This window comes from Hypanus sabinus, chromosome 8 (genome assembly GCF_030144855.1).
Source record: "Hypanus sabinus isolate sHypSab1 chromosome 8, sHypSab1.hap1, whole genome shotgun sequence".
NCBI lineage: Eukaryota > Metazoa > Chordata > Chondrichthyes > Myliobatiformes > Dasyatidae > Hypanus > Hypanus sabinus.
Genome location: NC_082713.1, coordinates 54,264,075 through 54,810,101, shown reverse-complemented (window position 1 = coordinate 54,810,101; position 546,027 = coordinate 54,264,075). Strand labels below are relative to the sequence as shown.

The following is a 546,027-nucleotide window of genomic DNA, read 5'->3' as shown; positions in this document are numbered from 1 at the left end:
TAAAAGGAAAGTTATGGCTTGTAAAGGTAAGGGAAGTTTTAATATACATGGACTGCATAAAAGCAAATGGACAAAAGTGAACTGAAAGGGAGAATTCATAGTGTTTTGAAAACAAATTGAGGTTAGCAGAACTGCTACTAAAATTTAAATGCAAATAAGAGCATGAACACAGATCTAGCTAAAGTAAACCAGCATGACACAGTCAATTAAGATGTGATGGCAACCACTGAGGGATTCATTGTGCACGGATTATGACTCACTGAGAAAGAAAAATACAAGGGAAGAAAGCAGCTGTTATGATTTAAATATAAAATAAAAATTGTGCAAGATGGGTGATGGAGTGAATAATAAAAAAATAATAACATAACTAGAAAACAGCCAAGGTCAGCCAGAAGTAAATAATAAATAAAATTCTGGAGATGCTGGAATAAGAGGGAGGTCTACCTTATTCTGAAGATTTCAGAATCTGCATAGCATAGCCTCTTCCCTTGAAGATAACAGTGAACACTTCAAATTACTTCAATCTTTGCAGCAAAGCTACTCTCACAGTGCTGGGGGAATTTCTGGAGTTTAGACCTACACAAGTCAAGGTAATGTACTGCTTGGAGAGGAAGCTGCACCTTTCCTCAGTGGTCGACATGGTTTATTAGTCATAAAACATGGAAACAGGCTGTTCAGCTCAACTCATCCATAGTGTCCACCAAGCTAATCTCATTGGTAATCACCTGTGCTCGTCCATGTACATACCCAAATATCTTTCCACAGACACTGTGCTGTAGGAAGTTGTCACTTGTTTTTTTTTATTAAAGTCTTTCAGCTCTATCTTAAACCTTTGCCCTCAAGTCCCTTCATGGGGCAAGGGGTGGGAAGAGAGATAAGGCAGTTACCCATTCTATATTCCTCATGGTTTTGTATGCCCCAAAAGAGTTGGCCCTCAATCCCCTACATTTTTCTTCCTGTAATTTAGGCCAAAGTCCTGGCAGTCTTCCAGTGGAATTATCTTTCCTATAAATGAGTGACTAAAACTGTATACAATAATCCAAAGTGCATTCTCACCTACATCTTACATAGAAAACATACAGCACAATACAGTTCCTTTGGCCCACAAATCTGTGCCAAGCATGTCCCTACCTTAGAACTACCTAGGCTTTACCCATAGCCCTCTATTTTTCTAAGCTCCATGTAGCCATCCAGGAGTCTCTTAAAAGACCCTATCGTATCCACCTCCACCGGCAGCCTATTCCACGCACTCACTACTTCCTGCGTAAAAAAAACTTACCCCTGACATCTCCTCTATACCTCCCTCCAAGCACATTAAAACTATGCCCTCTCATGCTAGCCTTTTCTTCTTGGAGCGACGGAGGATGAGAGGTGACCTGATAGAGGTGTACGAGATAATGAGAGGCATTGATCATGTGGATAGTCAGAGGAATTCACCTAACCTATTCTCATAAGGCATGCTCCCCAATCCAGGCAACATCCTTGTAAATCTCCTCTGCACCCTTTCTATGGTTTCCACATCCTTCCTGTAGTGAAGCAACCAGAATTGAGTACAGTACCAAGTGGGGACTGACCAGAGTCCTATATAGCTGCAACATTACCTCTCAGCTCTTAAACTCAATCCCACGATGAATGAAAGCCATATACCATATGCCTTCTTAATCACAGTCGACCTATGCTGCATCTGTGACTGTCCTAAGGCTCAGATCCTAAAATCCCTCTGATCCTCCACACTGCCAAGAGTCTTACCATTAATGCTATATTCTGCCATCATATTTGACCTACCAGAATGAACCACCTCACACTTATCTGGGTTAACCTCCATCTGCCACTTCTCAGCCCAGTTTTACATCCTATCAATGTCCCGCTGTAACATCTGACAGCCCTCCACACTATCACAACACCTCCAACCCTTTTGTCATCAGCAAATTTACTAACCCATCCCTCCACTTCCTCATCTAGGTCATTTATAAAAATCACAAAGAGTAGGGGTCCCAGTACAGATCCCTGGTCACCGACCTTCATGCAGAATATGACCCATTTACAACCACTCTTTGCCTTCTGTGGGCAAGCCAGTTCTGGATCCACAAAGCAATGTCCCCTTGGATCACATACCTCCTTACTTTCTCAATAAGCCTTGCATGGGGTATCTTATCAAATGCCTGGCTGTAATTCATATACACTGCATCTACAACACTATCTTCAAAGTGTTTAGTCACATCCTCAAAAAAATTCAATCAGGCTCATAAAGCTCGACCTGCAATTCACAAAGCCATGCTGACTACTCCTAATCATATTATACCTCTCCAAATGCTCATAATTCCTGCCTCTCGGGATCTCTTCCTTCAACTTACCAACCACTGAGGTAAGATTTATTGGCCTATAATTTCCTAGGCTACCTCTATCTACTCCCTATCTTGAATAAAGGAACAACATCCGCAACCCTCCAATCCTCTGGAACCTCTTCTGTCCCCATTGATGATGTAAAAATCATTGCCAGAGGCTCAGCAATCTCATCCCTTGCCTCTCACAGTAGCTTGGGGTACATACTATCCGGTCCAGGTGACTTATCCAACTTGATGTTTTCCAAAAGCTCCAGTGCATCCTCTTCCTTAATATCTATTCTCAAGCTTTTCAGTCCACTGCAAGTCATCCCTATAATCACCAAGATCCTTCTCTGTAATGAATCCAGAAGCAAAGTATTCATTAAGTACCTCTGCTGTCTCCTCTGGTTCCATTCATACTTGATAGGTCCTATTCTTTCACGTCTTATCTTCTTGCACTTCACATACTTGTAGAACGCCTTGGGGTTTTCCTTAATCCTGTCCACCAATTCCTTCTCATGGCCCCTTCTGGCTCTCCTAATTTCATTCTTCAGTTCCTTCCTGCTAGCCTTATTATCTTCTAGATTCCTATTACCTAGTTTTTCTGAACCTCTCGTAAGCTCTTTTCTTCTCGACTAGATTTACAACAGCCTTTGTACACGAGTCTTGCACCATCCTATCATCCTTTCAATGTCTCATTAGAACGTACTTATGTAAATATCCCCTGAACATTTGCCACATATCTTCCATATGTTTCCCTGAGGACATCTGATTCCAGTTTATGCTCTCAAGTTCTTGCCTGCTAGCCTCATATTTCCCCTTACTCCAATTGAACATTTCCCTAACTTGTCTATTCCTATCCTCTCCAATGCTATGGTAAAGAAGATAGAATTGTGATCACTATCTCCAAAATGCTCTCCCGCTGAGATACCTGACACCTGACCAGGTTCATTTCCCAATACCAGATCAAGTACAGGCTCTTCTCTTGTAGGCTTATCTACAAGAAACCTTCCTGAACACAGCTAACTAACTCCACCCTATCTAAACTCCTCACTCTAGGGAGATGCCAATCAATATTTGGGAAATTAAAATTTCCCACAACAACCCTGTTATTATTACACCTTTCCAGAATCTGTCTCTCTATCTGCTCCTTGATGTCCCTGTTATTCCTGGGTGGGTGGCCTATAAAAAACACCCAGAAGAGTTATTGACCCCTTCCTATTCCTAACTTCCACCCACAGAGACTCTACTGTAGACAACCCCTCCAGGACTTCCTCCTTTTCTGCAGCCACGACACTATCCCTGATCAACAGTGCCACACCCCTCCCTCTTTTGCCTCCCTAACCTTACTGAAACATCTAAAGCCTGGCACTTGAAATAGCCATTCCTGCCACTGCACCATCCAAGTCTCTAATGGCCATAACATCATGGTTCCAAATGCTGATCCACATTCTAAGCTCATCCACTTTATTCACGAAAATCCTCGCATTAGATATATCTCAAAACATCGGACTGAATGTGTCCCTTCTCTATCACCTGCCTATCCTCCCTTTCACACTGTCTCCAAGCTTTCTCTATCTGTGAGCCAACCTCCCTTTCATCTGTCTCTTCAGTTCCGTTCCCACCCCCTAACAATTCTAGTTTAAACTCTCCCCAGTAGCCTTAGCAAACCTTCCTGCCAGGATATTGGTCCCCCTCGGGTTCAAGTGCAACCCATCCTTTTTGTACAGGTCACACCTGCCCTACAAGAGGTCCCAATGATTCAGAAATCTGAATCCTTGCCCCCTGCTCCAATCCCTCAGCCACGCATTTATCGTCCACCTCATCCTATGTGGCACAGGCCTCACATTTTTGGATTATTGGGTTCTCTCCCAGGGAAGGTGGGAGCTGTATGTAAGAGACAGATTGCATGTAAACTGGAGGGGTATATATCCTAGCAGGAAGGTTGGCTAATACTACATGGGGGTGGGGTGTTAAACTAGATTTGCAGGAGGATGGGAACCAGAGTGCCATTACAGATAGTGGAGTAGTTGTGGAGACACGTTGGTGAGAACTCAAAGTCATGAGTCAAAAGATTGAGTATGGTGGGACTAATGTTTTTAAGTTGCATATATTTTAATGCAATAAGTATTACAGGAAAGGCAGTTGAGCTTTGAGCCAGGATCAAGACATGGAGTTATGATATTGTAGCAATTAGTGACACTTGATTGCAGGGGTGGGCAGGATTTGCAGCTCAATATTCCTTTGTGTTAAATGTGATAGAGTACGGAATGTTTAAAGGGGAACGGATGGCATTACTAGTTGCAGAAATGTCACAGCGGTGCTCAGTCAGGACAGATGGAAGAGCTCATCTGTGACACTTTATGGTTAGAATTGAGCAATAAGAAAGGGATGACCACTATATTGGGGCTCTATTATGGATCACCCAACAGTCTGCAAAATTTAGAGGAACACATTTGTAGGGTGATTGCAGACTGTTGCAAGAAACATACTGACAGGAACTCCCAGTTTGTTAAGTGTGTTCTGTAAAGTTTCCTTAATCAGTACATAGAAGTCCCACTGATATGAGATAGGTCAGATGACAGAAGCTTGTGTAGAGAAACAATTTGCATCTCAGTCCTGCTGAGTTCCTCCAGCATTGTGCGTATGTTGCTTGAATTTCCAGCATTTGCAGATTTTCCCTTGTGTTAGTGGTTTAGAAAGCTTTTGCCACATTAAGCCTCATAAATCAAAGTATTGAGTACAGGAATTAGAATGTTGCATTGAAGATGTACAAGATGTTTGTGAGGCTTAATTTAGAGTACTATGTGCCGTTTTGGTCACTTACCTACAGGAAGGTGCTTCAGTAGGTGATGTAGCTCTGTTGGTAAAGAATGAAAACAAATCCTTAGAAAGAGATAGGTTTAGGTTGCTTGGGGGTAGAGTTAAACTACAGGGTAAAAAGACGCTAATGGGAGTCATATAGAGGCCTCCAAATATCAGCCAAGACATGGGTTACAAATTACAATGGGAGACAGAAAAGGTTTGTCAAAAGAGCAATATTACAATAGTCATGGAGATTTCAATATGCAGGTAGGTTGGATAAATAAGATTGGTGCTGAATCTTAAGAGAATCTGTAGAATACCCATGAGATGGCTTTTCAGAGCAGCTTGTGAATGACGCAACTAGGAGAAAGAGTGCTCTGGACTGGTCTTGTGCAACAAATTGGATTTGATGAGGGAGCTTAAGGTAAAGGAATTTTTAGGAGGCAGTGATCATAATATTATACTTTAGCTTCTCTCACTCAAACTCAGATCTTGCAGTATTACAGTGGAGTAAAGGGAATTACTCCTTTACTCCACGTGAAAGAGGAGCTGGCCAAGTTGACAGCAGAACAGCAATGGCTGGAGTTACTGGGAGCAATTCAGAAGGTGCAGGACAGATGTATCCCCAAGTAGTATTTTAAAGGTAGGATAAAGCAACCATGGCTGAGAAGATAAGTAAAAAACATAAAAGAAAATGAGAATAATATAATAGAGGACCGGGAAGCTTTTAAAAACCAACAGAAGGCAACTAAAAGCCTAAGGAGGGAAAAGTTGAAATTGGAAGGTAATCGAGCCAATAATTTCAAAAAGTGTGGCAGAAGTTTTTTTCCCAGATAAGACCACTAATTGTATGTCAGAAGTTAGAGTGTACTTGTCAATATTAAGGAGCAGGTGCTAGGGAAGCTGAAGGATCTTATGCTAGATAAGTCACCTGGATCAGATGAATAGTTCCAAAATGGAAAATTGAAAATGTCACTGTACTCTACAAGAATGCAGGGAGGCAGGAGATAGGAAATTATAGGGCAGTTATCCCAACCTCAGTTGTTGGTAACATATTGGAGTCAATTGTTAAGGATGAAATCTCAGGGTACTTGGAGGCACATGATAAAACAGGGCAAAGTCAGCATGGTTTCCTGAGGAAAATCTTGCCAGACCAACTTGTTGAATACTTCAAGGAAATCACAAGCAGGGAATTGGTGGAGGTATTGTACTTTCTATTTTCAGAAGACCTTTGACAAGCCATGAGGCTGCTTAACAAAAGCCCATGGTATTACAGGAAAGATAATAGCATGGATAGAGAATTGGCTGATTGGCAGGAGACAAAGTATGGGAATAAAGAAAGCCTTTTCTGGTTGGCTGTTGGTGACTAGTACTGTTCCGTAGGGAACAAAGTTGGAACTTCTTTTTACAGTATGTGTCAATGATTTGGATGATGGAATTGATGGCTTTGTGGCCAGGTTTGCAGATGATATGAAGATAGGTGGAAGGGCAGGTTGTGTGGAGGAGGCAGGGAGGCTGCAGGAGAATGAGCAAATATGTGGCAAATGGAACACAATGTCAGGAAGTGCATGGTCATGCACTTTGGTAGAAGGAACAAAAGTGTGACCATTTGGCCAAAAAATTTTTAAAATGGGGAAGCACAGTAGCATAGTGGTTTACAGTGTGGGACCCAGATTCAATTCCCAACGCTGCCTGTGAGGAGTTTGGACATTCTCCCTGTGAACATGTGGCTTTCCCCCCACGTCCCAAAGGCATACTGGTTGATGAGAGTAATTGGTCGTTCTAAACTGTCCTGTAATTTGGCTAGGATTAGATCAGGGGATTACTGGGCAGCATGACTTAGTAGGCCAGAAGGGCCTATTCCACATTGTACATCTATAATAAACAATCCGAGATGCAAAGGGACTTGGGAATCTTCATGCAGAATTTCCTTAAGATTAACATGCAGGTTGAGTTGGTGGCATTCATTTCGAAACCTAGAATACAAAAGGAGGTATTGCTGAGGCTTTGTAAGGTACTAGTGAGGCCTCACTTGGGGTATTTGTGAGCAGTATTGGGCCTCTTATGTAAGAAAGCATGTACTAACATTCGAGAGGGTTCAGAGAAGGTTTATGTGAAGGCCTTTACATACTGGAATTTAGAATGAGGGGGTATTTCTCTGAAACCTAATGAATATTGAAAAGCACAGACAGCATGTTCCCTAGAAAAGGAATCTAGGACCAGACGGCACAGCCTCAGAATAGAGACACCCACTTAGAACGAAGATGAGGGGGAATTTCTTTAGCCAGAGAGTGGTGAATTTGTGGAATTCTTTGCCAGGAGGCCAGGTCATTAGGTGTACCTAAGGCGTTGCTTGGTAGGTTCTTGATTACTCACAACATGAAGGGTTACAGGGTGAAGGCAGAAGAATGAGATTGAGGGAAAATGGACCAGCCATAATGAAATGGAAGAACAAACTTGATGGGCCAAACCACCTAATTTCAGCTCCCATCCCTTATGGCCTTCTCTTATGCACACTATAATGTAGTTAGTCCAGGTGAGTTTATTTACAAAGGTTACCTCCAGTCAATCACAAACAAAAGAAAACCTGCAGATGCTGGAAATACAAGCAACACACACAAAATGCTGGAGGAACTTTGACGTTTTGGGCCCTTCAGCAGGACTCACTGAAGGGTCTTGGCCTGAAACATCAACTGTACTCTTTTCGATAGTTGTTGCCTGGCCTGCTGAGTTCCTCCAGCAATTTGTGTGTTACCTCTTGTCAATTGACAGTATGGAACTCTTTACAGATAAAGGGTAAATGATTACGTTCTCTATTGAGATGGCCTTGCACTTATGGCACAAGTGTTTCTTACCAAATGTCAGTCCTGACTTGAACGTTGTCAAGGTCTTGCCCCAAGTACATGTGGACTGCTTCATCTGCTAAGAAATGAGTACAGAATTGTATAGCATGCAATCAATGAATGAATATACTCACTTTTGACCTTGTGATAAAAGTCACTGAAGCAACAGGAAATAGCTGGGCCTTAGACACCGTCACATCCTACTTTTGCACGATGGCCTGTGATTTGGGGGAAATAACACTATTACCCTCTTTCTTTTAATATATTGCTGATGGGAATAAAACACGTTTCACAGCAATATGAACAAATTTTAATACAGAGCCACGTAAGTCATCACAAAGCTTGGTTGAGCAAAGTAGATTTAAGTAACATTATTAAAGAGATGAAAAGGTGGTAAGCTTGAAGTTGACTTTGAGATTAAAAGGAAGACATTGCCACAAATCAAGTGGTTAAGAACTTGCACAGAAGAAAATAAAACAAGCTTCATTTAACTGAAATATTCATTGAATGCCTTTTACATTTATTACCCCATTATTGCAAGCAAAGTGAAGAAAGAAAAAACACGACTTCATGCTGGTGTACAACTGAATAAAAATCAGACTTAACACCATCTTATAAAGACTCCGCGATACGCAAATTCAAAGATCCTTCAGTAACGTCCTGTAAGAACTAAAATAAAATAAAAATTGGTCATGTAAATCAGCTGCTTGAAGACAGTAATAGTAAAACCCACAACACAGCACAGACTATTACTAACTCAGTGTTGTTGTACATGAAACATTTGAAGACTGAATCGTACAATCCTATCAGTTTGCAACTAATCTTTCTACTTCTGAAATTTTTCTTTAACCCAAGATGGTGCAATTGGGGTGGTCTACCCTCCAAATCCAACTAGGGGAATTGAGTGTGAACATGTCATGCTGATTAAATAAAAGTCACTCATTCCATCGAACTATATACTTCTACAACACACATTTTCCTCAGAATAAAATCTGAAGCAAAATGCAGAAATATTTGCCTGCAGCAATGACTTGGTGTCTTGTACATACCTACAGTGCTTTTCATAAAATATTGTAACTTTTCAATATTTATTAATTTTAAAAAGGTTGAACAAACAAGCCTATGGCTGCAGGAGGAAGAAAGTGACGAGTAGAGCTTTGATCAAGAGACTGTTCTGCAAAAGCTTTAACTAAAACATGACGGCACGTAAAGTGGTACAAAGAAGTGAAAGTGGCAGAGAAATTTTCTAACTAAACAGAATAATTCAAATGAGCCAAACTAGCACAATTCCAACAGACTCAAATGATGATTGATACAGTTTACCTCAGGTAAACAGGCAAACATTTAAGCACGTTACCTCAGTCTGCCATAGTAAACAATAAGGACTCAATAAATTTAATTTCAATTTCATAGTGAAATAATAAGACCCATAAATTGAATTTGTTGGCCCGTCCTCAAGTTGGTTTTAGATAACGAGTGATCCTGGTGCAATTTGCTCTTGAATTGAAAATTCAGAATGTGATACAAAGCCACTTTTTGCTCTATATACAACACATGTCTACAGTAGTAAAACTGCTGACAAATTTAACTTCTGCTCTAACAAAATAGTTAACAGCCCGGAAGTGAGAAATAATGGCCCAGACAGATTGGTCCCCTAAATTCAGAACAAAATCATTTTAAGCAGACACTCCACAGTTCAGTCATGCTGTGAGTTTGGAAGCCTGTGGTACAGTTACAGCTGATTAATGTTTATGTAACACTAGGAAATACTACATCACATTTGTCCTAATGAGTGCCGTCTTTCAAGATTTCACCACAGATAAATCTCTGTATTTAGAAATGTAGTCAACAGCTTTCTCCACACTGTGACATTGTAAGCATGTAAGTACCCTTCAACATTGTGGTGGTTGCTTGCACAGCCGCTTGTGGGGAACAGGAGTCGAGCTGTCCATGCAGTTTATCCTGATGGCAACATTAACACAAAATGTCACTTTATTGAAAACTTTACATTAATTATAAACTTAGGAACATAGTCAAGCAAAGGAATCTTCAAATACTCCAAGCATTGTTCCCATTTTGTGATACGCTCTCATTTAAAATAGGAATGTAAAAAGATTTTAAGACAATAAAAGCATCAAGGCAAAATGTGATAGCTTTTGCTAAAGATCTTTTACATAATTCCACCTTCATGTTCTACGTCAGTTTGGGGTTGCAATGCATAAATACGTAAACTAGTAAATTTAAGGTACCTAATGGCACAACCTGGCTTTACACAACTGGGCTGACGATACAATCAACACGAACCCTGGAATCAAAACCCTGGAACATTTTGCCACTAATATTTAAAACCTATCTTTACAAAATAGTTCCATTTTCAGAAACTGGACTTTGCTCTCCTGTTTATTTGAAGTTGGCCCAGCCAGCTGGGCTTTCAAATGCCAGAAGTTTGCAAAACTTTGCGCCTTCTTCAGTAACAGCCTTCTTTCCATTTCTCTTCTGTCACAGTACTGTGCGTCTTCGGTAGTTGCAGAGTTCTGATAATAAAAATGTTAATTTAGTAATTTAACATTTAGAAAGAAAATATAGTCTGCAAATCATTTTGTTTGCTTAAATAAGTGTTCAGCACAAGTGTAAAGATAACCTTAACCATCTCCACATACCCTCGGTAAACGAAAGCCAAAAACTGCTGGAAATCTAGAAACTAGAAACACTCAGCTGGTCAGGTGAAGATTATATATTAGAACTGTGGAAGAGAAAGATTTGCTAAATTGGACAATGTTGGGAAAAGGATGGATTTGTCCCAATCCACCCCTCAGCTCTACAATTTAAAGCTATTTTTTTTTCTTTCATTGTTTTGACAATTGATGTTCAATTAGGTGTATATACACATTAGGTGTATAAAATTATAAGAGACATTGATAAAGTGGACAGCCAGCACCTTTTACCCCAGGTTGACAATCACCAATGAGAGGGCATAACTTTATACTTTCTTTCAAACATGTTAGTGGGGATGTCAGCAAAGCTGAATATTGACTTCAGGGGAAGGAAACCGAGGTGCATGAGCCAGTCCTCATTGGAGGATCAGAGGTGGAAAGAGTCAGCATTCTTTAATGGATCAATTTGAGGGTTCTTGATGTAATTTCACAATAGGAATACCTTTACCACATCCCATCTCAGCCTCACATCCAGCAGACTTTATGGGGGGGGGGGGGGGGGGAGACAATGTTCTCACCATTCTGTTCAATATAATAAAAATGAACTCGACCTTAATTTGTCATGGCTTTTGCAACTTTTCTTGTAACTAAAACACTATTTTGCATCATTATTGCTTTTCCCTGTGCACCATCTTAATATACTGTACTTATGGCTTCAAATGATCTGTGTGATCTGTGACATTAATAAACCAGTTACCAACATGCGAGCACTCATCTGTCAGTGCAAATTCCACAGAACTACACATTTTCAAATCTTTCCTTCAATATGATGATTTCAATCTCCTTCACAATTCATGTTCACCCTTACTTTCTATCGTCTCATAATCCCTCCATCCATACAGAATGTCCAACCCACATTTAAGGACTCTTTTACCCATTCCTAGATCCAGTACCTCATCTAGTCACACTACATCCATCTTAACCATAACCAATCCTTTACCACTATTTAATGAATACAAAGAATAAGCATTTACTGTATCCCCTTAATTCAAAAGTCATTGATACATTAGACTTGCCTCCGAGCAGGCTGCAAGAGTTTGCTCTTGGAGACGGTGGTTGTGGCAGTGCAAGTAACTCGTGATCTCGTTGGGATGCTCCTTGCTACAGGTGTTGAACTGGAAGACCTTCCGGCGGAGGCAATACCGGTTGAAGTGCCTGAACAAGTGGGAGACTGGATTCGACGAACAGTACTCACAGAGCCTGGGTATCCTGTCGGTTTCACTGAATGCCTTGTTGTTAAGGGAGAGTTACTATTAGCAATTGCTTTCACTGGCTGTCTGTTAGAGAACGAAGTCTGATTGCCATTACCAGTAAACCTGAGCTTTCCAGTAGGTGTACCTAGATGAATCAATAGTAGAAATGAATAAAGCACCAATTATTCTCTCTCCCTTCCATCCCCAAGGAGCAGTTTCTATGTAAACAAATTCTGACCACGTTATATTTGAAAAGCTAGTAATTTTTCAATAAAATGAACAGTATTACCTTAAGTTTACTAAGCACCAAGCATAGCCAAATCCATTTTATTCTACAAATAAAATTCTATTAAAAATCCATTTATTCTACCAATAAGCAGCTTGCAGTGCTCCAGCACAATTTAAAACTTCTCAATTTGAGCAGTTTCCTTTTCGAATAACCTTGGTCAAAACTAGAAAAGTGTCCTCTTCCACTCATCTTTCTTTTTGAAAATATACAAACTACGACCTCACTAGACCACTGCAGGCTAATGTCTACCTTTGAAAAAATACATCTCTAATAGAAACGTGATAAATCCCACTTATACATTTGTCATTCTTCTGTTCAACTGGATGAAGGCGAAGCTTAGGAGGAATGATGGTGCCTACCGGCAACTCCTTTGGTTGCATCTTCAGAAACAGCTCTATTTCTACCTTTAATATCTTCATTTTTCCCTTTCAGGTTTCTTTTGAAGACACGTAGGCTTTGTGGGAATGGGACCCGTCCTCGGGCTGCTATACCACATGCCTCGAGTCTCGCTCGTGTTCGGAAGCCTAAGATCTCAGTGCTCTGGAGATGGGTCAAGGGTCGGTGTCACGGCAGGAGATGTGTGTTGTCGGTGAGGCTGGAAAATCTTTCGCTGTGGACCCGAAGACATGAGGTCTTTGAGATCTTCGGACACAGAGCTCAGAAAAAGCGACGATATGGACTTTTAACACTATAAACCAGCGAGTCATTGTTATGTCTCCCGCTCACTGTGAAAATGGAGGACACCTCCCTCTCCCTTGCCAGGAGAAGAGAGAGAACCTGTGGTTTGTCAATGTCTGATGAAATGCGAGGCCTTTTGGGTAACTCTGGTCTGCGTCATTGCTATCGCTTAGCTCACACTTTGGCTCAGTAGTGGGTGCAATTTTTTTTGCCGGTGGGGTGGGGAGGCGCATTATTGCTCATCGCCACTTATATGAGGGAGGGGGAACTGGGGGGACTTTGGGGTTCTCATGTTTAACTGTCGTTCATTCTTTGGGGCACCTCTCTGTTTTTGCCGATGTTTGTGAAGAAAAAGCATTTCAGGATGTATATTGTATACATTCCTCTGACGTTAAATTTGACTTTTGAAAGTAGTATCAGCACTTTTTCCACCTTTCATTACAACATGGAGTTCAGGTTTGTATTTTTCCCATTTTCCATAAAAATCCATGTTATTGTCTGAGCTGGTTCATGTGGCGAAGTTTCTTAGTACTTCATTGTTACACAAATGGTTGAAGGTTCAGAATTTGATCAAGTCTATATTTGCATATTATAGCTGCATGCTCTATGATTTTTTTCAAAATTTACACATTAGTAACTTGTGATTGAGCTTGGATAAACATCCACCTCAAAGTTCTTTCAAACTAATTTCCATCACAGTGTCAACCAGCTATATAAAATCTGAGGGCACAGACAGAGCAAGTGGTCTTCCTCTCCCCAAGAGTTATGGAATCTAAAACTAAAGTACATAATTACAAGGTTGGAGTTGCAAGGTTTAATAAAAACATGAGGTAACTTTTTTTCCTCCCCAAAAGAAGTAGATAAGACACCAACTGCCAGAGAAAGTGGCTGAGGTGGGTACGATGGATACATACGGACAGGTATATATGTAAGATCCAATGCGACATACCTGCTGGAGACTGTTGCAACCTTGAGATTCGACTGTTGGGCATTTGCAAATTAGATTCAAAGCTTCGACTGCTCCTACCAGAATCAGAGCATCGAATTCCAGTTTTGGCCAGATTGGGCATACTACGACGCATTTCCTCTGTCAGGGAAAGTAACAAGTGTTTAAACCAAATCAAACCTACATACAATTCCAGTCTCACACTCCTGTGGTCAACTCAAATGCTCTTAGAATAGCTAAGGATAAACAATATATTATACATTATTGGAGATGCAAATATTGCATATACAAAGCAAAAACAAAAATGCAAAAGCATTTGAGCAGAGTAGCACTCTCCGGCCTGAACAGAAATTATATTGATAAAGAATCCATGCTCATTTTGTACTCTTAAATAAAAGCTCTTGGAACCCCCCATTCCATTTACCTAATGATTAAAATTGATGTCGTACCTTGATTTTTTGTATAATTCATCAGTTCAGATACACGACCCTGCAAACAGCGTCGCGATGGCCGAACCCTTCCTGGAGTTGCTGCTCCTCTAACTGGAGATTGTGATCGAGGTGAGTTTCGTGGTGAAGGGGAGTATCTGTGCACGCTGCGTTGAGATAAAGAGTAATCATACTCATCTTCATCATCTAGACTGTAAGTGTCAAACTCCTGATCACTATAGGTACCTCTTCTCAAGGAATTTAGAGAGGCACTGGAACTACGGCGAGAAGCTGATGCCGAACTGGAGGCATAGTCCTGACGAAGACCTAAAAACAAAAAATAAAAAATCAGTGCACAAGATCCCCAATGTCGGCCTATTCCTCCCCCTTTCAATTATCTTCAGTTTCAAACCTCAACAAACTTCAAACACAAAAGACTACAATTGCTGGAATGTAGAGCAAAAACGAAACTGCTGGGTCAGACAGCACGCATAGAAGCAAAAGGTTTATTCGCAATTTAAGTTGAAAACCAGTACCTGGACACACCCAAGTTCTATCAATATCTATTACCAATATCTGTTATTAATTCACTGCTCCAACTGGGTTGCACCACAATAGAACATAAATTAATTGTCATGTAATGTAATTCTACTTACTTTCTTCTTGCAATCGAGCCATGATCTGGACATCTGTCAAATCTTGCAACTTATAACCCATGGAGATAGAGTCATCAGAAGTGCTTAGTTCACTATCAATGGACGACTGGGAACTTAGTGCTGAGGGAATGGATGGATAACCTTTAGGACCAAAAAAGATGAATGAAGAACAGAGAGAAGATTTCCAAAGACAGCATTACAGGAAAGGTTACAAAGGTAGCCAACTACCATTGACTGCATATGAAAGAACAACAAATACTTGGACTGTACTAGAACAGTCAGCTATTGAATTCACATCACTTCATTAGCCAAATGAGCAAAAAAACACAAAGCAACTATATCAAAGTTGAAACACTGTTTTGTTTAAGCCTACAATAGTCCCTCAATGATCTAATAAATCTCTGCTTGAGAGAGTTCAAACCTCATGCCAGAAATCAGTTCTCCAAAATCTAGGTTGACACCCACTGCAATATTCATTGTTGCTGCATTGATCAGTTTCTGACTTCTGAATGTTAAGCTACCCTGTCAAGTGAGCACAGGGACTCTGCAACAACTCTTGAAGAGCAGCAAGGGTGTTATTTATTTTAAATAAAAATATCTGCTCACTGCCATTTGAAAACATTATGGAATTCAAATTGATTTATGTTGCTACATTACAGCAACTACACTTTACTTCATTAGCTGTAAACTATTTTGGGATAACCAAGTGCTCCTTAAATGTGCAATTATTTTTCTTTCCTTTATTTCATTCCCTGGTCTGGTATGTTTAAGAATGACTACTTCTCCATTCCCCAGCCTCAAACCCATATTAGCCTTTTTAAACAATATACTAATAAGTAACCCAACAGAACTCAGAGGCTTTCATACAATAGGAAAGAAAGTGACTTTCATAATGCCTTCTACAACCATAGCCCGATACAAAAAAATGCATAAAACCCAAAGTAGTACTTTTTGAAGTGGAGTTAATGTAGGAATGTAGAAAATTTGGCAGCCAAGTCACACATGCCCACAAATAACAATGAGATAATGACCAGATGGGGAATTTTTTTTTTGGGGGGGGGCTACACAGCAAAGCACCAAGGAGTAACTCTCCTGCTCAAGTAGCATCAAGGAATATTATACACCCACCCGAGAGTGTAAAGAGCATCTAGCTTCTTAATGGAATGTAGAAGGCCAACTTAAAGGTTTATAAAGTTATGTGGAACATAGAAAGATAGTATTCCCCCCCTGGGCAGGCAGGTCTGGAACAAGAATGCACAGGTTTAAGGTGCGGGGGAGAAATTGAAATGGACATGCTTCCCGCCTCCCACACAAAAGGTATCGCAAACCACCTGCCAATGGAAACGTAGTGTTATATTTACAGCATTTGGACAGGTATTTAGATATGAGATACAGAGAGATACAGGCCTAATGCTGGTAAATCAGATTAGCATAGATAGGCATTACTGTCAACATGGAGGAGGGTCAAACTTGCCTATTCCTGAGCTGTATGACTTAGATTCTTTATGGAAGAAAGGCCAAGACAGTATAGCACACCTTCTGCACTATGCTCGGACATCAGCAAAAAATTTATCAAATTAATCAACAAGTCTACCAAGAACACACCAGCTTTTGAGTCTGTGGAATAGTGTATCAAACAGCTTATGCTAGAGTTAATAGATAGGATTAATTCCTTCAGACAGAGAACAAAAAAGTAAGTCAAAGATTTTAAATCCTTGGTAAAATATCTAAAGAAAGATAAGAAGTGGCTTTTACTCAATTGTTAGGATCTGGAAGACCACGCAACAGGTGAAGAAAGGTTATTCTATAATAATTGGAAAAAGGAGAGAGAGTAAACTGCTCTTCCAAAGAACAAAGCATCAAGGTTATTTGCTGTACTTCAAAATTTCTATACATGCCCTTACAATTCATCCCATTTCATCCTTAACGTATAAATCTTTGAACAAGGCTTTAAATAAAATAGCCAATCTGCAATGTGTAATTTTTCTATTGCTTTATGGTAATCAGACGATTGGGTTCTTGGTTGCACAAACTACATTCAGTTCTTTTCTAGATATTGACAGGACTGAACTAATTCTAAGCCATAACAATAACGTAGGAATCATTATGTATATACATACACCAAGATCAAGTTTGGATTCTATTCTTGAATAAACTGCGATAGTTTCTTACTACGAGTCACATATCAAAAACAGAAAGCTAAAAGCCTCGACTTCCAGCATCTGTACTACATGGATTAAGTATTTAAGAACGATCATGGGACCATAATCCTATAAGAGTTAGGACATCAAGAAAGAAAGGTAATTATTACCAAAAAAAGACTCGCGACCCAAGTATTATAACTACATCAGGAAGTTCACTTAACATGCAAATTAAATTAACCTGTGCTCCCACGGCTCCACAGAACATTCTTTAACAAGTTGATATATTTTAGAATGTTTGACAGATCAGAAGCAAATAACAAATGTATTAGAAGTATAGGTGCAGGTACAGCACAAGAACAGGACCTTCCACTCTCACTGCTGTGCTGAACCAATTAAATTAGTAATCAAATGGCCAATTAAACTAATCTCTTCTGCCTACACTACATCCATATCTTTCCATTTTCCTCACATTCATGTGCCTATCTAAATGTCTGTGAACCCCACTCTCATGCATCTTTGGAATGCATGTTTGGAATGCACCCCAAACAGCACATTCCAGGTACCCGTCACTCCATTAAAAAAAAATGCCCCTCACATCCCATTTGAACTTACCCCGTCTCACCTTAAATGCATGCCCTCTGGTATCAGATATTTCAACCCACGGAAAAAGATAATGTCTGCCTATATCTCTCAATCTTATAAACCCCCATTAGCCTCCACCACTCCAGAGAAAACCACCCCAGTCTGCCCGAACTCGCATTATAGCACATGCCACTCTAATCCAGGCAGCATCCTGGTAAGCCTCTTCTGCACCATCTCCAAAGCCTCAATATTCTTCCTAAATGGGGTAACCAGAATCATATGCAATACTCCAGATGCAACCAAACTAAATTTTTTTATAAAGCTGCAACATAACTTACTGACTTTTGAACTCAGTGCCTCAACTAATAAAGGCAAGCTTGCCATTTACCTTCTTAACCCCCCTATCAACCTGTGTAGCCACTTTGTATATCCAGCTTATTTGAATTTGCTGGAAGCTCTCCAAGACACCACACCAGAGGTTAAAGAAACTAAATTTAAATTCATGTTATTAAGCGGTAATGAACTTGCACGGACTGATAAGTTAGCAGACAAAACAACAGGGATAAACAAATCATTTTTCAGGTTGATGACTACACTTACTAGTGATAAAAGGGGTTTATGCTAGAGCAGTAGCTGCTTACAATCTCAGTGACTGGGCTGAGGTGGGGGTGGGGTGGCAAGTATAATATATACAAATTCACAGGTGTCACAAAGTTAGGCGGCAGTGGGGAATGCAGAGGAATTCAGGGAAAACACAGACTGGGTGACTAGATCAGACACAATGGTTGGAAAACAATGTGGAAAATTGAGTCTGAACACTCTAGTAGAAAAAAAGGCTTTAAAAAGTGATAAACCTCTGAGAGACTTGGATGACCATGCAGATGAATCAAAGCTAATATAGATATTAGAAAAGAGCATGCTGACCTTTAAAGATTTATGCATAGAATAAAAATGTCTTACTGCAATTATATGGGCACCTAGTGAGACCATGCCTACAATACTACGTGCAAGTCTACTCTCCCTAATCAGATGGCAACAGGAGAGCGGTACAAGGTAGTAGGTGATAGGTGAAACTGGGAGAGGGGGAGGGGTGAAGTAAAGAGCTGGGAAGTCGATTGGTTAAAGAGATAAAGGGCTGGAGGAGGAATCTGATGGGATAGAAGACCATGGAAGAAAGGGAAGAGGGAGGTGATGGGTAGGTAAGGAGATAAGGAGAGAGGGGGAAATGGGAATAGTGAATGGTGAAGCTGGGATTGAGGGCAATTACCAAAGAATGAAAAATCGATGATCATGCCATCAGGTTGGAGGCTACCCAGATGTGCCTGGTGAAAGGATTGCACGCCTGGTGAAAGGATTGCACTGGAGATGGCAGATGTTACGGAGAATTATATGCTGGACACAGAGGCTGATGGGCTGGTAGCTGAGGACAAGAGGAACCCTGTCCCTGATGGGTGAATGGATGTGTGTGAAATGGAAGAGATGTGTGTGAAATGGAAGAGATGCGGGTGAGGGCAGCATTGACGATGGAGGAAGGAAATCCCCTTTCTTTGAAGGAAATCTCATTAGTTCAGGAATGAAAAGCCTTATCCTGAGAGCAGATGTGGCAGGAACAAAGGAGTTGAGAGAAGGGGGTAGCATTTTCACACTGACTTCTAATCTCTTTTTTCCCGTCCTGAAGGATCTTGGCCTGAAACATGGACTGTTTACTCTTTTCCATAGATGCTGCTGGGCCTGCTGAGTTTGTCCAGCATTTTGTGTGTGTTACTGTAAGGACTCAGCCAGCCCAGCAGTACCTGTACCAGGTCTGATGACAACTCTGTGATCCTAAACATTAACTGGCTTCTCTTTCCATAGATGCTACTTGACTAATTGAGTTGTTGCAAAATTTCTGTTTCTTCCCCCAGAGCTGGTCATTCAAGACAGAAGAAATTTCTTCACAAAGAGGGAAACAGAAGACCAGTCATTGAATATATTCAAGACTGATAAGATTTTTGGATAAAGAATATCAAGGGAAATGAGGACAGTTCAGGGGAACGTGACACTGAGGTAAAAAATTTAGCCTTTACTGTATTTTGATCAGTGCAGAAGGCACAAGGGGTAAGTGACTAATCTTATATTCTTAAATACTAAACTTCAAATTAAACCCACAACACCAATAAATTGTACATACAATTTGCGCTTTAGTTCCCAACTTAAGATTCAAATATTCTATTTTGAAAGAAGTGTTTAAATGTACCTTACCGGCAAGTTTTTTTTTTACAAACGCCATGCAAGCTAACCAAAAAGCAAATTTCATGCAATTTATCTCAAATCTTACACTGACCAAACCTGGAAGAAGGTCCAACACAACATGCACCATTCTGCATAAAGGGAAAAGCAACATTAATAATTGCAAATGGTCCATAAAAACCTATATTAATGGACAGGTATACTGTACCTGAACTGCCATAGGTTAGTACTGTTTTAGTAGATGCTTTGAGGAAACCAGTAGAGTTTAAGAGATTGCTACACGAAGAGACATCTGTATTGGAGCTATAAGCACAGGATGAGGAAAACGGAGTGCAATAGATGTTTCTCCATCTGTTGGCTAGAGTGGAAAAGCACAAATGCATGCATAGTTAGATACAAATGCAAAATGCATGAAGTAATATTGGCATGATACTTAAAAAAAAACTTGCTTAGGTTTGGATCCACATTTAGACAATAGTGGCTTCTAAAAGGAAATGAACCAGCTTGGGGTTTTTTTTGCCCCAAATTTTACATCGATGAGAATCTCGTGTTGTTCCTTATAATTTAGAAGCATTTAGCAAAATTGGCTATAGTCAGAAACTGTCAAATGCAGATAGATTAACCACACCTATATCATAGGGCAGTTTAAGTAGCATCAAATATACATCACACCATACTTACTACAAGTTAAAACCTTCCCCAAATTGAATATAACAAAATTAAAGGATTTGGAAATACTTACCACAAACACTATTAGAGTAATAGCAATTCTCTACCAGTTTAATAACACTACCACTCTTACAAGATTATCTTGTGTCAAGAATAACCCATGAAGAACTCACTCGTCAAGGGCTCTACATGTGAGTTAGCATCAGTGACAACATGCAGGCAGCAATGTTTCACCTTAATACCATTTCATTATTGCAAGCTATGAATTAGATTGCTTTTGCAGTGGTTACAACCTGCAGTGCATACGAGGCATATCATATTTCAAGCAGGCAACAATGAAAAACCCAGCATTCGAGATATCTGGAAGAAAAGGCATAGAGTAAATCGTAATTGAAAAGTTGAGCTAATTAGTTAGGAATGACAAGAAAATACATTAGTATCCTTTCATACCAGAGTTAATGGTCATCTAATAGCACTGCAACAAGAGGTTACAGATGCCAACTGAAGTGTTCTGGATTGTTTAGGATATAGGGTTGACAACTAAATAGCTAAGTAATCGCTTTACTTAGAGTTGGCGTAAGGCTTTGAATGGTTCTCTAATGCTTGCCCATCATGTTCTTTCTAATATTATCTTTCAACCCATGTTGTTCAAGCAATCTCCTGCACAACTTACTTTTGCTCTGTGCACTAGTGCTGAATTTCAACTTCTTCACCCACTTCTGCAGTTCGGTAATCAAGTCTTGTCTCCAATTAGGAATGAGAGAAGCGTGGATCCACATTTCTTCGAATACTGTTTTATTAGGATAATTTTTGGGGGTTAAGCATATTATCAGGCCAATATTTCAATGCAGTGCCAAAGGAGTTTAGTTTTGCAATGGTGCCATTATTCAGTGCTTCTTCAAATTTTAATCACAGAGGGCACCTGATGAAGTGCTCCTTGGAGGGCAAAATTGTCCTGAATTACTTACCATCAACAATACAGAGGTTAATAGACATTCATCACGATTTCACAAAACCAGACAATTACGACCAAGATATAATTCTCCCTTATTGGAGTAGATCCAGTCAAAATTACAAATTTGTAACAGTTGCTTATGGAGCTTATCCAGCCTGCACACATAACCTACCTTGATCAAGTCGGCACATAAGACTGCGGCAGGCGGCTTCAGTTTCTGGGCTAGGATGATCGAGCACCTGTCTGCACCATTTCAGAGGATTTTGCACCTTTGGGTCTCGGTCTGTTGTTGCTGTCTTCTTTGGTGAAACATATAACCTTCATAAAAACAAAGTGACAGCTCTTTCTCAGTCCATCAACTTTGGAAGAAAGATTACTTTTGCAACAACTAGTACTAAACAAGGAAAAGAATGGGATTTAGTTCTGATGCCCAATACCCTTGTACATGAAGAATGCAGGCACTCAAGAAAATGACGTTGGACTGTGTAGAGTACTAGCTTAGCAACACACACAAGATGCTGGAGCTGGAGGAAGTGGAGTTCCGCACCCGCCATGACACTGAGCTCTTCCTCAGCTGCCGCCGTCTCCGAGCCTATTTCTTTGGCAAGAACTCCCCACCCTGCACTGATGACCCTTCTCCCATCTTCAAGCCTCCTGCTCTTCCTGGACACCCCACCCTGGTCTTCTGCCCTCTCTGGACCTTGTCATTGCCAACTGCTGATGGACATTAACAACCTACACTTTTAACACTCCTCTCTCCTATTCCAGCCTCACTACTTCTGAATGCTCTGCCCTCCATTCCCTCCGCACTAATCCTAATCTCACCATCAAACCTGCAGATAAGGGAGGTGCTGTAGTAGTCTGGCATACTGACCTCTACCTTGTCGAGGCCAACTCTCAGACACCACCTCTCACTTACCCCTCAAAAAGGACCCCACTGGGAAGCACCAGGCCATTGTCTCCCACACCATCCCCAACCTTATTGACAATGGACATCTTCCATCCACCGCCACCAACCTCATAGTTCCCGCACCCTGTGCCTCCTTCTACCCAAGATTCACAAACCCACTTGTCCAGGTAGGTGCATTGTTTCAGCTTGTTCCTGCCCCACTGAACTCATATCGGCATACCTCGACTCTGTTTTATCCCCCAGTTCTGTCCTTTCTTACCTACATCCCTGACACCTCACACACTCTTGATCTTTTCTACAATTTCAAGTTCCCTGGCCCCCATCATCATATTTTTACTATGGATATCCAGTCCTTACACCTCCATCCCCCACCAGAAAGGCCACAGAGCTCTCCATTTTTTCTGGACACCAGACCTAACCAGCTCCCCTCCACCACCACTCTTTTTCACCTAGCAGAACTTGCTTACTCTCAATTTTCTCATAGGCTCCTCCCACCTCCTTCAAACAAAAGGGGTCGCCATGAGCACTCACATGGGTCCCAGCTATGCCCACCTTGTCAGCTACATGGAAAAATCTATGTTTCAAGCCTATATTAGTGACCATCACGCACTTTTCCCACTCTGCATCAATGACTGCATTGGTGCTGCTTCCTGCACTCAGACTGAACTCATCGACTTCACCTACTTTGCCTCTAACTTCCACCCTGACCTCAAATTCACCTGGTCCATTTCCAACACCTCCCTTCCCTTTCTCAATCTCACTTTCTCTATCTCCAGAGACAGCTTATCCACCAATGTCTATTATAAACCAACAGACTCTCACAGCTACCTGGACTGTACATCACCCCACCTGTACAAAACCCCATCTCCTTTTCCCAATTCCTCCGCCTCCTCTGCATCTGCTCTCAGGATGAGGGTTATCATTCTAGGATGAAGGAGATGTCCTCCGTTTTCAAAGAAAGGGACTTCTCTTCCTCCACCACATCTCTTCCATATCTGCTCCTACCCACACTACCAGGGTTCCCCTTGCCCTCACCAGCACCCCACCAGCTTCCACGTCCAAAACATAATTCTCCAAAAACTTCTGCCACCTCCAACTAGATCCTACCACCAAACACATCTTTCCCTCTCCCCAACTTTGTGCTTTCTGCAGGGATGGCCCCCAATGCAGCTTCCTTGTCCATACATCCCTCCCCATGGATCTCCCTCCTGGCACTTACGCTTGCAAACAGAACAAGTCCTACACCGACCCCTACACCTCCTCCCTCACTGCCACTGAGGACCCTAAACTGTCCTACCAGGTGAGGCAACACTTCACCTGTGAGTCTGTTGGGAGTTATTTACTGTTTTCGGTGCTCCCAGCATGGGCTCCTGTACATTGGTGAGACCCAACAAAGATTGGGAGACCGCTTCACCAAGCATCTACGCCCCATCTGCCAGAACAACTAGGATCTACCAGTGGCCACCCATTTTAATTCTACTTCCCATTCCCATATATCCATCCATCGCCTCCTCCACTGTCATGAGGAAGCCACACTCAGGTCGGAGAAACAACATCTAACCTCCAACATAAAGGCATGAACTTACAGTACTGCCCCCCAACTTTCTGAATTTCCCATCCCTTTTTTCCTCTCTCCGTATCTCCTTGCCCATCTTCTTGTGCTCCTCTCTTTCCTTTCTTCCATGACCTTCTGACTCTTTTACCAACTTACTTCCCAGCTCTTTACTTCATCCCTTTTCCTTCAGGTTTCACCTATCACCTTATGTTTCTCTGTCCCTCGCCGACCTTCTAAATCTACTCCTCAGCATTTTTCTTCAGTCCTGCCAAAGGGTTTCAACCCAAAACAGTGACTGTACTTTTCTCCATAGATGGTTCAGCATTTTGTGTGTGTTGCTCGGATTTCCAGCATCTGTAGATTTTCTCTTGTTTAAAGGTAATAGCACAAGTATGTAGTGGTTATTTACATTCCAACAGCCCCATTCCCATAAAAACAATAAAAAAATGTTGCTAATTTTCTTTCCTACAGTAGATTTTAGAAACTACATGTATACTCATTTTTTTATATTTTAAAAACTGCTCAAAGTAGCAAAATGCTATCAGGAATATTTCAAGATATTATGAGTTTAAGTTTAGAATAGATGACAGTTGATACAGATCAGACCTATCATAGGTATCAAAAATTCAAAGTAGATTTAAAGTAGAATACAAAAATGGATTTTGAATTTAAAATGTGTGGTGTTTAAATACCGTGATTACAGCAGGTATTGAAACAAACTGAGAGACTTATTAGCAGAATTGAACAATACAATGCAAACTCGTCGTAATGGAGTCATCGGGAACTATTTTAACTGCCTACACCCATTAGCCTGCAGCTGAACCAAAGGCCTCCATACCCCTCCCATCCATGTCCCTATACAAACTCCTCTTAAATGTTGAAACTGTATCCACCACTTGTGTTGGCAACAGGTTTCACTCTCACTAGCCCCCGAATGAAGGTTTCCCCTCATGTTCTTAAACTTTTCACCCTTAACCCTTGACCTCTGGTTGTAGTCCCACCCAATCTATACCCCTCATAATCTTGTATACCTCTATCAAATCTCCTCTCAATCTTCTACATTCCAGGGAATAGAGTCCTAATGTATTCAATCTTTTAACTCAAGTACTCAAGACCCAGCAACATCCTTTGTATATTTTCTCAGTACTTTTTCAGCCTTATTTACATCTTTCCTGTATATAGATGAACAAAACTGCACACAATACTCCAAATTAGGCCTCACCAATGTCTTGTACATCTTCAACACAATGTTTCAACTCCTGTACTGAATACTTTGACCCAGGAAAGCTTCCTTTATGACCCTATAAGCCACTTTCAGTAAACTATGAACCTAAATTCCCTGATCCCTTTATTCTACTGCACTTCTGTGCCCAAACTGTTCACTGTTTACGACTTACCCTGGTTGGTGCCACCCAAGTGCAAGACCTCATACTTGACTGCATTAACTTCCATCTGCTACTTTTCAAACCATTTTCCCAGCTGGTCAGATCCCCTGTAAGCCATGATAGTCTTCCTCACTGTCCACTATACCCACAACTTGGTGTTATCTGCAGATTTGCTGATCCAGTCAACCATATTATCATCTAGATAAATTATTGATATGGATGACAACCAACAATGGACCCAGGACCAATCCCTACAGCACTACACTAGCCACAGGCCTTGAGTCAGAGAGGCAACCATGTACTACCATTCTCTCCTACCATGACGCTGAACTCTTCTTCCATCGCCTACATCTCCAAGACTACTACTTTAACAAGGATTCCCCTCCCCCTATTGATGACCGCTTCTCCGTCTTCAACCCTCCTCCTGGACCCCCGAACCGGGCCTTCTACCTGCACTCGATCTTTTCATCAAGACATCAACCGTCTCAACTTCACCACTCCTCTCTCCTGTTTCAACCTCACTCTCTCTGAACACACTGCCCTCCACTCTCTCCACACTAATCCTAATCTCACCATCAAACCCGCAGACAAAGGTGGTGCCGTAGTGGTCTGCTGGACAGACCTCTACCTCACTGAGGCCAAACGGCAGCTCTCTGACACCTCCTCTTACTTACCCCTGGAACAGGATCCAACCAAAAAACATCAAACCATTGTCTCCCGTACCATCACTGCCCTTATCAGCTCCGGAGACCTTCCATCCTCAGCCAAAAAACTCCTAATTCCCACACCCTGCACTGCTCGGTTTTACCTACTCCCCAAGATCCACAAGCCTGACTGTCCCAGTAGACCCATAGTTTCGGCCTGCTCCTGCCCCATCGAACTTGTATCTGCCTACCTCGACTCCATTTTGTCACCCATAGTTCAGTCCCTCCCCACCTACATCTGGGATACATCCCATTCCCTCCACCTCTTCAATAACTTCCGGTTCCCTGGTCCCGACCGCTTCATTGTCTCTATGGATGTCCAATCCTTTTACACTTCTATTCCCCATTCAAGAAGGCCTCAAAGCCCTCCGCTACTTTCTTGACAATAGACTTCACTAGTTCCCCACCACCACCACTCCTCCGGTTGGCGGAACTGGTACTCACACATAATAACTTCTCTTTTGGCTCTTACAATTTTCTACAGACCAAGGGTGTAGCTATGGGCACTCGCAAGGGCCCCAGCTATGCCTGCCTCTTCGTTGGTTATGTTAAACAGTCCATGCTTCAAATCTATACTGGTACTGCTCCCCAACTTTTCCTTCGATACACTGACGACTACACTGGTGCTGCTTCCTGCACCCATGCTGAGCTCATCAATTTCATCGACTTTGCCTCTAACTTCCACCCAACTCTCAAATTCACTTGGTCCATCTCAGACACTTCTCTTCCCTTTCTTGATCTCTCGGTCTCCAACTCTGGAGACAGACTGTCCACTGACATCTTCTATGAATCCACTGACTCTCATAACTACCTCGACTATACCTCTTCCCACCCTGCCAAATGCAAAAATGCTATTCCCTATTCCCAGTTCCTCCATCTCCACCGCATCTGCTCCCAGGATGAGGCTTTCAGTTCAAATGTCCTCTTTCGTTAAGAATCATGGTTTCTCTTCTGCCTTCATCAATGATGCCCTCACCTGCATCTCCTCTATTTCCCACACTTCGGCCCTCATCCCATCCTTCCGTCACCACAACAGGGACCGTGTTCCCCTTGCCCTCGCCTACCACCCCACCAGCCTCCGGAACCAGCACGTTATCCTCTGCAACTTACGCCACCTTCAACAGGACCCCACCACTAAGCACATCTTTCCCTCTCTACCCCTCTCCACTTTCCACAGGGATCATTCCTTCCGTGACTGCCTGGTCCACACATCCCTCCCCACAGATCTCCCAACTGGTACTTATCCCTGCAAGCATAAGTGCTACACCTGTCCCTACACCTCCCCTGTTACCACCATTCAGGGCCCCAAATAGTCCTTCCAGGTGAGGCAACACTTCACTTGTGAGTCTGTGTGGTCATCTATTGCATCCGGTGCCCCTGGTGCAGCCTCCTCTACATCAGCGAGACCTGACCCAGACTGGGGGACACCTCCACTCCGTCCGCCACAACAGAGCGGATCTCCACTTCAACTCTGCTTCACATTCCTATTCGTATATGTCCATACATGGCCTCCTCTACTGCCATGAGGCCAAAATCAAGTTGGAGGAGCAACACCTCATATACCGTCTGGGCATGAACATTGAATTCTCCAACTTCTGGTCATTCCCTCCCCCCATCCCAGTTTCACTCTGCCTTCTCCTCCAGCTGCCTATCACTTCTCTCATGATTCTGCCTTCTTCTTCTACCCATAGTGCTTTCCCCTTACATTCCTTCTTCACCTTTCCTGCCTATCCCCTCCCTGCTTCCCCTCCCCCACGCCTTGATCTTTCCTCTGATTGGTTTTTCCACTTGGAACCTACCAGCCTTCTCCTTCTCACCCTCCCCCCACCTTCTTTATAGGGCCCCTGCCCCCTCCCTCTTCAGTCCTGACGAAGGGTCTCGGCACAAAATGTTGACTGCTCGTTTTCACAGATGCCGTCCGACCTGCTGAGTTCCTCTAGCTTATTGTACGTGTTGCTACTACCATTCTTTCTGGCTTCTTCTACAAAGCCAATGTCTAATCCAATTAAATACCTCTTCTTAAATGCCAAGCAACTGAACCTTCTTAACCAACTTCTCATGAAGGACATTGTCAAATGCCTTGCTAACGTCCTCATGGAGAGCATCCGCTGCCTTTCCTTCCAGAGGACCAATTTTGTTCCTTACAATCTTTTTGCTCTTAACATATCTGTAGAATCCCTTAGGATTCTCCTTCACTTTCCTTGGTAGGACAATCTCATGCCTTCTTCTAGCCTCCTGTTTTTCTCTTAAGTTCTCTCTTGCATTTCTTACACTCTATAAGCACCATATTTGTTCCTACCTACCTATACCTGCAATGAAATGCACGTCTTCTTCCCTCCCACCCCCCCCCCACCCTTATTTAGGGCTTCAGTATCTCTTGAAAATCAAGGTTCCGTAAACCTGTTATTTTTACCTTTTATTCTGATAGGCACATACAAGCTTCATACTCAAATTTTCACTTTTGAAGGCCTCCCACTTACACTTTTGTCAGAAAACAGCCTGTCCTAATCCACACTTGCCAGATCCTTTCTGACTCCAAAATTGACCTTTCTCAGATTTAGAATCTCAATCTGCAGACCAGACCTATCTTTTTGAATATTTACTTTGACCCTAATGGCATTGTGATCACTGTCTCTTTTCCTAATAGCAGATCAAGTATCACACACTCTCTCATCGGGCCTTCTACATACCGATTAAGGAAACTTTCCTGAACATGTTTGCAAAATTCTATCCCATCTAGTCCTTTTACATAATGGGAATCCCTGGCAATATATGGAAAGTTAAAAGAACCTTCTATAATAAGTTTCTTGCAACAGTCTGTGATCTGTCTACAAATTATTTCCTCCAAATCCCTTGGACTGTTGGTGGCCTGTAACATAGCCCCATTAACTTGGTCATACATTTCTTATTACTGAGTTCTGACCATAATGCCTCACTAGATAAGTTCTCCAATCTGTCCTCACTGAGAACCGCCATGACATTTTCTCAGACTCCTTTAATCCTTCCAGCTCTGTTGCATCTAAAACAATGGAACCCCATAATACTGAGCTGCCAGTCCTGCCACTCCTGTGACCAAGTCTCATTAATGGTTACAATGATCATATTTCCAGGTGTTGATCCATGCCCTGAGCTCATAAGACCATAAGAGATCAGAGCAGAGTTAGGCCATTTAGCCCATCTGCTCCACCATTTCATCACAGCTGATCCATTTTCCCTCTCAGACCCAATTTCCTGCCTTCTCCCCATATCCCTTCAGGCCTGACTAATCAAGAATCTATCATCCTCTGCCTTAAATATACACAATGATTTGAGCTCCACAGCCGCCTATGGCAACAAAATCCACAGATTCACCATTCTCTGGCTAAAGAAGTTTCTCATCATAAAAGGGCACCCTTCTAATCTGAGGCTGTGCCCACCAGTTTACATCCAGCCTATCAAGGCCCTTCAACATTTGATAGGTTTCAATGAGTTCACCCCTCATTCTTCTGAATTCCAGTGAGTAGAGGCCCAGAGCCATCAAACGCTCTTCACATGACAAGCCTTCTAATCTCAGAGAGTTCGTGCACCTCCACTGGATCCTCTCCAATTCAGCATTCTTTTCTTAGATAAGGGGCCCAAAACTGCTCATCCGCCTTTCCTACGATACTTCTTGTGTTGAAATATACACTGTTCAGGACATCAGTCACACATGTTTAATCTTTGATTCCTGACCTTGTCTGAGGTCTTAACATCTCCACAGCTTCATCATCTATTCTGATACCCTGGTTCCCATACCCTAACCCTAAACAACAACCCCCCCCCCTCGCGCCTGCCCCCATACAGCACTAGTAAATCTTCTCTCTAGGATATTAGTCCCTTTCCAGTTCAGGTGCAAACTATCACTTCTATTCAGGTCCCGCCTTTCCTGGAAGAGAGCCCAGTGAGCTAACAATCTGATACCCTCCTGCCTACACCAAAACCAACTTAGCACCCAACTCTCCATGCAGAACCTCTTCACCCATCCTACCCATGTCATTGGTACCTACATGGACCACAACCTCTGTCTGTTCACTCTCCCACTTCAGAATGCCAAGGACTCAACCTAGAGTTATCCCAGACTCTGGCACTCAGGAAACAACATACCATGTGGTAACCTTGCTCTCTCCTACAGAACCTCCTTTCTAATCCCTATCACCACAGCTTGCCTCTTCTTCCCCCTTCTCTTCTGAGTCACAGATTCAGTGCCAGAGACCCAACCACTGTGGCTTTCCTCTGTTTCTTCTGCTGGACCATTCCCACCCTTCCCAACAGTATCCAAAGTGATATACCTGTTGTTGAGGGGGATGGCCACAGGGGTACTCTGCACTGGCTGTTTAACCCCTTTCCCCTTCCTGCCTGTCACCCAGTTCCTGTGTTCTGCATCTTGGGTGTAATTAACTCTGTATTGGCACGTGGCCAAGTGGTTAAGGCATTGGTCTAGTGATCTGAAGGTCACTAGTTCGAGCCTCAGCTAAGACAGCGTGTTGTGTCCTTTAGCAAGGCACTTAACCACACGTTGCTCTGCAACAATACCTGTGCCAAGCCGTATCGGCCCTTGCCCTTCCCTTGGACAACGTCAGTGATGTGGAGAGTGGAGACTTGCAGCATGAGCAACATGAGCCAATCTCCCATACCACCCTGCCTAGGCCTGTGCCCTGGAAACTTTCCAAGGCACAAATTCATGGTCTCTCGAGACTAACCGATGCCTATATGTTTCATCCATCACCCTTCAGCCTCCTGAATGATCCAGAGTTCATACAGCTCCAGTCATCAGGGGCACTGGAGGTCTCGCTGTCTTCCCACATTCTGCAAAAGGACCATTCCAATATCCTGCCTGGCATCTCTACTGTTCTAACTGAGCAAATACAAAAGGAGGAAGAACAATAAACTAAGTGGGGGGGGGGGGCTAGAAAAAAAAGCTTTTTTGCCTTCTTTGACTAAAACTTAAAAATCTCCACTCTAATTCTTACCACTCCAACTATGGCTGCCCCACTTTGCCCCTGCCTTACTTTAATTTGTTCTTGCTAATCAATCCCAAATGCCAACTGGCTGCTGCTCAATACACCAAACTACCAGGAATCGCTGCCTTTTCAATTCATTCAGTGAACTACATCTTCTCAAGCTTCCAATCTTTGAGTGGCCACTGCCCAGAGCGCCAAACTGCTGTGAGTTGCTGCCTTTTCTAACTGACTTTAGAGCCCAAACCAACTTCATTTTCTTCTGCTAAAGCACAACAGCAAACTAAATGAAAATACTTTTTTTTTCATCAGATTACTAATGCATTCAGCCCCATCAGGGCTTTCCTTTAAACAAGAATTTGCTTGACAAAGATTTTTCTAGCTTTTGTTGGAGGCATGATAGAAAGTGAATTGAACTATTGTTCTCAATACAAGATTTAGGTCATTTAATGAAATAGCAATCATTGATGGTATTTGTTTTAAATCAAAATCAAACATAATTAGGAGCAAGCCCTTGAATCAGCTATAAAATTAAGTTGCAGTAGGTCTAGGTGTGACCCAAACTACCATTCCACTCCTACCTAAGAAACCCCAATGAATAAAAAATATTCCACCACCTAGTCAGGGAATGGAATTCCAAGGACTTGCTGAAAACTACACTTCATTTGTCTTCTAAGAGTAGTTTCAAGTTATTCCACAAATCGAAAGATCCTCCCTACAGCCACCTGCGAAAACCCTTCGTGATCTTAATTTAATCAAGTCCTACTCACTCTTCTAAACTCTACAAACCTCTTCTCATGAGAGGAAGTTGGTCACATAACCTACCATTCTAGATACAAATCCTGTAAACCTTTACCAAACTGCTTTCAATGCATTCACATCCTTTCTTAAATAGGAACATTAATATTCTGCACAGTACTTCAATTGTACTCTCAACAATACACTATAAAAGAAGCTTAATTTCCTTGGCATTGTTTTCAATTCCCTATAGGACTTTCCTAATTATCACTCTGTCAGAGACTAACAATGACATTTGGAGAGTTCTACATTCTTCTGTTGATGCTTCAAAACCTCTTAAACCATCAATATAATGAGCTGTCAACAATACTCAGCCATAGTTGATTGGATCAGAGTATTCAATGGATGGGCGGGGTGGAGGAATGCAAGCCAGGTGCATTAATCCAAAGAAAAGTAAAATCATGTTTACAATGTTTGAAGATTTATGAGGTCATTGATGTCAAGACATTTTAAATGGAAACAGCAGGAGCAGCCAGACAGATTGACATATTGGGACTTTTAACAGGTGAATGAAAATGGGATGTTGATTTGCGAAGTACACATGGTCACTGATTGCTGCAGTTATTTACAAAACACTGAAGGCATAGTGCAGTCTGCATTGGTGAATTTTTATTTGATCTGTTGTATTAATATGTAACATAAAATGAGCACATAAAATGTTGTATGTGGTCCATCATGTTAGTTTTCTCTCATACATCATTCTTTCCACCAGTTACTTATATTTTATAAATTAGCTCCTGGTTGAAAGACCACAATCTGTGTGGATTGGTGATAATATCTTCTGCTCGCTGATATTCAACACTGGTGCACCTCAGGGGTGTGTGCTTCACCCACTGCTCTATTCTCTCTGTACCCATGACTGTGTGGCTAGGCATAGATCAAATGAATAAATTTGCTAATGAAACAACCATTGTTAGTAGAATCTCAGATGGAGACAAGAGGGCGTACAGGAGCGAGATATGCCAACTAGAGGAGTGGTGTTGCATCAACAACCTTGCATTCAACGTAAGACAAAAGAGCTGATTGTGGACTTCAGGAAGGGTAAGACGAAGTAACACATAACAATCCTCATAGAGGGATCAGAAGTGGAGACAGTGAGTAGTTTCAAGTTTTTGGATATCAAAATCTCTGAGGACCTAACCTGGTTCCAGCATATCAATGCAGCTATACAGAAGGCAAGACAGTGACTATACTCATCAGGAGTTTGAAGAGATTTGGTATGTCAACAAAAACTCTCAAAAACTTCTATAGATGTACTGTGGTGAGCATTCTGACAGGCTCTATCACTGTCTGGTATGGGGGGCCCCTACTGCACAGGACCAAAAGAAGCTGCGGAGGGTTGTAAATTTAGTCGTCTACATCTTGGGTAGTAGCCTCGAAAGTACCCAGGACGTCTTCAAAGAAAGGTGTCTCAGAAAGGCAGCGTCCATAATTAAGGACCCCCAGCACCCAGGGCATGCCCTTTTCTCACTGTTATCATCAAGTAGGAGATACAGAAGCCTGAAGGCACACACTCAGTGATTCAGGAACAGCTACTTCCCCTGTGCCATCTGATTCCTAAATGGGCACTGAACCTGTGAACACTTTAACACTACTTCACTTTAATATATATTACTTCTGTTTCTGATTATCTTAATCTATTCAATATATATACTGTAATTGATTTATTGATTATTTTTCCCTCTTCTATATTATGTATTACATTGAACTTTTGCAGCCAAGTTAACAAATTTCACGACACATGCCGGTGATAATAAACCTGATTCTGCTTGTGCATCAGGCTGAGCATTGTTGATTTTTATCCTGCTCATAGACACAAAAGATAACATGCCCCAGGTATTCTGATAACTGCATGCCTAAACTTGGAAGCTCAACCAGCAAAGGAATACTGATAGCAAAATACAGAGAAAGATTAACAAGATATAGTATCAGGTAAAGAATCTTTCCGCAATACCCTTCACGTTCTCTACAGTACAGCCAACAAATCAATAACTTCTGACCAGTCACCACTCTGCAATTCAAATAATAATTTGCACACATAAAGATCTAATAAATAGTCAACAGATGAAGTGATCAGAATTGGAATACAGGATCAGATAAGTGCCTACATATCAAATGAAAACCATTTTAAAAGCAACAACCCTGGAAAAATATGCACAGCCATAACCTGACAGCAATTTATAATTATATACTTCCTTCCAACAGAAAATAAAGAGCCTAAGTCATTCATGAGAACATTGACAAAATTGAAAACTCACTGTCAATAGATACTCAAGACAAATGGCAGACAACTAAATTCAAGAATGATAGCACAACTAACCTAAGATTTAGGACAGAAAGTATTACACAAATTAGGGAGGGAGTAGGGCAGGGCGAGAACGGTTCAAATATTACAGAATTGCTTAAACAAAAGGCTATGTCAGTCATCAAGCTCTGGGATGGTGATTGAAGATGAGGATGTGTGCAGTTCTTGAAGACCAAGTTTACTGAGGAAAGAGAAGTGAGGGACCTGAGTTGCAAGAATGATTATAATACAGAAGTCCAGAAGTTGAGCTAGATATCAAAAATACAGTAGGATTTTGATGTATACTGTTAAAAAAAGTGGTGGAAGGGGTTCTTTTAAGAACTGTGGGAGGCATCAAAATTTCTTTGAAGATTGAGTTAGACATGCATTTGGGAGTCTACAACTTGCTCTAGAATACCAAAAGGAAAAATAGAGCCAAGGCGCTAACTTCCAAGATCAAAGAGAGCAAGTATTGGGGGGGGGGGGGGGGATGTTAAGATTCAAAGGCAAAGGGACATACCCGAATAAAAGAACTGTTAACATTGTCCATGAAAATGAGAACTAATCAGATAACACAAACGTTCTGGCACAATAAGCTGGTTGTAACCTTAAATAGATGGAAGAAAATAATCCCTTACGGCATTATCTTGAAGAGAGACTACCCAATGAATCAAAAAAAACTTCTACCACTTTGTTTGAGGACACAGACCCATTGATTATTAGTTACGATAACCTGATTTTCATCATTGCCTTTAACTTTACAGCTAACAACTTAACATTAAAGTAACACACTTTTCAAGGCCCATTCCTCTATTAGTTTCGACACCCATATTTACTCAAAGTAAGGAAATTCTAAATTGCGCGCATATTACACAATGGAAGGATGAATATGCAGGATATTTCGAGTATCAACGATCTCAAACTACTCTCCATTTCTGGCCGATACAATCCGGATATCAGAGAAATGTTCCATAACAAACGTGGTAGTTTATAGCAGCAACTTTGCTGAACTGGACAACAGGGTTGAAATAATACAATTTAAAACGATGGCAGAGAACAGAGCGAGTTGCACACCAACTGGAGTCAACCCCTACGGTCGTGCACCAGATGCTCTCACCAACTATCCTCCTCCACGGCGGATGGATCCGGGTCGAGGTCGAGGACATCGTCCTCCAGCAACACGGACTGTTGCTGCTCGTCGGCGCCACCCGGAGAACGCAGCCAGCAGCCAGTGACCGTGCCGTCTCCGGTGAACAAAGCCTCGTATTCGCTCAGTAACGGGTCGCCTGGGCTCAGCTGCACATCGAACCCGTCGCCGACGCAGCCAACGGGCGCCGGTGCTCGGCCGGGCGAGGGGAGCTGTCCGGTGTCGATCCCCGCCTTGGCTCCGCGGCCGCTCCGGATCCGCAGCTGCTCGTTTTGCAGCTCCAGCTTCTTCACCAGGTCCTGCAGCTTCTTCACCTCCTTGTCGGCATCGGGCAGCGCACTCACCATGGCGGCAGAGCTCCCCGGGACGACGGACAAGCCGGCATCGCCTACCCTGTCGGGCTCAACCGCGTTCGACCCCACCATCGGTCGCATCCGTCACCTGCGATCACTGGCTTCGTCTTCCCATTGTAGATAAAGGCGACCTCTGACCCCAACCGGTCCGCTGACATGCGCGTAGCCCGAACGCGCCGACTGCGCCTGCGCCAAGCCCCGCCGCCCGGATTTGGCGCCACCGGTTTCAAAAATGAATGAAAAATCGACAACGGCCAATCGGGCTGGAGACCCCCACCAACTTCTCGCTTGGAACAGCCAGGACCACGATGGGAAATAAAGTTCGTTTATTCTCATCTACTGCCCAATTGCCTCTTCTGGACTGAGGTACACAGTACATACAACACATCAAGTGATACAAGGTGCATTTACAAGTTAAAAAGTAAACGATGGACAAATTATGTGTCGATCTTTATTCGAGAGGGAGAGTCTGCAGCATGGCGAATTGTTGGGTGAACGATTAGCTTTAGTTGTCTCGGGGGCTTTGCTACTGATTGCTTAGAAGGTGGTGGATGCTGTTGCTATTTGCTGTAGTAAGTGGGAGAGGGGAGAGGGGGCTTTAGGGTTCTACCAATCTTACTGTCACTCGTTCTTTTGGGGTACCCTACTGTTTTCATGGATGTCTGTGAAGAGCAAGAATTTCAGGTTGTTTATTGTATAGATTCTCTGATATTAAATGGAAGTATTGAACTATTAGAATCAATTAGTAGCACAACTTCAGAAATGCTATTAAAAGAAGCATAATCTCTGGATACTACTTTTTAACTCTAAGATAACCTATGGAGTTTAGTGGATGGTTCAAATGCAACAATTGACACTTAAAGGTGTTAATTTTTATAACTGACACTTAAAGGGTGTGTCAAATTTTATGAAATTAATTTCTTCCTTTATGAAATCTTAGTGTCTTGTTATTATTACTGATCTAGGAGGAAGCATTTCATTCAAAAAAGATTTTGGGTAAATTTCTTCTTCAATGTTGTTTTCAATGTTGAATCCAGGGGGTCAATATGGACATAGTGGAGGATTACAAATACCTGGGGATATGAATGGACAATAAACTGGACTGGTCAAAGAACACTGTCTACGAGAAGGGTCAGAGCCATCTCTATTTCCTGAGGAGACTGAGGTCCTTTAACATCTGCCGGACGATGCTGAGGATGTTCTACGAGGCTGTGGTGACCAGTGCTATCATGTTTCCTGTTGTGTGCGGGGGCGGTAGGCTGAGGGTAGCAGACATCAACAGAATCAACAAACTCATTCGTAAGGCCAGTGATGTTGTGTGGGTGAAACTGGACTCTCTGACGGTGGTGTCTGAAAAGAGGATGCTGTCCAAGTTGCATGCCATCTTGGACAATGACTCCCATCCACTCCATAATGTACTGGTTAGGCACAGGAGTACATTCAGCCAGAGACTCATTCCACCGAGATGTAACACTGAGCGTCATAGGAAGTCATTCCTACCTGTGGCCATCAAACTTTACAGCTCCTCCCTTGGAGTGTCAGACACCCTGAGCCAATAGGCTGGTCCTGTACTGGTACGTATTCAGGCAACAATAAATATATGAGTTCGGCAAGGGTTTTTTATAACAAACAACACGTTTATTAAACACAGAAAACAAACCCCCCAAAAGTAAACAAATACTAACGTAACCGGAAATCAACTGCTGTGCGGCAGCTCAAACAGTTCTTAAAGCGATATTGCAAAAACAGTTCTTTAAAGTGGTATTGCCAAAAGTTCGATATGCTCACAGTCCATTTAAAAGGAGAGACTTTATAAGACGATTTAAATTCTCTTTCACGTCGCTTGGCTTCGATCCCTGACGTTGAACTTCCCACGGAGAATTTACGAAACGTAACGGCTTAAAGGCACTGACTTTTCCTTCCTCACTATCCTCAATCCTTTCTGGTAAACCCAGGGATTAACGCGAAGATAGTCAACGAAATCCTTCCAAATAAGGATCAAACAAAGGTCGAAACCCGTTTCACTGTAGAAAGCGATTCTCCTCTATCTTTAACTCCCGAACTTTGATCTTTACTCTCCACTAATTTCTCGAACTAGCAGAATCGTAAAGAACCTGCTGGCAATGACCCTTTTAAACTTTAGGCATTAGATAAAAACTTCATCCTTCAACTAAACTGCGTCATCACTTAAATCACGCAGTGGCATGAAGTCAACTTGGCAAATCCAACCACGAACTGCCCCTCCTCACAGGGTGGGGTCTTCCTTTTATAACCTGTAAAAAAAAACCTGTCACATGATCTCTACTGGCGGGAAAATGACGTCACTCCAACATCACAAGACCATTACCTCAAGTCCAGTATAGCTTCAACCCCAGTCACGTGACAAGGGTACCACTGTCGTGTCACGAGTATGTAACAGTACTTATTTCCACTTGGCATGATTAACTTATTTTTGTTTAATTATTTATGGTTTTATATTGCTATATTTCTTCACTATTCTTGGTTGGTGCCGCTGTAACGAACCCCAATTTCCCTCAGGATCAATAAAGTATGTCTGTCTGTTTTCCTGCCCGATCTCCATATTTTTTGATTACTCAAAAATGCAGAAATCTTTTGTTCTCAGTTTTGAATGTAACCGATACCTGAGCTTTCACAGCAGTTTTGGTTTGAGAATTCCAAAGATTTTCCACCCTCTGAGTGAAGAAAGTGCTCTCATTATGGTCTAAAAGCACAAGATTCAAGTTGCTTGTTGTTAAATACTAAACAGAATTGGTTTATTGTTGTTGCGTGTATCAAGATACAATGAAAACCTTTTGCTTGTTACACCATTCAGATCATTCCATTAATAAGTACATGTTTAAACCTTGAAACAATGCCATTTGCCCATCCTCTTGTCCTTATCAAAGTAACAGGGTAGGTTCTTGTTAACCTAATTAAGACTGACCTGATCAAGAGAAACAATATTGACTTCATTAAGGTGCTCTATCCACTTGATCTGTTTAATGCAGTTACAAAACATCACACAAAGTGGATGTCATTACCGATAAAATGGTATAATTATTAGAAAACATTGAGAGTTGTTGGGAATTAAGGAGAAACCCCAGATTTCACACGTTGACCTCAGTTTTAGATGGATCTCTTCCAAGAGCCTTTTTTGGCTGCAATTAATTGATGTGCTTTTCTAGTTTGTAAGAATTGTAGTTGATTTTTGAAAATCCTTTGCAGATTTATAATCTCTGTTAAGAATTTATTCCTCAGATTAACATGTGCTTCATTTAAAATAATAAAACAGTGATTAATTTGGGAGCACCTCCTTCTTGATTGAGCTGGGGAAGAGTTCAAAGTAAAATTTATTATCAAAGGACATATATATCACCACATATTCTTTTTCCTGCAGGCATACTCAACAAATCTATAGAACAGTAACTGTAAACAGGATCAATGAACAACAAACTGTGCACGTAAACAGCAATGAATAATGAGAGTATGAAATGAGAAGATAAAGAGTCCTTAAAGTGTGATCATTGGTTGTGGGAGTACCAGAAACAGAATGATGTAGTTATCCTCCTTGGTTCAAGAGCCTGATGGTTGAGGCATAGTAACTGCTCTTGTTTACAGTTTAAAGATCCTGTTTACAGTTACTGTTCTATAGATTTGCAAAGTACCCCCGCAGAAAAAGAATCTCAGGGTTGTATGTGGTGACATGTATGTCCTCTGATAATAAATGCTAATTTGACTTTGACTTTGAATTGACTGAAGACTGGCATTTGTCATGCTAGGGACCACTGACCAACTGGCTGTAGTATTGTCATTAAAAGTTGATTTGACATCATTGTAGTGGTTAAAAAGTAATTTATGTTTGAAACCTTGTTATGTAGTGTTAAGTGGTGATGTGAACAAATGATAATGTGGCCCTTTGATAATTGTTTGAAAGATTCACTTACAGCCAAAGCATATGTTCCTAAGATTCCTAAGATTGTCATAGCCCGGGGTGGTAGTGAGGATAAGCTCCCACTACCTATAATAAGCTCCAAATGGTGTGTGACTCTAACAGCCTCTGACAACCAAGTCCAACTCTTGGCTTTCACGTGTGGTTTAGCTACTAGGCCCAGGTGAACTGTTTCTATTGACAAGAGAAGGGGCAAAAGTGGACCACTGGTGCCTCAAAACCAGTTGATTCAGGCAGGTGGGGCTCTCAGCCTTGGACAGCAGCCCGCCTAGGAGAAGGAAAACTCTGATTTTAAACCTCTACTGCCTTGTGGTCACACACCCCCATGGGAAAGACTTCGGGAGTAAATGCTGAGGAAGAAATCCGGAGCCAGGGTCCCTAAGGCAGATTGATGTTATTTACAACTTCACTCTGGCAACCTCTGTGATGACACTGGTGCCAAGCACTTGCCCTTCCCTTGGACTACGTCAGTGATGTAGAGACGGGGAACCTGTTGCATGGGCAACAGCTGGATCTTCAAATCTTCCACCCAGGCTTGCGCTCTGGAGAGGACACAGCTCACCAGAGGCACAGGCCCATGATCTCCTGGGATTGATTGTTGCCTACTACTACATGAAGCCTGCAAAATTTTCAATACAATGATCTCCACTAATATCATTCTAAAACTGTTCACACTTGAAGGCCTTCTCTCTTGTGGTTATTGACCTTGTTATATACTGTACCAGTAACGCCTAACTTAAAGCTCTAGTCCAAGCATGCAGCTACTGGTTCCAGTGTAGTTTCTAAATAGTATAGCAGTGGAGCTCAGCAGTCTTATGATTAATAGAATCAATTTCTGAAAGAACACTCGGTCCGCGACAGAACATATTTAAAACCTTTGAGTGTAAGTGGGCCTCTGAATCACATTCAAAGTTCAAAGTAAAATTTATCATCTGTGTACATACATGTCATCACATACATAGAAACATAGAAAACCTACAGCACAATACAGGCCCTTCAGCCGGCAAAGTTGTGCCAAACATGTCCCTACCTTAGAAATTACTAGGCTTACCTATAGCCCTCTATTTTATTACAATTCATGTACCAATCCAAAAGTTTCTTAAAAGACCCTATCATATCCGCCTATACCACTGTTGCTGGCAGCCCATTCCATGCACTCGCCACTCTCTGAGTAAAAAACTTACCCCTGACATCTCTGTACCCACTCCCCAGCAACTTAAACCTGTGTCCTCTTGTGGCAACCATTTCAGCCCTGGGAAAAAGCCTCTGACTATCCACAAGATCAATGCCTCTCATCATCTTGTACACTTCTATCAGGTCATCTCTCATCCTCTGTCACTCCAAGGAGAAAAGGCCAAGTTCACTCATCCTATCCTTGTAAGGCATGCTCCCCAACCCAGGCAACATACAACCCTGAGATTCTTTTTTTGTAGGCATACTCAACAAATCTATAGAGCCGTAACTGTAAACAGGATCAATGTAAGAGCAAGAGCATTGAAGACAACAAACTGACGAAATGCAACTATAAATAAATAGCAATAAATAACGAAAGCATGAAATAGCAGGATAAAGAGTCCTTAAAGTGAGATCATTGGTTGTGGGAGCATCTCAATAGATGTGTAATTGTCCCCTTTTGTTCAAGAGTCTGATGTCCTTGGACCTGGTGGTGCGAGTCCTGAGGCATTTGTACCTGCTACCTGATTGCAACAGCAAGAAGAGAGCATGGTCTGGGTGGTGAGGATCTTTAACGATGGATGCTGCTTTCTGACAGCATTGCATGTGGATGTGGTGGGGAGGGATTTACCCTTGATGCACTGGGCTGAATCCACTTCCTTTTGTGGGATTTACTACAAAACTGTTACTATGCCAGCATGCAATGTAAAAACATGGGTGAGTTGTGACTGTTGAACATAACCTGTTTTTCATCCAGAAATATTAATGAAGCATAGGATGGGGAATAGCACCTTTCTTCATTTGATACGGATAACACAAGTATAGCACATGTGACTATTTGCCAGGCAGAAATGGTCCTTGTCATGCTCCACTCAGGTTAGGTGGAAGCAAACTGGTGATCATTATGATTTCTAGGCCAGTTTAGGCATTGCCCCAATCAATTTTCCATTTTCAAACCACACCATCAACAAACGACTAGAAAAGGTGTATGCTTTCACTGGCCATAATTTCTAAACTAACTTGAAGAAAAACCACTTGGATAAAGGAAGATGCACAGCAGATGATCACTGCTGGATGGATTCAGATGTGATCATGCAATCTGCATAAATTCACTCCTGAAGACAACCAATTTTAAAATGGGACAAGGCACGTGTCAGCATAGTGACATTGATCTATTATTTTTGATAAGTAGCGCTGACTGCAAAAATATTAATACAGTATATTCAAATAGCCAAACAACATCAGGTTTTTAATGTGCAATGATGTTGAAGTTAGGATAAGGAGAATAAAAGAGGATTGAGAAAGAGTATGTTTGGAGTCATGGTGCCTTTGAGATGCACTATGCACTGAATTTGGAAACAAAATTGAACTTGATATGCAAGTTTACCATTAAACTGGAAGATTTTCAGTACTTAATTCACTGAAAGTACACAGGAACTCATTACTGTACTGTAAAGGACAGTCAGTTCTCCATCTTGCTCTCTCCAGTATTTCTTGACAAGGATTACTCAAGATAGTCCATTACTGTATACTATATTAAATTAAAATACACATTGTTTCATTTTCAGATCATAAAACAATCTGTTGAACTCTAGCTCCAGAGGAATGCTCATTGGGCCAGATGAGCCTGTTACTGACGTGTATCTCCAAATAAAAAGTAAAATTCAAATTCTCAACAAATTTTATGCCAAATGAAGTCTTTATTTTACATTTCTTCTTTGTGTCTTGCATTGTCGTAAGGAAATTATGAAAAGATTAAGTAAAAATTTAATGGCATACCCGCAAATTGAGAACCCTTTCTATTGTTACTTGAAAATATAAATGGAAAGCGGTTACATCTCACATTAATTTAGAAGATGCGTATCAAACAGCCATTTTATGTAACAGCCTCAACACTTATCTTGCAAAATAAAAATTCTGTAACATGGGTGTGTTTTAGCCATAGAAGTGCAATATATTCCCATTTACTGCTCAGGTAGCAAACTCTATGAAAATTTCATTATAGTATTTGCTTATAATAAGAGTGTGAAGAGAGTGGTCATGGATAATAATTATGATTTGTATTTGTGCACTTGGTGATCATTTGAAGTATGTAAAGTAATGAGAATGGGTTGGCAGACACAAACTTTTCCAGATATTATTCAGAAGTGTTCTAATGGGAAGGGTAACATTTAACATCTTATTATTCCAGCTGTTTTATTCCCATTTCAATGAGATCCCATCCATAATGTTTTTTTAATAAATCCATTGTTAAACAATTTTATTAAAAAACATGAAATGAAGAAATTGTGCAACATCTCAAATGGAATAATTAACACATAATCCTTGCACAAACCCTCAGAACAGGTACAATATCATTAATCTGGTCCAGATAGTAAACAAATTTGGCAAAAGTAATTTTTGTGAATATCTTATTTAAAAGATCAGAAATAATACATTAATTGCAAGTTCAATAATGCCAATGTATCAAAATAAAATTTAGATGAGTCATTTGGGGAGGTTAACTAGTTATTTTAAAACTTAATGCACAGAAACCACAAACTGACCTTTGGAAATATTTTAATTTTAAAAAGTTAAAGGATCACAATAAGACAATCAGTTCCCCTCATCCCACCCCTGCCCCAACATGGAAGACTTTCTACCAAAGTTTACAAGACCAGTACATACAGCAATGTAGTTTTACAGTTGAGTTGAGCCTTTCATTTACTTGTTTCAGTATATTAGTTGTAGTTCAAGAATTTATCTAAACACTGCACCAGCAAACATCCTTTATCTGGATATCACAGAATATTCATGGTTTGGTTCGTAACCAATGGCTCCTTTACAACCAATAGCGTACTTTGATTTTGGGTCTACATCCCAAAAGGACACCAGTCAGATCATGCACAGATTCACTCGAGTAAAGAATTGTCCAAATAGAGCACAAATCATAGCAATGGTTATTTCAAATAATTAAATCTATTTACAACTTGACTATCAAACAGGTAATACATCAAATATTTGGCCAACTGAAATTATCATTCTTTTAATCTTTTGAGGTATGCAAAACTTTGAATTGTATACTTTATTCCTTCACTCAGACAGATGACAGGTTTATACCCTAGATCTCTCTTTGCTCTTTCACAACTGTAATAATGGAATGTTCCTGCTAATGCCACTCTCATGGGAGTGAAGGTAGGTTTAAGGGTCAAAAATGGCTTCAGCAGCAGTAATAAAATTGAGAGCAAGGCAGCCAGGTAATATGCAAACAAGTAAGGTATGTGATACTTTGGACGATCATAATTTAATCCAACCAATAGCTCCGACAAGAAAGTCCAGAAGGGAATTGGTTCATCGTTTGTGATATGATAAGCCTATTGGAATAAAAAGAGTTGAAATAATGAAGATATTTTAAAACTTTTCCAAATCAGCTAATCATTATGACAGCAATACAGCTAAATGCCAAAATAAATTGCTATAATACGTACTTCCCTTTATCCTGTGTCCATAATAACAAATAGGAAAGTTAATGGGGGGGGGGGGGGGGGGAGAGAGAATAAGAAAATCGGAAATTTTTTATGATGACCAAACTAATTTTAATATTATAGGATTTTGTTTTTAAATGTTGGCTTTGGATTGTCTGAGCCAGGAGATAAGTTTAAGTCCTATTCCAAAGATCTGATTACAAACAAAGGGTGCAGTGCATTGTTAGAGATAATTGCTTTTGTTTAAGTTATGAAGTTGCCATTTCTATCCTCTCAGGATAAATACTTCACAGCACTATGCCAAAGAATTCTGTCAATATTCTGGTCATTATCCCTGAGGTATTACCCATTATCTGGTGTTTCTGGAAGTATCCTATGCCTTGGTGCCAGTACAGCTCAGGGAGTGAGCTAGGTGATGACATCTTTTTAGTTGACTGCTTAATTACATTTAAAATTCCTTAAGTTTGATTAATTATGCTTAATTACATTGAATAAAGCTTATGTTAAATATGTTAAGACTATTTTGTTATATTGCTAGATTAGTTTCATTAATTTTATCACAAAATGATTGTTTATTTTGCTAATTTCTCAATTAAAGATCAGACTTTGGAGCCATGTTACCCACCCTGTCCCCCTCTTAATCTCTTTGCGGTGTTGGTTTGTTTAAGTGGCCATTACAGTAGGTCTCCAATTATACAGATTGCATCTATTATAAAAAAGGCAGTGACAAACTGACATAGCACCACTGTACCAATAGAGCAACTCAACCAATTACAGTGAAGCCTTTAAAGCAAGTTGACTACAGTTTGTTTTTGGAAATAATTATGTAGACTCCCAATATTAGTCATTACCTTTCCACAGATGTGTGAATTTGAGTGAAGATTTTCTGCTGCTAGGATTAGCCCATGTACAACATTATCAACATAGGTAAAGTCTACCAGGTTCTTACCATTACTGTAAAAGAAACAAGCAGTTAGCAGACCATGAAAGATCAACAAACATAACACTACTTGTACATGCAAAGTAGCATTAATGACAGCTATATTACCAATTACAAATGTCCCATTAATGCCCTCTGAGAAACTTCAAAATCTTGAGTACATTATCTTTCCTTTTAAATAACAATCAGGTTGATCTCAACCCTATCACGAAAGAAAACCCCCTGTCCATTAGAGCAATCAGTCCAGTGAATCAGCACTGCAGAACTTAGACAAAAACACACTTCCTTTTAGTATGGAGATCAAATTTAGGCTCAGGCCTCCAAGTGTGTTTTAAATGAGACCCTGCAGAGATACTCAAACCTCTACCTTTGTACTCCCACCCTTATGCAATACCATTCCCATTTACTTCATGCATGTTATAAAACCACACAATAAGATCTATCTGTTCACCAACATAAAGAAGCCTCTCACCACTGAAAACAATGTTATCCTAGATTTTTCTCTACAATAGTGCAAGAAGCTGTTGGCATTTCACTCTGCAGTTGTCATGATTTAAAAAAAAATTCTACTCAAGTATATAAAGGCACAGAATCCCAAACATCCTGAAGAATTCTTGCCAGCAATTTTCCAACTACACCCCAATACTGGACATCATAAGGTGTCCAAAGGTGGTGTAACAGATTCCTGCTGTTCCTAGGAGTTACACTGGGAACTCTGCCAAATGAGCCTGTCACTGTGGTCCTTTGATTTATGCAAAACCTCATGTGATATCGTATGAAATAACTTAAAATCCAGAAATGCCTCATTCAGTTGTCCTCCACCCATTATTACTGAGCCTGCAAGTTACACCCTCGGACTAACAGGATATTATTGCCAAACAGAATTTCCCTCTCATAAAAGCACACAAATGCCACCTAATCAGTGTCATCTAAATGGATGTAATCACACACTTAACAACAGATTTCAGTATTTTGATGACAACTAATGTCAAACAAATTGCTGTATTGTCCACTACTTTCCCATCTCACTTCTAATCCACATTTTATAAATAAAAAAAAAATCCTGACTTCTGACCGATATTTATTCGGATATTTATTCTGTATGCATTACTACAAACCCCATTTCCAAAAAAGTTGGGATATTTTCCAAAATGCAATAAAAACAAAAATCTGTGATATGTTAATTCACGTGAACCCTTATTTAACTGACAAAAGCACAAAGAAAAGATTTTCAATAGTTTTACTGACCAACTTAATTGTATTTTGTAAATATACACAAATTTTGAATTTGATGGCTGCAACACACTCAACAAAAGTTGGGACAGAGTTAAAATAAGATTGAAAAGTGCAGAGAATATTCAAGTAACACTGATTAGGAAGACTCCACATTAAGCAGGCTAATTGGTAGCAGGTGAGGTATCACGACTGGGTATAAAAATAGCGTCCATCAAAGGCTCAGTCTTTGCAAGCAAGGATGGGTCGTGGCTCACCCCTTTGTGCCAAAATCTGTGAGAGAATTGTTAGTCAGTTCAAAAGGAACATTTCCCAACACAAGATTGCAGAGAATTTCGGTCTTTCAACATCTACAGTACATAATATTGTGAAAAGATTCAGAGACATCTCAATGCGTAAAGGGCAAGGTTGGAAACCACTGTTGAATGTGCGTGAACTTCGAGCCCTCAGACGGCACTGCCTAAGAAACCGTCATGCTACTGTGACAATTATAGCCACCTGGGCTCGGGAGTACTTCAGAAAACCATTGTCACTTAACACAGTCCGTCACTGCATACAGAAATGCAACTTGAAACTATTACACAAGGAGGAAGCCATACATCAACTCTATGCAAAAAGGCCGGTGAGTTCTCTGGGCCTGAGCTCATCTCAGGTGGACTGAAAGACTGTGGAACCGTGTGCTGTGGTCAGATGAGCCCACATTTCAGCTAGTTTTCGGAAAAAACGGGCGTCGAGTTCTACATACCAAAGATGAAAACGACCATCCTGATTGTTATCAGCGAAAGATGCAAAAGCCAGCATCTGTGATGGGGGTGCTTCAGTGCCCACGACATGGGTGAGTTGCTTGTATGTGAAGGTACCATTGACTCTGAGGCGTATATTAGGATTTTAGAGAGACATATGTTGCCATCAAGGTGACGTCTCTTCCAGGGACGTCCATGCTTATTTCAGCAGGACAATGCTAGACCACATTCTGCACAGGCTACAACAGCGTGGCTTTGTAGACACAGAGTGCATGTGTTTGACTGGCCTGCTGCCAGTCCAGATCTATCTCCTATTGAAAATGTATGGTGCATCATGAAGAGGAGAATCAGACAACGGAGATCACGGACTGTTGAGCAGCTGTAGTCTTATGTCAAGCAAGAATGGACAAACTTTCCAATTGCAAATCTACTACAATTAGTATCCTCAGTTCCAAAACGATTAAAAAGTGTTATTAAAAGGAAAGGTGATGTAACACAATGGTAAACATGCCTCTGTCCCAACTTTTGTTGAGTGCGTTGCAGCCATCAAATTCTAAATTTGTGTGTACTTACAAAATACAATTAAGTTGGTCAGTAAAACTATTGAAAATCTTTTCTTTGTATTTTTGTCAGATAAATAAAGGTTCACGTGAATTAACATATCACAGATTTTTGTTTTTATTACATTTTGGAGAATATCCCAACTTTTCTGGAAATGGGGTTTGTACATCCATATATTACCAACCCAATCACAAACTTCATCTTGCCATTCCTTGCAGCTTGTACAAGGACAGGTACTAAATGTGGATCTTGTGGTCCAAAAATGCCGTGAGGACGAATTGCAATCGTCATGAAGTTTTTTTCCGGATCATTAGCATTGAGAACTTCCTGCAAGATAAAATACATACAAAAATCATGGATGTATTCGGAAGAAAATAAAAGTATTTCCATTTTCGCAAGAGGCAATAATCCTCAGCCCGTTGTGACATAAATTGATGAACAACTAACGCAGTTGCTAAATCACCTCGAACATTTTACAATTACTGGACACCCAAGAATACTGTAACAGTGAAAGGGGGTACAAATGTTGTATTAAAAGAGTACATAAATTATAATAACTAACCACTTAAAAAATCAAATTTAACAACAAATGGTGTCAATTTCATTAAAAAGGTTAACCCTTATCACATGAAATCAATTTTAAAGTACCAAACTGAGCTAGTACAGTATTGTAACTAATACACATTGTTTACAATTCTTGTGCAATAGCTGAAACAGCACAGTAGGAATTTGGATGGATTCATAAACAGTTTTTAGAAATGCCACTGAACAAGCTCAAAACCAGAAAATACTTCCTCCAAAGAATAAGACAGTAACACTTATGAAGTAAGGAAACAAGAAATTTACATTGAAAGCAAATGCTCAGCAATGTTTCTTCTTAATACTAGTCATGTCATTGGGAGATTAAATATGCAAGTATTAAACTCTTTAAAGATAAAGGCCTTGAGGGAAAAAACATTTTCAGTTTAGGATGGGCTATGTATAAATAGGTTTCAATTGACAGGACAAGAATGAAATTGGCCTCAAAGACGGGTTTAAAAAATAAATCAATGCAGATGACTGACATGTGAAGGTTAGGACTATAATTCTTAGAAGGGAAATTAAAGAAACTGAATGGCACACAAGATTGTCACAATGATTAAGAGCATCTCTGTATAAAGTAGATAAAGCATCTAACATTTTCCATTGATTGCTGGTTGTCATTTGATGGATAATGTAACTACACAAAGTGGGATAAATTGGCAATTTCTGTAAGGCTATAATCACAGGCAATATGAAAAGTAAAAATATTTACAACAGTGAAAAGGGATGATCTCCCAAAACTGTACTGGAGACACACATTGGTTAGTAAATGGAATGGGGTACAAGTAGACCCTTCCATGTGGAGATGATATTCTTTATAAAACACAAATTTTCATCTTTACAACCAAACTAAAATGTTGTTTCATCTTTTTACTCCCCACAAAGTTAGCTTCCAAGAACAAAATAAAAGTAATAATCATTACTTTAAAATTTGTGATTAAAAAATTACTAAACTTACCATTTCCTGCAAGATCTTTGTTTGTGAATAGTAGTCAATGGGTTTCTTAGCATATGGTAGGTCTTCAGAGCCATTCTTTAGGTCTCTGCCTTCAAATACGACACTTGCACTACTAGTTAGCACCAGTTTCTGTGTGCAAGAAGACAGTACAATTAAGCCATGAAAGATTTTTGTATGGTGTGCTGACATTAAAGCATGAAGTGAACTGATTCTTACTTGAACACCAGCTTCCTTGCATGCCTCAATTATGGTTTTGGTCCCTGTGTAATTGACCTTGTAGAATAGTTCTCTGTTGTCGCTGGAAGGTGGTGGAGAAGCACAGTGAAATACGATATTCACATCTTGAATTGCTGGCAGTATATCCTAAAGAATCATAATTAATTTATTTGTAATTCTACTGCCAATTTCTTTCTTTTAAATACCTTTATAAAACAAGCTTAGGATACACAATATCAAAATAAGTTACTCACGTGTTTACATGTGGCAGTTGAAACTGAGAATGAATTTTTTTTTAAAACAAGTAAAAATTGAACTGTCCTTCTGAAAGAATTCAACACTAGCGTAGCGGTTATCGTATTGGTTTACAGACCAGCAATCACAGATTGGGGTTCAATTCTCACCAGTGCCTGCAAGGAGTTTGCACGTTCTCCCTGCAATCACAAAAATTTACTCCAGGTGCTTCAGATTCCTCCCACATTTAAAGGGTTAGTGTCAGTGAGTTGTGGGTACGCTATGTTGGTGTCAGAAGCGTGGTGACATTTGCAGGCCATGCAGCACCATCCTAGCTGATTTGATTTGATCCAAACAATGCATTTCACTGTATGTTTCAACGTACATGTGACAAATTAAAAAGCTAATCTAACCAGCCAGTGGTAAGTTTTCTCCTCAAATGTCAAGGACATAAATGTTACTAGAGAAGACTGAAATCACAAACAAGAGAAAATCTGCAGATGCTGAAAACCCAAGCAACACACACAAAATGCTGGAGGAACTCAGCAGGCCAGGCAGAATCTACGGAAAAGAGATGATGTTTCAGGGCAAGACCCACCTGAAATGTTGACTGTACTCTTTTCCATAGATACTGCCTAGCCTGCTGAGTTCCTCCAGCATTTTGTGTTTGTTGCTTGGCCAGTAACTTTGGAATATCTCATTTACAAGATGTTTGCATCCACCAGAACTGCCACTAACTGATTTTTTTTAATGTTTTTCACACTGTTCTCTATAGAGACTGTTGTGTGTTAAAATCCCAGGAGATCAGTAGTTTTTGAGACACTCAAACCACTCTGTCTGACGGTCAAATGGTCTGACGGGGAAGAATCCAATTTCTTCCCCAATCTGATGTTTGGTTTGAACAACAAATGAACCTCTTGAACATGTTCAAAATGCTGTTGGAACACAGCAGGCCAGGCAGCATCTATAGGGAGAAGCACTGTCGACGTTTTGGGCCGAGACCCTCGTCAACAGTGCTTCTCCCTATAGATGCTGCCTGCCCTGCTATGTTCCACCAGCATTTTTTGTGTGTTGTTTAAATTTCCAGCATCTGCAGATTTCCTCGTGTTTGCTCTTGAACATGTTTGCATGTTGTTAATGCATTGAGTTGCTGCTGCATAATTGGCTGATAAGATATTTTGCATTAATGAGCAGGTGTACTAAATGAAGTACACTTTTCTGCACAACACTATAAAATCCAGAAATCTGTTGATCTTGGATTTGAACAAACTCTATGACTGGAAACCTGATCCCTCTTAGGAACAGGACTACAAAGCTTCAGCACTATTCACGTGACTTTTTTTCCCTCATTTCACTCATAAACAGCTCACCTCTTATCCTGCTATTGTGACCTCGGAGTCCAGACTCTTCAAAATGAGAAAACAAAATCTCTCTACATCTAGCATGTTAGTCTCTGTACAAATTCTATAAGTTTCAATGAACAACTTGCAGTCCTGTGATTTCCTCAGACATACCAAATGGAAACAGACCCTTTGGCTAATGTCTATGACAAACATCAAGTCTCTGAACTCTACCAATCCCACTTCCAGTTCACTGCAGAAATTTCTATGAAACAACATTAAGTGCTTATCTAATTAATACTATATATGGTTCCACCATCTCTTGAAATAGCAAATTCCAGATTTCAACCATCCTCTGCACAAGAGAAAATATTCTTCCTCAAATCCTCTGCCTTCTATTCCTTTTCTTAATGATACTGCTACAAGGGGTAAAGTTTTTCACTAACTTTGCTCCCCAAAACCTATATACCTCCATCAGGTTACTCCGGAGTCTATCGCAGCCTACCCACTCTCTGATACGAAATGCTCTGTCCCAGGCAACATCCTGATGAACCTCCCCTGCACCACTTCAGTATAATGACATCCTTCTCACTGAGTGGCAACCAGACTGCACAGTACTTCAGCCGAGTATTAATTAACTATACAAGACAAAATGTTTTACATTGTTATTTAACATTTTCTTTGCTTGTATTTCTATGTCCTGGCTAATAAAGGCATTTTTCATGTTCCTTTTTAACCACCTTGACTACCTGTACTGCCACCATCAGGGATCATCAGACACATACACATCCTCAGTGCCTGTTAGGTTCTGGTCATTGAGAATATCCCATTAATGTAAAGTGCATCACCTTGCATTTTTCAGAATTAAATTCTATCTGCCATTGCTCTGCCGAACTACAAGAAACATAGAAAACATAGAGCGCAATACAGGCCCTTTGGCCCACAAAGCTGTGTCAAACATGTCCTTACCTTAGAACAACCTAGACTTACCCACAGTCCTCTATTTTACTAAGCTTCATATACCTATCTAGGAGTCTCTTAAAAGACCTTTTTGTTTCCGCCTCCACCACTGCCGCTGGCAGTCATTCCATGCACTCACCATAATCTGCGTTAAAAAAAACTTACCCCGACATCTCCTCTATACCTCTTTCCAAGCATTTCAGCCCTGGGGAAAAGCCTCTGACTATCCATGCAATCAATGCCTCTCATTATCTTGTACACCTCTATCAGGTCACCTCTCATCCTCCTTCACTCCAAGGAGAAAAGGCCGAGTTCACTCAACCTTTTCTCATAAGGCATGCTGCCCAATCCAGGTAACATCCTTGTAAATCTCCTCTGCACCATTTCTATGGTTTCCATGTCCTTCCTGTAGTGAGGCAACCAGAACTGAGCACAGTACTCCAAGTTTGGTCTGACCAGGGTCCTTTATAGCTGCAACATTACCTTTTGGCTCTTAAACTAATCCCACAATTGATGAAGGCCAATGCACCATATGCCTTCTTAACCACAGAGTCAACCTGTGTGGAAGCTTTGAGTGTCCTATGGCTCAGACCCCAAGATCCCTCTGATCCTCCACACTGCCAAGAGTCTTACCATTAATGCTATATTCTGCCATCATATCTGACCTACCAAAATGAACCACCTCACACTTATCTGGGTTGAACTCCATCTGCCACTTCTCAGCCCAGTTTTTCATCCTATCACTGTCCCACTATAACCTCGGATAGTCTTTCACACTATCCCCAACCTTTGTGTCATCAGCAAATGTACTAACCCATCCCTCCACTTCCTCATCCAGATGATTTATAAAAATCACGAAGAGTAAGGGTCCCAGAACAGATCCCTGAGGCACACCACTGGTCACCGACCTCCATGCAGAATATGACCCATCTACAACCACTCTTTGCCTTCAGTGGGAAAGCCAGTTCTGGATCCACAAAGCAATGTCCTCTTGGATCCCATGCCTCCTTACTTTCTCAATAAGCCTTGCGTAGGGTACCTTATCAAATGCCTTGCTAAATCCATATACACTACATCTATTGCTCTACCTTCATCAATGTGTTTAGTCATATCCTCAAAAAATTCAATCAGGCTTGTAAGGCACAACCTGCCTTTGACAAAGCCATGCTGACTATTCCTAATCATATTATGCATCTCCAAATGTTCATAAATCCTGCCTCTCAGGATCTTCTCCATTAACTTAACAGCCACTGAAGTAAGACTCACTGGCCTATAATTTCCTGGGCATCTCTACCCCCTTTCTTGAAGGAGGGAACAACATCCACATCCCTCCAGTCCTCTGGAACCTCTCCTTCCTCATTGATAATGCAAAGATCATCGCCAGAGGCTCAGCAGTCTCCTCCCCTCTCTTCCCACACTAGCCTGGGGTACATCCCGTCTGGTTCTGGTGACTTATCCAACTTGATGCTTTTCAAAAGCTCCAGCACGTCCTCTTCCTTAATATCTACGTGCTCAAGCTTTTTAGTCCACTGTAATTTATCCCTACAATCACCAAGATCATTTTCCTTAGTGAATACTGAAGCAAAGTATTCATTAAGTATCTGCTATCTCCTCCAGTTCCATACACACTTTTCCACTGTCACACTTGATTGGTCCTATTCTCTCACGTCTTATCCTCTTGCTCTTCACATACTTGTAGAATGCCTTGTTTGAGTTTTCCTTAATCCTGTCTGCCAAGGCCTTCTCATGGCCCCTTCTGACTCTCCTCATTTCATTCTTAAGCTCCTTCCTGCTAACCTTATAATCTTCTAGATCTCTATCATTACCAAGTTTTTTTTTTAAACCTTCTTCTTGACTAGACTTACAACAGCCTTTGTACACCACGGTTCCTGTACCCTGCCATCCTTTCCCTGTCTCACTGGAACCTATCTTTGCAGAAACCCAAGCAAATATCCCCTGAACATTTGTCACATTTCTTCAATAGGTTTCCCTGAGAACATCTGTTTCCATTTTATGCTTCCAAGTACCTGCCTGATAGCCTCATATGTCCCCATTCTCCAATTAAACGTTTCCGTAACTTGTATGTTCCTATCCCTCTCCAATGCTATGGTAAAGGAGATAGAATTGTGATCACTATCTCCAAAATGCTCTGCCACTGAGAGACCTGATACTTGACCTGGTTCATTTCCCAATACCAAATCAAGTACAGCCTCTCCTCTTGTAGGCTTATCTACATATTGTGTCAAGAAACCTTCCTGAACACAGCTAACAAACTCCACCCCAACTAACCCCTCACTACGGAGATGCTAATCAATATTTGGGAAATTAAAATCTCCCACCACAACAACCCTGTTATTATCACACTTCTCCGGAATCTGTCCCCCTATCTGCTCCTCAACATCCCTGTTACTATTGGGTGGTCTATTTAAAAAAAAACACCCAGTAGAGTTATTGACCCCTGCCCGTTCCGAACTTCCACCCAGAGACTCCGTAGGCAATCCCTCCATGGCGTCCACCTTTTCTGCAGCTGTGCTCCACTGTTCAACAGTGCCACGCCCCCACTTCTTTTGCCTCCCTCCCTGTCCTTTCTGAAACATCTAAAGCCAGGCACTTGAAGTAGCCATTCCTGCCCCTGCACCATCCAAGTCTCTGTAATGGCCACAACATCAGTGGTGATCCGTGCTCTAAGCTCATCCGCTTTATTCATAATACTCACATTAAAATAGACACATCTCAAACCATCAGTCTGAACATGTCCCTTCTCTATCACCTGCCTATCCTCCCTCTCGCACTGTCTCCAAACTTTCTCTATTTGTGAGCCAACCTCCCTTTCCTCTGCCACTTCACTTCGGTTCCCACCCCCCAGCAATTCTAGTTTAAACTCACCCCAGTAGCCTCAGCAAACCTTCCCACCAGGATATTGGTCCCCGTGGGATTCAAGTGCAACCCGTCCTTCTTGTACAGGTCACACTTGCCCCAAAAGAGGTCACAATGATCCAAAAATCTGAATCCCTGTCCCCTGCTCCAATCCCTCAGACATACATTTATCTTCCACTTTATCCGATTCCTATTCTCACTGTCACGTGGCACAGGCAGTAACCCCTAGATTACTACCTTTGAGGTCCTGCTTCTCAACTTCCTAACTCCCTGTAGTCTGCTTTCAGGACCTCCTCCCTTTTCTTGCCTATGTCATTGGTACCAATATGTACCACGACCTCTGGCTGTTCCCCTTCCCACTTCAGGATACCGTGGACATGATCAGAACCATCCCGGACCCTGGCACCTGGGAGGCAAACTACCATCCTCATTTCTTTCCTGTGTCCACAGAATCGCCTGTCTGACCCCCTAACTATAGAGTCCCCTATCACTACTGCCTTCCTCTTCCTTTCTCTACCCTTCTGAGCCTCTGGGCCAGACTCTGTCCCAGAGGCACAACCACTGTTGCTTCTCCCAGGTAGGCAGTCTTCCTCAACAGTACTCAAACAGGAGTACTTCTTGTTAAGTGGGACAGCCACTGGGGTACTCTCTAGCATCTGCCTCTTGCCCTTCCCTCTCCTGACTGTTATCCACTTATCTATCTCCCCAGGCCCCGGAGTGACTACGTGCCTATAGCTCCTTTCTATCACCTCCTCACTCTCCCTGACCAGATGAAGGTCATCAAGCTGCATCTCCAGTGCCCTAACCCAGTCCCTAAGGAGCTGCAGCTCGACACACCTGGTGCAGATGTGGCTGTCCAGGAGGCTGGGAGTCTCCAGGACCTCCCACATCTGACACCGCGCACAGGAAACTGGCCTCACACACATACTTTCTGTCTGTATTCTGCACAGACAACCTACCTCGCCTTGACCCTTTATCACCAAAACCTTCCTACTCTGTCTCCCTCTTCTCCGACTACCACTTCTCCAACACCCGCAGTATAAATCTGTCTTTTTAAAACTCTTCTTGCTGTTCTTACTGGCTGACCTCCGTGCGCTTGCACAGAAATAACCATCTTATCATCTCATCAATACTGTTTGTAGCAAATGCCCATCCTCCTCACTATCAATATCAGTGCCATTTTCATACCTTCTGAAACTTCTTTTACAGATTCCATATCATTGTACACAAATCAACAGCAAGAGTCAAACATTTCCAATTGCCTTGATCAACATGTTCTGCTCCTATCATCAAGCCAACTTTGTTCCAATTTTCCCAATCGTTTTGGATCTCTTGGGAAGAACCTTACATGGAATCTTGTAAAAGTCTTCACTGAATTTCATGCATGTCATCTCAACTGCATCATTCTTTGAAAAATTCTACCCAATTAGATAAATTTTCACATTAACATAATTCTTGCTTCCATGTGCAGATCAATCTTGCCCCTCAGAGCATTTTCCAGTAGATTCCTTATTATTACTTGACTCTAAATTACTAAGTTCACCTGTTGCCCTTCTTGAACAAAAGATGCCACATTTTCTGACCTACTTATCCAGCAAGATTACAAAATTTCTGACAGAGACCCCAGTAATCTCCTCCTTTGCTTCCCACAGCATCTTGAACTACAATTCACCATGCCTAGCAGATATGCCCACCTTTCAGCAACTCAGATATCTAATACCTACACATTTTCAAATGATAATTTATCCTATTATTTCACCATGCCCTCCCTGAATGATGTCCTCCTTCATAATAAACACAGATGAGTTGTATTCATTGAAAACCTCAACTTCATCCTTTGGTTCCAGGCAGAGATGACCATTTTGCTCCCTAATGGGGTGTCTTGTGGTTAAAAGATGTTTGGAGATGTTTCTCCTTTTACATTTTCTAATGACATTTCAGTAACCCATATACTTCCCTTACTCCTATAGGATCTCTTCAATAATTTCCTTTCTTTACACTACGTATGAATTCCTTTGTCATCCACGGATTCTATGACTTATTGACACTACCACATTGGAAACATATTGGGTTTGAACTACCACTTCTGAATTATTTCCATTGGTCAGACACAGAATTATCTGCAAGACTAACTGTTCCCAATCTACTTTTGTAAGGTTCTGTTTAATCAGATTGAAATCAGTCTTCCTCAGATGGACCGTGGACAGCATTCTAACTGACTGCATCACTGTCTGGTATGGGGGCGCTACTGCACAGGATTGGAAAACGCTACAGAAAGTTGTAAAATTAGTCAGCTCCATCATGGGCACTAGCCTCCGCAGTATCCAAGACATCTTGAAGGAGCGGTGCCTCAGAAAGGGGGCATCCGTTATTAAGGACTCCCATCACCCAGGACATGCCCTCGTCTCATTGTTACCTTCAGGAAAGAGGTACAGGTCTGAAGGCACACACTCAACGATTCAGAAACAGCTTCTTCCCCTCTGCCATCCGATTTCTAAATAGGCATTGAACCCTTGAATACTATCCCATTTTTTTGTTTTTGCTCTATTTTAACTATTTAATATACATATATTACTGCAATGGATTTGTGTCCTATATTTATCACGTACTGTATTGCACTGCTGCCGTTAAGTTAACAAATTTCATGACATATGCCGGTGATAATTAAAGCTTATTCTGATTGTGATTCCATTTCAAGACCTTAATTTCCAGTGCATTCTCTTTTTAACGTAACTGCATTAAAATCCAAGAACTATAAAAGTTCATTGCATAGTTTTAATAAGAAAAACTCTGATTATTTATACTGACCTCTTTACAGCAGAGATCCGCACTAAAAAACGGAACTCCTTCATTCGCGGATGGTTTTCGGATATCCAAAATATTAACACGGTATCCTTTCTCCAGAAGCTTTGTCACCAGACGTTGGCCCAAAAAGCCGGAGCCCCCGATAACAGTGCATTTGTTGTTCTGCTAACAAGATAGGAAAGATTGATTCTTACGAGCTCTTGGCCAAACAGGTGATTGTCATCCAAGATACGAAGGCTCCCCAAGAATTCATGGTTTTCTTCACCAAAACTGTCCCTGTCCCAACCTCTGCCTTTCCCACTTAATTAATTCTATATGTAGACACATCTCCGTTTCCCGGCGCAAACGTTGCCAATTAAATACTCACTCGCAAACGTGCAGCCATCTCCCCCAAGGCAAAGCACAGTATTTTACCAAAACCGAACCCACCTGGGACGGAAAGGTATCAGCGTGGCCGCAATCTTCATTGGCCCACGGAGGTTCTCTCCCTTCTGATTGGAAAGCGGCGTATCGTTGCTCTGGTGACTGTTCTATAAACCAATCAAATTATCGGGTGATCATGGGCCGTGATGACGTATAACAGTAACCAATTGCAATTGGGCGAAGCTTCACTCGCTGGTAGTGACCAGTTTCATGTTCCCCAGGAACCCATTCACAAAATAAATTGATGCTGAACGTTACAGTGTATTATATAGCGAATAAACGCCAAATAAAATTGACTCGTGCATGGGGTGTTAGATATTTATAATGCTCAGCATTACTGAAACTTACTTTTATTAAAATGTCAGGGACAGTTAAAAGAAGTGTCCGAGGAATATAATTCTGGTTAATAGGCTGTGCAGCGCTTTTAAAATGAGTACTTTGCGACAGCACTCAGCTATAATACCAATTAAAAACAGAAAATGCTGGAGGTGAAGATAGAAATTTGTTCCAAGTTTTATGCTGAGGATTTTTCAGCCGATCTCTTTTCAATTGATACAAACACGAGAATATATCAAGCAAGAGGAACCCACCCAGCCTACTCTGCCACTCTGCCATTCAACAATATCATGACTGATCGTCCATCTTCCTACTCCATCTCCAATCTACCAAGCAAAAACTGCAGCGAACCCTCTGGCACTGAGTCTGACACTTTAGCTCACAGAGGGTGGAGTTGGGGGGCGGGGAGAGGAGAGCGGTGGTGAGAGGGGATTCAATAGTTCGGGACCAGACAGAAGATTCTATGGACATGAAAGAGACTCCAAGATAGTATGTTGCTCCCTAGATGCCAGGATAAGACCGTTTCAGATCGGGTCCACAGCATTCTTAAGGCAGAGGGTGAGCAGCTAGAGTTCATGGTACATAATGCTACACATCGTCATAGACAATAAAAACGATGAGGTCCTGAAGACCGAATATAAGGAGTTAGGTAGAAAACTGAACAGCAGCACCTCAAGGGTAGGTCATTTCTGGATTCTACCCATGCCATGCACCAGTGAGCGTAAGACCGGATAATGCGGCAGATAAATGGGTGACGGCTGAAGAATACGTGCAGGGGTCAAAGTTTCAGATTTGTAGATCTTTGGGATCTCTTTTGGGGAAGGTATGATCCGTACAAAAGGGAACAGTTACACTGAACTTAAGGGGGACCAATCTCCTAGCGAGCAGGTTTACGGGAGCTTTGGGAATGCTTTAAACTAGGTTGGCAGGGAGATGGGAACCACTATGATAGGTCAGAGGACGAGGCAGTCGCTGTAAAGATAGATACAGTGGGAGGAGAGACTGAGGAAGGATAGGCAGCCGATAGATTAGAGACATTAAAGAGACCTTTCGATGAGCGCCTCAATGAAAGAGAAATGCAAGCCATACAAGAGAGAGATATTGGACTGATCTTAGAGCAGGTTAAAAAGTCTGTGCAACACTGTACGCTGAAGAAGCTGTCCTGTGTGAGGTTCTATGCTCAATCTATTTTGAAAGCAATTAATAACTGCCTTCCAACGACACGTGCTCTACAGATACCGTTCCATTTCAATCTTAAATAACCTACCCATATTTTGAGCTCCAGTACAGTACTAGACTCTCAAGCCTTGGAAAACATCCAACATTTAGCACCATATTTTGTTTCTCTCAACGAATATGAACGTTCTAACCTATTCATTTTCTCCTAATGTGACAGCCCAACAACCAGGTTGGTGAATATTTATTCCATAGCAAGTACATCTTCTTCAGATAAGGAAATCAAAACTATAATTTTCCAGGTATGGTTTTAGTAAGACTCTACTTGATGTAAATAAGACATCTATACTCTTGTAGCAATACACAGAAGGTTGGAAAAACTCAGTGGGTCAGGCAGCATCTATAAAGGAAAATAAGCAGTTGACATTTCATCAGGACTGGAAGGGAAGTGGGCAGAAATCAGAATAAGAGTGTTTGGTTGGGGGGAAGGTGATGGAGAGTAGCAGGTGATACCAGGTGATAGCAGGTGAATCCAGGTGAGAGAGGGAAGACAGGCAGATGGGGAAAGAGGGGAAAGGGAATAATATGAGAAACTGGAAGGTGATAGTTGGGGAAGGCAAAGGGTTACAGAAGGAGAGGACAGTAGACTATGGAATAAAAGGAAAGGGGTGGAGGGTCCAGAGGGAGGAAGGAGATGGCAAGTTGGGTGAGCGGGGTCGGGGTGATTGATGCAGAAGGCGTAATGGAGCCAGAGATAGGGGCATTTTTGTTTTGCTCTAGATTTCTGGTATGTGCACTCTCTCCTGTGTTTCCATCTTTACTCTTGTATCTACATGTTAGCTTTTAGTGACTGATTTACAAAAGCAGCCAAGTTCTTTTTAACAGCAACATTTTCCAATAGCTCATATTTTTTAAAAAGCTCAGGTTTTTTTTATTTTTTCTACTCATGTAGATAACTTCTCAACTTCCTATCTCATATTCTGAGTGCCATAATTTGGCCTCATGTTGATATTGAGTGTTCCCAGTCTAGTGTCTATAAGCACCCTCACTTTAGGAGGATTATACTATATCAATCTATAATTCAAAAAAAATCTCATTTACTTAACTACTTTAGTTTATACTCACCACATTTCAAGTGGTGAATCGCAACCAAGGAGGAGAAACGTTAGTCTAGCGATTAGCGCAATGCTATTACAACTCAGGGTGTTCCAGTTATCAGACTTCAATTCCAATTTGGAAGGAATCTCTGTATGTCCTTCCCATGATTGCGTGCTCCAGTTTCTTCCCACAGTCTAACGATATACCGTGTCAATTCATTGGTCATTGCAAACTGCTCTGTGATTAGGTAAGGGTTAATCAGGGTTGCGGGGGTTGCTGGGGCAGCCTGACAAGAAGAGGTGGAAGGACCTTCTCTCTGCTGTATCACTAAATAAACAAACAAAGAAACAAACAAACAAACAAACAAACAAATAAATAAATAAATAGAATAGAATAGAATAGAATAGAATAGAATAGAATAGAATTCCAGCTAATGAAACAGATTAAATAGATGTTTTAAATGGAACTCACTTATTTTGGGGAATAATTCTAACAGAGATTATAATTCTAGAAAAGATTTCCAAACACAAGTATAATTCTTACAAACTAGAAAACCATACCAATGAGCTGCTGACAAACAAATTGGCAGCTCTTGGAAGAGTTCCTGCTCAGGTCAAGGCTGAGAGGAGTGGATTCTATGTTTCCATCTTTGTAACTCCTCCCACACCAACCCCATCCCCCGCCATTACTGCCTTCTAACATTTAGATTTTTTTTGCCAGTCATCTAGTGACAGTTTCACCTGCATGTGATGTTTCCTGAAGTGTATTGATCTGACAGATGGCAGGAGCCGTCAGTGAATAGAAAATGTTCTTATTTTCTGATTAGGCTGCAGTCTCAGTCACGTCAACAATAGGCTCCCTGAGCCTGGACAGTATTGTTTCTGAAGGGGTTGGCTAAATAATGCTAGTTAAAAATTAATTATAAATTTCTTGAGCCTTGAACAGTTTCTTCTATGGAGTTAAAGAAAACTGAGTTTAGCAAAATGCCTCCTGACCCTGGATTGTAAATATCCATCAGAGATCATCTACTAAACTTGTCCATTTCCCTTTGCATCCTCACCTCTACTAATATTCCCATTTAGTTCCATGTGGTCACCAAAGTGGAATTAGTCAAGAGATTGCACAATAAGTGGAAAGATGGAAAGAGATCAGGAAGTATAGATATATCCACAAATGCTTAAAGGCGGCCAGCCAAGTTCAGAAGGAGGTTACAGTGTCAAATGCGATGGTTTCCTTCATCAGCCAAACTAAGTTGAAAAAGTAAGCCTGAATAACAGAAAGGAGTTCACAGTTTGGCCACAATGCCACGAGAAAGATGAAAATACACTGGAGAGTGTATGGGGGACATTTAGGACGATATTGTCAGGATTATAGGGTTGTAGCAGCAAGGAAAGATTGAACAATGTAGCTTTATTTTCTTTGGAATTTTTGAGGCTACAAAGAGACTTAAGCAAGAGTATAAATTTACAGGGGGCTCAGATAGAGAAGATAGAAAGGACTTGAGTTAATTAGAAAAAAGGGGCAAAGATTTCAATTAATTGTGGAAAGGATCTAAAGTTATGATGGTAATGGGTTTGCTGACTATGAAATTCTAAACTCAGACCAAGTTCTTAAGCCCTATCTGATATGGATAGTTATGGGTACCCCCACTAAAGGGTCTAATACTGTAACTATCCAAACTTCAAAAGCTAGTTCTTCACTGTTTATTCTCCACATATAGCTACCAATATCCACTTTTTGAGTGGAGGGATCCCCCTCCCTTCCAAGGAGGAGATACTTCCAGCTAACAAAGTTACACAGTTCCCAGGTACTCATAGCAAATGCTGTGAAGCTGACTCTTTTGAGTATACAAACCTTCCAACTATTAGCAGATCAGCTATTGATATGCTAATTGATAATATCAATCTGGTTAGCAAGCTTCCCTGAGCTAAACAGCAGAGCTAGCATTGTCTATTTTGAAACAAGCCACATTAACTAACCCATTATCTTATATTGCAACTCTTCAGCAGTTAGTTCAGGTTCTGTGGGGCCAGTAAATCTGTGCTACTGACAGCATTTGTTTGAAAAGCTGTCATTTTAACTTCAAACTGATTACTGATTGCAATTTACATTAAGAACTGAAGACTGTCCCCATGCACGTCAAATAGGTAAATAGAATATTAGTTGGAAGTTTAACTTACTCAAGAACCACATAGATGTTGTTTAAAAGGAGATCTTTGCGGGCGTTTGGGCTCATTCCAGCAGCCCAATCAGCAGCTGTTGCAGGCCACAGCAAAGAGTTTTCTTGTAGGTCAGCAATGCTTGTTTAAAAGGAGAGTTTCATCAGTGTTCAGGTTTATTTTGACAGTCTGATCATCGGCTGGAGCAAGCCATAGCGATGAGGTTTCTTGCAGGTCGATAGTGCTTGTTTAAAAGTACAGAAGGATCAAGCAGGGTGGCCATTGTTGGGATTAGGCCAGTGGTGAAAGTAGGAGTGTCAGGCTTTGGTTCAAAGGAGGCTTTGACTCTAAAGACTCTCCCAGGGAACTACTTCTGCATGAAGTGCATCAAGCTACATCTCCCTGAAGACCACATTAGGGATCTGGAGCAGCAGCTGGATGACCTTCAACTTCAACTTCAATCCAGGGTCAGGAGGCATTTTGCTAAACTCAGTTTTCTTTAACTCCACAGAAGAAACTGTTCAAGGCTCAAGAAGTTTATAAGAGAGTGAGATCAGAGTTACAGGGAAGTAGTTACAGGAGATCAATAGCTGAGTGACTGTCAGGAGAAATGGAAATGTGAATACCCAGTTAGCACAGAGCACCCCTGTGGCCATCCCCTCCATAACAGGTACTGTATACCATTTTGAATACTGTTGTGGAGGCTGAGCTCCCAGAGGAATACCACTGAGACCAGGTTACCGGCACTGAGCATAGTGCAGAAGGAAAAGAGGGAGAAGAGGGGAGTGGTAGTGATAGGGGACTCAACAGTCAGGGGAGCAGACAGGAGATTCTGTGGATGTGTACGGGACACTTGGATAGTGTGGAGTGAAGGGGCTCAGGAAAGGACAGGTGGTAAAAAAGCAAAGATAACATGCAGTCAGACCATCAGTACGGGCAGTCAGATGACAGGACAAAATTGCAGCCGGTAGGTTTGAGTATCAGTGCAGTAGGAATGCAGAATAATCAGGGTAGCAAATAGAGTATTCAAAGTGATATATCTCAATGCACGGAGTATAAAAATAAGGCAGATGATCTTGTTGCACTATTACAGATTGTCTGGTATGATGTTGTGGCCATCACTGAATTGCAGCTGAAGGATAGTTGTAGTTGGGAGCTGAATGTCCAAGGTTACATGTTGTATCAGAGGGATAGGAAGGTAGGCAGAGTGGGTGGTGTGGTTCTGCTGGTAAAAAATGGCATCACATCAGAAGAAAGATCTGATATTGGATTGGAAGATGTTGAATATTTGTGGATAGAGTTAAGAAACTGCAATGGTAAAAGGACCATGATGGCAGTTATATGCAGGCCTCCCAACAGTGGCTGGGATGTGGACCACAGATTACAATGGGAAATAGAAAAGGTATGTCAAAAGAGCAATGTTATGATAGTAATGGGAGATTTGAACATGCAGGTCGATTGAGAAAATAAGGTTGGTAATGGATCTCAAGAGAATGAGTTTGTTGAATGCCTACCAGATGGCTTTTTAGAGCAGTTTATCATTGAGCTACTAGGGGATCAGCTGTACTGGTTAGGGTGTTATGTAATGAACCGGAGGAGATTAGGGAGCTTAAGGTAACAGAACTCTTAGGAAACAGTGATCACAATATGATTGAGTTCAACTTGAAATTTGATAGTGAGAAAGTCTGATATAGCAATATTTCAGTGGGATAAAGGAAATTACAGTGGTATGAGAGAGGATTTGGCCAAAGTAAATTGGAAGGAGATGCTGGCAGAGATGACGGCATGGCAGCAAAGGCATACGTTTCTGGAAAAAAATGAGGAAGGTGCGGGATAGATGTATTCCAAAAACAAAGTCGTACATCCATGGCTGACAAAAGAAAATCTAATATAAAAGCAAACGAGAGGACATACAATACAACAAAGCGATAATTAACAGGAAGACAAAGGATTCGGAAGCTTTTAAAAACCTACAGAGAGCAACTAAAAGAATAATCAGGAGGGAAAGGATGCAATATGAAAGCCAGCTAGCAAACAATATTAATGTGGCTAGTAAAAGCTTTTTCAAGTATGTAAAAAATAATAGAGAGATGAACCTTTAGACCTTTAGAAAATGAGGCTGGAGAAATAATAACAGGCGACAAGAGATTGGCGATGAACTAAATGAGTATTTTGCATCAGTCTTCACTGTGCAAGATACTAGCAGTGTGCCAGGTGTTGAAGAGTGTGAGGGAAGAGAAGTGAGTGTAGTTACTATTAAAAGGGAGAAGGTGCTCAAAAAGCTGAAAGCCATCTGGACCAAATAAACTGCACCCTAGGGTTCTGAAAGAATTAGTGGTAGAGACTGTGGAGACATTAGTAACGATCGTTCACAAATCATTGGGCCAGAGGACTGGAATATTGCAAATGTCACTCCACTCTTTACGGAAGGAGGAAGGCAGCAAAAAGGATGTTATAGACCAGTTAGCTTGACCTCAGTATTTGGGAAAATGTTGGAGTCAATGGCTAGGAATGAGGTTACGGAGTACCTGGCGACACAGGACAAGATAGGACAACATCAGCATGGTTTCCTTAAAGGAAAATCTTCCCTGATGAACCTGTTGGAATTCCTTGAGGAAATTACAAGGAGCATAGATAAATATGAGGCAATGGATGTTGTATAATTTGGATTTTCAGAAGGCTTTTGACAAAGTGTCACGCATGAGGCTGCTTACCAAGTTAAGACCCCATGGTATTACAGGTAAATTACTGGCATGGTTAGAGCATTTGCTAATTGGTAGGAGGCAGCAAGTGGGAATAGAAGGATCCCTTTCAGGTTGGCTGACAGTGTCTAGTGGTGTTCCACAGGGGTCAGTTATGGGACCGCTTCTTTTTATACTGAATGATTTGGATGATGGAATAGGTGGCTTTGTTACCAAGTTTGCATTTGATATGAAAATTGCTGGAGAGGCAGGTAGTGTTGAGGGAACAGGTTGGCTGCAGAAGGACTTAGACAGATTAGGAGAATGGGCAAGTAAGTGGCAACTGAAATAAAATGTTAGAAAGTGCATGGCCATGCACTTTGGCAGTAGAAATAAATGTACAGACTATTTTCTAAACAAGAAGAAAATCCAAAAATCTGAGATGCAAAGGGACTTGGGAGTCCTTATGCAGAACACCATAAAGGTTAACTTTCAGGTAGAGTTAATGTTGAGGAGGGTAAATGCAAAGTTTGCATTCGTTTCAACAGGTGTGGAATATAAGGAATAGGAAGAATGTAATGCTGAGGCTTTTTGAGGCAATAGTGGGGCCTCATCTTGATTATTGTGAACAGTTTCGGGTCCACATCTAAGAAAAGATGTGCTGACATTGGAGAGGGTTCAGGGGAGATTCACAAGGATGATTCCAGGAATGAAAAGGTTATCACACGAGGAATGATCGATAGCTCTGAGACTACGTGCTGAAATTTAGGAGGATGGTGGGGGGGGGGGGGGGAGGAGATCTCATTGAAATCATTCAAATGTTGAAAGGCCTAGACAGTGTAGATGTGGAAAGGATGTTTCCCATGGTGGGAGAGTCTACGACAAGAGGGCACAGCCTTAGGATAGAGGGGCATCCATTTAAAATAGAGCTGCAGAGAAATTTCTTTAGCCAAAGGGTGGTGAATTTGTGGATTTTTTTTACCACAGGGAGCTGTGGGGGGGGGGGGGGTGGTCAGGTCATTGGGTGTATTTAAGGCAGAGCTTAATAGATTCTTGATGGCATAAAAGGTAACGGGGAGAAGGCTGGGGAGTGGTGCTGAGGAGGGGAAGAAGGATCAGCTATGATTGAATGGCAGAGCAGACAGATTGCCTAATTCTGCTCGTATGTCTTCTGGTTTTATGTTTAGACGTGTCAGCTGCTAGTGTTTAGAAAGCTGAGCTTGGCAAAAAAAGAAAATGCCCCCTGGGCAGTAAATATCCATCACAATGTGAGATTAGGAAGGTTCTTAACTCTCAGAGCCTGAAAGTCATTGCCTGACAAATTCTCATTTCATAAGAAGTACTTGTAACTTAATATGAAGAACCACGTCCTGCTAAAGCTAAAGACCAAGTGCAATAACATGAGATCAGGGTAGACAGGTTTTGTTTTCAACAGGCATGGATGCAATAGGCCAATTTGGTCTTCTATTGGATTCAATGATCCTAGGATGCCTCACAACCTTTTGTTAATATTTTGAAACGTTAGAATTAATGTCTTAAATTATAACCATTGGAATCAATCTGTTCAAACTGCAAAGTCAAAACAAAATATCAGGTCAGGTCACATTAGTGAGAAGAGGAATAGAGCTGATGTTTCAAATTACTTGATCAGAACTGGTAAAGATAAAATAAGTATATTATACTACAGGGAGAATGGGAAATCTCTGACAGTAAAACCAGGCTGATCATGACCAGCCGATAAGCTGTAAACAGGGTCATCTGTTCAATGAATGAACGGGAGCAGTTAGAGAATGAGCAGACAATGTAAAATGCAGAGCAGGAAAGCAAGGCTAATATTTCAAATGTCAAATTGAATCGTGCTTCATTTTCGGAGGAAGAAGGTGGTGTTTGGGGTGGGGGGGGGAGTGGAATTGTGAACCAATATCACAGATAGGCGATTGGTACAGACAAATTTATAGCGTTTCCTGAAGCAAATAATTAGCCAGGTCAAGAACTCTGAAAGCAAAAAAAAAATTGTTCTAACAAGCTGGTGTGACATGTGAAGAGATTATTATGAAACACCATACTGCTTTTACCCATCTTATTACATTCTAGTATTTTAGCTCTGCTCTCTGCAAACTTTCTGTCAAAAGTTCCGTATACCTTGTCTTTTAATCATCGGTTTTAATATCGCCCTCAAAACGATAGCTGGAGTTGGAGTTATTAATTAGTTGCATACAAATCTGGCCAACCAGGCTGAGATGAGGGGAGATTGCAGCCAATCAGCGTCATCGGATGCCGTTAGAGGCGGAATGTGTGGTATGACTGGCAAACACTTTTGACAGCTTGCCGTCGGCGTAAATGATTGGCGTCTGCGTTCCGTTATATTGGTGGGACGAAAGCGTGGCTGCTGGAATCGTTGTACTGCGATTGGTGGAGCGGTTGTTATGGTGGTTCGCTTTAGTTGTGGTGTCTGATAAAACGACCGCCCTTGCAGGCGTTGTATTCTAATTCTCAATACATTGCTTAGAGGGTGCGAAATGGCTGCAAAGGTGAGTGGCGGCCTTTCCGCTCCCGTGTTTTAGCCCGCGTGTATCACTGCACTGAGAGGACAGCTTTCTGTCGGGGGTCACTGGACACCTGGCAACAGTAGCAGGTGAATAATAGAAAGAAACGGAGAATGGTGTTGAGACAGAATGGAGGGTTTTCATGAAAACTGTAAATCAAAAGAGAACTGGGAAACTGCACAATTTTTGGGCGGCGGGAGGAGGTGAATGTTGAGTATTAAAAAAGACAAACACTGGATCAATGCAAGCATTCGAGCCAATTTAATATTAGCTAGAAGGTCCTTGAATATGATTCTGCATTTCCTCCTTCCCCTTTCCTCCCACCCACTCACCCTCAGCACATAGACATGTTGAGGAAAAATGGGCAGTTAGAAAGTTTTAAGCTGATATACTAATAGAATTTATTGTCGCTCAGAACAGTTCACTGGCATTGAAATCCTCTCACATAAAATAAGTAACAGTGAAACTACTGATCTGCTATTGGCAGGGACATGGCCCGACACTGGTTGAATTGCTGTAAGTCTCGGCTTACCAGACGAAGCGTAGACACGCCACTGAACAATACCGGGAAAGAAACTGGCTAATCTTTTGTTGAGGGACATAACGTTGACGAGGATATCTGCCCTCATTCTTTGAATGTTACGGGACCCCTTGTATCAACCAATAAGAAACATGTAGGGACGGTTAAACATCTCACCCCAAAGTGGAGCCTTCAGTAATCATACTAATACAGATTGAAAATCAAAACAAAAACTCCCACAGTTTCTGGAACTGTATGGGGTTTCAGCACCTGTAAAAAGAGAAAAATAATTAATGCTCTGTGTATATGATAATTCTTCAGAATCTCTTTGCTTTGATGGAAGGCCATGGACTAGACATGTTACCAATGTTTCTCTTTTCAGCTAACTGACTGACCCGCTGAGTACCTTCAGAATTTCTTTGCTTTTATTTCATATAAATATTGAACTTTGCGGCAACTCATTTATAGGATTAGGCTAAATATGTACCAAAAATCTGAAAGCTGTTATTAGAAGTTAATCAGTAACACAGTGGACATATATTCTTTAGGTATATTTATTCTGCCATATTTCTTTCATTGTCCAAGTAATCTAAGAGGGCTAGCATATTTATTTGTGGATAAATGGTACACTGGATAAATTGATAGGTGTTCAAGTATAGATTGCAGGTATGTTTATATAAGGACCAAGATGCAACATTAACAAAGCTTTATCATTTATTCTGTTTCTTCTGAAATTACAGGAGACAAATGTACTGTTACTTAGCACTGGATTTAGTCACTATTAATCAAGAGAATTTCATCTCTTATGGTGTGTTACCAATTTTTTTGTAGAGAAGTTGTGTGAACTGTCTTTGAAGGGTTTACCACACAGTTTAATATAGACATAGAATGATACAGCACAGGAACAGGCCTCTTCGGATGTTCAAGCACCCATTTTTACTAATCCTGTTTTATTCTCTCCACACTTCCTTCATCTTCTTCTTGACTCTATCACTCACTTACACACACCAGGGACAACTTAAACTTATTGCTTTGCATGTTTTTATTAAACGTTGAAGGAGACCAGAGCACCCAGAAGAAGTTAATGTGGTCACGGAAAGAACACACAAACTCCACCCAGGCAGCACGAGGTCATTAGAGCTGTCCAAAGGTCGATGAACATTTGTCATCCCTAAGCTCAACTCCATTTTTCTTTCCGCAGTGCAACCTGATCAGCTTTTTTTCCAGAAATTTTTGTTTTTATTTCATTTTTATTTTTTTATTTTCATTGTCTGTGACAGATGTTACTTGACACAGGCCTTAGATGTACATTATCACCATTACTGTGCAGCTTAATTTTGTCTTGTTTGCTTAAACTTAACTTGTTTCTTATGTTACTTGTCTCTTTCACGTCATTTTTATAGACAATTATTTTCATGATACTTTTTATAATAAAAGGATAAATATTGCCAGCTGAGTATTTGCTAGAGAATTTGTGCATTCATTTCTGTGCTTCATGTGAAATGAGTAGAAGTTTACTGTAGGCTAGAGTAGCCCATTTTCTATTTAACTTGCAATATCCCTAAGTCAAGGATTATGTTACAGCTCCTTTCTTTGTGATTCTGTGTCTAACAGACATGTACAAGAATGTAACTGGTGTAGGTAAAACTTCACGCTGTTAAGAAACATTCTAAGTGCTGAATGGAGTGAGAGGGAATTGATAGAAAAAAGTTAAGGAGTGAAAAATGCTTTCACTTCTAACTTTGTTTCTGTAAAAGATGTCACACTCTTTGACTCCACCTACTTAGACCCCCACAACCACCTCCCCAATGCCCCATTCCACAGAGACAGCTTCACGTTTGAAACTATCATCTTTGATTTTAAGTATGCGACTTCCTCTGGTCTGGCACCTCTCTGTTTTAAACACTCTATCCATCATTGCTCCACCATTCATGAGCTATCAATGTGCCAGAATCATCCACTGCCACTTCAATTCTTCTTTAAGACTTTCCTTTAAAATCCCACACCAAACTGAGCTTCTGATTGCCTCTCTTAGTTTTCCTGTATCCAGTTTTTTGTTTGTGGTGCTTGGGATGTTTGTTTTATATGAAATGATATTTATGAATGTCTGTTCATGATATTCACAGAAATATTTGCTTGCCTTGAAAAACATTGATTGAAAATATTTTTTTCGAATTTAAAAGACATAATATTGCAATGTTGCAGACTCCTGTGTATAAAAAACCTTCTTTGAGTGCAACAGTTCAGCGAAAGAAGCCTGGACCAAAACCAGAAATTACTGAAGATCAAAAGCAGGAAATAAGAGAAGCATTTGATTTGTTTGACACAGATGGTATTGGATCCATTGACGTAAAAGAATTAAAGGTATATTTCTAAATCTTTTTCAGTTGGTTCTTTAGTCCAGAAATGAACATTTCTTGTTTCCTTTGGCGGGTCATTGTTTTCTATGTTTCCCTTGTCTATGCAGTGATGCATCTAGTCACCCTGTGAACCACTGTAGCAAGTCTGAGTTTGCTATTATTGAAAAATGCAATTTAAATATGCAGATGTAATATCTGTGGTGAATGCAATGAAGCACATGTAAAATATATTGCTGACCTGAAAGTCTCACCAATAATATACTAAAACTGCCAGATCTATTCTTTTTCTGCAGTGAACTGCAACTTACCCATAAACAAGAAGCTGCATTTTTTTTGTTACTGTGTCAAATTTTCAAAGAATATTAAGGTTCAGTTTTTGATTTAATCCACTTAGCTGATTGAGAAGAAACTCCTATCACCTAATTGTTTTGCACTGTTCATTTGACTACAACAAATAACTGACTTTTGTTCCAATTAATTTTCCAGGTTGCAATGAGGGCTTTAGGATTTGAACCCAAGAAAGAAGAAATAAAGAAGATGATTGCAGAAATCGATAAGGAAGGCACTGGGAAGATTGACTTTAATGAATTTTTGGCTGCGATCACACAAAAAATGGTAACTTATAACATGAAGAAACCTTTATTGTATCCTTCCTAAAAAGAAAACACTTCCATGACAAGAAGGAGTTAAAATCTGATCTGTAAATTTGGATTTCACTTTAGCAAATATGAGAACATACAAAAAAGGTGAAGGAGCAGGTCTTCTTGCCCTGAAATCTCTTCCAACCAGTAAAATAATGACTGATTTGATTTTAGCCTCAACTCCTCTCAGCTGCCTATTCTCCATGACTCTTACTTTCCCTTTATTCTGAATTCTGTATACTCAAATTTCAAGATACATTTATCAAAGTATGTATAAATTATACAACCTTGAAATTTGTCTCCTTACAGGCAGCCGCAGACCAAGAAACCCAAAAGAACCCATTAAAAAAAGACTGACAAACAGCCGATGTAGAGAGAGAAAAAACCCACAAATTGTGCAAACAATAAAAGCAAGCAACTTAGCATACTTTTTAAAAAGTTATAAGTAAATTTATATAAATAAAATGTAACCATATAAAACCCTAAGATTTATTTTCTTGTGGTATACTGAATAAATCCATAACAAAATAATAACTATAAAAGAAACAATGAAAGATCGCACCAACTTGGGTGTTCGACCAGTGTGCAAAAGACAAAAACCTCTGCAAATTCGGAAAGCAAGAAGTAGTATAATAAACAAATAAACAATAAATATTGAGAACAATAGATGAAGATTCCTTGAAAATGAGTTAAGGTGGTTGTGGGAATATGTCAATGATGGGGTAAGTGAAGTTGAGTGAAGCTATACCCTTTGGTTCAAGAGCCTGATGGTTGAGGAGTAATAACTGTTCCTGTACTTGGTGGTGTGAGTCCTGAGGCTCTTGTAACTCTCTGGCAGCAGTGAGCAGACAGCATGACCTGGGTGGTGGGATCCCTGATGATGCATGCTGCTTTTCTGTGACATCTAGTTGCGCTCAAGTTACCCGTGATGGACTGGGCCATATCCACTACTGTTCCTATGCCAGGCTGTGTTGCAGTCTGTCAATACACTCTCCACCAAGCATCTATAGAAGTTTGTCAAAGTTTTAGATGCCATGCTGAGTCATTGCAAACTCCTAAGGAAGTAGAGGTACTGCTGTGCTTTCCTTGTAATTGCGCTTGTGTGCTGGGCCCAGGACAGGTCCTTAAAAATGATAACACGAGGAATTTAAAGTTGCTGACTCTCTCCACCTTTGACTCTCTGATGAGGACTAGCTCGTAGACCTTTGATTTGCTTCTCCTGAAGTGTCAACAATCAGCTCCTTGCTCTTGCTATAATTGAGTGAGAGGTTGTTGTTATGACATCACTCAGGCAGATGTTCAATCTCCCTCCTATACACTGATTCATCACCACCTTTGATTCAGCCAGTGGTGTCATCATCAAACTTGAATATGGCATTGGAACTGTGCTCAGCTACACAGTCATAGGTGTAAAGCGAGTAGAGCAGGGGCCATGTGGTGCACCATGTGGAGATTGTGGAGGAGATGTTGTTGCCAATGCAAACTGACTGGGGTCAGCAAGTGAAGAAATCGAGGATCCAATTGCACAAGGAGTTCTTGAGGCCAAGGTCTTGAAGCTTATTGATCAGTTTTGAGAGGATAGTGGTATTGAATGCTAAGCTGTAGTCATTAAAGAGATTCCTGATGTATGCATTTTTGCTGACCAGATGTTCCACGGTTGGGTAAAGAGCCAAAGAGATGGCATCTGCTGTGGACTTGTTGCACTGGTAGGCAAATTGGATTAGATCCAAGTCGCTTCTCAAGCAGGAGTTGATGTGTTTCATCACTGACCTCTCTGACACTTCATCACTGTAGATGTGCTACTTAATGATAGTCATTGAGGCAGGTTACCACATTCTTCTTAGGCAGCGGTATAAGTGAAGTATGCTTGAAGCAGGTGGGTACCTCAGACTGCTGAAGTGAGACGTTAAAGGTCACAGTGAACACTCCAACCAGGTGATTAGTACAGGTCTTTAGTACTTGACCCAGGTACCTCTTCTGGGCCGAATACTTTTTGTGGGTTTACCTTCCTGAAGGCTGCTGGCATATCAGCCTCAGAGACTGAAATCACAGGATCTTCTGGGACTGTTGGAGTTCATAATGATTCCTCCATGTTTTGACAGTCAAACTGAGCATATAAGGCATTGAGCTCATCTGGAAGCAAAGCCCTGTTGTCTCCTATGTTGCTTGACTTTACTTTATAAGGGGTGATCGTATTCAAGCCCTGTCACAGATGTTGAGCTTCCTTCATTGATCCATATTTAGTCCACATTTGCCACTTTGCCTGTGAGTTAGCTGTCTGGAGATTGTACCTGGACCTCGTGTAATTTACTTGGTCACCAGACTTGAATGCCTTTGACCTGGCCCTCAGTAGATTGTGGATCTCATTGTTCATCCAGGGCTTCTGATTAGGGGAGAGTGTAAATGATTCTGTGGGGACACACTCAACTACAACTGTTTTAATGAAGTCCAAGACAACCATGGTGTATTCGTTCAGAACCATCAATGAGTCCTTAGGATATACTGAATATCCTTAGTAACTCTGTCTCCTCGGGTATGGAGGGTAATTTGATCACAAACTAAAGAAAATCTACAGACGCTGGAAATCCAAGCAATGCACACAAAATGCTGAATGAACTCAGCAGGCCAGGTAGCATTTAGGAAAAGAGTACAGTCAACATTTCGAGCTGAAACCCTTTGGCAGGTGATCTGAGGTGGCTGATTAACCAAATGATGGATTATTTTGCAACATAGAAAAGGACAGTTAACTCTGTGTTACGGACCCTGTAACTGGGTATCTTACCAGCAAAGATAGGAGTATCCGTTGGAGTCTGGTGACACTATTTTTAACAGTATTTATGAGTAAAAATATGCAAAAATAATATCAATGCAAATATACAGATAATATATGTCATCAATACTAAACCTAAAAGTGCGGGTATAATAATAATCAATGAGAAATAAGCTCTATCGTTGTCTAGGGGATAATGAATTGTCCAATGGAAATATAAAGTTCAGTTCAGTTCATGCAGGCTGCAGTAGTTGTTGGTTGCTGTGTTGCAATTGTTGGAGAGAGAGAGAGTAACAGCTATTGACGTGCCGACTTTCCTTTTACGATCTTGATCCGTCGATGCGTTGTTGTTGTGGCCATTCACATATGACCCCTCCATCCTTCAGCTAGCCCATTCCGTGGAGGACTCGTCACCCAGGCAAGGGTGGACACACACACAAGCCCCCACTGGTCTCGTAGCGTCTCTCCTGGTGCGTCTGAGGGGTGTTTCCCCAGACCCTACTTTTATCCCCACTCACGTGGTCTCAGTTGTCAATCAGGTTGGGATGATGCAACCCATCAACCAAACCACTCTGGTTGCCCCCTGAGGGGTTTCAATGAATAGAACAGTACTCAATACACAATCTTTCTCCAAGAGACAATAGCAATAATCAGTGGTTCCATTCCACTTTTGTGAGGAGGAGACATTCCACTTTTGTGTATCTGTGTTGTCTCTCTCTCATTAACTGACATGAGCTGTTATCTCTCTCATTTCCTTGGTATCAGACCCAAAATAATAGTAATTTTGTGATTCTCAAAAAGGTGGGGGGGGGGCGACTTTGCACCTTTCTGCCCATCAGAGTTGCTCCTCATTCGTAACATCTGAAATTGAGTATATTTTGACACATTGCATTTGTTAACATTCAAATATCAGTAAATTTTCTGCAATATGTAGAAGTGCAACTGAATTTGTTGTTAATACCACTTGAACAGAATCTTAGCATTTATGTAATAGTACAATACCTGGAGATCTTAACTGATGCATGACAATTATTTCTGGTTTATCATAACTGTCAATTGAATGTTTTTACATTTATTCATTTCCAGGCTGAAAAAGATACAAAGGAGGAAATTCTGAAAGCCTTTAGGTTGTTTGACGATGATGAAACTGGGCGAATTTCATTCAAAAACCTGAAACGCGTGGCAAAAGAACTTGGGGAAAATCTTACAGATGAAGAGTTACAGGTGAATTTCTTAGGCATCCATCACATACTTGGCATAAAACAGATGATCACGTGTACGAGAAAGAATGATAGCCGATAAGAATAAGGTCTGATTTAAAAAAAATTAAATGGGTTGATTAACTTGTTGGTCTGTTCTTGCACTGTGAGTAAGGATAGAAGGTATGTATGGCAAATATCCTGGTTTCTTTGGAACACTTGTTTCATGCACTAAAGTATCTTCTGATCTCAAAGAATGAAACATTTCTAATTGATCTCTTTAACAGTTGAAGGATTTCAGTGTTTTGCTCCTTTTTACACTTTCTAGTTAGGATCTTGGAAGAAATGCACCCGGCTGTTAAGATTATGAAGAGAGTTTACATAAAATTTTATACTCTGAAATTTAGAATACTCAGTCGTGATTTGAATGAGCCTTTAGGATTTTGAAAGAAATTGATAGAGAGAACCTTTTATCCCTGGTGGAAGGATTTAAGACTTTAAAGTTAAAACCAGAGAGTCTTAAGACAAGAGAAAACTTCATTTCCACAGACAAAAGCTTATATGCTTGGATCCTGTTATATACTAAGGAGCTTATACCAGAGTTTTATAACTGCACCATTGGCAATAACTGAATAACTTCCTTTCTCTCTCTCAAGCCAAGTTGGTGTGGTCTTTCATTGATTCTGTTATTATTCTGTTTGGATTTATTGAGTATGCCTGTAAGAAAATGAGTCTCTGGGTTGAAGAGGGTGACATCTATGTACTTTGATACTAAATTTACTTAAACTTTGAATTCTCTTTTCCCTCTCTCTGCACAGGAAATGATTGATGAAGCAGATCGAGATGGAGATGGGGAAGTGAATGAGCAAGAGTTCTTACGAATAATGAAAAAGACAAGTTTATACTAATGTATGAATGCATGCTACATGTGTTTTGCTTGTATGCATGTCACATGTTTATTCATGTATGATTCAAAGCATGCTTATTGGACAGGATAACGGATAAAAATAATTATATATGTACTGGATGTAAGTAGTTGAAGGAAATGGGTTATTTAAGTAAATATCAGATGATAAAATATTGACAATTTGATTTTAGGGTATATAAAAGTAATTTTAAGAGTTTTGCTTACATTTTATGCTATAATAAACAAGCACCTTTATACCATTACCATTTTTGTGAAGCAGCTTTCACTTCTGTAAAATTGTCTGTTGTTTGAAGAAACTTATGGATATTGTTATGTTATGAATGTACCACTGCTCTGAGGGGCCAAAGGGTGCAGGGTAGCCCCCTCCTTTGCGAGAATCGCAAGATCACTATTGATTTGGGTCAGGAGACCCAGGAAATGAGAGAGAGACGTGCGGAATGTCTCGTTTCCCGGCGATACAAAGCTACAGGACATGGCCATTGTCTCTTGAACACGAACTTGTATATTGCAATACTGTGCTACGTGGAAGCCCCCAGGCAAAGTGGGCTGGTTGAGGGAGGGATTGCATCACCCCCAACCTGATTGACATCGGAGACCCTGTGAGTCAGGATAAAAGAGGGTCTGTGGGAACAGCCCCTCAGATGCACCAGAAGAAACGCTAGCGATCCCGTAATAGTGGAAGCCAGTAGGGAGGAGGACACGTGCGTTCGGTTCCATTTGCCCTGGGACTGGTGGCTCTTATCACGGGAGACTGGCTTTTAGCTAACAACGGGAAAACCAACTCCCAAAAGACTCGAAGGATTGGCATCATAAAAGAACTGGGCAAGTTTAACCCGTCTCTCTCTCAAACCCAAAACGCTGCAGCTTGAACGAACTAACATTGACTTTTATATTTCCATCGGACAATACATTATCCCCTAGACAATGATAGAGCTATTTCTTCTTATTATTATACCCGCGCTTTTAGATTTAGTATTGACGACGTATATTATCTGTATGTTTGCATTGATCTTATTTTGTGCCCCTTTATCAATAAATACTGTTAAAAATAGTACCATCAGACTTCAACGGACCTCCCTATCTTTGCTGGTAAGTGACCCAGTTACAGGGTTCGTAACAGTTAAAACAGATTTTTTTTTAAGTATACTTTACATAAAACAGTACAGCACGAGGGCTGGCCCTTCACACAATAATGTTATGCTGAACTGTTTATCTTAATGATTAAATAATCCCTTTTGACCACATCCATCCATTCTCTGCATATTCATGTTGCTATCTAAGAACTTTTTACATCGCCAATCATATTTGCCTCCACTAGCACTCTTGGAAGCACATTCTAGACACCTACTGTTCTCTGTGTATTTAAAATAATTTGCACCATTGAATTTACCCCACCCCCTCACCTTTAATGTCTGCCTTCTAGTATCAGGCATTTCAGACCTGGGGAAACAAGACTGATTGTCTAATCCATCTATCCCTCTCATCATTTTATGAACCTCTATCAGATCTCCACTTGGCCTCCACTGCTTCAGAACAACCTAGGTTATCCAATATCTTCTCATACCACATGCCCTTTAATCCAGGCAGCATCCTGGTAAACCTCTACTATGCCTTTTCTATAGCCTCAATAGCCTTCCCATAATGTGGTAAATGCAATATTCCAGATGTGGTCGAGCAAGAGGTTTATAAAGCTAGGTCCTTAACCTAATATAAGCAAGCCATATACAATACCTTCTTCACTACTCAATGAACTTGTGTAGCCATTGTCATGAAGCTTCCAAATATTAACGCTCAGAACAAATACATTTGAGTAGGGCAAGAAATTTTCAAAAACATTTTTAAAAATTCCTGACAACCTAGATTTTCAAGGAGGATGAGTATGTGTTAACCTATTTGGTTGGTTGTCCTGATGGAGTCTCAGCCCAAATATAGATGTTTATTCATTTCCATAGATGTGCCTGACCCATTGAATTTCTCCGGCATTTGTGTGTGTTGCTGTGAATTTCCAGCATCTGTAAAATCTCTTGAGTTTATTGCTCCATGAAACAAGGCGGATAAAATGAAATGGGCAGATTCAGAATTGCAGTTACATATTGTTCGTGGGTCACAAGGAGCAGGAATGTTTCCAACTGGTCCAGTAAACTTGCAAAACATGCTTGCTTCTGGATTTAAAATTAGCAACATTAATCTTACACAGCTGTCAACACCCCTTCCTACCATACCCCTTTTTTCAACACAAATGTACACAGAGACTCTGGGGACCTGAGTGTTTTCTTTCTTGGCTGTGGTTCCAGTGCTTCAGACTTTCCCAACTGATGTGTGCCAAACATGCTGGTAGCCAGTGTGTCAGACATGCTGGTTGTCAAGGTAGAAATATGCAAAAATCTTCTAGATGATGCCTTTCAGCTAAATTTCCAGGTTTCCTGTCAAAAACCACTTCCTCTTTATGTAACTATCAAGATATAATGAAGGCTTTTAAAGACTTTGCACATATTCACGTGACACCCTGATGCCTTTCTGATGATGTCTGGAGTCTTCTACCAGGCCAGCTGTATTTATGTTATTTATTTAGAGATAAAGCACAGAACAGGCCCTTCTGGCCCATCGAGCTGTGCTGCCCAGCAACCCAACTGAGAAAGTCTCCAACCAGTTAACACCAATACATCACCTTTGAAACCAGAGAATCTAACACACTTGACCTCTGTTAAATCACCATCAAAAGCACTTAATATGACATCCATGCCCACACTTTGGAAAATCCAATCATATGGCTGACCATCTTCTCCCAGCATACAGCCATGCTACAGACCTCAGTTTCTTAACAAAAAATGCAGTGTTTATCTTTCCCTGAAACACACACCTTAGCAAGCTTGTTATAATTGTTGTAAAACTTTTCCAGTGCTTCCATCACCTTTTTATAAAATGGTGATGTTGTCAAGTTTTACAAAATAGCTTTTGTATACTTTTTCAATTATACCTCCCTGGACAGCTGGGCTTGCTTCTTGTACAGTTTTGTTAACTGAGGTATAACATTTAGCGATTGCTGGAAGATCTTTTTTCTACAATAGCTAGACATCTGTCTCCCACCAAATCTAGTGTTTACATTAAAATTCAATTACCAACTTGTTGATGTCTTCCTGTAATTTGTGGCATTCCTCCCTTTTATTGATTAGTTACCCCGAAGTGAAGGTACAGTGTCAAGAGAACGCCAGGGAACATGTCCTTGGATCTAGACTTTAATCATGTTGCAGTTGCAAAGGTAGAGTCAGAAGTATGTAAATGGGAGGCTGATACAACCTCTGGAAGCTGCTGTTATAAATCCCTTAGTCCAATTAGCTACTTAATCCTTATATTCTTATTTCTTGATACAAATTTATTTGATAACCAATTCAATTAAATGCTGCTATTTTACAGAAGCATGTGCTTGAACATATTTATTCAGTCCAAGAAGTAAACACCAATAGCTTAGCAGGGATAAAATCACAGATTTTTTTTTATATAAAGAACAGAGATTTGAGATAAAGAGAATAACTTTTAAAGAGCTGGAAACGATGCATTTGGCCACATGATCATCATTACTTTAAAGAATGAATCTTAATAAGTCTGCAAATTCTTATTTGCCATTATGCAGGCAGGATAACATTCTGGCTCCCTTCAGGGTTCTCCAAAATAACTGCAGTTTAACATTGGTTATAATGTTTATGTCAAATATCTTCTCTATTGATATTCTCAAATATCATTCTCTACAATGTTAAAATTTTACAAGGCATTGGTAAGGCCAAATTTGGAATATTGTGTACAGTTCTGGTCACTGAATTATAGGAAAGATATCAATAAATTAGAGAGAGTGCAGAGAAGATTTACTAGGATGTTACCTGGGTTTCCGCACTTAAGTTACAGAGAAAGGTTGAACAAGTTAGGTCTCTATTCATTGGAGCGTAGAAGGTTGAGGGGGGATTTGATCGAGGTATTTAAAATTTTGAGAGGGATAGATAGAGTTGATGTGAATAGGCTGTTTCCATTGAGAGTAGGGGAGATTCAAACGAGAGGACGTGATTTGAGAGTTAGGGGGCAAAAGTTTAAGGGAAACATGAGGGGGTATTTGTTTACTCAGAGAGTGATAGCTGTGTGGAATGAGCTTCCTGCATAAGTAGTAGAGGCCAGTTCAGTTGTGTCATTTAAGGTAAAATTGGATAGGTATATGGACAGGAAAGGAGTGGAGGGTTATGGGCTGAGTGCGGGTAGGTGGGACTAGGTGAGATTAAGAGTTCAGCACAGACTAGGAGGGCCGAGATGGCCTGTTTCCGTGCTGTGATTGTTATATGGTTATTTAATACTTAGTAAGGTTGTTGGACATACATTTATTTTCTCAGTTCTTACAAGGTTTTTGCCCAAAATATTGTTTCCCAATATCTGTAGATGCTTAGTTTACAATGTTGACTGTTTTATTGATCATTTTGGGGAAAGATGCAGATGGGGAGTGAATCTGTGCACATCTCAGTAAAATGAAAAGTGTATAAATGAGTTGTTGTAACAGTAGTGAGGGATAAAATTAGTCCCTTAGAAAATCAGAGTGGACAGCTATGTGTGGAGCCAAAAGAGATGGGGGAGATTTTGAACAATTCATTTTCTTCAGTATTCACTAAGGATATTGAATTGTGTAAGGTAAGGGAAACAAGTAGGGAAGTTATGGAAACTATGACGATTAAAGAGGAGGAAGTACTGGCACTTTTGAGGAATAAAAAAAGTGGATAAATCTCCGGATCCTGACAGGATATTCCCTAGGACCTTGAGGGAAGTTAGTGTAGAAATAGCAGGGGCTCTGACAGAAATATTTCAAATGTCATTAGAAACTGGGATGGTGCCAGAGGATTGGCATATTGCTCATGTGGTTCCATTGTTTAAAAAGGGTTCTAAGAGTAAACCTAGCAATTATAGGCCTGTCAATTTGATGTAATTGGTGGGTAAATTAATGGAAAGCATTCTTAGAGATAGTATATATAATTATCCAGATAGACAGGGTCTGATTAGGAACAGTCAGCATGGATTTGTGCGTGGAAGGTCATGTTTGACAAATCTTACTGAATTTTTTAAAGAGGTTATTAGGAAAGTTGACAAGGGTAAAGCAGTGGATGTTGTCTATATGGACTTCAGTAAGGCCTTTGACAAAAGTTCCACACGGAAGGTTAGTTAGGAAGGTTCAATCGTTAGGTATTAATATTGAAGTAGTAAAATGGATTCAACAGTGGCTGGATGGGAGATGCCAGAGAGTAGTGGTGGATAACTGTTTGTCAGGTTGGAGGCCAGTGACTAGTGGTGTGCCTCAGGGATCTGTACTGGGTCCAATGTTGTTTGTCATATACATTAATGATCTGGATGATGGGGTGGTAAATTGGATTAGTAGGTATGCAGATGATACTAAGGTAGGTGGTGTTGTGGATAATAAAGTAGGTTTTCAAAGTTTGCAGAAAGATTGACGCCAGTTAGAAGAGTGGGCTGAACGATGGCAGATGGAGTTTAATGCTGATAAGTGAGGTGTTACATTTTGGTAGGAATAATCCAAATAGGACATACATGGTAGATGATAGGGCATTGAGGAATGCAGTAGAACAGAGTGATCTAGAAATAATGGTGCATAGTTCCCTGAAGGTGGAATCTCATGTGGATAGGGTGGTGAAGAAAGCTTTTGGTATGTTGGCCTTTATATATTAGAGCATTGAGTATAGGAGTTGGGATGTAATGTTAAAATTGTACAAGGCCTTTGTAAGGCCGAATCTGGAGTATTGTGTACAGTTCTGGTCACCGAATTGTAGGAAAGATGTCAACAAAATAGAGAGAGTAGAGAAGATTTACTAGAATGTTACCTGGGATTCAGCACCTAAATTACAGGGAAAGATTGAACAAGTTAGGTCTTTATTTCTTGGAGCGTGGAATGAGCTTCCAGTAGAAGTGGTAGAGGCAGGTTCAGTATTGTCATTTAAAGTAAAATTGGATAGGGGTATTGACAGGAAAGGAATGGAGGGTTATGGGCTGAGTGCGGGTCAGTGGAACTAGGTGAGAGTAAGCATTCGGCACAGACTAGAAGGGCCGGGATGGCCTGTTTCCGTGCTGTAATTGTTATATGGCTATATTGGGAACATGTTTCCTGCCTCTAGCGTGTCCAATCCCTTAATAATATTATATGTTTCAATCAGATCCCCTGTCGTCCTTCTAAATTCTAGTGTATACAAGCCCAGTCGCTCCAATCTTTCAAAATATGACAGTCCCGCCATCCCGGGAATTAATGTCATGAACCTCCGCTGCACTCCCTCAATAGCAAGAATGTCCTTCCTCAAATTTGGAGACCAAAACTGAACACAATACTTCACGTGTGGTCTCACCAGGGCCCTGTACAACTGCAAAAGGACCTCTTTGCTCCTATACTCAAGTCCCCTTGTTATGAAGGCCAACATGCCATTAGCTTTCTTTACTGCCTGCTCTACCTGCATGCTTACCTTCAGTGACTGATGAACAAGGACACCTAGATCATTGTACTTCACTTCCCCTTTTCCTAACTTGACTCCATTCAGATAGTAATCTGCCTTCCTGTTCTTGCCACCAAAGTGGATAACCTCACATTTATCCACATTAAACTGCATCTGCCCACTCACCCAATCTGTCCAAGTCACCCTGCATTCTCCAAACATCTGGGTGGCATTGTGAAATAGGAGGATGTTAGGAGAATGCAGGATGACTTGGACAGATTGGGTGAGTGGGCAGATGCAGTTTAATGTGGATAAATGTGAGGTTATCACTTTGGTGGCAAGAACAGGAAGGCAGATTACTATCTGCAGTTTTGCAAATTTGCTTATGTTACTTTTAATCCCTTCATCTAAATCATTAATGTATATTGTAAATAGCTGCAGTCCCAGCACCGAGCCTTATGGTACCCCACCAGTCACTGCCTGCCATTCTGAAAAGGACCCATTAATCACTACTCTGTTTCCTGTCTGCCAACCAATTTTCTATCCATGTCAGTACCCTACCCCCAATACTATGTGCTCTAATTTTGCCCATTAATCTCCTATGTGGGACCTTATCAAAGGCTTTCTGAAAGCCCAGGTACACTCCATCCACTGGCTCTCCCTTGTCCATTTTCCTAGTTACATCCTCAAAAAATTCCAGAAGATTAGTCAAGCATGATTTCCCCTTCGTAAATCCATGCCGACTCCAACCAATCCTTTCACTGCTATCCAACTGTGCCGCTATTTCATCTTTTATAATTGACTCCAGCATCTTCCCCACCACTGATGTCAGGCTAACTGGTTTATAATTCCCTGTTTTCTCTCTCCCTCCTTCCTTAAAAAGTGGGATAACATTAGCTACCCTCCAATCCTCAGGAATGGATCCTGAATCTATAAAACATTGAAAAATGATTACCAATGAGTGCACAATTTCTAGAGCCAGCTTCTTACGTACCTTGGGATGTAGACCATCAGCCTTCAGTCCCATCAGTCTACCCAACGTCATTTTCTGCAATATGTAGTCATTAGGCAGATTAAATTAGGACTACATTGGAAATAACCCAGCCTCTTGGGGTGAATTGGAATAAAATCGTCGAAACTCTGAAATGCACCAAACATGCACAATAGAAGCATAATAGTAATTCTGGACAAAGCTGCTAATTTTAGGGGCCATGTGCAAACTAAGCCACAATGCAATATATATTTGCTCATTGCTATCTTATGCAAGGCAGTGTGTCTGTACTGTATGATAACATTATGAGAATAATTTAATAAAAAATTAGATCTAATTTGCCCAAATTCAGGATGTTCTAATTTATTATGCTATTGTTTTCTGTTGTGTCAGGAGAGGATGGACAGTTCCGGATACCTTGTGTAGTGCAACGAGAAACCATTAAGGCTATATAAATCATATCCCTAAACTATAAATATCAGGTTACATTTTTTTTGCTTGAGAACGTCAGTCATTTTGTAGAACAGCAGAGGGCTCCCCTCCACGGTCACTGCTCTGTCATACAGGGTGTATGGTGAGAGTAGGCATAGTTTTACATTTTCTCAGTACGATACTGAATATATTATGGAAAAGGAAAATTTATTAATAATAAAACAATTACTAAAATGGATTAATGCAGAGTCAATGACTGTATGACCTAATTCTGGTTTATTATCGTATGGTCTTCTGGATTGTACTGTAAGAATTTGGGGAAAAGATAATTGAACATATGATTTAAAACAGGAAATCAACCTTTCAGTTTGGTGTTATACAAATATAATTTCACTATATAAATGGCAAATCATTTGGGCAGTTACATAGTGTTAACATGGAAGCAAATTAAGCTTTTTAATGTGAACATGAATTACTAATAGCTTTATGAAAATAAAAATTTACAGCAGTGATTTGTGATAAGTGCGGCAACCGATGTGGACCAGTTGGCTCTGGACCTATTGTTTCCAAATCTTTCCATGAACCATTCCACAACTATCAGGGTGGTTACATCTTGGATTTCTCCTTTAGTCGGCTAACAATTCTCCTGTACTCAAGGAGACAACTTTTGCCACAGAAGAACAAATAAAGACACACAATACTCTATAGTCTCATGAGCTTCAAAAGTGAAACGTAGGCATTGATCAACTTTCAGGGATTGCCTGTGATCTCATGTATCTCATTTTGTCACAACTCCCAAAGTCCCATTGGGATCAAAATTAGCATCTACTCCAAGCCATAGGCAATGGAAAATTGAGGCTCTGTCATAAACAGCTCTGATGATCTTCCAACAGCTTGTTTCTGAATCTGACTTTTTTTTCTTTTGCAAATGTCAGCAACCTCTTTCAAATTAATGGAGCTGAATTGGATGATCTTTTTATGATTGACATAAAGCTGCAGGACTCAATTCCAAATATGTCACCTTGTTCTTTATGGAATGCTCTCTGGCTTGGTGCAAAAGCCCTCGATGTGCACTACAGATAATGATGATTATGCACTAAGTGTGACCTAGGCCATTACATGAAGGCAAATGAGGCAATCAAAATTGATAAAATAATTTTCTATTATCAGCAATTAAATGTTTTCCAATTATATAGGTTGTTTTAACTGAATGAAAATCTTATTGTAAATGGCAATCACAGAAAATTGTTTGCCTCAAACTTAGTTACTGTAAATGACTTCTAGAACATAGAATAAAGTACAGGAACAGGCCATCCAGCCCACAATGTTGTGGCAAACCAGCCAAAAGGCAAATCGAAAACCCCTAAACACTAACCCCTCCTACCTACACAACGTCTATATCCCTCCATCTTCCTTACATCTATCTGCCTATCCAACCATCCCTTAAAATCCTCTAATGTTTTTGCCTTTATCACCATACCAGGCAGCACATTTCAGGCACCCACCAGTTTCTGAGTAAAAAATTTATCCTTCACACCCCCCTTGAACCTACTCCCTCTTACCTTCAATGCATGTCCTATGGTATTAGGCATTTCAACCATAGGAAACAGATACACCTTGTCTACTCTATTTATACCTCTCATTATCTTTTAAATCTCTATCAGATCTCCCCTCAGTCCCCGTTGTTCCAGAGAAAACAACCAGTTTATCTAGCCTCTCATGATATTACCAGGCAACTTCCTGGTAAACCTCCTCTGCACACTCTCCTAAAATCCTTCCTATAGTGGGGTGACCAGAACTGTATTCAATACTCCAGATGTGGCTAAACTAGAGCTTTCTAACATAGCCTCTTGACTTTTGAACACAATGCCTCGACTAATAAAAGCAATCATTGCATAAGCCTTCTTAACCAGCCTGTGTAGCTATTTTCAAGGAGCTAAGAAATTGGCTCCTGAGATTTCACTGCTCAGCAAAATTGTTAAGGATCCTGCCCTTAGTAGTGCACTGTCATCTTGCATTTGTCCTACCAAGGTGCAGCACCTCACATTTATCTGGGTTAAACTCCATCTACCACCTCTCCCCATATCTTTATCACACTGTATCATTTACTACTCCTCTACGTTAACCACAACTCCACCAATCTCGACATCATTCGCAAACTTACAAATCCACCCATCTACATTTTCATCCAGGTCATGAACAGAAGTCTTCATTCCCCCTTTTAAAAGAAAGTAATATATTGTTAAAATCCTTAATTATTTACTGGTTTTTACATCGATGTGCAAAGAGTGCTATATAATTAATCAACAAGATTAATAAACTAGCCAGGAATATGCCTTTAGTTCAAAGGCTCTCATCAATCATCCATTATATTTTTTTTATTTTCATGCTTGATAGCAGTGTTATCAATTTATCAGTTTTCATTTAATTAGTTCTGCATTTTTACATTTTAACTGACAAAACTAATTTTGGACAAGTGTACTAACTAATTTAGACAATTATGGAGGTGTTTATCATAGTAACTAGACAATCCATAATTTATGATAATTATTCAACATTGGATTGAGTTGACATTGTACAAGTTATTTTCTTGTAATTCATGTTGACTGAAATGCCTTTCCAAGTTCAATATTTGAACTGACACAACCAATGCTGAAACATTACAAATGCATTGCTTGTTATTTCTAATGAAAAAACATTTCTTGTGAGGACACCTTACTTGCATTTAGTTAGATCCAAAAGCATTCTGTGCGTGTTGCTCAAAATTTCCAGCACCTGCAGAATCTCTTCCATCTATGATTATGTTTACATAATGATAACTTGTTCAAACATGTCTTGGAGCCTGTAACGTAAGCTTCAAAATATTAACACCAAATAGTCTTTTAAGACTTTAGCATTTCAACTATTTAAGTGTAGTTTGGCCAACTTCTGCTGTGTTATTTATAGGAAGTTAGTTACCAGAGAATTAAACATAGTATATTCCTTCCTCCTCCTCCTCCCTCCCCTCACTTCTTATTCTGGCTTCATCCCCCTTCCTTTCTACACCTGATGAAGGGTCTCAGCCCAAAACATCGACTGTTCATTTCCCCCTATAAATGCTGCCTCATAGAAACATAGAAAACCTACAGCACAACACAGGCCCTTCAGCCCACAAAGCTGTGCCGAACATGTCCTTAATTTAGAAATTACCTAGGGTAATAGCCCTCTATTTTTCTGAGCTCTTAGTACCTGTCCAGGAGCCTCTCAAAAGACCCTATCAGAATGGGCTGAAGGCAGATACAAGCTCCCCATTCTCTGTGTAAAAAACTTACCCCTCACATCTCCTCTGTACCTACTTCCAAGCACCTTAAAACCATGCCCCCTCGTACTAGCCATTTCAGCCCTGGGAAAAAGCCTCTGATTATCCACGCAATCAATGCTTCTTATCATCTTTATCAGGTCACCTCACAACCTGGGTCATTCCAAGGGGAAAAGTCCAAATTAACTCAACTGATTCTCATAAAGCATGCTCCCCAATCCAGGCAACACTCTTGTAAATCTCCTCTGCACCCTTTCTATGGTTTCCACATCCTTCCTGCAGTGAGGCGACCAGAAATGAGCACAGAACTCCAAGTGGGGTCTGACCAGGGTCCTATATAGCTGCAACATTACCCCTCAGCACCTAGACTCAATCCCATGGTTGATGAAGGGCAATGTTCCGTATGCTTTCTCAACCAGTCAACCTGCGCAGCATCTTTGAGTATCCTATGGACTCGGACCCCAAGAACCCTCTGATACTCCCCATTGCCAAGAGTCTTACCATTAATACTATATTCTGCCATCATATTTGACCTACTAAAAAGTACCACCTCACACTTATCAGGGTTGAACTCCATCTGCCACTTCTCAGCCCTGTTTTGCATTCTCTCAATGTTGCGCTGTAACCTCTAGCAGTCCTCTACACTATCTACAACATCCCCAATCTTTGTGTCACCAGCAAATTTACCATCCTTCCACTTCCTCACAAAATCACAAGAGTAGGGGTCCCAGAACAGATCCCTGAGGCACACCACTAGTCAATGACCTCTATGCAGAATATGAACCCTCTATAACCACTCTTTGCCTTCTGTGGGCAAACCAGTTCTGAATCCACAAAGCAATTTTCCCTTGGATCTTATGCCTCCTTACTTTCTCAATAAGCCTTGCATGGGGTATCTTGTCAAACGCCTTGGTGAAATCCATAAACACTACATCTACTGCTCTACCTTCATCAATGTGTTTAGTCACATCCTCAAAAAATTCAATCAGATTCGTAAGGCATGACCTGCCTTTCACAAAACCATACTGACTACTCCTAATCATATTATGCCTCTCCAAATGTTCATAAATCCTACCTCTCAGGATCTTCTGCATCAAATTAACAACCACTGAAGTATTATTTCTTGGTCTATCTCTACACTCTTTCTTGAATGGAACAACATCTACAACCCTCCGGTCCTCTGGAACCTCTCCCATCCCTATTGATGATGCAAAGATCATCGCTAGAGGCTCAGCAATCTCCTCACTTGCCTCACACAATAGCTCAGGGTACATCTTATCTGGTCCCAGAGACTTATCCAACTTGATGCTTTTCAAAAGCTCCAGCACATCCTCTTTTTTAATAACTACATGCTCAAGCTTTTCAGTCCACTGTAATTCATCCCTACAATCGCCAAGATCATTTTCTGTAGTGAATACTGAAGCAAAGTACTCATTAAGTGCTTATGCTATCCCGTTTCCATACACCCTTTTCCACTGTCACACTTAATTGGTCCTATTCTCCCACATCTTATCCTCTTGCTCTTCACATACCTGTAGAATACCTTGGGGGTTTTCCTTAATTCTGTCTGCCAAGGCCTTCTCATGGCCTCTTCTGGCTGTCCCAATTTCTTACTTAAGCTCCTTCCTGTTAGCATTTTAATTTTCAAGATCTCTATCATTAGCTAGCTTTTTGAACCTTTCATAAGTTCTTTTTTCCTTCTTGTCTAGATTTACCACAGCCTTTTTTCCTGTAGCCTACAATAGACAATAGGTGCAGAAGTAGACCATTCGGCCCTTCGAGCCTGCACTGCCATTCTGAGATCATGGCTGATCATCTACTCAATACCCAGTTCCTGTCTTGTCCCCATTTCCCTTGATTCCCCTATCCATAAGATACCTATCTAGCTCCTTCTTGAAAGCATCCAGAGAATTGGCCTCCACTGCCTTCTGAGGCAGTGCATTCCACATCCCCACAACTCTCTGGGAGAAGTTTTTCCTCAACTCTGGCCTAAATGACCTACCCCCTATTCTTAAACCATGCCCTCTAGTACTGGACTCTCCCAGCATCTGGAACATATTTCCTGCCTCTATCTTGTCCAATCCCTTAATAATCTTATATGTTGCAATCAGATCCCCTCTCAATCTCCTTAATTCCAGCGTGTACAAGCCCAGTCTCTCTAACCTCGTAAGACAGTCCAGACATCCCAGGAATTAACCTTGTGAATCTACGCTGCACTTCCTCTACAGCCAGGATGTCCTTCCTTAACCCTGGAGACCAAAACTGTACACAATACTCCAGGTTTGGTCTCACCAGGGCCGTGTACAAATGCAAAAGGATTTCCTTGCTCTTGTACTCAATTCCCTTTGTAATAAAGGCCAACATTCCATTAGCCTTCTTCACTGCCTGCTGCACTTGCTCATTCACCTTCAGTGACTGATGAACAAAGACTCCTAGATCTCTCTGTATTTCTCCCTTACCTAACTCTACACCGTTCAGATAATAATCTGCCTTCCTGTTCTTACTCCCAAAGTGGATAACCTCACACTTATTCTCATTAAATGTCATCTGCCAAGTATCTGCCCATTCACCCAGCCTATCCAAGTCACCCTGAATTCTCCTAACATCCTCATCACGTCACACTGCCACCCAGCTTAGTATCATCAGCAAACTTGCTGATGTTATTCTCAATGCCTTCGTCTAAATCATTGATGTAAATCGTAAACAGATGTGGTCCCAATACCGACCCCTGTGGCACCAGCTACCCTTTGCTTTCTATCTGCCAACCAATTTTCTATCCATGTCAAAATCTATCCCCCAATGCCATGAGCTCTGATTTTACCCACCAATCTCCTATGTGGTACCTTAACAAAATCGAGGTACACTACATCCACTGGATCTCTAACTTCCTGGTTACATCCTTGAAAAACTCCAATAGATTAGTCAAGCATGATTTGCCCTTGGTAAATCCATGCTGGCTCGGCCCAATCTTATCACTGCTATCTAGATATGCCACTATTTCATCTTTAATAATGGACTCTAGCATCTTCCCCACTACTGATGTTAGGCTGGCAGGACAATAGTTCTCTGTTTTCTCCCTCCCTCCTTTCTTAAAAAGTGGGATAACATTAGCCATTCTCCAATCCTCAGGAACTCATCCTGAATCTAAGGAACATTGGAAAATGATTACCAATGCACCCGCAATTTCCAGAGCCACCTCCTTTAGTACCCTAGGATGCAGACCATCTGGACCTGGGGATTTGTTAGCCTTCAGTCCCATCAGTCTACTCATCACCGTTTTCTTCCTAATGTCAATCTGTTTCATTTCCTCTGTTACCCTATGTCCTTGGCCCATCCACACATCTGGGAGATTGCCTGTGTCTTCCCTAGTGAAGCCAGATCTAAAGTACTTATTAAATTCTTCTGCCATTTCTCCGTTTAACATAACAATTTCACCCAATTCATTCTTCAAGGGCCCAACATTGTTCTTAACTATCTTCTTTCTCTTCACATACCTAAAAAAGCTTTTGCTATCCTCCTTTATATTCCTGGCTAGCTTGCATTTGTACTTCATTTTTTCTCCCCGTATTGTCTTTTTAAAGTTCTGTTGTTCCTTAAAAATTTCCCAATCATCTGTCTTCCCACTCACCTTAGCTCTGTCATACTTTTTTTTAATGCTATGCAATCTCTGACTTCCTTTGTCAACCACTATGGCCCCTTTCCCCCCTTTGAATTCTTCCTTCTCTGGGGGATGAATTGATTTTGCACCTTGTGCATTATTCCCAAGAATACCTGCCATTGCTGTTCCACTGTCTTTTCTGCTAGGATATCTGTCCATTTAACTTTGGCCAGCTCCTCCCTCATGGCTCCATAGTTTCCTTTGTTCAACTGCAACACTGACACCTCCGATCTGCCCTTATCCTTCTCAAATTGCAGATAAAAACTTATATTATGGTCACTACTTCCTAATGGCTCCTTTACTTCAAGATCGCTTATCAAATCCTGTTCATTACACAATCCTGTTCGATACTTTCCCTGTCTCATTGGAACGTACCTATGCAGAACACCACACAAATATCCCCTGAACGTTTGCCACATCTCTTCTGTACATTTCCGAGAACATCTGTTCCCAAATTATGCTTCCAGGTTCCTGCCCAATAGCCTCATATTTCCCCTTACTCCAATTAAATGCTTTCCTAACTTGTCTGTTCCTATCCCTCGCCAATGCTATTGTAAAGCAGATAGAATTGTGATCACGATCTCCAAAATGCTCTCCCACTGAGAGATCTGACACCTGTCCAGGTTCATTTCCCAATACCATATCAAGTACAGTCTCTTCTGTTGTAAGCTTATCTACATATTGTGTCAAGAAACCTTCCTTAACACACCTAACAAACGTCACCCCATCTAAACCCCCTGCTCTAGGAAGATGCCAATCAATATTGGGAAAATTAAAATCTCCCATCACGACAACTCTGTTATTATTACTCCTTTCCAGAATCTGTCTCCCTATCCGCTCCTCAATGTCCCTGTTACTCTTGGGTGGTCTATAAAAAAACACCCAGTAGAGTTATTGACCCCTTCCTTTTCCTACTTTCCACTCACAGAGACTCCGTAGACAATCCCTCCATGTCTTCCTCCTTTTCTGCAGCCGTGACACTATCTCTGATCAACAGTGCCATGCCCCCACCTCTTTTGCCTCCCTCCCTGTCCTTCCTGAAACATCTAAAGCCTGGCACTCAAAGTAACCATTCCTGCTCCTGAACCATCCAAATCTATGTAATGGCCACAGCATCATAACTCCAAGTACTGATCCATGCTCTAAGCTCATCTGCTTTGTTCACAATACTCCTTGCATTAAAATAGACACACCTCAAACCATATTCTGAGTTCTTCCAATATTTTGTGTGTGTTGCTCAACACTTGCAGGATCTCTTGTATTTAATAGACCCTATTATGACAGGATTTCTGAAGTAGAAAACATAGTGATGAATTTATCTTTTAATCAAATGCAAAACAAATGTCAGCTATTTCAAGCTTTCTTTATATAAAACTTCAAAACTCTTCTAATAGATCAGAAAACAGGATTAAATACAACTTGCTCATTGCCAAGACAAATTGCAAAATGATAGAACATATAGGGGAAAAAGACATTCTCCTCACTTGAAATTTCATTGCAGAATCTCCTAGAAAGAAAGGATACAAGATAACCAAAGTATCCCACTTAGTCAGGATGGTTTTCAGTCCTTGGGCATTAGTGATAATTTTATTCATTTTACCTTAGTGAGCTGTCCTTAAAATACATTTTGAACTCTCCAGCAAATAACCATTCTGACACAATCATGAAGAATCTGTAAATTTGCCTTTTAGAAAACTGCTTATGTATAATTCAGCATTTTTCTGTAAACTTAGATAAATGCAAAGCTCATAGGAAACAGGACAATTTTATAAATTTGACTCACAGCAATGAACAAAATGGACATCAATAGGAAAATAGGATGTTATTGAGTTTAGTAGTTATTAATAAAATATTCTTTCCAATTGTATCTTTTTTTTTGAAGACGATGTGTCCTGCCAAGATTTGATTCCACTGGCTGCTCTCTGGTGTTTTATCAAACCAGGAATTCTTCAAAAGACACTAGTCAATGAATTTATGTTAGATTTGACTGTTTCAATTATTTTCAAAATATATCAAAAGCCAGCTGGGTTTGATCCAAACAAGTAGAATCACATAGTACCACTGTGCCCTCAAGACATCCTAAAACACATTCCTGCAATGAAGGACTTTTGAAGTATAATCATTGCTAAACAAATGCAATCTAGTAGTTAATATGTTTATGGCAAGGGCAAAATAGGTGATAAAATGTGTGACACGTGTATCGTGTTGATTGAGAAATAAATATTGGTGAAAAAATTAGAGCAAATATTAGGATGTATTTGAAGGCTAGTACCTGCATATATAAATGGTTGACCTTTAAGGAGAATCATGTATGCCTCAGGGAGAAGAGAAAAATGCGGTATGGTGGTAATAGAAATGGGAAAGGTCTATTCTGAAATGTAAACATCACTGGAAAGAAAAGCCTTTTTCTGCACTGTAGTTTTCATTGAATTCTGCATAATCCCCAGCAAATAGCAGAAGTAACTTGGCAGCAATTAGGAGTGGGCTGATTTTATCCCCTCAAGCCCACAGTCGTCAAAGCAGGGTTCACTCGTCCATGACAGGAGCAGCGATCAATTGACGTAACACATATCAGCATTGAATTTGGAATTATTTTTAACATTTATAATTAAGCATCAGATCTTATTCTTTTTAATTATGAAGAAACATTTATCTGTCAACTTAAACTTTGTTAAGGTATTCCATTTTCAGTATGCAGATCTGGGTAATACACAAATAATACCCACTCCAGTAGTTTGCAAAGGTTTGGGCTGTTTTAAAATAATTTTTAAAATAAATAGAAAATCTCACTGGATTAAGTTCAATTACAGATATTATGGAGCATTATGAGCTATTGCACATGAAATAATTTTGGCAATTCACCATTACCTGGAAGATAATATGCCATACAAACTAACACTTGGTAGTAAATGGTTCAATACAGTGCCCACTTTGTACTAAATTAAAAAGGCAAAAGACATTTGGAAAACTAACAAAGTACTGAGCATTATCAGGTTTGTTTGAATCCATACTCTGATAGCATTGGGATGGATATATATATATATCAGAATGAATTCTCATTATAATTTCTATAATTATCATAGTTTGCTGCCCATATTTTTTCACTTCTAGAAACACAGAGACCAAGTATACTCAAGTATTAAAGCCCTGTAAAAATTAATTTCTCTAAAAATACAACTTTTATCAACACAGTGCAGCTTAGCTTGTATAAACTAGAGATAATGTCCAAAATGTACTGTTAAATCAATTCCAGATATACAAAGAAATTATAATAGGTATTTTTTGTCACAGATTTGTAATGTAAACAACTTCTTTCACTATATATTATGCTTTCTGTAAGATACAGTACTTCAGATCTGAATTTACATCCACGAAAGTCATATTTCACTTTTCAAATGTATGTTCCAGCATATACTGCTGCACTTTTAACACAAGCATGGAGAACAGCGCATTCTTTTCACGTTATGTTTCATATTATCTATAATGTATGGTTAGCAAACATTAATCTGTTTTTAAACCCCTCCATGTAAAGGAGCAGGGTAGTAACTATATTTTATTCCATTTAGCTCAGTCCATTGAAAACACCTTCCCTCACAGTAGATCAATATCAACAACTGATGTGAGGGCAAAAGGCATTCACTAATTTTATAGATACATTCACATACGATGGACTGCACTCAGTTACAGATAAGTGCAAACTTGTGCCCTCTTACTATCATAGAGGATCAAAGCAGAAAATCTTCTTACGCTATCATGTTAGAAAATTTTAATCTGTCTGAAACTAACCTACCTCAATGGAAAAGCAATGTGAAATTGTTGTTCACTCTGTTGCTTCAGTAAGTTTATCTGAAGTTGCTATGCAGCTGTAGATGGATTTATAGAAGTTTAAATAATGCTCTCTGATACGCAACTGAACACAGCAAGCGTGCTCCAAGTTTAGTAATCTGCACTGAATTAGCTGATCTCAGCTGGGCCAACAATAGCTGCTTTCCGCTCCCCGGTATCCAGACAAAAAAGCATAAGTATTTGCCAAGTCCACACTTGCAACAATCCCAATATGATTGTGCAGTTTTGTGGATGTAATATAAAGCCAAAAATTAAATATAATGGTGACACCATCATACATTCAAATAGTCTAGTTAGTACAATTTCAGATGAAGAATTTCCAATGAAGTGCAGATACCAGGGAATTGCCAGTGTCCATGAAAATCATTGGCAGAAATGTGATGAAAAGGTGGGAATTGTGAAGAAGTCTGCAGATTTTTAACACACTGGAATTGAGCCATGGCACAAAATAAATAAACCAGTAGCTTCTTAGCAAAAACTTCTGGCTTGTAATAGTGGGGTGATTGATGGATGGACACAATATCTGTTTTTATTTTTGACTCCTACCAGTATTTCAAGATAGGAGCAATTGGACCAATACAAGCTGCAAATATGTTAGCAATTTGATGGAAAACATTTTTTTTACTTTACAAAAATTAAAAACAACTGGCTATCTATTCTAATATTGAGACAGAGAGGCGAGGCACAAAAATCTAACTAATGGGGGAGGGTACACAAGCCTAGGAAAAGAATGCCAGCATTTTCTTCATGGCTTAAGTTGTGGCTTTTCTATTTTATGTCCCATGACTATAACTTGACTTATGCTACATTTTAGCCTTGAAATCTCCCATTTTCTAACAAAACTGTGTTGTGCAAGTATCAAATGCCCAGTATTTAGGGATGATGAATAAAGTTCTGTTATAAAGCCTGTTTTCCAAGTGCAGCTCAAATTGCACAAGCCTGAGGATTTCTCGTATTTTAAAAAATATCACAGAAATCAACTCTTTAAAAAAAGAATCTGGTAACTGTTTAAGGGAGAAACAGCATTAGAGTATGCACAGTAGTCCTGTAATATTGTGAATGTTCACTTCGTTACTAGTTTTGCAGTGTCTTGATTCCATCAAAACCACTAAACTTCCATCGCTTTTCCAAACTTGCACCAACTCCACTTATTTCCTGCTGGAACACATGATGTAGTCGTGTCATCAGGCCTTCTATTTCACCAGGAGAGATCTGCATGGAGAATACACACAATATTGCCCAATGAGTGAATGAATAATCATCGCCCCAGCAAGAAAATAACCCTGAACTCAGCCAACATTCTGGGTTATCACTGACTAAAACCATCTGATTGCTCCTCATGTCTTATTGCAAAAGGACAGACAAACCAACACTCTGTGTGAGTTGATGTGAACTATAAGTGGCAAGTGGGTCTCATATCCTGGGATTTGTTTTAAAGGAGGCTGATGCAAACAGCCCCATAAATTTGAGATCAAGGTGCCCATGCCTTGTATTAAACAATGTAGTGTGTTCATTTGATCTCTCCAGTCTTTCCTTTCCTTGTCCATATGAGCTACATCAGTTCTGCTCTCTTCCATGTAGGCACACCGTGTCCTGAGTAAAGCTCCACATCCTTCTTTCATATTTCACTTTGAGTGTCATTAACGTGCATGACAAATAATCCCAATGTTCATCCAAGTCAACTAGCGTTACTGAAACCCATGAACAGTGAGTAATAATTGAATTTAAGACATGTCAAAAAGGACATAATGTGGCGAGCCACTTTCTGCGCAGGCGAACTGCTCACAAGTAGCCAGCGCACTGGGAGAGACTTCGGTAATGCACTTCTGACGTCATTTCCGCCCGGAGAGGGCAGGCGCTAGGGATTAAATGCCAGCACCGCGAAGTTTGAATAAACTAGTCTCAAAACGGCTTACTGACTGCGTGTCATTACTTCAGCGCTGTGTGTAGCACATCGCTACAATAAATCATTAATGCTTATGTAAGGGTTTCTTTTTTGTGTTAACTGCTAAGGCTAATAAAGTGGCTTATCTGTAATGTTAACTCCTGAGGTAGGGCTATAATTAGTGATAACCGGACTGGTATTCATTTGCTAACCAATTGGGATTGATGTTATTATTTCTTGCGTATCTGAAAGCTGCTGTTTGCCTGGGATTTGGGAGAACGCGGCATGGGGATGAACAGAGAAGATGCACATGAAGAGATGCTGTGAGTTGGCTGGTGGAGCAGACTCCGAGCGGCGGCTCGGGACCCGGCAGAGTTCGGAGAAAATTGAATGGTGGGCCGAGGATATTATGTGAGCTCCAACGCTGTGCACAAACTGTTTAATTATTACTCTTGGCGCCTTTTTATTTTATAGATTGTTTCTTTACTAACCCCATAGTCAAATATAAAATCTTAATTATTTAACAGTATCCTGTGTATGGCTTGTCATTACGGGGTACTGATTTGAAACAAGAGACACATTGCACAGCATTCACCTAACCGAGAGTTCTGGCTGGGGAGGGGATATCACCCCTCAATCATACCTCTAGACTAAGTGAGGGTTACAATTACTAAAGGCCTACTACTGGTTATAATTTACTTCTGTTTTTGGCGAGCTAAAACATAATTATGCTTTGGGCTACTTAACTTTCGACTCCATGAGAAGACTGCAATATTTTTTCCAATAGCGTGCAACAGCACTATTGTTGGTTTTGGTGGTAAATGCTTATTTATGTAACAACCAGTATTCTGGGAAGTGTCATGGGAAACTCCACAGTGTTACTTAGTACCATACTGCTAAATACTCAGACCTGTCTACCCACACACACACACACACACACACACACACACACACACACACACACACACACACACACACACACACACACACACACACTACAGATCAGACTTACATCTATGGGTTCCAGTTCATGTTGGGATGAAGGGGAATGAGAGAGTGCATGAGTTGGCAAAGAGGGCATTAAAGAAAGAAAATAGAGAAATACACATTAGTATCAGTAAGGCAGAGGCTAAGTGTGTAATCTGGGAAAAAAATCATCCAGATGTGGCAAGAAAGATGGGATAGAGAAGGGAAAGGGAGGCATTTATATCAAATACAAAAGAGTGTTACAGGTACAAGGGTAGGCAGTGGATACAGAAGAGAGGAAACTGTGTGGACTAGGTTAAGGCTGGGGCACTGTGCACTAAACCAAACATTGAAATTGATAGGGAAACACCAGACAGGATTGTGTGTGGAATGTCAGGAAGAGGAGTCAGTAGAACATGTAGTTCTGAGTTGTAGGAAGTATCGGATACAGAGAGAGATGATGAGAATTAATCTAAGGGAATTGGCAGTGCAGGAATTCCCATTAAAAGGGTTACTGGGCATGGGTGAGAGGGCACAGGTCAGGGTACTTTTAGCTTTTTTACAGGATACAGGGTTTGTTTTATAGGATATGATGGATAAGCAGGAATAGGATACTAGGATGGCCAAAGAAGGAAGGATAAAGTGTAGATGGGGGGGGGGGGGTATGTGTGTGAGAGGGGGAGTGGGGGGGGGGAGAGAGAGAATGGGTGAAGGGATTTAGAATATAAGTCTATCGTCTGATCCACACTCTGGAACTGAAGGTGGCGGAAATACACCATTAAGCTGGTTGCCAACCACTGAAGACAATGACGACAACGACTTATGTCTCAGATGCTATAAATTTCAATACAGACAGATAGACATACTTTATTGATCTCGAGGGAAACTGTGTTTCGTTACAGTTGCACCAACCAAGAATAGTGAAGAAATATAGCAATGTAAAACCATAAATAATTAAATAATAATAAGTAGATTATGCCATGGGTTCATGAAATTAGTCCAGGACCAGCCTATTGGCTCAGGGTGTCTGATACTCCGAGGGAGGAGTTGTAAAGTTTGATGGCCACAGGTAGGAATGACTTCCTATGACGCTCAGTGTTGCATCTCGGTGGAATGAGTCTCTGGCTGAATGGACTCCTGTGCCTAACCAGTACATTATGGAGTGGATGGGAGCCATTGTCCAAGATGGCATGCAACTTTGACAGCATCCTCTTCAGGCACCACCATCAGAGAGTCCAGTTCCACCCCCACAACATCACTGGCCTTACGAATGAGTTTGTTGATTCTGTTGGTGTCTGCTACCCTCAGCCTGCTGCCCCAGCACACAACAGCAAACATGATAGCACTGACCACCACAGACTCGTAGAACATCCTCAGCATCGTCCTGCAGATGTTAAAGGGCCTCAGTCTCCTCAGGAAATAGAGATGGCTCTGACCCTTCTTGTAGGCAGCCTCAGTGTTCTTTGACTAGTCAAGTTTATTGTCAATTCGTATCTCCAGGTATTTGTAATCCTCTACCATGTCCACACTGACCCCTTGGATGGAAACAGGGGTCACCGGTGCCTTAGCCCTCCTCAGGTCCACCACCAGCTCCTTAGTCTTTTCACATTAAGCTCCAGATGATTCTGCTCGCACCATGTGACAAGGTTTCCCTCTGCAGCCCTGTACTCAGCCTCATCTCCCTTGCTGATGCATCCAACTATGGCAGAGTCACCAGAAAACTTCTTCTGAAGACTCTGTGCAGTAGTTGAAGTCCAAGGTGTAGATGGTGAAGAGAAAGGGAGACAAGACAGTCCCCTGTGGAGCCCCAGTGCTGCTGACCACTCTGCTGACACACAGTGTTGCAAGCGCACGTACTGTGGTCTGCTAGTCAGATAATCAATGATCCATGACACCAGGGAAGCATCCACCTGCATCACTGTCAGCTTCTCACCCAGCATAGCAGGGCGGATGGTGTTGAACGCACTGTAGAAGTCAAAAAACAGGACCCTCACAGTGCTTGCCGGCTTGTTCAGGTGGGCGTAGACACGGTTCAGCAGGTAGACGATGGCATCCTCAACAACTAGTCAGGGCTGGTAGGCAAACTGGAGGGAGTCTAAGTGTGGCCTAACCATAGGCCAGAGCTGCTCTAGAACAAGTCTTTCCAGCGTCTTCATGATGTGGGAGGTCAATGCCACCGGTCCGTAGTCATTGGAGCCACTGGGGCGCGGCATCTTCGGTACAGGTACGAGGCAGGACGTCTTCCACATCACAGGAACCCTCTGGAGACTCAGGCTCATGTTAAAGACATGGTGAAGTACTCCACATAGCTGGGGGGGGGGGGGGGCACAGATTTTGAGCACCCTGGGGCTGACATTTTAGTTAACCCCATGGGGAATAACGATAAGCTATTCCTTAGCTCAATGCCTTATCAGGCTAAAATGAAGTGTCAGGAGCAGAAACAGCATTGAAGCCCAGACGTATTTCAAAGTATAGGTGCAATCTGCCAGTATGCACATGCACCTTGAAAGGAATTCCATGTCCTTTTGATTGATCAAATATAAACATTTTCATTATTATGTGATAATCCATTCCCACCAGACTAGCCTGACATTGATAAAGACTGTTTATGCCTGCCATTCTTTGATTTTGTGAACTACGAAGAGAAGCACTGCCCCTTTTTCTATCCTGCATAACATTCCTTCCTGTTCCATAATTTTCTCTTATTTACCTGAATATGTGGCAATATCTTGTACTCTCACTGGCAGGGTCTCACCCATTAGGTGACCACCACTTACTTATCCCAAAGATTAAAGGCGTTTGGGTATACTGCCAGAGTAGCCCTCCTCTGCAGAGGCAAAGTATTAAGGTTAAGCGGGATTAATGGTTTCCATATTTGTATATACTGTACATACATAAAGGCCATTTGACCTATTAAGTTCTCTACATTGCCATCAGCTCTACCACCCACACAACACTGGAGGTAATTCAGATGGCCAATTAGCTTTCTAACCTCACACACCTACAGGCTATTGGAGTGAACTGGAACACCCAGATGGTCACGTGGAGAACCTGTAAACTCCACACAGGTCATAACTGGTGGTCACAATTTAACCAGGGATGCTGAAACTGTGAGACCACAGCCCTACCAGCTGCACCACTCTGCCACCTCTACCCTCGTGTACTATCCTGTTGTAGTATGTGCTTTGCAAATGTAACTAGACATGAATTTACTTTTTTGAAATGGTGTAAGTAATCAAGACCATACTTCCACATCTTTGCATCCAACAGTCTTTAGAGATTTCCTGTAAATGCAGAGGATTCCAGTTAAAAGGAACACATTGGGACCAGTATATTTAAGCAGCTGCCCCTATTAGCCTATTTTTTGTGGAACTAGTTAAAAAGGTATAAAAAAGACAAACTGAATAACAAATTATGTATTTAAATGAATACAAAACAAATTAGATTGCTACCAATAGTGTTACAGTACTATAAAACTGTGGATTTGTTCCTAATAGCTATCAATGGAGAAATTAATCCAGTGTACACAATGAACAAAATTAGCACTGACTGCCTTCATACAACACAATCAACAAATTGCATCTTCCAAATCTTCATTTTCATCTTAACATTCAAGATGATTATCAAAACTTTCAAATTCTTCATAGTTCCTCATTTGTTGAAGAAGTGAAATTGGTTCATTGTCACTTCTGGCCATTTCTGGCATCTTCAAGCATGATTGCTTGAAACTGCAGTGAGCAAAATAGTTATGAATTACCTTACTGCTTAGTTCTTGCCAGCTATCAGTGACAAAATCACAGCTTTTTGAACACAAATACATGCAAGTAATGCTAGTTAAAAACTGTCTGCTCTTAGCATGGAGTAAAGAGCCACACCAGTGTGCGAATGACATTGGTTAGAACTTGTTCGGCAACAACCTTATGCCTCAATTAAGTAGCAGAAGTCCCAAATATACAAATCCAATCCCTGCCATTTTCTTGATTAGTTTTTGTTTTTTTAGGAGTTATCACAAAAACAGTGGCTGCCCCAATTAACCAATGGCCCAATTAACTGGAATCCATTATAATATTAAGTCATTAATCAGAGAATAAAAGTAACAATTCTGATTTACCTTAGCATCCAGTCGCTGTAGATAAGAACATATATAGTCTATACTGGCACCAAAAGGGTGGACATGGAGAAATGTAGAAATAATACCTGCAATTTAAAAAGTATGCTTTTTAGGGTGAAATGTTAAAATGACAAATATTTTGACATTTTAAAAAATAATTCCTCAGAGAAGCAAGTCACAGGTTGTACAAAACAGCGCTACTTTAAAAGAAAAGCTTGTTCTTCACTGTATACCTGCAATTTAGCCCAGCTGTTATGACTAGAACAGTGACCGGAGTTCAAGCTTAAATCGTGACAATTTACTGCACTAAATTCCGTAGACTGGGTAATTCGTGGACCAGCAGCTGAAAATGGTGAAAAGTAGCCAGGTTGTTGGAAAAGCTCAACAAATCCAGTAAGAACTTCCAGAAAAAGGAATATGCTGACTCTAATTATCAACATGATGATCCAAACACATTCTGCAGCATGCTGTTGTCAAGGACAGTTAGGATTTATAATATTCACAAATTCATTGATATTCACAATCTTCAAAGAACAAATATACTCGGTGGCCACTTAACCAGGTACAACTGTACACATGCTCATGAATGCAAATATCTAATCAGCCAATCATGTGGCAGTAATTTTGCATGAAAACATGCAGACGTGGTCAAGAGATTCAGTTGTTGTTCAGACCAAACATCAGTTTGGAAAAGAAATGTGATTTAAGTGACTTTGACCATGGAACGATTGGTACTACCAGGCTGGTTGGTTTGAGTAAATCAAAAACTGCAGATCTCCTGGGATTTTCACACACACTCTGTCTCTAGAGATTACAGCAAATAGTGCGGAAAACAAAAAACATCCAGTGAACAGCAGTTCTGTGGGTGAAAATTAATGGTGAGACTGATTCAACCCGACAGGAAGGCCAAAGGTAATTCAAATAACCACACATTACAACAGGGGTATGCAGAAGAGCTTCTCTGAATGCACAACATGTCAAAACTTGAAGGGGATGAGCTAAGTAGCAGAACACTACACTGGGTTCCCCTCCTGTACCTAATATACAATAGCTACTTTATTAAATGAATTATAAAATGCAATACAAAAATAAGACACATTTGATTAAAGAAATCACACACAAAGTATCTATTACTTGTGGTAAAAGTAGTAATCAAAGTTACCTATTCAAAACTTTTATACCATGACCCAATCAAATGGACTATCTTATGAAAACAGCTGTCATAAATTGGTATGATATGGGTTTGATTGGCATGTCAGAGAACAGATCATGGCTGTTTACTGGCTCATTTCCAAAAGCTTCACAGTAGTAATGGCATGCTAGTCACCCAATTAGAAGGATAATGTCCTAGATTGGATCTTTGGTTTGTGTTCAGTTACACACTGCAGTGAGGACAGTGACAGAGATGCACGTAGTTTATGAGTCACATTAGCTAAGAGTGCAAATACAGAATCAGAACTATAACTCCAGAAAGTTATTACTTCATATCTTCTAAAAGTGACATATTTGATTAAAGAAATCACATTACGTTATGGCATATCTAGGCAAAGCAATAAGGCCAGCACATTAAAAGGATCTTGCACATTTCAGTTTGTGATCTCATACACAAAGAACAGTCAAATGAATGAAACAACAGAGATTACTGCTGCACATGGATACCATTAGAAAGGGCTTGACTCTTTCAAGAGAGTAGATGGCTAAATTACACTGAAGACAAATTGTAGAAGGGTGATTCAGATCATCTTCCAAAATGTATTTTTTAAATTCCCTCTCTAATACCTGCATCCATCTCTCAATGTGCAGAGCAAGTGCTTATTTTAAACATTAGCTTGTTGGATGATTACAAATTGCCATAGTAGCTATAAACCTTTTTTTTAACTTTTAGGGAGATGTGTTGGGATTACACTGAAATAGAGTTAAAATATTTATGTCAAGTTATCTGCCAATCATATTGTCATAAAATACAAACCCCATTTCCAGAAAAGTTAGGATATTTTCTAAAATGCAATAAAAACAAGAATTTGTGATATGTTAATTCACGTGAACCTTTACTTAACTGACAAAAGTACAAAGAAAAGATTTTCAAAAGTTTTACTGACCAACTTAATTGTATTTTGTAAATATACACAAATTTAGAATTTGATGGCTGCAACACACTCAACAAAAGTTGGGACAGAGTTAAAATAAGATTGAAAAGTGCACAAAATATTCAAGTAACACCAGTTTGGAAGACTCCACATTAAGCAGGTTAATTGATAGCAGGTGAGGTATCACGACTGGGTATAAAAGTAGCATCCATCAAAGGCTCAGTCTTTGCAAGCAAGGATGGGTCGTGGCTCACCCCTTTGTGCCAAAACTCGAGAGAATTGTTAGTCAGTTCAAAAGGAACATTTCCTAACACAAGATTGCAGAGAATTTAGGTCTTCCAACATCTACAGTATGTAGTATTGTGAAAAGATACAGAGAATTCAGAGACATCTCAGTGTGTAAAGGGCAAGGTTGGAAACCACTGTTGAATGCGCGTGATCTTCGAGCCCTCAGGTGGCACTGCCTAAGAAACCGTCATGCTACTGTGACAATTATAGCCACCTGGGCTCGGGAGTACTTCGGAAAACCATTGTCACTTAACACAGTCCGTCGCTGCATCCAGAAATGCAACTTGAAACTATTACACAAGGAGGAAGCCATACATCAACTCTATGCAGAAACGCCGGCAAGTTCTCTGAGCCCGAGCTCATCTCAGATGGACCGAAAGGTTGTGAAACCGTGTGCTGTGGTCAGATGAGTCCACATTTCAGCTGGTTTTCAGAAAAAATGGGCGTCGAGTTCTCCGTGCCAAAGATGAAAACGACCATCCTGATTGTTATCAGCGAAAGATGCAAAAGCCAGCATCTGTGATGGTATGGGGGTGCATCACTGCCCACGGCATGGGTGAGTTGCATGTATGTGAAGGTACCATTGACTCTGAGGCATATATTAGGATTTTAGAGAGACATCTGTTGCTATCAAGGCGACGTATCTTCCTGGGACGTCCATGCTTATTTCAGCAGGACAATGCCAGACCACATTCTGCACGGGCTACAACAGTGTGGCTTTGTAGACACAGTGCATGTGCTTGACAGGCCTGCTGCCAGTCCAGATCTACTATTGAAAATGTATGGCATATCACGAAGAGCAGAATCAGACAACGGAGACCACGGACTGTTGAGCAGCTTAAGTCTTATATCAAGCAAGAATGGACAAAATTTCCAATTGCAAATCTACTACAATTAGTATCCTCAGTTTCAAAACGATTAACAAGTGTTATTAAAAGGAAAGGTGATGTAACACAACGGTAAACATGTAGAGAGACAACATCTGCCGGAAGTAAATTCCTTGTATGTGCACAGGTACTTGGCGATTAAAGTCTGATTCTGATTCTGTCCCAATTTTTGTTGAGTGTGTTACAGCCATCAAATTCTAAATTTGTGTATATTTACAAAATACAATTTTGTTCAGTAAAACTATTGAAAATCTTTTCTTTGTACTTTTGTCAGTTAAATAAAGGTTCACATGAATTAACATATCACAGATTTTTGTTTTTATTGCATTTTGGAAAATATCCCAACTTTTCTGGAAATGGGGGTTTGCAAATAGAAAAGACAGAAAAACTTTTTTTGTAAACAAATGATAGCTTAACAATAATATTACAGATGACAAGAATTAAGAGATGCAACTGGCAGTGCATCTTCAATAACACCCAATATTTTAAAGATAACTTTTAAATGCTATAACATTTTGGAGACGTCTCAGCAAGACCCCGTACAATAATACTAAGATATCATTGCTACTGCAGCACCAAATATGTAACCTGGCCAATCTGCAGAAATTTCTTAAACATAGACCACAATATCCTCTTTTGTATTTTTTACTCCAGGAAAATGTTGCTAAACAAGATGGTAATCTAGACGTTTATCACAACATACTATTTTTATACAGTTCCATAAATACAAATGAATGTATAAATATATGAAGTATTGTGTTAGGCTTATTAAAAGAAAACATTTCCTACCCACAAGCAGCGCTTCTCTCTCTGATCGGACAGGCCCTGTGATGACCCTGTCCAGCTCACCATCTTTTTCTTGATTGGAGCCCAATATTATACATCTTGTGCTATTCTAGGTGGAGTGAAACATCTTTAATGATACATTGCTCAGCTGACACACTGAAACACAAACTAACTTTACATTAATAACCAAATAACAAATACAGCATGGAAACAGGCCATCTCGGCCCTTCTAGTCCGTACCGAATGCTTACTCTCACCTAGTCCCACCAACCTGCACTCAGCCTATAACCCTCCATTCCTTCCCTGTCCATATACCTATCCAATTTTACTTTAAATGACAATACTGAACCTGCCTCTACCACTTCTACTGGAAGCTACCACAGCTTCCACTCTGAGTAAAGATATTCTCCCTTGCGTTACCCCTAAACTTTTGTCTCCTAACTCTCAACTCTTGTCCTCTTGTTTGAATCTCCCCTACTCTCAATGGAAAAAGCCTATCCACGTCAACTCTATCTATCTCCCTCATAATTATAAATACCTCTATCAAGTCTCCCCTCAACCTTCTGATTTATGAAAACAGAGAATCCTGTTACAAGTACCTTATAAATATGCAGCTCTGATCTTCTGAAAATGATCAGATTAATCAGATGAAGTCTGGAAGCCCCCTAAAGTTGTACTGAACTTAGTAAAACAAAATAGTCTCAAGTTCTTCAAATAACCATGAATGCATATGCTGTCCTTCCCCCCCCCCCCACCCCACCCACAAAGGGAACCAAAAGCTAGAGGGCATAGATTTAGGGTGAGAGGGAAAAGATTTAAAAGGTATCTAAGGGCAACTTATTCATGCAGAGAGTGGTAATACCAAACAAACTGCCAGAGGAAGTAGTTGAGGCAGGTACAATAATGACATTTAAAAGATATTTGGAAAAGTATATGAACTGGAAAAGCTTAGAGGAATATGGACCAAACACAGGAAAATGAGACTAGTTTAGATCGGACCTTGGTTGCATTGGGCCAAAGGGTCTGTTTCCATGCTATGACTCTAACCAAACTCAAAATAAGGGAAAACAAGTTCAATAATACACATGAGCATTAATTGATAAGACTAGCATGAAACCACTTGCTTAGTCCCAATAGCCATGCCACTACAAAGTTCTGCTGACTCATCTCCATTGTTTAGACTCTATCAGAAGTTCATTTAGGTTTCTGGAAAAGACAGGTAGATGTTTTATCATAACTTGAAGACAGAATTAATAATAAATTGTGCAAGAGGGTCAAACTTTGAAAGCACAGGATTTTCAAACGGTGAATTAAATAAACACCTGGAATGGAAAAGGAATAAAACCAAAACATTTAAAAATGATGGAAGCTTTATTTTTCAGTTCTAAGAAGAAACTCTTATGCAGTTCTTGCAGTCATTTTATAAGTGATTTTGAACACCAATTTGTTAAGTTTCTAAATTTCTGTCCAATCAAATATAAATTGATTTTAGTTGGCTGGGGTGTAATTTATATTACAGGAAGCATTGATTCAAACAGTAACAGGGTAATAATGCAATGGACCTCAAAATAATGATGGTGATATATATTTGACAAGTCACTGTATATTGTGAGTTATAGTAGCTTTATGAAGAGGTTAACAGGCATATTGATAATAATGCATTATTTACATTTATCAACAACTCACTTCCAAACAGACATGATCTTCAATTAGTTATTTTCAGCTCAACAAAATAAAGACATTGTCCCTGTTATCCTTGATCCAATTATCAATTGTTATGAGTTTTTTTTAACATTATAACAGTGACAATATAGCAGTGTTTGCATTTAATATAGCTTGAAGACAGTTCAAAAACCAGGAATATGGTAAACTGAATTTGGTGAAGAGTGGGAATAGTGCTGCTAGGTATTGAAACCACATCTGAAGAGAACCTTGTTTTTGTATAAGATGGAACAATAATATATTAGACCAGGTTGAAAATATAAAACAATGAACTGAGGAAGCTGTTGGACCCTTGTTCTCTTAAGCAGAAGCATGACAGGGTTCCTCAATCCTATACCACATAAAATATTAAAGATGCTCCAGCAATAACTTTCTTTCTATTATGACATCTGAAGTGGGTCCATTTTCAACCTCTCAGCAAATGAAGCAATTCATGACAGCCGGTAGCTAGACCCAGATAATATACAGGCATGGACAGATAAGCGACAAGTAATTTGCATCACAAAAATGCTTGATAGGAGAGACTTAAGTACATAAATATTCAATATTGCTTTCACTACTGAGTACTCTATAATCAATATCCTGGAGACATTGACTAGCCATGTAAATATTGAGTATTTATGTGCAAGTTCTCTTGCACTACTTTCCTGGTTTAACTAGTGTACTAATTTAATCAATGGTTCTTTTTGTGCACATCATGTACTTGCTCTGAATAACAGTTCAAACTGTTTTAAAGCTTTTACTTATACGTCACGTTACCAGTTCAAGAACAACTACTGCCCTTGAACCATTCCATTCTTGAAAGAAATATCAGAACTCTAATTGCTATAGTTCAGCAACATTATGACCACACTGCATTCAGTTGGACCTTTTGTTATTCTTTTGTTCTAATTGTGATTTCTTGTAAAAATTGTGTATTATTTGTGCTTAATTTATGTCTTCTTGTGAATGCTGTTAATATGATGCCAAGTACCCGCAAATATGTTTTTGATTGCATCTGTGCATACGTGTATACACTTACATTTGTGCCTGTGACAATAAACTCGATTTTCTTGACTGAATCCTTTAATCATCCTCAAGCTATTTTAAGTTTCATTTCTAGCGTTCGTAATTGAACACATTGCTGAAAGCACAACTGTTAAATGGGATAAAACCTGGATCTGCAACTGACATCTGCAAATTAACTTTGACTAAGAGAAAATTAAAATGCAGCAGATTATTGCAAAAAAATTAATGCAAACCCTTACATTTTTAAAAAGTGAAGATTTTTTTTAATGGAAAAAATTTCACTCACATTTCCTTCATTATCGCTTTCATGCATATCATCTCCATCTGCACTCTCCTGCTAAATTTAAATTAGATCAATTAATTTACCATACTGTGAAAACAGAAGTTACTCACTTTCTGCGAAGTACTCTTGTACATATTTACATATTCTGAACATTTCTTTGTGTGCTTATCTATATAGTTAACTGACTGATTATCTTAGTTTTTAATATGTACTCAGATAAATTTTGCAAGCAAATCGATGCCATAGAATTTTTAACTATCTGTACATTTTTTCCATTGAGGAAATTTCAGGAAAAATAATGTTTCTCTAACTGACAGGAATTCCTTACTTAAAATAAATATACTTTCCTGAAAACTTACTTTGTGTGTAAAACAATGGATGACAATCAGAAAGATTGAATTGTTCTAATATAGAGGAAATCTTCACAGCAGATTTTAAGTCAAAAACCCAGAAAAATAAACTATGGCTAATTTGGGCTTTAGTTCCAAAAGAAAAAAAACCATCAAGAAATGACAATGATCTAGAACAGGGGTCGGCAACGTTTACCACTGAAAGAGCCAATATGGACCCATTTTCCACAGAAAAGAAAACACTGGGAGCCACAAAACACGTTTGACATTTAAAATGAAATAACACTGCATACAACGGGTTTTTTTTGCCTTTATGCTATGTATAAACAAACTATAATGTGTTGCATTTATGAAACTGATGAATTCCTGCAGAGAAAACGAAATTACATTTCTGCATGCAACAAAAACATTTTGAACTCTGAAAAAAAGACTTTGGGTTGAAGGTTACTCCATAGTTAGCCTACCTTGGATCGAAGAATTAAAAGAAATCGAGCACTGGCGGGTGTCAGGCATTGGCAGTATATTAATAGCGATAAAAAACACGTTGTAGCGGTGTGCTACACGCAGCGCTAAAATAACGACACTGCAGTCAAAGATAACTTTATTCGAACTAAATAGCCTTGCTTTAAAGCCTCCCTCAACCCGCACCCCCCATGGGCACGGATGCTCCAAAAGACACGTACTCACAAACCCCCGTAGGCTATCTCCCTTAGCCGGAATGCTGGCTAATTGTGAGCCGGTTCGGATGTGCCAGGAAATGGGGTCGCCACAACGTTTGATTTAGATTGTACAAGATCACCAAATTTCGAATTACATTTCAAAAACTAACAAACCAAGGGGAGCCGCAGCACAGAGATGAAAATCCGCATGCGGCTCCGGAGCCGCGGGTTGCCGACCCCTGATCTAGAAGAAGGCCGTAGAAGAAAAAAGGACTGCAAAAAGCTTAAAGCGTGTATATTATCATAATAGACAGAGTAATGGTAATTGTATTTTAATACAGAGCAGCACAAAGTATTTATTTTGGAGAAATAAATACTCACCATAAAAACTAAATATCTTTAATTTTTGATCTTCCTGTAATGCCAAAGTCAAGGTGACATTTACAGTATCTTTATTTAAATAGCTTAACAAGAGACAGGGATTCCTGGTCTTTGCTAGTTTCAGTATTCCTTGATGAAACATACATATCTACGAACAAACCATGTAAATAAATTCTTTGCTGTAAAATCATATGATTACAGGCTTTCTCTCATTTTAGTACATTTATTGAAGAATTTTGTTTCTTTGTCAAAGGGAGATACAGATACAGTAAAAGAATGCTTGAAGTTTTCTATTTAGCTGGGAAAACACGAACAATTTTCACTAGTTCACAGAAATTAAATTATTCATATATAGAAGAAAGAGAAAAAAAGTTGAGAAACAATAAAAGGGCAACACTTCTCTGTCAGAGGTCAGCAATTAAAGAGAAATAAAGGGAAATACTGTGTAAAATTAAAAAAAGTCCACTTTATAACCTTATCTATGTTTAAGAGGCAAAATTGACCAGTGTGGAGGTTCAAAGTCTTTCTGAAGTAAAAAGGGTATAAACAATATCTGCTTTATATTGAATCACGTATAAAGCAAAATGATTTGTTTAGAATAATTGTGTTCATTAAAAGTAACCACTAGCAATTCATTAATGAAGTTCCTATGCTCTCACCTTGTTTTTAAATGTTTCTAATAACATTTCTGCATTTTGTTTCTCTTTCTGTGCCTTTTGGAATTCAGCTTCTTTCTTTTTACATTCTTCCCGTAAATTCAAAAGTTGCTGTCAATATTGGAAGAACAGAAGAGAATCACTCTCACAATAGACCACATTCTTCACAATACCACTGCACATATTTTAATTCAATAGCAATTGTCTGATTTCTTGCTTTGTTCCTGGGCTCAACACTTCAGACTAGGCTGATTCCTAATTTTACAGAGCTGACGTCTGGCCCCTCCACTTAATACCAGCTACTGCTGGCACACCCAGCACGGCGCTGTTTATTTGAATAAGTTCACAAACCTTCATTTAAAAGATGAGGAAAGATATACTTGGCCTTTTTCAAAACTTATTTTAATTATTTAATTTACATTAGGTTAAACAAGTATTACATTAATTCTTTCATTAATTTTGTTATTTTAAATATTTCAGTACTGAACCCTCAGAAAGCTATTGGAGCAGGGTAGTGGGTTGGACCACAGTTTGTAACTCTGGAATATTTGTATGTTGGCTTATTCAGGTGATGAATGTGAGGCATGGCTTGACTCAAGGACGGTTCAGTTTAATGCACGCAGAAAATGGTAATCAGTTCAAACTAAAACTCAGGACATTTTTTTAACCTTTTAAAATTAAAGGAATTCTTCAGCAGGATATGATGTGTGTTGCAACGCAAAACATAAAAACTAAGTAAAAGAAAAACAGCACGTTGGGAGATAACTCGTACATTTAGCTTCACTTTTATTTTAAGTAAGGCATACACATATCATGTGGTAGCATCACGATGTTATGCTATTCATGTATTTTTAAATATAGCTTGTAATGAATTATTTAAGCAAACAAGAATGCTTAATAAAACAATATATTTACAATATTACTCAAATATTATTGAAATAGTCCCATTCAGGCTAAAGATTTAATCACTGTGGAAGATTTCTTACTCTTGTGGGATAATATGGGGGAGGGGTGCTGGGTCACTCTGCTTGGCAGATGAGACTTGAGGCTGTGAAACAATCTCGGTTCTGGGGCCTCCTCCATGGTGATTGTAGGAGTTGACACTTGGACTGCAGGAAGTTGTTCTGGAAGCTCTGGGTTACTTTTTTCAGGCTGTGTTGGCATCCTGAATAGTGCATGGCAAACTTCACTGGACAATGTAGATTATAATATGTGAGTACAGTGTCTGACATCACCACTTGCTTTACTTTTTGGAAAGTCACATCACACTGACATTTCTTTCTGATCTGTAGCAATATGTTCAACGTTTGGAGCACAGTAGCCAGGTTTGTTATAGCAATTGACAAATTCTTAAAAAGGACTGCAATGGCGGCACATCCTTTGGCCTTGGGGCATCCATAGTAAGTGATGCTGGTTTAAAGAGTTCACACTTGTTGCGTCACACTCTGAGCCCATAATCTTCTAATCCTTAACACTGTTTTGAGATTTTGGAGATGTTCCTCTTAATCCTTACTGGTAACAATGATGTAATTGAGGTGACCGTGAGTGCCTGGGCAGCCTTGCAGTACATGGTCTATAGCTTTCTGCCAACATCCTGGTGCAGGTGATACTCCAAAAATAAGCCTGTTATAGTGATAATAGTGATAAGGCTTTACCATAAAGTGAGTGTTTATGGTGAGAAACACTTTGGACCCTTCTTCCATTCTCATCTGTAGATAGGCCTCAACTACATCCACTTTGCTGAAGTGTTTCACTCCAAATACCTTCTATCATGGGCAGAGGGTATTGATCTACTTCCTGTACTGGGTTTATGGCGACCTTAGAATCACCATCCCTTGATAAGTTTCAGTTTTTCAATGCCATCCTTGAACAATGGTGTGGCATCAGCCAATACCTTTTTAGTTTACTTTCAGTTGATTCTATTGCAGGGGGTGTGGCATGTAAATGGTGGATGGATCTCCAGTCAAGTTGTAGTTGTCTCAGCCAATCACGACCCCACAATGCTGGCCCTCCTGTTAGGCTTGTTATTTGTTATATTTCACTGTTATGAATGTCATTCCCACAGGAGTTAGTTTTTCTCCAGTATGAGTTCTTTGTTGGGTATCTACAAGTTTCAGTTCAGTATCTCAGAAATGCCATTTGGTGACTGTAACAGCTCAGCCAGTATCCAATCCATTTTAATTAATTTACCGTTCACATTATACATCTCAAGACTATCCAATCTCATCACCATCAGACTTTTCATCAGGAGCATGCAGATTAGTGCTCTTTTTGAAACTGCAACTTGACTTTTTATTTTTTATCTCTTCCCTATGCAGATCATTCAGTTTTGCCTGCCTACTCTGTGTACATGACCTACTTTATTGGATTTTCTGCGAGTTTCACTTTTAAATCTGCATTGGTCTGGTGTGTGTGAATCCTTGGCACAATGGTAACGCAATTTATTTGGCTTGGCTTCTGTTTTTTTCATTGCAATTTCGTTCATACTCCTTTTCTTTCCTGACTGCAACTTAATTGTGTCTCTATCTGCTATTTCCATTGACACAGCAATTCCAATTGCTCTTTTAAATGAAATTGGATTTCAGTTGAGCCATGTTCGAATGCTTTCTTGTAAGATTCCACAAACTAAATGATCTCCCAGTGCATCATTAAGCTCATCACTGAACTGACAATGCTCAGATAATCTCTTCAATTCGGCCATAAAAGGACTCCCTGTACTTTTGATTCCACTTATGAAATGTAAAGCATTCTGCAATCAACAATGGCTTTAGTTCTAAATGTCCCTGCATTACTTTCACAATAGCAGCAAAGCTCATTTCGGCTGGTTTGGTCTGAGCAAACTGTGCTGTTCCACCCAGTGCACTCAGCAAAACTGGTACACTGACTATATCATTTGCTTTACAATACTGCTCAATTCACTCAGTTACACATATTCCAATTACCTCTTGTGGAATCAAATGTGTTTATCAGATGTAGCCAGTCATTTCTGCTTTTTAAAAAAAAATGATTATTGCACTGTACTCACTGTTTATAAACCACTGAATTTGCCTTTTTTAAACTCGACAGTCTTCTTTCCTCTTGTGAAAAAAGATGTACTGCAATTTTTTTTATTTGAACATCTTCAATAGGCAGGTAGATGTTTAAAACTTTCTTGTTGCCACTATTATGTTTTGTAACTCCAAAATATTACACTAATTGCAAGAAAAAGACGTGAGCCCAGAAGAATGTGTCTTAATTTTGTCCGTAGTGAGGCATGCACATATCAAGTGGCAGTGTCATGACGTATGCAATTCATGTATTTTTACAATAGAACCCATAATGAATTATTTAAGTAGACAAAAATGCTTAATTAAACAATATATTTACAATATTACTCAAATATGACTAAAATACTAAATATACACCAGGATAGGTTCAATTTTTATAGGCTATTAGGTAATTGGCATGCTGTCTGTGGTAATGAATTCTATTCCACTGTGTATAAATACCCTCATGATTGCTTTTATATTGCCTTCACGAGTATCCAAGGTGCCTTAGAGACAGTATATTGCAATTTTTCCAAGTAGTGACATATTCACAAAAATTCAGCTGCTGAGGTCCACTATTGATATTCATATACTTTTCCTTGTTGGCCATTCTAAAGATGCTATATTTCTATTTTACTAAGCAGCAATCTGAGTGGCGAGGAGAAAGATTTAATAGGAACTTGAGGGAAAACTTTACATATACATACAAACATCCAAGCAGATGGTGTGTGCGTGAAATGAGGAGGTAGCTGAGGTGGCACAACAGCAACCCTTAAAGAAGGCACATAGATAGGAAAGGTCTCTGAGGATATGGACCAAATATGGGCAAACAGGATTAACTTGGAGAAACATCTTACTCAGCATAGTCAATTTGGGATGAAGGGTCTGTTCTCATGCTGTACCAATTATTTGTCAGTTCACAGAACCTTCAAAACTTCGGTGCATGAACACTTTTCACCTTGTGCAGTGAAGAGCACTTACATATATACTGTTTCACAATGGATTAAGCTTCTGAAATACTTATGACACAAACAAAACTCTTCATTCATAAGCTCAAAATTGAAGTTAACAGTTGTTTTTAAAAAACAAGAATGACTGTCTCCTAATCATGTGATTTTGCTGGAAAGATGTAATGCTCTGGATTGAGCACGGCACGTGAGAGAAGTAGCCTAGTATACTGTAATTCAAGCTTGCTACAAAGTAAATACATACAATTTTACTAAAGAATTACCATGCAAGGATGTTCTTACTCCACCCTGAGGAATGAAAATGGGTGGACAACAGGTTTGTTTAAAAAAAAACTTCAGATAATCTTAAAATAACAAATAAATTGTCTTGCTTTGAATGATTTTCTTTTAAAGAAAAATAATAGAGGAGTTATGAGTACCTGCTGCATCCCTTGCACTGTCTGTTGCAGTAGCTTTAATTGTTGGTCCTTTGTGGTTTCTTCTTCAGTATGATAGAGCTTACCCTGCTCAAGTTTTAGTAAATCCACCTCATTTCTGTAGGCATCAAGCTGGCAACGTAGGCTGTCATTCTCTTCTCTAAGTACTTCAGCCTGACATGCTAGCACTACAACAATGGCAAAAGAATGAAATTTAAGATGAGGTGAGAGGAAAAATATCTCATTTCTTATGTAGAATAGCTTGGTTTCAACATGTTTTCCATCCATATGTAATTTGACTTGATATGAATCATCTGAAAATAAAAGCAGAAGATTGTGGAATTTAAAATCCTACAACTTCATTACAGTTCATTGACAGTGCCTAAGCAAATTAACCAAAACATTCCCACTCTAAAAGTCATTCACTCCCCAAGACCACTTTGTGGATTTCTACTCAGAGCACCGTCTTGACGTCACTCATTACATTGCACCCAAAATTTCAGGTGAACATGCAGCTATGGTCACATTAATCCACCAGCATGGAACTGCAGAAGTGGCTAGGCTGTAGTCAATTTAAGCCCCACATATCTTTCTCATACAGATGTTGCTCCCATACATTTCATAAACACACAAGTCAAAGAGCTAGAATAATGTTTGATATGAAGTAACTTTGCCATGTCATTATGCTGCTCACTGAAAATTTCTAACTGGTTTATTATTGCTCCAAGCACCAAGGTAGAAAAACACTGTTTTTCATGCCAATAATACCAATTGTTTCACAATATACATATAGTACATCAAAGTAGTAAAACGGAATAGCAATAACAGAATATAGTGTTATACTTACAGAGGTTCATATTTTTTGTAAAAAAGACAGGTTATCATTTAAATCAGTTATCATCTTTGTTCCTCATAATTCCTTGTAAAATGAGGATGCATTCTGATCTCAGATTGGACCTCTAGTACATCAAAAACCTCTTATCACTCACTGCATGACAAAAAACTGCTTTGACTAAATGCCTCATCACGACAGAAATACACATGCACTGTACATGTGTACCTTAAATTAAAGATCATCAATGGCATTCCATTTCTTTTGGTGACACTTCTTCAGAGAGAAACAAAAGTTGTAGGGAAGAAAATCAATCAGTTCCAAGGAGTAAAAACACACACATATGCATTCACAGTTGAAAAAAAGGTGCCAATTTAAATGACCGTTACATGGATGCAACTGTGTCAATGTGAGGCAATAGTAAGATACACAATGAAAGAAAATGAAAAACAAAATGCTAATATCGTAACAGTAGTATCCGAATCAGATTTACTATCTCCGGCATATGTTGTGAAATTTGTTATTTTGCGGCAGTAACATATTGTAATACATAATAATAGAAAATCATAAATCACAATAGGAAGTATATACAAACATTTAAATTAGTGCAAATAGAGGAAAATACTGAGGTAGTATTCATGGCTTCATTGTCCAGTCAGAAATCTGATGGCAGAGGGGTAGAAGCTGTTCCTGGAATGATGAGTGTGTGTTTTCAGGCACCTGTGCTTCCTCTTTGGTGGTAGCAATGTGAAGAGGGCATATCCTGCATGAAGGGGGTCCTTGATGCATGCTGCTTTTTGAGGGATTGTCTTTTGAAGGTGTCCTGGATGCCGAGGAGGTCAATGCCCATGATGAAGCTGGCTGAGTTTATAACTTTCAGTAGTTTTTTCCCAATCCTGTACAGTGGACTCTCCATACCAGATGGTGATGCAACTGGTTAGAATCCTCTCCATGGCACATCTGTAGAAAACCATGAATGTCTTTGGTGGCATACTAATTCTCCTCAAACTCCAAATGAAATATAGCCACTGTTGTGCCTTCTTTTAATTGCACTAATATGTTGGGTCAAGGATACTTCCTCAGAGATGGTGACACCCGGAACTTGAAACTGCTCACCCTTTCTACTTCAGATCCCTCGGTGTGGATGTTCCCTTAACTCCCCCCTCCTGAAGTCCCAAATCAATTCCTTGGTTTAATATTTTTTTTCATGCAAGGATGTTGTGATGACACAACCAGTTCAACCCATAAATATAAAAAGGAAATGCAAAAGGTAGGTAACAGCTGTTGAGAAAGAGTAACTGGTGCACACTGATAACTTGTCATCTACTTCTGGAAGAATTCCGAACTTTACCAACTTCCTAAGCAACTACTGGACTCGAAAATAGTGATGTTGATGAGTTTGGAGGGACAGAGAAGGAAGAAATTAATACAATGTATGTGCATTAGTAAAAGACATTAAATGACAAAATCTCCTCCACAATCACCATCAGTACAGGGCTATGTGCTCAGTCTGCTCACTTTACACTCATGATTGTGTGGTTAAGTCTAATTCCAGTGCCATAATTAAGTTCGCTGACAACACCATGGTTGTTGACCAAATCAAAGGTGGTGGTGAAGTGGCACATCGGAGGGAGATTGAAAATCTGGTAGAATGGTGCCAAAGCAACAATGTCAGCAAATCCAAAGAGATGATTATTGACTACAGGAGGAAAAAACCAGAGGACCATAAGCCAGTCCTCACTGACAGATTGGAGGTGAGAGGGTCAGTAACTTTAAATTCTTTGACCTTGTTATTTCAGAGGATCTGTTCTAGGACCAGCACATACGTGCCATTAAGAAGAAGGCAGGGCGGTGCTTCTACTTTGTAAGGAGTTTGTACAGATTTGGCATGTCATCTCAAACTTTCACAAACTTCTAGAGATACACAGCAGAGGGTATCCTGCCTGGTTACATCACAGCATGGTATGAAAACACCAATACCCAAGAATGGAAAAGCCTACAAAAAGTGCTGGATGCTGCCTAGCCCATCCCAGGAAAAGCCCTACCTGCCATTGAGCATATCTATAAGGATCACTGCCACAAGAAGCAGCATCCATCGTCAAGAACACCCATCTGCATCATGTTATCTTCTAACTGCTGCCACTGGGAACAAGGTACAGGATCCTTATGTTTCACACCACCAGGTTCAGGAACAGTTATTAAACTTCAACAATCAACCTCCTGAACCAGCAGGGATAAATTCATCCATATCAACACCAAACTAATCACTGAACACAAACTGGACTGATTGGAGCATGGCACAGATGCAGTAGAAGTGTTCCCGTGCAAGTCTGGCAACGAACTAAGATTTTCAACACGAGTCTCTGATTGGAATATGACAAAGATGCAGTGGAAGCATTCCCATGCAAGTCCAGTGAAAAGCAGCAAGTTTTTCAACAAGAGTTTCGGACTGGAGTACAGCGCAGATGCAGAAGCGTTTCTGCACAAGTTAGGCAAAAAGCTTCAAAAACACAGTCTCCATAAAAGAGGGGTATCATCTAGTGGAGCAGTCATTGAGGGTGTGCTCATCATCAGAATGGTCTGAGTAAGAGTGGTAAAGCTTTGGCTCAACAGGGCTTTAGCTAGAACAGGCGGAGGCAAGTTAAGTCGATAAGTTCATTCCTTATTTAACGCTTGAGAGAATGGGGGTATATCTACAGGGCAGTGTTCTGTTCTGAGTGTCAGATGTGGGATTTCTGGCTGTCTACTAGACTCCCTGATCCACATCTGTACCAGGTGCATCGAGATACAGCTCCTGAGAGACTATGTTAAAGAACTGGAGCTACAGCTCGATGTCTTTTGCTTGATAGGAAAGTGAAGGGGTGGTAGACAGGAACTACAGGGAGGTAGCCACCCCAAGACTACAGGAGACAGATAAATGGGTGATTGTCAAGAAAGAGAAGGGAGAACATCAGATAGTGGAGAGCACCCCTGTGGCTGTCCCCCTCATCAATAAGCACTCCATTTTGGGTACTGCTGAGGGGGGGGGGGGGGACCTACCTGGGGAAAGCAACAGAAACCATGCCTCTGGCGCTGAGTTTGGCCCTGAGATCAGAAGGGTAGGGAACTGAAGAACATGGCAGAAGTAACAGGGGAATCTGTAGATAGGCGATTCCGTGGATGCAAAAAAGAAATATGGATGGTAGTTTGCCTTCCAGGTGCCAGGGTCTGTTAAGTTTCTGAACACATCCACAATATCCGGAAATTGGGTGAGCAGCCAGAAGTCATGGTACATATTCGTACCAATGACATAGGCAGAAAAATTGAGGAGGTTCTGAAAACAGAATACAGGGAGTTAGGAAGTAAGTTTAGTAGCAGGACCTCAAGAGTAGTGATTTCAGGATTGCTTCCTGTGCTAAATGATAGTGAGTATAGGAATAGAATGCGGTGACAGATAAATGTGTGGCTGAAGAATTGGAGCAGGGTCAGGGATTCAGATTTGTGGATAATTGGGACCTCTTCCAGGACAGGTGGAAACTGTAGAAAAAAGAATGGGTTACACTTGAAACTGAGGGAGACCAATATTCTTGCAGGCAGGTTTACTAGAGCTGTTGGGAGTGGTTTGAACTATTATGGCAGGGAGATGGGAATCAGTATGATAGAGCTGACGATGAGCCAGCAGGTTTACAAGTAGATGATGGGTGTAACGTGAATGTAAGGAAGGACAAGCCAATGATTGGCTACAAATGCAGACAGAGCAAAGAGTTAAATTGTACCACAGAGGCAAAATCCAAAAGAGTGAAGATTGCAGGACTGAAGGTGCTGTATTTAAATGCACGCAGCAGTCGGAATAAGGTGGACAAACTCATGAAGATGAATGGAGATCAGTGACCTTTCCATCTGGAAGATAGGTGGGGAGATTGGTGGCAACCTACCGAATATTGAAAGGACTAGATAAGCTGGATGTGGAGAGGATGCTTCCTATGGGGGGATCAGAACAAGAGGGCACAGCCTTAAAATTTGGGGGTGATCTTCTAGAACAGAGGTAAGGAGGAATTTTTTTTAGCCAGAGAGTGGAATGCTCTGCCACAGACTGCAGTGGAGGCCACGTTCATGGGTATATTTAAAGTAAGAAGTTGATAGTATCCTGATTCGTCAGGGTATCAAAGTATATGGCGAGACGGCAGGTGTATGGGATTGAATGGAATCCGGGATCAGCCATGATGGAAGTGTGGAGCAGACTCAATGGGCTGAATGGCCTAATTCTGCACCTGTGTCTTATGGACTCACTTTCAAGGACTCTACAACTCATGTTCTCAGTATTAGTTAATTAATGCTTTTTAGAATATACTTGTACACTTGCCTCTTGCACATTGGTTGCTTGTCAGTCTCTGCGTGTAGCTTTCATTAACTTTGATTTCTTTGATTCTGAGCGCTCATAGGGCAGAATATGATGAGATATACACTTACTTTGACAATAATTTTACTTTTAGCTTTTGATACAAAAGATGGCAGCTATAGGACAAAAATATTTAAGCCGAGAAGTATGAAAAATGGTCCACATAGCAATGGCTCCGAGTAAATAGGAGCCATGCTTCTGATTTCATATTGACAAATGCAGTGTGGAGTTGAAAAATATGCTGGATCAGCATTTTATCTTGCTTTCATTCCAGATGTCCAACAATGAAGTTGTTTACTTTTGTATGAAAGCATAAAATCAACTGTGCTTCTCATAAGTTTTATTTTGTGTGAAAGGAACTTGGTTTCTGGATTCAATTCTTTGTTCCATAAGTAGACAAAGGCTTAGTGAAATTTTAGTTACTCATTTTGCTATCAAGTTATAAACTCTTCCTAGGACCATAACTGATATAATTGTTCTTTTTTAATGAACTTAAACATTAAGCCATTCTCTTCATTTAAGGAGGTGGAGATACACGAATTAATATACTTCAAAAACTGTTTTAAAATAATAAATCACATTTTCATGACGCAGAATTGCCAGTTTTTTTTAAATCGGGAAGGTATAATTCCCTCTGCATTCACTGGATTCTGTTGCAGCTTTCATATGATTGAACATATTTGACTTTAAAAATAATCTTTGATAAGGACCCCACCCCTCAGGATATGCCCTTTTGTCATTGTACCATCAAGGTCGTGGTTCAGGAGCTTGAAGATGTACACCCAATATTTCATAAACAGCTTCTTCCCTTCCACTATCAGATTTCTAAATGAACAATGAACTCAATAAAAATAATAGTATTTTCCTCACTTTTTGCACTGCTTATTTAATTTAATTTTCTTTTGTTATAGATAATTCTTATTGTAATTTATAACATTTTATGCATTGTAATGTACTGGTACCACTCAACAAATTTCATGACATATGCCAGTGATATAAAATCTATTTCTGATTCTGATACTGGTCTGCTGCTATTTTAGTAACTGTCTCATTTCTGAAAACAACTAGCTCCCAATACAGTTACATTTTGCTTGTGATTGGTTCTGAGCAGCTATTGCTATAATGGCTTCATGCATACATTTCTGATAAAATGATTTGTCATTTTGTTTGTATGCATAATTGTGCCAAGCTATCTCAAGGGTATATTTTCTCTCAACATTGAACATAGAACATTAGAGCACAGTACAAACCCTTCAGCCCATGATGTGCCAACCTGTTAACCTACTCTAAATCTAACCATTTCCCCCATTCTTTTTCACCCTTTGCTTATTAAATGGCATGAATGTATCCGCCTCTACTACCATCATTGGCAGTGCAATCCATACATCTACCACTCTCTGTGTAAAAAAAAAACTTACCCCTAATCCCCCCCCATGCTTCCCTCCAATCACCGAAATTATGCCTCCTCATATTAGCCATTTCTGCCCTGGGGAAAAGTCTCTGGTTGTCCACTTGATCAATGTCTCTTACCATCTTGTACACCTCCATCAAATCTCCTCTCATCCTCTTTTGCTCCAAAGTGAAAAGCCTATCCTCATAAGACATACACTCCGATCCAGGCAGCATCCTGGTAAATCTCCTCTGCACACACTCTAAAGCTTCCAAATCCTTTTATAATAAGGCAACCAGAACGGAACACAATATTCCAAGCATGGTATTACCAGGATTTTATAGAGTTGCAACATTACCTCATGGCTCCTGAACTCAACACCCCCCGCCCCCAATCTAATGGCCAACATGCCATACAACTTAACAAACCTATAAACCTGTGATTGGCAACTTTGAAGAATCTACAGATGTGGACTGCATGACCCTTCTGTTCTTCCACACTGCTAACAATTTTGCAATCAACCCCGTATTCTCCCTTCAAATTCAAATTTCCTTCCAAAGGAAATCACTTCACACTTTTCTGTGTTTTGTACTCCATTTGCCACTTTCCAGCCCAGCTCAGCTCAAGATCCTGTCAATACCCTGTCATAATTATTCTTCCTCTGTTTCTTTTTAAAAGGTGCTCATATTACTTCTTTACAATTGTGGTAAATGGTAACCAGTTTGTTCTCTCTACAAATTGGTGACTGTTTTATAAGGGCAGTTTTATATGCAGACCATTTGACTCTTAGCCATGGTACCAGTCAATTTGATAATTTGTGCTCCAAATTCATCTGATTGGACTCAGTATTCTTATACAGCTTTGTCAGGGAATATCATCACATTCTTTTTAACATTCCAGGGAATATCATCACATTTTATGTAATCTCTCCATGAAAACAAACTCATGGACCTGGGCCACAATTCCATTGAAAACACAATACTTTCAAAGACAATTCACCTTCTTTAAGATTAACTGTCCAGAGCAATGCACAATACTCTTGAACTGTTCTCACTCTACTTTATATCCTACTGTTCTAGTTATAGCCTAACATTCTATTAGCATTTTAAATTATTTTCTGCACTTGACTAATATCCTTTTCAATCTTTGTTCTTGGGTCCCTAAATCTCTTTACCTCCATTGTTCCCATTTAACTGATACTACAGTCCTTTGCTGCAATTTTATAACTTCGTCTCCAAAAATATTTGCACCATTCTTTATTGCTGTCAAACATTCTGATAAGCAATTTTATTTTGTTATCTCAGTCACAAATAATTATGAATACCAAGGAATCTAGCACATATCCCAGTGCAACATTACTAGACACTTCTTTCCAATTGAATATTCACCTCCAAGTCCTTCTGATTTTTTCCCACCTAGTCTATTCCATTTTGCATCTTGACATCATTTGTGTTCCCATGTTTGTTCTTTGCATCTCACCCAGTTCCCTAAATCACATTATTCCTGGTTCCTTTATAGCTTTTTACTTATGTTTTATGATATTTCTCAACTCCTGAAAACTGGGCTACTTATATGCGTTAAGCACATTCTCTTTGATATTTCTGTAGCCATCCCATACTATCAAATTCTTCTGTGAACATATCACTTTATTTGTGATATAATTGGTAAAGGTTTGACCAGTTTTGCAATCAACCATCCTTAAGGTGTTACCAACAAAAAAAAATCGAGAATCTTAATGACTGTGTTAAGTTGTAAAGAACTGCTATGAAAAACACCTTCTGCCCAGATTGCACCAGAAAGACCAGGATACGTACTTGCTCACCTGATGCATTTTCAGTGCTACCAACATGAGAATGCTGGTCCAGCCAATGACACTTGTTACACAGCTACAGAAAGTAAGCAGTTCTCCACAGTACTAAAGGATGTTTTGAAATTCCAATTAAGGGAAAGTGCTGCAGAGTTCTCCAGAGTCTGTTTTCACCGTAAACAAACTAACAAGTACTTTTACTCATCAGAGCAGCAACGTTTCTTCAAGTTTGATTTATCAAGCTAATCATTACAAAAACATTTTGAAGATGAGCCCCTTGGAGACCCATGTAGTAAAATAACAAGAAGGTTCAGCTTTTATCTGGGGAACACAGCCAGAAGAGCAGGCACCATCATTGGAACAGAATGGAGACCAGCAGGAGGAGGATAAGGAGGTGCCTAAGAGGGAAAGTAGCAGATTGTAAGGATTATAATTATTAAATCAATAAGGATCACAGAATTCTAGACAACAGTAATTGCAATCAATGAGCAATTTGGCTTTGCTACATTAGGATAAAGTCTTGTTGGTATGGAGACTTTACTATATCCATCAATACGGCTGTTCAATCAACAATGAATGTATAATCACTGAAATATGATTCTCCAATAAAATCTACACGTTTCACCTTAGCAAAAGGACTCATGATTTTCCCTTAAAATAATTGCTCCTGTTGTTGTTGGCTAATAACATACAGGTATTTCATCCTTGTTATGCAACCACATGTGCTGTGCTTGGGTTGCAATGACTGTGCAATCTGATTTGAATTATGTTAGGCCATGTTGTCCAAGTCCTGATACTCCTGTACTTCCTTCCTGATGGTAGTGGGTCAAGAGATAGTGGGATTGGTGGTAGGAATCCTCAACAATGCTTCAGGTCCTTTGTATATAACACTCCCAGTCAATGTCACAAACAGCAGAGAGATCCTGGTGATCTTCTCTGCAGTTTTTTACTACCCCCTGTAGGGTCTCAAAGCCTTGCAGCTTCCAGACCATACAATGATGGAGTCAGACATTACACTCTTGATGGTGTTCCTGTAGAAAGTTGTTAGAATGTGTTATGTGCTTTGTGTGATATATATATACTGTGGGCACACTGTGGTCCAGAGGAAAAATAGGGGGCAGGGAGCTTTGCACGCCTCAATCCCCTCGAAGTGTAGATGCTGTTGTATCTCCTTGACTAATGAGGAGTTAAGATCCACCGTGATGGGCACTCCAAGGGACTTTGAGCTTTTCACTTTCTCCATAGCAGAGCCATGCAATGGAGAGTGGTCATCCGGCATCTAATGTCCATAATCATCTCTTTTGTCATGTCCATGTTGAAACTCAGACCGCTGATCTCACACCATTTGACAAGCCCCTCTACCTCCTCTCCGTATGCCGATTCATCATTGTTGCTGATCATGTATCATCAGCAAACTTGATGTGGTTTGAGCTGGATCTGGCAGTACAGTCATGAGTCAGCAGCATAAACAGCAACAGGCCTAAAACTCAGCCTTGAGGGGGCACCAGGCCTCAGTGGAATGGAGTTTGAGATATTACTGCCACTTGGACTGTCTAGAATGTTTCCATCAAGAAGCCTAAGATCAAGTTACAGACAGAGATGTTGAGGCTCAACAAGGACAGCTTACCCATCAGCCTAAGGGACGATCATGTTAAACACCGTGTTACCAGCCGCCCAAAGCATTTTGTGAGGGTTGAGGTCAGTGACACTGGGCGCTAATTGTTTAGGCCAGTTAGTTACTCTCTTGGGCACCAGAATGATGGTAGCTGCCTTGAAGCTGCAGGGACAGTGGACTGTTGTAAAAAGATGTTAAAGATGTCTGTTAAGACCTCTGCTAGCTGGGACGCAAATCCTTCAGCACCTGACCAAGTATGTTGTCTGGCCCCGCATCTCTGCTTGGGTTTACCCTGGCTATGATCCTCCTCACCCCTGCTGTGGCTGAGAAGGGTGCCTGTTCCATGGGGGGGTGGGGGGGAGGGGGTTCCTCAATGTCACATCATTCATTGCACCAAATCGCACAGATGACTCTACAGCACCGTCTGGAACCACCAAGCCAAAGATGGGATGGCTTTTTTATTGTTGCTGGTGACTTCAATAATGCCAATTTAAAAACCGTCTTACAACTGTAATGAAACCCAGTTTCCCTCAGGATCAATAAAGTATGTCTGTCTGTCAAAGTTCTACCAGCATGCCAGCTTTGCAACCAGAGGAGAGAATATATTAGACCTGCTTTGTACCGACCTTTGTGGAGCCAACAAGGCTGCTCCCCACTGCCCTGGCACTCCCCCCGCCCACCATGGATAGACAGACTACATATCCACTTTGCTAATCTCTGTATACAGACCACTGCTTAAATGAGTCAAACCAGTTTACGGGGAGATCAGGATCTGGCCAGAAGGTGTCACCTCAGCACTGTAGGACTATTCCAAATGCATAGACTGGAGCATATTCAGGGAAGGAGCAACCTATGATCATCACATCAACACTGATGAAAATGCAAGATCGGCAGAGAACTGGCTACATAGGAAAATTCATTGAGGACATTACCATGATTAAACTCTACACTACCAGGGCAAACCAGAAACATGGCTGACTGCAGAGCTGCACACTGCTCAGGGATTGGGATAATACCTTCAGATTGGAGGAATAAGACGACTCGAATGTCAGCAAGAGCCACGCTCTCCAGTGCCATGAGGAAGGCAAAGCAAGAGTTCTCACTGAAAATTCACAGACACATTTGTGGCACCATGACAAGCAGTGTAAATAGCGAAGTATACAAACCATAACAGATCACAAGTCCACTGTGCACATCAACTAGAGTGATGCTTCCCTTCCTGACAGGCTGAATGCCTGCAGCATTTCTCCAGCACTAGCAGAGGGGGGATATAAACAGCAACAAACACAATGACAGTGAACTCCCTCAGTGAGTAGAAGGGTCTGCAGTTTATCATGAAAAACTTTATCTATGGTGGCCATTACTCTCAAGCTCTTCATGCACCAATACTTATTGACATGGACACACAGATCTCCTCTGTTAATCCTACCAGAGGTTCAGAATCAGGTTTAATATCACTGACGTATGTTGAGAAATTTGTTGTCTTTGCAGTACATTGCAATACATGATAGTAGAAAACCTGTGAATTTAAAATAGTTAAATTAATAGTGCAAAAATCGAAATAAAGAAGTCCTGAGGTTGTGTTCATGGGTTCAATATCGATTCAAAAATCGAATGGCAGAGGGGAAGCAGTTGTTCCTGTATTGTTGATTACATGCCTTCAGGCTTCTGGACCTCGTACCTGATAGCAACAATGAAAACAAAGCATGACCTGGGTGACAGGGGTCCTTAATGTTAGATGCCACCTTTTTAAGGCATCACTCCTTGAAGATGTTCTGGATACTATAGAGGTTAGTGCCATGATGAAGCTGACTAAGTTTACAACTCTCTGCAGTTTATTTCAAACCTGTGCAGTAGCCACCCCCGCACCCCCATACCAGACAGTGATGTAGCCTGTTAGAATGCTCTCCATAGTATATCTGTAAAAATGTGAGTGACATACCAAATCTCCTCAAACTCCTGATGAAATATAGCCACTGTACCTTCTTTTTAGGTATGTTGGGTTCATGCTGGATCCTCAGATATATTGACACTCAAGAACTTGAAATTGCTCACTCTTTCTACTTCTGATCCCTTTATGAGAATTGGTGTGTGTTCCCTTGTCTTATCTTTCTGAAGTCCAGAATCAGTTCTCTGGGTTTATAGATGTCGAGTGCAAGGTTGTTGCTGTGACACCACTCAACTAACTGATATACCTCACTCTATGTGTCCTCTTATCACCATCTGAAATTTGGCCAACAATAGTTGCATTGTCAGCAAATTTATAGAAAGCATCTGAGCTGTGACTAGCCACACTGTTAAGGGTGTCGAGAGTAGAGCAGAGGACTAAGCACAGATCCCTGAGGTGTTGATTGTCGAGGACAGGTACGTCGACTACAGGTATCCTCATAGCTGTAGTTCTATTCTCCCTTTCAAAGTGAGCATAAAAGCTGTTGAGCTTATCTAGAGTGAAGCATCACTGCCATTCACGATGTTAGGTTTTGCTTTGCAGGAAGTAATAGCCTGCAAAGCAGCCTGCCAACGATGATGTGTGTCCAATTCTGCCTCCAACCTTGTTCAGAATTGTTCCTGGTGCTCTTGAAATACCCCTCAACATGTACCTGGTTTTCTTATTCAGACCTGGGTCACCAGACTTGAATGCCACAGATCTAGTCCTCAGCAGACTATGAACCTCCTAGTTCATCAACAACTTCTGATTTGGGAATGTACAGTAAGTTCTTGTAGACACACACTTATCCACCCAAGTTTTAATTAAGTCAGTGACAACTAAAGCATATCCATTCAGATTTGAAGATGAGTCCCTGAATACAGTCCAGTCCACTGATTCAAAGCCACAGCACCTCCCTTGTCCATACCTTCTTAGCCCTCGCTACTGGTTCTGCAGTCTTCAGTCTCTGCCTAAATTCAGGAAGTAGTAGTACAGCCAGGTGATCATACTTTACGAAGTGTGGGCGTGGGATAGTACACTAAGCACTCTTGATGGTGCTGTAACAATTGATAATAATTAGAGACTTTTTCAAACTGGCCTGTTAAAATCCCCCAAAATGATGGGAAGGCATCAGGGTGCCTGATTGATTTCAACACTCAGTTTTTCTAGACCCAGTTTTAAAACTGGCCTGAGGTGGGACGTACACCATTACCAAGATAATCGCTGAACTCTCCCGTGGCAGATAAAATGGACGACACTTGATCGCACTATGTCCCAGGTCTGGTAAACAGGAACGGGACAGAACTGCCACATTTGTACTTCACAAGTAGTTGATCATAAAGCATACTCCGGGGCGGAGTTTCAAGATGGCGACGTAGACATTTGCCTTTTAGGCGCTCTTCATTTTTTAAACTATAATCACCCTTTAATCAAATCTTTTCGTACTTAATTACATGGGTTGATATTTACGATTTACTTCTCTTCTAAAATAATACTTGATTTGATCTTTTCAAACTTAAAATGTCTGTATCTAAGAAATCGTCTAAAGACCATCAATCTCGAGGCAATTTCCAGTCTTCTGGATACTAAACTGGATACTAAACTCGCAAGTCTGGAGAATAAGCTTACTGCGAAAATGTCTGAGCTTGAAGAAGTCGTTAGATCGTTTGATACCAAGCTTCAATCGCAGGCAGCAGATATTGAACGGCATGAAGAAAAGTTTGCGGCTCTTGACAAGTTAATTTGTGAAAAAATACGTACTATTGAAACTTTGGAGAAGAAGGTACGGTCGACCGCTAAAATAGTGGAGCAGAATAAGTTTAAAATCACCGATCTTGAAAACCGATCTCGCAGACAAAACTTGCGAATTATTGGATTTCCCGAAAATGTTGAGTCTGGTGACTTAACTGAATATTTCTCTAACTTATTGTGGGAAATTTTTGGCGAGGACGCTTTGCGGGCTAAACCTACTATTGATCGTGCCCACAGAGTTTCGAGATTTTCGATCTCAAGAGACAAGCCACGAGCTGTGATTGTCCGTCTCCATTATCCTCGGGAGAAAGGGATTTTAATTTGATTAGCTCATCAGAAAGGTATGATTTCTCGCAGAAACAACAAGTTTCGTATTGTTGAAGATTATTCATTTGATGTGATGAAGGCGAGAATCGCTTTTAAACCAGTGATGGCAGAGATTCATTCAATTGGACTTAAACAAGCTTTAAGATACCCAGCGAATCTCAGAATTACGTTGAATGACAACAGTCAGCGCTTCTTTAATACGCCGGAAGAAGCGAAGAAATTCGTCGAAGAATATCTGTCTTCTAGTACAAGTTGCACTATGTGTTATGTTGAAGAAATTTTGGAGAGAAGATGCCATTTCGTTTTGGGCTTTAACTTATGAAGCTGCGGTATAGCTTTTTACTGTGGTCTGTAGACCTGTTTTTTTTTATTATTATCATGTTTTATAGATGCTCTTCTAATTTTACTATAATGTCTTTTTTCTTAATTTTTTTTCCTCTGAATTGGATATACACGTTAATACTTTGTAATAATGATTTATTTTTTAAGATGTCGTTTCTTCTTCCCATAAGACGTTGCTTTCCGTAAGCATTTATTTGCTTGTACTTGAAAATGGGACGAATGTTTTGGATTTTAGGCCCTTTTTTTTTACATATTGTAGTGATTATTGAATCCTTTTTTAATCCTATTTTGATGACCTTTTTAATAGATTGGTGAATTTACATTTATATTCTGTAATATGGTTTTTTCAAAATGTCATTTCTTCTTCCCATAAGTCTTTGTTCTTGAAACGTCATTTTCTTGTATTTGAATATGGAATCTTTTTTTTAAAGGCATATTACACTATTTTAAACTTTAATGTTTATCCTTTTTATTAATGATCTTTTGCTTTATTATATTATTTTTTCATTTTGATTGATATATATTCTTTCTTTTTACAACCCTGTATTTATATCTGGGTGTTCTATAGTCTCTATTTTTCTTTTCATGGAGTTGCCATCTTGAAATGGGGGTAATATTAGTATTAGTTTATGCGCCTGCTGCTTGGCTTTTTTCGTGGGGTTGGGGGAGGGGGGAGGGATCTTTTTTCACGCTTTTGCTTTTTATTTTTCAGCTTTTAGTTTATGGGCCTACTTTAGATTATTAATATTGTTGAAGTGTCATGTTCTCCGGTTGCTCCTGAATCATTTTTCCTTCTTCCTGAGTTATGGGTTATGTGTCTTTTTAACCTTTTATGATATATACAATTAATATTGGCATGATGGACAAGTCTATTAATTTTATTTCTTGGAATACTAATGGTTTAAATCATCCGATTAAACGTAAAAAAAATATTTAAAGTATTCCATAGACTAAATGCTAATATTATTTTTGCACAGGAGACCCATATTAGGAGGGAGGATAATCAACGCTTTTTTAGATTCGGGAAGGGCCAACAATTTCACTCGAATTGTACCGCCAAAATTAAGGGTGTGTCCATTTTTATAGACCCCTCAATTTCGTTTACACATCATGAAATTATTTCTGATCCACAGGGCAGATTTTTGTTGATAACTGGCTCACTTTTTAATCGAAAAGTGGTTCTAGTTAATATTTATGCTCCAAACTTTGACTGCCCTGAATTTTTTAAACGTTTATTTACTTCCCTCCCTAATCTAAATGAATATATGTTGATAATGGGTGGAGATTTTAACTGTTGTCTGAATCCTTTGATGGATAGATCTAAACCGATTCGAATTCTTCCGAATAGATCAGCCTTACTTATTAATTCCTTTATGGTTGATTCAGGAATTACTGAAATATGGCGGTTTTTGAACCCTAAAGAATTTTCGTTCTTTTCACATGTATATCATAGTTATTCTAGAATTGATTATTTCCTTATTGATCATCGTTTATTAACAGATGTTACTGATTGTAAATATGACTCTATTGCCATTTCGGATCATGCACCTTTGAAGTTATCTATCAAGATTTCCGACTCTTTCAATAATACTAGATCTTGGAGACTTTACGCTACTTTGCTTCAAGATCCAGAATTTATCACCTTCATAAAACAGCAAATTGACTTGTTTTTTTCAACGAACTATACCAAAGAGATTGACAGAGGAATACTTTGGGACTCTTTTAAGGCTTTTATCCGTGGACAAATTATCTCATATACCGTTGGTAAAAGAAAACAAAGATATTTAGATATTGCTTTATTAGTGGATAAAATTAAAGAAATTGATAAGATTTATTCTGTGACTCCTACCAAAGAACTCTATAAGAAGAGAGTTGAGCTTCAAATGGAACATAGTTTATTATTATCTTCTTCAATTGAGAATCAATTAATTAACACCAGGGCTCAATTTTATATTCATAGTGATCAAACTGGTAAATTGTTAGCTAACCAATTAAAAGCTATTTCGACTAAGCGACACATTATTAAAATTCGTAAACAAGACTGTAATCTAACTACTGATCATAAGGAAATTAATAATACTTTCCAAGATTTTTATAAATCTTTATATCAATCAGAATTTGATGGCGATCTGTCCATGATGGATAATTTTTTTAACAATTTGAATATTCCTAAACTGACAGATGAAGATCGGAGCTTGGTCGATGCTCCTATTTCTATGGCTGAAATAGGAGAGGCTATCTCATCAATGAACTCGGAAAGCTCCTGGTCCTGATGGTTATATTATAGAATTTTTAAAAACTTTTTCTTGTTTGCTTTCCTCTTGGTTATGTGAAATCTTTAATGATGCATTTACTAAGAAGAGACTACCCCAGTCTTTTTATGAAGCTACTATCTCTCTAATTCTTAAAAAAGATAAGGATCCTACTCTATGTGCATCTTATCGCCCTATATCGTTATTAAATGTAGACTCTAAGATTCTTACAAAAATTTTAGCTATTAGATTAGAAAAGTTACTATCACAAATTATTTCAGAAGACGGTATTCCTTTTTTAATGTTAGAAAATTGATTAATATAAGCTATCCTTCTTCACCTACAACCTCAGAATGTGTTATTTCATTAGATGCTGAAAAAGCTTTTGATAGAGTTGAATGGACATACTTATTTAATGCCTTGAGAAATTTTAATTTTAGTCCTAATTTTATATCATGGATTAAATTAATATATTATAAACCTGTTGCTTCTGTTCTTACAAATGATTACAGATCCTCTTTTTTTCAATTATCTCGTGGTACGAGACAAGGTTGTCCCTTAAGTCCTTTATTATTTAATATCGCATTAGAACCTCTAGCCATTGCTATTCGTGAATCCCCTAATATTTTTGGTATTACTCGTAATGAGAAGTTATACAAGTTATCACTTTATGCTGATGACTTGTTGTTATATATTTCTGATCCTGCCAGGTCTATTCCCGCTATTTTATCCTTATTGGTTCAATTTGGTAGTTTTTCTGGTTATAAACTAAGCTTGGATAAGAGTGAATTATTCCCTTTAAATGCACAAACTTTATTGAATGACAGGATACCATCTAAAGTTGTTACTGATAACTTTATTTATTTAGGTATAAAAATTACCAAGAAATATAAAGATTTATTCAGATTGAATTTTTTACCTATGCTTCATCAAATTCAACAACTTACTACAAGATGGTCTCCTTTATCCTTATCATTAGTTGGCCGGATTAACGCTATTAAAATGATGATTTTACTGAAATTTTTATATTTATTTCAAGCCTTACCAATTTTTATTCCTAAATCTTTTTTTGATAACATTGATTCAAAAATTTCCTCATTTGTGTGGCAAAATAAAAACCCCAGGTTAAGTAAAAGGCAGTTACAAAAATCTAAAAAAGATGGTGGTTTAGCTTTACCTAACTTTAGATTTTACTATTGGGCAAATAATATTCGAAATTTAATATATTGGAAATTAGATTTGGATTCACCATTGTGCCCACAGTGGGTAAATTTAGAATGTAATGATGCACGGGGATATTCTTTATTCTCCGTTCTTGGTTCTTCTCTTCCTGCTGATTTAATTAAATTCAATAAACAGATATCCAACCCTATTTTCAAACACACATTATGAATTTGGTTTCAATTTCATAAGTTTTTTACTCTGAAAAACTTTGTTCTTGATAGGCCAATCTTACTTAACTTCTTTTTTAAACCTTCTTTGACAGATCAAGCTTTTAGCATATGGAAAAGGAAAGGTATAATATGTTTTCGTGATCTTTTTTTTGAAGGTAGTTTGATGTCTTTCGACCAACTTTCCAACAAATTTAAGTTACCTAAATCTAATTTTTTTTAGATATTTACAAATTAGAAATTTTTTACATAAAGTTCTACCATCCTTCCCTAACTCAACTTTGACAGATTTTTCAGATATGATTTTTACCTTGAATCCTTGTCAGAAGGGATTAGTGGCTCTTATTTATAATATGATTATGAAGATACAACCAGAAATATCAGGTAGAATTAAACAAGAATGGGAAAAAGAACTTCAATATATCAACAGAAAAATGGGAAAAAATTTTACAAATGGTTAATTCTTCTTCTATATGTGCTAAACATGCTTTCATACAATTTAAGGTCGTACATAGAGCCCATATGCCTAAAGATAAGCTTGATCGATTCTATTCTCATATTAACCCTCAATGTGACAGATGTCATTTAGATGTGGCCTCATTGACCCACATGTTTTGGTCATGTCCCACTTTACATAACTATTGGAAGGACATATTTGCCATCATTTCCTCAATTTGGAATATTGATTTACAACCCCATTTTATTACTGCAATTTTTGGTATACCAAATGAGGATGGAAATCGGTTTTCCCCTTCAATTAGACGAATGACCGCCTTTGTAACATTAATGGCCAGAAGGTCTATATTACAAAATTGGAAAGAAGTAAATCCTCCTACCACGTTTGTTCTGGTATGGAGTTCCGGAGTTTTTGATGCTATCATATACATATAAACTTTTATTACTGCCCATGTTAGTTTAGTTTAGGTTTAATTTTTTTTCAATATATATATTTTTTTCTTATATTTTTTCTTTTTTTTTCTTTTGATGATTATTCTTACTTTTTTCATGTATAATTATTATAGGCTTGATTGATTAATGTACTTTTTTTGCTGATATTTTAAGATATTGTTATCTTATTACTAATTCAACTTCAAGTCTAGTGCACTTATAACCTATTCAATATTATATGTTTTTTTTATATATGAAATTCAATAAAAAGATTGAAAAAGAAAGAAAAAAAAACATAAAGCATACTCCACCTCCTCTACCTTTGAAAGATTCAATAGTCCTATCTTGGCAGAGTTTATTGAACCCAACAAGCTGCATCACTGCGTCCAGAATGAAGGGGGTTAAACAAGATCCTGTGAAATAAAAAACACAACTGTTCCTAAAATCTATCTGGTACAGTAATCCAGTTCTGAGAGCTTCGATTTTATTTATCAGAGACTGTATGTTTGCCAGCAAGATGGTCAGTACTGGAAGCTGAAAGCCATGCTTCCTTAAATAAAACTTTTAAAACAGTGTGGCATCCTCTCTTCTGCTGTTTTAAAGGGGAATCGTGCCAGCAACCAGAGTCCGATTGAGTTCCATTGATCTCAAGTAGCGATAGACTTTTTAATCACCTTAAAATGATGTTGCTAACTGTATAGACCTAAGATGCAGATTTGGTTCTCAGCTGTAGAAGACAGAAATGAGAATATTTGATAGTTTCTGTCAGAGCTGCTCACACGTCACCTTCTTGATTGTCCCCCAGAAATGTTTCTGTCCATTTGAAAGGGGGTTAGACCTTCTAGATGGATAGCCAAGTCTGGAATGGTGTCCTGTTTCTGTCAGGACAAGAATGCAGTAATCCCTCATCTCCTGCTGGCTCAGACACAGATACAAGTAATGCAGCATATTTTCTAGCCTTCGCATGTTAGTGAGTAGACGTTGGGAGCATGAGCCTGCAGGGATCTGCTTTAAGTCTCACGTATCTACCACGCTTCTGCTTCATCAAGTAACTGTAGTAGACCTTTACTGTGTCATACTGTTCCATGTTTAAAATACTTTACATAGGAATGTTGAAAATTAATATTCCCATATTAACCATTACCTGGGTAAAATTAACTGAATTTAGCATAAGCCAGACATTCAACTGGGCCAAGCATCAAATGAACAGTGAAATTTTGGAAAGAGACAGGAGGAGCTCAAAATAATTAGCTAGTATTAACTGCTCATTGCATAAGTTTCTTTCTACATTTAATTTAAAAACAGTACTGTTGATATTAATTCTGATACTGTAGAGGAAAAATGAGACCACAGTTCTAAATCCCTCAGGCAATATTCAATATTCTAAACTGGGCAGAAATACCTAGATAAAAATAGATACATTATTGATGCACTTTGAGTGGATTTTACATTGTTAAGTCTTTTTTAAATGTTCAAAACCATGGAAAATGCATTCATGGGTAAACTTATTTTTCCATTATAACTACCTTTGTAATGGAAGCCACATTATATTTTACACATGTGAGTGCACTAGTGTGATGCAAGTGCTTATTGTTAATATACTGTATTTACTGGAATTGTACTCTTGTTCTTGAAGTGTGCCTGAAAGCAACATCTGATTTTGCCAGTTCTCCTTCCCCATTCCCCACCTGTTTTTCTGATGCCTTCTCCCTTCATTTCTAGTCCTGAAGAATGGTCTTGACCTGAAACGTTAACTGTTTACTTATTTCCATACATGCTGCCTGACCTGAGTCACTCCACTGTTTTGTGTTTGTATATCTGATTTTATACACAGCTGAGTAGTACATTACATATTTGCTACCCTTCAATTAATCTACACATACAATGGATGTCCTCCATCAAATATTATTTACTTATTTTAAAGCTAGTTTGCAGTATTTTGTATAATAAATTAATTTAACTCATTACTTCAATATTTAATGGTTAATTCTGGGACTGGGTAGCATGTTAGTACATATCCTTTAAAAATAACATTGGTATACTTTGTAGCAAGATGCCTTGTAGGAAAGAAAGTAGGAAGTAAAATGACAGAAAGGAGTAGTCCAGACAACTTTCTTGAAACCTGTCAAATATTGCTCAATGGTTAATTCAGTGCCAAAAAGGTTAGCATAACATTTTGTTAAACCTACGTATGAAGACAGGAATATAAAGGTTGAGCATTGTTGAAATAATGTTCTAAGTTGCATCTATTTCAATGTAAGAGTATTGTAAGGCAAATGAGCTTAGAGCAGGCATGGGCAAACTATGGCCCGCGGGCCATATGCGGCCCGTTAAGCTTTTTAATCCGGCCCGCAGAACTTGATGAAATTATATTAATAAACCTTGTTAACGTTTTTTCCCTGCAATTCTGGCATTTTCCCAATAGATGACGCACTCTATATACATTGACCTTTGTTGAGGTGCAGCGTTTTACTCCACATTTGTGCTTTACTCTTTGTTCGGCGCGACCTATTTGTGTGAACAGGCGTTCAGCGTCATGAACATCAACAAAGCCAGCCACAGATCCAAGTTAACTGACCGACACCTCAGATCCATCCCGCGAATCGCCACAACAAAACTAAATCCAGACTTTGATGCGCTGGCTAAAAAGGGAGACCAACAACACTGTTCCCACTGAAATTAAAAATAAGGTTCTTCGTTGTGTTATGTAAAAAATGCATTTGAAAATATTTTTTTTCAATAAGCCTTACATGTTACATGTCATTTCTGTTAAGTGATGGACATGACTAGTGCACAGGTGCACGTACGTTCTCAAAATAAAAAATGCGCTCCAGATCAAATAACGCGCTCTGCATACTGGCGCGCTGTCACTGTTCTGTCTTTGTGCTGGTCGTTGTTGAGTTTTGGCACGGGCGACAATTGAATAAGAAGGAGCAGGACAAGTAGACCTGCATCTCCTACCGTCTTTGAAATAAAGACAGTCAGGAGGAGAGTGATGATGATAATATCTTGAAGGATAACAGAATTTTCAGTGCTTTAAAATAATAACTGTTACTATTAAAAAAGCTGTATTTTATTCATTTAATTTTCAGTATTTTAAAAGTCATTTCAATAAATAGCTAAATACCATGGGACTTCAAAGACAGATATTTTGTTGTAACGCATTTGTTCATTTTCAATTGAAATTAAAGCACATGTTTTCTACATATCCCATGATATTTTATTTTCTCTTATGAGGTGTATTACCAAAACACTCCGTCCATCTGCTCCTGGTCCGGCCCCCCTGTCAAATTTTAGAACCCTTTGTGGCCCACCCCTGGCTTAGAGCATCGATCAGCATGTAGAAACAAGACATCATAGCCTTTAATGAGACTTGGCGGCAAGAGGGACGGGAGTGACAGCTCAGTGCTCTGGGGTTCTGTTGTGTTAGACATCATAGAGCGGGAGGGATTAAAGGGGGAGATGTTGCATTTCTAGTTGGGGAAAGTGTCACACCAGTGCTTAGACAGAATACACTGCAGGTCTTGTCTACTGAGGATAAATGAATGGAACTGAGGAATAAGAATGGAAGGACCACATGAGATTAATAAGCTACCCAATAGTCAAGAAATTTGTAGAGAGATAACAGGAAGTTGCAAGAAAATAATATTGTGATAGTAGGTGATTTTAACTTTCCATCTATTGACTGGGACTCCCTACAATAAAAGGGCTGGATGGGATAGAATATGTCAAATTTGTCAGGAGAGTTCCCTTAATCAATATGTAGAGGTCCCAAGTAGAGAGTGCAATATTGGATTTACTATTAGAAAAAAAGACTGGGCAGGTGACAGAAGTGTCTGTAGAGGTTAGTAATTATAACTTGGATTATAATTTTGGATCTACTGATCATAATTTCATTAGTTTCAAGATAATTATGGAGAAGGATAATACTGGTCCTTGAGTTGAGATTCTAAATTGGCATCAGAAAGGATTTGGCAAGTGTATATTGTTTTTTTCTGGCAAAGGCATGCTCGGTAAGTGGTAAGCCTTCAAAAGTGAAATTTTGAGAACAATGCTTTTGTGTGTTTCTGTCAGAATAAAGGACAAGGCTGACAGGTTTAGGGGAACCTTGGTTTTTGAGCAATACTGAGGGCCTCTGGTTAAGAAAGTGGTGCATTGCAAATCTGCACAGCAAGATTTGAGGGACGAGGAGTATAAAAAATACATGAGAATACTTAAGAGAAAAATCAGGAAGGCTAAAAGAAGGCATGAGGTTGTCTAGCAGACAAGGCATAGGAGAATCCCAAGGGTTTCTATAGATACATTGAGTAAAAGGACAGTAAGGGACAAAATCAGTGCTCTTGAAGATCAGTGTGATTATTTATGTACGGAGCCAAAAAAAGACAGGGGAGATCTTAAATATATGTACTTGGGAGACAGACACAGAGTCCACAGAGCTAAGGTAAAACAGCAATGAGATCATGGACCATATACGGAATGTAGAGGAAGAGGTGCTTGCTGTACTGAGGCAAATTAGGGTATACAAGCCCCCAGGGCCTGACAAAGAGTTCTCTTGGTCCTTGTGTGGGAGGCTCGTGCGGAAATTGCAACGGCCTTAGCAGAGGTACTTAAAGCATCCTAAGCCATGGATGAGGTGCCAGAGGATAACTAATATTGTCCCATTATTTAAGAAAGGCTCTCAAAATAAGATGGGAAATTATAGGCCAGTCAGCCTGACGTCAATAGTAAATAAGTTATTGGAAAGTATTCGCAGGTACCGGATATACTGTGCAAATTCTTGACCAGACAGAGCCTGATTAGTGATGTTCAGCATGGCTTGTGCATGGTAGGTCGCATCTAGCCAATCATACAGTCTTTGTCAAGGAAATTACCAAGAAAGTTGATGAAGGCAAGGCAGTACATGGGCTTTAGTAAATCCTTTGACAAGGTTCCGCATGTGAGGTTAGTTAAGAAGGTTCAGTCACTTAGCCTTCAAGATGAGGCAGTAAATTGGATTAGATGCTGCTGAAGGGTCTTGGCCCAAAATGTCAACTGTACTCTTTTCCACAAATGCTGCCTGACCTGCTGAGTTCCTCCAGCACTTTGTGTGTTGCTTGAGTTTTCAACATCTGCAGATTTCCTTTTGTTTGAAATTGGATTAGATATTGGCTTTGTGGGAGAAGCCAGAGAGTGGACATACAGCTGTCTCTCTGACGGGAAGCCTGTGGCTGGTGGAGTGCCACAGGATCTGTGTTGGTTCCGTCGTTATTTGCCATCTATATGAACGTTCTAGATGATAATGTGGCTAACCGGATCAGCTAATGTGCAGATGACACCAAGATTGGGGGTGCAGTGAACAGCAAGGAAGCCTATCAAAGTTTGCAGCGGGATCTAGACCAGCTGGGAAAATAGACTGAAAAAAATGGCAGATGAAATTTCATGTACACAGGTGTGAGGTGTTGTACTTTGTGAGGACAAACCAGGGTAGGAGATACAGAGTGAATGGTCAGGAACTGAGCAGTGTAGTAGAACAAAGGGAATACAGATCCATAACTCCTTGAAAGTGGTGACAGTTAGACTGAGTCGTAAACAGACCTTTTGGCACACTGGCCTTCATAAATTGAAGTTCTGAGTACAAGAGCGATATTCTGCTGAAGGGAGTGTAGGAGAAGAAGGGGAGATTTGATCGAGGTATACAAAATTATGAGGGGTATAGATAGAGAAAATGCAATCAGGCTTTTTCCACTGAGGTTGGGTAAGACTAGAACTAGAGGTCATAGTTTAAGGGGGAAAAGAAAAATATTTCAGAGGAACAAGAGGGGCAACTTCTTTACTCAGAGGATGGTAAGAATGTGCAACAAGCCGCCAGCAGAACTGGTGGATGCAGCTTGGATTTAAATAGTCAAGAGAAGTTTTTATAAGTACATGGATGGGAAGGGTATGGTGCGGGTACAGGTCAATGGGATTAGTCAGCACTGACTAGATGGGCCAAAGGGCCCTCCTTCTGTGCTGTCGTGCTCGGTGGCTTTATGACAACGTCACTGTCACTGCCACTGTTTCTAATGGCTTCTGTTTCTTTGTGCAGTTGTGTTCTTAATCCGCTAGAACATTTCAAAAAAGTATTCAAGGAATTTTTTTTTCTTCAGACTTCAGTAAATGGAATAGATGTTTCTTTATATAAAAAAGCTATGTGTGATGTAGGTCATTTATTAAAGAAAAAACAAAGCTAAGCAAGTCAGCAAAAGGTTGAACAATGATCAAAGGAAAAACAGCTAATACAGCAAACTAAATTAAAACAAGATACACTGAACATAACTTGATTAGACAAGATAATAGCTATTGCATACTTAAACAATAATCTTCTTATTCATGTGTTTTGTGCAACAAGAGTTAAGAACTGGCTGGAGATCAGACACAGGTTCACATTAGAAAGCTGAGTGCTAGTAGTTCTTATTAGGTGTACTCAATTTAAAAAAATAATTTCTAGCTTTCAAGTTAAATTTAATATTATTTTATTTTAAGTCATTAAAATATTAAATCATTCATGTAAAATGTGTCTGATCATGAGACATCTATAAACAGTTCAAATGACACTGAGACCTCGAGATCAACTGCCTGAGGCTGAGTCACAATTAAAATGCACACTACTTACCCATACATATTTTCCAGTGTCACACTGTTTTAACAGAACTTTAAAAGTATTCACCCAGGATTGTTCATTATCTGCTATCCCTCTAATATACAGCAATAAAATAACAAGCAGAACAGACAAAGAAGAATTGGTGGATGTTGTGTACTTGGATTTTCAGAAAGCCTTTGACAAGGTGCCACTCATGAGGCTGCTTAACAAATAAACAGCCCATGGTATTACAGGAAAGATTGTAGCATGGATAGAGCATTGGCTGATTGGCAGGAGGCACACAGTGGGAATAAAGGGAACCTTTACTGGTTGGTTGCCAGTGACTAGTGGTGTTCCACAGGGGTCTTGTTGGGACTGCATCTTTTTACGTTATATGCCAATGATATGGATGATGGAATTGATGGCTTTGTGATCAAGTCTGTGGACAATATGAAGATAGGTGGAGGGGCAGGAAGTTCTGAGGATGTTGAGAGGCTACAGAAGGGCTCAGACAGATAAGGAGAATAGGAAAAGAAATGGGAGATGTAATAACGTATCAATAAGTGTATGGTCATGCTCTTTGGTAGAAGAAATAAAAGTGTAGCCTATTTTCTAAATGTAGAGAAAATTAAAAAATCTTAGGTGCAACGGGATTTGGGAGTAGGATCCTGCAAATCGTGCAGGATTTGCTGAAGGTTCAGTTGCAGGTTGAGTCGGTGGTGAGGAAGGCAAATATGAAATTAGCATTCATTTTGAGAGGACTGAAAATATAAAGCAAGGATGTAATGCTGAAGCTTTATAAAGCATGAGCGAGGTCTCACTTGGTGTACTGTGAGCAGTTTTCAGCCTGTCATCTAAGTAAGAATGTGCTGAAATTGGAGAGGGTTCAAAGGAGGTTCACGAAAATGATTATGGATTGAAAGGCTTGTCTTATGAGGAGTGTTTGATGGTTCTGGGCCTCTACTCACTGGAATTCAGAAGAATGAAGGGTGACCGTATTGAAAAAATTGAATGTTGAAAGGCCTCGATAGAGTAGATATGGAGAGGATGTTTCCAATGGTGGGGGAGTCTAAGACCAAAGGACACAGCCTCAGAATAAACGGAACAGACTCAAGGGGCCAAATGACCTAATTCTCTCCTATATCTTATGGTCTTATGAAGTACAATCTGAGCTTATGGATGTAATTAACCACAAATGTAGCTGAGAACACTGATAATGCACTTCAGACATAACCATGTAAAGTAATACAGATGGTGAAATCATATCTGAGACTTCCAAGGCTTGCAGTGAACAATTCCACTTTCGGATGCAAGTTTCCACATATTTTATGTTATAGCCTCTAGTTTCCTTTTATTCCTGCAAAACTCTTACTATTATCACCAGGTGAAGTGCCTATTATAGCTGACTTTCCAATGCTGTGATAGCACTCCAGAGAGCAAAAGTCAAACAGCTGCCTTTGGTTAAAGACAGAACTGAAACAAAATTGCATTGTTGAGAAGTCAATGGTTCTAATGCTGCCAATAACTCACTTTCAATATCAAAAGTTGTCATTTTATGCACAAATATATGTGCATTCCAGTGGTTTGGCATGCACAACCTTCACTGATGACAGTTAATGAACTGGCAGAAGCTTCCTAGTACTTCTGAATGACATTCAGAATCAACAATCTTGGTCTCACCATCATTAGACATCAAAGATCTTGCTTCCTGAATACTTTTGGGTGCACCTTATGGATTTTGGGTTGCTGATCATGAAATTCACCATGACCTTTTCCTATCACACCATTTTTGGGAAATTGCCTGCATTTATTATTTAAATTCATAATTCATGTCAATTAAAATGTTGCCCACAATGTAAGCTGAAAAGTTTTCCATCTTGTCCAGAGAGGCCTGAGCATGCTTAGGTACGGCAGGTGCTGCATGGCAGGACAGGTTTTAGAAAGGCTATAAAAGCATCACTCACACATTGTTCTATGCATTGTGTTTGCATGTGTACTGGTTTGTGATCATGTTGATACACATGCTCTACGTGCATAGCATATTACATGCATTCATTACAATAAAGTAACTATTTTCAGGAGTATTTGTGATAGCAAAAAGTCTCACCAATGTTGCAACAGCTACGATACTCTGTTATATTTGGGGCAAGTATATGCTTAAATCTCAAAAGATGGAGCATGACTCCTCTTATTAAGAAAACCTATGAGTTCTAATTTGGGTTCTAAAATTGGCGACCAAGACAAAGCCTGGGATCCTTACATTTATTGCAGAGCAGGCACTGTTGATCTTAGAGCCTGGCCCAGAGGTACTCGAAAGTCCGCATAATGATAGTCTTTCAGTACCAAAGTCACCAAACACATGGAGTCTAGAGGAGGCAGACAAAGATGCCATGGCACATGAGCCAGGAATGAAAAACTACACTGATACTGATACAGATACTGAACCCTTTATGTCAAGTGAGCCTCATCTGATAACTCAATCTGAGTTAAATGATCTGGTCAGAGACTTGGATTTGTCAAAGGCAAAAGCAGAATTACTGGTTTCAAGACCGTGAGTAAGTAATCTGCTGTCACCAGGCACATGGGTATTCTCCATGTGCTTTGGTTGGTTCCCATGTCACAGAGGTATGATATCTTATGCATGTTGATATGAAAACTGGCTACTTTAAATTCCCCTGGTGTGCAAGTGAGTGGTGCAACTTAGAAAGAGTTGGTGGAAATGTGGGAAGAATAAAATGCAATTACTGTTGGATTTGAGTAAATGCATGCTTGATGTTTGCATGAGCTTTATGGGTCGAAGAACCAGTGCCCTGATTAAAGACTTTATGACAAAACCTTCATGTAATGAATGCAACTCTGATTTCATCCCTTAGCTAATTTTATATCCATGCTGCTCCTTTTCACTTTCACTCAAATGCACAAATAAAATTCTTGAATCATCTAAGCATCTGTGCCTCCCTCTTTAGCTAAGTTTTGAATCACTCATCTTAATATCCCAGCAGTGCTGACTTGGAAGAAAGCTGCCAAAGATCTAGTGACACAAAAGACTATAAAAGCTGTAATCTGGAGTGGGAAAAAATACTGCTGGAGAAACTCAGCAGGTCAGGCAGCATCTGTGGAGGCAGAAGGTTAGTTAAATTTCAGGTCAAGATATTATAATAGGACATGGTATGCTGATGTAGAGTTTTAACTCAAAACGTCGACTATTCCTCCGTCTCCGTAGTAGGAGCAACCAAGATCACAGTTTGCTTATTACAACTAACACCTGGTAATTTTTATGGATGAGCTTCACCTGCATCAGTATCCGTTTCAATCAGAGTACAGTTTCAAGTGGACCATAAGATATCAGATCAGTTAAAGAAACCACTGGTATTCAGAAATGATGCTATAAGGCTAAGAAGGCAATTATACTGAAGAGACTCAGAATTAAAATGAGAAGTGAAATAGCATAATTTTCTGAACTCATTTTGCAGAGCACAGATTAGAATGCAATTAAAGAAACTGCTGAGGTATCATAAGTTGCAAAAATGAAATCCTAAAATTACTATGATTTTTAAATATTTATGTGATGGAGAGACATACAATTTTTAAAAAGGTGATCAGGTTATTAAATACTTAAATGCGCTAATTCATGGTGCAAAAAGCTCAAATATAGCACAAGCTACAGTGTGCAACAGTTTCACAGCATTTTATAGTTTCACTCATCGCTACCCAGAGTTCTCATCTGTTAGCTGAATTACTGAAGGTTATTTTGGGACAGATTGTAAGGTCATTTAATCTTTAGTGAATCATCATCAGCAACTTCTAGGCTTCCATATTTGATTTTACATGTCTGTACCTCAGTAGTTGCTGCCATATTTCTTCCATTAGAATAGTAAGCACTCATAGCTTTGAAATTACTTCATTCCAAAAATTTAAACCAAATATTTTCATCTTTGGCAAGGTATTAACTTACTAGTTACACTCCTGTGAAATGCTTTGGGCATATGACTATCTTAAAGTTACAATATAAATGCAATGTATTCTGATTGTTCAATGTGACACTTTCTCTTCAAGATCTTAACTGGCATATGACCCTTTACCCAAATAATTGCTGAGTTCTAAACGAAACTGAAAAAAAAAAATTGGTTATTGCAGGACTTCATACCTGATTCATCAGTAATTTTGTTTGCTTGCATTTCTTCCGTATCGTCGTCAGACATCTCCATTTCTTCTTCACGACGAATACTCATAAGCTCATCATTATGGATGTTACGAATTTCCTGTAGAATTGGAGAAAAGCTACTGATTGATTTCAAAAGGAACATTACATAAGTAGAACTGGCTGTTATTCCAATGCCAGTTATTTGCCATCCACTTTTCACATGTAAGCTTAAATTTCAGAGGCTTCCATAAGCAGCAAGGGATCAATCTTCCAAATATTTGCTATTTGAAAAAAAAACAAATTGTGTTTGAAACCTGAAAATTGCAGGACACAATTTGTGAATACGTAAGCAAAATAACTGAATGATTTCAGAAGATGACATGTGACACAAATCTCTATGTCTATAAATGCCTGTAATTTTAAAAGGAAAAATATGTAAAAGTTTAAAATAGAGTAATAATGAAACAGGTAGGCAAGAATAGTTTAGGTCATATTGAAGGGGTTAATGAAACAGAAATCCCATATTATTTGTAGTCAAGGTAAGATTGGTAAAATTCAATCTTCCTGAAAACCAGTTATACGATTCTTACAATCTACCACATAATGAATTGCTTGTTTGTTCTTTAGAAAAGTGAACAGAACAAAGTATTAGGAAATTAATCCCTTTCCTTACTTCTGAATGTTCCTCTTTATTAGCCCTGAGCAGTATATAATCACCTTTGCTTTGTCTTCTTATTAGCTTTAAGTCTAATTGTAAATAGTCAGCAGTCCTTCAGCATTTGGGCTCGACTCCACATGGGCTTACCGCACATTCCTTTGGTCTAAAAATTCAATTTACCCTATTTCTTCCAAGGGAAACACTTCAAACATGGCGGATGTAAATGTTATTGAAAATCTACTTACCTTTGGAGGCCAGGTCATTATAGAGGAACACAAGGTGAAAGCCCAACAATTGAATGGAATGAGACACACCTTACTTACTAAGGTCAATTTACCCACCATAAATTCTACCCTTGAACTCTTTTAGAAATTTGTTCAATTTGTACTCACCAATTTTCTGCAGAGGTGGGAGGGATGACTGGAACAGTGCTAATTAAGGATTAAATATTTTTACAGATGTGGTACTTCTACATTTGGGCTAACAATGACAAATAAGAGGCAGCTATTATTTATTTCTTAAAGGAAAATATTACAAAGAATACCTATGAACATAAACTGTTTCGTCTCCCACTATGCAATTGTGGATGGTCCATTATCTTCAAACCAAAATGTATTAACTTACCTTAGTGGGAAAAACCCTCATGAATAAAGTGGTAGAAATTTATTCTTGATGATTGCAGTAAATGCATAATATCAACTTTATCAGGCATTGTGTACATTATGCATCTAATGCAATACTGCATGTTCAGCACAAGCAACCAAGGAGAATTCTTCAACCTACTGTATTATTAATTCCACGTGACTGAATGGAAAACAAAATAATTTACTTTTGAAATTATATTTAATAATATTTTTAATGTCACTCCAATTTACAATGCAAGAAAAAATGGTAGCACAGTATGTTAGCAGAGTGACTTACAGTTGTAAAATGGATTTGAATAAAATATATTCTATTAAGTCAAAACTTCTTTCTTTGAAGTAAAAAGTTATATTAGTTTTAGTATAATTTCTAATGTCTCTGAGACAGGTGCGTAAATGAGCAAACTTGGAAGGGCTTAATGATAGCAAATTGGCCAGAAAGGTATCCAATTCCCCAGCAATAATATGCCTAGGGTGGCTAAAATATTTTTACTGATTGTTCCCATCCCACCCACAGATAAACCAGATTATGTTCTGTTTGCAAAAATTAAGACACTCTCTTGAAGTTGTATATGCACACTGAAAAATGATAGAATTAGAAAATTACTAACCTCTGCTTGTTTTCGCCACATATGCAGATTCTTGCGTTGAGCTTTTGAGAAATGGTCCCACGCCTTTTGCTTGGAGGCAGAGTGGAAAACGGAGACAATCTGCTCAACTTTGGTGAACAAAGGAGTCAAACAACCCAGTTTATGGTCCCACCAGGCATTAAGTGAGGAGTAGAGAAGTAAAAGAGGAAGGGAGTCAGCAGGCAAGCAGGCTATCATGATCAGTGCACTTCTGTGATCAGTGTTAAGTGACCCCAACAAATACTTACTTTGTAGAACTTTGTAGGTGAGTACGTACCCTCTTCAGGTTCAATGCCCACTGTTTTTACAATTTTATATCCCTAAACATTAAGAATCAAATTTACACTGTTCTACTAAGCTCTTTAAAATAGAACGACATGAACTGGAATCATTTCTCATAATCATGACCTGAATTTCACTACAATGTTGTAACTTCAGTTGAACAAAAGCAGCTGGACTTTTATCAATTATTAATTCTCTACATTGCCAGCAAAATCTACTTACATCTAATAACTTACATTAAATGATACTTTATACAGAACCCATAAAGCAGTGAAGAAAAATAAAATCTATCCTACTACCATAGAAAATAAAAAAAAGATAATCATACATGGGGAGGAGTTTAGAAAACTAAAGTGACTTTTGAAAGTCAAAACTGCTTCACTCTTATGCACCAATAATACACTGGAGAAGAGGGTAAAGCCAATAGGATGGTTTAAGACTATAGGAAGTGCTGAGGACACGAAGGTTCCATAAAGAAGTGTGAGATCCATTTGGAAACACCTGGATTTAATTTACAGGCAAATACTTTGTTTTAAATGTAACTATATAAATCTATGTATTCTATATTCTCAGATCATGCATAACAATAGGGCTGGGAAGAAAAGCTGCTTCCGAAGTTGCATTCAAGAATAACTTGAGGTAACATGGCTCTAAATTATCCTCTTCTACCAGAATACATACTGTTTTATTATGCACTGAGATCCAGTGATAATTGAAAATCCACTAGGATAGAAATAGTAAAGTTTGGAAAATGGAAGGTAATTCTTTGTTAATTTATTGAAAATTTACTGCCAACATATATTTTGACCTCATGATCATTCCTCTTCCTAAAAACATTGAAGAATTGAGATTAATTTTGATATAATTGCAAAACAAATAAAGAGGGAAGATGGATCAAAGAATAGCACTTCGAATGATAGGTGAAGAAACAAACGATGTGGAATATAGTCCATAAAGGGATACTATGTACAAATCTGGTCACCATATTAAGCAGCCACTTGATATACTTAAAGTGGAAGTTGATAAGTACTTAATTAGTAAAGTCATCAAACGTTACAGGAAGAAGGCAGGAGAAAGTGCTTGAGAGAGAAAATTAATCAGCCATGATCAAACTGCAGAGCAGGTTTGATGGGCCAAATAGCTTAATTCTGCTTCTATCTTGTGATTTACTCCAGAGAAGAGAAAGTTGGTGAGAAATTAGTCAATATGCAATATATAATAAAGATCTGAACCTGATAAAGAGATCTGGGATTCCAATTATTGTTTGGGGGCACAGTTTTAACTTAGATGCTGGGATACCTCCTAGGATGACACACATACAGAAGCTGTGTCAGAGAGAAAGGCTGAAGACGTGAAGGTGAAAAACACATCAAGGAACAACTGGATGAATATTTCAGGAAGTGAGCATCAAATAGAGTATTTGATTTCAGTTAAAATATCTAAAGGTATAAAGTGAAAATCTTACTGGTGATTGCACATTGTTTAATTCTACCAGTAGTGCCTTATTTAAAGCAGCATTTGATGTCTTGTCTGCAACACCCAGATAAAAATCAAAGTTGGCTGATAAGCAATATGCAATGTTCATTCTATATATGTACTCTGGATCATCCATATCCTTTTGATATTCAATGATACAACCTATGCCATTATATCAAATTCTGCACCTTTGCACTGAGTGCAAGAGAGGACTGAATGTAGTACTTAACAGCAAGTGGCTCACTTTGCAACTCCATAAAGCTTTTTATTACAATCCATTAGGCACATGACAGCCATGATAGAATGCTCTCTACTTGGCTGGATGAGTGCAACGACAATAACACCCAAATAGAATGATAACATTTAGGGCATCCAATGCAGTTAACTTAAATATTCATTCTTTCTACCATCAGTATTCTACCACGCAATCAGTGGCATCAGTAAGTTGTATTGCAATAACACACTGAGGTGACCACTTTTGTTGTCCAGATCAAGATCCCACATCTTGCAAATTTAACAGCATTAAACACGTTCAGTATAGCTAAAGAGAACTTTCAGCTACTTAGTAAGGTGAATACAGTTTTCATTAAATAACTATGCCAGATAGTATCCAAAACCAGAAATTGTTAAAAATTGCATTTACTGTCAAATTTCATTATTTTTATGAGCAGAATTTACACTGCATTATTCCCATCTTTTCTTACATATTGAATACTTTACCATGGGTAAGTTTAAAGCAGTATTCTGCAGATTTGCACTCTCAAAAATATGGAAGATATGATAACGGGTATTCTCGAATAAGGTGTGATGCATACAATGGTGGAACCTAAAACTGCTTCAGTGGGCAGGAGAAAATCGGTTGGAAGAGTGGGAATGGTGGACTACAGGAATGGGAGGAGATTTCATTATAACTGGTACAAACTTCCCTAATGATAGAATTACATGTTAAATATGTGCAATTAACTTTAACTTTTAATAAGCTCACCTTAATTTTTTTAAATGAAGTGGAATTGCAGAAGCTAAAAGATAGGGGAAACTATTTAGAATGTAGATCATTGTTTATCACCCATTCAACAGACTAAAACAGAAGATTATTTGAAACTATTATTCTCAACAAAAAGTGTTCTCTTCTCTGTTTAAAAAACATCAGTGTAACATTTGGGTCTATGGTACATTATAAATGCCATAGAGGTGATCTGTACTGTGCATTGTGTCTAAAGCAATGGAAGATATGGAGATGCACTTTTCTGGAAGAAGTTAATCATATTTGTGACAGTAATTCTGTAACTTTTTAATTTACTCCATCAGTGATGTATTATTTAATTTTATTTTTAGCTTTGAAAACTTTAAGAACAGCATCTGGAACCCACTGACAGATTTAGAAAGTCTTTTTAACCTGCCACTGTACTCAGAACCCAATCTTGGTATTTCCCAACATTTCCCTGGAGAAATAACATAGACCAGATAGCAGGTCTGAAGTTTCACTGATCTTAATGGGCATGGAGGCATAGGGGAAGATGAGATACTTTCCTTATTAAGTTACCCTGCCTCAGCTAGAAACAACTTAAAAGTATTAAATATAAAACAAATTTTTTATTTGGCAATGGTGAGCAAGGCTTTGTAAGCAAAATTGGAGCACTTCAGTGTACCGTTGGAATCCACTATGGTTGTATAGACCAACTCACGGCATTCTACATGTGGCTAGTGAGACTGACTAGTCAAAAGAAATTTTTAAATTATGTGAAAAGGTAGCCAACATAATCACTTACAACAGACCACAGCAAACATAAAAACTGGAAGTTTAGACATCATCTAGGTGTCAAAGAAAGGTGAAGGTGACTGAAGTGCCACATATTAAAAGTCAGAAGAATGATGTGGAATGGAAGATATAAAAAATGCAGGAAGCAAACTTCAAAAATTAAACACACTGAATCTCCAAGAAAATAAGATTGATGTCATTCTTCCCCATTCACACCTCTACAAATACAGAATAATTCCACATCCCATCTCTAGTTTTGTAGACCTTGGGTTACAGCACGTGATAAACATTCATGTTACTTTTAAATTTTATACTGATTTGTCTTTTTGTGACCCTTTCAAGTAACGAGCACTGGATACCTATAAGACTATGCATCTTTAAAAATAGTTAATCATGCCTCTCGTTCCTAATTAATAACTTACACTTACGTTGCCAAGTTACTGTCTTTTTAGCTGAGGAATAGATCCTAGTTTTTTTTAGCCCTCAGTTTTACACATTTTGAATTGACTACAAAAGGAAACAGCCAGACATAATTAAAATTCTCCAGCCCTAGTAACATTCTTATAAATCAGACCAGGATTGGAAAGGGAGGGAGCAAGCAAGCAGCTGGCAGAGAAATCGGGGGTAAAAAGCTAGCAGCATTTTTAAAGTTATTTTTGATTGTGTGGCAACTCAGCCAATAAAGGAAAGGCAGGGTTAAATGGCGTGGAGTGGGGAGTTGAGGCTTTGGTCATGAGGCACAGGTAAATGGTGGTAGGAACATTTAAGATCTCTATTTTTCTTTTGTTATGTGACATATGACTTAGCCTGCACAAAGTGGCAGGCAAGGCTCCTCCTGCAAGATGTGGGAAGTCAGGAAACTCATAGTCTCCCTTGTGACTACATCTGTGGGAAGTACACCAGCAGCAGGTCCTGTCAGACTAGGTCAGGAAATTGGAGGCACAGATGAATGTACTCAGGATCATATGGAGGCAATTTATAGGGTGACCACTAGGAGAAGTGGGGGGGAGGGTGTGGGGTAGTCAGACTCCCCTGACTAGATTCCCCTGTGGCCATGTCAAGTTCTGTTCATTTGGGCTACATAAGTATTTAGTACGCATGTGGATTCTCCTTGTTATGCGTGTACGCGTGGGAGAAGGGGAAATTGTGGAATGTAAAGGTGGCAGCTCTCAGGGAGACATTGGAAGTAAAGTTGTTAAAACAAAAAAAGCATGTTTTGGCATTAACTGTAGAAGCAGAGGAGGGTTACCAGTTATAGGTACCTGCTGACATTTGACGAGAGCAAGCATTACGAAAGCTGGAAAAATGAAATTGGAATACGGAACTGGAGAAGACAAAGCAAACCTTGGCTGTTGCGTTGTTGCTTTCAGGAAGAGCAAGAGAGACCATGATGAGAATTTCGTTGGAAGACTTGAACAAAGATGACAGTATGAGTATGCTGATAAATACACTTGACTGTTTTCTTTGAAGGAGGAAAAGGATCGGATTCATGAGGCATATTCAGACTTTGACAAAATTTCCAGAGACAATTCTAAAACTATGGCTGATTATATTATTGATTTTGAACAAAAGTGCAGCCTCATGCATAAATACAAAATGGAACTTCCTGATGCTGTATTAACTGTTAAATTGTTGGATACTATGTGTCTAGACATAGAGACCTAGCGTTAACTGCATGCACAGAACTTTCATATGCTTCTAATTTTCTCCAAGCTAAGACATAGCATCACTTGAGAGAACCATTGTGACAAAGTAGGAGCTGATATATCCTTCCATTTCAACAAGATGGCCCTCCCAGCTATCAATGTAACAAACGCATTAACATGTTGGTCAGACGCAGAAATACCATGGATATTTTGAGGAATTATTCCAAACAGCACAGTCAAATTTATTAGGTTGCAAGTTGATTCTGAGTGCTTTAGAAATTGTTGAAAAGACTGACTTCTTGAATTCCAAACCTGTTTTAATATAGAACATGACCAGAACATATGTGTCAGTGTAGCTATCTCAGTTTTACACCTATCACAATACTTGTCAACATTGGGAAATATTTTAGAAAGTCTCTCCTTCGTCAAATGGTAATGATGTACAATTTTAAATTGAATCAGTGAATGACTAGCACAGATTGAAGAAGAGTTAACCAGCTTCAGAATCCTCGTCCAATCCTCCCATATAAAAGTCAAATTGAGTTCCTTCTCCCAATCCTGCTTAATCTTAAGTAAAGGACGCTTATCAACCTTTATTTGATTTTGAAAAGAGATGGGGCTCATTTGCTCGTTATTATCATTTCAGTTAACTGATAGATTTCCTCCACGATCTAAGTGCAAACTTTTTTTGATACATCTTTCTTTCTTGTTGGCGGTTTGATGTTTATTTTTAGAAGCTTTCTGTATGACAATGGCTCCAGGGTTGTACAATGACAATGGCTCCCAATGGATTTCTTTTTTTTCTCTCACTTTCCTTGCTTCGGTTTTTTTTTTAAATTCACAAAAATTTTCAATTTTTAAGATAATTTTTTTGAGACATTATAAGTGTTGTTACTTCGATGTACCTGTGTTATTTTTGAATAATAATAAGAAGATTTGAAAAGAAAGAAAAAACTTTCATATGCATCTATGAAATCAGCACTGAAGAGGGTTTTGGGAGAAAAGGCTGCTAAGACGATGGTTGGAATTAGTTTGAGTCAGAAAACCGCATACTTCTCTGAACAGAAACAAGAGTTTTGCAAGCGTAGATCACAGAGGGACCAGTTAAGGGTACCATTACCTGGCACAAATCCAACAAACAAGTACGGTAGGAGATCAAAAGGTGCAGTATGTCGAAGTATTTACCACTGGGCATGAAACTTTCTGCACAAAACCGAACAAGTCAAGCTAACTGAAGAAAATAACAAACCTCAAAATGGAAAAGAATGGCATAATCACATTGTGAAAGAATCACTTACTATTGCAGAGTCATTTGAGGCAGAGATTTTGATAATAGAATCTTTAGAATCTGCTGTTATTGATACAGCGTGCGCACACACACAGTGAGTGGTGAAAAATGGCTTGAAAGTGAACTAAACCAGAATGAAGTGCAGAAACTGGTGAACACAGATACACTTAGGAACAAAGTATTCAAATTTGGAGATGAAAAAATTGTACATTCCACCAAAAGAGTGAAAATTCTCACAATAATAGGGCAGACAAAGTGCTACATTGAAAGGGAGGTGGTACCAGTAAACATTCTATTACTCTTGAGTAACAGATAGACATACTTTATTGATCCTGAGGGAAAATGGGTTTCGTTACAGCCGCTCCAACTAAGCATAATGTAGAAATATAGCAATATAAAACCACAAATAATTAAATAATAATAAGTTAATCATGCCAAGTGGATAATCTTTCCTAAAGAAAGCAGGAGCCGTACTGGATATGGAGAATGACCAAACAGCAACGTTTCAACAGCCCGTGTCTGTTGAACTCACCAGCTCTGGATATCACTGTGTGAACCATCCTAGATAAGGCATTACTGAGAATCATTATGAGAATGAAGTATTGTTACACAAAACATGACCGTAGGTGAGAAATGCAAATTGTTGCTCAAACTTCACAAGCAGTTTGGGCAGTCAGGAAACAAATATGGAGATTATTATTCCATTCTAAAGCAGATATTTGACAGCTGTGAGACATGCCAAAAGTTAGGAAAGCCCAAGTTCAAGCCTGTGGTTGGTCTGCCACTAGCATCTGAATACAATGAAACAGTAGCTGTAGACCTACATGAACTGGAGCAAGGAAATAATGTTGAAAACAGGTGGATAGATGTCATGAGTGGATCCAGTTGTTTTTTTTTTACTGGCAAGATTCAGGACATCATGTGTTTGGAGTACTTGCATGTTAGGTAGATGACTTCATACATGGAGGCTCACAAAACTTTGCCCCAACACTTATCCCTCAGTTTTAAAGTCAGTTTTTCAGGTTGGATGGGAGGAAGATGGCAGATTCTGCTATGAAGCATCCTTGCTGTTGGCGGAATATACAACTGCACCAAGAAAGCTGCATCAGGAACCTTCAGCCAATCCGCATAAAATCCTCATGTGCCACGCAACGGGATGCACCCCTCAGTGAAGCTGAAGCTGAGCAACTTAGGTCAAAGATAGGTCAGGTTCTACGGGCAGCAAGGCTGCGCAGACCGGACATGATGTTTGATGCCAGCAACTTGGCATCCAGCACAAAAAATACCACAGTACAAACTTTATGTGAGGCAAACAAGATAGTGTGCAGAATTCAATCAGAAAAAGTAGTCTTGAAATTTCAACAGCTTGGAAAAGATAGCTCGTTAGATAGCTTAGATAGACAGCTTGGAAAAAAAGGCTTGTTGTCTTCAGTGATGCCGCACTTGGAAATCTTCCTGATGGAGGGACTCAAGGGGGACATTTTATTGTACTGATGGGAGAAGACGGAAGAATTTCACCTCTTTATTGGCAATCAAAAAGGATCCAAAGAGTTGCACGGAGTATGCTGGTAGGAGAAATTCTTGCAATGTCTGAAGGTATTCTTAATGCTGTTTTTTTGTCACAGAATTTTGAGCTTTTCCACGGTGACTCAAACAAGAACAGTTAACAAACAACTTGTGCCACTGACAACTACTCTTTGGTTGCTGCCATCAAATCCACCAAGGCACTCACAGAGAAGAGGCTTCATCAAGAGATAAACAGCATCAAAGAACCTGTCCAAGCACAGAAAATTCATCATGTTCTATAGTCAACCACGAAGGAACAAATGGCTGACTACCTCACAAAGGAGGGAGCTCCAGCTCTGGTGCTGTCAAAGGCGGTTAGTGAAAGCATTTGGGGGTACCTTAAGAATTGTATTAACATCAAGGGTAAGAACTAATTCTCATAGCCTAGTGGACATTTGAACTGTTAGAACTAAAATTGTCTTTAAATTTTTTCAAATTTAATTTTTTAATATATAGATAAAAAGGATGGGAGATTGTTGAGTTCTGTTCATTTGGAATATGTATGTACCAAATACTTACGAGCACTCTCCCTGTTATGCACATGTGTGTGGGAGAAGGAGGAACTGTGGAGTGTAAAGGTGGCAGCCCTCAGATATTGAACGGTGATGTTGAAAGCAAAGTTGCTTAAACGAAAGAAAAATGTGTCCTTGTTGTTTGGGGGTTAACAACCATTCCCCTCAGTATTAAATATAGCCTTTGGATACTGTTGAGGGGATTTGGGGAACAGTTTGACTTTCTAAAGCCAGCAGCAGTAGCCAGATTAGTGGCACCCTGCCCAGCCCTGAAGCAAAGGATGAAGTCAGGCAGAGTGATGCTGATAGGGACCCAATGGTAAAGGGCTCAGGTAAGCCCAGTTGAGACTCCAGCCTGGTGTCTTGCCTCCCTGGTGCCGGAGTCAAGGATATCTTGCAGGGGGTACAGCACGTTCTGAGAGGGGGCAGTCTGCAGCCAGACGTTATGGTCCATAAAGGAACCTGTGACACAGGCAGGGGATGAGGTTCTGAAAAGTAATGTTAGGGAGCTAGGTAGAAAGTTAAAAAGCAGTACTTCCAGAGTTGTGATCTCTGGATTATAAACCACACCAAGTGCTAATGGGATGAGAAATGGAGACATGGTGCATTTCAATAAACAGTTGCAAGAAAATGTAGGTGAACCTTTTGCAATTACCTGGTTTTTGGCATTAATTACTCATAAAATGTGGTCTGACCATCTAAGCCAAAATATTAGACAAACACAATCTGTCTAAACTAATAACACACAATTGTACTTTTCATGTCCATAGTGAACACAATGTTAAATCATTCGCAGTCCAGTCTCAAAAAAAATGTGAACCCTTAACTGGCAGAATCTCCTTCAGCAGCAGTAACCACCACCAAATATTTCTGTAGGTGCTGATTAGACTTGCACAATGCCAAGGAGGAACTTTAGACCATTGCTCCATACAAAACTGTTTCAATTCATCAATATTTCTGGGATACCTTGCATGAACAGCCCTGTTCAGGTCATGCCACAGCATTTCATTTGGGTTAAGGTCTGGACTCCAAAACACAAATTTTCTTTTTTTTAAGTCATTCTGTTGTTGATTTTCTCTTGCCTTTCAGATCATTGTCTTGTTGCATCATCCAACTTGTATTAAGCTTCAGGTGATGGACTGCTATCCTGGTTTTCTCCTGTAAAATGTCTTGATACAATTTTGAATTAATTGTTCCTTCAACAATTGCAAGCTGTCCAACATCAATACTGCCCTCAACCACATCTCTTCCATTTCATGCACATCTACTCTTACTCCATCCTCTCGCCACCCTACCTAGAATAGGGTGTCTTTTGTCCTTACCCCACCAGCCTCCGCATCCAGCACATAATTCTCTGGAACTTCCGCCAAATCCAATGGGATCCCACCACCAAACACATCTTTCCCTTCCCCCCCACTTTCTGCGTTCCACAGGGATTGCTCCCGACAGCACTCCCTTGTCCATTCGTCCTTCCCCACTGATCTCCCTCCTGGCACTTGTCTTTATAAGTGGAACAGTGCTACAGCTGCCCCTGCACCTCCTCCCTCACTAGCATTCAGGGCCACAAACAGTCCTTCAAGGTAAGGCAACATTACACCCATGGGTCTGCTGGGGTCATCTACTGTACCCGGTGCGGGGTATGGCTTCCAGTGAGACCCAACATAGATTGGGAGAGTGTTTCACCAAGCACCTACACTCTGTTCACTGGCCACCCATTTTAATTCCACTTCCCAGTCCCATTCCAATATGTTAATCCATGGCCTCCTCTGTCGCGATGAGGCCACAAACAACATTTTATATTCCATCTGGGTAACCTCTAACCTGATGGCATGAGCACTGATTTCTTGAATTTCTGGTAATGCCACCCCCTTCATCATTCCCCCATCCCTATTCCCTCTCTCACCTCATCTCCTTGCCTGCCCAACACATCCCCTCCAGTGGCCCCTCTCCCTTTTCCTTCTTCCATGGCCTGCTCTCTCCTATCGGACCCCCCCTTCTCCAGCTCTGTATCTCTTTCACTTCTCAGCTCTTTACGTCATCACTCCCTCTCCTGGTTTCACCTATCACCTTATGTTCCCCCACCTTTTATATCTACTCCTCATCTTTTTTTTCTCCAGTCCTGCCGAAGGGTCTTGGCTGAAACGTCAACTACTTTTTTCCATAGATGCAGCCTGGCCTGCTGAGTTCCTCCAGCACTTTGTGTGTTACTTGGATTTCGAACATTTTAATATTTTCTCTTGTTTGTGACTTGATCGAGGCATGGTGCACATAAACATCTTCCTTGAGAAGAGCAGGCTCTGTCAGTAACCTGACTTTGTGTGTCTTTTTTAGAGACAGGGCACCTCTACAACGCAGCCCTCTAATTTCATCTCATTGATTGGAACATCTGATTCCAAATAGCTTTTGGAGAAGGCATTACCCCAGAGGTTCAGATACTTTTTTTGAACCTACACTGTGATTGTTTAAATGGTGTACCCAGTATTGATGAGAAGAAATACAGGATTTTATTAGTTTAGGCAGATTGTGTTTGTCTATTATTGTGGTATAGATGAAGATCAGAACACATTTTATGAGTAATTAATACAGAAAACCAGATAATTACAAAAAGGAGCTGGTGCAGGAGGGCAGGCTTCAGATTTATGAATCATTCCAGGGCAGACTGAACCTGAACAAACAAGATGGCTTGTATCTGAACTGGTGGAGGACCAGTATGCTTACTGAGAAGTTTGCTAGTGCTACTTGGGAGGGTTTTAACTAAGTAGCAAGGGGATAGACACCATTACAGCAGGACAACAGGTCGTAGGGTTTAGGGTAAAAAAGCATGACAAGTAAGACGGAAAGAAAGCACAGTAAGGAGCAGGCTAATAAACAGTGGGATTCATGGACTAAAATATATTTATTTCAATACTAGGAGTTTTACAGGTAAGAAGAATAAACTTTGAGTTGGGATCAGCACTTGAAAGTACGCTGTTTTAATTCCCATTAGAGATACCTGGTTGCATGAGGGACAGAACTGATACTCAATGCTCCAGAAAAGGGTGTAATAATGGTGGAGGGGTTCCACTGCTGATAATTGGGTGCTCTACAAATAGAAAGATGAAATAATGCTGATAGCCCACTACTAGCCACTGAGAGGTGGAGGAACAAGTACAAACCCCATTTCCAAATGTGTGTATATTTACAAAATACAATTAAGTTGGTCAGTAAAACTAGTGAAAATCTCTTCTTTGTACTTTTGTCAGTTAAATAAAGGTTCATGTGAATTAACATATCACAGATTTTTGTTTTTATTGCATTTTGGAAAATATCTCAACTTTTCTGGAAATGGGGTTTGTATGTAGACATAATATGGAAAGCTGCAGAACCAACAAGCTTGTCAGAGTGGGGGGACTTTAACTTCCGCAGAATTGACTCAAACTTCCTTAATATAAGACTTGGATGGGGCAGGATTTATTCAGTGCATTCAAGATGGTTTCTTGAAAGAGTATGTGGAGAGTCTAATCAGAAGAGAAAGCATACTAGATCTGGTTCTGAGAAATGAGCCAGGCCAAGTGACAGCCTTGATTGTGGGTGAACATTTTGGGACTCGTGACCAAACAGTTAATTGTGTTTTAAGGTATAAAATAGTTCCTCATTGATTTAGAGGATAAAGATGAATAGGATCCAGGATAAAATGCAACTCTGGATTCAGAATTGGCTTGACCAATAACACAGTAAGCTGGCTTTGAAGGCTGTTATTCTAGCTGTAAGTGACGAGTGACAAAGATAAATGCTGGGACATCAGTTGTTGTGATATATCAATGACATTGATGAAAATGTAATGTGTGGATTTGCAAATTTGTGGATGACACCAAGATCAGTTGTTGTGGACAGTGGAAAGGACTACCAAAGAATGCAACAAGATATACGTTACAGATATGAACAGAAAAGTACAAATGCAGGTTAATCTAGACAAGTGTGAGGACTTGTACTTTGGGATGTTAAATAAAAGGAGAAAGTGTACAGTTAATGGTAGACCTCTTAATGGCATTGAGATGCAGAGGGATCTTGGGGTCTAGGTCTATAGTTCACTGAGAGTGGCAATGCAAGTGGATAAATTGGTAAACAGAGCATATGACATACCTTTCTTCATTGGCAGGCGTGCTGAGTACATGAGTAAGGAAGTCATATACTGCATTAATGAAAACAAACTTTGGTCAGAACACATGAAGTATTGCATGCAGTTCTGGTGGCATTATAAAAAGGAGGTGGAGACCAAGGAAAGGCTGCAGAAAAGCTTTACCAGGATGCCACCTGGGTTAGTTGTAATGAACTATAAGGAAACATTAGACAAAACTGTATTGTTCTCCCTGGAGCATCATAGGCTGAGGGGAAACGTCATAGTTTTTTAAAAAAATTATGAGAGGCATAAGCATTTAGATCATTTCTCCAGGATAGAAATGTTAAACAGAGGATATACTTTTAAGGTTTTAATAGAAAATTTAAAGGTGACATGAGCAGCAAGATTTTATATACAGAGTGTGATAGGTGCCTGGAATAGGTTACTCCGGTAGTAATGGAATCAAGTAGTTTTGTGGCATTTAAGGGGTTCTTAGAGTCTCACTTGATTTAGAAGATAGTGGAGGGAAATGGATAATTCACAGGAGAAAGACATTTAGTATAAATTGGCATCAAGATCAGCACAAAATTGTGAATCCAATAGCCTGTCAAGTGCTGTACTGATCTATGTTCTTATACATAATGAAATATAGAGAAAATATTTGAAGTGGGTAAAACATGGCAGGTAGAATATTATTTGGAAAAATAATGACAATATGCACTTGACAGGAGACCATAAAAGGTACATTATGTTCCAGGCACCTACTAATCTCTGTATATAAAAAATATTTCCCAACTTTAAATTTCCCCTCTCTAACCATATGCCTCTCATAATTAAAACAAGTATATATTTTTTTAAACTGCTGTTGTAGCTCTATATTAACTTTGTACGAACTACTAAAATTTAATATGGAGATATAACACCAATTAAGGCAACAAGCCATAAATTGGCCTTTATTGAACAGGACAATAATGAAACCACATGAACAGCACCATCCGAAACTCTGAATTCCATGCCCCATGTCACCTTACAGGCAGTGCAATTTACATTTGTTAGAATGAATGAAGCAGGACATATTACATACAATTAGGCTACTCTCACTAGAGTTCAGAAAATGAAAGATGACCTCATTACAAAATTCTGTCAAAGTTTGGCAAATTGTTTCCTTTGGCTTAAGCGAATCAAAGTAGAGCGTAATCTTACAGTAAGAAGTCAATCATTAGGACTGTGGTGAAGACCAACTTCAAGGATTGCTGAGAATCTTTGGACTTCTCTATTTCAGAGGGCACAGGATGCATTGTTTTTCGTACATTCAAGAATGACTCAATAGGCAGACATGAAGGAATTGTACACTTTACGATCTAGTTGGAAGATCCACATGGGAAGTGATTTTGATTTGAAGGACAACATTTAGAGGCCATATTGCCTATTGTTGCCTCCTCTATACAAGAGGAATATGATAGCATGAGACATTATAACATACGGCCCCAAACTGTACATCAACTATCTTATATTTCTGGTATTACTTCTGTAACACCTTGATTAAGATTTTTACTGCTATGCTGCAGGTATTTCATTTTAGCAGTTCTGTAAGAGCAGTCTGTTCTGCTTTTAGCATGTTTGGGTTTGAGCTAAAGATAAAGAGCTATGATGTTCAACTTCAGAATGTTGTGTCAGCCAATCAGGATGGTGGAATTGGGAGAAGGTACTAGAGAATGCTAGGTGAAGAGGTTTTTGGTGACGGACACTGTTGTGGGTCGAGGGCTTTTTGGCAGGAGCTGGGAGAAGACAGGAGGGAAGGTGGCTGAGGATGCCATCCCTGTTGCACAAGTTGCTTTGTACAGATAAATGACTTTAAAGAAGAAGGACCAGTACTCCCGTGGGGGGAGCCCATTTATTCGCAATGGATTTCAAGTGACATTTGGAAGGTGGTGTGTTCTTTCATGCAGACTGTGGGTCCAGTGTGTGAGTTAAAGACAACTAACTTCAAGATGTGCTCCAACTTATGTGCACATTTGGATTTAGATGGGGTGGAGTTTGTTAGGTGTGTTCAGGAAGGTTTCTTGACACAATATGTAGATAAGCCTACAAGAGGAGAGGCTGTACTTGATTTGGTATTGGGAAATGAACCTGGTCAGGTGTCATTTTGGAGATAGTGATCATAATTCTATCTCCTTTACAATAGCATTGGAGAGAGCTAGGAACAGACAAGTTAGAAAAACGTTTAGTAGGAGTATGGGGAAGTATGAGGCTATCAGGCAGGAAATTGGAGGCTTAAATTGGAAACAGATGTTCTCAGGGAAATGTACAGAAGAAGTGTGGCAAATATTCAGGGGATATTTGTGTAGAGTTCTGCACAGGTACGCTCCAATGAGACAGGGAAGTTATGGTAGGGTACAGAAATCATGGTGTACAAAGGCTGTAATAAATCTAGTCAAGAAGAAAAAAAAGCTTACAAAAGGTTCAGAGAACTAGGTAATGTTGGAGATCTAGAAGATTATAAGGCTAACAGAAAGGAGCTTAAGAAGAAAATTAGGAGAGCCAGGGGCCATGAGAAGGTCTTGGAGAGCAGGATTAAGGAAAACCCCAGGGCATTCTGCAAGTATGTGAAGAGCTGGAGGATAAGACATGAAAGAACAGGACCTATCAAGTGTGACAGTGGGAAAGTGTGTATGGAACATTAGGAAATAGCAGACGTACTTAATGAATACTTTAATTCAGTATTCACCATCAGAAAAGGATATTGGTGCTAGCAGTGATGACTTGCAGCAGACTGAAAAGCTTAAGAAAGAGGATATGCTAGAGCTTTTGGGAAATATCAAGTTGGGTAAGTCACCGGGACCAGATGAGATGGACCCCAGACTACTGTGGGAGGCAAGGGAGGAGACTGCTGAGCCTTTGGGTGATGATCTTTGCATCATCAATGGGGACAGGAGAGGTTCCACACGATTGGATGGTTGCGGATGTTGTTGGCTTATTCAAGGAAGTGAGCAGAGATAGACCAGGAAATTATAGACCAGCGAGTCTTACTTCAGTGGTTGGTAAGCTGATGGAGAAGATCCTGAGGGGCAGGATTTATGAACATTTGGAGAGGTATAATATGCTTAGGAATAGTCAGCATGGCTTTGTCAAAGGCAGGTCATGCTTTACAAGCCTGATTGAATTTTCTGAGGATGTGACTAAACACATTGAAGAAGGTAGAGCAGTTGATGTAGTGTGTATGGATTTCAGCAAGGCATTTGGTAAGGTACCCCATGCAATGCTTATTGAGTAAGTAAGGAGGCATGGGATCCAAGGGAACATTCCTTTGTGGATCCAGAACTGGCTTGCCCACAGAAGGCAAAGAGTGGTTGTAGACGGGTCATAGTCTGCAAGGAGGTTGTCCACCAGTGCAGTGCCTCAGGTATCTGTTCTGGGACCCTTACTCTTCGTGATATTTATAAATGACCTGGATGAGGAAGTGGAGGGATGGGTTCGTAAGTTTGCTGATGACACAAAGGTTGGAGGTGTTGTGGATAGTGTGGAGGGCTGTCAGAGGTTACAGCAGGACAATGATAGGATGCAAAACTGGGCTGAGAAGTGGCAGATGGAGTTCAACCCAGCTAAGTGTGAAGTGGTTCATTTTGGTAGGTCAAATATAACAGCAGAGTATAGTATTAATGTTAAGACTTTTGGCAGCATGGAGGATCAGAGGGATCTTGGGGTCCAAGTCCATAGGATGTTCAAAGCAGCTGTGTAGGTTGACTCTGTGGTTAAGAAGGTGTATGGTGTATTGGCCTTCATCAATTGTGGAATTGAATTTAGGAGCCAAGAGGTAACGTTGCAGCTATATAGGACCCTGGTCAGACCCCACTTGGAGTACTGTGCTCAGTTCTGGTCACCTCACTACAGGAAGGATGTGGAAGCCATAGAAAGGGTGCAGAGGAGATTTACAAGGATGTTGCCTGGATTGGGGAGCATGCCTTATGAGAATAGGATGAGTGAACTCTACCTTTTATCCTTGGAACGAGGGAGGATGAGAGGTGACATGATAGAAGTGTATAAGATGATGAGAGGAGTTGATCATGTGGATAGTCAGAGGCTTTTTCCCAGGGCTGAAATGGTTGCCACAAGAAGACACAGGTTTAAGGTGCCGGGTAGTAAGTACAAAAGAGATGTCAGGTAAGTTTTTTTACTCAGAGAGTGGTGAGTGCATGGAATGGGCTGCCGGCAATGGTGGTGGAGGCAGATATGGTAGAGTCTTTTAAGAGACTTTTGGATAGGTACATGGATCTTATAAAAATAGAGGGCTATGCGTAAGCCTAGTCATTTCTAAGGTAGGGACATGATCGGCACAACTTTGTGGGCCAAAGGGCCTGTATTGTGCTGTAGGTTTTCTATCTTTCTATGTAATTGCAAGTGGGCAGCAGTATTCGCTCAGTCCATTGGCTTGTTGGAAAGGGGCTAACTAGCCATGTTTCTTGAGATGTCTGGTAAAAGGGGGTTTCACTCCTTTTCTCCTGGATTCCATGCCTCAAACAATATAATACATAGGATCAGAATTAGGCCATTTGGCCCATTGAGCCTCTTCCTCCATTCCATCATGGCTGATTCATTACCCCTCTCAACCCCATTGTCCTGTCTTCTCTCTGTAACCTTTAACACCCTAACTAATCATGAACCTATCAACCTCCACTTTAAATATAACCAGTGGCTTGGCCTCCACGACCGTCTGTGACAATGCATTCTACAGATTCACCACCTTCTGGTAAAATAAATTCCTTCTCAACTTTTAGCAAGTGACAGGCTTCTATACAGAGACTATGCCCTCTGGTTCCACACTCACCCACTACAGGAACCATCTTCTCCACATCTACTCTATATCTAAAACTTTCAATATTCGACAAGTTTCAATGAGATTCCCCTCATTCTTCTAAACTCTGTAGATCCATCAGACACTCCTCATAAATTAATCTTCTCATTCCCAGCATCATGCTCCTGAATCTTCTCCGGAGCCTCTCCAATGGCAGTAGATTCTTCCTTAAATGGCCCAAAACTGCTCACTACACTCTCAAGTGCAGTCTGACCAATGCATTATAAAGCCTCAGCATTGCATCCTTGCTTTTATATTTTAGACCTCTTGAAATGATTGCTAATATTGTATTTGCCTTCCTTACCACAGACTCATCCTACAAGTTAGGGAATCCTGTATGAGGACTCCCAAGTCCCTTTGCACCTCTGATTTCTGAATTTGCTCCCTTTTTAGAAAATAGGCTGTATCTTTATTCCTTCTAACAAAGTGCACAACCATACACTTCCCAGCACGGTATTCCCTTTGCCCAGGGAAGCACTGAGTCTGCAGACATTCTTAATCTGTAGACCCCCTGCTCCTGAACTCTACCTGGCCCTCCACCTATTTTTGTATTCTCTGCAAACTTGGCATTAAGCCATCAATTCTGTCACACAAATCACTGACATATAACATGAAAGGAAGCAGTCTCAATACTGAATGCTGTGGAGTACCACCAGCCACTGGCAGCCACCAGAAAAGGCCATCTTTATTCCTATGCTTTGCTTCCTGCCAGTCAACCTGATTTCTATCCATGTCAGTACTTTTTCCTGTAATACCATGGACATAATGGAAAGCATTACAAAGTATCTTAATCATCTTAACTACTTGTTCCTACTACCTTCAGGGATCTGTGGACATGTATGCCAAAAGGTTTAAAGAGTGCAAAGCAAACTGCAAGAAGAAAAACCAGACAGAGCGACAATGTTTTCTATAATAAAACTGAATTGGGTGATAATAATAAGGTACGTTTCCAGAACTAATATTATAAAACTATTGAGCTTAAAATAGTCACGTGATTAATAGTTATAATATACTAGTCTCTGATAATGCACAGGGTTAATTTTCATACTCACTTAACCTCCGTTGTATTTCAAAGCAGTATGAAGAGTGGCATTGAGAAGAAACTAGAGTATCTGAACGTGAGATTGTAATTCATACACAATTTGGACACTTTCCAGTTTCCAGCTCTGGAACATTTAATGTTTGTAGCATGATATCTACGTAATAAATTGCCACAGCGCAAGAAGCCGTTCTAAACAGTAATAGAAAATAATCATTGCTATAAAGGACGATAACTTGCTTGCTTCATATTTCTAAATTTCTCAAGGGTATTTTTAAAAGTCTGCACCAAATGCTGTGTCTAATCAGCAAAATGGTAGTTCAATTAAAGGATGTCTGGAATAGCAACAGTTAGAGGCAGCACCTAATTTCCTATGTCCCTGAGTGTAGTAAGAAATTAATAATGTTTTCCTCATGCTTAGTTACATTGGTTTGTTTGTAGAAATATAAGGAAATATTTAATTAAATGATGTGCAATAAAATACTTTGGTGGTAAAAGATGGGAAATATTCAAGTTGATAATAAAGGCCATTTCAATTATTGAAAATGACTCACGCTGAACTAGAATCCCTGAGAGAGCACTCTTAAATTTCTCTTTGGCTTCCTCCATTTCTTTTTCATGTTGAACCTTTTCACTCATCAGCCTTCGAATATGGCTGTTAGCTGATTGGATCATTGAATAAAAGACGTTTGCTGATCGACGGTTCACTTCACCTCGTTCCAACCAGGTATAAAGTGTCTGAACAGCTTCAGAGAATTTTGAATCATCTGCAAGATATTTGTATATTCAAATATGTCAAAAAGGAAACAGAAGCCTGATTTACTTGTTTAAAAGCAATTACAACCAAATTTTACAATGCCTGCTGTGCTTCCATCTGACTCGGTATAGAAACATTTTAAAACACTTGAGAAACTCCGGTAAAGCTGCAATGCCATTTTTCTTCGAACATGTCAATGGACCACCTTCTTTTTGCAGTATCATCATTATATCCAAAAAGCTGGATATGCCCATCAGCTACATCACGTAACAATGGAGTCATGTAGAAATAGGGAACGACAAATACCAAATCCCTGAAATTAATAGTGAATGAACTGAAACTATAAATAAACTACAATTTGAAAAGACATTTTGTTCTTGTGTCAACAAGATTTAGCGTTCATTGTCACAATTTATCATGGTCAGATTCTAGTTGCTGCCAGTCTATAAATATCAGTGACTAGTTTGTTTGGAATGTGCCAGCTTTGACTCTTTTCCCATGTGGAAATAACCACACTGTGCCCTGAAAGGACAGTCTGTTACCACCCTAACAGCTTAATTAACACTAATGACATAATCACCACATCAGTGTAGCCTTTTGCCATGCCTGTCCCAAGAGATCTGCTTACATACTGGCTTTACTTGGAGGAAAACAGATGGCCCAACTGCAACAGCAGCTTTTAGTATCCAATTATGCAGTGGTCTCCACACTAAAATCTGTTTAGTCATGGTTTAATGATTTTTCTCAGCAGATATTCCACTTATAATTTTATTTGAAAATGTTTTTATTCTGATATTGAAATAATTACTGCTTTCAACAGTGCTCAACTTTAATTAGAATTGAAGTCTAAACAAATTTATGTGCAATTCAATTGACAATATTTCAGTTTGAACAGGCAATAACAATGTGACCCAGATTCTACTTATTACCTTTTTTGTGGTCCTTTAATTGCGCCAGATATGGTTGTTTGAGTTTTCTGTGCTTGAGACTATTGCTACAAGGAACTGGTTGCTCATCAGCTGGCCTCCATTGTATTCAGTTTTTAAATTTCCCCATGGGTAAATAGTAAAATCGGCAAATTCATAAGGAAAAACTATTAATGGAGGATTTTGTAGATCAGTTGTTTCTCCAAGATTCTTGGATCATGCCCAGTGAAGAAAGGGTAACAGAAGGGGGAAATGTAAGAATAATGTTATATATACTTCTTTTAAAAAATGCTTCTTTTTCTTTAAGGAGAGCATTGCTGCCATTTATTATTGGCTGGTGTAGGTAAAAACTAAAGTGAGATAGACATTTGCAAGGTGTAAAACTTTAGAGATACCAAGATGGATACAAGATAATAGACTAGAAATTCTATTCCACAAAGCGTCATTTTCACATGCTGACTGAATTTTATTTAAAATTTAATTTTTTATTTTTATTGGGTGTTCTATGCATTGATAACATTTCTCTCAATTTTCTATCATGAGCCTGAGGATATCAGAAGTGCACACATTTGCAGCCTCCTGGCAGGTTTGAGTAACACCCACTTGTGCAAAGCACAAGTCAGGTCAATAATATATGGTGTCTTTGAGCAACTACTTTAGGAACAAAATCATGTGCTTGTGTTTCTACAAGAGCACAAATCTAGCACTGACATTACAGTGAAAATACAGTTTCCTTTTTTTACGTATTTTTCATTGGGTTAACTTGTGGGAATTTCCAGTCACCAGCAACTCAGCCTGAAGGGCCTACCTCCCACAGCCAACCTCATTTCAATTGACAAAAATTACAAAAGTAAAGCTGATAAAAGCACGCTCAGCCAATTTAAGTGACCATTCCTATTCAAAGCCACTGTCCTAGCAGGAAAGTGCAGAGTCAAAACCAAGTTTCATCCATAGTTTTGATCCTCATTTGCACACCTGAGGATCACAATCATCAACTCTAAAATACATGACTGTACAGTATCACTCTCCTGAGGTCTCAAATAAAAGTGGCATAAGCTCTTGACACAGCAGCACTTGAATGTGTTAATACATGCATTAAAAATATCTAAGGTACTGATTTTGGAAATACCAATTAAAAAATACAATCAAAATATTTAAACCTAATACTCAAGGTGAAAACTTTTTAAACATTACCTCTAAATTTTTCTGCTAGTGTAGTACTTTCATGTTCGGAATAATGCACTATGGGTGGAGGCGAAGGGAGTCGGAACCGTTCTTCTTCTAGTCTTCTTCGATGGCGTTCCTCTCTTGCCATCATGCGTTGTTTACATTCCCACTCATACAGGTCATCCCTGGCTTGAGCAAAGTCAACGTGAAGACGGCCTGTGTCCTTCTTATCAGTACTGGAACCTATTCTTATTCGGTAGCCTATCAAGACCCAGGATTCAGAAAAATCAGCAAACATACCACAGAATAGCACAAAAAGAACAATTAAAATGCGTAGTTGCTCAAATAATACAGAAAATTCTCTACTTAGACTATGGAAAATCACATCAACATCGTCAGTCGAAGTATTTTACTTTATTCTGTTTGAGTATTCTTTTTCAATATTTTTCTTTAATGAGTATCTTAGAATCAGAATCAGATCTAACATCGTCAGCATGTGTCATGAAATTTAACTTAGCAGCAGCAGTACAATGCAATAAATAATACAGAAAGAGAAAAAAAACAAATCATTTACAGTCAGTATATGTATATTGAATAGATTAAAATAGTGCAAAGACAAATAATATATATTAAAAAAGATTTTTAAAAGTGAGGTAGTGTTCATGGGTTCAATGTCCATTTAGCAATTGTATGGCAGAGGGGAAGAAGCTGTTCCTGAATTGCTAAGTGTATGCCTTCATTGAATTGAATTGAATTGACTTTATTACTTACATATCTTCATATACATAAGGAGTAAAAATCTACGTTATGTCTTCGGGTGACAGAGGTCCTTAATAATGGAAGTTTTAGAAGTCAATATGTGGAAATTTAATTGCAAGTGTAAACAATATGTAAAACATTGTTGCAACTGACAAAGTTAAAACTTTTAGTGATGACTGACTGAGTCAATTAATATTATAAGTTTAGCCATGTGCTCTTCAGGATCAAGAGAATAATTTCAGTCAATGTATCAATCAAGAGTGATAGCTGTGTGGAATGAGCTTCCTGTAGCAGTAGTAGAGGCCAGTTCAGTTGTGTCATTTAAGGTAAAATTGGATAGGTATATGGACAGGAAAGGAGTGGAGGTTTATGGGCTGAGTGAGGGTAGGTGGGACTAGGTGCGATTAAGAGTTCGGCACGGACTAGGAGGGCCGAGATGGCCTGTTTCCGTGCTGTGATTGTTATATGGTTAATGTAACAGAATAAGATGACTAAAAGTTTGATTAAACATAATTCTTTGTTGAGATTGGCTTTTATAAACTCGGTTATACCTTCATGCTCCACAAAGATAGGTTCCTGACTTTGAGAAACCTTCAAGATGCTAAAGTAATTAAATATGAAAGGAAGTCTTAAAATAAAACAATATCTAAATTGCTATGAATTAAATAAAAAATACCTGACAAAAAAAGAGCTTTGTCTACCATACTTTCATCTGAAAACCGAATGTGGCAAAAGTTTTTCTTGCTTTTACGAATGGCTATTATTTCACCACACTGTGCAAAAACTTCAGCGATCATCTCTTCTGAAGCATTCTCTGGTAAGCCACCAACAAAAACAGTTTTGCATCCCGGAGGCCTTTCGCGCACAGCCGGAGGAGGAAGATCTAAATTTAAGAAATAAAACACAAAACTTTAAAACTGTTCGAAACTCTATATGCAGACATAAAAACTCATAAAATTAATTAAACTTTCAAAGATCAAATAGGTACCATGAAATTTAGAAGGCAAAAAGCAAAGTAGATGGTAACAACACACACAAAATGTTGGGAGGAACTCAGCAGGCCAGGCAGCATCTATGGAGAAGAGTACAATCGAACTTACAGGCCGAGATCTTTCAGCAGGACTGGAGAAAAAACAATAAGGAGTAGAGTTATAAGGTGGGGGGAGGGGAAGGAGACGAGCTGATGGGAATGCCCCCCCTTCACCATTCCCTTTTCCCTCTCTCACCTTATCTCCTTGCCTATCCATTGCCTCCCTCTGCTGCTCCTCCCCCCTTTTCTTTCTTCCATAACCTTCTTTTCTCTCCTATTAGATTCCCCCTTCTCCAGCCCTGTATCTCTTTCACCAATCAACTTCCCAGCTCGTTATTTCACTCCTCTCCCTTCTGGTTTCACCTATCACCTTGTGTTTCTCCTTCCCTTCCACCCATCTTTAAGCTCAACTACCCATCTTTTTCTCTCTAGTCCTGCTGAAGGATCTCAGCCTGAAACGTCGACTATACTCTTTTCCATAGATACTGTCTGATCTGCTGAGGTTCTCCAACATTTTGTGTGTGCTCTTTTGATTTCCAGCATATGCAGATTTTCTCGTTTGTAAATAGATGGTATTTGGAATTGGATTAACAATGTGTAATATGTTGTTAATTTGATATATGTTTATTCTGTTGATCTCACAATATTTGTTAGTAATGCCATACCAACTATTACAGCTCAGCATTCAACACTATTATCCCCTCGAAACTAATCACTGAGCTCCAAGACACAGGCCTTGATAACTCCTTGTGTAACTTAATCCTTGATTTCCTCACTTGCAGACCCCGGTCAGTTCAGGTTGGCAACATCTCCACAATATCCATCAGCACAGGTGTACCACACAGCTTAGCTCCTTGAAACTTAAGACCACATGGCTAAGTATAGCCCCAAGGCCATATTTAAGTTTGCTGACAACACCACTATTGCTGGCCGAATCAAAGGTGATGACAAATCAGCATATAGGAATGAGATGGAAAATCTGGCAGAATGGCGTCACAACAGCTTAACATCTAATAATTCAAACCAAAGAGCTGATTATTGACTACAGAAGGAAGACAGTCCTCATTAGGGGAGTGGAGGTGGAGTAACTTTAAATTTCTCAGCATTATCGTATCAGAGGATTTGCCCTGGGACTAACATTTAGGTACCATAACAAAGACACAACAATACCTCTACTGTCTTAAAAGTTTGTGTAAATCCAACATGTCATCTAAAACTTGGACAAACTTCTGTAGATGCAGAGTGGAGAGCATTCTGATTGGTCGCATCATAGCCTGGTATGGAAACACCAATGCCCATGAATGGAAACGTCTACAAAAAGTGATGGATAAAGCTCAATCTGTCAGAGGCAAAGCACTCTCCATTACTGAGTACATTTACAAGGGATGAGTGTAGCAAACATCATCAAGGGCCCCTATCATTGAAATCACAATCTCTTCTTGCTGCTACAATCCGGCAGTAGGTACAGGAGCCTTAGGTCCCACACCATCAGGTTCAGAAACAGTTACGAGTGCTCAACTACCAGGCTCCTGAACCAGCATGGATAATTTCATTCACCTTAACTCTCAACTGATTACACAACCCATGGACTCACTTTGAAGGGTTCTACAACTCATGCTCTCAGGATTATTCATTTATTTTTTATTTGCAGTTTATCCCTTTTTGCACATTGGTTGTCATTCTTTCTGTGTTTTTTTTCCCCAATGATACCATTGTGCTTCTCATTTCTGTGAACACCTGCAAGAAAATAAATCTCAAGGTAGTGTATAGGGTCATATATGTAACTTTGATAATAAATTTGTGAACTTTGAACAAAGCCTTTCAAAGTCATTGATGAATCAAAAATCTTCTTTTCATGGTAAAGATAAGGACTTACAGGGCATATTGAGAAATGAAATTATAAAATCCATTACAACTCAGACAGAGCACAAGCATGATCTTTAACCACAATAATTATATTGCAACATCACCTCTTCCACAGAGATGTTTGCACAATGATGGAAATAAATACTGTAGTTTCCAAATATTGTGGGCTGAGGATCTATGAGTTCTTCTGGATGAGTTTTGCTGAGATAGAATACTAAGCATATATCAGTTAGGGGTTCCTCTCAAGGCAGTCTATTAAGGGTACCTAAAGGATTCTATCAGTGATTTCACATTCAGACAACCAGAAAAGGAAACAGTACAATTTGATAACAAGGCAGAGGGGGATGAGATTTCTTCGGGATAGAGTTTGGAACATATGTACACACTTTTTTAAAAAATCAGTTTTCAGTCATCATCTCTTGAAGGAAGTTGACTGTACTTTTATTTCCCATCGCCTCTTACAATAAAGTTTGCTGACAGTTCTCATTGGACTGAATAAATGTTCTATTTCATACATCAGTTTTTCCTTTATTTCTTAGGAATCACAAACTTGTGTGGATCAGTGCATGGCAAAATTGTTCCAATACTCAGGGAGAGATCATACTGTCACCCTCAAACTGCCAGAGCCACGAATTCACCATGGTATTCATAAAAGCCATCACTCAAAGACTGATGCAGTTGAAGCAAAGGCAACGAGAGAAATTTAAAACCAGGCCTGGGGTCCACGGACCGCTTGTTAATCTTAAGGGTCCATGGTATAAAAAAAGCTGGGAACTCTACTCTTGGTATGCAATGACAAGAATGTGGTCTTGATTGGCATTCCACCAATATTCATTTGCTTCACTGTCAGCTGATCTCGGTTGCAGTGTATACCATCAATGGCAATTACTTATCATGGTACTTTACTACCACCTCCTCCCTCAAACACACATCCTCCAGAAGCAGAAAAGACTCGGGTGACGGTTACATTGCATTACCATCAACTGCAGGTTCTCTCCAAGTTTGTCACCACCCTGACTTGAAAATGCATCAGCAGTACACTTGAAAATGCTTCAATGGTACTTGGACCAAATCCTGAAAATACCTTCCCTATGATACTGTGAAAGCATGTTCATCAGAAGGAATGCAGCTGTATAAAAACCTGGGTCATTGCAAGCTTTCCAAGGCAAACTGAGATTTTGCTTGCCAACAAAATGCACATCTTGAAAAAATTAATTAGGAAAGAGGCTGTACATCAAGGGAGCCCTTTGTGGTGTGCTAGATTTCTGTGATCATCTATGGCACAAATCACTGGATAGTCAGTGGAAATTTTACCCTCTGCAATTAGGAAGCTTAGATGTGGATCAACCACTTGCATGCTCTCTGGTATTAATTTACCACATGGATGAAGAATTGTAGATTCTGTGCCAGAGTATAATCAGATGATTTATTCCTTATTCTAATCAGGCAGTCTACAACTATTTCAACTTTTTCAACTAGGAACATAATAGTTCTCATACTGGTCAATTACATTTCCTGTAATCATTCTAATCATTTATTCATGCAATATTATACAATATCCTAAGAAGAATTTCAAATTCATAATAGGTTTTTTCTATTAAATCATATTATTTCCATTTTTTCCAAACATTTCTTACAACTTCACTTCTTTAACATCTCTATTTCTTAAAAGTAAGAAGATTGTTAATTTTAACCATAATTTTACACTCATCTGGACCAAAGATAGATACAATAAAGGGTGCAGTGTATCAACAAGTGGTTGAGAATTTCTCAAATATATGTGCAATTTGGTCAAAAGTTTGTAAACACAATTAAAAACTACATCTGTTTTTAAACCTTTTCTTTGGACAGATAAGGGGGCATGACAGTTGAAATACACAATGCATTAGTCATTGAAATATGGCTGTGAATTGAAGGATTATTAGTTAACATTTAAGCAAAAAGAAAAAAGGAATAGTGGGTGAGAGGGGGAATACATCGCTCGATGATAACGAACGTTTAAAAAAAACTCAGCCTGAAAGATAAGGAAGTTGAATCAGTACCTGTGGAGATAAGAGATATAATAAAGGTCAAAATATTGGGCTTTGTGATTCATGTGTCTCAAAGAACAGTACGACAATTATGTATAAAATACCTAAAGTTTATAATTAGTAATTTTTTTTAAAAACTGCAGTTGTTGGAAATGTGAAATAGTAACAGAACATATTTAGGAAAAAAAACTTAAGTCAAGCAACATCTGTGAAAACAATAACTGTCTTAACATTCAAGTCAAAGAACCCGGATCAGAAGGGGAAAAGTGAGGAAAACACCAAAGAGCACATTCAAAATTGTGACTGTTAAACAAGACCACAAAGCTACAAGAGTAAGAAAAATCAGTTGGCTGAGTGGTGCTGCATAAACAATCTTGCACTTAATATCAGTATGACCAAGGAATTGATTGTGGCTTCAGAAAGGGGAAATTAGGTTCTGGGTGTCAACATCTCTGAATTTCTATCCTAGGCCCAACAATGCAATAATAAAGAAGGCACATCAATGGCTTTATTTTATTAGAAGTTTGAGGAGATCATCAAGCCTCTAGCAAATTGCTACAGATTTTCTGAGGACAACATCCTGACTGGTTGTATCACTGTCTGGTATGGAGGCCCCAGTGCACAGGATTGCAACAGCTCCATCGTAGGCATTAGCCTCCTGTACATCAAAGACATTTTCTAAAGGCAATTCTTCAAGGAGGTGCCGTTTATCATTAAGGACCCTCATTATCCAGGACATATCCTCTTCTCATGACTACCGTCGGGGGGGGGGGGGGGGGGCAGAGGAGTCTGAAGACACACACTCTATGTTTTAAAAACAGCTTCTCCCCTCTGCCATCGGATTCTGAATGGTTCATGAACACCTTCACTATTTTGCTCTCTTTTTGCACTATTTCATAAAATATATTCTTATTGTGATTATGGCAATTTTTATGTATTGTAGTGTACTGCTGCCACAAAACAACAAATTTCATGACATAATTCCTTACTCCAATTCTGATGATATGAAGATTGGGCAGCAAAGTGAAAGAGATAGATCAACCTATCACCAAACTCTGAGTCCTGGGAGTCAACACCTCCCTTGACAACATGAGTTTCAACTTGCAATTTTGATTTTGAGATTAAGCATAGTAACAGGCCTTTCCAGCCCAATGAGCCTGAACTGTTAAATTACACCATGTGACCAATCAGCCTACTAACCTGAACATCTTTGGAATGTGGTAGGAAATTGGAGCACTTAGAGGAAACCCAGTCATGGGGTGAACATACAAGCTCCTTACAGACAGTGATGGAATTGAATCTGGGTTGCTTTAAAGGCACTACATTAACAACTATGCTACCACTCTGTTCAAATGGACTTCCTGACCAACAGAGCATTATCAATAAGGATAGACTGCAACACCTTTGCCACAATTATTCTATCTTTGCAGATGATATCACTATAGTGGGTCATAAATCAAACGATGAGTCAGAATACAAGAAGAAGATACAGAGGTTAGTAACATGGTGTCATGACACAACCTTTCCCTCAATGTCAGTGTTAACACCCTGGGAAAGGTTTCACTGCTAACGTAATGGTCTTTCTGTAGAAACAGTGCTTGGGTTATGGTCAGAGATAATGGGTGCTTTGGAATGTGAGCCATCTAATGAAGGGAGTGTGATTATTTTTAGTGTTGTGTGCCTTACACTGGTGTGTAAGCTGGGTCTTTTGGTTCAGGAAGAGATGAAGGTAGAAGATGAGGAGAGAAGCGATCATAGGACTTAAACCGGCCCAGGGCCATGATCTGACGAAAGCCAGGGAGATCGAAGGAGGATCAGCAAAGCAGAAACAGTGAGCTCCAACTTCAGCACAGTAGATGGTTTCATTAAAATGGGCCCTTTTCTTTTTTTTTTTACTAACCCTTTAGTCAAATTAAGAATTATAAAGCTAAATTGTTTAATTGTATGCAGTGTACTATCTATTATTTTGTGGTACTAACTTATAACAGGGTAACAGATCACGCAGCATCCACACAAACAGAGATTTTTGGGGTGGGCTTAATCCTTGAATCTCTCACGTTTGCCGGGGCCAGAGTTTGTCTTCCCGAGACTTACACAGCTGACAGAGCCAGAGTGTTTCATTAGCAAATCAAAAGAGCCGGTCATTGATTTCAGGAAAGGGGGAGGTACACATATTCCTTTCTTCATCAATGGTGCTGATGTTGAGAGGATTGAGAGCTTCAACTTTCTAGCATCACCAATAGACTGTCCTGGTCCAATTTCATAAATGCCATGGCACACCTCCTCAGGAGGCCAAAGAAATTTGGTATGTTCCTGTTGACCCTTCCAATTTTAAATCAATCCGCACGAGAAAGCATTCTAACCAGATGCATCAAGGTTTGGTATGTCCGTGACTGCAAAGAAACCACAGAGATTTGTGAACATGTCTCAGCTCATCACAGAAACTAGCTTCCCCTCTATGAACTTTTTCCATACTTCTTACCGACTCAGCAAAGCAGCCAGCAACATCAGAGTCCCTACCCACCCCAGACATTCTCTCTTCTGCCCTATTCATTGTGTAGAAGATACAAAAACTTCAAGACACAATTTACCAGGCTCAAGGTCAACTGCCACCCCACTGTCACAAGACTATCAAATTGTTTACTATTGTAAGATAGAGCCTTGAGCTCACAATTTACCTTGTTATGATCTTGATACTTACTGTCTAAAAGCACTACACTTTCTTCATAGCTGTTAAACTTTATTTTACACTCTACCTCAATGCACAGTGTTATGATTTGAGCTACATGGACAGAAGGCACAAGCTTTTCACTATACTGCGATACAAAGTTCAAGTAAATTCATTATCAAAGACAAACTATAAATACAAAAAGAAAAATATAATAAATAAGTAAATAAACAATACGAGAACACAAGTTGGAGAATCCTTGAATGCGAGTCTACAGGTTGTGTTCAATGATCAATTCAGTGTTGTGGTGAGTGAAGATGTCCACACAGTTCAGGAGCTTGATGGGTGAAGAGTAATAACTGATCCTGAACCTGGTAGTGTGGGACCTAATGCTCCAGTACCTCCTGCGTGATGGTGGTAGTGAGAAGAAACTATGATCTGGATGATGGGAGTCCTGGATGGTGGGTTCTGCTTGCTGGTAGCAATGCTCAGTTCTTTCAATGATGGAGAGGGCTTTGTCTGTTATTGTCCTGGCTATGTCCACCACTTCTTGCAGACTTTTCCATTCCTGGGCAATGTTTTTTCCATACCAGGCCATAACACAACCAGTCAGAATAGAGATCTGTCAAAGTTTTAGATGACAAATCTACACAAATGTCTAAGAAAGTAGGGTGCCATCTTTGTGATGGCACTTGTATGTTGGTCCCAGGACTGATTCTCTGACATGGTAACACCAAGCAATTTAAAGTTACCGACCCTTTTCATAATTAACTAACTAATCTTTCATATCATGCTTTCAAATAAGCCTTATAGATAAAGGCAATTTCTTCTATGCACCACCACTCAGAATTAGCAGGAGCAGACATTTTACAGTGAGCACCAGCAATCTGATATTTTCCCTTACTCTTCAAAATTTAATTAATTTTGACACAATAACTCAATACATAAGACTTTTAAAAAGTGCTTCTCATTCAAAAGAACTATGATGAATTAAAGAACACAATATCAATCTCATTAATCAATTAACAGATCTGACTGATTAGTGAATATATGAAGAGGCATTTTATACAGTATTTTGCACATTTCTAACTTTTACTTTGAGAATTCTGTTTCAACTGACCATTAAGTTAGAACGAAGAAAAATCGCACCTTGACGCCATATAAAAGTCATAATATCATCAAGACTGGCGATTTTTATAAATGTCTTGTTTGAGGAAAGGGAAAAATGGGTTAATAAGTTTGCAGGGTACACAAAGGTTGGAGATTTTGTAGATAGTGTAGAAATTGTGGTAGGTTACAAAGGACTATAGATAAAATGCAGAGTTGAAAAGTGGCAGATAGAGTTCCATCTAACAGCATAGACTATTCGCAGTGTGGAGGAACAGAGGGATTTTAGGGTCCAGGTCCATAGGTCACTCTAAGTGGCCATACAAGTTGATAGGCAGTTAAAAAAGCATTCAGTGTGCTGGACTTCATTAGCTGGGAGATTGAGTTCAAGAGTTACAATGTAATATTGCAGCCATATAAAAATCTGATTAGACTACACTTTTGTGTTCAGTTCTGATCACCTCATTATTAGAAGCAATGTGGAAGCTTTACAGAGGATGCAGAGGAGATATAGAAGGACGCTGCCTGGATTACAGAACATTTCTTATGAGGAAAGATTGAGGAGGCGACAGCACTTCTTTTTGGAGTGACAGAGGATGACAGATGGTTTGATAGTGACAATAAGATTATGAAAAGCATAGACAGAATGGATAACCTACATTTTTTCCCCCAGGCAGCAATGGCTAATACAAGAGTATATCTGTTTAAGGTGAGTGGAGGAAAGTTCAGGGGAGATGTCAGAATAGGTTCTTTTTTTTTTTGCAAAGAATGATGGGTGCCTAGAATGCACTGCCAGGGATGGTGGTTGAGGCTGATACTGCAGGGACATTTGAAACTCTTATGGGCTGTGTAGGAGGGGACCTTGGAGTAGGTTTATATAGGTTGGTGCAACATTGTGGGCTGAAGGGCCCATACTGTGCCATACCATTCTATTGTAAGAGTTTAAAGAAAGCTTTCTGAATTAAATTATTAGACTAGGGTAGTTTCGCTTTTTCCTCCATTGTTATTTTACATCTATAATTCTGAGATTGTGCAATTGATAAAAAGGACCATTTCGGCTTGTTTTCAAGTACTTAAAAAGGTACTAAGAACCAATGTAATTCTGTCATAATCTTTACTTCTTCCCACCAAATAAAATTATGGCATTAAATGAACGCAAGTGAAACAGGAGCTGGAACAGGCATCAACTAGTTCATATAACAGCACATTAGCCTTCACAAGAAGGATGAAACAGGTAACTGATACTAAAATATCCTCATACTGACTGGCATTAATAATGCAGATGGTCCAAAATAAATTCATTATCAAACACTTTTGATTCATGTGCTAATAAAACATAACTTTAGCCAAAAATTTCTTGATATTCTTTTCAGTATTATCCTATCAAAACAGCACAGAAAACAATAGAGTTGTTTGAGAAATTTTTCTGGGTGTGTATCAGAGAGACAGCATGAATTTTAAAGTAAAGGCTTACAGGCAACAAGTTCAGAAACAGCTTATTGAAAAGAGACTGATAAAATTTGTAACTTTATTCTACAAAAGGAATTAATGCCTGGTTATTTATTATCTTTTAAGTTGATTGTTGATAGATTGCTATACATCAATTAGTTAATAAAAAAATTGAGAAAAGTAAGTACATGGCAAATCAATAAATACTCATGACTTTACTGAATGACAGAGCATACTGGAAATACTATATGTTCTGTGGTTACATTCCTTATGCATGTAAATGGCATGATGAACATCTTTTCCAGTGTACTGAAACAAGATCATCATTATCTCAATGTTTTTTTCTCAGCTTTGAATAGGTCTTCTGAATTACATTTAAGAAAAAGGAACTTTACATTTATACTGTACATTTGAATGCATTGAGTATTTATTGGTCAATTGTAACTAATCTCTTAGAAATTAAATTGGTGACAGACGTTAGCTAAAGTACAACAAATTCTATTAATGATCAAGTTGCTCCTTGTAGACTTACTTGGATTTGGAGGAAAAAGTGTACAGCTTTTGCAATGGATGATCTCCTTCACAACAAACATGTCTTGAGGAATTGAAGGAGGGACAATGCCTAATCCAGGCATCATTGTATTCATAGGTGGAATGCCAGTCATCATGCTAAGACCTCGGTCAAACTCTGGGGAAAAGAAAAGAAACAAATATGAAAAAGTGTGATAATTTTCTCACTTTAATTTTGGTAGTCCAAAAGCATTGTTTTGAATTCAACAACAAATCTTAGCCTTTTCCTTTTCTGTCATGACGTTCTAGCCTTGGGTGTTAGAAGACACCTCTGACAAAATGACATGCTTGACTGATGTTGCCCCCTCCACCCACTACCTTACACATCCATTCCATCCACCATATTTTTGATGATACTATTTATCTTTGCATTGCTGCTTGTGCAGGCAAGTATTTCATTGTACCTATACCTCACCATACTTGTGCATATAATAAACTCAACTTGACCTGACATGAGCACATTGTGGCTGCTGTATGTACCATAAGTTGAACACACTTTGATAACTTGCCCAAGCTACTCAAACAATTATAGGTCAAACAACCGACTTCTCTAAGAAGTAAAAGGACACCATGCACATGTCAAGAATTCCTGCAGGTTTATCTTCCAGGTGCACACCATCCCAAATTGGAAATGTATCAAGTGTATCTCTAACCCTTCATCATTGGATCTAAATTTTATAACTCTCTGTTCGTCAGCACTGTACATGAACATTCATTAAATGCTGTAGTGATTCAAGGAGCTACCTCACCACTTGCTTCTGAAGAGCAATTTGGGATGGGAAAAGAAAGCTGGCCAAGCCAGTGATACTCAGATCCTTAAAAATGAAATAAAAATTCCTGCCTCATTATCTTAATGATATTGGTATTATCTTCTTATTCGGCTAATATGAAATACTGAGTTAATGTTTAACCCTTGTCTTTTGCCTGCTAGGTAAGTCTTTTTGACCTCTAATTGGACTTACCCATCCTAGCACTACCAGTAAATAATTTTTATGCCTACAGAAAATTATGATTTTGTTTCAAGTTCCAAGTTTTTTTGTCATGGGCATATGTACTCAAGAGTATAAATGACATGGAAAATTAGCTTTTTGCAACAGCAACACATTACAGAGATGACCATCATAAATTAATGTAAACTATACATAATATACACAAAGCAAAATTGTGAAGGGAAATCGCGAGAGAAAGAGAAAAAAAGAATCTGAGGTTGTGTTAGGGTTTTTCAGATCAATTCAAGAACCTGATAGCCGTAAGGAAGAAACTGTTGCTCAAAGTTCAAAGTAAATTCAGTATCGGAGTTTATAAATGTCACTATATTTTGTTGTGGGCATTCACAGTAAATACAAAGAAACACAATGGAATCAATGAAAAATAGATGCCACAGTAGCATAGTGGCTAGTGTGACGCTATTACAGCTCGGGGCATTGGAGTTCAGAGTTCAATTCCAATGTACTCTCTAAGAAAGTCTGTACACTTTTCCTGTGAGCACATGTATTTCCTCCTATATTCCAAAGACTTCCAATTAGTCAGTCAATTGGTCATTGTAAATGATCTTGTGATTAGGCTAGCATTAAATAGGTGGGTTGCCTGGAAGGGCCTGATCCACATTAAATCTCTAAAATAAAAATGAAAACTGTGCACAACAGAGATGGACAAACAGCCAATGTGCAAGAGATTACAAATAGTGCAAATGCAAAAAAGCCCAAAGTAATAATAATAATGATTAGATGGATAGATAGATAAATAAAATAATAATAGATAAGAATCCAAGCACATCTGTACCCGGATTGGGCGGTGCTCTGTTCACTGTGTTAGTGGTGGCTATTGGTATAAAAAGCAATACCCTTTCACTTTAGAAATGGAGATGTCTATGGAATAGAGTGATACGGCTGATGCCTGGAACTAGTGCTGGGTGAACCACTTGTGGTGCTGAATAAGTGGCCGGGCACTGGGAAACCTGAAAAAGATACAGCCGCCATTCCAAGTCGCCTATCGACAGGCTACGACTGTTGCAAGAGTTTCTCAGGAGAGCAGTCCGCTTACAAATGAAAGCACTCAAGCAGTTAAGAGAAGAAAGACACATATGAAATGCTCATTAGAAGTAAATACATTCATAATGCGTGCATATTACCAATTAATGGAACTTGAGACTGACATGATAATAGACAGGTAGAGAACATGAATTGTAGAGTTGTTGACAGTGGTCCATGGGTTGTCCAGTGTTGGAGTAAGTGAAGTTATTTATTCTGGTCGACGGGTAGTAACTATTCATGAACCTGGTGGTATGGGACCTAAGGCTCTTGTGCCTTCTTCCTGATAACAGCAGTGAGAACAGAGCATGGCCTGATTGCATGCTCCCATTGCACTCCTTGTAAATATCCTCAAAAGTGGCAAGGGTTTTATTTGTGATTGTTGTTGAATATTGAAGTGTGGGTTGTTTGGTTCCTATACCTGCTGCATGATGGCTGTATTGAGAAAACTGCATGGTCTGGATCCCTATTGACAGACATTGCCTTCTTAGGATAATGCCTCTTGTAGATTAGTTTTCTTTTTAAGCTTTCCTTGCGAAAGTTATTGTTTCCTCCTCTAAATCACACTCACCATGACTTTCCCTTCTCTGCTTTATTCTACTTTCTTTCATTCTGCTTAACCTACCTACCCCTGGTGGGTGTACACCTCAATCACATGCAAACAATCTTTCCATGAATGGCCACTCCTTATTTAATAACAGTTTTGACTGCCAATATGTGATTACAATCTGCACTGGCCAAATCTGTTGACTGGAGGTTGTCCATCTAAAAGATGTACGACAGCAACACCTTCTACCCCAGACTTGCAAAGTAGTACTTGGAAATACGTACACAGCAGGTGAATCAAAATGCCACCATCAGCAAGTTCCCCTTCAAATCAAACACCATCTTAACAGAGAAATTTCACAAGACTGCTTCACTGCTGCTATTCCCTACCTAACAATTATGTGGCAGCATCTCCAGCACATTACTGAGGTGATTTTAGACAGTATCCCACCATCAGTCTGTCAAGGGAAATTAGAGATGGGTGATAAATCTTAGAAGCAAAGCAACAAATCCTAGAGGGAAGGAAATAAGTGATTCTTAATCCTTTAGAGTTAATGATATTAGCACCGGGGAGAGAATGAGATTGAGAGGATTTGCAGGAATGAGTGGTTCATTTCATAATTGCCAAGTGGAATAACTGGCCCATCATTTTCCATGCTTCATCGAAAGGAAGGAAGAAAAAATCACTCGTTTCACATCTTCATGTTGAATTGAATTAAATTGACTTTACGTCTTACATCCTTCATAAACATGAGGAGTAAAAATCTTTACATGTCCATCTAAATGTGTAATTTATAGTACTTTATAATAAATAGTATGTACAGCAGGACAGTCAATATAACATAGAAATACAATTGTCTGATGGCCTGGTGGAAGAAGCTGTCCCAGAGTCTGTTGGTTCTGGCTTTTACGCTGCAGTACCGTTTCCTGGAAGGTAGGAGCTGGAACAAGTTTATGGCTGGGGTGACTTGGGTCCCCAGTGATCCTACAGGCCCATTTTACACACCAGTCTTTGTAAATGTCCTGAATCATGGGAACTTCACAACTACAGATGTGCTGGGCTGTCCGCACCACTCTCTGCGGAGTCCTGCGATTGAGGGAAGTACAATTCCCATACCAGCCAGTGATACAGCCAGTCAGGATTCTCTCAACTATGCCCCCCATAGGAAGTTCTTGGGATTTGAGGCACCATATAAAACTTATTCAACTGTCTGAGGTGAAAGAGGCACTGTTGTGCCTTTTTCACCACACACCTGGCATGTACAGACCACGTGAGATCCTCGGTGATGTGGATGCCGAGGAACTTAAAGCTGTTCACCCTCTCAATCTCAGATCCATTGATGTCAGTAAAGGTTAGCCCGTTTCCATTCCTCCTGTTGTCCACAACCACCACCTTTGTTTTTGTGACATTGAGGGAGAGGTTACTTTCTTGACACCACTGTGTCAGCATGATAACTTCTTCTCTGTAGACTGCCTCATTATTGTTTGAGATTAGGCCAATCAGTGTAGTGTTGCCAGCAAATTTAATTAACAGATTGGAGCTGTGGGTGGTGACACAGTCATGGGTATACAGTGAGTAAAGGAGGGGGCTTAGGACACAGCCCTGGGGCACATCTGTATTAAGGGTCAGAGGTGAGGGAGCCCACTCTTACCGCCTACCAGCCATCTGACAGAAAGTACAGGATCCAGCTGCACAAGGCAGCGTGAAAGCCAAGGTCTCTGAGCTTCTTGTTGAGCCCGGAGGGAATTATGGTGTTGAATGCTGAACTGCAGTCCAAGAACAGCATTCTCACATAGGTATCCTTCTCCTCCAGATGTGTAAGGACAGTATATAGAGCAGTGGCTATTGTGTCATTTGTTGATTGGTTGTGTCGGTAGGTGAATTGTAGGGGGTCCCATTTTGTAGACGTAGCATGCTGCAGATGTATTCCTTGACCAGCCTCTCAGAGTGTTTGCTTATTATTGAGGTGGTTGCGACAGGAAACCAGTCGTTCAGACATGTTACCTTGGTCTTCCTAGGTACAGGTTTTGAAGCGGGGGGCACTCTACACTGGGAGATGGAGAGATTAAAAATGTCTGCAAACACACCTGCCAGTTGTGCCGTGCACAATGAGTATCCGCCCTGGAATGCCGTCCGGTCTCGAAGCTTTGTGACTGTCCACTCATTGGAAACACCTGCGTACTGCAGCCTCAGAAATGACCAAGCTACAGGTTGCATCAGTTACTCTCCAAGGAGTTTGTCAGTGGTGGTAACATCCAACCAAGCATAAAAAAAGATTTAGCTCATCTGGAAGAGAGGCAGCAATTTTAGGAACTCCACTGTATTTAGCTGTGATGGTGTGCAGACCTTGCCTTAAGCTGCATGAGTTGTTGGTGGAGAGCTGAGTGTGGATCTTGTCCTGTATTGACGTTTCACTGCCTTGATGACTTTGCGTAGATCATAGCTGCATTTCTTTAGTTCCTGTAGGTCACCGTCATTGAAAGCTCGGTCACATGGAACTGTTGATCCAGGGTTTCTGGTCCCAAGTGTCTTACGTCAAATTGTTTTCAATGAAGCATTCACTGTTATTTTGATAATAGGAATGCCACACCTGTGCTTGATCTTTTTCTGACTGCATTTAGATATATAGGAGTGTTGGTTTACTGTTCCTTTTATTAGCCAAGAATAATTGAGCCTTCCAGAATTCCTACACCACCCCCCTCACCTGAACAGCAACCTGAATCAATGTACCTATGACCAAAAATAGGAAATTGTTTTCTAAAGTTAAGCTTTAGCTCACATTTTGTGTAACTATAATACATGACTCTCTATCAAAGCAAACAACGTTCAGTCCTGCCAAAGGGTTTTGGCCCGAAATGTCAACTGTACTTTTCCCATCTGCTGCCTCATCTGCTGAGATCCTCCAGCATTTTGTGTGTGTTGCTTAAGTTTCCAGCATCTGCAGATTTTCTCTTGTTTGTGATTGGATCAACATTCAGTTGCATTACTTCAGACAGCAGTGAATTGTGACATTTTTAAAGGTTATGCTGACCCTAATTAATTCAACAGCATGTTGATAAGGTATTGCCAGATAACACAGTACCTTTCTATAATGAAAAATAAAATTGTAAATAGTTTATTTATTATTTTTACCACTAGGAATCAAACTCTTCAGTAGCCCTTTCCACTATAGATCAATCTACCTTCTATGAAAGGTTTACAAAAATTCATATTCTGTGATTATTTATTAATCTAAGCTCATACTATATTGTAGTAACAACTGTAATGCTATATTTCCAAATCCTTCTAAAATAATTACAGCAGGATACAAAGCATATCACTTTCCTTTTGAAGCTGATTTTGGCTGGTTGTGGTCAGAATCAACTGCTGCCTAAGCAAGGACCTGGACCCACTGCAATTTACCCATTGCCAGAATGGTCTGCAGTGGGTGCAATCTCACTGGCTCTCCACTCAGCTTTGGATTACCTGGACAATAGCAATACCTACATCAGGTTGCTGTCTTTTGACTACAACTCAGTGTTCAACACAATCATACCCTCAGTTCTCATCAACAAGCAGTAAACCCACAGCCTTTGTACCTCCCTTTATAATTCAATCTTTGACTTCCTCACCAGGTGGCTACAGCCTTTGCAGTTCGGAAATAACATTCTCTCCTTACTAACAATCAACAGTGGCTCACCTCAAGGACATATGTTTAGCCCACTATTCTACTGTCTCTACACCAAACAACTTTGTGGCTAGGAACAGCTCAAATGGCATCTATAAATTTGCTGACAACACAACTATGGTTGAAAGAATCTCAGATAGTGACGAGGAGGTGTACAGGAGCCAGATAGATCAGGTGGTTGAGTGGTGCTGCAACAACAATCTTACACTCAACATCATTAAGACCAAGGAATTGATTGGGGACTTCAGAAAAGGGAAGTCAAAGAAATACACACCAGTCCTCATTGAGGAATCAGCAGTGGAAAGGGTCAGTTGTTTCAAGTTCCTGGGTGTCACCATCCCTGAATATCTACCCTGGGCCCAACATATTGATACAATTACAACAAAAGCACAACAGTGGCTATATTTCATTACACGTTTGAGGAGACTTGGTATGTAATCAAAAGCATTCACAAATTTCTACAGATGTACTGTGGAGAGCATTCTAACAGGTTACATCACCATCTGATACGCAGGGGTCAGTGCACAGGATTGGATAAAGCTGCAGAAAGTTGTAAACTCAGCCAGCTGCATCATGGGCACTAGCCTCTCCAGTATCCTGGGCACTTTCAAAAGACGATGCCAAATCCATCATTAAGGACCCCATCACCCAAGACATGCCTTCTTCTCGTTGCTGCCATCATGGAATTGGTACAGGAGTCTGAAGACACACACTAATCATTTCAGGAACAGCCTCTTCTACTCTGCCATTAAATTCCTGAATGGACAATGAACCCATGAACACTACCTCAGTGTTTTTCCTCTCCTTTTGCACTACTTATTTAATACAGTTTTTTTTAATACAGCATATAGTTCCTATTGCAAGTTATAGTTTTTATTATTATGCATTGCAACGTACTGCTCCGACAAATCAATATATTTCACAATATATGCCAGGGATATGCCACAGTAGTGCAGTGGTTAGTATGACACTATTGCAGCTTGGGATGTCGAAGCTTGGAGCTCAATCTCAGCACCCTCTGTACAGAGTCTCTGCATATCCTTACTGTGGTTTCCTCCCGGTTCTCTGTTTTCCTCCCAAAGATGTACTGGGTAGGGTAGGTTAATTGGTCATTTAAATTGTTCCAATTGTCCCAGGTTAGGTTCAAATTGGGGTTGTGAAGGGTTTCTGGGTGGTGTGGCCCACAGGGGTTGTATCCATGATACAGTGTCGTCAATATAACAGACATTAGTCTCATTTAAATTGGCCCCTTTCCTCAGCTGTGAATGTATATTCTGTATGTGTGTGTTTTTATTCCTTGGAGTAAAAACGATTCTGAAAACAAAAACGATGAATTTAGAGCCAATTTCATTTTTATTTCAAATATAATGTGGAGTGAAAGTTTTGGCAAGTGAGTTGGAAATTAAAGACTGGTTAATGTGCATAATTGTGACAAATTATCGATTCTAGCAGTTACTTAGAAAGAAAATGATATGAAAGATGACGGTGACCGCTTTATAATATCAGTTCCCATTGGGGTGACTCCACTTTACCAAAGAACAATAACAGCATTTTCCACTGTCTTCCCTTTAGTTCAGTTTACAATAAACATTCCCAACAGACCTTTGCTTGGTATAGCCTACCATACAACATTCTTTACTTCATCCATTTCAAGTAACCTTGTTGGATCTGGAAATAGCTGTATTTCTTCTTAAAAATCCCTTGAGAAATCTTTTTCTGTTGTAAACATGTCCAAGGTTAATATGCATACTGAAGGTTCAACCTTTGATATGGAATTCTAATGCAAGATTTAACTTTCTTTCTTGCCACATGACCTTTTCTCTCCTTTCCACTCCCGAGCAGACAAGAATCCAAATTTTCCCATAGTAAAATTTACTGTTTTAAATCATAATTGAATCAGAATAAAATGTGTTTTAGTTGCTTCCTTCTGTGAATGTAAATCAATCCTAGTGACATCAACAGCTTACATTGAATTCTTGAGAAGTTTGCAACGTTTAGATAAATTGGTCGCACATGCTTGAAATAAGTAAGTGTGAAAACACATCATAATCACTAGCAATATGGTACTTATTAATCCAATGTTATTAGAAGCACATTTATACTGATTACCAGTCTATAAAAATCCATTACTTTAAATCTTGCTTATTTGCACAATTATAGTATAAAGGCTTGTGAATCAAAGTTCAAAGTAAATTTATTATCAAAATACATATGCATCATCATATATTGTATATACTTTGAATCACACAAGATAATACTGGGTTACAAACGCTACAATAATGAACACCACATACATACAAGTGGGCATCTGGGAGATTGGTGAGATGGATTTGTTAGCTGATCTGGGGCTTCAGACATCTTCTGCTGGGTATGAATGGGATATTTCCACAAGCTTTCTCTCCACTCTATTCTCCTTATCCCTCCCCATCAGTCCTCTCCCCCCACATTGATTTTGCTCATTTCTGACTTTCGAACAGTTCAGATTATGAACACTCTTATAATTGGAACACTGTTGTAACCTGGGGAATGCTTGCAAACCATTTTTGTGAGCAAATGCTTCCTTTGTTGGCTCTGCTTGAGTTTTTACACAATTTTTAATTCTCAAAAATATGGCTATTAGTAGTAAGGGCAACAAGTAATTCCCACCTCTGCTCATAATTGAAGAGCATTAGGATGGATCTCCTCAAAGTGCTGTGGTCCATGGTGGGTAAGGTGTTCCAGGATTTTAAACCATTAATACTGACGTCTAATTCAGAATTACTTACTGTATATACAAAGATTCAAATAGGAGTTGGTCGCTCAGCCCTTCCAAACTTCTATGCCACTTAATGAGATCTCAAATGATTTTACTGTAATCACAATCACACACTTTCAACTACCCGTGGAATTTGACACTTTTGCTTATCAAGAGTCTATGTCTCTAACTTAAAAAAATTCAAATATTCTGCTTCCATCAACCTTTGAGGAAGAGATTTCTAAAGACTTAACACACTACAGTTCCACCTTCAATACTATAATTCCAAGCAAACACATCACCAAACTCCTAGACCTTCCTGACCAAATGAACCTTTGACCTCCTAACCAACAGACTGCAATCAGTAAGGGTAGGCAGCAAAATTCTGCCACCATTATTCTCAACAGTTGCGCCGCATAAGTCTGTGTCCTCAGCTCCAATACATTCACTGTATGGCTAGATTATGGTTTAACAAGTTTGCAGTAGTGGGCTGAATCTTAAACAATGTTGAGTTGGAGTATAGTAGTAAGATAAAGAGCCCAGCGATATGATAACAAGTTCTCCCTCAATGTCAGCAAATCAAGAGTTTGAAACTGACTTCAAAAAGAGGGTCAGTACACATGATCCTGCTTGTGTCCAACATTTCTGAGGTCAGGAAGTGGAGAGCTTCAAGTTCCTAGGAGTGAAGATCACAATAACCTGTCATGCTTCTACATGTGTATGCTATGGCCAAGAAAGCTCACAAGCACTACTTTCCTAGGAGACGACAGAAATTTGGCAATTCCTCTTCGACCCTCAACAATTTTTATCCATGTACTGTAGAAAGTATCCTATCCGAATGCCTCATGGGTTGGTATGGCAACTGTTCTGCCTGTGACAAGAAAGTGGCTAGTGTTGTGGACACAGTTCAGCCCATCATGGAAACCACCCTCTCCTTCATGGACTCTATCTACACTTCTTGCTGCCTCTGTAAAGCAGCTAACATAATAAAAGACCCTACCCAACCAGAACATTCTTTATTCTACTCCCTTCCATCACGCAGAAGATACAATAAGCCCTAAAACATGCATCACCTGGGTCAAAGACAGCTTCTATTCATGATTAGATGGCCTCTTGACCTCACAATCTAATGAAGTATTGCTTTACAATTTATCAGCCTACACTGCACTTACTCTGTAACTCCACACTGCAACAATTTATTCTGCAGTCTGTTATTGTTTTCCCTTATACTACTTAAATGCACTGTTGTGAGAAATGATCTGTATGGACTGAACATAGTACATCGAATGAGTAATGAGGTATAAGATTCAAGGAGCCCTTGCTTTGTGGATCCAGAATTGGCTTGACCAGAAAAGGCAAAGGATTCTGGTGGGTGGTTTGTAATCTGCTTGGATGGTGACCAGTGGTGTTCCACAGGGATCTGTTCTGGGACCTCCTCCTCTTTGTAATTTTTATAAGTGACCTGGATAAGGAAGTAGAAGAGTGGGTTAATAAGTTAGCTGATGATATAAAAGTTGGGGGTGTTGTGGATAGTCTGGAGGGTTGTCAAAGGTTACAGTGGGACATCAAAAGGATGTAAAACTGGGCTGAGAAGTGGCAGATAGAGTTCAACCCAGATTAGTGGTTCATTTTGATAGGTCAAATTTGAAGACAGAATATTAATGGTAAGAATCTTGGCAATGTGGGGGATCACTGAGATCTTAGGGTCCATGTCCATAAGACACTCAAAGCTGCTGAGCAGGTTGACTGTATTGTTAATGTAACCCTTACCCACAGGCTGGTATATGTCTAGGGGAAAAAGGAGATCCAGCCACTCTCCAACCCACCTCCCGTACACGCAGGTGCTGTGAGAATCGAGTTTTATGCCTCGCGCCCGCCAACAGTATCAAACCCACAACAAATACCGTTATGAAATACACTTTAAAGAGTTTACTAAAATTAAAAAAATAGTAGGCAATACAATATATATATATACACACACAAGGAAAAAAACAAAAGGCGCCAACTTAACAAAGTTCAGTCTGTTTAGTGCACTCGTTGGAGCTCAATCAACGAACCAATCGACCCATCCGGCCGTCGCACCTGGGACCACCCCGGTGGTCTTACGAGCAGTCCAGCACACGTCCACCTTCCTCAGCGTCTTCCTCGGCCTCTCCAAAAAAACCCGCGAAAACCCCTCCCCCAAGTTCCCAGCATCACAAGACACAATGACATTACCCATTGATTAACAAATGAATACAATTACCATATCAGCCATTCTAAAGTGAAACAACGGCGAGAGAAACACTTATCCGACAAAGAAACATTCCTACTTGTAACAAACCAAAGAGGCCATTTTGAGTAACATACCCAGGACATTGTACATTCTCTCCCCACCAGCAAATGTCATGCCCTCATGGCATTACTAGAGGTCCCCAAAGCTTCTTGCAACACACAAAACCCAACCCAGGTGCAGAAAGCAGTGACATAACTACCCAGAGCAGTAGAAATCACACTCGGTTCTCCCGGTACCACATATGTCAACCGCTCCGGGGGGCGCCTAATCCCCTGAGATCTCCATACCCCTTCTGCCCCACTGGGCTCCCTCGTCACCTGCGAACCCACTGTCTCGGACACCCCAGGTCTACCTGACAGACCCGCACCCTCTTCCTCACAGGGGTCCTCCCTCACCCGAGATCTCTCCGGCTCACGCTCGGGTTCCACCCTCTCTCCCACCAATGTAGGCTGCCTCTCCATCTGACCCTCAAGACCTTCCCTCCTCTCACCCAATTCAGTATGGGAAGGGCCAGGAGCCTCCTCTCCTGGTACTGGAGCACCAGCGAATGGGAACAGGACCCACTCATCTGAGTCATCCTCCTCTGAATCGGTAGCCATTCCCGGGTGAGGGACCCGTCCCCGCTCTTCAGCAGCGGGCTCTTCCCGTTCTCCGCGCCCTCGCAGAGTCCTTGTACTGGGCGTAACCTCCCACTCGGGCTCCTTATCCACCTGCACCGCTTGACCCAGTGGCAGCCGGTGATTCCTATGGAGTACCTTGATAGGCCCTTTTCCATCCTCGGGTTTCACCCGGTAAACTGGCAGGGTCGGCATCTGGCTCTCTATTACATAGGGGCTGGCCGCCCATCGATCTGCCAACTTGTGCTTACCAGGGAGTCCCAAATTCCGTAAAAGGACCCGGTCGCCCGGTAATAATTGTACAAACTTCACCTTTCGATCATACAGCATCTTATTCCTCTGATTTTGTTTGGTAGCCGCCGCCTCGGCCAACTCGTACGCCCGCTGTAACTCCCTCTTCATGTCGGACACGTACTTTAGATGGGACTTCCCGGGAAATTCACCCACTCCACCTCCAAAACACACGTCAATGGGCAACCTCGCTTCCCGCCCAAACATCAGATAATAGGGCGAATACCCTGTAGCATCATTGCGACTACAATTGTAACAGTGAACCAATTGTCCAATATGACGACTCCACCTGCTTTTCTGCCCAATCTCCAGCGTCCCGAGCATATCCAACAGGGTCCTGTTGAATCTCTCTGGCTGAGGATCTCCCTGTGGGTGGTAAGGGGTAGTCCTGGATTTCTCAACCCCAAGCATAGTCAGTAATTCCTAGATAAGGCGGCTCTCAAAGTCCCACCCCTGATCACTATGGATTCGCCTGGGAAGGCCGTAATGCACAAAGTACTTCTCCCATAACACCTTCGCCACTGTCGTCGCCTTCTGATCCTTGGTGGGAAATGCCTGAGCATAGCGAGTGTAATGATCGGTGTTGACTAAGACATTCGCGGTGTTGCTGGTGTCAGGCTCAATCGACAGGAAATCCATACATACCAGGTCCAGAGGTCCCACACTCTGCAAGTGCGACAGTGGAGCCGCCAACGCTGGCAGGGTCTTCCTCTGGATGCAACGACGGCATCCCCTACGGTATTCTTTGACGTCCCCCCTCATCCGGGGCCAGTAGAACCGGTCTTTGAGCAATCCATATGTCTTTTCCACCCCCAAGTGTCCAGAATCATCATGTAAGCCCTGGAGTACAGTCTGGCGATACTCCTCCGGCAGGACCAGTTGCCAACAGTGGGGTTGGTCCGGAGGCGTCGTTACCCGGTACAAGATTTTGTTCTTTAACTTCAACCGAGACCACTCCTTCAACAACAGAGGCACGCATGGGTGTTTCGCCTGCTCAGCCAACGCCGCATCCCCCTTCTCGACCGCTCTCCACACTGTGCCAATGCCCGGGTCATTTTGCTGAGCAGTTGCCACTTCCCCCGGACTCAGTTCCGGCAACTGTTTAGTCCCCAGTGCAGTCAGGTCACAGTAAACTAGGGGTATGGCGTCGTCAAAAACCCCCAAATGGTCCACGGCTCGTTCCAGCCTCCCTCTTCCCTCGGCCCTCACAGTGATAGCAAACTGACACATCGCCTTCACTCCAGGGGCAGGGACATTCTCCCACTCCTCGTCCCTCTCCTCCTCCCCCGGCTCCCGACGAGACAATGCATCCGCATCGACATTCTTGCTTCCGGGGCGGTACCTCAGGCTGAAATCATATACCGACAAGGCCGCCAGCCACCGATGTCCGGTGGCATCCAGCTTCGCCGAAGTCAAAATATAAGTGAGAGGATTGTTATCCGTTCTCACCTCAAACTTGGCTCCGTACAGGTAATCGCCTAGCTTGTCCACCACCGCCCACTTCAGCGCCAGGAACTCCAACTTGTGAGTGGGATAGTTTCTCTCCGATGGCGACAAGCTTTGGCTGACAAAGGCTACCGGTCTCAATGCTTTGCCATGCTCCTGGTACAGAACAGCCCCGAGACCCTCTGGGCTGGCATCCGTGTGCAGCACATATGGCTTCTGGGGATCGGCAAAAGCCAACACCGGGGCCTGGGTCAGTGCCCTTTTCAAAGATCGGAACGCCTCTTCACATTGATCATCCCATCTCGAGCCAAAAGGTTCCGCCGGGTTCCAGTATCCTCCAGCATCCTGCCTCTGGTTCCCCGTCCTCTTCTTCCCCACCGGGGGATAGCCACACAACAGCTGAGTCAACGGGTGACACACTTTGGCGTATCCTTTCACAAATCACCTGTAATACCCACAGAACCCCAAAAATGAGCGCAGAGCACCCACTTTCTGGGGTCTCGGCCAGGTGGTCACGGCCTCTATCTTGGTTGGATCAGTAGCCACTCCCTCTCGCGAAATGATATGGCCAATGTAGTTAACCGACGACTTGCAGAACTGGCATTTGTCCAGGGAAAGCTTCAGCCGTTCTTCATTAAGCCGGCCCAACACCTTCAACAGCCTCTCCTCATGTTCCTCCAAAGTCGATCCAAACACTATCAAATCGTCCAGGTACACCAGCACCTCTAACAGATTCATATCCCCCACAGTTCTCTCCATGAGCCTCTGGAAGGTGGCTGGGGCTCCCGATATGCCTTGGGGCATTCGTTCAAACTGAAAGAACCCCAGCGGGCAGATAAAAGCGGTCTTCTCTTTATCGGCCGCACTCATCGGGATCTGGTAATACCCACTTCTTAAATCCAGCACACTGAACCACTTCGCACCGCTCAGGCAGGCCAACGCATCCTCGACTCTTGGGACAGTATATTGATCAGGGACAGTTCGCCGATTCAACGTCCTGCAGTCAACACACATGCGCACTCGCCCATTCTTCTTCCGTGCCACCACTATTGGGGACGCATAAGGACTTCGAGACTCAGCTATGATTCCGGCCTCCTTCAACTTGCACAAGTGCTGTCGCACGTCCTCAACATCTGCCGGAACCAGCCGCCGGGATCTCTCTCAGAACGGGGTATCCTCCGTCACCCGGATGGTGTGGCGAGTGCTTTTGGAGCAGCCAACATCAAACTCGCCCCGAGAAAAAACAGCTTCCATCTTCAGCATCTTCTCCACTAGCCTGCGTTTCCACTCCGGCGACACTGGGGAATCCCCGAAGTTAAAGGCTTCAGCGGTCAGCTCCCTTCGATGCTCCGATCCCTCCCCGTTTGGGGTCTGCACTGGTGCGCTGGACATTACCGTCACCGGGAACAGATGTGCCAGCGGCATTCCCCTCTTAAAGGTGATTTCTCTTGCCGTGGTGTTCCTGACACTTATAGCTATACGCCTCGCATGTACCACCCCTGGTCTCTGCACTTCGGGCCTCACCAGCGCCCCCGCCGGAAATCGTGTCTCCCCTTCAAGATCGTCTGGGGCGTCTACTAACAGGGCTTCTCCCGTCGGCACTCCTGGGAATCTGGGGGTCCCCATCACTAGGGCTACCTCCCCGGGTCGGATCACCTTGGGCCTCGCCTGCGTACACCACACCGTCCCTCGTTTACACTCCGGGTCCAGCCCTTGGGAGGCAACCCCTTCTGCAAACACTGCTCGAAACACTGGATGCACCGAGAGGGTCTCCAGAAAGTCTTCCCCCCCTTTCTCCTTACAAGCTCCCAGGAGCCGTTGCACAACTGGGGTGTTAGTCCCCACCAGGAGGGCAGCACCACCGGTTTCCACCGGGTCAGGACACACCAACACCAACGTCTCAATAGCTTCCGACACTCCCACATCGCCCTCCAAGAACTCCAATCTCACCAATAGGTACCCATCGTACAGGTAGTCACCCTCGCTCACACCCCAAATCTGCAGGGTGTCAAATGGGGTTATGGGCAAATGCTTTAGATATTGATTGTAGAAAGACAATAAGGTACAATAAGGTCACCTGCGATCCCGTATCAAGAACGGCTTTTGCGTAAATTCCCTCTATCCATAGACCCACACTGGCACGGGGTCCTACCAGCCCATCCGGAACAGAGGCGTGGGCACCCGGTGGTCTTCCGGCTGATCTCTGGGAACATGTTCCTCCAGAGGCTCCAGTCCATTCCCTCACTGAGCCTCTCCTAAGTTTCCCCAACACCTCTCCCTTCTTAGTCGCAGGGGGGCTTGTCCTCCGCGGGACTCCTTGTCTCTCACAATCCCACCTAAAGTGACCCTCCTCTCCACAGTTATAGCACACCCTCGGCCTTCCACAGTCCCGCCTGAAATGCCCCTCTTTCCCACAGTTAAAGCACACACTGCCGGCCGCCCCTCCTCTCCCAGGACGGCTCCTGCTCCCAATCCACTGCACTGATCGCCCCTGAGAGTAGGTACCTCCCCTGTCCCTCCCCTCCAAAGGGGGTTCCCTACTCCCCGGGGGATTGTCATTCCTCCACTCAGCCACCACTTCCTGTATCGCTGAGGATTGCTCCCATAGGCCCGTGCCCCTTTTCCGCCCCAATGCTCTCTCTTCCTCTCGCACCTCTCTAATCAGTTGCCCGAACGATGGAGGGGGACCTTTCCTATAAGCCTGCCGGATAGTCCACGCCACCTTGTCCTCCTCCAGAGAGCCACTGAATAGCTGACTCATCCTCACGCTAGCCACGTCAGTCACCTTCACTACCCCCCGGCGCCGCAGCCCCGAGAGCATCCCCTCCATCCTAAATATGTACTCGGAGAGCTTTTCCCCTCTCCATTGTTCCAGGCGTTGAAACTCTGCTAAAAGCAGCCAGGGTTCCCCTGACAACCCAAACGCTCCCTCCAAAACTTCTAGGCAGTCCTCCACTGAGGCCCCAGGCTTCTCAGCTTTCAACTCCCGGACGATTTTGGCTGCTAAACCCTTCAAACTTCCCACCAATCGCTGCCTCTTCTCCTCCTCTGAGCCTGGCCACTCCTCTAACATCAAAGACGCATGCTCGATCCAGGTCTCATAGTCCACCTCCCCATCCGGAGTAGGCTTGGCTCCGGAGAACACCCCCAGCTTCAGCCGTGGCCTCTCGGCCACCCCCACCAGGGAATTAAGTGCGGCTGCCAGCTCCGAGGCTTCCACCCTACCTGGGGGGCGGGGCCTAGTCACGACTCCCTCCTCCCACCTCCCTTTACTAGTGCCGGGCACCTCTCTGGGGTCCACCTCTAGCTCTTCCTCCGATGTCTCCTCAGCCTCATCCTTGTAGAAGGAGTGGAGCCCCCACAGCCCCTCCTCCCCTGGTACACTGACCGTCGCCGGCAGTTCCACCGTCCTGGCTTCAGCACTCGTACGAACCAACACCCAGCCAGACTCCACCTCTTTACCACACCGTCTAGCTACCAATTCTACCTGCCCAATACCCTTCACCGAACTTAAACCCCGCACTATCGCGTCTCCCGAAACTCGAAAATCCACTCCGCTCACTACGCATGCGTACTGTACTGGTACACCTTCAAACTGGCACCAACAAACAAACTTATCTCTGTCCATCTCCGCTCTGCTGCCTGCGCGACTCCACAGCCCCTGACAATCCTCTGCTGCCTGTGCGATTCCACAGCCCCTGACAATCCAATCCCGGACGAGCCCCCACAAATGTAACCCTTACCCAACAGGCTGGTATATGTCTAGGGGAAAAAGGAGATCCAGCCACTCTCCAACCCACCTCCCGTACACGCAGGTGCTGTGAGAATCGAGTTTTATGCCTCGCGCCCGCCAACAGTATCAAACCCACAACAAATACCGTTATGAAATACACTTTAAAGAGTTTACTAAAATTAAAAAAATAGTAGGCAATACAATATATATATATATACAAGGAAAAAAACAAAAGGCGCCAACTTATCAAAGTTCAGTCTGTTTAGTGCACTCGTTGGAGCTCAATCAACGAACCAATCGACCCATCCGGCCGTCGCACCTGGGACCACCCCGGTGGTCTTACGAGCAGTCCAGCACACGTCCACCTTCCTCACCGTCTTCCTCGGCCTTGCCAAAAAAACCCGCGAAAACCCCTCCCCCAAGTTCCCAGCATCACAAGACACAATGACATTACCCATTGATTAACAAATGAATACAATTACCATATCAGCCATTCTAAAGTGAAACAATGGCGAGAGAAACATTTATCCGACAAAGAAACATTCCTACTTGTAACAAACCAAAGAGGCCATTTTGAGTAACATACCCAGGACATTGTACATTAAGAAAGTGTGTCGGCCTTCAGCAACCATGGAATTAAGTTCAAGGGCCGTGAGGTAAGTTACAGCTATATACGACTTTAGCTAGAGCCTACTTGGAGTACTGTGTTCTGTTCTGGTCACCTCATTACAGGAAGGATGTGGATGCTATAGAGAGAGTGCAGAGATTTACAAGGATGTTGCCTGGATTGAAGGGTGTACCTTATGAGAATAGGTTGAGTAAACTTGGCCTTTTCTTGCTGCAGCAACAGAAGATGAGAGGTGACCTGATAGAGGTGTATAAGATGATGAGAGGCATTGATCGTGTGGATAACCAGAGACTTTTTCCCAGGGCTGAAAAGGCTGACTCGAGGGGGCATAGTTTTAAAGTACTTGGAAGTAGGTACAAGGGGGATGACAGTGGTGAGGTTTTCATATAGAGAGTGGTGGGTGTGTGAAATGCACTGCCAGTGAAGGCAGTAGAGGCGGATACTATAGGGTCTTTTAAGAGAATCTTAGATAGGTACATGAAGCTTAGGAAAATGGAGGGCTATAAGGTAGGGAGATTCTAGGCAACCTCTAGGATTAGGTTACATGGTCAACATAACATTGTGGGCCAAAGGGCCTGTAATGTGCTGTAGATTTTGGTACAAGGAGCTTAGAAAAACAGAGGGCTGTGGTTAACCTGAGGTAATTTCTAAAGTAAGTACATGTTCGACACAGCATTGTGCAGTTTTCTATATTTTTTATGTTATATGTTCTAATACAGGCTCTTTGGCCCAAGATGTTATGACAACGTTTTAACTTATTCCAAAATCAGTTTAATTCTTCCCTCCCAAACAGCCTTCCAATTTATTTTCATCCACATGCCCATCTAAGGTTATCTTAAATCTTGCTAAAGCATCTGCCTCTACTATCAACCCCCCCAACCAAAGATATGATCCTTATTCTTAGATTTGCCCACAAAAGGAAACAGAACATTCCCCCTGAAAATACATCCCACTATCTTGCATGCTTCATTGAATCACAGAACATTACAGTACAGAAACAGGCCTTTTGGCCCTTCTTGGCTGCGCCAAACCATTTTCCTGCCTAGCCCACTGACCTGCACCTAGACCATATCCCTCCATACACATCTCATCCATGTATCGGTCCAAGTTTTTTTTTTAAATGTTAAAAGTAAGCCCACATTTACAACTTCATCTGGCAGCTCATTCCACACTCCCACCACTCTCTGCATGAAGAAGCCTCCCCTAATGTTCCCTTTAAACTTTTCCCCCTTCACCCTTAACCCATGACCTCTGTTTTTTTTTCTCCCCTAGCCTCAGTGGAAAAAGCCTGCTTGCATTCACACAATCCATACCCATCATAATTTTATATAACTCTATCAAAGCTCCCCTCATTCTTCTACGCTCCAGGGAATAAAGTCCTAACCTTTTCAACCTTTCTTTGTAACTTGGTTCCTCAAGTCCCGGCAACATCCTTGTAAACCTTCTCTGCACTCTTTCAACCTTATTAATATCCTTTCTGTAATTTGGTGACCAAAACTGCACATAGTACTCCAAATTCAGCTTCACCAATGCCTTATACAGCCTCACCATAACATTCCAACTCTTATACTCAATACTTTGATTTATAAAGGCCAATGCTCTCTTTACTACCCTATACACCACTTTTAGGGAATTTTGTATCTGTATTCCTAGATCCCTCTGTTCTGCTGCACTCCTCAGTGCCCTACCATTTACCTTGTATGTTCTACCTTGGTTTGTCCTTCCAAAGTGCAATACCTCACACTTGTCTGTATTAAACTCCATCTGCCATTTTTCAGCCCATTTTTCCAGCTGGTCCAGATCCCTCTGCAAGCTTTGAAAACCTTCCTCACTGTCCACTACACCTCCAATCTTTGTATCATCAGTAAATTTGTTGATCCAATTTACCACATTATCATCCAGATCATTGATATAGATGACAAATAACAATGGACCCAGCACTGATCCCTGCAGCACACCACCAGTCACAGGCCTCCACTCAGAGAAGCAATCCTCTCTTTCCCTTTTAAACTTTAGTAGACAACAAGCTCTGCCCTTTTCTCCTCAGACATCTTGCAATTCTTGCAATACTAGGTATTGTTTCATAAACCTTCACTGAACTGCTTCCAATGCATTTAGAACATGTCTTCAATATATCAGGCTATTTTCAGAAAATGCTATGAATGACAATAACACCCATTGTTCACTGTTTGAAAAATACTTTGTTTTTCCAGTTTTTTGTACCAAGGTGGCACCAAATATACTAAAAAGTTTGACACTTTTCCCAGTATATTTCATCTAGTTACTTATTATACTTGTCCACCACCCCCTAAAACCTCTGTACTCTTCATACTCACAAACACACACGTAGGGCTTTAATATATAGAGCTTGAGAAATGCTTCCACAATCATCTTGTGAACACCAATAGTCCAGATGTTTCTACTAGTGAGAATCAGAATCAGGTTTAATATCACTGGAGAATGCCCTGAAATAAGCTGTTTTGTGGCAGCAGTACACTGCAATACGTAATCTTTAAAAACTATAAATTACAGTAAGAAATACAGTGGATTTTGGTTAATCGGGGCAACCACGTAGAAACATAGAAAACCTACAGCACAATACTGCCCCTTTGGCCCAAAAAACTTGTGCCGAACACATCCCTACCTTAGAAATTACTAGGCTTACCTATAGCCCTCTATTTTACTAAGCTCCAATGTACCTATCCAAAAGACTCTTAAAAGGCCCTATCATATCCACCTCCACCACCATTGCTGGCAGCCCACTCCATGCACTCACCACTCTCTGAGTAAAAAACTTACCCCTGACATCTCCGTTGTACCTACTCCCCAGCACCTTAAACCTGTGTCCTTTTGTGACAACCATTTCGGCCCTGGGAAAAAGCCTCTGACTATCCACATGATCAATGCCTCTCAACATCTTGTATACCTCTATCAGGTCACCTCTCATCCTCTGTTGCTCCAAGGAGAAAAGGCCAAGTTCACTCAACCTATTCTCATAAGGCATGCTCCCCAATCCAGGCAACATCCTTGTAAATCTCCTCTGCAGCCTTTCTATGGTTTTCACATCCTTCCTGTAGTGAGGCAACCAGAAATGAGCACAGTACTCCAAGTGGGGTCTGACCAGGGTCCTATATAGCTGTAACACTACCGCTCAGCGCCTGAATTCAATTCCACGATTGATGAAGGCCAATACACCATAGGCCTTCTTAACCACAGAGTCAACCTGCACAGCTGCTTTGAGTGTCCTATGGACACAGACCCCAAGATCCCTCTGATCCTCCACACTGCCAAGAGTCTTACCATTAATACTATATTCTGCCATCATATTTGGCCTACCAAAATGAACCACTTCACACTTATCTGGGTTGAGCTCCATCTGCCACTTTTCCACCCAGTTTTACATCCTATCAATGACCCGCTGTAACCTCTGACAGCCCTCCACACTATCCACAACATCTCCAACCTTTGTGTCATCAGCAAACTTACTAACCTCTCCCTCCACTTTCTCATCCAGATCATTTATCAAAATCACGAAGAGTAGAACAGATCCCACAGGCACTCCACTGGTAAACCACCTCCATGCAGAATATGACCCACCTGCAACCACTCTTTGCCTCCTGTGGGCAAACCAGTTCTGGATCCGCAAAGCAATGTCCCCTTGGATCCCATGTCTCCTTACTTTCTCAATAAGCTTTGCATGGGGTACCTTAACAAATGCCTTGCTGAAATCCATTTACACTACATCTACTGCTCTTCCTTCATCATTGTGTTTAGACACATCCTCAAAAAATTCAATCAGGCTCGTAAGGCACAACCTGCCCTTTACAAGGCCATACTGACTCTCCTAATCATATTATACCTCCAAATGTTCATAAGTCCTGCTTCTCAGGATCTTCTCCATCAACTTATCAACCACGGAGGTAAGACTCACTGGTCTATAATTTCCTAGTCTATCTCTGCTCATTGTCTTGAATAAAGGAACAACATCTGCAATCATCCAATCGTCTGGAACCTCTCCCGTCCCCATTGATAATGCAAAGATCATCTCCAGAGGCTCAACAATCTCCTCCCTCGCCTCCCACAGTAGCCTAGGGTACATTTCGACCAGTCATGGCGAATTATCCAACTTGATGCTTTCCAAAAGCTCCAGCACATCTTCTTTCTTAATATCTACATGCTCAAGCTTTTCAGTTTGCTGCAAGTAATCAATACAATCACCAAGATCCTTTTCCATAGTGAATACTGAAGTAAAGTATTCATTAAGTATCTCTGCTATTTCCTCCGGTTCCATACACATTTTCCCACTGCCACATTTGATAGGTCCTATTTTTTCATGTCTTATCCTCCTGCTCTTCACATACTTGTAAAATGCCTTGGGATTTTCCTTTATTCTGCCCACCAAGGCCTTCTCATGGCCCCTTCTGGCTCTCCTAACTTCCTTCTTAAGCTCCTTCCTAGTAGCCTTATAATCTTCTGGATCTCTAACATTACCCAGCTCTCTGAACCTTTTGTAAGTTTTTCTTTTCTTCTTGACTAGATTCATTACAGCCTTTGTACACCCCGGTTTCTGTACCCTATCATAACTTCCCTGTGTCATTGGTACGTACCTACAGAACTCTACACAAATATCCCCTGAATATTTGAACGTTTCTTCTGTACCTTTCCCTGAGAACATCTGTTTCCAATTTAAGCCTCCAACTTCCTGCCTAATAGCCTCATAATTCCCCTTACTCCAATTAAACGCTTTTCTAACTTGTCTGTTCCTATCTCTCTCCAATGCTATTGTAAAGAATTATGATCAATGTTACGTACTCGTGACACATGACAGTGGTGCCCTTGTCATGTGACTGGGGTTGAAGCTGTACTGGACTTGAGGTGATGGTCTTGTGATGGTGGAATGACGTCATTTTCCCGCCAGTAGAGATCATGTAACAGGTTTTTTTTTTTACAGGTTATAAAAGGTAGACCCCACCCTGTGAGGAGGGGCAGTTCATGGCTGGATTTGCCAGGTTGACTTCATGCCACTGATGACGCAGTTTAGTTGAAAGATGAAGTTTTTATTTAATGCCTAAAGTTTAAAAGGTCATTGCCAGCAGGTTCTTTATGATCCTGTTAGTTCGAGACAGTGGAGAGTGAAGATTGGAAGTTCGGAAGTTAAAGATCGAGGAAAATCGCTTTCTACGGTGAAACAGGTTTCGACCTTTGTTTGATCCTTATTTGGAAGGATTTCATTGACTATCTTCGTGTTAATCCCTGGGTCTTACCAGAAAGGATTGAAGGTAGTGGAGAAGGAAAGGTCAGTGCCTTTAAGCCGTTCTGTTTCATAAATTCTTCGTGGGAAGTTCGACGTCGGGGATCGAAGCAAGCGACGTGGAAGAGAACCTAAATCGTCCTATAAAGTCTCTCCTTTTAAATGGACTGTGAGCATATATAACTTTTGGCAATACCACTTTAAAGAACTGTTTTTGCAATACCACTTTAAAGAACTGTTTTTGCAATACCACTTTAAAGAACTGTTTTTGCAATATCGCTTTAAGAATTGTTTGGGCTGCCGCACCGCAGCTGTTTCCGGTTACGTTAGTGTTTGTTTACTTTTGGGGGGTTTGTTTTCTGTGTTTAATAAATGTGTTGCTTGTTATAAAAAACCCTTGCCGAACTCATATATTTATTGTTGCCTGAATACGTAACATCAATATCTCCAAAATGCTCTCCCACTGAAAGATCTGACACCTGACCAGGTTCGTTTCCCAATACCAAATCAAGTACAGCTTCTCCTCTTGTAGGCTTATCTACATACTGTGTCAAGAAACCTTCCTGAGCACACCTAACAAATTCCACACCATCTAAACCCCTCGCTCTAGGGAGATGCTAATCGATATTTTGGGAAATTAAAACTTCCCATCATGACAACTATTATTATTACACCTTTCCACTTATTTGGGACAACTCTTAAAGAATAAAAGTCAATAGAGAAAATAGCCAGGATTTCCTTTGTTTAATTGGGACACTATGCCGCTTAATTGGGACAGGAGACTGCAGCCGAACAGGTTCTAACTAGCGTCAGTTGCATGAACTTGTGTGGCCTTCGGACACTACAACCATGGTTAGAGCAAATTGTTTTTTAATAGTGTCATTTGCGTATTCAAAGTTTTTTAAAAAAAACAGTGATTTTAGTTACTCATAATTGGTGAGAAATAAGCATAAGACCCTTTAGAATTGTTTTGCCCACTGTGGTTTCAAGCATTCAAGCTCAGAGATGCCAGAAACAGCCAGGGCTGAAAATGAAGTGATTTCACAACTTCAACAAGTTAGAAACTACAAAGAATTTGGAAGTATTAATAAACATCTTAAATGTTACAATGAAGACTTAAAGGATGCAATCATCGAAAGCTTTGTGTGAAGACAGTCCATTATCTGTGCTAGGTGTCTGTACTAATTTTGCTCATTTACAATCAAAAGAACACAGCAGTGTGTCGGCTGACCATCATATCAGAAAATACAAGTGAAACCTGTGTGGGAGAGTTTTTAATTGTGAAAAAGCTGATGTACTTGGACACTTTCACTCTCTCAACCTTTGAATTTCAGATCCAGTGGTACAAGTAGTCATCACAAACTGGAGTCCTCCTTAGTTACAATAGCTAACCATAACTTCTGTGTCCAATCATGCCCTCTTTTTCCTCAAAGTGTTGAAGAACTGCCTTCTTGGCCGGTGGATCTCTCTGTTGATCTCATCCGTCCAGTTTGCCAGAGCTGACTTTACATGCTAGGACAGGGATGTCCCTATTTCACCGGGGTATGACATCGCTGGCTACCATCACCTGATTTAGCTCTCCTGTTGAAGCAGTGTACCAGGAAGTGGCCGATGTCACATGCAAACAGCTACTTGGAGCCACAAGTGTGAGCTGAGTGTCTGGTGGGACCAAAGATGAGTAAGTTGCCCAAAAATTAACACAACAAGTCCCTTCAGCAGAGGTGCTAGCCCTCCCTGGCCACCTCATGCACACTGGATGAATTCCTCCATTGATAACTAATGGGAACTAGTACACAGTTTTATAGGACTGTAGTAGCATTGGTTGTGCTCTAATTTGTTCTGTATTTAATTTAAATACATAAGTTGTTACTTAGTTAAACAGCAATTTGTCTTTTTTTTTAATACCTTTAACTATTTCCATGAAACTTCGGCTAACTGGGCCAGCAGTTTAATTGGGCCTGGATTTATTTATTTAGCGAGACAGTGCAGAGTAGGCCCTTCCGGCCCTGCAAGGCAGGCCACCCTAGCAACCCTCCGACAAACCTAGTTAACCCTAATCTAATCACGGGGCAAATTCTAATGAAAAATTAACCTACCTAGTAGGTCTTTGGATTGTGGGAGGAAACCAGAGCACCCAGGGAAAAGCCATGCATTCCATGGGGAGGGCATACAGGCAATTCTTACAGATGGCCCTGTAATTGAACTCTGAACTCCAATTCCCCTAGCTGTGATAGACATTAGTATGATGTTACGCTACCATGCACCCACAAGCCCAATTAACTAGAATCCACTGCATATAAAAAATAATTTAAATTAAAGAAAGCAAGAAAAATTTAAAAAAAACCTTAGGAATTGTGCATGGGTTCACTGTTCATTCAGAAATTTGATGGCGGAGGGGAAGATGCTGTTCCTGAAATGTTGAGTGTGTGCCTCCTTTCTGATGTAGCAATGAGAAGAGGATGATGGGTTGGGGAGCCGAGGGTCTTTGATGACGGATGCCACCTGTTTTTGGGACACCATCTTTTGAAGGTGTCCTGGGTGCTGGGGGAGGTTATTTGCTCACAATGGAGCTGGCTGAGGTTGCAACTTTCTGCAGCTTTTCCTGATCCTGTGCACTGGTCCTTCCACACCCAAGGGTGATGCAACCACTTAGAACGCTCTCCACAGTACATCTGTAAAAATTCGAAGATGTCTTTGGTGACATCCAAAGTCTCCTCAAACTCCTGAAATATCACCACTGACATGCTTTCTTTGTAACTGCATCAGTATATTGGGCTCAGATAGATCTTCAGAGAAGTTAACACAGAGGAACTTCAAACTCCTCACCTTCAAGTCAAGGAGCAGGATGAATAAACCTTCCCAAAAATGAACAAAGTTTCCTGACCAAATCAGCAAGTTCACTACTGAAAAAAGGGCTGAGGTTTCTATTTACCCAAATCTTTCTCATACACCCATCTATAGTCAAAGATCTTAAGCCACATTTGCCCACTCCTTGGAATTTCAAACCAACCTTGAATTAAACATAATTTCCAACATATTGAAAATAAATCCATATTTATATGAAATAATGGAGAAAGTCCTTAATAGTCATTAAAAATTACTTAAATTTATTAACAGAAAATTTTGAATCTCACCATGCAACCTCTGAACAAGTTCAGCATAGGCAATTATTTATAACATTTTAGAGTATAAATATCTTGAAAATGGACAATGTTTTTGAATGTTAGCTATAAAAGTTATCAACATGAATGTAATTAGTAAAGATATTAGGAGAGTACTGTGAATTAACAGAATTAATAAAAGTAAAGTGCTTTTGTCCTGATCAACAATATTTCCAACATTTTCTGTTTTTATCATACAAAAAGCATACCTGACATAAGTGGCTGTCCAGTCATTCCCATTGGTCCCATTCCCAAGTTGTTCATGGCCGTTGCCCAAGCTGTAGGGTTTGATAATGACATCCTTTGAGGGCTGGAGTCTAAGGCCAGGTTTTTGTAACACTCTGCTTAAAATGAACAAAAAAAAAATGCTGCAAGTTCTGAGTATGATTACAAGTTAATGTAGATCTTGATATTTAGTTTTGACCAAAAAATACTTTCTCCTTCTTTACTTAAGTACAAATTCTTTGAATTAAGTTTCAAAAATAACATTGATGACATCAGGAATATTGGACGACCAGAGGAGCATGAAACACAAAATATCGTTAATTATATAAATGAGATTAAATAAAGATACATTCAATGATTAATACGTTAATATTTATATTTCAGGAAGAAAATAGTATCCAGGGAAATATTATTGTATCTACTCAAAAATTATTGGAAAGAAGAAGAAAGTAATTAAACTAATGAAGCTTGTTTCTGGGATGAGAGGGTTGACTTAATTCAAAGGGCTAAAGAAATTAAATCTATTTTCTCTAGGTGTTAAAAGATCTCATTAAAACATACAAGATCCTGTGAGGGCATGATAAGGTACTGAAGATGCTGAGATGCTTCTGCTAGTGATAGGTTCTTAATCAAAATGCTAAATTACACAATTAGGATATGGTTATTTAAAACTGGAATGCACAGGATTTAAACCATGCACATTACAAATCTCCAGATTTCCCTTTCCATGAGGGTTGTGGAGGTTAGAATTTTGTGGGTATTTAGAGAAGAAGTTTATAAATTTTTCAAGAACAAAGAGAGATAAGGCCTGGGTAGGCTGGCCATGATCATTTTGAACAATGGGCAGGCCCAAAGTAGCCAAATAGCACAATCTGATTTCTACTGACTGGTCCCTTAGAATGATAAGATCAATTCTTGACCTCACAATCTTGTTATGGCCTTGCACCTTTTCATCTGTCTATGCTGCACATGCTCTGAAACTATAGCATTTTATTCTGGATTCAGTTATTATCTTCCCTTGTAATAGCACAGTGCATTGTTGCAATAAAATGACCGGTATGGATGGCATGCAAAACAAAGATTTTCACTGTACCTTGGCACATGCAAAAATAATAAACTAACTTACCAATAAACTCATTTATTTACTGATGTTCTTATATTCTAAATTGTGTGAAATCCTCCAGATTACGAAAGTAATAAAGGAATTTGGTGAAAACATCACAAATGCTCTCATTTCAATCTTGTGAAAAACTCTCTCAATTTATAACAGTTCTTGAGTATTATCCTGTGAAAGTCTCACTGCTATTTATAGTTTAAAGGGAAACCAAGATAAATTAGTCCATAGTTTGAGGCCAGGAAAATACTCAAGTTCAGCATTAAGGTCAGGGAAGAGAAATCTTGAAAACATTTAGTTATTATAGATAGCTAGCAAAATGTGATTGGATTTCGAAAACCAAAATAATTGGAAAAAGTCTGCAGAGAATGTCCGTGGATGGTATTTATAGACATTCATGTAGTTCTTAAGATCGACAGGGATCGTTCGATGAAGTGGTAGACTACAGAATTAAAAACAATTTAATCATCTCAGTAGGAAATTGGCTGTTTAGGAGGAGGCAATAAGTACTTATATTCCCAGCATATGCTAAGGGCTGTCCTGCAAAGATCTATGCACAGGCATAGTTTTTTGCCATATTCATAATCTACTTTGGCAGTGAAGGTGAATACTATTTATCTAGGGTTGATAACTAAGCACATGGACACATTAAATTACAAAGAGATATTAAAAATTTAAGTGCCCTGGAAAGGTTGTGGTAAACAGAGTTCAAGGTGGACAAAGAATAGAACTGCAGGGAAAACTCAGTGGGTTAAGCAGCATTTGATACAAAGACACGGTCATGTTCATGTGAAGATCCTGTATGAGGAGAGAAGAGTGGGAAGATAGCCAGTATAAAATAGTAAGAGGGACAGAGTAAGACAGAGACCGGTAGGTGATTAAGTGGAACTTGCTTAGCTGAAGAGGATGGGACTGACAGAGCAAGGTGTGGAGGTGGGGGGAGTGAGAGTGTTGAAACAAGAGGCTGCTTGGTTATCAGTAGAAACAGATACGTAGGGATTGGAGTAAAAATTAGGCAAGTTGAACTAGGAAGGGGGAAGAGATAGCAAATGTGAACTAAGAGATGAGAAAACTAGGCACTGGATGAATAGGTATGTGGGTAATGGGCAGATGGAAGTTTCTAGGTAAATGGGATAGGGAGTGAAGTGAGTGATGGTAGAGCTGAACAAAAGTGTTGAACAGGAACATGGTGAATGTGGGTTACATTAAATTGGAAAATGTAACATTCATACCTTTGGGTTGTAGGCTACCAAGGCAGAACATGAGAAATTATCCCTCTAGTTTGAGCATGGCCTCACTGAGAAGGCCATTTAGGTAGACAAGTCTGAGGTTAGTACAGAGTATGAAATGGTGTAATACTGGAAACTGAAGATGTTCATTGCCACAAGAAAGCAGCATCCATCATCAAGGACTATCCAGGCCACGCTCTCTTCTAGTTGCTACCATCAAGGAGGTACAAGAGCTTTAGCTCCCATACCATCAGATTCAGGGACACCTATTATGCTTCACCTATCAGGCTCCTGAACCAATGAGGACATTTTCACTCACTATAACACTGAATTGTTTACAGAACACAACCTATGGACTCACTTTCGAGGACTCTCAAACTCGTGTTCTCAGTATTATTTATTTATTATTATTTGTTTATTTTTGCATTTATAGTTTTTCTTCTTTTGCACATTGGCTGCTTGACAGTCTTTGTTTGGATGTAGGTTTTCATTGATTCTATTGTATTTCTTTGCTACACTGTAAATGGCTGCAAGAAAATAAATCTCAGGGTATTATTTGGATACTTTGATAACAAACTTCCTTTGAACTTTCAAATTGACTTGAATTCCACATACATATATGGATTAAAGTGTCAAATTCAGGCTCAGAAAACAAAGACAATTGCTCTTATACCAAATGATTTGGGAATCAAGGAAATAGATGTTTTATCCAGTTCGACAAAGCCTTAGTTAGACATCTCCCAGGCAACATTTCTAACGAAGAGTATATTGGTTTTGGAGGAAGCACATATACTAAAATGATATATGATGTCCAAGGAGGAAAGAATAGACAAATTAAGGTTGTACTCCGAAACTTTAGATGAAGGGATTAATTCAAATTACAATAGGATGAAGTAGAGAGCAAGAAACAATTCCCATTGTTGGCAAGTTTACAACAAAGAGACATGGTTTTCTTTAAAGTGACTATAAAATCTAAGTGACAGCAAATATTATGCCACTGATCTTAATTCTTAGTCATATCATGCTCAATTAAATGCAAGAAGAAAGGAATAAGACTAGCAAAAAAAAATCAAAATATCTGTTCAGTAATGGTCCTTTGCCAGGTCATTACTATATTATCATAGCATACAGAAATTTTAGTCAGTTGTCATTCTTTTAAAAACTAGGTTCATAGTAATATAAATATCCAATAGACTTTCTAGAAAATATATCAAATCTATTGCAACCTATTTTGATAGGAATATCCATAACTGAACCACCACACTGTAATATTCTCAAGTGACTGAATGATGTCATATCAAAATTTTTGAATTTTTTTGAATATTGAGTCAGAAAAAGTGAGCTTGGATGTTTAGCTATGCACTTTAAATTGTAATTTATTACATATTCAGCTAGTAGTTATACACAGAAAACATAAAGGGCAACTAAGGAGAAGGGTGAAAAGGTTATATCTGCCCAGTTTGCTAATGGAATAGTAAAGGCTGTGAATACCACATTGGTTATTTTGAAGGGCCAGCTCTCATCTGCTTTGTCCATACCTACTTTGAAATTCAGTTCAGATGCATGTTGATTCCCATTAAAGATCTGTCAACTGTTTGCTGAAATTTGTACTCCGGCTGCGCCTTTGCTACATTATTTATCAACGAGCCTTTCTATTGTGACAATATTTGCTTCAGATATATGGGACAAGGTTGTCAAGTTAACAATTTAGTTGATCTATATCTACTGCTGATTCTTCTCAGGTTTCTGGTTTGTTGCCAGTGGTGTATCACAGTCACCTTTCCGTTCTAAGCACAATGCAGGAAAAAAAGTTGAGAGAAAAAAAATCAGATTTTATAACATGGCTTAACATTTGAATAGTCAGGTATAACTCAAAACAATTTGTTCTGTCTTAAATTTTTTCTATGTTTTTTGGAGGAGAAAAAAACTGAATTCACAGAAGTTCAGAAAAAGTGGGAGATTCTACAAGAGATTGATTCAGAATAGATATAGCAGCTCTAACTTGGATATCCATGAGATGTCTTGGAGGATTATACTTGAGCATAATCTGTAGATACATGGCTTGGCAATATTCTTCACTCTGACATCATCATCAAACAACAGGACCAACAATTTGATGAAGGGCAAACATACGATAAATAAAAAATGAGGTGTAAAAGCAACATTGCAGAAATGATCACTAGAAGTAAGCTAAAGACATATTTCCATTTAAAGTCTTTGGTTTAGATTTTGGGTATTTTATTAAGAATTCTTCAAATTGAATGATTGGAAATATGTACTGGTAAACTGCTAATGTCTCTTAGTAATTTGGGACAGATTATGCACCTGTGAAGAGGTCACTAAAATGGCAGATAAAGGGATTCTTCAGAATATTTATGTGAATAGACTTCCAGGAGAAACTTTACAAAGTTCTGAACAAGAGTATCATCAAAAATGAAAGCTCAAGTTTATACAAAACAACCCTGTGTAAATTGGTGCTCATAAATAAATCCAATAAGTTTTCACCCCTTGTTTTATCTTCACTTACACTTGGCACAATATGTAGTGCTAATCCAGTACTGTCAATTGAAGTATTATCAATACTCATTTTTAATTGCTCGTTTCCTTTTATACCAAGATACAACAAACCAAAAGATGATGACAGTGGAATTAGATTCTGGCCTCAGTACTTTGCATTGCAGCAAATGAGATTTATAATTTGCAAAATGCTAAGTTACTTTTGCTAATTGAATCCAAGATGCTATTTGTCTCATTAATGCTTAATACTTCAGCAGCAGCATTATAACTTCTAATGTGTGGAAGTTGGTACCATACATTAAGATAGCTCAAAACATTTTAACGCTAAGGAAATAGAAATATAATGTTTCAGGTCAAAAGACTGCATCAAAATTTTAATCCAATACTGCTTCATACAACATACAGAAGGAAAGCTCACATTCTACTTTAACTAGCTTGAGCATCATGGAAAAAAAACTGTCAATCTTAGAACCTCACAAATGAAAATAAAATTTCAAATTACTCCTTAAGTTCACCTTACCCAAGAGTGTTTCAAAATAATCAACTTCTTTTAGTGCAAGGAAATTCAATGGTCTGTTGTGTATCTAGATCATTAGAAGCAGCAGTCCATTACATGCTCACAACAAAAGATGAAGGACATGTGAGCAGCTTGGACTGTCACAGATTGCCATTTCAACCCTTGCAGTGAATGCCATTTGGTTCCTGGTTGTTTTGGTGATACACAGAGTGATTGTTTTATTTGATAGAATATAACTGAACTTAGTACACAAAGAAAAAATATTATTGTAGCTGTGGATTTGTAATCTGGCACACCAGAATTATAATTCTTGTCCAGTTGTCTTTCAAATAAAAAATAACAAAAACGGTGGTGCTCACTTAAATGTTTATACCCAGCAGTACTTCAAATTAGCATAATCTTAATGTGCATCTCTCATCTCTCTTTTCATCAAGATCAGCAAATGGTTATAAAATAACAGAAATATAAATACTATGTCATTTTCATGTATAAATTACTAATAAAATTATTAATTTGCAATATGACAAAGAGATTATCCATTTAAAATCTCAAAAACAATGCCATATAAGGTAATCTGTTGCATTGACAAAATTCTTACTTTGTACATATAGCCATAACAACAATATAGGAATCATTCACAGAGTGATGTGTCTACATTGTTACGAAAGGTCTGAATAGAAAATACATGATTTAAATAGAACTTTTAACGTGGAAAGAAATGTGGAATTAAACTGCACCCACCAAATCCCATATCAGAAATGACTCGAATGGTAGCAATCGCTCAAGGTGGAAGGTTGTTGTTTCAAGTCTGCTTCAGAGTCTTCAGGACAAATGTCGGGCTGACACTCGTAATCATAAAACAGTACAGCAATGAAAACAGTCCATTCAGCCCAATCCATCTACGCTAACAATTGGGCATCCTTCTTGTCCTTACCAGATTTCCTAGAACTTGGTCTGTGCCTAAATTATCAAAGTGCTCATCTGGACATTTAAATCAGTAACCCACCTTCAATTTCTCAATGCATTCTAGCTACATACTATTATCTGGGTGTAGAAGTTCCCCTCATTTAAATCTCTTCCTTTTACCCTAAATGATATCCTCTATAATCATTTACCTAGGATATGGGGAAGAGTTTCCTGTAGTCTATCCTATCCATATTCATAAATTAATATCTCATGTCCATTAATCTCTGAATAGAGATCTGAACTGGGTTTTATAAAGTTGGAGCACAGCTCCTCTATTTCTGCATTCAATACCCAACGAATGAAGAGCAGGTTCCCATATCCTTTCCTAACCTTCATTATCTTCCTTTGTTGTCACTTTCAAACATCAAAGGACTTGTATTTCAAGGTCCCTCAGTTCCTCAAAGTCCCCAAGATCTGATCCTTCTTATTCTAATTTCGTCAGTGCTCCTAAAATGCATAATCACACACTAGTTTGGACCAAACTCCACCTCCCAACTTTCAGCCCAATTCACCAACACATCAATGTCACTCTGTAGCCCAAAACTACCTTCCACACCATCAACAACTCCTCCAATCTTTGTGTCATCCATGAACTTATTGATCACATCTCCCATCCAAGTCACTCAAATATATTTCAAATAGCAAAGGTCCTAGCACTGATCCTTGAGATCAGATTAATCAGGGACATCCAATTGCAAAAACAACCCTACACCATCACTCTCTGGCTCCTATTGGGAAGCTAATTCGCCAACAGCCTTGGATCCCAAGGGTCTTAATGTTTTAAACAAGTCTCACTTGTCATACCTACCCTCATTGATCATATTGTTATTTCTTCAAAGGATTCAATCAAATCAGGCTGCTTAGCAAGATAAGAGTACATGGAATTACAGGGAAGTTATTAGCATGGTTGGAGCACGGCAAAGAACAGAGAGTGGGAATAAAGGGATCCTATTCTGGCTGGATGCCGATTACCAGTGGAGCTCCACAGGGGTCGGTATTGAGACTGCTGCTTTTTACGATGTATGTCAATGATTTGGACAATGGGGTTAATGGATTTGTGGCTAAGTTTGTCGATGATACAAAGATAAGTGGAGGAGCAGGTAGTGTTGAGGAAACAGGGAGCCTGCAAAGAGACTTAGATAGTTCAGGGGAATGGGCAAAGAAGTGGCAAATGAAATACAATGTTGGAAAATGTCTGGTTATGCACTTTGCTGGAAGAAATAAACGGCCAGACTATTACTTAGATGGGGAGAGAATTCAAAATGCAGAGATGCAAAGGGACTTGGGAGGTTAATCTCCAGGTTGAGATGGTTTCAAAGAAGGCAAATGCAATGTTGGCATTCATTTCTAGAGGTACAGAATACAGGAGCAGGGATGTGATGTTGAGGCTATATAAGACACTCGTGAGACCACACAGAGTACTGTGTGCAGTTTTGGGCTCCTTATTTTAGAAAGGATATACTGACATTGGAAAGGGTTCAGAAGAATCACAAGGAATATTCCAGGAATGAAAGGGTTACCGTATGAGTAACCTCTGGCAGCTTTTGGGGTATATTCCCTGGAGTTCAGGAGAATGAGGGTGGATCTCATAGAAACATTCTGAATGTTAAAAGGTCTGAACAGATTAGATGTAGCAAAGTTACTTCCCATGGTGGGTGAGTCTAGAACAAAAAGGCATGACTTCAGGATTGAAGGACGTCCATTTAGAACAGAGATATGAAGAAATTACTTCAGTCAGAGGGTGGTAGATCTGTGGAATTTGTTGCCACGAGCTGCTGTGGAGGCAAAGTCACTGGGTGCAGTTAAGGCAGAGATAGATGGGTTCTTGATTAGCCAGGACATCAAAGGATATGAGGAGAAGGCAGGGGAGTGGGGATGACTGCAAGAATTGGATCAGCCCACGATTAAATGGTGGAACAGACTCAATGGGCCAGATGGGCTACTTTTGCTCCTATATCTTATGGTCTTAAATTGAGATCTGCCTTTAGCAAAGCCAAGCTGGCTACCTCTGACTATTCCTTGATTTTCCAAGTGATCATTAATCCTCTTTCTTCCAGTATCAAAAATCTCAGACTGTTCTGAAGTAAAGATCATGTTCATTGAGAGTTGCAATTCAATGAGCAACTCTTTGGTCACAGTAAAACAATGGTGAGGAAGACACTGATGATGATATTGCCTATTGCAGACTGTAGGGATACCACTCCATAAATTCCATAATTGGATGCATCTTCTTTCTTAATTCTGTTGAGATTCTCGCATTTCTGAGGTCCTCCAGCATGCTGTCCTATTCCCAGAGGAGGGTGATAAATTTGTGAGAGATTGAGAGTGAGAGTTCTTCTCCACTAAGTTTTAAAATTTAATTAACAGTATTTTACACTCCCAAGGCCTTATTTTCTCATCGACATAGGGCTCTATCACCTTTCAGTTGTCGAACGAACCTGGACCAGCTTACTGTACTGTGGGGTGGAGTTAAAGTCAATGATGCCAAGATTGAAGAATTTTCCAAAGTGCTTTTTTTCCAGCAGATAATGACTGCCTGTCTCGGCTTAATATGTTGTCCCCTGTACTTGGAATCAGCAATGAAAAATCTAATAAGCAAACCAGATCCCCTGTGTTCCTTTCACCCACCAAATTGTTGTTAAGATCGTGCACTGCACAGAATACTTGAAATGAAGTCTGCCCATAACCAACATTTTGTCTCACTGCAAGGGTGTCTATATTACACATGTCATGACAGGATGATAACTGTTGGATTAATTACTGGCTATTATGTCACTCGGTCTGATCCAAAACAACAATGACAACAAAATCACTGCTCCAAAAATCAAGGGTGAATTTCTACAAGAACTAAAGTAGCAGTTGGTCAAGATGATCAGGCTCTTCAAGCCAGCATGGTCATTCACTAGAATCACAGCTGATCTTTAGTGCCATTTTCTGAAACTTGCCCAACATCCCAATATCCCTTTATTCTCTTAATACTTAGAAACCTGTTGATCTCCATTTCAAATGAATTTATTGATAGTCTATAACCATCCAGGGTTAAGAATTCCAGAGATTCACCACCCTCTGAATGAAGGTATTTCTCCTCATCTTAGTCTTAAACAGACGATTCCTTATTCTGAGATTGACCCTTGGTGGAGACTTCAGTCAGGGAAATATTCTCCCTACATTCAGCCTGTCAATCTCTACAAGATTTCTTTTTACAAGTTTCATTAAGATAACCTTTCATTTTTCTAAACATTTGAGAATACAGGTATAATCTACTCACCCAACATCCTTAGAATATTCGCTATTCTAGTGAGATTTCCCCTTCTTCCCTATCCTTTTTTTAAGGCAAGGAAAGCAAAATTGTGCACAGTAGCCCTGGTAACGGTGTCACCAAGGCCGTATACAATTGCAGTCAAACTTGTGTATTTAAAATCTTTCATTTTAAAGGCTAATCTGCCACTTGCCATCCAAATCACTCATTCCAGCTGCATGTTGGCTTTCAGTCACTTGTATAAAAGCAGACTCAAGTCCCTTTGAACATAAACACCACCTAATCTCTCACTATTTTAAAGGAAATATTCTGCCTTCTCTTTTGTGTTCCTTTATTCAAGTTGTCTACTCCCATTTGAAACCTTTTCATATTCTTCTCCATACTCACAATCCCACCTAGCTCAGCAGCAACATCAAATGGTAATACTGCCAATATAACAATTAGCTCCCTCAATAAAAGTTTTGAGACAGATTATTAAAAGCTGGGACCCAGCCACTGATTCTTTCAGTACACACTAGTTAAACATGCCAACTTGAGAAGGATCTGTTTATTCCAACTCTTTGTTTTTTGTCCTATAATCAATTTCCAGTAATGTCAAAATGCTCTCTGCAGTTAACCAGATGAATATCTTGTAATTCTCCCTGAAGTCTTGACCATAAGACCCAGGAGCAGAATTAGGTCATCTGGCCCATCAAGTCTGTTCCACCATTCAATCATGGCTGATCCTTTTTTTCTATCTCCTGCTCAACCCCAGTTCCTGGCCTTTTACCTGTGTCCAATCAAGAACCTATCAATCTCTGCCTTCAATATGCTCAATGACCTGGCCTCCACAGCTGTATATGGCAACAAATTCCCCAAATTGACCACTCTTCGGCTAAAGAAATTTCTCCACATCTCTGTTCTTGAGGAATTAAAAGGGCTAAAACCTAACTGACTTATTGGCAGCTTGACAAGTCATGCTGTGAGAATCTCAGTCTACCCTTATCAAAATATGTGACAACAATGTACATCTGCAACTCCAAACAGCATTCTGAGCCCACTTTTCTCAAGCTCAGAGACTCTGTGTTGCCAACTGAGAACACAAGCTTGCTAATAAACTGCATGTACTTTTAAGTAAACTGCGTTTGACAGTTATTCCTTGGGTCTGAACCTAAAGGCCTCTGGTAGAGAGGCAGATCAACATCTTGGCACTGCAAGCGGGGTCCCAATAGGTGGTAGACCCCTTGCTAAAATTGTACAAGCGGGCGGACGGACCACTGGGGTAAATCAGAGATGAATGGGCCCACTGGGTAAGCTTTAACCTTGGTTTCTCTCTGCTCTCTGACGTCTCTGTTTGTTCCCTCATTTTGGTGGGGAAAATCCACTGACAGAACCCAAAGGGAATCCTGAAAGAAGATGGGTGATTCAAACCCCCCGGAATAGTGAGTTAATACCGGCAGTTCGAGTCCTCCGGAATATGATGGCCATGCACGTAGATAAAGGGGGGGGGGGGGGGGGAGTAGTCCATTACAGAAAATAATAAACAAATATTTAGGTAATAAAAAAACTCAAATGTCATTCCAATTGGGATGACATAAACAATTGGGAAAAGACAATTGGCCTGCAGAACATACATTTGATTTAAATTTAATATGGAAAGGGAAGGCAGGGTAAGAGTATGGTTGCCTGATTGGCCTATGGCGACAAGAAGCAGACATAAATTAAATTGTTTGACCAATAATGCTAAGCAAAGATGGATAGACATACATGATAAAAGAGGCAATCCTAGAAGTTGGTTGAGAATGATTTGTGAAGAATGGGACAAGGGACAGAAGCAGACAAAGTATATGGGGAAAGAAATCGTATCAGAGACAAAATATACTGGCCATGGAAGAATGAATAAGGGGAAATGAAAAATAAAAATAATTCTGGGGTACCCCGCCTCTATCCAGAAATACCGACTGATTCCCCAATCAATACTGATGATGATTGGGAATGGGTAAGGCAACCTAATAATCCCACCATACTATCCACAGTCAGATTCCTACCCCCAGATGGTTCTCACCCTGGTGCCTCAGTTGCTAACTCGATAGTCATTGCATCACCACTGACCAATGTAGTTCCTACAGAACAGCTGGGAAGCCCAATACCCATACCTACCCATATCATAGCATGGTTAGATGGACCTCTCCTGAACTGGACCCCTGAACAAGGGCCATTGGTTTTACCAGGACCGATACACACTCAGTATCAATTGCCCATGAGGACCGCTCCTAACCCACAAGGCAGAGTGGCGGGACAAGTACCTACTATGCAAATCTGTAAGCCCTGGACCCCTTCCGAACTCTGTGGTATACTGAATGCTGCCCCTGACAAAAAGGTCGACCCCCAAGGGTTCTGTAGTTATTTAAGACATGTCCTGACTATTTATTCCACTAAATCCTGAGATATGTTCCCTCGGGCTATGGCCACCCTTACTTCTACTGATCAGACACGATTCACCACTTGTCTCGAACATGAGAGCTCCTTTAAAGACACAGAAAGCCAGCGCCGTGCAGGCTAAGCTGTTGTTTCCGACACAGAAACCGTGGAGCTCCCTTCCTTTCTTTCTCCTCACTCCGCACAACATGCTGAACTCTGCACTCACTGGAACATGCTTCCCAGCCACTTAGAAATCGGCCAATATTCTACAGACTCTCGATACGCCTTGGAGTCGCTCATGACTTTGGTCAATTTTGGAAAGCTAGGAGTTACACAATCTCCTCTGGTATGCCCATCACTAATAAAATTTACTTTGACAACCTTTGGTCTGCCATCTGTCTTCCTTCACAATTGGCCATTATTAAATGCTCTGCACACAAAAAGGTACTACTGAGATTGCCCATGGAAACAACAGAGCTGACTCGGCTGTGAAACAAGCTGCCCTTACCGGAACACCGATCGTTCCCCAAATGATGAATCACCAGGGAAAAACTGAATCCCCCGTTTCCGAATCAAAGGGTATGCCCGGAATTGAGGAGGTTTGTGTTTTACAGAGGGATGCCTCTGAAACAGAGAAAGCCACCTGGGAATGGGCTGGATGTTTTTCACTCACCGACCCAGGACCTCTTGCTTACTCCTGTCTGTCAGTTCTGTGTACCTGAAACTATCCTGGGCTCTATTGTAGATTTTGTACATACCAATACTCAACTTAGCAAGGAGGGAATGGTAAGGCAACATTTGGAATTGTGATGGAGTCCAGACCTGGAGAAAGTAGCAGAGAACGTTGGCAGATGATGTGCCAAGAATATAATGCAGGAAAATGCACCCTATGCCCGAAGGGATATACCCCGTTGACAAGATACCCTTTCTGCCAACTATAACTCGATTTTATCAAATGACCGAGTGTGCACTGTTGTAAGTATTGTCTTGTAATTCTTGATGCTTTTATTAGATCAATTGAAGCATATCCCACCACAGATAACAAAGCTGATACTGTGGTGTGTATTTTGCTGAAAGAAATCATTCCCAGATTCGGGTACCGGAGCAAGTTGTATCTGTCAAAGGCTCCCATTTCGTGGGTGAGATTAATACCCAACTCTGCCAGGCTCCGGGGATTAAAAAAAAATTCCATTGGCCCCACATACTGCAAGTTGCCGGCCTGATTAAAAGGGTTAATGGGATGCTGAAAAACAACTTGGCTAAATTAGGACAAGAAACCGGTCAAAATTAGCTCAAAGTGCTACCTGTAGTCTCGTTCCAAATGAGAATTCATTATCAGACCAAACATGGTCTGTTGGCAGCCGAAATAGTAAATGGCAGGCCTTGCCAACCCCAAAATTACCTGAGATGGACCTGAATCAAATGTCAAATGTATTTACAGGGTATATCCTGGCACTAACCAAATCTCTCCAGTTGTTGCATTCGCAGGTAGAGGAGGCCCACTGGGAAGGAGGGGAACTGGAAAATGAACATCGAGTCTGCCCAGGAGACTTTGTTCTTGTAAAGAACCATCCTAGAAAGAAGCTTGAGCCTCGCTAGAAAGGACCCTACCAAGTGTTATTGACCATTCTGACAGCAGTCAAGCTACAAGGACTTCCGAAATGGACATATCGAGGACATGTCAAACTGGTGCATTCATGACTAAGTTATTACTGTTTATACTTGTAACCTTAAGCACTTGTATTGCAGTAACCAAGCCAAACACCTTCACGTCGCTTTGCTGGGAAAACGAACTCATCTGCCTGCTGGGTATGTGCAGCGATTCCTCCCCATGGGAAGATGGAGGTTCCCTTAACAGCCATTCAGCTGAACAGCAGTGAACAATGGTCAGTCTGGGCCTTTCCCAGTGACACTCGGACTAGCAAGGCCCAAAATTGCACCAGTGATGCGACCGGAGACGATGGGTGCCACTGCTTTGATCGCTGGTACATTCGTTCCCCGGAAAAAGTCATCCAATGGGATGGTCAGACATCATGGCCCACCACCATTGCAAGATCTGACCAACCAGCAAATACTATCTGCTACTGTAATTTCAAAGGTAAGGGAACTTACTTTCTGGGCAATAGCACCTGTGCCATTGATACAATGGCCTAACCCCAAACGGAACTCAATGGCTTTACAGGGAAAGGGCCTACTTGTGGCTCCCAGGAGAGACAGCTAACCAATGAGACACCCAACAAGGGAGCAGAAATTGGATGGGATGTTGCTTCCTGGCTTACCTTGTATCTCACATGCAAATGCTGAAAACCCTGGACCAGCACCCTTCCCTCCTCTGGCAAAAGCGAGGAATCTCACAACCGGAACACTTCTAGATGATAGCTTTCCCCTTCCAATTCAAGGGAAATCATCAACCTGGCTGCAGTTTTGGAGGAGATGGCCATTAGCACCGCTAAGGCCAAGGATGGCATCCAGGATCAGGTGAGAGCCATCACCGCTAAAATAATGGCACCACAACAGAGTATTTTACAGAACCGAATGGGCCTCAATTTTGTTCTGGCTAAAAAAGGAGCATGTGCCGTTATAGGTCAAGAGTGCTGCACCTACATCCTAGGTGAATCAGAGAACATTACCTCTTTCTCCGTTCACATTCAAAAGGAGTAAATAAAATCCGGAAATTCAGGGCCAACCTGTATGGCTTCAGCTCCAAAGGAGGACTGTGGCCTTTCAGTGGCATCTTCGCAGGATGGAGCAGTATACTGCCACATTATTCATCGCAGGAGTACTCATACTTGTTGCACTCTTCCAGTGTTTATGGCCCCTTGTCAGCCGGTGCTTTTGCCCTACACCCACAGGGATATTTATACAAAGAGACCCCAAGAAGGAAGGAGACCTCAGAGTGACTGAGATGCAAATGATGAGGATGGAGACTAATATGACACGGAAAGCCCTTCGGCCTATCCCAAGGGTTACTATCCACCCTTCTTACGCGAGTATGAAAATTAATGTGTACAACAACCTGACACTGATAATCCCGGTTGACACGGAATGACAAAAGGAGGGAATGAGGAATCATATACAGAAGTAAAAGAGTTAAAACCTAACTGACTTACTGGCAGCTTGACAAGTCATGCTGTGAGAATGATGTATGACCAACGAAATGTTTGTTCCATGAGAAGCTTCTCAGTCTACCCTTATCAAAATATGTGATAATGTAGCGGTGTGCTACACGCAGCGCTGCAATAACGACACAGAGTCGATGAGCTGCAGTTACAAGAGAGGTTTATTCAAACTTTGCGGCCTCGCTTTAGAGGGACTGCGTATTCACAGTCCCGTCCCACGCGCGGGCTTTTCCCCTTGCTGGTGAAGCAGGCTTGGCCCCCTCTTTGGGACCTGCCTCAATGCCGGCGCGTGCCGCTTTGTGAGCCAGTTCGAGTGCGCTGGGAAGTCGGTTGCCACAATAACAATATATATTTACAGCTCCAAACAGTATCCTGGGCTCACCTGGCTGCAGAATTTCTCAAGCTCAGTGACCAGAGACTCTGTGTTGCTAACAGAGAACAGAAATTTGCTAATAAACAGTATGTACTTTTTAAATGAACTGTTCTCTGTGCCTGAACCTAAAGACCTTTGATAGAGAGGCAGATTGACATTTTGAAAGGGTGCCCCTCTATCTCTGTCTAGGCCTTTCAACATTTGAAAGGGTTCAATGAGATCTCTTCCCCCCCCCCCCATCCTTCTGAATATCAGTGAGTACAATGTTCAAAAATCAACTAGTAACAAAAATACACAAAACTTGATCATATTATGTCATCATTTATGGAAGTTTGTTGCACACAAATTTCCTGTTTGCATTTCCTGTATGAAGAGACTTCAAAAAAAATACTTGGAGATGTCCAAATCGGGCCATAATAGATTCCAAATAAATCCAAGTGACTCTATTTCTGTGTCTTCTGGCCAAGTAATATTCCCAGCTATATTGATTTATCAGAACAGAGATAGTTCCAGGAAATGGGAACACATAAGTAGGACTGTTGTGTTATCTCGGCATGCATTGTCACTTAGAAGAAGACCCTGATTATCAATTACCATGACTTGGAAAGATTCAGGGAATAAATAGGATGCTGAGGTCTCCCAAAAATAGAATAAATATCTTTCATCTAATTGGTTAATGCTGGAAGTTAAGTCTCAGAATATCACTTATAATTTTAATCAAATACCTGATTCAAAGATGACTTTTGAAGAATTAACAGAAATTGTTTATTATAGCCAAATCTGCTACAAGAATTATACTGACCACTTAATTCAAAGTATGCTGGAGTGAGTCACATGTAGCCTCTTTCCGGCCTTAATCAACCAAAGTTACAAACTTGACTTCGCCTGCTGTTAAGTACTGAACATCATTCAATAGTTTAAAATACCCTTGAACTTCAATATATTTTAAAACTACGAACATAATTTTTAAAACATAGCTGATGCACTTAGATCATGAAAAAGAAACTTGATTTCTTCTGTGCAGGCAGATTACCCTGTAAAATAATTAGGGCTGCAAGTTGTTCACTAAGTATTAGTACAAGGTTATCACCACTTTTGACTAAAAATGCTCATATGTTCTGTTCTTGTTGGTAATTAGGCAGATAAATGTCCTTGGATTCTTTCCCACATAAAAAGGAAACAGGCAGGCAAATGAAATTGATGCCAAGATCAACTAAGCCATAATCTTATCAAATGTGAAATAAATACAGAATGTTGGATCCTGAGGCCAGCTTTCCTAAGTTCTTATCACTAGGGGAATTAGAATTCGCTCTGCAGAAAGAAAAGTGGCTTTATTTTCCTACAGATTACTAAAGGGAGAAAGTCTTAAAGGCATGTGAATTGATTGCCTGTCAAACCACTTTCTTAGAGATTATGCATAACAAGGATGTATCACATAAAACAGGAAAGATAAAGGTAGGTAATCTTGCCTTCAGTATTATCTATCACTGTTCAAAACAAAATTTCTAATATAATTTTTTTACTTTTTTCTGCAGACTTCCACAATTAATTATTCCATCAATGCATAAAACCAACTAATCTGCTGCTGGTGATAAAGTGGCCCATTTGTCTGAGGCTCACACATCACAACTAAGGAGGACAACAAAAACTGCTAGCAGACACCGTGCATCAATATGGTAAACTACTATTGTCAGAAATAGAGTTTACAGTGCTGTTCAATCTGCCAACCAGTTTTTTCAGAATTGAACACTTGTCATTAAGAATGCTTAATTTATCTCAATTAACTGCAGCTCTCTGCTGCTATAGATTTTCAAGGATAGCCACTAATGGTTCTTTTCCCCATCTCAGATTAAATGGCTCATAAAGGCTCAGCTTCAAGATACAATTGCTATCGCTCCCCATATACCTGAATAAATTAGACATCTGTAGGAGGCCTACAAACAGTAAGCAGATTTCAGTAAAAGAACAGTAAATGAAAGGGCTGCCACTAAGAGATAAATAAAGGTGAGGTGCAAGAATGCAGCACACAAGGACATGACAGACTGAAAACAGCAGGAACTCTTCTGGTTAAGATGCCAAGGTCATGGCTCAGACTTGGTTGTATATTTTAGGTTTGTAGTAATGGTTTTGAGGATGTGGAGGTTAGGGGTAGGGATGTGGATGAGTTAGAGGTCAGGCTGAAGTCAAAGCCCTCACTCCACATTCCAAGGCCAGCAATGTGGACATGCTATGAAGGATCACTGTTCAAGGACTGTAACAAGTTTGGACTTATATTTAAATTCTGCTCCACAAATGATTTGAAGCCTTGCTATATATCCCATTGTATTTCTCTTTCTTTGAAGTTACCTCTGAACATTTCCTTGAGATAATAAAAGAAATGTTAATTTCCATTTATTCCTTTCAATTTTATTAACAGTTTCCATGCAAGTCAGAAAAGGCATTAAGGAAAAGGCAATTGTAAGTTCTCCAGGCAATACTGCTTTTGAGTAAATACACAACTAAATCACAGACGTGCCTGCCAGTTTAGGTGAATGTTACTATTCAAGGTAGAGTACAAGTTTTTTTGATGTCCTTAAGCTCCACGAAAGAACAAATGATTTGGCTGTTCATTCATTTTCTATTATTGTGTCTTTGCTGTGCTCAAGGTAACCATTGCATTAGCTTGCATAACATTTACATCAGTTCAAAAATAATCAAATGGTTGCAAAGCATGCTTGTGAGTTCTCAGGGCAAAAAAAAGACAAGTTGATCTTACACAATCATTGCTACAGCAGCAATGTCATTACATCATAACATATTTTCTGTATTTCTTAAAGTGAATTAGGGAAGGCAAGTCTCACCTGCAACTATACTGTTCCGTTTCCTTTTCTTTCCTGGTTCATCATAGTGATCAATGGAACATTCTGTTAACAGTGGGCCATTTGAATCATTAAAATGTACTGGCTCATTGTCGTCTGCCGGATCAAATGGCAGCTGGTTAAGCCCTATAAAATAAAGATCACATATCAAGCTCTGACAGCAAAGAACAAATGCATTATGTTAAAACAGGAATCCAGGCATCTGTGCATTGGACAGCATGTGCTGGAATCATGGAATCACAGGAGCTGACAGTTATACTTCTTTAAATTTGACCGCTTGGTTTCACATAAACTTCAAGAAAAGAGAATATATTCAGCTCCTTTATGGTTTCATAAGAATATAAACATGTGCAGCAGAAGGCCATTTGTTCCTTCTGTTCTGTTGTTCAATAAGATCATGGGTAACATTTTACGTCTCTGGGTACTTTTCTCTGCACTAAACCCATACATTAATAAAACTTTATTTATTTTTCAAATGAATCGGTGCATATTAATTTTTACATAGAGTGCATACCTAACTTCATGGAATTTTTTCAACTCATTACAGAATCAGTATCGGTGGTGACCATATAGTCAGGAAAACAAGAAGGGTAGCAAAGATCAGCCAGGGACTACAGGACGGAGAGCATGACTTCAGTTGCAGGAAGTTATTGGAGGGAATTCTTGATAAGTTAGGGAGATGGGCTGTGGAATAACAAATCACTTTCAACTTAAGTTGTGTCAGTGATGAAAGTTGGACATTCAGACCAGGGTGGGCCTTAAACGATGAATGGCAGGACACTGTTGAGTATTATGCAACTGAGACACCTGGGAGAACAAGTTCAACATTGAGTAGGCAGGATAGTGAAGAAAGTACTTAGCATGCTTGCCTTCAAAAGTCAGGGCACTGGGTTTGGGATTAGGGACATTATGTTGAAGTTATACAAGTCATTAGTAAGGCTGCACTTTGTGGAGTACAATTTTGATCACTGTACTCAATACTCAAAGTGTAGCCTCACAATGACTAATAAAAGACTTAGTCAAGCTGGAGAGATTGCAGAAGAGATTTAAAAGGATGCTGCTTGGACTGGAAGATCTGAGTTATATGGAATGATTGGCCATGCTGAATCTTTGTTTGCACAGGAGAATGAGTGATGAATAAAAACACAAAATGCTGGCAGAACTCAGCAGACCAGACAGCATCTATGGGAGGAGGTAGTGACAACGTTTCGGGTCGAAACCCTTCATCATGAGGGATGGCTTCATTGAAGTTTATAAAATCATGAGGGGTATGACTATCATGGAATGAGCATAGTCTATCCCCCAGGATGGGGTGTTATAATCTAGAGGACACAAATACAAGAGGGAAGAGACTTGAGAGGTAACTTCTTCACACAGAAGGTAGTGAGCCCTTGGAAAAAGCTGCAAAGGGAAATCGTTGAGGTGGATAAAATTGCAACATTTAAGAGGCACTTGGAAAGGTACATGGAGGGGAGGACTTTGAAGGGTTATTGGCCAAATACAGGCAACTAGGACTAGCAGGTAGGATGTCATGACAGGCCTTGAACAAGAAAGCCGAAGAGCCTATTTCTGTGATTACTTTATGAACAATGTAAAAATCCTAAGGGGTTTTCATTTCTACTTTCTTCATTAATTATCGATCATTCAAATGTTTGAGTGAATGAGGCAAAGTTCATAAATCTCAAATGCATCAGATTAAAACCTTAAAAACTAACTCAAGGTCCAATAGTAAAATAAACATCATGCTTCTCTGGTACTGTATAGGATTGTTACTACTTCCTACTGCTATTCACAGAAGTAAAACATCGTATTTTGTAGCCTTCCAGTAAAGAACTACCGGTAGTTGAGAACCAAATGTTCATGTTTTTATGGCTGATAATTGTTTTACTGGATACTGCATGTTGCACAGATCATTCCAAACATAGCCTGGCAGGCAAAAACTACCTACAAGGCAATTAAATTTGATATTGGGGAGACCAGATCTCTGAGACTTTCAGGAATGATGATGACAGAATCTTCACATTTATCTTGTGTTCTTGAACATTATATTTCAAGGGGGAAAAAACTGGGGTTTTGCTTTTCCCCTGAAAGCCTTGTCTTTTTAAACAAACTAAATATAGCGAACGCTGCATAAGGAAATTTGAAAACAAAGCCACCGTCTGTGAAAATAAAACAAATTAATGTTTCTTTCTTCATCTCTATATGGCTCTTTCATCAGAATTTAGGAAGTTGGCAACATTAGTTCCAGGCAGCAGAGAAAGAGGTTGGAATGATGTTAAAGCTGTAATCGCAAAGAGGTAACAGGGAAAGACAAAAGAAGTTGGCAATGGGCCATTCAGCAAAAGGCGCACAACAGAAAGATGCTGAATTTTTATGTCACCTGTCACTTTAATTTATCTTGCTTCCCCTTTGACCTGTATATCCTTGAGCTCCTGCATTGTTCTAATTACATTTAAAGCAAAACCACGATCTCCTTTTTCAAAGAGATGCAGTATTGAATTCCATGTGCACTTGACAGGCTGCAAATTCCAATATGATTAAATCTTTGCTGGATCTATGTTTTCTTTCTTACCTCATTACCCTTCTTTTACTATCAACATTATGTCTTTAGTTTTGTCATTTTGTGGCAGATAGTCTTAAAACAAAAACGTGCCACAATGGTGCTACATAGGGCAACCCATATCATTTTCATGCTTTTGGGGGAATGTCTTCCTTCACGCAAGAAGAAATGAACACTTAACTGCCCAGCACATTGAGAGTACCATTATTTCATGTTGAAGCTGAATCAGTATTTGATGTCGAGGACGCAACTCTTAAACTGGAGATGAGCACTAGATCACAATGCTGTGCAAACCATGAAGCATCACTGTAGGAACCACAGGCTAAACAAATGGTTGCCATGAACTTACTACTGGACAGAAATCAAGACACCAGATTTAGGACTTGAATATTCCAGTGGAAAAGTTTGAGAGCTGTAAGATATTATGTCAGGTATGCCGCGAAGCTAGCTCTATACATCTGGTATCAGCATCAAACTAAATTTACCAGCCTCTCACCCAGCAAAGATTAATGGAGTTATCCACAAATTGCATTTGGCAATATTAGCATTGCTTCACCCACCACACAACAGCTCCTACTTACAAGTTCTGTACATATGCGTGTGCGCATGACACACACACACACAGCTGTTCTGGCTGTGCATTCATCTTCTACATTGCCCTTTCATATTTATCACAGCTCTGACATTTATCTCACATGTACCAATGATTCAGCCGTCCCATGCAAGCACATGTTGAGAAACTTAGCAACACTTTTTCTTTTCACTTGACAGGGGAAATAGCTAGAAACCATTATTCATAATGGCAAACTGAAAGGAGTGGGAGGGCAACGTGGCCACTTGCAGCTAACGGCAAATGACGCAGCTATAGAACTTTGTGCTGATGATAATGGACTCTGTTGCCATGAAATCTATGCTACTCAGCCAGATAGCCCAAATGCCCGTCGCTCACACTGTGACAGTATGTGCTAAACGGGACTGTAATAGCTGCTTGTGATCACAAAAAGACAAGAAATTGTAGAAGTACACCTTTTGGCTTTTTGTGCTTGCTCTGCAATTCAATGATATTTGATTTTTTATGTCTTGGTCTTTTCCTCCTCCAGCCCTCTATCCCTTGATTATCCTAACATTCATAGAATTTGTAATGGCCTCACTATATCACACTGCCCCTCCTCCTGCCACTCTGTGATTGTGGCTTACAGTTTATTATTATCATGCCCATCCACAATGCCTATATATTTGATTGCAAATGCAGAATTGTTGCTTCTGACTAAGGTGACAAATAACCTGCAGCCACAGACTTAAACTAAGGAGGTCTGGCACTCGAGACATTGAAGATATACTTCTCTGAGTAATAGTTAATCATTGGAATTTCCTGCTTAAGGAAGCAGTGGAGAATCAGTTGCTAAGCACACTTAAATCAGAGTTGAACAGGTTTTAGATATTAAGTGAATCAAGAGAAATGGGGTTAAGTGCAGGAAAGTGGTGCTAGAGTAAACGATCTGTCAGCCCGAGAGAAATGTAGTGAGGTAATAACAGTAATAGTGTACTGCAGCTTTTGTTCTTCGTAGTTCTGTGCTTCTCCTGTAAGACTGGCAGTTTGGGTAGTTGTTGAGTGAGTGAGACAAAAGATAAATTAGTCCTTGCCATTGAATTCTCAATGGTACCCAGCTTTACTAAGACCAGGCAATCCCTTTACCTTCCTAAAATTATCAGGGCCTATGACACAGAAACAAACTTTTGTAATAGTAGCACAAAGCTACTTGCATTTAAGGTGATATGAAAGAGGCAGAGTGACAGAGGGAAACAGACTACCATTAACAGCTTCCAAATATTGCTACATGTACTTTCAAAATGAATTGAACCTGTATGGGAAGAGAGAGAAACAAACGAAGACAGCAAATTAACATCCTCTTATTCACCACTTGCACCAGTAATGATGCCCAAAGAGCACCCAGGCTCACATAGGAAACCAGCTCTTGCAGAATGATTTTCTAGCAGTGGCAAAGATGGGGAGGGATGACCAGTTACATTATCAGTGTGGGGAAGCACATTCACCATGGGAGGTGGGGAGACAATGTGGACAAAAGAACAAGATCTGTCTAAAGATCTGAATTGTTAACAGCAACACATATTAAACGAGGTGATGAGAAATTTATTTAATACCCTGGCTCCTGTTCAAACCAACACTGCAATCTAACCATTTAATTTAAATTAGTCCAATGCTCTCTTTTTCTCTCTCATCATCTACAATGGTCTAACTCTAAACTGAATTGGAGTGATTAGTGAATTACCATTATCTGAATTGCCTGTGAATAACTAAGCTCACACAGTAAATTGTGACAGTACTTTATAATTTGACCATTTAGCTAAATGATAAGTGGTTGCAATATAGCTTAAATTACACAATCATTGGTCAGAAGTGTTTAACATTCAGCTCTGAGCAGATTATCTAAAAATCTAAATTCCTTTATGAATGCTAGAAATTGAAGGATTTTGATTCATCTCACCTACTCTCAATACATCCAATCATGTCGCATTGGTTATTTCCAAGAATTATATATTTTTTCTATTGTCAATATTCGGTGCATTTATGATTATGATTCTTTAGTTTTACAAACCTCGGGATAGGGGAAATTATTATGCAGAAGGAAAATATTGGAGTTTCAGAAGAGTGTAGCAGTTACTTGAAACCAAATGAAAACATCTGAGAGAGTAAACCAGAGTATTCAACACAGCATGACATGCTGCCAAATAATGAATTTCCAAATCGAAAAAGGTACATTTGATCTATTACTACAAAACCAGCAAAAATGAACGATCAATTAGCAATATTATGGTCTAACTTGTGGTTTAATAGTGGTATTAGCATTATAATAGCACAACTAAGCGTTTTAATAGCATTCTAGCATTCCAATCAGTGACCTAGTTTGTGAAATAACAAAGTCAGCGTAACTAATTAGCATATTCCAGGAGAGTGACTAATTAACGGCCAACAAAAAAATAATCATTGCCCGTGGCTCACTCCCTCTGGCCAACAAATACCCACAAGCGTGAACAGGCAACTATACTCATTTGCTTTGACTGCACCACAGCCCACATGACAGATTACCACAACAAATGCACCAACAAAGTACAATACAGATAGAAAATAGATAAATGGCTACAGCGGACAAAAAATAGATACAGCAACAGGAAAAAATTTGTGACCTCTTTGCAATTACCTGGTTTTCTGCATGTGGTTTGGTCTTCATCTAAGTCAAAATAATAGATAAACACAATCTGCATAAGCTAGTAACACACAAACAACTGTACTTCTTCTCGTCAATACTGAGTACACCATTTAAGCAGTTACAGTCTAGGTTCAAAAAAGTATGTAAGGCTCTGGGGTAATGTCTTCAACAGAAGCAGGTTGTAGTCACATTCCATTAGTGGGTTGCAGAGGTGCCCTGCCCTATAAAAAAGACACAGTCAGGTTATTGACAGAGACTACTCTTCTAATGGAAGATCTGTTTATGTGCATCATGCCTCAATCAAAATAACTTTCAGAGGACTTTAGAAGAATTGTAGAGATGCATGAAGCTGAAAAAGGCTACAAAAGCAGTTCTAAAATCAGTCCACAGTAAGAGAAGACCTGCAGAAATCTCTAGAACTTGCTAAAGTCTGTTCATGTGTCCACCATAAGAAAAACACCGAACATGAATGTTGTTCATGGAAGGACACCACAGAAGAAACCACTGCTCTCCAAAAAAAAACATTGCTGCATGTCTTAGGTTTGCAAAAGACCACCTGGATGTTCCACAATGCTTCTGGGACTATGTTCTGTGGATAGATAAAGACAGAAGTTGAACTTTCTGGCAGAAATACATACCACTATGCTTGGAAAAAAAAGGACACTGCACACCAAAACCAAACCCTCATCCCAATTGTGAAGCATGGTGGAAGGTGCATCATGGTTTGAGCCTGATTTGCTGCCTTAGGGCCTGGACAGCTTGCAGTTGTTGTGGGAACAATTAATTCAAAATTATATCAAGGCATTGTACCAGAGAGTGTAAGGGTAGTGGTCCACCACCTGAAGCTTAATTAAAGTTGGATAATGCAACAAGACAATGATCTGAAACAGAACAGTAAATCAACAACAGAATGGTTTAAAACTAAAAGAAAGTTTGTGTTTTGGAATGGCCAAGTCAGAGTCCAGTCCTTAACCCAAATGTGATGCTGTGGCATGACCTGAAGACGGCTGTTCATGCAAAGTATCTCAGAAATATTAATGAAATGAAACAGTTTGGTATGGAGGAATGGTCTAAAATTCCTTCTCGCCATGTACAAGACTGATCAGCAAATGCTTGGTGGAGGTAATTGCTGCTAAAGGAGGTTCTACCAGCTACTAAATACAAGTGTTCACATACTTTTTCCAGCCTGGACTGTGAATAATTAAAAATGCATCCAATCTAGAAAAGTAAAATTGTTTGCATGTTATAAATTTAGTTAAATTGTGTCTATTATTGTGACAGATGAAAATCAGACCACTTTTTATGAGAAAACCATGTAATTGCAAAGGATTCACAAACTTTTCCTTACAACTGTATATGGCTCCTACAATGGAATTGATAAGTGCGCCTCCTAGTTCTTCATCTATCTTATGACAGTGAGTGTCAACGGATAGCTATGTAATCTTAGCACCATGACCTTGCAAATTTCTACAGACAGTTTAATATTTTTAAAGACTGGCTTCATAAACTACATGTTTTAATCCTGTTGTGCAGTCCACATGGGGATAAAAGGTTTTTTAGTCCCAGCCCTTGAACTTTAGATTGAAGACTACACTTTTTTTCCCACAAGTAATGTGGTCTTGAATTCAACATAACTGCTTTAAATATGTCCAGAAGTAAATCATTATACCATGTAACATCAAGTAAATGATCAGTGTAGCATTTGGGCCTTAATAAAACTGAACAGCAAAGATATATTTAAAAAAAACTTCAGAAGTTCAGAATTTCCTGAAAAAGAAGTGAAATAAATTTGACAACAGATAACAATCAACAGTATTTCAAGTCTTTTATGGCGAGTTATCATATAAAAGACTTAAATTACTTACCTGGAATACATGAAGTGCACTTTTTTAAAACTCAAAATTCTGTTTCCAAAATGATAATTTTACTTTTTTCATATAGACCTGTTAAATTCAGGTTTTCGGATAGTTTCAATCTGCTGGCAGCCTCCTCCTTGTGCTCTTGCTACACTGCCAATGGCATCATCACGGATGCACTCAAAGTGGCAAAACATAACTAACTGTTTAGATAACTTTTTGAGTTCTAGTCCCTGTAAGGAATTGAACTGATTTCCCTTGCACTCACCAATAAAGCTGCAGAATTTTAAACAGTGCAAATGATTCCTGTCCTGCAAGCAGCCTACACTATTTCTTCATCAGAAATGTGACTGGGGAGGCTACAAATAAGCACTACATGGGGATTTACATCATCTATGTGCACCTTGTGTGCTAGTATGTCATTCACAATGAAGTGTGTTTTTTCTTTAAGCATAATGCATGCTATTTAACTTTGTTCTCACGATGCAAACATGTTAACCTGCATAACACTTATAAAGCAAGACACACATTACAGAATTTTTAACCCTTTTAAGATTTTTCTGTTTTCTTCCTCCATCCATTGGGCCTTCCCACCTCTTAAAACTTGTTACATAAAACACCAATTTACCTCTGATTAAAGTCAGTAATCTGAAACAAAAACACTCCCCCTCCCACCGATGGCTTTCCTACTGAAAAGGGGTTTTAGATTTCAAAATCACGTCATATATGTTCTCCTGTTCTTGTTTGAACAATGATGATTTGTTGACTATAACAATAGGCAAAGCTTGCACTATTATTCTACCTTCACTGCTGTTTCAAATTGAATACTAAACTGAATAATAAAAAGCAGGTAGATCTTCTTTCCCTCTTTAACCTACTTGCATTATATATGAGAGATGTTTACTAATACTAGTACACTTTTCACCATTGTAAAAAAAAATAACTTTTTCTGAAAACAGTAAGATAACCCAGTAAGTTAATCCAAGTAGAAATAATATTTCATACCATTCATTAGCAACAGCAATAAATTCAAAAAAATCATGTTTTCTCCATAATACTATAACCCTTTGAATCATTCAGCAGAAATATTATTTTTTCAGTAGACAGTCACACACAATTGCTTAAAATAAAGAAAATTCAACAGAATGAAAGCACCACCTCTAATGTTCATTCAGTTTCACAAATTTGTACTTTGATGCAGTATCTACTTGGGTGTCATGAATACTTTTTAGGAGCTATAAAAATGATATTGAGAATACTATCTCAGAGGCTTCAATGAAACTAAAAAAAACATAACACAAAAATGAGGTCACAAAAAATAGTCAAAACTAGTTTGCCCCTAACTATTCGAAGTACCTAATTAGAGATATAGAGTAACACAGCATGGAGGCAGGCCCTACAGTCCAACGACAGCATCCTCCTTGGAAGTCCCAGTTGTCTGTGTTCGACACATATCCCTCCAAGCTCCTCCATCATCTATCCAAACGCCTTTTAAATGTTGCAGCTGTATCCACTTTGACCACCTTCTCTAGCAGCTAATTCCAGCTAATCATTATCTCTGCATAAAGCAGTTACCTCTCAGGCATTTTTTAAATACAATTCTCTCCCTTCTTATCCTGTATTTGTGCTTTGTAGTCTTAAGACTCTCTAACCCGAAGGAGAATACCTTTAACAGTGCACCTTATCCATACCCTACATGAGTTTTTAACTTCTATGAGGTCACTCCTCAATAAATGTACACTGGGGAATAATGATCCAGTGTGGCCAACCCACCTCTTTCTATAACTCAGGCTCTCTAGTCCAGACTGCATTCTTGGACACTCTTCTGCATTCTCTTGAACATGACAATATCTTTCCTATAACAGGATGACCAAAACTCTTCAAAAATCTTCAGATGCATTGCACTAACAACCCATATGCTGTAACTGCACATAATGTCCTTACAGTCACTGCCTTGGCTGAAGGCCAGCATACTTTTTGAAAATCTTCACCACCTTGTCTACTTGCACAGCCACTTTTAGTGAACTATGCACTTATAACTCATTAAACTCATTAGGAGCTTGAGGGGATTTGGTTTGTCAACTAAAACACTCAACTGGCTGCATCACCATTGGGTATGGGGGAGCTATGGCACAAGATCGAAATAAGTTGCAGAAACTTGTAAAAGTAGTCAGCTGTATCATGGGTACCAGCCTCCATAGTCCCAAAACATCTTCAAGGAGTGGTGCCTTAGGAAGGCAGCATCCATCATTAAAGATCCCCAACACTCAGGACATACACTCTTCACACAGTTACTGTTGGGAAGGAGGTACAGAAGCCTGAAGGCACACACTCAGCTACTGAATTTTTTTCTTCTACATTTATTTAACATACATTTCATTGCACTGCTGCTGCAAAGTTAACAAATTTCATGATATATGCTGGTGATATTATACCTGATTCTGATAAAAGTGATAGCTTAGGTCCCGAAATGATTGATACCTCTTTGCAATTCACTGCACCTGCTTCACTACAAATGAGATAATCAAATTTAGCATAATCAGCTAATTGTGCAATGTACAGTACACTCATACCTAAATCATTTATAAATTATGAATAAAGAACTGACCCCCTGATGCACCCCACTAGTCACAGACCAAAGTATTGAACTTCAATCATCACCCTCTGCTCTCTATCATTGAGCTAGTTCTAAATCCACCTTGCTAGCTCTCCCTGAGTCCCATGTACTCAATCTTCTCGATCAGCCAGCAACATGAGGCCTTGTCAAAGGTTTTACTAAATATCATGCAGACCGCATCCAAATTTCATCTAGCCTTTCAGTTACCTCTTTAAAAAGCCCTTTAAAAAGGCAATGTAAATAGCAATGAATAAACATTTGACATTTGGGCCTTCACCAGGAAGGGAGAAAATGCCAGAATAAAAAGTGGAAGGAGCCAAAAGAGAAATTGTTGAGTGAGGACCAGTTCTGCCAGATGGAGGAGGGTGATACAGTAGGGAATCTGGTTGAGTCTGTTGTTGAGAGAGGAGAAGAGAGCTTTCAGGCCTTCTTGATGGGGGATAGAAATGCGCAGGACTGGAAGTCCATGGTGAAACTGAGGCGATCAGGATTAGTGTATTTAAAGTTGTTGAGGAGCTTGTAAAGTGCCGTAGATAAGGGTGGATAAGGGTGGGAAAGGATTGAACCAAACAGAATAAAATGAAGTCTAGATTTCAGGACACAAGTTTAGTGTGGTATGAGTAGGAAGAGACAATGGGCTTACCCGGGCAGTCAGGTTTGTGGGCCTTCGGCAGGCAGTAGAACCAAGCAGTGTGGGCGAAGGGAACTCTGAGGTTAGTAACAATGGAAGGAGATCTCCAGAGATGAAGAGGTTTGCCCATCCTCACAGCTTCTTACTTTTTCCCCTTCCCCCTCAGCTTCAACTATTACTTTCTAGCTTATACTCTATCCCCTCCCCCACCTTTTTATTCTGGCTTTTTCTCCCTTCCAGTTGAAGGGTCTGAGTCCCAAATGTCAAATGTTTATTCATTTCCATATTTGTTGCCAGACCTAGTAAGTTGGTCCAACATTGATTCTGATCCTCAAGAGGTAAAGGGACAGGAAGCTTTCTTGCTTTCCTTGGCATCCTCCAATATGATTTTCTGATTCAGTCATTGGAACTGAATAGGGCACATAGATGCTTCTTTTTAAGGGTTTATAGTGGGAGCTCTGTGATCAGCAGCCTCGAGGAAGAGAACAATTGTGCAAATACATTCAAAGATTACCTGCAAATCCTTCTATGTCAGCCTTACCATTTGCAGGCCACATACAGCCGACTCCCAGAACTTTGGTCTATCTTTGAGGTTGTAAACATCAAGAAACAACTATTGGCTTCAGAGTTCTATTAATTCCTTATAAAACTGGATCCCAGCCAGCAGACATGTACGGCAAAGCTTCTCTGTAGATTGACCATGTTAGTTCCATAGCGTCTTCCTCTTGGATCAAGAGATGGCTAAAACTGTCTGGGGGGGGGGGGGGAGGGGTTGGCCAGAGTTAATCGCAGCAAGAGCAAAATGGCAAAGTATATGCTTCTTAGCACAATTCAGGTCAGATTACATGGAAGTTCTGGTAATAGAGTTCAGAGGAACTGGGTCATGCATCAAGAGTTTGGTAGAGTGATAACCAAGGTGAATCAGAACATGGAAAAAAGGAATGTAGTGGTAGTATTTTATCATTAGCACAGATTTTTAAAATATAGTCATTGGATCTGCAGCGTTTCAGTAGAGTTACACGGGGTGCAGATATGGTCCATGGCTCACACTCAGCTTCGACAATTACCCGAGTTGCTTTCTATGCCATTTGAAGATCCACAATGAACATTGACAGGTATGTGATGGACTCATCTCTAAAACAAGAGAGTAGGGGTGAGTGTATCCAACATGACATTCATCCAGATGGCCACATGAAGATGCCTGTAAACCTTGGGTACAAAATATTAAACTTTTCCTGAACCCAGTGATTTGAAGAGCAGGCCTTCCACATTAATGTGGAACATTCTATTAAAATGGACTGTGCCATGTCACCTGTCCTTTGCTGAAAAGTTTGCAAAAGAAAAACAACTTTAATCACAACTCCAACAGGCAGCATTATAGCAGATGCCAAGATACCTCATCACCAAGGCCCTTGAAGAAGCACCAAGATCTTGATTGACTGGTGGAGAGAAGGGCCTCTCTGTCAGATCCATCATGCATTGCGCCTCTAGGTGGTTATGAAGTAGATCAAATTATCATCATTCTCCTTCTAGATTGTGCATTTTGCAAGAAAGTTTGAAAACAGGAGCTGTGGTCTTTTTCACGGTTCAACCTCAGCTATGTGACACTAGACTCAATATTTTGTGGGCTGATCTCTGTTTTTGCATATGGTAACAAACATTAAATGTTGTTGGAAGATCATCAACTTGCTGGAAGAAGCATCCTCATCTGCCCAGAAAGTGCAGATCAACCTGCTGTGTCTTTCAATAGGCTGTGAGGTAGTTTATGTACTACCCCAAATATTTATACACACACCCCCACCCCCACCATACAATGTCTATATCTTTCCATTTCAACCCACTTACACTTACACTGCATCTGGGAACATTTTTATCCTCATCTCTATGCAAGACTACAAAAGTTGGAAAACACTGCTGTTCACCATTCCTAAATAATTAGTAGTCAAACACTCATATGCTACAAGCTTGGACACATGATAATGCACTGTTGAATCCTGATTCTGATTCACAAAAGTTCTGAATTCCACATTAGTAAGTCAAAAAAACACAATGGCACGAAATCTCAATTCAAAGTAACCTCCACAAGGTGATACCTCTCCTGTTACAGATAATAAAATAACTATGTTATGCATTAATTTGGACCAAAACTACATATATATATATTTTTTTTTAAATACAGACATGAAAGGGTGAATTTTTATGAGGTATATGTGCCAGCTGGAACTGAACTTTACATAGCTATCATATACAGGCTGCTATTAGGGGAAAACAAAATTAATGACCCAGATGAATTATTTTTGGCACATTCCAAGACGGATAAGAGTATCATTAACACCACTGTGTAGAATAACTGCATGAAATTCAGTACTAGTTGGTGGGTACAATTTAGTAGCCTGTTGCTTCAAATCAATGCAAATACTCTGCTTTATATTGGATTAAACCAGATATTTGTACCCTATAGAGCATAGGTGTCAAACTCAAGGCCCGTGGGCCATATCCGGCCCGGCGTACAATTATATCCGGCCCGCGAGATCATTTTAGATAGATCTATTATTTTAATTATTAATGGCCCAGCGATATGAAGCCTATGATTGTAAGTTAATACCAATCATAAAAATAATGCTTGCTCAGCAGTCTTCTTCATTAGAAACAGAATTTGTGAAGTGAAACACTTTGTAGTTATAGCAGAGACTGAGACACATGAGAACAGGCTGAAAAAACGGAGGCAATGAAAGCTGCGTTCGCACGCGTCCGACTGATCCGGCCTGCATGAAACTGCATTTTGCCCAATCCGGCCCGTGACCTAAAATGAGTTTGACACCCCTGCTATAGAGATAATATGATGATGTTTGAACACAAGGTTTTGAATTCCATATTATTACTGTTGGTGGATTCTCAGATGGTGATGAGGTGGTGTCTGGGAGTGAGGTAGATCAGCTGGTTAAGTGATGTCGGAACAACAACCTTGCACTCAAAGTCAGTAAGCTCAAGGAATTGATCCTGGATTTCAGGAAGGGGAAGACAGGAGAAAACATACCAATCCTCATTGAGGAGTGAGCAGTGAAAAGGATGAACAACTTCCTGGGTGTAACATACTGATGCAATCACAAAGAAGGCACACCATGAAGAACATTCTGAATGGTTGCATCACTGCTCCAATGCACAGGATAAAAAAAAAAGTTGCAGAGGATTGTAAACTCAGCCAACTCCATTATGGGCACTACCCTCCTTACCACTGAGGACATCTTCAAAGGGCAGTGCCTCAGGAAAATGGCATTCAACATTAGGACCCTCACCATCCAGGACATGCATTCTTCTAATTACTGCCATCAGGGAGGAGGTCCAGAAGCCTGAAGATGCACACTCAACGTTTTAGGAATGGTTTCTTCACCTCTGCCAGCAAGTCTTCTGAACAGTTTATGATCCCATGAACACAACCCTCACTATTTTGCTCACTGTTTTCACTATTTTTTTTATTGTAATTTATAGAGGTAGCGTGTAATGCACTGTATTGATACCACAAAACACATTTACCAATGTGTCAGTGAAAATAAATCTGATTCACAGAAGTTCTGAATTCCACGTTATTGAGTAAAAAAAACACAATGGTACAAAATACCAATTCAAAATAACCCCCACAAGGTGATACCTCTCCTGTTATGGATAATTCAGGACAAACTATCATTGCAGTTTATATCCTTCAACTGAATCCTATTCAAGTTAATATAAAGATACTCACACTACTGGTTAAGAAGGAGTATAGGAGTATATCAACTCATCGCATAATAACTTAGTTCTTACTGGACATAAGCTAAAGTCTCCACATCACCCATCATCTCCTTGGAAATTCACAGTATCTGATGTAGGAAACAGTACACTATTGCAAAAAGAGATCTGTCCTCTGAGACTGGGGCATAAACAAACTATTAGAAAAGAGCAAAAATAGATTCATTCAATAAGCTTTATATTTTAGTCTTGACATGGGAAATGCTTGATGCTAATTGACACTTTCTGCCATAAGTAGGGAAGTGTTAAATTTCCCAGTAGTACATCCAAAAAAAATCACTGAAAATATTTTTAAGTCCCAGAGGGCTCCAACTGAAACTTTAAAAAATATCTAGCTATCATAATTATGCAAGAATAGTGGTGTATAAATATTTTCAGGTTGATATCTTTGGGTATCATTTTTCTATATTTCCAGGGAAACCTGCTTAGTGTAGGTACACAAAACAATTTTCTGTATTTAAGATTGCACCAAGTGATACAGTTACAAGAATATTTAAAAGAAAATAGATTTATAATTCCCTAATCCAATGTTTATATATTGAAGTAATCTTACAGATCACCCATACTGATTTTAAAACATTAGTGTTTGTGTGCAAAATATAAACAAATGGCAAACAATTATTTGAGAAGCTTCATAAGAGTTTCTCAGATAAATTCTGCATTTCAAATGCAAAATTTAATTGTTTCATAAATCATTACAGACTTTTCATCAACACTCATTAATCCATGTGTTAACAGTTCTTACTAGACTAACTTCTGTACAAATTTAAATTAATATTTTACCAGTATAAACCTATGAGCACATCTACTAGTTTTCCAAAATAATAAACTAGATTTACTCTCTCAATATTGTTATCTATCCTGTCCACTAAAGCGCAACCATTTCCAAGGGGAAAAGTTCTGATTTTTTCAGTACTGTTTTATATACCAATACTGGCACTTATCCACATGTGTTCTCCACTGAACACACCTTAACTATTTTTGGCAATCAGAACTGGACATGGAAAGCAAAAGCAGTCTAACACTTCACAGTTTTATCACAGTTTTCTGACTGCTTCAGGCATGCGATCCAACATTTTATCAGAATTTCTTGCTCAGCTTAATTGGACATACTGAGCTTCAAGATTGACTTTGAGGGGACGAAGGGTGTACTGGAAGCCCACTTATTAATCGTGGGCAAAATGCATGCAAAAATAGTGCTGTACTCATTACTTCCTCAAAACTAAAATTCCGAAGTGATAATGCAGAAGTTGAAAATATGCAACACATATAGACCAATGAGTCTCATGTCAATGGTAGGGAAGCTACTGGAAAAAATTCTCAGCAACAGGATTTATGAGAATTTGAAAAGCCATGGCCTAATTAGGAAAAGTCAGCATGGCTTTGTGCGAGCAAGTCATGTCTTACAACTTGATTGAGTTTTTTGATAAGGTGATGAGGGTGATTGATGAAGGTAGAATCGTACATGTTGTTTACAAGGATTTGAGTGAGATGTTTGACAAGGTCCCCCTTGGAGGCTTATCCAGAATATTAAGACACATGGGATCCATGGCAAACTGGCCACTTGTATTCGGAATGGGCTTGCCCATAGAAGACAGGGGGTAATGGTCAAAGGAACTTATCCCAGCTGGAAGTTTGTCATTAGTAGTGTTCTGTAGGGATCTGTACTGGGATCTCTGCTACTTGTAATGTATATAATTGACTGGATGAAAATGTAGATGGGTTTAGTAAGTTTGCAAATGACACAAAGATCGGTGGTGTTGTAGACAGCGTAGAGTACTGGCAAAAAATACAACGGTGCTAGAAAATTTGTGAATCCTGTAGAATTTTCTCTATTTCTGCATATGACCTAAAATGTGATCAGATATTCATGCAAGTCCTAAAACTAGATAAAGAGAACAGAATTAAATAACAAAACAATACACTTGTTCGTTTATTTATTGAGAAAAAGGATCCAATATTACATGTACTTGACGGAAAAAGTACATGAACCTTTGCTTTCCGTAACTGGTGTGACCCCCTTGAATAGCAAAATCTTCAACCGAATGTTTCCGGTTGATTAGTCCTGCACAATGGCTTGGAGGAATTTTAGGCCTTTCATGCTTGCAAAAATGCTGCAACCAGGATATATATTAATATACCAGGATATTGGTATGCTTCCTTGCATGAACTGCTTGCTTCAGGTCCTTCCACAACATTTTTTAGAAAATTAGAACATAGACAACCTACAGCACAATACAGGCCCTTTGACCCACAATGTTGTGCCAAACATGTACTTACTTTAGAAATTACCTAGATTACCCAAAGCCGTCTATTTTTCTAAGCTCCATGTACCTATCCAAGTGTTTCTTAAAAGACCCTATCATATCTGCCTCCACCACCATCACTGGCAGCGCATTCCATACATTCACCACTCTGTGTAAAAAAACTTACCCCTGATATCTCCTCTGTATATACTTCCAAGCACCTTAAAACTGTGCCCTCTTGTGTTAGGCATTTCAGCCCTGGGAAAAAGCCTTTGACTATCCACATGATCAATGCCTCTTATCATCTTATACACCTAGCACCTTTCTATAAGATTATGGTCAGGAATTTGTCTCGGCCATTCCAAGATGTGAATTTTTTTTTTAAACCATACTGTTGCTGATTTACTCGTCTTTCGGATCATTGTCTTGTTGCATTCTCTAACTTCCATTAAGCTTCAGATGATGGACTGCTACTCTGACATTCTCCTATAAAATGTCTTGATACAATTTTGAATTCATTGTTTCCTCAATGACTGTAAGCTGTCCAGGCCAGTTGGATGAGGTTTTGGTGTCAGTGTGCACTGCCCTTTTCCTAACATGGAGAACTTTCTGGCAGAAATGCACACCTCTAACTTAAGTCTCATCTGTCTACGGAACATTGTCCCAGAAGCATTGTGGAACATCCAGGTGTTCTTTTGCAAATGAGGCGTGCAGTAAAGTTCTTTTGGAGAACAGTAGTGTCTGTGGTGTCCTTCCATGAACACTCTTCTTTCCAGCACCACTGTTGCAGTTATGGAAGGAGAAATGGCAGATGGAGTTTAACCTGGCCAAATGCGAAGTATTGTTAGGTCAAATGCAAAGAGACCCTTAATAAATTTGACGAACAGAGGGATCTTAAGGTCCATGTTCATAGCTCCCTGAAAGTGGCTACACAGAGTATAGAGTATAGCATGTGGAATATATGGCATGCTTTCCTTTATTAGTCGAGGCATTAAGTTCAAAAGGCAGGAAATTATGTTGCAGCTTTAGAAAACACCAGTTAAGCCACATCTGGAATATTGCACACAATTCTGGCTGCCCCACTATAGGAAGTAAATTGAGGATTTGGAGAGGGTGCAGGAGAAGTTTATCTGAATGCTGCCTGGGATTAGAGGGCACACACTATAACAAGAGGTTGGAGAAACTTGGGTTATTTTTAAGGGAGATCTGATAGAAGCTAATGAAAGCATAGATAGAGTGAACAGACATGATATTTTTTCCAAGGGTTGAAATGTCTCATACAAGAAGACATGAATTTAAGGTGAGAGGGGATTATTTGAAAGGAGATATGAAAGGCAAGTTTCTTTTTCTCCCCCCCCCCCCCCCCCCCCCAGTGTACCTGGAATACACTGCCTTCATGCATGGTGATAGAGGCAGAAACATGAGAAGCTTTTAAAAGATGTCTAGATAGGCTCATGAATGTGAGGAAAATGTACAGATATGGACTTTCAGTATGCAGAATAAATTAGTATAGCAAGACATCTGATTACTAATTTTTTTGATTGGGCATAATATTGTGGGCCAAAGGACCTGTTCCTGTGCTGTACTGTTTTTTGACTTGATTAAAACAAGCCTTATTTGTTACAAGGTAAGTATCCTGTCTTTATAACTAGCGGCGAGAGTCACTACATAATTACTTGGAGCTTGCTGAAAACAAAAGGCTGAAGATGAGAGAACAAGCATCCAGATTTTTTGGTGCCACATGGTAGGCTGTTGTTGCTCTCCAGAAACCAAGAGGTTCATTATTCATAGAAGGCTAAGGAGACCTGGTACTCCATGCAAAAGCTAAAACTGCAATGGAAAAATACATAATCAAGGCCAACATGAGGAGCCAAGACTCCAAGGCATGCATGGAGTTGTGGGGGGGGGGGGAGTTTAATGCCCACAAATCTTATCTGCATGCTACTTTACATGAAGAACAATCATCAACCAAAAATGTCTTCTGAACAGAACTCAGACCCAATTACACACTTGCACACTTACTGTTCATCCACGCCATACATTGCAATAATAAACTGGGCAAACATGACTTCCTTTTTCCAAAACCACATTTGCTTTGCCAATTATCTTGAAATCTTTCTTAACACCCCAACATCTATAATAATAGCCTAACATTTTACCAATGATAGATGTGAAATGAACTAGCTTGTAATTTTCTGCTTTTTGTCTTTCTTCACACTTACTATTTTCCAATACTATCTTTCTGAATCTGGGGAACCTTGGAAAGTTAAAACCAACATATTAACTATCTCACTTAGTCCCTTCCTTTAAAAAGCAAGGAATAAGTCTATCAAAAGATACCAAATATTGAAATCTGCAGCGTTCAGAGCATTGCCATACATTTTGAGAACTATTCTCTTTTCATTGCAGAGTGGTGGAAGTACTGATGTCCATTTAATCTGGATAGTACCATGGACATTATTATAGATATATTCTCAGCTCACGTCTGCATTAAGTAGTCAAGAGCCAGGTGAAGAGGAAATAGACCATCTCCCAGCAGCTAATCTTTGGGGTTTATGCAATGGCTCAACTATTGAGAGCACAGCAGGCCTGTGCCAGCATATTACACAATGTCTATAATGATTGTCAAGAGTGTGGCTGCACTCTGGATGCATGTTCAGTGAGTGAAAACCAATGCAGTTGCAGTATAACTACAAATTTAAATGTTGCATCTCTACGTGATATGAATGCTATAAATGCTATCCGGCACCATCAAGAGTCTTGCAGCCGAAAACAAATCCCAATTAACTCATGGCCCCTGGAGGTTTCTGTCAAAAATGAGTAGGTGAATCTGATCCTCTTTAATTCAAGTAAGCATGATTTCCCTAATGCAATGGTATGCTACAAGCTATAAAGCATTTAATACATCTCCTTTTCCAGCCTGTAAAGATGGGGAAAAATAGAACTGATTTTCACTGCCATAGATAATGGAATCTTGGCTTTATTCTGTAGCTGGAGTTCTATAAGTATTATACAGTGTATTCATCAGCTTATCCATAACAGCACAGTTCCCTGACACATTTCTCCTTGCTGATAAAATGTGACCTAAAACTTTTGATCAATCTAATTTTCTGCTGAGAATTCTTTTTCTCATCTCTGCAGCACTTTCCTTATATTTCTCATCTGAGGAAATCTGAAAGGAATGGTTACCATGAGAATGATTATGAACAAAGTCACAAACTGCCAACAATGAAAACTTCATATACTGTATTAAGTTTCCTAAGGCAGCAAGTGCTGTGAGTCATGAGCAAGTTACACATCAAACATGAAGCAAATTAACAATATTGATTTCCAAGCAAAAGCTACAGTGCCAGAGACCCAAACTACATTTAAAAAAAATATATCTTTACCTGTCTGTCATTAATACGCTTGTGAACTGTCCAGTTTTTTTACTTTCTTCTTTTTTCCCTATCAAAATTCAACTGTAAATTTTTCTCCATGTTATGATCCCAGCCCCCTCCTTTGTGAGAATCGCAAGAGCACCCATTGAGGGGGGGGTCAGTAGACCCAGGAAGTAGGAGAGAGAGAGAGACGTGCTCAGTAGACTCAGGAAGTGGGAGAGAGAGAAACGTGCCAAATTGCACGTTCCACCCGGGATGCAAAATAAGGCGACAGTGACTATTGTCTCATGGAGACCACGTGAAAAGCTCTCGGGCAAAGTGGGCTGATTGAGAAAGAGATTGCATCATCCCAACCTGATTGACACCTGCGACCCCGTGAGGAAGTATAAAGGAGGGTCTAAGGGGGACAGCCCCTTCAGACGCACCAAGAAGACACAAGAGTGATCCCGCCGTAGCGGGAAGCCATTCTGAAGAAAGCCACTGCGTTAGATTCCGGGATTGGAATTTGTAGCTGGAATCACGGAAAACCATTTTTAACTAACGTCAGGGAGGGGGAACCAACGCTCCCCCGATTCAACGGAAGCTTCATAAAGACCCTGCAAGTTTTTCCTCTTCTCCCCCAATCTCTCTCTCTCTCTGTCACCCCACATGAAACCCAGCGATTCCCAAAAGGCTGAAGCCTGCAGACTCCTGAGTGACTTTTATATTTCCAACGGACAATATATTATCCCACAGACAACAGTAGAGCTCATTTCTTAATGATGATTATTACTATACCCGCGCTTTAGATTGAGTATTGACGACGTGCATTATCTGAATGTTTGTAGTAACCTTACTTTTGTGTCCCTTTATAAATAAAAATGTTTGAAAATAGTGACATCAGACTTCAACGGACTTCTCTATCTTTGCTGGTAAGTTATCCAGTTACGGGATACGTAACATCCCATAAATACTTCCTTTACACTAATTCAAATACATTGGATTCTGGTTAATTGAGACACATTGGACTGATACATTTTGGCCCAATTAAGCAACTGCCACAATTAGCTGAAATTTCATGGAATTAGTTAAAAGGTATATAAAAAAAGGCAAACTACTGTTTAACTGAGCAACAATATACGTATTTAAATCAAATACAGAATAAACTAGGAAACAACCAATATCTCTGCAGTACTATAAAACTGTGTATTAGTTCCTAATTTTCTTTTGATTGATTGTAAATGAACAAAATCAGCACATACATCTTCTGCAGATAATGGACTGGCTTCATAGAATTCTTTAGATGATTATGTTCTCCAAAGCTTCATTTTCATTGTAACATTCAAGATGATTGTCGATACCTTTGTATTTCCTAACGAAGTAGTGAAATCATTTCATTTTCACTCCTGGAAATTTCTGGCATCTCCAAGCTTCAGTCCTGCCTCCTGACACTCTTGAATTTCTGGCAAACTTTTCCTGCCTTCCACAGTGAAGAAAAATCAAGTTCCTCTGCCATTTCTTTGTCCCCCATTATTACCTCTAAAATGTAATTTTTCAGTAATCCAATATGCACAGTTGTCTCTCTTAATTTGAAAAAAACTTTTGATATCCCCTTTGATATTACTGGCTAACTTCCTTTCATATTTAATCTTTTCTCTCCTTATGGCTTTTTTAGTTGTCTTCTGTTGGTTATTAAAAGCTTCTTAATCCTCTAACTTCTGATTAATTTTTGCTATATTGTATGCCCCCTCCTTTGCCTTTTTTGCGATCTTTAATTTCCTTTGTTACCCACAGTTGCCTCATCCTCCCTTTAGAATACTTCTTCATGTATAAGATGTACTTATCCTGCACCTTCCAAATTATGCCCTGTAATTCCAGCCATTGTTGTTCTGCCATCATTTCTGCTGGTGGCTCTCCCAATCAACTTTGGTTAGCTCTTCTCTCATGTGCCTGCAATTCTCTTTACATCACTGTAATAGTGCTACTCTGAATTTAGTCCTGTATTCATCACCCTTTTCGATTCTGTCCCCTTGCTACCATTCACCTGATCACACTGACAGTAATTTTGCTCTGCCGTCTGCCTGCCCTTCCTCACCATCTCACTATACACTATATCTACTTGTATACCAATTGCTCCATCCTTAGCCCTATCATTCTGGTTCCCATCCTCTAGCCAAATTAGTTTAAACTCTCCCCAACAAAGATGAGAAAATCTGCAGATGCTGGAAATCTAAGCAACACACAGAAAATGCTGGAGGAACTCAGCAGGCCAGACAGCATCTATGGAAAAAAAAAGTACAGTTGACATTTTGGGCAGGACTGGAGACAAAAAGCTGAGGAGTAGATTTGAAAGGAGGGGAGAGAGAAACACAAGGTGATAGATGAAACCTGGAGGAGGAAGGATGAAGTAAATAGCTGAGAAGTTGATTCGTGAATAGACAGAAAGCCATGGAAGAGAGAAAAGAGGGGAGGTGCACCAGTGGGAGGGCGGTAGGTGAGTAAGGAAATAAGGTGAGAGACAGGAAAGGGGATGGGAAATGATGAAGGGGGTGGGGGACATTACTGGAAGTTTGAGAAATTGATGCTCATACCAACTGGTTGGAGGCTACCCAAATGGAATATAAGGTGTTGTTCCTCCAAGCCAAGTGCAGCCTCATCATGACAGTAGAGGAGAACATGGATGGACAGATCGGAATGGGAAGTGGAATTAAAATGGGTGGACACTGGGAGATTCCGCTTGCTCTGGCAGACAGAGCACAGATGCTCAGCAAAGCAGTCTAGTAATCTACATCAGTTCTCACCAAGAACATCAAATACAGTAAGTGACCCCAACAGACTCACAGGTGAAGTGTCGCCTCACCTGGAAGGACTGTTTAGGGTCCTGAATGTAAGTGAGGGAGGAAGTGTAGGGGCAGGTGTAGCAGTTGTTCCGCTTACAAGGATAAGTGCCAGGAGGGAGATTAATGAGGAGGGATAAATGGACAAGGATTGGAAGTGATCCCTGTGGAAAGCAGGAAGGGAAGGATGTGCTTGATGGTGGGATCATGTTGGAGGTGGAAGAAGTTTCAGAGAATTATGTGCTGGATGTGGAGGCAGGTGGGGTGGTAGGTAACCATCCCCAACTGCTCTAGCAAACCTGCCCGAAAGGATACTGGTCCCCCTCAGGTTCAGGTATCACATATCCCTTTTGTACGGGTCATAGCTTACCCAAAAGGGATCCAAATAATCCAGAAATCTGAAACCTGCCCCCTGCATCAATTCCTCAGCCATGCATTCATCCTATTCTTATCCACCCTGGGCACATGGCACAGGCAGTAATCCAGAGATTACTACCATGGACGTCCTGCTTTTCGGATTTCTACCTGGCTCACTATATACCATCTCCTGGCTGTTTTCCCTCCCCCTTTACAGTGCTGCGGACCCAATCTGAGACATCCCTGACCCTGGCACCTGGGAGACAAAATACCATCCAGGTGCCTTTGTCACATCCTGTCAGTACCGCGCTCCTCTCCTTCCCATTCCCTCCTCAGCCAGAGTAACAGAGTTCCAAATTGTCTTACTCCTTATTTCTCGCTAACAATCAGTGACAAAATAATCACTGCTTTTGAAACACTGATGCTATTTAAAAACTGATTGCTCAAAGCATGGCTAATGGCTATCCAACTGCATGTGAAAGATGCTAGTTAGAAAACAACTACCAAGTCTCCAGTCCAATTAAGTGGTATATTGTCCCAAATAAACAAAGGGAAACCCAACTACTTTCTCAAATTAGTTTTTGTTCTTTAAAAGTTGTCCCAATTCAAAAGCTGCCCCGATTAACCAGAATCCACTGCATTAACAGCAATGTTTAAAGAATGGCACAGTCTAGGAATAGAAAACCAGAGGAAAAGTTTCCAGTGCAGCCTTTCATCAGACCTGAAAACTTGGGGTATAATCACTTCAAACACAGGAAAATTCTTAAAAAGGTATGGAAATCAACTAGTTCTGATCACAGTTTGCACAAAAAACTCCCATTCTTCTTTCATCAACTGGTGATAAGTCTGTCATGTTTTGTCATCTCTTAGTTTATTTAAAACCTCACTGAGATTGAAATGACATGTTTTGTTTACATGCAAGACAGGAAAGGTTAATGAAAGAGAGAAAAAAAACAACAGTAATGTTCAATGGGGATAAACATCCATAGTCAAAACCAGTTTAAGTTGAGCAAAAAAAAGATTAGACAGCCAAACATTGTAGTTGTTGGAAATCAGACGTAAAAATGAAAAATGCTTGAAAACACAGCAGGTTTGGTAGTAGATGCAGCGAAGGAAACAGTGTTAGCATTTCAGATCAATAATTCTTCATTAAAACTTGGTAAAGCTATAATTCAAGTATGCAATAAGAGCAGAAAAGGAAAGGGTAATGGAGAACAAAAGTAACATTTTTGTGTTTGAAGATCAAAGGACTAATGATACAAGTGGTTGTGGTGCTGCTAAGAGACGGTGTGAAGATTGTTAATCACAGTCAAGTTGTCCAACAGTTGTAAATCGGAAGAGTTGAATGGAAACAGTGAAGGGAGAGACAGAATAACAATACTAAAACCAAGAGACAAAAAACATAACACATTTGAAATGAGAACACTGAAAGTGGGAAATTGTAATTCATCTCATTTGGTATTTATTTAATAATGCCTCTTTAAGCTCATATTTCAATTTCACCTCATAATATTGTGATGCTATTAAAATAATATTGCTAAGATTCCTCCCTTTAAAACCCATTAAGAAATCCAAACTCTAAGAGTCAAATTTTCAGAATGAATTGAGTTTCTGAAACCCAAAGATTAAATTTAATTAAATCATGAAACCATTTATGTCTGTTTTGGAGAATTGTACATTGCTGATTAAAGTGATCGAGTACAAGAGGACAGTGTAACTAGAAGATATTTTGGTCTTTATTAAACCCACAAGAAAACTAAATTATACCCTCCATGTCTGCTTTGTTAATCCTACAAACCACCTGAATATTCCATTGCACTTTAGCCTGATCATTGACAGACACAGGAGAATACAGTACAGCAGACCTTTTGGCTCAGTGTTATGCCAATCTAACCCTCCTACAGCGCATAACCCTCCAGTTTCTTTAAATCCATGTGTCCATTTAAGAGTTTTTTTTAAATGACCCAATTGCATGGGTTCCCAACCTGAGGTCCTTAGACTCCCCAGTTAATGGTAAGGATCCATGACATAAAAAAGGTTGGGAAACCCCTGCCCTATTGTAACAGCCTCTACCACCATCCCAAAAGTGTGTTCCAGATGCATAGTATTCTGTGTAAAAAAAAACCTCCTTTTGACATTTGTCCTAAACTTCCCTCAACTGACTTTTAAATAGATGTCCTTTAGTATTAATACCAACCTGGGAAAAAAAGCACTGGCTGACTTCACTGTCTATACCTCTTAGAATCTTATACAACTTTATTAAGTTACTTCTTATCCTCCTTTGCTCCAAAGAGAAAAGCCATAGCTTGTTCAACCTTCCCTCATAAAACATGTTCTCTAATCCAGACAGCGTCTGGTAAATCTCCTTTGGATCCCTCCTAAAGGGTTGCACTTCCTTCTTATAATGAGGCAAACATCACTGAACACAAAACTCTAAGTGTGGTTTAACCAGAATTTTATAGAGTTGCAACATTACCTCATGGCTCCTGAATCCAATCCACCGACTAATGAAGGCCAACACACCTTGTACCTTCTCTACCATCCTATCCACTTTCGTGTCAACTTTGAGGGATCTATAGACTTGGAATCTAAGATCCCTTTGTTCCTCTACACTGCTAAGGATCCTGCCATTAACTTGAATTTTGCCTTCAAGTTCACATTAATAAACTGCATCACATTACACTTTTCCAGACTGACTTTCACTTACGATTTATTCGCCCATTTATATCCCACTGTAACCTACAATAACCTTTTTTCAGAACAGAGCCTTGCGGAAAACCACAATCACTGAGTTCCAGGCAGAATATGCTCCTATATTAACACCCTCCACCATCAGTGGGCTAGATGTATTCTCCACTGTCTGAAGACTTCTCCATTCCTGGGCATTGGTGTTTCCATACCTCGTCATGATGTAACCTTTTAGAATACTCTCCACTGTGCATCAATAGAAGTTTGTCAAAGTATTAGGTTACATGCTGAAAATACTTTATGTATATAATTTCTACATAGAAAATAGACACAAATTGTATTTTTCTAACCCAGCTTTAAAACTTACAGCCACTTCATTCCATTGAAGTCAATATAAACACTGCTGCAATGTCGGCTCAAACCCAGCACAGGCAGTGAATGATGGGAAATGCTATGAAATATGGACCCCCTTATTGAATTCCATAAATAACCACCTACTGATGCAAATCCTGGTCAGCTCTACTCAAAACAGCAAAAATTCACAGGTAACACTGCATCCACAGAGGCAACTACTGCTTTGAAACTGTATTACAGAAGCAGGGCAGCCAAGTGCATGGATGAAAACTGACAGCAACTGCTCACACCTACAAAAAAGGTAGCTTTTCTTATATTGCAAGCAAAAACACTAACAAATTCTGAGACAAAGCTTATTACAAAAATAGTCCTGTCCAGACCTGTAACTTCCAGTCCTGGGCACAGGAAGAGCTCATTTATAAAAACCACCTATGCAGGATCATGCACTGCCTAAATAACCTTACAAATATGCCCCTTGTATCTTTAAATCAAGCTCATGTGTTTTAATTCCTCATTTGGAACATGTGGTCAACCTTTTATAGGGGAGATGGATAACACATCAGAGAGAAAGCTGTTATACAAGAGGCAAATGTTACTCCACTTGTTAAGAAGGGAGGGATGCAGAAGAGAGACAATTAGAGGCCAGTTAGCCTGCTTCAGTGGTTGGGAAGATGCTGGAGTCCATTATAAAGGATGAGGTTTTGGGGTACTTGGAGGCACATTATAAAATAGGCCAAAGACAGCATGGTTTCCTTCAGGGGAAATCTTCCCGGACAAACCTGTTAGAATTCTTTGAGGGAAGAACAGGCAGGATAGACCAAGGACTGCCAGAGGACAGTGTCCACTTGGATTTTCAGATTGCCTTTGACAAAGTGCCACACATGAGGCTGCTTGTCAAAATAAGATCCCATAGTATTACAACAAAGATATCAGCAGGACAGAAGATTGACTGACGCACAGGAGGCAAAAAATGGGAGTAAAGGCAGTCTTTTTAAATTGGCTGCCAGTGACCAGTGGTGTTCCGCAGGGAATTGGTGTTGGGACTGCTTTTCTCCCCACATCATATGTCATTGATTTGGCTGACAAAATCGATGGCTTTGTGGCCAAGTTTACGGACAATATGAAGATCAGTGGAGGGGCAGGTAGTAATGAAGAAGGAGAGAGTCTGCAGAAGGTCTTGGATAGATTGGGGGAGTGGGCAAACATGTGGCAGATAGAATATTGTGTTAGCAAGTGTATGGTCATGCACTTTAGTAGAACGAATAAAGGCATAGAGTATATTTTAAATTGAGAGAAAATTCAAAAATCAGAGCTGCAAAGAGACTTGGGAATCCTTGTGAAGGATTCCCTAAAGGTTAACTTGCAGGTTGAGTCAGTGGTAAGGAAAGAAAATGCGATGTTAAAATTCATTTCAAGAGGACTAGAATATAAAAGCAAGGATGTGATGCTGAGGCTTTATTAAAAAGCACTGATTAGACCCTATTTTAAGTATTGTAAGCAGCTTTGGGCTTCTTATTTATCTAAGAAAAGATTTGCTGGTATTGGAGAGGGTTCAGAGGAAGTTCACAAAAATGATTCTCAGAATGTAAGAGTTAATGAATAAGGAGCATTTGATGGTTCCAGAACTGTACTTGCTAGAGTTTAGAAGAAAGGGGGAGGAGATCTCACTGAAACAAATCAAATATTGAAAGAGAGAGTCAATGTGGAGAGGTTGTCTCAAACAGTGGAGGCATCTAGGACCATATGGCACAGCCTCACAAATAAGAGACATCAATTTAGAACAGAGATGAGGACAAATTTCCTTAGCAAGACTGTAGAGTATCTGTGGAATTCACTGTTACAGATGGCTAAGGAGGGCAAGTATTTGGTTAAAGTGGAGTTTGGTAAGTTCTTGATTAATCAGGGGGTCAATGGTTACGGGGAGAAGGCAGGAGAATGGGGTTGAGAGGGATAATAAATCGGACATGATGGATGGTGGAGCAAACCCAATGGGCTAAATGGCCTAATTCTGCTCCTACGTCTTATGTTCGAATACAGGTGGCTCCCGTTTTTCGAACTTTCGCTTTACGACAGCTTGCTGTTACGAAAGACCTACATTAATACCTGTTTTCGCTAACCAGAGGATTTTCGCTTTTAGGAAAAAAGACGCCCGCTTTATACGTGTGTTACCCCGAAAAAGACTACCGTGACCTTGAAGCCTTGTGTGGGCAGTTGTGCATGCATGCGTGTACGAGCTGATTTTTTTCTCCACATCAATTTTGGCTCGCTGTCTTCCCAATTTTGATAACTGAAACTACACCGTACAAACAATATTTCTATTATATATCGGCTGTACATTTATCATATCATTCCTGCTTTTACTATATGTTTGTGTTATTTTAGGTTTTATGTGCTATTTGGTTTGATTTAGTAGGTTATTTTTTGGGTCTGGGAATGCTCAAAAATTTTTCCCATATAAATTAATGGTAATTGCTTCTTCACTTTACAACATTTCAGCTTACAAATGGTTTCACAGGAACACTCTGCCCTCGGATAGCGGGGGAAACCTGTATCACATGCTGACAAGTTAAAGGGACAAGGAAGTTTTGTTTGCATTGTGGATATATTTTATATTTGGTCCTAAACTCTTCTCTACATCAGATATGATATCAAGATTTCAGTCTGGTTCAGCTGCAAAACTGTGTTCTGGAATGCTTAGGAAAAGGGATTGAAGGCAATGATTTGAATCTTCCCAATATCACATTAACGTCTATACAACAACTTGGGATCAATGAATGGATCAAAGGATTTGGAGGTGAAAAGCTAGAATACAATCAATTCCCTCTCTGATCTGGCAAATGTGAAGAGAATCAAAGGAAAGCGCAAACATAAGACTGAATATTTAAAGCCACAGTGAAATAATGCCAATCATTTCTCCTAAAATTGAAACATTTCATAATTTTAATACGGCAATCAAAAATTACTCATGAAAGATAATAAACCTAAAACATCTCTCTCTCAAAATGCTGTCTGTTCTACAAGTACTTCTGCATTTTTATTTCTAATATAATGTTGTTGCTCTCTATACCAGGTTATAAAATCTGCTTAATAAGCACTCCCAAATTATACAAGTTACCATAAACAACTAAAATGATCTACCAGCCAGAACTAATTTCATTTAAAACTGAACAGAATAAAAATTACAAGCAAAAGTAGTTTCATATTCAAAAGGGTGGGAGTTTTAGGATTTTGACCCAGTGATGGTGAAGTAATGATATACCATACTGTGTTTAGGACGGTGCGTGACTTGCAGGGCAACTACTCGGTCGTGCTGCTCGTGTTTTCATTACTCTTGCTCTTCTACATGGTAGAAGTCATGGGTTTGGATCATGGAGCTTGAGGGGTATTGAAGAGTTACTGCAGTGCATCCCGTTAATGGCACAAATTTCTGTTACACTGTGTGTCTGTGACACAGTGAATAAATGGCTTTGGATCTGGTGCCAACCAAGCAAGCTGTTATGTCCTGCATGGTATCAACTTTCTTCTGCATTGAGAAGCTGTAGTCATGTAGGCAAGTGGAGAGTATTCTATCAGATTCCTGAAGAGCCAAATAGGCTTTGCGGAGTTACAAGGTGACTTGATGCAGGATTTCTAGCCTTGAACTGCTCTTGTAGTCACAATGTCCAAATATCGCAGTACACACACATAATGTACAGATGCAAGAAAATGTTTGTGAACCCTTTGCAATTACCTGGTTTCCTACATTAATTACTCATAAAATGCAGGCTGATGTTCATCTAAGTCACAATTATAGACAAACAGAATCTGCCTAAGCTAGTACTTCTTCTTGTCAATACTGAGTACACCACTTAAACAATCACAGTCTCGATTCAAGAAAGTATGCTACCCTCTGGAGTAATGCCTTGTAGAAAAACTGTTTGGAGTCAGGTGTTCCAATCAATGAGATGAGATTGGAGGAGTGGGTTGTATAGGTGCCCTCCTTATAAAAAAGACACATAAAGTCAAGTTACTGTAGAGATATATCAAGCTAGGAAAGGCTACTAAAGCATTTATAAAGATCTGAGTGTTCATTAGACTACAGTAAGAGCAATTGTCTGCAAATGGAGGAAGCTCAGGACTGTTCAAACCGCAGCCCCCCCTGACCCCCACCCTGGAGGTAGCTATCCTGCAAAGATCACACCAAGCACGGTATGCAGTGCTGAAGGATGTGAAAAAGAACAGCAAAACGTAACAGCAAAAGACCTGCGGACATCTCTAGAACTTGCTAAAGTCTCTGTCCGCTGCTCTCCAAAAAAAAACACTGCTGCACACCTCAAGTTTGCAAAAGACCACCTGATGTCCTACAATGCTTCTGAGACAACGCTCTGTGGACAGATAAGACCAAAATTGGAGAAATTTTTGGCAGAAATGCACACTGCTATGTTTGGAGGAAAAAGGGCACTGCATGCAACACCAAAGCCTCATCCCTTTGTGAAGTATGATGGAAGGAGCATCATGGTTTGGAGCATCTTTGCTACCTCAGGGCCTGGACATTTTGCAATCATTGAGGGAACAATGAATTCAAAATTATATCAAGACTTTTTACTGGAGAATGTTAAGGCAGCAGTCCATCATCTGAAGCTTAATATAATTTGGATGATGCAACAAGACAAATGATCCAAAAAAAAGAGTAAATTACAACAGAATGGTTTAAAACAAAAAGAAAATTTGTGTTCTGGAATAGCCAAGTCAGAGCCCACACCTTAATCCAATAGAGATGCTGTGGCATGACCTGAGGAGGGCTGTTCTTCCAAGTTATCCCAGAAATATTGATGTACTGAAGCAATTTCGTATGACGGAGTGCTCCAAAAATTCTTCTTGCCATTGTGCAAGTCTGCTCAGCAGCTACAAGAAGTGTTTGGTGGAGGTTATTTCTATTAAAGGAGGTTCTACCAGTTATTAAATACAAGGGTTTGCCTATTTTTTTCAGCCTGGACTATGAATGACTAAACAATGTGTTCAATAAAGACATGAAAAGTACAATTGTTTGTGCTATTAGTTTAGGCAGATTATTTGTCTATTATTGTGACTTAGATGAAGATCAGACCACATTTAAGATGAACTAATGCAGAAAACCAGGTAATCGCAAAGGGTTCACAATCCTTTTTCTTGCAACTGTATATGGCTGCTCCAATTTTGTTTCTGGTCAATGGCAGCACCCAAGTTACTTATAGAGTGAGACTCAGTGAAATAATGCCTTTGAAAATCGGAGAGAATATCGAATGCCTTTGAATATCGGAGTTAGATCTTCCCTTGTCAAATATTATCATTGCTTCACACGTCAAGAATGTTGCTTCCACCTATCAGCCCAGGCCTGGATATTATACAGCTCTTGCTACATTTGAACAGACTGCTTCATTATCTGAGGAGTAATGAGCAATGCTGAATATTTTGTTATAGCAAATAACCCTATTTCTGACATTTAAATACAGTACAAGGAAGGTCATTGATGAACCAGCTGAATATGATTGGGCCTACTACGCTAAGGAACTTCTGCAGAGATGTCCTGTGGCTGAGATAACTGACATCCAACCACCACAACTATTTCCTTTGTGCTAGGTATGGTTCCCCCCTTTGATGTAATAAGTTTGAACTCCAGAAAGTAATGTCATGTCCTGTCAGAGCCTAAATTAACTTTGGTGAATGTTGGTTTCCTTGTCAAATATAGATTAGTAGATAGCATTATGCAGTTACATTTTAATAACACACTTTCAAAAAATATTACATTACTAACTTATCACTTTAAAGATATCTAAAGTTCTAATTAATTAAAGATGAAAACAGAATGGTGAATATCAGATGCAGGAATTAGTTGGATGCATTATTTCAGTATATCTTTTGATTTTGCTTGTAATTTCGTGAAGGTCACTAAAATGTTTGACATTATCAATATATGCAACAATTAACAATGAATGACAGCAACAAGGAATGTCTTACGAATTGCTAAGCCATTTTTATTACACTATTTTTCTGAGTTACGGTATTTAATGCTTACTATAATATACACCAGGTGCATCATACATTAAGAAAATGAGCCACTGTAGTCAAATTTTTTGCCTATAACTGAACAGAAGAACCAAGAGCGGGTGGATAAAAATACTATCAAGGCTAAATGTCAATATTTACAACATTCAATATAAAATAACAAAGGAAATACATTTGAACTGAGCATGCAAATATAGAATTAAAACAAGCAAAATCTAAGTAGTACTTTGCACTTCAGGATGACTATTGTATGACACTAAGTATGTTGCTGGAAGTTAAATAGAACTTAGATCTCATCGCCATCTTTTTCTAAAACTGTGCCTTTCCCACCTTGCCCCCACCCCATGCTGCAACATCCTCTTGGTGTCTATCCTGTCAAGCCTCCTCACAATATGTTTCAATTAGCTTGTTTCATTCTCTCAAAATACAGTTCTGATCCATTTTCCTCAAATATGTCTCAATCCAGGAAGAAAATTAGAAAACTTTGTCTGAGTGCCTCCACTGCAAGCATCTCTCTATTTAAACAAGGTGACCAAAGCTTTAAGCAATACTCCAGTTGAGATTTTAGCAATTTCCTGAGCAGCTCTAACAAGACTTCTCCACTACATTCACCTAACAATGAGGGTCAATAATCTAAATGCCTTCCTAATCACTTACTCCATCTGATTGCTTATCTTGTGCTTCATGAATGAAGATGCCTAGATTCCTCTGTACAGCTGTACTTCGTATTATCTCTGCATCTAAACAAGCCTCAGCTTTCCTATTCTTATACCAAGTGAATAACTTTACATTTCCAGTAGAAAGAAAATATATACTGGGGTAATGAATGAAGGCCTTTTCTTTTTTTTAAAAAAGAAGAGAACATGAGAGAAACAGAATTAACTGAACTTCAAAAGCAAAAATCAGAAAAAAAATAGAAACCATAAGTTAATTCCTTGATCTCAAATTGATAAGCTCAAAAGCCAGAATTTTGACAATGTAGGCTATTCGAAGTAGATTTGCCCATAGTATCAAGTGAAGATGCCCCTGCGATTGTACAAGTCCCAAATACACAGAAAACACTTCATTGTTTCCCCACCATCCAAGTCCTCTTCTCACTACTACCATCAGGCAGGAGATACAGAATCCTTAAGTCCCACATCACCAGGTTCAGGAACAGTTATTACTCTAAAAACAACCAGGCTCCTGAACTGACATGGAGAACTTATTTCATTCTACTCTGACCTGATTCTACAAAGTACAGACAGGTTCACTTTCAAGGACTCTTAACAATTTTTTAAAAAATTGCATGTGCACATTGGTTTTTATCAGTCTTTGTCTATGTATATTTTTTCTGTAAGATTTCATTGCAACTGCTTGCAAGAAAATGAATCTCAAGGTTGTATGTGGTAAGATATTCACACTTTGTAAATGAATTTACTTTGAACTGGCAATATCATGATTTCAGTTCCATGCTCGACTCTTCACAGAACACTGAAGTTGCTAAATCTAATCAATTCCAAAGTATGAATTACCTGACGTTCCCTTGCAGCTACTGATCTCCATTCAAATGAATGGAGACCTTGTCCCCACATCAGGTATAACCCAACAAATTCATGGCAAGATTCCTGAGCATAAATGTCAGTGAACTGTCACAACATGACACTTCATGAGTTCAATGTCAGAGCAGCTGTAGTTTATAACTTCTATGTTCACAGGGAATCCAAAATCCTGATAGCATTAATGAAGGGAAATACCAACAAGCATAATCCTACCCATAAAATTTCTATCATTACCATGATAAGCATTTTCAAATTTTGTCTTTTAAAATTTCCACCACTCACAGTACTTACCTGCATAATTTTGGATTTGCTTTTCATATGTATGCAACCAGTTAAAATGCTCTCCAAGGTATGTCTGCATAAATTTATGAGTCTTCAGTGACATACCAAGACTCCTCAAATTCCTAATGAAATATAGCCACTGTCATGCCTTATTCATAATTACATCAATATGTTCAAAAGGTACGTTTAATGTTACAGAAATGTATACAATACACGCTGAAATTCTTTTTCTTTGCAAACATCTATAAAAAGGAGTGCCCCAAAGAATGAATGATAGTTAAATGTTAGAACCCCAAAGCCCCCCAGCTCCCCCTCCCACACACAAGCAGCAGCAAAGCAACGACCCCCCCACCAGTAAAAAAGCATCAGCGCCCTCCACCGAGCACTCAAGCGTGAAGCAAGCATCAATGAAGACACAGATTTGCAGTACCCCAAAAACTACTCATTCACCCAGTAATTCGACATACTCCAGGCTCTCTCTCTCCCTCATAGGGGGAAAAAGACAGGGGGTGGAGTTTCAAGATGGCGACGTAAGCATCTGCCTTTCAGGCGCTCTTTATTTTTTCAACTATAATCACCCTTTAATTAGATTTTTTCGAACTTAATCATATGAGTTGCTACTTCTGATTGACCCTTTTTTCCTAAAATAATATTTGATCTAATTTTGTCAAACTTAAAATGGCTACAAGTAAGAAATCGGCTAAGGATCCTGTATCCATCGACGCAATTTCTAGTCTTTTGGACGTTAAACTGGATGCTAAACTTGCGGGTCTGGAAGGCAGACTAGAAGGTAAATTGGATAGTAAACTGTCAAGTTTGGAAAGGAGGCTTACTACGAAAATATCCGATCTTGAAGGAGTTGTTAGATCGCTTGAAATTAAGTTTCAGTCGCAGGCGTTAGATGTTCAGCGGCATGAAAATAAGATCACGACTCTTGAACAATCAATTTGTGAAAAAGCACGTACAATTGAAGTGTTGGAGAAGAAGATAGAGTCGACTGCTAAAACTTTAGATCAGTATAAGTTTAAAATTACTGATCTTGAAAATCGTTCTCGCAGACAGAATTTGCGCATCATCGGAATTCCCGAAAAAGTTGAGTCCGGTGATTTAACTGAATTTTTCTCTAAATTACTGTGGGAAATTTTCGGTGGTGAAGGTTTGCAAAATGCACCTGTTATCGACCGCGCTCACAGAGTTGCGAGGTTTTCGTCTGCGACTGATAAACCACGAGCGGTGATTGTTCGCCTTCATTATCCTCGTGAGAAAGAGCTTCTAATTCGATTAGCTCGTAAAAAAGGTATGATCTCCTACAAAAACTATTCATTTCGAATTGTTGAGGATTATTCTTATGAAGTAATGAAAGCCAGAATCGCTTTTAAACCAGTGATGGCAGAGATTCATTCGATTGGACTTAAACAAGCTTTAATGTATCCAGCGAAGCTTAGAATTGTGCTGAACGACAACAGTCTACGATTTTTTAACACTCCGGAAGAAGCGAAGAAATTTGTTGAAGAATATCGATCCTCTAGTGCAACTTGAACTATGAGTTACATTGAAGATTTTTTTTTGGAGAGAGGATGCCATTTCATTTTAAGTTTTAACCCTGGAAGTTGGGTTATAACTTTTTATTTTGAATTATGGGTCTGGGTTTTTTTTTACTACTATTATCATTGCTTATAGATGCTGTTTTAATTTTTATAATATCCTTTTTTATACACGTTTGTATTTTGTAATAATGAATTATTTTTTCAAAATGTCGTTTCTTCTTCCCATAAGTCTTTACTTTTTATAAGCGTTTATTTGCTTGCCTGTATTTAGAAATGGAACAAAGGTTTTGAATTCTTTTTTTTTAGTCTTTTTTTTTATATATGTTGTAGTGTCTATTAAATCTTTTTTTTAAAAAAAGTTAAAAAAAAAATTCTATTTTGATAACTTTTTTTTACTAAATTTTCCTATTAGATTGCTGAACTTATATTCATATTTTGTAATATGGCTTTCTCAAAATGTCGTTTCTTCTTCCCATAAGTCTTTGCTTTTGAAACGTCATCTTTGTATTTGAATATGGAATTTTTTTTAAAGGTGTATTACACTTTTAAATTTTAATGTTCATTTTTTTTATTAATGATTTTTCTGGTTTTACTATTTTAGTTTTTTTTTGACTTGACTGATGTGTTGCAACTCTATATTTTAATTAGGGTGTTATATAGTTTTTTCTTAAAAAAATTTTCTTATGGAGCTGCCATCTTGAAATGGGGGTAATATTAGTATTAGTTTATGCGCCTGCCGCTTGGCTTTCTTTCAAAGGGTGGGGGAGGGGGGAGGGATCTTTTTTCACGCTTTTGCTTTTTATTTTTTTGCTTTTAGTTTATGGGCTGACTTTAAATTATTAATATTGTTGAGGTGTCAGGATCTCCGGTTGCTCCTGAATCAATTTTCCTTCTTCCTAAATTGTGGGTTATGTGTCTTTTTAACCTTTTATGATACACACAATTAATATTGGTATGATGGATAAATCTATTAACTTTATCTCGTGGAATACTAATGGTTTAAATCATCCGATTAAACGTAAAAAAATATTTAAAGTATTCCATAGATTGAACGCTAATATTATTTTTGCACAGGAGACCCATATTAGGAGGGAGGATAATCAACGTTTTTTTAGGTTCTGGAAAGGGCAACAATTTCACTCAAATTGTACCGCTAAAATTAGGGGTGTGTCTATTTTTATAGACCCCTCAATTTCGTTTACACATTATGAAATTATTTCTGATCCACAGGGTAGATTTTTGTTGATAACTGGTTCACTTTTTAATCGGAAAGTTGTTTTAGTTAATATTTATGCTCCAAACTTTGATTGTCCTGAATTTTTTAAACGTTTATTTACTTCTCTTCCTAACTTGAATGAATATATGTTGATAATGGGTGGAGACTTTAATTGTTGTTTGAATCCTTCGATGGATAGATCTAGACCTATTCGAACTCTTCCGAATAGATCAGCTTTACTTATTAATTCTTTTATGGTTGATTCTGGAATTACTGAAATATGGCGGTTTTTGAACCCTAAAGATAAAGAATTTTCATTTTTTTCACATGTATATCATAGTTATTCTAGAATTGATTATTTCCTTATTGATCATCGTTTATTAACAGATGTTATTGATTGTAAATACGATTCTATTGCTATTTCGGATCATGCACCTTTGAAGTTATCTATCAAGATTCCGGACTCTTCTATCAATACTAGATCTTGGAGACTTAATGCTACTTTGCTTCAAGATCCAGAATTTATTACCTTCATAAAACAACAAATTGACTTATTTTTTTCAACAAACTATAATGAAGAGATTGATAGAGGAATACTTTGGGACTCTTTCAAGGCTTTTATTCGTGGACAAATTATTTCATATTCCGCTGGTAAAAGAAAACAAAGATATTCAGATATAGCTTTATTGGTGGATAAAATTAAAGAAATTGATAAGATTTATTCCGTTACTCCTACCAAAGAACTTTATAAGAAGAGAGTTGAGCTTCAAATGGAACATAGTTTATTATTATCTTCTTCAATTGAGAATCAATTAATTAAGACTAGGGCTCAATTTTATATTCATAGTGATCGAACTGGTAAATTGTTAGCTAATCAATTAAAAGCTATTTCGACTAAGCGACAAATTATTAAAATTCGTAAACAAGACGGTAATTTAACTACTGATTATAAAGAAATCAATAACACTTTTCAAGATTTTTATAAATCTTTATATCAATCAGAATTTGATGGTGACCGGTTTACGATGGATAATTTTTTTAATAACTTGAATATTCCTAAACTGATAGATGAAGATTGTAGCTTGCTTGATGCTCCTATTTCTATGGATGAAATAAGAGAGGCTATCTCATCAATGAATTCAGGGAAAGCTCCTGGTCCTGATGGTTTTATTGTAGAATTTTTTAAAACTTTTTCTTTATTGCTTTCTCCTTGGCTATGTGAAATCTTTAATGATGCGTTTGTTAAGAAGAGATTACCTCAATCTTTTTATGAAGCTACTATCTCTCTAATTCTTAAAAAAGATAAAGATCCTACTTTATGTGCATCTTATCGCCCTATATCATTATTAAATGTAGACTCTAAGATTCTTACAAAAATTTTAGCCATTAGATTAGAAAAGGTACTACCACAGATTATTTCAGAAGATCAAACTGGTTTTATTAGGAATCGGTATTCCTTTTTTAATATTAGAAAATTGATTAACATAATTTATACTTCATCACCTACAACCCCAGAATGTGTTATCTCATTAGATGCTGAAAAAGCCTTTGATAGAGTTGAATGGACATATTTATTTAATGCATTGAGAAACTTTAACTTTAGTCCTAATTTTATATCATGGATTAAATTAATATATTATAAACCTGTTGCTTCTGTTCTTACAAATAATTATAGATCCTCTTTTTTTCAATTATCTCGTGGTACGAGGCAAGGTTGTCCTTTAAGTCCTTTATTATTTAATATTGCATTAGAACCTTTAGCTATTGCTATTCGTGAGTCTCCTAATATTTTTGGTATTATCCGTAATGAGAAGTTATACAAATTATTGCTTTATGCTGATGATTTGCTGTTATATATTTCTAATCCTAGTAGGTCTATTCCTGCTATTTTATCCTTGTTGGCTCAATTTGGTAGCTTTTCTGGTTATAAGCTAAACTTAGATAAGAGTGAGTTATTCCCTTTAAACGCGCAAACCTTATTGAGTGACAGGATGCCATTTAAAGTTGTTACTGATAACTTTATCTATTTAGGTATAAAAGTCACCAAGAAATATAAAGATTTATTTGGACTGAATTTTTTACCTATGCTTCATCAAATTCAACAACTTACTACAAGATGGTCTCCCTTATTTTTATCATTAGTTGGTCGGATTAATGCTATTAAAATGATGATTTTACCGAAATTTTTATACTTATTCCAAGCTTTACCAATTTTTATTCCTAAATCTTTTTTTGATAATATTGATTCAAAAATTTCCTCATTTGTGTGGCAAAATAAAAATCCTAGGTTAAGCAAAAGGCAATTACAAAAGTCTAAAAAAGATGGTGGTCTAGCTTTACCTAACTTTAGATTTTATTATTGGGCGAATAATATTCGTAACCTAATGTACTGGAAACTAGATTTGGATTCACCTGTGTGCCCACAGTGGGTAAATTTGGAATGTAGTGAGGTAAAGGGATATTCTATATTTTCCGTTCTTGGTTCTTTTCTTCCTATTGATTTAGCCAAATTCAATAAACAGATATCTAACCCTGTTGTCAAACATACACTACGAATTTGGTTTCAATTTCGCAAATTCTTTAATCTGAAAAACTTTGTTCTGGACAGCCCTATTTTATGTAATTTTTTTTTCAAACCTTCACTGACAGATCAAGCTTTTAGTATATGGAAAAGGAAAGGTATAAAATGTTTTCGTGATCTTTTTTTTGAAGGTACTTTGATGTCTTTTGATCAACTTTCCAACAAATTTGAATTACATAAATCTAATTTTTTTAGATACTTACAAATTAGAAATTTCTTACATAAAATTCTTCCATCTTTTCCTAATTCAACTCCATCGGATTTTTCAGATTTGATTTTTACTTTTAATCCTTGTCAGAAGGGATTAGTAGCTTTTATTTATAACATGATTATGAAGATACAGCCAGAAATATCGGATAGAATTAAACAAGAATGGGAAAAAGAACTTCGATGTAATATATCAATAGATAAATGGGAAAAAATTTTACAAATGGTTAATTCCTCTTCTATTTGTGCTAAACATGCTTTAATACAATTTAAAATTGTACATAGAGCTTATATGTCTAAAGATAAGCTTGCCCGATTTTACTCGCATATCAACCCTCAATGTGACAGATGTCACTTAGAAGTGGCTTCATTGACCCACATGTTTTGGACATGTCCCACTTTACATAACTATTGGAAGGACATTTTTGATGTCATTTCCTCAGTATGGAATATCGATTTACAACCCCATTTTATTACTGCAATTTTCGGTATACCAAATGAAGATGGCAATCAGCTTTCCCCTTCAATCAGACGAATGATTGCCTTTGTAACATTAATTGCCAGAAGGTCTATATTACAAAACTGGAAAGAAGTAAATCCTCCTACTACATTTCAGTGGTTCTCCCAAACTATTTCCTATCTGAGTTTGGAAAAAATTAGAAGCACTATCTTTGATTCTTCAATTAAATTTGAAGAAACCTGGGGACCATTTATTCGACACTTTCATATGAATTAATTTGGCCTATTTCAGATCCTTTTCTCTACTTATCCTTGTTCAGGTATGGAGTTCCGGAGTTCTTTTCTTGACACCTTCATATATTTATAAAGTGCTATTATTGCCCATGTTAGTTTAGTTTAGTATTTTTTTTCAATATATATTTTCTCATATATAATTTCAAATTTTTTTTTTCTTTTTTGATGATTATTTTTGTTTTTTTTTCATATATATTTATATAGACTTGATTGATTTATGTACCTTTTGTTGATTGATGTTTAATAGGATATTATTATCCTATTACTAATGTAATTTCAAGTTTATTGAATTTGTAATCTATGCATTATCATGTGTTGTTTTTTTTATATGAAATTTAATAAAAAGATTGAAAAAGAAAGAAAGAAAAGAAAGAAAAAGACAGGGGAGACATAATAAACAACTTGCTGATTTATGATGTTAATAGTCAGTTGCGTCGCTTTTTTTGAGCTCTGCACCCAGGGAGAGTCAGCCCCAGAAAGGCACAGCCCCCTGGACACACCACCCAGAGCAGCTAACCCACTGCTCCTGATGTTCTATGTTCTCCCATGATGCTTCAATTAGGAGCACCAGCCTAGAATCAGCACATCTCCAGAGCTACAAATATCCGGCAACCTGCCATGTCCTCGGGATATCAAAAAGCAGCCAGTCACAAAGCCCTGAGAGTGGGACATATTCCCACAAAGAACAGAAGTCAGAGTCTAACTCCAGGTCAGGGTCTTCATGTTTGGTCCAGAATAGATTTTCAGAGTTGACGTGACACCCAGGAACTTGAAACTGCTCACCCTTTCCACCATTGACCCCTCAATGAGGTATGTGTTCCCTCAACTTCCCCTTCCTGAAGTCTACAATCAATTCTTTGTTCTTACTAACACTGAGTGAGAGGTTGTTATTGTGACAACACTCAATCAGCTAATCTATTTCACTCATGTACACCTGCTCATCACTACTTGAGATACTACCAATAGTTGTGTCATCGCTGAATTTATAACTGCTGTTTGAGCTGTGATTAGCCACAAGTCTTGAGTATAGAGAATGTAGAGCAGCAGACTAAGCATGCAATCTTAAGGTCCTCCAGTGTTATCATCAGCAAGCTGCAGGCGTTATTTCTGATCCGCACTGACTGTGTCTTCCAATGAAGAAGTCAAGTACAAAAGGCCTGGGTTTTAAACCTTGTTGTATCTGCTGTATCAAAGCAGCAGATGCATCAAGTTGAGAGGAAGGAGTTTTAAAAGGGACCCAAGAGATTTTTTTTAAGTGCGTGAGCGCGCACGCGCACACGCACACATTTTGGTATCTGGAACACCTTGCCAGAGGTAATTGAATCATCTGTAGTCATGTTTACAAAATACTTAGGTACTTGAACAAGCAAGGCATAGAAGTCAAAGTCTTAGTCAACATTAAGCTTACTGCCATATGCATAAATACACAAATGGATAGGTCCTATGAGAAACTTACTTGCAGTAGCATCAGACACATTGCATTCACAAGAAAAACAGAAATTATACATAAATTATGTACAGAAGGCAAGAGACCTAATGTAGGCAAGTAGGATTAGTGCCAATGGGCAAAACAGGTGGTAAGCATATGGTAGCCAAAGAACCCAGTTTTATGCTGTGCAATTTTATGAGTCTATGATTCACCTACCTACTCCAAGACAAGGGTAGGATTTAGCTTCGCCTCATTTCTCACCCTTCAGCCATTACCTGAATGATGGAGAGCGCAGGAGAGGGCCCCAGAGCAGATTCACCAGGATGTTACATTTCAGTTGTAAGGAGAGACTCAAGATGTTAAGTTTCCTTTCCCTGGAGCAACAGAGTTTACAAGGGTACACTTCTGAGCTACATAAAATTGAGGATATAGATAAGAGTATACATTGAGATCTACAACGGGCTGACATTTATGCTCTGCACTCAACACCGTCATCGCCTCAGTACTAATCAACGAGCTTCAACACCTGGGTCTTTGTACCTTGTTCTGCAACTGGATACTTGACTTCCTCATCAGCAGACCACAATCAATGTGGATCAGAAATAACACCTCCTCACTAACAATCAACACAGCAGCACCTCAAAAGTGTTCAAGCCACTTCTCTATTCTCTCTGCTCTCTTAACAGTGATCATAAAATGATAGAATTCACACTTCAGGTTGAGAGGGAAAAGATGAAGTCAGATGTATCAGTATTACAGTGGAGTAAAGGCAACTACAGAGGTACGAGAGAGGAGTTGGCCAAATCAGAAAGGAACACTAGCAGGGATGACAACTGAATAGCAATGGCTGGAACTTCTGGGTATAATTCAGAAGATGCAGATAGATACATTCCAAAGATGAAGTAGTATTCTAAAGAGAGGATGAGGCAACCATGGGGTTAGAGGATTGGGAAGCATTCAAAAACCAACAAAAGACAATTTAAAAAAAAAACATAAGGAGAGAAAAGATTAAATATGAAAGTAAGGTAGCTAAAAATATTAAACAAGATACCAAATTATTTTTCAGATAAAGAGTAAAAGAGAGGTGGGAGTAGATATTAGACCACTGGAAAATTATGTTGGAGAGATAGTAACGGGGGACAAACAAATGGTGGATGAAATTGGTATGTATTTTGTGTCATTCTTTACTGTGGAAGAAATTAGCAGTATGCCAGAAATTCAAGAGTGTCAGGCACAGAAGTGAGTGTAGTGGCTATTACTAAGGAGAAGGTGCTCGGGAAGCTGAAAGATCTGAAGGTAGATAAATCAACTGGATCGGATGGACTACACCTCAGGGCTATAAAAGAGGTAGCTAAAGAGTTTGTAATGATCTTTCAAGATTAATTAGATTCGGGAGGACTGGAAAATTGAAAATGCCATTCCACACTAGAAGAAATAAATTATAGTGTAGTTAACTTGACTTCAGTGGTTAGAAAGATATTGGAGTCCATTGTTAAGGATGAGCTTTCGGGGTAGTTGGACGTGCATGATAAAGTATGCCAAAGTCAGTATGGTTTCTTTAAAGAGAAATCTTGCCTGACAAATTTGCTGGAATTCTTTGAGGAAATAATAGGCAGGATAAACAAAGAAAAATTAGTGGATCTTGTTTACTTGGGTTTTCAGGTCTTTGACAAGGTGTTGCACATGAAGCTACTTAACAAGAGAAGAGCCTGTAGTATTTCAGGAAAGATACTAGCATGGATAGAAGAAAGGCTGGTTTGCAGGAGGCAAAAAGTCAGAATAAAGGAGGCCTATTCTGGTTGACTGCTGGGGACAAGTTGTGTTCCACAGAAGTCGATAATAGGGACAGTTTCCTTTCATGCTATTTATCAATGATTTGGATGATGGAATTGATCTTTGAGGCCAAGTTTGCAGACAATAGAAGACAGGCAGGTAGTGTTGCGGAATCAGGGAATCTGTGGTTGTGGAGGCTATGTCATTGAGTATATTTAAAGCAGAAGTTGATAGGTTCTTGGTTAATCAGGGGATCAAAGGTTATGGGGAGAAGGCAGGAGAATGGGATTGAGAGGGATAATAAACCATGGTGTAGAAGACTTGTTGGGCTGAGTGGCCTAAGTTAGCTCCTATGTCTTATGACTGTGTGGCTTGGCACAGCTCAAATGACATCTATAAAGTCACTGATGACACAACTGTTATTTGCAAAATCTCAGATGGTGATGAAATGGTGCACAGGAATGAGACAGACTGGCTGGTTGAGTGGCATTGCAACAAAAACCTTGCAATCAATGTCATGAAGACCAAGGAACTGATTGTTGACTTCAGGAAGTGGAAACCAGGGGAACACATACCAGTGGAAAGGGTCAGCACTTTCACCACTACTCCCATCACTCAGTGTTTCTAGCACATTTGAGAGTTGAGCAGAATGGACTTGCTCCATTGAGGGACCATCAATAATGTTTTGAAACCATCACAGTAAAGATTAGTTGAGTCAACAAATCAGCATCAAACCTAAGATATACTCACTGCTGTATTGAGTAGACTGTTGAAACTTACAAATTATTATTTACATACAGAAAAATAAATAATGATAATCTCATAATCTACCTGCTGGTTGGCAATTACTAAATTGTGTGTTAGTGCCAGACTGCGACAGGTATAATATTTACATTATCTGCTAATTCTTATTAATCTCAACCTATTAATCTAGAATTTAAACATTAGAAGTAGCCTCTACTTCCTGAGGAGACTGAGGTCATTTGCAGCATGCAGGTCTCTCCTTCACATGTTCTATCAGTCTGTTGTCACCAGCACAATCTTCTATGCAGTGGTGTGCTGATGCAATATTTCAACACTGATGATGCCAACAGGCTCAATAAACAGATTAGAAAGACTGGCTCTGTAATAGGAGTCAAACTAGCCACACAGGAGGCTGTGGTAGAACAAAGAACACTAGGGAAAATCCTGGCAATTCTGGACAATGTTTCTCATTCTCTGCATGCCACCTTGGCTGAACAGAGAAGCAATTTTAGTAACTGACCAAGACAACTGCACTGCTTCAAAGAGCACTATGAGCTCATTCTTACCCTCGGCCAATAGGCTCTATAATGAGTCCACCTATTGCCAGGGAAGTAATGACCCCCTCCTGTTAGACTGTTTGAGGGAACTTACTTTTTATACTTTCTTATCTCTCTGCTAATATTTGTATATCTGTGCACTTGTAATGCTATTGTGACACTGTAATTTCCTCTGGGACCAATAAAGTATCTACCTATCTAGTAGCTTGGATCGTACCCCTCTCCTACATCCCAACGTAGTCTAAATCTTTGTCCTACAATTTTCAATTTTATCATTGAGGTATTTAATCTTGCAACAACAGATCTGACCCAACATAGGATTCAAGGGACACTTCCCTAGCTAGAGAACCCCAACAAGACCAAGTACTTTCACTGGATTCCACAACGACTCCAGAGTTGAAGCTACACAAATCTGCCAAGTAAGTCAGATTTCCATGTCTTACTTTGCTTGTATGGAATTTACTACAGTTTCATTAACTAAATGCCAACATTGGTCCACGTTGACAGCTACATAATTCAGCCCAGTATTTCAGATGTTTGAGGTGCTATTCGGAACTCATTTAAAATTGCCACAAACACAGTCCAATTCGTTGCCACAACACCATAACAGAGTCAGTGGAATGCTTATCTATACTAAATCTTATAACAGTAGGATTCAGGCAAAATCTGCCACACTTAAACGTCTAAGGATGACTAATAGTGCAATGCTACGTCGCCAGCACCCACCTCCCACACGTTCAATGATAAATGATCTGTTGCTTTACAAGATTTATTTAAGCAAGGAATTAAAATGCCTAAGATTGTGAAACGTTTCTCAAGTACCGGGATTAGTGTGAGAAATTTTCAGCTGAATGCCTAGGATTTAACAACACATAGATCAAGGTACAGATGCTTAAATAATTACAAGGAATAACATGGTAATGCAATATACACTCTTCAGATCTGCAGCACAAGTTTGCCAGGGGTCAGGACAGACTAAAAATAGTTGAAGTGTACTCATGTTATTGAAACTTAATTTTATTTGATCTTTTCAATAGATACATTTGAGCAGAGAGTGGAAGAGGGTGCTAGTCCTAAATGTATAGCTGATTTGCAATAACTTTGATTATTTTAAACATAAAATATTCTGTGAATGTTGCAAACCTTGACCAACACACATAAAATACATTTTCTGTGAACTCTAATTATTGGAGGTGTGCAATTGGAAAACTAAAAAAAAATTACTGATACTAGTGATCATAAGCAAGTTTTCCAATGCATAAAGCAGCTCAAAATATTCAACACAAAGTAGGATTTTATGGAAAAAAACTAAAAGCTTTGAGGATGAGGTTCTCACAGCTACTTTTGCTTACACTTTCAATTTTCGAGCATTGGGAATAACTTGATTATATTCTTCAAAAGAACCTGGGTACACTGATTTGATCTAGCTCCATGTGACTTGAGACCCACACCACATGGTCGATTCTCAATGCCTTCTAAAACAGCTTAGTAAGTAAGAGTTGCCAGAGTAATCATTATCATGACCTTCTCAGGGTCGTTGGGGATAGCTTCCCAAAAACAATAAATAGAAACATTGGCACTTTTTGATTTACCTAGCAGCTGCTGTGGTTGATAGCATTGATACTATTCATGTACTTAACTTTTCTTAAAGTGGAATACTTCTACAAAGGAGTACATCAACACATGCTCCAGAATTTAGAATTCTTGCTTTAAGTTGTTAAATATATGCTCCAAAAACCAGATGGCATGTTAGAAAATTTTATTACTTCCTATCAAGGACAGTTCAAGAGGAGAAAAACTAGTCTTGAATGTTTAAAATGCAAGTAACTTGAGAAAAGTCTGAATGGACAGTGCATTCTTATTCATGGAATTGACATTTACTCAAAGAATAAGAGATAAATGGGGAAAAATAAAGACAATACAATATCTAAAAGCCAAGTTTTGACTGAATTCCCGGGAAAAACAAGGCAAAATTAAATTTCCTGTGAGATCAACAAGTGGAATGCAAAGAGTTTAAGTGACAGGGAATTAAAAGCAATTACATTATTAAATGGAGATAAAACTTCCTTGCTGCACTGAAGGTACAAAACAGATCACTAAATATCAGTCAGTAAACAATATTGATAATCAAGAGGATGAAAGGAATTGCAAAAGAAGCTAAAAGGATACTAGTTCAGATTTAAATCAGGTATCAACATTTCAAAAGTGAATTTCAGCTTGAAATACCAATCAAGAGTCAGTACAAATATAGATTTTGAGGTAGGAACCAAATATAATAACTTTGGTCATTCCAAGCGACTAAGGAAAAACATATCACTTCAGACTAAAAGTGAAAGCACGCATCAGCAGAATAATACCGAAGTTGTCATGATGCCATGTTGTCATTCAGTGCTAAAATGAAGATGAGAAAGGTGACAATCAGTGTTAGAAATTTTGGTGTTTTCCAAATGTACTGATGTACAAGTGGACACAAAGTTGTTATTGCAGAAGTTTTAACAAAGCTGGACAATAGAATGAAACCACATAAAAGTAGTTCCTTAGAACTAGGTTTCAAATCTCCTCTTGTTTGTTGCTAACATAGGCAGTACCAACATAATGCCCATCTTCAGTTTTTTCCCCTTCAATGTCATTTAAGAACTGCTTCAGGAACTGCTGCCAGTCCCATGATGAAGGTATTCACAATGAACAACAGAAGGACTAAATAATTATAGACTGCCAGCAGTCAGCAGGAAAATCTGTTGAAATTGCTTCTGTTAAATTTTCTGCCATTAGGTTCAGGTCCATTGCCAGTCATGCTTTCTTTACTTTTCAATAACTAATATATCTGATCTATAGATTAATAAAATATTGATAATTTACAAACCTATTGCAGTTAATTAACAACTTTAGATGACTCACTACAATCGATAAATTATTATTGGTTTTTGATGGTTAATAACAGCATATTCGACAATGCCCAAAAACGCAATTTTTGCAATTTTGTTGGCGAGTTTCAAGATGCTAGAACATTTTCACATGCAAACAGAAAAACATGCACCATGAAATTAGCTAGGCTAAATCAGATATTTCATAATGGTCTTTATGAGATTTAAACCCAACCAGAATTTAGATGTCAAGGCTGATGATTGGAAACAAGTGTTGGACAAGACTGATGAATACAATGCACCAAATTAAATCACATCTTTGTCTTTAAAAAGGAACTCTACTCTGGAAAACAATGGCAAAAATATTAGAAACACTTAACACATTGGTCACGAACTGCAGAGAATGAAGATCATTTCAAGATTTTGGGGGCGGAAGGAGCCTTTCATCAGAACGTCTGAAATGTTAATTTATCTGCTCACTCAATGCATTCTAATGCCTCTGCATGCAACCTATATATTTTGCTTGCTTCAAAAATTTTTTTAATTTTAATTTTAATCTTCTATTTTAAATCTTTTTCAACATATCTTCCTGATACATCCACACATTTAAAATACAGCTAAATGCCATGTCATTCACCCTGATTATTTTATTGAGGTTGACAGATGTAGACAAGAATGATACTTTCACACAAGGAATTCAATTCCTGCTCAGAGAAATCATAGCTATTTTGTCAAGCTGAATTGTATGTTTTGTGTAATCATTCTTTTAATGATTTTTTAAGAGAATGTTTTTAGGAATCAAAAAGGGAAAGATAATCAGATACATGTTATTGAAATCCACTCTCAGCATTTCTTTTTCACTTGACAGATAATATAAATGTTAAGGAAAGACTGTTCAGACAAAACTGATAAAATTTGTATTTCAAACTAAACATTCTTTGTTCATTTATACACAAATGAACAAAATGAAGGAAAAAAGTCAAGTTCGTTTTTGCAAAAGAAAATTTTGACATGTTTTGTTGTACATATGCTAAATAAAGCAGTCAATGCCCGAATCATTGTAGCACACATAAGATTGGTTTAAATAACCATTTCTAGTACAAGAATAATAAATTCTGTTCTCACAATAGATGAAAATCATTGAACAGGAAATACCATTTTCAGGAAAATTATGTTGTTAACAGCCCCATCAAAACGTGCATTGTAAACAACAGATTCAAATAACTGCCACCTATAGGGTGAACAGCTGGGACAATCACAAATGGACACAGGACACATTCTGGGTTTAACCATCTGTGTAAAGACACACATCAGAGACGCCAAAGTATTTTTACTAGCTAGCTATAATGAAGCAGCACATGTTTTTCTAGTGTGCAACAAAAGAGATTTGTTAAATTGTCAGAACAACCCACTGAGCCTTTAATATTAACAATAACAATATGGAGTGGTTGGTAAAAATTCTGTTTGTGTAAAAGCATGCAACTGAGTAATAGTGAGTAATAATCACTATTTCTTATCTGTTTAATTTAGTTGGTTTGAATTATTTTTCTAAGATTTGGGAAACACAGGTAAGATCAATATTTACTGCCATTCCAGGGATCGCAACAGTCACCTTCTTGAACCACTTGTTTTTAATGCCAAATTGTTAAATTCCACTGCTGCCATGATTCAATTTCAATTTGGGTCGCAATCTAATTTATTTGTTGCACCACCACCATACTCTCACAATTTGCTTAGGATGTACCGGTGCTTAAGATATAGTGGCAAAAATCAATATTTTATTCAGCCTTTAAAATGCAAGGCTGCAGTGGACAACACTTCCTAAAGACATCAAATTGTGATTAAAGATCAAAACACATATTACCAAAGTACATATACAACTATTGCTGCATGCATGAGTGCTCGGTGGGGGGTGCCGATGCTTTTTTTTTGCTGGTGGGGGAGAAGGGATCATTAGAACCACAGAACATTACAACACAGAAATAAGCCTTCTGGCCCTTCTTGGCTGTGCCAAACCATTGTTCTGCCTAGTCCCACTGACCTGCACCTGGGCCATATCCGTCCGAACCCCTCTCATCCATATACCTGTCCAAGTTTTCCTTAAATGTCAAAAGTGAGCCCGCATTCACCACTTCATCTGGCAACTCATTCCACATTCCACCACTCTCTGCGTGAAGAAGCCCCCACTAATGTTCCCTTTAAACTTTTCCCTCTTCACCCTTAACTCATGAACTCTGGTTTTTTTTCTCCCCTAGCCTCAGTGGAAAATTTTGCTGCTGCTTATGTTTGGGGCTCTAACATTTTACTGTCATTCTTTGGGGCACTTGTCTGTTTTCGTGGATGATTGCAAAGAAAAAGCATTTCAGGATGTATGTTGTACACATTTCTCTGACATTAAATGTACCTTTCAATCCCCGAGATTCATTTTCTTGTGGGCATACTCAATAAATCAATAACTATAACAGAATTAATGGAAGTCCACCATTGGTGGACAGACAACCAATGTGCAAAAGACAACAAACTGTTCAAATACAGACAAGGGGAAAAGGGAAAGGGGAGGGGGGAAAGCAAGATAAAGCAAAAGAAAGCGAGAGAGTGTGAGAGAGAAAGCAACAGAGAGAAAAAGAGCAAGAGAAAGAGAGAGCGAAAGGGAGAGAGGGAGAGGGAGAAAGTGAGACAGAGAGAGAGAAAGCATGGGGAAGGGGGAGAGGAGAGAGCAGGAGAGGAGACAGAGAGGGAGAGGAGAGAGGAGGGAGAGAGAAGCACGATAGAGAGAGAATCCAAATACACAAGGAGGCATTGAGGCCAAGATCTTGAAGCTTATTGATTTAGTTTTGATGGACAGTATTGAACATTGAGCAGCAGTCAATAGAGAGCATCCTGATGTCCGGATTTTTGCTGTCAAAATGTTCTAGGATTGAGCAAAGACCCAATAAAATAAAGTATAACATCAAAATTAGAATCAGATTTAATATCACTGGCATTTATCATAAATTTGTTAACTTTACAGCAGCAGTACAATGAAATACATGATAAACAAAGAGAAAAGAATGTGTTACATTAAAAATATATATAGTGCAAAATAACAGAAATAAAAAAGCAGTGAGTTAGTGTTCATGGGTTTGATGTCAATTTAGAAAATGGATGGCAGAGGGAAAGAAGCTGTTCCAGAATTACTGAATATGTGCCTTCAGGTTTCTGTACCTCCATCCCAACAGTAAGAGTGTGAAGGGGGCATATCCTGGGTGGTGGGGATCCTTAATGATGGACGCTGCCTTCCTAAGGAACCACTCTTTGAAGATGCTTTGGGACTATGGAGGCTGGTACCCATGACACAGCTGACTAATTTTACAAGTTTCTGCAACTTGTGCCTCTCCCCCCACCCCCCACTCCATATCAGACAATGATGCAGCCATGGTACATTATAGAAGTTTTCAAGTGTTTTAGTTAACTAATCAAACCTCCTCAAACTCCTAATGAAATGTAGCTGCTGTCTTGCTTTATTTATAGCTGCATCACTATGTTGCATCCAGGATAGGTCATCAGTTACTGACACCAAGGGACCTCAAACTACTCACTCTCTCCACTTCTGATCCCTTTGAGGATTGGTTTGTGTTCCCTCATCTTATCTTTCCTGAGGTCCACAATCAGCTCTTTGGTCTTGCTCACAGTGAGTGCAAGGTTGTTGCTGCAACACCTCTCAACTAACTCATAAACCTCACTCCCACATGTCCTTTCCTCACCATCTGAAACTCTGCAAACAATGGTTGCATCATCAGTAAATTTATAGACAATGTTTGAGCTATGCCTAGCCACACAGTCATGGGTGTCTACAGAGTAGAGCAGTGGGCTAAGCACACATCCCTGTGGAGCGCCAGTGTTAATTGTCAGAGAGGTGGAGATGTTATTTCCAATCTGCACAGATTACAGTGATTAGAGCTGGTGTTCTGTTTTTATAAAATACTGCAATTTAATTAAGAAATGCTTTGAATGAAGCTAGATAAAAAGACAACTAAGATCAAACTATGCTGGGTAAGTCACCAACTACTTACCATGAAAAGCAGAAATCTAAAAATAGAGCAGCGATTTGAGCAGTCAACTTTTAAAGGAAATTGGATACAGACAATACTTTTAAGGTAAAATTAAGTGGCATTACATTTATACAGGCAACTGGCAGTCCCCAACAATGATTGTAAAGAATTGGTATTTTCAAAAGAAACACAAGTGATCTTTGAATCTTTATTTTTTAATCAAAGGGTGAATCTAAACAATCACCTTGGCACCATCACAAACTATCCCACAAGCAAGAGCATAGGTTAATTTTCAGAAATATTTGCACATGATATTCATGTTACATTCAGCCTTTTCCTTTCAATAGCCATATTTCATCACATTAATGCTAAGGATTTCCAAAACAGACAAGAAAATAATCAGCAAAATATCAACAATATTTCTCTTTCTGTTGATGCTACAAATCTTATTTAGTATTATCAAAACTTATTCTTACCTTTCAGACCTTTTCTTACAAATTGTGCCTAAGACTGAACATTTCCCTGATTACACTGGGGTAGAAATCTGCTGTCTTTCTACATGCAACTCCATTCCCAGCAGAGTGGTTGATTCTTAATTGTCCTGAGTCACTTGACTCTAGAGTTGGCCAATAAACAATATTCGTGGATATTCACATCTTTTGCAAGAGCATTTAAAAAAAAACATGTTTTTGGCCAAGATTCTGCACCATTGAACCATGACTTCCTCACTTTTGACAATGTAAAATTAGCTTTTTTTGATTATGTTTATAAATGCACAATAGATTTTTAGTGATTTACACACACGACACAGAACATTTCTTTGGCCACCAAGTCCAGACTGACCACCAACTCTGCACAGAGAGAACTGGGGATAATTAAACTACTGGAGCAGTGAGGCAGTAGCTCTACTAACTAAACCACAATAGCATACATTAATCATTTTACTTTGATACAGCTTCACTCTTCTAACTGAAAAGAGATTCCAATTCTTCATTCTTGTATCCAAAAAACAGGACCTTATGCTTTCCTCCATCATCTTCATCCCTAAATAAAATCAATACGTCTGCCAAGTCCATTTTCACTCCTCTTTTCCTACTTTCAAGCTTGAAACTGAAAATCTGAATACACAGCATAAAACTGAAGGAATGATATAATTAGTATAAAGGTCGAGTACCCCTTATGTGAAATTCCAAAACCCAAAAGCCTGTGAAATCCTAATTTTTTTTTAGTGCTAACATGACATCACAAATGGAAAATTTGAAAAGGCACTGGGAAGGTTCCCAGGTGGTGTACAGGTCTCTGCCCACCACAGACAATTCTGAGAAATGACCTTACATATGTAATGAATAGAGGTTATTGAAAAACAGAAAAAGACTGCATAAAGTGAAAAATTAATACCTTGATCGCGTATTGAAAGAGTGGATTTGTCAGCATGAGTGAACATTTGCCACTTAACTGTATGCTGATCATAAAATAAGCAAAGATCTATCATGACAAACTGAAAGTTGAAGATAATTGTAAAAAAGCAGGCTGGCTGCAGAAATTTAAGAAAAGGAAAAACATTAAATTTTTCAAGATTTTCAGATAAAGTGTTTGCTGATCACAAAGTAGCAGATAAATTTATTGATATGTTTGCCAAGAATGTCACTGATGAAAATCTAACATCAGAACATGAAAGCTGATTTTAAAAAAGTAAAATATAGATACAGTGTACTGTAACCTTTCAACCAAAACAAGATCGCTGGTAGAGACTGAAAGCCTGCTGTTTGTTGTTGTTCAACAGCTGATTCAGGTTTCTCTCCTGATGCTGCTGTGCTACTTCTGTTACTCTCCGCACAGTGCCTTTTCATTTTATTGTTGTTTTGTCATTTTTGTTTACTGTTAAGTACATATGAACAAGTGTAAGACAAAAACTGCATACCAGTCGTACATAATTTCAGAATCAGGAATGATGGCTAACTTATCATATATTCCAAAATCTGAAACACTTCCTGCCCCAAGCATTTCAGATGAGGGGTACTTAACCTGTATTTCAGAACAAATAAAAACACAGAACAGAGATAAATATAGATCAGGCAGTTTCTGTGGAAAAAGAAAAAGAATTAATATTTCAAGTTGAAGACAGTACCAAATACCTGGGCTGTACCACTTGCCAATTCCTACTAATATCATCTCTACTTTTTAACGTGCTACATCATTGCTTAGTTAAAATACCTGGCCTGTATGATGATAGGAACTGCATTTCACAATCTCCTTTCAAAACAATCTAAAGCAAAATGACCAAGATGAATTTCACCCTTCTCTGTTGGTGCCCCAGGAGTACAAAAGTATGAATAATTTGCAATTGACTTCATGGGGCCAACCAAGCTCAAAGTCACTCTGCCATGCCATCCCAAGGTTGGTAAGCACTTGAGCATCAGCTCTGAAGCCTCTGACCTTGGAAGCCTCACATCACTTGCTACTATGAAAGGTTTTAAGTGGCTTATCCAATGGAGACAAAGACAGGAAGGGACAGATCCCACAGTAGGGTAAAGGCAAGAACGGTCTGACTTACCCCACAGAGGCAAGGACGGGATACCAACGAGATGAACCAGCAACCACACTTGAACCCAGGGCCACTTATGTTCCAGCCCCAATATGAGAATCATGTGCCTGTGATTAAGCCCAAATGAAACAACGGATAGCCAGAAGACCCAGAGTCCGGAGTCCATGGACTGGACCGTAAACTGGAACGCGGACTTTATGGACTGGACCACAACAGAAAGCTTGGAGACAGTGCGCAAGGGAGGATAGGCAGGTGATAGAGAAGGGACACACTCAGACCAATGGATTGAAATATGCAGATAAATGTGAGCTGGTTCATTTTGGTAGGTCAAATATGATGGCAGAACATGTGGTAAGACTCTTCGCAATCTGAAGGATCAGAGGGATCTTGGGATCTGAGTCCATAGGACGCTCAAAGCTGCTGCGCAGGTTGACTCTGTAGTTAAGAAGGCATATGGTGCCTTGGCCTTCAAAGATCTTGGGATTGAGTTTAAGAGCTGAAAGGTAATGTTGCAGTTATATTGGACACTGGTTAGACCCCACTTGGGAGTACTGTGCTCAATTCTAGTCGCCTCACTACAGGAAGGACGTGGAAGCCATAGAAAGGGTGCAGAGGAGATTTACAAGGATGTTGCCTGGATCGGGAAGTATGTCGTATGAGGATAGGTTGAGTGAACTCGGCCTTTTCTCCTTGGAATGGCAGAGGATGAGAGGTGACCTGATAGAGGTGTACAAGATAATGAGAGGCATTGATCATGTGGATAGTCAGAGGCTTTTTCCCAGGTCTGAAATGGCTAGCACGTGAGGGCATAGTTTTAAGGTGCTTGGAAGTAAGTACAGAGGAGATGTCAGGGGTAAGTTTTTCATGCAGAGAGTGCTGAGTGTGTAGAATGGGCTGCTGGTGGCCGTTGTGCGAGGCGGAAGTGATAGAGTCTATTAAGAGACTCCTGGATAGATATATGAAGCCTTGAAAATTAGAGGGCTATGGGTAAGCCTAAGGTAAGGACATGTTTGGCACAGCTTTGTGGGCCGAAGGGCCTGTATGGTGCTGTAGGTTTCTATAACTTTAAAATGCAATGTTCAGATAACCTCTTTTAAAAAAAAAATCCAAAATAAATAAATAAATAATAGGAGTTACAGTAAAAGATTAAAATTGTTAGAAATAAATTACAAGTTTAAAGTAAAATGAATACAAAAAGCAAGTCATTTAGATTTTAGATGAAGATTGCTGACCCCAATGAGAGGAATTAAAATTACTGGTGGTTTCTCTCAATACATCAACTCCTGATGAACTTTGAGAGTGGAAGTATGCAGTCATTCACTTGAATGCCAAGTACATTTGACCCTTCAGCTCAGATTGTTCCAAGCACTGGTATTTTACAGGCAGCTTCTTTCTAACTTCCATTTTGCAATGCACAGGCACAAATATCAGGAACAAACTGATCTGCAAAGTACAAGTAGCTGGCAATTCTCTGCTGAACAGCTGGCTGAAAAATGGCATGATCCAGCAGATTATGCTTGCAATTTGAGTTCTGCATCCGCATTCAATGGCTGCACAAAGATAATGAACTATGCAGGAATTATATCAGCGTTATGGTCCCCAACAGCTTGCAGAATCTGTGGCGTGCTTGTTGCAGTGCACCTCACAACTGCTGAAATTGTCATTGACTTTCTGGAATTCACTTCATTAAACTCATTTGGCTTTGCTAATTACACATTTATCATAGAGAATTTTGTTGACTTCAAGGAGAGCAACATATGAAAACAATGTGCATTTATCTTGCACCTTCAGCTCCTTATGCCAATTAAGTCCTGAAGTTTCTGCACTGCTGTACAAACAAAAGTTTGGAATCTGCAGTCCCGCGCACAATATGATAAAGATAAAACGTTTGAAGAGCAAACGATTGGTTGAAGGGCAAATAGTTTCAGTAATTCAAGATACTAAGATCAGGGAGGTTTTGTAAATCAGTTTTGAGATGAAAAATAGATAATAATTATTAATTGTAGACATTAACAATTCATAGGGAATTATACTACTTGGCTATCTCAATTTTTTTTCATGTTGGATTAACAGCCACCCACTTCATGCAAACATAAAGAGCATTCTACCATATTTATCCATTTATATTTATATATATTTATCCATTCTACCATAAAAGGTTAACAAAGTTCTAATTATCCACCTTGAGGATGTAAAAGCAAATCAGTACAAATCCACAAAAATCACTGTCTTGCAACAATAGTGTTCATCCTGCCAATCTAAATCAAAAGAGTTTCTATATATTCTTTAGTGTAGAAATCTAATGTCTTTCATGCAATGACAGGTATAAATTTCACAAAGATATTGAAACGGTAGGAATATTAAGAAGGGATTCCATTGCCTGGTTCAGATTTACACAGAAGGAATAAAAGGAAATAACATGTTAAACAAATTGTAACTTGGTAGTATTCCATCAATATTACCAATCGTATAACTGAAGTCAAAAGTCTACAACATAGAATTTTAAAATGTAAACTGCATGTTGGGAAATTTTCAAAATACAAATCCAACAAATTATGATTCCATCTGATTCCCTTGTACAAACTATGGCATGCTTGAGTATTCCTGACAAATCTCTTTTGCTGAAAATCCAAGAAATATAACCAATGACATATTTACTTGAGCAGGCTTCATTAACTGCCAAAGAGACATCATTATTTTCTGCATATTGCTCTTCCCAAATCTGTTTAGCAATACCAATAAATTCATGCAAAGTAGTTTAATAACTTTAGCTTCCAGAGGATGATCTGGCGGGAGCACATTTTCTCAGATATATTCAAAAGATACATTGCTACATTTTCCATCTGTTTCTACCGTAATCTGCACCACATATGCCAACAGGTAAATAAAATCTCAAAGATGTGGTTGAAAAGCAACAAGAATGTTTCATGAGAACATACATCTCCACGGCACTCATCACAATACCATAAAAGGTTAAAAGTATGCAGAGAAACGCATACAGTTGCAGAAGATCTTGACTTAAGGCAAAGTAGCTCTTGGAGATTTCAAAGTTCAGGCATGTCAGTGAGTGGTGGGAATCCTGAGGAGCTTGGCAGATATAAAAACCAAGCAAAGTGGCGGTATTCAAATTAAATAGTTACTTGTGGCAAATATAACCAGACTTCCACTTGAGTACATGATAAAAATTCTCAGTTTGCATACATATGTTTTGAAGGTGATGGTATTAAACAATGATAATGCAGCTTCTTTTGAATTTTCATGCAAATGCAGAAATTTTAAAAGAAAAGAAACAACTGTGCACTTTGATTTATCATTTTGATATATGCAATTACGTTAGCATTTCTTAATTAAACATTTTGAATTGTAATTCTTCAATAAATCAAAAGGAATAACTATAACTTATACAATGACAAATTTAACTTGGTCACCACACATGCACAATGCCAACAGTAATCCTGTTAGTTAATAAAAGTTAAAAATTGAACAATGCTGATGTAATGCAATTTAACCCTCGTTAAATTCGTCATTACTATAAGACAGTGAACCAGATCAGCATTAAAAAAGTCTTAGACAAAACTAGTTTAACTGCTGCCCTTATGGAAACTGGCTATCCTTAGAATATAAAGAAAATTAATGTAAAAATAATTCAAAAGCTAAATCACAAAAGTTAATTATGTAACATTTTTAACAGTACATATTCTCCAACATTGTCTAAAACTACATATCAATAATGATTTTATCTAAATTGTTACTAAGCAGATGTGAAGCTTTTCTAAAAAAAATTATAACTGACTCACTAAATTATATTTCCCACTGGAGATATTGACCATATTTTTTTCACTCACTGTATTAAGCACCACTTTTAAAATAAGTATTCAAACAGAAACTAAAGACCAAAACAAAAAAAAAGTGATGAAACAAACAACAGATTTAGTGAAAAATACTACAGGTTAACCAAAATGCTTGGGCTAGAAGTGTTTCGGGTTTCGGATTTTGGAATATATAATGAGATAACTTGGGATCACCATCATTTCCGACTGAATTTATGTGCTGCTGGTAAGCAGTCTTTGTCTTACATTTGTTCATCACACATAATAAAATGTATTACATACTATTAATATAATGTGTGGAGACTAACAAAAGCAGCACAGCAGCATCTGGAGAGATACCCTGAATCAGCTGTTGAACAATAACAAACAATGACAGGCTTTCAGTCTCCACTTACCATGCCGTGTTTTGATTAAAAGGTTACAGTGCACTGTTATTTGTATTTAATTTTTTTTTAGCTTTTGTAAAGTATAAAAACAATCAGCATTGTAGACTAGTTCTGGCGTTAGTTTGCCAAGATTGTGACAGATGAAGATCTAACGAATTTCTCCGCTGCTTCGTGATCAGCAGACGCTTTATCTTTAAAAATTTAGTGCCATACCTTTTCTTAAATCTTTGCAACCAGCCTGCTGAATGTTCATAATTACCTTCAATTTTTAGTTCATCATGATGGATCTTTGCTTGTTACATGATCAGCATACCGTTAAGTGGCATATGCTTACTCTGGCACTGACCGATTGACTTTTTCAATACACAATTGAGATCTTAATTTTTTACTTTATGCAGTGTTCTTCTATCTTTCATCAACTTCTATTCATTACATGAGGTCACTTCTCAGAACTGTCTGTAGCGTGCAGAGATCTGCGCTCGCCTTGTGGAATTTTCCATTTTTGACAAAAAAAATTTGGATTTCAGAGGCTTTCAGAATTTTGATTTTTGTACAAGACATACTCAACCTTTAACTGTTCCTTAAAAAATCCACATACACTCACGGCTCAGGAGATAACCATTTGTTTAATGATTATTCTATTAAAATATTATGAGAAAAATGGTTTGAGGTATTTGCACAAGTCACAGGAGATTTGCTGACAAAATAATATTTTTAAATATGTTTCAATTGTCAAGAAATTTGCTGGCTCAGTCTATAAAACTGACACTATGCTGCAGGGGAAACAATTTTGTAGACTTTGCATTAGTTATTTAATATTTACTTAATAAACTTTGTTGATCAAATTCACATTATATATTTATGCAACTGAAAATGGTAAATTAAACATAATCAAACATGCTTACAAATCTGTGAACAGTATTATATTGAGATAGAGATCCCAGCTTTACATCTGCCTCACCTGTAATGTCATTGATTTATGCACTGTAGCTTCAAGACAAATGAGAAGTCAATGCTAAATAAATTTCTCTGCACAGCGGTATATTCTACTGACTTTTGAAATTTATTTACATTCAGTCTCAAATAGTTAAGGACATATTCCATTGGATATGAGCTACTAATCTCAATTTTGCCCAATATCCAGCAACACCCAAGAACACTGTAAATTTCCATGGTCAACTAGCTTTGTTCACCATGACACTGCCCATATTATGCAAAATTCTAATGCAGGTACAGTGGATTCCAGTTAATCAGGACAACTACTTACTTGGGACAACTCTTAAAGAACAAAAACTAATTGAGAAATAGCCAGGATTCTCATCATTTATTTGAGACACCATGCTATATCATTGGGACAGTAGACTGTTAGACCATAAGACAATAAGATATAAGAGCAGAAGTAGGCCATTCGGCCCAATGAGGCTACTCCGCCATTCAATCATGGGCTGATTCAATTCTTCTAGTCATCCTCACTCCCCCGCCTTCTCCCTGTACTTTTGCTGAACAGTTTCTAACTAGCACCAGACATGTGCACTTGTGTAACCATTAAACACTGTGTTGAAAGTGAACAGTTTTTAAATAGCATCAGTTGCATGCGATTGTGTTTGTTCAAAAAGCAATGACTTTTGTCACTGATAGTTGGGGAGAAATAAACATGAAGACAATTCAAAATTGTTTCACTCACTGCCGTTTCACGTATTCAGGCCTGACCATGCCAGAAGTGAAAATGAAATGATTTCACTCCTTCAACAAGTTAGGAGCAATGAAAAACTTGAAGGCATCATCAATCATCTTGAATGTTATTACGAAAATGAAGATTTAGAAGCTACAATCATCAAAAGTACTGCATGAAGACAACCCATCATCTGCACTGTATCTACATTTGCACTGGTTTTGTTCATTTACAGTCCATCAAAAGAATAAGTTAGCATACACTGGATGAATTCCTCTGCCAATAAGATTTAGGTACTAATACACAGTTTCATAATGTTGTAGTAGTATTGATCGTTTGTTCTAACTTGATCTGTATTTCATTTAAATACATAATTTGTCTCTCATTTAAACAGTAGTTTGTCTTTTTAAAAAACTCTTAATTATTTCCATGAAACTTCGGCTCATTGGGCCAGCCACTTAATTGGGCCAAAATCTACTGGCTCCAATGTGTCCAAATTATCTGAAATCCACCGTATTACTGTACATGTGATTTTATATTTTTATAATCAAAAGCAATAAATGTTAATTTATAGCCTATTAAAGTGTATATTAATGTAATAAAGCTGCCAGTATTAATACATAGAAAAATCCATCAGTTAAATTTTTGCACGTGAATAAAGCTTTAAGAAACAACTGAAAATATACAAAAAAATGATGAGATATATAAAATAAAGCTCAAGTTAATGATAAAGATAAGCTTTTTAATGCTCATAAAATATTTAATGCTCATAAAACTTTGCTGGATTTCAAGTATTGTTTATTAACCAACCACAAAATCAAGTATCTTTGGTAAGGAAAGAAATTTGTAATTTCTATAAATACATTTTTTGTTCGGCAAAATCAGAACAGGATAGCATAACTTAATTGATGAAAAGTCTAACTAGGAGAAGCATTAAACATATTGAGATTAAGAAGTCAACAGCCTCAAAGAAAATCAAACAGGGTTTTAAAAATGTTTTCTCTTCCTCCACAAAAGCTTCAACACATCTCTATTTGGATCATCTAGTAGAAAATCCTTTTCTCTGCCACCTTTTTCATTCTCTATTTCTGAATTACAATGCTCACTCTGATAAAACCTCATGATTCAAGTAACAAAAAGCTTAATTTGGTGACCATATTAAAAAAAAATCAAATTCTGTTAAGTTAAAATACAATTCTGCATTAGCTCAAATCACTCTGCAATAATCACATCGTACATTCCATCCTTTAAACAGCTATGGTAATGACATTCCACTTTCAGTCATCCTGACAAATAAAAATTCCATCCAGAAGTTTAATTAAAGTATAATTCATAAAGATTCTTCACAGTGCAGAAACTAGAGAGCAATCACAAAGTTGAAATACTTTTATTTATTACACATTATAGGAGTATGTACAAAAATATATTAATCAAAAATCCTCATTAACCTTAAAGTAACAAGTGACATATAATATTAATTATTATAATTGTAATTATGTTGCAGGAATAGAGTACTGGATTTAAGGAATAAAAATGGTTTATCAAACACAAAGAACGAAATACGTACTCTGCAAAATCTAATAAATATTATGATCAAAAATGCAAAATTCTAGCTCAAACACAAAAACATTGATCAGCTCAGAAGGCTTAAAACGAAAAGAAATCGTTAATAAACAAATCATCAACCTCATTGCATCTAAATGCAAAACAGAATTCTTCAGCAAAACATTCTGTTGGAATAGTCAGCAAAAGGGAAAAATGTATAATGAGACATGTATCTGAGGCATAAACTACAGAACTTACCTGCATACTGCACAATGAACATTCCCAACCACTTCTTAATGAGTAGAATGTGCGTTCTCTTCCATAGACTGAGGAAAGAGCAGTAAAGCTCTGCTTTTATCCTCCTGAAAATCTGAGCATATAAGCAACTGAGCTAACTGCAAGCAGAGCCAAAGAGATCTTACTAATACCACCACACAAAAGGGAGGCAATGGAAATTACAGGAACCTCCAGGGCACGGCTAGAATTGGCTCTTCTGATCCAGTGCTGCATGTGTCACCATCTGTCTTGAGTGAGTGACAGTTAAGAGCTGACAGACTCGGAAAGGGAAGGGCAGGGGCAGGTGGGAAAGCAATTAGCACTATGCTCATCTGTGAATTCATAGGGGATTTCATACATCGATGCCTTGAGAAGCAGTCTGCAGGCAGCAAATCAGGAGCTTATGATTTGCATGCCTGCAAAGAGCTCCTCCAGACGCAACACGGCTTGCTGAGCTGCTATCAAAACTAGAGGGTGGTAAAGCAAAACAACTTGGAAAGGCAGGCTGTACTGTATAGCTTGAAGGATGACTGATACCAGCCAAAAAGCTCAAAACAATTTTAACATTACATCAAAGCAAAGTAAATTAGGTCATGAAAGAAAAATTGCATTGAAATTAGCAGAAATCCAGTATCACAAAAGGTGACATTTTTTTTCTGAATAGAAAACAGTAATCATTTAATCAATATACCTAGAATTCTAAGATACTGAATAATATCTAAATGAACCCTTAATGAAGTTTTTTATTTTGAAATGCCTTATAACATTAACAATGCCTTTTTGAGAGATATGAGGATTATTTCAATCCTGTAGCTGTGAAATTGATCCAAAAGAATAATATTGTAAAGAAAGTGAAATAATTTTGAAACAGGAATACGGAAGACAATTCTAGCAGTGAGTGAAGATGTTACAATGACTCAGCAATCACAAGAAATTAATTTCATCCTACTCTTAAGACTCCTCAACTGTTTTGAAATATTCACCAAAAGCTATTCCAAAGGTACTGCAAATATCACGTAAACTTAAACTGCCTACACAGTTAAACTTTGCCTCTTGTCAACATGGATTTGGAATGTGTAATATTTTTTGAGAGTAAAAATGAACTATTGATTTAATTAATCTTAAACAAAGCACTTGCTAACTAATTTAAAGAGAAGCTGGCAGCTACTTTGGGGAATTCAGCTCACCTGGCTAGACAAAGTATGTGAAAACCACTCCAAAGAAAGACTGTTATGAAAAATGACAATGTGCAGTGATGTGGCTTTATTGAAATTCTTGTACAAAGGTGGTGAATAAACAAGGTTCTTGGCCAGAATCTTTTAAAAGTGTTGCCAAGGTTTGGAAAACCACCCATTTGCAATTTAATTTTCAGCAGATCAGATTCTACTAGAGCTCAACACTATTGTGCTAAAGTAGAACATCGAAATGTAATTACATATTATACTTTTGAGCTGGAAATAAGACAAATGAAGTGGTCTTTTCATAGATTTACAAGCCCTGCAAGCATAACTATTTTAATCATATCACTCTGAAATTACTTGATTTACAGCCAGTTTTTTGAAGCACTAGGGAATAAGTAACCACTGACTACGGACGTGCTGAGCATTAGCATGAAGATGCATGCTATTAGGCAATCCAATGTACTGATACTGGAATGTACAGCAATACATCAATTACACTGTAACCACCTCGCTCCATTTTTTTAATCTGCTATAACAAGGCAGGACTACTAGACTAAAGCCACTACCCATAGTAAAAATAATGAGTTTAAAAGTCACAACATACGCTTCGCTTTCTGAATCTACATGGTTAGTGCATCTTTGCCTTTCTTTGATGCATGGAGCCAATGAGATGAAAGACAACAGTCCAGTGACTAGTGACAAAAATGTATTATCTTATCAAAACAAGCATTTTGTTTTTTGAATAACAAGTTCTATCTATGTACAGAACCTGAAGCAATGTTAAATTACTGACGCCACAGTTCTGAACCAAGCCAATAACTACAGCATACCTCCACATCAGTTTTATATCTAACTAACAATGCCTAATATCTTGCTTGATCCAAAGATGAATAGGAATAGAAAGGCATGTTCACTGAGCTTGTGCTATCACTAGGCACTAAGGTCCATCATTCTAATTTCATTTCCTCAACCAGTGTACTCCACATGCATCATTTTCATTTGATTCAATTTTCAGAGATGCAGAAGAGCAGCTGACAAGATTTCCTTTATTTTTCCTTTTTCCACCAATATAACATAATATTAGAAAAGGAGCAGAAGGAAGAAATAAATCCAACTTCCACTTCACACTTTTATTTTGACCTGCGGTTACTCCATAAATTACAAAGTCTATACTACACAATTTGGTGCCACAACGCTAACCTCTCATACATCATCATGCTCCAAATACAGTAAAACTTCTACTCCAAAACCAAAATCGGATTTAAGTAGCATGGGAGAGTAGTCTCATTTTACGTATATCATTTAGAAATCACACTGAAATGTTACAGTGGTCTCAGAAAGTCAGGTAACATCTATGGAAATGAATCAACAGTCAACAGTTCAGGCGAGAGCCTTCATCAGGACCAGAAAGGAAGGAAGAGGATGCCAGAATAAGGTGGTGGGAAGTGCGGAAGGAGTACATGCGAGAAGGTGATAAGTGAAGTCTAAGTGTGTGGTGGAGTGGGGGAAAGAAGAAAGAAACTGGGAGGTGACAGATGGAAAAGGCAGAGGGCTGGAGAAGAAGGAATCTGATAGAGGAGGAGAGTGGACCATGGGAGAAAGGACACCAAGCACAGATGATAGACAGGCGTCAAGAGCCAAAAGGTCAGAGTGGGAAATTAAAGGAGAGCGAAGGGGAGGGGAGAAATACAGGAAGTTGGAGAAAACCAATGTTCATACCATCAGGTTGGAGGCTACCTAGGTGAAATATGAAGTGTTGCTCCTCCAACCTGAGAGTGGCATCTTCATGGCAAAAGAGAAGGGCATGGACCAACATGTCAGAATGGGAATGGAGAGAAGAATTAAAATGGTTGGCCACCAGGAAATTTTACTTTCGCGAATAGAAGGAGGTGCTCAACAAAACAATCCCCCAATCTACATTGTGCCCAACCAGCATAGCGGAGGTCACATCAGGACGACTGGATACAGTAGACAACTCCAAAAGATTAGCGCATGAAGTGTTACCTCACCGAGGGGGGCCCTGAATGGAGATGAAAGAGGAGCTGAAAACTTGTGCCATTTGCAGGGGTAAATGCCAGGAAGAAGATTAGGGAGATTAGTGGGAGGGATGAATGGACAATGGAATTACAGAGAGAGCAATCCTTGAAGAAAGCAGAGAGTGGGGTGGGAGGGAGGTAAAGATGTTTGGTGGTCGTGTCCCACTGAAAATGGCAGAAGCTGTGGAAAATAATGTGTTGGATATGGAGGCTCATGAGGTGGTAGGTGAAGACAAGAGGAACTCTATCCATGTTCAGATGGCTGGAAGATAGGGTGAGGGTGGATGTCCAGGAAATGGAAGAGAGGCGGGTGAGGACAGCTTCAATGGTGGAAGAAATGAAACCCTGCTTTGAAGAGGAGGACATCTCTGATGTCTTGGAAAGGAAAGCATCATCTTGGGAACTTATGCAACAGAGACGAAGGAACTGAGAAATGGTATGGCATTTTTACAGGAGGTAAGATGGGGAAGAGGTACAGTCAAGATAGCAATAGGAATCAGTGAGTTTATAAAAGCTATCAGTTGTCAGTTTGTCTCCAGAGATGGAGACAGTGAGATCGAGAAAGGGGAAAGAGGTGTCAGAATTGGAATGTGAATTTGTGGACAGGCTGGAAGTTGGAGGCAAAGTTGATGAAATCAATAAGCTCAGCATGGTTGTATGAAGCAACACTATTGCAGTCATCAATGTAGTTTAGAAAGAGCTGGGGAGCATTACCAGAGAAGGCTTGGAACATGGACTGTTCCACATAGCCATAGAAAAGGCAGGAATAACTGAGGTTCCTGTGGATGCCTATGGCTACAGCTTGAATTTGGAGCAAGTGAAAGGTACTGAAAGAGAAATTGTTGCCCAGCTCTATCAGAAAAAGGATGGTGGTGTTGGAGAAGGGGATCTAGTCAGGTTCCTTGTCAAGAAAGAAGCAGAAAGCTTTAAAACTCTCTTGATTCATTTCCAGACCTGCTGAGTTCCTCCAGCATTTTGTATATGTTGCTCTGGATTTCCAGCATATTGCAGAATCTCTTGTGTTTAAGAGCTGGTCTCATACTATTTTTTGCTTCCAGATCACTTTTCACATTACACAGACCACATATCATTCATAAACAGTAAATAGCACAGGCAGGTGTAACTCATTACCAAACAAAATACCATCCCTTTTAAATATAGTATTTTAATTAATTGGCTGAATGATACATACCAAAACTATCATGATTTTCTTAGTTTGACTGAACACAGTGTTTGTAAACTTGCAAAAATACAGCTTTTTTTCCAGGAATTTGCAGGCATGTGTAAAATGAAGTTCAGCCAGTGGTTTCCTACATGGAACAGTCTCACATGAAGGAAAGTGATCCCGTTATTTTCAAGTGCTGCAGAAATTTCCACTCAATGGCTATCTCCAACAAGAACAATCTAATTGTTATTGCATTGTTATTTTACTTAAAAGGGATGGGTTAATAAAGCACTTCATGATTGCAAAAATTAAACAGCTGAAGAAACACAGTAAGCTGAGCAGCATTTGCAGAGGGAAAGGAACTGTCGACATCTAGGGTCCCAACTGCTGTGCTTCTAGCCATTGTTTTTTTTTCTGCTGTCTGTTGTGACTTTGTTTATCTCTCTCCCTTCTTAATTTAGAAAGCAGTCACAGATACAACCATATGGAATTTTCCATTCCCCTCATCATCCATTCTTATGTCATTTCTCATAAAGTCTTCAAATTCAGTGCCATTATAGGTCAGAACAATACAGAGGACCAATAATCCTCTTGCCCTTCTTTGCACCTTTAATAATTTCTTTTGCCTTGCACCATCACCATTCTTGTCAAATAATCACTCTACTTCTGCCTCATCAATGACCTTTGCTCTTCTTAGCATTTCATTTAATCTTTTCTAGATTAAAATTTACTTATAGTTCCATCTTTGTCAGTGTTGTGACAAAGGTCAATTACCTCAAACATTAGTTGTTTTTAATCTCTTCACAATTGTTGGAAAATTCTAATTTTTTTAAATTTGCTTTTATTTCAGTTACTACCATGCAGGTTGTTTTGCTAACATGCAATATATTTACAACAAATGAGCACTGTACAAAAATTATATTTGTGCATGAGCAGATCAATGTTAAAACTTGATCTTAGAACATATGACTTGTTCATAATGCAAGAAAGAATAATGGGAAGAAGATTATGAACAAAATTTTCAATAAATGTATGAGGATATTATGAAAAGCATTTTAGAAGGATTCTATTCCACACTCTGGTCTCTCACTTCTTCTCACTTGCTTATCACCTCCACCTGGGTCCCCTCCTCCTTCCCTTTCCCCTACTCTCTGGATCTGCTGGGTCCACTCTCCTCTATCAGATCTCTTAATCTCCAACCCCATTACCTTTCCAACTCATCTGGCTTCACCCATCACCTTCTAGCTTGCCTCCTTCCCATCTCCCCCCACCTTTTTATTCTGGCATCTTCCCCCTTCCTTTTCAGTCCTGAAGAAGTGTCTCAGCCTGAAACATCGAATGATTATTCATTTCCACAGATGTCGCCTGACCTGCTGAGCTCCTCCAGCATTTTGTGCGTTATTTTAAAAGGATATTTACCAGATATTTGGTGACATCTAGAGTGAAAATTAAACCGCTCCATAAAATATTAATGCTGTCCAAATCGTTTCTTCTTTAGGCCTTACATCAAGGAATTTTCTGTCGTTTGAAAAAGGAAAAGAAACCAATTAATAAATGTTAATAGTTTAAAGCTTTTCAAAATATGCTCATGGGATGTGGGATGGCTGTCGAGGTTAACATTTATTGACCAACCCAACTGAACTTGGAAAGGTGATGGTGGTTGCCTTTTAGTATCCCTGCAGTCATGCTGGTGAGAGCCCAACAGTATAGGTGGTTCCAGAGCTTCAGGTTATTGTCATTGTATTAATGAAGTCAAGATGGTGTGCAAGGTGGAACTATCATCTACTAACATCTTGGAAGAAGACGACATTGGTATTGGACCAGAAAAGCATAAGGTATAGGAGCAGAATTAGGCCATTTGGCCCACCTAGTCTGCTCTGCCACTTCATCATTGCTGATCTATTTCCCTCTCTGTCCCAATCTCCTGCCTTCCCCTATAACCTTTCATGCCCTGATTAATCAAGAACCCATCAACCTCTGCCATAAATATACCCAAAGACTTGGCCTCCACAGCTGTTTGTGGCAACAAATTCCACACATTCACCATTCTCCGGCTAAAGAAATTCCTCATCTCCATTCTAAATGGACGTCTCTCTATTCTGAGGCTATGTCCTCTGATCTTAGGCTCCCCCACCGACATGAAACATCCTCTCTACATCCACTCTATCAGAGCCTTTCAACATTCAAAATGTTTCAATGGGATCCTCCCAAATCCTTCTGAATCTGAGTGAGTATAAGCCCAGAGCCAACCGGTCCTCACATGAAAGAGTTACCAATTGCAGAGTTATTCTCGTGAGCCTCCTCTGAACTCTGTCGAATATCAGCACATCCCTTCTCACATAAGGGGCCCAAAACTGCTCATAGTACTCCAAGTGAGGCCTTCCAAGCGGCTAATGTAGCCTCAGCATTACATCCTTGCTTTTATATCCCAGTCTTCTCAAAATGAATGCTTACATTGCATTTGCCCTTCTCACCAATGACTCAAACTGCAAATTAACCTTCAGGGAATCCTGCACGAGGACTCCTAAACCCCTTTGCACCTCAGATTTTTGAATTTTCTCTCCATTTAGAAAATAGTCTATGCTTTTATTTCTTCTACCAAAATGCATGACCACGCACTTCTTGATACTGTATTCCATCTGCCACTTCTTTGCCCATTCTCCTAATCTGCCTAAGCCCTTCTGCAGTCTCCGTTTCCTCAACATTACCTATCCCTCCACCTATCTTCATACCATCGACAAACTTGGCCATAGAGCCTTCAATTCCATCATCCAAATCATTGACATGTGACATAAAAAAAGCAGCCCCAACACAGACTCCTGTGGAACATCACTAATCACCAGAGACAACCAGAAAAAGGCTCTCTTTATTCCCATTCTTTGCTTCCTGCCATTCAGCCAATGCTCTCTCCAAGTCAGTATCTTTCCTGTAATACCATGGGCTTTTAACTTGTTGAGCAGGCTCATGTGTGGCACCTTCTAAAAAGGCCTTCTGAAAATCCAAGTACACAACACAACATTCTATGTTTCTCCTTTGTCTATCCTGCTTGTTATTTTTTCAAACAATTCCAACAGATTTGTCAGGCTAGATTTTCCCTCAAGGAAACCATGCTGACTTTGGCCTATTTTACCAAGTGCCTCCAAGTACCCTGAAGCCACATCCTCAACAATGAACTCCCAACATTTTCCCAATTCTGCCTCTCTCTCTTCTTGAAGAGTAGAGTGACATTTGCAATTTTCCAGTCCTCCGGAACCATGGCAGGATCTATTGATTCTTGAAGGATCATTACTAATGCCTTCACATATTCTTCAGCCATTTCTTTCAGAACTATGGGGTGCAGTCCATCTGGTCCAGGTGATTTATCTATGTTTAGACCTTTCAATTTCCTAAGCACCTTCTCCCTAGTAATGGCAAACTGGCCCTCGACACTCTTGAATTTCCAGCTTACTGCTGGCGCAATCCACAGTGAAGATTGATGCAACATTTTATTCATTTCATCTGCCATGTCCTTGTCCCCCATAATTTCATCTCCAGCATAATCTTCCAGCAGTCCAATATCTACTCTTGCCTCTCTTTTGCACTTTATGTATCTGTAGAAACATATGGTATCCTCTATAATATTATTGGCTAGCTTACTTTCATATTCCATTTTTTCCTACTTTTTAAACTTTTTTTTTGGAACCTTCAGTTGGTTTTTAAAAGCTTCCCAATCTTCTAACTTCCCTCTAATTTTTGCTTTATCATATGCCCTTTCTTTGGCTTACATCTTGGCTATGACTTTCCTTGTCAGCCACAGTTGTGTCATCCCACCTTTAGAATACTACTTCTTTGGGATGTATCTATCCTACTTCTTCCGAATTACTCCCAAAAATTCCAGCTATTGCTGTTCTGCTGTCATCCCTGCTAGTGTCCCCTTCCAATTAACTTTGGCCAACTCCTCCCTAATGCCTCTGTAATTCCCTTTACTCTTCTGTAATACTGATACATCTATACCAACTATAGGGTAAATTCTGTCATAATTATGTTCACTTGTCACTGAGGTTTCCTTTACCTTAAGCTCTGTAATCAATTCAGGTTAAATGCACAACACCCAATCCAGAACAGCTGATTCCCGGTGGGTTCAACCATAGGCTGCTCTAAAAAGCCACCTTGTATCTCCCTCTTGATATCCAGCACCAACCTGATTTTCCCAATGTATCTGCATACTGGAAACCCCCCCCCCCCAACCCATGACTATCATAACATTGCCTTTTTGACATGCCTTTTCAATCTCCAGTTGTAAGTTTTAGCCCACATCCTGGCCACTGTTCTGAGGCCAGTATATAACTCCCATCAGGGTCTTTTTACCCTTGCAGTTTCTTCTCTACCCACAAGGATTCTACAACTTTGTCACCTCTTTCTGAGGATTTGATTTCATTTTTTTTTTAAACCCCCAACAGAGCCACCCAACCCCTGCCTAACTGTCTGTTAAGATCCCAACTATGTTCTTTCAGCTATGACTCAGTGATACCCACAACATCATACCTGTCTATCTCTAACTCTGCCAGAAGTTCATCTACCTTTTGCCCTCTTTTTACATTACAACTCATCCCACTGAATACAATGATACCCTATCAGCAGCCTTTCCTTGCTAGCAGTCTCACTGCACACTGCCTCTGTTTGTAAACCAACTGCCCCATCATTGCGGTTCCCATCACCCTGTCAAATAAGTTTAAACCCCCTCCCAAACAGTTCTCGCAAAACTGCCAGAAAAATACTGGACTCTCTCGGGTTCAGGTATAACCCATTGCTTTTGTACAGATTGCACCTTCCCCAGCAGAGATCCCAATGATCTAGAACACCAGGTCCCCAGCCATGCATTTTTCTGTCAAGTTCCCCTATTCTTACCCTCACTCACATGTGGTACAAGCAGCAATCCAGAGATTACTACTTTAGCAGTACTGCTTCTTAGCTTTCTACCTAGCTCCCTAAAATCTCTCTTCAGGACCTCTTCACCTTTCCTGCCTATGTCATTGATGCCAATATGTGCCAAGATTTATGGCTGCTCACCCTTCCCTTTTAAGAGTGCCGTGGACCTGAACCGAAACATCCCTGACTCTGGCATCTGAGAGGCAACATACCAACCTGGTGTCTCTATCACTTCCACAGAATCTTGTCTCTATTCTCCTAACTATGGAATCTCTTATCACTACATCCTCCTCACCTCTCTTCTATTCTGCACCACAGCGCCAGACTCAGTGCCTGAGACATGGTCACTGCAGCTCCTCCCCCAACAGTATCCAAAACAGTATACTTATTATTGAGGGGAATGGCCTCTGTATTGGCTGCCCATTTTCCCTCCTCCTCCTGACAGTTACCTGCTTCCTGCAATCTAGTCTTAACTACCTCCCTGTAGCTCCTATTGTCACTTCTTCAGTCTCCCGTATGAGCCGTACGTCGTCGAGCTGCAGCTCCAGTTCCTTAAAACATTCTCTAAGGAGCCACAGTTCGGTGAACCTAGTGCAGATGTGGCTATGTGGGAGACTATAAGTTTCCCAGAATTCCCACATATCACACAAAGAAGATAACACTGGCATTTTTACTGCTCTAACTATGCCCTAACAGATGAAGGGAGGAAATTAATGTTCAAGACGGTGCCTATCAAGCAAGCTTCACAATTCAAGATGCTGCTGAGATTTTTGAGTGTTGGAGCATCTGGTGACCCTGATATCTCTGTCTCGGAAGCTGACATCAGAACATCTTCAAAGAGGATGAACCCTCAGAAGGCGTCAGGTCCTGATCGTGTACCTGGTAAGGCCCTGAAAACCTTAAGACCATAAGACGCAGGAGCAGATATAGGCCATTCAGACGATTGAGTCTGCTTCGTCATTTCATCACGGCTGATCCCACTCCATCCCATACCTTTTGATGCCTTGACCAACCAGGAAGTGATCAACTTCTGCCTTAAATACACCCATGGACATGACCTCCACTGCAGTCTGTGGCAAAATATTTCACAGAGAGAATTCACTACTCTCTGGTTAGAAAAACTACTCCTTACTTCTATTCTAAAAGGTCACCCCTCAATTTTGAGGCTGTACACTCTAGTTTTGGATACCCCCACCAGTGGAAACAACTTCTCCACATCCACCTTTCAACATTCTATAGATTTCAGTAAGATCCCTACGCACTTTTCTAAACTCCAGTGAGTACAGGCCCAAAGCTGCCAAATGCTCCCCATATGTTAACCCTTTCATTTCCAGAATCATTCTCGTGAACCTCCTGTGGACTCTCTCCGATGGCAATACATTCCTTCTAAGATGAGGGACCCAAAACTGTTGACAATACTCCAAGTGCAGCCTGACTAATGTCTTATAAAGCTTCTGCATTATCTCCTTGCTTTTTATATTCTGTCTCCTTGAAATAAATGCCAACATTGCATTTGCCTTCTCTGCAACAGATTCAATCTATGAATTAACCCTCTGGCAGTCTTGCACGAAGACTCCTAAGTCCCTCTGCATCTCTGGTGATTGAATTTTCTCCCCATGTAGCTAATAGTCTGCACTGTTGTTTCTTTTACCAAAATGCACTATCATACATTTCCTAACACTGTATTTTACCTGCCACTTTTTTACCCATTCTTCCAATTTATCAAAGACCTGGTGCAATCGCATTGCTTCCTCAGCACTACCTACTCCGCCACCTATTTTCGTATCATCCGCAAACTTAGCTACAACATCATCAGTTCCATTATCAAAATCATTGACAAACAATGTGAAAAGTAGCGGTCCCAATACTGACCCCTGAGCAACCCCACTAGTTACCAGCAGCCAATCAGAAAATGCCCTCTTTATTCTGGTGGGATTGTTCAATCTTTCACTTCTGTATTTGGAGGTTCTCACCTGCTTCAAAAGGGTGACAATCATACCAGTGCCCAAGAAGAGCATGGTCTATCACCCAATGGCACTCACGTCTACTGTACTGAAGTGCTTCAAGACGTTGAGTGGTATTGCAACAACATTCAAGAACAATGTTCTTGCATTGAACATCACTAAGACAGAAGGGGATGTTGAGGGAACACACAGCAATCCTCACCAAGGATCAGCAGAGAAAAAGGTGAGCAGTTTTTAAGTTCCTGTGTGTCAACATCTCTGAAGATCTATCCTGGGACCAACAGAGGTAGCATGACAGCGGCTATATTTCATTAGGAGTTGAGGAGTATTAGTATGTCTGCAAAGACACTCACAAATTTCCACAGAAGTACTGCGGAGAGTATTCTAACTGGTTGCATTACTGTCTGGTATGGAGGGCCCACTGCACAGCATTAGGAAAAGCTTCAGAAGGATGTAAACTCAGCCAGCTCCATCATGGGCACTAGTCTTCCCAGCATTGAGGACACCTTCAAAAGGTTGCATCCATCATTAAGAAACCCTATACTGTATGACTCAATTAAATACAGTGGAAAAAGTTAACTAAATAAGCAGCAAAAAATAACAAAAGTACTGAACTAGTACCAACTACATGTCAGGATATTAATTAACAACAACAATACCATGAGCAAATGGCAGAAACTGTCAACCAAATGAAAATCACAAACAAGTTCACTGATTAAAGAAGCTGCTGTTGTAATAATGCCAATTCATTACAACTGTATTTTGCAAATTCCAATTTTCCCTTGTACATTTAATGGCTTTCCAATACAGCAACACTATTAAATGGCCCTTTGCACAAGATCAAAAATGTGTTTATTTCATGGGTTTTATTTTTAAAACTTCCATTAAGACATCATCAAGCTGGCTTTTCATTTTATTTTTTTTTGTTTCTGACAGAGGTGAGAACAGCACTGAACAATAATACAAAACAATAAAAATCAAAATTAGCAGTCCTACAATTTCCAGTATTTCCAAATGTCTGTATTATTTACTGATTATTTTGCCTCATGACTTTAGCAGTTAACTTAGCATCTTGTAATAAATACAAGAGATCCTGCAGAAGCTGGAAGTCCAGAGCAACAGTCACAAAATGTGGTCAGGCAGCCACGATGAAGAGTATAAACAGTCAACATTTTGGGTTAAGACTGTTCATCAGGACTAGAAAGGAAAAGAAAGGAAAGGAAAGGGGAAAGAGCCAGAATAAGTGGGGTTGGTGGGAAGAGGAAGGGGTATAAGCTGGCAAGTGATAGGTAAAACGAGGAAAGGAGGAAGGTGGGGAAGAAGGGGATGAAATAAGGAGCTGGAAGGTGATAGAAGAGGTAAAGTGCTGAAGAAGAGGAATCTGATAGGAAAGGAGAGTTGACCATGGAGGACAAAAGAGGAGGGGCACTAGAAGGAGGTCAAGGGCAGGTGTGGAGAAGAAAAGGGAAAGAAGAACCAGAAGAGATGGGGAAAAGAGAGAAGGGAGACGGTGGAGAAATTACTGGAAGTTAGAAAAATTGTTATTCTATGAAGAGAGAATGCAATTAGGAAGACTGCACAGCAGCAGCTATAATTCATTAGGATTCTGAGGAGATTTGGTATGCCACCAAAGACTCTCGCAAATTTCTACAGATGTAGCGTGGAATGCATTTTAACTGGTTGCATCATATGGACAGGGCACTGCACAGGATCGGAAACACTGCAGAGGGTTACTGTTATGTTTGTGGTACTGGGAAACTGGGTGGCTGTGAATGACATGCATGAGAAACAGATTACATTCAGTATATAACACAAAGGGAAGCTTGACAGCAACCATAAGATTCAAAATATACATGAATACATAATACATCCCTCCCCTATTACAGTACTTTAAAGGTTTCTTCCCCTTCTCATACATGGAACAACTGCTGATCCTCTTCATCAAGCACCTCCACTCTATCCCCCAAAGGGGAACTTCCTGGTGGCCAAACATTTTAATTCCCATTCTCATTCCGACATGTCGGTCCATAACCTCCTTTTGTGCCAAGATGAGGCCACCCTCAGGATGGATGGCCAACACCTTACATTCTATCCGGGTAGCCTCAAACCTGTTGGCATGATTATTGATTTCTGCCTCTAATTTAAAAAAAACCATCCCCCATCCTCTTCTTCTATTACCCACTCTAGCCTCTTACCTCTTCTCACCCGCCTGTCACCTCCCCTGGGTCCCTTTCTCCTATGGTCCACTCTCCTTTCATATCAGTTTCCTTCTTTTTCAGCTTTCACCTTCTAGCTATCCTCTTCACACTCCTCCAGCCTTTTTATTCTGGTATCTTCCCCCTTTCTTTTCAGTCCTGAAAAAGGGTCTTGGCCCGAAACATTAACTATTTTTTCATTTCCATAGATGCTGCCTGACCTGCTGAGTTCCTCCAGCATTTTGTGTGTGTTGTTTTGAATTTCGAGCATCTGCAGATTTTCTTGTGTTTGTGATTAGCTGCTTAACTATTAATATTCAATGGCATGATCACCAAATTCAACTAACAACAAAAAATATTTTCTCAACTAGGGAATGGGTTGACTGCCTCTGTTCCCAGACATAACCCTGGGGTTTATTCTGCCCTATGTGTTCAGTGTTGTTCACTGAGCTGGAGATTCAAACTGTCTGGAGCCAGCTCCATTACGGGCATTAGCCTCCCCATCATTGAGGACATCTTCAAAAGGTGATGCCTCAATAAAACAGGATCCATCATTATAGACTCCTCTATCACCCAAGACATGTTCTCTTAATACTACCATCAGAGAAGTGATACAGGAGCCTGAAGACACACACTCAAAATCTTATGAACAGCTGCTTACCCTCCTCCACCAGATTTCTGAACAGGCAATGAACCAACCCATGAACACTACCTCAATATTTTTTCCTCTCTTTTAACACTACATACTTAATATATATATGTATTTGCAAAATTATATATTATATATGTTTTATCATAAATTATAGTATTTTCTGTTGCACTGTATTGCTGCTGCAAAACAACAAATTTCACATCATACGTCAGAGATACTAAACATGACTGATTCTGTGGTGCTGTAGGGACAGGTGTAGTATTTATCATATTTGCAGGTGTAAATGCCAGGAGGGAGATCAGTGGGAAGGGATGAGTGAAAAAGGGAGTCACACAGACAGTGATCCCTGCAGAAGGCAGAGATTGGAGCAGTAGGTGGGGATGAAGAGGGAAAGATGTGTTTAATGGTATGATTCTGTTGAATAAGAAGAAAGTTATGGAGAACTAGGTGCGGAATGCAGAGACTCACGGGGATGACAGAAAAGGCCAAGGGGAACACTATCACTGTTATGGCAATGAGATGAGGGCAGGTGTCCAGAGGAGATGTGGATGAGGGCAGCTTCGATGGTAGAGAAAGGTTTTTTTTGAATAAAGAGGACATCTCAGATGTTTTGGGATGGAAAGCTTCATCATAAGAACAGGTGCAATGGGGACAGAGGAACTGAGAAAAGGGAATAGCATTTTTACAACCAACAGGTATCAAGATAGATGTGAGAGTCAGTAGGTTAATAAAAAATATCAGCAGACAAGCTGTGTCCAGAAATGGAGACAAGGATTGAGAAAGGGGAGAGAGGTGTCCAAGATAGATTCAGGTAAATTTGAGGGTGAGTTGGAAGCTGGAGGAAAATTTTATGAAATGAATGAGCTCAGTATGAGTACAGGAAGCAGCACCAATGCAATCATCAATGTCGTGCAGAAAGTGCACAAGCATCATGTGTACTTCTGTGACTGAATGTCAAACCTCACAGTCATGACCTCACCAATATCTCCAACATCCAGTTCTAAATATCGCTGATTATATCTCTGCTATTAAGCCTTTGTCTATCCATGATTTTTAGCCTCAAGATAAGTTCCCTGAACTCCTAATTGCCTGTTGTTTTCACTCACCACAATAACTGAGCTTATTAAAGCTCCACAACTTCTAATCTACACTGGCCAATCTTGTTACCCATTACTCTCAGGCTCATTAACCTTCACTTGGGTGCAAGGTCTATCCAAATTCACAATCTTAAATTCAAATCTGTTCATCAGCTAATTCTCAAGCAATGTGTAATGAATGTAACCTCATCCTCCTGTACAAGTCTATACTCTTCTCGGTTTCTAGCCTTGAAGGTCTTACGATCATCTTTAATCATAACGAAGTCCTGGCCTCAAAAAGAAATTTCCTCCAAAAACTGTCTAGGGAGAAATGCTCAAATAAAACCACTGATCTTTTGACTACCAATTTTAATTATCTTTGTGACACATCACACTTAGTGCAATGACACTACCCCAATGCACGTTGGAACATTTCATCATATTAACGCTGTTATATAAATGCAGATTTACATTAGAATTGAGATAGCTATAGTATTTGAAGAAAAAATCTTATTAACAATCAGGGAGGTCAAATATCCAGTTTGAAAGCTCCTGGAATATAGCAGGATATAACAGCATGGTGTTCTAGAATGTTCAAGAATAATATTGTATTAGTGTTCAAAATCATCTTTTCATTTTTGGCAAATCCATAGACAGATTCTGTAGATGCTAGAAATCTTAAGGCAACACAAATAAAATACTGCAGGAAGTCAGCCAGTCAGGCAGCATTTATGGAGTGGAATAAATAATTAATGTTTCAGGCTGAGACCCTTCATTAGGACTGGAGAAGAAAGGGGCAGAAAAAAGGTGGAGGGAGCAGAAGGAATACAAGCTGGCAGGTGATACTTGAGACCCAACATAGATCGGGGAATGTTTTCATCGAGCACCTTTGCACCATTCACAACAAAAGACAGGATCTCCTGGTGGCCACCCACTTCAATTTGACTTCCCATTCCCATCTGTCTGTCCATACCCTCCTCTACTCCTACAATGAGGCCACACTTAGGTTGGAGAAGCAACACTTCATATCCCATCTGGGTAGCCTCAAACTTGAGGCATAACCTTTCAGTAACTTAACCCCTCTCTCTTTCCATTCCCTATTCTGGTTCCATTATCACCCCTCCTCACCTGCTGTCACCTTCCTCTGATGCCCCACCTCCTTCCCTTTCTTCCACCTCCTTCCCTTTCTTCCATAATCCAATGTTCCTTCCTATCAGATTCCTTCTTCCTCAACCCTTTATTTCTTCCTGCTATCACCCTATCAATTCCCAGCTTCTTACTTCAATGCCCTTCCCCCACCCATTCCTGTTCCCCCTTCACCTAGTTTCATTTATCACTTGCAAGTCCTGATGAAGGGTCTTAGCCCAAAATACTGACTATATATTCCCCTTCACAGATACTGCCTGACCTGGTGAGGTCCATTTTTGCTCCTATTGTAAAGTCATTGAAACAGCCTCACAAATATTAAGACTTTTTAAGCATAAACTTTCCTAATCTTACCTTAAATCTATTTGCTCCATTTATTTGAAGACAAATTAATCTGCTCAGTTTTACTGCATTCCTTCTTAAGGAATATATGTCAGTAGGGTGCATCATTTAGTACAGCTCCAGGGACTCAGAGGTAATCATTGGGTGTTGTCTTTGTTAAGACTGCACATGCTCTCTGTGCCTACATGAATGTCTTTCAGGTGATCATTTCCTCACATCCCAAAGACATGCTGGTTGGTAAGTTAGCTGCATTCACTTAAGTCAAAGGTAAAAACAATCAAAGGACAGAAGATAAACACGTGCAGGAGATCAAGTTGGCGAAGAAATAATGAAAAGGGAAAAGGATTTCTATGACGGCCCCCCACCCAGATGTTTGCATGAACCTAATAGATTCTACAGATGCTCAAATTCCAGAGCAACAAACACAAAATGCTGGAGGAACTCAGCAGGTCAAGCAGCATCCATGGAGTTAATGTTTTGAGCCAAGACCTGATAAAGGTCCAGTCTTTGTACTTGTTGCATGAACCTGATGCGCTAATAACCTCCTTGTGTGCACAAATAAAGTCAACATAATACAAATAGAAAATGCTGAATAAATATATTGGAAGCCTAATATTTGTGCACAAACACTGAATGAGTTATGTATCTTGATTGTATTAACAAATTCAGAAGCTCATGAAAAAGGTGTTCAACTGCTTTTATTTCTCTAATTGATTATGTTGTAATAAAAATACTATATTACTTCTGTTCTTCCAACCACATTCCACATACCCTAAAATTTTGAAAAGATTGATCACCTATTAGGTAAAATATCAATTCAATGCCTTAGCTGTATTATACATATGTTCAAGTTGAGAAAGACAATTTCTTGCATGACTTTTTTCACTGAAGTGACTTGGTTGATATCATGATCATTTAAACTTTTAATTTGCTTATGTAAGAGTAATTGTTAACATTTTAAACATGGTGATTATAGATATTAAGCCCTGACAACTTAACTATAACAATCAGAAAAGTTGAGCTGTTGGCTCATCCTTTGAAGTGGAAGGAAATCTTCATAACTCAAGGCCAGAGAATTACCCAAAACAGGAGATACAATGCAAAAGGGTAAAGTGACAAAAGAGGTTTTTGATTAGACTGTTTTGCATTTGGTGATAATTAAAAGAAATCTGTTCTGCATACATAAATGCATGGAACAAATTAAGAATCATTTTTATACGGGTGATCCGTGATGTACAAGCAAGCAGAAAAATGCAATCCAGGTTTATTTTTGCTTTATTTGGTCCAACTGTTGAAAACGTTACAGTGCTACCTGAATAATAAAACAATAAAAAGCATTACCACAGCTTCATTACCAATTAGTATTCCCCCTAGCAGCTGAAGTCAAAATGACCATGTCAAGGTATAATTAACACCTTACTGACCTTTCATAGAAATATCATATTAGGGAATTAAGAGCATACAGTTACAATTCAATTCACATTTTAAAATAAAATATCACTTAATTTATTTTTATATCAATTTGCTCCCAATTTAGCATGCAGAATTAGTTACACAGCATATGTTTAACAAGATTTTCGATCTGGATAAGGAAAAACCTGGAGCTACTATGGCCACACCCTACAGAGAATTCCATTTAGTAGTTCCTTTTAGTAATTCTGTCATATTAGAATTTACGAAAGGAAAGGTTCCATTAAATAAGCTTTGTAAACTTAACTTGAACCAAATTAGGTCAATAAATCAGACAGCCAAGTGCGTGGTTCAGAGATGGGCCTGGACAAAATGATTTCAATTCAAGGGCCCTTGTTACAATACAAAGGAAAGAAGCAACTATCCTATTGGATGGTTTCTTTTGATTTGGACTGGGATCAGCATTTTAACTAATCTATTATATGTGCTGATAAAGGTTTAAACTAAATAGTGGAGGAGAGGGTTATGGTGAAGAAAACAAAGTTAAAGACAAAAAGACAAGGCTACAAGTAATGATAACCTGATTTGATCAGAAGTAGATAAAGCATTCAACAAGAAAAATATACTTCCAATTGTCAGAGCACTGAAAAATGGTTAAAAGTATCTCTAATGCACCTTGTGCAATTACACAGAATTCATAATGAGACCAAAGTAAATTAATGGAAGTTAGAAATATGGGTACAGTCGAATAGCCATTACACACAACCTGCTTGCAAAGTGACTAAGGTGAGGAATCAGACATAGACAAAGTGATAAGGAAGGAGGTTGAGCCCTTATCATAATGACAAAATGTAGTAAAGAAAAAACATCATAGTTCAGAAAATCGAGATTATTTATCTAACCAACAAGAATTGTTTACAGACACATTAACATAAAGTAGGTATCAACAACACACACAAAATGCTGGAGAAACTCAGCAGGCCAGGCAGTACTAGGAAAATAGTATAATCGACATTTCGGGCCAAAACTCTTTGGCAGGACTGGAGAAAAAAAGCTGAGAAAGAGGCACAAGGCGATAAATGTAACCTGGAGGGGGAGGGGATGAAGTAAAGAGCTGGGAAATAAATTGGTGAAAGAGACAGAAGGCCACGGAAGAAAGAAAAAAGGGGAAGAGCACCAGTGGGAAGTGATAGGCGGGCAAAGAGATCAGGTGAGAGAGGGAAAAGGGGATGAGAAATGGTGAAGGGGAGGGGGTGGGGAGCATTACCGGAAGTTCGAGAAATCGATGTTCGTGCCATCAGGTTGGAGGTTAACCAAACAGAATATAAGGTGTTGCTCCTCCAACCTAAGCGTGGCCTCCTCACGACAGTAGAGACCATGAATAGACATATCAGAATGGGAATGGGCAGTGGAATTAAACTGGGTGAGAGGTCCTGCTTTTTTAGGCAGACAGAGCGTAGATGCTCGGTGAAGCGATCTCGCAATTTGCATCGGGTCTCACCAATATAAAGGAGGCCACACCGGGAGGATCAAACACAGTATATGATCCCAACCGTGGGTGTGGGTGTGTCCATGAGTGTGTGTCCCCATGTTTGGAAGTGAAAATGAAACTTCAAGCACTTCTTCACCAAGTTAGGAACAACAAAGGATTTGAAGGTATCAACAATTATCTTGAATGTTACGATAAAAATCAATATTTGTAAGATGCAATATTGAAAGCGCTGTATGAAGGAAGTCCATTAGCTGCGCTGATTTTGTTCATTTACAGTCAATCAAAAGAACACAGCAATGTACGCAGGATGAATTCCTCATTGATAACTATTGGGAACTAATACACAGTTTTATAGTACTGTAATAGTATTGGTCTAATTTGTTCTAAATTTCATTTAAATACATAAACTGTTCCTTAATTCCTTTTGTTATACTTTTTTAACGATTTCCATGAAACTTCACCTATTTAAGACAGCCGCTTAATTGGGCCAAAATATACTGGTCCGGATTATGTACTGATCCCAATTAACCAGAATCCACTGTATATGTTTTGAATATCCAAACAGGTATTGATATGCACAGATGAATACGATCAATGTTGAGCTACAGCATTGTAAATAAACAAACACACTGGAAGCTTCTTTGAGTGTGTGTGAGATCAGATATAAAGAGTTGAATTTCCTGTCCACCTTTCCTACAGTCAAACATTGAAGTAGTAGTACGATGATGCAATTGAATTGAGGACATTTTAAAAACTACAAATAGCAGTTGATGGAAAGAGGAGCAAGATAATCAGAAAGCTGAAGGTTTGTCTTGATCACCACATCCGAAAGAAATGGTGCAGTTAGAAATCTCAGCACTTTGGAGAAAAATGGAGCACTAAGGTGCAAGGTAGTGGACCAAGAGCTGAGAAGTGGTATCAACCCAGATAACTTTACAAACATGATGAAATATCTCCTGAAAAATTCATGAATTTAGCAGGTAGGTGGGGGAAATATGAAAAATTACATTGTATAGTTTTATAAAACAAGATAATCAGACACTCAACAGAATAATTGGTAAATTACTGTCACATGTACAGAATCACAGTAAAAAAACTGTTTTGTCTTCATTCCATGCAGATCATTTCAAAACAGAAGTACATCAAGGTAGGATAAAATGAACAGAAATAACAAAATGCAGAGCATAGGGTTACAGCTACATGGTACACAATAAGATGCAAGGGCTATGACATGGTCGACTGAGAGTCAAGAATTCATCTTTATTGTACAAGAATTCTGTTCAATAGTCTGGTAACAACAGAGTAAAAGCTGCCCTTAAGCCTGGTGGTGAGAATTTTCAAGCATTTGTATCTTTTTCCCAATGGAAGGGAGGAGAAGATAGAATGTCCAAGATGGGAGGGGTCTTTGATTATTTTGGCTGCATTCATGAAGCAGTGGAAAGTGTAGGCAGAGTAATAGTCATGTATCAGTAGTCAAGGCAGTTTGGCTCTCATTCCTTCATGTTGTTCACTGCCACAAATTTTCCCTCCTTATTTTTCACCTTCGTGTTCCCAGTTTTTTTTCCCTTCTGTTTATTTCACCTTCCATGCAAAAGTTGGCATTGAATTAACATTCTAACTTCCCTTTTTGGTCTCTGCTTGCCTCAGTGAGGATCCTACAGATCGGTTTAACATGCACAGTTCTTTATCCTGTTCACAAATGTCCATATCCCTGTAAAGTGCACTGCACAGGAATGGCAGTTATAAAAAGTGAAAATAAAAGTTGCAATAGCCAATATCAGAAAAGACTGAAGAAAGCTGGTACCATTAGTTTGCCAATGACTGCAAAATTTAGGCCAATAAATTACTGACGAAGTGACGTACTGTGAAATCACAGGCATTACATAACTTCAAGTCTGTACTTTTGGATTATTTTGATTTGCCTGGAACCTTCTTGAGATTTGCATCAATAGATGCAAACTACAACCGTCTGAACCAGATTGAGTCCTTAGATCTGCTCCCCAGAGAAGCTAGAGTGGTAGGCCCAACCCTTGATCTCATCATATCAGCAGGACAAAAATGCTGCAAAACTTGCAGAGACAACATCCACTGGAGAGAGGAATGAACATTTCAGGAGAACCTTCAATGACCAATGCTGAATATTAATATAAAGTGAAAATTAAGCTCCAAGATTTTAAAAAAATTCTTCATTCTGCATACAACTGGGAAGAATTTGAGTGTTCAACAGGGGCCCAGGGAATTTTCCAAAAGTTGAAAAATGACCCGTGTTCCCATAACATAATCTACCTGGACCCCTCTGCCAAGTGTTAAGTTCTAAATTTTAATTAAGCCTGAAAATTCGGGAAGCTGTCAAGAGTCTCTCCACACAGCAGCTTGGCAGCTTTGTGCGTGCTATCAACTGGAACTCACTGAAGTCAGCAAGCTTCAAAAAGAAGTTAAAGAGGTGCCCCAGAGCAGCTTTTCAGCCAGGTAGCCACATAGGAAGTATTCAACCATACATCTGGCTGACTATTGCCTCGGATCCTCAAACCATTTGAAATGAGGCTCTTTGGTCTTCTAAATTAAAGTTAGATAGAGCAGAAATTGTCATTTGGGACTCTGCAAGCATCTGCACATTAGAACTGGAGACATGTTAAGTCTCAAGTTTATTAAGGGTGAATAAGGAACAAATCACTTTCTGATCTAAATTCTTCAGGGCTACTAAATTCAAATTAGACATTAAATGCTATACCACTGAACAAATGAAGGTTCCACTTCGTTAACTCTAAAAATCAAATCTGATGCCAGGCATCTGCTCATATATTAAATAAAATTAAATACCAACAGAGCTCATTTTCCAGTAACACCAACATCTCTCTTTAAAAGAGAAAACAAGTACATACCAAACAACCACTAAAACTTAAATCCACAGGATACAAATATGATTTAGAACTTAGATATAATTAATGGGAAAAGGCATTTTTGGCCAATCCAAATCAGTCGATGTTTCATAATGCCATCAACAAAAATAGAGGTAATGAAGAGATTTTTCAGTACAGGTTTCCCCTGCTAGCTGAAGGTAGTGTTCCTATGAAACAGTTCATAAGCCGGGCTGTCGTAAAGTGAATAAGCAATTACCATTTATTAATATGGGAAAAATTTGTGAGTGTTCCAAGACCCTAAAAATAACCTACAAAATCATGCCAAATAACACATAAAACCTAAAATAACAGTAACATATAGTGAAAGCAGGAATGTTGTGATAAATACACAGCCTATATATAGAAATAATCTTCTGCAATCACTGCAGCACTGCTTAGCGTAGCGAAAATCTCACTAGGTAGCGCTACTAGCGTAGTGGAAGCAGTCTCAGCGGAAATAGTCTCATCAGAAGCAGTCTCTCCAGTAACCTTTAAGCTATGAGGCTGCCAAATAATATCAAATAACACATAAAAATACACAGCCTATATGAAGTAGAAATAATATACGTCCAGTGTAGTCTGACTTACTGGAATCGGAAAGACAGCAAGCACACTGATGATGGTGTGTTAGGCTGAGTCGTCGGAGGTTGGAGTGCTCGGCAATTTTTTCCAATAAATTGCAGTTTCGTCACACTTGCTTATATGAATAACCACCTTCTGTAATTATTTTCTTCAGTTCTGCTGGGAACTTTTTGGCAGTTTCAGTATTAGCCAAAGCACTCTCTCCAGTAAACTTTAAGCTATGAAGCTGCCCTCACCTCAGAAACCTATCAAACCACCCATAACTACCTTTAAATTCCACTTTCAGAACACTTTCATCACCATCGTCCAGTACTTTCTGCTTCAGCTTATTAAAAAGACTGACTGATTTCTCCTTAAGTATAAGATAACTTAACGGAACACCATGCCTTGTACACCCATCAATTCACTCAAGCAATAGACTTTCCATTTTATCCATTATTGGATGCCGACTGAGAGAGATCACTTTGCTATGAGCAGAACCAACAGTAACACTGGCAGCTTTCAAGATTCTTTCTCTCTGCGTATCAATAGTGCAAATGGTAGACACAGGTAGGTTCAACGTGCGGACAATGTCCTTACTTTGTTTGCCACAATCAAAATGCTTAATTATGCCTAGTTTTACACTGTGTAACACGCTTACGAGCTCTTTTAGGCTTTTCCAATACCTTAGAACTCATCTTGCTAACGGACGCACAAAATAAATCAACATAAAGCACAGAAGCTCACAGGCACGTGTTTAAGCAAAGGCGGCTAGAATGCAGATCCGGGGGAGGAGCTTGGCTGCTCGGGGCACACGCTGCCTTTTTTCATAACAGTGAAAAAAAAAATTCACTGTTTCACTGTTATGTAAGAGCACCAAATTTCTTGGTGTTCACCTGACGGAGAATCTCACCTGGTCCCTCAGCACCAGTTCCATAGCAAAGAAAGCCCAGCAGTGCCTCTACTTTTTGCAAAGGCTGAGGAAAGTCCATCTCCCACCCCACATCCTCATCACATACTACAGGGGTTGTACAGAGAATGTCCTGAGCAACTGCATCACTGCCTGGTTCGGAAATTGCACCATCTCGGATCGCAAGACCCTGCAGCGGATAGTGAGGTCAGCTGAGAAGATCATCGGGGTCTCTCTTCCCGCCATCACGGACAGTTACACTACACGTTGCATCCGCAAAGGAAACAGCATTATGAAGGACCCCATGCACCCGTCATACAATCTCTTCTCCCTCCTGCCGTCTGGGAAAAGGCTCTGAAGCATTCGGGCTCTTACGACCAGTTTATATAACAGTTTCTTCCCTCAAGCTATCAGGCTCCTCAATACCCAAAGCCTGGACTGACACCTTTCCCTACTGTCCTGTTTATTATTTATTGTAATGCCGGTACTGTTTTTGTGCACTTTATGCAGTCCAGTGTAGGTCTGTAGTCTCGTATAGCTTTCTCTGTGTTTTTTTAATTACGTAGTTAAGTCTAGTTTTTGTACTGTGTCATGTAAACCATGGTCCTGAAAAATGTTGACTCATTTTTACTATGACCTGTACCAGCAGTTATGGTCGAAATGACAATAAAAGTTGACTTGACTTGAAAACACCTTCTGTTAGCGAAAACAGTAAACTAATGTAGGTCTTTCGTAACAGCGAGGTGTCATAAAGCGAACGTTCAAAAAAATGGGGTCCACCTGTATAATCAAAAACGAAGAGATTGAAAAAGCAAGTGGAACATAAAAGTGAAAGTTAGGGCCATCGATTATCAGCAAGAAAAAGAAACGGTGGCCATAACTACAACTATTCCTTCTTCTCAAGCAATCACTCAGAATTTATGGTGATTTGTGTCTCACTTCAGATCTTAGGGTTCTAATGGACTAGTGACGTCGACATGGAAATTGCACATTGCTGCAGTAGATGAAGGTATTGCTTGGAGAAGGTCACTTCTGCCAATTACATTGGGTTTTTGTGTGCACCTAATGCATGGACTAAAGGCTATTAATGTCACCCTGAACACTCCACTTCAATATACTGCAAGAGACCACTTTAAGCAAATCACAAATCTGGAATTCCCATGAACTGTGGATACGCAGCCTCTCCAGAATCTTTGAGAAGATCCTTTAAGCTTTTTCTTTATTCACACAGACAATTTTGTGACAGAGTTTAGAATGTAGTGTCTCTTTCCACATATTAAAGTAGAACCATCCAAGTGCAACCAGGACTCTAACATTTGTCTGAAAGAGTATGTTGACAATGGCTTGTTTATCTTGCCAGTGCATTTCACGAATTTTGCAAAGATGGTCTTTGAGATACATATCCAATATTTTGAGATGCTTGCTTCAAATTTCAAAAGCAAACAGGAGGGATGGAATCACTGCTATCCAGTAGACCACAAGCTTTGTATCTGGTTTTGGGTCTTGATTCCCCTTTTTCAGTTAGCCAAAAGCAATGTGCTGGCACACTGGAAAAAATGGTGAATTTCATCAATGAGATCAGTCTTCACAGAAATGGGTCCCAAGATTTAAATGTGGTTCCAGTTTTCAGGGTTTCACTTTGGACATTTACAGATGTCATACAGCAGGGACAGATTGGTACAGAACCTGTATTTTACACATATCCTATGCAAAGCCCATTTGTTTCAGTGAACAAATCAACAAAGACTTGGAAGGTTAGCGTCTCAATGCAGGCATTTGCAAGTTTCATCATCCACATGCTGCAGTTTAACCACCGACGTTGGTGCAATCTTAGTTCTGGATTGGACATGCCATAGTAGAGTAGCTTTTCACTTGTCACAAAGAATGGGATACTTGTAAGGTGCAAGTCTGTGATGAGATTGTAAATGCTGTGAACCCATTGGTTAGGAGCACTACTTGCAAACCATTCAAGAAGCAAATGTAAAAATAAGGCATGTCTGCAGGCAACCAAATTTGAATTAGATGTCTCGATTGATAATAAAAATGTTTTTCTCAGATTAAAAAAAAACATACATGTTGAATGCTACAGATTCCAGCATTTTGAGTTTTGTTTTAGATTTCCAGCATCTGTAGTTTCCTTTTTAAGTTTAATTTTGGAAATAGTCTTATTTCTTTAGAATTTTATTAGTGATAATTTAATTTTTGTTTCCTTTTTCCGTCATCACCCAAATTCTATGTAATCCCTCTTTATTTTGTTTTCCATGCATATTTGAATGCAATTCATGCTTCTTAGTTTGAACTCAATGGGAAAGAAATTTATCTTTCGTCACACATAATGTTGTGTATTCAATATTTCAATGATACTTGAGTAATCTTAGATAGTGCCTATAAAAAGTATTCACTCCTCTTGGAAGTTTTCATGTTTTATTGTTTTACAACACTGAATCACAGTGGATTTACTTTGGCTTTTTTTGACACTGATTAACAGAAAAAGACTCTTTTGTGTCAAAGTGAAAACAGATCTCTACAAAGTAATCTAACTTAATTACAAATATTAAACACAACATAATTGATTGCATAAGTATTCACTCCCCCTTTAATATGACACACCAAGTCATCACTGGTGAAGCCAACAAGTCACATAATTAGTTATGTGGAGATCACCTGTGAGCAGTCAAAGTGCTTCAATTCACTGTAGTAAAAACACACCTATATCTGGAAGGTCCAACTGCTGGTGAGTCAGTATCCTCACAAAAACTACACCATGAAGACAAAAGAGCAATCCAAGCCACTCCCCAAAACAGGTATTAAATTTCCAAGTCACTAAGTATCCCTTGGAGTACAGTTAGTGAATCATCAAGAAATGGGAAAGAATATGGCACAGCTGTAAATCTGTCTGGAGCAGGCCAATCTCAAAAACTGACTGACTACAAGAAGGGGACCAGTGAGGGAGGCCACCAAGAGACTGATGACAACTCTGGGGGAGTTACAAGTTTCAGTGGCTGAGATGGGAGAGACTGTACATGCAGCAACATTGCTCAGGTGCAGTGGCGAAGAGAAAGCCACTGTTGAAAAAAAACTCACAAGAAATCTCGGCTAGAATTTGCCAGAAGGCACGTGGGAGACTCTCAAGTCAGCTGGAGGGTGGCTTGAAGGTCTAATGAAACCAAAACTGAACCTTTTGCTCATCAGACTAAATACTATGGTGAGCATAAGCCAAACACTGCACATCATCCATACCATGAAGCATGGGGGTTGCTGCGTCATGCTGTGGAGATGCTTCACTGCAGCAGGCTCTGGAAGGCTTGTGAAGATATAAAGTAAAACAAATGCAGTAAAATACAGGGAAATCCTGAAGGTAAACCTGAGAACTGTGACTTGGAAGAAGATTTGTTTTCCAGCAAGACAATGACCCCAAGCATAAAGCCAAAGGTACAAAGGAAAAGCTTAAAAACAACCAAGTTAATGTCTTGGAGAGGCCCAGTCAGAGTCCAGACCTCAATCCAATCGAGAATTTATGGCTGGACTTGAAAAGGGCTGGTCACTCATGATCCCCATGCAATTTGACAGCTTGAGCAGTTTTGCAGAGAAATGAGGAAATATTGCAATGTCCAGATGTGCAAAGTTGATAGAGACCCACACAGACTCAAAGCTGTAATTGCTGCCAAAGGTGCATCTACTAAATGCTGATTTGAACAGGATGAGTAATTATACAATTAATTATTTTGTTTAATAATTGTAATAAATTTTAAGCAATTTGTAGAAATTTGTTTTCACTTTGAGACTAAAGAGTCTTTTCTGTTGATTGGTGTCAAAAAGTCAAATTAAATCCACTGTCATTCAATATTGTAAAACATTAAAATATGAAAACTTCCAGGGGAAGGGAGGGGGTGAATGCTTTTTATAGTCACTATATATATTGTTTAAACATTCTTGCTCATTTAAATAATTCATTACAGGTTACATGTATACATATGTTTCTTGCACACATCACACTACCATGCGATAGATAAACAAAGATACTTTATTGATCCCAAAGGAAATTACAGTGTCACAGTAGCATTACAAGTGCCCAAATATAAATATTAGAAGAGAAAAAGAAAGAATAAAAAAATAAGTTACCACAGCCTAACAGAAAGGGTCATCACTTACCCAGCTCTAGGTTGACTCATTATAACAACCTAATGGCCAAAGGTAAGAATGACCTCAAAGTGCTCTTTGGATAAGATAATCAGGTTATTGAGCCTATTGACATCACCTTTGTTGATGCCATTGCCTCAGCACACCACCACAAAGAAGATTATACTGGCAACAAAAGACTGGTAGAACATGTGAATGAGATGCCTGCATACTCCAAAGGACCTCAGTCTCCTCAGGAAGTAGAAGCAACTCTGGCCCTTCTTGTACACAGCCTGTGTTGGTGCTCCACTCGTCTGTCATCCAGGTGCGCCCCCAGGTGCTTGTAGGTCCTCATCACATCCACGTCCTCACCATCAATAGCAGTGCAGGCTTAAACTTCCTAAAGTTGATCATCATCTCCTTTGCTTTACTGATGTTGAGCTGCAAATGATTCAGCTTGCACCATTTGAAAAAGTCCTCTGGCAGGGCCCTGTATTCATCCTCCCTTTATACAACCAACTATTGCTGAATTATCAGAGAAGTTCTGCAGAAGACATGACTCAGTTTTGTATCTAAAATCTGAGGTAGACAGGGAAAACAGGAAGGGAGACAATACAGACCCTGTGGGGCCCCAATGCTGCTTTTAGCCATGTCTGACACATGGTTCTGAAGCCGTATAAACTGTGGTCTGCCAGTGAGGTAGTACAATGGATGTGCCAACCTGCATTGAACGGAGCTTTCCCCCCAGCAATAAGGGATGTATGGTATTGTATGCATTTGAAAAATGAAAAAACATGACCCTCACAGTGCTGCCCTGCTTATCCAAATGGGAATAGGCTCTGCTCAGCAGGCAGATGACAGCATCATAATGATGTGTGCGCTCCTTGCTTAAAGTAATCTGGAACTACACCTGTATTTTAGGACTCCGGTATCTTTGAATGAATTTACAAAACATTACATTGGCAACAAGGTATCTTTAAAACAAACCTGAGAAGGGTTTCAACCTGTTAAAATGGAGCATTTGAACTACAAAATACACAGCGAGGAATGGGAAAACAGATCAGCACGTGTTCTTCAAAAGGGAAGACACAATTGAGCTTTGGTCAGAAAATGGAAAGTTTCATGGTTCATAAAGAGTGAGTACAGGATGATAATCATTTTTTAAAAAAACAGAAATAACCGGCTACATACATTGGAAAGATTTATGAGTTTAATTGCACAACCAGTAATTGGGTCATGTAGACTGAAATATTGGAACAGTATTTTGAAGCAAATGAAATAACCAATGAAAAGTGAGTGCCAGTTTTGCTAAATTCTTCGGATTTAAAGGGATACAGTTTGCTTCAAAGCTTGACTGCTCAACCAAACTATCAGAAATGTGCTTTGCTGCTATTGCCAAAGTAATGCAGGTACACTCTGAACCAAAGCCACTGTTAATTGCAAAACGCTTTATGTTTCATAAGCAAAATCAAAAAGAAGGGGTGTCCAAGACTGAATTGAAGAAAGTGTGGAATCTTGAAAGCAATCAAAAATGACTCCTAACTGAAGCACAGATTATATTTAAAAGACAGTGGAAACTGCTGTTTCAATAGAAACTGCAGACAGAGACACAATTGAATTGCAGTCAGGAATGAAGTCAGGGTGAACAAAAGTGCACCATCTGAACAGAAAACTGTCAGGCTAAACAAGTTGCCAAACCATTATGGCAGGGTTCACATACACTAAACAAATGCAGATTTAAAGACAAAATCTGCAAAGAATCTAACGAAGTAGGACAAAGAGCATGTTGAGCAGACAAAGATAAATCTATTGCACAGAGAACAGGATAAAAATTCAAGCTGCAGTTTCAAAAAGCACTAATCTGCATGCTGTTGATGAAAAATCTGACAATGATAAGAGTGACACAGGACTTCGTAGCCTTAAGATTTACAGTATGAAAATTAACAATAGACAGGCAATATGACTTGCGCCTGCAGATATCCAACTGAGTTGTTATACTGGAGAAAAGATTACTCTTGTGGGAATGACATTTGCAACTGTGAAATACAACAACCAACCAGCCACAGCGAGCTTGTTTGTGGTAAAAACAGAAGGACAAGCATTGTGCGGCACTACAACTTGATTGGAGAGTCATTCACAACTTGCATGCCAACCCCTACAATAAAGTCATATGAAAAAAAATTAATAAAGATACTGGATAATGAATGCCACAACTATCTCCATGCCAAACACCATGAGCTGTTGCCCAACAGAAGGCAAACAGTTGTTGATGCCAACCTCTGTGCCTCTGGTTGGTGAGCATATTGACCAAGGAAGGACCATGCTGCTTTGAGGGATCATGAAAGTGACAGAAGTAGTGGTCTGACTCAACAGTTTTTGTAGGCATCGTATCTGAGAAAGCTTCTGATATGTTCATCAGGCAGTTACTTGCAAAATGTAGCTTGGTTTTACGATGGAAGAGAGTTCAAGCTTCAGGAAGGTTGCGAGCATTCAGCTTTTGTGAGCATAAAGAACCCGACCTACTGTGTGCATTTAAGGTTATTGCAGGACTTCAAGTAGGAAACAAAAAGCTGCTTGTAAAAGTAGATGCAAAGATCAATGCCCAGCTGAATGAATGGAAGGTAATAAGGAAAGGAGACAACAGAGATAAGGCAGAGGATTCATCAGATGATGTTGTGGATGAGGAAATCAAAAGGAGAGATCAGATCATAAAGGGTGCAATAGAAGGATTCATAAAAGAATACAGTTGTCCCTCAGTATCCACGGGGCATTGGTTCTAGGCCCCCTTGGGGGTACCAAGATCTGCGGATGCTCAAGTCCCTTATATAAAATGGCGTAGTATTTGCACATAACCTATGCACATCCTCCCATATACTTTAAATCATCTCTAGATTACTTTTAATACCTAATATAATGTAAATGCTATGTAAATAGTTGCTATACTGTATTGTTTAGGGAATAATGACAAGAAAAAAAAGTCTGTACATGTTCAGTACAGACACAACCATTGCAGCTCTTCTGGGAACGCTGATGCTGCCTTGGCATCAGCCAATGCCGATTCTCCCGTGAGATTCGCTTTATATAGCTAGCCAGCCACCCCTTACTAGCCATAAACTCCTTCCTCTCACTCACAAGTAGCGGACGAACGAGATGCGAGGCAAACAATGCTCAAACAACGAGTGCAGGAGAGAGACTGAGGATCTGTGAAATGGCGGGAGGCTACAGCAGGGTAAGCCTACACATCACTTCATTCGCATGGATTCAGCTTAGTACTCGGCATGCGGCAAATTCAAGTTCTGCTTTTTGGAACTTTCTGGAATTTTTTTTCCGAATATTTTCGATCCGCGGTTGGTTGAATCCGCGGATATGAAGGGCCGACTGTACTCCAATGAACTAAATACATCTTTCCAAGATCCAGATGCAGAAACCGGAAGGATGAAGAAGGGAGGTGGCTACCAGCATCAGAACCAAGTCCTGCAGTCTCAGACCAACTCCTACAACCACCACAGAGGAGACCCCTGAACCTGAGATTGTTTCACAGCCACAAGTCTCACCTATCAAGCAGGGTAACCCCCCTTGTCAGGAAAGACGTTATCTACAAAAGTAAGAAATCCTCCACAGCGACAAAAGCCTGAATAGGACCATTTAAATTTTACTATGCTGTGGATGTCGTCTGTATTTAGCAGCTGTGTTATATAGTATACTGACTATATAGTTGAGATGCATTCGACAGTGAGTTGGAGTTTATAGCTAAGCTTATAGTTTATATAGTATTTTAATGATGAGTAACATTTTACAAATATTGTTCGATTAAGCATTCTTGTTCGTTTAAATAATTCATTCTGGGTTATATGTATAAATACATTAATTGCATACGTCATCACGCTACCACATGATAATGTGTGTGCCTTGCTTAAAGAAAACTAACTATACCCAAAGATTCAGGCTCTTATGAGCTTCTTTGAATTAATTTAACATTTTGAAGTTACAATACAAAAGTCATTCCAGACAAGAGTATTAATTGCCCATTATTCATAACCTACCATATTAATTAGCATTGTCTTGATAAAACAAAACATGCAGGATGCAGGTGCAATCAGCAAAACATCTGCTTGTATGTACGAGGGATGATTGATAAGTTCGTGACCTAAGGTAGGAGGAGTCAATTTTAGAAAACCTAGCACATTTAGTTTTCAGTATAGTCCCTTCCTACATTTACACACTTAGTTCAGCAGTCGTGGAGCATACGGATCCCTTCTTTGTAGAAGTCAACATCTTGGGCCTCCAGAAAGTGGTTCACAGCAGGCCTGATTGATAAGTTCGTGGCCTAAGGTAGAAGGAGATGAGTTATTAACTTTAAACTTTCTGCATAATCACTCAAAGAGTTGAACTGCACATGCATGTAACGAGAGCTGCCTTAGGCCACAAACTTATCAATCATCCCTGCTGTGGACCACTTCTGGAGGTTCAAGACACTGACTTCTACAAAGGAGGATCCGTATGCTCCACAACCGCTGGACTAAGTGTGTACATGTAGGAGGGGACTATGCTGAAAAATAAATGTGCTTGGTTTTCTAAAATTGACTCCTTCTATCTTAGGCCATGAACTTATCAATCACCCCTTGTACTTTAGCACAACTGACAATAACTTTGTTTGTATACTTAGGGAAAATTCATCAATTTAATTGGTTGAAGAGTCTTGTCTGGTTGTAATAACAAGAGCACCACAAATCAGATATGCCATGAGGGCAATTATACATTTAAAAATCATATTTTAAAAAAATACTCCACTTGGAGTTTTCAATATTGCAAATTTGAAGTACCATCCATTGCAAAACAAGCTATCCGGTGATATCCTGACCGAAGTTGTGATAACGTCTCAAACAAAGCAAATGGTCCTTGTAAAATCCAAATATTAGTGATCCAGTTACAAATAACACAAATACTGCTTAACACAAGTATCAAAGTTAAATTTATTAATTACTAGTGAAATTTTGCAGTTGGATTTTTGAACAACTTGTCAGCATCAGTGTTGTGGCAGGTTGAGCGCTGAGCTAGCCACTTGGCCTCGTAAAAAAACAAGGGTCGAGTCAGGAATGTTCATACCTTGACCCGGTTAATCCAAAAGGAGACCAATCCTGACACCAGGCATCAGACAAGAATAGCTGACTGTCTGGTGTGACAAGCTATGAAATGATGAAAGTGTTGTGGCTATATTTAACCTAAACTATTTTCTGTCTCCAGATGTAAAGACAAGCATTCTACAAGACTTTCTTGATTATTTTTGAACCTAAACTTCACAACATAGATCCCAAGGTCATCTGCACATGCTCTACTTTTATCATTTTAGTCTCTGGTGACTACTTTGACTGAAAAGGATAAATTCACATTTAACAACATTGAAATCCATAAGACCAAAAGAAATAGGAGCAGAATTAGGATATTCAGTCCATTGCGTCTCTCTGGCATTTCATCATGGCTGATCCATTTTCCCACTTAACCCCTTTCTCCTGCCTTCTCCCCACAACCTTTCATGCCTGCTCTAATCAAGAACCTATCAACTTTCCCCTTAAATACACCCAATGACTGAGCTTCCACAGAAACCTGTGGCTATGAAATTTCTCCACATCTCTGTTCTGAATGGATGTCTCCTATTCCAAAGCTGTTCCCCTTGGTCCTAGATTCCCCTACAATAGGAAATATCATTTCCACAATCACTCTACCTAGTCCTTTCAACATTCGATAGATTTCAGTGAGATCTACCCTCATTTCAGTGAGTAGCGACACTGAGATTTCAAATAGTCTTCGTATGATAACACTTTCATTCTCTGGAATTCTTCTCATGAACCTCCTCTGAACCCTCTCCAAAGTCAGTACATCCTTTCCTAGATAAGGGGCCCAAAACTGCTCACAATACTCCAAGTGAGGCTTTACCAGCATCTTACAAAGCCTCAGCATTATATCCTTGCTTTTATACTCTAGTCCTCTCAAAATGAATGTTAACATTGCATTTGGCTTCCTCACGGACTCAGCCAACATGTTAACTTTTAGGGAATCCTGCACGAGGACTCCAAATCCCTTTGCACCTTGGAATTTTGTACTTTTTCCCCATTTAGAAAATAGTCTACACTTTTATTCCTTCACCCAAAGTGCATGATCATAAACTTCAACACTTTGCCACTGCCACTTTGCCCATTTATTTAATCAATCTAAGCACTTTTGCAACCTCCCTGCTTCCTCACCACAACCTGCTCCTCTAACCACCTTTGTATCCTCTGCAAACTTGGGCATGAAGCCAACAATTCAGTCATTAAAATCACTGACATATAATGTGAGAAGCACTGATCCCTGTGGAAGACCACCAGTCATCGGCAGACAACCAGAAAAAGCTCTCTTTATTCCCACTCTTTGCTTCCTGCCGATCAGCCAATCCTCTATCCATGCTTTTATCTTTCTTGCAATACTCTCGTATCTTGTTAAGCAGCCTCATGCACAGCACCTTGTCAAAGGCCTTCTGAAAATCCAAGTACACAACATCTACCAATTTTCCTTTGTCAAGCCTGCTTGTTTTATGCCCCCCCCCCCCGAAGAATTCCAACAGATTTGTTAGGCAAGATTTTCCCTTCAGTAAATCATGTTGATTTTAGTCTATTTTATCATGTGCCTCCAAGAACCCTGAGACTTCCTCTTTAATGACAGACTTCAACATCTTCCTAACTAACTGAAGGCTGGCTTCCTTTCTTCTGCCTCTCTTCCTTCCTGAGTGAGTGGAGACATTTGTAATTTTCCAGCCACCCAGAATGGTTCTGGGCTAGAATTTAGTGATTATTGAAAAATCATTACTGATACCTCCACAATCTCTTCAGCTACCTCTCTCAGGACCCTGGGGTGTAATCCATCTGGTCTAAGTGACTTATCCACCTTCAGACCTTTCAGCTTCCCAAGTGCCCTCTCCCTAGTAATCACAATTTCACTTACTTCTGCCCCCGATACTCTCAAACTTCTAGCATACTCCTAAAATCTTCCACAGTGAAAACTCACACAAAATACTTAGTTTGTTCACTTCTTTGTCCTCCATGCCTCTCCAGCATCACTTTCCAGCGAGTGGTTCAACATCTACTCTTTATATATCTGAAAAAACTTTTGGTATCCTCCTTGATGTTATTGGCTACCTTACCTTCATGTTACATCTCTTCCCTCCTTATTGCTTTTTAATTACCTTCTGTTGTTTTTTTTAAAAGCTTCCCAATCCTCTAACTTCATGTTTATTTTGCTATATTTTATGCTCTCTCTTTTGCTTTTATGTTGCTCTTGACTTCCCTTGTTAGCCACGGTTGTGCCACCCTGCCTTTAGAATACTATTACTTCCTGCGTCTATCCTGCAGATGACTCTATCCTGTGACTTCCAAATTTTGCATAACAACTCCAGAAATTGTTTTTCTGCCTTCATCCCTGCTGGTGCCCCTTCCAATCAACTTTGCCCCGCTCCTCTTTCATGCCTCTGTAATTCCCTTTACTCCACTGTAACATTGATATATTTGACTTTTCCTTCTTCCTCTCAAATTGCAGGGTCAGCCTATGATCACTGCCTCCTAAGAATTCCTTTACCTGAAGCTTCCTAATCAAATCTGGTTCATTACACACCACCAAATCCAGAATTGCCTTTCCCCTCATGGACTCAACCACAAGCTGCTCTAAAAAGCCATTTTGTAGGAATTCTACAAATTCTCTCTCTTGTATCCAAAATCAGCACCAGCCTGATTTTCCCAATCTACCTGCACACTGAAATCCCTATGACTATCGTAACATTGCCCTTTTGACAAGTGTTTTCTATTGTCCATTGTAAATTTTAGCCCCTACATCCTGGCTACTGTTCAGTGGCCTAATTCACATCAGAGTCTTTTGACCCTTCCAGTTTCTTAAATCTGCCCACAAGGATTCTATATCTTTTGATCCTATGTCACCTCTTTCTAAGGATTTGATTTCATTTTTTCACCAACAGAGCCACCCAACCCCTCCATGTACCCATCTGATCTTTTGTACAGTGTGTACCATAAGACCTTAAGACATAGGAACAGAATTAGGCCAGTTAGCCCAATGGGCCTGCTCTGCCATTCAAACATGGCTGATCCTTTTTCCCTCAGCCCCACTCCCCAGCCTTCTCCCTGTAACCTTTGATGCCGTGTCCAACCTATCCAGCTCTGCCTTAATACATCCAAAGTCCTGGACCCTACAGCTGCCTATGTAACAAATCCACAAATTCACCACCCTCTAAAGAAATGTATCTACATCTGTTTGAAATGGATGCCCCTCTATCCTGAGGCTGTATCTTCTTGTCCTTCGATATTCAGCTCCCAACTAATATCCTCTTTCTGCCAGGGCTCAATGATGCCCACAGTGTCATACCTACCAATCTCTAATTGCAATACAGGATCATCCACCTTATTATGTATACTCCATGCTTCAAATATGACACCCTCTGTCCTACTTTCATCATCCTTTTTGATTTTGTCCCCATGTCACACTTCAACTCATCGCACTGACTGCAATTTTGCCCTATCATCTGCCTGTCCTTCCTCAGTCACCTGGCGGAGAATCTTACTTGGTCCTACAACACCAGCTCCATAGCAAAGAAACCCCAGCAGCATCTCTACTTTCTGCGAAGGCTGAGTAATGTCCATCTCCCCCCCCCCCCCCATCCTCATCACATTCTACAGGGGTTGTATTGAGAGCGTCCTGAGCAGCTGCATCACTACCTGGTTCAGAAATAGCACCATTTTGGTTCGCAAGACCCTGCAGCGGATAGTGAGGTCAGCTGAGAAGATCATCGGGGTCTCTCTTCCCGCCATTAACGACATTTATAAAACACGCTGCATCCGCAAAGCAAACAGCATTACGAAGGACCTCACACACCCCTCATACAAACTCTTCTCCCTCCTGCTATCTGGGAAAAGGCACCAAAGCATTCAGGTTCTCACGACCAGACTATGTAGCAGTTTCTTCCCCCAAGCCATAAGACTCCTCAATACCCAGATTCTGGACTGACACCAACTTAATGCCCTCTACTGTGCCTATTGTCTTTTTTTTTATTATTTATTGTAATACCTGCACTTTTTTGTGCATTTTATGCAGTCCTGGGTAGATCTGGAGTTTTTTTCTGTGTTGTTTTTACGTAGCTCAGTGCAGTTTTTGTACTGTTTCAGGTAGCACCATGGTCCTGGAAAACATTGTCTCGTTTTTACTGTGTACTATACCAGCAGTTGTGGTTGAAATGACAATAAAAAGTGACTTGACTTGACACACTGCATCTACTTGTATACCAACTGCCCCATCCTCAGCCCTGTCACTGCCTCCCATCCTCCTGCAAAACCCTCCCCAACAGCTCTAGCAAACCTGCCCGCAAGGATATTTATCCCTCTTGGGTTCAGTGTAACCCACCCCTTTTCTGCTGATCATACCTTCCCCAGAAGAGATCCCAGTGATTCAGAAATCTGAAACCTTGCCCCTGCATCAATTCCACAGCCATGCATTCATTTATTCCTCAGCCATGTAATTCTCTGCCAAATCATCCGACACTTACCCTAACTGGCACGTGGCACAGGCAGCAATCTAGAGGTTACTACCCTGAAGGTCCTGCTTTTTAGCTTTCTACCTAACTCCCTAAATCTATTTGTCTATTCACTTAATCTCTGTAATTTCATGGATTATTTTTTTATCATGTGAAACACTGAATCATGTACTTTTCAGGACTATCATTTAAAAGTGATTGAATATAGAACTGTAACATAAAATAGTTCAGTTGATATTAACCTACAATTTGCTTCACGTGATTTTATTAAAAATATCAAAATGAAAAATGAATCATCTTCAGAGGCCATTTGTATCTTACACATTCTTAGTACATTATTCAGACTAGTAGAGTTCATTGTAAACTTAAAGCACAATCTTTATCTTACAGTCTGAATTTTAATGGCTGAAGAAAATATACCCTCAGGCAAAGTTGCAAGAGGTTATTTTTTTTTTATTATTACTAATCTTTGTTTTGATCTGGGTTGATGCCGAAAACAAATACAAACGAAGGATAACCAAAGCAGCGTTACAATTTTTCATGTTGATGTGTTAAATGATTTCACCTACATCCAAAGGCCTTATAGCTATTCTTTGAACTCTGGCCAACCATAATTTCCGATTTTCCACCTACCAGCTTCAAGCATTAAAAATTACAAACCCCACAATTCTACATTTGTGATAGCTAAATTACTAGGGATAGATGCATTTAACTAACTCATTTCCAGCAAATTGTTCTGAGTGCTGATATGTAGAACATAGAAGTTAGTATCATAACAAATTCTATCTTGGATGCTATACATGTTGTGGGTTTTGAAATCCAGATATTGGTGCATGTATACAAAACAGCTTATATTTCTATAGAATCTTCTAGGTAAAGCATATGAACCATTTCACAGATCTGTTGTACAAAATCTAACAGCAAGTCCCAGACACACAAAAGTCTGGTCCAACAGGTAGCAATATCTTAGAAGCAGAAAAAGGAGACAGAGATGGAAATTGTTTTAGAGATAAAATTATAGAGCTTCAAACTTAGGCAATCAAGAGGAAAGATCTAAATAATAGAGCAAGTAAAATCAAGAACGCACAAGAGACCAGAGTTTGAGGAAGCTGAGATAGAAATCTAAGAGTTACAAAGACTGAAGTAGGGATGAATGATGCCATGAGAAGATATGAAAACAAGTATGAGATTTTTTTTAAAAAAAGACTAAAATGAAGCCAATTCAACAAGTAACTCGGGTAGGGAAGTGATAACAGAGGGTGTGATTTGGTGCAAATACATACGCAGCTAAGTTTTAGTAAATCTTATATATATTGTTCAAAAATGTATTACTTCTAGATTTGATTATTCCAACTAAAGAAAATCTGAAGAACACAGCAGCAGATGAGCTGAGGAAACTAATCAATGAAGCTGATGTAGAGATGGTCAACTTCTTCAAATTCCTTGGCATCCATATCACCAGCAATCTCTTTTGGTCCCTCTACACTGATCAAGAAAGCACATCAGCAAATGAGAAAATTTGGACTGTCCATGAAGATTTTCTTAAATTTTTACAGGTGCACTACAAAAAGTATCCTGACAGGTTTACACCTCACCCTGCTCTGGTCTGGTGTAATGGAACCTGCAGAGAGGGTGGCACTGCCAGTCTATCATAGGCTTGTCATGATCTTCCAGACAGCTAAGAACGTGAAACATACAAAATGCTGGAGGAACTCTGAAGGCCAAGCAGCATCTAGGAAAAGAGCACAGTTGACATTTCAGGTCTGGTCAACTGGACTGCAAAAACATTGTTTTTCTCTCCACTGCCATCAGATTTCTGAACCATTCACCTTTTTCACATCCTCTTCCCAGTGGTGCAGCTCTTGGACTTAATTCTACCTCTCTCTGCCTTCTTCTGATAATGTTCTTCTAGCATTCCTATTCGCAGTGCTTGAGATAGCACAACAATCATTGCACCACTGGGTTTTTTTTCCTGCGTGGATGGCTCTATATTTTAGTAGTATTTATTATTAACATATATCCTGTTTATTCAATGAGTTTCATGGAAGAAAGGAATTTCATTGCAACCTGGTGTATATCAATAAACTAATATGACTCTCCTTTCTGGTCAAGATGGCGCCTACATACAACTTTCCTTCGGTCAATGTCTTCTGGATAGATCATGAAGACACGGTTAGACAGATTTTTGCATAGTAGGGGAATTAAGGGTTATGGGGAAGACAGGTAGGTTGAGATGAATCCATGATCAGCGTTGATCTTATTGAATGGCAGAGCAGGCTCAACAGGTCAGATGGCCTCCTCCTGCTCTTATGTAAACCATATATTTCACTTCTTTTATGTCTTTTACATTTGTTTTTCATCTTGAATGTGATTCTGGAATTGTTGGAGCCTGTGGTTTGCTGTTTGGAGATTGTTTTGGTGTTCCAGTACTCTGCAGTGTCTGACAGAATTCTGGGTAGCAGAGGCAGCATAAGCGAACCTCATGGCGGGCAGGCTGTGGGACGACACGTGAGTCAATGTTTGACTCCATTTCACAGATTAAAGCTTCCATTGTTCTCTGATTAAAGTGATGAAAGAGACTGAGGCAAATGTGGAAGTTTGGAGATCATTTGGGTGCTTCAGCACTCTGCAGTCTCGTGAGAGGATTCTGGGAGACAGAGGCAGCACGCGCAAACATTGTAGCAGGCAGGATGCAGCACGGAGCGCAAGCTGCTGTTTGACTATTTCGCTGATTAAAGCTTTGTGCTCTAATTAAAGTGACAAGAAAGGTTGAAATAAATGAGGCCAATGTGGTGGAGGGTGAGCACTAGCTGCCTGTCTTTTGATCACTCTGTACTGGAGAGAGGACAGCCTGATGCTATACCCAGAGAGTATTGTCCAAGTCTTCTGCAGTTTGGATGTACACTTGGACTATAGACTTCTCTCATTCTTGTAGTTTTTTAATATTCTTTCTTTTTTTTCGTGCAGGGATGGGGAGTTGCGGGTTGCTGCGCCTGTTCCATTTTTGTTCGTTTTTCCTGTGTGGGATTTGGGGGAGGGATTGATGAACGTGCTGCCTTTCTTTTATTTCTTGGTTTCATGGCTACTCAGAGAATAAGAATTTCAGAGGTGTATACTTTGAAAATAAATGATCCTTTGAACCTTCTGAATCTGAAAATAGGTTACAAATGCTCCAAAACAATTAGTATTGGAAATAGGAAGGAACGGAGGTCAAGCCTTGTGAGACTCCACAACAGTGTGATAATAGGAAGAGAAACCAAACTTTTGTCCACTGTCTCTCTGCTTGCTTCTCAAATCCTTCACACTCTCTCCTGTCCAAATACCAAATACCAAATACAGCCCAGTAGTCAGATCTTGATTCCACACGGAAGTGCCACATTCATAATTCAAGGAACCAGTTGCATACCGTCCGTGTTCCTGACCTTCTATGAAACCTCTTGATCACTGCACGATCTATAAAAATACCCATTTGCTTGCTTTTCTTTGTCCAGTACTGACAAAGCAGATGTAGTATCCAATTAAATACTGCACAACTCAAGCATTGTTTTCTTCCTACGACAAACCACCCACTATCTCTCTTTGCCGAGTAAATACTTGAAAATGAGCCAGTCTGCTTGTATGAGACCCTATGCTTACAAGATAATGTTTGATCCACTCTTTTTCAACCCCCCCCCCCATATTTCTTTACTCATCTACTCACAGAATTATGGTCAGTAGGTCCAAATCATTCCCTTAAGCACACTCCAGTCACCTGCCCTGTCTCATGCCCTAAGAGCAGAACCAGGATTGCACCCTCGGAGTTATGATGTTGTAGCCATTAGAGATTTAGTTGCAGGAGGGGGAAGACTGGCAGTTCACTGTTCTGGGGTTCCATTGTTTAAGCATGATGGGCCAGGAAGTGCAAAAGGTGGAGGGGTGGTATTATTAATAAGGGAAAATGTTATGGTGGTGCTCAGCATGATATACTGGGAGTGCTCATCTACTGAGACAACATGGGTGGAACAGAGGAATAAGAAAAGGAAGGCCAAGTTAATGGGTTTACATTGTAGTCATCTCAACAGTCAGCGGGATTTGGAAGAAAAAAGTTGTAGAGATAGCAGACAATTGCAAGAAAAATAACATTTTGATGGTAGGTGATTTTAACTCACCACGTATTACTGGGACTCCCATACTGTAAAAGTGCTGAATGGGATCGAGTTTCCCAAATGTTTTCAAGAAAGTTTCATTAATTAATACATAGAAGTACCAGCTACAGACAGCATAGATAGAGTGAACAGCCAGTGTCTTATCCCAGGGCAGCAACAGCTAATATGAGAGTGTGTAATTTTGAGGTGATGAGCGAAAAGTATAGGAGGAAATGACAGAGGCATGATTTTTTTAATATGCAGAGAGTAGAATGTGTATGGAAAGTATTGTTGGGGATGGTCGTAGAGGCAGATACATTATGGACATTCAAGAATTCAAAGGTCTCTTAGAGAGGCACATGGATGAATGAAAAATGTAAGACTGGGTGGGAGGGAAGGGCAAGATTGATCTTGGTGGAGATCATGAGATGGATGGATGAAGCGGGTTGCTTGAAGTGGGTTAAAGAGGTGTGGCATCGACATCCAGAAGGTGTCAGGAAGGAAAAGTTGCTACTTGTCTGGGACATGTTCAAAGCACACTTGTCAGGTGAGACAAAAGCAGCATTGAAAGCTGAAAATACAGACATTGCAGTCATCCCTGATGAGGCCAAACTCAGGTTGTAGGAGCAACACCTCATCTACCATCTGGGTAGCCTCCAGCCTAGTGGTATGAATACTGAATGCTCCAGTTTCCGGTAATTCCTTCCCCCTTCCCCTATCCCAGGTCACTCTCTGTCTCTCTCCCCTTTCAACTTTCTGCTTCTTTATCTCTACAGCTCTTTCATGCTTATCCCCTCCCCTCCCCCCTTTATCTCTCCTCTGATTGGTTTTCCACCTGGTGCCTCTCGGCCCTACCCCCTCCCCTATCTCTATTACTGGGCTTTGGCCCTCTCTCCCCCCCTCCCCCATTCCTGATGAAGGGTCTCAGCCCGAAACGTTGGCTACTCTTTTCTCACAGATGCTGCCTGACCTGCTGAGTTCTTCCAGCGTTGTGTACGTATGCCTGGTGGTTTGATGTCTGTGCTTCAGCCACTAGATGCAAGTTTAAACAAGCCAAAGAATTCATGCATCGACAGTGGAACCAATTTGACTCAAAAACAGCCAATAAATACAACCTGTCTTCCACGTATTCGTTTTTCCAAAGTTGCAACCCTCTGTACAAGCCGACCCCCTAATTTTAGGACCAAAATTTAGGGCCAAGTTCTCGGCTTATACACCAGAATTTACGGCAAATACAATTACGAAGAAGCCACAACAGCGCCGCTACTTCCTTAGAAGTTTGCAAAGATTTGCATGACATCTAAAACTTCGACAAACTTCCACAGATGTTTGGTGGAGAGTATATTGATTGTTTGCATCATGGACTGCTATGGAAACACCAATGATCCTGAACGAATACAAAACGTAGTGGTTACAGCCCAGTCCATCATGGGTAAAGCCCTCCCCACCACTGAGAACATCTTCATGGACCGCTGTCACAGGAAAGCAGCGTCCATCATCAAGGACCCCCACTAACCAGGCCATGATTTCTTATTGCTACTGCCATCCAGAAGGTGATAGAGCAGCCCCAAGACCCCACACCACCAGGTTCAGGAACAATCATTACCCCTCAACCATCAGGTCCTTGAATGAGTGGGTATAATTTTACTCGCCCCATCACTGAACTGTTCGCATAACCTATGGATTTGCTTTGAATACTCTTCAATTCAGGTTTGTAATATTATACTGCGTCCGGTGCTCCTGATGCGGCCTTCTATATCTTGGTGAGACCCAACGCAGACTGGGAGACCGTTTCGCTGAACACCTACGCTCAGTCTGCCAGAAAAAGCAGCATCTCCCAGGTGCCACACATTTTAATTCCACATCCCATTCACATTCTGATATGTCTATCCATGGCCTCCACTACTGTCAAGATGAAGCCACACTCAAGTTGGAGGAACAACACCTAATATACCGGCTGGGTAGCCTCCAACCTGATGGCATGAACATTGACTTCTCTAACTTCCGTTAATTCCTCCCTCCCCTTCTTACTCCATCCCTTATATATTTATTTATTTATCTATCTATCTTTCTCTCTCTCTCTCTCTCCCTCTCCATCCCACCCCCTTTTTTTCTTTTCTCCCTCTGCCTCTCTCACAATCAATCCTTGCCTGTTCTCCATCTCCTTCTGGTGCTCCCCTCCCCCTTTCTTTCTCCCTACGCCCATGATCCTCTCCCTTCTCCAGCTGTGTATCCCTTTTGCCAATCAACTTTCCAGCTCTCAGCTTCACCCCACCCCCTCCGGTCTTCTCCTATCATTTCAGATCTCCCTCCCACTCTCAAATCTCTTACTGTCCCCTCTTTCAGTTAGTCCTGACGAAGGGTCTCGGCCCGAAATGTCAACTGTACTTCCTCCTATAGATGCTGCCTGGCCTGCTGCGTTCCACCAGCATTTTGTGTGTGTTGCTTGTAATATTTATTGCTTATTTATCATCATTTCTTTTTTCTTTTGTATTTGCATATTGGTTGTTTATTCTTTTGGGTGTGGTCTTTCATTTGATTTAATTATGTTTCTTAGATTTACTAAGTATGCCCAGAAGAAAACAAATCTCAGGGTTGTATATACTGAGGTATATGTACTTCGATAATAAAATTTCTTTGAACGTTGAGAAGTGCAGCACCTCAAACTTAACTGCATAAAATTTCATCTGTCATTTTTCAACCCAATTTTCCAGCTAGTCCAGATCGCACTGTAACCTTTCTTGCTGTTCACATAATCTTGGCATCATCCGTAAATTTGCTGATTCAGTTCACCACATTATTATCCAGATCATTGATACAGATGACAAACAATGGACCCAACACTGATCCTTGCAGCACACCACTAGTTACTAGTTATAGTCAGAGAGGTAACCATCTATTACCACTCTTTTGGTTCTCACCCTTTTCCACCACTGAACCCCCAATGAGAATGGGACTTGCTGACATTGTGTGAGGTTGTTGCTGCAACACTATGCAAACCAGCTGACTGATCATGCTCCTGCGCACCTCCTCGTTGCCTTCTGAGATTCTACCAACAGTGGTGTCATTGCTGAATTTGTACATGGTGTTTGTGGCATGCCTAGCTACACAGTCTGAAGTGTAGAGGGAGTACAGCAGTGGGGTAAGCACACATTCTTGAGGTGCACCTTTGTTGACTGTCAGTGAAATGGAGACATTGTTAAAGATCTGCACTGACTGGGCTTTCCCAATAAGGGAGTCAAGAATGCAGTTTCAGAGAGAGGTATAGAGGCCTATGTTTTGAAACCCGTTAATTAGATTAATAATAATTGAAGAAGAAACTGGTGGTAATTAAGACCATGAAATAAATAGGATGAAGTGGTTCAATGTGTGATGATGGACAGTATAACACTATAACACTTTTTTCAGCTTCACCAAGTAGTAGTGATGCTATCAGATAAGATGGAAACAAGAAGATTGGTCATTTTGTTAAAATGTGATGCAAAATTAACAATGGGTTCACATATCCAAGGTCTCAATAGCTGGCAAAAAAGATGGCTGTTTCTATTATGAAAATTTATACCAGGAGGTCTAAGTGAAGGCAGCGAAATATCCAAGTGATCAGATCTGGTTATGAGACACAAAAATGAAGTCTATGAATGAAGCCTCAGGAACAATCAATTCCACACTCACCTATGCCAGACTGGCTCAGTACCAATAACTAGAATGTGACTCATTGTGGGAAATGGAAAAGACACTGCATCAACCAATACAGTCAGCAACAAAAAGAAATGGGTTAGATGATGAATGGTTGACTAAAACGAAACAGTCTCATTAGGGGAGAGCATGATGAATAGGAGGGAGGTGTGTCATGGAAACATGATTTAACTCCTTGCTAAACACTAAAATGAGAATTTGGGATCAACATTTCAAAATGAGGCACAATGAATATGAATTCATAAAATGGGAACCACAAGCCTGAAATCAAAAGAAAATCACCAAGTTTAACAACATGAGAGAAAAGACAGTGCTACTGCAGGACACAGAATAAAAGAATTATTAATAGAATATTTGCAATAGTTAATAAGGAAAAGCTGTGTAATTTAGTGACTACGGCTGTAGTTTCTTGTGAAAGAGCCATTAATCTAATAAAACACTAAGTTTTCTGGTAAAAGTGAGGGTAGGGTCCTTCAAGGAGTGTGAAGAAAACCTTAAATGTTGAAGATTTATTTGATTTGAAGAACTAAGGTATTTGTTCAGGGGTACTGCCAGCAATGATCCCTCAAGCTTTATCCGAATTAAACCTCACCATTTATTCTATTTTGTTTGTGAGAGCTTTTTGGTTGCAGATGAACTGCTACATTATTACAACAACATGCACCCTTGAAATGCTCTTTGATGCCTCAAGACAATTTTTGAACACCATAGAATCATGATTTGTTTGCATTTGTATATGACCCATTATTTTCTGAAAAAACACTCAAGAAACGCAACAGAGCAACAGAGGATGAGAGGTGACCTGACAGAGGTGTATAAGATGATCATGTGGATAGCCAGAGGCTTTTTCCCAGGGCTGAAATGGATAACATGAGGGGACATAGTTTTAAGGTGCTTGGAAATAGGTGCCGAGGGGATGTCAGGGTAAGTTTTTCCCGCACAGAGAGTGGTAGGTGCACAGAATGCACTGCCAGTGGTGGTGGTGGAAGAGGATAAAATAGGGTAACATGGTACCTTAACATGGTACTTAGAAAAATAGAGGACTGTGCACTAGGGAAATTCTAGGCAGTCTCTACAGTAGTCAGCATAACATTGTGGGCCAAAGGGCCTGTAATGTGCTGTAAATTTCTATGTTCTAAACCTTAGCTAACAAAACCAGAGCTTACTTGGTGTCACCCCACAAATTGATTTCCTCTATTCTACCATCTCCTGCCATCTCAACTTCTTACTCTTCTATGAATGCTTCTTTTACTACCTTTAGTGGTACATTGCTGATCTCCCACATTCAGCAATTCCTTTTCCAACACTTCAATGTCACATGTCTACCACTCTATGAGCTACCATATATTACCTGATCTTGCATCCCACACAGGATTCTACATACTACAATCAAGAACTCACATCAAGACTCAACATCCCAAAACTTCAAACACCAGAATAAAACCAAACTACTTACCTAACAAAAAATTATTCTGGTTCTCCTTTGCAAGTTCCCTACACTTCATGACCCCAAGGCCACTCCTCAAGAAAAGCATTCTAGCACGTCTGAACAGCAGCCCTATAGGTCCCAAAAGTTCAGAAAAGTTAACTCCCATCGAGGGGCAACTCCACCATATTTCTCTGAAAAAATGATAAAATTTGACCAACCTAAAGGCTCAATTTCAAGCTTCCATTCAAGAATATTCAAATGTTTAACTTAAACGTTTGTAGCACCACAGTAGCATGGCAGTTAACTGAATGCTATTACAGCTCGGAGCTTTGGAGTTTGGATTTCAACCCCAGCATCCTCTGCAAGGAGTCTCTGTTTGTCCTCCCTGTGGAATGTGTTAGTTTTCTCAAGTCCTCTAGGTTTCCTCCCACAGTCCAAAAATGTACCAGGTAGGTTAGTTGGTCATTGTAAATTGTCTCATGATTAGGTTAGGCTTAAATTGGGGCTGTCAGTGCTCTTGCCGCAACTCAAAGAGCCAAAAGGGCTTATTCCATGCTGTATCTCAAAATAAAATAAAATTTAGTTCTAAGAAAAAAATAGAAATATCTGCCACACTTACTCACTGTGATGCTTATTTCAAATCAGCACAAGCAATGGCACAAATGAGCAGCTACAATATAAAATTCCCATTTGATAACTTTGTTTTACTGTACTATATAATCAGAAGATCAACTAATTGTTCTCTGCAAGTACAGGTTAAAAATCAATCTCAATATTTTATCACCTTCAACAAAAATACAACATATAACTATAAACTGCAGCCAAATTTCCAACATGTGCAGACTTTTATACATTTTATGTATTTATACTCAATGAAGGTATTCAAAAATTTTCTGAATTTTTTTCCCCATTTCTTCTGTCATGAGTTCTGGGTATTCCCAGCATGATCCACGTTTTACATCCATCTCCAACTGCCTTTGAGGAGATGCTGCAAGACACTTTCTCGAAATACTGCAATCATTATGGTGAATATACTCCTGCAATGCTTCTGGATTTACTCTCATTTTCTAAATTTAAAATATATTGAAGTAGGACTTTCTGAGCTAATCTATAAAACATTGTGCATCATGTCAAATCAAAAACCCATAAATTATTTACTAAAAATTAGAAAACAAAAATGTGAGGTTGATAAAAGTGTTCATCCCTTTGTAATTACTGCTAATTTCCTCAGCTGCAACACTGTACCAATCCACCAACTTGTTGATGTAGAAAATTGGGGGAATCACCTGTTTTCAATGAATTCATAAGAATAAACCTGTAAGATCCAACAATATGATAGATTTTCAACAGACCAAACCGAAATGAAGACAGACCATTCAAGACAAGTCAAGGAGTTCCTCATAGAGAAGCACAAATCTGGGGAAGGGTAGAGATTATCTCAAAGGCACTGAACAAATCTCGGAACTCAGTGCAGTCCATCATGAAAAAAAGTGGAAAAAATATGAAGTCACAGCCACACAGCCTAGGTCGGGCCACCCCACTAAACTTAGCTGCAGGAGAAAAATAGCATTTGTAAGAAAAGCTACTGAGATGCTAACAGTCACTCTGATGAGCTACAGAAGTCAGTAGCTGCAACTGGAAATGAAGTTATTGGCTCCACAGACTTGAAGACCTGCACAAAAAAGGTATTTATGAAAGAGCAGCAAGGAAGAACCTGACTAAAAAAAAACATATCCTTGCCCATAAAGATGTTGCAAAGTATCACTTAGAAAATACTGTAAAGAAGTGGAAGAAGGTCTTTGAGTCAGATAAGACTAAAGTGGAACTTTTTGCCTCAACACTCAATTGCATGTGTGCTGCAAATCTAATACTGCACATCAGTCAGGTAATACCATCCCTACTGTGAAGTATGGAGGAGGTAACATTGTGTTATGGGGATGGGAAATTTAGTCAGGACTGACGAGAAAATAAACACGAAAGTAAGTTCGTCTTTCAGCAGGACAACAGCCCAAAGCACACTGCCAGAGCAATTATGGATTGACATCAAACAAAGAAAACTGATGCCCTTGAGTGGCCCAATCAGAGTCTTGACTTTAATCCCATTGAACATCTCTGGCAAGTCCTCAAGACTGCTGTCCACCGTCACTTCCCTACTAACTTGGCACAGCTTGAGCAATTTTGCAAGGAGGAATGGGCAAATCTTACTACATCATGTTGTGCAAAGCTAATAAGACTTATCAAAAAAGACAACTGGCTGTAATAGCTGTGAGAGGTGGTTTAACTTAAGTACTGAGCAAAGGGGATAAATACTTTTGAACTGCTGGCATTCCAGCTTTTCATGTGTTATAATTTTCCCTGTTTTGTGGGCTCTGCTGTGAAAGAAAAAAGGAGCATGTGATTCACAAATAAAAATTCTCAGTTAAATTGATAAAATATCCTTAGTTGTAATGCTCGTTTATGTCAAAGGGTTGGGGGCTCAATACTTTTTATAAAGCACTTTATTTGTATATCAGGTCGGTGCACTAATTAAAGGAAAACCTGCAGTTTGTATACAGTAATATGGTAGCATGTACCGCCATGTATACTATTTAGTGTGTTTGTATTTAATATGATACATCAGTTACAAAAAAACCTGCAATCTGTTGCAGAAATAATAAGAAATAGAAATCTTGAGGATAGCGGCAGGGCTGAAACACATTCAAAGGATGAATATCCAACAGTAGTATAATAGTGCTGAACACAGAACATGCAGGAGACGGAGAAGTTACAAAAGCAGATACAAGTTTGCAAGGGAATAAGTGGGAGAGTTCAACAAACATGACAATATTGCTGCATCAGGTAACTAATTTACTCAACATTACATAAGCTGGATGGAGAAGAGGAGGTTACAACTGACATGATTGGAACCAAAATTTAAAGGAAAGTTAAGCCCCAGCACTACAAGAGTAACAGGTACATCTGATGAGTTAAGGCCAAAGCCACAAGGATAGGGGACCGGGTGCTCAAGATCCAGCAGTTATTGAAGTTTTTTTTGTTCTGCCAGACCACATTTAAGGCTTAGTCCAAATTAAGATACAAGATCTGAATTCCAGCAGTGAGGGAAAAGTGTCTGTATTTGGTAACCTTTAACTGAAGTTCACTGAGAAACTAACACACCTCAAACCTGCAATAAAAACAGATAGCTGTGCCAATCACCTCAAATTAAAATAATAAAACACCTAATGACAGCAAGGGCAGTTAGACAACACCCAAATTTGAACCAACAAGTTGCTAATGCACTCGAGTCACAAACCATAGGTGCTCATTATCTCTAAGACAAAAAAGAAACTAACCATGCATGGAAGAGAATAATGATCCCCAATTGCCCTACCAACAACCTATGATGAAATTAAAATGGAGGGGTTTGGGGAGACAAATTTACCAAAGGTTTAGTTGAACTAGTCATGTAACTAGAGATAATCAGGGTTGAGGATGCTAGGATTCTAAGTCTGTCCCACCCCACATGAACACAAAGTCTGCAGTCAACAAACTATATTCTATGGACAACAGGCTTGAATTGGGATACCCAGAGGCCCTTTTCATCAATGCGAATGACTTTAACCAGGCCAATTTCAAGAGAGTTTTGCCAAATTACTACCAGCATGGTTTCCTGTCCCACCAGGGTCCAAGCACCTTCAAAAATTTCTGTACAACCATCTAAGATGACCACTGGGCTATCCTCCATCCACGTTTTAGTGAATTGAACTAGCAGGTTGGGCTGTTACTTCCTGCTTACAAACAGAAGTTGAAATGGGAGAATCCAGTCCAGAAAATCGTAAGAGTGCTGGCCTAAAGAAACGAATGAGCTTTCTCGTGACTGCTTTGAGTTGGCTGACTGGTCTGTGCAGTTGGCTGGCATGGGAGAATATGTCACCACTATCACGGACTTTATTAGCAAGCATGCTAAGAACTGTGTACCAAAAGGACAATAGAGATGTTTTCAAATTGGAAAGCATGGATGAACCAGGAGATTCACTTTTATCTGTAGTCTAGATCTATAGTATTCAATCAGATGACTCTGACATTTACAAGAAATTAAGATATAAACAAGATATGAAGCTATAAGTGATGCTAAGAGACAGTACCAGTCAAAAATTGAATCCTATTCCAGCTATAAGCTATGGCAGGGCTTACATGCTATAACAGGCTACATAAAAAGGTCAGGCAGAATCACAAGCAACAGCATATCCCTTCCCAGTGAGTTTAACACATTCTATACATGCTTTGAACAAAAGGGAATGGGTATGTCACCACGAACCTTGACAGTCACCGTCAAGATCAGTCTTCTGGAGGATGAACCCATGGAAAGCACTGGGCCCAGTCTGTGTCCCTGGCCAGATCCTGAGATTCTATGCAAATCAGCTGGCAAAGCTACTTGCAGATATTTTTAACCTCTCCCTGTTTCAGGCTGTGGTTCCTCCTACTTTAAGACCACTATCATCCTGGTACCCAAGAAAAACAGGATAACACGCCTTAATGACTACTGCTCAGTGATTCTGACATCTACCATCTTCAAGAACTGATCCATCTTCATGCACTAATGTCTTCCAGATAACCTCGATCCAATACAATCTGTCTACTACTGAAACAGATCTCAGGTGGACACCATCTCCCTGGCAGTACATTCATCTCTGAAGCATATAGACAGTAAAGGCACCTATAACAGACCTTATTCCATGCAAACTCATCACCAAATTCCGGATCTTGAGAGTCAATATCTCCTTCTGTGGTGAACTATGTGCCTGTCGGGACACGCTCCCTGCTGACTGCTCCTGTGGCTCCTCCCACAGGCCCCTGTATAAAGGAGATCTGAGGCCTGACGCTCGGCCTCAGTCTCCAAGACATTGTATGATAGACACTCACTCCTGGTTCCTTCTTCCAGTCAATAAAAGCCGATATCTCGCCTTACGTCTCAGTGTGAGTTATTGATGGTGCATCACCTTCGGCAACAGGATCTTCTAACCAACAAATTTTAATCAGTATGGATAGAAAGCAACATTTCCACCATGATTATTCTCATCACTGGTGCTTGACAAGGTTGCTTCTTTAACCCACTATTCTACTCCCTGTACAAGTTTGTAAATGATATCAATGCAGTGGGCTGTATCTCAAAAAAACTTTTTAGGCCTGGAAATTATCCAGTATTATTTTCCAATACTGTTCTTTGAGATTAAAATGAATTTTTGTTATATTTGGGATTTTAGCCCTTAGCAATTTGTTACTGTACATTTTCTTTGGATTTTCAATTCATAAATTTCATGGGCACAAGATAGAGATTGTTAGTTATCCCTGTATTTACTAAGATCTCTGTTCTTGTTTACCTCATTTCATCTGTAACTTGTATCTTCAGCACTTTGCAGCCCTCAGACTTGCCTTTCAGATGAAAATCTAACAGAGCGTGCTGTAAGATGTTCTACTCCAGCACTCCCTGGATCATAATGCTTATCTGCTGTTAGGGAAAGAAATGATTTTATTTTATTAACATTTCTTAGAAAAAGCTGATGCATAATTTAGTAAATCCACACCTCAGATTTCTCAGTGCAGACATCTGTATTCCAAGATCTTTATGAAAGGGCAGTTTCTGAAGGCAACTCATAAATAATTCAGATTAATGGCTGGCAGAACAAACCTCTGAAGCTTGGCATTAAACTTCATCAAGATTAGACAGAGCCTTATTCTACATGCAGTTACAAAAAATATGCATATATAAATTTTCAATCTCTAGTTGCTTGAAGATTTTTAGTCATCTATGCATTATATTGCAATATTTATGAGAAATTATAAAATTGCTGCTCGAGTCAGATTGGCAATTAGATATACCGTAGATTCCGGACTACAGAGCGCACCTGATTAAAAGCCGCACGCTCTAAGTTTAGAAAGAAAATCAATTTTGTACTTGTACAAGCTGCACCGGATTTTAAGCCGCAGGTGTCCCACGTTGTAATATGAGATATTCACACAGAAAGATATTACACGTGAGGATTTTTTAACTTTTAATTAAATCCGTATGGTAACAAACAAATATATATTGCAAATGCTTTTTTTCGAACAGTGCCTGTAACACAGCTACTTTTAAATATACATACATATCGGTAACACACAAATTACGTTGCGTATACTTTTTTACTGAACAGTGCACGAACAACATTCCAATATCTCCTAACGACTGGTAAAAAAAATATATATATTGCAGCCTACCAGGAAAAGTTATTGATCGCCTTCTTCATCTTCCTCCTGTGCACTAAAACCATCAAAGTCCTCTCCTTCAGTGTCCGAATTGAACAACCTCAGGATCTCGTCACTCACTTCAGTCTCTTCGTTGTCACTCTCACTTGAGCGCACGCGGTCCTCTTCATCACGCAGCAGTCCAGCCTTTCGAAACCCGCTGGTGATGGTGGAAGTTGTGACACCGCTCCACGCATTTAGGATCCACTGGCAGACTTGAGTTAAAGATGCTCTTCGCATGCGTCCTGTTTTGGTAAAGGATTTCTCGCCGCTCGTCATCCAAGCCTCCCACTCAACGCGCAGCGCCACTTTAAATGCCCGGTTCACGCTGATGTCCAGTGGCTGCAAATACTTCGTGGTGCCCCCAGGAATCACAGCTGGAATTGAGTTTGTACTCTTGATGGCAGCTTTCACTGAACTTTCATTGTCAGCCGCTTAAAAAATCACCATCAGTGGAAGCTTTAGTCCGGATGCTGTGCAGCTCAGAACACAAGTAAAATGCGTTCTCTCATGGCCACTTGTTTTCAGTGTGATGGACGAGTCACCTTTTTTATTAGCAGTCCGAGTGAGAGGCAGGTCAAACGTCAAGGGTACTTCATCCATATTTATGATATCATCTGGCCCGATGGAATTCTCCGCTATCTTTGTTTGAGTGAATGTGCGGAAGTTAGCAAGTTGTTCCTCGTGGTCGGGAGGGAGCTGCTGACACAGAGTCGTGCGTACCCTGACGGACAGGCCTTTTCATCTCATAAATCTAAAACACCACAATGGCCCACCTCTAAAATCTTCGATTTTCATTTTGGTGGCAATTGCTTTAGCCTTCAGTCTGATCTACACAGTGGAAACACCGCGGCCGCCTGCTCTCTGTGTGTTAACCCAGTCTTCAAGAAAGTTTTCAAGTTCGGGCCATCTGCTATGATTACCTCTGAAAGCTTTTGTCGTCTTTTTGCATTGACTCAGTTCTTCACTCTGGCGTCTCCGTCTCAACATCGATTTATTTATGCCAAGATTATGTGCAGCAGCTCGATTTCCTTCTTCAACCGCCAGATTGATCGCCTTTAACTTAAAAGCTGCATCATATGCTTTTCTTCGAGTGTTTTCCAAGTTGATGAGGGTGAGTATAAATGACTGATTAACAATAATTTAATTGTGAAAGTGCGCTTGATTTATCGTCCAATTTCATTGGACCTCTGAACTACTCATCAATTTTATTGGTCTACTGTTACGAGGCAAAATGTTTTTGCCGGCATGAAAAAAAAAACATGCATTAGCCTCACCGTAGTATAGGCCGCAGTGTTGCCGCAGTGTTCAAAGCATGGGAAAAAAGTAGCAGCTTATAGTCCGGAATTTACGGTAAATGAAGCATTTGAGAAATAGATGTGAGATGCTTTAAAACTGATCCACCACGGTGGCATTATGGAAACAATAGTAGTCAAAGGAGGTACTCAGAAAATTCTTGATCATTGGAAATTATGCACGAACTTCCACATGAAGACAATACTATAATAAATACAAGAGGTAGACAACTGGAAATGTTAGGCCTCCAACTGAGATGCATTGAATAACTAACAAGAAAATTAATTGTTAGATGCATATTAAAATTAAAACCTTAAGAAACACTGGCAATGTTATTTTATCATCCATTATCCAAATTAATAACAGCTGTCAGATATTTTAAAATATTTTAAACTAAGCGTGTACTCATCAGAGCAGTGGCTTTGGCCTTTCATCATCAGAAGGCAATGCCAATACTTTGAGTGGAGTGGAAAATCATAGGGAGAGAGGGGCTGGTATTTGGCAATTCAGTAACTTTAGCAAGTGCAATTGCAGATTATGCTGATTCATATCCTGAAATAATAAAGAATACAAGTACTCTAATATCATTGTCTTTTATTTCAACCTACCTCAAGCAACAACACAAAAGTGCCACTGACACCTAAAATATAATCTACTACTTTGTTTCAGTGGGCTACTATACAAGCTGAAAGTCAACAATTAAAACTCTGCATCTATGATCATGAAGAAAAAATAAACACCATATTTTATCCTTTTGTTACTTTTAAACATATATTGTAGCTCAACATTATCTATTAACAATCTGTAGGCACTCTTTGCATTTTGTGTATTTATGGTCAATTAAGGCTTGAACACTTTTCAGATTTTTTAAAATGCATTCACTTTTAGCGACTTTGGCTCCAAGAGCAACACTAATATTTAATACATATCCCTGATTACCCTCGAGAAATAGTGAGCAGCTACCTTCTTGAAACATCCATTTGGTGATGTTATACTTGGTCACAGTTACTGATTCCTTTGTGGACAGATTAGAAGTAGACAGTTAAAATTCATACTGAACATGATCTAAAAGAACGAATATATTCCTAACCTTGGAACAATGAATATTCTAAAGGATCAAGAGAAAGGGGAAAATGAAACAACTCTGCCATTGCAACAGAAAAACTAGAACCATAGAACATTACAGTACAGAAACAAGCCTTTTGGCCCTCCTTGGCTGTGCCGAACCATTTTTCTGCCTAGTCCCACTAACCTGCACCTGGACCATATCCGTCCATACATCTCTCATCCATGTACCTGTCCAAGTATTTTTTTAAAAATGTTAAAAGTGAGCCCACATTTACCACTTCATCTGGCAGCTCATTCTACACTACCACCACTCTTTGTGTGAAGAAGTTCTCCCTCCTAATGTTTCCTTTAAACTTTCCCCCTTCACCCTTAACCCATGTCCTCTGGTTTATTTCTCCCCTAACCTCAGTGAAAAAAGCCTGCTTGCATTCACTCTATCTGAACCTATTATAATCTTATATACTGCAATCAAATCTCCTCTCATTCTTCTATGCTTCAGGGAATAAAGTCCTAACCTATTCAACCTTCTGTAACTCAGTTTCTCAAGTCCCCCGGCAACATCCTTGTAAACCTTCTCTGCACTCTTTCAATCTTACTAATATCCTTCCTGTAATTCGGTGACCAAAACTGCATACAATACTCCAACTTCAGCCTCAATCAATGCCTTATACAACCTCACCATAACATTCCAACTCTTATACTCAATACTTTGATTTATAAAGGCCAATGTACCAAAAGCTCTTTTTACTACCCTATCTACTTGTGACGCTGCTTTTAGGGAATTTTGTATCCGTATTCCCAGATCCCTGTTTTCTACTGCACTCTTCAGTGCCCTACCATTTACCTTGAATGCTCTACCTTGGTTTGTCCTTCCAAAGTGCAATACCTCACACTTGTCTGTATTAAACTCCATCTGCCATTTTTCAGCCCATTTTTCCAGCTGGTCCAAATCCCTCTGCAAGCTTTGAAAACCTTCTTCACTGTCCACTACACCTCCAATCTTCGTATCATCAGCAAATTTGCTGATCCAATTTACCACATTATCATCCAGATCATTGATATAGATGACGAATAACAATGGACCCAATTATGATCCTGTGGCACACCACTAGTCACAGGGCTCCACTCAGAGAAGCAATCCTCCACTACCACTCTCTGGCTTCTCCCATTGAGCCAATGTCTAATCCAATTTACTACCTCACCATGTATACCTAGTGACTGAATCTTCCTAACTAACCTCCCATGCAGGACTTTGTCAAAGGCCTTACTAAAGTCCATGTAGACAACATCTACTGCCTTCCCTTCATCCACTTTCCTTGTAACCGCCTCAAAAAACCCTAACAGATTTGTTAAACCTGACCTACCACGCATAAAGCCGTGTTGACTATCCCTCGTAAGTCCCTGTCTATCTAAATATGTGTAGATCCTATCTCTTAGTGCTCTTTCCAATAATTTACCTAATACCGATGTCAAATTTACCAGCCTATAATTTCCCAGATTACTTTCAGAGCCTTTTTTGAACAACGTAACAACATGAACTATCCTCCAATCCTCTGGCACCTCACTCGTAGATACCGACATTTTAATTATATCTGCCAAGGTACCCGCGATTTTAACACTAGTCTCCTTCAGGGTCCTAAGGAATATCCTGTCAGGTCCTAGGGATTTATCTACTCTAATTTTCCTCAAGATAGCAAGCACCTCTTCCTCTTCAATCTGTATAGGCTCCATGACCTCCCTACTTGTTTGTCTTATTTCCATTGACTCCATGCCAGTTTCCTTAGTAAATACAGAAGCAAAAAACCCATTTAAGATCTCCCCCATTTCTTTTGGTTCCATACATAGCCGACCATTCTGATCTTCAAGAGGACCAATTTTATGCCTTACTATCCTTTTGCTCTTAATATACCTGTAGAAGCTCTTTGGATTATCCTTCACCTTGATTGCCAAAGCTTCCTCATGTCTTCTTTTAGCCCTCCTGATTTCTTTCTTCAGTGTGTTTTTGCACTTTTTATACTCAAGTACCTTATTTGCTCCCTGTTTCCTAAAAATGTCATACATCTCTCTCTTCTTCTTTATCAGTTCCAATATCCCTAGAGAACCAAGGTTCCTTATTCTTATTCACTTTGCCTTTAATCCTGACAGGAACATACAAACTCTGCACTCTCAAAATTTCTCCTTTGAGGGCCTCCCACTTACCAACCACATCCTTGCCAGAGAACAACCTGTCCCAACCCATGCTTTTCAGATCCTTTCTCATTTCTTCAAATTTGGCCTTTTTCCGGTTTAGAACCTCAACCCGAGGACCAGATCTATCTTTATCCATGATCAAGTTGAAACTAATGGTGTTATGATCACTGGAACCAAAGTGTTCCCCTACACACATTTCCGTCACCTGTCCTAACCAGTTTCCTAATAGGAGATCAAATGTTGCATCCTCTCTAGTTAGTACCTCTATATATTGATTTAGAAAACTTTCCTCTACACATTTTACAAACTCTAACCCATCTAGACCTTTAACAGTATGTGGAATATGTGGAAAATTAAAAACCCCTACGATTACAACTTTATGTTTCCTGCAGTTGTCTGCTATCTCTCTGCAGATTTGGTCCTCCAATTCTCACTGACTATTGGGTGGTCTATAATACAACCCCATTAATGTGGTCATACCTTTCCTGTTTCTCAGCTCCACCCATATGACCTCGGTAGCCAAGCCCTCTAACCTGTCCTGCCTGAGCACAGTTGTAGCATTTTCCTGACTAGCAATGCCAACCCCACCCCCACCCCCCCTTCATCCTTCTGCCTCTGTCAGGTCTGAAACATTGGAACCCTGGAACATTAAGCTGCTAGTCCTGCTCCTCCTGTAGCCAAGTTTCACTAATGGCTACAATGTCATAAGTCCACATGTCAATCCATGTCCTCAGCTGGTCAGCCTTCCCCAAAATACTCCTTGCACTGAAATAGACACATCTCAGAAGATTATTACCACCACACACAACCCTTCTATTTGTGACTTTGCATGAACTTTTAACATCATTTATCTTCACCCCTGCTCCACTATTTACTCGGGCACTCTGGTTCCCATCCCCCTGCAAATCTAGTTTAAACACCCCCCTCCTCCCCCCAATAGCACTAACAAACCTCCCTGCAGCATATTGGTCCCCCTGTAGTTCAGGTGTAACCTGTCTCTCTTATACAGCTCCCACCTGCCCTAGAAGAGGTCCCAATGATCCTGAAATCTGAAACCCTGCCCCCTACACCAGTTCCTCAACCACGTGTTCCGCCACCAGAGCATCATAATCTTACCCTCACTGGCACGTGGCACAGGTAGCAATCCTGAGATTACCACCCTCGAGGCCCTGCTTTTTAACTTCCTACCAAGCTCTCTATACTCACTCTTCAGGACCTCCTCACTCTTTCTTCCTACGTCATTGGTACCGATCTGTACCATGATATCTGACTGCTCACCCTCCCATTTCAGAATGCAGTGCTCACGATCAGAGACATCCCTGACCCTGGCACCCGGGAGGCAACAAACCATCTGGAAGTCCCTGTCACAACCACAGAACCTCCTGTCTGTACCTCTAACTATCGAGTCCCCTATCACTACCACTCTCCTCTTCTTCCACACTCCCTTCTGCACTGCAGAACCAGACTCAGTGCCAGAGATCTGGTTGCTGCAGCTTGTCCCAAGTAAGTCATCCCCCGCAACAGTATCCAAATCGGTATACTTGTTGTTAAGGGGAACAGCGACGGGGAGCCCTGCCGGCCCTTTCCCCTTCCCTCACCTGACGGTAACCCAATTACCTGTGCGCTGCTCCTTTGGCGTAACTACCTCCATGAAACTACTATCTATAAACAACACACACAAAATGCTGGTGGAACACAGCAGGCCAGGTAGCATCTATAGGGAGAAGCACTGTTGATGTTTCGGGCCGAGACCCTTCGTCAGGACTAACTGAAAGGAGAGATACTAAGAGATTTGAAAGTAGTGGGTGGAGGGGGGAATTGCGAAATGATAGGAGAAGACCGGAGGGGGTAGGATGAAGCTAAAAGCTGGAAAAGTGATTGGCGAAAGTGATACAGAGCTGGAGAAAAGAAAGGATCATGGGACCGGAGGCCTTGGGAGAAAGAAGTGGGGGGGGGGGGGGGGGAGTTTACTTCTATTAATGCCCCTCCTCCCCTTCTTACCCGATCCCTCACATATTTAGTTGTTGTTTTTTTCTCTCTCTCTCTGCCCATCACCCTGCCTGTTCTCCATCTCCCTCTGGTGCTTCCCCCCTCCCCCTTTCTTTCTCCCGAGGCCTTCCGTCCCATGATTCTTTCCCTTCTTCAGCTCTGTATCACTTTTGCCAATCACCTTTCCAGCTCTTAGCTTCATCCCACCCCCTCCAGTCTTCTCCTATCATTTCACATTTCCCCCTCCCCCCACTACTTTCAAATCTCTTAGTATCTCTCCTTTCAGTTAGTCCTGACGAAGGGTCTCGGCCCAAAACGTCAACAGTGCTTCTCCCTATAGATGTTGCCTGGCCTGCTATGCTCCACCAGCATTTTACGTGTGTTGTTTGAATTTCCAGCATCTGCAGATTTCCTCGTGTTTGCTCTACTATCTATAAACTTCTCATTCTCCCTGACTTCCCACACCCTGCAAGAGGAGCATTCCAACATCCTGCCTGGCATTCTCTCTACTCTAAACGAACAAAACAAAACTTACCAGAACCTACCCTCGCCTCTGCCTGTTCACGCCAAAGCCTGTTGAGCCAAAGCCATCCCACTCTGACTCAGTCCACTCCGACGATGGCCGCTGTATATGGCGGTCTTTTTTTAAACCTTTGGCGCGCTACGTCATGCACCTGCGCGGTCTAGTCTCTTTTCCCCCAATCAGTAAAAAAAGCTTCTCTCCAAGATGTCTTTAGTCCTTAACTCTCAGCCTTTTGCTTCGATCTAAAAACTATTTGATAAGTGTACTGCAAAACTATCTTAATGAACTCTTGTCACTATATTTTGATGCTGCTCAATTCTAAATCATACTTGCTTGTTATTGTTTCATTCTACTGTTCCAATTCAAACGAAACATTCCCATCCCATTCAACCCACTTACTTCTTTTTCCAAGTCCTATAAAATTCAACATCACTTATATCCCAAATTAAATTATTTACTAAAATTAAGCTTCATACTGCAAGACAACAATAATCATAAAAAATATTTAGAAACTTGTACATCATTACTGATGGAACATTAAACCAATTTGAAGAAACGCTGCTTTATATGCATTTAAAACAAAATTATAGTAATAGATCACAAACCTGAACATTTTTAAATTTAGTTTCAGCATAGTCCATTCCTGTGAAAAATATTATGACATGAACAAACATGACAAAAATTAGATATGCACGCATCCACTTCAAACCCTCTAGTTATTTGAAGACAATTGCTAACCCTAGATGGCATATTACAATATTCATGAGCAATTGCTGCTTTATTCAGACAGTAAATTGAAATAATTTGTGTCAGAGTGAGTGCAATGCTCATTCCACAATTTTAGTTAGCAACTGTGCTGCATCCAACTTCACTGGATCGAAATGCAGAAGTGCTCAGGCCTCTCAGCTAATTCAGTACAATTCCCAAGTGTCACTCCAAATATTAAAACTGCCTGTATAATTATCTTCTTTTGACATTTCATCCTACTTTAATATGAGGAATACAACTGAATGTATTTGCTGTTAAATTATAAGCTTCAATGATGACAAAAAAACAAAAATGACTAAGATACAAGAATTAGCATTATTTATTTTCACTTAAGCACATCACCAAGTTCAAGAACAGTTATTACCCTTTAAACATCAGGCTCTTGTACTCAATATTTATTTTTTTATTCTTCTTGTCTTTCTTTTTATATTTGCAGTTTGTTCTTTTACTTGCACATTGGTTTTGAAATGTTATTCAAATTTCTACTCAACTTTCTAGGCATCCATTTGTGAATTCTTTAGGAACAAAGTTCTATAACCCATATGGCTATAACATACTGGTTCAAACTGAAGATATCCTCACTGTATTCTAAAGCAAGCTATGCCATGTATTTTTGTCAATATCTCAGTCCTTGGTACATAATAAGATACAAAAAACCGAGCAAAATGTCCGAAAGATCAGTCAAACATGTTGATCTCAAATGACAACTTTGAAGGAGACAAGGAAGATAGATTGATAGAGCAATGGAAAGGTGCAGAATACTTTCCTAGCAGTTACATGCACAGCCATCAGTGGAAAGGTAGCACAGCTCAACAACAGATGCCATTTCACTGGATCCTCACTCAATCCTGGAACATCTGGACAGCAAAGATGCATACATCAAGATGCTTTTTATTGACTATAGCTCAGCATCCAATAATATCATCCCTTCAAAACTAATCAACTGATCAATAAGTTTCAAGACCTGAGCTTCAATATCTCCTTGTGCTATTAGACCCACGATTTCCTCACTTGCAGAGCCCAGTCAATTCCAATTAGCAATTGCATTTTCTCCAGAATCTTCCTCACCACAGGTGCACCATAAGGCTATGTGCATAGTCCCCAGATCTAGTTGCTTTATATTTTTGACTGTGAGGCTGAACACAGTTCCAATGCCATAATAAGTTAACTGACAATACCACTGTCATTGGCTAAATCAAAGGTGATGATGAATCAGCTATATAGGAGGGAAATTGAAAATCTGGCTGGATGGTCTCATAACAAAAGCCTCTCACTCAACGTCAGCAAGACTAATAGAGATGATAATTGACTCAGGACGAGAAAACCGGAGGTCCATGAGCTGGTCCCCATTGGAGGAAGCCAAAGGTGGAGAGGGTCAGCAACTTCAATTCCTTGTTATAATTTCAGAGGATCTGTCCAGGATCCAGCACGCAAGTGCCATTATGTCGAAAGTGTGGAAGTGCCTCTACTTTCTTAGCAGTTAGTGAAAATTCGGCATGTCATCTAAAACTTAGACAAACTTCTACAGAGTTGGGGTGGAGACTATACTGACTGGTTGCATCACAGCCTGGTAGGTAAGTACTGAGCTTAGCACATAAGTACAGTTACTAAGAAAGCATGGCAGTGTCTCCTGGTTTTGAAACATCAAAGCCCTTCAATGGAAAATCCTGCAAAAATTAGTGTATACAGCCCAGTCGTTCATGGGTAAAGCCCTCCCCATCACTGAGCACATCTACATAGAATGTTGTCACAGGTAAGCAGCATCCATCATCAAATAACTGCTCCATCCAGGCCATACTCCTCACTGTTATCATCAGGAAGGTGGTACAGCAGCCTCAGGACCCACACCACCAGGTTCAGGAACAGTTATTACCCTTCAACCATCAGGCTCTTGACCCAGTGGGGATAACTTCATTCGCCATGCAAAAGAACTGTTTCCACAACTTACAGACTCACTTTCAAGGAGTCTTCATCTTATGTTCTTGATATTTATTGCCTATTTATATTTTATTTTTCCTCTTTTGTTTTGTATTTGCAGTTTTATTTTGCACATTGGTTATTTGTCCGTCCTGTTGGGTATGGTCTTTCATTGATTCTATTGTGTTTCTTGTATTTATTGAAGAAAATGAATCTCAGGGTAGTATATGGTAACATATATATACTTTAATAATAAATTAACTTTGAACTTTGAACAATAGATGTCACTAGGAGAGTGCTGGAAAAGTCAAATCTAGAAGCTGTATGGGGGTTCAGCAGATGAGCTGAAATAGCAACAAAGTGAAGGTAAACAATCACTGCACAGAAACATGGCCTGAAGCCAGATGGCATAGTACTCCATGTCCACTGAAGCATCAGGTAGTTCCAGCTGGAAAAGAAACTACTATCTTACTAAATACTAACAAAAGCAAAATACAGTGTACAGCATCAGTGAAAGAAATAATCCAAACTAGTACCTACAGTTATCCATTAGATCATTAATTTCCATACAGCTCAAGCTGATGAGACAAACAAACCAACCTCAACATTGTTATTCATGATTTATCTATAATTATGAGAGCAGTCTTCACATAATTTACAGCTCATAAAATCAAAGCAGGAGAAACTAAGAAACTAAAAAATATAGTTGTAAAGAAAATAGTTATTTAAGATTGATTATCTGCATTTTCAGGGATCGTGAATGTGCTACTTTCATAGTTGCAAAAAATAATTAAATCTCATCACTGATACCACTATAACAGGGGTCTGCAACCCACGGCTCTGGAGCCGCATGCGGCTCTTTCATCTCTGTGCTGCGGCTCCCCGTGGTTTGTTAGTTTTTGAAGTGTAATTTGAAATTTGAAGATTATGGTGATCTTGTACAATCTAAAAACGTTGTGGCGACCCATTTCCTGGCACATCCGAACCGGCTCACAATTAGCCAGCTAAGGGAGATAGCCTACGGGGGTTTGTGAGTACGTGTCTTTTGGAGCATCCGCGCCCACGGGGACGGGTTGAGGGAGGCTTTAAAGCAAGGCTGTTTAGTTCGAATAAAGTTACCTTTGACTGCAGTGTCTTTATTTTAGCACTGCTTGTAGCACACCGCTACAACGTGTTTTTTTATCGCTATTAATATACATCACCACTGCCAATGCCTGACACACACCAGTGCGCGCTTTCTTTTAAATCTTCTATCCAAGGTAGGCTAACTATGGAGTAACCTTCAACTCAACGTCTTTTTTTCGGAGTTCAAAATGTTTTTGTTGCATGCAGAAATGTAATTTTGTTTTCTCTGCAGGAGTTCATCAATGCAACACATTATAGTTTGTTTATACATAGCATAAAGGCAAAAAAAATGTTGTATGCAGTGTTATTTCATTTTAAATGTCAAACGGGTTTTGTGGCTCCCAGTGTTTTCTTTTCTGTGGGAAATGGGTCCATATTGGCTCTTTCAGTGGTAAACGTTGCCGACCCCTGCACTATACGAACCAGAGTTTAAGTAATCCTCTCCTAGATTTGTAGATAACCTATATGCTAAACAGCATCTGAATAAGTTCTTCAATTTTACCACCTCAATACTAAGGCTATCATGGTGGAGGCAAAAACATTTTTACAAAAATAGTATTTGCAAAATCTAGTAATTTGGGGGCATTTTTGAGTAATTTTTTACTTCATATACTGGAGAAACAAAGGGATCTGGTATATTTGGAATTTCAAAAGACATCTGGTAAGACACCACATACTAAAAGAAAGTTACACAAAATAAGGCCTCGTGCTGTTTCAAATATTTGCATGGACAGAGAACTACGCTGTGTCATCAGCTAGTTGCAATTTATATTAATAACTCAGCTGAAAAGAGTATATTCATTTTTGCCAATAACATATTTGGGAAAAATGAGCTGTGAGAAGTGCAGGGCACAATGACATGACATACTGGTGCAGAAAAGATGCAGGTGCAATATTATTTTAGAACATTGAAGTTATGCAATTTTGTTAGCATTATGAATTAGAATAGCTTTTAAATGGTTAGAAATCAAAGTACAAAATTTGTCACAAAATGTCTCTTTTTCTTCATGTAACTTTAAAGTGTGTCCATTTCAGTTGTATCCCTTGGAACAATGTTACAAAAATCCTTTAAAATTTAACACTTCCATTAAATCTCCCCTTAACCGTCTCTGCTAGGGAAAAAACAAAGCCTGTTTTTTGCCTACTTTCTCCATGCGACTACTAGTATTAAAAATGAAAAATTAAGCAGCTACAGAGATGATGGGCAATATAAAAATCTTACACACAGGCTTCTGACACAAAATGTACAAGAGCAGCTTTATTAGATAAAAATCTCTGAACAAGCAGTACTACAAATCCTGTCTTAGTGACAAATAGCTTTTTGTAACATGTCATACTGCCATAACCTCAAATTGACAGATAGCTTAAAGTGCTGCGTTTAATTCTTCAAAGCACTGTTTGGCCAGTAAATTTCCTTAAGTGAAATGCACAATCAAATTGGTAAATTGGTTTCTTATTGTTACATACATGGTGCCATACATACAAATAATTTCATCACATCAGGACGCTGAGGTAGTACAAGGAAAAAGCAGTAACAAAATGTAGAATAATGTGTTCCAGTACAGAGAACGTGCAATACAGACGGACAATAAGTTGCAAGGCCATGACAAGTCACCTCTCTTGCTCTTTTCAATTTAATGAAATGTCTGTGAAACCACAAACATACTGTAACATTGACGACAAAGTGCCTTCAATGCACCAGCAAGCGCAGCCTTTTGTCAACTGAGGAAAAGGGTATTTGAAGACAGAATTCAGACCAGGCACAAAACACTTGAACTAATATTAACAGTGATCCATGTCCTTCTGTATGTTGGATCTCAGAAGCAACTAGACATTATTAAGGATGAAATAGTGGCATATCTAGATAGCAGTGATAGGATTGGGCCGAGCCAGCATGGATTTACCAAGGGTAAATCATGTTTGACTAATCTATTGGAGTTTTTCGAGGATGTAACCAGGAAGTTAGACAGGGGAGATCCAGTGGGTGTAGTGTACCTCGGTTTTCAGAAGGCATTTGATAAGGTCCCACATAGGAGATTGGTGGGTAAAATCAAAGCTCAAGGCATCGAGGGGAAGACATTGACATGGATAGAAAACTGGTTGGCAGATAGAAAGCAAAGGGTAGCAGTGAATGGGTGTTTCTCAGAATGGCAGGTGGTGACTAGTGGGGTGCCACAGGGCTCGGTATTGGGACCACAGCTGTTTACCATTTACGTTAACGATTTGGATGAAGGCATTGAAAATAACATCAGCAAATTTGCTGATGATACTAAGCTGGGTGGCAGTGTGACATGTGATGAGGATGTTAGGAGAATTCAGGGTGACTTGGATAGGCTGAGTGAGTGGGCAGATACTTGGCAGATGATGTTTAATGTGAATAAGTGTCAGGTTATCCACTTTGGGAGTAAGAACACGAAGGCAGATTATTATCTGAACGGTGTAGAGTTAGGTAAGGGAGAAAAACAAAAGAGATCCAGGAGTCCTTGTTCATCAGTCACTGAAGGTGAATGAGCAAGTGCAGCAGGCAGTGAAGAAAGCTAATGGAATGTTGGCCTTTATTACAAAGGGAATTGAGTACAAGAGCAAGGAAATCCTCTTGCATTTGTACAGAGCCCTGGTGAGACCACACCTGGAGTATTGTGTACAGTTTTGGTCTCCAGGGTTAAGGAAGGACATCCTGGCTGTAGAGGAAGTGCAGCGTAGATTCACGAGGTTAATTCCTGGGATGTCTGGACTGTCTTACGCAGAGAGGTTAGAGAGACTGGGCTTGTACACGCTGGAATTAAGGAGATTGAGAAGGGATCTGATTGATTATTAAGGGATTATTATTAAGATTATTAAGGGATTGGACAAGATAGAGGCAGGAAATATGTTCCAGATGCTGGGACAGTCCAGTACCAGAGGGCATGGTTTGAGAATAAGGGGTAGGTCATTTAGGACAGAGTTAAGGAAAAACTTCTTCTCCCAGAGAGTTGTGGGGGTCTGGAATGCTCTGCCTCAGAAGGTAGTGGAGGCCAATTCTCTGGATGCTTTCAAGAAGGAGCTAGATAGGTATCTTATGGATAGGGGAATCAAGGGATATGGGGACAAGGCTGGAACCGGGTATTGATAGTAGTTGATCAGCCATTATCTCAAAATGGCGGTGCAGGCTCGAAGGGCCAAATGGTCTACTTCTGCACCTATTATCTATTGTCTATTGTCTATAACACCATCATAGCAGACTCAGCAAAATCCTCCAAGTCAGTGACGTCTCTGGTCCACACCCTCAGTACCAAGACTGCATTAACCGTCAGTCATTTGCATAAGCAAGTCTTATCACCTGCATGACCACAGCAAACTCCCAGACTTTCCAGGTTCTGTCACAGCAAGCATTTATCACTGAGCTACACAGTAAAACAGCAGGAAAACACGCCCTTCAGCCCAACCTGCTCATGTCGACCATATGACCATGGTGCCCACAAATTCAGTGCTATATCCCTCTAATCACCTATGTATGCAAGTATCTTTTCTAAGTTGTTTTTTTTTAAATCTGCTTTAACTGCTTCCTCTAGTTGTTCACTCCATATACACACCAACTTTATGCCAGAAGATACCCCCCCCCATCCCCTCTAAATCTTTCACCTCTCACCTCAAACCTATGCCCTCGTTTTTAGTACCCTTTCTATGGGGCAAAAATACTATGTGTTCAACTTAAAGTCAAAGTCAGTCCATCTCAATCTGGACATATAGCTCAAAAAGATACAGGTCTTCCCCAGCTTATAAGCACCCAACTTAAAGGCAGTTATACTTATGAACAAGTTTACTGGAGATTTGTGGAATGAATGCAGATTTGCTGGCTACCACAGGCATTTCCTCACAAGTGAGGAAATGAAAATTTTGTGCATCTTTTTTCTCCATCCGAGTCCTCCAGGCCACAACAATTAGCACCTGGGTGAAGCCAAGCAGAGCTAACAGCACTGAGCAGACTCACTCATTGGGTCAGTGAAATCAGCTAGCAGCTTCTCCTCTCGTGCATTCTCACTCTGTCACAGCTATTCTGTAATCCTCTCCCACATTATTTTTTTACATTCCCAACTTACAAACTGCTTAGGTTACAGTTCTCAAGTAAAGAACCCTGATACAACCTTGTGGCAGCCTAATGTGTCTCCTGATAACAAGTACAATGCCAAGCCGAAGTCAATGTTAAATGTATCTGATAAACCAGAAGTTTCCACATGCTCATCTTAGCATTTGAAGTCTTCATTCATTCTGTGTGAGGCTTATTTAAATTTGTTTCTCAGGAATTGGAACTAAGAAGTTGGTTACAATTACCCCTCATTTTAGACATCAGAGCCAGGGGAAAACACCTTTCCCATATGAACACTCTCTGGCCCCATTAGGATTTCAGTAAGCTTTGATTAGATCCCTTCTCATTCTTCTATTCCCCCAATGAATACAAAGCTATCTTCATACACCATCTCGAGAATCAATATGTTGATGCATTCCCTCTGTAGCAAATATAACCTTTTTAAAAGGCCAAATCAAAACAACATTCAATTCCTGTGTGGTCTCACCAAAGCCCAGCACACTTGTAGCAAGCTGTCCTTGGTTCTGTAAATATCATTTTTCTTCTTCTTTTGCCTGTTACGTCACTGCTGTATAGGACAGCAATGAGGGCCCTCCATCTCTGATGGCATTCATCATGTCAGTAGTTTCCTCTCGGTTTGCTGTCAGCCATGCAAATCCTGGGTGGAGACTCAGGAATACCGTCACACACAGATGTAAAGGGATTTTTCATTGCTGTTTCCATAATAGTTTTGTTTGACCAGTCAGGGTTGTTTGCCCTGAGCTGAACTCCCACGGTTGGAGGATCGGTGGACCACTTTTAGTCTGGCCTCTACCCTTTGATCTGCTTGGCATGGGTGACCCTATCAAGACACAAAGCATAAAACCTGGACTCCACCCAGCATTGCTCTCTGGGTCACTGAGTCACACAAGCCTCTAAACCACAATAAGGTTGTGGTCCTCTGAGTGGTGCAAATACCACTTGCCTACTGAACTGCTTTCAGCTTCCACCCATATTTGCTTTTGGTGACTGGTGTTTAAATTTTATCCACTTTTCCCATCTATAACAATTTAAATAATGTTTTATTTTTCTGTTTTGACTGCTGATGTGAACAATATCATATTTACCCATGATATAGCTGTCCTTGAAGTCATTTTGTATCATCCCAACCACTCTTCCCAAGAATTCATAGTCCAGGCTTGTTTACCACTGCCATCAAATTTCAAAATGTTACATATCATTCCTTCATCCAAATCATTAATGGATATTGTGAATAGCTGAGGCCCAAGGACTGATATCGCAGTTCCTACTTTGGAGGTGACTGTAATTTTGCACACTAATCTTTTGTGTGATTGTATCAAAAGCTTCCTGAAAATCCAAGCACACCACATCCATTCCATCACATGCACTTCCAGCACAACAGGTCCACAGCAGATGCCATTTCAATGGCTTCAGCCAAACCCTGCAACATCAGGATAGCAAAATGCACACATCAGGATGCTCTTTATTGATTACAACTTGACATTTCAATACTATCATCACCTCATGCTTGAATGAGGCGGCGCGGCACGGCGGCAGTGGCCTTTCAGACCTGGTGTTAATTTAATGTGATTTTCTATTTTAAGTTTGATACACAATTTTCGATTAGGGCACATGGATAACAGAGCGGCCATCTACCATCGCCAGATACTACTACAATACAGAGATTGCCGAAAAACAAACCTTCACAAAGATCTACTGGCTGACTTATGTGACCTCGGCTTGCTGAGGGGAACAGGCCTACATTCCTCGAACTCACCTGATGCTGGTAGCTAGAGAAAGAGACGTCGAAAGCGATGTGTGAGGCAGCAGAAGCGAGGCAAACAGGCAGGGGTCCGTGCCAGGCTAAAAGCAAACCATAGCCAGCCAGCTCTCCCATCCATTCTGCTCTCCAATGTCTGCTCCCTGGACAATAAAATGGACTACATCCAACTTCAACGTAATACTCGGCGGGAGTACAGAGTTTGCTCCACGTATGTCTTCACAGAGACATGGCTCACTGATGGGATTTCGGATGCTGCCATTCAGCTAGACCGGCTAGCCTTGTTTCGTGCAGACAGAGATGTAGCTGTCTCCGGTACGACTCGCCGTGGTGGCTTATGTGTCTGCATCAACACGGAATAGTGTAAGAACTCTATGCTGGTTCCAGACACTGCTCATCGCAAATAGAGTTTGCGGCTGTTAGATAGACCATTTTATTTGCCATGGGAATTCACTTCTGTCCTTATATTCAGTGTCTACATTCCCCCCAGCGCTAATGCTAAGGAGGCGCTCTGTGAACTGTACGGGGCTATTAGCGAAATGCAGAACGCACACCCTGATGGTCTGTTTATTGTCGCCGGTGATTTTAACCACGTGAACCTTAAGTCAGTGCTCCCCAAATTCCATCAGTATGTGGACTTTGCAAGGAGGGGGGAGAACACATTGGACCTGGTTTACACAAACATCCCTGACATGTACTGGGCAGAGCCCCACCCCCACCTCGGATACTCTGTTATACTATTTCCAGCATACAGACCGCTCGTCAGGCGCTCCAGACTAGTTCAGAAGCAAGTGAAAACCTGGCCAGCAGGATCATCTCTGCTCTTCAGGACTGCTTTGAGCACACTGACTGGCACAAGTTCAGGGAGGGTGCAACCGATGGCGACTCTACCAACTTAGAGGAGTACACGACATCAGTGACTAGCTACATCAGCAAGTGCATTGATGATGTTACTCTGTCCAAGACCATCACTATACGTGCTAACCAGAAGCCATGGATGACCGCAGAGGTGCGTGCGCTGCTGAGGTCCCGTGACTCCGCCTTCAGAGCAGGCGACAAGGCAGCTCTAACAACAGCAAGGGCCAAACTGTCCAGAGCCATCAGAGGGGCAAAGCATGCACACGCCCAGCCACTTCCAGGACAGCAGCGACATGAGGCGCAAGTGGAAGGACATCCAGGATATCACCAATTACAAGACAACATCACCTGACTGTGCAGGTGTTGCCTCCCTCCCAGATGTGCTGAATAACTTCTACGCCCAGTCTGAGGCAGAAAATGAATTGGCGGCGAGGAAGTCCATCCCACCTATGAATGACCAAGTGCATGTCTCACCATGGCCAACATAAGAAGAACCCTGTGCAGCGTCAACCCACGGAAGGCTGCTGGACCAGACAACATCCCTGGTAGGGTGCTCAGAGGATGTGCAGACCAGCTAGCAGATGTTCTCACTGACATCTTCAACATCTCCCAGAGCAGCGCCACCGTTCCAACGTGCTTCAAGGCCGCCACCATCGTCCCCGTGCCAAAGAAGTCTTCAGTGCCCTGCCCAAATGACTACCGTCCCGTTGCACTTATATCCATCATCATGAAGTGTTTCGAGAGGCTCGTCACGAGGCAGATCAAAACCCTGCTGCCCCCCTCACTGGACCCCGTGCAGTTTGTATACCATCCCAACCGCTCAACAGATGACTCCATTGCCACCACCCTCCACCTGGCCGTAACCCACCTGAACGTTCGGATGCTGTTCATAGACTTCAGTTCAGCATTCAATGCAATCATCCCTCAGAAACTGATTGGAAAGCTGAGCCTACTGGGCCTGAACACCTCCCTCTGCAACTGGATCCTAGACTTTCTGACCGGGAGACCTCAGTCAGTCCGGATTGGGAGCAGCATCTCCAACACCATCACACTGAGCATGGGAGCCCCCCAGGGTTGTGTGCTCAGTCCACTGCTGTTCACTCTGCTGATCCACGACTGCGCTGCAACACACAGCTCGAACCACATGATCAAGTTCGCCGATGTCACAACCATGGTGGGTCTCATCAGCAAGAACGACGAGTCAGCTTACAGAGAGGAGGTGCAGTGGCTAACGGACTGGTGCAGAGCCAACAACCTGTCTCCTAATGTGAACAAAACAAAAGAGATGGTTGTTGACTTCAGGAGGGCACGGAATGACCACTCCCCGCTGAACATCGACGGCTCCTCGGTAGAGATTGTAAAGAGCAACAAATTTCTTCATGTTCACCTGACGGAGAATCTCACCTGGTCCCTCAACACCAGCTCCATAGAAAAGAAAGCCCAGCAGCGTCTCTACTTTCTGCGAAGGCATCTCCCACCCCCCCATCCTCATCACATTCTACAGGGGTTGTATTGAGAGCATCCTGAGCAGCTGCATCACTGCCTGGTTCGGAAATTGCACCATCTCGGATCGCAAGACCCTGCAGCAGATAGTGAGGTCAGCTGAGAAGATCATCGGGGTCTCTCTTCCCACTGTCACGGACATATACACTACACGCTCCATCCGCAAAGGAAACTGCATTATGAAGGACCCCATGCACCCCTCATACAATCTCTTCTCCCTCCTGCCATCTAGGAAAAGGCTCCGAAGCATTCGGGCTCTCACGATCAGTCTATGTAACAGTTTCTTCCCCCAAGCCATCAGCCTCCTCAATACCAGAAGCCTGGACTGACACCTTGCCCTATTATCCGGTTTATGATTTATTGTAATGCCTGCACTGTTTTTGTGCACTTTATGTAGTCCTGTGTAGGTCTGTAGTCTAGTGTAGCTTTCTGTGTTGTTTTTTGTTTTATGTAGCTCAGTCTAGTTTTTGTACTGTCATGTAACAGTAACACCATGGTCCTGAAAAACGTTGTCTCATTTTTACTATGTACTGTACCAGCAGTTATAGTCAAAATGACAATAAAAGTGACTTGACTTGAAAACTAATCAATTAGCTTCAAGACCTTGACCTCAATATCTCATTATGCAATTGGTTCTTCAATTTCCTCACTTGCAGACCTCAGTCAGTTCAGATTGGCAACAACATCTCTTCCACAATATCCATCAGCACAGGTGTCCCACAAGGCTATGTGCTAAATCCATTGCTGTACTTTCTTTATATTTATGACTGTGAGGCCAAGTACAGCTCCAAAGCCATATTTAAAGTTTGCTGATAACACCAATGTTTTTGGCGGAATCAAGGATGGTGACAAATCAGCATACGAGGGAAACTTAAAATCTGGCCGAGTAGTGCCACAACAACAACCTCTCACTCAATGTCAGCAAGACCAAGGAGATTATTATTGACAGAAGGTCCATGAACCAGTCTTCATCTGAGGATCAGATGTAGAGGGTCAGCAAATTTAAATTCTTTGGTGTTAGCATTTCAGAGGATCTGTCCTGGGCCCAGCAGGTAAATGCAATTACAAAGAAAGCATGGCAGTGTCTCCTGGTATGGAAACACCAATGCACTTGAATGGAAAATCCTGCAAAAAGTAGTGGATACTGCCCAGTCCATCATGGGCCAAGCACATCTACATAGAGTGTTGTTACAGGGAAGCAGTATCCATCATCAAGGAACTCCACCACCAACGGTATGCTCTCTTCTCACTGTTGCCATCAGGAAGGTGGTACAGGAGCCTCAAGACCCACACCACCACATTCAGGAACAGTTATCACCTGTCAACCATCAGGCTCTTAAACCAGTGGAGATAATTTCACTTGTCCCATCTCTGAACTGTTCCCACAACTTACGGATTCACTTTCAAGGACTCATCTGATATTTATGGCTTATCTAGTTTTTAGTTTTTGTATTTGCACAGTTTGTTGTCTTTTGCAAATTGGTTGTTTGTCCATCTTGTTGGGTGTTGTCTTTTATTGATTCGGTTATGTTTCTTGAGTTTATTTCTATTTGATTCCATTACGGTTCTTTGTATTTACTGTGCATGCCTGCATGAAAATGAATCTCAAAATGAATATGATGACGTACTTTGATAATAAATTTACATTGAACTTTTGAAATTTGGATTTCAACAAAGTTGTCAAACGCAAATTTCAGAAATCCACACTGACTTTGCCTTATCTCATTTGCAACTGACTTATCAAGCTCAGCATTACTAAGGTTCCAGCGATATCATGCAGAAACTAAATGGATGGTAGAAGCAGATACTCTCACAACATTTAAGAAATACCTATAATGTCTGCACTTGGTCCATATCCCTCTAAATCTTCCCAACATGAATCTGTTGAAATGTTTTTTTAAAATGTTGGTTCTCTCACTTCCTCTGGCATATCCCGATCACTCCCTGTGCCCCTCAAATCCACATCTTTTACTTTTAGACTCCCTTACTCAGGGAAAAGAAAAACTCTGATCCTCTAACTTGCCTATGCCTCTCATGATACTATGTACCTTACAAGGTCACCCCTCAGTCTCCTATTCTCCATGAAAAACAGTTCCAGGTATCCAGTCTTTTCTTACAACTCAAGCCACCCAGTCCCAGGAACATCCTTGTAATGGAATTAATAAGGGTGCCTCTTGGGCAGTATGGATATGATGTTCTGAAGGACTTTTTTTTGTGTTGAATCACTCCACAAAACAAGATCATGAATAGAATTCTCCTGTTGAATAATTCAACTATATACTTAGTGGCTACTTTATTAGGTACACCAGCTTATTATTGCAAATATTTAATCAGCTGATTATGTGGCAGCAACTCAATACATAAAAGCATACCGACATGGTCAAGAGATGCAGTTGTTTTTCAGACCAAATGTCAGAATGCAAAAGAAATTGGGCTAAGTGACTTTGACAGTGGAATAACTGCTGGTGCCAGAATGAGTGGTTTGACTATATCAGAAACTGCTGATCTCTGGGGCCCTCACACACAATTGTCTCTAGAGATTACAGAGGATGGTGCAAGAAACACCCAGTGAGTGGAAGCTCTGTAACGGAAAACATTTTGTAAATGAGAAAGGTCACAGGAGAATGGGCAGACTGGTTCAAGCTGAAAGGAAGGCAACAGTAACTCAAATAACCACATGTTACAACAGGGGTATGTAGAAGAGTATCACGTCAAACCTTGAAGTGGATCGGCTATAGCAGAAGAAAACCAAGAACATACACTCAATGGCTAGTTTATTGGATGCAAGAGATACCCAAGTACAAACCCCATTTCCTGAAAAGTTGGGATATTTTCCAAAATGCAATAAAAACAAAAATCTGTGATATGTTAATTCACGTGAACCTTTATTTAACTGACACAAGTACAAAGAAAAGATTTTCAATAGTTTTACTGACCAACTTAATTGTATTTTGTAAGTATACATAAATTTAGAATTTGATGGCTGCAACACACTCAACAAAAGTTGGGACAGAGGCATGTTTACTATTGTGTTACATCACCTTTCCTTTTAATAACACTTTTTAATCGTTTTGGAACTGAGGATACTAATTGTAGTAGATTTGCAATTGGAAAGTTTGTCCATTCTTGTTTGATATAAGACTTCAGCTGCTCAACAGTCCGTGGTCTTCGTTGTCTGATTCTCCTCTTCATGATGCGCCATACATTTTCAATAGTAGGTAGATCTGTTCTGGCAGCAGGCCAGTCAAGCACACGCAGTGTGTCTACAAAGCCAAGCTGTTGTAGCCCGTGCAGAATGTGGTCTGGCATTGTCCTGCTGAAATAAGCATGGACGTCCTGGGAAGAGACGTCGCCTTGATGGCAACACATGTCTCTCTAAAATCCTAATATACGCCCCAGAGTCAATGGTACCTTCACATACATGCAACTCACCCATGCTGTGGGCACTGATGCACCCCCATACCATCACAGATGCTGGCTTTTACACCTTTCGCTGATAACAATCAGGATGGTCATTTTCATCTTTGGCACGGAGAACTTGACGCCCGTTTTTTCCAAAAAACTAGCTGAAATGTGGACTCATCTGACCACATCACACAGTTCCACAGTCTTTCGGTCCATCTGAGATGAGCTCGGGTTCAGAGAGTTGATGTATGGCTTCCTCCTTGCGTAATACAGTTTCAAGTTGCATTTCTGGATGCAGCGACGGACTGTGTTAAGTGACAATGGTTTTCCAAAGTACTCCCGAGCCCAGGTGGCTATAATTGTCACAGTAGCATGACAGTTTCTTAGGCAGTGCCACCTGAGGGCTCGAAGATCACACGCATTCAACAGTGGTTTCCAACCTTGCCTTTTACGCACTGAGATGTCTCTGAATTCTCTGAATCTTTTCACAATATTATGTACTGTAGATGTTGAAAGACCTAAATTCTCTGCAAACTTGCATTGGGAAATGTTCCTTTTGAACTGACTAACAATTCTCTCACGAACTTTGTCACAAAGGGGTGAGCCACGACCCATCCTTGCTTGCAAAGACTGAGCCTTTGATGGATGCTACTTTTATACCCCATCATGATACCTCACCTGCTACCAATTAGCCTGCTTAATGTGGGGTCTTCCAAACCGGTGTTACTTGAATATTCTGAGCACTTTTCAATCTTATTTTAACTCTGTCCCAACTTCTGTTGTGTGTTGCAGCCATCAAATTCTAAATTTGTGTATATTTACAAAATACAATTGTTGGTCAATAAAACTATTGAAAATCCTTTCTTTGTACTTTTGTCAGTTAAATAAAGGTTCACATGAATTAACATATCACAGACTTTTGTTTTTATTGCATTTTGGAAAATATCCCAACTTTTCTGGAAATGGGGTTTGTAGAAAGAATCGAAATGATTATTTATACACCAAATACAATACACAATAATACATAATATATATATACACTCAGAAAACAAACTTATGTAATCAAAAGATCACAGTTCAGAACTATTGAAGCTGTTGTGTTGCTTACTAAATATACATGCCTTCTGGAGGCCAATCTGGAAAAGATAGGTAGAAACATCTTTTACAACTACAGTCGGCCCTCCTTATCCGCGAGGGATTGGTTCCGGGACCCCTCGCAGATACCAAAAAACGCAGATGCTCAAGTCCCTTATTTAACCTGTTTCAGTGCAGTGGACTTTAGGACCCAGCGGAACCCTGAATCCGCAGTGTTTCTGTTCACGAAAATAACCACAATCATGATTGAAAATAAAGTGGAAATAATAAACTGATTGGAAAGAGGTGAAACGCCATTGGTCACTGGAAAAGCGTTAGGCTACAGTCAGTCAATGATCAGAACAATTTTAAAGGAAAAAGTGAGAAAGGCCCTGCCCCAATGAAAGCTACAATTATTACTAAGTAACGCAATGGTTTAATTATTGAAATACATATGTTTCTTAAGTATTTCATATGCATAGAAAGTTAAAATATGTATTATTTTCTAAGACGAATGTTTCACTAACTGACGCTAAATAATACTGGATGTAGCTGTTCTGACTTATTAAGAGAACTTCTGATTTATTTCTATCCCGATCCACGATGCATATCCTCCCATATACTTTAAATCATCTCTACATTACTTATAATACCTAATACAATGTAAATGCTATGTAAATGGTTGTTATACTGCATTGTTTAGGGAATAATGACAAGAAAAAAGTCTGTACATGCTCAGAGAACGAGTGCTGGAAGAGCACTTCCGGGTTTTCTCGATTCGCGATTGGTTGAATTTGCTTGTGCAAATTCGTGCAGAACTCGCGGATAAGGAGGGCCAACTTTACAAGGGACAGTGAAACCCCAGCACATAACGAGACTTTACATACATTGCACCTGCACACATAAGCAACCTTGCAAAGAGGTATCCTTCAGCATAATTTCTTCCTCCACTTTCTCTGGAGTATAATGTACTTCTTGCAGATATATGCTGATTATACCAAATCAGCATTTGGCATATGGAGTATATGCCAAATATATGGAAAAAGACACAAGTAATTGCTAATCAGAAACAAAGTCTGCAGATGCTGGAAATCCAAAACACCACACCACAAAATGCTCAACAGGTCAAGCAGCATCTGTGAAAATGAATGAACAGTTGACATTTCAAGCTGTGACCCTACCTCAGGACCAAAATAGAAGGGGGAAGATGCCAGAATAAAAAGGTGGGGAAGGAGGAGGAGGCTATATAGAAGGTGATGGGTGAAACCAGGTGGGTGGGAAATGTAAAGGACTGGAGAAGAAGGAATCTGATAGGAGAGGAGAGTGGACCATAGGAGAAAGGGAAGGAAGGAGAAACCCAGGGGAAGTGATAGGCAGGTGAGAAGAGGTGAAAGGCCAGAATGGGGTATAGAAGAAGAGAAGAGTGGAAGGATTTTTTTTAAACCAGAAGGAGAAATCGATATTCATGCCACCAGATGAAATATAAGGTGTTGCTCCTCCACCCTGAGGGTGGCCTCACCTTGGCATAAGAGGAGGCCTTGGACTGACATGTTGGAACAGGAATGGGAATTGGAATTGAGTTGAGTGCTCTCAACCAATGCCCAGCCACTGGTTCAAACTGTGTCTCCCATTACTGACTCAAAGCCATCTGCTGTGCAAACTTGCGGCCTTCAAACTTTTACCACTGATGAAATTGCCATAATATAGCTGTAATAATTATTCTAAAATCTACACAAAGTAAATAAATATTCCTTGATCTATTGCTTTTAATGGATGTACTTATACAAAATATACACAAGATTTCAACACTCAAAGGAATACATTTTCTGGCATTTACTGTATCACAGTCATATAAATCACCCTGCCACCAATTCATCAGAACAGCCAGCAATGCCAATTTTGTGGATCAACAAATGATTAAAAAAATCAATAATATAATTAATACACAGGATCTTAAAGATCTTGTTCTGTTTAATGTATTCTGTTTTGAATGGATCCTGTATGAATTCTTCAAAGACTTTCTAAGTACAAAAATTTTAACTTTGGATGATTCTGGGCAAAATGGTCAGAAAATAAAAGATGTCTAGTTAGAAAGCAATTCATTTAGGCAAGTGACTTTACTGTCAAATCCTTACAACAAATATACAAGTCAGTACCGATCATATTTGATAGACATCTTAAGAATTAAGTAATCAGATTTCAGAAATTGTACAATTCTACAATTTATTTTTATTTCACCCTTGAACTACTTACTTAACTGCCACAACCACAGAAGACATTCCCGGGATTTACACAGCAAAATGTTTTTGCAGTTTGCCTGCAACTTACTCCTTATTGTTGGCATTTAATGTTAGCAACCTTAACAATCATGGAGCTTAGGAGACAATGGCCCCTAAAAGCAACTCCTTTGCTTGCATCTTCAGAAACAGCTCCATTTCCATCCTTAATATCTCTATTTTCCCTTTCAGGGTTCTTTTAAAGACCCTGATCTGGAATTACAGACTGACTTTGGTTCTTTGTGGGAATGGGACCCACTCTCGGGGTCTCACGACTGGCCGTTATTCAATATACCAAGGACGTGGCCTAGAAGATTAGCTCGTCTTTGGAGTTTAACAATTTTGTGGCTCTGGAGGAGAGTGGACTCGAGGTCGGTGCCTCCACAGGAAATCAGTATGTCGTGAGAGATGGAAAATCTATGGCACAGAACTTGGAAAAAGCAGCGCAACAGACTTCTAACATCGTAAATCAGCAAGCTGTTTGTTATGTCTGCCCGCTCACTGTGAAACAGGGACACCTCTTTTTCCCTTATTAGGGAGAAAGAGAGAGCCTGTGGTGTGTCGAATTACTGGGTGAACAGGTAGTCTTTGGGGTACTGCAAGCCTGTGTCTTTATTGATACTTTGCTGCATGCTTGAGTGTTCTGGGGGTGGGGGGGGAGATGCCAAAGTTTTTTTCGCTGGTGGGGGGTGGAATCTTCGCTTTGCTGCTGTTTACACATGGGAGGTGGGAGCTGGGGAGGGCTTTGAGATTCTAACATTTAATGGTCATTCATTCTTTGGGGCACTCCTCATGGTTGGATGGTTGTGAAGGTAAAGAATTTCAGGATGTATATTGTATACATTTCTCTGACATTAAATGCACCTTTGAAATCTTTAAATCATGTACATCACTTCTCACTTCCCACCTAATTACCATATCCTTCAATTCTGTCACCATTCTGTATGCCCTCCCTGTGGAATACATGGGTTTCCTCCCACAATTCAAGCATGTATCGAGTAAGCTAATTGGTCACTGTAAATTGTCCCGCGATGAGGTTAGGGTTAATTGGGTTTGTCAGTTGTTGCTGGCACAGTGTGGCTTGAAGAGCTGTTAGGTCCTACTCCACGCTGTATCAGTAAATAAACAAATTCCTTTCATGTCCCAAGTCTACTGCAGCTACGTATAAACACACGCCTTAAAAATTTAAAAATAAGTAAAAACAGCTCTCCCCTTTGCTTTCTGACTACACAACCTTTATTTTCTAATCATTCCGCCCACAATCATCCAAAGTTAATCATTTCTTCTTTTAAACTCCAGCCAACATTGGTCAAACCTTCTCACTCTGTCTGCATATAAGATTCCTCTCAAACCAAGATTACTCTTTGGTCTCCATATGTCTGTTGCATATGCAGACCAAAGCTGCACAAAAATGCACGCACAATCTCACCAAAACAGCGCTTGCAGTTTTATTATAATGGAAACCAGCTCACTGCTCCACTTCTTAATATATTTAGGAAATCACCAACTGCATGAACCAACACAGCAAAATCTCACACTTCGTATTTCAGCACAGTTATTTTTAAACAGCTTTTCTAGCCTTCCTTTCAAACTACATAATCTCATGTTTTTCTACATCACACTACTTTCTTCCTATTCATTTAACCTTTCTATGTTAGCTTATAGATTCTGTATCTAAAGTACAGATCACTATCTCATAAGACATTAGCATTTACAGTACTGTATATTTTTCACCAAGGTCAATAACAGAGTGCAATTATGTAATATAGTGAAACAGGAGTATGTTATCTTGAAATTAAAAGTAAATCACCCATGCAATTACACCCCCCTCCATTCCCACAGCAAACAACACACACACACACACACACACACACACACACACACACACACACACACACACACAATGTAGGTTAGCCAATGATTTGGCATAACAATCTAACAGGGTTGAGGAACCAAATGGTTCTGTCCTTACATGTTCCAAATTTAATGTCATTAAATGCAAAGCATTGATTCCCGATAGACAGACAGACACACCGATTTACATATGTAAACCTAAAATGTACTATCAGCTCCCTATTCCTCCACAGTGCACAACATTTATCATACTTTCTCCAGTTATTACTGGAAATTCTTATCAAACTGAGGTACTTGCAGTACCTGCCAAACACAAAAAGTGATAAAAAAAAAAGTAATTGCAACTAATTATGATTTTAAAGCACAATGCTAAGCAGTAAAATAGCAACAAAATATCAAAAATTGTTTGCATGTTAAACATATCCCCATTGTTGATAACTTCCCTCCAATCTACAATACTCATTACTTTTTATTTCTCCAATTTACAAATGCATCACATCACCAATTTCCTTTACATCCACCACCAACAGAACCATATAATTCATTGTCAAATAGCTCAGTATTAACATTGAGATGGCAACTACATTGGTTGAGAGGCTGTGGCTGACAGTTGTCTTCAGAAACATACAGTGGCATGCAAAGGTTTGGGCGCCCCGGTCAAAATTTCTGTTACTGTGAGTGGATGAACTGATCTCCAAAAGTCATAAAGCTAAAGATGAAACATTCTTTTCAACATTTTAAACAAGATTAGGGTATTATTTTTGGTTTGTGCAATCTTAGAGTGAAGAAAAGGAAAGGAACACAATGCAAAAGTTTGGGCACCCCAAGAGATTTGAGCTCTCAGATAAGTATTACTAAGGTCTCAGACCTTAATTAACTTGTTAGGGCTATGGCTTATTCACAATCATTGTTAGGAAAGGCCAGGTTATGCAAATTTCAAAGCTTTATAAATACCCTGACTCCTCAAATCTTGTCCCAAAAATCAGCAGCCATAGGTTCCACTAAGCAGCTGCCTATAGCAATCTACAAATTAAAATAATTGATGCCCACAAAGTAGAAGGCTATAAGAAGATGGCATAGCGTTTTCAGGTAGCTGTTTCCTCAGTTCATAATGTAATTAAGAAATGGCAGTTAACAGAAATGGTGGAGGTCAAGTTGAGGTCTGGAAGACCAAGAAAACTTTCCAAGAGAACTGCTCGTAGGATTGCTAGAAAAGCAAATCAAAACCCCCATTTGACTGCAAAAGACATTCAGGAAGATTTAGTAGACTCTGGAGTGGTGGTGCACTGTTCTACTGTGCAGTGACACCTGCACAAATATGACCTTCATGGAAGTCATCAGAAAAAAACCTTTTCTGCATCCTCACCACAGCGTCAGACATTTGCAAAGGAAAATCTAAACAAGCCTGATGCATTTTGGAAACAAGTCCTGCAGACTGATGAAGTTAAAATGTAACTTTTTGGCCACAATGAGCAAGGTATGTTTGGAGAAAAAAGGGTGCAGAAGTTCATGAAAAGAACACCTCTGCAACTGTTAAGCACAGGGGTGGATCGATCATGCTTTGGGCTTGTGTTGCAGCCAGTGGCACGGGGAACATTTCACTAGTAGAGGGAAGAATGAATTCAATTAAATACCAGCAAATTCTGGAAGCAAACATCACACTGTCTGTAAAAAAGCTGAAGATGAAAAGAGGATGGCTTCTACAACAGGATAATGATCCTAAACACACCTCAAAGTCCACAATGGACTACCTCAAGAAGCACAAGCTGAAGGCTTTGGCGTGGCCCTCACAGTCCCCCGACCTAAACATCATTGAAAATCTGTGGATAGACCTCAAAAGAGCAGTGCATGCAAGACAGCCCAAGAATCTCACAGAACTAGAAGCCTTTTGAAAGGAAGAATGGGCAAAAATCTCCCAAACAAGAATTGAAAGACTCTTAGCTGGCTACAAAAAGCATTTACAAGCTGTGATACTTCCCAAAGGGGGTGTTACTGAGTACTGACCATGCAGGATGCCCAAACTTTTGCTTCGAGCCCTGTTCCTTTTTTGTTATTTTGAACTGTAAAAGATGGAAATAAAAAAGTAATATTGCTTAAAATATTAAAGAAATGTGTCATCTTTAACTTTATGCCTTTTGGAAATCAGGTCATCTTTTACTCACTTAGCTATTCATAGTAACAGAAATTTTGACAAGGTGTGCCCAAACTTTAGAATGCCACTGTATGTTGCCACAAAAAGTGAGGGGCTCGGGTCACATTGCCAGATGTTCATTGCAACCACATGACCGAATTTTTAAAGCATCACTGACCTTTAAGGAACAGATTTTAAAAATTGGTCTTTACTTAGAATTCAATGATAAACCATTCTATGGGATACTCTGAAGAGGGAAAATTATAGCGATATCTTCATATAAGAAAAAATGAGGAATAAAACATTAGAGGAATTACAAAATAGGCTAAGGAACGAGAAAAAAAACAAATTGAATTTGGCACAGGATACAATAGAGGAAATTTTAAAAATTAGGAAAGAAATTAACAGTTTGGCTATGCAAGAAATCAGGAAAACTTTAATGTTTCTGAAACAGACATTATGAAAGTGGATCTAAGTCTATGAAAATACTGGCGTGGAAACTGAAAAATAAAGATAGCAGAAAATACAATTTATAGAATTAGGGATCCAAGAACAAAAATGATTAAAAAAATAAGCTAAGTGAAATTCAAGAAGTTTTTGAAGTGTTTTATAAAACTCTATATTGCAAAATTCCAGGGGGAAGCATAACCCAAATTGACACCTTCCTGAATTCTCCAGAGTTACACATTTTAAGCGAGGAACAAAATAGAACGATGACCGCTGACATAACTAAAGTTGAACTTAAATCTGCAATTAGTAGGCTTAAATTAAGTCACCAGGATCAGATGGGTATACGGCAGAGTGGTACAAAGAATTTAAAAATACGTTAATTCCCGTCTTACTTCCAACACTGAACTGGGCTCTAAATAAAGACACAAATGCCACCCAGCTGGAAGGAAGCAATGCTCTCAGATATACCAAAACAAGGCAAGAATAAAATGGAATGTGGGTCACTTAGACCAATGTCCATTCTTAATGTAGATTATAGATAATTTACCTCCATCATGGCCAAACGATTGGAAGAGTTTCTACCCATACTGATACATAAGGATCAGACAGGTTATATACAACACCAAACACAAGACAATATACAAAGGACATTTCACATTATGGATCATATACAAAAAAATAAAATCGAAGCAATAGTGATAAGCGTGGATGCTGAAAAGGCATTTGATTTGGTTAATTGGAATTTTCTTTACAGAGTTTTACATAGATTTGGTTTCCATGACACAATTATTAAAACTATACAGGCACTATATGACAACCCTACTACTACGATTAAAGTCAATGGATATTTATCAAATAGTTTTACCCTAGAAAGGGCACGAGACAGCGCTGTGCATGGTCACTGCTACTCTTTGCATTACATTTGGAACCACTAGCTCAATGCATCTGACAAAATGAAGATACCAGGGGAATTACTATTAAAGGGACAAAGCATAAATTGACCTGTTACGCAGATGATATTTTCATCTATTTAGGGCAACCAACATATTTTTTACTCAAATTGATGCAATCCTTTGAACAATATGGTCAATTATCAGGATACAAGATCAACGTAGATAAAACCCAATTACTTTCATATAACTATAGCCTACCGAAATAAATTTTAAGTAGATATCCCCGGGCATGGCAAACAGAGATTTCAAATATTTGGGCATCATTATGTCAAAAGATTTGGCAAAATGATCAGAATGCAATTATCAGCCTATATACAAAAAAATTAAGGAAGATATAACAAGATGGAACCTAATTCCTTTTTTTAGTCTCAATTCAAGGACTGAATCTATTAAAATGAACATACTGCCCAGATCTCTTTCAGAGCCTACCAATAGAGATGAATCAAAATCAATTCAATGAATGGAACAAAATGTTACCAAGATAGACACAAGGTAAAAGGCCTAGAATTTGTCTCAAAACTTTGCAATTAGCCAAGGAAAGGGGGGGGGGGGATGGAGCCTACCTTCTCTTAGAGATTATTATTTTGCAGCAAAGTTGAGAGCTGTGATATGTTGGTGCAACCCATCATATGACACACAATGGAAAAACATTGAGGAGCGGGTACTTCCCATCCCCATACAGGAAATTTTGGCTGATAACAACCTGCAAAGGTACATAAATACTATTGATAACCCATGGGTGAAATGGATTCTTAAAATATGGAAAACTATTATAAAAGAATATAAACTAGAGGGAGATATTGCAATTCTTAAATGGTGTGCATATGACTTGGATTTTATGCCGAATAAACTGGATGTTAGATTTAAGGACTGGACAGCTAAAGGATAACAGTTCTTTGCAATATAATGAAAGAAGGAACACTTCGGTTTTGAAATGCTTAAAGAGAAACACTTAATAGAAAAACAAGACTTTCATTGGTATTTACAGATGCAACAGTATATTAATAGGACAGTTAAAAATGTAACCAAGGCAAGTACGTTTGATAGAGCTATTTAGAAAAGCATGTAATTCAGATGACGGTAGCAGAATAATTTCAAGCATGTAAAAGGGTTTGTCAAATTTTAAAACACATTCAACTTCATACATTAAAGCAAAATGAGAGAAGGAAGGAGGGATAATTATATGAGAAAGAATGGACAATAATATGGAAGTATCAATGGAAGTGTACCAGTTCACTGAAATGGAGGGAGTTCAGATGGAAAAACTTGATAACATATTTTATTACACCCTGTCAGAAATCCTTTTGCTGAAGAAATTGTGGAAATCAAAATGCAAACAATTATCATATTTGCTGGGAATGCCCTATTATCAAAGACTGTTGGGGTGGAATACACAATGCCCTACAAGACATCTTTAAATATGAAATACCCTAAGAAAGTAAGACCATATATTTTGAGTATATACCTCAAAAATGGTTGAAAAGAGATAAATATTTAATGAATATACTGCTGGTGGCTGGTAAAAACTCTGACTAGGAGATGGTTATCACAGGAGAGTCCGACTTCAAATGCATGGATGGAAATTACATGGACTTTTACAAAATGGGGAAGATAACAGCATCTGTTAATCATAAGTTGGAACAATTTGATTCACACTGGGGAAAAATGTTTTAACCTCTTAACACCTCAGGCCTGATTTTATTCTCACAAATCAATGAATATGTTGTAAAAAAAAAAGATTACTCCCTACTTGTACATAGTTTTGTCTTTTTGCTTGTTTTTTTCTTTCCTCTCTTCTCTGCAAGTGTATACCTCAGATAAATATTATGTGGAGATTTGTGGCAAATATGACTATATGATATATATGTACAGTATCTGAAGTACATCTTACGGAAATGTTTGTCTGATGATGAACTTCAATACAAAATAAATTACAAGAAAAAACAAATAAAGCATTGGTGACAAAACTTTTAGTGTATAAAGCTCCAGACTCAGCACTGCAGTTTTAAAACATAAATTTTCTCTGTTTTATCACAGTAGGTACCAAGTTACCAATCCTTAGTTACAGTTTTCATAACACACAGCATATTTCAAAGACAGAAAAACACTAAACTACTAAGACCAAAAGGGAAATCATAGAATGGATGGATACTCTTACCGTACAAGGAAAACCTTGACATGCGAGGCTTGTATTTGCTAAATTTTTTTATGGGTGAAAGGAAACTTAATTGCAAGATCCCTGAAGGTCTTAACAGTATGGATTTAGAGAGGATGCTTCCACTTATGGAAGAACCCAGAAATAAAGCACTGTTTAAAAATAAGAAGTTAGCCGCTTTAAGATGGATGACATAAAATTTACAGTCACAGAGTTGGAATCTTTGAAACTCTCTTCCTCAAAGGGTAATGGAAGCAGTCTTTAAGTGATTTCAGTATTTTAAGCGCAGCGGTAGATAGAAGCATGATAAGCAAATATGATGAAGGATTATTGATGGTAAGCTGGAACATGGAACTCACGTTACAATCACATCCGCAATGATTTTATTGAATAACAGAGCAACCTTGAAGATGCTGGATTCTAATGCTTTAATCTAAGGCTCTTTCAAAAGTCAGGAAAGAGGCACAAAACTCGCTGTTTCACAATTGTTTTATTAAGCATTAATAAAACAAAGCGAGTTTACAACAGTGATAGTGATTGAAGAGAGGGAAAGTCAGAAGATCTAAGATGAGGCTGTAAATCATAAACGTGAGATGGTGCTGCCTCATGGTACAGCTTTTTATAGAAAATTCCACTCAAATTTTTTAGGAAAGAGTTGACCAATGAGAAAGCCCTTATTTAAATAATGCCACACCAAGAGAAGCTTCCAGAATTCTCCAGAATTATACCCATATAAACACGAGGAGACACACCAAACAGCTGCATATACTGTGATCACTAGGAAGCATATTAAACTATAATATGCCTACATGAACCACGTGAAAAACAATTAATTGTTAAACTGCAAAAAAGTAATAATTAGACAGTCAGATACAACAAAGAGATGACTGGACAGTTCCTGCTTCTAATTCACAGGGTTACACATCCAAGCCTAAAGATGGCGGTTGGGCTGAAGCTCATTGCATAACATCACCTTTTCCATTTGCTTGGAAACAATGAAAGGAGCCTCTCAGCACATTACAGGGTTCACTCTAAAGCCATCCAGATGCTGTTAGGATTCTTGACTTATATAGCTTTGGTCTACCTTTAACCCACTGTCTAAACAGGAGATTCAAGAGGTGCAGCAAGTAGACTGGTTTTGTGCACAAGAGTCCCAACCCAGGATCAGAATTCACTAAACTGAGTAAGTCCGATCCATCCTTTCTTAATGTTCCAGGTTAAAAATTGTGATCCATAAAAAGTTGCTCAGATAATATTGTTACTCAGCATGAGTTAGTGTGTATTTGTTAAATTTTTCCCCGTGTGCATAATTAACACATAAAATGCTTTGTGTACACATTAATCACAAATGTTAAAACAGGAATTAATGGGCAACACCGGTATTTAAATTAACTGTACAATAACATTCTCTTAAAGTGCTACACCTTTTTGCATGATCAGCAAGTGATTTTTAATTGCATACCATGCTAGTGTCTATTTTTTCTTAATTCCTTCAAGTCAAGAGGGTGCCAAGCTATGATGTCCATCAGGGTCGTGGCTCAGACTTAGATTTTTTTTTAAGGTTTGTAAGTATTGTTTTGGAGTTGAGATCAGATTATGGTTTAGGAACAAGGATGAGGAAGAATTAGAGATCATGGCAGCATGTTTGGCATCCAGTTTGGATCACTCTGAAGTTGAAGGTCAGTGATCTTGGAGGTTAATCATCAGGCGATCCCCAGGTCAGTGAGTCCCGGTCAGATATTCATAAAGGAAGGAGTCAGAAGGGCCAATAACCACACCAAGTCATAGCAGTTGGAGGTCTGTGCGAGTTTGAAAGTTGAGGCTCAAAGGTCAAAAACATATGATCGGTGAATCCTGGGGTTGAAGCTTGAAGAGCAAAGTCCCATGACTGGCAATTCCTGAGGTTAATACCCAAGGTATATGGTCCGGAGGGCAAAGTAGAAGGTCAAATTCCAGAGGTAGAAGTCCAAAGTCGAAGACTGAAGTCAGCAAGACTGGAGGTAGAGGCCTAAAGGTCAAAGCCACTAGGACAACTTGTCCGGACGTCAGAAGCCCGATGCAAGTCTGAGCCGGAAACTGAAGAATGGAGGCCTGATGACTGCAAGTCTGAGTCTGGGCAAAGACTGGAGGCAGCTTATCCTAGGGCTGGAGGTCTGTCTGTGGATGGGCGGAGAGGAAAGGGATTGATTTTGCAGATTTGTTTCTTGTTTTTTTGGTGCTGTTGTTGCTGCTGCTGTTATATGTTGTTCTGCTGAACATAAAACAGCACCACACAGGAAAAGACCCTTTGGCCCACAATGCTGCTTAATTTGGAAGGGCCATAGCCGAACAGTTCCTAACTAGTGTCAGTTGTGTATGCTCGCGAGGCCATCAAGAACTGTACCGTGCTTAGAGCAAACCATTTTTAAATAGTTTCAGTTGCATATGTTTGTGACCAAAAAGCAGTGATTTTTGTCACTGATAGTCGGTGAGAAATAAGCGGGAAAACAATGCTCAAACACGAGAAAATCGGCAGATGCTGGAAATTCAAACAACACACACAAAATGCTGGTGGAACACAGCAGGCCAGGCAGCATATACAGGGAGAAGCACTGTCGACAATGCTCAACTCTTTTGCTCACTGCGGTTTCGAATATTCAGGCTTGGAGGTCCCAGAAAAGGCTGGGAGTAAAAATTAAACAATTTCACTACTTCAATGTGAGGAACCATGAAGAATTTGGAGGTACAGTCACCCCTCCTTATCCACAGGGGATTGGTTCCAGGAACCCCCCCCCGCAGGTACCAAAAAACGCGGATGCTCAAATCCTTTATTTCATCTGTCTCAGTGCGGTGGACTTATAACACCTAACACGACCTTAATGTTATGTAAATAGTTGTTATACTGTATTGTTTAGGGAATAATTACAAGAAAAAATAGTCTGTACATGTTCAAACAACAAGTGCTGGAGATAGAACTTCCAGGTTTTTCCGATTTGCGGTTATTGAATCCGTGCATGCAGAACCCGTGGATAAGGAAGGCCGACTGTACTGACAATTAACTTGAACGTTACAATAAAATTGAAAATTTGGAAGATGCTACAGTCAAAAATATGTATGAAAGTAGTCCATTATCTATTGTATTGAGATCCTCACCTCCCATCACATCCATATCATCTCTCTTTGGCATGTTAGACATGTCCTCCACTGTAAAGACAGACACAAAATAGTCATACAAAGCCTCAGACATTTCCTCATTACCCAATATCAATTCCCCCTTCTTGTCTTTCAAGGGACCTGCGTTCACTTTGACGACCCTTTTCCACTTTACATGACTATAAAAACGTTTAGTATCTCTTCTTATATTTTGCACCTGTGCAAAGGGAATCCGAAAACCAAAGTCTCTTTCGAGGAGTGTGGAGCGTGTCGTAACAAGGCTTGCTTGGCACACCAACAGCTGCCGTCACTCAGGTGTGACGTGGCAGCACTAGCAGAGGCCGCCAGACGTCAGTTGTGGCTCAGCGCTTGTACTGGTTACACGTGAATTTTCTGTTCGCTGATATTTTGTTTTCACTGTTGATTTTGTGCTAAATTTCACTGTGAAAATGTCAAAAAGAGCTGCTGACACCCCTATGGGTAACAATGAGAAAAACAGAAGGAAGCATCTATCATTATCAATAACGCAGAAAGTGGAGTTATAGCAGAAGCTTGATCGTCGTGTGTCTGTGTGGCATCTTACTGAAGAATATGGTGTCGGGGGGGACGTCACCTGATGACGTAGGATCGAGACGTGGAAATCCAGCTCTCCCATAAAAACCAGTAAAATAATGTTTAAGTGAAGAAAAGTTAGTAAATTTGTTTTTAAATTACTTATAAACTACTCAGGATTGTCTTAAGATATGCCTCCTAAACAGAAGCAGAAGAAAACTACTACTTTGAAGACAACACGTTGGAAAAGAATCAAGGCCGGCCGCCATGAAAGGTCCTCGGGCCCTTTTACCTCCGGTGATACAGAACAGGAAATTGCGGCAACATCAACAGTTTCCAAAAAAAAAAGAGCAACAGGAATTGTGCATGTGTGAAGGAAGGTGCATGCGCAAACACGAGCAACCCAAACTACAAATCCCAGCTATGACCGGAACTTAAAGTGAAAGTGAATATGAGGTGGAATCAGATTCTCTGGATAAATCAGACGAAGATGAAGAGACAAACAAAGAAGAGCAACAGGAAGAGGTTGGAGGTGATATCGGAGACATAAAAAATCTTTGATGCAAATAAAGCATGAATTAAAAGCATTAAAAATAATTTAAAAAGATATTAAAATATGAAGATTATGTTTAATAAAATGATGAAAAGACAGGACAAAATGGACAAGAAAATTAAAAACTTGGAAGAAACAATGGGAGACACCATTGAAAGAGTGAATAAAATGAAAGATAATATTTCTGCCTGGACATCAGAAAGACAACATTTGTTGGAAAAAGTGGATGTACTTGAAAATTTTAGCAGACGAAATAATATTAAGATTGTTGGACTTAAAGAAGGTATAGAAGGAGAGGATCCAATAAATTTTTTACAAAAATGGATTTCGGAAATTTTGGAAATGGAAGAAGGAACCCAGTTAATTGAAATTGAAAGGGCTCACAGAGCCTTAAGATCAAGACCTCAAGTTGATCAAAACCCACGATCAATCTTGATAAAATGCTTAAGGTATCAAGACAAAGAAAAGATTCTGAAGGCAGCTGCCCAACGTGCCAGAAAGAGAAACGGGCCATTGATGATAGAAAGGAAAACAGTTCTTTTCTATCCTGATATAAGTTATGACCTTTTGAAGAGAAAGAAGGAATTTAACCCAGTGAAAAATGTTATAAATTTATATTGCGCCACCCAGCAACCCTGATAATTTTTTTGGATGACGGAAAAAGAAGATTTTTTACTGATTATCAGGATGCGGAAGAATTTGCACAAGAACTCCCAACTAATCGCTAAACACAGCCAAAGATTTAAAAGTGAAATGGATTAAAGATGAAGACAGGGACACTGAATGGAGTTGATGGATGTTTAAGAACAGAAGAATATTTAAATATATTCTTAATTATATGATATGGTGGAGAAAGGTAAAAATTTGAGAAATATTAATCGAGAGCAGTGATATTATTTTTTCTTCTTTTATATATACATTTTTATGTTACGGGGGAGCTGGGGAAAATTCGGATCGATTGCTATGGGATTCACGTGTGTAATCATGGCCATTGCCATGACCCGTACAACGGAGGGGGGTAATGTGTTTTTTTTATTCACAACATTAATAGGGGGGTATTTTGTTATTTTTTTCTTTATAATCTATTTTTCTTTAATCTTTTTTTTGCCTGGACAATCGGTGGGGGGGGGGGGGGAGAGACGCATAGCAACATGGAGAATTTTTAAAAGATTCCCCAAGGTACTACGAAAGTTGAAAAGTTAGGTATTACTATAGACTGAAGTAACGCTGTTAAAAATAATGACTAATTTACTGGATTTTTTAAGTTTTAATGTTAATGGGCTTAATGGACCGGTGAAAAGAAAAAGAATTTTAACATACATTAAGAAAGTGAAAATAGATATAGCTTTTTTTTACAAGAAACACACTTAACAGAGATAGAACATCAGAAATTAGAGAGATTGGGTTGGAAATGTTATTGCAGCTTCATCTAATTCAAAGGCAAGGGGAGTTGCAATTTTGGTTAATAAAACTTTACCAATTAAAATACAAAATGTATTAATTGATTCTGCGGGGAGATATGTAATTATACATTGTCAAATCTTTTCAGAACTGTGGAGTCTTATGAATATTTATACACCAAATGAAAATGATGTAAAATTTATACAAGAGGCCTTTTTGAATTTGACTGATGCACATGACAAGATATTAATAGGTGGAGATTTTAATTTTTGTCTAGACCCAGTTTGAGATAGATCAACAAAGGTTGTTACAAAATCAAAAGTAGCAAAACTAACTTTATCATTGATGAAAGACTTAAATTTGATTGATACATGGAGAAGAATTAATCCAAAAGAAAGAGATTACTCATTTTATTCAAATAGACAAAACTTATTCAAGGATAGATTTTTTCTTATTATCAACGAATATTCAAGACAGAGTGAAAAATATGGAATATAAAGCAAGAATATTGTCAGATCATTCCCCCTTGACAATGACAATGATGGATAAAGAGGAATCCATTTACAGTTGGAGATTTAATTCAATATTATTAAAACGTCAAGATTTTTGTGATTTCATGAAAAAGCAGATTCGGTTTTTTTTAAGATACAAATTTACATTCAGTTGATGATAAATTTATAGTATGGGAAGCAATGAAGGCATATTTGAGAGGCCAGATAATAAGTTATACTTCTAAAATTAAGAAGGAATATATGGTAGAAATAGATCAATTGGAAAAAGAGATTACAAAATTAGAAAAAGGATCTCAAAGATATATGACAGAAGAAAAACGAAGACAACTTGTTAACAAAAAGTTACAATATAACACACTTCAGACATACCGAACAGAAAAAGCAATTATGAGAACTAAACAGAGATATTATGAACTAGGTGAAAGATCACACAAAATTCTTGCTTGACAGTTAAAAACGAACCAGATTTCCAAAACGATAAATGCAATTAGAACAAGTGTAAATAAAATTACTTATAAACCTTTAGAAATTAATGAAACTTTAAAAAATTTTTATTCTGAATTGTATCAATCAGAATCACAAAATGATAATGTCGAGATAGAAAGGTTTTTATCACAAATAACTCTTCCAAAATTGAATTCGGAAGAACAGAAGGGATTAGATATGCCTTTTACATTAAAAGAGGTCGAAGAAGCTTTAGGATCACTTCAGAGTAATAAATCCCCAGGAGAGGATAGTTTTTTGCCCAAATTTTATAAAAAGTTTAAAGATTTACTAATTCCTCCTTTTATGTTGTTAATATACCATGCAGAAAGAATGCATAAACTTCCAGAATCTTTTTCAACAGCTATTTTAATAGTATTGCCAAAAAAAGAGAGATCTTTTAAAGCCAACATCATATACACCTATTTCTTTGTTAAATACCAACTATAAAATAATAGCAAAAATTTTATCTGATAGATTATCTAAATACTTACCAAAATTAATACATATGGATCAAACAGGATTTATCAAAAATAGACAATCAGCAGATAATGTAACTCGATTACTTAGCATAATTCATTTGGCACAAAAGAGGGAGGAAATGAGTGTGGCAGTTGCCTTAGATGCAGAAAAAGCATTTCGTAGATTGGAATGGGATTTTTTATTTAAGGTATTGGAAAAATATGGATTAGGAGTATGTTTTATAAAATGGATTAAAACCTTAAATACTACTCCCAAAGCTAAAGTAGTGATAAATGGTCAAATTTCAACATCATTTCAGTTAACAAGGTCAACTAGACAAGGTTGTCCATTATCACCTGCTTTATTTGTGTTGGCGATAGAACCATTAGCTGAATTAATTAGAACGGATCCAGATATTATGGGTTTCAGAGATAACCAGGAGGAATGTAAGATTAATTTATTTGCTGACAATGTTTTGCTTTATTTAACAAACCCATTATATTCGCTGCGTAAATTATCTTCTAGATTGGAAGAATATGGGAAAATATCAGGCTACAAAATAAATTGGGATAAAAGTGAAATTCTACCCCTTACTAAAGGAGATTATAGTTAATGTCGACTAATCACTCAATTTAGATGGCCAATAAATGGTATAAAATATTTAGGTATAAGAGTTGATAATGATATAAAGAATTTATATGAATTAAATTATTTACCATTATTGAAAAAAAATTCAAGAAGATCTTGATAAATGGATTACATTACCAATAACATTAGTAGGCAGAGTAAATGCTGTAAAAATGAATATATTCCCTAGATTACAATATTTATTCCAAACACTAGCAAAACAATTACCGCAGAAGTTTTTTCAAGAGTTCAATAAATGTGTGAGGAAGTTCCTCTGGAAAGGCAAGATGTCAAGAATATTGTTGGAAAAATTGACATGGAAACTTGACCTAGGAGGGTTACAACTTCCAAACTTTAAGAATTATTATAAAGCAAATCAACTTAGATTTATTGCATTTTTTTTATGAAGATAAACCGGCATGGATTAGAATAGAACTAGATAATATAGGAGAAAATATACCAGAAGATTTTATATATAAGTGGGAATCTAAATGGATACGGGAAAAGAAAGAATCTTTTTTGTTATTTCCAATTAAGAGCTTATTTAAGAGATAAATTGGGTCAAACAATGTTATTGCCGAAACCTAATGAAATAGAAACTTTAATTCAAAAAGGAAAAATTAAAAAAATTATTTCTTGTATGTATAGTTTGATTCAAAAACAGGCAATTAAACAAGGAATTCATGTCAAGACAAAAATGGGAAATTGATCTGAATATTAAAATTGAAGAAACAATTTGGTCAAGACTATGTCTTGACAGTATGACAAATACAACAAATGTCCAGTTAAGATTAGTGCAATATAATTTTTTACATCAATTACATATTACACCACAAAAATAAATAAATTAAAGCTAAATTTATCTGATCAATGTTTCTGATGTAATCAAGAAATTGGTACTCTTTTTTTTACACTCTACTTGATCTTGTTTTAAAATTCAACCTTTTTGGACAAATTTAAGAGTTTTATTGGAACAAATTATTGGAACACAACTTCCACATAATCCAACATTATTTTTACTAGGCAATATTGTAGGGATAAAACCGAAATCCAAACTGAATAAATATCAGAAAGAATTCATAAAAATTGAATTGGCAGTAGCCAAAAAGGCTATTGCAGTTACTTGGAAGTTGGATCGTTGGAAGAATGAAATTTTCAGCTGCATTCCACTTGAAAAAATTACTTATAATTTAAGAGATAAATATGAAATATTTCTGAAAATTTGGTGCCCTTATTTACAAAAGATAGGATTAAATATATAGGTGCTCCAAAGATAAAATTACTGGTTATTTGGGGAAAGAAATAAATATATATACTAAAGTTATTACGAACTCCGTGGAGCATGTGAGAATCTTCTGATATCCAGGCACTCTTTCTTTCTTTCTTTCTTTCTTTTTTCTTCTCTTTTTTCTCTCTGTCCGCAAGGATAAGTTAAGGGGGAGGGGTTAAGGGGAGGGGGGAAGGGTTGATCATTTTTTTTTCCTTTTGTAACTATTTGAAAATTCAATTAAAAAAATTTATAATAAGAATATGGTGTCGGAACTACCACTCTGTATGATTTAAAGAAAAAGAAAGACAAGTTACTGAAGTTTTATAGTTACAGTGATGACCATAAACTAATGAAAAATAGGAAAACACTGCACAGGCAAAAATGAAAAGATCTTGACTATGCGTTGATTGAGTCGATTAGACAGTGAAGAAGTGAATGTATGCCACTGAATGGCATGCTGATCATGAAACAAGCTTGAATATACCATGAAGAACTGAACATTGAAGGTGAGTGTCAATACTCAGAGGGTTGGCTGCAGAAATTTAAGAAGCGTCATGGTGTAAAATATTTAAAAATCTGTGGTGAGAAACCTTCTGCTGATCATGAAGCAGCTGAAAATTACATTGACGAATTAGCTACGATAATATCTGATGAAAACCTTTGCCCTGAACAAATTTACAATGCTGATGAAACAGCTTTGTACCGGTGCTACGTTCCTAGAAAAACATTAACAATGGCTGATGAGAGCATCAACAGGTTTTAAAGATGCTAAGGACAGGTTAACTATTCTTGGGGGTGCCAATGCAACAGGCACACACAAGGTGAAGTTGGCAGTGATTGGAAAAAGACAACATCCGAGATACCTGAAAGGTGTACACAATTTACCTGTGCTTAGACATAAACCTATGTTAATGAGACAGATGACACTTGAAGAAGTCTTTAAAAACGCTGCTTCATAACTTGAGAATCCTGCTCCTGGCCCATCAGGTACCTACCTGTAGAGTACTTAGCTTTGGTTGCCAGACGTAATGCAACTTATAGAGGTACCTGTACTTATTTAGCTTAGTTTGCACCTGTATATGTCCTAGAGTATTTACGTTCTACATTTATTCCAATAAATCATTTACCATGTGTTTGATTCGGTTCATTTGAAGCTGTATATTTTTATGTTTATTGAATGTTTTCATTGGAAATAAAATGTACTAGCATATTTATGGTCTATAATTATCCCATTATTTCATTTTTCAGTATATTACTCTATAGATAAACTGTAACAGTATTTGTAAAAGAGCGCGGATCGGGAAAACCCAGAAATTCTCTCTCCAGCATTCGATGTTTGACCATGTACAGACTTTTTCTTGTCATTATTCCCTAAACAATACAGTATAACAACTATTTACACAGCATTAGGTATTATAAGTAATCTAGAGATGATTTAAAGTATATGGGAGGATGTGTGTGGGTCTGGAGCTCCCCGGGTCCTAAAGTCCACCTGCACTGAGCCAAGCTAATTATCAATATAATTATAAATTTTCCGAAATCCGAAAAATTCTGAATTCCGAAATGCAACTGGCCCCAAGGATTTCGGATAAGGGATTGTGGACCTGTACTAGTTTATTTTCATAATCAATCTTCCCTTCTTTATTGCTTTTTAAAATTTTCCCAATCTTACAGTTTCCCACTACTGGTGACAGTGTATGCATCAGCTTTTAACTTGATGCCTTGCTTTATTTCCTTACTTATCCATGGCTGGCCCTCTCCACCCTTACTGTCCTTGTTTTTTACTCAAATATACTTTTGTTCAGCACCATGAAAAATCTCTTTGAAAGTCTTCCACTGTTCCACAACTGTCCCAACATAAAGCCTGTGTTCTCAGTGTACCCTATCCAACTCCTCCCTTGTCCCATTTTAGTCTCCCTTGTTTAGGCATAATACACTGGTTTTGGATCTAATTATTGCACCCTCCATTTGAATGAGAAACTCAATCACACTGTGATCAGTCTTTCCAAGAGGATCCCTAACTACAAGATCACTAATTTAACCTGTCTCATTGCACAGGACCAGATCCACGATAGCTCATTCCCTTGTAGGTTCAGTATCATGCTGTTCAAGAAGATATAATTTATGCATTCTATGAAGACCTTCTGAAGACTGTCTCGACCAACTCGATTCACCCAAACTATGTGCAAGTTAAAGTCTCCCATGATAACTTCTGTTCCATTCTTACATGCCTCAGATATTTCTCTGTTTACGCCTGTGCCACTGTAATGTTATTATTCAATGAACAATAGACAACTCCTACTAGCGATGTTTTTCCCTTTACATTTCCTAATCTCTACCCAGATGGATTCAACATTTTGCTCCTAAGATCTTATATCGGATCTTATCTCACTATCACCCTGATCGCATCCTTAATTAAAAGCACTACCTCACCTCCCTTACCTGCTGTGTTACCTTATTGTCCTTTAATATTTAATTCCCAATCTTTCCACTTTGTGACCACGTTTCTGTAATGGACACTAAATCATACCCCTTTATATTGTTCCACTATACAGCCTGTGTTCACAGTCTACCTCATCCAGCTCTTTCCTTTAAACTGATTTGTGCCAAAAGTTCACCGGCCTTGCTTCAATTACTATGGGCATTCAGACAAAGTGCCCTTACACTCATTGTGCTTTTAAAATCTAGTAATCTTTGTCTCTTTTGCACTTAACTTTTCTGCACTTTCCCAGGTCCTGTATCCTGGTAAAACTAATCTTAGACCAATTATTATCAGCATGTCACCTGCAGCACAAGAGGTCCCAACACACTCTACCACCACTATACTGCCATAGGAAATGCCTACTGTTTGACTCCTGAACCGCATTTTGGAAAATCTGATCATTTGGCTATCCTCCTACCTGCATACAGGCAGAGGGCAATGAAGAGGTGGTTGTGAAAGGCAAAAGATTGACTGCAGAGTTGCTTTGAGTTAGTTTACTGTACTGTGTTCAAGGATCTGAACAAAAATACACCATGGTTGTCAAGAACTTCATTAGAACAATCATAGATGAGCATGACCCACAAAATCATTTGGGATCTTCTATAACCAGAAGCCCTAGATGAACCATGAGATCCGTAATCTGCTAAGAGGCAGATCAGTGACATTCAGGTCTACTGGCTAAGTAAAACACGAGGTCCAGGTACAATTTCCAGAAGCAACAATTTCAGACCAAACTTGAATCACAGGAAGATGCTGAACAGGTGTGGCAGGGCTTAATACCAACACCTCTAACAAAGTGAAACTAAGTGACATAGGTGACAATGTTTCGCTCCCAGATTAGATCAATTTCTTTTATTCTCACTTTGATCATCAAACCATGGAGGAACTTCCACAAGCTCCTACAGCCCCCGACAACCCAGTGATTTCAGTCTCTAAGGCCGGTGCAAGAGCATCTTTCAGGACGGTGAACATATGGAAAGCTTACAGCCCAGACAGGGTGCCTGGGCAGGTAATGAAGACCTGCGCTGATCAACTAACTGTAGTTTTCACCAACATCTTTAACCTCTCACTTTGGCAGGTTGAGGGTACCCATTTGCTTCAAGCAGACTTCAATTATATCAGTGCCCCAAAAGAACGTGGCAACCTATCTCAATGACTATCGTCCAGCAGCACTTACAATCACTGTGATTAAGTGCTTTGAGAAGCTGGTGATGGAACACATCAACTGCTGCCTGAAAAGCAACTGAGATCTGCTCCAATTTGCATTCCGTCATAGTAGGTCAACAGCAGATGCTAAGTCATTGGCTCTTCACTCAACCTTGAAACACCTGGACAGTGAAGGTCCATACATCAGGATGCTCTTCATTGATTACAGCTGCAGATTCAATATCATCTCCTCAAAACTGAACAATGAGCTTCTAGACCTAGGCCTCAAAACTGCCTACTCCAACTGGATTCCAGATATCTGAACTTGCAAATCCCAGTCAGTCCTGATTGATAACAACATCTCCTCTAAAATAACCATCAGCATAGGTCAAGCACAAGGCTGCATAATTAGCTCCCTGTTAACACTTATGACTGTGAGGCTGAGCACAGTTCGAATGCAATATTTAAGTTTGCTGACAATACCAGTGCCGTTGGCCGAATCAAAGGTGATGAAAAATCAGCATATAGGAGGGAGAGTGGTCCCACAACAATGTTTCTCTTACTCAATGTCAGCAAGACCAAGGAGCTGATTATTGAGCAACACACACACAAAATAAAATTATTTCTATCATTAAGGCCCAGTGAATTTATAATTTTATATTCCAAATAAGGCTTGGAGTATAAAAAATGACCTGGTCTGGAAGGTTTATAGTCACTTTTGAGTGTTATAAATAAAATACACATATTTCAGAGACCGACAAATCTCAGGATAAATAGATGGTGGCATATACGTACCTTGATAACAAATTTACTTTGAACTTTGACGGGTTAAATTTTGCGACCCCGACAGGTAGCAATGTAACAACAGAAGTAATTAATTGATAATTCACATAATTGAGCATAACTTTATAAATGCAACTAAGGACGTCAAAATCAAAGGTCTCCGATATCCTATCTCACTTCACTTTATAGGATTCTTAATTAGGAGGTTCTGGTCCATCTATCGTGTCGTTTCCTTTAAGTTACAATATAACAGGAGCACACAAAAAGCCAAGAGCCACATCCACTTGTAGCTTTTCTAAAAGATCGAAGAGCTGAAATATTTTCGTTCAAAGCCTTTTATTAAGATGTCATTTTAACTGTAACAGTATCTTTAGTAAATTAAAAAAACTCATGGTTACTAAACGAGATGTTTAGTAAAAGTCCAACCAGTGTACAAACGATGTTAAAGAAACCTGCGATCAGCCGTCTCTAACTATCTCCAAAGCTATAACCCGCCAGGAGGCGCTGGGCATCATATCCGCACACGATATGTAGACTCAAAACAATTAAATTGTTAGTTTCTTATTTAAATGAAGTAAAGCACTGAAAAGGAAATGAGTGTGAGATATTTCAGTATACGATTAGCAGCTATACTTTCAATGGTCAAAATGGGAAGCTTGGCATTAACTACATAAGAAAGCATCTGAAGTATATGGGTTGCAATAACATAAAACATAGGCATTGTCATTAACATATACACTGATGAACTCTGAAAACACTTACCGTTGACCAAGCAGCAACTGCCGAATTTTACCGAGTGTTCCGTGCAGCTAAACGACGAGGAAATACAAGGGCAAGATGGGCCGCTGCTGTCACGTGATTGAACCGCCGGGAAAGCGCAGAAAGTCCTCACTCAGCCCGAGAAGTCAACGCATGCGCCCGGGCGGCCAGTGGGTATGTGGTTGCCATGGAGACGGCTGCAAGGCGGAACTACCCGGACGCGTTTTCTGTGGACTCGGAGCAGGAGCGGATGATTTCTGCTTTGTTGATCTCCGAAATCCATGTTGCTCGTACTGGTATTTTTGTACATAAATCTGGTAAGTATATAAGGTTAATCGGCTCAGGTCTCGAGAATGGTGGAGGAAGTCTCAGGTGAGGAAATTGGGTTTATTATTGTCACATATCAAGATAGTGAAAAGCTTCTTTTGCATACTGTTCATACAGATCAATTCATTACACTACATTGAGGTAGAACAAGGCGCAGATGAACAATAAAGTGCAAGATCATGACGAGTTAGATTTTGAGGTCAAGAGTCCACCGTATCATGCTGGGGAATCATGCAAAAGTCTTATAACAGCGGAGGAGAAGCTGTCCTTGAGTCTGGTGGTACATGCAAGTTTTTGTATCTTCTGCTCGATGGAAAAGGAGCGAGAGGCGGATAGGATCTTTGATTATGCTGGATGCTTTACTTCGTGAGGAATGCAGGCAGTGCATAGAGGGGAGATTGGTTTCCATAATGGCCTGAGTTGTGTTCAGGTGTGCTTTTTTTGCTGCCATACCAAGCTTTAATGCATCCAAATTGAGTGCATCAATAAAAATCGATTATGGTCAAACAGGGTCATGCCAAATTTGTTTTGCCGCCTCACGAAATAGAGTTCTTGGTGAACTTTCTTGACCATGACATCTGCATGGTTGGCTATTTCGTGTTCAATGCCAGGACCTTGAAGCTCTTAGCCCTCTCAATCTCAACACTGTGAAGCAGACAGCAGGATGTGCACAGCCCTCTTTCCTACATGTGTCCAGCTCCTTTGGTTTGCTAACTTTCATGGAAGGTTATTATCATGACACCATGTTACTAAGCTCACTTTCCTGTGACTCATTATTACTTGAAATACTGTGCACTGCAGTAGTATCATCTGCAAACTTGTAGATGGAGTGTACAGGGAGCAGAGTAAGGGAGTGAGGATGTAACCTTGTGGAGTGTTATGTTTTGTAACTCCTAAATATAAAACTAATTGTAAGTAAAAGACAGAAGCCCAGGAGAATGTGTTTTAATTTCATTTTTACTTTAGCAAGGCACATGCATGCAACACAGTGGTGCAATGACATATGCCATTCGTGTACTTCATATAATACTCATATTTCCAAAATAATAAATGTAAAACACTCCTCCTTGCTTAGCTATAAACTCCAACTCAATATAGAAACCATCTCAACTTATATACATTTTTTGGTATACTACATAATACAACAACAATATAGACATCCACAGTAAATTTTTAAATTGTCCCATTCAGGCCTAAAGATTTAATCTCACTTCACTTTATAGGATTCTTCATTAGGAGGTTCTGGTCCATCTATCATGCCGTTTCCTTTAAGTTACAATATAACAGGAGCACACAAAAAGCCAAGAGCCACATCCACTTGTAGCTTTTCTAAAAGATCAAAGAGCTGAAATATTTTCATTCAAAGCCTTTTATTAAAATGTCATTTTAACTGTTACAGTATCTTTAGTAAATTAGAAAACTCAAGGTTACTAAACACTATGTTTAGTACTTACACAGATAACATCTTTCCTGACAAGCGGGATCACTATGCTTGGCAGGTGAGACTTATGATTGTGAAACAATCCCAGATTCTGGGGTCTCCTCTGTGATGGTTGCAGGAGTTGACTCCAGGACTGCTGGAAGTGGTTCTGACAACTCTGGCCAGCTTTCTTCTCTGATAGTTAACTCTGCTCTCCTCACTGATCAATGTATCATCTTCAGATAATATCAGACGTAATCGCCATGGTGTAGGAAAGTGGTCCATTTCTGTCAATCTTTCTGAATACCACTTTTCATGCACAGTAGTCCCTCACCAGGAGTGAAACATTGAACCTCCTTGTTTGAGGAGCCCTCAATTTGTTTCAGCTGTTTGTCCTGCATACTCCTTCTAAGATTGGGTTTGAAAAGATCCAAGTGTGAACACAAGGGATGATCCAAGAAGAGCATAGCTGTTGAGCTGTTGGATGCGGAGTACAGTATGCTGCATAACAATATACAATGAGGAAATTGGCGAGGTTCTGTTTCAGTGTTTAGTGTCGTGTGTTCTGCTGGTATTGCTCACACTGAGTTCTGTAGTCTCTTGACAAACCTTCGTAGCTGGGTGGTACTGCACAGATATAATATCTATTTTCCCATTCATTTTCAGGAATGGCTGAAACTGGTCCGCCACAAACTATGGTCCATTGTCACTGACTAAGTGTTCTGGGACACCAGTCCTTGCGAAGAGGCTTCTCAACACATCAACAGTGTGCGAGGCTGTGGTGGAGGCTATCGGGAACACTTCTGGCCACCTTGTAGCTGCATCCACTACCACTAAAGAAATTTGTGCCCATGAATGCTCAAGCAAAATCCATGTGACAACTTTGCCAGAGCAATGCAGGCCATTCCCAGCGATGGAGAGGCACTGCTTTGCCATCTTCAGTACATGTTAGCATCCCAAGCAGTGCATGGCAAGCTGCTGAATCTCATGATCTATCACAGGCCACCAAGCAAAGCTTTGAGCCAACGCTTTCATTTTGACCAAGTCCAGATGAATAAAATGTAGCTCCTCTACCACCTTAGCACTCAGCTTGGATGGTACAAGCACTCTCAGTCTCCACGTAAGGCAACCCCATTAAGGGCAAGTTCATCCCGGTGCTGCTAAAAATGGGGGAACAAAAATTTCTACTGCATATTCCAGCCATTTTGAATTGCCATGTAGCCCTGAGACTGTGGGGTCTTCCTGGTATCCTTTTGGATTATCCCTTCTGTAATACCTGATTTGCATTAGGGAGAATACATCAAGAGTAGTGTCCCCTCTTGAAAATTTTTCAGGTATTTCCTTTTCCCAAGGTAAACAGGACAATCCAGAAGCATTTTCATTATTAGTCATCGTCTTGAATTCGATCATGTAATTGTGTCCTCCAAGAAACCCATCTTTGCAATCATGCTGCTGCTGTTAGTGGAACACCCTCCTGTGGATGGAAAATGGACACTAGTGGTTGATGATCAGTAGTGAGGGTAAACTCTCTTCCATACAGATACAGGTTGAAATGTTTTACACCCCAAACCAGACTCGAGGCCTCTCTGTCAATCTGTGCATAATTTGTCTCTGCAGTGTAAAGGGAACGTGATGCAAAGGGCATGGAGCATTCGCTTCCATCACTCATAATACGTGACATGACTGCACCTACACATTAAGGGGAGACACCATAGGTAAGCTCACTGGACAATGTGGATCATAATGTGTCAGTACAGTGCCTCATGTCACCATTTCCTTTACCTTTTGGTCATCTACCTTGCATTGCTTTGTCCATTGCCATTTCTTCCCAGTCAGTAGTAATGAGTCCAAGAGGTGAAGCGCATTAGCCAGGAACCTGTTATGGTAATTGACAAATCCAAAAAGGACCACAGCTGTGACACTTCTTTTGACTTTGGGGCATCCACCACAACTTAATTTTTTTTTCAGCACACTTGTGTAATTCTTGTGAGCCTGTGGTATAACCACAGTACCTGATGCTTGGTTTAAAGAATTCACACTTTTTGCATCATGCTGAGCTCATAACTTTCTAATATTTTTAACACTGTAAGATTTTTAATAAGATTTTTCCTTACAACAATGTCATCTAGGTCACTCTGAGTGCCTGGGCAGCCTTGTAACACCTGGACCACAGCTTTCTGCCAGAGTACAGGTGCAGATGTTACTCCAAAAATAAGTCTATTATAGTTATAAAGCCCTTTATGATTGTTTATGATGAGATACATTTTGGACTCTCCTTCCATCTCCATTTGTAGGTTGGCCTCAGTTAAATCCACTTTTGCTGAAGTGTTACCCTCCAGAAAGGTTTGCAAAGATATCCTCTATCCTGAGCAGAAGATATTCATCTATTTTCAGGATTGGATTGATCGCCACAGATCCTGACAGACCCATTCTTTTTGGCTACTGGGATCACTGACATTTCCGATAGGCTCCACGCAACCTTGAAAAGAATTCCTTCGGCCTCCGTGCAATCTACTTCACTGGCTACATTATCATGGATGGTTTGCAAAGCTTGGGTGTGGCATTTTCATTTAACATTATTTTACCCTTGATATGTTTTGAGTTTTCAATGCCATCCTTGAACACTGCTGTGGGATCATCCAGTACCTTTCTTAATGTACTCTCAGTTGACTCTTTTGAAGGCAATGTGGCATGCAAATGGTGCATCAATTTGTAATCAAGTTATAGTTGTCTCAGCCAATCACATCCCTACAATGCTTGCCCTCCTGTTTTTACCACATACGAGTTGGTTGTTGCATTTTGCTTTTACAAGTGTTATTCCCACAGGAGTTATCTTCTTTCTGGTATGTTAGTTAGTTTACACAATGTAAATCTCAAGGCTACCTAGTCCTGTGTCATTTACACATTATTGATTTTTCATCAATAGCATGCAGATTAGTGCTCTTTTTGAAACTGCAACTTGCCTTTTTATCTTTTTCTCCTGTGCAGATCATTTATTTTTGTCTACCCAACATGCTCTTTGTATATATCTTACTCAGTTGTATTTTTTGCAAGTTTCTGGTATGTGAGCTCCTGCCACAACAGTAACACAATTTGTTCAGCCACGGTGGTTTCTGTTTAGACATTACAATTTTGTTCATGTTCACTTTTATTCCTGATTGCAACTCAGTTGCATCTCTGTCTGCCATTTCCATTGATACAGCTATTTCAACTGCTCTTTTAAATGTAAGGTGTGCTTCAGTTAAGAGCCATTTTTGAGTTTCTTCTTGTAAGATTCTACAAACTAAATGATCTCTCAGTGCATCATTAAGTCAATCGCTAAACTGACAGTGCTCAGACAATCTCTTTAATTCAATCACGTACTGTATGCTGAAATGGACTCCCTTTTAATTCCGCTTATGAAATCTAAAGCATTCTGCAAACAACAATGGTTAGTTCTAAATGTTCCTGCATTATTTTCACAATGTGAGCAAGGCTTATTTCAGCTGGTTTGGTTGGAGCAGTCAGACTTTTGAGCAAACTATGCTTTTTAACCCAATGCAGTCAGCAAAACTGGTACTTGTTCTCATTGGCTATTCCATTTGTTTTAAAATACTACTCAATTCACTCAGTATACATATTCTAGTTATGCAATCGAACACATCTATCATTCGAATGTAGACAGCTATTTTGGCTTTTTTAAATTTTTAATTATTATCACCTGGTAGTTACAGTTTAGCAACTCATGAATTCATCCATTTTCTGGCCTTTTTTTGTAACTCCAACACCTCACTGCACTGCAACAGTGCAAAAGTTGTCTGCCATTAACTTAAATTTTTTTTGTTGTCACTGTTTTGTTTTGTAATTCCAAAACATAAAGCTAATAGCAAAAAAAAGTTGGAAGCCCAGGAGACCATGCCTCAGTTTTGTTTTTGCTTTAGCAGGGCACAGGCACACCCAGTAGCATAATGATGTATGCCATTCACGTACTTCGTACATGAAGAAGAAACTTCCCTGCAAAGGATTAAGTGTATGGTTCTCAATGGAGGAAATGATTGGTTCTAGATTTACCTTGTGCGAAAGCTGTTCTGTTTGAATAGAATTGATTTTGTCCAGAGCTTTTAAGGGATGACCAATTTTCATGGACCTTTCCCAAGGAAATTGTTCAGGAGAAGACGGAGATGCTGATGTTTTCAGAGATTTAAGCTTATCGAGAGTTTGCAGATCTTCCATTATCTGTTCATCTGTTAACAAGTAATTTAACTGTGCAGGTGCAGGTTTTCGTCTTTTGTAATTGGGACAGGGCCATTAGGTCTCCTCCTTAGTTTCCTAGTCATTATTGGCTTTACCTCCATAGAATCTCCTGTGAGTTCCATTGTTAGCCTCTTATTCTTAAGTATCTTTTTCTTTGCCTCTAACTCAATCTTTTTATCTTCAAATTCCTTCACTGCTGCTTCATCTCTTTAATATAATTCCTTTCCACTTGTTCTGTCTGCAGTTGCTGCAAAAGCTCTGCATTTCATATTCTTTCCTTGTATTGTTGATCTAGTTTCTTCATCCTTTTCTGATACTCCTGCAAAGTGCCTTCCTGTAACTGTTGTAGCTGTCTTTTGGGAGATGTCAATTTTTCCTGGTACATCTGCTTTTTCACTTCCAGGTACTCATCCTCATCCTGCTTATTGGCAATATCTATCTCTCTTGCATCCTCTGCGTCTTCATCCGAGTCGCGGCCACAGATACTGCGTTTGTCCTCATTGCGACTGTCTAGCTCCTCGTCGTTATAATAGTTGACAATGGGTGAGAGGAGAGCTGCAGACATCTTCCCTGCCAAGCTGCCCTCCTTTGTTGACACATCTAGTGCCTTGATGGTGTGCCAATCCACCTGGATTTTCCTGAGCTACTCACATTCCAGCAACGGTGGTCCTCCCTTTTTCAGTACATAGAGGATCAGTTGCTGTGTTTTACCTCTGTGGGTCACTGTCACATTAATTTTGCCTTCTGGACACACTTTCTGTCCTGTGTAAGTCTTTAGCAGTGGTTTAGTTTGTTTCAGAGGTATGTGCGAAAACAGTCGTTTGTAGTCGTATACAGAGATCACCGTTAAAGCTGAGCCTATATCCAACTCCATTTTTAGTCTCATGCCTGCCACTTGTGGAGTGATCCATATTACTATTCGATCATCTTTCTCTTTCATGCTGTGAAGTCACAGACAGGACAATTCACTATCGTCCGAGTCATTTTCATCAGAACTGCCTTATTTCATTTTGTGTACATTGTTGTATTTTCCTTTCTGGGGTTTCTTGTTTCTCTGTATTCTGTCCCTTTTCTGCGGTTTACTAGCTTTGTATACTGTGCCAATGTGTCCCTGTTTGCCACAGTTGCTGCATTCTTTGTCTTTAAACCAACAGCCCTCAGGGTCATGTGACATGTTCCTACAACAGTAACGTTTCTTTCCTTCATTTCTGCTCAGTGACACTTTATTTGTAGCATATTCCAGAGATTTTTGTTCTATCTCTTAAGTACCTCGTGCAGCTGTTTCTAATGATATTGCAATGTTCAGTGCCTTCTCTAAGGTAAGGTTTTTTTCACACAGGAGCTTCTTCTGTGTGGTTTCACAGTGCATGCCACACACTAATCTATCCCTCAATGTGTCTGATAGACCAGCTCTAAATTGACAATGTTCTGATAATTTGTGCAATTCAGCACAATATTCAGAAACGCTTTCATTTTTGCTCTGATTCTGTTTGTGAAAATTTAAATCTTTCAGCAATGACCAGTGGTTTGGGATTTAAATGCTGTTGGGAGAGTGTCTACTATTTACTTGAACATTTTGTCAGCTGGCTTTTCAGAGGTTAACAAGCTCCATAGCGGCCCATATGTTTTTGCTCCCATAACACTGAGTAAGACGCTGGCTTTCTTTTCATTATTAATTCCTTTCAGACTCATGGCCTCACTGTGCCTCCTTCTCTCACTCCTTGGCTCGTTCCTTGTGCTCTGTTTTTGATATCTTGCTCTTACTCCATCTGAAATTTGCTGACAATAGCAACTGAAATCAAGCTTAAATCCCTGCCATTTTGTGATGATATAGGTACTTAACCTGTTCCAAATTAAAATTTGCTTTGAATATTGCATTACTTTTGGTATACATTCTGCTTTTTCATTTTTGAAATGTTATGTATAATTTTCCTTTAACTGCCAGACTCTGAACGCAATTTAGATTAAAAAAGGAGGAAAATACAACTCAGTCCTCATCCTTGCTCTATGGTATTTTGTCAATGCCCTCTGCTTATTACTAAATGGAATTTAATATACATCATGCTGCTTTACTTAATTTATCTGTACCTAAGTATATTACTCATCACGGATCTTTTCATACAGACGTGTCTTTGGATCCTTTTCCTTCAGTGACTTTTAATGTTAATCTTTAAGAGGAGTTAAAATGTAAATTTTTGTTAAAGGCAACATTATTTACATTCTCTTAGGTTTTATTATATTTACTGGCAGTAGTCTTCACACATGCCGCAGAATTATTATAGAATTACATTCAAATCTATTGCTCGTTGCACCTGTTGGAGAATACAGAAAATGCAAATACTCAGCTTGGAGCAGAATATTTCCTATAACGCAGAAATACCACTAGAATGTTCATTTTAAATAACATGGATTCAAATAGTAATAGAATTGTACAGCATAGAACAGGCCCTTCGGCCCACTGTGTCTACACAAACTATTGTACCTAACTACACTAATCCCATTTGGTTTGATTAATTCCCAATTCCTCTATGTCTTGCCCATTCAAGTACCTGTTCAGATGTCTTTTAAAGGTTGTTACTATTTCTGCTTCTACCACCTCTGACATTTCATTCCCGATACCAACTACGCTTTGTGTGAGGGAAAGCCTTCCCCCTCAGAGCCTCTTATATCTCCTCCCATAATCCTTAAACCCACATCCTCTCATTTTAGACACCCCTACCACAGGAAACAGAAGCCCATATATGTGTCTTGTTATTTTATGTACCTATATCATATCACCTCTTAGCCTCCTTTGCTATGGGGCAAACAGAATCAACTGACCCAGTTTCTCCTTATAACTCAAGCCCTCCAATCCAGCCTTCCAACACTTGAATATTGCTAGTAATTCAGAGCATATGGCAAAATGTGTAGATTTACTTGCTTTTCTTTAAGCAAATGGGAAAGTAAAAACTAAAAGTTCTAGTTCTGTATAGGAAAATGTGCAAAAATCCTATGGAGTGTACTGATCTGCACTAGTCTAATCTAAAGCTGTGTTATGTGATACTTGTGAATCCTGAACTAAGAAAAGTTAACTGCATAAAATAGTAAAGTAGTATGAAAGAGATGACTTTCCTATCCATGATAAGGAATTGGAATTAGAATATTATTGTCACCTGAATCAAGGTACAGGGAAAAGCTTGTCTTGTGTGTTGTTCAAACAGAATAATTAATTACACAGGTAATACAAGGTAAAACTGTAACAGAATAAAGTGTAACAGCTACAGAGTAAATGCTATACACATAGACAAGATCATAACAAAGAAGATTGTGACATCAAGAATCCACCTTATCATATTAGGGAACTACTTAATAGTTTTATAACAGTGGATTAGAAACTGTCCTTGCCACCAGATTCTCAGAAATTAGGACAAGAGATGCATGAGAAATATATTTACATATTTGAAGAGGAGTAGTATGGATGCAGAGAATCTGTGAGTATAAATTATTCTTACCATTCTCCAAGGCCAACAGAGTCCGATGTTAATTGTAATGTCACTGTTTTGGATTAATAACACACAGAAACCACTGTACATCTATGATAATATTAGTTCACTTTAATATGCTTTTATAAATGTCCTTGTCATGATTATTGCATTTTGAATCTTAAGTAAAATATTAATTTTGGTCAGTATCTTCAGTAGTGACCCTGTATTAATATTATACTAAAAATTACACTGGATTCCATCAGTCCTTGTTAATGCCAATGTTGTGCAAATAGAAAATCAGTTACTTTGATGAATTTGAGATGCAAGACGTTTATGACTACAAATTGCATAATCAGTGATAGGATATGTGATTGAAGTGACAGCTATTAAAAGGTTGGCATGGCTGAGACAATCAACTTAATTTTCTGACAGTATACAAATGTGTTATACTGTATTACAAACAAACATTTAAAATTACTTGCATATACACAATCATTTAACTGCATTATCAATTAATAGGAATGTCCTGGTTAATTGTTCAATTCACATTAGAGATTGCCAGCTTCTCATTTTATTAACTCAAAAATCAAACTTCAGAATGACTTCCTAATTTGTACTTGTTTGAAATCTGATATCAAATTTGTTTGAGATTGATCCCCTATTACCAGATGAAAAATTCTCAATTATTGTTTCATGATGGTCAAAACTGACAAGCGATCTCTCAAGCTTAAATACTATTGAATTACACCCAGTGTATGCAGCAAGATCTTCTGTGCATTTGCCATTTCCATGAACAACAATGTTTATGGGTCAGACAGCAATGAATATTTAAAACAGAAGACTCAGTGCCAGATGTACTCTATAGGCGAGGCAACATACGTGGAGGAAAAATATATTCAGTTTTATGGAGTTTCATTAGAGCATGAGAATGCAAGAAATATGAAGTTTTAAGTGTTGATGATTAACAATGAGGTTTCAGGGGACTTGGAGACATACAATAACAGGGGGGGATGTCACTGTGGCTTTTTTCTTGCCTAACAAATTTGTTGGATTCTTTGAGGAAATAACAGGCAGGATAGACAAAAGAACATCTGTGGATGTTGTTTGGCAAGATAAGAGTCCATGGTATTAGAGGAAATATGTTGGGGCATATTTTGGAATGCAATATAGCTTGTTAGGGCATATTTCGGAGATGCGATATAGCAAATATTAATTTGACAACAAGCAAACAGATCTGAATATGGATTGTAGATCAAGTTTAAAATGCAGCTCTGGTGGGAAATGCAGTTTAGAACAGGAAGCATCAAATTGACTTGAGGTGTCTGCTTATGCATGAATGCAATCAACACCACACAAGAATATGACTCAGACATAGCAGTAATTAACACTCATTTTGAGTGAGGTCATTGGAAGATCCAGGCATTTGAAAAATCACATGTAACTCAAAGGTTTATGAGGGCATTGTAACTATAGAAATTGCCCTGTTACCTTTGTTCATTAACATATAAAAATGTGCTGAAATGTTGGGTCAGGGAGTTTCTGTCTCTGTTTCTGTCGTGACTCCAAAAGCTGCCAGCTTGTGTGTGTCCCTAACAAATGCTGCATTTCTCTGGTAACTTTGTTTAGTTATGGACCAAAAGATTAGTTGACTGGCAGAAAGGCAAAGAAAAGAAATAAAGAGGGCTTTTTCTGGTTAGCTGTCCATGACAATAGTGTTCCACAAGGGTCAATATTTGGTCCACTACTTTTCACATTATACGTTAATGATCAGAATAGCTTTCTGGACACATTTCAGAATTATTCAGAGATAAATGCAGGGGAGTTAGTGTTGCAGAAGCAGGGAGCTTGTGAGGAGCTTGGACAGATTAGAAAAATGGGCAAAGTAGTTGCAGATGGAATACAGATAGGGAAGTATATGGCCATGCAGTAGAAGGAATAAAGGAGTAGACTATTTTCTAATGGGGAATGAATTGAAAAATCTGAGGTACAAAAGGACTTAGGAGTTCCAGTGCAGGATTTCCTTGCAGGCTGAGTCGTTAGTAAGGAAGGCAAATGCAGTGTTAACATTCACTTCAACATACTAGATTATAAAAGCAAGGATGTAATACTGAGGTTTTATAAGGCATTGGCCAGACCACATTGAAGTACTGCGAGTGGTTTTGTGCCATATATCTAAGAAAGTACTTGCTGATATTGGAGAGGCTCCAGAAGAGGATTGCAAGAGTGATCCTGCATTAACAATGAGGAGGGTTTGATGGCTCCAGGTCTGTACTCACTGGAATTTAAAAGAATGAGGAGAATATCATTAAAACCTACTGAATATTGAAAGGCCTCAATAGAGTGGACACGGAGAGGATAAAGTAGTTGATCCTAGGACAGAGAACACAGCCTCAGAATAGGACATCTCTTTAGAATGGCAATCCTCCAAGTGGACCACAACCTTGTTGTAGTTTGGAGGCTTGTATGCCTCAGTGACCCAGATAGCTATGCTGACTGAGGTCAGGGTTTTATGCTTTGGCTCTTGGTAGGGTCACCTATGTTAAGCAGGTTGGAGAACAAGCTAAGAGAGGTCTACCAGTCCTCCAGGTCTGGAGGTTCAGCTCAGAGCTAACAATCCTGACTGGTAAAACAAAATTGTTACATAAACAGCAATAAAGAATCCTTCTGCGTCTGAGAGTGGCAGTCTTCCTGAGTATCCACCCAGGACTTGATTGACTGATAATAGTGAAAACCAAGAAGTTACAAAGACAATGAAGGAAGCCTTGAACACTGCTAGAGCTGGAGGACCTTCATTGCAGCCCTGAACACCAGTGGTATAACAGGCAACTTTACTGACTTAGAATGGCAATGAAGTGGAATTTCTTTAGCCAGAATGGGACGACTCAATGGAATTCATTGCACACATGGCTGTGGAGGCCAAGTCACTGGGAAAATTTAAACCAGAGCTTGGTGGGTACTTAATAAGTATGGGCATCAAAGGTTATGAAGAGAAGGCAAGAGAATGGGAAATTAAATCAGCCATGAACAAATGGCGATGCAGATTTGATGGACCTAGTGGCTTAATTCGGCTCCAAGTGGTGGGTGATAGGTGGTTTCTGGTGAGAGGGAAGATATGTGCTGGGGGGGAGGAAAGTGGGAATAATGTGAAAAGTCAGATGGTGGAAGGTGGAAGAGGCTTTTCCGATTTTTTCCCATTTAAGCAGCAATCCTTGTGTGCATAACATCTCATAAGCTTTCTCTACATCAAAGAAAGCCTCCACCACTGATTCTTTATTAACTCGGATCTTACAAATATAAGATTCCACACATAACACAGAGTTTATGGTCATTCTCTCTTTATGAAATCCAGATTAATATATGACAAATTTTTCACTACTTTCCACAAAATAAGTAAGCCTTGCTATAACCATTTGTTCCATTATCTAACATGCATTTGAAGTTTGCAAGAATAGGTCTTTTACTGGAAGGATATAATTGACCTGAACCATGTTCCAATAAAGGGATAACAACCAATTGTTTCCAGGAAGCCAGCCTTCAACCCATATTATATTAAAGGATTTCAAAACCAACATGTTTTGAATCCGATAACTGTGTAAACATATAACAAATAACCTCTTTCCAAGGTGATGTCTGACCAATACCTTTTTATGTTCAGACAATGTAAATTCAACATCCAAGCAGAAACTGGAATAATCTTTTTCTCAGCATTCTGAGAATTATTTGCTAAAACTTGTTTCTCTATAAGACCACTTATAAGTACATTCTCCAAAAGATTTTCTTCGTCCTTCTCACTGCTTTTTCTATAACTTGACCTCTTTTATATTGTATAAAAGATGAATAGGAGTAACACTCTTTAACTTTTCTAAATGCTTTATTTGGCTGCTTCACTGCTCTTTTACACTCATCATCCACCAGAGAACAGCACTTCTTTTATTATCTCCCAATGATCTGGGAATTGATTCCTTAGCTATTGAGTTGAGTACAGAGCACAGGGTATTTTGCTCAACATCCTCCAAAACCAAATTATCAAAAAATCTACTTTCATCATCAAATACCTCCCAATTTGCCTTTTCAAAATTCCAACTTGGGGATATGAGAACCTTTCCTCTGATACACATCCATTCCCATTATACAATCAAGAAATTATTACTGCCCACTGGTGTATCATTATACACTTCTCAATTACACATACTTGCTATTTTCTCAAATATCAGGCTAAGGTCTATAGGAGAAACAGTGATGTTAAATAGATTTATCCTTGTACTCCCAGCATAATTCAAGCACACCTAACACTTTTCTTCCAGGCCAGACTCCTGATGAAGGGTTTCGGCCTGAAACGTCGTCTCTACCTCCTCCCATAGATGCTTGCTGTCTGGCCTGCTGAGTCCTGCCAGCATTTTGTGTTTTTATCTATTTCCAGCATTTGCAGATTCACTCGTGTTAACCCTCCTTTGAAGTCTGAACATTATTTACTCCTACTTGTAAGGAATCATTAATAACTTCTGGAGGCAAGTTTTTTTTATCTCTAGATATTCCTCTGCAGTTTTTAATATAATTTTAATTTTTTTCAGTCCTATCTTTAGTTTGTGCTGTACAATTTACTACATCTGTCATAAAAGTAACAAACTTTAGTTTACCAACAGTCAACTAGATTAGATTAGATTCAACTTTATTGTCATTGTGCCGAGTACAGATACAAAACCAATGGAATGCAATTAGCATCTAACCAGAAATGCAAAGGATAGTGTTATTTACAAAATAATTGCATATAAAAAGTGCTACGGCATACAAATATAAAAGTACTGAGACAGTACAATATGGGTGCAATACTGCTTAGCGCTGTGATGTGAGGTTCAGCAGGGTCACAGCCTCAAGGAAGAAGCTCTTCCTGAGCCTGCTGGTGCGGGAGCGGAGACTCTTGAAGCGCCTACTGGATGGGAGGAGAGTAAAATGTCCATGTTGAGATCCATGCTCAGTGTGATGGTATTGGAGATGCTGCTCCTGATCCAGACTGACTGAGGTCTCCCAGTCAGGAAGTCTAGGATCCAGTTGCAGAGGGGGGTGTTCAGGCCCAGTAGGCTCAGCTTTCCAATCAGTTTCTGAGGGATGATTGTGTTGAATGCTGAACTGAAGTCTATGAACAGTATCCAAACGTATGTGTCTTTTTTGTCCAGGTGGGTTAGGGCCAGGTGGAGGGTGGTGGCAATGGCGTCATCTGTTGAGCGGTTGGGAAGGTGTACTTTACAAAGTACAAAGTACTTTACCAAAGTACCATCTCTTAAAAGGTTTTGCGCCCACAAAAATCTCCTAATGTTTTTTTTAAAATCCGCAGTCTAATAGGATTGATATCAAAAACAGGTCCACATTCAAAACTTTACAAAACCTTAAATTCTTTTTCTCCTTATTTTATTTAAATCCCATCTATTGCCTCCATCACTCTATGATAAACCACTACAATCCTCAACTAGCCGCTAATTTTTCCGTTTCCCAAAAGCGGCCATTCACCTTCTGCCATACACCCAATACCACCTCCCGTTCACTACCTCCGTCTTTGCTGCCGCTTCCTACCATCTCCACCCTCGCTCCGTTCCTCCACCAGAGCAGCTCCCAACAGCAGGCTCAGTCCTTTGCTCCAACTCCAATCATTTAACGTCGTTTTTCCTTTTCGAACCACTGTCTCTCTACCAATCTATTGTTTCGAAGTTGCGGTTTAAAATCATAACCTTTAAATGTACAGTATTCGTCCAAGCTGACCATGTGTTCAAATTGCTCCGATCTTTGTTTTTAAATCAGTGCTCAGTAGCGAGTGTATCATCCTGGCGGCGCTGCTTCTGACGCAACAATCTCAAATCACTATTAGGTATAGCATATGTCCTTCGTAACCTCCCAAAGCCACTTTACCGGCTGAAATCCCATGACCTTCACACCCGGTTTCACGGCATTAGGTCCTCATTCCAGTGTGCCAGTTTGGTTTCCAACAATCACGAGTCTAAACTTATAGGTTAGTGCTGTTGGCGAACTCGAGCGACTGATTAAACCCTGCAATAACAAGCAGCAAGAACATTGGTATTTTTAAAATCCTGTCTCGTATCTGTATAGTTAGAAAGCTCTCGAACAGTTGTATGAAAATGTCAGCGTAAATGAGGCAGGTAAGCTCCAAAAGATTCCAACGGCGTGTATTTATAAATGAATGTATTTGAAATAATTCAGATAATATATACTCGACGTAGGAGTTATTGTCCCCCGACCATATTCAGTGGTGAGATCGACAGCATACACTTTAAAAAAAAATAGCAGGCTCTAGTGTCGATAGTAATACATAACTACACATATTCCTGAATATCCAATTGAATATGCCCAGCGGGCGAAGCAAATTTCAGTGCTCCATTGTGTGGTGCAACTTTTTGATGATAAAAGATGTGCAACAAATAGCATTACGCATATCATATGTACACATATACGCTAGAGTAGATTATCAAATTCTTCTGAGTAAATGTATGACGGAGTAAGACCTTCTCAGTGGGGTGTGCCCCACCCCCTTCAGGACGAAAACAATTTGCGGCAGAAATTACGGAAAGTGTGAGTAACGGATCGATGTGGAATCTAGAACCTAGAGAACGAGGGAATAAACAGTCAGTTCCTTAAACAGTTGAATTTAAGGGTCGTACGCAACACGGAATCGACAATATTTTGTTTCAAAACCAACTGCAAATAAGCCAAAGAAGTAAACGCAATTCACTAAACTGTAGTTAAATATGTGTCGAGAACACATTTCTTATTAATTAAACAAGGATTTGAAATGGTAACTGACAGGGTTCCATGTTGATTTAAATAACTGCTGCCGGTATTTAAGAACAGTGTAACAGTATGATAGAATATTGTGAAGACAATTGTTCAGAAATTGCTGGAAGCATAATAGCAAAATAATGCTACATGTGACAAATTTGCAATAAAAACCTGTAATTTGTGAGATAAAAAGAAAGTTGTTCGTGTATGTTCCAATTCTCCAAAAGTTCACAGAAATGAGAAAAATGCAATCTTGCTTTAAGCCTCTTGATTGAAATCATTTGCTTGATACAAAACTACAAATTTTCCATAAATGAAGAGGAATGTTGTGGCTGCTTGTAAATGTTGGTATTTAGGTTGTAATGCCCTGTTATTGACTTACTTATGTTGCAACATGAAACTCAATATTGGAGAGCCAGAAAAGTTGTGATTTATTTCCAGAGAATTTATTTTTGATTCACCATGACAATATTTTATAACCATATAACAATTACAGCACAGAAACAGGCCATCTCGGCCCTTCTAGTCCATGCCGAACTTTTACTCTCGCCTAGTCCCACCTACCTGCACTCAGCCCATAACCCTCCATTCCTTTCTTTCCATATACCTATCCAATTTTTTTTAAATGACAAAATCGAACCTGCCTCTACCACTTCTACTGGAAGCTCGTTCCACACAGCTACCACTCTCTGAGTAAAGAAGTTCCCCCTCGTGTTTCCCCTAAACTTTGCCCCTTAACTCCCAACTCATTGTCCTCTTGCTTGAATCTCCCCTACTCTTAATGGAAAAAGCCTATCCATGTTAACTCTATCTATCCCCCTCATAATTTTAAATACCTTTATCAAGTTCCCCCTCAACCTTCTACACTCCAAAGAATAAAGACCTAACTTGTTCAGCCTTTCTCTGTAACCTAGGTGCTGAAACCCAGGTAACATTCCAGTAAATCTCCTCTGTACTCTAATTTGTTGACATCTTTCCTATAATTCGGTGACCAGAACTGTACACAATACTCCAAATTTGGCTTCACCAATGCCTTGTACAATTTAATATTACATCCCAACTCCTATACTGAATGCTCTCCTATCCACATGAGATTCCACCATTATTCCTAGATCACTCTGTTCTACTGCATTCCTCAATGCCCTACCATTTACCATGTATGTCCTATTTGGATTATTCCTACCAAAATGTAGCACCTCACACTTATCAGCATTAAACTTCATCTGCTGTCGTTCAGCCAACTCTTTTAACTGGCCTAAATCTCTCTGCAAGCTTTGAAAACCTACATTGTTATTCATAATGCCCCCTATCTTAGTATCATCTGCATACTTACTAATCCAATTTACTACCCCATCATCCAGATCATTAATGTATATGACAAATAACATTGGATCCAGTACAGATCCCTGAGGCACACCACTAGTCACCGGCCTCCAACCTGACAAACAGTTATCCACCACTACTCTCTGGCATCTCCCATCCAGCCACTGTTGAATCCACTTTACTACTTCAATATTAATACCTAACGCTTGAACCTTCCTAACCAACCTTCTGTGTGGAACCTTGTCAAAGGCCTTACTGAAGTCCATATAGACAACATCCACTGCTTTACCCTTGTCAATTTTTCTCGTAACCTCTTTAAAAAATTCAATAAGATTTGTCAAACATGACCTTCCATGCACAAATCCATGTTGACTGTTCCTAATCAGACCCTGTCTATCCAGATAATCATATATACCATCTTTTAATTCAATCTTTGACATCTATGCACCTGATAGTGTTGGAAAGTACTTAGAAATAGAAATTTCATTTCCTTAAGCAATTAAGTTTGTATATGTAAAAGAATTTGTGCCATCACACAACTGAACTGATTAGCTTGTGAAGGACCATTACTAATTCTGAAATATAACTGTGTTGAAAAGCTTCCTTCTTCTAATTGTATTTTTCTTACTTCCTTTTCTTCCCTAAGTCTATTTATTCACTTCTCATATTTTCAACTTCCACTGTTTTTCATTCCACTGTAATTTGTCATATTTCATTATTTATAATATACCACAACCCAATCTATGGATTTATTTTTTACAGTGATAAGTTACTAGATGGAATAGCCACAGGATTTCAAACATGGTACTGATTTTGCTGTGCCATTTTTAAGATAAGTCTTCAAGAAATTAGTTTACAAACCTATTCTAATCTGAAGCCTGAAGATACAAATTCAATTCACACTGAGGCCATGAACTTTCTGAGCCATTAAATGAAGTTGCTGTGTTATTTCGGTGGATTATTACAATAAAAATAGATTAAGTACAGAAAAATTAAATCTGTTATGAATTTTGATTGTGAAAAATCAAGAAGTTGGCTTGCTTACTTTCCAGCTCCTCAGGATTGCAATAACCAAGTAGCCTGAAGGTTTCACTCAAATACACATACACTCAGTGGCCACTTTATTAGATACACCTCCTTATTAATGCAGGTATCTAATCAGCCAATCATGGGACAGCAACTCAATGCATAAAAGCATGCAGACGTGATCAAGAGATTCATTTGTTTTTCAGATCAAACACCAGAAAAGGGAAGAAATGTGATCTAAGTGACTTTGACTGTTGGTGTGCTTTGAGTATCTGAGATTTTGATATCTTATATTTTGAGAATCAGATAAATCCTGAGATTTTCACGGCCAGCAGTCTCCAGAGTTTACAAAAAATGGTGCAATTACACAAAACATATCCAGTAAGTGGTAGTTCAGTGGATGAAGATCTTTCGAAGTCCATCAACAACCCATCAAAAATACATAAACTGATCCAAAGTGTTTTACTTCATGTTAGAGCAACAATTAATATTTACTTAATTCAAAAACAAAGTAAGATTTATTATCACTCTCCTAAATGAAATAAAATGTTTTGCTTTCCAACAACATGCAATGCAAAGACATAAAATTGCTATAAATTACAAAATAATTAAATAGTGCAAATAAAAAAAATGATCAGGTAGCATTCGTGAGTTCAAGACAGCACAGAAATCTCATGGTGGAGGGCAAGAAGCTGCAAAGAAATAAACGAAATACAATGGATTCCAGTTAATTGAGACACATTGAAACCAGCCAATTAAGCGGCTGCTCCAATTAACTCAATTTCATGGAAATAGTTAAAAGGTATAAAAAGACAAATTATCATTTAACTAAGTAGCAAATTATGTATTTAAATGAAATATCAAACAGATTTGAACACTACCTATATTACTGCAGTTTGAGAAATCTGTGTGAGTTCTGAATAGTTATTAATGGAGGAATTCATCCAAAGTACACTACCGTGTTCTTTTGTTTGAACATAAATGAACAAAATCAGCGTCAATACCTAGTGCAGATAATTGTTTTGACTATTGCATTTTCCAAATCTTCCTTTTCATTGTAATAGTCAAAATGATTGCCAATACCTTCAAATCCTTTGTGCTTCCTAACTTATTGAAGTAGTGAAATAATTTTATATTCACTCCCGAGTATATCTGGCATCTCTATGCCTGAATGTTTGAAACCGTACTGAGCAAAAGAATTCTGAATTGTCTTGCTGCTTATTTTTCACAAACTATCTGTGACAAAAATCTCTGCTTCTTGAGCACAAACACACGCAACTGACAAAATTTTAAAACTTCGTTCTAAGCGTGGTGCAGAGTCTAATGGCCACTCAAGTGCACATAACTGACACAAGTTCAGAAAATGTTTCGCAGTAATCTCCTGTCCCAATTAAGTGGCATAGTGTCCCAAATAAATCAAGGGAATCCCGGCTATTTTTTTCAATTAGTTTTTGTTCTTTAAGATCATCCCAAATAAGCGGCTGACCCAATTAACTCATGGCCCAATTAATTGGAATGCATTGTACATTATTAACTTCTTCCAAAATTAGATGTCTTACTTGACAACAGTCATTTGCCAATAACTTGTGCATTATCAGTCATATGATGACTTGTGCAACTCTGTTTCAAAGTGTTACATTGCAGCATATAAATATGCAGAGTTTAGAGAACATTACATTGGGTATTGACCATAAGACCTAAGAGCACAATTGGATCATTCAGCCCATTGAGGGTCTTGTAATTCTTAATTCGGCTTGTGCTGAAAGAACATTGTATCTGCTAAAGGTAGCTTTAAAAGTGTTTCAGTTTTTGTGAGATATTTTCTCAATTACCTGGTGATTGATTGCTCCCGTAGATAAATATCTTATTCCCTGTGCCTTTGTTATCCAATATCTAATCAAGCTTTTGGGTAATCCAGAGACATAACAAAAAATTCTGCATTGTGTGTTCCCCATTAACAGATATTTCTGTTAGTTGGTTGAAGATGCAGTAAAAACTGAGACAAAGATGAATTGTTTGTAATTTAGTTTTTTTACATTTATGTACATTATGTTAATGAACCAAGTGATATTTTCTACTGGCTTTACAGTATTCCTTTGTAGTAATCCTTGTGATTAGAAATACTGGGTCAGGCCTTGCTGCCATGTTGCCATTAGAAAAGCTTGAAACTTTAGAATTTGCTATCTAAAAAAGTTGTAGAAGCTCAGGGGCTTAGTATACTGCATATACTGCAGACAGTGATAGATTTTAAGATGTTAAGGGCAGCGAATGATAAATGTTTAGTGCAAACTCCAACAATCCATAAAAAATCCAAAGGGATGGCAAATTAAGTATTTACCTGCAAGGACTAGAATGCCAAACTCCTCTTCCTGGAGCTCCACCACTATCAATTTACTGGCTTAGTCCAACCATCAATGGTCCTTCTAGACTCTGTGCAATATAATGCATAATGCTAAGGAAGCCCTGCTAATGAAAGATTAAAACATTTTGATGATCATTCATCTAAGCAATCTCCAGCACAAACCTCTGAAAACCTTTGGATATTTTTGAATTTTCTTGATATTTCAAAAATGTTTAAAAGTTATTATGAATCAATGAAATAGTTGAAACTGTTTAAATTAACAATTTACACAACCAAACAATTACAGTTAAGAAAATCACTAATTATACCAATGTAATACTCTATTAGTGTCTCATAGCCTTTCTTCTCCATTAAGGATATGTTCCGATCTCATATCAAACCAATATGAAAATAGATATTGCTGCTAGTTTAGTTTTCTGTTGGAAATATGAAGAATCCAATACTGAAGTGCAAATAGGAAATCACTGGGCTGTTAGCTTTTGGTAAAATGGAGGTGTGGTCAGATGCAGTGAATGGTATGAGGCCAGCTAAAGGTGTTACTGCCTTTTTAAATTTATTTGTTACGATTGCAAGACCCTGCTGGAGACTAAGAACATAAAGTCATATAGGTCTACCCCATCAGCAAGTTGCTCATTGGCAGAGAAACTAAAGGAGTTCAACTTGATGCGGGTCTTACTGTTGCCTTCATCAGAGAGGTGATGCTGCGGGAAGGCTGGTTGCAATCTCGCAGCGAGTGCTGCGAGTCTAATTTACTGATGAATGGCAGGGGCAGACAGCAGGGGATCTGCAAGTCCTTGGTCGTAGTGAGGACCAGGTCTCAAACTGCAGCGTCGCCTGTTTGTAGCCATCCAGGAGAGAGGCGGCAGAGTTGGTGAACTCCACAGGAGAGCTGGAGGCAGTGTGGCATGGCGCTCATGCTGTTCTCCAGTGCCTATTTGGCAGAAGACAATATGTATTGTCTTCAACTGCAGACTGCTACTACATTTGTGGACTCAGGGACTTGGACACTATTTGTTATTTTTCTGCTGCCTTATATGTGCCATGTATGCAGTGTGCTGTGAATGACAGTTTTGCACCTTGGCCTTGCAGTAACACGGTTTTGTTTGGTTGTTTTCATGGGTATTAATAGATGGTTAATATGGATGGACAATTGAAGTTTATGGGAATGCTGAGTTTGGTAGCACTTACTTGCAGAATACTAGCAGTTTCCAGCTAACCCCTGAATAAGTTGTAGAAAATAGTGTTCAGGCATCAGAAAAGCTGAATCCCTCATTTTCTATTAGTTTCAGGCCCAAAGTGACCTCTAAAGCATTTCCTTGTTAGTATGCTACAAATGAAGGCTAATTCTGAAAAAGCATCTAATCCAGATGAATGATGTAAACTTGTGAGCAACTGTGGTCTCTCTATTGCCCCTAAGCTCCATCGAAGTGTGGGAGCCTGCAGAGTTATAGCTTCCAATGAACTCAGTAAAGGAATTCCTTTCAGTATTATAATTGTAAGCCTCCAAAAATATCAATAGTAGCTGCATTGCCTCAGGTTAATCAGATATATTCATTCATTCATCATGTGCCATATCATATGACGATCATGATCTTGCTCATGCTTATCCTTGGCAAATTTTTCTGCAGAATTGATTTACCATTGCTGCCTTCTGGGCAGTGTCAGAATTATGAAGCCATTATAAATACTCTTCGAAGATTGCCTGCCCAGTGTCAGTGGTCACGTAACCAGGATTTGTGATATGTACCAGCAGCTCATATGACCATACACAATCTACTCCCATGGCTTCATGTCACCCTGATCAGGGAGTTAAGCAGGTACTACACCTTGCCTAAGGGTGACCAGCAGGCTAGTGGAGGGAAGGAGTGCCTTTCACCCTTTTAGTAGGGTTGCATCTCCACCCTGCCACTGAATCCGATATATAATAAGAAACTTAATTTTGAAAAATTTCTGTGCCAGATATGAGTCCAGGTAGTTTGGATCTGGAAGTTATCACCTTATAAAGTAAATTTTTTGCAACACATCATAATATAAATTAACACCAAGTACCCCTTGATCAAAATATGACATAGTTACTTTGACATTGTATGTCATGTTTCTCCATCAATGCTGTCTGGCCTGTTGTGTGTTTACAATAGTTTCTGCTTTTATTTACAATTTACAACATTCGTGGTTTTTAGCTCTTCACTTTAACAGTTGTCTGTTCCATTGTGACCTGTACTTTCTTATGTTTTTGTGACCTTGCTATTAGGTTTGTGATTGGTGCAATGTGAGTAGTATTGGTGCCAATGATAATATGACAGAGAGCAGCGAATGCAGACCCAGTTGATTCCGATCACATTGTGGAAACATAAGGAACAGATGTGCAGACAGATCTGCTTCTCCAACCACTTAGTCTTACATGGAAAAGACTGAGGCTTGTTTCAGTTCTGATCCCACAGCTGTAAGTTCACACAAGTAGTTTATTAATAACATTGTAATAGTATCTGTCACTTTAAATAGGAGTGGAATTTCAGAAAGTACGCTCAACAGTTCCACAGTTTGTATATTTCTGCACTCTTATAGTTCATAAGACTTCAACGTTTGCTCATACCTTCATTTAACTACTGAATGAATGAATTAATGTGGTATAGGGACACACAGTATAGAAACAGAGCCTTTAGCCCATTACATACATCCATGGCAACATTTTTGTCAAGCTACACTAATCCCATTTGCCTGTATTAATAGAGTATCCTTCTGTACCTTGTCTATTTAATTGCCTACCTATATTTTTCATAAACATAGTAGTTTTATTTGATTCCTCTGGCAGTGTGTTTCAGATATCATCCACCTGTGTAGAAATCTTGCTCATCACATTCCCTTTAAAACCATTTCCTCTCACCTTGAATTTATGGCCTCTTGCTTTTGATGCCCCTACCATAAGAAGAAGATTTTGACTATCTGCCATCATATGTACTTCTTTCAGGCAACTCATCAGCCTCTTTCACTTTAGAGAAAACATGCTCGGCCTATCCTGTCTCTCAATATAACTAATGTCTTTTTGTTCAGGCAACATCCTGGTCATTGTCTTTTGGAAACACACCCTGCTCATAGCATGGGGATCAAAACAACACACAATTCAAGTGCAGTTTTGCCAGTGTTATTGTAAAATTTCAACATTTGCAATACAAATGTCATAAAATGAAATACATCACTGCAACACCCATACTAGTTTGTAATTTTGTGTCAATTTAGAATTTTAAGTACTTTCATTATTTTCAGATTTTTTTCACACATGTAAATCATGAAATTGCAGACACTTATTGCATTTTAAAATGTGAAATCCAATTAAATTATTTTTAATTTCATTTCTTCATTTTGACAAAATTATAGCATCTACTGTTATGTAATTCCATCAAATATAAGAAAGATAATTGAAGTTAAATAACTGAACAGAAGTTGTTTAATTTTAATTATCTTTCCTATATTTAATGCCAAATATTTCATTGTTCCAGCTATTACAGGATTCAATATAAACAACTTACAGTGCCAGACCAAGTCTGCCATTCAGAAATATTTGTTGAAATGGTAATACAGAAGTAAGCAATATTATAACTCCTGCTTAGTAATTTGTGTTTATGTGGAAATAAAATGAAGGACTCCAGAGTATGAGTTAGCTGCTATTTTTTTAATGAGTGCTTCTAATATAATCTGATGAATATTGAAAAATGTATTTTGGAAATGATTCCTGAAGTTAAGCCATTCACTCAGAATACAAATATTTGTGTTTCCAATGTTTTGTATTTAACAGATTGTAATGGAAGACATTTCTCTGTCTGGATAATTCATATTAAAGATTGTTTAATCATATAGCTTATGTTCAGAATGAACCTAATATTTTTATTACTGAACGTATTTGCATTCAATGTAACAGGCCTTATGGCCCAATGAGTCCATGCTGACCACATTGTCCACTCTGCTAGTTCCAATTTTCTGCATTTGGCCATATCCCTTCAATCCTCCCTTCCACGGACCTGTCCAAGAGCATCTTAAATTATATTATTTTACCTGGCTCAAGCACTTCTCCTGGCAGTTCATTTGATATACTACCCACCCTTTTTACATGACAAAGTTGTCCCTCAGGATCCTTTTATGTCTTTTCTCCATTCACTCTAAATCAATTCCTATTATTTTGGTCTCTCCTGCCCTGGGGAAAAGACTGTCCCCATCACCTTATCGATACCTTCCATAATTTTAAACATTTATGCAAAGACATCCCTCATCCTTGTATGTTCCAAAGAATAAAAACTTAGCCTGGCCAACCTCTCCCAATAACTTAGCCCCCTGGACCTCGTAAATCATCTCTGCACTTTTTCCAGTTAAACCATATCTTTCCCTACAATAGAGTGATCAAACCTTGGAGTCTGTAACTTCAAGTGCATCCTCAACCACAAAATAAATGCCCTTTCTCATATACTCAATGCCACATCCACTGCCCTACCTGCATTAACACTTTTGGTTACCTCATAAAAAATTTCGAAAAGATTTGTTGGACATAACTTTCCTCACAGAAAGCCATGCTGACCTCTTCTATGCAGATTCCATCTATCCAAATGTATTATTCTGAGAGATATTGTCTCTCAGAATTTCTCCAATAACATTCCACAACTTTCTTCAATAACTTCCACAACATTTACTCACCCTTGATGTCAGGCTGACCAGCCTGTAGTTCCCTGCTTTGTCTTTGCTACCCTTTTTAATCAAAGAAGTATCATTAGCCACCTCTGAATCTTATGGGACTTTGTCCATGGCTAATTAAGCAAATTTCTCCACAAGAGCCTCAACAGTTCCTTGCAAACTTCCAAGGTGCACTAAGTCAGGCCCCAGGGCCTGAGGCGTTGCACCTCACTAGGACCAACCAGTGTAGGTCTTACTCAGTGAATGGTAGGACACTGAGGAGTGTGGTAGAACAAAGGTGGAAAGTGGCGTCGCAGGCAGATAGGGTCATAAAGTATTCCAAATTAGGCCTCATCAACAAATACAACTTCAGCATAGCATCCCATCTCCTTTCCTCAATACTTTGATTTACGAAGTGGCAAAAGCTTTCTTTACGACCCTATGTACCTATGACACACACAAAATTCTGGAAGAAATCAGTAGGCCAGGCAGCATCTATGAAAAAGAGTACAGTTTGCGTTTCAGGCCGAGACCCTTCAGCAGTCCTGAAACATCGACTGTACTCTTTTCCATCGATGCTGCCCAGCCTGTTGAGTTCCTCCACCATTTTGTGTGTGTTGCTTGGATTTCCAGCATTTGCAGATTTTCTCTTGTTTGTAATTGCTATCTACCTGTGACACCAGTTTCTAACTTTGTTCTACCCAACTCTTCAGTGCCCTATGATTCACTGTGTAAGACATACCCTGGTTGGTCCTAGCAAGGTGTAACACCTTACACTTCTCTGCATTAAGTTCCATCACCACCTTTCAGCTAATTGTTCCAGCTGATCCAGATCCATCTGCTAGCCATGCTGGCCTTACTCACTGCCCACTACACCCCCAATCTTGGTGTCATCTGCAAATTTTCTGATTCAGTTAACCACATATCTTCAAGATCATTGATATAAATATCAAATAACAGTGGACCCAACACCGATCCCTTGTTACAGGCCTCTAGTCACTGAGGCAACCATCTACTAGCACTCCCTGGCTTCTCGCACAAAGCCAGTGCCCAGTCCAATTTACAACCTCATCTTGAATGCCAAGCCGCTAAACCTTCTTGACCAACCTGCCATGCAGGACCTTGTCAAATACCTTGCTGAAGTCCGTGTACACAGTTGTGTCTGTGTAATTACATATTAATTAACTGAAAGCACTCACGTGGGTGATGGCTTTAACTGGTGTATTCACATTGCAGCGAGACAGAGAGAATGTGCATGCATAGACAACTGATCAATGCGCATGCGTCAGCAACAGTCCATACACTGTGAATCATTGCTCTAAAAGAAATAGTTCCATGCATTACACTTCCTCCCCTTTAGATTAATACAACATAAAATTGTATATGTACAAAACATTCAATTTCCCTTTCATAAACAGTATTCCAGATCAGCACACTTTCACAATAATGGTCCATAACCAACTTCACTAGACTAAAGATTCAGCCTTTAGGGTGCTGCTCTGTTTCTTTTAGCATAGCACCTCTCAACCTGTGGAGAGGCATCAGGTTTGGTAGGAGTCTTGTCTAAGACAATGTTCTCGGTTGCCAGTGTCTCATTGCTGTCAGTGACATGATCATCACTGAGAGGTAAGTCTGGTGGCTGTAATATGTCCGTCTTGTTGGATGCAGTCGACTCGAAGATATGTCCTTTGGTTGAGCATCCAGTACCTGGTCCACATGACATCTCCATGTCTGATCTCCAACATCCACTGTGTAGATCAGTGGTCCCGTTCTTATAGCTATCCTACCAGCTCCACTTGTCTTCTTAGTAATCACATGCTTGGACTTCCTGTCCAATCTCAAAGCTCCTTGCTGATTCACTTGGTAATGGGTTGAATGGTTTATTCTGTACTTCCCTCTGTAGGTATGTTTTTAGGAGCTCAATGCAAGATCTCAGATTCTTGCTCATCGATGCATGTTTGCAGGTGTTTGATTTGTTGTTGCATGAACAGAAATCCGATACACAAAAAGGAAGTTGTCCGCCTTGTGCAGTGGAGAAACGTTCTCCTTGTCTATCATTTTAATGGACTTCTTGAATGTTCAGATAAACCTTTTTATTAACCCATTTGTTGCTGGGTGGTGAGGAGCTGACTTGAAATGTTTATATCATTTTTCTTCATGAATAGTCTGAATTCTTCTGATGTATATTATGTTCCGTTGGCACTCGCAATTTGTTCAGGTAAGCTGTTTCTGGTGAAGATATTCTTCAGAGTGGAAAGAGTCTTTTCTGAGGTGGTTGATTTCATTGGTATAACCACAGGCTACTTTCGAATGAGCATCCGCAGCAGTCAGAAACTTGGAGTCCATGAATGGCCCAGCAAAGTCAATATGTACTCTTTGCCGTGGTGATGACAACCACTCCCACAGGTAGAATGGTGCCTGTGGGGGTGCATTATGAACTTGTAGGCATCCAGAACAATCTTGAACCTGTTTATCTATTCCCAGTCACCACACGTAGCTCCAGGCGAGACTCTTCCTCTTGACTGTACCCAGGTGCTGGTCATGCAGATTCGCTAACACTCTGGTGCGCAGCTTACAGGGAACCACAACACAAGAACCACACATCAGCGTTCTTTGACATACCAACAGTATTCGTCTCACTGAGAACTCTGGAAACATAGGGTTATCACGAGCTGGCCTTCTTTGCATGGTGATGTCATAGACTTTTGACGATGTCAGGTCATTCCTTGTTTCTCTTTGTACTTTGGAATTTGTTACTGGCAACTGGTCCACCTGGAACACCTCTGCTGGGTCACAGAATGAAAACATTTCTTCTTCAGTTGTCAACCGTGGAAGATGTGACCAGCCATCGGCATTGCTGTGTTGTTTGGTACCCTTGAACTCTATGTCATAAGAGTGGGCTCCTAGGAGCAGTGCCCGACGTTGTAACTGGGTAGCAGTCATCACTGGAATTCCCTTCCTGGGATTGAAAATAGACACAAAGGGTTGGTGATCTGTCACTCATGTAAACTTCTGTCCATAGAGGTAGAGATAGAGGTGGAACTACTTTATTCCCCATACTAGTCTAATGGCCCCTCAGTCGATCTATGGGTAGTTGCATTCTGTGCTCATCAGTGATCTTGAAACAAAGGCAATTGGATGTTCAGATCCATCTTTCTTTATGTGTGACCAAATGGCTCCAATGCCATAAAGGGACGCATCTCACGCCAGTCTGATGCCCAGTGTTGGGTCTTAATGGGTGAGCAGTTCCTCTGATGGTATTAGTCTCTTATTTCCTTGAATGCTCTGTCACATCTTTTTGATCATTCTCATTTTGCTTCTGTATGTTCAATGGGTGCAGCACTGTGGCAATGTTTGGGAGAAACCAGTGGTAGTAGTTACCAGGCCCAAGTGTCACATGAGTTGTGACACATTTTCCAGTTTGGGTGCCTTGTGAATTATGTAAGCCATGCTTGTCAATGACATGTCCATAATATGAAATTTCATTCTTGAAAAACTCACATTTCTCTCTCTTTCTGCACAGACCATATTCACTGCCTGGTAAGCATTTTACCAAGGTTCTGGGGTTGCTCTTCATTTTTGTAAGTCACAATGATGCCATGAAGGTAACATTGTGTTCTTGGGATATCTTGGAGTGCTTGGTTCATTGCTCTTTCCCAAATAGCTGGAGCTAATGCGACACCAAAGACAAGACGATTACACTGGAACAATCCCTTGTGAGTGAGGAATTTCCTCCTTGACTCGTCAATCACCATTTGCAAATAGGCTTGTGACAAGTCCATCTTTAAAACCTCTTCCCACCTGCCAGGGAAGCGAAAATGTCTCCTACTCATGGCAGGGGATTCTGCACAGTACGCCGAACCGGGTTGATGCTCACTTTGAAATCCCCACATATGCAATTGGCTCTGTCCTTCCCTTTCTTTTCTCTCTCCCTCTCTTGAGAGAGAAATCAATACACAAGTGTAAACAACAAATCAATAAGCAAGCATTAGCAACAGTCCATATGTAGCACTAAGGGGAGTCATTGCTGTAAAAGAAATTGATCAATACATTGCATAGACAAAATCCCCTTCCTTGCCTTCATCCAATTTCCTGGTAACTTTCTTGAAATGCTCTATAAGATTGGTTAGACATGGCCCACCATGCATGAAACCATGCTGACTATCCTTAATTGGTCTGTCTTTCCAAATATTTTTATATCTGGGTCCTTAGAGTACCTTACAATAACTTTCCTACTATAGATGTCAGACTCACCAGCCTCTAATTTCCTATTTTATTTTTAGATCCTTTCTTAAAAAATGGAACAACATTGTTTTTCCTCCAATCCTCTGGGACCTCTCCTGGTGCTAAGGATGATTGAAATATCTCTGCTAGGGCCCCAGCAATTTCTGTACTTCCCTCCGGTAGGGTCTGAGTGAACACCTTGTCAGGCCCAGGGAATTTATCTACCCTGATTTGCCTCAGGGTACAAAGAGTTCCCCTACACAGTTTCAGTCACTTCCCTGTCTCATTCCCTAATAGCAGATCAAGTATCACATACTCTCCCAGTGGAATTTCTATGTACTGAGTAAAGAAAATATCCTGAATACATTTGAGAAACTCTATCCCATATAGTCCTTTTGCAGTATGGCAGTCCCAGTCAATTTGTGGAAAGTTAAAATCAACTTCTATAACAACCTCAGGTGTCTTGCAACAGTCTGTGATCTCTCTACAGATTTGTTCCTCTGATTCCTGCAGATTGATTGGTGGCCTGTAATATAGCCCCATTAACATGGTCGTACCTTTCTTATTTCTCAGTTCCACCCATAACACCTCGCTCAGTCTGCCCCGGCTGAGCAGTGCCATGACATTTTCCCTGACTAGTAAAGCCACCCCTCCTCGTTTAATCCTTCCTGCTCTGTCCCCGACTAACTCAGGTGCAAGCCGTCTTTTCTGTAAAGGTCACACCTTCCCTGAAAGAGAGCCCAATGATCCAAAAATCCTATGCCCTCAATTGTACACTAACTCTTTGGCCTTTTATTAAACTGTATAATCTTCCTATTTCTGGCCTCACTAGCACCTGACATGGGTAGTAATTCTGAGATCACTACACTGCAGGTCCTGCCCTTTAACTTAGCACCGAACTCTTTGAACTTCCTTTGCAGAACCTTGTTGCGCTCTTCCTGCCTATTTCATTGATACCAACGTGGACCACAACCTCTGGCTGTTCACCCTCTCACTTAAGAATGCTGAGATCTTGATCTGAGATGTTCTACACCCTGGCAATGGAGAGGCAACATACCATCTGGGAATCTCATTTTCATCCATGGAAACTCTTTTCTGTACCCCTAACTAATGATTCCCCTATCACCATACCTCACTTCTTCTCCCCACTTCCCTTCTGAATTGCAGAGTCAGATTTGGAGCCGAGGACCTGACTGACTTTCGTCAGTTAGGTCATTCCCTCCAACATGGTTTTGTTGATGGGGATGACCACAAGGATACTCTGTGCTGCCTGTTTAATGCCTTTCCACTTCCTGACTGTCACCCAATTTCCTGTGTCCTGCACCTTGGGTGCAACTACCTCACTATATGTCCTAACTATCTCCTCCTCAGCATCCCAAAATAGCTGGAGTTCATCCAGTTCCAGCTCCAAATCCTTAACATGGATTGTTGAAAGCTGTAGCTGGATGCACTTTTCATCAGTGTAGTCATCAGGGACACTGGAGATCTCCCTGCCTTCCCATTTCCCACATGAGGAATTTTCCACTATCCTGCCTGACACCTCTACTGTTCTAACTGAGCAAATATAAAGAAGGAAGAGTAATAAACTGTTGGGGGGGGGACCCTATCTACATCGTTTTTGTATTCTCAAACTAAAGCCTCGAAGAGCTAATGTCTCAAAACCACTACCACTCCAGCAATGTCCTATTTATCTAAATATCTAAACCCATCTCATTTTGATCTGTAATGGATAGAGAATTACTTTACATGTAAGTGGTTGTACTTAAATAAAAATTCTTGGATAATCCAAGGCACCATTCACTCTCCTCAGATTGCCAGCAGTTAATATAAAGCTATCAGGTCAGACACAAGTTTGATGTATAACTACATGCCATAATGCGGATTGCACATTTTTCAGATGAACATTCTGTAGCTGCATTTCTCTTTTTATTAGAATCAGGATTTTTTCCCAAATGCACCTGAGGAAGAATATCAAGAAGAAGGTTTCATCTTTAACACTTGTGCCAGCTCCAACCAACAGATGTTGGAAGGAGGAAAGTGTGGAAAAGCCTACAAGGGGAAGTACCACCAAAGTCTTCACCTGTTCAAACCCTTCCGAACTACACACAAGTAAGCAATTCTGTTAAACCAGGTTAACAGTAGTGGAACAATAAATACCTTGCTTCATAAGGATACTAGAGTGAGAAGCCCTTTAAATTTCTGGTACCTTCTCAATTAATCAATACAATCATGGGAGGTCATTTACCTAAGCACCATTTTCCAAGACTAAACCTGTATCCCTTGAATTTATTTTCCCTAAATATCCATTAATCTTCATTTTGCATATAATCAGTGAAGAAACCTCCATACCCTCCTGGATAGAATATTTCAATATTCACCACTTTCAAGGTGAATATAGTTCTTCTCATCTCCATCCTGAAAGGTTAACCTAATATCTTGATATTGTGATCTCATTCCAGCCAGAGAAACATTAAGTGGCCCCAGCTTGTTTGTATAACCATGTTAAAAAATGCATATTTCAATGACTTCACTATATTCTTCAATATGCTTGAACATTTCCTGCCATCCCTTTATTGCAGAATACAGGGGCTTCCATGGTTATCACAGAACTGATCTACAAGAAGCAGTGTCTCAAAAGCAGTCCTCATTAAGATGCCCGCTACCTGGAACATGCCCTATTTTTACTGTTACTGTTAGGAAGGAGGTACAGAAGCCTGAAGGCACACACTTCAGGAACGGTTCCTCCCCCTCTGCCATCCGATTTCTGAATGGACATTGACCCAAGAACACTACCTCACTGCTCTTTTTATTTATGTTTTTGCACTACTTATTTAATTTAATTTACTGTAATTCAGTTTTTCCCCTATATTATCATGTATTGCATTCTGCTGCTGCCGCAGTGAACAAATTTCACAATATATGCCGGTGATATGAAACTTGATTCTGATTCTAAGAATCTTACTTTATGCAAATGCTCCCATATATATTTTATAGAAATTTTTCTCATGGTAAGGAAGCTAGTTACAGAGATGCAAACATTGTCAGGAGTTAACAATGATAGTGGCTAGTTATTATTAAAGACAAGAAGTCTTTAAAAAAATCTGTTTATATGAAAGCTTCTTGAGTATTCACACTGACACCATCATCTATGAAAAACACAATCTACCAGTTCATTTCCTTAATTTCTTTGCTGCATCCTTATTCCTCAAATTAATCTCTCCTGTTTCATTCTATTTGGAACCCATATTAACTAATTATCTTCCCCTCATTATATAACTGTAGAAGTTATTTCAGTCCATTCATTATTTTTCAGGAGTCTCCTCTGGTATTGTTCTGTGCCTTTCCTTATCAATGTGTTGGTCCTCCTTTGCTGAATTCCCAAATTCCTGAATTTTCCCAAACTTTGGGCTTCCTGTTTTTTAAGTACTATTGGTAGCCTTTTCCTTTGATCTACGACTATCGGCCTCTCTCATGCTGCTGCTAGATTACTTATCCTATTGGAACTTTTTGCCTTAAAGAAATCCAGCATATTTTACTTGTAAACTATTTATTAGTCCTTTAAGCTTGTTCACTGGCACATTTTTTTAATGTAGTTTGCCCTTATACCATTGCCAACTCACAACTGGAAATACTTTATCTGCAAAAAGCAGGAAGCCCGAGGACAGGGGAAACATCAGATCATCACTGAACCAGAGACAAGAAACAGTGAACACAACTTGAAAGGAGATGTCTTTTAAATGATCAGTACATTATGTTTTCTTTCAGTTGAATATTTGAATCTGTGGCATTGCACCAATACATGATGCTCTAATTTGGGCACATTAAAACAAAATGTGATGTGTGGAACAAGTACACTTAGAGGTACAACACTTAGGGAAATTCTTAAGTGCTGGAAGATCCTGGAAATACTCAGCAGATCAGAAACATATGTGGGTTATTTTCATTTGGTTTGAAGACATGCCAAAGAGCTCCCTATTGTCTGTCATATTAATTCTCCATCGCAATGCCGCTCCAACATTTCTGTCTGTGGTATCCTATACTGTTGTAACAAGGAACAATGAAGACTTGGAGAACAGCACTGAATTTTTCAGCTGGGAATATTGCAGGCCTTGGGATTCAGTAGTGAATTCTATAACCTATGTTGTCTGTCTGTCCCTTCCTATTTTCCCTGCAGGAGTGGGAGTTTGGTACACAATGTCTGTGCTGAACATGATGCCAAATTAAACTAAATCCCTTCTGCACGTCCATGGTTCATATCCTGTTATTATTCCCTGCAAAAGTATTTGCCTTTTAATTACTGCTATTATATCTGCTTTCACCACTAGTCAGGCACCTACCACTCTCTCTGTAAAGAACTTGCTTCATAAGTCTCCTTTAAACTTTCACCTTAAACTTCTGTCCTTTAACATTTGTCATTTCTTTCCTGGGCAAAACTAGTGACACTTTCAATACCTCTCAAAATTTTATAAACTTCTATAAGCTCTCCATTTAGTCTCTGATGCACCAGAGAAAAGAGCCCAAGTTTGGCTTACTCAAAATGAGCTTGTTTTCTCCCTTTCCCAATTTTGATTGTTAACTCTGTTTTTCTAGCCCTTTATACTGCCCAGTATGCTGTTTCCAGAATCTATTGTTTTCATTTCATATTTTAATATCTATTTTGTTTTAATTTCCTTTAGAATGCTGTGCATATTAGTAGCTAAAAGCATTGTGCAATAATTCTGAAGTGGGAATATGAAATCAGTAACACAAGAGATTCTGCAGATGCTGGAAACTTACAGTGACAGGCACAAATACTGGAGGAACTCAGAAGGTCAGGCAACATTGATAGAAAGGAATAGAGTCAATGTTTCGACCTGTCCTGATGAAGGGTCTCAGCCCAAAATGTCAACTCTTTATTCCCTTCCATAGATGCTGCCTTACTTGTTGAGTTTCTCCAGCATTTTGTGTGTGTTATAACGAAATCAATGTTTAGATAGCTTCTAAAGTCCTAGAATTTTGTTTAATGCTACTAAAGCAACATCGAATTACATATGTCACAACTTTAAGCTGATATGCAGTTTCCTGCTCCAGCATTACACAAAATGAAATGTTATTTTCAATAACTTCCCATACTGTCAATCGTAGAACACATTTGATAATTTAAAGAAGTTGTGTCTTTTTTTAATCAGAAAATTGGATTGCCTCTTGCAAAACTTTGGATGATGAATCTCAGGGTTGTATATGGTAACATATATGTCTTTGATAATGTATTTACCTTAAACTTTAATCAATTATTCCTCTATTCCATAGAATGTGTCTGCTTTTATTTTGTGATAACATACTTCTTTAGCTCAATTTCCAACATCCTTAGAACAACAGCTTCCAATTATTGATTACCTTATCCTGGAGATGGGAATGGGTACCTTGGTCTTGTGTTGAATTTGACTAAATTGTGATGAACCCAATAGTTCCTTCAATGCAGGTGAGCTTAACGAGAGAAGTAAGGAGAAGCTCCAGAGGAATGAAATTTGAAGGGTTATAAAGAGAATCTGAGAAGAGGCAGAGAACCAAAGGAGGAAGTGTTGCTTGTTCAAATAATCTCAAAATTAAGAAATTGTTTTGCACTTTATGCTGGACAGAAAGAAGAATTGGAAGTTTTTTTTTTAACATTCTTTTAACATTATTAAGGACTGTATATCCAAATGATGATTCACCTTTTTTAATGTCAGTGTTCATTTTAAAAACTTTTTAAAATACTGAACCTGGTTGTCAATGTTCAGCAGAACATGCTTACTCAGGGCAGATGTCTACTGGAATATTAAATACAAGTATCAAATTACAACATTTGATGAATTTTTCAATAAACCATGATTTGAAAATAGCTTTATTTATCTAATGTGGCTAATTGATATATGCCTGCTTAAAAACGTCTATTTTCCTTTCAGACACAAGCATCCAATTGACAATTCAGGCCTGTTCTCTTTTATGACCCTGAACTGGCTTTCTCCACTAGCATGGAAGGCCTACAAATATTCTCGCCTGGAAATGACTGATCTTTGGAATTTATCCTGCAATGAATCCTCTGAAGCAAATTCTCGACGGTATGAGTGATTGTAATGCTGTTTGATGGCTTCTGTTGCTATGTTTTATCTTGCAATTTCTGTAACTCTAGATAGAGATCAGAAAACCAAGTGTTTGTTTAATATTTTTCAAAGCTGACTTTTGTATGCATGATAAGATTCTCTGAAATTCTTGGATTTCTTTTACAGTCTGTACAGTGCCTGATAGTATATATATATACACACTATAGTGGAGGTTTTAAGATAATGAAGTAATTTTCAAAGACTGATATTAAATTCCTCTATGGGAAATTATTAAACTGTTTATAGTCTTATTGTTAATTGAATGGCCATGATAATTCAGGGAAAAAAATGATGTCATTGCTGGCCATTCTGGCTTTTTGTGCAGTTTCACAAATTAGTCTTGACTCTAAAGTCCTTTGGGAAAATATGAGCTGAACATCAGTCTCATTTCATGCCAAGAATAAATAGAACTTGATAGATTTCTTAATCCTTTCATTTCTACCACACCAATTTGTGTGTTGATCAACAATACCCAAGATAAGATCATTTTCTCCTCTCAATTTTGTTGTTCTTTACTATTCCTTTAACCACGCTCATCCTCTTCATTGTATCAGGTTGCAAAAGCCACTTAAAAATTATCTCACCATTGTTCCAATGAAAACGATGGACATTATGTACTGCCTGTTATGCTGTTGGTGTTTAGGGCAGCAATGAAGGCCCTCCATCTCTGGTGGTGTTCAGGGCTTTCTTCATCTTGTCGGCTGCTTCCTCAAAGTTTTCACTACTAGACTGGGTAGAGACTCAGGAATACCATCGGACTCAGATGTAATAGAATTCTTCATTGTTCAATTCTTTTTCCTGTGGGCATACTTAGCAAATCTATAGAACAGTAACTGTAAACAGGATCAATGAACAACAAACTGTGTAAATGCAAATATAAATAAACAACAATAAATATCAAGAGCATGAAATAACAAGATTAAAAAAAACCCTTAAATTGAGTCCACTGGTTGTGGGAACACCAGAAATAGAATGAGTGTAGCTGTCCCCTTTTCTTCAAGAGCCAGATGGTTGAGGGGTAATAACTGTTCTTGAACTTGGTGGTGCAAGTCCTGAGGCACCTGTACCTTCTACCTGATGGCAGCAGCGAGAAAATAGCATGGCCTGGGTGGTGAGGATCTTTGATGATGAATGCTGCTTTTCCACGCCAGTGTTTCACGTAGATGTGCTCAGTGGTTAGTAGGGCTTTTCCCGTGATGTACCGTTGAGAATCCACTACCTTTTAGACAATAGACAGTAGACAATAGGTGCAGAAGTAGACCATTCGGCCCTTCGAGCCTGCGCCACCATTTTGAGATCATGGCTGATCATCTACTATCAATACCCGGTTCCTGCCTTGTCCCCATATCCCTTGATTCCCCTATCCATAAGATACCTATCTAGCTCCTTCTCGAAAGCATCCAGGGAATTGGCCTCCACTACCTTCTGAGGCAGTGCATTCCAGACCCCCACAACTCTCTGGGAGAAGAAGTTTTTCCTTAACTCTGTCCTAAATGACCTACCCCTTATTCTCAAACCATGCCCTCTGGTACTGGACTGTCCCAGCATCTGGAACATATTTCCTGCTTCTATCTTGTCCAATCCCTTAATAATCTTATATGTTTCAATCAGATCCCCTCTGAATCTCCTTAATTCCAGTATGTACAAACCCAGTCTCTCTAACCTCTCTGCGTAAGACAGTCCAGACATCCCAGGAATTAACCTCGTGAATCTACGCTGCACTTCCTCTACAGCCAGGATGTCCTTCCTTAACCCTGGAGACCAAAACTGTACACAATACTCTAGGTGTGGTCTCACCAGGGCTCTGTAAAAATGCAAGAGGATTTCCTTGCTCTTGTACTCAATTCCCTTTGTAATAAAGGCCAACATTCCATTAGCCTTCTTCATTGCCTGCTGCACTTGCTTATTCACCTTCAGTGACTGATGAACAAGGACTCCTGGATTTCTTTGTATTTCTCCCATACCTAACTCTACACCGTTCAGATAATAATCTGCCTTCCTGTTCTTATTCCCAAAGTGGATAACCTTACACTTATTCACATTAAATGTCATCTGCCAAGTATCTGCCCACTCACCCAGCCTATCCAAGTCACCCTGAATTCTCCTAACATCCTCATCACATGTCACACTGCCACCCAGCTTAAGTATCATCAGCAAATTTTATAGGTTTTTCTGCTCAAAGGCTTTGGAGACCCATACATAAAATGGCCAGCCAGCACACTTCCACCACACATTTATAGAAGTCTGCCAAGGTTTTTGATGGCAGGCTGAGGATACAGAGGTGCTGTTGTACTTTCTTTGCAACTATATTTATATGATGGGCCCAGGACAGGACTTAAGTTACACAGTACAGGTCCATAAAGACAGCAACATCAGCAGTTTGTGACTCATATTTTCCCAACATTTGTTCTATATATGTGTCCATAATTACTGAAACCCCATTGAAAACAGAGATCGGACTACTTACATGGAATAACATCACAAACCTGTCATCAGATTTGTTTAGCTGGAAATTGCATTGGGTAGCTCCAGGTGTTTATGCATTTCAAAATCTAATTATTATGAAAAGTAAAATATGCGTAAAAACTGAGTACATAACTGCATGGGTTGCAAAGTCCCAGATACCTTGGTGTGTCAACAACATTTGCAATAGTGACCAACAATACAATACACATCTTCCTATGCCCTTACTTATACATGTTTTGAAGTGGTCCATGTCACCCATGTCCTCCCTTGCAGAAGCTTGTTTCTAATATACCTGTAAAGCATGCTTGACTGTGTAAGGCCTAAGCAGTTCCTATACTGGCAATAGAAGTCTGATTTGAGTAAGTCTCCAGTGAATTATTTGTTTTCCTAATTTCCAATTATATCTTCCCATCATCTCCTTATGATCGTTGTCTGACTCCATGCCCTTCATACTCTGTAGCATAGGTGGTATATGTAATATTGTGCGTGTACATCCTTTGAAAGATTCACAGTATATGGCCACGTCTCTCTAAAGATAGAATTGGGCTGAGCTAGTTTGTTTGTGCAGTAATGGGCACATAATGGAAGAATCTTTCTCTGTAAGTTCTTTTAATAAAATACTTGTAAATAAAATTCTCTATGTTGCAATATCTAAAGAAGAAATATTCAAAGCTGAGACCTAGCGTGATCTCCTGCTCACAATTCATCACACCCTTCAATTCACTCCTTTCCTTACATCTCTAAACATAAACATATAAATATTTATATATATATATATATAAACATACACGTGTAGTAGCTACAGGGCAGATTGTTTCTAATTAGTAAGAAATTTAATCCTGTCATTAAATTCATAAGCAATTTTTATTGGAACATGAGATAGACGCTGTAAGTAGGACTGAAGGCCCTTAAGTATGCTAATCAGAAGGCCAGTGCCTTTTGAAGTTTTCCCTGCAAAGTTTGTTGGCAATGAGTAATCAGGTATCATTCATGTCTCACTTGGAATTCCTCAGCAGTCACCAGAGAAACCAATTTTGCACAATTTAAAATAAATTAAAACAAGAACAGAATACTGCATTTCCAGATAAATCATAGATAAATATAACAATTCTATATGCTATTAGGTAAATACAATGCTCCTCACTATCTCCCTGATTCTTTCCTAAAAAGTAAAATTTCAAGGCACATGTGGGTCTCTCTATTTCATTGATCACGTACATCCTTTATGTCATCATCTATGGCACCCTTTGGAGCTGAATGCATTTCTTCAAATGTAATGTTTTTAAAGATGGAGCTTTGTTCCTTTTACATAGACTACATATGTAGCCTCATGATTACTGAAATATTGTATTGATAAATAGTTCTAGATTCAGATATTAAGCAGAGACTTTTGTTTTAAGGTTGGAGAATTGTGTTCTTCAGTATTATGGTGCTGATACAAGATGCCTAAATTTGAACAGAATAAACTCCCACTACTACACAAAAATACAGGGTATATAAAATACCACAGACTTTCCCCTTCCCATTTGTTTCACACCACGTGCACGTACTCGATAATGCAAGGCAATATATCCAACCCTAATTATGATGTTTCACCATTACACTTTATAAGCAAGCATTTTGTTTTGTTTTATTTGAGTAAAAAGTTCCAGTGTCTGTGAACAATGGTGTACTGCATTTTCAGTTGTGAGTTCTCCTGCTACTAGCATGCTTAATTTTCAAATATGTAAATCTTAATCTAATTGTTTGAAGCATAATCAAACTGACACATGGGTCATTTAGCCATATCTTTATCGTTCATTGGAAATAATTTTTTAAAGGTCTCTTAAATTATAGGGGAAGATGATTTACTTCTGTTAAGGAACAGGGATGGCAACAGATTGGTTAAAGTTAATGTGATGTAAATTTCGCTGCTATAAGACAATCAGTCACATCAGTATCCTGTTGATAAGCGAGCTTAAATTGATTCCTTTTCTCTCGTGCTTCTATAAAGAAAGTGGCATTTAATTTCATAGGTGCCAGATTTTTTCCAAAGGCATTCCAACTACGTTCTTTTTTACTTTTTTCAGCTGATTCTAAACCAGGGTTGATTGGAAACTGCTGGCAGTTGCTTTAATCAAATACTAAATCATTGCATCAATGCTGAATTAGAATCTTATCCTCAGCTATTGATTTCATATAAATAGATTTTGTAATTCATCATCTACATCAGATCTGCATGGGTTTGCTGTCAATCATCTATCTGCAACATTGCTTGCATTTTTCTTTTCTAGCTGTCCATGCATGATCTTGTGTCTTTGGTTGATTTTCGATTCCTTTGCTTGTGATCTCTCTTAACTGCAATTAGGAGGGAGCCAATAGATTGCTGGGCATTTTCTCATGATATTGGCCACAAAATTGGTTCTGATATTGGACCAGTTGAACATATCCTTCACATCTGACATCTGATAAAATAGTGAGCAAACATTTCCTTGAAATTTGATTGCAGATTGGAAGGGACACCAGCAGGGATGATGGTAGAGCAGCAATGACTGCAGTTTCTGGGAGTAATTCAGAAGACACAGGATTGGTTCATCCCAAAGACGAAAAAGCATTCTAAAACAAGGATGAGCCAACCATGGTGGCAAGCAAAGGGCAACATAAAAGCAAAAGAGAGGGCATACAATGTGGAACAATATAGTTAGAGGTTAGAGAATTGGGAAGCTTTTAAAAGCCAACAGAAGGCAACTAGTAAAGTAATGTTCAGCACGGACTAGAAGGACCGGGATGGCCTGTTTCCATGCTGTAATTGTTATATGTAAGCTAGATAATAGCACAATAAAGTGGGTACCAAATATATACAGAATAAAAGAGAGGCAAGACTGGACATCAGACCACTGGAAACTGATGCTGGAGAGGTCGTAATGAGGAACAAAGAAATGGTGGATGAGCTGAATATGTAATTGGTATCAGTCTGCACTGTGGATGAAACCAGCAGCATGCCAGAAATTCAGGAGTGTTGTGTGGGGGGGTGGGGGGGTAGAAGTGAGAGTAGTCATTATCACTAAGGAGAAAGTGATTGGGAAGCTGGTAGAGTTGAGAAAGCAGAGAATCTGCAGAAGCACCTGGACAACTTAGGCGAACGGGCAAAGAAGTGACAGATGGAATACAGTGTAGGGTAATGTATGGCTGTGCACTTTGGTAGAAGGAATAAAGGTATAGACTATTTTGTAAATGTCCTGCTTGGTGGTGCAACAATATCAGCGCCGGACTCTGGAGCGAAGGTTCCCGAGTCCGAATTCAAGTCGGGTTGAGCATCAAGCTAGCAACTTGGCCTCGTAAAAACAAGACTAGCTTACTATGGAAACACCGTCATGATGGTGCCCTGATAACTCTGAGTTAAGGGCTATTCTTCTATTTTATAAATGGGGTGCAAATTTAGAAATCAGAGATTTAAAGGGATTTGGGAATTCTAGTGCAGGATTTCTGAAAAGTTAATGTCAAGGTTGAGTCAGTGGTAAGGAATGCTATGTTAGCATTTATTTTGAAAGGACTAGAATATAGGAGTAAAGATGTAATGCTGAGGCTTTATAAAGCATTGGTCATACTATAGTTAGCAGTTTTGGGCCCCATATCTCAGAGAGGACATGCTAGCATTGGAGAGGGTCAAGAGGAGGTTTACAGGAATAATCTTGGGAATGAAAGGTTTCATCTATGAGGAGCATTTGGGCCTGTACTCACTGGAATTTAGAAGTATGAAGGGAAAATGTTGTTTTATAACTCCAAAAACTAATCAAAGAAATGCACAGAAGCCTGTGATACATGTCTACTTAGTTTTTACTTTAGTGAGGCACTCACAGAGATGAAGAATTTCTGTAGCCAGTGGGTGGTGAATCTGGAATTCATTGCCACAAGTGGCTGGTGAGGTCAAATCATGGAGAGCCTCTGGTAAGTAGTGGTTAGCACAACGCTTTGCATTACCAGTAACATGGGTTCAATTCCTGCCCCTGTCTGAAAGAAGTTCGTATGTTCCCCCCAAGACTGCATGGGTTTCCTCTGGGTGCTCTTTTTTCCTCCCACAGTCCAAAGACATACCAATTAGTAGGTTAATTGTTCCTTGTAAATTTTCCTGTGATTAGACTAGGGTTAAATCGGGCAATGCTGTGCAGCATGTGTCAAAGGGCCTATTCTGTGCAGCATCTGAAATAAATAATTAGATAAGTACCTAAAGCTGAGGTGATAGTTTCTTGATTATCGATAACAGCATCAAAGATTATGGGGAAAAGGCAGAAGAATGGAATTGAGAGGGAAAAGAAATCAGCCATGATCAAATAGTGGAGCAAACTCAGTGGGGGTGAATAGCCTAATTCTGCTCTTATGTCCTCTGCTCTTAAGAATATAAAAATAATGCACCTAGTATGCCAACAACCATACATACTTTGGATTGGTTCAACTTTTTGGCAGTTAATAAAACATCTTGTTTAAATTAAGTTACACAATTCTTGCTTGAGGGAAGTGTGAACTTTCTTAAAATTTTGACCACAGTATCTGAATTAATTAGATCCAGTCATCACTGTGGTTTAACTTATTGAGTTAATTATAAAGAAAAGTAGCCTGTCAATTCAAGTGAGGCAACACATCATTGTGATTTAGTTTGTCTTCAGTGTAATTGAGGTATGTTGATAAATGATATGGTCCAGTTCCTGTTATTCTGCTCCTCAATTCTATTTGTGAGCAGAACAAGTTAGTTCTCACTAAATTAAGATGTTCTCAAAATCAAAATATTTGAAATGGCATATCAAATAAAAATAATTACTAACATCCATAAAAAAAACCTCTGATTGGAATTAAAACAAAGATGCTGAGAGTGTGGAAAATCTTTCTGATGTTTTTCTGGCTGTGGTGTCTAGCAGCAGAACATTGGCGAAATCTGCTAACTAAGGAAGAATTCAAGGACCAAAGTGATCTGCCAAGTACAAAAGGTTAGAAATATATCTTCTAGATTTAGATTTGCAGAAATGGAACGATAGAACTTTCAGATTCAGAGAAAGAGCTAACAGAAAATGTGACTATTTAAATTATTAATGAGGACAGTGTGTTGTGGTTTCTGATCTATATAGAGATCTACTGAATTTAGGTAGAATTGAATCTGATATTATAACCATCGCCCCTGACATTCCCCAGCAACAACTTCAAACTAAACAAAGTTAATGATTTTCATTTAAAATGCTCTCATTAAGTTGCTGATAAGTTTGCCCTTGAGATGATTAGATAAACACTTACCGAACCAACCGTGAAATTATGAAGGAGGGGGAGGAGAATCACAGGTCTGTGGAAGTGATCATGGATTTATGACAGGCAAAGGATTGGGAGAAATGCTGGGAAATTTATTATAATGCTGGTAGGGAGATCCAGGATAGAATTTACATTACTTTGTAATGTTTCAAATGGGCTGTTACTGGAGTATGGCATTATTGCATACATCTCTGATAGGGAAATATCATCTCTCAAGCATGATTCAATATTTTGTACCTGTCTGGATTTCCCAAGCAGTATGGTTTGAGCTGGAAATGTTGCAGAAGCAATTTACTCTGATCAACTTTCAGTCTTGTTGAAAGAGCAATGAAGTTCAATCAAAATGTTTGAATGGTTTATCCTGATAGTCATTCATTTTGCAAGTGTTTTCCCTCAGAGTACTGTTTCTGTTGTAGCAGCAATAGGCTGCAGTTATCTTCATCTTTCATCTTGAATATGGAATCTTTGGACCACATAATTCTTTCTTGATAAGTTAACTTAATCATCTTGCCAAGAAATTTATTTTCATTCCATGTCAGGTTGTGTGCAGATACAGTACTCATTGATCCTAGATATGGGGAGAAATTTATTTTCAGGCAGGTGCATTTAATGTAATAAATAAAATTCCAGCAGAGTACAATTTAAAAAGCTATTGACAAACCAATTGGTTCAATATATCTCATTCACTCAATCCTTCCCAAACTGTCTTTTCAAGTGAAATGATGGAACCTAAAAGTGCATGAACTTAATTTGTTTCAGATACAGTGGACATTTTCCATGATAATATCTTGCAAAAATTTAAAACTTACAGAAATGTACTTCCTCATTCCACATCCTTCCTTAAGATAGTTTGTCCTACTTTTATCAGTTTGCACCAAGGTTATTCATTGTATATAGTGGACTTCACAGTTCCTCTGAACAATGATCAAGGAAAATAGGAACCATTTTTGTTATAACAGAACATTTCCATGTATTTAATAAATGTAAATTATATTGGACTAAACGGATTTTTTGATGTAGGATTCAGTGGATGTTATCTTGGATTCACCAAAGACATTTGATAAAATTATAAACAAAATGTTGCTTGGCAAAAATAAAGTAGTTAACAACAACAGCATGGAAAATTGTCTTGGGAGTGGCATGATAATGTAGTGGCTAGCACAATTCTTTACAGTACAAGTGACCGGGGTTCAATTCCCACCACTGCGGGTTTCCTCTGGGTGCTCTGGTTTTCTTCCACAGTCCAATGACATACCAGTTGGTGGGTAAATTGGTTACTGTTGCTTGTCCCATGATTAGGCTAGGATTAAACTGGGAGTTTGCTGAGCTTCACAGTTCAAAGAGCTGGAAAGGCCTATTCCACACTGTATCTCGATCAATAAAAATTTTAAAAAACAGGAAATTGTGATAAATGTTTCTCTTCAGTGGAAAATGGTATGCAGTGGTGTTTCATTGTAGGTTTTTAGTATATAAACTTTAACATGTTTAAATTTGTTGATAAAGATTGACATGTAAACATGTTGAAAAGCAGTTTGAAATTTCCAAATTTGCAAATGAGTAAGAACTTAAAAATGTGGTAAACAGTAAGGAGGAGGAGTGCTAGGCCACGAGGAAATATGGACAGGTTGGCTGAATGAATGGATAAGTGTAAGATGAAATGTTCTACAATGGAGTGTGAAGTCACATACTTTTGCAGGAAGAAAAAGCAGAAGCAGTATGTACTAAATGACACAGTCGTTAGAGGCGTGCAGGAACAGAAGGATGTAGGTGTACTAAATGATACAGTCGCTAGAGGTGTGCAGGAACAGAAGGGGATGTAGGTGTACTAAATGACACAGTCGTTAGGGGTGTGCAGGAATGGAAGGCTGTAGGTGTACCAAATGACACAGTTGTTAGAGGTGTGCAGGAATGGAAGGATGTAGGTGTACTAAATGACACAGTTGTTAGAGGTGCGCAGGAACAGAAGGGGATGTAGGTGTACTAAATGACACAGTCGTTAGAGGTGTGCAGGAACAAAAGGATGTAGGCATACTAAATAGTCTTTAGAGGTGCGCAGGAACAGAAGGGGATGTAGGTGTACTAAATGACGCAGTCGTTAGAGGTGTGCAGGAACAGAAGGATGTTGGTGTACTAAATGACAGAGTCGTTAGAGGTGTGCAGGAACAAAAGGATGTAGGCATACTAAATAGTCTTTAGAGGTGCGCAGGAACAGAAGGGGATGTAGGTGTACAAAATGATACAGTCGTTAGAGGTGTGCAGGAACAGAAGGATGTCGGTGTACTAAATGACACAGTCGTTAGAGGTGTGCAGGAACAGAAGGGGATGTAGGTGTACTAAATGACACAGTCGTTAGAGGTGTGCAGGAACAGAAGGGGATGTAGGTGTACTAAATGACACAGTCGTTAGAGGTGTGCAGGAACAGAAGGGGATGTAGGTGTACTAAATGACACAGTCATTAGAGGTGTGCAGGAACAGAAGGGGATGTAGGTGTACTAAATGACACAGTCATTAGAGGTGTGCAGGAACAGAAGGGGATGTAGGTGTACTAAATGACACAGTCATTAGAGGTGTGCAGGAACAGAAGGGGATGTAGGTGTACTAAATGACACAGTCATTAGAGGTGTGCAGGAACAGAAGGGGATGTAGGTGTACTAAATGACACAGTCATTAGAGGTGTGCAGGAACAGAAGGGGATGTAGGTGTACTAAATGACACAGTCGTTAGAGGTGTGCAGGAACAGAAGGGGATGTAGGCGTACTAAATGATACAGTCGCTAGAGGCGTGCAGGAACAGAAGGGGATGCAGGTGTATATAGGGAGGATTCCTTGTAAGTGGAAGGACATATTGAGGGAATAGTTATTCAAGTGTTTGGAATACTATAACTGATAAATAGAAAGGTAGAATTAGTTGAATCTGTACCAAGAATTGGTTATACCACAACTGGAGCACTAGGTCTAATTCTGCATGCCATACTTTACAGAAGCAACACATACAAAATGGTGGAGGAACTCAGCAGGTCAGGCAGCATCTAGTGAAAGAATAAATAATTGACGCTCTGGGCCAAGACCCTTCGTCAGGACAGAAGAATATATGTACAGAATACGTGAAAGTCTTTGACCAAAGACTTATATGCCTTATATGACTTACAAGGCAAATATGCACCAAAGTGGCAGGTGATATGGCAGGCAGTATGGATTGCATGAGAATGAAGTTGTCAGATATGCTCCCTAGATGTATGGCATTGACTACATAGATTTTCATATAATTGCACATAATAGTCTTTGCAATTCTTGTCCATTCCTACTTGTGGACTTTACTTGAGTCCATGACTCATCTTAAGGCAAATTCACAATCCTGGCAAATTCAAACGACTGTAAATTTTTACGGAGGGAGACAGACACGAGGCCCGTTCTTTGAGTAGTGAGCATCCTTGATGTCCCCAACTCAGCAGCATATTACAAACTGCGAGGTATGGATTAGATCTGTTACTGAGCTCTAGAATCATCTGCTTGCTCAGATGTTCAAAGGGACTGTGATCTTCACTTGAACAGGCAAAGCACCATAGGCAAAAGTGGTTTCTTAGTGTTCAAAGGTTCTCACAATGCTGCAAGGATCTGAAGGCATTGTGAGAACCTTTGCTTTTAGGTATAATGCACCTCAGATGGTACGTAACATGTTTCTGTTTATATTTGGGGGTGGGGTGGGGAAATGTGTTCTGGAAAAACTTAACATAGAACAGGAGCAAGCCATTCACCCCAGGATGTTGTGCCAAACCAATTAAATTAGATACTGAATGGCTACCTAACCTAATTTCTTCTGCCTACACAATGTCAATATCCTTCAATTTTCTTCACATTTATATGCCCATCTAAACTGCTCTTACAAGCCCCTAATGTATCTACCTCTACCATCACTCCAGGTAGCGCATTCCAGGAACTTATCACTCTGTGTGTAAAAAAAATTGGCCCTAACATTTTAAATTTACCCCCTTTTACCTTAAATGCATGCTTTCTGGTATTAGACATTCAACCCTGGAAAAATAATACTGTCTGTCTACTCTATCTATGCTTCTCATTATCTTATAAACCCCTCAGCATCCACTGCTCTGGAGAAAACAGCCTCTCATTATAGCACATGCCCTCTAATCCAGGCAACATTCTGGTAAGCCTCTTCTGCATCGTCTCCAAATCCCTGAGATCTTTCCTGTAATAGGACAACCAGAACTGCATGCAACACTCCAGATGTAGAGTTTTATAAAGCTGCAGCATGACTTCCTGACTTTTGAACTTAATGCCTTGAATAATAAAGGCAAGCATGCTATATGCCTTCTTAATCACCCTATCAACCTGTGTTGCCACTTTCAGGGAGCTATGAATTTTGACCTCATGATCCCTCTGTTCATCAACATTGTTGAGAACTTTGTCCTTAACAGTGTACTCTTTCTTTATATTTGACATACCAAGGTGCAGCACTTCACATTTGGCTGGGTTAAACTGCAGCTGCCATTTCTCTGCCCATATCTGCAACTGATCCATCTACTGCTGTATATTTTTCCAGTCATCTACAGTATGCTATCCACAATGCCACTAATTTTTATATCACCTGCAAACTTAACCATCACCCATCTACATTTTCATCCAGGTCATTTATACACATCACCAATAACAGAGGTCCTCGTACAAATCCCCGTGGAACACCACAGATCACAGACCTCCAGCTAGAATAAATTCCTTTTCCACTACCCTTTGTTTTCCATGGACAAGTGAGTTCTGAACCCAAACAGCCAATTCACCACTGACCCCATGCATGTTAATCTTCTGGATGAGTCTTCCACAAGGGGCCTTGTCAAAAGCCTTATTCAAATCCATGTAGATAACATCCATAGCTGCATCTTCATCAATCGTCCTCGTTACCTTGTCAAAAACTCAGTCAAGTTAGTAAGCCATGAACTGTACCGTAAAAAACAATGTTGGGACTCCCTAATTAGGCCATGCCAATTCCAGTCTCAATGCACACCAGTGAAGACATTATATTAGATATTTTTGAAGCCAACCATTTACATTAAACTTATATAATAATAACTTCTATCAATTGCCATTGAAACTAAATGATAGATAGATCAATGCTTTATTGGTCCCAAAAGGAAATTACAGTGCAGCAGTAACATTACAACTGCACAGAAGTAGAGAGTGGTACCATGGACCCTTCGGTTAAATTTGAAGAAATTTGGAGGCCATTTATTCAATATTTTCATATGATGTAAGTTGACCCTTTCTGAATCCTTTTCTGATAAAATGCAGGTGAGAGTTAATATTGGACCACTGGAAAATGATGCTGGTGAGGTAGTATTGGGGGGACAAAGAAATGGCAGATGAACTTGCTCCAGTCTTTACTGTGGAAGACACTAACTGTATGCTAGAGGTCTCTGTGTGTCAGTGAGCAGGAATGAGTGCCATTCCCAATACAAGGGAAAAAATGCTAGGCAAACTCAAAGGTCTGAAGGTAGATAAGTCACCTGGACCAGATGGACTACAAGCCAGAGTCCTGAGAGAGGCTGCTGAAGAGATAATGGATGCATTGGTCATGATCTTTTAAGATTCACTTGATTCTGGCATGGACCCATAGGACTGCAAATGTCACTCCACCCCTTAAGAAGGGTGGATGACAAAAGAAAGGAAATTAAAGGCCAGTTAGCCTAACCTCAGTGGTAGAGAAAGTGTTGGAGTCCATTATTAAAGATGAGGTTTCAGGGTATTTGGAGACTAATGACAAAATAAGTCAAAGTCAGCATGGTTTCTGTAAGGGGAAATCTTGCCTGACAAATCTGTTAGAATTCTTCTAGGATGTAACAAGCAAGGTGGACAAAGGAGAGGCAGTGGATGTCATTTATTTAGATTTTCAGAAGGCATTTGATAAGGTACCTTACATGAGGTTGCTTAACAAAAAATCCGAAGGTGTTACAGGAAATATACTGACATAGATAGAGGAATGGCTGACAGGCAGGAGGCAGCAGTGGGAATAAAGGGGGCCTATTCTGGTTGGCAGCTAGTGACTAGTGGTGTCCCTCAGGGGTTAGTACTGGGACAGCTAGTTTTCACATTGTTTGTCAATAATTTAGATAATGAAATTGATGGCTTTGTGGCAAAGTTTGTAGATTATACGAAGATGGGTACAGGGGTAGGTAGTGCTGAGGGATCAATGTGATCGCCTCAGCACTTAGTCAAATTGGAAGAATAAGCAAAAAAGTGGCAGATGGAATACAGTGTTGGGAAATGTATGATAATGCATTTTGGTAAAAGGAACAATAGGGCAGTCTATTATCTAAATGGGGAGAAAATTCAAACATCAGAGGTAAAGAGGGACTTAGGAGTCCTCATGCAAGATTCCCAGAAGGTTAATTCACAGCTTGAGTCTGTGGTAAAGAAGGTAAATAAAATATTACCGTTTATTTCAGAGAGAACAGAATATAAAAGCAAGGAGATAATGTTGAGGCTCTACAAGACACTAGTTAGGCCATACTTGCAGTATTGTCCACAGTTTTGGACACCTTATCTCAGAAAGGACATATTGTCATTGGAGAGAGTCCGGAGGAGGTTCACAATGATTCTGGGAATGAAGGGGTTAACATGAGGAGCAGTTTTGAGCCTGTACTCATTAGATTTTAGAAGAATGAGGGGGAAATCTCACTGAAACGTACAAACTGTTGAAAGGACTAGATAAGGTGGATGTGGGGAGGATGTTTCCTCTGGTGGATGTATCCAGAACTAGAGAGCACAGCCTCAAAATTGATGGGCGACCTTTCAGAACAGAAGTAAGGATGAATTTTTTTAGCCAAAGAGTGGTGAATCTATGGAATGTTCTGCAACAGACTGCAGTGGAGGCCAAGTCTGTTGGTATATTCAAGGCGAAAGTTCATCAAAGCCTGATTAGTTGGGGCATCAAGGGATATGGTGAGAGGGCAGGTATATGAGGTTGAATATGCTCCAGGATCGGCCATGATGAAATGACATAATTCTGCTCCTCTGTCTACTGTTTGATTCTTGCTTCCTAAGCTTTACATACTTTTCCTTTTTCTTCTTGACTAAATTTATCTTCTCCCTCAACATCCAAGGTTCTCTTACCTTGCAACCATTCTGATTGGAAAATATTGTCCTATCCTCTGTATATTTGGTCTTTAGACACCCTCCATATATCAACTGTGGACTTGTCGAAAAACAGCTGTTCCCAATTAACTCTCCCTCATTCCTGCCTAATACTCTTGTAATTTACCCTGCTCCAGAATTAGATTCTCTCACAATGTCCATGCTTAACCTTATCTATAGCTCTCTTAAAACTTGGGTTCACTGTTCCTTCACTGCTCACCCATTGAAAGGTTGTTCACCACCTAGCTGGGCTCATTACTCAACACCAGATTCAGTACAGCTCTTCCTCTTGTTGGACAATCTACATATTGCTTCAAGAAATCCTCATGGCAGCACGTAACAAATTCTCCCCATCTAATCCACTTGCATTAAGAAGGTCCCAGTTTATATTAGAAAATTTGAAGTCCCTGATGATAACAACCCTATGGTTTTCACACCTTTCCTCAATCTTCCTGCATACCTGTTCCTCAATACCCTAGTGGATATTAGGGGTTTTGAAGTACAATTCCATCAGAGTGATTGCACCCTTCCTGTTTTTGAGTTAAACCTAGATATAATCTATGATGTTTCATCTGAGTGGAACTGTGATATTGTCCTTGAGTAGTATTGCAACTTACCCCCCCCCCCCCCCCGCCATCTCTGTCTCTGTCTCAAACAAGTTTTGGTGTGGCCATGACATCATAGCACCATGTACTGATCCATGCTAAGTTCATCACCTATAACTCCTAACTCCCTATACTCTCTACACAGGACCTCTTCCCCCTTTCTATTTATGCCACTGGTGCCAATGTCTTCACCTTCCCCCTTGAGAATATTTTGGAGCTGCTCTGAAAATCCTGGACTACTGAGTCACTTATCACTATCAATCTACCTGACTTTACTTTCCGCTACTGAGCCTTAGAGTCAGACACAGTGCCACTGGTCTGGCCACTGCTGCTGTGCCCTGATAGGTGCTCAAACCCCATCCCCCCCAGCAGTACCCAAAGAGATATACTCGTTGCTGAAAGGAATGTCTTCAGGGAAACACTGCACTGACTGCTCACCCCCCACCCCCCCCTTACTTCTCCTGGTGGTCACCCATCTACTATCTGAAGCTTACAGCAATTTGATTTTAAGATATTCTGAAAGAAGGATTCAGAAATAAAGCTTAACTTTTTCAACATCGTTTTGGGAATTTTATGTTGGACAAAATAAAGAATGCTGATAGTTCGGCCACACACAATTTGTACATGAATTGTCTGATAAATGGGGAAGCTCTCCCACCCGATTTTCTGTTGTTATCAACTTGGAGTTAAAGGCAAAAATTCCAGAGGAAATTTTATCTCCTGTGCCCAAATTATTGGAGAGCACTCCATGCAGATAATGCTCCACCATGACGTTATCTCTTTGTAAAATTGTTTGGCTTCAACACAAACAGATATAGAAACAGAACTTACTAGAGGTTGCTATCTGTGGATCCAGAAAATCTGAATGCATACTGATGCACCATCAATAACTCACTCTGAGAAGTAAGGCGAGATATCGGCTTTTATTGACTGGAAGAAGGAACAATCAGTGAGTGACCACCATACTACATCCTGGAGACTGAGAGGCCGGGCTCAGACCTTGATCGCCTTTATACAGGGGTCTGTGGGAGGAGCCACAGGAGCAGGCAGCAGGGGGCGTGTCCAGACAGGTATATGTAGTTCACCACACATACCTAAGTAGCCAGTGCAAGTGGCTTGCTTGACCCAAGATTGTCTTTTATATAATACAATCCACTTGATTGTGTTCAGGTTCCTTCTTGGTAACAAGGGTGCCTTAGAATTATTTTATATAGAATTCATTGTCTTTTTTTTAATATCACAACCACTGATTTTAAAAAGGCACTCTGTATCTAACTTTTTTAATCCTTTGTTTTCTAAAAGCACCTTCATTATAAGTTATAGAACACTTATATTGCTTTAAATTATCCTGCTTACTCATGTTAAAGTACAGTTCATCCTATTAAAATAAGCCTAGGTATGATCTATTTCTAGTATGTAATCATTTTAGTTTTGTTGGTAATGCAGCTTTGAGAAGCTCTGGCAAGCTGAACTGAAGCAGTATGGACGAGAGAAGGCCTCTCTGGGGCGAGTGGCCTGGCGGTTCTGTCAAACAAGGGCTTTCATCGCTGTTGGCTGCCTGATGATTACAATGATAGCCAGCTTTGTGGGACCTGTGAGTAATAACTCCCATCATTTAATTCTCTGAATAAGTTATACAGTGTGATTCATTTGAATAAGTTACTGCAAAGCTGAATCATGTTTTGGATTTTTAAGACAATACTCCAAATTCTGAATGCATTATTTTTATTGGACAAATAGGCTGGAAAGGAGTTGCTGTTTCATAAGATTGGGGCCTGGAGTCAGAGAGTTAAAGTTTTGAGGTACATGGATGTCAGGGGATGAAATTTGTTCTTAAGTGTGAGAATAGGCACCTACTTTGAACAAATGTGATCATGATTCCTTCCCAGAGCTACCATAAAGAGTTATCATAGAAACCTGATTATTTAATATTTTCACATGTAGAAAAATGCCAGGAACTAACTTCATGATTAGATTATTATGGTAATTTCCTCTACTTCAATCATAAAACGTAAAATAAAAGTGCAACGCAATGACGTTATACATGGACCCAATTTTAGCACACCTAGGCAATTATAGGGACAGATGAAAAGAAAATCAATCTATTAGCAATCTAATCAATCCACTGTGACCATAAGTGTTTCATTAGGACAGAGTAATGGAAGAAAACAGTTGAGAACTGACAGATAGTGAATGAATTAGGGAGAATGGGGAAAACATAATTTTCAAGAAAATCCTAACTTCCCTTTACCTACAATTTATTAGAAAATAAACTTGTCAGCACCAACCAACATTTTTCTTCATTATTCCAATGTAAAACAATTCAGTGAACCTTCATTTTGGTGATTTCCTGAGAACTCTACTAAGAAGCAATAATATGAAACTAGAGATCAAATTTGAATATAACGATGATGATCGGTTTGTTATCAAACACTGTGATGAAATAAATTGTTTTATCACTAAGATAATATACCTAGGATGCTTTAAAAGAAGGTGGACTGTTATGATGTATAGGTACTTCTCTAGTGCTTCTGCATGGCTGCTGGAAGTTTGTTGTTCCACATATTTCCAATGGGGCCAGTAATTTGTGGAGCTGGTTCCTCTACCAGCTCTGCTGCTGACTTCTGAAGTTGAATCAATGCCCAGAACAGAGAGCTTGGTCATACTGGTTGCTATCAGTTGCCATCCTGAGAAAGTGATATAATTCTCCTACTCTATTATGGCTAGTCATGCATGTTTGGACTTCACATCTGTAAATAGTTCAAAGCCACTGCGAATGACCAATCTCCCAAAAGCTCTGGCTTACTCTTCAGGCTGTCAGATTTAGATATTGACTGTCTAGGACTCAGCTCTGCCTTGAAACTACTCAAAATCTGCAAATTTTGAAAATTAATCTTATGAGATTTGAAGGTTTGGCCCATTATGTATTGGAGATGGCCCAAAATGGCATGACAGACTTCTTAACTTTTTGGACATGATTTTAAGCTGGATACAGATTTCCTCAGGATTGTGAAACTTCTTGGCAGATTATGATGCTGGATGTGAAGCATATACTGTAGCTATATTTATTGCCAGGTGTCTGAAGTTCACATTCTTGAACTCAGCAGAAGTGGCAGATGACTCAATCGCAATCCTATTCACTACTATTGGATGCTTTATCAGTTATACCTTGCCTTCTGACACAATCTGTCAAATTTTGTGCAGGTGCAACAAGATCACAGTGCGGCCTCAGGAAAATTCTCCTCCTCAAAACTCTCTTTGCAAATCTGCTAGCTTTTTCGTAGGAACTTCTAGTTGTTGTTTAAAAACCAGAGGGAGGAAGAAGATGATGAGTTAGAGTAGTACTGAAAAGATGAACTTCAACGAAGGATTGACATCGCAATACAATTTAACAAATTCATAAAGTACATTGTGTGCTTCTGAGATTCATTCATTAAAGGAATACAAGTAGCATTTGGAACCCCTATCTCTGGGGACCTCAGTTTTACACTTTCACAGTCATAGAGTTTTGCTGCTTCATTATTTATTGTTTAGTGTTAAATAAAATTTGGAGTAATTTCTTTCATTGGGAAGCATTGACCAATACTTGTGATCTGCCTCTAATCTCATTTGTTTCCACCTGTTGTATATAACCATCCTATAACACACAAACTTAGAATTTAAAACCACAGAGACAGATTCACTCAAATCTTGGGTTTCTGTGCTAATTGGTGTTGAAGTCAAAATTAAACCTTGAAGTGTGAATGTAATTCAATAAAATTGGACTAAATTATTTCAGAAATGTCTAACAAGTGAATGTCCTGTGTAGTCCACAAGTTCAGGGGGTTCTGCAGGTGCTGGAAATCCAGAGTATGGTTCATTTAACACTCAGAATGCCTTGAATGGAGTTTAAGAATAATATTTTTGTACTAACAACTAAAAATCTTACAGAAAGGAGGAGGTGTATTTGCATCAGTTGAATCAATTGCAGCTTCCTCAGTGATAAGTTAGATATGGCCCTTGTGGCTAAAGGGATCAGGGGGTATGGAGAGAAAGCAGGTACATGGTTCTGAGTTGGATGATCAGCCATGATCATACTGAATGGCGGTGCAGGTTCGAAGAGCCAAATGGCCTACTCCTGCACCTATTTTCAATGTTTCTGTGCCAAAGTATAGTGGGAATTTAAACCCTTATTCATATTGATTGTAAAGTTGCATTAAAAGGCAGCAACGTTTGGATACAATTCTTTGGTCAAAGATATATTTCTTCAGACAAACTATTATTCATAGGGTCATTTTTTTCATTGTTAGAAAACATTTTAAATTAAAGGGCTTGTACTACATCTGCCAGCTGTAGCTGCTGTGAACTCTTCTGACAGTTCAGTTCAGAAATATTTGTGCTTCGTCCTTGGACATAGTGCTAATAACAGTGGTGAAGCTGGAAGTCAATAAAGAGCTCCAATCCTACCTGTAGCTAATGTGAAATGGCTTCAACTTTGACATTTTATTTACCACTGTTCATATATTTTCATAAACCAGTCATATAATGGTTAGGATCTTAATATTGATATATGAAATATTTGTATTGACTTTATGGAATAATATTCCCTGAGAGGAGCTTTACATGCCAAGAATTGAGAAATAGCTTCTTCCCCACCTCACCCCACCCCCTACCACTGTTATATCCATTTATTTCTGAGGACTTCTGGATCATTTAAATGAAAATGTTATGAAAATTGCTACAAAATTAAACGGAGAATAAAATTGTAAACTCATATATTCTGTACATTTTTTTTGTTGCAGTTTTGCCATGATTTGGAGTGATACTGAACACTTGTCTTTCTCCAATAGGCTGTTGTCATTCGGAGACTATTAGAGTATGCGCAAGCACCAGAGTCAAACCTTCAATATGGACTGCTCTTAGTCTGGGGCATTTTCATGGCCGAGTTGGTGCGTTCCTGGTTATTTGCATTGACCTGGGCTTTAAACTATCGCACTGGAACACGGCTCCGGGGTGCATTACTTACACTGGCCTTTGAAAAAATTCTTAAGCTACGAAACCCGAAAGATATTACAGTTGGAGAAGTAAGAGTTTTTTTGTTGTACACTAAATGAAAAGGACGTTTTATCTCTTTAAATATATCTATTTTAGCACTCGGGTTTTGCATTAAGTATTCTATGTGAATTGTTTGTTTTTAGAAGAGATCAACAAAATGGAAAAAACTGGTATAAATTTACAGAATGGCATAAAGGCTGTAGCAAAGAAGGATTTTAGTTTGGAATGTCAAGAAGTAGAATCAATTTAAAGACATGAAACAAATAGCAAGAGAGAAAAACTTTAGTTGTATGCAGGGGCCTAAATAGGACATAGTGTAACTTGGCAAATTAGAAATGCATGAAACAATAACACAATAGTCATGGGAGAGTTTAACCCACATTTGGACAAGGAAAATAGAATTAGCACCAACAATATGGAAGGTTGATTTATATAGTACAAAGGAAATGGTTTTCTAGATAAACATGTTGAGGAATCAGTGAGGGAACATGATGTATTAGATCCAGTACTGTAATATATGAAAGGGCCAATTCAGGTGGTTAAGCGACTATTAGGAAATAGTGATAATTGTAATATTGAAAGTGATGTAATTAAATTTGAAATAGAATCTTAAAATCTGGGAAATAATATAACTATTAAAACATGTGGCATGAGCCACCTATTTTTAGTGAATCTACATAAAATCATCTGATAGTAAATCTGTAATGGTTGACTTTTTAAATAATTAATACATAGATTGCTGTAATATATATCCCTTCAAGGCGAAAAAAAGGAAAAGAGGACCATCTATGCAGACCAAGTGAAAAAGATAGTATTAGATCAAAGAAAAAAAGGGCTTATAATATTGCCAAAATAAAAACAGTAAGCGTGAGGATCGGGGAAGCTTCAGAATTCAGCAAAAGTGGACTAAAGCATTGTTAAGGAAAGGGAGCAGACTAGTCTGCAATTAAAAAAAGGATTGTAAATGCTTCTACAGATATGTAAAATGGAAAGGAATTGCAAAATGTGCCACTTATAGATTGAGATGGGGAAGTCCCAAGCTGACATCAGAACACTGACGGAAGCACCCAGAGTCAACCCCCTTCAGAGAAATTTCTATCAAGTCTCCACTCATCAATCTTCCAAACTCAGCAGTTACAAGTCTTGACTGATAAGCTGTTCTTCATTAGACAACCCAGCCATCACAGCCATTAGTCCAGGAAAGTTTTGCAGTAATATCCTTCCTTAAGTACCAATATCTTGGCAATATCCTATGCCATAAAGAATAGTCTCCCCATTTATATTCAGTTGCCTTAGTAATAAATGATGACATTCTGTTAGCTTTCTTAATTACTTGTTATATCGTCACTGAGCTTTTTAAGAATCATGCACGAGGACACCCAAACCCTATGCACTGTATCTCTGAATCTTTGTACTATATAAATGGGATTCGTGCATGGCCAAGTGGTTAAGGCATCAGTCTACTGATCTGAAGGTCGCTAGTTCGAGCCTCAGCTGAACTTAACCACACATTGCTCTGCGACGACACCGGTGCCAAGCTGTATGGGTCTTAATGCCCTTCCCTTGGACAACATCGGTGGTGTGGAGAAGGGAAACTTGCAGCATGGGCAACTGCAGGGCTTCCGTACAACCTTGCCCAGGCCTTAGTCATCATTGAAAATCAATGGGATTGCATGGAGCAGCTCCCTTGTTGACATCAGCACAGACTTAGGGTAGTTTGCTGGGGAAATTTTGACAGTTTTGAGGGTGCTACCAAGCAGACATGGGGAGCAGAGCTGAAGGAGCTCCCAAACTGATATACAGCTAACTGTTATAACTGGTCAGCATGTGCCAGAGAACAGAGCTTTTTATGTCATATGACACACAAAATGAAAGCCTATATTTCAGTCAGGAGGAAATTATGCAGTGGAGATCCCCAAAAGTTAGATCTAGAGCTGCAGTTTAAAAAAAAAATTTGGACCTGGGTGTATAGGGCACAATTCCCAAATTTGCAAACCTTGGAGGTGTACTCATCTGTGAGGAAGATAATTATAGGAGATATAGGTAAATGAGTAGCATGAGCAGAAAGGTGTTGAGGAATTTTAATGCTGGAAAATATGAAGTATTCCATTTTGGTAGGAAGAAGAGGCAATATAAACCAGGGACACTATTCTAAAAGGAGTACTGAAACAGAAAGATAGTGGGAGGAGGGGTTGTAATTTGAGGTTGGAAAAGTAGAATGAAAAATTTGAGTTAAAAGACAATACAGAATCCTGAACTTTATAAGTAGAGGCACAGAATGCAAGAGTACCTGATTCAACCACAAGCAGCGTGGTATCCACCTGTGGGTGCCACATGAAGAAAGATGTTTTTGAGAGGATGCAGAAGAGATTCCAGGGATTGAGGACATTAGTTGTGTAGATAGACTGGAGAAGCCAGACTTGTTCTCAAAACTGAGGGGTTCTAAGGAAGTCTTATCAAGGTAAATTAATGAATGGCTTTCAGAGTATTATTAACCTATCCCCTTTGGGAGCAGGGTCAAGAAAGTGATTGGCAAAGTACCACATGGTAGGAGGATTTTTTTTATATGAATACATTCTGGAATGGAATTAGTAGTGGGGGTGGATTCAATTGTAACTTTCGAAGAGGAGCTGGAAACAGTATCTGAAAGAAGTGGGCAGGCTGTCAGGAGAGGGTGAGTGTGTGGCACTGTCTGTTGTAACCATTCCACATTTCTTTCCATCTATTTTTGTACTCTTGGGAGGTGCAGAACATTACATTTACTTTGCCATTCTCTTTCAGTTGGTGAACATCTGCTCAAATGACGGACAACGGCTCTTTGAAGTGGCCTCTGTGGGTTCCATGTTGACAGGAGGTCCATTTGTTGCCATACTGGGAATTATCTATACAGCTCTTTTTTTTGGGCCTACTGCTTTACTGGGATCAGCTGTCTTCATTCTTATCTATCCATTATTGGTATGCACTGAACCCTTGGTCAAATAGTTTGTATGACATCCCACGTGCTCACTCTTTAAACTTGAGGGCATAGTTGGCACTCAAGACATGTTTACTTTTTGGAACTTGTGAGTAACATTTTGAAATACTTTGGCCATGAGACAGAGTACAAGTGTAATACTAAAAAAAAACAGATATGAATGAAGTTTACATTCTGGTTGTTCAGTATTCAATCAAAATTAAAAATGTACATTGCTTTCATGTTGCCTTTTCAAGCTTTTGTGGCATTTTCTTTGAATTCATAGTGGGCAAATGGGAGATCATCCTTCCCCATTGTAATACAAAGAAATTAAAAGTTTTGTTAAAAGTTTTGTTTTAAGTATGAATGATGAAGTAATTACTAATAGACCAATGTATGTGATTGAGGCTCAGTTTATAATGTCCTGTGATAAATTTATTTGAATATTTTTCCACTAATATTTTACAGGACAGTACATTTGTATTGTGATATCTGTTTGCTTTGAAAGAGGTAACCCTGGTGGTTCACTTTTGCCGTTCATTACCTGACAAACTCCTAAGATTTTGAACTTTTTTGCCAACCACACTGTCTGAAAATATTCCAATCTTTCATCAAAGCTACAATTTTTCAGTCCTGGTACGCTGTTCATAGCTCTCTTCTATATCTGTTTCAGTGCTTTCTTGTAGTTTCTTTAATGTTGAAGTACTCAATGCAGTGATTAAAGAAGTGTTGCTCGCAGTTCCAGTATCCCTGAACATAGATTATTTAAATCACTTTTTAACCATCTTTAAGGATTTGTTGGACTACTGTTTGCTTTGTCTCTCTGTATCACTCAATATAATTTATTTATTTGTATTCCCTTGTCTTATGGCACTTTTCTAGATTAAATCCCACTTTACTGCTCAGCCAACCAGACTACCTATTTCTACCTGTATTCTAAACTTTTGTCCTCTCTATTTTTGTGCACTTTATGCAATCCTGTGTAGGTCTGTAGTCTAGTGTAGCTTTCCCTGTGTTGTTTTTTTTATTACGTAGATCAGTCTAGTTTTTTGTACTGTGTCATGTAAACTATAGTCCTGATAAAAGTTGTCTCATTTTTACTCTGCTCTGTACCAGTAGTTATTGTCGAAATGACAATAAAAGTTGACTTGATTTGAATGACATATTCAATTTTTAGGTCATCTGCAGATTTTCTTAATGTGCCCCTTATGTTTAGTGTAAATCATTAATTTTAGTAAGTACCAAGAGGAGTACTAAATCCCATGGTCCTATTGAAAACACCCTTCCAATCATACCTACTACTGTGTCCAACTTGACCCCTTTTCCTGCATCACATAATTTTTACTATTTTTTAAAACCATCCAGCCATATGAGACTCCAGATTTGACAGTTCTCTGAATCCCTTGAATCTGTTCCTTAAATGTTTCCCAATACTCTTTGAGTGATTTATTTCCCAAGCCACTCTTTTTTGTCCATTTCTGTCAAATAACTCTCAATCTGGTAAAATTGTTCTACCCATTTAGAGTCTTCAGTCCAATTTTATCTTCATCCTTTTCCAAAACTATGTTAATTCTAACTGAAGAATGATCAGTACCACAACTCTGAGCTCACTGAAATTCCACCATTCCAATTCAGATCAGTGTATTGTTATATTCACCAGAGTGCAATGAAATTTTGGCTCGTGTGAAGCTAGCTTCATTCTTAAAAACTAAATCCAGAATAGGACGAAGGAAGTTTGTAATTTATTTTAGGAATTTTGTGCTGTTGATACATTTAACATTGACCATCTCTGAGTTTGAGTAATCAAAATTACCCCCACCCCTATTACTCTCCTAGCATGTTAATACTCTTCTGTTCTTGAGAGCACCAATTATAGAGCTATAGTACAAAACTACTTAAGGGGTGAGGAGGGTCAATGGAAGCCTAATGTTCCAAGTTCAAGGATTCTCAGCTGAGTGACAGGGATAAAATGGGAGAGGATGAGATTGTTGCTTAAGGAAACAGTCACTGCTGTTCCATCTCCTTATACTGTTTGGTCTGAAATACACCCCTGCAATGTGATTGTTCCTTTGATATCTTTTTCATTCAGTTTGTATTATCTCGTTTGATGATTCTTCTACCATGTCATTTCTTCTCACAGCAGTGAATGTTTCTTTAACCACTATTCTCACCTTTTTTACTCCTCTTTCTCAATTTAAAACCCTTTAACTAGGAGCATTAAGTTGCCGTTCAACTCCCCCCTTTAAGTTTTTTTTGTGAAATAGCTCTACTTTCAGTGTGCTCAGTACTTGTCTAATTCACTACCTCTCTTGCATTTAGATATATAATGTACTATCAGCCCTTTTTTGCTTATGTGCTAACCTTTGTTTACTCTGTCAACTATGTTTCAAAGTAAATTTTCTGCTTTTCATTTCTTTCTTTCTTTCTCAATCTTTTTTATTAAGTTTTGAGTTGATAAACATAACAATGATAATGATACAAAGAGATGGGGATTACATTAATAACGGTTAATGTATACAGACACAGACTCCGAGTAACATGTGTCATCTAAGCCCCCCAATCTCTTAATAACTGAACATGAAAAAGATTCAAAAAATTTTATGCAAAAAATGTCCCCCAAACTAAAAAAACCAAAAACAAAACAAAAGCTGGACTGCCATGTTTCATTGGTTAAAGTCATTATTTGTCATTAACTCCACTCCTCTATGCATGAACAAAAAGTTCTTGAAGGATTTGGGAAAGGTCAGCTTACATCATATGAAAATGTTGAATAAATGGCCTCCAAGTTTCTTCAAATTTAACCGAAGGAGCGATAGTACCACTCCTAATTTTTTCTAAGTTTAAGCATGTTATAGTTTGGGAAAACCATTGAAATGTAGTTGGGGGATTAGAATCTTTCCATTTAAATAAAATGGATCTTCTGGCTATTAACATAACAAATGCAATCAAACGGCAAACTGAAGGGGATAAATGACTAGAGTTCATCACTGGTAATCCAAAAATTTCAGTAATAGGATGAGGTTGTAAGTCAATATACAAAACTACTGAAATAATATCAAAAATGTCTTTACAATATTTTTCCAAAAGAGGACAAGACCAGAACATATGTGCCAAGGAAGCTACCTTAGAATTACATCTGTCACAGACAGGATTTATATGGCAATAAAAACAAGCTAACATCCTTAGACATATAGGCCCTATGAACCACCTTAAATTGTATTAAAGTCCATCTAGCACACATCGAAGAAGTGTTAACTTGTTGGAGAATTTTCTCCCATTTCTCTATAGGTAAAGATACCTGAAGTTCTCCTTCCCATTCATCCTTAATTTTTTGCTTTTCATTTCTAGATCTGTTTTCCCCCTCATTGCTCAGATTCCCACCCCCCACAACAAAGGTTAGTTTAACATCCCTCACAACCCCTCCATTTCCCTAAGCAAACATAACCCTGTTGGTTTCTCCCCTTTTGAGAGGCAAGTATTCTGACACTTCCCTAGAATTGGTCTCCAGAATATTGCTGGAACCTAAGATCCCCTCTTTTGCATCCTCTCCCCAAAATTATTTGATATCTTTAACTTCTATAATGTTCTATTGCATTATTCAATAGCTTGCAATTGCTTGTTATTTAAGGCAGGTTGTTCCACACCGCTGGTACTTGCTTTTTATACTTGTTCAGTTGTCCTTTTGTTTTGATTTCGTTGTTAAGTTCTTTTTTAAAGTTCATTAAGGCCCAATCCTAAACGTTAACCTGTCTTTTCTCATCTCTGATGCAGACAACTTTTTGTCCATTTTTTTTCTGTTTTTGTTTGAAGTCAGTAGCTATTCACTTATCAAATGCTGGTTGAAAATTAATCTTTTCTCAACTGGAGATGTTCATCATTATATTTGCAATTGCTGTTTTCTCTCAGTCAATTTTGCCATCTTGGGTGATGATGTTAATTAAGCCTGTGAAAAGAATTAATGATTGGAATAAGATACTAACAATAATTTACTACACTTAAGTTTAGTTCACTTCAATATTTATTTTTGACAGGCAATCTATCTTTCTCATGTTTTCATAGATGTTTATGTCCAGGCTGACAACTTATTTCAGGAAGCAATGTATTGCTGTCACCGACAGACGTGTGCGGCTGATGAATGAAATTTTGAATTGTATCAAGTTCATTAAGATGTACACTTGGGAAAAATTGTTTGCTGAGAAGGTTCATTGTAAGTTTAACATGAAAACCAAAGGGTGCCTCCAGGATGGCTGGAAAAAATTCTGCTTCCGCAATTTCCTAGTTATTAATGGTTTGCAGTTTTCTGATATAAAGGAGGGGCATTTTAGGGCACTATACATTTCAGTTACAAAGTAACCCAGTGTTATTTAGGTCTGGACCCACGTGGGTGCCATTTTCAAAATAAATTAACCTTCTGGGTTTTATTTTACAGCATTGGCAAACATCATCTCCTTAACATTAGATTTTTAAAAGTGAGCCCAAATTCATTATGGACTTTGGATCTCACTTTAGACAAGAGCAAAAGTCATTAGAGCAGATTGAGGCTATTCAGCCCATTGAGTCTGCACCACCATTCCATTATGGCTGCTATATTATTTCTTTCAACCCCATTCTTCTGGCTTCTCCTCATAACCATCAACACCCTAACTCAGGCATGGGCAAACTACAGCCAGGGGGCCATATGCGGCCCGTTAAGCTTTTTAATCCAGCCCGCAGAACTTGATGAAATTATATTAATAAACCTTGTTAACGTTTTTTCCCCGCAATTCTGGCATTTTCCCAATAGATGACACACTCTATATACATTGACCTTTGTTGAGGTGCAGCGTATTACTCCACATTTGCGCTTTACTCTTTGTTCGGCTCGACCTATTTGTGTGAACAGGCGTTCAGCATCATGAATATCAACAAAGCCAGCCACAGATCCAAGTTAACTGACCAACACCTCAAATCCATCCTGAGAATCGCCACAACAAAACTAAATCCAGACTTTGATGCGCTGGCTAAAAAGGGAGACCAACAACACTGTTCCCACTGAAATTAAAAATAAGTTTCTTTGTTGTGTTATGTAAAAAATGCATTTGAAAATATTTTTTTCAATAAGCCTTACATGTTACATGCCATTTCTGTTAAGTGATGGACATGAATAGTGCGCAGGTGCACGTACGTTCTCAAAATAAAAAATGCGCTCCAGATCAAATAACGCGCTCTGCATACTGGCGCGCTGTCACTGTTCTGTCCTTGTGCTGGTCGTTGTTGAGTTTTGGCACAGGGGACAATTGAATAAGAAGGAGCAGGACAAGTAGACTTGCATCTCCTACCGTTTTTGAAATAAAGACAGTCAGGAGGAGAGTGATGATGATAATATCTTAAAGGATAACAGAATTTTCAGTGCTTTAAAATAATAACTGTTACTATTTTAAAAAAGCTGTATTTTATTCATTTAATTTTCAGTGTTTTAAAAGTCATTTCAATAAATAGCTAAATACCATGGGACTTCAAAGACAGATATTTTGTTGTAATGCATTTGTTCATTTTCAATTGAAATTAAAGCACATGTTTTCTACATATCCCATGATATTTTATTTTCTCTTATGAGGTGTATTACCAAAACACTCCATCTATCTGCTCCTGGTCCGGCCCCCCTGTCAAATTTTAGAACCCTTTGTGGCCCACAAGTCAAAAAGTTTGCCCACCCCTGCCCTAACTACTCAAGAGCCTATCAACCTCCACTTTAAATATCCTGAATGACTTGGCCTCCACAGATGTCTGTGGCAATGAATTCCACAGATTCCCTACTCTCTGGTGAAAGAAATTCCTCCCCATCTCTATTCTATCTATTGTGAGGCCATGTCCTCTGATCTAGAATTACCTGCTTTAGGAAACATCATCTCCGCATCCGCTCTCTCGGGGCCTTTCAATAATCAATTTCTGGGTTATCAATCTATGTCTGATTAATAAATTCCATAAGTCGTCAGTACATTACCATATGTATTAGGGATCCCAAATTCTGTAAAAGATTTTTGAATACATACTGGTATTCATCTGTAACAAGCTTAGCAGAACGTGTTGCTGTACCTACTGGCATAAAGCCTTCGTTGATTTAATAACTGACATATTCCTTTACTCAATTTGGGGTTACTCTCTCATGTCTGAATTTTACATCTCAGCAATGCGACATGATATATTGCATAGATGAGGATGGAATCTTGATCAGTTTCAAGACCTTCCTCAATTCTGTTTCATGTTTTGTTGCTAAAATCTAAATCAAGTAAGATACTTCATTTCCTATTTTCAATTTTTACAGAAAAATGGACAATAGTTTATCTGAATATGGTTCTACAGTAGTTTACAGTTATAACAACACTCCTGCTTAAACAAAATAAATGAAATTTTCAGACAATAAGATAGTCTTCAACATCACTCTCTTTTAAAATTGTTATACCTGCCTTCCACAGTATCCCTCCCACTAAACTAATTACTATTCCTCTACCTAATTCCAGATGATGATTATATTTGATTTAAAACAAAAATTTTTACTAGATTTCTTGTCTAAGCTTCTTAATTTTGTACCTTCTCCCTGACGTTTAAAACCATTACCATTCCAATAATTTTTGGAAAACCTTAATAATGTTAATTTATTCCTGCAGTGATCAGAAGCAAAGAGAAACAGTTTTTGGAAAAAGCAGGTTATGTGCAGAGTATCACAGTTGGAGTTGCTCCAGTTGTGGTCGTAGTTTCCAGTAGCTGCACATTCACACTCTACATGGCATTGGGATATGATCTAACTGCAGCTCAGGTAAACACAATCACAGTTCTACTAAATGGATTATAGTCGCATGAAAACATTCACAGATTAAGGCTGTTACATTTACAGTGGGTTGTGAAACTTCACTCTAAGCCCAGATATTTCGGAGAAGGTTGTCTCCTTGGAAAAGAAAACCATGAGGTGTCAGACCTGGAAATACTGTTGCATAAGAGAATGCTTATAAGTGCATTGTGATAAAATGTCATTGAAACAAATGTAGATTCCACAATTTTTCTTCTGCATTAAAAAAATACACAGAGCCTCTTATACGCATGCATGACATCATTTGGCCTAAGCCGCATGCATGGAGGCATCACCCATAATTTTCATCCATATATATATGTGGCCCACTGATGTCCTGCTAATGCAGATGCAGGCTTTCACTGCACGTGTGAAGCCTGTTTTGGAGTTAAAGGAGATCTGCCTGAACAAGTCCACCCCTAGTCTGTTGGCCTCCCACAATCCAATCACAACCCTGAATAACTCCCAACTGCAGGTGATCACAATTTTCCTATTTATCTTTAAAGAGCAAATCCATTCTTTAGGTCTCTCTCAAGATTTTTCTGTGTTGTGGAATGCACTGAAGCAAATGCTAAGCCTTTAACTGACATTGATTCTAATCAGTCAAGTGAAATCTATGTCTGAAATGCCAATCTGTTTTGCACTTTTGGATGCTGCCTGATCAGTCCATGTTCCCAACATTTTCTAATTTTGCTTTCTTTATTCATGTAGGCATTTACTGTTGTTGCAGTCTTTAATGCAATGACCTTTGCCCTGAAAATCACACCAATATCTGTAAAAGCTCTATCAGAGGCATCTGTTGCTGTGGGCAGATTTAAGGTACAGTTTTTGAGCTTCCGTTTTAATTTACCTTTAAAATGATGTGTCGCATACGAGATTCCTAAACCAGGTGCTCAGCTAGTAATTGATATCTGTTGATAAAAATTGATTATCCCTGAATATTGTAGTTGCATCTGCAGGTGGAAAAAAAGGAATTCACTTCTAGTGTAATTGCATTATTTGGTAGTTTAATAAGAGGGAATCTAAGGAAGCTTGTCATCACTTCTGCAAGGAGATATTTCCAACAGCACAGTACATCTATAGTATTGAACTGAAATATCAACCTACTGGAATAATGAAATAAGATTTGACTGCAGTTGAAAGATTTGTGTGCTTCCCACTGAGCCACAGCGGACTCATCTCCAATCACCTTATAAATGATGGATTAAAAGTACTCCATATGTTATATGTCCTGAATTACACTTTTAAAAAGTAACCCTTACTGGTTACACCCTTCAAATAGATCTTAGAATTCAATCTACAACCCTAATAATACTGTTCTAATTCTCCAAATAAGATAAGCTTAAATAATGGCCTTTGAGAAAGGAGAACTGCCAACAAAATTTAAATCACTTATTTTACCACCTCTATTATTCTGCTCTCTACCTTCCACTGAAGATTATTTATTATTTTACTGATAATATGTTTAGCAAATCCTCCTGCTCTGACTTGCAAAGGTACCCTGAGGTTTGTAAACACAAGGGATTGTGCAGATGCTGGAAATCTCTTTCAATATTTTTATTAGTTTCTGCATAAAGGAATACAGAGTACAAGAAGATATATAAGTCAAAAGAGAAAAAAAAGTACCAAATACATTATATTGAAAATACAGTTACAATCACAAAACCTTGTATTCATAAAAACTAAATTAAATCGTAATATTGAAGTATAATCATTTTGTTATACAGAAAAAAAAATCAAAAGCCACTACCAAAGTCAGAGCTGTTAGGAAAAGCAAGAAAAAAGGGAAAAAAACCCTTGTTATCTAATAAAATATTTTATTCACCACTATCTGTACTTTTAAAACAAATCAAAGGTTTTACAATAACTCAGAAATGGTCTCCACAATGTATAAAAGTCTTGGCTAGATTGGAAATCTTGAGAAACACACACGAAGTCCTAGAAGAACACAGCAAGTCAGTCGGCATCAACGGAAGGGAATACACAAATGACATTTTGGACTGAGACCTTTCATTATCACTGGTAAAGAAATGAGGCAGAAGCCAGAGTGAGGAGGTGTGGCAATGGAAGGAGTACAAGCTGTCAGGTAACAGATGAGACAAGGTGAGGTGGATGGTGGCTGGGGGAGGGGAGATGAGGCAAGAAGCTTAGATGGGATAGGTGGAAGAGGTAAAGTGTGGAAGACGAAGGAATCTGATAGGAGAGGACAATGGACCATGAAAAAAGGGAAGGAGAAGGGGGAGAACCAGAGGGTGGTGATTGGCATTTGCATCATCCTCCCCTATCATCCTACCCAAATTTCCCTCACCTGGTTTCATTTGATAACTTGTACTCCTTCCTCTGCTCCTTCCACCTTCTTATTCTGGCTTGTGCCGCTTCCTTTGCTGTTGTGGCGATGGGTCTTGGCCCAAGATATCAACTGTTTATTCCTCTCCATAGAGGTAGCCTGATTTGTGCTCCAGCATTTTTGTGCTTTGCTCCTGAAGTTTTGTGCCTTTCGTGCTTTTGCTGATAAATGATTAGAAAGAAATGTATGTGAGATTTTTGTGCTTTGGTTGATTGCTATACTGAATGACATAATTTGTTTGTTAATTAAAAACACCTCAGAACTACTGTGTGGAACTAAGGCAGTTATTACACACATACTGTTTGTGACTATATTTGTGGATAATCAGCAGTCACTATTAGGCAATAATTTATTACACAAGGTCTTCATTGGTTGAAAACTTTGATTATTAAGATTGATTCGGTCATGTGATACTCATGATTATTGTTGACTTTGATATGTTATGGAGTAACTGAATTAAAAGAACTATCAAGAGTAGCAAGAATTTGCAACTCAGAATTTTGCAACTGCAAGAGCAAATTTACTCATATAACCATATAACAATTACAGCACGGAAACAGGCCATCTCAGCCCTTCTAGTCCTTGCCGAACGCTTACTCTCACCTAATCCCACTGACCTGCACTCAACCCATAACCCTCCATTTCTTTCCTGTCCATATACCTATCCAATTTTGCTTTAAGTGACAATACTGAACCTTCCTCTACCACTTCTACTGGAAGCTCATTCCACACAGCTACCACTCTCAGTAATGAAATTCCCCCTCATGTTACCCTAAAACTTTCGCCCTCTGTCTCAACTCATGTCCTCTTGTTTGAATTGTTTGAAACCCATGTTTTCCATTAACTCAAAATCCAGCAGGTTTGTCTGTTTAATGTGGCCATAGTTACTCTTCAAATTACTTTTTTTTATAAATACGTAAAATTTAAACTTTCAATCAAACAACAAATTCTTCTGCAAAAGCTTATAACTCACATAAGAGAAAGTACCCTTCCAAGAGTACAGTGTGCTATAGAAAATCATATGAAGCTCTAATTTGCTTTGAATATGATAGTTTAATTCTATAAAATTGCATAGAAAAATACACAGAAACAAGCCATTTAGCACAATTATTTATATATTGATATTTATATACATGCCTTATTTATCAAAGTAATGCAATTTATTTAAAGGCTAACACATCCAGTGCACCTTACTTTTCCAATTTTTAAAAAATTTAATTTCCCTTTGAAAGAGGCTACTTCTCTCAACTTTCTGAGCTAGAAAGTTCTATATTTAGAGCATTCTGAATTAAGAACTCTCACCTCATTTTTCAGTTAGATTTATCTACAATGATTTTGCATTTGTCACAATGTGTTTTGGACTTCACCACAAATGGAAACATTCCCAAATCTGTCCTGCATTACCCATTCATACTTCTAAAGACTTCAATTAACTTAGCTTTTAGGTTTTCTTATGTAAAAAAAAAACACTTGCTCAAACTTCCCGATAGTTACAATCCCTCATTTCTGGTCCTATTTTTGTAATGTTTCATTTTACTATTGCTTCAGTATTTCTGCATCTTTTTTATGCTGAGGACACTTACATGTATTGTACTCAGTAATATAAATTCAATTTGCCCCTTTCCAGAACCCTATGTAAGTTTAATTTATTGTCTCTAGCTCTGCATTTGATTGTTTTGCAAATAAATCCCGTGTGCTTCTTTGGAATGGAAATAACAAATTGTCAGTTTAATTTTTATTCCTATTTCTATTTCAAATAGTTCTCTCTGAGCATCTTAAACAATGTTGCATATTATTTCTAGAAACAATTTTTAAAACCAAAACTCTCCCAAAGGAAAAGTAAGGAGAAGACAATGAGCATATGCTTCTGATTGAATTTGAACTTCAAAATTAGAACTGCTTTATAATGTGCCATACATGCAGAGATACAAAGAGTTGCCAATTGAAATAAAATTAGTCACTTTTCATTCACTTTATAAGCAGGTCAAATCTGCAATTAAATTTCTGTTAATAATTTATACAGCATCTTTACCATTGAAAGTTATGCCCCCTAAATCTAAAAAATGGGAAAATTTCTTACAATATTGAAATCTTACTGTGTTCTTTGAGTGCTAAATTCAGTAGTCTTACAATAATAGATCAACACTGTATTGCTTTGATTAAAAATTGTTTTCCCTTCTCACCTCTACAGCATTTACTTTTAATGGAAGAACTAGAAGTTGTAAGGAAGGAGCCTGTTAACCCACACAATGCCATCGAATTTTGTGATGCTACTTTGGCATGGGAAAGCAGCAGTTCCTGTTTTTTAGAAAGACAAGTAGATGCAAACAAAGGTGACATGAAGAAGATGAAAAAAAGGAAAGGAAGAGGGATAGAGAGGAAAAAAATGAATCTTTATGTTGAAGCTGATCCAGAAAATTCACTTGTCAAACAAAATAATCATGGCACTAAAATGCAGTATGACCACGATGACTTACATGTTAATTTATCATCTCCAAAACCCAAATTCCAGACGGCCTTACATCATATTGACTTAAATGTCGAACAGGTATACTTAAATAATGGTTTCAAAATGCTGAGCCTCAGGATTCCTGTACTGTTTTAAATATTTTAAATATAGTTATCATTTTTTTAAAATCAAAGCTCAAAACTTTGATTTTAGTGATGTTTCAATAATACAACTTAATCCCCAAAACCATAGTTCCTCGGTATGAATGTGATTGAAATTGTCCGTAATACCTGGATCTATTTTGAATAGCAACAAATTTCCGTTAATTTTGCTTACAGAAAATTAGGGGACAATTATTATTCAACACAGAAAATTAGGGAACAATTATTATTATTCTGTGGCTAACTTGTATCTTTTCATGATAACTAATTCTAATTTAATTGTTACAACAATGTGTTAATCAGATTATACTCACTATTTGATCACAGAACATTGTCGATTAGAAAGTGCTAGTATATTGCTAGTACTGTATAAGCCTGAAGATGAAGACAATTTCGAAATTTAACCACTGCTTTTTTTTTCAAATTACTGTTCAGCACTTTGGAATATAGTGTCTAGTGTATCAATGAAGCATGATCCATAAATATTTCTAGACTGACATATTTCTTGGGCATTTTACACTATGAACTGCCTAGAAATTAAATTATATAACATATTCATTTTCTGTAATGCATGATTGATTTGAAGAAGAAAGCTGATTGCATAATGTGCTTGATACTTTAAGAACATAATGTGAATCTGAATTATAGTCATCCAAGGGTGCTCATCAGCTTTGCATGTAGGTCATTGGATGCAAAGCAACACTACAAAGGGATATGAGAAGCCCAGATGGAAAATAGTGGGTAGGCACGCCTGTTCAGCAAATAATTAAGGAGACTAATGGAATGACAGCTTTTATTGCAAGGGGTATGTGTATAGGATAGGGAAGTTCTGTTGCATTGGTGAGCCTGCATGTTGAGTAACATATACAGTTTTGGTCTCCACATTTAGAGAAGGCTAGATTTGCGATATAACAAAGAAATCTACAGGGCTGATAGCTAGGGTGAGCCGTTTAGTTATTGTAGTTTAAAAACATAAGATCCTGAGGGAGATTGATAGGATTGATCTGAATAGATTGTATTCCTTTGTATATCTAGAACTAGGGACAATAATTTAAAACTAAGTGTTGCTTAGTTAAGGCAATGAGGAGGAAATTCTTTGAAAATAATTCAGAAAATGTGCAGCATGGGTGGTTGATGTTTGGGTTGAGTTGTTCTCTGATCTTGGCAATTTACCTGTAAACATAAACACACAGTCTCCTTGTATGGTGACAAAATGCTTGCAAGTAAACTGCCAAGATCAGAGAACAGCTCAACCCAAGCAGGAAATTTTTTATTTCATGAATCTTAGGAAATTTCTAACCTGTAGAGAACCCTGTAGCACAGAAAATATTCAATTGAAGAAACTGATACATATTTGAACCATAAAGAAATCAAATGATGGTGGGAGAATGTGGGAAAATAGTGTTGGGAATAAAATTGAATCAGCAATGATCTGGTTGAATAGCAGCAGAGGCTAAAGGAGCAGAGTGACTACTCATGCTCTTGTCTCTTATGTTCTTTAATTCAGTGAGTTCTATCAGTGGCAGCAGCCATTTGTCATGTTCCTGTAAGGTGCAGTCATGAATACAGTCTAAAGTAGCTGAGCAAGCCTCAGGGGAAAAGCAGGTCCATAATAGGATGAACGCTTGCTTGGGCATGAATTTAAATGATCTACGTCTAAGTCAGAAATCTTTACTGAAGTTTGTGTTTATTTCTTACCAAGGGACTAGATCTTTTCATGGTCAGATCTGTGATAGTTTTCCTTGATGTTCATCATTGCCACTTTGAAACCAATAGTTTGTCAGAGGTGCAAGTTTTATGACCTGCACTCTTATTTCAGGCTTTCCTATTGTGACGTACAACTTTGTTTAAGAACTCCTGCAAAGGTATGTGGAAATGCTGAAAGTTCACGCTTTGAGTTACAGAGAAATCAACACTGAAACAGGACGTTCAGTCAGTGAAATGTTAAAGGCACTTTATATCTCCCCACACTCTTACTCCTCACAGATCTTACCACTCATCTACACGCAAAGGGAAATCTGCAATGACCAACTAACCCACCAACCAGCATGTTTCTGGGGCATGGGAGAAAACTCAAGCAGCTGGAGGAAATCCACACAGTCTATGGCCTCCAATTCTCTAGCATTGCATATTTTCTGCAGGGTGTTCAATATAACTTTATTTGAAACCTGAACGCTGAATATAACGATAGTTGTTTGTGCAAATAGCATTGAAATGCAAATGATGTGCAAGCACACTGAGGGTGTGTGACATGCACAGTGAACTCATTAAGTATATAATGGATGATTGACATTGCTTATTCAAAATTTATTTTTCTCCCCCTTGTATATTGAAAATTAGCATGGGCTTCATCCACAGATGTAGATCTCAATCTCTGTGTTAGGTCCTGCTTCTGCATTGCTCAAGTGCATACTAAACCAGGATGTTAAGAATGCATCAATTGCCATGGTAAGCCCCTGCATATTCTTCACACTTGAAGTGATAACCACCACTACCATTCCATATCAGCCCAGCAATTGTCCTTGATTCTCAAGTAATGTCCTCCATATATCCTTGGATCTCTCCCCATCAGTCCTCATCTGATTCCCCAATCATTTTTTAGCACACTTCTTCCTGGCTCTCCAACTACTTCATTACTTCCAGTATCCTTCTCAGACTCCTTTGTTGAATCCAGGGAGTATTCTAATGTTATTTCCATCCTCTCTGCCCCAACTTTCCCTAATTCTTCAAATGCCTCTCAATCATAGCATAATTCCATATTTTTGTTCTCCACTCTGCCACGGTGAGAAAGGCTTTGCCCAAATTTCATCTGAGTTGTGACCAAATCACTCTGACCATGGTTGGTTCTGTAGAGAACTGCCGGTTATCTGCAGTCTGTGCAACCCCCAGACTTACGTGCTCTGCCATATGGTAGCACAGAATGTTCTGGAACTCTGATGCAGCCACATCTGACCTCTTGCCCCATCCCTGGACCTTACAACTAAATCCAGGGTTGTTTTGCAATTTATTAAGACAAAGAGCTTCATATACTTTATACTTAGTATTGTCCATTCATTTGAATAGGGTCACTGAATTTAATTATAAACGTGTTTAATCTACCTTCATCAGAGGTAGTGGTGGAAGCAGTTATATTGTGGGACATTTGAGAGACTTTTAGAAAAATGGAAAGCTATGTGGAATAGAATGGTTAGATTGATCTTGTAGTAGGTTAAAATGTTGGCACAACAATAGGGGCTGAAAGTCCTGTACAAAGTTGTATGTTCTATTTAAAAATAGCAAACCAGCCCCTTAAATAGCTTAAAACCCCACTGCCAGTTGTGGACTCCTCTGCTTGAGGCCATGCAACCATGGCCTCATTGTCATTGGCAGCTACATAGCTGTAAAAGCTTAATGAATCTAGATGGTTAGAGTGCAGTAGGGTGAGTGCAGCACTGGGTTAGATTGAATATGATCAAGCCCATTAACTCCGTTTCTCTCTCCACAGATGTCACACCAGCAGCTAAGTATTCCCAGCTAATGTTGTTCTGTTGCATATTTCTGACTTATGCAAAATTTTATTTCTGGGCATGTTTCAAGTTGAAGATGTGAAGTGGAAACCGTTATTCATTTTATGACATGTTTTGTATGTTTGCTGGACAATTTGTAAATTAACTGGAAACAAGAAAGGTAATGTTTGATTACTAAATCAGTGATTTTCGAAGGGACAGTGCAGTTTTTTGTGATTAGCGGAAGTGTGAGTATGTTTGGATAGTTTACATTGTGATGATCCATTTATTTCTACTGAATCTACTAACGGGCCTGCATGCAGCCTTTCATATTATTTTATATGCTACTATCAAGTTGCTGCTAGGCTTATGCTTCACTAAAATATATAAGACTACTTTCAGCTTACATAAGATTTGCAGTTCTTTTCACGGGGAAGTATTCTAGAAGCAGTCTTCTAATTTTTTATTGTGAAACAATTATCTGTGGGATGAATATATCTGTGAAGATATGTTTTGTGAAAAAGTAATATTGGATACAGACTGATGATTGATTGTGCTCTTTTATCTTCCATACTTCAATTGAAAAATCCTTCTATATTGGTTGCCACCACATGTATTTTCCCTTGTCCCCAATGATCTACTTGTAGCCATGACTGAAGTCTTGGTCCACCTGTGTCCATCCAGGCAGTCTACTTGTGTGTATGCTTTACTGTTAGTATCTTAAAAGCTCTGGATTATGTCTCCTCTCGATATTTTACAATTCATGCTCCTTTTTGTTTTTTTAGGGTAAACTGGTAGGCATTTGTGGCAGTGTGGGTAGTGGTAAAAGTTCTCTGATATCTGCTGTCCTGGGCCAGGTAAGACCTGTATCCATGGGAAATAATATCTTATAAATCTAAACAGCTGTACAAATTAGATAGTTTGATGGGATACATCACTATTAAAGATAATAGATAAAGCTTCGATTTAATGTTTCATATTGAAATAAGCTTAACATTGATTTAAGATAAATTCAGAACAACTTTTGGAGTTGGAAAAACTTTCAACTACCAGAGAACTACCTCAATTAGAGAGAAGTAACAATAAAGTTAATGGAACAAAATTAATTATGGGAATTAATACTTGTTATTTTCATTTTCAATGCATCAGAATCAGGTTTATTATCACTGGCATTTGACGTGAAATTTGTTAACTTAGTATCAGCAGATCAATGCAATACATAATATAGAAGAAAAAATAAAATAATAATTACAATAAATAAATAAATAAATCTAATTCAATATACTTTATCCAGTATACATATATTGAATAGATTAAAAATGTGCATAAAACAGAAATACTATAAATTTTTTAAAAAGTAAGGTAATGTCCAAGGTTTCAATGTCCATTTAGGAATCAGATGGCAGAGGGGAAGAAGCTGTTCCTGAATCACTGTGAGTGTGCTTTCAGGCTTCTATACCTCCTACCTGATGGTAACGGTGAGCAAAGGGTACACCCTGGGTGCTGGAGGTCCTCAATAACGGACGCTGCCTTTCTGAGACACTGCTCCTTGAAGATGTACTGGGTACTTTGTAGGCTAGTACCCAAGATGGAGCCAACTAAATTTACAACCCTCTGCAGTTTCTTTTGTTCCTGTGCAGTAGCTCATCTCCCCCCATACCAGATAGTGATGCAGCTTGTCAGAATGCTCTCCATGATGCTTCTATAGAAGTTTTTGAGTGTATTCATTGACTTGCCAAATCTCTTCAAACTCCTAATAAAGTATAGCCACTGTCTTGCCTTCTTTATAACTGCATCAATTATTTTGGAACCAGATTAGATCCTCAGAGATCTTGACACCCAGGAACTTGAAACTGCTAATTCTCTCTACTTCTGATCCCTCTATGAGGATTGGTATGTGTTCCTTCACCTTGCTCTTCCTGAGATCTACAACCAGCTCTTTTGTCTTACTGACGTTGAGTGCCAGGTTGTTGCTGCAACACCACTCCACTAGTTGGCATATCTCACTCTTGCACACCCTCTCGTCTCCACCTGAGATTCTACCAAACAATGGTTGTATCATCAGCAAATTTATAGATGGTATTTGAGTGATGCCTAGCCACACAGTCATAAGTATATAGAGATATGTTTTCCCACATGTTCTCCCATTTGTGTCAACAATGATTCAGCAAATATCACTGTTCCATTTGAGAGGGCTGAACACATAAACCTAAATTGATATCCCACTGCTTTTCTGAGATAGCATTGCCCTTTGTTGGAGATGCTGCCGTCAATGAGACTGAGGCCTCATCTGCTTTCTGAAGTGAATTTAGGAATTCCATGATGTATTTCAAAGAAAAGCAGGGAAATTAACTTCAGTGGCCAAAACCAAAAATATTTCTCAAAGCACATAATTAAAGCAATTTATCTATTCAAATCAAATTTCTGAAAAAAAAAAATCCAGTTGCAAAGTAGGATCTGGGACCTTGGAATGTTAAAGACTGAGTTACTGTCTCTGCTTCTTTAAATAAACACTGGTCCACAAAAAGGAGAACAGATTATTAGTCACTTGGGTGCACCATTTGGTTTACAGTGGATTGTCTGATTAAAAAGTTTGAAAACCATCCATTTTACAGTATATGTATTGAATGATAATATCATCTCAATAGCTGCATAGAGTTATAAAATGTACCTTTGTCATGAAAGTTGCTGGATGACTGCAATGTAGCTTTTCTCCATTTGCATATTTTTATGTAAATTTACTATAATCTAATGAATATTGTATGTCATGTGAATTTCACAATGCAGTGGTTTTGCTATGCTTAAATAGATTATTATTGTTTAGTGACTATTTCATTGTTCATTTATTTATAATTGGAATTTTATGTTTGGTAATAGAATCCTTGCTGCCAATACAGGTACAGGTATGTTAAATTGATTGGTAGAGAGTGGGTTGTAATATTCTGATTCCGAAACAGTTACTGAAAGTAGTTTTTTGTATTATTAAAGCAAAGGAGAAACAAAACAATTGTCTGGATTATGTCACAGTCACTCCAAGTCACTTGGAAACAAATATTTCATTCATGAAATCAAATTTATCTTACTGAATTAATGTAATTGAAAGTGATCATATCTCCTTCCCATGCATTGTACATAACTCTTCATTAAAAGATATCATTGTGTCATAATCATAACATTTTAAAAGCAGTCTTGTTACTTTTAATAACTTAGGTGGGAAATTAAGCTTATTCAATGAAGGTTTCTTTGACCATAAAATATATGAAAATGGTTTGATGATTACACTAAATGGACTTAAATGAAAATGTGATTTGGATCAGTTTAATATCCTTTCCTCAATTTAACATACTTCAATTTCCCTAAAACTACCCCTTTACAAAACAAAATTGATGCTGTCAAAATTCAGTAAAATTGAATTATTTCTTGAAAAACCTTAGCTGCAATCTTACCATCATCACTGTCATCTTCAGGTAAGCAATTAACTAGCCATCTGCCTCTATGAATTACTTTATGTCAAGAGTGCAGCTAAACATAATTATTTAGCACAACGTAAATTCTCTTCCAAATGTATTTGAAGCCATTTGATTGAAGTAAAGATGTGGGAATGGTACTGAATTGCAGAACCTGTGCCTCTGAGCCTCCCTCTGCAATTGGATCCTCAACTTCCTAATCTGAAGACCGCTGGTGATAACATCTCCTCCTCGCTGACAATCAACACTGGTGCATCTCAGGGGTGTGTGCTTAGCCCACTGCTCCACTCTCTATTCACATATGACTTTGTGGCTAGGCATAGCTCAAATACCAGTCCTCATAGAGGGATCAGAAGTGGAGAGAGTGAACAGCTTCAAGTTCCTGGGTGTCAAGATCTCTGAGGATCTAACCTGGTCCCAACATACAGTATTGATGCAGTCACAAAGAAAGCAAGAAAGCAACTATACTTCATTAGGAGTTTGAAGAGATTTGGCATGTCAACAAATACACTCTAGAACTTCTATAGTTGTACCGTAGAGAGCATTCTGACAGGCTGCATCACAGCTCCCCACAGTTCCCACACCCTGGACTTCCTGTTTCTACCTCCTACCCAAGATCCACAAACCTGCCTGTCCAGGTAGACCTATTGTCTCAGCTTGCTCCTGCCCCACCAAACTCTTTTCTACATACCTCAACACTGTTTTATCCCCCTTTGTTCAATCTCTTGCCACTTATGTTCGTGACACTTCTCACACTTTGAATTTTTTCCATGATTTTAAGTTCCCTGGCCCCCACCGCCTTATTTTGGATAAGGATCCTTGGATGTCTAGTCCCTATATACCTCCATGCCCCACCAGGAAGGTCTCAAAGATCTCTGCTTCTTTTTGGATTCCAGACCTAACCAGTTCCCCTCTTCCACCACTCTCCTCCGTCTAGCGGAATTAGTCCTTACTCTCAATAATTTCTCCTTTGGCTCCTCCTACTTCCTCCAAACCAAGGGTGTAGCCATGGGCACCCATATGGGTCCCAGCTATGCCTGCCCTTTAGTTGGCTTTGTGGAACAGTCCATGTTCCAAGCCTATACGGGTATCTGTCCCCCACTTTTTCTTTGCTACATTGACGACTGCATTGGTGCTGCTTCCTGCATGCATGCTGAGCTCATTGACTTCATTAACTTTGCCTCCAACTTTCACCCTGTCCTCAAATTTATCTGGTCCATTTCAGACACCTCCCTCCCCTTTCCTGATCTTTCTTTTTGTATCTCTGGAGAGAGCTTATCTATTGATATCTATTATAAGCCTAAGGACTCTCATAGCTACCTGGACTATTCCTCTTCCCACCCTGTCTCTTGCAAAAATGCCATCCGCTTCTAGCAATTCCTCCGTCTCAGCCGTATCTGTTCTCAGGATGAGGCTTTTCATTCCAGGATGAAGGAGGTGTTTTCATTTTGTAAAGAAAGGGGCTTCCCTTCCTTCACCATCAACTCTGCTCTCAAACGCATCTCTCCCATTTCACGCACATCTGCTCTCACCCCATCCTCCCACCACCCCACTTGGGATAGGGTTCCCCTTGTCCTCACCTACCACCCCACCAGCGGGTCGAACATACAATTCTTCGAAACTTCCATATCCTCCAACGGGATCCCAGCACCAAGAATATCTCTCCACCCCGCTTTCCACAGGGATCATTCCCTATGCGACTCCCTTGTCCATTCGTCCTCCCCCATCTCTTCCCACCTTCCCACCGATCTCCCTCCTGGCACTTATCCTTGGAAACAGAACAAGTGCTACACCTGTTCCTTACACTTCCTCCCTCACCACCATTTAGGGCCCCAGACAGTCCTTCCAGGTGAGGCAACACTTCACCTGTGAATTGGCTGGTGTGATATACTGTGTCCGGTGCTCCTGATGCGGCCTTCTATATATTGGTGAGACCCAACGCAGACTGGGAGACCATTTCGCTGAACACCTATGCTTTGTCTGCCAGAGAAAGCAGGATCTCCCAGTGGCCACACATTTTAATTCCACGTCCCATTCCCATTCTGATATGTCTATCCATAACCTCCTCTACTGTCAAGATGAAGCTATACTCAGGTTGGAGGAACAATACCTTATATACCGTCTGGGTAGCCTCCAACCTGATGGCATGAACATTGACTTCTCTAACTTCCGTTAATACTCCCCTCCCCTTCTTTCCCCATCCCTTGTTTATTTACTTATTATTGTTTCCCTTTTTTTTTCTTCTTTTCTCTCTGTCCCTCTCACAATCACTCCTTGCCTGTTCTCCATCTCCCTTTGGTGCTCCTCTCCCCCTTTCTTTCTCCCTAGGCCTCCCGTCCCATGATCCTATCCTTTCTCCAGCTCTGTATCCCTTCTGCCAATCACTTTTCCAGCTCTTAGCTTCATCCCACCTCCTCCGGTCTTCTCCTGTCATTTCGGATCACCCCTCCCCCTCCCACTTTCAAATCTCTTACCATCTCTTCTTTCAGTTAGTCCTGATGAAGGGTCTCAGTCCAAAACGTCAACTGTACTTCTTCCTATAGATGCTGCCTGGCCTGCTGCGTTCCACCAGTATTTTGTGTGCGTTGGCTGCATCACTATCTGGTGTGTGGTGGGGGGGGGGGGTGGCTACTGCACACAGGACTGAAAGAAGCTGCAGAGGGTTGTAAATTTAGTCAGCTCCATCTTGAGTACTAACCTACAAAGTACCCAGGACATCTTCAAGGAGCAGTGTCTCAGAAAGGCAGCGTCCATTATTAAGGACCTTCAGCATCCAGGGCATGCCCTTTTCTCACTGTTACCATCAGGGAGGAGGTACAGAACCCTGAAGGCACACACTCAGTGATTCAGGAACAGCTTCTTCCCCTCTATCATCCAATTCCTAAATGGATGTTGAAGCTTTGGACACTACCTCACTTTCTAAGTATGCAGTATTTCTGTTTTTGCACACTTTTACAAAATCAATTCAATATACATAATTGATTTACTTGTTTATTTATTATTATGTTTTACTTTTTTTCTCTCTCTGCTAGATTATGTGTTGTGTTGAGCTGCTGCTGCTAAGTTAACAGATTTCATGTCACATCCCTGTGATAATAGACCTGATTCTGATTCTGAATTGCTGTTGAGTTTCCAGTATATACCTTTGAAATACTACATGTGGTTTTGTTACTGCCTTCAAATAGACATTGATATATTGACTAGGGTTCAGTTTCAGCAATTGGCATTATCCCAGATGTTAATATTGTCTACTGGAATTCCTTAAAATTAATCAGTCCAAAACCATCTTCAGCCTCTTTCTTAGATTATAAGACCAGCAGAGTTTTGTGATTTTTGGATAATGCCCATTTAATTGAGAACACTAAGAAAATTAAACAATCTCAAATGCAGCAAAATATATTAAGACTCGGGCTGTTTAATGGCAAGTGTTATTTGCAGAACATAGATGCCAGGATATGGCTATCTCTAACAAGAGAGAAACTAACACCGTTATTCAATATCAAACAGCATCACCATTGCTGAAACCATTGATTAGAACTTTAACAAAGGCAGCAACATAAACTCCATTTATGTAGTCCTCTACCTACAACAAGAGTAGTTAACGTGAAATTAGCTGAAGAAAATCCATTACATATCTGAGTTCATAGCAATCCAACATCTCCCCTGGGAGTTGTGCCCGTAGACTGTATATTAATTGGAACAGTAGCAGTCTATTCAGCCCATTAAGGTTGTTACCCACTTTAAGTGAATCATGCAATTTGTATCTTAGCTTTATCAAATTGTTTTGGTGGTACAATTCTTGTTATTCTTACCAAAGGAAAATAATTTACTTACTGAAATGTTGTTTCCTTGGATTAGTTTTGAACTTAGTCAAGCAAGAAACATTGTCATCCGGACTGGACAAGGTGAAAGGGTTGGTCATGGTTTACATTATCTGATTAGGTTTGAATCCAAAATACAACATTCATTTCAATCTTCATTTTTCTCCTTATCACTAAGAAAATGCTTACTTTGCTTTGTGCCTCGCCTTCAACTTGTCATTCCATTCCCTCAAATTATTCTGAGTGCTGTTTCCTACATTGTTTCAATAGCTGAAGTATAAAGTACAGTGGCAATTGCCACTTTGTAGATTGTTGCTTATGAAGAATGTCAATTAATATCCTGTAATCAACAAGGGAAAGAAACCCTGAAATGTCGGGTTCATCGTAACTTTAGAGACAAATGTGAACTGCACATTTGGGATGAGTATCAGGGAGGTTCTACCAGTTTTATTACAGGCTTGCTGGCTTCACAGCCAAAGAAGTACGGAAATTTGCTTGCCTCCAAACTGGTGACAGGAATAACCCCAGGAGGAGACATTCTGTAGTGGGAAGTGGGGGAGGAGGGCATTCCTGAGGTAAGTGGCCACAGTATTTCTTTGTTTGGCCAGACAATCGTCCATGCTCAAGGGATCTACGTAAGAACAATGGAAAATATTAAACTTGCCATGTCAATATTAGCTCCTCTTTCTGGGAGGTTCAGTCTGGTGGGGAAGCCATCACTGCACTTTATTCAAGTTAAAATAACATATTGGCCCTGATGACACCCAGAACTGATCTGCATAATTATTGCAGGTTCTGTAAACTTAAGGCTGATCTGTTGCTACCTGCTGCTTGAAATTACTGCCAGCTAGTTTGCATGAAAGAGGGTAAATTCCCTTCTTTATTTCAGCTGCACACTAACTCCCAGTTAGTCTTCAGCTTTTCTCCAGGGAGTATTAAAATCAGCTTTCTACCTTTCTATAAGACAAGGTGGGCAGTAATTAAAATCCATTACAAAACAAAGCTATATCGAGGAAATAATTCCTGCAGTTCTACATTAAAGCATTAAAATTACTGTCATTTTTTTACACATGCATAATTGACGAACGCTTCTCTTTTTGAATCTTGTTTGACACAACCTTCTGTGCACCAATGTGCATTCGATAAATTGAGTTGTTTTGTTTTCCTACCAGGATTCTACTAATTTCACACAGCAGCTGGGTTCCTAATTCAAGCAAACTACTCCCTGTTTGTAGCTATAGACAACTTTTTCTGGGTCAGTAAATGACTTGAAAATTTTACAAGTACCTGACAAAGTACCTTAAATTCAGCTGGATGGCCTTGTCTTGGTACAAAAGTTTCTTAGATTGTTATTGACTGCATTTCTCACAACCCTTTTTCTCCATAGTCAATAAATGATAAACATTGGTGGGAATTTACATGCATAAATCTATTATCATTAAAGTTACTTCAGGTATCATGTATTTTAAATTCCTTTTTTCTGAAGATTTTGTTTCTTCTGTTTCTTTTATCCACTGTTCAGTGAAAGATTGAATAATGATACAGTGCCTAAATTTCTAAAAGTTGCATTTCATAATGATAGCTTTTTTACCAATGTCATAAAGAATCTACCAATTAATTCAAGTACCATTAAGTTAAATTACAAATCTGATGTTTACTTGCTTGTATGAATGTATTTAATGATAGTGTCTTCTCTCCAACCTCTAGCTAATATTGCTTGAAGGGACAGTTGCAGTGAGAGGCACGTTTGCATATGTAGCCCAACAGGCTTGGCTTTTTAATGCATCTCTTCGTGACAATATCTTATTTGGCAAAAGTTATGAAGAAGAAAAGTAAGGATTACTTATTTATATCTTCACTGGTGTTTTTAGAGAAACACATTTGGCAGGTGATTCAGTCTCTTAATTATTTCAACTAATAGGCAAAATTTGTCCTGAAGTTTGGAAGGATCTCCAATGAAGCTTAAATTTGCACGTCTATTCTTCTACTTCAAGCAATTGCTAATTTGTTTCTAATTCAAAGAAAACTTGAGATTCTGGAAATCTGAAATAAAAACAGAAAATTCTGCAACACACAGCAGGTTGGGCAGCAAGTGTGGATAGATAAAACAGTGAACATTTCAGAGCTGGGACTTTCAAGAGAGAAAACAAGTAAATTTTCAGTAACAAAGCAAGTGGGGGAGGAATTGGTAGAGTGAAGGGGATATCTGTGAGAGAATGTAACCCCATTACTGAAGGTAACAGAACAGCAATTAGGACCAGATTCTGAGTGTTCCCTGCAGTTTGCTTTTTTTGTCTCATGTCAATCTGGGTGCTAGTAAATGTGTAAGAGGAGTTGTGGTTGAATTATTGACATGCTACTTATATTCTTAATATTGAGATGAATACCTTAATATTCAGGGTGAAGATGAGAGCTCAGTATGGGGGAAAATGTAGACATTTAGCTCCTTCCTATTCTCTCTGTCTAGTGTACTGAGAAGGCTATGTTAATTTGACATTACTTTAACTGAATAGATGAATCATATTATGAAGAACCTTTTCTTCCAGAAAAAGAGACTTCTAAAAAAGATTTTAAGCCAGATATTCTAGTCAATCATGATTATTTAAGTTGGTAATTTGCATGACTTTGCTTCAGAAGTTCATGATTTTAAATCCCTGCACTGCAATATTGGTACTAACCTTTGTTTAGATATTAATGCATTCTCTTAATTTCCTTTCAAAGTGCAATATGATGCATGGTAACTTGGAGTGACACCCTGTAATGGAGCAATGCTTCATTTGTTTGCCTTTGGCATCAATTAGGCTTTTATAAATCTGTTATTTGCTCCATTATTATTGGTCCAAATCGAGAATCGCTTCACACTGATGCTAAACCAGTCATGTGAATGAACTATGCAAATGTGAATGCATTTTAAAAATGTTACATTCAATCTTGCTAAGTCTTTTTCAGCAATTAAATCAGTTTGGTGAAACAATGTCAACTTCACAATCTAAAGAGAGAGGAAATAAAATAGTTCTTCACACTAATTCAGCAATATTATAGTAGTAGAATGATGGGCTGCATATTTTATTGTAACTAATTGTGCTTTATTCTGCTTTCAATGGAAATGGCAGAATATTAGTAGTAGAAAATTGAAATGGGAACTTGTTTTAAAGAATATTAAGATTTACATACTGTATATAAATTTATTCTTTGTTACCTTTGGAGTCACACAAAATGCACGTAGCTTGTGAAATCAGTGTCCATATAGTTTAAACTTCATCTTCAATCTGTGCAACTTACTGTCCAACTATTTGTTTCCAGTGGCAAGCAGATTTTAACATTCACAAGCTGATACTATGCTATGCTACTGTATATTGCGCAGGGGCTGTCTTTGAATGTTTGATAAATCATTGTGGTTTCATGGCCTGTCTCTTTCTGCAGACCAAGTTAACAGATGTCTGAACAGACCTAAAAGAATTGAACGCAATATTTTAAAAATGCATGTTATGATCTACTTACACAATTGTTTATCATCAGTGTGAAGTGGTATGAGACTTGAACCAATAATAATGAAGCAAATAACAGATTTAATTTTTGCTAAGTTGGCTCCTAACCTGTGGACTTGGATGCAAAGGTATGTTAGAATGCATCTATGATGGCTTTCTTGAACATCGTGTTACTGAACCTACAGTGAACATGCAATGAGACAGGTAAAATTAGCAATCTTGTAGTTAGGGATTCTCTTGGAAAGAGGGATGACAGTATGATTGAGTTTCTCATACAAATGGAAGGTACAATAGCTCAATATAAACCAACATATTATGCCTAAACAAGCGAGAGTACAATGGGATGAGGGAGGAGTTGGAGAGGGTAGACTGGAAGCACGGGCTATGTGGTAAGACCGTTGAGGAATGGTGGAAGACTTTCACAGAGAATTTTCACAGTGCTCAATAAAAAATATATTCCAGTGAAGAGCAAGGACAGTAAGGTTGGGGAGAGCCAGCCATGGATAACTAAGGAAGCAGAGAAAGGCATCAGACTAAAGACTTGTGCGTACAAAGTCACCAAGACTAGTGGGAAACTGGAAGATTGGGAAAACTTCAAACAACAACAAATAACCACTAAGTGAGCGATAAAGGAAAGTAAGATAGATTATGAAAATAAACTAGCACAAAATATAAAACTGATGGTAAAAGTTTTCATAATTATATAAAACGGAAAAGAGTGGCCAAAATGAACATGGGTCTCTTGGAGGATGAGAAGGAGGAATTGATATTAGCTAACGAGGAAATGGCCAAGGCCAAATGTCTATTTTGTATTGCTCTTCACGGTGGAGGACACATCTAACATGCTGAAGAGAGATGATATGGATATGATGGGAGGTGAGGACCTCGATACAATAGCTATCACTAAAGGGGTAGTGCTGAGCAAACTCGTGGGCCTGAAGATAGATAAGTTCCCTGGTCCTGATGGAATGCATTCCAGGGTACTGAAGGAAATGGCAGAGGTTGTAGTTGAGGTTTTGGTGATAATTTACCAAAATTCTAAGGATCTCTGGGCAGGTCCCAGCGGATTGGAAGAAGGCAAATTCAAACCACTGTTTAAAAAAAGAACTAGGCAAAAGGCAGGTAACTATAGGCCAGTTAGTTTAACATATGTAGTTGGCAAAATGCTTGAATCTAACATTAAAGAAGAAATAGCAAGGCATCTGGAAAGAAATGGATTCATCAGGCAGATGCAGCATGGATTCAGCAAAGGCAGGTCCTGTTTGACAAGCTATTGGAGTTCTTTGGGGATATAACGAGCCCAGTGGATAGAGGGGAGCAGATGAACAACATTTACTTGGATTTCGATAAGGTGCCACAAAAAAGACTTATCCACAAGATAAGGATGCTAGTGTTGTGTGTGATGTATTAGCATGGATAGAGGATTGGTTAACTTACAGAAAGCAGAGAGTTGGGATACATGAGTTATTCCCTGGTTGGCCATCAGTGGTGAGCGGTGTGTCGCAGGGCTCTGTGCTGGACCTGGAACTGTTCACAATATACATTAATGATCTGGAAGAGGAGGCTGAGTGTAGTGTATCTAAGTTTGCTGATGACACTGAATTGAGTGGAAAAGCAAATTGTGCAGAGGATACGGAGAGTCTGCGGAGAGGTATAGACAGATAGTTTGAGTGGGTAAGGGTCTAGCAGATGGAGAACAATGTTGGTAAATTTGAGGTCATCCACTTTGGAAGGAAAAATGGAAGATCAGATTATTATTTAAACAGCAAAAGATTGCAACATGCTACTGTACAGAGGGACTTGGGATTGCTTGTGCACAAACAACAAAGGTTGGTTTGCAGATGTAGCAGTCTATCAAGAAGGCAAATGGAATATTGGCCTTCATTGCTAACGGAATTGAATTTAAGAGCAGGAAGGTTATGCTGCAAGTAGATGGGGTACTGGTGAGGCCACACCTGGAGTATTGTGTGCAGTTCTGGTCTACTTGAGGAAGGATATACTGGCTTTGGAGGCAGAGGAGTTTCAGCAGGTTGATTCCAGAGATGAGGGGGTTAGTCTATGAGGAGAGATTGAGTCCAACGGGATTCACTACCAAGCACGTTTTTCCCTCCCTCCCGCCTTTCTACTTTTTGCAGGGATCATTCCCTACATGCCTCCCTTGTCCACTCGTCCCCCCCATCCCTTCCCATTGATCGCCCTCCTGGCACTTTTCCTTGTAAACGGAACAAGTGCTACACCTGCCCTTACACTTCCTCCCTCACCACCATTCAGGGCCCCAAACAGTCCTTACAGGTGAGATGACACTTCACCTGTGAGTCGGCTGGTGTGGTATACTGCGTCCGGTGCTCCCAGTGTAGCCTTTTATATATTGGTGAGTCCTGACGCAGACTGGGAGACCGTTTCGCTGAACACCTACACTCGGTCCGCCAGAAAAAGCAGGATCTCCCAGTGGCCACACATTTTAATTCCACATCCCATTCCCATTCTGATATGTCTATCCATGGTCTCCTCTACTGTCAAAATGAATCCAAACTCAGATTGGAGGAACAACACCTTATATACTGGCTGGCTAGCCTCCAACCTGATGGCATGAACATTGACTTCTCTAACTTCTGTTAATGCCCCTCATCCCCTTCTTACCCCATCCCTGACATATTTAGTTGTCTGCCTGTTCTCCATCTCCCTCTGGTGCTCCCCCCACTTTCTTTCTCCCGAGGCTTCCTGTCCCATGATTCTTTCCCTTCTTCAGCTCTGTATCACTTTCGCCAATCACCTTTCCAGCTCTTAGCTTCATCCCACCCTCTCCGGTCTTCTCCTATCATTTCGCATTTCCCGCTCCCCCCACTACTTTCAAATCTCTTACTATCTTTCCTTTCAGTTAGTCCTGACGAAGGGTCTCGGCCCGAAACGTCGACAGCTTTTCTCCCTATGGATGCTGCCTGGCCTGTTGTGTTCCACCAGCATTGTGTTGTTGTTTGAATTTCCAGCATCTGCAGATTTCCTCATATTAGTTTAAGTCATATTAATTTATTGTTAAACATTGCATGGACAAGCAAGAAAGTGCTAACATTGAAGAGGGGTTCAAAGCAGGTCCATGAAATGATCCCAGGATTGAAAAGCTTGTAATATGAAGAGCATTTGTTGAAAGATCTTGATGTGGAAAGTATGTTTCCTGTGATGGCGGAGTCTAAGACCAGAGGACAGCCTCAGAGTAGAGGAGTGTACTTTTATAATGGAGATGAGGAGGAATTTCTTCAGCCAGAGAATGGTGAATCTGTGGAATTTGTTACCATAGGGGATATGGAGGTCAAGTCACTGGGTGTATTTAAGGCAGAGGTTGATAGATTCATGATTAGTCAGGACATGAAGGGATATGGGGAGAAGGGAGGAGAATGGGGCTGAGAAGGGAAAATGGATCAGCCTTGATGAAACAACAGAGTAGACCAGATGTGCCATATAGTCTAATTCTGCTGCAATATCTTATTGTCTAAATCATGATGTTTTTTCCCCACATTTTTAGGTATAATAATGTATTGGATGCTTGCTGTCTGTATCCTGACATAGAAATTTTACCTTCTGGAGATATGACTGAGGTATGAAGCGATGTGAAATTCTTTGACTGGACATACAGTCAAACTTTCCACTGATATCAGTGGAAATGTATACTAAATGATCTATAGGTCAGAGCCTGCAACATCAAGGCACTTATTCTTCAAATTAAACTTTTAAACTCAACTCTACATATTGTGAAGGCAGTAAGCTGGGTCTTAAAATTTGACCGAATAATCCACAGAAGTATACAAAATCAATTCTGGCCTCTCACAAATCTCCGTTTTAATTGTTCCATCATTGGCAGCAGTGATTTCAGCTCCTATGGCTGAAAGAGCTCCTAAATGTAGTTTCAGCCCAATCTACTCCTCTACCTTTATATCATTCTTCAAAATAACATTAAAGTCTTAATTATTGATAATGTTTCTGGTTGTGTGCCCAAATATTATGTCTGTGAATCAAAATTTGCTTCATAATGTTTCTAAAATCATTGATTACTACAGCACAGAAATAGGCCTTTTAGCCCATTTAGTCCATCCTGACCTGATTCTCTGCCGAGACCCATCTATGTGCACCTGGACCATATCCTTCCAAAACTCTCCCATCCATGTACCCATACAAACTTCTCTTAACTGTTACAACTGAACTCGCATCTACCACTTCTGCTGGCAGATTGCTCCACACCAGAACTGCCCTCTGAGTGAAGAATTTTCCCAGCAGAGTCCCCTTAAATTTCTCGCCCTTCACCTAAAACCTATGACCTCTAACTCTAGTTTCACCCAACCTGATGGGAAATGCCTGCATACATTCACCCTATCTACACCCCTCACAATTTTGTATACCTCTATGAGATCTCCTCTCATTCTCCTGCACACCAGGAAATGAAGTCTTAACCTATTCAACATTTCCCTGCAACTGATGTCTTCAGCAACATCCTTGTAAATTTTCTATTACCTCTTTCAGTATAATAGATATCTTTACCATAGTTTGGTGACAAGAACTGCACACAGTACTTCAAATTCGGCCTCACCAACATCTTGTACAACTGCAACACACACACAAAATGCTGCAGGCACTCAGCAGGTCAGGCAGCGTCTATGGAAATGGATGAACAGTTGGTGTTTCAGGCTGAGACCTTTCTTCAGGATTGAAAAGGAAAGGAGAAGATATCAGAATAAAAAGGTGGGGGGAAAGGAAGCAGGATATCTAGAAGGAGATGGGCTGGGAAGATAAAGGGTTGAAGAAGGAGGAATCTGATTGGAGAGGAGAGTGGACCATGGGAGAAAGGGAATGAGGAGGGGACCCAGGGGGAAGTGGTAGGCAGGTGAGAAGAGGTAAGGGGCCAGAGTGAGAAATAGAAGCACAGAGGAGGATGGATGTGGAGACTCTTGGGGTAGTAGATGAGGACAAGCAGAAGGAAATCTTATCACAGTTAAGACGGCAGGAAGATGTGGTGAGCTCAGATATTCAGGATGTTCACCTGCTCTGTCTCAGACTGGCTTGTGCAGACAGAACTTCCCTGACTTGTCTCCAAAGTCACAATTCTGAATTTCTCTGCAAGTGGTCAGGGAAGGAAAGACTTAGTTAAACCATCACAGTTTACCTTCTGCATATGGAGACCCTTGATTCTCTGACACTGGGGCACTACACCTTTGCTCATTCTCTCAATGTCTGAGCCACAAGCAGCTACTGCAGAACTGCCCAGCCTCATTGAAAAGAGTACAGTTTCCCACTTCTTGCAGCTATTGCTATAGTGACTTTAATGAAATTTAATGTCCAGATTGGTTCATGGAGACTAGACAGAATCAACAGTTAAAAATAATCTTTCAATAATGATTGAAGGCTGGATCAAAGGGATGAATTGTAAGTTGTTTCTAATATGCAACATGGCATATAAAATTGATATTTTAAGCAATTCTGATGATAAAGAACCTGTAGGTTAAGTTAGAGCTTTCACCATGTATCAATAATCATTAAGATGAAACTAATGAAAATTGACAGAGTTTGCATAGTGAGGAAAGTTGTCAAAGGGTTCAGCAGGAAATAGATCAGTCAGAAATTGGGCAAAGAAATGACAGATGGATGGACAGACAGTGTGGTGTTTGCAATTTGAAGGGTAAACATAAGGGGAAAGTATACAGTAAATAGCAGGATCCTTAGGAGCATTGAAGTACAGAAGAATTTTGGGGTGCAAGAGCATAACTCCACTACAAGGGGCAACATAAGTTGATAGGGTGGTAAATAAGATATAAAAATCAGGAATTCATTTTCTAATTGTGTAAAACTCTGGTTGAAGTATAGTGTGCAGTTTTGGTTATTGTGTTACAGGAAGCATGTGGAGACTTTGGAGAGAAGGCAGAAGTTCACCAGGATATTGCCTACATAAGAAGTTGGACACACTTTGATTGTTTACTGTGGAGCATGATAGATGTATACAAAACAGCAATAAATATGAGGCAGTTAGTTTTCTTTATTGCTCAGGGTGGGAGTATAAGATAATAGAGAACCAAGAGAAGGAGGAAATTTTAAGGAGATTTATAAGGTAAGTTAGTCCACAGAGTGTGGTAGGTTCCAAGAATGTGCTGCCAGGGGAAATGGTAAAAGCAAATATAATAGCAATATTTAGGAGGAATTAGACAGGCATAGGCACAGACAATGAATTGAAGGATATAAGCCATGTGCAAGTAGGTGGGATTAGTTTGGATTCCTATCATGGTCAGCAGAGACACAATGGGCTGAATAGCCTGTTGACTATTCTACACTTGGGCCACTTTATTAGGTACACCGGTACACCTGCTTGTTAACGCAAATATCTAATGAACCAATCATGTCACAGCAACTCAAAGCATTAAAAGCATGCAGGCATGGTCACGAGGTTCAGATGTTGTTCAGATCAAATATCAGAATATGAAATAAATGTGATCTAAGTGACTTTGACCATGAAATCATTGATGATGCCAATCAGGTTTTTTTAAGTATCTCAGAAACTGCTGATCTCCTGGGATTTTCACACATAACAGTCTCTAGAGTTTACAGAGAATGGTGGATAAAACAAAAAAAAAATCCAGGGAGTGGCAGTTCTGTGGGTGATAATGCCTTGTTAATGAGAGAGGTCAGAAGAGACTGGTTCAAACAGACAGGAAAGCAACAGAATCTCAAATAACCACACAATACAATAATGGTATGCAGAAGAGCATCTTTGAACACACAATACTGCAAACCTTGAAGTGGATGGGCTCCAGCAGCAGAAGACCAAGAACATACTCAAAGACCTGCACCTAGTAAAGTGTCCACTGAGTGTACACATGTGCTTTGTTCAACCAAGGACAGTGGTGTTTCTTTTGTGAATGAAATTTTGACAACCAGCGTGTTTTGGACATTTTCAAGAAAGTGAGATAACACTTGGAGTATAGTGCACAGAAGGAATATACAGGCAGTATAACAAAGGTTTAGTAGACTGATTTCAGGGTGGTGGAACACTTATATGAGGATAAATTGGATCAATTAGGCTTGTATTCTCGAATGTGGAGAAATTAGTGGAGTTCTCATTGAAATCGCAAAATTCTGACAGGTCTAGGCAAACTATCTGCAGGTAGGGTGATGGTCTTGGCTGGAGAATAGGGATGGTGGTGTAGAACGAAGGATAGTCTAAGGAAATAGGATAAACATTTTGAATTGAAAAAAGAAATTTCTTCTCTCGAAAGCTGGTGAGCTGGAGGTATTCTCTGCTTCAAGAAGGATGTGGAAGTCGGATTCACACAAAAGCATCAACTCAAGGATTGAGGGCACTGACTATTTTATACAATATTAACTTGACTTTATCCCATTTTTACTAATCTCTTGCCAACTCTGATATTTGGAGTTATAATCTCATGCAACATGAAAGCACGCATTGGTGTCCAACTGCTCCATGCTGTCCAAGATTCTCATCTAACCTAGTCCCATTTACCTGTCTTTTGCCATATCCTTCTAAACACTTTCTATTCATGTACCTGTCAAAGTACCTTTTGAAATGTTGTTAATGTACCTGCCTCAACCACTCACTCTGATAACTCAATCCATATACTGACCACGCTTTGGGTGAAAAGCTTACCTCTCAGTTTCCTATTAAATATCTCCATTTTCACCTTAAACCTATGCACTTTAGTTACTGATATCCCCAACCATTGGAAAATATTGTGTTCATTGACTATACCCATGCTTCTTATGACTTTAACATCTCTATAAGATCACCTCTCATTCTCCGATGAAAACAGTCTAAACCTGCTCAACCTTTCACCATAAATCAGTCCTTTGAGTCCTGGCGACATCCTCATAAATCTCTTCTGCATTGTTTCCAACTTAATGACTTCTTCCCTGTAGCAAGGTGGCCAAAATTGGATGCAATATTCTAAGTGCAGCCTCACCAATGTCTGGTACATTTGAGTTTGTGAGTTTGGTTTTATGGTTTCATATGTACTCTCTTCCCCTTCTACGTTCTTCATGTATGAGCTCAAACAATGACTGTTGTCAGTTGAGTCATGGACAGGAGGTATAAATTAATTAGGTTCTGCCTCTTCCAGTAACTCTGGAAGTATATTAACAAACAAGTGATCGTGGGTCATCATTCAAGATTAAGAATCCAAGCTGAATTTCTATACCTACTATTCATTGTAAGGGTCCCAGGCTAGTTGTAAAATGCCTTCAGGCTCATTTTTCCTATTATACCTGTCAGTACTGATAGTTTAACTGCCAGATCAATGTTGAAAGTAAACACGATCCTTTTTCTGAAGAATGGTTTTGACTTAAGCCATGCTTTTGAAGTTTCTGTAATTCCGTCAAGTCATGGAGCATGGAGTTCAAGAGTTATGTTCTGTAGTTAAGCCGTGGAAGCTCAGAGTTGTTACAAAAATCTGAAAATTATCATGATGCGGAACAATGAATTTACATGAAAGTTATGTCTGGTAATTTTAATTTATTTTTCATCTTTTGGAGCCTCAGTTGATTAAAGTCTACTTTAACTATTTCATTTTATTCAATAATGTTTTTTAAGTCGAGTGAAATTTAATTAATTCCTTTATAATTCATTATAAAGGAATTTTATAATGATGGTTCAACACTATCAGGAACTCAAAATTCCCATCGTATTTTTAACTTTACAAGTTACTTTTGGATACGTATTCCTACATTTACAAATCTTCACCATAGATTGGAGAACATGGTGCCAACCTCAGTGGAGGGCAGAGACAACGGATTAGTCTTGCACGTGCTTTATACAGTGAACCAAGTACTTTCCTTCTGGATGACCCACTGAGTGCAGTAGATGCCCATGTTGGAGCTCACATGTTTACAAATGCTATTAAGACGGGAATGAAAGGGAAGACAGTTCTCTTTGTCACCCATCAGCTTCAGGTAGGTACTTCTTAATAAAATCTGAAAGTATATATTGCAGGCAAAGGCTTGAAGAATAAATTAATCCTAGTAATACCAATCAGAAATACAATTTTCACTTTGGGATAACCATAGAATGATAGAGATCTACAGGACAGAAAGAGAGCCATTTTGTCACTGTTCTCTTGCTGACTAAAACGTGATCTATATAGGTTTATGGACTTCGTGGTTCTCAGTCCTATGTCCCTATAAGTTAACACATACAAAATGCTGGAGGAACTCAGCAGGTCAGTCAATACATATGAAAAGGAATAAAGAATCGACATTTTGGGCCAGGATCCTGAGTCTTGATAAAGGGCCTTGGCTTGAAATGTTGACTCTTTATTCATTTCCATAGATGTTGCCTGACCAGCTGAGTCCCTCATCCATTTTGTATGCATTACTCTGGATTTCCAGTATCTGCAGAACCTCTTGTGCTTTTGTCCTTATAACTTGCAGATTTTTCATTTTTAAAAATGAGCAGTATTTTTTATACCGTTCTCTGGGACCTAAGCTGACATGATATATATAATCTGTTTTCTCGAAAAGTATTATCTTTACATGGTTTCACTCAGTTCTTAGGTCCAATTTCATGTGTAAACTTCGATGTTGATGTAGTCTTAAATCAGATGAAAACTGGATTGAATACTTCAGTTCTTATGTTTTTCTTCTCCAGTATCTTATAGATTGTGATGAAGTGCTGTTCATGCGGGACGGATGTATTACTGAACAAGGCACGCATGAGGAGCTAATGATGCTTAACGAAGAATATGCTGCGCTGTTTAATAGCATGCAGCAAGCTGTAAGTGTAACATGGTGAGATGACACATAAACATGAAAGCAACTTGATAAAACATCGGAAGAGTAGAGTTATTCAGTCATCTATGCCTTCTCTTTATTGTAGAATCATAGAATAGTATAGAACAGAAGATCTGTTGATTATGCACTTGCTCTTCCTAAGAACAATCCATTTAGTTCCATGTAACACACACAACATGCTGGAGGAGCTCAACAGGCCAGGCAGCATCTATGGAAAAAAGTACAGTCGACGTTTCGGGTCAAGACCCTTCAGCAGGACCATTACTGCTCTTGTATTATCATGTCTTTTTAATTTACTTCTGTATCAAATAATTATCCAGTTGCCCCTTTGAGGCTTCTGTTATATTTATTGTACCTGCCTCTACTACCACACCTGGCAATGTGTACCATGCACCCACCATTGTGTAAACAAATTTACCTCTGGTATATCCCTCCAATCACCTTAAAATTACACCAATCATTGCCAAGTTTATTCTTTTGGGAAAACATGTACAACATCTGAAGTTCTTAATTCCTTTGGCAATATTTTACTTTCTGAGGACTATTAAAAGAGTATACAGTAGATAGTTCCTCACTTTCTTAAGTATTTTATGATGTGTCCTTTCTATACCCTACTGACTTAACTGCATTAAGTTCTTGGCTTTAACATGGCTTTTCTTAAGTTTAAAGATAACGTGGCTTTTCTTGCACCATGTTATCACAGTTTATCTCAGTCTGCTGTACTTAAACCTCTTTGTATACCATACCTTCGGTAAAATTTATAAGCAAATATCATGAAGAACATCTAGCAACTGCCTAATTATCCTTATGGAATCTGAGCTTCGAACACTGTGATGCATCAGGGAGAGGGAGAGATACCTGGACACTGTTTTAGGAAGCAGTCACACCCATTAGATTAACTTCTTTAATTCAGTCTGAGGCCAGAGACAAGAGGGTGTGACTGCAAATTAGGCAGATAGGGAGATCCAAAAGGTGTTGGAGAAGTCCTTAAGCTTGCCCAACAGATCTGAGATTGTTGATCTATGTGAGAATGAGCAACTGAACTGTGGGACTGTGGTTCAGGGAGCTGTTAAAGAGGAAAGTGAGAAGAGAAATGTAGTTGCAGTTGGGGTTAGTATAGTCAAGGGAACAGACACAATTCTCTGTCATAATGATCGAGAGTCTCGAAGGCTGAGTTGTCTGCTCTGTGCTCGGTTCGGAATATCTGACCTAATTGGCAGATGAATTTGGTATGGGAGTGGAAATATCCATTTGTCATCCAATGTGGTTGCCAATGACATAGGAAGAACAAGGAAAAGGGCTCTGATGAGGCTTTTTGAGCAGCTAGGTAATAAATAAAAGAAAAACAGAACCAAAAAAGTAATAATCTCTAGTTCATTAGAGTCACTTGCAAATTGTCACAGGGATATAAGGTCACAGAGTTTAATGCATTGGTGTGTGAGAAATGTGTTTGAGTTCATAGGATATTGGCACCAGTACTGGGGAAGGAGTGAGCTGTTCCAATGGTTCTGGCTCCACCTGAACAATACTGGGACCAGGATCCTGGTGAAGAGGAGAAGAGCAGTCCAAAAAATGGTGTTTAAAGGGGACACTGGTAGGGATAACAGTACAGCAGCAAAGGTTGAATTTTATGGGAGTAATTCAGAAGATGCAGGATTGGTTCATCTCAAAGAAGAAGGATCATTCTGATGGGAGCGAGAGGTGACCATAGCTAACAAGGAAAATCAAAGACAGCTTAAAAGTAAAGAAGAAGTCATACCTGGTGGGGGGAATGTTATTGAATCCTACCAAATATTGAAATGCTTAGATCAGTAGTTCTCAAACTTTTTTGTGTTATTGTCTCCTTGCACATCACGATGCAATAGGAATTGCAAGTTGGAAACTGTGACAAATAATTGCAAAACTCATTCAAATCTAGTAGTAGCTCATTAGTAGTACAACTATCACTACTTTATTACTTTTTCACCTTTCTATGAGATGGAAGGGCTTGGTGCAGTGATATCAACTTCTCAACATCAGGCTGAATGTAACTCAGAAGGAATCTCAGATCCTCAAGTTCAGTAATTTGCAGTCTGTTTTGTTGCTTGGAAAGAAGTTGGGTGACTGCACTTAAAACATGCCCCACTAAATATCATGTTGGAAAGGCAATAAAGAACACCTTAACCTTTTTTCACAGTGCAGGATAGTGTTCCAGAGATTTCTTTCTGTAACCAAAAGTCGTTATCTAATTTTTTTTGAACCTCAGCTTCAGCTCAAAGTAATTTTGTGTGAGATCAATTCTTCTTCCATTCTTCCTGTTAATTCCTCATTACAACAGTTCAGGAATGGATTTATTACCAATCTGGAATTCAGATTGAGAGAAGATTTTCAAATTTTTCCGACATGTTTTTATGCAGCTCACCCAGGTGGGCACGGTATACTTGAAGATCTGGTATTCTTTCTTCCTCTGGCAACTCAGAGAGGCTCAGAAATTGGGAAAAGTCATGACAGCCAATGTTGCGTTTAAACAGGGTTAACTTGGACAGAAATGTGGAGATGACTGATTTTACTTTGATGAGATTCACATTACTTCCTTGCAGTTCATTAAACTTTGCAAATAATTCTGACAAATAAGCACTGTTGTGCCTAATATTCTTGAGTTGATTATTGAATGAAACATTTGAGTCTTCAAAGAATTTTATCATAGTTATAAAAAACGCATAAAAGCATCTCGGGCAGTTTCCTTTTGAAAACCACCTGACTTCTGTATGCAACAGCAAGCATTCAAGCTGTTCATCATTTGCAATACAAAGCTCTGGAAGTGATCAAAAATTGAGAACATAGGACTTGATTTTATTTACTGTTGTGATAATTGTATTTAATTATTTTTGTAGTTAATTACAGGGATTTTGTGAGAAGATATTGCCTGTGAATTAATTATACAGTGAATGGTAAATATGATAGGGACAGCTTTTTCAAAAAAAGTAATAACTCCACACTGTCATCCTGTCATTGATGGTGCCTCAATTGTTGCACAAGCAGGAATGTTGGTGAGCAGAATGTCTTTCACTTTGAAAAACTGATCAGCAATCCAAAATATTCACTCCTCTTTCATGTCTGTTTCTAGTACTCTTTCAAAATAACAACTCTTGAACCATGCTCTCAGCTTTTATGAAGCAAATATAACCAAGAAACAATGAATCATTGCCTGGAAAAGTTGACTCATCCAACTGCAGAACAAATTCTGTTGTCCTTAATATATTCCGCATTCTCAGATATTTCATCCATTTGTCTTTGAACAGAGTTGTTGCTGAGCAGAATCACTTTAATAATTTGCTCTGGTGACTTATGTACTTATGAATCTCCTTTACTCCAGAATCAGACTTCCTCCAATTGTATGAGGCTTTCCAGATTTAGTGATGATGAAGGAAATGAATGAAGCATGCAAACCATCACTGTTTTTTGTGAAGTGCTGGCAAATACTGTATGTTTTGAAGTGTTTTTTGTTTTTGAAAGTTTTCACAAAGTTTTCTTTGCTTTATCAGAGTGTTTTCTCTTCAAATGTTCAAGGAACCTGGAAGTTTCATTATCGGTTTTGAAAAATCTTTTTCACACAACAGACACATTGGTTGCTCGGTTCTGGTATAAATCCATATTCCAGATACTGTCTACAGTTCCTTTTCATTTGGTCTGCTTCTGTCATTTTTGTTATGGATTAATGACCACAGTCAATCATCTATTAATAAAGTGCAACCTCAAGTGCTGCGATCAATAAAGGGGAAAGTTATGACATCATCATAGCTCAGACAAAACCTGGCTCTCTGCCTTAAGGTACATAAAGTGTGGCAGCAATATCTCATTTGGGCTATGAGCTAGAGAAATGCTGTCAAAATCATTGGAAAGGGTGGATTCTGAACTTTACCCCATTGAATGCTTTATCTTAGTTCATAGGAATTGCACTGGAATGGTACTGGCTAACACTGATAGTGAACAACAGTAGTGCACGGGCAGTGCCTGTAAATAACATGATTTCTTCAGTTCATATTTCTGATGATATGCCAGATATAGAAGTGTCACATTGCATTTCAACAGCTTTAAAGCACTTCAATCAAAGTCTAAGAGAATGATGGGTTAGCAAGAGCTGAGGAGATCATTTGATCTTTGTCATCAATTATGAGGCACTGAGGATCAAATGTTTATAATAAGTAATTAATTTCTTAAATTAAACTTGTAATCCCCCAGCTATACACCCCCAAAGAAACTCACACTGCCCCCCCCCAAAGGGGCAATATTGCCCACTTTGGGGACCACTGTCCAAGACAGAAAGGACATGGAGAGGGTGTTTCCAATAGCGGGAGAGTCTAGGAGTAGAGGGCACAGTCTCAAATTAGAAGGTTGCCTCTTTATAACAGTGATGAGGAAGAATTTTTTCCAACAGAAAGTGGTGAATCTGTTGAATTCATTGCCATAGATGGCAGTGAAGGCCAGAACTTTGGGTACATTTAAAGCAGAGGTTGGCATCACAAGCCATCTCACAGGCAAAGTGGGAGTTCCAAACTAAACTTGAATCAATGAAGGATGCTCAACAGCTATGGCAGGGAGTACCTATTGCCTCTTATAAAGTGAAATCAAGCAACATTTGTGATGACAGGGCTTTGCTTCCAGGTGAGCTCAATGTGTTTCATGTTCATTTTGGCCATAAAAACATGGAGAAACCATCACAAGCTCCCACAGGCTCTGATGATCCTGTGATTTTAGTCTCTGAGGCTGATATGAGAGCACCCTTTGGAAGGGTCAGCCCATGGAAAACATTCAGCCCAGGTAGCCAACCTGACTGAGTACTAATGACCTGTGCTGATCAACTAGTTGTAATGTACACTGGTGTCTTTATCTCACTTTGACAGTCTGATGTACTCACCTGCTTTATGCAGGCTTAAATTATACTGGTGCCTAAGAAGAATGTGATAACTTGCCTCAATGTCTATCGTCCAGATGCAGTTAAGTCCCCAGTGATGAAGTGTTTTGAGAGGTTGGTGATGAAACATAGAAATTCTTGGCAGAGAAGCAACTTGGATCTGCTTTAATTTGCCTAGCAGAGCACCAAGACCACATCATATGCCATTTCATTGGCCCTTCACTTAACCCTGGAACATTTGGACAGCAAAGATGTTGTCAGGATGCTCTTTATTGACCACAGCTCAGCATTCAATACCTTCATCCCCTCATAACTAATCAATAATCTTCAAGATTTTTGGCTTCAAAACCTCCTTGTCCAATTGCACCCTCAATTTCCTTACTTGCAGAACCAAGTCAGTTCGGATTAGCAACAACATCTTCCGTGATCTCCATCAGCACAGGTGCACCACAAGACTGTGTGCTTAGCCCTTGCTCTACTCACTTTACATTTGTGACTGTGTGGTTAAGTACAGTTCCAATGCCATATTTAAGTTGGCTGAATCAACAGTGGAGATGAATCAGCTCTGAGTGGAGAAAGTGGCGGAAGACTGAAAATCTGGCTGAATGGTGCCACAACAACAACATTTCACTCAATGACAGCAAGACCAAGGAGATGATTATTGACTTCAATAGGAGGAAACTGGAGATCCATGAGCCAATTCTCATCGGGGGTTCAGAGTTGGAGAGGGTCAGCAACTTTATCATTTGTTATCATTTCGGAGGACCCGTCCTGGGCCAGCATAATTGCAATTATGAAGGAAGCCTGGCAATGCTTCTACATCCTTAGGTGAAGATTCAGCATGACATTTACAACTTTGACTAGTTTTTAAAAATGAGTGGTTGCAGGTATATTGACTGGCTGCATCTCAGCCTGGTATGGAAACACCAATGCCATTGAACGGAAACTTATACGAAAAGTAGCAGAAATTTTGTGACTTTGTATGGCTCAGTCCATCAAGGGTAAAGCCCTCCACACCCTTCAGCACATCTACATAGAGTGCTGTTGCAGGAAAGCAGCATCCAGCATCAGGGACTCTCACCATCCAGGCCACACTTTCTTTTCTCTGCTGCCTTCAGGAAGAAGGTACAGGAGCCTTAGAACTCACACCAGCAGGTTCAGGAAAAGTTATTACCAGTCCACCATCAGGCTCCTGAACCAGTGAAGATAATTTCATTCAACTTCACTTGCCCCATCACTGAACTGTTCCCACAGCCCAGGGGCTCACTTCCATGGACACTTCCTCTCATGTTCTCAATAATTATTGCATATTGATTTATTATTATTATTATTATTTGTCTTTCTTTTTTGTATTTGCGCAGTTTATGGTCTTGCATTGATTTATTGAGTATGCCTGCAAGAAAATGAATCTCAGTGTTGTATATGGTGAAATATATGTACTTTAATAATAAATTTACCTTGAACTTAGAGCTTAAAACTATATTGGATATGCCCAAGTACCTGGCTGTACTATTATGGTATTGATGAAGTGGTCTGTTTAGCAGATTTGGTCACAGAACAGAACCATCTGTATTGATTGTTCAGTTTCTAATCAGGGTGCCTGAGAATTGAATATCTATCTTCATTAACTTCAAAATTCGAAGTTCAAAGTACATTTATTAGCAAAGTATGTATACAGTATACAACCTTGATATTCATCTTCTTGCAGGCAGACATCAAACAACGAAACACCAGAGAACCCATTTAAAGAAAAACCCCACAACAAGAGTATCAACCTTGTGAAAAATAGAATAATTTATGCAAACAACAAAAAGTGAACAAATAACAGATGCCGAATTGAGTGAAACTAGTCCAGAAGCTAGTGGTTGCGGCCACAGCCACTGAGTCCGTCAGTTCAGCAGTGTAACTATGGCTGCAGTCCACAGTTGCAGATCCAGTTTTTGCCCCAGAGTACCTCAATCAAAACTTGCCTTCCAATAAGTAAGCTATGTTAGACTTATTTTTACTGTAGTTTTTAATATGACAAAAATGCAAAATTAGGCATTTTAAAGTTGGTCCAGCAGTACATTGAAACAATCTTCACAAACAGCTGCTGAACAGTTTGGAATTCCAGTGGATCCCGGTTATTGGGCCAGTGGTTAACTGGGGCAACTTTTTATTTGGGACAACTCTTGAAGGACAAAAATTAAATTGTGAAAGTAGCCAAGATTCCTTGATTTACTTGGGGCACTATGCCACTTAAGTAGGCTGGATACTATTACCGAACAGCTTCTAACTAGCATTAGTTGCATGCCCTTGTGAGGCCATTTAGACACTGCACTGTGCTTTGAGCTAAGAATTTTTAAATGTCAGTTGCGTGTGTTTGTGTTCAAAAGCAGAGATTTTTGTCACTCAGGGTTGGTGAGAAATAAACAGTAAGACAATTTAGACCTGTTTTGCTCACCATGGTTTCAAGCTTTCAGGCCAGAAATTGCCAGGTGTGAAAATGAAATGATTTCACTACTTCAAGTTAGGAATTACAGAGAATTTGAAGGCATTGACAATAATCTTGATTGCTAAGTTGAAAATGAAGATTTGGAGGCTGCAGTTTTCTAAGGTGTTGTGTGAAGGCAGTCCATTATCTGCAATAGGTGTCCATGTTGATTTTGTTCATTGAATGTCATTCAAAAGAACACAGTAGATGAATTCCTCTGTGGATAAGTGTTGGGAACTATTGTGCAGTTTTATAGTCATTGTACTCAGTTAAATAGTGGTTTGGTTTTTTCCTACCTTTTAACTATTTCTATTAACTATTTTAACTATTAACTTTGGCTAATTGTGGCAGCCAATTAATTGGGCCAAAATGTACTGGCTCTAATGTATCCCAATTAACTGGAATACACTCTATATCAAACTTCATGAAGTTGAGTGATGTTGACATTTTGTGCTTTTACCTTCAAGGAATTGCTTCTAGATTATTCCAAAATCAGATGACTAGTACAATATATGGAAGAAAAAAGCACCAAAAAATGTCAATTTACATTATTGTTGAACTGTAATAGCAGGTATTGATCCAGAGCTCTGTTGAATACACAGACTTCAAGAAACCAGAGATGATTGCTGTCTATAAATTGGAAAACTTATTTGAAACCTTCAAAAGCTTTCAGAAGTTTTATAGTTATTACTTTAATATAAAATCAAATCCAATTGATGATTTGGCTTGATAGTTGTGCTTTTACTTGACTCTAGAATAACTGCTGAGGCATGATTCAGTTGGATATGCAGCAGCCTGATGGGCAATAAAAGCTTGTAGGTACTCTCAATCAAAGAGAGACATAACAGTTAGAGCAGAAGTCATCGATCTGCATGAAGAATATTCATGTATACAGACACTAACAATCCTAAGCAACACACACAAAATGCTGGAGGAACTCAGCAGTTCATGCAACATCTATGGAAATGAATTAACGGTCGACATTTCAGGCCAAGACCATTTTTAGTGACTGAAAACAAAAGGGGAAGACAATAGAATACAAAGTTGGGGGGTGGGGGAATGGAAGATATCTTGAAGGTGATAGGTGAAACAAGGTGGTTAGGAAAGGTAAAGGGCTTTAGAGAGAGGAATCTGATAGGAGAGGAGACTGAACTGTAAGAGAAAGGGAAGCAGTAGGGCACCCAGGGAGAGGAGATAGGCAGTTGAGAAGAGGTAAGGGGCCAGAGTGGGGAAGAGAAGGAGAGGGGGAGGGAATTTTTTTACTGGAAAGAAAAATCAATGTTCATGCCATCAAGATGAAGACTACCAAGGCAGAATGTAAGGTTTTGCTCCTCCACCCTGAGGTAGGCCTCATCTTGGCACAATAGGAGGCCACGGACAAACATGTCAGAATGGGAATTAAAATATTTGGCCTTCACAAAGTTCCGCTGTTGGCAGATGGAGCAGAGGTACTTGATGAAGCAGTCCCCCAATTTACGATGGGTGTCACCAATGTAGAGGAGGCCAGGCCACTTTGGGAGCATCGGACACAATAGACAACGTCAGTAGATTCACAGATGAAATGTTGCCTCACCTGGAAGGACTGTTTAGGGCCCTGTTGGAGGTGAGGGAGAAGGTGAATGGGCAGGTGTAGCACTATGGCTGTTTGCAGGGTTAAGTGCCAGATTAGCGGGGGTGGGGGGATGCGGCTGGAAATGAATGGACAAGGGAATCACAGAGGGAGCAATCCTTTCAGAAAGCAGGTAAAGATATTTTTGGTGGTAGGTTTCCTTTGGAGATGGTGTAAGTTGCAGAGAATGATGTGTTGGATACGGAGGCTCATTGAGTGGTGAGTAAGGACAAGAGACACTCTATCGCTATTAAGGCAGCAGGAAGAAGGGTAAGCATGGATTTTTGGGAAATGGAGGAGATGTGCATGAGGGCAGAATCAATGGTTAAGAATCTTAGCTTTCTAATATTGGTGTTCAATTGTATTCAATGTATAATACATCAATGGGGAAAAACTTACTGGCATGTTTTATGCTTAAGAAAATGCAATTGTGTACTCTTATTTTAAGATCATAAGACATAGGAGCATTTTATTTCACCTAATCAGGCTTTTCTTCTGAAAGAAAGCCATAGGCTACCAGAATTTTTACCTAAAGTCTGGCTTCACTTTAATTTTTAGAAAAAAACCCTCAGTCCCTCATTTAAATAAGGGAAAGGCATGTTAGTGATGGTTTTGATGGAAATTTTGTTGAAACCTCAAAAACCTGGAGGAATGTGTCCTTTATAATTGAAAATCTTCAATATATTAGAATGGAAATTGTTATTTCATTTTTCTTGCCATTTTTGTGAATACTTAATATGTAAGGTATTTGACCCCATTGTTTTATATTAATTTCCAGAATCTTATTCAAAAAGACCTAAGAAACACTATCAAAAAATCTGGAAATAAACCTGGAAATCTACTTTCTAAGAGCAAATCAGTGTCCATTGTCCATGAAAAGATGAAGGAAGGTATGAGGCAAATCAACTTCTTTATCAGAAAAAATATTATTCAATATAATAGCATTCACAGAATAAACTAGATGTTTTCAGTGGCATGATGAGCCCTGTTTTATAAAAACCATGCAAATCAAATTTATCTTCACTGCAAATAAAACACTGAAGGTATTTCCTGATAATTAGGAAGTTAATGCAATGTATATTATGTCAAGCAATGTGTATTTCAGTGGATTTCCTATGGAGTGAAATCTGGTAATGTCCATTTCTCAGTCATTTTATTTCTTTGTGTACCTCCCAACACTAATTGCATTTGTTCGTCTGACAGGATTTCCATGCCAAGTGTGCATCATTTCCTATGCAATATTTGTTTTAGAGCTTTTTGGGAGTAATTATATCTAATATCCAATAAGCATCCATTGGAAATTCACTAAGCAAGTATGTCTTCACAGAGCAGTGATGGTCTGAGATTCTTCAGAATCCCAGATTTGCAATGACAATTTGGGTCTGGGCTACACTGCTTGCTGCTGACACCCAAGATATCAATAATAAATGGGCCATGCAATGCACATTTTTGCAAGTGACTATGTTCTACTGCTGACTGAGACTAAATTTGTTGGGTAGGGGAAAGAGGGAGGCTTGGAATTGGATAAGTGTTCATTTGGAATCTAATTACCTAAATGTTAGTTAAATATTAAATAAATAACCATAGTTGATGAGAAAATTTAAGGACAGCTGCACTATCATTTCCTGCTATTCAGCACTTTGACCAAAAGACTGTAAGACATAGGAACGGAATAGGCCATTCAGCCCATCGAGTCTGCTCCACAATTCCATCATGGCTGATCCCAGATCCCACTCAAACCCATACACCTGTCTTCTTGCCATAACCTTGATGCCTTGACCAATCAGGAAACCATCAACTTCTGCCTTAAATATACCCATGGACTTGGTCTCCACTGCAGTCTGTGGCAGAGCATTCCACAGATTCACTACTCTCTGGTTAAAAAAAATCCTCCTTACCTCTGTTCTAAATGCTCGCCCCTAAATTTTAAAGCTGTGCCCTCTAGTTCTGGTCCCACCATAGGGAACATCCTCTCCACATCCAGTTTATCTAGTCTTTTCAACATTCTGTAGATTATCACCAATCTCCCAACCTATCTTTCAGATGGTAAGGTCACTAATCTCCATTGATCCCAGAGACACATTATCTCCACACCCACCTCCCTTCCAGTTACTTTCTTGATCTTAATCCCAGGCCCTGATCCTGTTCATTAGTTTCCATTATCCCAAATGACCTAACCATTCACTGAATCAAAATGCAAACCTTTCCCAGCATAGCTTTTCAAATGAACACTGATCAAATTCCAGGAGATTGGGCACTTCCTTTTTACCCCACTCACCAGATCTAGTCTCAAGCACCAGTGGAACATATTCACTTGCAAAAATATGCATTACATTGCCTATTTATTGATGTCTTGGGAGTCAGCAAGCAGTGGAGTCCAGATCCAAGTGTTGTTGTATATCTGTAAATGTGTAAGACTGATTGGAGCAAGTATTCCCTTTACAAGCTAATAGGTTTTTAAATTATTCATATTTTAGACCACATAGCTGCTTTGAAACACAGATAGCTAGTTAATATTTTAACTGGAAAGCAGAAACAGTTGGTGGGGGTGGGCAAGGTTACCGGCGATAGGGCACATGGATGTGAAATGAAGTTAAGTTTTATCTTTGTGCTGCTGTCCATGTTGTTATGCCTGTCCCTAGCCTCAGGTGTTTACTCAATTGGAAGCAATAGCTTTGTGGAGTTAATGCAAGCTGTGGTTTAGATTCAGGATAAGACTGGTCTTTGTGTAAGTGCAGTAATGGAGACTGGTGGTTTAAGGCAAGTACCTCAGTGGAAGTCTGGTAAGCCAACCTATGCAGAGTACTGGACTCATTGACCAGGTGGGATAAAGAAGTTTGCAAAGAAGTTTAGGATTAGTTTTTTGAATGACGGTAGCTATGTTGTCAGGAGAAATTATTAGGAAGCAGCTTCTGTTAAAACTGGACCAATAATGATTGACTGTTCATAGTGCTAGAAATGCATGCATCAATTCAAGATGGATGTAGACATGTCAAGATTTTGTTTATTTTTTACTAAAATTTGCCTTTTCTCTTACTATCTCATTAGAACTCCACTAACGACAGAATAAAGGCCAAGTAGGGATTATTGTATTTTTTTTGTGAGTGGAGAATGATGGGATAGCAACTTTACAGCCTAAAAGGAAAAGAAGATCAAGCTGGCATAAAATGGTTGGCTGACCTTCTCTATTAGTTTTCCACCTGCCAAATAATACTGAAGTTAGCTAACTCAGGGTTTCTCAACACGGGTTCCACGAGAGATTGTGATTTAAAAAAAAAATGTCGTTCTTTGAAACTGGCATAATGCGCAATGCTAGCATTCACAGCGGGGTAGTGACCGAGCAACCCCGTTAGCCATCTCGTTAGAGGTCTCTTAGCCCAGTATGGCAGTGACCAATAGGACTGTGCTTATTTGGTTGAGTTCATTCTCAGTTTTTGACGTGAGATAGGGGAGGCCATTGATAATCGGTGAGCACTGTATTGTACAGAGGGGAGGACGGTAGGCTGATGAGTCATTTGACTGCACAAGTGCAACAACAGACACAAAAAAGGCCATCCTCACAATGAAAGCTACTTATCAACGGGTTTTCTCATTTAGTTATTCATTATGCTGTTCCTCTTCACAGTCAATAGACAATAGGTGCAGAAGTAAGCCATTTGGCCCTTTGAGCCAGCACCACCATTCAATGTGATCATGGCTGATCATCCACAATCAGTGCCCCGTTCCTGCCTCCTCCCCATATCGCTTGACTCCGCTATCTTTAAGAGCTCTATCTAACTCTTTCTTGAAAGCCTCCAGAGAATTGGCCTCCACTGCCTTCTGAGGCAGAGCATTCCATAGATCTACAACTCTCTGGGTGAAAAAGTTTTTCCTCAACTCCGTTCTAAATGGCCTACCCCTTATTCTTAAACTGTGGCCTTTGGATCTGGACTTCCCCAACATTGGGAACATGTTTCCTGCCTCTAGCATGTCCAATCCCTTATTAATCTTATATGTTTCAATCAGATCCCCTCTCATCCTTTTAAATTCCAGTGTACACAAGCCCAGTTGCTCCAATCTTTCCACATATGACAGTCCTGCCATCCCAGGAATTAACCTCGTGAACCTACGCTGCACTCCCTCAATAGTAATAATGTCCTTCCTCAAATTTGGAGACCAAAACTGAACACAATACTCCAGGTGTGTTCTCACCAGGGTCCTGTACAACTGCAGAAGGACCTCTTTGCTCCTGTACTTAACTCCCCTTGTTATGAAGACCAACATGCCATTAGCTTTCTTCACTGCCTGCTGTATCTACATGCTTACTATCAGTGACTGATGAATAAGGACACCTAGATCTCGTTGTACTTCCCCTTTTCCTAACTTGACACCATTCAAATAGTAATCTGCCTTCCTGTTCTTGCCACCAAAGTGGATAAACTTACATTTATCCACATTAAACTGCATCTGCCATGCATCTGCCCACTCACCCAACCTGTCCAAGTCACCCTGCATTCTTCTAACATCCTCCTCGTATTTTACACACTGCCACCCAGCTTTGTGTCATCTGCAGTCTCTCTTTTCAATGAAAGCTACGCGGACTGGTGATCCAAGTTGTCCTTTTCCATAGGGCCTAGTCTGTGGCAAACAACTCACAAATGTAGCAATGGCTCTGGCAAAATTGAAAAGACACTTAACTACAAATCACTGCCATATAACACTTAAAAGTGCTGATTATTTAAAGAAGAAAATCCTGCCATTCATAGGAAAGCAATGAACAGTTTGCTGCCGTTTTGAACTTACTATGTGTGTGAGCAAGTTTTTTCTTGTTTAACAAACATCGAGCAATGTTAGAAGTAGTCTCATTTCAGTTGAAGGTGAAATCCGCGTGTGCTTATCTCAAGCTCGACCCAGAATTAAGTATTTGTGCAGCAAAAAGCAAGCACAGATTTTACACACACACTAGGCCTATATTTGAGCCTGATCATGTCACTTAGTAAGAAAATATTTTTCAAAGTCTTGTATAAATTTGTGTATTAGGCTATATTTTTATTCATTTTGCTTTGGCTTATGGTTTTTACTATTCAACATTGTCAATAAATTTTCATGTTGTAAATAACATTAATTACAATCAATTTGCAACCTTTATTTAAATTAAATCCATCAAGCCTACCTTTAGAATAATTAAATCCCATTTTGGTTGTTATTAACAGAATAAGTCAGTTATTTAACATAAATTTATTATGTTCACCTTATTAGTCTTTAAAATTTATGAAAGGGAAATAAAGAATAATTTCAAGAAGGGTAAGCTAAAAATTCATTCTCAGCTTAAAAGAGCATTATCAATTATTTTTGGATTATTATATCTACAACTTACTGATCACGCTAATGTCCTGTGAGGTCTAGATATAATAATTTCACACAGGGGTTCCCTGAGACCTGAAAATTATTTCAAGGGTTCCTTGAGGGCAAAATGGTTGAGAACAGTTCAATGGCCCATGTTCCTTGATGGTTGAGATGAGCTATCTTTGCTTTTAAGTATTCCACAATTAAGGAATGCTGAGGCAGAGTGCATTTTGCAAGCCAGTTCTGTATAATGAAGTTATTTAGTACTATTCAGTTTACCCATGTGATTTTATATTGATCAACTGATGCCATTTGAAGTTGAACAAATCAGAGAAGTACTTGAAGAAATGTAATAAGGTAGATGATTTTGTAGCACAGTTAGAAATATTCAGTGTCATGGTTAAAAGAAGATCACGTGGGAGCTTAACATCCAAGGATACACAATATATCCAAAGGACAGGGGCAGGTAGGCAGAGTGGCTTTATTGGTAAAAAAAATGAAATCAAATCTTTAGAAAGAAGTGACATAGGATCTGTAGATGTAGAATTCTTGTGGATCGAGTTAAGAAACTGCAAGGATAAGAAGACGCTCATGGGAGTTATATACACACCTCTGAACAATAGCATGGACGTTGGGTACAAATTACAAAGGGAGATAGGAAAGACATGTAAAAAGGGCAATGTTATGATGGTCATGGGAGATTTCAGTGTGCAGATAGATTGGGAAAACTGGTGCTGCTGGATCCTAACAGAATGAATTAATAGAATGCCTACGAGATGGATTTTTAGAGCAAATTCTGGTCAAGCCAGAAAAGGCAGTTCTGGATTGGGAGTCATATAATCAACCAATATTGATTAGAGAGTTTAAGACCAAGGGACCCTTAGGAGAGAGTGATCATAATATCATAGAATCTACCCTGCAGTTCGAGAAGAAAAAGCTAAAATCAGATGTACTGGTATTATTATGGAGTAAAGGTAATTATAGAGGCATGAGAGAGGAGCTGGCCAAAGTTGATTGGAAGGTGACTGTATCAGAGATGATAGAGGAGCAGCAATGACTGGAGTTTCTAGGAATAATTCAGAAAAAACAGGATTGGTTCATCCCAAAGAAGAAGAAGCATTATAAAGAGAGCATGAGACAACCATGGCTTATAAGGAAAGTCAAAGGCTGCATAAAAGCAAAAGAGAGGGCACAAATTGTGCCAAAAATTAGTAAGAAGCTTAAGGATTGGGAACCTTTAAAAGCAAAACAAAAAAAGAAAACTAGATCAATAAGGAGAGGAAACATTAAATATGAACGTAAGCCAAACAATAATATAAAAGAGGATACCAGAATTTTTTTCAGATATATAAAGAGCAAAAGTGAATATTGAACTGTTGGAAAATGATACTGGAGACGTAGCAATGAGGGCAATCTGAATAAGATCATGCATCAGTCTTCACTGTTGAAAACACCAGCATTATGCCAGAAATTTGAGAATGTCAAGGTGCGAAGTGAGTGTAGTCATTATTACTAAGAAGAATGTACTTGGGAAGCTGAAAAGTCTGAAAGTACAGTAAATGAGTCACATGGGTCAGATCAAGCACATCCTGAGGCTGTAAAAGAGGTGGCTGAAGAGATTGTGTAGGCATTAGTAGTGATCTTTCAAGGATCACTAAATTCTGGAAAAGTTTCAGAGGACTGGAAAATCGCAAATATCACTCCACTGTTTAAGAGGTCATGGAACCAAAGATAGGAAATAATAGGCCAGCTAGCCTGATGTCATGGTTGGCAAGATGTTAGAGTCTATAACTGAGGATGAGGTTTTGGGGTACTTGGAGACTCATGGTAAAATAGGCCAAAGGTTTAGACAATGTACTGCACATGAGGCTGCTAAACAAGATAAGATCCCATGATATTACGGGAAATATATGGACAGACAATTGGCTGATTGCCAGAAAGCAGACTGGGAATGAAAGGGATGTTGACTGATTGACTGGTTGACTGATTCCGCAGGGAATGGTGTTGAGTTAACGACTTTACATGTTATTGGTCAGCACGATGGAATTGATGGCTTTGTGACAAAGTTTGCAGACAATACAAAGATAGGTGGATGCAGGTTGGGTTGAGCTTACCCAAAGTTCTGCCAACATGTCGAGGTGAGCACACACTCAACCACTGCTACTCTCTCTTCTGCGATACCTGCAAAGCATTTATCTGCACTCCATTCGGAAGGTCAGACCATTCCTCCATTTTTCTCCTGCCTGCTTATAGGCAGAAATTGAAACAAGAAGCAGCCACAGTGAAAACTATCCACTGCTATTCCAACCAGTCAGACTCAATGTTACAAGATTGCTTTGATAGCGTCACCTGGGAGGTATTGCGCGCTGAGAACTTCTCCGAATACAAGCTTCATTCAGAAGTGCATTGAAGATATTATTCTCCAAAAATCAGTCTGGGTCTACCCAAGCCAGAAGCCTTGGATAATTAGTTCAGTGTGTGTTGCTCTCAATGCAAGAGATAAAGCTTTCACCTCCAGAGAACAACAGGAACTCAAGAGATGCCACGATGATTTATGTAGAGCCATCAAGGTGGCAAAACAGTGACAAAGGGACAAAATCCTGCGACAATGACACACACAGCATATGACAAGGACTACACACCATCGTGGACTTCAAGAGGAAGCGCAGCAGTACAGCCAACATTGCTGCCTTGTTCCCGGATGGGCTAAGTGTTTTTTTCATTCAACCATTCATGGTTGATAGGACGGAACCCTCAAGGACAGCTGCTAATGAGACCTGCACCTTGGTCATCTCCGAGGCTGAGGTACGTAGAACATTCCAATGAGTCAACAGCCGCAAGGCAGCAGGGCCGGACAGCATCCCTGGGTGCATGCTCAAAGTGTGCACTGAACAGCTGGCTGGTGTGTTTACGGACATTTTAATCTCTCTTCCAGTACGTAGTGCCCTCCTGTTTCAAATCGTCCATCATTGTCCCTGTACCTAAGCAAATAAAGGTAGCATGTCTGAATGATCGGTGCCCTGTCGCATTGACTTCAATTATCAGCAAATGCTTTGAGAGGCTGGTTAAAGACTACATCTGCAGCATGCTACCACCCACACTGGGCCCCTTACAATTTGCCTACCAACGAAACTGGTCTACCGATGACACCATAGCTACAACAGTACTCACCATCCTCACTCATCTGGAGAGGAGGGATGCATACATTAGAATGCTGTTCCTGGTCTACAGTTCAGCATTCAGCACTATAATTCCCTCCAGACTTGACAGGAAGCTCAGAGACCTCAGCCTGCACCCCACCTTGTGCAGATGGATCCTAGACTTCCTATTGGATCACTGACAAGTGGTTAGGATGGGGTCCCTCACTTCTGCCCCTCTGACCTCAACACAGATGCTCCCCAGGGTTGTGTTCTGAGTCACATTCTCTACTCCCTTTACACCCATGATTGTACTGCCATACACAGCTCCAATCTGCTGATCAAATTCACAGATGGCACGGCATTGATTGGCCTTATTTCTAGCAGTGATGAGACAGCCTACAGTGGTGCCAAGATAACAACCTCTCCCTCAATGTCCAAAAAACAAAAGAGCTGATTATGGACTACAGGAGGAATAGAGACAGGCTTGGCCTGATCAACATCAATGGGTCTGCTGTTGAGAGGGTGAGTAGTTTCATGTTCTTTGATACACAGATCACCAACAATCTCACCTGGACTGTACACACTGGCTTTGTGGCAAAAAAAGGACAACAGCGTCTCTTCCACCTCAGGCAACTGAAGAAGTTTGGCATGGGCCCCTAAATCCTCAAGACCTTCTACAGGGGTACCATAGGGAGCATGATGACTGGCTGTATCACTGCCTGGTACGGAAAATGCACCAACCTTGAATGCTGGGTACTGCAGAGAGTGCCACACAAAGCCGAGTACTTCTGTGAATATGAACTTCCCTCCAGTGAGGACATCTATAGCAGCAGGTACAGAATGAAGGACTGGAAGATAATCAGGGATACCTGTCACCCCAACCTTAAACTGTTCCAGCTGCTTCCGCTGGCAAACACTACCACAACATTAAAGCCAGGGCCAACAAGCTCTGGGACAGCTTCTTTCTACAAGCCATTAGGCTTTTAAATTCACATGCCTGTACATTGCAACAAAGTTACAACTCAAAGATTTTTACTCCCTCATGTGGGATGGATATAAGATTTAAATAAATTCTAATTCTCAAACAACTAGGGTGTCTGCACAAAAACTTGGACAGATTATGAGATGTTACAAGTGGCAGATGGAATACAGTGTAGTGAAATGCATCGTCATGCATTTTGATAGAACAAATAAAGGTGTAACCCTTTTTCTAAATGGGCAATGAATTCAGAAATCTGAGGTGCAGAAGTTCCAGTGCAGGATTGCTTAAAAGTTATCAGGCAGGATGAGTGGTGTTGGTAGTAAAGAAGGCAAGTGCAATGTTTGCATTCATTTCAAGAGGACAAGAATATAAAAATAAGGATGTAATGCTGAGGCTTTGTAAGGCATTGGTCAGACCACACTTGGTGTAGTCTAAGTCACTTTGGGCACGATATCTAAGAAATTGTGTGTTGGCATTCAAAGAGGTTTGTGAGAATAATCCTTGGAATTAAAAGGTTAACATATGAGGGGCATTTGATGGGTCTGAATTTGTACTCAATGGAGTTTAGAATAATGAAAGGGGATCACATTGAATCCTACAAAATACTGAAAAGCCTAGAAAGAGTGGATGTGGAGAGGATGCTTTTAATAATGAGAATGCCTAGGACCAGAGGGCACTGCCTCAGAGTAGAAGGATATCCCTTTAGAACAGTGATGAGGAGGAATTTCCTTTGCTAGAGGGTGGTCAATATGGAATTCATTACCATAGATGTCTGTGCGGGCCAAGTCATTGTGTATATTTAAAGCAGGGGTTGATGAGTTATTCATTAGTAAGGGCCTCAAAGCTTAAGGGGAGAAGGCAGGAGAATGGGGTTGAAAGGGAAAAGGAATCAGCAATGTTCAAATGGTCTAATTCTTCTCCTATTTCTTATGGTCTACACGTCTGACTATTTGAAGAATCAGTTATCTGACCAATTAGACATTTTTTCATTTGGTTATAACTGTAATAATGCACAACATTTGGTATTCTCTGCATGAAAATATTTTAGTAAGTTCTTTCTCATCAGGTCGAGGATATGGAACTGTAGTGATTCGCAAGGTGGTGTCAGAGGGAGATGTCGTTTACCAGGTTAGGGTTTATGGAAGCAGGTCACATATCAAACAGCAAGGGAGTGATACAAGAATGAGTGATTCAGTCCAGAGCTTACCAGTGATGTCAAAGCAGAGTCATGTTGATTCCAGCAAAGCATATCGAGCAATGGACCCAGACAAGGACGGAGGCAAGTGACTACAGATTCATAAATAATGACCTTGAGAATTTTTCGCAAAATGAAAAAATCATTTGGTTTAACAAACCTGACGTTTTGATAGATCATAATATTACCTTACAATCATTTTTCAAAATTTTCCCTCAGTATGTAGAATATTGTACCTCAAATCAGTTTAAACATTTAATATACATGGCCTTCTTTAATGTTACATTTCACATGTCTGTTAACCTAGATGCAAAAAAAACCTGGGTTCTCTTTCCTTTTATTAGCACACTGGTTAATATACAGAAAAAAATCTGTGCTACATTCTGTAAATTAATTTCTGAATTTCAATTAGCTCAAACAATTATTGAGCACTCCTGGGACAATTAGGTTTTCTCCCTGAGCAACGATGATCTGGGACCTCATTCAGTTTAGGTCCATACTCACCTGGTATTGTACAGCACAACTTCACCACCGAAAATAAATGCAGTGGCTTGAAACTCTGTTGTATAATGTAGCATTTATATGTACCATGATTTTTTTCAAGGTGATGTGGTCACATCTATTTCTTCAATTGTTCATTTGCCCTAACAAAAGCAATAAAACTTTCTGTGACATATTCAGCAACAGCAGGCAGTGATAATGTGTGTACATAATGTGCTTCTGTAAATTGGAATTTATCCCTCCATGCAGATATATGGAGACCAGATTTAACTTCCTCTTTCTTTATAGTTAGCTTCATCTCAAAGAGCTTCCTCCCAAAGTTATTTATCTATTCAAGTATATTGTTGAGTACTATGTGAAAAACATAGCAATTTTCACAGTAGTATTACATCAGGTGAATGGCCTGTCAGCTTGTCATTTTGTGATACTTATACCATATCCATCCAATAAAGCATGCAGAACAATGCTTGAAGGCAAGGTGCATTCAAGTGTACGATGCTCCTTTAGTTCTAAAGTTTCAGCTGTTTTGAGTTCCACCATGAGGACAGTGATGTTCACAAATGATATGAACTGGAAGTCAATATAAAACATGTATTTAACATTTAGATCCCAGAAAAGTATTATTTTTTGCAAATTGTTGCTTAATTAGTAAATCAATTAAGGGTGTGTCAAATACACTTGACCAAAACAATCTTGAGCAGGAAAAAACAATAATGCAAAAATGGTAGAAAGACTTAGCAAGACAGGCAGTACAAGCAGAATGAGAAACTGCAAACCTTTGTCAGAACTGCAGAACTTTTTCACTCTTCTGATTTCCTTTCAGATTTCTAGCATCTGCAGTTTTTAAAAAAAAATTTCATAAGAAAAGAAAGATGAGGAGACCTATTAGCAAATATAACCATATAACAATCACAGCACGGAAACAGGCCATCTCGGCCCTCCTCGTCCATGCCGAACTCTTAATCTCACCTCGTCCCACCTACCTGCACTCAGCCCACAACCCTCCACTCCTTTCCTGTCCATATACCTATCCAATTTTACCTTAAATGACACAACTGAACTGGCCTCTACTACTTCTACAGGAAGCTCATTCCACACAGCTATCACTCTCTGAGTAAAGAGAGTGTTTCCCCTCGTGTTTCCCTTAAACTTCTGCCCCCTAACTCTCAAATCATGTCCTCTCGTTTGAATCTCCCCTACTCTCAATGGAAACAGCCTATTCACATCAACTCTATCTATCCCTCTCAAAATTTTAAATACCTCGATCAAATCCCCCTCAACCTTCTACGCTCCAATGAATAGAGACCTAACTTGTTCAACCTTTCTCTATAACTTAAGTGCTGAAACCCAGGTAACATCCTAGTAAATCGTCGCTGCACTCTCTCTAATTTATTGATATCTTTCCTATAATTCGGTGACCAGAACTGTACACAATATTCCAAATTTGGCCTTACCAATTCCTTGTACAATTTTAACATTACATCCCAACTTCTGTTCTCAATGCTTTGATTTATAAAGGCCAGCGTTCCAAAAGCCTTCTTCACCACCCTATCTACATGAGACTCCACCTTCAGGGAACTATGCACTGTTATTCCTAGATCTCTCTGTTCCTCTGCATTCCTCAATGCCCTACCATTTACCCTGTATGTTCTATTTGGATTATTCCTGCCAAAATGTAGAACCTCACACTTCTCAGCATTAAACTCCATCTGCCAACGTTCAGCCCATTCTTCTAACCGGCATAAATCTCCCTGCAAGCTTTGAAAACCCACCTCATTATCCAAAAACCCACCTCATTATCCAAAACCACCTCATTATCCAAAAACCCACCTCATTATCCAAAACCACCTCATTATCCAAAAACCCACCTCATTATCCAAAAACCCACCTCATTATCCTGGAATACTGGAAAATATTAACAGATGCATATTGACTTGACAAGGACTCAGACTTGATGTGAAGACTGCACAATTTGACATTGACTGTTAAAGTTATTAGTGAGCAGTGGCCTCCCTGATAGACTGCCACTAATTGACCCACTAGTAAATGATTAGATAAATAAATGATACTGTTTCAAATAATTGGAGGGTGGATGAATTATGCTCACTAGCAAAGTACAAAAATTGTTGATTTTATGCTATGCAACACTTTTTAAGATGTTGGAATTGTAAACTAAAATTCCAGATCATGGCTGGAATGTCATATTCCTTCCAGTTTTATTTCTATTGCCAAATTGTTTTCTACATGATAAATATATCCTTTACCAATGTTAGTCTGACGTGTTTTGTATTAACTACCATTACTAATAAGCATGAATCTTACAGAAAATGTCAACAGTGCTGAAATGAATAACGACGTGGTGGTCAGTCTAGTAACAGAACAAGACAAGAGCATGAAAGAACAAGTAATGGACAGCAGGCAGGTAGACATTGAAGAGAATCCTGAAGTGATGGTGAATGCTAAAAAGTCTGCAGCATTTCGAAGGAAGCCTGTTATTGTCCAAATGCACGATGAGGACAGCATTGAGTGGAGCGAGGGTGATTTAAGTTATTTGTTTAGGACAAAACCCAGAGATCTGGAGCCCAGAGTAGAGATGGTAAAAGATTTCAACAATGAGGACGAGCTTGATGAAGAGGGGAATGGCGAAACATCTGATGATTTAATTAGTCGGGATTTTTTTCCAGAAGAAGAAACACAAAAGGGTAAGTGAAACAGTAATGTTATTTCTGTAATAAAGCTTGATATCTTCTTTCTCCGTATCGAGTACTGCAGATTTCCTTGCAAGGCTGTCTACTAAATTATGATCTTTGTAGAAGAGGTTGTTCAGGCAACATTCACTAATTAAAGGGTCATTTAAATCGCCACTAAATAAAAACAATGCTTGTGGACTCAGATGTTGTATTGCCTAAAATATAACATTAATTATGATATCTTCATTGATAATTTAATGGTGTCTCCTCTTCAGAAATCACTTTTGGGTTAGTTCTCTCCAAACAGCCTTATAAAGGAGTTCTGCTGTCTATTTAAGATGATTAAGTACTAGAGCACTCCAGAAGAACCTCTCATATTAATCAATGTAAAGTACATTAAAGAACTTTTAGTTTTGTAGACTCAGTCCTTGGTAGGCATAAGCTGTAAAACTATTTTGGTAGTAGTAACTATCAATTTTTAGAGCAGAGACAGAATACAAACTCCTTTACTGACACAAAAGGTATTACTTTATTTTATCACAATGGCATTGTGAAGTGAAACATGGCTGGATTAGAAAATTTTGAAATCAGGAAACCAAATTTTTGTGGAATATTAAGAAAACTACCTCTATTTTAAATATAGTGCTCCTACAACAAAAAAACCCCAATACTTTGTAGCTTTATGTCTTTTAATAAGGTATTTAATATAAAATCTATTAAAATACAAAACATTTTTCAACAGACCAGATTCATTATGGCATGGAAGATTTTTGACTGTCATAAAAACCTAGCAATATTGAATAACAACCCATTTCATTTCCCAAATAATTTCATTTACCATCAACAGCTTACATAATTTGCTGGTCTCTAAATTATGCCATTCTCTCTACAAGTTTCATATTTCTCATTCTCTACTGTCTTGCCCTATTCATATTGAAATAAAATATGCAGTTTCCTTTAAAGCAAGCAAAATAATATTTTCTATCTTTTTAACATTTTAGCAAGGAGCTCCATTGATGGAAAAAGATATTACATAGCAATCATTAACTCAAGTGATTTTGCAGATACTGGAAATCCAGAGTGACACATACAAAATGCTGAACGAACTCATCAAGTCAGGCAGCATCTGTGGAAATGAATAAACAGACAACGTTTCTGGCCAACATCTTTCATCAGGACCAGCGAAGGGTCCCAGTCCTGATTAAGGGTCTCGGCCCAAAATGTCAACTGTTTTTTCATTTCCATAGGTGCTGCCTGAACTGTTGAGTTCCTCCAATACTTCACATGTATTAAACTTATGTATTAAACTTTTTCTTTTTCCAGTATTCTATTTACTTCCTATTTCAATTGCCTAATTTATGGTGGTAGAAGGTTTTTTTTCTCTCAGAATATGGGCAGAGAGTTGGGATGGTACTGCTACAAGATCAAGAAACCTGCAAGTGTTGGTTTCCCTGATTTTCTCCCCTGTGACTGGAGGCCTTTCAGACAAGAAGCCTAGATTTTAAAACTGAAAACTACCTGGACAATGGGAATAAAAGGATATCACTAATTGCGATAGGGTTTCTATTTATTTGAGGGAGGACCCAAATCCCACAGAGGGAGCCTTAAATGAGGTGAACAAGATTTCCTGATTTCATTGTTGTATGGGTAGAGTAGATGATAATTCGGTGGAGTGTAACTGATGGTAGCTGGGTGAGAGGAATTTGGTGCCAGTGGGAGAGATCTTGGTTGTAGGTACATGAAGGGCATTTGGTGGTCCAGTGGTAGTTGATGAGACAAGAGCTCAAATGGTGATTGATGGAGGAAGTGTTTCATAGTTGGAGGAAGGGTTTGCAGCTTAGATTCTTCTGCCTGAAAAAAAAATGTACTTTTTCCTCTTGGGCAATAAAGAACTCTGAAAGGCATAAATTCGTAGCATAATCATCTCTCCTTTCCAAGGTACCATCACTAACGTACAATTTTTTACACTTAGTCATATAGTTTGGGGCTGTGGTCACATTTAATTCAATATTCTCTGTTTACCAATAGGATCACTGTATCTAGCATTGAAGTAGTACAAATTCTTTCCCACAGTTAACTTCCCTGAAATTATCGCAGTGTTCTTTGCCATTATAAATTGCCCCACTGTTGGGTGACTGTTAGAATTTGGATGGAATTAATAAGAATGTGAGGAGAATAAAATAGGATTAGCGTTGGATGAATGTAAATGGGTGTTTGATAGGAGGCGCAGACTTGGTGGGCTGAAGAGCCTTTTTTTACTGTGTGATTCTATGACGTTCTTCCTCTCTCCTTATAAAAGTTACCCTTGTTTCTTGAGAATTTATCATTAAAGTCTATAGTTATCAATACTTCCTTCACTTCTCTTTCAGTGACTATACTCAATTCAAATGGATATGACCCATCTTAAATTACAAAAAAATTCCAAAATATCCCTGATTTAAGGAACTTCTGTTGGTTTCTCTTCCCTTGCATTGTTTGGACTGTGTCAATAGTCAATGTGTTTCATCTGAAAATGTTAAATGAAGAACACACTTCTGTTGTAGTTTTATTTTAATATGCCCTTTGTTGATCATTGAGGCATATTGTATATACAGATAATTTCTACAAGTATCCCAGACATAAAAGCAAAAGATTTTCCTCAGACACCTAGCTATGCAGATGTATTTATACAAAATCAATTACAACTACCATTGCATTGAAATGCATTGATTCAGTGTTACATAAAAGTAAAGTTTTGTTAACAAGAGGTACTATGTTGATATTTAATTTTTTTGCTACCAGACCAGTTTATGCAAGCAGAGGAAAAAGCTGGTGGCTCTGTGTCTTGGTCAACTTATGGAATTTACATCAAAGCTGCGGGAGGTACATTCATCTTCCTTCTGAACATTCTTCTGTTCCTGCTGACTGCCGGCAGCATAGCTTTCAGTAACTGGTGGCTGAGCTACTGGATTAAACAGGGCAGTGGGGTGAGTTATTTTATGGTGCGATTACATTGTATGTGCAGAACTAATTATAAATGTCTCAAGGTAAATGATTTAAACTTTCAAATGCAATAACCTTATTGTTTCTAATCTGGTTTAAAAGTTTACATAATACTATCCCTTGAAATGTACTAACATGCATTTAGTGATATTAACTTGTAATTTGTAAGTTAAAATAAAATGATATAAAGCAACAAATCCTGTATCACAAGCTGGAGCTTAGAAAACTGTGTTAGATGTTTAGACTGCAACAGTACCGCAACACTAAAAAAAAATCAAAATTAAGTGTGGAATGCAGATTGTGCACGGCAGAATATCAGTGCTTTTAGAATAGCAGCATTGTTGGCCTCAATACAGTGTTGTAATTTGAGCAGTTAAGATATTGTTTGAATGTTATTTTTCAGAATACAGCAGTGACTAAGGGTAACGTGACCTACATAAGCAATAGCATGAGAGACCATCCAAATCATAACTTTTACACTTGGGTTTATGCTTCATCCATGTTGGCTGTACTCCTCTTCAAGATATTACGTGGATACATATTTGTTAAGGTGCTGGATTGATTTATTTATAAGAACTTATCAATCTTTTTAATTGTAACTTATACACCAGTATAAATTTATATGAAGGAGATGATTAATTAATGACTGTTACAAGCTCCTTAGTAACAAAAAAAAATCTAGGATTTTGCAGGAAATCTTTTGAAGCATTATAAGCACAACAAATACTTAGCAACACACACAAAATGCTGGAGGAACTCAGCAGGCCTGGCAGTACCTATGGAAAAGAGTACAGTCGATGTTTTGGGCCGAGACACTTCATCAGAACTGGTGGCTCTAATGAAGGGTCTCAGCCCGAAACATCGACTGTACTCTTTTCCATAAATGCTGCCTGGCCTGCTGAGTTCCTCCAGCATTTTGTGTGTGTTGCTTGGATTTCCAGCATCTGCAGATTTTCTCTTGTTTGTGATTAGACAACAAATACTTACTTTAGTTTCAATGCTAAGTATCACTGAAGATGCGATACTCTACTCTTAGGTGATCTATTTTCTTAGCCACATCTAGAAAATAAAGGGGAGCTTTTACGACTTCCTTCTTGTAAGTTCAAAGCAGTAGCAACACAGTGGTGAGTGTGTGTTATTTCCTCATTCTTAATCGTTTCCACGATTGCTTCAGTCTAATGCTGTACAGCTGATGCTGTTAAATCATCCCATCACATTTCATCAATATCTATGGTCCCATCACTTCAGCATAATGATAAATTCGTGAAGTATTTCAAGAAAGGATTGTAAATGATAAAGCCTGCTTAGGAGTAAATCCTCATACGCTTTGATGGACTGCTTTTCCTGTCCCTGAATTATTAAGATCAATGAACATGTTGCTGTGTTCAGTAAGACCTGGAAGTGATGAGTAATGGTGGAGGGTTCTATGGCATTGACTCCCCCTCCCCCAGCCCAATGTCATAATTTAGGGTTATGGTTATTGCCAGGATGACATTATGCCACTCCTGTTAGATAACTTCCTCTCCTAGGGAATTTCATATTTAATGGGTGGGAATTTATGTACGTTTGTATTCTGAGACACAATTGTTCCTAGTAGAGAGGAGAAACAATGTGGACAGCTCTCTCCAAGAAATGTAAAGAGTTTTCTAATGCCAAATTAGCACAAGTAACACATATCTGCATTTGGTTCAGTGTTGCCCCCTCTCCTTTCTGATCTCTCTGCTCTAGTGCTCACACTTTGAATCAGGAAATTGGTAAGGCTGAGAAATTAAAATTTGAGGGCTATGTAGTTTGCACATGAACTTTCAAGTATTTCACATATCTTAATTCTGCCCTGACAACACAAACAGTTGCTGATGATGTCTTACATTTTAGGCATTAAGACTGATGTGTTTAATTAAATTATATTTATTCTAGAAGTCTTTGGGATAAACAGCTGGCAAAAATCCCAGACAGTTAGGGTAAATCACAACCAGAAGACAGATTTGATTAGACCAAATAAACTTAAGGCTAGTATATCCAATTTATGAATCAAATATACAAATATTTTTGATGACTTATAGTGATAGTGATAGTGAGTATATTCCAGCAACAAAAATGAAAATATCAGAGATTTACTGCAATATGTGTACTTGGAAACCTTTAATAATTTTGTCTTGTCCGTTTTGAACAGTGTACGCTTCGGGCTTCCTCCAAGCTGCATGATGCTTTACTTAAAAAAATTCTGAAGAGCCCAATGAAATTTTTTGACACAACGCCTTTGGGCCGCATTCTGAACAGGTTTGCAAAGGATATGGATGAAGGTAAGATCTAGTTTTGAAATGTGATAAAGAGTACACATAAATTTGATCTTATTACTGTGTCATAACTTTAACATATTGCCTAGCACAGCTCAAATGTGTATTCCCTTTACTTTCCAACTAGTGCTTCTATCCATCATGTGTAAAGCTGATAGTAGGGAAAGGCTGGCCATCTCAAGTTTTGATGAGAACTGGTCACAGAAATTACTTATAACTTTGTAGCCATAAATATCTCACAGGAAACACTTGTAGAGCCACTTCTGCACAGGCTTGAAATGATTTTGCTTGTCAAATCAACATCTAAGTAGAGTAGGAAACAACCCAGCTTAGTCAAGTCTTATAAAACTTGGACTCTGTAATTGCTGGACTATTATTACATGTCCAGTGCAGGGAGTATGTAAACTGTTGGATGGGAAAGCATTTAAAAACCAACAGAAGGCAACTAAAAAAATCAATATGTAGAGAAAAGGTGAATTATGAAGGTAAGTTAGTCAATAATGTCAAAGAGGACCAAAAGGTTTTTCAAATATATAAAGAGTAAAAGAGAGGCGAGGGAAGATATTGGATGGCTGGAAAATGAGGTAATAACAGAGGACAAAGAAATAGAAGAACTCAATAAGTATTTTGTATTAGTCTTCAGTGTGGAATAATCTAGACATAGCCAGAAATTCAAGTGTCGGGGCAGAAATGAGTGTAGACACAATTAATAAGGAGAAGGTGCACAGGAAACTGAAAGGTCTGGAGGTAGATAAACCAGATGCGCCACACTCCAAAGTTGTGAAGGAGATAGCTGAAGAGACTGTGGAGGCATTAGTAGTGATTTATCAAGAATCACTAGACTCTGTAATGGTTCAAGTTGCAAATGTCAAAATTTGCTGGAAAATTGCAAATGTCACTCCATTCTTTAAGATGGGAGGAAGACGGAATGATAGGCCAATTAGGTTGGAGTCCATTACTAAGCATCAAGTTTTGATGAACTGGGAGTCACATGAAAAAACAGGGCAAAGTCAGCATGGTTTCTTTGAAGGAAATCTTGCTTGTCAAATCTTTTGGAATTTTTTGTGGAAATAACAAGCAGGATAGACAAAGGATAGTCAATGGATATTGTTTCCCTGGATTTTCAGAAGACCTTTGATAAGGCACCACACATGAGGCTGCTAAACAAGATAAGATCCCATGTTATTATTAGAAAGACACTAGCAGGGATAAAAGATTGGTTAACTGACAGGACACAAAGAGTTGGAATAAAGGAGGGTTTTTCTGGTTGGCTGCTTGTGACTAGTGGTATTCTACGTAAATTGGTGTTGGGATCACTTCTTTTCTCATTATATGTCAATGATTTGGATGGCAGAATTGATGGTTTTGTAGCCAAGTTTACAGATGATACAAAAATAGGTCAAGGGGCAGGTAATGCTGAGGAAGCAGAGAGTCTGAAGAAGAACTTGGACAGATTGGGAGAATGGGCAAAGGAGTGGCAGGTAGAATACAGTGTAGTGTATGGTCATGCACTTCGGTAGAAGGAATAAAGGCATAGGCTGTTTTCTAAACTGGGAGCAAATTCAGAGGTGCAAAGGGACTTGGAAGTCCTCATGCAGAATTCCCTGAATGTTCCCTTGCAGGTTGAGTCTGTGATAAGGAAAGTAAATGCAATGTAAGCATTCATTTCAAGAGAACTAAAATATAAAAACAGGAACGTAATGCTAAGGCTTTATAAGGCATTGGTCAGACCACTCTTGGTATATTATGAACAGTTTTGGGCCCCTTATCTAATGAAGGATGTGTTGGTTTGGAGAGGGTCTAGAGGAGGTTAATGAGAATGATCTCAGGAATGAAAGAGTTAACATACGAGGAGTGTTTGATGGCTCTGGGCCTGTACTTGCTGGAGTTTAGAAGACTGAGGAGGGGATCTCATTGAAACCCATTGAATATTGAAAGGCCTTGATAGAGTGAACATGGAGTGGATGTATCCTCTATTGGGAGAGTCTAAGACCACAGGGCACAGCCTCAGAATGGAGGAACATCTATTTAGAAAATCTGTGGAATTTATTGCTGCAGACAGCTGTGGAGGCCAAATAATTGGGTATATTTAAAATGGGGGTTGATAGCTTCTTGTTTAGTCAGGGCTTCAAAGGATACAGGGTGAAGGCAGGAGAATGGGGTTGAGATAAATAACAGATCAGTCATGATGGAAAGGCGGTGCAGACTCAATGGGCCAAAAGGCCTAATCCTGCTCCTATATCTTATTTTAAGATAAGTGATACATGAAAATGAAGACTGCTGCTTTCATGGCTGGAAATCAATGATACAGTCAAACCACCCAATGTTTGTTTATTTTGCAAGTTCATTTGCATTGATCTTCTTCATCCTTTTCACTTCCGAGATACAAAAATGCCAGGTTTTTTTCAATGATTATTGGATCTTCTCAATGGTCTTCTCTGCTGTGTTAAACAGCCAAATGTTACTACAATTAAAATAGGTTATGCTGTTAGTTAATTGGTTTAAAACATAAAGTGAAATAAAGAGATATCTAGTCTGTATACTCAACTCCCGTCATCCGCCCCCTCCTGATTGTTTAGTCCTCAACCAATCAGATTTCCACAGTTGCAGATGAGTTTTCTTTGCATGTACTTCATTATCCATAATGTTCACATCCCATACACATCATTTATCATTTAACGCATCTAGAGCCTCAGTCTGTGCTCTTTAATTCATCTGCATATCTGCACTGTAAATAATTGTTGAGAATGAGCATTGTCTTTCTTTCAGAAGGGAAAATTCTCATTGTTATATATCCTGCATGTTCTGTTTTCAGTGGATGTGCGATTAACCACCCAGTCTGAAATGTTGCTCCAGAATATTATTCTCATATTGTTCTATCTTGGCATCGTCAGTGCTGTCTTCCCATGGTTTCTTATTTCAGTGTTACCCCTCTGCATTATCTTCATGATTGTGAACAGGATTTCAAGGTAACTTTGCTTCAGTTTATTTTCCTCTGTAAATATATCTATCAATGGAGAGCACAGATTATTCTGTTAGAGAATTCGTGTAGCTGGTTCTTGTTTCTTATTTGTGGCATGGAATCTTTATTTACTCTTGCAGAATTAATATGCTAATAGCCCAGATTTTCCAACAGTGACATTCATTGGTGGCCTTGATAAATCTGCCCATAATGATCAAGCGATCTAACAATTTTCTCTTTCTGAATCAGCTATAAGAGCTCGTCAATAGCCAGTAAAATAATTGTATCACCAAGCAGACTGTAGGTTGAGGTTAAACTGTCAGGGTTTCTGACAGGCAGCAAACTATGAAGCTAAAAGTGCCTGTTTTAGCTAACTTGTTAAATATACTGCAGTGAGTAAAATACAGTTAGGAAAATTCATGTGAGATTAAGATTAAACGAAATATTAATAAACATAATTTAAAAGCCATTATATTTTGATTAATTATCCATTGCCTAGAAATTGCTTTGTTATGATGTTTTTAACATGGTGTGTCATCCTTAGGTTAATTTAAAAACTCCCATAAAGATTATAATCTTAAATTGTGAGATATCCAGAACAGTATTATCAGGGTTCTCTGCTTCATGTCATGCTTTGTCAATATCAGAGCTGGTGTACTATTCCATTGATAAGATATTGTTGGTGCCAACTTGCAGTCTTGCAGCTGAAGTCTCAGTAAGAACAACGTAAGCACCACCCTTAAGCCACTGGGAAGAGCTACTGATTTATGTAGAAAAAGGAGTGACCGTCAGAGAGACCGGGACAGGCTGGTAACAAACAACACTTGCAGAAGGCAGATTGCTCATGCAAGGGGCAAAGGGAGACATCTGGATTATAGTCATCTGCTCATGTATTCCTGACAGGAGGTTGCCAGGGAAATATCTGCAGAGAGTATACCTATGAATGCCTGCACTGCTAGCAAATGTCATTACCTTCACTAGCTGCTGGTGTAGATTAGAAGAAAAATGGATGCAGTCTTTTCTCCTTTGTAGTGGAGACTGAGTGTGAATTTTGAAATGGTGAAGATCATGGATCTGAATGATCTATCTGATGCACCATCAATAACTCTTGGAGACGGGAAGTGAACAATAGGCTTTTATTAGCAGCAAAAGGGACCACGACATCTTGGAGACTGAGGGAGGAGCAGTGCCCCAATCGCCTTTATACAGGGGTCTGTGGGAGGAGCCACAGGAGCAGTCAGCAGAGGGGCGTGTCCAGACAGGTATACATAGTTTACCACACTATCACTTGGAAGTTTAGTTTGACTCTGACTGGCCACCACAAGCAAAGCAGTCATGACATAAATGTAAGATTCTGTTTGATGTCACAGAAGACATAAATTTTATAAAGGATAAATTATACAGTTTGAGAATTGTGTTTTTAAATATCATATTTTATGGGTAAATGTGCAAATGGACGCTTGTTGCTTCATGAGTAAATTAAAAGCATAGTGGCCAAACTGGAGACAAAATTTGGGGAAATGAATCAGGTTTCATATCACTGGAATACGTCTGGAAATTTGTTAACTCAGAAGCACTGGTACAGTGCAATACATGATAATATAGAAAAAGTAAGTAAGTAAATCAATTACAGTAAATATATATATGTATATTAAACAGTTAAATTAAAAATAGTGGAAAAACAGAAATAATATGGAAAAAATGAGGTAGAGTTTATGGGTTCAATGTCCATTTAGGAATTGGATGGCGGGGGGGAAGAAGCTGTACCTGAATCACTGAGTGTGTGCCTTCAGGCTTCTCTATCTCCTACCTGATGGTAATAATGAGAAGAGGGCATGTCCTAGGTGATGGAGGTCCTTAATAATGGACTCCACCTTTCTGAGGCACTGCTTCTTGAAGATATCTTGGGTACTACAGAGCTTGTACCCCAAGATGGAGCTGACTAACTTTACAACTTTCTGTAGCTTCTTTCAATCCTATGCAGAAGTCCCCTCCCTAATACCAGACAGAATACCTGTCTGGTATGTTCTCTGCAGTACATCTGTAGAAGTTTTCAAGTGCTTTAGTAGGTGACAGACCAAATCTTCTCAACTCCTAATGAAATATAGCCGTTGTCTTGCTTTCTTTATAGCTGCATCGATATGTTGGGACCAAGTTAGATCCTCAGAGATCTTGACACCCAGGAACTTGAAATTCCTCACTCTCTCCATTTCTGAATCCTCTATGGAGATTGGTTCATGTTCCCTTGTCTTAACCTTCCTGAAGTCCACAGTCATTGAGTCCAAAGCTGTTGCTGCAACACCACTCAACAAGCTGATATATCCCAATCCTGTATGCCCTCTTGCCTCCATCTGAGATTCTACCAATAATGGTTGTATCATCAGCAAATAATAGATGGCATTTGAGTTATGCCTAGCCACACAGTCATGGGTATAGAGAGAGTAGAACAGTGGGCTAAACACACATCCCTGAGGTGTGCCAATGTTGATTGCCAATGAGAAAGAAATATTATTACCAATCTACACAGTTTGTGGTCTTTCGGTGAGGAAATTGAGAATCCAATTGCAGAGGGAGTTACAGAGGCTCAGGTTCTGTAGCTTATTGATCAGGACTTTGGGAATGGTGATGTTAAATGCTGAGCTATAGCATTGCACTATTATTGACATCATTTTGGCTAACTTAATGCTGGAAAATATTTTCTGGTGCCAACAAAAATTCTGTCAAAGACTCAGAGATGGAATTTCTCATTAAGCACTTAAGATTCTGGAACTAGGTGCGATATAGCTATCTTTAGGGCCCCCCCCCCCCCGAATTGTGAAGAAATAATACTTTGGGAAAGGAGAATACATATAGCATGCAACTAAAAATAGTCTCATCTTATACAACAAAAAATAATATTGAGGTTTTCTTCATGGTTCATAAATGAAGTTGTCATGAATTTATACAGATAATTGTGGGAAAAGCTGAAGTGATGCACCATGTGGTAAAACAGGATATAACAGGTAGCGGGTTCTGCGCAAATGCATTCTCAGCAGCTTCTGCCAGATTTCCTCCATTGTAATTACAAGTTCTGACAGCCTTGCTATTATTTTGAAAGCAAATTAATGAAAGAGGTGTATGATGCAACTAAAGTATGGACAAAAGTATCAGTTATATTCTGATGCAGTCATCAAGAGACTGACAACTATAAATAAATATATAGTGAAATATAACTTTATTATTTGCTATTATTTTGGACTATGTTAATATAATGCAGGCGGTGCTTGAGTTACAGGTTCCTTTATTACAAAAGTCTATAAGTCAACTTCATTCATAATTCAGAAAATACACAAAATCAATGAGTGGTGTTGATGGGGGCAATTAACATAAGCATTTAAATATTGTCTTCCCTTGCCTGGTTACAAAGGTGCAGAATTAGGATGTCCCACACTCATTGGCTGGCTTCAATGGGCTTGAAGTATTGGTGCACATTACGTTGTTTAGTGTGGTGTCATTGGACTAGTATTGGTAGAAACAGTTGCTTGTCAATTTCCAAAGGATCTGTTTTCAATGACCTCCCACACTGAACCTGGGAGTGTGTGTCTAATTATTGCAGGAAGGTTACTAGTCAATAGACTTTGTGTTCAGTTGGTTCTCTTTTGAGTTTAACAATACCTATAGGATCTTATTTGTATGTGCAGGGTGTCTATAACTCAGGCATTTGAAATCTAGTGAGGGCCAGTATGTTTCTTGGGCCAAACAGATTAAGAATATTCCTGATCTGGAAAATGTTGTGTAAAATTTTGATTAATCTTAGCCCAGAATGCACAGAAGTTTCAATTTGATTGAGTTAGGAAGCAGAAAAAAACTGATAGTTTCTATTCTATTGAAAACAATGAATTTAAAACCATTGAATAATTGGACGTGTGTGAAGTGGCTTTACTTACGGGTGAACAATGCACACCAGAGTTCAGTAATAGATGGTTATAAACTGCTTTGAGACTGTATTATAACATATTATTCATTGGTCTCTTACATTCCACTCTCCAATTTTTATTTTATTTGAAAAGAAAATAATAATTGGAGATTGGAATGCAAGTGACCAATGAATGTGTGTGTGTGTATGTGTGTGTGTGTTTCATTGCTAACTTGATTCCCCTCTTCATGTAATGCTGATTAACCTACTGATATTTCTGACACATTCTGGGTTTTATTTCAGATTTGAAGTAACTACAGTGGTTTTGTTTTTCATAAATAATGATTTGTTATATTCTGTATCCATTTGGCAGGGTTTTAGTTCGTGAACTTAAAAGAATGGATAGTATCAGCCAGTCACTGCTTACATCTCACATTACCTCTAGCATCCAAGGTTTGTCGACTATTCATGCTTATGACAAGGAAATTGAGTTCCTACAAAAGTGAGTAGTAAATGCAATCTCTTCAAGAATATATACTAACTGTACAAAAAGCACAATTAATATGTATAAATTATAGTGGAATATAAACAAATGACATGGAAACCATAGAAAGGGTGCAGAGGAGATTTACAGGAATGTTGCCTGGATTGGGGAGCATGCCTTATGAGAATAAGCTGAGTGAACTTGGCCTTTTCTCCTTGGAGCGATGGAGGATGAGAGGTGACCTGATAGAGGTGTACAAGATAATGAGAGGCATCGATCATGTGGATAGTCAGAGGCTTTTTCCCAGGGATGAAATGGCTAGCATGAGAGGGCATAGTTTTAAGGTGCTTGGAATTAGGTACAGAGGAGATGTCAGGAGTAAGTTTTTTATGCAGAGAGTAGTGAGTGTGTGCATTGGGCTGCCGGCAGCGGTGGTGGAGGCGGAAACGATAGGGTCTTTTAAGAGACTCCTGGATGGCTACATGGAGCTTAGAAAACTAGATGGCTATGGGTAAAGCCTAGGTAGTTCTAAGGTAGGGACATATTCAGCACAGCTTTGTGGGCCGAAGGGCCTATATTGTGCTGTAGGTCTTCTATGTTTCTATAGTGAATTTCTACTGGTTATCATCACGGAATTCATAAAAAAATGCTCAGAGAGAGCTGTAGAAAGGAATGTATTTAAAAGTTATAACTTGTACAGTATTTCCTCTAGTGTTGAATCCAAGTGTAGGTATTAGGTTATGTGGGTTAGATGGTATGGTGTTGGATAAATGAGGAGTTAGGTTGCATCTGTAATTGTAGCTGAGAAGTGAATCTCCTCTATGGAGATACAAAACTGGGGCTTTGATCAGAAAAGTTAATTTTAATGCAGCAAGTTTGCATGGTCATTTCTTTTTACAACTTGGGCATAGGAATTCATATTGGAAAAAGCTGATCCAGAAAGTCATCAAAGCAAGAAAATTGCAAATAAAGCCTTCAGGATAGGAATTATGCAGATTTCATTGAAGGGTTGAAAGAAATTGTATTCAGAAACTCTCAGCGCTTCAGGCAAATTAATGTTTGATGACTTTGTTTTTATTTCACATTTACAACATCTAGAGTTTTATCTATGAATGGAGTTACTAGGCCTCATTATGTATTGATTCTAATATTGTTTTATACCTTAAATTTATTACCTTAAATTTTCCCGTTTTTATTGTCAATGACAACCCTGTAAAAGAGCAGAATTTCATGCTGGTGGTATACAGTGTGAAGTTGCCTCTCCAGATTCATGTTACATTTTAAAAGAAAATTTGTCACCATCTTGCTTTTTTTTCCCATAGTTCAGGGAAGTCAGCAATTTTAACCATTGCTTTACTTGTGGAGATAATAAAAGATAATTATTTAGAAATAAATTGAGCTTTGCTCTATTTTTTCACCATTTATTATTTTGGAAGATTGAGTGAGTCCACTATATATCGACTTTGGAATAATGTATGATATCTGGAATTCAGTATGGTTTATATTTGTATTCCATTTTGTAAATAGTACACAAAATAAAATGCACAATGGAAATGCTGGAGACTACAGATTTCAATTGCATTTATGATTCCAAGCAGTCAATCCAAGTTCCCCTTGGTAATTTAGTTCAATTTCCACCCCCTGTTGGATTCTGTGTTTTAACTCCTCTTGATGAGTTGAGATCTCCCCTTTTTCATGTAAAACAAGTTCGAACTGGGGTTTACTTCTATGTCTATTAGCAAAACTGCCCATATCTGACTCAAGTGACTTTTCAAATTGACCTACATGACAGGTAGTCTTTTAGTGACTGAGAGTTGGCAGGCGACGTCGTTTTGGGAAGACTGTTCCTTCAGTCTCCTCCCATAGTATTCAGGAATGAGAATGAGAACATAGAATAACAGGTAGTATTGGTGGAAAGAGAGAATGTGTCAATATTTAAGGTTGATAACTTTTCATCAGAATTAAGGACCATCAACTGGAAATACTATTTATTTCTTTCTCCTGAACCTAAAGTATTCTACATTCTTATTTTAAATAGTAAGCACCTGCATTTCTATTTTCTGCTGAACCAAAAATATAAAACCTGACATCCCTTTTGGGACTCCAAGGTCATGTTCTTGTTGAAATCTAACCAAGCATAACATTCTCTTTTAATCTCAAACCTGTCTCCAGTCAATTGACTCAACACTGCTCTTTCAGGGTTTAATGTGAGCTGGACAATAGACAGGCAGCCAATCCACTCTATGGAGCCAGAGAGAAAATTTAAATATTAAATGAGGCTTTTAAAGATTTAACAGTGGAAAGCTATGTTTTGCTAGCTTCAGCTGAGGTGAGGGTAGCAATGAGAATGAGCTAAGTAGTTCAGAAGAAACAGGAGTGGTCCTTGATTCTCCTTTAGTTCATAGATTGGTGTTTTTTGGTATGTGCGATTGGGGCGACATTCATATCCCCTCACCTAGTCAAAAGCAAACTTCTCAATCGGGACAAAAGCTCTGCTTTCTTCTCTCACTTGTATAAACATGAACCCTGCATTACCATCCAGGCCTCTGACGGCTAAGATTCATGGACAGCATGTACTGGCAAGGAAACCTGCACATCCTGAATTATAAGGTGTTTATTTCTGTTACATCGCATGAACAATAGTCCATTGTTAGCATTGTTGCCTCTGAGTCAAAGGCTTATCAATTTGAATCCCATTCCAGACTCAAAATGTTAGCCCTGGTGCAGGGCTTTCCATACCAGTATAGACCTGTATATACTATATATACTGTATATACTATAGACCTGTATTCATCCTGCTTGTGGATATGCATACAGGTGAATAAATTCACATTTGAATTCTGTTATATATTGTGATAGAAAAGGTTGTTTAGCTCCTTTCTTTTTTCATACAAATATACCCTCATGGTACAACACCTGTCAAAGTCAAATTTATGATCATTTATACAAGCACATGTATACACGTGAAACAAAAAACTTACTTGCAGCAACATCACAGGCAAATAAACAGCATCCTCTAGAAAAACTTATTTAATTATTTGTAGATTCAAACTTGTGATTTGTAAAACAAACCGCAAACCCACATCATGTTGTTTAATTAAATAAAAATAGATTAATCTCAGGCGAAGCCAGTTTGTGTACCTATTTCTAAATCCTTCGAATAAATATACGTAAGGTACTTGTATTATTTTAGACACATTTTGTTGATTAATTTATAAAACTAATTTTTGTGCTGGCAGATGTGTGAGCATCGTCAGTAAATAAAAAAAATACAAGCACTACTGACATCCAGTGGTGGAATATCTCACATAAGCACTGAAGCTATTCAATATCATAAAGTAGTTTTGGTACGTACATCTGCAGTACATGCACAATTTTGACAATCTCCTAATCCTGCTGCCACCATTTTTCTCAGGTATCAAGAGCTGCTGGATTGCAATCAAGGCCCACATTTCCTATTCAGCTGTGGCATGCGATGGCTGGCTGTACGCCTTGACCTCATTAGTATTATACTCATCACAGTAGTGTCAGCAATGATGGTTTTCATGCATGGAAGGATTCCACCAGCCTATGCAGGTCTAGCCATCTCCCATACAGTCCAGGTAAATTCCAATTACAACACCACTTGCATGTTTTAGCATAAGAACATAAAAAGTGGGAACAGGAGTAGGCCATCTGTCCCATTGAGCCTGCTGTGCCATTCATTAAGGTCATGGCTGATCTGACCATTTCACCAGAGTGACTTTTCTCCATAAACCTTAATTCCCTTCCCTTGCAAAAATCTTTCTGATTGTGTTTTAAACATATGAGCAGCCTTTACTACTTCCCTGATCAGAGAATTCCAAAAATTCATTACTCTCCAGGAAAAGCAGTTTCTCCTCACTCCATATTAAATCTATTCCTCTGAATCTAGAGTCTATGCCCCTGTTCTCTAGTCCTAGTCCCAATGGAAATAACTTTCCTGCCTTTATTTTATTTATCCCTTTCATAATTTTATATGTTTCTATGGCATCCCGTCTCATTGTTCTGAATTCTTGCAAGTATAGTCCTCAACCTCTCCTCATCAACTAGCCTCCTTATCTCTGGAATCAACCTGGTGAACCTTATGCACCTCCTCTCAAGCTAGTATATCTTTTCTCAGGTAAGGAAACTAGAGCTGCATGCAGTACTCCAGGTGCAGCTTCACTGGTACCAGGTACAGTTACAACATAACCTTCCTGCTCTTAAATTCAATCTCCTCAGCAATGAAGACCAACATTCCATTTGCCTTTGTGATAACCTGCTTCACCTTCAAACCAACCTTTTATGATTCATGCGCAACCCCTCCCAAGTCCCTCTGCACAATAGCATGCTGCACAATCTTTTGCCATTCCGTTAATAATCTGATCTTCGAGTTTTTCTTCCAAAATGAATGACTTTGCATTTACCAGCATTGTACTCCATCTGCCAGACCCTTGTCTATTAACTTAACCTATCTATATTTCTGCAGACTCTCTGCATCCTCTGCACAATTTGCTTTACCACTCAATTTATTGCCATCAGTAAACGTAGATATGCTACAGTTTAAACAAATTATGAACATTTGTGGACTCGGCACCAACCCCTATAGCACTCTGTTCCCCACTAACTACCAAGTCAAGAAACACCAACTTATCCCAACATTCTGCCTTCTATTGGTTAACTAATAGTCTATCCATGCTAATACATTAGCCTCAACTCCATGCTTCCTTATTTTATGGACAAATCTTTCATGTGCAACATTATTAAGTGCTTTCTGGAAATCCAAGTACACAATATCCACCTATTTCCGTCTATCCACTGTGCTCATTATATCCGTAAAGAACTCCAGTAAGTTTGGCAAACAAGACCTGTCCTTCATGAATTGATGCTCTGTCGGCCTGTTGGAACCACATCTGTCCAGATGTCTGCTATTTCTTCCTTAATGATAGCATCAAGCAATTTCTTGACTTCAAACATTAAGGTAGCTGGCCCTTTAGTTACCCACATTTTGCTGACATCCTTTTTTAAACTGTGGCATGATATCTGCTGTCTTACAATCCACTGGCACTTGTCCAGAGGCAGAAAATTCTTGTAAATTATTACAAACAACACACACAAAATGCTGGTGGAACACAGCAGGCCAGGCAGCATCTATAGGGAGAAACACTGTCAAAGTTTCGGGCCGAGACCCTTCGTCAGGACTAACTGAAAGGAAAGACACTAAGAGATTTGAAAGTAGGAGGGGGAGGGGGAAATGCGAAATGATAGGAGAAAACCGGAGGGGGTGGGATGAAGCTAAGAGCTGGAAAGGTGATTGGTGAAAGTGATACAGAGCTGGAGAAGGGAAAGAATCATGGAACGCGAGGCCTAGGGAGAAAGAAAGTGGGAGGGGAGCACCAGAGGGAGATGGAGAACAGGCAGAGTGATGGGCAGAGAGAGAGAAAAAAACAAACAACTAAATATGTCAGGGATGGGGTAAGAAGGGGAGCAGGGGCATTAACAGAAGTTAGAGAAGTCAATGTTCATGCCATCAGGTTGGAGGCTACCAAGCCAGTATATAAGGTGTTGTTCCTCTAACCTGAGTGTGGCTTCATCTTGACAGTAGAGGAGACCATGGATAGACATATCAGAATGGAAATGGGACGTGGAATTAAAATGTGTGGCCACTGGGAGATCCTGCTTTCTCTGGCGGACAGGGCGTAGGTGTTCAGCGAAACGGTCTCCCAGTCTGCGACGGGACTCACCAACATATAAAAGGCCACACTGGGAGCTTCGGACACAGTATATCATACCAGCTGACTCACAGGTGAAGTGTCGCCTCACCTGGAAGGACTGTCTGGGGCCCTGAATGGTGGTGAGGGAGGAAGTGTAAGGGCACTTACAAGGATAAGTGCCAGGAGGGAGATCGGTGGGAAGGGATGGGGGGGACAAGTGGGCAAGGCAGTCGTGTAGGAAGCGACCCCTGCAGAAAGCAGAAAGTGGGGGGAGGGAAAAATGTGTTTGGTGGTAGATCCCGTTGGAGGCAGCGGAAGTTACGGAGAATTATACTTTGGACCTGGAGGCTGGTGGGGTGGTAGGTAAGGACAAGGGGAACCATATCCCGAGTGATGTGGCGGGCAGATGGGGTGAGGGCAGATATGCGGGAAATGGGAGCGATGGGTTTGAGAGCAGAGTTGATGGTGGAAGAAGGGAAGCCCCTTTGTTTAAAAAAGGAAGACATCTCCTTCATCCTGGAATGAAAAGCCTCATCCTGAGAGCAGATGCAGCGGAGACGGAAGTTTTTCTGCTTTCCGCAGGGAATGCTCCCTACGTGACTCCCTTGTCCACTTGTCCCCCCACTATCCTTTCCCACTGATCTCCCTCCTGGCACTTATCCTTGTAAATGGAACAAGTGCTACACCTGCCCTTACATTTCCTCCCTCACCACCATTCAGGGCCCCAGACAGTCCTTCCAGGTGAGGTGACACTTCACCTGTGAGTCGGCTGGTGTGATATACTGTGTCCGGTGCTCCCGGTGTGACCTTTTATATGTTGGTGAGACCCGACGCAGACTGGGAGACTGTTTCGCTGAACACCTACGCTCTGTCTGCCAGAGAAAGCAGGATCACCCAGTGGACACACATTTTAATTCCACGTCCCATTCCCATTCTGATATGTCTATCCATGGCTTCCTCTACTGTCAAGATGAAGCCACACTCAGGTTGGAGGAACAACACCTTATATATCGGCTGGGTAGCCTCCAACCTGATGACGTGAACATTGACTTCTCTAACTTCTGTTAATGCCCCTGCTCCCCTTCTTACCCCATCCCTGACATATTTAGTTGTTTGTTTTTTTCTCTCTCTCTGCCCATCACTCTGCCTGTTCTCCATCTCACTCTAGTGCTCCCCTCCCAATTTCTTTCTCCCTAGGCCTCCCGTCCAATGATCCTTTCCCTTCTCCAGCTCTGTATCACTTTCGCCAATCACCTTTCCAGCTCTTAGCTTCATCCCACCCCCTCTGGTCTTCTCCTATCATTTCACATTTCCCCCTCCCCCTCCTACTTTCAAATCTCTTATTATCTTTCCTTTTGGTTAGTCCTGACGAAGGGTCTCGGCCCAAAACGTTGACAGTGTTTCTCCCTATTGATACTGCCTGGCCTGCTGTGTTCCACTAGCATTTTGTGTGTGTTGTTCGAATTTCCAGCATCTGCAGATTGCCTCGTGTTTGCTCTTTAAATTATTACAAATGCATTTTAACTTGGGCCTGTACCCTGGGATGCATTCCGTCAGGACCAGAGGACTTGTCTCTCTTGAGGTCCACTAGTTTGATCCTCACCACCTCTTTAGTGGCACGCATTGTAAAGCAAATTTTTAGGATGACTAACAACGAACTGAACACAACTCTCAGGATATTATGCATCCATATAGGATCTCTAATGCCCCAAGGCATTTCAATTGGATATTATCATGCCAAATTTGACACTGATTAGCATAAGGAGAAATTATAATAGATGACCAACAACAACAGAATTTGGAGGAGCTGTTTAGAAATTAAAAGGTTTCACAGGAAATTCAGAGCTTATAACCTTGGCGGTTGATATCACTGCTGGTAATAGTGGAGCAATTAAAGTTACATATAATTAACATAGAATTAGATGAGCACATCTTGGAGAGGTATAGGAAGAGGACAGAGGTGAAAATCAGAATCATGGGAAATAAATTGTGTGCGTGTGACAGACTCAGTGATTCATGTTTTAGAACTGAGCCTCAGAAAATGAAAGCAGATGATTCAAACACTTTCCAAACTCCACAGGGTATGTTTAAGTGAAGAAGAAGTTGTTATTCAAGATATAGATGACATGCCTGTTCAGGTGGCCTCAGTAATGATAACACTGACTGCAATTTATACTACCATGTTGTTCTGGTAATGACTTCAAGTTTACAGAGATATAATGAGGGAAGTCAGCTGAGTGTCTTGGAATAGCTACAGAGAAAATGAAGGATCAGATATGGGTTTCAGCCATATATGAAACTGAGCTAATAAAAGCTGGCACTGCATGGTAGCAAGAAGTTAGCAGATTTAATCAAAACAAATGGGTTAAGTTAACAATGTTAGTGGTATAATTGTACAGGGAGGAAATTCAATTTACTTCCACCTCTGGTTTCAGCAGTGACCCTGCCAAGTGAACATAGGCAATAGTATAGCTATGGATTATGATACCAGGGTGTGTCTGTGTGGTCTGAAACTCATATTGGATTCAAGTAGGATGCTAAAACAGCTGGTTTAGAAAAGCTTGGTGAATATTCTCATAATTGGTTTTGGTGCTTAAGCCCAGAGAAGGACATGGTCTTCTGGTTCTGCTGAACCTACTGGGAGAGCACAGAGATGGGCTTTGAGATGTAGCTCAGCAAACCATCTCAGTTTGCATCCATATCTCCTTGCCAGTTGTAGCTTTCGGCTGATCCCTTTGATCAATTTGAGTGCATTTTGCCATTTTACACCCTACACATCCTGCAAACACCCATACCTGGTGCCAGACTTCAGATGCTCGTGCTTGGCGTATCTCCCATTGATATACACAATTTTAGCTTTATTAGCTTGTTTTTTATAGTGTGTCTCTTTGGTGAAGAGTCAGGTGTAATAATACGGTGCTCCTCCTCATGACCATCAATGTATTACTCCTGTCTTCCTCCAGTCACTCCTCTGACAGCTTTTGTTTCACCAATATCCTGTCTTGTTCTTCCCACCCCTTCTGTTCTAATTGAATATTTGCCCTAGGTAGGGGAACAGGGCTACTTTTCGAACTTCCTTAAATAACAAAACAGATGGCTGCTTTCATAAACTCCAGCCAATCCACATTTACAGTGATGCTGGCAAGTAATAATGGCATCTGCTGTAGATCAAGTCACAGGTGATGTAGTTTTAGCAATGAAACATCGCAAGAGAGTACTTCCGGAAGATTGCAGGCACTTCTTCCTTCAGAGGTAGTTTGCTATCTTCATGCCACATTAATGATGGGATGATATACTTCAGCTTACAGAGATCCCAAATTCAAGGGGGATACCCTCTGATGTGGGTGACCCCCTTCCTAATTTTGACATTGTTTTAACCTAACTAGAGAAGGAGGAGATTGAGAAAATCTTACATAATCCCACATTTGGAGGCTAAAACCAAGGATAAGTGAGGGAGAGTGTAGAATGCCAGAGTGAAGCAGAAGATTAGTGAGTGGGAGATGTTGATCAAGCAACAGCTTCAGTGATTAACTGTGTGTGTGTGTGTGTGTGTGTGTGTGTGTGTGTGTGTGTGTGTGTGTGTGTGTGTGTGTGTGTGTGTGTGTGTGTGTGTGTGTTTGTGCGCGCGCGCACTATAAAATAAGTGCATGGCAATTCAGTTTTTATATTTATGTAAAACTTACTTTGACATACCCTGCATTATGGCAATAGAAACTTCTATAGAATTCATAAAACACAACCAAAAATCTGATACAAAATAAAAATCAATTTTTATGAAATTTATGTGAAAATGATTAGATAAATAAATATGATTTATTTCTTTTTAGTTTTCATTTCTTGCACAGCTGATGTGTTTACATTTTACAAAAAGTCTCAATATGGACCATTTTCTAGGAATACAAACCCCACCATAATCCACAGTAACATAACAATTAGCATAACGCTTTACAGCACCAGGACCCAGGTTCAATTCCCACTGCTGGCTGTAAGGAGTTTGTACATTCCCCATGATACTGAGTGGGTTTCCTTCGGGTGCTCTATGTACGGGTTAGGGTCAGTAAGTTGTGGGCATGCTGTGTTACTGCCAGAAGCACGTGTTGGCCATTGATGCATACAACATGTATGTTTCTATGTATATGTGATAGGTAAAGCTATCTTTAATTGGGTTAACTGTATTGTGTAGGAATCATGGAATTTTTGTGACACTGCTGTTTTGTACAAGCTTTCTCATTTTACAGTCCAAAGCACCAGCCACCTTTTCTGGGCTCTTCATTCAGTGGTCCTGTTCAAACTCCTGGCAACCCTTGTCTGAGGACCTTCTTCATACTGTTCATTCCACTCTTTAATGTCTTTGCTGAAAGCCTGCAAGCTCTTTCCTCTGTCCTGTAATCACCCTCCCACCATGGACAGGCTTTACTGTGTGTTGCCTCAGTACTGGGTGCTCTGGAGAGTGTGATTTTAAGGCAGACGTGCTTCAGTCATTGCCGCCCAGCAGAACATTTCTAGTTGTGATGAATTGGTGAGGTTCCATTAGACCAACACAGACCCTAGGGCATCACATAATCCTATGTTTAAAGGGCACCGGCAATGTATGTAGCACACGGTTAGCCTTCAAATCCAATTTCTGACATTATTGTCTGGTTTAATTTGTAATAACTTCTTAAAATTTCATCCTGAATACCCTGATTTATAGAAAAGAAAGTTTGCCTCCAGATCCTGTTTCTGATTGCCATTCACTGAGCCATGTGAAAACAGACATGCCAAAACATGATGTGAGGTCTGGGTCAGTTACCCCCTCTCTGCGCTGGCGAATCGGCCTTGCCAACATGCTCTGATGTTGGTGAGTGTGCAGTATGTAAATACCACAATCTGAAAATTCCTCCCCAAACTGGCTGGGTCAAAGACTTGGAACTCGGAGCCTAACAGAAATCTTACTGCACAGGCTGCAGAGATTTAAGACACCAGCTCATTGTGACATCAACAATTCTCTTAGGTCTGAGTATTAAATGACAGTAAAGCCCACATCTATAAATACCAGTAAATAAATGAACAAACTCTCACTTATGAATAATTGCCATGAGGGTAAGATACCTTGGAAATTTCTGTTCCCAGAAAAATTACTATTTACTGGAAAGAAAGGGAAGTGTGGATAATATGTTTTGTTAGTGAAGGAATTCTATATCTATATCACTTAATGGACTGAAATGTTTATATTGCTCACGTCTGCAGTATGGCTAGAAAATGTGATGTGAGGTTGAGATATTACCAATGACTCTTTGCAGGAATACTCAGTTTCTTTGAACTTCCCTTTTTTTGTTGACTTCATTGCTACTGGCCTTAATTTCAGGCTATTCAGATGAGGCCTAAAGTTAAAACTTCCAGGCCATGTGCTTCAGACATATTTCTACTCCTCATCTTTTTTTCTCCAGTCCTTGCGAAGGGACTTGACCTGAAATGCTGACTGTACTTTCTTCCGTTGGTGCTGCCTGGCCTGCAGAGTTCCTCCGGCATTTTGTGCGTGCTGCTTGGATTTCCAGCATCTGCAGATTTTTTCTTGTTAGTGAAATAACCATCCTTCATCTCCACACCCAAAAATTATAAATGAGCCTGGGCCTCATCACCTCTTATACTCTTAGTTCCTTCCACTTAAAATCTACAGTGTGCTAAAATTCAATCTTAGTACCAAGTACATATAACACATAAATTTCTATATAATGCTGTTGATAGGGTCCTGAACTTTGATTTTTCATCTTACTTACTCATAGCAGAAATGGGGAAATCTTAGCATGAGGGAATGTGGAATGAGTTTCTATAAAGGAATCTTGCAGTATACCATGGTGGGTAAAGGTATTTGTGTTGTAACTAGAATGTAACTAAAACATGGAATTGAATTGTGTCTTTTAGTTAAATAAAAATTAGTTTCAATGACTGATTTCATTTTCTCTCATAATAACTTCTCTTAATCTTCTGTCTGGTGTTCTAAATTAGCTGACAGGACTTTTTCAATTTACGGTCCGCTTAGCTGCAGAATCAGAAGCCAGGTTCACATCTGTAGAAAGAATCAGGCATTACATCAAGGTCAGTATTGTAGATCTAATCATGACTCTTTGTATGTATACCATGAAAAGTAATCAAGAGATTAAATCTTGTTTGGACTCAAAAAGAATTGGAGGATATTGGGACTGGGTGGGAAACTGGATAGAGCAGAGGGCCAGCCATGACTTTATTGAATGTCAAGGGAACTGATGTTTGGATGCTGCTCAGTACTACCCTCCAAATCAGAACCAGATTTAATATCACTGGCATGAGTTGTGAAATTTGTTTTTATGCAGCAGCAGTATATTGCGTATGTAATAAAAACAGTACATTACAGTAAGAAGTATATGTTAAAAATGTTAAATTAAGTAGTGCAACAGGAGAAAAAAAGTTGTGCGTTAGTGTTCGTGGGTTCAATGTCTATTTCGGAAATCTGATGGCAGCAGGGAAGAAGCTGATTCTGAGTGTGTGCCTTCAGGCTTCCGCATCTCTTTCCTGATGGTAGCAATGAGAAGAGGGCAAGTCCTAGGTTATGGGGGTACTTAATGATGGATGTTGCCTTTTTGAGGCATCATTCCTTGAAAATGTCATGGATGCTGGAGGGAAAAGTACCTATGATGAAGCTGTCTGAGTTTACTGCAGCTTATTTAATCTCTAAAGATGAATTTATAGATTCAGAAAGCTACGTGATGTAATGGGTTGACTGAAAAATTTAACATGAAATTGCTTACCATTTGAGGGTAATGCAATTTTAATGGTGAATTTTCAATTGTATGAATCTGCAGTATTATTCTATTCTCTTTTTCCGACTTAAATCCAAAAGGTGTTGATCAGAGGTACCTTTTGAGTAGTAATTTAACATGTCTCAAATCATTGCATCTGCCCAACCATCAATAGAAGCAGAAAGCTCTCAATAGATCAGGCAGCATCTGTAGAAAAATAAACAGAATTAATATTTTGGGTCAAGGATCCTCCATCAGATTCTGCAATGTTTCTCTTTCTGCAGATGCCACCTGACCTGTGAATATTTCTCGTATTTGTTGTTGTTACAAACACAGTTTACATTTGTCAGGAAAGCATTTATTATATGCCAGAAAAGGGTTACAATTTGAAACTATGATAGTTTACATATGTTTCAATTTCAGAATTTGGAATCAGAAGCACCATCTCATATTCCTGAAACAGCACCTCCTCTTAACTGGCCTCAGGAAGGACAAATCCAGTTTCACGAAGTAGCAATGTGTTACCGTGACAACCTACCATTTGTACTTAAGAAAGTTACATTTACCATCAAACCTCAGGAAAAGATTGGAATTGTTGGAAGAACAGGATCAGGTAATTTCATTCTTATTTATGCAATTTATAAATTTAATTTGGAGAATATTGAAATTATGTTAAGATATTTCTCTAGATTAGAGTCAGGTAGAGCTGTGACTCTACTAAATAATTAAGCAATTACATTTACTCTCAGAAAGATAGTTACCTATTGCAAAAAGTATAATAGATTGGCATGCTGATGTGCAAATATAACTTTATATTTTATATTCAATTATACAATAACTTTAGAATCACAAAGCCCATTCAAAGCATTTTAAATAAGGATATTCCCAATAGATTAAGCTTCAAGAAGTAAATCAGTCATTAAGTATCACTCCATGATGTCTGCTATATATAAAATTCACATTCATGCAATATTCCTTTGATACTTTTATTCTGTGCTTCAAATTTTCTATTATAAGAGAGCTGAGTCAGGATGTGCATTTTTCAACTTATGAGAACACTTCATAAGTAGCTCACTTGAAAATTAACCATTTTTCCAACACTATGTTGAATTATTTACTTATTTGCATGAGCACGGTTTCAAAAGCCTTTCTATACTAGTGTTCAAATTATAGCAGACAGGTGTAGTAAGTGGTTGAGAAGATAAACTGCATGTTGGTTTATTGCAAGGTGGTTGGAGCTTAGAAATGGGGAAGTACTGTTACAATTGTGCTAGTGAGACCTCTCCTAAAGTACTAGCCACAGTTTTGACCCCTTTGTTTAAGAAAAGCTATGTTGTTATTGGAGCAATCTAAAAGAAATTCACTTGGTTAATTCTTGGGATAAGAGGATTGGTCTATGACAAGCAGCTAAAAGAAATTAAATCTAATTTTCTAAATTTGGAAGACTGAGATCCTGGAACACTTAACAAGGTAGGGGTTGAGATGCTGCCATTAGTGGAGCCACTTTATTAGGCACATTGCAATCTTGCTCATTAGTACAAATACCTAATCAGCCAATCATGTGGTAGCAACACAATGCATCAAAAAGCATCCAGACATGGTCAAGAATTCCAGTTGTTATTCACACTAAATGTCAGTGGGGGTGGGGGATGTGATCTAAGTAACTTTGACCACATGGGATGGTTTGAGTATCTCAGAAACTGCTGTTCTAGGATTTTCACACACCAGTCTCAAGGATTAAGAGAATGGCACAAAAGTAAAAAAAATCCAGTGAGTAAGCAGTTCTGTCGGCGAAAATGCCTTGTTAATGAGAGAGGTCAGAGAACAATGGCCAGATGGGTTCAAGCCTGACAGGAAGGCGACAGTAGCTCAAATAACAATACATTACAACAGTGGTGTGCAGAAGAGCACCTCTGAATGCACAACACATTGAGCCTTGGTGAATGGGCTACAGCAACAGAAGGCTAACTGGGTTCTGATCCTGTACCTAATAAAGTGACCATTGAGTGTAGTTACAAGATTAGGAGTCAGTCAGCTAATACTGAGGTGCAAAGGAACTGCTCTCAGAGGGTGGTGAATTGCAGAGCCCTCAGCCCAGGAAGGTTGTGAAGTCCAGATCAATGGAGGCATTTAAAGAGTATGAATTTTTGGAAGATCAGAGTACTGAAGGCTGTGAGGCCATGAAGAGGAGATGAGGCCTGAGACAAATCAGGCATGATCAAATTACACAGTAGAGCACGCTTGGAATTTTGCTCTTCCAGATTTCACAGGACGGAATAAGTCCCAAAATTCTCAGCATCAACAGGATATGATTGCTTCCAATTCCTCATCCTAAATGTTCACACCTTCTATCATTGGCGCAGTGTGCACTGGAAAATACACTGCAGTAATTTGGCAAGACTTTCTTTTACTTCATCTCCCTCAGGTATGATCTGCACTACAAACAAGGATTAAGACAGCAATTGCAAGGAATGTCAGTAAGCAAGTGAAGGCCCTTATATTCACAATATCTTGGCATGAAAGTATATTTCTTTTTCTTCATTGTCAGTGGATGATCATCCTAAAATGTAAACCTCTCAGCCCTAAGATGGATACCAACACCACGCAGTCTGCAGAAGTTCAAGAAGGTAGTCACCACTACCTTTTCAATAAATCCTTGCTTTGTCAGTAAATGAATTTAAAAAGCACAAAGTTTTAATTTAGTGCTAAAACCTTTGATATATCTTTCCCAATCTTAATCATTAAATGGAAAATAATTAAGAGAGTTAGGAGTGGAGGAGCATGAACACATCCCATTGAAGTGGCTTGAGAATATTGAAATTTGATGAAGTGTGTTCCAAAAATGACTTTGTACTTCTCTGAATTTACCAAGTTTGCAGCTAAAGATTCACAGTGTTTTAATTTTTTTCTGCAGTGTTGGTCTGCAATGTTTTTGAGTTGCTATCAATATATGTGTAGAGTTTAGTATCTTTATGGACTATATATTTGCAATATCATAATGTTAAATAATTTTGCTCTGTAAATAATCTTAATTTACTGATGTTTCTCATCAGGAATTGGCACATAAAATGAAAAAAATTGTAGAACCGTGTGATATTATAGAACTATCAGAAATTTTACAGTTCTGACACTATTTAAAAGTTTGTAAGAAACTTCTCATTCAGTTAACAAATATTTAAGTAACAAACTTTTTGGAAATGGCTGTCATGGAAAGATTGACTGTCATTCTGTTAAAAATAAATAAATAATTATATTTATATCACAACTATTTTCTGTCCATTTTGAGATGAAACTATAGCCTATAAGAAGTAATATTGTAATCTGCCTGATTAGGAGGAAATTTAAACTCTCAGAACACTTATTATCACTTTACCTTGTAGGTTGTAGGAGATTAAGCCATATTATGCATGGAAATAAGGTGTATACTAACCAAATTGTTAATACAGTATTAATTTATCTTGAAACATCTTTTATACATAGGGAAATCATCCCTGGGAGTGACATTGTTCAGACTGGTAGAAATTTCCAGTGGTAGCATTACAATAGACGGTGTAAAGATTAGTGATATTGGACTGGATGATCTTCGAAAGAAGCTATCCATCATCCCACAGGAACCTGTGCTCTTTGCTGGCACTATTAGGTATGTATCTAATTTAACTAAGTTCCCAACTGATCTGTATCTTGGGAATTAAACATCCCTGGAAGCTAAACATCCAAGGATACACATCCTAGTGAAAAGATAGGCAGATGGGCAGAGGGTTGGGGTAGCTTTGTTGATTAAAAAGTAAAATCATATACTTGGAAAGAAGTGACATAGGATTAAAAGATGTGTAATCCATGTGTGTAGAGTTGATGGCTTAGTGGCCAGGTTGTGGATAATATAAAGATAAGTGGAGGGAAAGGCAGCGTTGAGAGAACAAGGAGTCCAGAAGGATTTGGACAGATCAGTAGAATAGGCAGATGGATGTAGGCAGTGTAAGGAAGTGTAAGGACATGCACTTTGAAGGAATAAAGGCATAGATTATCTTCTAAGTGGGGGCACAAATTCAGGAATTGGAAGTGCAACAGGACTTGGGGTCCGTTTTTTGTAAGATTCCCTCAGGGTTAGTTTACACATTGAGTCGGTAGTAAGGAAAGCAAATGCAATGTTAGCATATATTTTGAAAGGACTAGAATATAAAAGCAAAGATGTAATGCTAAGGCTTTATAAGACATTGGTCAGACCATATTTGGAGTGTTGTGAGCAATTTTGGTCCCCATATCTAAGAAAGAATGTGTTGGCATGAGAGACAGTTCACAGGAGGTTTACAAGAATGATTCTGGGAATGAAGGTGTTGGTGTGTGAGGAGTGTTTGATGGCTCTGATCCTGCACTCATTTGGGAGGGAAGGGGGGTGGAATTTCATTGAAAGTTTTAGATAGAGTGGAAGTGGAGAGGATGTGGGACAGTCTTGGACCAAAGACCACAGCCTCAGAATAAGAGGGCATCCATTTAAAACAGAGATGAGGAAAAATTTCTTTACCCAGAGGATGGTGAATCTATGGAATTCATTGCCAGAGACAGTCGTGGAGGCCAAGTCGTTGGGTATAGCTAAAATGGAGGTTGATATGTTCTTGCTTAGACAGGTCATCAAAGGCTATTGGAAGAACGCAAGATAATTAGGTTGTGAAGGAAAATAAATCGGCCATGATGAAATGGCCTAATTCTGCACCTCTGTCTTATGGTCTGATTATCGAATTAGAAGAAGAGGCTACCTATTTGAGAAAAAAAATCTTCGTATAACTCAAGTCCAAGTCTTAAGTGAATATCATATCTATATTAACTATAGATGTAAATCAATATTTATTTTCAGATCAAACCTGGATCCTTATAATCAATATACTGATGTTCAAATTTGGGATGTGTTAGAAAGAGCTCACATGAAAGAAAGTGTAAGTACACGTATCTGACATGTCTTATTTGTTTGTAATATTTAATAATGTTATGTCACGTTTGCAGCACTAATCTTGGTATAATTTTATTTCATGCCTCATTACTGATTAATATTCATGGACTCAAATAAAAATTATAACAAAAATACCCATTTACTGGGTAACTCTAAATAACAAAGAAAATCTTACAAGGAGATGACAATTTTTCCCCCTAAGGAACATACAATTACATGGACAATCGCAAGTGGTTTATGACCGGAGTTACATAATTTGCTATTTTGTGACAAGTTACAATATACTGTATTCACATCAGTGGTTCAAATCAAATTGAACAACTATCTTGTATGTTTGTCATTGATCATGCTTTATGATTCTATTGTGATTTAATTCCACCAAAAATTAAAGAAGTTTGATCACTTCTTTAATGAAAAGGATTTCACATGGCTTAGCGATTCAAATGACATGGCTTCCCACTTTATCCCACTGATTAGTTAGATTTAAGATGTGTATTTCTGTAACTGGCCATTTTTTATTTTTGCAACCCTTTCTTATTGCAGATGTTATATAGTAATGTGTACATTCCAAATTCTCACGTATTCCTTACGTCAGAATCAAAGAAATTTATGGCGCAGAATGAGGCCATTCAGTTCACTATAACTTGTTTAGTTTTAAAATGCTATGTAAAAGCAGTTGAGAAGGATGGAACTTAAACTACAAAAAGATGGTTTGAGATTGCATCTCATGTCAACAGGATTTATCATCATGGATTGATTCATGCCTTATTTGAGTCATATTTCATCCATTCCTGGAATTAAGTGCAATTTATATAAACCAACAGGTACTTCCCAGTGATGATAAATAAATGTTTAAAATGCATCTTAGAATGCCATACTGTGTTTTTTTATTTACCCATCACTCCTTTTAAAGTCTTATGCGCAAAGAAATACAAATTATATAGACTGGCATTAATTAGAAAGCTTATTTTTGCCCACAAAATAACTTCCATTTATTTGGGTACAATATCATAATTTTATGTTGAGTATACACTGCCTGCCAATTAGGTTCAGAACTACAAATGGATTTCAAGGAAATGCTATGACCAAGAAGCAGGTGTATTGTTGAACCGAAGAGGAGTTCCTCTACATTTAACCTGCACTGGCCCTAGCCTAAAAATACTAGGTACAGCAATCAGTACATAAAATAGACATGTATTTAATTTCTCAAAAGTAACAACTCTCAGAATATAAATATTACAAAATATTCATAATGGCAACTAAACTACATTTACAATTTTAAGATATTAAAATCTAGAACAATCTAATTGACAAGATTGTTTGATATATGCATTTCACAGATTTTACAGCTGGAAGGGAAACTTGAATTTGAGGTAATGGAAAATGGAGAGAATTTTTCTGTGGGTGAGAGGCAATTGCTGTGTGTGGCTCGAGCCCTTCTTCAACACAGCAAGGTAACAATTTTAAAGGGTATTCTGTAGTTTTCACTATTTTAGGAAAAAATAATCAATTATTAATGGATGGGCATCTTGGAAGGTAAATATGCTGAGGGATTGTGACTTGAAATGCAGAGTTTAAGGTTGTAAATGATTTCATATCAGAAAATAACAAGAACTAAAAAAGCTACTCTTGTTTTTGAAGTACTGTGGCATGCCATATGTAAGATCAGGAGAAATAGTTTAAATCTAAAGTTAATTAACAGGAACATGGTGTACACTGTGAATGTTAAAGAGGCAGTTAAGTACATCTCTGAAGAGAGAAAACTAATAATGGCATGAAGGCATTTAGGTGAGAAAGCTGTCATTTTTAAAAAATGTATTGATACCTAGAACAGACCCCAATTAAAAATTTGTCCCATCAAGCAAAGAAAAATTTTAAGTTTAGAGTTTGCTATAGAATACCTTAGGCATCAAGTTTTAGGCTTCTGATTTGAATCGCATGAGTAGACAAAAAGTTACATTGGATAAAATATATCAGGGACTCATGTAAGTTATGTGAGCCAAAACAAGCTTCATTTCATGGACTCTTGCAATCAGAGTAAATTTATTAAGAGGAGTGAAAGGGTAAACAGATGATGAGTTTCTGAGTACAACTGCATATGAAAGGTATCTGGATATGAGTGACATTTCTCCTATACTATGGTCTGCTGTAAGCTCCCTGGTCTTGCTTTCTCCCTTTCTGTTTCTTTCACTTTCTATGTCTGTTTCTCATGCACACATTTTCTACATTCCATCTGCTGTAAGCTTTGGTTACCTTGGGTTGGAGGGAGGAAGTACCAAATTTCTGGAAAAAAAATCCCGAGATTTTCTTTTGTTATTTTGTCTCACTCTGACCTCCATCTCACAAATAAACTGACTAGGAGGTCAGAACAAGCTTAAAGGTAACACATGATGAAGGGAAAGGTAAACTTAGATAGAGGGATAGGTAAATGAGGGAATGGATTAAGGGGTATGATTAGCTCATGATCAATTGTCCTATAGGTACCTTATGTTACTGGGCAGTCAGAAAGAAACTCTACCTGGCACAGGTGACGCATTAGGCATTGTTCTCTAAAAGTGCTAAGCATAACTAAATATGGGTATGGTATGATGAAGGGGCATCTTAAGGCATAACTAAATATGGGACATAACATTCGAGAGAAGGGGGAAGTGTCAGGGGGAGGTGCCAATATGAGGAAGTTAAGTTGTAGTCTTGACAGAAATAATTATAACTAACAAATAATGATTTTACATCTAATTGTATCTTAGTATGTGATTGAAACTATTCTAAAACTCTATTAACTGACATAATTATAATCTTTCCTGTAATGATCAATGTAATAAGTTGTGTGGAATTGTGTTCGGGGGTGGACTGTCTCTCTGGGAGATCAGTCTGTAACTTCTCCCATAGCATGCTATGAATAAAAAGTGAAGTTTGATGAAGTATCACTTGTTTTACGGTTTTATTGAATTCGTTGTACCTTGTGCTATTGCATCGGGTCGATCCGCCTTTGGCACACACACAAAACGCTGGAGGGAACTCAGCCAGGCAGCATCTATGGGAAAGAGTACAGTCGACATTTCGGCATTTCGTTGATCACAGCATTTTGTGTGTGTTGCTTGGATTTCCAGCATCCGCAGATTTTCTCTTGTTTGCGAAGCTTAAGGGTAAAGTACTTTGGTTTTAAATTTTTTATATTTTGAATTCAGCTAAGCAGTATCATTCACTTCAGTATTGTAACTATGAAATGCACTCTTTCAAATTAGATTTTACTTCTGGATGAACCTACTGCTGCCATTGATTCTGATACTGATGTATTGATTCACAAGACCATTCAGGAGGCTTTTTCTGACTGTACAATGCTAATTGTAGCACATCGTCTTCACACAGTTTTGAATTGCAGTAGGATAATGGTGTTGGATCAGGGAGAGGTAAGATACCTTTGTGTCTCCAGCTAAGCATTAACAACCAGATCAGTCATTTCAGATTGAAAGCTAATATTTTAATTTGCTTCAATTGCCTGTCATGTCCCTGGTCTTGCTTTCTCCCTCTCCAATTCCTTCTATGTCTGTCTCTAATACACACTCATTCTACATTCTATCTCTCTTTCGTTACGCACCTCTTTCCCTCTATTCTTATGATGCTATAAGTTCACTCATTAATCAATAGCCTTAACTTTTCCAACCATTTTTAGGTCAACATTAGTTAGCAAGTTCATATCATTACAGACGTTCAGTATCAAGCTTATTGGTAAATCCTGCAAGAGTGCGCAGAGTGGAGGAAGAACCTAACTAGCAGCAATTTCTGCATTTCTCTATTTAATCCATTTAACAACAATGAATAAGAGATTGGGAGAGAGAAAAGAGGTGACTCACTCAGGTTGGCAATTGAGCATAAAAAGCAGTGCTTGGCAGGAGTTTCAGTATCTGAACAGGAGTGAATCAGATTAAAATAAGGTAGGGACAAGCAGAGTGGCTGGCCTTTGTTGGAGCAGCCATTGTTAGAGTGGGGATTTTGAGGTTTCAGCGAGGAAAGGCTTCAGTTAGAAAAAGGCTTGCTCTTGCAGACAACGTGAAGGAGGTTCCCAAGGGCTTCTGCAGATATGTTAAGAGCAAAAGGATAGCAAGTGACAAAATTGGTCCTCTGGAAGATCAGAATGGTAATCTATGTGTGAAGCAGAAAGAGAAGGAGGAGATCTCAAATGGATTCTTTGCATCTGTATTTACTTAGGAGGTGGACACAGAGTGTTTAGAAGTGAGGCAAAGCAGCCTTGAGGTCATGGACCCTCCACAGATTCCAGAGGTGGAGGCTTTTGCTGTCTTGAAGCAAATCAGGTTGGACAAATCTCCAGGGCCTAACAGGCTGTTCCCTCAGACCATGTAGGAGGAAAGTTGCAGAAATTGTAAGTGCTGTAGCAGAGATATTTGAATCATCCTTCGTGGCAGGTGAGGTTCCAGAAGATTGGAGGATAATTAATGTTGTTTTGCTGCTTATGAAAGGCTCTAAGGATGAACAAGGAAAATATAGGCCAGTAAGCCTGACATCAGTAGTGGGAAAATTATTGGAATGTATTCTATGAGACAGAATATATGAGTATTTGGATAGACAAAGAGAGATTAGGGATGGTAAACATGTCTTTGTGCATGGTAGGTCATGTCTAACTAATCTTAAGAGATTTTCAAGGATGTTACCAGAAAGTTGATGAAGGCAAGGTAATGGATGTTGTCTACATGGACTTCAGCAATGCACTTGACAAAAAGTTAATCAAGAAGGTTTAGTTGCTTAACATTCAAGATGAGGTAGTAAATTGGATTGGACATTGGCTTTGTGGAAGATGGTTGTCTCTCTGACTGGAGCTTGTGACTATGTGACGAGTGGAGTGCTGCAGGGATCGGTTCTGGGTCTTTTGTTGTTTATCACCTATATCAATGAATTTGGATGATAATGTGGTTAACTAGATTAGTAAATTTGTGGATGACACCAAGATTAAGAGTGTAGTGGACTGCGAGGAATACTATCAAAGCTTGCCATGTGATCTGGACCAGCTGGAAAAATGGCAGATGTAATTTAATGCAGACAGGTGTGAGGTGCTCCTTTTTAGAAGGACAAACCAGGATAGGATTTACACGGTGAGCAGTAGTGTGGTAGAACAAAGGAATCTGGGAATACAGGTCCATAATTGATTGCAAGTGTCATCACAGGTAGATAGGGCGGGTAAGAAAGCTTTTGGTACCTTGGCCTTCGTAGATGAAGGTACTGGGTACAGGATTCAGGATGTTATGTTCAGGTGTATAAGACATTGATGAGGCCGAATTTGGAGTATTGTGTGCAGTTTTGGTCACCTATCTATAGGAAAGATGTAAATAATGTTGAAAGAGTACTGAGAAGACGCATAAGGATGTTGCTGGGACTGGAGAACCTGAGTTCCAAGGAAAGATTCAGTAGATGAGGACTTAATTCCCTAGAATGGAGAAGATTGGAGGAAGATTTGACTGAGATATTCAAAATTGGGTGTTAATAGATAGGTAACCGCAAGCAGACTTTTTCCACTGAGGTTGGGTGAGACTTCAACTAGAGGTCAAGGGTTAAGGGTGAAAGGTGAAATGTTTAAGAATGGTGAGAGTATGGAACCAGCTGCCAGCACAAATAGTGGATGTGATTTTGATTTCAACATTTAAAAGAAGTTTGGATAGGTGTACGGATAGGAGGGGTATGGAGGGCTATGGTCCAGGTGCAGGTTGATGGGACTAGGCAGGTAAAATGGTTCTGAATGGACTGTATGGGCTGAAGGACTTGTTTCTATGTTGGAGGTTTAGATGGTGATAGTTAAAGTTGGCATCAGAATTACCTTGTCATAATAGCTGTTAATGTTTTATTGTTGCATCAAAAGGACTGTTTCTTTCAGTATTTTCCCCCTTGAGAAGCTATTCATGATTGCTATTCAGGATGTAAAATAAGATCCATTATATCAACATTCTGAGTTTTCTTGTGAAAAGAGAAAATCCTTTGGAGGAAGAGCAAAGACAAGATGATGTAACTGAAGTTGATTTTTTGTTCACTATCCAGAATACACAGTACAGAAACAGACCATGCACTGTAATCAGTTCCTGCTAGCTTTTAAACCTCCCCCCATCCTTCCTCACCCAATTTTGTCAGTATAGGGCAGCAGTGGCACACCCCTGACAACAACCTAAATTTAATCCTAAACTCAGGTTCTGCCTTCATTGAATTTCTGCGCTCTCCCTCATGCTATGTGGGTTTCCTTCATTTACACTCAATTCTTTTCAGATCCATAAATATGTTAGTTGGAGACTGTAAATTTCCCCTATTGTGTCAGTGTGTGGTGGTTTCTGAGGTTGTTGATAGAAAAAGGGAAGGAATAAAATAAGATTAATATAGGATTACTGTAAATGAGTGCTTAGTGATTGGAGTTGACTTAGTGGGCCAAAGGTCCTGTTTCTATGCTGTAAGTGTTCCTTAAATATAATGCTCTTTTCCCTTCTCCTTAATATATTTATCTGGATTTCCTTTAATCTAACCAACATTTATTAAACAAATGAGTGGATATCAGGGCAAGTCATAGCACTTGTGTATAGAAGGAATGTGGACAGGATGAATCTGTCAGACGGGAAATTGACAGATCTAGCAGGTCCTCTCATGATTAATGATGTTCTGGAAAAAGCCCCTGCACTTTTTGCCATTTTAGACTAGCCCCGGATTTAACTACAAGAATAATATGAGATAATGAAAAAAAATTACTCAACCTGTAAAAGATATCAAGAACTTAAAAGCTAAAGATTTCCAGAAACTAAAATAAACAATTAACCTTGCTACCAACACTCACATACTGCATTGTGAAAAGCCAGTTAGGTAAAAGACTAGAGATTATCACCATGAGTGCCAATTTGTCCCAGCATGAGAGTTCAGAGAATATTATGTTTTTTAAAACTTTCTTATTGGGGTAGGATATGAAGAAGGAACATCTTTTTTATCAATTGAGATTGAAAGTGTTAATATCTAATGACAGTATTGACTAGCAACAGAGTTAATGCTAAAAGAAATGTTCTCTTTTAATTAGATTGCTGAATTTGACAGCCCCAGAGTCCTGCTCTCTAATGACAATTCAAGATTCTATGCAATGCTTCGCTCAGTGGAAAACAAGATAATAGCTCCATCTTCCAGCAGCAAATCTCCTTGATCAGCAGCCGAGTCTCAATTCTCCACTGTTACTGGCCCAGTTGTGATTCATCTCTGAGGGACCTTTATCATAATAATTTAAGAAAAAATTTGGGATGTTTTGTAGCTGGATAAAGTTATTTCAAGTAAAATGACATTAATGCATACATTATTTATTATATCTTGGAGGCACCGCAATCCATCAAGTAATTTGCATAGTGGATATGCCTTTGAGAGGAATAGCTGAATGAAATGTATATAGAGTAATTGATTTAGTACGGGTCTTGCCTAGTATTCTGTTTCTTGATAATGATATTTAAAATAGTTGTGGGTTGTTAAATTACTAGGTTCCTTTTTACTTTGTAAATTAGAGCTTTTAAATTCCCATCTGAGGAATCATCCTTGCCAAAAGCTATTTTTTAAATGTAAGAAGAGCAAATGAATGGCAAACGCACACTTATAATTAATGCATTCGAGGTAAAATAATTATTGAAAGACTTTAAGGTGATCTTGGAATACTTAACTATCTTCATTATAAACAGTAAATTATCCATAAGAAATGCACTTTCTTTCCTTTTGCAATTCTTCGCCCCTTATAATGTTAGTGCAATAGAATAGGGACTTCTCCTCGATGCAATTTACATCATCATTAATAGGAAATCACACACTATATTGTGTTACTCATTTGACTCCCTCTATTGGGGCAGCAACAATTATTCATTTAACCCACTCTTCATTGATTGATGGAGTTCACTCCATTGCAATTTGTATCCTGTAATTCTCTTTCTGAGAACAGACACCAATATTTAACATATTTTGCACTGTTTAGTGAAAATAGAATTCTTTAGGATTAGAAGCATCTGATCTGTATAGTGATCCATTATAATCCTCGAGTGTACTGTGCAAACAGAGCTCTGACTAATGTCAGAGAGGGAGACCTAACTGTAAATAATGTAAATAATGTCACCATCAAATTCTTTTAAACAGAATTATAGCTGTCAGTGGTTCAATATTTACAATATTATTACAGTATTTCAAATAAGCTACAGTAATATTTTGATTTAAAGCTTTCAGCATGTAATTCCATTGCAACCAGAATTTGTTCCCATAAAAAGGCGTTTTCATAAAATCTATGGTGTTAGTATAGGGAAATTGAATGCTATCAGTTTACTAGGTAATGTTTAGGAAACTTCAGCATCTGTAAGATGTAAGTAGAGTCAGGGTGATTCAGCAATGCGTGCAAGTCCAATAATGCACAGCATACTTGTGGAAATTGGAAAAACGGCCATTATTTCTAAACATGTTAAGTAAGAACATTTCTGACAGTCTCATGCATGACTGTCATAGCTCCAGTACATGCTGACTGATCAGAGCAATGCTGTCAATGATCTTTGAGGACTGGAAAACGTGTGGTAGAACTTTTATGATATGTTCTTTCTGTTAATGGCACCCCGTGTCCCCCCCCCCCAGAGGACTGTGTATTTAGCGCATCTATCTTTTGTTGATACATTAACATCAAACAGTGTTACAGAAGTACACTTCTGAGGTACTCTCATTATCCATGATAATTGAATGAAAATTAGCATTTATTTTTTCTAAACATATTGATAAATGTAACTTCATAGTAGAGAGAATAAAAATCAACTCTTGTCAATGTTGTATTTCATATATTCACTGAATTTTGAGGTTCAAACTGACAATTTATCCTTTTGTTTGTAGGATTATTTTTGCTCAATACAAGTCATATGAATTCTATTCATGTAACTGGTACAATTCACAAATGTTTGTATGCTTAAAGGCATATATTCAAAAATTTTCAAATGGTTTTGCCAAACTTCTGTTCCAAATTTGGTAATGTTCTCAAGAAAATGGTGAATATTTAATGCACAGTTGCACTTTTTCCCTACTTTTTAAAATAGTATTATGTAAAACATGTAGAGAGATTAGAAAAGCCTAGTGAAAACTTTGCAACTTCTTCAAGAAATTTTCATCTGCATCTTTCTCAAAATAAAGAAAATTATAAAATATAATACATTTTTTTACCTGAACCTAAGTTGTCCTTAGATTCATGTGGGTGTTCCTCTCTTCTGCTAACAATGCAGATGCTTTTGAAACCTAAGCTTGGGTTAACTATAATCTGCAGCCCAATTTATCTCATTTCCTTTTCTTGCCTAAACTACCTAATGTCTTACAATCTGGACAACATCTCTAGACACAAACTTTGAAAAGAAAACTAATTTAACTGGGACATTTTCCTCAAAAACACAAGAAACAGGTGCTTCTATATTGTTGAATTAGATATATTTAATTTTGACAGTATTAATGTAGCAATTGGACTAGAGTCTTTCATGACTACATAAATGAGAACGTTGCTGAATTCATCGATTTCAACAATGAGATGTTTGAAATAATTAACATTATTTATATTTGAGTAGCTGCATTTTTACATGGTATCAAAGTGCATATTACTGGAATGTACAATATTTAATTGATTTTATTGCTCCATTGACATGCTCAAAATTGTCAAAGGCCTTAAGTATACCAGTTTACTTTACAGATATTTATGTAGATTTCTGTATAAATCCAAGCACAAAATATTCTGTTCCCTTTCCAGAAATGGACAGTAAAACAATCATCTTAATTCATCAGTCCAGGGGTTCCCAATTTGTTATGCCATGGAAGCCTACCATTAACTGGGGATCCATGGACCTTCATAACAAATGGCTGCCTTTGAAAAAACACACACACTACAAACAAGGGCTACAGGGTGGAGCTTTTATCTGCCTAGGGTTCTATA

General features: G+C 39.3%; 5 protein-coding genes and 1 long non-coding RNA gene across 16 annotated transcripts; 3 read left to right on the top strand and 3 right to left on the bottom strand.

The window, feature by feature from the left end:
- Positions 1-8,471: 8,471 nt before the first annotated feature.
- On the bottom strand, positions 8,472-35,786 carry zgc:66447 (SLAIN motif-containing protein-like). Of its 2 annotated transcripts, XM_059977205.1 has the most exons (8): positions 35,185-35,786; positions 21,628-21,773; positions 20,040-20,189; positions 14,877-15,017; positions 14,242-14,547; positions 13,796-13,933; positions 11,703-12,024; positions 8,472-10,506 (listed from the first exon to the last, which is right to left on the bottom strand). In XM_059977205.1, exons 1-8 carry the CDS (start codon positions 35,646-35,648, stop codon positions 10,440-10,442), a joined length of 1,734 nt encoding a protein of 577 aa, XP_059833188.1. In that variant the 5' UTR covers positions 35,649-35,786; the 3' UTR covers positions 8,472-10,439. The 2 variants fall into 2 exon arrangements, with proteins under 2 accessions (XP_059833188.1, XP_059833189.1); XM_059977206.1 differs by lacking the exon at positions 20,040-20,189.
- A 12-nt stretch (positions 35,787-35,798) lies between these two features.
- On the top strand, positions 35,799-42,791 carry LOC132398157 (uncharacterized). Its single transcript, XR_009513560.1, has 3 exons — positions 35,799-35,933; positions 36,605-37,141; positions 42,258-42,791. It is a non-coding gene; the product is annotated as an uncharacterized LOC132398157 (long non-coding RNA).
- A 141-nt stretch (positions 42,792-42,932) lies between these two features.
- nsdhl (NAD(P) dependent steroid dehydrogenase-like) lies at positions 42,933-58,093 on the bottom strand. 6 transcript variants are annotated; one of them, XM_059977212.1, is made up of 7 exons: positions 58,032-58,093; positions 57,606-57,764; positions 49,387-49,468; positions 49,171-49,299; positions 47,815-47,957; positions 45,005-45,107; positions 42,933-44,042 (listed from the first exon to the last, which is right to left on the bottom strand). In XM_059977212.1, the coding sequence occupies exons 2-7, from the start codon at positions 57,647-57,649 to the stop codon at positions 43,707-43,709; spliced, it is 837 nt and encodes a 278-aa protein (XP_059833195.1). In that variant the 5' UTR covers positions 57,650-57,764; positions 58,032-58,093; the 3' UTR covers positions 42,933-43,706. The 6 variants fall into 6 exon arrangements, with proteins under 6 accessions (XP_059833195.1, XP_059833190.1, XP_059833192.1 ...); XM_059977207.1 differs by having other exon boundaries at positions 49,387-49,533; positions 57,606-57,767; positions 57,970-58,091; XM_059977209.1 differs by having other exon boundaries at positions 57,606-57,767; positions 57,970-58,091.
- Positions 58,094-67,834: 9,741 nt separating this feature from the next.
- cetn2 (centrin, EF-hand protein, 2) lies at positions 67,835-77,468 on the top strand. The gene is made up of 5 exons (XM_059976508.1): positions 67,835-68,006; positions 70,747-70,905; positions 71,388-71,516; positions 75,399-75,536; positions 76,330-77,468. The coding sequence occupies exons 1-5, from the start codon at positions 67,995-67,997 to the stop codon at positions 76,417-76,419; spliced, it is 528 nt and encodes a 175-aa protein (XP_059832491.1). The 5' UTR covers positions 67,835-67,994; the 3' UTR covers positions 76,420-77,468.
- A 14,861-nt stretch (positions 77,469-92,329) lies between these two features.
- On the bottom strand, positions 92,330-388,077 carry LOC132398153 (ecto-NOX disulfide-thiol exchanger 2-like). 5 transcript variants are annotated; one of them, XM_059977201.1, is made up of 18 exons: positions 387,992-388,077; positions 339,542-339,669; positions 293,109-293,207; positions 224,966-225,109; positions 206,616-206,747; positions 179,989-180,144; positions 169,983-170,189; positions 168,575-168,808; positions 166,252-166,464; positions 147,161-147,267; positions 146,301-146,339; positions 145,254-145,368; positions 115,611-115,795; positions 111,201-111,308; positions 109,155-109,205; positions 106,142-106,247; positions 102,091-102,176; positions 92,331-96,340 (listed from the first exon to the last, which is right to left on the bottom strand). In XM_059977201.1, exons 3-18 carry the CDS (start codon positions 293,149-293,151, stop codon positions 96,203-96,205), a joined length of 2,064 nt encoding a protein of 687 aa, XP_059833184.1. In that variant the 5' UTR covers positions 293,152-293,207; positions 339,542-339,669; positions 387,992-388,077; the 3' UTR covers positions 92,331-96,202. The 5 variants fall into 5 exon arrangements, with proteins under 5 accessions (XP_059833185.1, XP_059833184.1, XP_059833183.1 ...); XM_059977202.1 differs by lacking the exon at positions 339,542-339,669 and having other exon boundaries at positions 92,330-96,340; positions 109,155-109,202; XM_059977200.1 differs by lacking the exon at positions 339,542-339,669.
- Positions 388,078-402,064: 13,987 nt separating this feature from the next.
- Positions 402,065-544,922, top strand: LOC132398152 (ATP-binding cassette sub-family C member 5-like). Its single transcript, XM_059977199.1, has 32 exons — positions 402,065-403,581; positions 411,181-411,372; positions 419,746-419,921; positions 423,737-423,892; positions 440,868-441,015; positions 444,251-444,484; positions 447,237-447,410; positions 451,468-451,615; positions 454,056-454,204; positions 454,946-455,053; positions 458,773-459,129; positions 463,462-463,533; positions 471,672-471,796; positions 476,973-477,045; positions 482,189-482,392; positions 483,087-483,212; positions 492,984-493,095; positions 502,719-502,931; positions 505,673-506,050; positions 508,820-509,004; positions 509,424-509,570; positions 511,194-511,323; positions 514,133-514,286; positions 518,548-518,676; positions 522,074-522,260; positions 530,361-530,450; positions 531,554-531,743; positions 534,611-534,770; positions 535,983-536,061; positions 537,416-537,529; positions 539,321-539,485; positions 543,133-544,922. The coding sequence occupies exons 2-32, from the start codon at positions 411,331-411,333 to the stop codon at positions 543,250-543,252; spliced, it is 4,845 nt and encodes a 1,614-aa protein (XP_059833182.1). The 5' UTR covers positions 402,065-403,581; positions 411,181-411,330; the 3' UTR covers positions 543,253-544,922.
- Positions 544,923-546,027: the final 1,105 nt, after the last annotated feature.

Bases quoted from the DNA above. Each gene is read 5' to 3' on its own strand.
- zgc:66447 (XM_059977205.1), bottom strand. From the start codon at position 35,648: ATGCGACCGATGGTGGGGTCGAACGCGGTTGAGCCCGACAGGGTAGGC. The intron at 15,018-20,039 runs GTACAGTATACC...TTGGTCCTAAAG, and splicing joins ACTAACCTATGGCAGTTCAG to GTTATCCATCCATTCCCTCA. The intron at 10,507-11,702 runs GCAAGTCTAATG...TTTTATTATCAG, and splicing joins CTCTTGCAGCCTGCTCGGAG to AACTCTGCAACTACCGAAGA.
- LOC132398153 (XM_059977201.1), bottom strand. From the start codon at position 293,151: ATGGAGCGGTTTAATTTTCACTCTAGATGTCACCAAATATCTG. The intron at 180,145-206,615 runs GTATGCTTTTTG...TCTTTTCCCCAG, and splicing joins TGGACAGCCACTTATGTCAG to AGTTTGACCGAGGTCTTAGC. The intron at 168,809-169,982 runs GTATTTTTTATT...GGGTCTTGATAG, and splicing joins CAAAGCTCTTTTTTTGTCAG to GCTACCGAATAAGAATAGGT.
- cetn2 (XM_059976508.1), top strand. The intron at 70,906-71,387 runs GTATATTTCTAA...TTAATTTTCCAG, and splicing joins TTGACGTAAAAGAATTAAAG to GTTGCAATGAGGGCTTTAGG. The intron at 75,537-76,329 runs GTGAATTTCTTA...CTCTCTGCACAG, and splicing joins TTACAGATGAAGAGTTACAG to GAAATGATTGATGAAGCAGA.
- LOC132398152 (XM_059977199.1), top strand. From the start codon at position 411,331: ATGGAAAAGACTGAGGCTTGTTTCAGTTCTGATCCCACAGCT. The intron at 477,046-482,188 runs GTATGAAGCGAT...TCTTCACCATAG, and splicing joins CTTCTGGAGATATGACTGAG to ATTGGAGAACATGGTGCCAA. The intron at 502,932-505,672 runs GCAAGTGACTAC...TGAATCTTACAG, and splicing joins GGACCCAGACAAGGACGGAG to AAAATGTCAACAGTGCTGAA.
- nsdhl (XM_059977207.1), bottom strand. The intron at 49,300-49,386 runs GTAAGAATCAGT...TCTTGCACACAG, and splicing joins GCAAGGAAGCTGGTGTTCAA to AAACTGGTGCTAACTAGTAG. The intron at 45,108-47,814 runs GTTGGTAATATA...TTTCTTTTACAG, and splicing joins AAGATGAAGTTTGTGATTGG to TAATGGTAAGAACCTGGTAG.